The sequence below is a fragment of the Copadichromis virginalis genome, linkage group LG3 (assembly GCF_057382275.1).
Source record: "Copadichromis virginalis isolate Kocher_CV1m ecotype Utaka linkage group LG3, C_Virginalis_male_GT1.1, whole genome shotgun sequence".
In the NCBI taxonomy this organism is placed as follows: domain Eukaryota; kingdom Metazoa; phylum Chordata; class Actinopteri; order Cichliformes; family Cichlidae; genus Copadichromis; species Copadichromis virginalis.
Genome location: NC_140620.1, coordinates 46,463,813 through 47,018,972, shown reverse-complemented (window position 1 = coordinate 47,018,972; position 555,160 = coordinate 46,463,813). Strand labels below are relative to the sequence as shown.

At 41.6% G+C, this 555,160-nt stretch overlaps 4 protein-coding genes and 2 long non-coding RNA genes across 23 annotated transcripts; 4 read left to right on the top strand and 2 right to left on the bottom strand.

The window, feature by feature from the left end:
• Nucleotides 1-46,890: 46,890 nt before the first annotated feature.
• LOC146715024 (uncharacterized) lies at nt 46,891-75,252 on the bottom strand. Of its 2 annotated transcripts, none has more exons than XR_014919322.1 (3): nt 75,167-75,252; nt 73,480-73,627; nt 46,891-47,382 (listed from the first exon to the last, which is right to left on the bottom strand). It is a non-coding gene; the product is annotated as an uncharacterized LOC146715024 (long non-coding RNA). The 2 variants fall into 2 exon arrangements; XR_014919323.1 differs by lacking the exon at nt 75,167-75,252 and adding an exon at nt 74,048-74,136.
• Nucleotides 75,253-131,818: 56,566 nt separating this feature from the next.
• On the top strand, nt 131,819-136,211 carry LOC146715023 (5,6-dihydroxyindole-2-carboxylic acid oxidase-like). Its single transcript, XM_085452774.1, has 7 exons — nt 131,819-132,210; nt 132,337-132,659; nt 134,172-134,376; nt 134,490-134,657; nt 134,753-134,932; nt 135,024-135,170; nt 135,258-136,211. The coding sequence occupies exons 1-7, from the start codon at nt 131,856-131,858 to the stop codon at nt 135,443-135,445; spliced, it is 1,566 nt and encodes a 521-aa protein (XP_085308900.1). The 5' UTR covers nt 131,819-131,855; the 3' UTR covers nt 135,446-136,211.
• Nucleotides 136,212-137,922: 1,711 nt separating this feature from the next.
• Nucleotides 137,923-142,956, top strand: lurap1l (leucine rich adaptor protein 1 like). Its single transcript, XM_085451390.1, has 2 exons — nt 137,923-138,138; nt 141,483-142,956. The coding sequence occupies exons 1-2, from the start codon at nt 137,932-137,934 to the stop codon at nt 141,870-141,872; spliced, it is 597 nt and encodes a 198-aa protein (XP_085307516.1). The 5' UTR covers nt 137,923-137,931; the 3' UTR covers nt 141,873-142,956.
• An 18,443-nt stretch (nt 142,957-161,399) lies between these two features.
• On the bottom strand, nt 161,400-210,407 carry mpdz (multiple PDZ domain crumbs cell polarity complex component). Of its 9 annotated transcripts, XM_085451378.1 has the most exons (51): nt 210,239-210,407; nt 207,093-207,152; nt 203,903-204,069; nt 200,397-200,546; nt 199,653-199,792; nt 199,038-199,251; nt 198,692-198,814; nt 198,287-198,484; nt 197,539-197,641; nt 197,064-197,152; nt 196,219-196,453; nt 194,639-194,716; nt 194,247-194,326; nt 193,972-194,118; nt 192,561-192,731; nt 191,529-191,714; nt 190,759-190,968; nt 189,578-189,736; nt 189,115-189,267; nt 185,574-185,900; nt 185,138-185,249; nt 183,667-183,865; nt 183,119-183,160; nt 181,856-181,963; nt 181,674-181,754; nt 181,374-181,551; nt 181,150-181,260; nt 177,041-177,121; nt 176,793-176,822; nt 176,082-176,147; nt 175,782-175,853; nt 174,176-174,359; nt 173,051-173,247; nt 172,844-172,935; nt 171,060-171,138; nt 170,632-170,700; nt 169,625-169,720; nt 169,467-169,541; nt 169,186-169,372; nt 168,952-169,097; nt 167,985-168,068; nt 166,864-167,057; nt 166,619-166,633; nt 165,138-165,285; nt 164,960-165,046; nt 164,703-164,787; nt 164,427-164,590; nt 163,693-163,797; nt 163,322-163,416; nt 163,104-163,227; nt 161,400-163,014 (listed from the first exon to the last, which is right to left on the bottom strand). In XM_085451378.1, exons 2-51 carry the CDS (start codon nt 207,106-207,108, stop codon nt 162,868-162,870), a joined length of 6,399 nt encoding a protein of 2,132 aa, XP_085307504.1. In that variant the 5' UTR covers nt 207,109-207,152; nt 210,239-210,407; the 3' UTR covers nt 161,400-162,867. The 9 variants fall into 9 exon arrangements, with proteins under 9 accessions (XP_085307504.1, XP_085307497.1, XP_085307498.1 ...); XM_085451371.1 differs by lacking the exon at nt 177,041-177,121; XM_085451372.1 differs by lacking the exons at nt 166,619-166,633; nt 177,041-177,121.
• Nucleotides 210,408-228,898: 18,491 nt separating this feature from the next.
• LOC146715020 (adhesion G protein-coupled receptor L3) lies at nt 228,899-499,397 on the top strand. Of its 9 annotated transcripts, none has more exons than XM_085451381.1 (25): nt 228,899-229,573; nt 257,537-257,625; nt 301,471-301,711; nt 331,117-331,330; nt 368,854-368,963; nt 385,565-385,579; nt 388,223-389,023; nt 406,754-407,104; nt 410,557-410,660; nt 414,400-414,585; nt 416,606-416,644; nt 427,565-427,748; nt 435,004-435,126; nt 437,222-437,427; nt 440,454-440,630; nt 454,963-455,172; nt 461,350-461,570; nt 467,406-467,472; nt 469,303-469,394; nt 483,959-484,127; nt 484,292-484,417; nt 487,977-488,073; nt 493,090-493,215; nt 495,263-495,280; nt 496,533-499,397. In XM_085451381.1, exons 3-25 carry the CDS (start codon nt 301,657-301,659, stop codon nt 497,480-497,482), a joined length of 4,641 nt encoding a protein of 1,546 aa, XP_085307507.1. In that variant the 5' UTR covers nt 228,899-229,573; nt 257,537-257,625; nt 301,471-301,656; the 3' UTR covers nt 497,483-499,397. The 9 variants fall into 9 exon arrangements, with proteins under 9 accessions (XP_085307507.1, XP_085307514.1, XP_085307508.1 ...); XM_085451388.1 differs by having other exon boundaries at nt 495,263-495,314; nt 496,533-496,661; XM_085451382.1 differs by lacking the exon at nt 385,565-385,579.
• A 30,196-nt stretch (nt 499,398-529,593) lies between these two features.
• LOC146715019 (uncharacterized) lies at nt 529,594-532,705 on the top strand. Its single transcript, XR_014919321.1, has 3 exons — nt 529,594-529,800; nt 530,452-530,514; nt 532,651-532,705. It is a non-coding gene; the product is annotated as an uncharacterized LOC146715019 (long non-coding RNA).
• Nucleotides 532,706-555,160: the final 22,455 nt, after the last annotated feature.

Here is a 555,160-nt window from a genome sequence, read left to right as displayed (position 1 = left end):
CTGGGTTTGTTGGGGGGATGCTAGAGGAAGATGTTATCAGAACATACTGATATTGGCTGCCAGTCATTATATTCAAATAAAACCCTGGAACAACCAGCTAAAATAAGTCACGCAATGCCCACTTGCAACCTCTCATTTGCTGGCTTTTTTGTTTTTAAAGCATGGCTTCGACAAACTCCTACTTTCACACACTGAGTTAATTAGGTCGCCCTCCTTTTTTGCCGCCTCCACACAACAACAACAAAAAGAAGAAGAAAGACAAAAAGTCTTTATCTCCGTGACATTAACACTTACTCGTTTCTTCTCAGTCTCTCGTCGGGACACGACCCCGAAGTAGTTCTTGACTGCAGGTGTGAGCGTTGTCATCTTTATGACATTACGCACCACGCGAGTGTGTTGGTGAATAGGTGATTTGAAAGGCTGCACTTTGTATATGTGCAGACATTTGTTGATTCTATTATTTCAGTCTTTTAATCGTGTTAACTTTATTCTCATAATCAAAGGCGGTTAGACTGTAACATAGACATCCATACTCAGGCAGTGGAGATAAAAGGCTGTTTAGTGCTGATGGCATAAATTAGAAAAAACAACTTCTGCTAACTACGTGACTTAGACAGAATTAAACAGCAAATCAGATCACACTGCATTAAGATTGCTCTCCATCCATTATCTGGACACTTAATATGAAAATATACAACGACTACCTACAAGGAAGAGCTTAAAAGTCTAAATCCATTTTCCTCTGTGTGTTCTGCGAATTCGAAATGAGCACCTGCGAAGCTTAAGGAAGCCTCCTTTGCTTAGAGAAAGCCTAATTATCAAACTGTCACTTGCCAGTCGTTTGTGTGTATGCAGATGAAGTGCATCTGCTGCATCAGCCCAACGTACTGTTAATTTTCTTCCCCATCTTTTTTTTATCCCCTGTATTGATAAAAAAAAAAAAGAAGAAGAAGATGGAAATGTTGTTTGTTTTTTTTCACTCCAGCTCGTTCTTGATGTATTTGCAAGTGAAGTGAAGAAAATTTGCATACTGAATATTTTCCAACTTTTTAATATCCTCCTATAAAACTGCCGGATATCACCTCACCCGTTGAGATCAGTTAAAAACGTTATAGAACCATTAATTTTCTTACCTATAGTCAATTTAGCAGCTGCACAGACTGAGATTATATTTTAAATACAGTAGCTTCAGCTAATTTACTCCAAACAAGAATGTTTTAAGGGGAGATCCCAATTAATGACTAATAAATAACGCTTCAAATTAACCATCACCAGAGTAAATGTTATTGGGGCATATTATACTATTTCTATAACAAATTAAGTTTCAAATGTTCCTAAATAAGTGTTTAAGATTTTAGCATAAACTACTTGACAGATCGTTCATTACACAGTCCCTGTGTGCCACTGCTTTTTAACTGGGCTGTGTGAGTGCCTGTAGCTGTAAATCCACTTTTGCCCACACCCCTTTCAAACAGATTTTTGTGAGTTACACAGAGGAGCAACCAAATGGGCCAAAGCATACAGGTGACCTCAGGGTAGCAGACACTATACGAGGCATTTTGTCACCTCTAAAATTAGACTTGCGTGAAAGATAGGTGCGTCCTATGGATATGCGAAGTGAAGTCATGTGTGGAAAATGCCCCAAACCTGCATTCTTTTCAATGCCGAGCAGGGGACGACTCTTCTGGTCACGAAAAGAAGTCAAATTCTACCAAAGTCTGTGGGAACGGGATTATTAGACAAAAGCACTGGGCCCACCTACACATTACACCTACAGGAGCTGCTCAGCCATGAAACCCATGCCATGAAGCTCCTGGTGCACCGTTTTTGTACTGATGTTAATGCCAGAGGAGGTTTGGAACTCTGCAGTTACCGAGTCAGAAGCACTGCAGCACTACTTTGCAAAAACAATACTTTCAGCTCATCTTGGAAGATCTAGGAGGGATGAAATCTTACCAAATGACTTGTTGCCACGGTAGCATCCTATTCAGCGAGCCCTCTGCAAAGGCAGACAGCATAGCTAGGAGCTTGACTTGAAACACCTGTGCAATGAGACTAAAAACACAAGGTTAAGAGGTGTAGCCATATAATTTGTCCATATAGCGTTAAAAAAGTTAAAAATTTCGTTTTGTGGTTTTTAATTTTGAGTATTCGATATGGCATTTTTGTCTTTTTTTTATAATAGAATGAAAACAAAATCGCTCGCACACAAACACTTATATACACCCGTATCTAATATCAAAGTGGTCTTAACGTTTCCTCAAATACCCTGCTGTCCCTCAGCATTACAGTGCTGTCCAGTGGACAGGCTACAAAGCAAATGATGAGGGTGGACGCATGAGCTGCAGGGTGTGCTAACAGTCCAAATTTCCTGTTGTCGTGGGGGCATCTTCGTTCATCTCAGAAATCAAAGCAATCCACTTCACCCAATCCATCCAATCTATCAGTTAGTATCAGTTACTGAGGAAATTAAAGCGTGGACTGTGGCTGCTCATTAGGTCTGTCGTCCCCAGGTTTTGCTCACCAGCAGGGGGCTAAGCTTATCAAGTATTCATGTCAAAACTGGCTGAAAAGCCAAACAACTTGTTCAAAAACATATTTAATGACCTTTGAAAAAAACGGAAAATGACCGAAATGGTTCGAGCTTTTTTGTCTGTCTCTAGACTCACTGGGAGCTCGTCATAATGTCCCTTTTAAAGTTGTAGGGCCAATGTTTTTGAAAAATGCATCAGAATATCAGCACCGCTCGGTGAGTCCACAGATACATCAAAACCATTTCAGTTCATAAGACGAATTAAGCAGTATGGGGTAACAATTAGTCAGCTCTGGTAGCAATGAAATATTTGAGCTTTCTCTCTTGCAACATTGGACGGAGTGCTTTGTGACATTTACCAGAGGCATAAATACATCTGCACAACTGATAATAGCACGGTTTAGAGCTTTAATGACAGAACAACCCATCGTCTTTAAAGTGATGTTCGTGTCTGTATGGGAAGTTTTAGCAGCACAAGTCATAATTATATTTTGATGGATGGTTATTAGGTGTTTTTCTTCGCTCTTTAGTTACCCTTTCCTCTAGCAAAGAGTCACAGCACACCAGCAGATGTTTCAGTTTGCTTGCAATCGATTTTCACAGAGAACAAGAACTACTTCTGCGCTGGCGCTATAGACATTATGGATTCGCTAGACTAGAGCTTAAGTGTGTATGTGGCCAGCAAAGATCAGCAAAGGAGTGCTTTAGACGTGCTTGATACAAGTTCTCAAAAAGATGCTACAGTTGAGGCTATGTGACTGAATGTATAGATTCAGAACACTGTTCCACGGTCCATTTAAAGCAAGCGTATTTTATTAGCTTCTGTGGAAATATCAAGTCCCACTTAAAGAAAGAAGTCTTTAGTCCTCAGTTGTTGGAATCGTTTAAGCTTTTCACTGCAGTTAACTGTCAACAATAAATTGTTTTCACTCAAGTAAGGTCGTATCATGTAAGTTCATTTCAAAGATCAATGCTCAGAATGTGGTGGATATGCATTCGTGAAAGAAAAACTCACTTGTTTGCCTAACAGGGGGTTCTTTAAATGTATAAATTAAAACCGACTGCTCTTTCACGAGCTCCGGTTGTAATAGAACAGTGCAATCACTCTATGAGACAGCCCATTCAGCACCCTGGCTTGCCGCTATAATCTGAAAGTACGTGGCTTTCACGCAGATTATCATTCATGCACATCATCGGGCCCAGTCGTAAGACATGTAAAGCGGAGTGTGAGGTAGAGATGATCACATTTGTAGACGGCACTTTAGGAGGAAAGGCTCGGTAGCACAATAATGTACGTCTCTTTTCCCACATACAAATGCTCTCTGTGCACCCCCGCACCCACCCTTTCCTTGACTCTCTCTCACCTCCGAGCTGAACTCCAGCGACCTCCTTGCTATCGATATTGTAGCATAGCCTGTGTGCGTTCAAACCTCTTGGTTTGGCCAGTGCACCAATCAGCGTCACCCGTGGGCTTTCACTCCCTTAACCCCTGGAGCCACTGCCCGGCTGCTATTTGATATAGGCATGCTTGTAAGCCCAGCAAACATTCTCTGCTCTTTTCCCTTTACCAAAGAGACACATGTCTCGTATCGCTCTAAAAATCTAAACCCCCGGTTGCAATATAAAATCAAAGGATTGACAGAGTAGATTATAAAGTATCGCTTTATATTTTTTGAACTTTTGCCGCAGAGCCCTCAGATCTCTGCTATCTCAGATTCCTCTCGAGTGTGTGCTATAATGTTTACATGACGCCAATAGCCTTGTATTTCACCTAAGCCTGCAAACTCTTTGAGTAAACTTCAATAACTCCTGTGTACACAGAGAGCGGGAGAAGTGGGGCTTTTTTTGAGCCAGTGCACAAGTTAAGGGAAATTAGCTAAGTGGATTCCATGCGGTGGATAGCTGGAGGGCAACCCCATAGTGCTGAAGATCCCTGTCTTGCCTGGGTTTTGGCTAAAGTCTTTGCGCATCTTTGCCATGGAGTGGAGCAGGCATGTCAATAACCTAAGACAAGCTTCACTTTTCACAGTTCTAGGTGCTGCTCTGCACAGCATATCTCCATTACTGATGGGTGATGTGTCCCACTCGTGGCCACATAAATCCAACATGAGCGCTAACTGTCTTGGGATCCTTTCGGTGTAATCCCTCTGACCAAAGTTCTTTGGCAGATCTCGAGTTGATGGACAACTTCCTGTCAAACATCTGTGAATCTGTCAGCGCAATGCCACAACTCGGCACTGACATTTCGACCTGGCACAATGCCAAGTTGCATCAATCCATCCGCGAGCTTCTCGGCTCTGAACTGCCATACGACACACTTTGCTACGCGGCTGTCAACTTCCACGGAGCAGACGCAGCCAGAGACTGATGCATATTGCATGGCTGCTGTCCGCGGGCAACACGAGTACAACCTTGACCGAGAGGCAAAACCTTTAGCCTTACTGTAGTCTAGCAGCAGAGACTTCCACCTAACATCTGGACACATCTGTCAGCAAGAAGCTGAATAAGCTATCCTCGGGTTATCGCCGCAACCTGAATCCCTGAACCCTAAGGATATTTTGCAGACAGCTTAAAGTCAGAACCGTTCAGCTAATGATTTTTACATGAACTGCAACTGATGTGGCTCTTTTTGGAATCTAGAACATAATAATTAAACATTTAAGAAAAAGTTGAACCAAACAACATCTGCTCATTCCCCCCCCCCCCCCCCCCCCCCCGTTTGTTGTCCAATTTCCCAAAGCTTCTCCTCTACTGGATGAAGAGATTTAGAGTAAACAGATTCACTTGCGTGTGGAAATTCTCCGAGAGGGGAAAAAAAAGTGCTGGATAATTTGTATCCGTTCTGTCCAGTTAAAGAAGATGCCAGACAAACTAGAGTCATCAGAGCGACATATGCCACAGAGGTTGGCCTCCACAGCTAGAGGCTCTCTTATTAATAGCCTGTCAGAGGCGGTTCTCAGGTGTGCCCGTGGCAGATGGCCTTTAGGGCTAGCTGAAGTGGCTGCTTGCATCTCTGTGTGCGGTTACAAAGAGATTGTGCGTGGCTGTTTTAGATATTCATCTGCATGCACCAAAGCTCTTAATTATCATGTCTAGGCTGTCTTTTTAAATATTTTTTTATCGCTGGCTCACATTTTCCATTTTAAAATGTGCGTCAGACACATATTAATATACTGGTCACTTTATTTTATTGCATGTGGATCTTTTGTTGTTGGATTTCAGCTGCGCTGGCTCCCCCATTAGTTTCAGAGTCCGCTTTAAGATTTCGATTTTGACTTTTTGGAGCTCTGCATGGACAAGCTCCAGCGAACATCAGGGAACTTTTACGTCCATACATCCCCCCAGCAGGTCCCTGAGGTCATGTGATCGGGGCCTGTGGGCTGTGCAGCATACAAGGCTGAGAACTAACGCAGACGGAGCTTTTGCAACAGCATCTCTCAGACTCTGAAACTCTCTCCCACTGAGCCTGAGATCTGTGGACTAGGTGATCTCTCTCTCTCTTCTTTAAAATAAAAAAACGTAACAAAGAAAAAGGAGCTAAAAAAAAATCTCCTTTTCCAAACTTGCTTTTGGGTAACTTTTGATGTTCTAGCATTTTCCTTTTTGTTGCGAAGCACTTTGTGATATTTATCTTGAAAGGTGCTGTATAAATAAAAACTTTACTTACTTTTTCATGCGTTGACGAGCTGTTCTATCGCATCCTGTTTAAACCGTGCGCTGATAATGCCTTGGAAGGGACAGATCAATTCAAAGCAAAGACAGCGAAACACAATACCCAACCGAATCTGTACACCTGCGCTGTTTTTAAGTCTAAATAATTTAGCAGGTATTTCATATTTCACAGCTGAAATACAGAGATTCCAGGAAGGAAGTCTCTCAGATAGTCTAACTTTGATGTTAATGTGCAAGAAGTTGAAGCGACGCATAATATCGATAGGTGGGGGACAAATTAAAAGACAAACCTGGAGCCCTGACCACTACAGTGAGGAGATGTGTCTGATATCTCTGTTGGAGTGCTGGGGGAATTTCGCCTTTTGCTTCGAGGTAAAGGTCACTTCAAATCAATACAAAGTTGTTCTGAGTGATCATCATTATCCTGTGATGAAAACCCTTTCTTAAAAAACAATGATCAGAGTGGTCTCTTCCAGGAGAGCTACATCCACAGGGCGTAGGGAGTCACTGATCGCTTTGATGAGAATGAAAAGGAGGTTAAACGTATGTTATGGTCACCGGATCGCAACTTAAGTTAATGCAGAAGGAAGAGTTTGAAGCTTGACCCACGTCATAATTGAAATTGTCTTTTGGAATAATGGTGGTTGTTGCCTCATAGCAAGAGGGCTCTGGGTTCAAATCCAGCCTGGGGTTTGCATATTCCTCCTGACCTTGCGTTGGTTACTCTCACAATCCAAAGACATGCATTGGGTTTGATGACTCTAAATTGTCTGTTGGTATGCGCTTACCATATAGCGCTTTTCTAGTCCCTAAGGACCCCAAAGTGCTTTACACAACCAGTCATCCACCCATTCACACACTGGTGATAGCAGCTACATTGTAGCCACAGCCACCCTGGGGCGCACTGACAGAGGCGTGGCTGCCGGACACTGGCGCCACCAGGCCCTTTGACCACCACCAGTAGGCAACGGGTGAAGTGTCTTGCCCAAGGACACAACGACCAAGACTGTCCAAGCCGGGGCTCAAACCAGCAACCTTCCGATTACAAGGCGAACTCCCAACTCTTGAGCCACGATCGCCCCTTACCTGTCTCTGTGAGTTTGCCCAGCGACAGATTGGCAACCTGTCCAGGATATACCACGCTTCTCACCCTATGTCAGCTGGAATGGTCTCCAGCACATCCCCATGACCCTGAATTGGATAAATGAAAGAAAATGGATGGATGGGTTTCACTGCTCCAAAAAGAATCAATGCTGAGACATGACTTGAACCCATAATATGAAACTCTTTGGTCCTTTTTTTCCCTTTAAATTGTCACCGTATCTGCAGTATATTCACATCTGCATGAGTATACACTGCATGAGAAATCAGTTAAGGAAAACAAGAGTAGAAAAAAATGGCCGTTAGATGTGGGATGTTTAACATTTGCACGTTCTTAGAGAGGTGAAATCAATTTTGCATTAGCGTTGTTATTGCAAGACAACGGTGGACCGAGGTCACAAATGGCCTCTTCTGCTGCATTAGGTCATTCGGTTGTCTGGCAGAAAAAAGAAAGACAGAAAAAAAAGAGCTCAGATTCACACCTCTTAGTGCCTGACTTATGGGGAGACCGAGGGTTTACTTTAATAATGCGAGTTTATTGCTTTTAGTAGTGCATGTCATTATTGCTAGGAGTCATGACGGAAAACCCAGGGCTGGAGCGAATACCAATTGTTTTGGATGTGTGAACTGTCAGTCACATGGCCAAAGGCAAACAGTCATGAAAATGGCTGAAATTCCCTTTTGTAGAAATAAGGTCTAATAACTGGATGGGAGTTCGGATGAACAGAACTGATGGGTTGTTTCCAACATACACACACATACATAAAAAAAAACAAAAAAAACCACATCTCATAACAGATTGATTGCATCTTATTGCTGAATAGGTCCTTGAGTGTTCTGAACAAATGGCAGAGCTCAAGGAAAATTAGTTGAGTAGAAAGTATAGAGCTGTATTCAGTCATTTATATAAATTTTAGGCACCTCTGTCAGGCGAGACATTTCAGAAAGTGGTCGTATTCTCCTTTTTTTTCTTTCCTCTCAGCTCTATTAATTTTTTGACTTTTAAAAGCTGTAAATAAGAGTGACAAAATAATCCTTGGAGAGTGTAAATGACTTGTGACACACTGATGATCAACCAACTGTTCATTTGCTTTTATTTTTCACTCATCTGTGTCCTTGTTATGAATTCAAAGAGAAGAGCTTTTCACCTGTTTCTTTTTTGTGTGTTTTTTTTTTTAGAGCATTTTACTCCATGATATGCTCATTTATCTCCTCACTCAGTTTTCTATTTTATTTTTTTTACAACAGGATGCATTAACAGACTCGGATGAATTTCTCTGCGGGTATAAAGGAGCGCTCCACCCCCGGTGCATCTCTGTGTTCGACGCTTTGTCTCGAATCAGAGCATGACGGGGTGAAAAAAATCCATCTGTCTCACACATGACAAGACACTGAAAAAGATCCTTTCATGCTTCCCTGTCAAAATAACCAGAGGCGTTTGACGTTTATACGTAACAGACATTACGCGGATTAAGGTTATTACTCAGAGATATTCCAGAAGTCATTTGCGCAGCAAACCCCCCCCCCCCAAAAAATGCAGGAACTGAAAAACCGATGATGGATTTCACAAGCGCCAAAACAGCGTTGTTTGTCACTGTCGCTCAAGCAATACAGACCCGAGTCAACTCTTTAAAAAAAAATAAAGATGAAAACAGCCGCCCTTGTGTGTTTACAGAGGTCCTGCCCTTCCATTTGAGAGACATTGAACCGAGCTGAATATACAGCACACCTACTTTGCAGCGCACGGGCGATGTTTCTTTGAGCTCCATGGCCAGCATATATCTCCACAAGGTCAAGATGAACCACACTGCAAATAAAGCACCTCGGGACCCATGCTGACGCCACTTCCCAGTAACTTATTCTTGCATTCGTCCCACCAATGACCCACACACATGCTAATGCATCACATGACTGCAGAGTTGTTGTTATGGCCACTTGAGGGTATTATTTACATTCTGACACCTTCCACGATAACAGTTTTCACCCTATTTATATTTGTGTCAAGCAATGAAGCACCTTCCACTGCGTTAAAGTCTACAAAGCATAATGTAGTGCTGCTGCATGGAATCAAAAGGTAAACTGTGTGATTCTGGCTAAAAAGCCTCACGCCCAGAGATATATATATATATGTATATATATATATATATATATATATATATATCCCCCCCGTCAACATCTGAGGTAATGGATCTTGTGTTTTCCTGCCTTTGTTCATTCCTTCCCATGTTTAATATCTGATGATATTGGTCTGAGTGTTGGTGAAAAACTCTTGAGCAATATCTTTTCCAGCCCGCCCTCCACCCCTGTCAGAAATTCAATAACATACCACTAAGTTGGATCTTTGAAGTGACTATATCAACCGGCAGAGGTTAGAGGAGAAGAAGAAGAAGGGGGTGAAAAAAACAGAAGCTGGATGATGTGGAAGGGCTCATACGGTTTCCTCCATAAGCAATTATATCAGAGAAATGTGTCTAATATCACGTCAGAAGATCAAGCACCGCACTCCTCGCCAGGCTTCTCGCCAAGACTTGTCAAACTGTTAATGTAGAGAGTTTATTCTTGCTCCCTGTTTAGAGCAGTTTTTATTTTTATATCCTTTTTTCCCCTCCCTCTTCTATTTGCAGCCCACTTGCCTTTTTCATTTGAATATCAAAATGAAAAAGGAATATATTGTTATGCACGTATAGTTCATTACTCAAGGTTGTGTTTTGTTCCAGGGACTTTACTGTGCCACGAGCGCTGCGATCGGCTGAGGCATAGGAAATTAAATCTCTCCTCCCCACTCCCATTCTCGCACACAGTCCCTTTACTTTTTTCTCCCCCTCCTCCTCTGTGTGTCTCTCTCTTTCTCTTGCCAAACATTTACTCTGCTGGGCACACTTTCTGAAGTGTGAACTGAATTATAGATTTCTAATTTCATCTAAACTTGAGGCCAGTAGGCCTTTGGTGAATAGCATGGATATTTTATCACAAATGAAAAAGTAAATAAAAATACAATAGCCTAAGGGCCTCATGAAAAAAAATCACACTTTTTTTCTCTTTTTTTTTGAGAGGATAAATGAAGGGAATTTTGACAGTAACAAAGTGAAGGAAAAAAATGTCCATCCCGGTTTTCCCTCCAAGGCACGAGCGATAAGCAGAGTTCTGTCCTTTCCTTCTAAGATTCCTAATTATTTAAAGTAACACTCAGGTATGCCATTCAGCGTGTTAGTACGAGCTCGGGAGCAGCTTGGGAGAACAAGAAAACAGAGACTGCTTTAGGTTGCCTTCCCAATCGACTCAAAGGTTTATTAAGTATACAACAGCTTATATAGAGAAAAAAAGGTTCGTGTGTCAGCTTTCCCAGTTCAAACCGGTACAGACCAAATAAGGAAACGTCTTCCTGCCTTGTGAGCAGAGAAGTATCCTTTGTGTAGTTTATCAGTTCAGCTACAATTTATGATCATCCCAGCAAAATACACTCCTAGACATAGAATACAGAGTTCTTTCATTAGTGAATTCTGAAACAAACCACCTGGCCTTTAACGAGCCTTTTTCTAAGAGATAAAGAAAAAGGGAGGATGGGAGTAAGGAAGTGGTCTCGTCTCTGTGGTGTTTTCGACCTTGGGGTACCAGCCTGTGAGTCTTACACATTAATTCTTGGGTCAGAGAGAAAGAGAAAAACAACTAGTAAATGGGCCTTATTGAGTAACAGTTTTCACTACAAAGCAATATCCTGTAAATGCTACCGTGGTATCAAAATATCACAACACAAAGTTTCTGTCATTTCCTCTGGGTTCAGTCCAAAAATAATACAAGCAGGAAGCTGGCGCACTTCCTTATGATGTACAAACATAGGGTCACAGCTTAGACCTGTTCCCAAGGCTTTAACCGTTTGGTGACTCCTTTTACAACGCAGCGCGAAGGGAAAACGGCGCTAAATTTCCTGTCCAACAAGAGACTGGTCCAGACTGATGCATGACTAATTAACCTACCTGCAAATCCTGCTGGGAGGTCAGCTTAAGGCGACTCAGTGGCAGCCAATCGAGCAGGTCTTTGTTTTACATGAGCTTGTGGTCTTTGGGGGGAGGGAAAGCTTTGAGTAGTTTCTCGGTAAGCAGCAGCGTTAATGGATTGTTTTACTCGTTTCTTTGCCAACTGAGAACACTCAATGGGTTGTTAGCTAGCCTATGTCGCAGCAGCAGAAGCCCTAATTAGAGCAGCGCGCGGAAACGAGCATTAGCATACAAATATTTGTAAATGATACGGTCGAGTGTGTGAGACGATGACTCCGAGGGGGCTTTCAGAGCGAAACAGAAGTGGCAGAGGCAGAAAGACAGTAGGTGAAATGACAGAAAGAGACAGAGCAGGAGTGGGAGGGCTTTGAGTTGCAGAAGCAGGTGTACGATCGGCCTAATAAATGAGCAATTTGCATTCAGCTTCCTGATTGTGCCGCACGTGTAAACATTTGAATTCAATAAAATCAAAGCTTGTTTACAGAAAGCAATCAAAACATTGTTAACACAAATCAGAATCAGAATCAGAATCAGAATGGGGTTTATTGCCAAATGTTGAGCAGGTTTACAACATTAGGAAATTGCTGCGGTGCTTCAGTGCAAACATAGTGTCATAAATAGCACTTAAATAGACATGGAAAAAAATAAAAGTAGGGATAAGAATTAAAAGTGCTACGTGGGAAGATATGTGCATGAGATATACATGAGATATATACATGAGAATAAGAATTAAGAGTGCTACGTTGAAAGATATATACATGAGTGCAGGTGGTGATCAGTGCCAAACATGGAATGATGCAGTGAACACAGCGTAGGGTCATGTGTTAGTGGCGGGAACAGTCATATGGTTATTGTTCATGTGTCCAACAGCAGAGGGGAAGAAACTGTTCTTATGGCGAGAGGTTCTGGTGCGAATGGACCGGAGCCTCCTGCCTGAGGGGAGCAGGTCAAACAGACTGTGTCCAGGGTGAGAAGGGTCAGCTGAGATCCGAGCTGCACGCCGCAATGTCCTGGAGGTGTACAGGTCCTGCAGAGATGGGAGTCTGCAGCCAATCACCTTCTCAGCAGAGCGCACAACACGCTGCAGTCTCTGTTTGTCCCTGATAGTGGCTCCAGCGTACCACACGGTGATGGAGGAGGTGAGGATGGACTCGATGATTGCAGTGTAGAACTGCATCATCGTCCGTGTTGGCAGGTTGAATTTCTTCAGCTGCCTCAGGAAGTACATCCTCTGCTGGGCTTTCTTGATGACGGAGGTGATGGTGGGCTCCCACTTCAGGTCCTGGGTGATGGTGGTACCCAGGAAGGGGAATGAGTCCACAGAGGTGATGGGGGTGTCAGTCAGGATGATGGGGGGGAGTGGGGCTGTGTGCTTCCTGAAGTCCACAATAATCTCCACTGTCTTCTGGGCATTCAGCACCAGGTTGTTGTGGCTGCACCAGGACACCAGACGTTCAACCTCCCTCCTGTAGGCAGACTCGTCCCCGTCCGAGATGAGCCCAATAACGGTGGTGTCATCTGCAAACTTGATTAGCTTGACAGACTGGTGGGTGGAGGTGCAGCAGTTGGTGTACAGGGAGAAAAGCAGAGGAGAAAGAACACAGCCCTGAGGGGAGCCGGTGCTGATGGTCCGGGAGTCCGAGACATTCTTTCCCAGCCTCACGTGCTGCTTCCTGTCCGTCAGGAAGTCAGTGATCCACCGGCAGATGGGATCAGGCACATTCATCTGGGAAAGCTTGCCTCGGAGATGGTCTGGAAGGATGGTGTTGAAGGCAGAGCTGAAGTCCACAAACAGGATCCTGGCGTAGGTTCCTGGGGAGTCCAGATGCTGCAGGATGAAGTGTAGGGCCATGTTGATGGCGTCGTCTACAGACCTGTTGGCTCTATATGCAAACTGCAGGGGGTCCAGGAGGGGGGCCGTGAGGGTCCTGAGATGGGAGAGAACCAGGCGCTCAAAAGACTTCATGACCACAGATGTCAGAGCCACGGGTCTGTAGTCATTTAGTCCAGTGATCCTAGGTTTCTTGGGGACAGGGATTATGGTGGAGGACTTGAAGCAGGCAGGCACATGACATGCCTGCAGTGAGGAGTTGAAAATGCCAGAAAACACTGGGGCCAGCTCGTTTGCACAGTGTCTGAGGGTGGCAGGAGACACACCGTCTGGGCCGGGAGCTTTCCGAGCATTCAGACTCCTAAACTGCTTCCTCACATCTGCTTCATGAATATGAAGAGTTGTGGTGGGAGGAGGTGGTGTGAAATCCTCTTTTGTGTGGGGTGAGGAGGGGGGTGTTGTAGGTGAACGGTTTGAAGGTGGTGATGGCTCTATGGAGGGGGGAGAGGTGGGGGAATTAGTGTCCAAAGTGTCTCTATTGTTGGGGCCGTTGGAGGTGTGAAGGCTGCCTGATGGCTCGTCAAAACGGCAGTAGAAGTCGTTAAGGGAGTGTTAAAGAAGCAAAATCAGATGTGGTTACTAAACGCGTGAGCGCGTAGCAGGAGTAATTACTTTGTAATAAACTAACGGGAATCAGCGGCGGTGTAACCATGTTTCTTAGCCATTCTAGTCTGATATCCAACCTCACTGTCAAGAAAGTGCTCTTTACATCAGACTCTCATCACCGAACATGCACCGTTGAGCTCAGACCAAGTAATACGTTTTTTGCACCTTTAGCCTGAAATCAGGCAACAGCAAAGTATCTGTAAATCGGTCACGAGCAGTTTTTACCTGTGTAAATTTCTCACTCTAACATCATCTCCTATGAATGAAAGTTGGAGTTATTTCGGCAACATAAAAAAGGAAAAAACTGAGAAACTTGTTTGTTTTCCATCTGATTATCAAACATTTGGACTCGCTGCTGCTCTCCGGCAGCAAACCAGCACTCCTCTCATGCGCCAAATGTTGCACAAGGACTAGGCTCTTCCTCTAAAATGTCTCGTCGTCTCTGATCAAAACCTTAAGGAATGCTGAATTATAGATTTCCAATTATGTAATCTGTGTTACAGACAAAGCATTATGTGACCTGGCTAACCTGGAGTGAGAAGAGGGCGACTGAGGTTACAGAATCTGTAATATATGATTAACGGTAAAGATTTGAGACATAATTCCTGTTGGTGTGTGCTAATAATTAATGCAAAATTCTACCTAGAAGGTGAATTTCTACCCCTGTATACATATATGTTTAGTTTTTAAGTAAAGAAAAGCTATGAATGTTCTGTTGTGCTGCAAACAACAGATAAAGGCTGCAGTGAATTTTACTGCAGCTACTATCAGTGAGGAAAGCTGTCACGTCTTCGATTCTCTTTGTATGAGTGCCGAACAGCGCTGCAAACTGATTAGTCTGGATAAAACCTTTGTATGTTTTTCTTTCTTTAATCCAGAAAGACTGGCATTAAAAACCTGACAAGTATGGTCCATGTTTTCAGTAGACAAAACGCTTCCTGTTATCGCAATCTATTTTTAGATGTGCTTGAAAAACCTGGCTATGACATCATGTGGGCCACGTTTTGGCTGGATACTAGTTGTGTGGATTGCTTGTATTCTTCACAGCAGAAATAGGTGTAATAGGTGAAAACTGCTCCGTGCTCAATTCAAGATACATGTTCTTTTACATACTCAGTAGATGTGCATCTTTTCATTGGTGTTTCAGGAGCTGGGCCTTATCTCTACCACCTCATCATCAAGTTTGCTACATTTGAAGTGGTTTGACCTCAGGGAGATATTATGTGTTTCCTTGTTTTCTGTTTTATATCTAGTTGTACAATGGCGACCATTCAAATGTTCAAATAATAACATCAGTGTGTGTGCAAATAACACCTGGGTGGGACCCAAGCTCAGCGTTAAAGGGCCTTAATGGTACATCTGTGCTTTGACACCCATTATTTTCCGTGGCTTTGGCCACATATATGTGGTTTACCGGTATGTCAAGCAAAGTAGAGTAAAGTACAAGTATGCAGTTAATAAAAGATCTCCATCTGGTACCAGATTAAAGAAAGAAAGCCAAACCAAAGGCTCCAGTGAGCTCCACTGCCCAGAAAACCGAACTCAAATGTGCTAATTCCATCCCGTGCTCTCAGGACATCCAGGTGGTCCCAAACTTTAGCATCCTGGATGAACAGGACTTTCCTCCACTAACTGGACCGGGCTCCTGAAAGAAACCTGCATCCCCACAGGCTGTTAAAGAAACACCTCAGCTCCAGCTTCTCCATCACCTCCTTCCTTATGCTCCATCAACAGTCAGGCCGTTCTGTGACCCAGACGCTGATCCCACCTTGGTTCTCACTCTGTCCTGCTCAACGGGGTTAAACGGAGTTTCCAACTTCTGAAAAATCAGGACAAAGACACTAAAAATGAACTGTTTTCCTGGTGCTTGTATTCAGGTATTAACTGGAAAAATCCCAGCGATTGCACAGGACCACCCCGAGTCGAAGGAAGCTGTAGTCCATGTGGAAAAATATTATATTCAACATCAACAGTCTGAACTACTTAAAGGAGACTTTTTCCATCTGCTCAGGGTCCTTGAGTCTCTGAACTGCCACGCTTTCATCTCTGGACCAACTCCTCCTCTGTGGGTTGTTTCAGTTGCCTGCTGAGCTAGCACACCTGGTTGTCATCAGTCTGAAGTGACTGCACGGTGGCTTTTATAGATAACTTTATCTTGTTTAGGGAGCACAGAGGGTTTTATTTCTTTACTCTTATTTTTCTTCCTCCCCTCACCCCCAGCCAGTTGCAACATATGGCTGCCCCTCCTTCAGCCTGGATCTGCGGGAGGTTCCCTTCTTGTTAAAAGGGAGTTTTTTCTTCCCACTATCACCAAGTGCTCACTCAAAGGAGGTTGTCTGACTGTTGGTGTATTCTTCTGAACACTGTGGCGTCTCACCTTACAGAAAAAGAGACTTGAGGCGACATTTGAGTTGTTCTAATCTGGTGCTATATGAAAACAACTGAACTGCATACAATTCGATGATAGAGATCATTTGAAAGAGATGACAACGATTTACTGTGACACAGAATTCGATAAATTAGAATTAATTAATTCAAACTTTCTGTCTGGCATGGGGCAGCCAATCAAAAAGAACTTTGGCTTAAAGGGAGAAGGAATGGGGGTGGAAATGGCTCGTTACAGAGGCATGAAAATAATACTTCCTTTTTCAACCATCATCAAGGTGACCATGTAGGTCAGGGGTGCCCAATCCCGGTCCTCGAGAGCTACCGTCCTGCAGCTTTTAGATGCATCCTTGTTCCCACACACCTGAATCAAATGAATGGCTTGTTATCAGGCCTTTGCCAAACATGATGGCATGCTGAAGAGGTAATCAAACCATTTGATTCAGCTGTGTTGGAGTAGGGATGCATCTAAAAGCTGCAGGATAGTAGCTCTCGAGGACCGGGATTGGGCAGCCCTGATGTAGGTCATGGTTGCCTATAGGTTACAATAGAGACACGGAGAAACACTGCATTTATTTAAAGTCTGGTATCTGCCTGTCTTCCAGATACAAATGACTTGTTTACCATTGTGATGTGTCTGAGATCATTCCTTCTGCTTTATTATGTGAACAAATATCACAATTTTATATAAAATACACTTTCCATGCTTTTACAGGGACCACAGAAAATCCATGGGCTCATTTCATTAAATTAGATTCTGTAATGTCCACATAAATAACGGAGAAATGTAAAAAAAGAAAGAAAAAACAACCCCCAATCGCGCTTAAAAGGTAGCATTATTTTCAATAGGGGCATTTAAATCTGAGCGCATTTAAAGACGGCTTGCAAAAGTCTGTATAAAAGCTTCCTCCCCTGCTTTTATCTATCCGGCTATCACATACCACCTCTTAATGTTTTATTTCTCCATTTTCAACAACTCCCTGACCAAGGTCCTTTTGTCCACTTAGCAATGAAATATAATTGCATTATGAAAAATGCCCCAAAGCTCGAGACTGCTGTTGTTACAGTACTCGTCTGTGTTGCACATCATTTTATCATCCATTGCTTCCTTTGTAAGTCCCAGCTGAGCAGCTGCTTAGTGTCCCTTTGGGCAAGTTTCAGGGACCAGAGTATCTTGCAGTGAAACAAGGTGAACAGATTAGGTTTAGTATGATGTTAGCCAAGGTAAAAGGGGTTCAGTGGTGCAGTAATGCAGCAAAGTTGCATTATAATGAGCTCAGTTTCTCTTCCCGTGAGAATTGAAGAAAGCATGATTTCCGTGAGGACCAAAGAAATTCTTTCACGGTCATTGTGTCCTTAAAAGGCCGGAAAGTGGCTGAAATAACCACGGATACGGGAAATATTCTGCTTTTCAGAACATCATTTAAACATCTGGCAAAGCAAGACTTGGCCAAATGTTGTACTTTTATAGCTGAGCTCATGTTTTGATGATTATCACTGGAAAAGTCTCCTCGCCAGTTAGTGGAGTCAATACCAGAGGGAATCCTGGAGGCTAGACAGAGCCACACCACTGTTTCTACCAACCTATGAATGCATTTTTTTTTTATGCTTCCCCATATTATTGATTAACTAATCCACTAGGAAGCCTGGCTCTCCTTTTCTTTGGCTCACTGGATACCATAACTTAATAGATCCCTTTGGGAAAAGCACGCACTGAACTGTGAGACAAAATGTCAGCCCGCGATTGGCCTTGTGAAGGCCCCGCGTAAATGAGAAGAGCACCGGTGCTCGGGTATATTCTTGCGCGTTTGAGAAAGTGGGAGGTGGGGAGAGAGGGGAGACAGAGAAGAAGAAAGAGGATGATTAGGGTGGAGTGTGTGTGTGCGAGTGTGTGTGAAGGGGTCGGAGGGTGGGGGGTGGGGGGGATAAGACAAAGAAAAAGAGGAAGAGATTTGAGAGGTTAATGAGACAAAACCTTGCTGAGCCATGAAGAGCTGAGCCAAGAGCGATAAGCTGAGATGTTTCAGACGTTGCTGTTCTGCCATTTGAATTTTGACCCCACTTTGTCTGCTGTGTATTTTTTTTGTGGGTTGTTTTGGGGGTTTTTTTTGTGCTCTGATTCTCTCCCGTCTCCATTTGAAGGACTTCTCTCTCTGGCGCGAAAGCAAACGTGCATGCCAAAAAACCGAGTGTGTGGTTCCTCGTACTTTTGTTGACAGTAACAGAGTAAGTTTTTATGAGCTGGCCTCAAAAATCACAGCAATTTATGATTAAAAAAACAAAAAAAAAAAACCCTTGGCTTTTATAGAAGCATGCCTCCAGCATGTAGATAAGAGCCTCTGTGATGAAAGGGTGTTCAGGATTCTTTTTAAACGAGGTGGCATAGATATTTTCAGACCTGAAGATTTGCTGAGTTATGATGATTTTAATTATATAAAGATGAATCTGGAAAAGTGGCTGATCTGTAACTATATGGTAGCTGGATCCAAGAACAAGAACTGCAAGGAAATGAAGCCAGAAAATAAGTGAGAGAAGTAAATATCGATTTCTCACGCATTGTTTTAGTTCACAGTTGCAACTCACAGATGTTGAGAATATTAGGCACTGGACCAATCCCCTATGAGCTGCTCCACGCTCTAAGGTGTGTCCATGTAAGTCAGTTTTTTAAGCTCAAAAATGTGTTGTTTTGCACCAAAAGCTTCAGTGCATACTATTACTCAAGATTATATACATATACTCATTCAAATTCAGTTCAGTTCAATTCAATTTTATTTATAAAGCGCCAAATCACAACAACAGCCGCCTCAAGGTGTTTTATATTGTAAGGTAGACCCTACAATAATACATACAGAGAAAAACCCAACAATCATATGACCCCCTATGAGCAAGCACTTTGGCGACAAAGGAAAAACTTCCTTTTAACAGGAAGAAACCTCCAGCAGAACCAGGCTCAGGGAGGGGAGGAAAGGTGATTTAAGTGATTTTGAATGTGGCATGGCTGTTGGTGCCAGATGCGCTGATCTAAGTGTTTCAGAAAACTGCTGATCTACTAGAATCCTCCCACACAGCCATCTCTAGGGAAAAACGTTCCCCGATCTGACCAGCCTCGTTTTCTACTGCGGCATTGGGTTGGTAGGTGAACAACGTGAAAGCATGGATCCATCCTCTCTTGTATCAACGGTTCAGGCTGCTGCTGCTGGTGGAAAGGAGTGGGGGATATATTTTTGGCACACTTTAGGCCCCTTAGTACCAATTAAGCATCTTTAAACCCTCATAGCCTAAGTGAGTGTTGTTGCTGTCCATCCCTTTATGACTACAGTGTACCCATCTACTGACAGCAGGAGAATTCGCCTTGTCACAAAGCTTAAATCATTTCAAACTGGTTTCTAGCAAGGCGCACCCAATAAAGTGCCCACTGACTCTATATTTACAATAAATACCCGCTGTTCTTTCCAGAAACAATCCTCCTGCTGAGATTATTGCTGTTTTATCGTATAGTAGAAAACACATTAAAAGAGTGAGTGTCTCTATTGCATATGCTTTGAAGGCAGGCCCTACACATTCCTCTGAATACAAAATACAATAATTGCAAAGCTGGGAGATCAGTGTTTCTCTGTAGCCTCGTGGATAGATTTGTGAAGCCATGATTCCTTTTCAGGCTATAATAAATCTTTCTCCCTCATTTGAAACACTAAAGCTGTCTCCTGGTAGACATGTGTGCTGTATCTCAAATGGCAAGTTAACAAGGATGTGACGTTGACGTACACTTGAACCAGGGAGAATATAATAGGAAAATTTAGTGCTTTATGATTAGTTCAAAAGAAAATCATGTACTTTTGGACTAAAACGACATTTAAAGTGATTATGATCTTAGTCATTATCAGCATCAGTGGCAGCAAATAGCTTTACTGCCCCATCTTTCATTATCATATAAGTCAGGGGTGTCAAACATAAGGCCCGGGGACCAGAATCGGCCAAGCAATGACTCCAATTTGGGCCGACTGGTTGATTTTAGAAAATGTGAAGACGTGTTTTCATTAGTTTTAGAGTTTTTACTGTTGATAAAGGCCTCCCACATGGCCATTCACACTGCACCAAAGTAACTGAGTGATAAATAAACATTTAAATTACAGAAAAGTCCTGTTTTTGTCACAATGTATTGTAAAAATGCAACTTTTTTGTTTTGTTTTTTTATTACAATCGGTCCACACAAAAAGGACTCAGCAGAATGTTTTTGTGTAATCTGAAAAAAAAGAGACTTTTTCAAGTTAAAGCCCAACGAGTTGAGCTGACAGATTTTGGTCCTTTACTCCAGCAGGATTTCTTTATCATGTAGAAAAACTGTGGAACTTCTTCACACTGGGAGAAACAAGAATTTCACCAGTCTGCCCCACTTGATATCAAAGTGGGCTATAGGTATTGTGACATCCCTGATATAAGTCATAAGCTATAGGTATTGGTTTTTCATCATAAATGATTTATGTCATTTTGTCCTTGGCCGCTATGTTTTTAAGGGGTGAAGAGTGTTGATGTGCTTAGTCATGTGACAAGCAGTTCATGAACTTGCAAAATGAAACCCTCAGACTTGAAGTACGAGCATTTATTTGATTATTTTTTGTAAAGATGCAGTGAAAGAATAATGAAAACATCTCACCAATAAATATATATATATATACCCATATTATACTGCATCCTTCAAGGATTTGGCTGTCGCTCTGATTGCACAGCAAACATTAATTGCTTCACTGTTGAACTAATGACTATTTTTATTTTCGCCTTAACCCTCTCAAGGTAGGCGTTGCAGATTTGCAACAGTTAAAAACTAACAACCTGATCACCCCACATACATATTTTATGAGTTTTTTTTTTTACTCAGAAGTACCACTGCAGGACTTGGTTGCGCATTAGCAACAAAAAGTATAATTTGAGACTGAGAGGGTTAATGATGGCAGCAGTTGGGCACATAGAGGAGACCATATGTCCTTTTACCTTGCAGCCTTCTTCAGCAATCCAAGGTCTACCTCATGGTCACTCCATAAGGACACATCTGGATAATCTGTGAACTGGAAACAGGCAATAAGGAGGTCTTTTCTCAGAATTAAACCTTCTTAAGTAGCACATCTAAATGTTACAGGTTGCAAATCTTTATATGGAGCTCAATCCAAAACATCTCCATTGACATCTCTAAAATTCAGCATCTTCTCGGCCACAGGCTACAAAGTGATCGATGCTTTTTGGCAACACATTTAAAGAGAAACTCCTTTCCAACTACATGTGCTGTGCAAAAAGCTAAGCTAACTAATGACGCTTTTACCACTACTCTTAATTATGAATCAAAATATAATAAACTCACCAAGCAGAAACTGGGGAATAAACGGAATACATCTGTTTTGAAGGCATCGGTTTTCACACGGACATCTGATAACCAATCAAAGAGCTCAGTTACTGAACTCTAAAGATATGTCAGTGACGTCAGGCCAACAAGATTCAAATCCTTTGGCGTTCAGGGTGATCCGAGTTCATAACTGTGCCACTGGGTAGCTTACTGACTACTCTAGAGTGCAGAACCACAGAGATGGACTGAAAACCCTCCAGTTGCAGCTCTGCCTCCTGTTAAGAGGGGCAAGTCTCTTGGGTCTGGGAGATACTCAAAGCACTCCTTCCATCTTTTAATTACTTTTCCACCACTGATGACACCAATTTCAAGCTCTTACAGGAAAGCCTGGGCATGATTTGTCCTCTCTCTCAGCCTCCAAATGATTCTTCAGAACCTCTTTAAGGCTACCCAAGTGTCTTCTTTAGTAATCTTCCCAAATCATGGAGAAGGGAAATGAATAAAACCCGACACAAATAATGCCCCGCTTAAAGGCCTGTGCCATTAGAATCTCATTCGACTCTCAACTGACAGCTATTCTCTTGATTACTTGATTAATGTGACATTTGATAAATGTCAGAAAATAGTGAAATATGTTCATCAAATTATAGAAGCGAATGCATTTGTTGCTTTTCTGTGAAAAACTCAGAAATATAGCAATGACACCAAGCAACAATAACAGATAGGAAATCCTGCTTAATTGGCAATTCTCCTTGGAAAAACTCATTACTATTCAACTCGAGCGGTCGATTTAGTTTTCTGTTAGTCATTAATAGAATTAACATCACCGGTTCATTAATCCAGGAGCTTTAAATCAAACTTTTTGGTAGGTAGGCAATTTCTGCATTAGTTTTTCAGTATTTATGCCTGCTGTTTTCATCTAATTGGTAGGACATATCAGTAGCAGGGATATTTTTATTTTTAAGCAAGTTAAAATATGAACATCTCATAATTCGCCTTCAAAAAAAGCTCTGAAAATGCCCAGCAGCTACTGTTAGCCTGGCAAGATGGTGGTCCTTATCTGTGACTGTGTCTTGGCTCTGGAGGTGAAAGACACAGAGCCGTGGATCTCTCAGACTGCAGTGCTAATTAAAGGTATCAGTCACGAGGGATGCGTGTCAGTTTATAAGACGAAGACAGCGGATAGAGGCCTCATTTGTCACTGCCCGGATTTATATCCAATGAGAATTCAATTGCTTGGCATGAATGCATGGTTTGATATATGGTTGAGAGGACAGGAGGGAGAGAACAGGAGCTTCCAGAAAGAGAGCTAAGAACAGCCTAGTCTCTCCTCACCTCAGTAATAAACCAAGCCTAAAGCAAGCTATACTACTGTGTATATAAGTGCAGCACACTTACCCTGGCCATTGATAGGAGCACTCAACCTCAATGATAGGTTACATTGACATGAGCCGGAGAAAAATGAGACCATTAGAAATGGCTTCGGCATTATGAGGCAAACCGGCGAACATGTACTGCATTAATGAGTAAAGCAGGACGATAAGTGGCTCTTTCCACTGCTAATGTGCACACCCCTATGATTTGCAGAGAGAACACAGAGCACCACATTCAGAATCGGTTAAAACAACTTGCAGCATGTTCATGTCCCTTGCAGTTTTGTGCCTTTGCACTTTTTCTTTTATTTTTCTTCTAAATTTCAGGCCACTCGGTCGCGCGTTGTACTCCGTGTTTCCTCTTTGCCGTCCTTACCGCCCTCGTTCCCGTGAAAGAAAGAAAGTTGCTTTATTTTAGTTTTTTTCTTTTTCTTTTCGTGGAACACCTGCTGTTGCTTCTTGTCAGGGTGAATCAGTGTGCCCTCTCCTGTCCCACTGAGAAGAAGTTGCTCACAGCTTAGGTAAACAGATGTTAGTTTCTGTGTCTGAGAGCAGCACATGGGTATATGCATAATAGCCATCTGAGTCGGTGATGACAGATTAGACTGTGTGGGCTGTGCAGCTGAATATCTGCTACTACCTCTCGCGCTCTGCGACTTCACGCAACTTCCGCATCATGTCTTAACTTTGTGTGTCTGTTGCTTGCTCAAACTCTTTTAATTGCTCCATCTGTTTGTTGTCACTCCCTCTGGGCGCTCGGATTGTAGGATGCATCTTTGAGGCTGTGCTTTTATAGTTCGACTAATCCTTGAAAGGCCCGAGGTTAGAATTAACATGTGACATATCAATTCCTTCATGAAATCTGCATGCAGTTTCTTAGTGGGGGAAATATAACATGTAATGCTTCACTATTTGTGTTTCATGGTCATTATCTTAACGCTTCAACTGTAAAATTGAAGAACGACTAAAGGGGAGGTGTTGCTAGTTTTGTTTTCACTTGGTCAGCCCATCACTTCCATTAAAAACTGATGACTTCTACTTTAGCTTCTATCACCATCACGAGGTTTGCATTTGTGTGAACGGTGTTAATATATGTAAAAATCTACAGTGTGCTGCTGAAGATTGTTAAGGTTCAAAATATTGGGGATGGAGACAAGAGAAAAACCACAATAACAACACTGGTCCGGTCGGGTTGAGTCAAACGATGATTTAATGATCACACACGTGGGAGATGGACACTGATGCAGACAGCCTCAAAATCTCAAAATGGTGGAGCATTGCTCAAACTTTTATAGCCTCTGGTGCCTCCACCTTATCATACAAAGCCTAAACATTCACATGCTTTCTCTCACACAGCGCCTAAGCTACGACCTTGGCTCCCTGTTTATCTGCTCCTGCTGAAATGGGGCAGAAAACTCCAGCACACTCTGTTCTCTTCTACTCAGACAAATTAGATTTCTTATAACTCAGCAGTATAATGCATCATAAAACAATATCATTCATTCACAACAAGTCAGCAGTTTAATGTAATGCAAATCAGTTTAACTAATGCAATAGTTATCAGCTTCTTCTAATTCAGGAGAATAATGCAAACTAAAACTACATAATAATTCACAATCTTTAATTAGGGGTATAACATGGCATAAAATAATATTATAATCTAACAAGATGTTCAAGATCCTCGAGAGCATCTTGCATAGTGTGAATATCTGACCTCTGACTTTTTCTATAGCACCTCCAGCAAATGAAAGTTTTCAGTGAAATTCAGTAAATATTACAGTAGATCATTTATGGTGGACATGAAAAAATAATAAAATATGCAGTAGAGAAACTGGGGATATGTTCACCTCTATTTTCATCATGAGTTTTAGAATTTAACTTTTGAATTCCTTGGAGGTTCCTGGATTAGAATTTCTCCATCGCTGGGCCTTAAAGAACTGTGTGCAGGTAACACATACTGGTTTAACTTATACGCACGATCTGATATCCTCGTGTTGGTGTTGTTCCCAGATCATCATACTAATGTTGTTCCAGGATCAACATTGCAAGTGACCAATCAGAATGTTGTGACGTCATACTTTTTCGACTTCGGGAAAAACCGCCGTAAAAAAACTGTACTTAAGCTGCGAGAAACCGCTTCTGTCCGCCGATCAACGGACCCTAACCCTAACCGTAACCCTTTAATAAACGGTAAGCAGAACTGATATTGTCCTTGCAACATTGGAATTTCATAAATGCACGAATGGCTTGGTGCGCAAAAGAATAACGTCACAACAATGTGATTGGTCACTTGCAATGTTGAACCTGGAACAACATTTTAATGATGATCTGGGAACAACACCAACACGACGATATCAGATCATCCAACTTATACACAGTTCTTTTATACCTAAAGTGCATCGCTCTGTGGTACTGTTCCAGTGATCACAGATGTAGATTTACTTAAACATAGCCTTTAACTAAAATTGCCATTTTGACTTCTCTATTATGCTAGCTGTTAGCTGTTAGAAAGTGCTAGCAGCTAGCACACAACCCATGACTAAGGGTGTAATTCCTGTAGAATTAATGGAATGGGATTTTTTATTTTTTACTGTATTTGATCTGAAATTATGATGTATTTTTATTTACCGACACATACTTACTGGTTAGGTACATGAGAATAAGAAGTCTTTACAAGAAAGATGAAATATTTATACTGTAATTCATAAGAAACTTTCGTGTATTTTGGTGTAAATGCAAAAAATATTTCCCCAACTTACACTGTAAATATGCAGCACTTTTATATTTTAGAGTGGCTTAAAATCAGAGTTTATGCTTTGTTTTAGTGAGCATGGTGGATTTTTGACTATTCAGTTGCACTCTGATAATGCATAAAAGAATGTGATATGGACCATTTTCCTTTTCCTATTTACAATTTAAAAACAAATGAACATTATTATCACCATAATATAATATTACAAAGAAAGTACTGCATATTTAAAGTGTAAAAATGTGTGTTTTTATGATAAAAATACATAGAAGTTTCTCTCTACTTAAAATGATTTAATTGTTTAATATTCATATTATTTCCTGTAAGATACATCAAGTCAACCACTGCATAAAAATTCTTACAATATAAGTATTTATTATTAATAATTATTGGAAACTACTTGGTAAATATGATTACATCATACTTTCAGATAAAACACACTGATTCTGTGTAATTCTAAGGGGATTATATTCTCAGTAGCAGTGCCACATTTCTTTTTATGAACTATGATCCATTTCCTGTTCGTAGTCCAAATATTCTAATAAAGTTTGATTTGAACCATCAGTGATCCACCGGTCACCTTCATCTATGCTAGTTTTCACTGACTATTGATCACAAGGGCTCTGCCTTTACATGACCCAAAAAAATATACTTGGACATGCTGTACACTCCTGAAAAAATACACCTCACATGCTATGGCATTTTGACTGGCTCCTCATTTCACCCTTGTGGACTTGATGCAATCAGGAGTAAGTCATGAGGAAACCCTACACACTGTTTGTCACCTGCTGTTGTTGATTCAAATGATGGGTGTTGATTTCCCCTGTGGCGTCAGCAGTTTTGGTTAAAAGGATGTATGTGTTATTGATTGTAAACATTCCTACTGTTTTCAGTAAAGAGATCTCTTCCTAGTGTGATTCGGCTGTAAGTGTCTGGGTTATAGTTCGGTGAAAAATGTCACCGCAAACAAAGTTCTGTGTCAGTGTTTGTGAAATGGAGAAGCCATTCTTTGTTATTTCCTGGCTGAGCTCATCGGGAGAGATAGCAGCATTTGGACGGAAGTGGCCGGTAGACACTGCCAACATTAATGTCTATTTACTGATTTCTTAGATACCCATCTGTGATAAACAGTGCTGTAATAGAGGCTAATGTGGTGTTGGTTTGTGCTCACAAAACTGATGTCAGATTGAATCAAAATTGGAATGTATGTGGGAGAAAAATATCTTATGAATGGCCCAAAGACAGAACTATCTCATGCATGACTGGGTGTCATCATTATGTCTGGAAGAGAAGTCTAAAAAAATCCCAAAGCAGAAGGATGATTTTTGTTTTGTCCTTGTGCGGGCAGACTGGAACCTCTAACTGGGGTTTCCACTCCTTTTAAAGCCCCCACAGCTTTGTCCTTTCACGTCACCTTTATCGTCTTTATCTTTTAATGCATGCGTTATCCGAGCTCATTTGTAACATAGCCTCCATTTTTTACCATTTCCAAGAGTTATATGTGATTGGCCAACTTAGCAGAATTACTCTAGCAGTTATTAACCAATTTGCAAGGAGATTTTAACAAATATGGGACTAGTTCCACTTTAGAAATGCAGATGGCTCCATAGGATTTTTGAAAGGATTCCTTACTCTTAAGCAAAGCTGACCTTTTGCATCAGATCTTTACACTTGGTCCTACATAGGTGGATTTTTCTACCTTGGTGGAGGTACGCAGTCGGGGATTGCTCTTGTTAGCAGTGCAACAACGGACATCCACGGACTGCTGTATTTTTATTTTTCGTCCATTTTGTTTTCACCTTGTTTCGTGAATTTTCCTTTTCAGTGCAACGAGGAAACCTTCAGCGAGGAAAATGATCAAGTATTTAATTCAGCTGATAGCCTGGGGCTACGTTTGCTTACTTTATTCTTTGCAGCATGTACATTTCTATGAAATCTCTGCCAAACCAGGAAGCACAAATTTGAGAATGGACCCAGACACAGCAGGTGTACTACACCACAAAGACAAACACGGAAAGCAATATTACACCACCACCAGTGCACTCTGAGAACACATTTATCTTCACAGAGGTACTGTATGTATTTCAGTGGCAAATACTGTGGTGTGGTTTTTGGTGTGAGGCAAGTAGGAGGAAACTTGTGTGTTCAGCTTGAGGCTATTTTTAACAGCAGCTCCCTGCCAGCACAAAGTTAGATGGAAGCCTGCACGCTCTCCTTCTACCTAAGCATTGCTCTAATGGAGTCTAGCAGACACGCATGCAAAAGCCAAACATATCTGACCTGAAAATGTTAGTGTGTGTTAATGTTAATCGATAAGTGAGTAATTAATATTACATAAATCAGTCAAATGCTAGGATAAACTGTCATAAAAAATAAGGTCATACATAACGTGTCCTAGAATTTGCCTAATTTGCTGCCTGGTCAGTCACAAACTGCAGTGTTTCATTAATGGATGTTGTAGCCACTTGGCACCATGGTTACCATGAAAATCTTTAGTGGACAGGTGCAAGTGGAAAGGACTGTGGATTTGGTCTGAATATATGTATTTTGATGCATTTTATCAAACTGATATTTATTGGTTATTCTCTGATTTTATGACTCGTAGTGAGAGAGAAGAGACCATAAGGAGTTGCTCAGTGATACCACCAACTGCACCCACTTTTCTTGCATTCAGTGATCAATTGCAAGTAATTCCTGCAACCAAATGATCCCCCAAAGGTTGAGTGTGCAACACTCTTAACCACTGGGCAGCCGCTTTTGATCTCAAGGTGAATGCCAACACTTTGAAATCAATCTGAGTCGGTCTGTGCTGATGAACACAACTCGTCTGCAACTCGTCTCAGCTGGTTGCAAAGCTAAGACAAACTGTCTGAACTCTGAATGAAAGTATTTAATGTGATTTCAGTTTAATGTAAACTGATAATGTATGTAAACCGCAATAGATTTACAATAGGCAGCATTAGATTTGCAATTTTCAACAATTTATAACAATTTACCGCAAACTGATTGGAGACTAATTCGATCTTTTTTCTGTTTTTTTTTTTTGCTGTCCTGATGCCTCAAAGTAGATTTGAAGATGGCGAGTGATTCCTGGTCTCCATCTTCTACGCAAACATTTTAAAGGGAAGACCGCGGCCTCCAGGCACTGTTTTCCCTAGTGTGATTGTATCATTACAGTTAATTCAGATGCAGAGTGTTTTTATTATGGGGATCCAGCTCTATGTTCGTATCAATTATTCCAGCATTGTCAGAGGTGACGAGATGGCAGGCACCAGATGAAACTCGGATGATAGAAAAGCAGAGGTCTAATGACTTTCAGTCGTGGTTTTATTTCCACCTCTGCTTTTTGGAGATTGTGTGCAGCATCTAACGTAAGTATGTGTGACTGAGGAAAAACTATTTTGAGTGAATACTGTTGTCAGCACTGAGGCATGCAACTCAGAAGGTTTTCTGATAGGACGGCGTTTGCTGCAAAAATACCATGAAGTCTTTGGACTTTTTAGTTTTTTATTTGTTGGATTTGTGAGGTTTTTGCATTTTTTTGCATTGATATTTATATGCCTTTGAATGTAAAACTAAAATAGGTACTGATGAAGCATGACCTTTTTTAGTGGCACCTTTTGACCTTAAGTTCTGAACAGCTGGCAGTAAAATGTGTAACAGAGTGTCAATTAAGTCAGAGGTGATGATTAAGTGAATTGCTGGGCTGTAATAACCAGGCTCTCTTAGGTTACAGAAATAAGCATGTGTGATTTTTGAGACTTGTAAGAAGAAAAAAGTCACTAAAGAGTCTCAAAAGTCAACAAATCACCTAAGAAATATCATCAAGCTGACAGCTATAATATATTAGCCAAATTGGGACTTACTAAAAGTACACTTTTTGACTTTGGGTGAATCAGGTTTGACTTACAAATGATATCAAAACAGAAAACTGTAGAAGTGTTGTGTGTTGTCTCCTATCCTTTCGCTGTTCATATTTCCTCCTCCTTCTGTGGTCTGGAGAGGTATTATCAAAACAGGCCTAACAACCTCAGCCTGGTAAGCCTGTAAATTATTCACATGTCTCTGGGCATGTATTTTGTGTTTCCACATCATGTGTCAAGGGAAAGGCCCGCGTGCATGCGCACACATACGCAGATTTCTGAAATTTGGGAGCCTGCAAATAGATCCCGTCTGCATAATTAATCCGAATGTGATTAAAAAACATACAAGACATTGTTGCATCACTGCCTGTGTTGACGTCACAGCTCTGTCTTATCATAAATACATGTTCGTTGCATAACTCAATTTTTAAATATTCATTTGTGGGTGCGCACAGCTTCGTTTGTGCTCCTCATTTAGTCTCAGTGTACCAACTATGTCAGGTAAAGGCAGAGAGCAGGGCGAGTCGATGACAGAGGCTTCTGGGTAATTAAAAACAGTATTTTGATTCTAGAGAAAACATTAAAGTTTTTTGAACCAAAGAACTCTGATCAAAATTAACAAATAATTAAGTCATTCTGGTAACTTCCAAGATTTCTAAGGCTTTAATAACTGGAATCTGCTGCTATTCCCAAACTGACTGTTCAGTCCAGTATTACTTATAGTACAGCGGTTCCCAACTTCCAGGCAACAGACCAGTACCGGTCCATGAGTTGTGTGGTTTTTAGCATTATTTTTTTTATCGTTTTTATTGTTAACACGGTTTCCCTGGATCTTTTCCTGTGTGTTATGAATAAATCGTCTTTTTTGGTACTGGTTTCATTTGTTGTATTTATCTTAAAGGCCGGTCTGTGAAAATATTATGACATAAACCGGTCCGTGGCGCAAAAGAGGTTGGGGACTGCTGACTTACTATACCTATGTAATATTATTCTTGAACTCTACTAAAGTGGCTTTGTGTGATTCACAGTTCAAAATAATCCTATTTACCTCATGCTGGGCAATGATGCAGACCCTCACATCACCCACTGTCGAAACGAAGCTCTCCTCCCTCACCCTTGCTTTAAGGCAACTTTCTGTGTCCCTATCATAAACAGAAGGTTTGAACAGCAGGTCAGTGGTGCTCAGAGTCATAGCTGTGGGCTCTCTCTCACTGACATCATTAAAATTCAATATTAGAAAAAAAACACACACAAAACAAGCGTTTAGAGCAGTGTGAAGCCCCAGGTTTTTGGGTAACAGGCATTACTCGGGCAAACTTGTGCCATGTTTGGTAAGCTAAGTAGAGCCTAGGCTGTTTTATCCCCACCGATATGATGAAGTGAAGTCTAGCTATACTGGTCAGGGCTAAGTTTTGGAGCCTTCCTGTAAATGGCATTAGGTCTTGGAATAGAAACTTAATGTGATAATAGTGATGCATTATACTGCTATACATACTAAAAATGAGGGCTGCTACTTCGGGAGTGTTTGTAGAGAATTTAAGCTTAATTTAATACTTGAATGTGATGCACAGTCTGGCAAAAATCACTGCAAGCTGGAATCTCTGAAATAGAGGAACAGAGGAATCAACCTGTGACAGTATTATAACGCAAATATCATTTGCACTTGTTAACTTTTATCTTAAAGGACAGTAAAGTTACTAAGTTGCTCCTTTATTACCTTTGAAACCTGCATGGCCTGCTCTTCTTTCCATTGTAAAGACTATCTTGGACAGCTGGCCTACGTGTTCACCCTCTCTCTTTCCCATCAATCTTCTTTTGCATTTGTACCTTCAGTAGCTCCACAGGAAATATGACACACATGCATCCATTACTCACATGGGTGGCTGAATTTCACACAAAATCATCGCTTTTATTAAATTTAAGTCGATGTACGTAAATGTGTTGTGTGGACCCCAAACTTGTTACTCTAACAGCGCCCATTTGTAACAAGAGGCAGAAGTTGTGTCTCTGCTGTAATTTATCATTTCAACAAATATACCGAATATACTCTGATGCACTTCTTACACAGGCCCTTTTGTCTCATATAGACATTAAAGTCTTAGTCATAGCGTGGCAGTTGCAGCACAACTATAAATAATTTTACCCAGGGAAATGGCTGGATGGGTACATGGCACTTATTAACGCACAAGAAACACCGTGTTTTTTCCTCTCTGCTGCATGAAAATACATGAAAAGAAAAATATGGAGAAAACAATTTGACATTAAATCAAATTTTTCTGTGTGATATTAACAAAAAATAAGAACTAAAGCACGTCTGTTGATCCACTGAGAATCCACAGCTTACTGTGCAGTTCATTGTTCTGAGTGTTCAGTGTGAATAGTTGCACAAGTTATTGGTAGGGAGCCAAAGTAAACAAGGGTCTGGTAATTGCTAATTACCATTTGACAGACCACAGATAGCCAGGTGATTTCCTCTGGGAATGGCAAACCAAATCAGGGATATAACATCATTATAACTTCTGTTTTAAGACACTTTATTTTGTTGGGTATTCCTACAGCCATGCTTATAGCACAATGGCTATAGGACTAGCTAATTGGGTTTGCAGGCAGCTGGTCATTCCTCAGCTAGAGCCACTGTAAAATATCTTAACAAGCCCTTGAGGGATGGCGAAGATATTTTGTAGGACATTGTTGGTCCCCAGAGGCTTCATTGTGCAGAGTTTTAGGGTACAGTGACATTTCGGAACCCTTGGGTTGCACGACTTGTAGGTGCTTAAAGTAGCCCAGTTTCTTTATTTGCCATCTTAAATACAGTTATAATGTTGGACACACATAAAGTATTTAGAACAAAATGCATATCTTGGTCTAAATACTTGTTTTCAGACAGCCTTAAATTCACCAGATGTCTCAGATATGGTTATCCTATTCAGTTGCTCCTCTTCTTTAGTCAGTCAGAAGAAAGCCGACTTCAAGGGAGGCTGTGTTTTTGAAAAAAAAAAGGGAGCTGAAAGGGCTTATTTCAGTCAGCGGAGAAACGTATCCAAGGCTGTAACACACACTAGGTATAGTGAAAAATATAACATCAGCAGTACCAATTAAGAAAAAAACATAGGAAATTAAAAAGTAAAATTAAAACTGAGGTGATGAAAACAAAGTCATAAGAAACATTAAGCAGATATAAAATCTGTCTAATAACAAAAAAAAATTAACTAACTCAAAATTAATTGACTCGAACTCTTCCACGGCATGTATTTTTAATTTCTCTTTGATATTTGGGCTGATTGGGACCCGATGAATGTAAAAATAAAGAATTACCAGATTTTTTTAACCTGATTTTTGTTTCTAAGAAAAATGAGAGCCACATATGAGGATATTCGTTTAAAATTTCGATAGATCAGTGGCAGTTTAATGTCCTCGTAAGCTTGCTAGCTTGCTGCGAGACCTCACACCGAGCACATCTACTGCGGGTGTGGTGCCTGTTATCAGACCCGGTGTTAGCAACATCCCCCAAAAACCCGAAGAGGAGAGTCCTGGCCCCTAGCCCTGCCAGTGTAGCAGAAATGATGACAGATGATGATGGCAGCAGCAGCAGTTATTCTCTGCGTGAGTAGCTTAATGTTGTCCGTGTGTAATTTACGTTGAGTAGGCTAACCACGTTATTACATTAATGCATGTAAGGTGAACTAGCAAACACCGTCGTAGCTACATGCAGCTGTCTTCTTGTTTGATGGCAGATACTCCCTTCACCCTGGCCAAAAAGGCTAAAATGACCAAAGAAAAAGTGGGAAACAGTTAAACACGAGAGGTTTTTGGACAAAGTTTGTGTTTTTTCCATTGATTAAGCACTGCTTCCAGCCAAGAGTGATGCCATATATGCCCTATAGCTGCAGAAAAGGCTAACATTGTTATCTTTTTACAAAAAAAAACAGCTGAACATGAGAGGTTTTTGCACCACTTTTGTGTTCTCCATTCTTTAAGCACCGGTTCGAGCACCGTTTAAGCACCGGCACCATTTCAAAAGTACCGGTTTGGTACTGGTATCGGATAAAACCTAAACGATACCCATCCCTACTCATAAGTGGATATCAGGCCCTTGTAGAGCAAAATTTAGTATTTTGGTCAAAATAACCCAAAATGTGACGTCCACATATGTGGACGCCAGGTCCTAGGAGGTTAAATCAAAAGCACATTTGAATCCATTTAGTCTGTCATACCACCATCTTAGTAAAAGTACAAACTTTCTGTACTTATGTAGAAGTACAGATACTTGTATTAAAAATATTTTGGTAAAAGTTGAAGTACTTATTCGGTTTCTTTACTCAAGTGAAAGTGAAAAGTACAAGCCCTAAAGTAAAACGTAGCTCTATGAAGGATGTTTCTACCTGCTATTTTCGTGCAAAGCTAACTGAATTTCGAAAATAAAATGATTTTAGTATATGGGAATATAAACTTTAAAGTTTTTCTCCCCACACCTAAACAGTAAAATGAGTAGAGTTCTAGCAGTTCTGACCATGAACATTACAGCTGCTGTGCACCAGTGTTTTACTATGAATTCACAATAATACTGCAAGCTAACCTGTTCATCCTGCAGTAAACTACAGAGTATTTTCACACAACCATCGAACAACACACAGTTATTATACCTCAGCACAACTCGCATTATATTCAGATGCACTAATTTTTTAAAAAGATGACTTCACATGTAAGCTTTCAATTTCCAGTTTATCAAATCTCACTGAGCAGTCCTTACCTTTAAATATAACGTCTATCTCACAGTGAACTTATCTCCCACTCTCTTCTCTCCCTGTGGAGTAGAGCAGCTGGACCTTTAGCAGACACAGTGTGCAATAAACTGCAAACACAAACCGTTTTATGTGTTTGCCGACATAAGCTGAGTTTGAAAGGTTGCATTTAAAATTACCTGCCACTTAAAAAAGCGTTACCCTTTTTGTGCTCGCGCCTCTTCTGTAGCACCAGCTAGATACTGAAGTATAAGGACCTTATGGACCCAGTGGGTCCAAAAACGCCCCCCTGGGTCATTCTGGCTCACTGAGGATGTTTTTATTTCATTGATCTCTTTTTGTGTAACAAGCCTTGGAGATGGCTACGCCAATACGAGTGCCTTGTATGTGTTAATGTTCCCTCTGTTTAGTCTGAGATGGGTTTGATGTTTGAAGGCGTGCGGTGATGTGAAATAAAAATCTCTCTCAACTGTGTTAACCCAAAGGTAACAAGCCTGTTTTAAAAAGGTAAGAAGCAGAAAGTACAGATATTAGTGTCAAAATGTAGAGAAGTATCAGAAAAATAACCTGAAAATTGTACCTAAGTAACATAAGGAAGTATTTGTACTTATTACGTCCCACTTTTGCAGCTTAGCATTCTCATGCTAACAGTGGACAACAGGGCACTGCTCTTTCAGGTCAGAAAAGACCTGAGAGCACGTACTGTAGGCATGAAAATAACCACTTTTCACCTGCTTAATTGTATCCCTGCTGTGATGGTGGAAATTAATCGAGACCCACACAAGCACAGCAGGCACATGCCAGGTTTAAAATGAGAATAATACATTAAAACAATGGAGCCACAGGAACAAAAAAAGGTCAAAACAATGGGGGAATATTTTCTTATATGAATTTCTTTGCATTTAATGTATTCCACTTACTGGTGTATTGGTTAAATGAAACTTCCAGTCTTGTTCTGAGTCACCCTGATCAGCACTGCCTCTATTTATACACTTTATACACTGTGCTGTGCTGACTGTAGATTTGGTGTTTTCTGTGAGACCTCAGCACGGCGCTTTTACTGAAATAAAGACGGGATGTCACACTGGAAGTCAAACACAACAATTTCGCTGATCGCAGGGAGCTGGCGAGGCGTTATGAAACGCTACACCATCCTGAAAGGGGATATGACCCACAAATAGTCTGGTTACCTTGCAAAATGGTTTCCACTACTGGGTGCCGCTCACCCATGAAAACGCCATCTCCCCTCCATGTGTCAATACACCCGCCGTTGACAGGTGAAATGAGTTGTGGTAGTGGCACCTTGTCAAGTCTGCTGCGATAACTGGGACGTCTGACTTATATTCAAACCGTTCTTTTCCCGGATGAATGAGGGTTTTTTTTTTCCCTTTCCTTTCCCTTTTTCTTTTTTTAACATTTTTTATTTAACTCACTATGAATTCTGTCAAAAGGCCGATTATGTTCAGAAGCATCTTGGGTAAAAATAACAATTGGTCGCCCCAAGGGTACATGGAGAAGAGAAACAGTGATTGCGTGAAAATATGAGAATGGCAGAAAAGGACAGCAATTATCCTCATTTTTGTGTTTGTGTGTATGTGTGTGCAGAAGTGTGTTTTCATTAATATATTGGAAAAAGAAGAGGAAGGGAAGGAAAGCTGCAAATGGTAAAGGAGTTAGGCGTGACAATTTAAAATCAGTTGAATGCAGCGACTGAGGATGTATCTGAAAAAAAGACCTAGAAAGGCTCAAAATTCATTGAAGCAGGAAGAAATCGTGAAGCACGTTTATGTTATAGCATAAGCTTAATGAGCATTATTCAACCGAAATAGTCTTTAGAATAAACTTTTAGAGCTGCATTGGAGAAAAACAACTTTAAAAACAACAGTGTTTCCACATCAAGGTGACATGCTCCGTACCGCTATGGGAATCAACACCAACTTTGCAAAGAACACAGCAGTGCAGCCGGCCGAGTTTGTAGGTTGGAGTCCTAATCCTGCCAAAACAAGCTGTCATCCAATAATCAAATAGAGGCTGGATCGATGGTGGCGGAGATCAACATGTCAACAACGAGCCTGTCTGATACCAACCGCTAGTTCAACATCGAAATTGACCGACGCTGCCCTCACTTTGTCGAGACTGGGTTGGTGAGAGTGGGAGTGGGCGGGAGGAAAAACAAGCGGTTGTTCGAGGGCTAAATGCAAACTGCACAAAACTGCAGCCTAAGCACGATCAAAAAAGTGTACACGGAAACCTTTAAAGAAATACAGTTTTGTCCTCGCTGCAGGGAGAAGCAATTTCCCTACTTCTCACAAATGTACACCTGATTATTTTCGCATATTGCACCAGATGACACTCATTAAACTTGCATTTTTTTTAGCTATCTGAGCATCCTTCTCCTTATGTGATCCTGTTTGATACTGTAACCATAATACAGCGTCTGCTGGTGCAACACGCGTCAGCATTCCACATTCTCATAAACAGATATCGAGGCCCGGCAGGATTTCCAGACGCATTCTGTTTTTGTCCCTAAAGTGGTAGCCAGACAGTCCAGAGCCAAATAATCATTTGAGGCGCGTGGCGCGGAAACCGGCCTCTTCCGATGTCACTGATCCATAGATGTGTGGCATTGCTCGGGGTCGTTATATCCCACTGGAAAGTTAATCTTGCACCAATTAGTTCCAGCCCAGGAGGTACCACCGAGCGCTGTGCTATGAAATGGTGGTATCCTTTGGGAACCCTCCTCTCCGACTCTCTCTCCCACCTTTTTTTTCTTTCTTCCCACACATCGACTTCTACACAATAAAACACACATACACATTCTCGCTCCCTCTAAGGTTTTCTGTATTGATCTAGCCATCATTCTATTTTAGCGCTGCAATTATGTCTGGTGATATTACCAGAGGGTGTTACATGACTCTTCTAATTGGTGTGTCGATATGACGTCAGGGCGTTTGCTGCTTTATGATTTCAGTTCCCACCTAAGTGCCTCTGATGTAACTTTTTTTCATCTTTCAAAGGGTAATTTCTTATCGGTTTTGTTCGATGACGGATGCTCTCGTGCTTTTTAAATGGCCAGCCTGTGTAGCTCATTAGTATAAATAAATTCCTTTTTCGAGTGCTCTGCGTTTTATGTCGCGCGTGATGTCCTACAGTAAACTGGCCCTTGTCTGTGACTCACACGATGTACTTATTTTAAGATGTACTTTGCTTGAGCAAAAAAAGGAAATCAAAGTTAGAGCACAGCCAAAGATTAAGAATAATTCCGTATATATGCTTTAAACATAGCATGTGTAAAAGTGAACATAATGTGCTTTGTTTTTCTTAAAATAAAGATATATAGCTGTAGCTGTACAGCTGTCTGAATCGCATTGAAAATGGGAGGTTTAGCTTCAAATTGAAAGCTGTCTGGTATTCCCTGCCACTTTGATTTGGTGATTTTCTTTACCTTCTTTCTATATTTTCTCTCCGATCTCCCACCCTGCCTTCACATTTCTTCTCTCTTTATTTTGCTCCCCTGTTTATCCCACTTGCTTTCATTTCATCATTGCTTGATTTCTCACTCCCAGCCCCTGTTGCCTACTTCTCCCTATCCACTTTTCTCTCAACAACTATTTTCACATGTCTGTGTGACATGACCGGGGGGCCTATAAACGGGGATTGTGACAGATGCAGATGAGTGTGTGACACAGAGAAGTTCAGGACTGCTCTCTTACATATTGCCTTTCAGCATGCAGGCTGTCATGCACGTTGCATTGATATCATTGTGCGACTGCTTCTTGACATCCTAGAATGCACCCACGAGTCCTGTTTTTTCAAGAGTTGATTGTGCATAAAATACTTTGGTATTGAGAGGTGCTATACGGATAATAAAGATGCCTGCTAACCCTCGCCTTAACGCTTCAATTTTTGTTTTAATCCCGGAAAAACAACAGACTCAAAGCAGCACTTCATGACTTACTTGTATAAGTATGTTTCATGTGCATGAATTTCAGTCATTTGCTAAACTATATTGCCAAAACTATTCGCCTGTCTGCCTTCACACAATTTCAGCGACATCCCATTCTTAATCCTTAATATGATGTCGGCCTACCCTTTGCAGCTATAACTGCTTCAACTCTTCTGGGAAGGTGTTTATGGGAACTTTTGACCATTCTTCCAAAAGCACATTTGTGAGGTCAGACACTGATGTTGGACAAGAAGCTCCACTCCACTCAAATTCATCCCAAAGGTGTTGTCTTGGGTTGAAATCAGGACTCTGTGGAGGCCAGTAAAGTTCTTCCACACCAAACTTGCACATCCATGTCTTTATGGACCTTTAGCAGTCATGTTGGAGCGGAAAGTCAACGTTGTTGGGAGCATGAAATTGTCTAGAATATCTCGGCATGTTGACCCCGCACCACCAAACTTTACACTTGGCACAATGCACTCAGACAAGTACCGTTCCCCTGGCAACCGCCAGCCCCAGACTGTCCAATTCAGGGTCCAGAGGGGCTGGAGCCTATTCCAGTCATAGGGTGAGAGGCAGGGTACACACTGGACATGTTGCCAGTCTGTAAGGCTCATAGTAAACATTATACATGCTATCCAAAAGAGTAAAAAGGACCATTGTGCCTAAATACTATCAAAGTGCAGCGAGCTGAGCTGGTTATCATGGCTGAGAACCTACACAGACAGCCCCTCCAGTGAATGCACACTGACCTTCACAATGAGCCCTGTTTTTATGCTGTAAAAAGGACTGTTCTAGTTAACTGCCAGTAAGATATGCTAATAATAAATTCATAAATCTAGTTTAATGACAATTACAGATGCAGATACAAATGTGGTCCTGGTTGCAGATCAGACTAAATGTAAGAGCTCCGTAAATACTAAGCGATCACTGGACCGTACGATAAATGCCACCGACTGTGTTATCTCCTCCTGGATTTTATGAGACTGTCTTTTCTTTTTCAACATAATTTGCTCTGTAGAGTCAAAACAGCCTCAGCAAATTCAACATTTTTACTGCCAACAGGAGAAGAGCACACTGATCTGACTAAAAATATGCGAGAAATTATTAATTTTCCAGCATGCTTCTCTACATCTTTATCTCCATTTATTTTTCTGTATTTTGGTTTATGGCTGATTGCTGCTTTGACTGGGAGGACATTCAGACTTCAGTTTGGGGGCCTCTCTGGACACAGATATGTGCTTATGTAGAGAATTGCTCATGCTACACTGGAGAATCTGGCTGTCTTTGCCAGCCAAGCCTCATCATGGCAGATTTGCCGGCTCCCTCATTGTGTCTAATTCCTTTTGCTGGCTAAAAATCCTGCCCAGTCGCAATCGAGACCCCCTGAAGAGCCAGACTTAGCGGGTTTCCCTCTAGACCCTGATGATGGTATTCTCGTGTAAAGAGGTTCGAGCTGCTGGGACAAAGCACGAGTGAGCCACTTTCAGCAATTACCCTCTTTTTTTTTTGTCTCGTTATATCAATACTGAATGGAAGCGAAGTACCCTAACATGTCTTGCGCAAACAAGATAGATAGTTGCAGTCAAATGTCAGTGTCAAAATTTGTTTTATGCTTCAATCACCACAGAAATATAGTCATAAATATGCCATTAGTGTCTTTTTTTATCTGCTGCACGGATTGGTAAAGAACGCCTCCCTGATATACCGCAGTGCGAGACAAAAAAGTTTGTATAAGTATACTGTTATTACTTTTAAAATATTTAGCTCCTGTCATACAGGCGAACTCTCGTGGTGACAGAGAAGTACAAGTACATAGGGATGAGTCAGACATTTAAAAATAACACAGTTTCTCACTAAGAACTTCCCTCCTCCTGCCGACTCTCACACATTCTCACTCAGAATTTGTTCTCGAGTGAACCCATAACACTTGAATATCACACATGGAAATTTTCTGAATATCTTAACTCTGAAAGAATTATCATTTAACCTGATTTTCTGAAAAGAGTTTAATCACATTAAAGGTCTGGGAAATGAAGTCAATTAAATGAGTTTTTAATTAGGTTTTATCATTCTGGACATGCTGTGGGTGAGTTGTAAAAACTGGAGTGCTGTGATTGTAACCTATCAAAAACAAATGGAAGACGCAGCAAATTAATGCAATAAAATCAACTCCCTAGATGTCAAAGACACACTTCTCTTTGTGTGTCTGTTGATGTGAACTCTATTTCAACCTTATCCTCGGGAGAGTCCTGCTGTAATTGAAATAGGAATAGTGTCTCCGAGCCCGGTACCATCGCCTCATCCGCTATGTACAAATGGATTGTTAAATGGACATGCAGCAAATGTTTGAGTTGATTTTTGTCACCCACAATCTGTCAGGGTGAACATTCATCAGGGGACATATTGATTTAGCAATATGGGTGAGATTGGCTGGGAGTTAGGAAGCAGTATATCAAACCACAAATCAAGAGTTCAGAACACTCAGGAACAGGTAGTGCTGGACTGAATCCTGAGTGAAAATGCAAGATTCGGTTAGTGGTCACAGTTTGCAATAAGAATTAACAAATATTACAGAGGATGAAATGAAAATCAGCAGGTGATCGTATTTTACTATACAATAAGTAGCAGTTTTAGTCGATGAAAGATCTAATGCGATGTTTCAAAGACACTAACAGAGCTCCGGTGAGGGCAGCTCATCTATACCCAGGCCGCATCCGCTTTGGTCAAAAACTGCTAAATTAATTAAAATGTCAAGGCAAACAGTCTGGAAAATTACAGTAGGTTGTCATTTCTACTAATGCCACCGAGTTAACATGAATAAAATTGTGCTCTCGAGGCAGATTGACTAACTTGATTTCCACTGGCTTTTCAAGCCCGGAGTCAGTTCAGGACAAGTTTGTTTGATGTACTTGTTCAGGAAGATAAGGAAGAACAGTTTACAAACACACTGGGTGTTCAAACTGTCCAGTAATGGTTCAAGACTGTTCGGCAAACTCACTTGATCACTCGGAGCCAATAGTGCAAAATTACACTCTTGTTTTTTATCAGTCGAGCAGTACAAGGATAATGTACTTTTGTGTTATGTTTCTTTGGCTGCATTTGGTTGTGCTCATTGGTTCTAAATGAAAATAACATTTTCTGGTCCTAATTGGGTGGATTTGCTTTTGAACCTGTCACTGCACTGCAGGCAGCACCTTCTTTGGATGTATTGAAATCAAAGTAGACTTCTACAAAGAGCGAGCGCACACCTACGCAGCGAGCGAAACTCAAACACAAACACACTGTCATAGAATATACAGAAATTCATACGTTTGCACATTCATAGACACACGCGGTAAGAGCACGCAGCGCTCATCTACACAGTGTGACTTTAGCAGATTGTCAGCCTTTGCAGACAGAGACACATCAACATCACAGGACCCCCCCAACCCGTGACAGGCGTCTCCATGGCACCCTTCAGATCACTGTGGCGCCACTGCAGCAGCTCCTTACATTTCAATCTCCCCTCTTTTCTTCCCCCACAACTCAAGCACCGGGGTCTGGAAATACATTTCAGAACAGAGCGGGGTTTTGCCCACACACGTACGCGTACCTGCACAGAGCTCACTTGCAAACTTTGAGAAGAAAGGAGCATCACCGTTCTCGATCCGTGCGGTGTTAAAATGGGACGCAGCCAGTATAGGCGAACATGTCAAATCAAAGTAAGTATCGTGCGTTGCTTGATACTTGGGTCACTCCAACTCAGTATATCTTGGTGACAACATCTGCATTCTCTATGTTATCTATTTTCTTTCCTCTGTGGAGTGAATGTTGGTAGGCATAGCTGCTTTGTTTGAATCATAATGTAATTTGTGATGATTGTATGAAAACCCAAATGAAAACTGTCAGATAAAAAGGGAAAAAACAGCTAAATAAAATGCTTTCTGCAGTACAGAAACAAGAGCCAAATCAATAAGAACAAGTCTAAACAGAAGTGAAGTCATTGCCCATCATACTTCAGTGTAACTTTGTCATCTATCCAGATATTACAGGTATTTATTTAACTCTCTTGATATTCATCTTTGTATTGTGGATATATGAAGACTATTGCTGCAATCACCTCTGGCTCTATAAAACAAAAACCTTTAAGTGTATCACATGTATACGTTTAAGAGTATTAGGTGCAGACTGGAGCATGTTACAGACATTAAATATCTTCTATATCTAGTTGAACAAAATCAGCAATATGTCTGTGAGTCCAGACCCTTTTCTTTCCAAGCTACTTATAAAATCAGCAATATAATACAATGTGTCATCTGCATACAAATGTGCAGAACAATGATCAAAAATGGAACTATTTATGGTCCTGGACCAAGAACCAAACTTTGTGGGAAAAACCTCAGTCATAAGTAAAAGACTGGAAGAAAATCACTTTCTGTAGTAGTTCCAATATAATTGGTAATTACAGAAACATTTGCCTAAACTGAAACCAAAACTATTTACAATATATAAAAGTACAAAATAATTATCTCATTTAGTGCATTGACAATGTTATTCATAAAACAATGATTCGTTATTGTCAGAAACCAGATTGATATGAGCTTAGAGCTGATTTAAAATTAAATTTTAAGTTGGCATTGTGTAGGCAACTGCATAATGTTGTATAATTTACATATTGGTCTGTGTGGTTGGGTTTTCATACTAGGGCACATTTGTCATGGCCCTGGGCCATGTGACCCTGTATTCTGAGTTTCTTGGTGTTTTGTTATTCTTTTTAGTCTAGTTTCATTTCGGTTTATCTAGTTACATTCTGCTTCATGTTTCATGTCTAAGTTTTCTTTGTTTGTCAAGTTCAAGTCATGTCTGGATTTCCTTATGTTTCCTGTTTTATTTTGAAAGAGTTTTGTGTTTATTATGTTTAGTTTCACGTGTCCTGTCATTATGTTAATTGTTGTCAGCTGTTTTCCCCATGTGCTTCTACTTCCTTTGATCATTCCTTATGTGTATTTAGTCTGTGTGTTCCACTCAGTCAGCGTCAGATCGTCTGTTAACCTCACCACAGTTTTCATAGGTTTACTCCATTGTTTCTCTGTGTTTTATAGTTTCCTCAGTGTTCACAGTTTGTCATAGTTTTTCACTGAGTGTCACAGCCTTTTTGTTAACACAGTGTTCATAGCCTCCTTAGTTTCCCTAGTTCCTTGTTTTTTCTTCTGCAATCAGCCAATAAAGGCTCGCTTTATTTTTGAAACTACGTTTTGTCTCCACCGTGTCTGCATCTGGGTCTACCTCTTTCCTCACACCGGCACACCCCGTCGTGACAACACAAAAAACAAATGTAAATAATGGAAAATGTCCTTGTAAATTTCTGCCAGAACATTTTTTTTTTTTTTTTTTACAGAAGTTTATTGATATAAACCCAAAAAGGAAAATAAAATGATACAGCAACGTGTACTAAAGGTAAGGTAAAACCAATGTGGTTTTGCAGTAAGCACGTACCCAGCAACATGGGGAGGCAGAGAAGCAGCAGAAATGCTGTTATTGGATTTCACCATCTGCCAAAAATCCTGCAGGATTAAATGAATAAGAGGTTGAGACCAAATTCAAGGAGTTTTACTCACAAGGGAAGTTTATTACTTTCTAATCATTGCAAACAAAGTCCAGTGGTATGCAAGGTACCAAGCTTTCTTTATTGACAAAAATACTCTATGGAAAAATATGAACTATGGTCTGGGTTGATCATTTTAATGCCATAATTATTCACAACAGTAACAAATGTTGGAATGAATGAATAAAATAAATGAAAGATGAAGGTCACATTTTTTTCTTTTTGTTCTTTAATATTGCTGTAAAATAATCAGTGAGATGGTTCCTTTACTAAATCGTTAATGCATCATGGCAAGATGTGAAATAGACGCACCGGTTCCACCATGCAGAAGTTGCATTACCAGCAGGGGGCGATAACATATTGAAAGCGGTATTGAGCCAAAACACATGAAATACACACCCCATGGTCCTTAATCGCCAGAAATGATTAAGCTAGGCAGACATGCAAATGTGTTAATGATGTCTGTGTAAATGCTTTCTCTGCTGTTACTGCAGCTTACTGCAACTTCTGCATGCGTGTACATTTCATGCTTTTGAAAGGCAAAGCAAGAAATGGACACGGTGGACCGCTGTGTCTATTAGACATTTTAAGTCTGTATAAGAAGTCAGAATCATAAAAAGTAGGCCTGGTTTTAAGATTATTTGAGAACATGAAGCTTGAAAAAATCTCCATCAAGTAGTCAGAAACATTAGTCAACCAAGCAATGTGAAAATCTCCAGAGACTATCCTTTTAGTATACCAAGAAAAGTAACTCTCAGGATCCGCTATACAGGAAGTGTATAAATCTCCATGACTACAATGGAGTTATTACACCCACAGTTTACCATTAAGGGAATGAAATAAAGACATTTGGGCACAGTAACAGCATAACAAATACAAGACGAAAAACTGGATTTGACAGGGAAAAAAACATTAATGTCAAAAAGCTATTACAAGAATGATTTTTGCTTCTCAAAATACAGAATTTTTGCATCCCACAGTCCAAAGGTATAAAGGCTGTTTGACTGAATCTCCTAAACGGCCCCCAGGAATGAATAAGTAATGGTCCAATCCCAATGTCCGCCCTCACAGTGTCAAACACTTTGATGTTTGTTTTTGATATTTCTCCAGAGGGGCTCTTGGTTATTCACATGTGGAAATGACAATTGTATGAAGTGTGTTCCTGACTGTTTTTGAGTCTTTTAAACAAACCACTTTGAACATGTGGTAAAAAATTATGGAATGAGCGTTCAAAACAGACCGACATGTAGAGAGCATATCAGTGGCATGTGGTTGTTTGTCCTTGTATGAAGTAAGTTTAGAAAAAAATGATTAATTCTATCCAGTAAGTTTAGTTTAATTACTAACAGACAGCACATAAGGACTTCCCAGTCACTTAAAGTAAGAGAAAAGCTTCTGAAAATCAAAATATTTGATATCTAAAGTGTTCTTTCATTTTTTTTCCCCATTACCTTTTAAGGACCTTACACCTTCATGCAATCATGTGCATTAATTGAACATTTACTGTAAGAGGCCTGAGTTTGTGTTAAAGTTGGAGGTCTACAATATTTGGACAAAATGCAAATTGTTCCAATTCCTAAAGTCTTGTGCATATTGCAGGATAATAGTAATAATTAATGCATTTTTAGTGCAGAGAGGGTATGTAAAGATGACCAATACTTTCTTTTTGACAGCAGCTGTCATTAACAGGTCACTAGTGTGTCCACAGTTCTTCCACAGAAAGTCAATGACATTAGGCATCTTGAGAAATATTTGAACTTTGTGTCACAAGCAGATTTTTCCATCATAGAAGCTCCTGAATGTCCCTGACTTTCAGAGATCTGGTCGCAGCATCACTGCCAGTCCCCTGCTGCTAAACTGTATCCAAACACGGAGCGATTTGCTTGTCACGCGTCGTTTTGAAGCTGGTCACTATCGGACATTCCAGGCTCAGACTGTCTAAGTTCAATAAGAAAGATCTGTATTGACTCATCTCTCTTCTTTCCAGGTGTTTGGCCTCTAGTCTATGCTTCTACATTATTTCCACTCTCCAATGCTGTAAAACCCAATGCTGACATCTCTGCTGTAGTCAAATCTCTGCTTACTTTAAATTGCACTCTTCATTTTTCCTTCTCCCTTGCTCCTTAATGCAACCCACCTTCTTCCCATCACCATCTCACACAAGTCATTCCATCCAAGCCTTCATCTTATCATCATCACCACCAACATCTAGACCCTGGGAGCTCCTGCCCTGATTCCTATCACTGCTGGGATTTCATTCTGCTATGATGGGCCATCGGAGTCTAATTGCCAAATAGCATGATTGAATTGTGCAGATCAATAAATGATGTTTAATACCTTCCAATGATCTCTCCTTATTGAATTGTATTTACTACCCTGTCATAGGTCAGTCAACAGTATCCTGCGCTCTCACTGGTAATTGCTTGAAACACTTTCCTCAAAGTTCAGAAACATCTATCTGATGATCCACTTACTTCATGTGGGTTTTATTCTTTTTTTTGCCAGCAGCTGCTTTAAGTCACTGAATGTCATTGACTTTCTATAGGCTCTGATTGCCTGGTCACAGCCAATTGCCTCCTGTGTGGACACAGCTACGCTCGGGTTTCACTGTGGTCAAGATTGTTTCAGATTGACTTTGACTTTTGATTTCATAGATTCCAACTGGGCTTGAATAACATGTGTTTGGGGTTTTTTTTGTGTGTGTGTGTGTGTGTGTGTGTCTCTTGTATTCCTGTTGCTCGTAGTAGCAGTGAACACACTCTGGCACGGTCATCCCAACTTTGCTACACTTTTTTTGTCACGTTCAACTTTTGAACTTCTACCATAGTGTGGCGGTTTTAGAGACACAATCAAAGATATCGCCACAGTTCTTCCACACTGATCATCTTTCATCTGGGATAGCCCAAAATCACAGTGTTTACACAGCATAAAAAGCCCGTAGGTGGGGAACTAAAATGAGCTTACTGGTAGGATGATGACAAACAAGGGGTTATTTATGGCTTGGGGTGTTGCAGCAAGCTGAGTCAGTACATGAAATATGGTTATGTGTTCTTCTGATATAGAAAACCATATGAAACTGCATGCTAGAAAAACACAAAAAAAAGAAGCGGGAATAGCCAACTATATGAAAGTTTTGTACCAATTCATCATGTGCATGTTGCTTATTTAAAACATATTTTATTATATCAGATAAAACGCCTTAAAGTATGAGGCAAACCCAATGAAAAATGAACAAATACAAAGCACAAAGGCAGCTCAACTAATAAATGATGGATTCTATTGTCATTTCAGTGCAGTAACCATCTAAGGCAACCTCGAGCACTCCTGAGGTTTAAAAAACATGTTATTGATTTTACAGTTGTTGCTCTGTGCAGCATGTTAGTGGCATATTTTGAGGCACTTAGAAGTAGAGGCCATCACCGTGGCCTCTTGTGTCAGCGGGAAATGAACCCAACAAGGAAGCTGGAGAACAGCAGCATGCAGGCCCCTGGGGAACTTACTTATTGTGACCTCGCATGGCCCGCTCCACTCGTGGCTGCCTCGCTGAGAGTCGTGTTGCAATGGTCATTCGGTTTCAAAGAGCTTACCACCGCTTCACAGATACCTGAAAAACAAAGAATTAAGGAATTACCATACAAAGGATAAGCATGAGCACACTTCAGACAGGAAGATATATAATTATGCATATACCCTGCTCACTGAGATTTAATTATTCCTGGCTATGAAAGCAGTAATCTTACTTTTCCCTACACGTGGTGACTATAAATGCAGGTTTTATTTATTGGTATGTTTAAGTATTAATTAGTCAGTGTCACCCGTTGGTGTGCTGTCTTCCCAGTCATTTTTGTTTTCATTCACCTAACTTGACCTTTATATTTTCCACAGCTTTCTCAAACTCCTGATTTTTTACGTGTTTTTTTTTTTTTTACACTCCGTGAGAAGAGAACAGCCTCTGCTGCCGCTCAAAAGTCGAGGCATGCTGTCAAAGATGTTTTATCTGAAATTTTTACTTTGTTTATCATCGAGTGTGTGGGATGCTTTTCATCCTCTCAGCTCAGTGAGTCCTCAATTCTTGTTTGTGTGTGGGTGTTTGTGTGTGTTTACACAGCTCGTAATGCCACAGAACTGCCCCTCAGAGTAATTAAGAGCTTACCCCGTGATCCACTCAGGCAACACAGGGGATTGGCTTCACTCAATACTGCCGGGCCTCCATCACTAGACGAGCGAACGAGGAGCAGAAACACTGAGTGCTGCGCAACAGACAATCAATTCCTTCATATCATTCTCCCTTAATCACATTCATGATCGTCTCTCTGGTGAGCAACTGGTGAGACGTGGTGAAAGGCGTTGGAAATTGAGGATAGAAATGAAGGATAATAATAATAATATGAATGGTGGGCACAGAAGCTCCAACAGGCTAAAACTATCCCCCACTTATATTCAGTGGGTCTCTGTCACATGCACAGTCACAGAAACCAAACAGAGACTTGCTCACTGACTCTTGCATTGTGTTACGTAGATGAGATGAGCCTTCATTAGACAAATTAAGCTGATCGCCATCTTTATTGGAAAGGTGACACATCACACTGTTTTTTTTAGCTGTTTCCTTAAATGCTGAGTATCCGTTGTGGAGATGCAATGACCTAAAAAGACCTCCTATATCCGGGTACAGATGCTCATTTTTTGTCTGTCAGGAGTACGTTTGGCTCTTTGAAGTGTTAATTCACTCTCTGACCTCTTCACCAACTATCCCCACTGAGACCAGGGTGAGCAGTACAGTACCAGAAGCTTTACATGACAGGGAAGGTTTTTTGTTGTTTTAAAGCTGGTCTAAGGTGGCTTTGCAGATTTATTTAGCAGCACTGGTTTGCTTTATGCCAGCTTTTCCCAACCACTGTGCCGCGGCACATAGGTGTGCTGTGAGAAATGATCAGGTGTGCCATGGAAGATTATCTGGTTCCACCTAATTAGTACTCTAAGCGATCGGCGTGAGTAACGGGCAGAACAATTACATTCTCTTCCACTAGAGGGCAGTACAACTACCTGCTCTAATTAAATGGGTTGCCAACTTCCAGTAAAACAGAAGAAGACAAAGAAGAACTTACATGATGGTCATGCTGTGAGATGACACAGCGCGTAATAGCAATAGATAAATATTTGAAAAGAAAAAGTAGTCAATCTGACCTGGGTCCTGGAGAAAATTCCAGCCCAGGAAGGCCCTAGCATGAGTAGTGGTCAGAAGAAAGCAAAAAAGGTATATTGGGAACAAACCGAGCCAATTCCTCTATGCCTGGTGCTTTTTGAGACATTTTTGTTTGGTGGTGTACCGTAGCTCCAAAAGGTTGGGAAACACTGCTTTGTGCTACAGTCACACAAGTGAAAACAGCACTTGGAGACTCTGGCATAACCAAAATTATTGTGACCTTGTGCAAAGAGCTGTGATCCTGTTGCCTTTGAAATGATTGCTTCGAAGGTGAGACCAGGTCTGCAACCACTTGCAGTAAGCTCCTATCAAGATGGTGATAAAGCGACAGGAAGCTGGAGTCAGTCTGCTATCACGTTGCTTCTGAACGGGGTTGATTTGTCTACGTACGAAGTCAGAATCCAGCCAGAACCTCATAGATCTGAAAGAAAGTCATCCACAAATAGAGATCTAGGTGCTGCAGGACAGGGATTTAACTGTAGAAACCACGAAAAAATTCATAAACCCAATTTCTGAAAACGCAAAACCGTAAAAAGAAGATTAAAAAAACAGAATGTAATGATCTGCAAATCTCATAATGCCATAAAGCCCAAATTTTTAACTGAGAAAACATGCAATTTTAAGAAAACTATTTTTTTAATTTGATGGCTGCAACACATCTCAAAAAGTCTATGATTCAATATCAGCAGTCCTGGGTTTTCTTGACATTTTTTTGGCCTTTACCTGGACCACTCTAAAATCTGTATCTACCTTTTGGTATTGATGGTGACAGTCCAGTTCAAGTTTCCAGTTCCACAGACATACCATCAAAGATGCAGAGATGTTTCTGGCAGTCTGACAACAGGTTGGATGGTCCCTCTCCCCTTTAGTCTGGATGATGCAGCAGAATTTCAAATGTCCATTTTTCTGATCACAGAACAGTTTTCTATTTTGCCTCAGTTGATTTTAAACAGGTCCAGAGAAAACAGCTGAATGTCTGGCTCATGTTCACATGTGGCTCCTGTTTTGCATGACAGAGCTGTAATAAGCATTTACGGATAGGACAGTAAAGTCTGCTCACAATCATTTCTAAGACGGTCACTTCTTTTGATGATATCGTGTACTGTAAATGATGAGATTTTCTTGACAATTTTACGTTGAGAATTATCGTGAAACTGTTCCACAATTTGTAGATGCAGTATTTTGTTTTTTTGTGGATTGAGTAATCTCAGTAATCATTACTTAACTATGTGACTCTTAGATGTTCTTTTTATACCCAATCATTTTATGAACCTGTTGCCAATTAGCCTATTTAGTTGCAAACTTATTCCTCCAGTTTTTTCTTTTAGTAGGCTACATATCACTTTTCCAGTCTGTTTTAAAACTTTTGTTTTAATGTCATCAAACTCAAAATGATCAAATTTATAAATTAAACATCAAGTATTGCAGTTCTTTGCAAAGCTCTTTGAGAGTGATTCCAGTCAGACTAAGTTGGTACATAATTGTTTGCCTCCCGTCAGGCCACCTCTGCAATTGGCTTTCAATTGAAAGTTGAGTGTGTAACACCTTGAACTTCTGGGCAACTGGTTGGCCTTCCCAATTGCTTGAAGCTAGTTGCAAAATAAGAAACCAGTTACTTTTAAATAAGAATAAATGATAATAAAGTTCATACAGTGGCAAATGTGCCCCTGTGTTTGCTAATCTTGCTCACTGGACATTTTAAATTCCAATTCTTCTGAGCTCAGTACTATGTTATGCTTCCCAGTTTGAAGGTAGTGAGACTTAATCGTTTTAGTTCAGACTGCTGCGTCATGTCGCATTATGATATTAAAGCTTGGTTAGCCTGTCACTTTGTCCATTGCATCATTACTAGAGTGACATTTCAGTTACTGTGTCTTCTGATGCGACTGCTTTGTGTTGTTCCGCTCTTTAGAGCTGCAGTCATTTGATCTTTTCTCTTCAAGTCTTCAACGATTTAAAGATGAATATAGGATTTAAGAAAAGACAAACCTAGAGTTAAAATGCACAACTCATACTTTAAACGGAAATGTCTTCTCAACCAAATGTGAAAGGTAGATTTAAAAACTTCAAAACTTTTTTTTTTGGAGAGTCTTATCTGTAGTCATCTTCAATTCGTGGCATGGTGTGACGGATTCTAGTGATGACCCAGTTTCAATGTTAAAAAAAAAAAGGTTTGTCTTAGAAAGGGTCTCATGCAAAATACATAATATTTTAATCAATGCAAGTCTGAAATCAAAGACAGTGGATTGCTGGTTAATAATGACTGCTGTGGAGATGGACGGATCTTTGAATTTATCCCGTTTTTGACACATTTCAAGACACATACTGTCGTTATGAAGAACAAAGAGCTTGGCGAAGGAAGCGCTTTTGGCTACAGATTGATTTGTGTGTACACAGACAACACATACATACAAACTGTCCCCAAAGCTCACACCAATTTGAAACAGGCAAGGTTATTCATAAAAAGATAGATGTAGCTTTTTGCTTCTGCTGTCATTTGACGATCCATCTTAATGCATGATAATACCGGCTGTTGAGTTTTTCCCTTTGCCGGGCTCCACACCAATGCATCCAGTTTGTCTGTTACAGAAGGCTGATGATAGAGACAAATTACCGCTCATAGCTGGTTTACTGTACTTCGCTGTGGCCAAAGAGGTGGCTGGAGGCCACAACATTTTAAACGCAGGGAGCCGATCAGCTGATATATGTGAGGTTATCGGGAGGGGGAGGCAAAATTGAGGAAAGGGGCTTAAGCATTCGTAATTTTGTTATGCCATTGATTGCAGGTCATATCTAATGTTTGCAGACTGAAACAAGAGGATTTATGAGGTACAGCGTAATGGAAAGTTTACTGCTATTCCACTCTGAGCCAAAGCTTGTCTTCTTCTACCATTTAGCAGGGACAATATACGAGGCACTAATGGAAAAGGCAAGCAAGGCATGTTAAATATCTTGCTCCTTATCAACACAGGGCGTGACAGGTATATGGCGAAGCATTACAATGTTTCCCCCCTTGATGCGAAATCAATACTGCGACATGTTCAACCGCACATGCCGCCACCGTAGTGTCCTCTTAATTGAATGTGATGTAGCATCTGCTGAATTTGCACTTGTGTTCGTTTTGCAGCAGCTTTACATTGCCTTTGAAAATATCGATAGCTTCTCTGTACCTCTGCAAACCATATAGGACGCATCCGTGCAGTGTGTGACTTTTATCAAGCCTGATGACAAGGACAAATACTGTAGATTGAAAGTGTGAGTGCCTAAGTATGCACCTAAAACTTCATTACACCACTGCATTAGACTAATGTATGTAAACCTTTTGAAGTTTTTATTTTTATTACTTGCTGCTAAGAAAGCATAATCTACGCCTGTAACTGTCACTTAGGCCTGTGACAGACTTTTGCACAGGCGTGGAAATGGCATGCATTACGAAATGCCCCGTATTTGTCACAGTTTTGGGAGTGAAGCAGGCAGTTGTGCTGATGCCATGAGGAAAGCTGGACAGTTTTTTGTCCTGCTGCCCTGCTAATGAGTGGCACATTAGTGTAGCCTTGTAAAACTTTCCATTGTCATAACAGGCAGATGTGTCCTTGTTACTGTCTATGTACCAAATCTGCTCGCTGCAAGAGGATGGGAAGAATTTGTGTTCTTATTCTGTCTGACTGTCCTGTTCATGGCTCCAGAAATGCAAAATTAAGCAAATGTAACTAATAATGGGCTGCTTCCCAAAAGCGAAACCTGCCAAACAGTGACGTACATGGATAATTGTTAAGACAACATTATTTGGCATAAACATCGGTGGCTGTGGACTGTGATCTTGCACGTTGCTCGGTTTGACTGTAATAGCGTGTTCCAAAACCCAAAAGTGGTTAACAGCAGGAAAAATAATCTTTTGAATTTTAATGATCTTTTTTTTTCTTTTTAAAAATGGATTGTGTGTATGAGGGTACGAGCCATAATGATGATTTTTTTTCCCTCCTCTCTTGCTTTTGCAGCTTACCTCACGTCTGCCCTTAATGTCCGTGCCTCTAACACTTCAAATACCTTGTTGTCTGAGCAGGACCATCATCCACCCGCCATCCTGCTCTCATTTGTCTTTTACAATCTCAGCTAGTACATGTCAGGTCATCAGCCTGTTTGTCCTCCCCCCCCTATTGTTACCCTGAGATGCGTTCAACAGCCCACTGCGGTGCAGGATAAATGCAATCATTTGGGATTTAGCACATGAGCGGCGGATGGAGTAAACGAGAGGAGAAGCTGTTGTGCTAAACTTTCATGTATTTCGATGAAAACTGGTTCATTCTTAATTTGCTAGAGTTGATTTTAATGTTGTTTATGTGGTTGGATTACATTATGATGCTGCAAAAGCTGCAAAATGAGTGTTAATGAAGTCATTCTAAAGTTAACGCACGCTGTGATCCTGACATGAGGTTAAGGTTGTCTTTGTTTTCTTTCCTTGTTTTTTCTGTTTTCTGCATTGTGTAACCACTCTTGAAGATATATTTGGATCTGCTTTAGCAAATGAAATAAACTTGAAATAATTAAAAGACAAAGCAGAGGATTTACTTGTGCCAAGGACAGCAGCGTCTATTTTCAAAACCCATAAACCCTCATAATAAAGTGTCTACATGTGATAGATGCGATAACGACTAGGAACACAATAAAAGCAGTTATACCATACCTAGTCGCCTTGAACCATCCAACTGAAGTTTTTTTGTGCTTTTGTGTGTTGAGACTTCAGTGTCAGCACTCAATCCTAGCAATGAATCATTCTCACCTTTTCCAGTCCATTATACTTATGTTTCGCAACTGCGTTCATGCTCATCGTCAATCAAGTCACATGACAAAGCAGTCAAAACAAACCTTACTTTTAACATTTCCTTGATAGAGCTTTGGTTTACAGAGAGGAACGGGGGGAAACTGACCCCCCACGGGCAGTTGCTCAATGTCAAGGTCAATGGCGAGTTGTCAGAGCTACAAGGAAAAATCCATTACCGCGGCAGGGGAAAGGTGTTATATTTGTCATTCTCAAATGAACAGCAGCTATTTGTTCCCCATTGGTCAAGTTTGCACTTGTCGGGAGTTTGACCTGACTATGGAAAACATTCAGGTCTCCCTTCTGTGGGGCAGGGATAGCTCAGTAGGTAGAGTGGTTGCCCCATGATCGGAAGGTCGGGGGTTCGATTCCCCTTAACAGCTACCCTGAGGTACCCCTGAGCAAGGTACCGTCCCTACACACTGCTCCCCGGGCACCCAATGGCTGCCCACTGCTTCACTGAGTGAATGGGTTAAATGCAGAGAGCAATTTCCCCACGGGGCACAATAAAGTACACACTTTCTGTGTAGGAAAAACTATCACTAGTCCCAGTCTTACCTTTCGATTTCTTCTTCTGCATGTGAAATACTCTGTTAGGGAATTTGGATGGAAAGTGGTTTTTCAGCTAAGTACGAGTATGCACCACTCATTATATTTTAATTAACGAAGAAGACTTTTCAGTCCCTTTCTAAAACTGTTATGACAAGGCAGTGATTTCTATACGGGATCGGGCTATTTGCGAAATTCTGGTCTGGTCTGAAAATATGCTTGACTGATGCATCTTGACACTAAATGAGTACGAGAACAAGGCCACCTGAATTTCACCCAAAAGATGTTGACATTTGAGTTCATGAAAGTCAAATATCATCAACCAGATATTTTTTGAAAAGAGTCCATTCAGATCCATGGTTATTAATGCACTGCAGCTACGTTTTTTTGGATTTTTTTATATCAAGCACTGAAAGCTTATAAGTCAAAGAAACAAATGTAGAATATGAGGTGGTTTTCCCTCAATGAAACAAGCAAAAGTGCTGCATTACCTCACCCAGTAGATATTGCTTTACCTGTTAATATGGTAATTATGTATGAAAGGGGCCACACAATAGGAAAAACTCCATTGTCAGGCAGAGAATACATCAAAATAAAAATAAAAAAGGAATATAGTGAAGAGTCAGTGCCCCTCTTTATCACAGTCCTATTGTGTAATGAGATGAAATGATTGCACAAGAGAGGCATTTAAAACTGGGTTACGCTGACAGTTCCCTCTGAGAACTGCTTTGACAAACATTCAAAATTTAATCTGTTTATATTTAGCTGCTTCATGATTGAATAATGCATCCCTCTTACATGCAAAAACAACTGCAGGGTGTCAGCGATAATGAAAAATGGATACATTCAACATAGTTCCACGAAAAAAGTTCTCTTTTGCAAACTCTGCCAACCAAATCCATCATTAACAGCATTAAATCCATAAGACATCAACTAACCCGAGGAGGAATGAAGGGAAAAGCCAGCGGAATAGCTTACGATTAATTCCATCACTGGCTAAATCCGTTTGTAAAGATTTATGGATTTGTAATTAGCATAAACACGAAGGAGATCGATAACAATGACATTATCTCTGCTGAACTAATCGGTTTATTCACACATCAAAACAAGGCAGAGTAAATCTTTTGTTTAAAGACGCTTCATCTCTGCAGTGTGTTTGGGTTTTAAGATACTTTAACAACAAAGTACGACAATAGCGAGAGCCCACATTGTCTTCACGACGCTTGTAACGCGCCATTTTGGTGCTCTTATGTTAAATCAAGGAATCAAGGAAGTGGCTGACATCATTAAACCGTCAAATGTGCTTCATGCTGACAGGTCCTTCCATTTAGTAAAAATGCATGTTAATTCATATCAGCCACAATCATTTTACATGAAAACAAACTCTCTGAACAGATCAAACGGGACTGGAAAAAAAAGGGGGGTGGGGGATATATTCACAGGACCTGGGATGGTTAGGGATTGCTGTGCCATCTTGTGGACTGCACAACTGTGCAAGGACCCTGCTTTCCAGAGAATCTCTGCACCATCTATTGATTGACACAGTGTCATCTCCCTGTCAGGCGCAGGAATAGAGCTCAAGGGTCGGAATCCCTGACGGCTCGGAGCCTGAGGAGAAATGCCAGGGAGCCTGCAGGCACTTGTGTTTTTAATAGAATCCGGCCAGAAAAAGATCTGTCATTTCCTAGTGCACTATTTGGGTGACTTCTAGAGGCCATTAAGAGCAACTTTTCCCCACCTTTAACATGCAACCACAACTACCCACGGCACGCACTGACAGGACTGAGTGCACCTGCTGGAGGAGTGCTCCATTTTCAGATAGTAATTCATTTTAAGGAATGACTTGCAAATGTTATGCAAGAGCATCTGTGCACATTTACATATCACAGTGTGCATGTGTGCACATGTAGATGTATGTACATTGGCTGGTGATTAATGAGAGCATTCGGAATTTCATTCACCTGCTTTTCATTTATTTGTAGAAGCTGCATTATGAGGAACAAAAGTGAGATGGAAAGCAGCTTTGTATAGTATATATGTGCATGTGTAGGCACGAAGTTTCACAGTCAGACAAAAGAGAGAGAAAGGGTAATAGAAAATGAGACCCTTGAATATGAAGTACAGTATGTGCAGGTACAGTATTTCATTCTCAAATGAGTGCCGCTCCATCTCTTGCTCTGCTCGATAATGGTCTATTTCATCACATAATTTGTGTAATTAGGTCCTGGACATGAATAATGTTTCATTTATTATAACAACAGCTGTCAGCATTTGAGAAAGAAGGGCATCTGTTTGTGAATTTGTCAGAGAGTTAATGCAAAGGGAACAATATGTCTTGGTTCAACAGCACTCCCAGGGTGATAATTTGGATGTTCTATAACACAGAAACTGAGTGACATGCAGAGTATATTAATAAAGTATATGAGGGGTTTGAAAGTTAAACAAATAAAAAGCAGAATCAAGACCACCAGCTGACTCTAGGAGTCTTCCATCTGTTATTAAAAACCTGCAGCTTTATATGGTTGCCCATGGAGTCCATGTGTGCAACCCCAAAGCAAGATTTACACACATTTAAGGATGTGCCATAACAATTAGAAGTTCATTCATTTTCATTGTTACTGATTACTAAACAGGAAACAAGATTGCAATCTGCTCATGTCTATCCTTTAGAGATGTAGGTGTGAAATTGTGAATTAAATTACAGTAACTTGGTGTGAAACTTACTTTGAAAAGTTACAATACTTCTATTGCAATGTCATTTAATGTATTTAATGTATATACGCATTACAGTCCCGTACTGTAAGCATCATATTATACTACTTTGGAAACTGATTAGAGTGTGGTAGCTCTCCTTGTGAGTTCATTAAGGCAGGTCACCTGAAATAATGAAGCTGATTAATTTCTCAAAACCTCTTAGCAGTAAAGTGTTTGTCTATTCAGCTGCACCCCAACAGGAGGCCACAGACACCGTGACATCACCCACTGGTTTCTGGCTGGCATTTTGAAGTCTCAACATTTGCACTTTGGACACCATTATTTTGGGATTTAACAGATTGTCTTTAGAGAGCTGGAGCTTGTTGTGCTAGGTTATCAGCTTCTTGCTCTTGGACTCCACCTTAAGGGGCCACTTAAGGAACTGCAGCTTTTAGCACACTCTAAACTAGCTAGCAGCTAGCTAACTTGTATTTGGGTGAGGAACTTTGGTAGGTACTATTCAACTTTCTTTGCAGATCTCTTTCAAAGGAAGCTGCTGTAACACAAGTGATTTTTAGGTCACTACTTATGGGAATTCAGATTAAGCTTATACTTATTGCTAAAATTCTGTATTCACTAGGATTTTGCTGTAATAATGAACCATTTCAATTATTCGTAGGATATGAGCGCCGCGCTTGTCATATCAATTTCTTTTAACCATCTCAGGCTCAAATTAAACTTTTTGTTGCTAATGCACAACCAAGTCTTGCAGTGGTACTTCTGAGTAAAAAAAACTCATAAAATATGTATGTGGGGTAATCAGGTTGTTAGTTTTTAACTGTTGCAAATCGGCAACGCCTGCCTTGAGAAGGTTAATAATGCCAAGGGCCTTGTATTTCAATTAAAGTGGAATATCCATGTTCAGAATTTAAAAATCAAACACTCAAATTTCTTTTCTAAGCTCTTCAAATGTTACTGTTGGGTAACCCCTCTAGTTATTTTGCAGCACACCCTCTTGCAAGCGTGTGCAAAAATTCTTTCCAGCCAAGCAAAATCAACTTCTTCCTCCATGATGATTCCTCCTCAAATTATTGGAGGGGATGACATACAGAAGAGCCGTGGCGGGCGGCCATGAACCTGCCTGCATTTGCTGACTCAGAAAACGACATTAGCATACAGCTGCCATTAGCCAGGCTGCAGCTGCCTTTTTTACTTTACTAAGAGGAGCTCTTGTTGGGCACAGGGACCTGTGCATGAGCTTCCCGTCTGCTTTGATGACTGATAATGTGGCGCTCAGTCTGCAAACATTTACAGTGCTGTATTGTATGAATTACTTAGAACAGGACATAAACAAAATGTGAATCCTGTTTTGAGCCAAATATAGATAGATACATGTCTTTGCTGGCAGATTCAATCACAAGTGCACAGAATTTTGGTATTTGTGGTTTCAGCCAAGTTCCCTTTAACGGTTTTTAAATTAATTCTGCTTGTACCAGTCCACTCTAAAGGAGAACTATCTTTTCATGTCTAGTTGAAGCTGAATCGCATCCTGTCAGGGTTGAGGTGATGTTGCAGGCAGATTGCTTATCTGTCAAGATCACGGCAGACACAAACAGGTTGCTGATGCTGCTGCTTAAACCTGTCTCAGTCAGGCCTCGATCATCAAATCTGTCCCTGTCTCCCATGATATATTGACAGCATTGCATTTGTCTCCCCCTTCCCCTCCCAGCTGAATTCCTGACCAATCCCGTGCCTGGTTATCAGCCCATCATAAAGAATGTATGACAGGACCTTAGAGCGGTGAGAGATGGGTTCAGTGAAGCCGGGAGGGCTGGTGAAGATGGAATCAGAGCCGGTGCCGACCTCCCTGAGGCTTGTAAGCAAATATTACCAGGGGGCTCTCCCACCTGACCCAGGAGCCATGTAAACTATTTGCGACTGACACACAGTCACACCATACACCCCAGTGTTCCCAATACAACACTTAAAAGAGTTTGCTTCATCTGCTGGTTTGAGGACAAGCAGACTGATAATCAATGAGGTTTAAACAAACAATATTATTAATAGAAACAGAATGCAATAATTTTCAAATTATTTAAAATTATTATTATTTTTTTTAAATTACATTTTAAAAGGAGAAGACTTCTCAACAAACGTGGCATATCCTTACCCACTAAAAATTCCTCACACTCTATGTTTGTCCTTGTTTGACATTATCTGTTTTATGGCTTCATTTCATGCAAAATTGTGTTTTCATATTGCATTTTTTTCATTTTGCTGGAGAGACAAGAGGGCTGTCTAGACTGACATAAAAGGTGTTTAACAGTCACACACATGTGATTTCTTACACAAATACATCAAATCTCTGTTTGCCCTTATTGTTGTTTTTGGATTCCAACTCGTCCTAAACAATCAGGACTTAAGAAACCAAACATAGCAGACAGACCACTATAGGTTCTCATCTATGTCACAAAATATGACAGCGTCATATTGTTGCCTAGCAACCAATTAGCAATGGGCTAAAATGACCTGATTTTAATATTTTTGCATCTGCAACACCTTATACTGTGAAAGGACAGTTTTTTGTGTTTAATGGCAGCATCGTTCATTTATATTAAGACTTATGCATATTATGTTCCCAACAAGCTGCAAGGCAACCACCTAGCAACGGGCTAATTGACATTGTCTTTGTGTCCCTTTATGCACTTGAATCACAGATTCCTGTGATTTTAATTTCATGACAGTAACATCTCAAAGAGCTGAATTTTATAAGACAATACAGTCTTGTTGCCTAGAAACCACCTAGCAATGAACTAAAATTATCTTTGCATTTATGTATCTCCCCTACCTTAAAAATCATTATATTCATTTTAATTTCATGGGGAAACACAATGAAGAGGCCCAACAATTCTGTATCCAGGTCCAGGGCCTGTACTGGCTCTTCAGAATCTTTTGTGGAGAACTCTTTGTATGTGCACTAGCTGTCTGTACAAAATGTGCCCAGAGAAACTATAAGCTAGGACAGAGATAAAGTTTATAAAACCTACTGACATCAAACACATTTACCTGACTTATGTACTTTTGTTTTTTTTAGGTGTTCATTTGTAATCATGCCACGTCTTTTGAGAGTAATTTCAGATCTATCTGGTAACTGAGGTGCTTAGCCAGCATTTAGTTAACTTGTGCACTGGGCCAACTTTGAATGGAAAAACACAGGTGTGGAGTCACCTAGACGTCGCCCACTATGGACACTATTTGACAATTTATTGAAATTAATCAAAAATAGGTAGAAAATGTGTGAAAAAGGTCGAAAAAAATAAGTACACCTTCAATTTAACACCCACACTGTTCAGGTTTGAAACAATTCCTATAGGGAAAAAGAACAATATTCCAATTAGGTTTTAATGTCGTAAACACAGCTGATCTGTTCTTATTTGTCAGTTTAGTTTTATCCATGGACAGACAGATGGCTACATGTAGCTCACCTATTTATCAGAGAAGCAGAAATTCCTTTTAAAAAAAAGTGTTGATTGGACATGGTTGGAAAACCTTAAACTGCAAGTGTGCTTTACAAATTGCGATCTCCAGAGATAAACCTCAGACCTAAATCAATACAATCGGCAGGATAGTGACGTCAAATCTAATTAAGATTGCTTTTGTGGCACAATGGTACCAATCTGTGTTGGGTGGGCCCAGTGTCAGCATGGGCTATTGCAAGGTTATTTTTCTTTCATTGTTTGAGGCTTAGAGACACCTCCAGAGGGATCCCTATAGCCAAGACACTATTATCTGGCTAAGGTTTGGGACAATCACACTGTCCCTCTCTCATTTCTTGTAAAGGTCCCTCTTCAATTAATCTCAGAGCCAAATCTTTTTATTCTCTTCTGTACCAACCCCATGAAAAGAGACTTTTTCAAAAGAGATTGTGAGCAGGTTGGCTTTCAGTGTTAAAGGAGAACAAAGAGGGATTATGTCATATAAGAGTAAACTGGGGAAGAGAGGATGTAGCCGGGCGATTCTGATTGTGTATAGATAATGCTGTGCTGTTACATCTGACAGAAAGTGTTTGGCTTGGAAGAAACATTTCACAGACTGATCTCTACATTTCAGTTTGGTCCAATTTTTCATTCAATTTAACTAAAACCAATCCCAGTGTGGCGTCTGTGTGCAGATTTCACAAACTATGCAGTCAGTGCGAAAAAAACTGTAACTTTAAATTACACAATACTTAGTTTCTGGGCTAGGTTCTATTTTCTAAATTCTATTTTCATTCACTTTCCTATGCAAAAATCCGAGAAGGACCTGGACCTGTTATATCTGCAATGTAACATTGCAAATATAGTGTTGCTTGTTCTGCCACCAAACTCTCCAAGCTCCTCATGGCATGATTACTTTCTGACGTTATTATTATTATATATATATGATGCAATCGTTACCTTAGGACTCATTAATACATTTATTTTCCAGTGTGTTGTGTTGTTACACAATTCCAACAAAAACAGAAAGAAATGGAATAATATCTTTGCAGGCATAACTATTTACCTATATTTACCCATGTAAGTATTTCCGCATTGTTTGAATATTTGACTATGCTCAATATAAACATTCCTATTAACATTATATAACTGAGGAAAAATAAGAAAAAGCATGAAAGGGGCACTTTTAAAAAAATCTTGTCATAGATGATAGATTTCTCACCTACTTTTGTAGGTTTTCCTATTGTTTGTCTTGGTTATGAGTAAATGCTGAAGTCTGCAAAACCAAAAGTCCCAAAGGAAAACGGGTCACATGAAACTGTTTTACAGATTTAAAAAATCCGCTGTGTGAGTGAGTTTGCTGAGAAAAATAAACCCCAGAATACATATAGAGGTTATTAATTTTTCTGTCCAGTGCTGAGTTATTAGCTATATTTCAGATGCGATTGATTTCATTCCTCCTGAACAAGAAAATATTAGATCATTTAAGCACATAGGTTTATCTGAATATAAACTTCAGTGAGTACACTGTCAGCCTAATCATTAGAAATTGCTCCTGCTGATTACATTATCACACTTATGTAAACTTTACCAAATTCAAACACATTCAGAAAATCATCAAAATCAAAGGAGTCCAATACAGTATCGACTAATTCTAGTATTATGGTGTAATGCTGTTAGGTTTTTCATTTCTTCTTCGCACACCATTAAGGAAGGAAGCTAGGCTAACCTAAGCTAGCTTCCTGTCTCATTTAAGCTAGCGTAAATGACATAATAAAAATACCTTACCATCGAACACAGCTCCTTCTATAAGCTTCAGAATTTAGTCCAAAATCAATAGTCAACATCACAGTGGCTACGTTCCACTTTTATTTTTATATGTATGTTGGTTTTTGGTTTTTGATTTCTTTGATGGACTCAACAAGATTGCTGCTTGAAAAGTGGACAGGTGAGCAATATATGAATTTAAAAAAAAAGTTATGGCTTGTTTTATGAAGGAAATGCAGTCAACAAATTTGTTAAAAATCAAAGATAAAAAAATGACCATTAATGCTGTTTGTTACTCTAATAAAAAAGAGCATTACTGCAAAGTCAAACAGTCAAACTCCTCCTAGAGAGAAATTACCATGTCCACCCCACTGTTTTCATCTATATATGCACATTTGTACCGAAACCAAGCGGGATTCTCTGGGGCCGAGAGACGATGTTGAAGCACGTGTCAAAAACCTGCACTTTATTTAATGGTCATTTGAGGCTTAATGCTAAAATGACTTAACAGCATTGGGAAGCAAACATGACACAGGTCACGAAAACCCACCCAAAGGTTTGTGCTAATGCCGGGGATCAACAATGGGCAAAGCTACAATAGCTTGCCAATTAATATCATTTTAGGACATTTCTGACTATGGGTTTGATTTTTAAATCAGAATACAATTCTAGACATACTCATTTATCCCATCTCCCTTTCTTTCTTTCTTTTTTAACCACGTGTTTTTGTCTTGGTTAGCAGTACTATAGCAACCCAGGAGCCACCACATATGATGAATTAACAATAACCCGTGTGGTGGATAGGATGACTGGAATACAGAGGAAATCGCACCATCCTAATGCAGACAAACTATCGACGCAGGCAATGAGCACAAGATCTTTATTTGTTCATCACTTAGCAGAAATTAGTAGATATATTATGTGTGTCTCTGTGCTGGATACCAAACTTGTTTACCAAATATATTAGCATCTAACTCCACCCTTTCCTCTGAAAATAGTCATTTATAGGTCCAAGAAACTCACGTCAACCTTTACATGTACACAAAGAATGAGAGTTACTCAAAACATATTTATGCCCATATGCAAGCTTTAATTAATTAGATTACATGTAAATTTTTCCTTGTAATTTTGTTACATAAGTACAGTGTAAAACATTTAAGGGATTCCTGTCACATGAAATTTACTTGCCTGTGATACATGCAGTTCACGCCGTGGAGAAAGGTGGGATAGAGAGAGACTCATTAAATCAAAGTGCTGTATAGAGAGCACATTTTCCTTAATAAATAATAATTTGAGTAAATAAACATTCGATTTAATATATTTCAGTCACATTTCACTCAAAATCTCCCCTTTTTCTATTTTAGTGCAATTTGTGTTTTTCTCCACAAACTTTTATTCGACTGCTGTGTTGCCTCAATGTTCCAACTTGTCACACTGCCTTAACTGCTAAAACTCATTTTACTGATAATGCAATTTATAGACATTAATCATCACACAGAAATATACAGAACATTTATACACGAGTACCGTGCAGTGCCATGGAGATGGCACAAATTGAAACTCAATACCAACTGTATTACAAACTTAAATATTCATCTCCCCATTTCAAGCACTTGAACAAAACAAAATCAACAAAACATCTTGTGTTCATTTGTTAACTAATATTTTTTCCCTAACCAACCCTGCAGACATGTAATCAGTTCAATACAACCTTGAAAAATGCAAACAAGGCAATCGAGTCGGGGCGATTAATTCATTTCTGGATTGCTGCGCCTGACTGAATGTTGAAAACACTAAGATTAATTTTGGAAATTTATATATTTTGTTAAAGTGCTTTTGGAGCGTGCAAAGACGAATGCTTATTTGCACGAAGCAGCCGAGATATAGCGTTACTCTGTGGCCTGAACACACACATGCAGTCAAAGTTGTTTTAAAGTCAAATGGATTGTAATAGGAACCCAAGATGCACTCTGTTCCTTACTCCGAGGATTAGGTAATGTGTAGAACAAAAGAGTTGTGAATAATTTATTGACCATTGCATGCACTGTGGTCATACACATACAAGTGTCATTTTCCGATTCAGTGTGTGAATCTTAGACAGATTACACAAAGACCCTTTTAGCGCTATTAAAACGACTGCAAGGACGTCAAAGTTTCCTTTTATCTTACGTCAAATCTTTAATTCGGATGCTCTTCAGACAGATTTGAAGTTTAGATTTTCTTCACCTCGGGATCAAATCGTCTGCGGCGTGCGTCTTCGTAATCACCGCTCCATTTATAACCCCAGAATCAATTTTTAATGATGTTCTTCACCCGTGCACACCGGAAAAATGCAGCTGTCCACATTTGCAGTTGCTCAGGGATGCTGAGCACTGAAAAAAAAAAAAGAATCAGGTGTTTCATGTGATAAATTTTTTTCAGTTGATTTGACAAAGCATTTTGCTGGGTGGAGAAAAGCTACATTATGATATTACTATAGCTTCTAGGGCAACAGTGGAGCTTTTTTCCTTCCTTTCTTTCTTTGTTTTACTTAAAGAAGCACTGTAATGGGGACTTCATCTTTTTTTTCTTCTGGGGCTATTCTATAAAAAGGTGCCAGTGTCTGAGGTCCCAGTGGTACCTATTACGGCAGCCTAGTAGTCATTAATCACAGACGAGTAAGCATTTCAACACAGTGTCCGCCCAGAGTTTCCAATAGCCATTCATTAACAGTTTCCACCACCATCTCTTTTCTTAGTATCTGCCCCCTCCTCTCATTTGCTCCCACCTGGACTCTACGGAGTCGGTCCTTTTCTTGCTGACGTACCTGCTTTTTATTGCCGGTGTTATGTATAAAGTGTCGAGAAAGGTATGCTTTTCTTTTCCATAATATGGGACAGATCTGAAGATAACCTTCGCAAAAGTTCTCCTTTCATGTGCTTTCGCCTGTTCTCTCCCCCCAATCCAAGTTGTTATTTCTTACAAAACCTTGTTACTGTTCATACAGCGTACGGTGTTTATTGTATAGCAGTGAATAGCACTCTGCTGAAAGCTGACAACCTGCCGTCTTTAATTGCATTCATCTGTCTTGGGTTGCGACTAGGGCTGGGTATCGTCACTGATTTCTAGAATCGATTCAATTCCGATTCACAAGGCCCCGAATCGATTCGATCCACGATTCGATTTAATTCGATTCGATTTAAATCTGGGAAATTTTGACAGTCAGAAATATTATAATTCAGATCAGTACATTTACATATTTTTGTATCAATAAAAAGGAAGCTGACACTCGCAAGACTTTATCACAGGTGTGAGCATCACAGCAGAGGCCTTTGTGTCAAAGTAGCTGAGGATAAAACACAGAAAAACATGTAGGTGATTTTCCTGGCCTGGGATTTTATAAAAATATTCTGCAGTACATCAAAAACGAAAGAAAACCATTAATCAACATATGAACATCACCTCTGAAGTTACAGCGGTTTTATTACAGACACAGCGTTTTGCATTTTGAATAATTTTAAAAAGTTTAAATTTGTTCAGTATTGAACAGCAGAAATGAGGTTTTCTTTTCGGAAGAATGTAAAAGGGAAAAAACAGCGGCCGACAGCCTGTAAACAACAGTAGACTTGTGCGTAACAAGCAAGCGAATAATGAAGAAAGGGAAACTGTTCTTGAAGTACAGAGAGAGAGCTGTGCATCGCAGTGGAAGCAAAACAGTAAAAGTCTGAGTGAATTCATGACGATGTTTATGTGAAGCGTTTGGATCTTCTTTTGCTGCTGGTTCGGTCAATATTGTTTGGAGAGAGATCAAACTAACAGCTTTAGAATCGGCGCATAAAGGGCGTGCACACAAAGCGCAGACCCGCCGACAGATCAGAGTCAGCGAGCTGTCAGCTTTCAGCCCCGACTGTGAGAAAAGCGACATCTAACTGATTCTGATCCGCGGGTCCCGCTGTGTGTTTAAGTCTTTGTGCAGAATCCGTGTTCCTGCTCTCATTTACTGTCTTAACTGTTTGGTGGTTCTTGAAATTTTGTGAGATTTCACCTGAGATTCTGGCATTTTGGGCAAAATAAATTTATATTAAAAAATCGATTCAGGATTTTAATGAATCGATTTTACGTTATCCAAGCCAGAATCGATTTTAATCGATGAATCGATTATAAGAACCCACCCCTAGTTGCGACCAGGTCTAAAGGTAGCAGGGAGGTAGATGAAGAAAAAGTTTCTGTTTTTTTCCCAAGAAAAAGAAAAAAGAAAGACACCACGGCGCTTTGAAGCTGATGTATAGCGTCACCAACATTACCAAACTTTTCATCCTTAAGCAACTTTGTAGGTACTTTGGTGCAATGAGACGGTATTGCTTCTTCGTGTTTGTAAAAACGTTCGTTTTATATGTGCTGCTGAAACTAATATGTCAAACATCAAGGGAAAGAGTGGCCAGCGGGGGAATTATAGCCATTATTAATGGTCTCCGTGATCTCTCAAGGGTTTTCCATTATAATTATTGACTCTTTTCTTTCTTGTCTTGTGCTTTTTTTCTGTTTTTACTTAAAGCTAAAGCCGAGTCAGCGTCTGGTAAAGGAGCTGCAAAACAGAAAAAGCATCAAAAGCATTAATAACTGTGCGGCTGGGAAGGTGTTTTTGTTGCAGAAACGAAGACCCCCGAACACTGGGGTATTTTTGGTTTGTTTTGATTGGAATCAGAGTTAATTTGATTTAAATAATTTCACATGCGTTAATTAAACTATAAAAGTTTTACGGGACCTTTAAAGTGACTCTTTTGACTGCAAATATCCTTGTTTGTTCTAAAAAACAAACCAAAGTGGGTCATTCAAAGAGGCGTGGGAGACATCTCATTTAAATTTAGCGAACTGCTTTGACACCAGAGAGCAGCTCCTGCTTTAAGAGATCTGTTTGATTGCAACTGGTTCCCTTCCACTCAGTGTGAAGACCGCTTCACCATCAATTTCTGCAGGTGGTAAAAGAGAATTACGCCTATCAAGTGAAAGCCTGATTTTCAGTGCACCTCGTTTGTTACTTTTATGTGTTGTTTCTGAATAGCGAAAACTCATTAACGATTTGGATGTACTACACAGCACCAGCAAAACTACTGTCTGCTTTCCCTTTCCCAAGAAGTCGGGCATCAGGGACGCCAAAGATAGCCAGAAAACTGACATCTAAAACCTGAGTGATTTGGCTTTTGGCTCTGATTGATTAGGCAGGGCCCTGAGCCTGTTCATTGATATTCAGCAGAGAAGGGGTAGACTTTCTTCTCAAGATAATTTGGCTACATTTACAGTGAACCTAACACCTCAGCAGCACCTTACTTAATATCAATCACCTGATGTGGGATATCCCAAAGTGCTGACCAGCACATAAGCTGGAAGATGCCTCCTCTTCAGTTTACCTCACGTCATATAGGACATTAACCCTGAGAGGCAGATTTCCCCTGGCAGCAGCCTAAACAAAATGATTGCTAATCATTTGTCGTCTGGCTCGCTGCAAGACTGTGAGTATAAGTCTGCATTGATTAAATGGGAAGAAAGAGAGAATGAGAAAGTGCAGCCTGCTTTGCTTGACGAACGCATGCGAGAGGTAAAATGTGACAGACGGCAGAAACCGGCTAATCTAAGGTCAAATAAGGATGCGCTTTCATCAGATACATCCACGGCTTGCAGGTGGCAGCGGGCTTTGACGGGGGACTCATTCCACAGTTTTACCGTGACACCACCAGAATTTGTAATTTATAACAGCCGGAAATAAAACGACACCCTACTTTGATTGCTTTGCTAAGGGTCATTTGTACGTGCTGCTAATATTCCAATTATAATATAGAGGGGGGAAAGTAAGCACAGCCTTATATTGTTTGAAATCGAGAGTTTCTGTATGGCGAAGAAATGCAAGGTAAATACCCCTGTGGCCACACAAAGAATGGCAGAGCCATTACTCATATCCCGAAACGAAATGAATAGGCCAAAGTCTACCATACTGCGGCTGCATGAGTAATGCAGGGTCTTGGCTGCTGGTATGTTTCAGAACAGAAGCTAACAGTACTTGCCAATTCCACGATAAATATCAGATAGTCTGGCAGCACATTTTGGAAACTGAGCTTCGTGATGGAGAGGAAATTGCCATCAGGCTGATGCATTGTTAAAGACAAGCAGGAACAGCTGGTGGCCTTTTCCAAGATAATCCAGCTCTTGATGTTTTGGACTTCTTGTTGGTGATAAGAGCCCGTGTCCTCCTATTCCTCTCAGCCGTAAGAGTCCTCAACTTGCTTTTTTGGGGGGGAAATTCGTTGTATTCTCATGTGCAGACTTTACATTCACGACTTGTTTAAATTGCGCGACTCAAAACTTGAAACGATTTGGACACGGAGTCTGGGAGTCTGCATATATGCAGAATCTTAACTACTGCTCCATTAACTCACAGTAATGATGCATGCCATCAGTCTGTTTGTCTGTTGATGATTTGCAAATGGCACACTGTTGCATGCCTTCTGCACTTTCTCATTCTGGACAAAATCAAAGCCCCTCAATTGGAACAGAAGGAGGGAAAAAAAATATGAAAGGTGCATCTGAGCTGTACTGAACAAAATGGTCCATGTTGTCAGGGCTCACAGTTTATGAGCAGGAGAAAGGCAGAGAAAAAGGGGTGCGTGAAAGCCCACTGTACCTTTTTTTTTTTTCTCTCCCCCTCTTTTTTTTCTACTGTGAAGTGTATTTGTCTGCAGCCCCTTTGCAGTGCTCACAAAGCAGTTTGACGACTGAAGACATGTTTTCTTTATGTGAGATTCAGTCGCTGTGATATGCAGGGAAACTGCTATTTTCTACCCCCAACTGTTGTTTATGGGAAGCAAGTGTCAAAAACTCCTCCAGTTTCCAAAGTGAATTTGATAAAAGTAGCAAAATGAAAAGTGCATGCTCTTATTTTCCCATCACTCGGCTGTGTATGAGAATTCGAAATTTGCTCGTTCGGGAAGTCAGTTTTTTTCTTTTTTTTTTTCTTTTTCTCTTTACTTTGAAGTGCGAACGTGCAAAATGTATGCAACTCTCGACACAAAAAAAGCAGATGGATTTCTCAGCTGAATAGGACTATTATTAAATTATATCGGCACACTGAGTTGTGAGGTGTACAGCCTAATTACTATTCTTTTGAAAAACACTGGTGTTATTCTGGGCTCATACAAAATGGAAGACGGTGTCAAGAATACATTTGTTTCTTAAACTCTGAATGCACAACGCATGCAGGCGAAAACTTTGCGAGGTTTGTAGGACAACGTTCAGTCGTCCCTTCAGTTGTGACATTGAACTGATGACACTGACTTACAGTAGGTGTTCGTAATGAGCACTTCTCCTCAACACAAAGAAAGTCGCTTAAGAGCAATATTCAGGCAATATCCCCCTTTGAAAACTGACTGTTGGTATTTCCATTATCCCGTGTAATGAATATCCCCTGAGAATCTGAGCAGCATGATTAACCTTTTCTTGCAACATTAGAACCTCAGATATAGTTTCTACAGTACGCTTTTGTCTTGAACCTGTGCGGCAATTTGTGCACCCTCTATCTTCCTAGCCAGCGCTCCGAATTCAGTTTTCCCTGCTCAGATAAGGCCGGAATAATACGTTTCTCGTGTCAGCTCTGGGAATTACCCCGAGTCTCCTGTTTGTCTCTGACTCTGCTTCTGGAATGGCTGGTTGGGGCTCAGTATCTCTTAAAAATGTAATTAATCGTCAGTGGTAATACGCAATCAAACCTGCTCACACTTATCTGGATGTTTAGCCTAATATACAAAAAGAAAACAGTTTGCCCTCACGATATCAGGTGCCAGGTTAATGGGTGTGTTACAGGTCCGACATTGTAAGTCGATGACAGTTCATTCCTGGATAAACAGGAGAAAGACAGCTCGGATTCACGTGGCAAATACCAAAAAAATAAATGTTCTGGTCTTAGATTTTGTTTCCTTCCACAGACCTAAACAATCTACAGGGGGAAAAAATCACACACTTCACTATATATTCACATTTAACAGACCCAAAATTACAATGCTGTGAATAAATAGCTTCCACTTGATAAAGCAATGTAATTATACTATATACTATATATAAGTATCAAAGTAACCATATGGATAATTAAATAACCACTATTAGCTTTATGCTAAAACTCAATGCCTCAGCTAAAGATTGCACTGTTTTCTCTTTTAAGTCCCTATAATAGGTGGACTGGTATTTATATAGTGTCTTTCTACTTAGCTGAGCACTCAAAGTAATTTTTACTACAATTTTCGTTCACCTAATCGAACACTTCATACGGTGCTTTCATCTTTGCCTAAGTGCTTTCTAACATTCACACATGTACACGCTCCAGTGGATACGCTGCAGGAAACTCAGGGTTCACTATTTTGCCAAAGGATAACCATCAGATTGGTTAACAACCCACCCTACCACCTGAGCCACAGCCGCCTGAGAAAGTAAAGTATGTATGTATGTAGTCGCAGAAATAGAGGTCTATGGCTCAGTCGCTCATTTCAGGTCACAATGAGTAAAAAACTTCTGTCCGTTTTGTAAATTTCGATCATACTGTGTTTTAAAAAAGAGGACTACTGGGCTATGAGTCATTGGTCAGTGGACATGCCTTTCACGCTCTAACCCACCCCTCTGTCTTCACATCTGTTTCCAAAACACCAATATGGCGATGGTGGAAGCACTCATCTGGATGCTTTACACCAGGACTTCATCTTTTATACTGTCCATGTGTAAAAATCAGTTCACAGAAGGTCTGCAAAGCTGCCACATATGGATGGACACTTAAAATAACATCCCACATTAAAATCCAGGACAGGTTAAAAAGTGCATTTTTTTTCTCCAAATATAATGATGTCATTGTTTTGGTTTTACAGCTCACAGTGCATTTGAAGGATGGAAGTATGGGAAGCTAGAGCACTTAAAACTCTGAATATTTGGAATCAACGTCAGAGTGCATTAAAAGATATTTGAGAAAACTGTAAGAAAGATAAATATAGAAAATCTAACCTGAAAGAAATGGAAGAATATTGAATATTGAATGAAATCCATTGCCACTCTTATATCCTTGTCATCAGAGTAATAGCTCTCTGAACTCTCTGGCTTTTAAAAATGGCATTGACATATTCCAATACTTGGTTGCACTGACAAAAAAATATGGTTATTAACAGCTGCTACATTGTGCTACCTTGATGATCCTATTGCCATAATTGTGATATTTTCAGGTTAAACGTGTTCAATAAAACGTTGCTGAGAAAATGATACACATCATTCTTCAAAATAATTAACGTCTCGTCTCATTACAAGTCAAGGGAGATGATGAAGAGTTCAGGGAGAGTCTGAAGCACATGATATACGCAAGGAAAAAGACAGCGATCAGTCACTGTATTCTGCTTTTCAATCCATTGTAAAAGCTAGAGCATTAGTCTATAATATACTGACAAATACACTCTTTAAAATAAACTACAGTTTTTACAGATTCCGATGTAGTTCTTTACTAGTAGACCAAATCATGAAGCAACCAAGCAAAATACCTTTATTTGGTATCCCCAAGTGTGTTTGTGAAGATTCTCAGTCATCCAGGTCATCGTAGTTTAAGGAACTTGGAAAGAAAAGCATCTGGACTTCTTGGACTTCCTGGGAGTGACCCCAAGAGGGTTATGGACCCCTTATTGATCCTCTACCTAATCACACGAGCCAAGGTGTGAAAACGGGTGTGGGTCACAATCAGCCAAGGTTTTGGGTGAACCCAAAGTGAAACCTGGCCCAAGTCTATCATGTGATTTATTGAAGTCAAATGGCCCAGGACGTGAGTGGCCGTTAAGGCCTCTGGGAAGGGATCTCAAAACTGGATTATAGATGGCAGACAGTTGGTATTGTAAACCGCAACCTCTGTTCAAAGATGGCCGTTCACAGTGGAAATAGATGGCTTCTTTCACTCCTCTTATCTGGATAACCAAGGGCCTTTTGTCAGCAGAAAACTGAGAGTCCAATTAAAGCATCAGAAGTAACTAAGCTGTTATGTCTAACTATCGGGAACCTTTTGAAGTGTGCTGGTTTTGTCATATTTTGCCACTTGTACATGGTTGTACCTTTAGAAAAAATATTTTAATGCTTTACCCTCCCAAAGATTTGGTCCTTTAGATTTTCCCATGTCAAGGAGACAGCAAACTTTAGTCAATACTTCCAGATTTTCTACCTTCAGGCGCTACATTTTCTTTGTGCTCAAAAAAAACCTATCATACAAAGACATGGCAAGAGCCAAGGATCTCTGTTCTATTTTGCAAGCTGTTTGCAGGTATTGCATCAGCAAGTCTCCCCTTATCCTCAGATACTTTATTCACAAATGAACTCGTAACGGCTGCAGACAACTCTGCCCACCCCTGACCTAACACCTCAACGATCCACGATGTGCAACCTAAGGCAACAATCATCACGCATTGTTGTAACATTATTGGGACATCCCGGAGTCTGTCAGAGCTGCTTTCTAATGACTGCCTTCCCTGCTGTGTTGGATGTGCAACTTGTCACTCTACTATGAAATAAAAAAAAGAAAAGAAGCTCGATGAGGCAGGAAACAGTGGAAGGACTCCAAAAGGCTTTTTTTGACGCGTCACTTTCGTTGGTGGAGTCGTAGGTTTGTGGTAGACTTTGACTGAAAAGATTAGGTGGGAAACTTCTCTATATGAGAGTTTGAGAATAATGTGTGCCAGGAGGCAAGAGAGACACTGCATCAGGGACCAATTGACACTGTCAAGATGAAACCTCAGAGGTGTTACATCTGGAGGTGACTTGCACTGAGCGTTTTAAAATTATGCGCACATATATTTGAATATTATCGAGTTCATTCTGTACTGATCTCAAAAAGCATGAAAATCCTGGGAACATGCAAATCACTCAGCCGAAAAGGGTAGAAAGGTCTTTGCCATTAAAGATGATAACCTCTTTGAAATTACAGTATTTCAAAAGAGCACATGAGCACACAGTGGTGGTATAATGTTCAGAAATCTTCACAACACTGAGCTCAAAGTGCATACTAATTGCATCATGCTCCAAAATTTACAAGTGATTATTTAATACCTGACTAACAAGCAGTACTTCATTTACACATTAACAAATCTGTTTTTGAATGTCACATCAGTCCAAATGATGAAACTATCATCGAATTAGAAAGTGCTGATACCACCGTACCTTTTTTAAAGCCTCCTTTTGAGGCTCTCCTGCTCTGTTCTTGATTCAACAGCCGATTTAACATTCGACCCAGTTTCAGCGAGGTTCTCTACTGGGACGCAACCCAGAAGTGTCATACTGAAGAACCAGAATAATAAGGCCCTCGACTCTGGAAATGAAGCAAACGATACTCTGTTTATGCTCTGCAGATTAATATACAAGAGTAGCGTATTTCTGTATGGGTGTTCTGCTTATTTTAAGAAGCACACACAGTCATCAGCTTGCATTATTGCAATCAATGTTGATGGGGAGAAAAAAAACAGGCACAGAGACACAGACAGCATAAGTGCAGTGTAATCCAATATGCACACATCTCATTTTGAAGGCTAATTAGGCACACCCTGCCCCGTGGATGTTAGTTTGGTATGGAAATGACAGCCAACAATTTTATGCGACCCTTAGGAATATAATTAGTATTATAATATAATGTAATTAGTCTTACCGTGCCATGTAATCACACGAGGCTTGGAATATCAATAGTTAATGGCAAAGTGGATCACAAACAACCTGATTACATTTTCTAACTTACTTTCAAAGAGCCAGAAGCAGTCTGCCAGCAGGTCTCACTGGGAATTTAATGGTTTTACTGAAGTTAGTGAAGTACATATTGTCTCTGAGGTGAACATGCACCGGCACAAATAGCACTAGTCTAATTATAGGAATTCTGATAACAGCTATGTAGTCCTAGTATGTGTTTAACCAATAGGGAATCATAGAATCTAAACATGCTGCACTGTTCTGCTCCCATGGCTCAAACAGTGTGGAGAATATCCATAAATAGGTTAAAAACAGCTTTGACAACACAAAATTTTTTGTGGTGTGAAAGCTGTTACAGACACTGTACAGCAATTCAGAACAAGACAGTGTTATTTAATTTAATACTATTAATTTTACAAAGTAATTATGTGCCTTCCGTATTTAACTGATTTTAACTTGGGTTTTCAACCACGTGCCACGTCGCTTTCAACTAATTATTATATCCATTTCTGTGATTAGCTCTGATTAACCATTTATTCCTTATTCCTAGCTAAGTATTCAGTTTTTTAGCCATTTATTCAGCTATTTCATCTGTGTATCCATGTGCTTTATTGAATCTCTTTCCTACTGTGTATTATAAGCTTCAATGTATTTCACAATTATTTAGGTAATCCTGCTGTTTAGCTATTCTTTCAGCTAGCTTTTTCACTCTTTTCTTTCTGTTAGCCATTTTTATCTGTTAGCTTATTTTTTTAGCTACGTATTTGAGTTATTTTAATTTAGCCAAGCCTTTTAGCTGCATGTCACTAATCTACTACACAGTATATAGCCTACATAAACAATTCATTTAACATTTCAGTTACTGTTAACTATTTATAAATACCTTTAGCGAAGGATTTAGGCTACTAGCTAGGTGCTTCATTTTTCACTATGAGCCATTAGCATTTAGCTTTATGTTGTTTAGATCTTTCTGATCAGTGTTCAGCTCAAGATATTTGGTGTGTGTTATAACAACAATATACATTATTGTTATACATACTGGAATATGTATATTGTAGACTTTAATAACAATATACAATACAATATAGAATACTTTTTCTTATTACTTTTACATTTACTTCATTGTTATTGTTTGTCCTTTAAATGCGCCAGATGCGATGTGCAAACTCACCCCTTATGCATGCAGTGTAATGAAACAAATAATTTCTTCTGATGGATGTTGTGATGTTTTAATCATGTCTCTAGTATTATGATTTAGGTGGTATAGTTAGCATGGCTGAAAAAAAAGTGAAAAGGATTTGTGCTTTCTGTCAAAAATAAAATGTTGTCAGTGATGACGTGTGAAAAGACTTTGCATTGAGGCTGAAGCTAAAAGTGCAAAGAAAATAGTTCTGAAGATTCATGTACGACTACAAACAAGCCTCTCTGTTATCTAGGGCAGCTTGCTGTAAATTACACTGCCTCTGTAGTGGTTTTTGCCTATCTTTGCGAGAGTATTCCTCTCTCCAATCATGTTTCCACCATCCACTCTCCAAAGTGTTACAGCCATAATTAGCCTAGATTAATGAGGAGGGCACTTGAACATGAAACATATGAATAATAAAGGTGGTGTTATACAAACGCTGTTTCATCTTTCATTAGAATCTTACGTAGAGCTCTTGTGGGACAGTATAGAAGCGTGTTATCGGATTTATCAAGGCCGTTCTTAATATCTGCGCCTATAAATGTTGATAAATGGGTTAACCATATATTTTTCTTCCTTGACAGTTTGCGATGTAAACCAGTTTTTATGTAAACCTTATAAATCTATCAAGGCTTATTTCCCTTCCTTACGCCATGGGCCATTTCTTTCTTATCTCTGTGTGATTTTTGCAGAAGAAATGATCACTATTCGAAATTAATTAAGTGCTGTAACCTCATTGCACTTGAATATTGCTTGTGTCAAAATTTACTCTGATAACAGTAAAAAGTAGGTCAGTTAAGTGTAATCTGACTAAACATCACAGTGTTAAATTTTTCACAGGGTAAAGAGAAGAATTGAGATACGTTGTTATACAGCCTCGTGACATAACTAATAAATTAGCTCATCTATGTGTCAGTGGATCTCCAACTTCCTAACTGGCAGACCACAGGCAGTAAGGATGGGCGGACATGTCTCAGCCTCCACCACTCTCAGCACTGGAGCCCCCCAGGGGTGTGTTCTGAGCCCCCTGCTGTACTCTTTGTACACATATGACTGTGTGGCCACTACCAGCTCCACCACCATCATCAAGTTTGCTGACGACACCGTCGTGGTGGGCCTGATCTCTGATAACAACGAGACGGCCTACGTGAAGGAGATTAGGAATCTGGAGAACTGGTGCCAGAGGAACAACCTCCTTCTAAACGTCAGTAAGACAAAGGAGCTGATAGTGGACTTCAGCACTAAGCAGGAGAGGAACTACCAGACCCCCGTCATCAACGAGTGCCCAGTGGAGAGAGTGGACAGCTTCAAATACCTCGGAGTTCACATCACGCAGGACCTGTCATGGTCCTGTCACATCAACACCGTGGTGAAAAAGGCCCGACAGCGTCTCTACCACCTCAGACGCTTGAGAGACTTCCAACTGCCCTCCAAGGTGCTCAGGAACTTTTACTCGTGCACCATAGAGAGCATCCTGGCGGGAAACATCTTAACCTGGTTCGGGAACAGCACCATGCAGGACAGACGAGCTCTACAGAGGGTTGTGCGGTCAGCTGAGCGCACCATCCGCTCCGAGCTCCCTGACCTGCACTCAATCTACAGTAGGCGGTGCTGGACCAAGGCCAGGAAGATCGTGAAGGACCTCAGCCATCCCAACAACAGACTGTTCTCTCTGTTGAGGTCAGGAAAGCGATTCCGCTCCCTGAAGACCAACACAGAGAGACTGAGGAGGAGCTTCTTCCCGCAGGCGATACGGTCTCTCAATCACACCACCACACAGTACTGACCCACACATATGGTTCTTACACACACACTGGACATTCTGGACATTGTTTTTGCACAACACTGGTCACTATATTCTTCATTTCCAGTTAATACTTGTACAGCTGCTGTTATTGTGTATATATTTATTTATATTTAGATTTCTTCATACATTCTTATATAGTTCTATATTGTGTATTGTGTATTTTGTTGTACAGTTATTTTATTTTCAACTTTAATTTATATATTTTATCTTATTCTTCCCAGTTAAATTTACCCTTCATTCTAATTTGTGTTGTACAGTTATTTCATTTTTAACCTTAATTTATATTCTATTCCTTCCTAGTTAAATTTACCCTTTTTAATTTTTCATATTTATTTCCTATCTTATTCATAGCCTTTTCCTTTTTTGTTTTCTTTAGGTCACGAGCAGTTGTCCAAGCATTTCACTACATATCGTACTGTGTATGACTGTGTACGTGACAAATAAAATTTGAATTTGAATTTGAATTTGAAATTAAAGAATCGTTTCAGTTTATGACATACAGTGCATTAAATTATTAGCGTATATTCATGCCAAATACCATCATCGTACTCTGGGTAAGCCACACGGAGCATTGTGAATATGTTCTATGTAGACAAGCACTTTGCTGCCTGTGCAAATAACTGATTATCAATTATAAATATATAACTGCCTTCCCTGCCTTACAAGAATTACCCAGAAAAAAGGACAAAACCACCACAGCAAGTGTCCACAGAGTTTATGTTGTAATATTTAGCCGTATAAGTCCCATAACCACCCACTTTTAAAGCATTAACAGCAGGAATAAACCACTATCACTAAAGGAAGACAACATGCAGCTCATAAACATTTTAAAGCAAAGAGGGCTGCATAACTTTTACACACCGCGTAATGCTCTTACCCAACACTCACACAAAACACAGGGGTTTTAGCTTTTCTCTGGCATATCAAACATCAGTGAGTCAGAATGCTAATTTCTCTGGTATGGATGTGAAGCAAAGCCAGTGAGCTAAATTTCCTAGACCACCAGGTTTATGCAAATGGAAAACATTAAAGATGAGCTAAAATACACTATCCACGGCTGCTACCAGAGATACATTTGAACATAAGTGGCGACAACGCATATGCTTATGCATGTGAGATGCAGTGTTACTGTAAACAGCTATCACCACATTTTTGCAGGAAAGGACTGCATAATGAAGCTGGAGCTGTCACTGATCTTTGACTGCCCTTTTTTACTCTTTATTCACGGCATAACTGACTGACTTGCGATCTTTGCAAACAAGACCATTTTCCCTTCAGTAAAGTACAAATACCGGTACAACAAAATAAATTTACTCTTTTGTTATTTTCATCCCTGCTCATTAATTATTGATCCTAAGTCGGGAACTGCAAGCATCGTGTTTAACATTGAGTAACCCTTTAGCATGGTCTCCTACACCAGTGGTCCCCAACCGTTTTTGTGCCACGGACCGGACAATATTTTCACGGACCGGCCTTAAAGGTATCGCCAATAAATACAACAAAATAAAATTATACGACCAAGACAAAAACTGTGGTATTTTGTAAATATTAAAATAAACACGAATTCACTGTGTAATTGTGTAACTTAGCAGCATCCTCCTAAAATGCGCCAACAACACTGAGAGTAACATCCTCCTCTCTGCCCCTTAATGCTCTCTGGTTGCTATGGAAATGTGTAAATATTCCTTTCAAAATAAGACGCACAACTACAGCAGAGGAAAAACAAAACCCTGAAAACCATCAATTTCACACCCGAGCCTCAACACTCACGGCCCGGTACCAAGCGACTCATGTACCGGTACTGGTCTGTGAGCCCAGGGTTGAGGACCGCTGCCCTAGACCAGCGCTCCCCAAACTTTTTTGCGCCACGGACCAGTTTATGTCCGACAATATTTTCACGGACCGGCCTTTAAGGTGTCGCGGATAAATACAACAAAATAAAACCAGTACCGATACCAAAAAAAGAAGATTTAGTCATAACACATGGAAAAAGACCCAGGGAAACCAAGTTAACGATAAAGACAATACAAAAATTACGATAAAAAAAACAATTAAAAATCTTGAAAACCATAAATTTCACACCGAGGCCTCAACTCTCGCGGCCGGGACCTAACGACTCACGGACCCGTACCGGTCCATGGCCCGGGGGTTGGGGACCGCTGCCCTAGACCATGAACCAAGAACTGAGACAATTCACCATTTAACTTAGACCATAATTTTTTACCTAAACCTAACCAAAGCAAAAATCAAATGTAATTCAAACTCCTGCCTTCCAGCTGGAAGTCAGGAATGTGACACTAAGTGAATGTAAGAATGTGTTAATTACAACTGACCCCTTTACAGTTAATTAAACCCATGGGAATCTATGGGACGTCTGCTAAGAGAATTGAATATCCAGCTCTATGAAATGATCATAGTGCAAACACTGGCTTTTCTTTACTCAGTTAGCAAAGCTGTACCAGCTCACATATAAACTATATAAACATCTACACAATATATTTACAGTATGTGTGTGGATTTAAGAGCAAAGCCTCTTTGCTTTGGATTTGCTTTGAGAGTGACTCTAATGATAAATTTGACCACCACGATCACTAAAACTGCCACGTTATAGTTTTTTTACATTTTGTAACTGTGTTCTAGGGTTATGAGGACTTGTGTTAGTAGCTTTCTTTACGTTGATCACAAACCTCCCTGCACAGACACACAACAGCACCAAAAAAAAACAAAGGAAAAAAAATCCATATTTTCTCGCAGCTCTCTCAACAATGTACAAGAGAGATGCTGCTAATAAGAAACCTCCACCAAATGGCTTGAATGAGTAGCGGTCACCTCTGATGTCAGAATGAAAGAGCCTGTGTATTTCCTTCATTTCTCAAGAAAGCTTCCTTGATGGGCCTATGTGGCAGAAATTACTCCTGAAAATGGCTGCAGGAAAAGAGAATATGATATGTCTTCTCTCTCCTCTGTCTGTGAAGGTTTCCCAAAATGAGAATCACCACCGTTCAGCTCCCCGTGAAATAAAGGTTGCTTTGTACTATGTTAAATTTAGCGTGACAGGATGAAAGTTAATTTCCACATTAAACAATTGTGCTGATCTCCGATTTTTGGAGCAACAAACACAACACAGTGTGAGACCAGTGGAAAGTGGAGAGAAAGTGGAACAAACTTTTCCTCAGAATCCAGGCCAATGCTTTGCCCCTCTGCCAAGTGTTGGTTTTTTTCCCTTTTTTTTTTCTTTTTTCAAAATGCCAGTGATGCTCTATGATTAGGTCTTTGTTTGAACCGAGTAGAGGCCCACACACAAATACTTTTTTCTTAATTGGGGTTTTTAAAGGATGAGAGTGGGTAGGGAAAAGACGGAAAAAGGAAGGAAGATAAATCTGATATTCTGGCAAAGGCGGATACTGCATCTTCAAGCCACTCAAGATCTTGGAGATCAAGTTTAGCTTGTTTTATAACTTGTAATTTTATCCAGTGGGTGATGCTTTTCGGCGCGGCGTGTCTTAGAGGAATAAGTAAAAACCCTTCAGGAGTTGCAAACGGCTGACTGGCAGGTATTAAGAAAGGCAGTTCATGTGTCTGGGAGCGTGGGTCCTTATGGCCTTGGCAATTCACGACCGGCCCAGTTTGATCTATAGAGAACGCACCGTGGATGTCAGCTCCGGGAATGGTTATTTCCCCTGGGAACCAGCCAGTGGGGACAACAGAATGCAAGAGGCTAAACATATATTTGCGAGAGGCGATTACAGGTGTAAAATCTGACGTGAACAAGACTTTGAAATGCTAAATTAGTGTCCAGGTCACTGCCTGTCACAGATACTGCGCTCAAAAAGGATGATTGTCATCATCTTTTGCGATGTGCTTCATTTCACTCATATATATATAAATATATATATGAGTGATGTGTCTATATTGGGTAGGCCTAATTATCAGAAGAAAATTGTGCAGTGATTGTTGACATTGCATGAAGTTAATGACACTCTTATCAATGTAAGATGATATAGCTTTGATCAACGACTGAAATCAGCTAAAGATCATTTTAAGGAAAAGCTGCACCACTGTGCAACGTTCAGGCGAGGGCAGAATATATCTGCATTAATGCCCTATAACGTTTTATCTGCCTCCCCTACGGCCAAATTGTCTTTCGTTTGTAACCCTGCATGTAAGAAAAAATGTTAAACAGATGCTTTCCTTATCAGGAGCCCCTTCAAATTCTTTCTGTGTTCCACCTCCTCCTGATTAAGAGTAGCCCCAGACACAAAAGAGCAAACACGCTTATCAGACAGGGATCGAGGAAGAAAAATAACCCTTGCCGCGAAGGCACCTCTCCTCCCCTTTCCTGCGACTTCCTCAGCCGACGGAGGGTGGGGACGAGCGGTCGAGGAGGACATATAAGTGCGGGGATGAGGAACAACTTGTCAAGATGGTTGATGATAAACAGAACGCGCCATGTGGGTGGAGGAACTAAGTGATACCGCTTGCCCCTTGGGTGGCTTACCTACACTTTCGTAACGAATGCAGCTCGTGTCGCATTGGCATTCATCATTCAGACCTTTTTGGCAAGGCTTTTACTTACATCAGTCACGGTTTGTGCAGGATATCAAATGCGCGGGCTCTGCCATAGGAGCTTCAAAGAGCCAAAGTTTATTAAATAGTTAACTACCTCAGTGCAAGATCCTCTATACCTATTTGCTACAAAATAGGTCTTTGTGGAACAGAGAAGCGCTGAGAAATATCAGGGCTGGTGGGGTGCTTTAAAGATCCTGGCAAGGAGACAGTGACTGCCTGTGTTCTTCACAGTCTTGCAGTTAACTTTAAAGGGTGCGGTGAGGTAGCATAAATGGCACTGGCGAGATGCAACGTGATTTCACAGATCTAAGAATAAACCAAACTGTTGCCTCACCACGCTCGCAAGTAGAGCCGAATTGGATTTTTGCAAATGAAGTGTTGCAGCCAGATATCCTCATGACACCGCGCATCATGCGCCCGCTTCCCTTTGTACCCACTTTGTTACGAGACAATACAATTAAATTAGTGCCGCGTGAGACGGACGCTACACTTTGGGATTTTTAAGCATCAGAAATGAAATTACGTAGGAGCGATCAAACAAAACGGAAAATGCCGTCACTTACGGGCACAAAAGCACTTTGTGTATTAAATACAGGCCTGGACAATGGCTTTCACCACACAAGTCCACATAATAAAGAATTAATGAACTATTTGCCCGAGTGATGCATATTAAGCTATGTTTAACAATCTGTCAAGCGAGCTCTCGACAGCCACTTGGTCGGGGTGATAGATTTCAAAGCGGGATGAGGCATCAATCACTGTCCCGTGGTGATTGGTTGTTTGTGTGTGCGGCTGTGGCCCTCCATCTCAGCAAGGCGAAGGTTGGCTGATTGCTCTTTCTGCCTCTCTACATTCATTGTAGCTACCTGACACCATGTTATACACCCAATGCTGAGCGTGGAAATGCTTATTTACACTCGGCTGGGCCAAGCCTCCACATATGCAATATCATTTGGGTGTCTTGAAGCTGAATTGGCTGGTTTGCTGGTGTGGGCAGAGCAGGCTTAGTAGTCTGGTTATTGCCTCCCTCGCTGCTTTTGTCCATTTATTCTGAGATAGGTTAGATAGAGGAGTGTTGGTTGTTTGTTTTGCTGGCCTGCCTGTCTTCTGGACCTGCTGCTACCATAGCTGACTGACAAGTGGTTAAGATGTCTCTTTGTGCTTATCAAAAAGTTGGCACATAAGGGCATAAAGCTTTGCTCTCTGTCTGCTTTTTGAGCTGCAGCAGAATTCAGGTTTTTCCAGGTATTCAGAGGCGCAATTGAAAGTACAAATTAAATTACTATAGCACGTACAACTGCCGTCTGCATCGACATTTACATGTTCAAAACCTCAAATGCTAATGAGTAAAATGATGTATTTGTTTATCTTAATGCTGTTCTTGGGTAATTTTATTGCAGCGGTGAAATAAATAAATTAATTTAATTTAATTTAAAAAAAAAACACCGCAGCAACAGCACTGTTCTTTTTACTGGTCTGCTTTTTCTCTCATCTTTTTATTGTCATCATCACTTGTGTTGCACATAATTGTGTCTTCCTAAAGCCGTTTCCTGCTACTTTTCCTCTGGCTACACATTTATGAAAAGGGAGTTCCCAGATCTTATTATTGCTCTGCTTTTTCTTTTTTTTCGTCTTGAACCTTTGTGGTGCATCTCATATATAAAAGACTGATAGGCATGGTAAAAACCTGTAGTGTTAATGTTTTACAGAGAAGAAGTAGCAAATCTTCAAAGCCGCTGAACGGGAAGGCGTACCATGTTTACTGACTCCATTCATTTGCCAAATGAGAAGAAAGTGTTGTCATATCATCAGAGCTCTGTGTGTTTCTGTCCTGACAGAAATGGAGCGAGAATAGATGACAGAGGAGACTACAGATTGAACAAACTCCTCGAGGGAGCAGATGGGTTTTCCATACTTCATGTAGGCTTTCTGTCCCATGGAGAAAGTGTCATTAGTAGTTAAAAGAATTTGAACGAAGCTGGTTTGTCACGGCAAGTGGCGTGGATTCGCTCTTTGTTTCCAAATTGCCTACTCAGAGAAGTCGACAGTTGAGGGTTGTGCTAAATGCCATCTTCTGACAGCTGGTGAGCACAGTTATTTAAATACCCCAGTTTGATTTTAAGCACGGCACATTATAGCTTTAAGTTTTCACCCAAGTAGTGCTTTAAAACCTCCAGGGCTGTAAAAAAGCTCCTCCATTAACACCGCGAAGCTGATATTAGCTAAAGAAAGTCAGTTACAATAGAGGCATCAGCTAGCTAGTTAGCATAATACCAGCACATCACTCATGACTGTGAGTCAGTTTGGAACGGTGTGAATCAGTCATGGTGTTAATAACTGTAGAGCCAAATTAATCAGGTTTAAGTAAAATGTTCACGTCGCTTTGATGAAAAACGAATGAAGGATAAGTCGAAAAAATCTAACTAGAAGAGTAGATAACTTCAGAACTTCGTTGGAGCTCATTTGTTTCAAGGAAAACAAAATATGTGCAGTGACACAAATGATACATGTGGCTCAGACGGGTCGATGACAATTGCAGGTCAACGCTTTTACCCCTTTGATAGCACTATAAATCATTCAGCTGGTTCAGGACATCTAACCTCTGCAGCTCAAAGAAATTCATGTATTTCATGTATTTAAAGCATGTAGAGTTCTTCACTCTTTCTTTAGCTCTGATGACCACTGTCTTGTTTTTTCAAAAGTCTAATAAGCTTAGTAAAAAACTGAATCATAAAAAAGTTTACGTACTAATTTTGGTGCTTGTACTTCCACCTGTGAATGGTTTCCATGTAACGTAAACTTGTCTGCTCGACTAAACCCAGCAAAAAATTTCTGGCACAACTTCACCTACTTCCAAGGTGCATGGAGACGGATGAGAAACTAGCAATGCAGGGACTCCAGCAACACTTAAAAGTAAAGAGGAACAATTTTGTTAACTGACCAACACGTTTCGGTTTGTGGCCTTCATCAGGGTCATAGTAACACATAATGCAATTTGTGCTAAATAAAGGACAGGAAACAGGAAAAATAGAAAAATAATTCCAATTAACCAATCACATCTTCATAGGTAAACCAGCTGACATATAGCAGGTTGGTATTGGTTAATAGGTTAATTGGTTAAGTAACAGCTGAAGTAAATACTGGACTAGATTATCAACGTTAAAGACGGGAGGGGGACACATAATGACATAATTCCCACCGATCTTAACATAATACATACGAGAAATACAATAAACCCCAAAGGTTAATTCATTTTCTTCACCATTTACCAACTTAGAGTCCCAGGGATGGTGGGTGCTGGAGCCTATCTGAGCTGTCATAGAGCGAGAGGCGGGGTCACCAGTCGATCACAGGGTCAACACGCAGAAACGGTCGACCACATTCTCTCGCTTCTACACTGACGGTCAATAAAGAACACTGTTAACCTTCAAGCATGTCCTTGGACTGCAGGGTGCAGGAACCCTATGCAGATCTGGGCCAACATGCAAACTCAATACACAGAGGCCTCAGATGTCCCTTCACATATAACTTAAATTAGCCAGAAGTGTGCTATTGCCATTCGCACGCTATAGATTGTAGATCAGGGGTGGGCAACTCCAGGCTTCAAGGGCCGGAGTCCTGGAGGTTTCAGATATCACCCTGAATTGATTCAACACACCTGAATCAAATGATTAGTTCATTACCAGGCCTCTGGAGACCTTCGAGACATGTTGAGGTAATTTAGCTATTTGAATCAGCTGCACTTGAGGCCCGGAGTTGCCTGCCCCTGTTGTAGTTGAAGGGTATTTCTAAATATGTTCCCTCCAGGCATACGTACATTTCCTTTGTCCTTCATGAGCGGCTGTCTTTTCCTCTGCAATTGTGCTCAATTGTTCTGCAAGTGGGGATGAAGTTTCTCAAAAAATCCTTTGATATGCATGTCCTGTGTTTGAAAATTTAAAAATATACACATGTATAATAAATATACTCAAATACTCAAAAACTGTTTCCTTCAAAGACTGACGTGTTTTGGTGTTTTTGTTGAAACAGAATCCCCAATGGCTGTATGCACCAGATTTCTTTTGACACATTTTCCTGACCTTGTAGTCCCGTCCCTCCCTTAGCATGATGAGTGATGGAGGGAATTAAGAACTACTCTACTCTACATGAGCTATCACTTTAAGCTACCTGTGATTTAATCCGAAACATATTATATTCAGTGGGATACACATTCATTTTGCAATGCTATACATGTGTTTAAAAGATATGATAATGCGCCTTGTAATAGACTTTGTACCAGACAGTCTCTGACATTACATCATATTGGTATGGTCTATTGTTATTGGTATGGTCTTAACTGTAATGCCTCCTCCAGATGGCCCTCCTCAATTGAGCTATTCTTTTCCAACACCCTGAAGAAGCAATGTGGGTGCTTAGACTCTTGGCAGTAATGTAAATTTTGAGTGTGTTGCTGCGTCCTTCACAGAATTAGTCATAGGGGTGCGAGCATTATTAGATTCAAATTAGAACCCTGCTGGGTTTCAAACCACACGGATAATTGCGGGATTTTTAATCATTGTTCTCAAACACAAGGAGAGGTCACTGACTGACCTGTAAGTCTCTGAGATTTATAGATGTAGCAGCACAAACACCTTTTTTAAAACTTTCTATTATATTTGTTGTGACCACCTTCTGTTTTGTCTACTGTACTTGACATTATCAGTTTTCATTTTGTAATCCCAGAGGCAATGGCGGATAAAACATGCATTTATGTACTTTGATTGAACTAAATGGAGGACGTTTGGAAATCAGTTGCTCACAAAACATCTTCTCAATGGTTTCATGTCGTATTTGACTTTAGAGTGACAACTTTATGGTGCTTGGGGGAACGTTTAAATAGTTCCCAAACCACCCAGCCACAGGGGTTTAAGTGAAAATGAAGCGCTACGATCTCGTCGGCTGTCTTCCTTCACTTTGCACGACTAACAGTAGCCTACAGATTTATTTTGTTTACTGTATTGATGACCCATTAGAATTAAATCGCTGTGAGGTGCCTGACAGATTATAGTGTCCCGTGTTATTATCGCTTCCAGGGATCAGCGATAATAACTAGATTAGCTCAGCAACCGTAACATGCTATATGACTCTAATTATGGAGGTTATCTGATTACGTTTTGATTTTGTTTTTGTGTTTTATACCATCCTATTATCATTTAACAATTTATAACACTGTCATTAGTTAATTGTTTTTTTCCAGGATTTTCACCTCTTGCCAAAGCCTGTTTTATTTCACAGTCTCTTTGTACAAGAGCATTGTTATCAACATTTGCTTAACTAGCAACCCTCTTTCTTATATATGCTAGCAACTTAAACACCTGGTAAAGTCCTTTTACCTGAACAGTAATATCAAAGTAATTCGCAGTCAGACTTCGTGGCTCTCATTGTAAACAAATAAAACAGAAAAAATAAAAGCACATGCGCAAATACATACATATATCTCTGCATGTATACATACACATCTAAACTTTATTATGAATTGCTAATAGTGTTCATAGCAGCTGGGATTAATGATTTCTTGACCAGAGCATTCTCATTCCCAACACGTAACATACCGACGATTTGTCTCAACCTAAGGCGTCTCATAGTTACGCGAAAGGTACCCTTCCACATCCTTACGAGACGCTCCGGGTTCCCAGTTGAATCCAATAGCATGCCACTAACACACGCTTAGAGCAGAGGCTCCAGCCGTCCATTCCAGGTGTGTTACCTGTTACCGAACAGGTAACACACCGACGATTTGCCACATGCGTCAGTATTTTACGCGTATATTGAATGAGTTTTGCAGCTAAATAATAATAGTACATTGAGTCGGTATTAAACCATTTATCTACCAAGGCACCCTTTGCTACCTAACTAGCTGGTAACTTGTAGACTTTGAGATTCTTCAGCCAAGATTTTTGTCTGTCTCATACTGATGTTAGTTCTAAGTTAAATTTAAGTTATTCAGAGCTGCCTTTGGTACACTTGAATTAAAAATGTATTTACTTATTGATTAATTTATACCCAAGAACCTACGACATGTATTTGCACACATACTTGTCCATTTATATTTATACCTACATCTCTATTTATTTTTAATATTTTTCTGTCAATATCTCTGTTTCTACACTTATTTTATATGAGTGCTTGTTTATTGTATATTTGCTGCTATGAAAACTCAATATCGCTCTGGGATTAATAAAGTTTCTCTGATTTTGATACTGAAAAATACACTGATCTCTATTGGATAAGATACAATATACATAATATTAGACTTATACTAGAGTAAACAGTGGTTGGAGACCGCTCCATGACCAAAATTATTGTGAACGAAAATGATTGTGTGCAATGAACTTGTTGTCTCATTGCCTTTAAAATAGTTGCTCTACAACCACTTACTGTCTTCAATCTAACTTTGGTGCATTAAGACAGCACTAAAATGGCAATAAGATGGAATTAGTCTGCATCAGTTTGTGATTGGATGGGATTAAGTTGGTAATTACATGCAATCTATTTGTGTTCAGACAACCATTAACCGTTCGGACAGAACTTCACAGATTCAAAAACGGGAATTCAGAAATTCCTCCGAAATAGTGACATGGTTGCTGCAGGACAGCAGTGTAACTGCAAAATCAACCTTGCTTTTATGTAGAGATATAACAAGAGTACAACAAGCTGAAAACCAGCTGAGCTGAGTCCCCTGTTGCAAACAGACAAGTGCACTCTTTGGTGCAGAGTACGGCAGGTATTTGCAACGTTTTGCAGGTATGTTTGAGACTACAGTCAGTCTAAATTAGAGTGCGATTGTAGACAGATTGCCTCCACTCAGAGGTAACGTATGCAATGCCTTCATCAAAAGGTTGAAGCCACTGCATGTTTAAACTCTGGCAGTCCAGTTGGTAAATGCAACTGCTTGCAATCCGTTACCAAATATGAAAAATTCAATGCAAATTTTTCCTAATTTTTCATGACTTTTTTTTAACACAAGCATGTAGGTAAAATGACCTTGTAAACAAAGCAAAAAATACATTTTTAAAAAAGCTTCAATTAAATAATTAATCTTTTGGGGGGGAAATAGTTTGAAAACAAAAAGGAAAAAAACTCTATTAAAAGTAAAATTTTGCAATATTCAGTTATTTCTTCTTCTTCTTTTTCTTCTCAGTATTGGAAACTTTTTGACTCCATACATGGCAAGAACATCCCCACCTACACACCTTCAACACAACCTTTCAGAGAGCCGATAGCTATAATTGTGCACTGACGACTATTTAAAGATGATGATATCACCTAACAAGCATAAAAATCCTTTTATATGCAGCATATTAGGAACACACACACTGAAAATATCCCACATAAGGTGGCACATGTAGGTATTAGATAATGTAATGAAGGTGAGCAGAGATCAAATGCATATTATGCAATTAATCATAATCGTGATCATTATAGCAACGGAAGAATGTAACATTTCAGAATGGTATGCATCTCTTTGACATGCCCAAAGCAGCCAATACTTTCATCTTCTGAACTATCACCTTTCAGGCTGCCTCATTATATGCCTTGATCTTTTATGCAGTCAGGTAAAAACAGAAGCTTTGCAATGCTTTGATCTGTAGCATAAAAGCTCCCCAAGAACTGACAGCGCCTCGAGACGGAAGCTGCGTTAGCTAGACGACGTTGGAGTAAAATGTTGTCTGATATTTTGATGCCTTATTGACCGTGAAACAAAAAGAAAATGTTGACCTCGTCAAATATTGAAGAAGATACGGGAAAGTCACAAGGCCGCCCAAAGGTTTGTCCATTTGTATGGTGAGGTTTCTCTCACCTGGAAATTACACCGACACATCCAGGTAGTAACACTGCAACTGGACTGCTGCTCAGATATATTCGGGCCAGCTGTGCTCAAAAAATATAGTTATTTTTTTTTCTTTTAAGAATTTGTTCAAAGACATCAATAGCTGTTGGGGGCTTCCTTTTTTATATGTGGTTTGCTGGTATTTGCTCTCTCTTCATGTCAGTTGTTCAGACTGCTGTTTGAACAGTTAAAAAATCGACTCAAACTGTCCTCAGTTTGGGAATTACAAACTCATAAGTGACTTCAAAAGCGTTGCCTTCATTTGTACCAACAAAGAAGCAGAATGTGATGAATCACTCACTTCTCTCTCTTTTCTTTCTTCTTCTTCTCTTTTTGGACACATTTTGGGTGAAGCAGAAACAGAACCCCCTCTCTGTGTACCCATATGGCCATCAAACAGGCTGTGGAACAGAGTACTGCGTTATACAAAAACACACATCTATTCAACAGGCAGAATTTAATTATTTATAGCAACTGTTCCAACTAATTTATGTATATATATATATATATATATATATATATAGTTTAATCCTCCATATTCACTAGCTCTTAAGTGCCCTATTCTTCCCTTCATCTTGACAGATTTGTTATTGTACTTCTTCCTACCTGCTGATTCAACATAGGTCACACAGGTGGTGATAATCAAAGCTGTTATTAAGTATGTAATGCTCAGTTAAGATGTTAATTATGATTGGCTGTCACCCCGCTGAGAAAAAGAATAACTAGTCAGGGAAATTAAGGCTCTAGCGAGATTAGTAATGGGTTCAAATCAATACACATGCAAATTTTACCTATATACACTCACCTGTTCAACGCATATATCTAATTGACCAATCATAAAACAGTAATTCAATGCATTTAGGTATTTAGACATAATCAGGACAGAAGTTTAAATTAAGCATTAGAATGGGGAGTGAAGGTAAGACTACACCACGTGACACTCTTATTAGCTTCTGCTGTTTTTTCTGCTGTGATGTTTGGACGGTGAGGTCAGGATTTAGTGGAAGCAACATGAATTCATGGATACTTCCTGCTTTGTATAAATGGTTCAGTCTGGTGGAGGTGGTGTAATGGTGTAGGAGATATCTTCTTTGCACACTTGAGTCCACTTAGTACCAGCTGTGCATCACTTCAGTGCTACGGCCTACCTGAGTATTGCTGCTGCTGATGTGCGTCCATTTATGGCTACTGTATACCCGTGCTTACATGCATGATGTGTCGTGTCACAAAGCTTAAATCATCTCAAACTGGCTTTGCAAACATGACAATGAGATCTCTGTACTTAGACGACCTCGACAGTTGAAAGTCAACACAATAGAGCACCTTTGGGATGTGGTGGAACAGAAGATTTGCATAATGGATGTGCAGCAGAGAAATTTGTAACAACTGCATGATGCTGTCGCGTCAACGTGGACCAAATTGTCTTTTGAATGTTTCCAGAATTTGTACCAGGAAGATTTAAGGAAGTTGAGAAGCTCAAAAATGATCTAATCTGGTGTATCTAATAAAATGTCTGGAGAGTCTATACATTTTAAAGTAATATAATAACCTGAATTTAAGTTTAAGACTGCTAAGTGCATCAGTCATCACCAAAGTGCGGATCGCACTGTGGTGATGACATTATCTAATTAACTCTTTCTCCAAGGCAACAAATTAAATCATCTATTGAACTCTGAACAACAAAAAATTTAAACACCCCACATGTGACCTCCTAGACAGTGAAGCTAATGACCTGCATCCAGGAGCGGCAGTTTGTCATGACATAATCAGCTTAGCCACACTTTAATTTAGAAAAATATTGGAAGCAATATGAAAGCAATACAAGAGGAAGCACTCGCTGTGACTCCGCGATGAAATAACAGGTTCATTAATTCTGACGTAATTGTGATTAGACGTCCTGTTAGCATAATGTTGTGTCCCAGAAGGGTGAAGGACATACGATTCTTTAAACATGCTTTGCACTATGCAGATTCCAACATGCGTTCATCTGCAGTTTAGCACTTTCTGTGTGACGGTAGAGTACTACAGCAGGGTGTGATATGGTATTACATTAATTCCCTTCTTTCAACAGAGTAGTGCTCCAGATTCAGAAGTATGCACAGTGTCTCTTTAATTGTTTACCCTCTTTCTTTTCCTCTCTATTTGAATATGCATGCAAAAGAAGAGGAGCACTTGTACTCCCAAGGATATATATACTGTGAGAGTTTGGATGAAAACAGATCTGGCTTAAACTGGATGGTGCTCAAAGAGGAGTTAACCTCATTTTCTGCCTTGATCTGATTCGAAGTGTTTTTGGAAAGAAAGTAACGACTTTAAAACTCCACAGTAATTTTCCGTGATTATGTAACAAAGCTCCACCGGTGGAGTGTTCAGATAGCGAAAATATGATGTCACACATATACAAATAGGAAGACCAGCGTTTTATAGATGCTCTGTGAGCACTCTTTATCCTTCGAGCTTGAGGTTCCTGTCCTAGGATTGCACTCTCCTGGACAGAGATCTCAGATAGCACTCATCATGGTTGTTATGGTTTTGTGGTCTATTTCCCGATCCCTTAGTCCAAGTTCCTTCCTTCAGGGCAGAGTTCCAGGTTTCCCGCTTTTGCCTCGCATCAGCAGCAATTGCCAACCAGTACATAGGACTAGCTCATACTTCAACTCTCCACCTTAAGTTAACACTAGGCTTCCTTCAGTCTCCAGTAATTCACATTCTTGGATCAGTACCCACTATTCACCTGTTGTTTACCTGGTTTCCTGACCCTGGTCAACTCGGTCATCTTGTTTCTTGCTGGGCACTTACCTGCCTGTCCTCCTGCTCACACCACTCCTCGGTACTCTGGAAAAAGGGAAAGGATGGACATTTTTCACTTCCAGTACTCTGCTTTCGGATACTCACTAGCTGCTTCCCCCCCTTAAACCACTGACTTTTGCTCCTCAAATTAAGCAATTCAATTTAAATCACACATCTAAAAATACCTACTCCTACTTTGTGTTCATATGGCCTGAATTAATCCGCCTTTCCCTCTCTTTAGGTGGACTCTCTCCACTGAAAGGACGCTCGATTTTTGCACCCCTCTGTTCATTCAGACCATCGAGTTTAATAAATTTTTACTTTTGAAAAAACAGACTTTTTTGTTTGCATTTGGGTCCAAACTTTAGTACAGACCTTTGACACAGTCCTTGAATCTGTTGCCTCCACCTTCCACATCTTCTCCAGCTCCTCTCTAAGCCCTCAGTAGGTCTTCCTGTGCTCCTTCCTCCTGATGTTGCTATGTACATGTGCTGTCATAAAAACATGGGTATGACATCAATGGTGCATTAAGGAGAGCTGCATAGTTTGACCATGCGTGGAAAATGCCGAAGTCTATTTGGCTGGAATCCAGCTGAGTTTGCTTTTAGCATCTCTTTTTAAAAAATAATGCGACACGATGGATACGAAACCACCTTTGTGGCTCTTCTGTTCTGTCTCTCCTCAATTTGCTTGCCTGTTTAGAAGCAATGCTTTAATAGCAAAGTTGTGTCATGCAACTGCAGTTTTCTCAAATGGAAAATGCAGCCTTGAAACTAATTTGCGTGTTCAAGTCTTGTTTTGGAATCAAATATGTGCACGAACATGAATATCTTATTTGGGCAAGGACTGCGGCACACCCTGCAGGTGAAGAAAACTTTATTTCACAAGCACAAAAAACTTCCCACACTGTTTATTACAAACACTATTTTATGACCAAATGTGTTTGTGATAATGGCTTGTTGGATGTTAATGTCACGCTGATTGGGTTTGTGATTACAGTGCTTTTGTCTTTTAGGGAGTATTTTCTCTATGCAGCCGAATTCACTAACTATACTTGATGTCATTTTAAAGCTAAATTAAAACCAGGCCTAAGATCAGATAATTGCTGTTGCTCTGATTAATTTCCACGTTGTGCAGGGCATCTGCCACCCAAGGTGTAAGATGACATTTAGTACAAAGACTGTTGAAACAAGACAGACAATACACGAAAGAAAAGGTAGAGAAAGCTAAAGTGAATTTGGAACTAATTTGTAAAGAAGCACACAGTGACCCTTTGTCATTCTTTGATGAATCAGTCTGAAAAATAATAGCTTAAACACTGCTCGTTGGTGTGGTATTTCTGGACCTGTGGATGGAGGAAATCAATGGCAGACACTACTACCCTTCAATAGCGAACGTAAAAATGCCATCGAGCAGAACTCATTGAACTGAGCGAGCTGCTCCAGTGGAACTGCGCAGTGTCCAACATCAGAGCTCGGTGGTTGAATCAGGCACCTTTAAGTGCAAAAGTGTGTAGCTGTGTGACCTTGTGAAGCTAAAGCGAGCATTCATCCTCTCCAGCCTTTTCTGATTGAATGCATTCTTGGGAAAAAAAGGTGTGGGGGGGCTCATACATGACTTTGATTTTTTGCAGATCTGTATCCTTTATAAATATTACATGGTGAGATGCTCCTCTAGTTTCTGCTGGCATGTGTTACTAAATCCACATCAAATCATCCCACAAAATGTTATGGACCTATTATGCAAATTTTCTGCTTAATATTTTTTATTCCTGGCATGTATTAAAGTAGCTTGATTCACTTTTTAATTTATCTTTATTTGTCTCATGCTCTCTGTTCAGACACTTTGCACAGAAGATAGATAGATAGATAGATAGATAGATAGATAGATAGATAGATAGATAGATAGATAGATAGATAGATAGATAGATAGATAGATAGATCTTATCATATAAAACTAAATCAGAATTTTCTGTCAAAATTAACACTGCGTTGTCTGCGTTGACCTGTCTGTCACCTTATGGCAGCTGGGATAGGCTGGAGAAGTGGAAGAAACTGAATTTTTGTTTTCTGTCAAAATTTGAGTCTTTCCCTCAAATTTGCAGCAGACAGTTACAACATGAAATTAAAGCTCATTTCAGCACTAAAGCACTACCAATGCTGTACCACACTGGAACCATATTATTTTTTCCAATTAGGAATTTTGTGCAGCTGCTTTTTAGTATTTAAAAGGACTGCGTTCATGGTCATATTATCTGACTGGAATCCACTGGCCTGTATAGTACTTTTAACCAGGTTCTCACAAAGGACAGTATAGCGCTAGAGGGGGGAAAGAAAAGAAACTTCTGCCACTTCATCACTTCAACAAATGACCTTAACCTAGCAATGAAAAACTGGAAGACACGGGTCACTTTAAGCGGTGGAAGAAACGATCAAAGCCGTCGTACTTCTGTTAGGGATACTTTCTTTCATTGTCTCTTAGTGGATACTGTCATATTGCCTCCAGTGATCCTTACATGAATTCACTGGTAAAGGCAATTAATAAATGATCAAGTATATTATACCCAAGTATAACTATGGAAGTCTAGTATCAATCAGTTCTCATTAGTGCGTTTTCAAAGAATTCAGCCAGTTCCTGATTGTTTCAAGCTAAGGCAATGACTGAAGGCTGTCTGTCCTGCCCTGACAGAACCTTAATATTAATGTTCCTCTCGCTCAGCCCCATTTTCTTTTTAATCCTGTCTGGCTTTTTGAAGATAACTGCACCTTAAAGGGAAACCGAGCGTATCTATCAATTCACATCAAAGGTGGATGTCCGAGACGTTCGAACACCTTGTCCGTCAATAACCGGTAGAAATTCTAACATTTCTGATCATTATTATCTCCTGTGTCTTTGTTCTGTCTGTAAATGTGCCTGGAATGCTTCAAAGGCATGTTAATCAGGCTGTGTGTGGAGATGCCAGGAGACCAATTACACTCGTGAGCTGCACTTCAGCTTTCTCATTTCCCTGAATCCTGCTGCTCAAATATGGTTATAGCCCAGATTTCCGTTCAGTTCCGATGAAATAGTTGACCTTGACAAATAGCAGAATGCAGAGAGGAATTGGTAACTTGGGCACAGCATGGGGTATTTCAGCATCTCTGCAGCTTCTGTGTAAAGCAGCAGTATCCGTCGTGCATGAGCTACATTGGTTTGTATTTTTATGAGCAGAAGTGCGAACAGCTTTGTTGCTCAAGGCTCGTGTGAATGCAGCGGCAGATTGAATTTGCCGAACAGGCAGTCGGAGGCTCATATTTTCACTGATTTAACCTGGACCTGATCATGCTTAATGGCTCACTTCAAGGTCTAGATACACGATTCTGCCTCCAACTTTGAATGGGCAACATTTTTCACGGCAACTCGAGGTCGCCTTAATCGTCAGGTACCAAGATCGCTGAGTCAAAAAACTCTAAAGCCTTCCTTTAGAGTTGTACTTTCTGGAGAACAGATGCTGGTCGTACAGAGCTCCCCGTCCCTCCAGCTGTTTTTTTCATTTCGCTGTAGGGTGGACTGAAGAACAGGAAAATCTGTCACCAGTGGAAGCTGCATCCCAGTTGGCCTAAGGAGGCCCTAATCATCGGCCGTCCATCCATCTGCCACCAGACTGATATGCCCCCAGATGTCGTGAAAGGCCCCGGCGTGCCCGCGCACCCGCCAGCCAGCGAGGGCCTGTCTTTGCTCGGCTGGCATCGCGTTCTGTTCACACCAGGACAAACTTGATTTGACCAGAGGGAGGCTCTTATGATTGATGATTCCACCACATATCTTCAGCCACAGCAATCTGGCCTGGCTCTACTGCTGTGCTATGCATGCATGTGTGTGTCTGTGTGTGTGCAGATCTGTCTGGCTGTGACAGTGAATACGCTTTTTCTACGGGAGGACAAAGAGTTCGGGAGTTTGTGCAGAGGTGTATGTGCATATGGAACAGAGTCGCATGCAGAGGTAGCAGCACCGGTTGTTCGATTGTTGTTTGCCAGGCAACGTTTCCCAAGTATAGTACAAGCTGCAAGCCCACTCTATCCAGAGTTTGTTAAAGAAAGCTCAAAATGTCATCGGTTTGCCTTTACACCCACAGGTTTCCTCAGCTGTGGCAGTAATCAGCACTGAGAAGTGGCGTCCATGCCTCGGTGCCCAAGCCAGAAGCTTTCCACACTGCTTTTCTTCTACTACTTCCTTTTTTTTTTCTTTTTTCCTAAATGTCATCTCTCGTGCTCATCTCCCATTGTGTTCCTCCGGCAAACAACCATCAAGGCACCAATGTTCTTTCACTATTAAGGCCGCATTCCTCTCTTTACGGCGAGGTATATGTTACAACTTAAAAAAAGACGAGCGCCCCATCTGACACACAGACGCCTCACGGAAAAACACTCAAACTCCTAACCGGCGTGTGATTAAATTCAGAGTGAGACAGGGTATCGCATTAGGATGAATGTCTATTCACAACTTTGTTAACTCGCTGATGTAACAGGAGTATCCTGCATATTAATTCAATATGCAGTCTTTCAGAGCAAATATCCACCCTGATTATTTGTGCCAAAAAAGCACGAGCACCAGTGGGGAGAAAAAAGGGAAATTATATAATATGTCAAAAGAAGCAGGGAATAAAATCATGACAACAAAAAGCCCCAGACGCAGACCACGAAGAGGGACAGCGGTCAAAAGTTGAAACTAACTAGCCCGAGGGTGTATGATGGAAAAACGGAGCATAAATTCGGGATGACAAATACGGCAAATTGGCACGCGACCAGCTACGGCTAATATGTTGCTGCAGAGATCTTTTTAGCTTTTTGTGTGTTTTTTGTTAAAGTAAACTCGTGTTGTGCTCTGTGCACCTCTCTTGTTGAGACAGCGCACACACCAAAACCTTAATGACATAAATGGCGTGTAATGATCATGATACGGAGCTGGGAGGGGGTGCAGGGGGGGAATAAATCACTGATGTAATGTTTCTGCTGTAGGTGAAGCCAATGCCAGGGGCTCCATCTACTGTTTGCCGCTGAGAACTTCACACTGTGTCTTCTGACAGTGCTCCAGCTGACTCAGTTCACCCTCCCCACCCTCGCCCTCCCCTTCCAGCAAACAAGGAGGGACAGCTATACTCAGCAGTGAGGCTGAGGCAGTATAATTTATGCCTGTGAATTATGGCTATACCGAGCAAGTGAAGGCCAATATATGTTTTATACCACGCTTCCCTCCATTTATTTTGGCTGGGGTTATGACTTAATAGCGTGCCGTTCTGTTGATGATGGATATCCTGATTTATCTGCTCGAGTCAGGCAAGGCACTCAATTAAAGCGCTTTGTCAGGACAGACATGCCGAATGTACTGTCACTTGTTGTTTATGACTGACTGACTGTGCTCCTGCAAGTCAGCGTCCACCCGTCCTGTGATTACTTTCAGGCGTGGGGCAGTAAAACCATGTGTGTTATTCAGCTCCGTGCAGCAACCACCCGAACCAGCAGCGTCTGCTTTCGAGCTCCAACCGACTTCTTCCTTTTTTTTTTTCTTCTTTTTATCTGATAATCAGAATTACAGTAACTGTAAACTAGGATACAACCCTATACATAGCAGTGTTTTACGGCTTCATTTTATAACCTCATAGAAGTCAGGAACATATAATTTCTCACAGATAGACTGAGATGTATATACTATCCATTCCCCTGGAAGCTATCGGCAGCAATTTCCTTCCTCTTTCATCATTCTAAATGTGCCTAAATGGTTTGGGTGGAGCGGGGGGGCAGCAATAACCGCAACTTTGTGTCAGGAGGGGGATTTTGGAATCTTTGATGCTTTCCCTGGCATGAAATGTATTTACAAATACCTTTGTGGAAGCCAATAAAAGGTTTAATATTTAATTAGGCCTAAGGGCATCTCACAATACCGGGCACATTTCTGATCAGTATGATGGAGGAGTCTTCCCTCATTGTCAGTCTGCGTGGGGAGAAAGCCTGGCTTCCTCCTTTTAAATGTTGCTACAGTTACTTAAACGCAGACGGCACTTTGGGGAGAACGGTTAATCACTGGGCATTAACAGCGCGTCTCCTGGAAGGAAGGGTGGCCGGCCAGGACCGACAGATTCCACTTCGTATACGTGCGCATGTGGATTTTAAGACTTCTGACTGCAGCTGATTACCATGAATGATGGATGGTGAATGATAATGAAAAATGTATTTAGGCTCTCTTTGTGCCAACGCTGATCAAACTTTCATGATCCCCATGTGGAAAACAGTGATGTCATGGTGTACTATGAGACTAGATGGTATAATGCATGGTCTTAACTCCCCATAGTCAAAAGGTTGGTTTTTATTTTTTGAAAACTACCTGATTGTTTGCAAATTTAGGCTATTGATTCTTAGAAGAAACTGAGATCAGTAAAATTTGTCACCACAGAAAAAGTGCAATTTTATTCCATTTATTTTCCATTTTAAGGGATTGAGTTTATTTCCACTTACAAAGGTTTGGAACAAGGTTAGGGATAGGGATGGGTATCGGTATCCGGTGCCATTATGTTACCGTTTCTGACATAAACGGTAGTAATCAGACCGAAAAGCAGCGCACATTACGGTGCTTTATTTCAGTGCTTTTCTTTTTTTTGAGACGTCACACACTTTGGATTCTAGCCAATCGTTTTACGTTTCCAAGGATAGTAGGCGGGCCCAGGTACGTACGTTCTTTTAGAGCAGAGCTACAGATTAAAAACGCCCAAGGCGAAGCGGTCAAAAGTCTGGCTGTACTTCACAGCAAAAGATGCAAACTCAGCAGCCAGCAACAAGTGCTTTAAGCTGATATTGTGCAAAGGAGGTAACACCTCGAATCTGATGAAACACCTGACAACACATAGCGGTTTTTTTAAAAGCCGAGAAATTCACCGTATTTGATAGCTTGCGGCAAGACCTTACACCGAGTGCGGGTGTGCTGCCTGTATCGGACCCGGAGTTAGCAACATCTCCCAAGAACCCGAAGAGTCCTGGCCCCTAGCCCTGCAGAAATGTAGTAGTGTAGCAGAAATGATGACGATGATGATGGCAGCAGCAGCCGTTCTTCTCTGCTTGAGTAGCTTAATGTTGTTCGTGTGTAATTTACGTTGAGTAGGCTAACCACGATATTACATTAATGCATGTAAGGTGAACTAGCAAACACCATCATAGTTACATGAGGCTGTCTTCTTGTTTGATGGCAGATGCTCCCTTCACCCTGGCCAAAAAGGCTAAAATGACCAAAGAAAAAGTGGAAAACAGCTAAACATGAGAGGTTTTTGGACAAAGTGTGTGTTTTTTCCATTGATTAAGCACCGGTTTGAGCACCATTTAAGCACCTGCACCATTTCAAAAGTACCAGTTTGGTACTGGTATCGGATAAAACCTAAACGATACCCATCCCTAATTAGGGATTATGAAGTGTCCCATGTGTCATTTATGTGTTTTGTTTGGTTTTTGCAAATCTTTTCATACAGGCAGCCTCGGTATCAGCGAGCTACTTTAGCTTTATTTAGCTTTTTTTTTTTTTTTTTGATAACCAGGGGGCTCGTTAACAATAGTCTCTCTTTGTTTTGTTTTGATTTTTTTCTTCCTTTTAACATTATGCATGAATGCTGCTTTAACCATGATACTCCAATAGAGACTTCTCTGCTCTAATTATGAGCAGTGCTGATTGTGAATCACTGCAGCTCACTGCATACGTTTAATAAAGAAAGTGGCGTTAATTAAAAGCTTTAGTGTTACGATGATGGCCTTGCAAATGCTTTCCCAAAACGTTGCCTCAAAGTTTCAGTTTTATGGCGGGAACGTTCCGAGACGGGCGGGCTAATTTGGCGATGACTTGGTGTCAAAGCACAGCAGCTATAGCATCGGCGCGGCATTACTGAGTAAACCTCACTGTTGTGTAAATTAGCACACCTGCTCCAAGACGCTGAAGCCTTCAGTGTAGCGCTATCAAAATACACATGGCTTAACAACAGCTGACAATGCTTCGTGACAGCTGTCACAGAGTCAACACGCCTCAGTCTGCTTTCTCCTCAGTCTGCGAGATTTTTCTGTGAAACTTTCCGTGAGCAGGAGGGGAGGGAGAGAAGAAAAAGAGAGAAAGCAGCGTGTCACATTTTTATTCCCTGTGACAGGATGAAACCTCTTCTTGCTTTAGTTTTAATCGGAGAGATCCAGCCTGTACTCTTGAGCCACATAGCAATGAGGCGAAGTGTGCGCTCTCCACTTTTGAGGCTTTTGTTTCGCTGCCACTGAACTCACGTCGGAGAGCGCCCATACCGCAGAGACAAGGCACAAAACATATAAATGCCCAATTATAGATGCTTCAAAGCGGGGTGCATTTAAAAATTAATAATGGAGGTCATTACATAATTCATGACAGTTAGTTATGTAAGTGGCCCAAATACGAAGAACAGACAGGGTATTATCTTTTACTCGAATGACAGTGGGCATGCCTTTGTGCCTTTTTTTTAATTCCCCCGTGTCCGATTTGATACGTCACCACGTTCGTTTAGCTCTGCGTGTGCCGATCCTGTACATGTGCTGTACGTATGAGAGACAAATTTCGAACGCTCTGATTTTTCCCCATTGTCAAGGTGCCTTCAGCCTGTCACCTCCTCAGAAGTCGACCTTTTCTGTTCCGTCTCCTTGTTGCCTCGATTCAGCATCAAGGCTGCTCTGTTTGAGGTATGAATGGCTGAGGCACTGTGCACTATTTCCCTCAGAACATAAAAAATAAATAGCAGATCCCGAGGCTCGATGAATTGCCGTCCCTGTGTGCTGCTTTTGTGTTCTGAATGCAACTTCAGATTGCAGCCTCAACTGAACTCCTTTATTGTTCTACTTTAAGTATATATTTAAACACATTTTTCTTCTTTTCATTGTCCCAGATTGTTTTATTTTTTTATGGTTTCTTACATTTAAAAATGAAGTAATTGTTTCCCTTGCACAAATGGCTGTAGGATATGATAAAACTGCAGGCAGCAGTTACTGTGAGGCAAAGAATGGTCTGCTATTTAGGTAAATTGCCTCAAATACAAAAGAAGAAATAGGGAAAAAAGCAAAGATTGAACTCAAATCGACATGCATCCTTGGGTGATGCTTATCAGCTAAACCTTGACTGGTACGGTGACGTCTTGGAATCAGTTTGATATTATGACAGGTAACTAATTTAAAAGAAAAGACTAAATCACACTGGCTGGATTTTGAACTGTTAGAGGGAGGAGGTTCTGCACCTGCTCTCTGTGCCCCTAAAGAGTATTACCCTGGTCGGAGTCACCAGTAACCAGTTATACTCTGACTACCTACATGCAAGTAATAACTCTGATCCACTATCAGGATAGACTATCCAGCAGGTCACCTGTTGATTGGAACTTCGGCGGTTCCATCTGCATGTCTGTGTCATGCCAGCGTATCCTTGATGCTGAACCCTGAGTTTCCACAGATGCACCTACTGAAGTGTGATTGTGTCAATATTAGGTTAAAAAGTGCTTTGGCATAGAAAAAGGCCTTAATATGAATGTGCCTGTGAATGAGTGTATCAGCCTTGTAGTAAGAAAGCACTCAAATAGAGTAGTAGAGCATTATGTACCATATTTTCCGCACCATAAGGCACACTTAAAATCTCAAAAATCGACAGTGTGCCTTATAATCTGGTGCGCCTTATGTATGAATTCTGGTTGTGCTTACTGAGCTTGAACCGATTTTATTTTTATATGCTCAAAAATCTGTCAAAAAAATGTTTTAGTACGACTTTGGTAAGTTTGTCGGAGCATTACGGCTACTGTAGTCAGGAGCCTCGCGGAGTAATCTGGGCCCAAAACTCCGTCCGCATCAGTTCCCAAAGTCAGACGTGGCATCACTGAGAGTTAAAAACTGACTAAATTCTTTCATCTTTAATAAAATGAGCAGCGTTGCATCTTTATCGGGTTTGTAGGGTTGCTGAAGTTGGGCTAGCTGGTGTATATTAATGTGCTACATGATCGCTAGCAACACAACTATATTAGCATAACATAAACACAGTGACGCTGGAGGATGAATGCTAACTTTTTTCCACTTAATAAAAGTTAATGTGAGGGTTCCCGATGGTTGGCGACAAATGCAATCGCATGGCAGGATGCTGTAAATGGACCAAACTCCAGTCAGGAGAACAACTGAGAACGATACGAGGTTAGTCATTCATATACTGCAACAACATGGGAATAGAGCAGCTGTGAGAGAATTCAACATTAATGAATGAATGGTAGGGAAGTGGAGGAAGCAAGAAGAATGAGTAAAGTTTGACTTATCTGACTGTTATGTTTTGCTTAATGCGCATTATGGTCCGAAAAATACGGTAAGTGCCACGCCATTTACAGAGTAGTCCCACTAGTCAGCTACAGTTACCAGACACACCTGTTAATGCACAGACACCTGTTTAATCCATAATGATCTGTGCAATGCAATTTTTACTTTAGTGGCCAGGAAAATAGGCCTCAGAGATCTGTTACCTTTTTGGGCCATTGCAAGCTGTTGGAACTTTAAATATATATGTATGAATATGTAATATTTATACAAAAATCATAACTTTGACCATTAAACAAGGAATCTTAAATGTCAGCATCCAAAATTTAGCCTTTAAGTGCAAACTGAATATTTATTTAAGCATTTAGGCGGAGGCAAAACTTTAGCTCAACCAGATTATGCCATCAAATCATAGGAATCAGTTCATATGAATCACTTATTTAACTGCAAAATCTAAGCAAGAGCTGAGGCTAAATATCTAAAGGTAGCCTGGCTGAAACAACCACAACAGCAGTAGATCCTGAGAGGAAAGACTAACTGCATCCAGAGGCATCAAGTTTCCCCAATGTTACAGGAAAAATGATTCTATGTTTCTTTACCTTCTTTTAAATGTGCAAGCATGCCCTTTTGTCTATGGTTAGATTAGTTTAGAATGATCTTTTTAGACTTTCTCAGCAAAGACATACTGTTTTGGGACATATTGTTTTAGATTGTTTTATCTCTCACAGCTTTCTCCCAGCTCTCTGCTGACGAGACTAGCGCCACATATGGAGTTGTTTATTTTATCTGTTTTGTATTTTCTTATCCTGTTCTCACTGTCTTTCCTATAAAAAGTGCCCAGCCTCTGTACACGGTGTGAGTTGTTCTTGGCAGCTCACCGTACCCGTGTGCACGTTAAAGCATAAAAAGTGATCTTGTCTCATTGTGTCTTTATTTCTCCTGGGTCTTTTACAGAGTTTTCCCCCAAAACCCAACATGGTAGAATTGTTAGGATGCCTGGGTCGTCGACCCAGGGTTTTTGAGTTTATGTTATTATTTATAAATTCTAGTTTTTGGTTTCTTTGAGTTCCGTCTTATGGCTTATGTCTCTGTCTTCTTTAGTTGCTCTGTCTCCCCTATCACCTGCATCCCCTTGTCTAGTTCGCGTCTATGTGTATCCTAAGTTCCTATATCCCCGTGTTTAGTCAGTGTTTGTGTCTGCCCTGGTCCCACGTCTCTGTTCCCTCTGTAGTGCCTGCATGTGAGTCTATGTTATGTGTTTCCTGTTTTACTTTGAAGGTCTCTGTCTTAGTGTGTTCAGTTTACGCTTCCTTTTGTCTCGTCAGTTCTGATTTGCCCCAGCTGTGTTTCCCTCCTGTTATTCATTCCCTGATTACTCCCTCTGTGTATTTAAGCCCTGTGTTTCTCTGTGTCTGTGTCGCGATCTACCGGTTTCCTAGCTGTGTGTTCTGTCATTCCTCCGGTGTAAGTTTATTTTGATTTTTCCAGTTATGTTATATTTGAGTTTAACATTAAAGTTGTTTTGAGTTCACATCTGTCTCCGGAGTCTGCACCTTGGGTCCTATTCCTGCCTGCACACAGCCACACCTAACAAGAATGAGTCGAGGGGGAAAAGTCTCATGAATACAATTTTGAAAATGCAGATGCAGATGATTCTTTTGCTCAACTCTGGAGGAATAAGACTCTATTATCACAGAAACTTCACTTTTTCTACTCTTTTGTAAAATCTACTTTCCTGTTGTTTGCTGCTTATTTGAACAAATGTGAATAACACTGATTATCAGTTCATCATGCCACCTGTTAGTGGGTGAGATATATTAGGAAGCAAGTGAACATTTTGTCCTCAAAGTTGATGTTAGAAGCAGAAAAAATAGGCAAGCATGGGGATTTGAGCAAGTTTGAGGGTTTGGGTCTCCAAAACTGTAGCTTTTCTGGCAAGCCAGCTGAGGCAGTGTGATGCTTTGGTAAACCTTGGGGATCCATGTGGATGTTACTTTGACACCACCTACCACAGCCATCAGGGAGGACTGTTTCCATGAAAGGGTGTAAATGGTCTACAACCGGTTGTAGACCATTTACACCCTTTCATGGAAACAGTCCTCCCTGATGGCTGTGGTCTCATTCAGCAGGATAATACACACTGCCATAAAGCAGAACAACAAGTTTGAGGTGTTGACTTGGCCTCCAAAGTTCACAGATCTCAATCCAATCAAGCATCTGTGTGAAGAACAAACAAAGGGCCGAAGAGAAACCAACAACATATTAGACAGGTGATCGCAAGGTTATGCCTGATCAGCGTATATTTCTGAACTCTGCGCTACATCAACCATGTTAAGGCTTGATATTAAGTCCTTTATTTGTGATTTCCGTGTGGAAACGGACATGGAGATCTTTTCCTTTTCAGCAGAACATTTCCTATGGAAAGGACAATCGGGCAGATGTGGTTAGTGAAGGTTTTGAATTCGATGAGGATTTTCTCTTTTATTCCGAAACTTCCACGCTGATGTTCTTCATCTTCGTAACTAGAGCCATTCCCAGGGGACAGGTTCCAAGCAGCTTGTTCTTAGGGAAAGCGATGAGCCTCGGCAATAAGCGGAACGTCAGTGCGCTGCGCTCTCCGTGGTAGTGGTACTTACAGTCTACTTCTACAAAGGGAGAAAAAATGTTTTGATTCTGTAACTTAAAAGAAACAAATTCTTAAATGTATAATTAAGTTTGTTGCTTTGTTGGAGACTTCGTGTGGGCTAAGAAGAGCCCCACAAAGGAAATAAGGACAGATGCGTGTGTTGTGCTGGTCCTTAATTAGCAGGAATCCCAGTTGATATGTGTTTTCACTTACTGTCTAAGAGATGAAATTCTTTCCTTTTGCACTTTTTGATCATGTTGAACTCCTAATGTAATTAAGCAGTACGCTTTTTTGCAGCAGCCTTCGCTAGCTCCCTCTGCTTTCATTATTATTTTGCTCACTTACCTCTGAGGTGTGTGTTTAACGATGCGCCTGTGTGCACAGCTGCCCTTAATTCCCACAGAAACCTGCATTTAGCTTATGAGCACTTCTGCTTTGACCAAGTAAGTAAAAAAAGCAGACTTTAGAGTCATCCCAGTTCTAACCCAAATCCATCCAGTGACAGTACTTAAGCCCCTGTCTACCTAGAAAGGTAAGAAAGCAGCTTGATCTTTTGACTGAGGATTACAGAATGGATGAAAGCGGGGAAAAGCACTCTACTTATTTGGATAGATACGCTGTGGATTGCATGATTGTTCTCAGGAGTGTAATACAATTGTTAATCACACAAAAAAATGTTATCGCAAAGTTTTCCCTGTAGGTCATATACCGGTCTATTGCATTTTGGTGATTGGGCTGTTATATCTAGAGTAACACAGGCTAAAAAATCCTTCTGATTGTGTTCCTGAACATTTTTCTTGCTCTACCAGCCGTGATTGTAGCTGCATCAAAGGTACACGCAGTCACTTTTCCAATAAGGTTAGAATTGAAATTTAAAACACTGCACAGCATCTGGATACCATATGGTTGTCACTTCCAAACTGTGTAAACATACACTCAACAAAAATATAAACGCAACACCTTTGTTACTGCTCCCATTCCCCATGGGATGGACGTAGAGACCTAAAATTCATTCCAGATACACAATATAACCATCCCTCCCAAACAGTGGTCACAAATCAGTCCAAATGTGTGGTAGTGGGCACATCTGCTATACTGAGATAATCCATCCCACCTCACAGGTGTGCCACATCAGGATGCTGATCTGACATCATGAGTAGTGCACAGGTGTACCTCAGACTGCCCACAACAAAAGGCCACCCTGGAATGTGCAGTTTTTTGCGCTATTGGGGGCCTGGGGACCCAGAACCGGTCAGTATCTGGTGTGACCACCATTTGCCTCATGCGGTGCAACACATCGTCGCATGGAGTCTATCAGATTGTCAATTGTGGCCTGTGGAATGTTGGTCCACAGGCCACAATTGACAATTGACCGAATGTGCAGTTTTGTCTCACAGCAAAATGCCACAGATGCCACAAGCAATGAGGGAGCGTGCAATTGGCATGCTGACAGCAGGAATGTCAACCAGATCTGTCGCCCGTGCATTGAATGTTCATTTCTCAACCATAAGCCGTCTCCACAGGCGTTTCAGAGAATATGGCAGCACATCCAACCGGCCTCACAACCGCAGACCTCGTGTAACCACACCAGCCCAGGACCTCCACATCCAGCAGGTTCACCTCCAAGATCGTCTGAGACCAGCCACCCAGACAGCTGCTGGAACAATTGGTTTGCACAACCAAACAATTTCTGCAAAAACTGTCAGAAACCGTCTCAGGGACGCTCAACTGCATGCCCGTCGTCCTCATCGGGGTCTTGACCTGACTCCAGCTCGTCGCCGTAACAGACTTGTGTGGGCAAATGCTCACATTCGATGGCGTCTGGCACGTTGGAGAGGTGTGCGCTTCACGGATGAATCATGGTTCACATTGTTCAGGGCAGACGGCAGCTGAGAATGTCCCAGTTCTTGCATGGCCAGCATACTCACCGGACATGTCACCCATTGAGCATGTTCGGGATGTGCTTGACCGGCGTATACGACAGCGTGTACCAGTTCCCACGAATATCCAACAACCTCGCTCAGCCATTGAAGTGGAGTGGACCAACATTCCACAGGCCACAATTGACAATCTGATAGACTCCATGCGACGATGTGTTGCACCGCATGAGGCAAATGGTGGTCACACCAGATACTGACCGGTTCTGGGTCCCCAGGCCCCCAATAGCGCAAAAAACTGCACATTCCAGGGTGGCCTTTTGTTGTGGGCAGTCTGAGGTACACCTGTGCACTACTCATGATGTCAGATCAGCATCCTGATGTGGCACACCTGTGAGGTGGGATGGATTATCTCAATATAGCAGATGTGCCCACTACCACACATTTGGACTGATTTGTGACCACTGTTTGGGAGGGATGGTTATATTGTGTATCTGGAATGAATTTTAGGTCTCTACGTCCATCCCATGGGGAATGGGAGCAGTAACAAAGGTGTTGCGTTTATATTTTTGTTGAGTGTATTTTGCAAATATGTATTACATTTCTGCCTAGTTAAGGATGTTCTACATTGTTTCCAATCTTTTTTTTAAATGTTTATGCTCATGCTAGCTTTCATTGAAGGGTTCAACAATCTACTGTGCTTTTATATTGTTAGGTACATCGGGATCATTAAAGGAGAAAATGATATACTACTGATCATTTTATCCATCGTCATATGAGACAAACTCCAAAAGTGTCTACAGTTCCTATAATAATAGTCTGTATATAAAGGATGGACATAAAGTCAGCAGTTACCTTCTGATTCCTCGTTTTTAATCCTTGAGCTTTTGTTTTTGGCACTATATGTGATCATACTTACAAAAGAAAGCTAGCTAATTTGGTTAGCAAGGTACGTACATAAATTCACAAAGTTACAGACACAGATCGGTGAAATAATACTATCAGTTTATAGAGTGTAAAGCATAAACTCCTTGCAACGAATTTCACCCAAAAACCATTATTTCCCAAAAAACAGTGTTGCAAATGCATCATGACTTGTTCGTCTGATGGCTGTTGGAACAAAGATAATTACTGTATAAGCCATGTTGGTGTGCACTTTGGGACTGAAAGCCTGGATGCAGAACCAGGAAACTGAAAACTCATTATGCAAAGGGTACAAGTCGTCAAGTAAAATCAAACTGGCTCTGTAACCTCTGTAACCGCCCAATGAGCAGGGATGCTGGGTTTAGCCATGGCTCACTAATCAGCCTGTTAGACCATTTAACAATCTGAGTGAGTTTCTGTTCTTTCTATAAATATCAATGACACCAAGGAAAAGGATCAAAGACAGAGAAAGTATAATAAACTAAAATATACTTCTGCATGTTGTTCCCCGTCCTCTTTTCTATCAACTACACAGTGTCCTATCGAAACAAAATAACAAAAAATGCTTAACTTTAAGTCTTAATACAATTTGAAAGAGAGGGTTGTATAAAAATTCTCTCGCTTGTTATGAGGGAGAGAATTAGCTGTAGGGAACAAAAACATTTATATCACTGTATATATCTTTATTTTCAACTTTAAAGATAGGAATTTAAACATGGAGTGCCAACTGGGTTTGACTGGGTTTTTTTGGAGGAACTGCAGTTTTTTACATTAGGTTTTGGCTTTGTTTTGGAGGTTTTTTTGCAAGCCGACTGTATCCCAGTTCTGCAATTATACAGGATATACAAAATACAGATATGAATTAGACAAGATAAGCAAAAACCTATACTGACAGTTATTTCTGTCTATGCATAAAATATAGATTTTCCCTGTAACTTTCCCAACCGCTCAGTGTAAATTTCCATTAAACCTACATTTATGTAATTTAGCAGCAATTTCAGTGCAGACTTTCTGACTGGAAAATCCTCACGGCTTTTGGGTTTCACAAACCTTCTGTTCAGAGTATCTTTTCAAACTTTAAAGAGCTCACTCCAGAGCCACAGAAGGCTTTAGACAAGTTTACTACAAATTGTGATGACTAAGCTGAACTTGTACAACATGCAAATCAGTGGAGCTTCCCTTATAAAAAGAAAAAAAAAAGAGCAAAAAACAGTTAGGAATTTTAAACGAAATGTTTTCTATCAAAGTGACGAGTCACTTAATTGGCGGACTCCTTCAGCGCCACGCTGAATAAAAGCTGCCAGAGCTTGTTACAGTAACAGCTGTTAATTCTACCCTGACATACTTTGGTGCTATTGTTGTAATATCATAAAAAGCGAAGCTGGAACCACAGTCATTACAATGTGCTGATAAATGGCTGGTTTTTTTTGAAATGCATAAACCTGACAGAAGAACAAAAGTGGTCAACCGAGGCCCCCGTGGTGCAACATCTTTTTTGTTTTGCTGTGCTGCTGTTTGAAATGATTCACAGTTCCGACTGTAGCAGAGCACCCGGCAGAATGAAAGCAGCACACCTGTCCTGAATCACAAAGTGATATAGCGTGTTGTGGTTTTCATGCTGTGCCAGCACACCTGTGTGAAGTAATAGCCGCTCTGGTTATGCATGACTTTCCACTACACAGCTAAACACAGTATCCCAGCCTCGTAGTTGGGTCTTTTTCTCCTGTATGCTGGTTTTAGCCTCTGGTGGAGTGTAAGTGGGCTTTCATTGTCCTTCAGCGTGCCGTAAGTCATTTATTCATCTTCCTTCCTGAAATGAGTTATACTCTTTCATGTGTCGCGTTCCAGGGTTTCAAAGTGTGTGGGGGTATTTTTTTTCTTTGTCCAAACACAATCGGGACTCTCACCGGTTGTGAACCTCAGCAAATCCCTCACGGTTCCCTGACTTGTCCAAGAAACCCCCTTCCTCTTCTAGAGACTGACTGAGATTCCAATTATGAAGAAATATGGACAGGAGACGGGCGACTGTCACAGGTCCCATGGAAATTTCATTTTAATTAATCTTGGGCAGAAATTGGCAGCTATGGCATCCCCGACACTCATCACAGCTCCCTGAAGTAGATCCAATTTTCTGTCTCAATAGGCATTAAATTAGCAAGAACATTTCAACCTTCGTCACCCCTGCACGCATAACAAATGAAATACATTTGGCTACGTGACATAATGGAGTGCTAATAAATGACTCGCCAACCCGAGCAAGGTGCAGGGAGACGGTGGCAGGTGAACAGCGTTTGCCGGCACCTCATCACATCTGGGAGTGGTGGAAAGAGACAGAGAGATGGGGATGGGGCAAAAAAAATGTGCAGGTAAGGCAGATTTAGGTGGTGGAAGTGAATCTGGAGACATTTTTTGCTCTCTGTGGGGATTTTGTCAGATAATGATTTCCCGGATAGTTTGAGAGTACCGTAAAGAAAAAAGGGGGATTAGAATGCACTACAATGACTCATCCTCCCAGTATAGTATGCAAGACTTGACTGACATTATTCTGCACCCAGGTGGCAGTAGCTCTGTAGACTCTGAAGTTTATTTACACTCTGTCTCATTAGAAAACAGTCTAATTGAGCTCACCTCTGCAGACAGCGCTCTGAAATTTAACAAGTGTTGATTTCATAAAAAAATGCCCCCTGCACCACATACACACACAGCGGCATCATTATCGCAGAGAAGCTTCGCATTTGCCGTGTTTGGATTGTTATCAGAGTTTCCATCAAACAAAAAAAGACGTGCCGCAGCAACAGATCAATGCAGGTCTATATCCAGAAGTTCTGCTGAATTAATTTCCTTTAGGAACGCTCTGGCGCATACTGAGGAAGCTGATTCGGAGAGAGCGTGGATTAACACGTTGCCAATAAGTATGTGAAAAGTTGGTATCTGTCACAAAACTTTTAGTGGCACACGTGTGATGGAGGGGGGTGCACACTTTATTAGAGATGGGACAAACTCATGCATACAGCTGTAATCAATAGACAATGAGTCAGGGGCTCATTTACATTTATTTTTTCCTTCTGTTACTCCAGCATGTCTTACCCTGACGGGCAATGCGCATCCATTTTTGTAAAACTCTTGCCACATCAGTAGCTGACTCTCATCCGCCCACAGCACATTGCGCCACACTCCGACCGACTCCACGCTAATGTAGACTGTAAGAAACGTCTCTCTTTTGCCGAAGCAGAAAAGTTTGAGGCAATCTTTCAACAAAACAAAAACAAAAAACATTTTCCACACATTGTTCACACAGCGATAGCCATCTGTCCAAAAAAGAGTCACAGTGGAATCCAAATCTGGAGTTTACAAATCGTTGTCCAAGGCCTTAGATCTTCTGCTGCTTTCTTCCAACCCCTTTGTTCGTGGCGGCTGAGGGATTTAACTAGCTGCATTGGAAAGCAGCGTGTGAGACGCCACTTGGATGCATTTTTTAAAAATTCCCCCTTTGGTGCCAAGGAAACAACAACATTGTCATTCTTAACTGGTCTTTGTGATTTTCACCCAGTGCAGAAGTGAAATACAGAGCAGGTGAGCAACAGCCACCTCCGTCTATAAATATCAGATCATTTGCACAAAGGCTGACAGCAGTCGAGAAGCCTGATTGCAGCCAATACCGGTGTTTGTCCGGCAGTAGATACCTAACAGCAGAGCTGGGGGAGATGGAACAGGGGGGTGACAGTACAGTATGTTGTGTAATTCAATACAGGAGAAGGGAAAAGTGTGGGTTGTGCCATAAAATGAAGCCACCTGTATGAGTGATGAGCGGTTGTTGCGTATTGATTATAATAATTTGTCCTCTCGTCGGTTCCACTGGAAGGAACAAATCAGTTTGGTTATGCAGCACGGATTACAGTCATGGAACATACAGCTTATCGGGTATTAGCTCATACCACAATCCTCTGCCAAAACTAGTATTGCTCAATTGTGATCGCATGTCCTGCCAAACAGTTTACATCCATGTCTGTCCAGACTGATACACTATGGGCCAGATTTATAACGTCCTGCAAAATTGCAAACTGGGTTTTTGGTGTAAAAAAAAATAATTAAAAAGCACTTTTGGTGTTTACAAAAGAAGTGTAGTGACAAGTAAGAGGTGGGGATTCTTGAGATTTTTTGCTACTGCATATTTTGATATAAATAAAGACAATAAATTGAATGAATTATGAAACACTTATTTTACAACCTGAAAAGCCAAATAGATGGCATTGGCCTGTACAGGAAATAAAGAAAAAAATTTAACGACAGCTGTAAAAGTGAAATAGTCCAAATCAGAAAATAGATACACCAAAGTATGTATGTAGTGAATGACATTTGTAGTACAGGAAGATGGGTCCACCTTAATATGGCACTGAACCAGAAATCTTAAAACAAACCTGCAATATAAGACTTGTATGTAAACGGGTGTAACTGGAATACTGTCTGATTAGTTTTCTTTTTTTTTTATGACAAACAGACGGTTGAAGCTGTGTTCAGCTTACCGCATCTTATATCAGTTGCACGGAAGTAGCTGACTATGTAATTAATCTGGGCGCTACAGCTTTAAGCAGCTATGCGCTCCCGCAGACGGCAATCACTTTCTGCCAAACGATCACTTTTTGGCACAACACCTGGAGCTAAGGGGGCAAAACAATCACATGAGTGCTGCTGTTTGACTGAGGAAGAATAAAGTAGTCGTGGTAAGCCAATCACACGACCACTTTAAGATGACAAAGCAACAAGGTGATATAACCAGTTTTTAAATTGTGTTGAGAGGCCACGTAAAACCAGAGTCATGATAAACAATATATATGTGGTGTTTTTTCCTCAATAGTTTCGTCACGTTTAACGTCTAAGGACAGCGCTAGCGAGCACTCTCTGCTTATGATCAAATAAAAAAAAAAACCAAACAAAAAACTCGTCTTGGTGGAAAAATAAAAATGCACCATGTCGACCAATCAAAAATGATAACATGAGATTTGGTTGTTTAGGAAGAGCGGGAAGTTTCAGGAATGATGGCAAGAGAGAGAAAGAGAGAGAGAAAGAGAGAGAGAAAGAGAGAGAGAGAAAGAAAGACAGCAGAAAAGAGAGAGAGAGAGTTTTGAGACGTGAGAGATTTGTGACGTTTAGCGTGTTTGTAGTGTGTAGTTAATGTGTTGTCTTGTGTAGTTAGTGTGTAGTGTGGTGGATAGTTTTGTGTTGTCTGTCAGAACAATGAGGCGACTGCTGTCTCCGGGTAGAAACAGGAGTGATACACCTGCTGCTGTCAGACCTGCAGGTATCAGGCTGTGATGTTCTCCTTTATAGTGGACAGAAATATTTGGAGTGGCACAAATAATTTGTGTGGCATCTTATTGAATGCAGAACAGCTGATTGTTCTGTAGTTTGAAATGGTTATTTAAAAAATCAAGGTAAAAGGTAAATGGCTGCAAATAACTTTGTTGTTTACAAAACTTGTGCATATGATTTTAAAATTGTCAATTTATATTTGCATTTAAAGTTATGAAATATGATTCATTAAACATGTTTGTGGTTGTTACAGTGAAAATATAACTTTCTACTCAGATTGTATGTTTTTTGCCTGATTTTAGATCAATTGTGTTAATACAGTACGTCAACATGAAAACATAACTGTAAATTCAGACACGTGAGGTTGTGTTGAAAAGAATGATACCAAACAAGGCAAAGTAAATAGTTTTTAAAGGTGAAATGTAGACGTCAAATCAAGAGTAGTTAAAAATGGCCAATTATACCCTGGACCCCAGAGGGTTAAACATTTTTTTTAAGTAACACAATAGTTACTTTTCAAGTAATTACTTTTAGAATCGTGTAACTCAGTTACTAACTAAGTTACTTTTTTGAAGAAGTAACTAGTAACTATCATTAATTACTTTTTCAAAGTAACTTGCCCAACACTCCTTAGGACCATATAATTATAAATATGAGCGTGATGAAAGTTGGGCAGCACACTAACGTCTTTAGTCCACTCTGAATGCTCGTATTGGTCTAACCCTTTCACTCTGTAACGTTGGGTTGTGTTGTGTGGTTGAGAAGAGGCGGCAAAACACCTAGCAGGCTAGGCGGAAGGATACACACCCACACTGATATCAGTAATCCACGGTGGTTCTTTAATACGCATTCTTCAGCAACCGTATAAAAGCCCGGCTGAACGGCTGCGGCTCAACAACAAAATGCCCAGCGCTGCAAACAAAACAAAAAAAGGGTCTCGAAAAGAAAACATAAGTCCGTCCCTCGTTAAGCACGAGCGTGAAGGCACGTGTCCTCATAATCACAGAGAGAGAGAGCGAGAGAGCAGTGGCACACACTGATGACACCATCAACCCTCGACTTGGGTGTCTTAAAGGGACACCACACCATAACGGCTGTTACAACTCCTTTGATTTTTTTCCTCGTACCTTTTTTTTGCCTTTTCGTCAAGTCTGTCTTTGTACCATGGGAGTATCCATAACTCAAAATTTCAAGTTATTAACTCAAAATTTCGACTTATTTTCTCGAAATTTTGAGTTAGCTCTGTTAGCTCTGCGAATTAGTAATCTACGTGGAATGCGCACTCAAAACCAGATCACAACAAATTGGCACTTTCAAGAGTACGTTTGCTGATAGTAACGCCATGTGATTCAGCTAATAACACAACGATTTCATCATTTGTGAAGCCACACCGAAAATAATCAGCAATTTGTGCATTCATGACTGGCTGTAATACTGGTAGCTTAGCTGTAGCATTTGTATCTGAGAGCTTCAGCTTCCGGGTAACAAGGAAATGATGTCATTCACGTAGATCACTAATTGGCAGAGCTAACTCAAAATTTTTAGTTATTCACTCATAATTTTGAGAAAAGTAAGTCAAAATTTCGAGCTAATTTTTCGAGTTAATAAGTCAAAATTTGTGAAAATAAGCTGAAATTTTGAGTTATGGATTCTTTTTCTTTTTTTTTTAGGGGCAGAAATGGGCTTCCATATTGTACGGACCTGCCGTGTTCTCCTTTTTGTACATAACTGTTTTTGGAGCAAATAAAATGCAAGTAGGGATTAAAACCACAGAATGAATGGTTACCGGTGCTGGAAGTGCTAGCGCTTGATGCAGTGTTTTGATTTTGCTGCCACTCGTACCTGCAATGCAACATGCTCAAGTCTGTCGATCTCTATACCAAGTAAATGTAGAGTCATTATTGCTAACATCATACCGAAACCGATCATTTTAACCCATAAAGGCAATTAATGTAGGAGAAAGCAGCGTGTCCTGACTTATGAGATGAATCATCATCAATTTGCAAATTATGAACACAATTTATTGAAATCACGGTGAGGATAGAAATAAAGTATCACTCCTGTCATGCTAGTATAGATAGGATCAATACTGAAAATATATATATAAATAATATTGATTGTATCTATACCAATACCAGCTTTGGTATCGATACTGCCAATATTCGGATGGATCGACCCGCCTCTATTTTTTGCGACCAATCCTGTTGCATATGCATCTCTGGGAGTTGCGATGTTTTAAAATCGGTGATGTGCAAGTTGGAGAACATTCAGTCACATCTAATAAACATTCACAAAGTGTTCCTCAGGCACTTACCACAAATGACACAAATGGAGGCTGATATTTTGATACTTCTCTCATGATCAAAGTCCGACATGGCATTAAATGATTTCATGTTCATGCTTTAGAACCTGAGAAAAGAACACCTCCAGACGTAGCTGCTACCATTTCACGAACAATCGGATATTAATAATTTTTTTCAACTATAGAGAGATACTAGGTAAAACTCTCTGTACCCTTTTTCTATCTGAGCTCTGGTAGTCAGCAGCTACTCTCTTCCAATAGTTTCTTTCTAATGTGCCGCAGGTTCTGAGAAGTCTAGGGGAAAACTTAATTTTCTTACTATGTCCCTCAGACATGAAGTCATTTGCATGAAGATCTAGACTGAAACACCGTTATCTTAATAAATGAATTCAAGGGCATCATAAAGAACGTAGTGAAGAGAGCATGTGACTGAACTGAAAGGCCACTGATGGATTCTGTATATATCATGTTGTACATGCTGGTGCTTTCTCGGCCCCTAAAAATAAAGTGAAAAATAGTGTATCAGAATCCCTGTTTGCTTTCCTCGACACTGTCTGTCTGAACAGAAAAGCCTGGAGAAAATTTGAAATACAGAGTCAGATTGTTTTGCTTTCTAGGACTGTCTCTGTGTTGCTTTCACTTTTATCTACAGTACTGTGCAAATGTCTTGAGCCACTTCTCATTTCTTTATATTTTGCTGTAAAACAACCTCGGAGTATGTGGCAGGGACTAAACACGATCACAGACTTTAGAGGGAAAACCAGCACACCGCAGACCACGGCCTCTCTGTGTGAGGATCTAAACGTATTCTACGCTAGATTCGACACAGTGAACACCATGAGACCGGACAGTGTGCGCACCGCGGATGACGTCAGTGCGCACACTGTGTCTGAGGAGGATGTGCGGAAGTGCTTCAGGAAGGTGAACGCACGCAAGCTACTGGTCCGGACGGGATTCCCGGCCGCGTCCTCAAGTCATGCGCGGCTCAGCTGGCTGGAGTGTTCACGCACATCTTCAACCTTTCCCTCTCTCTGTCTGTAGTCCCAGCCTGCTTCAAAATGGCCACCATTGTCCCTGTACCCAAATCCTCCACCATCTCCTCATTGAACGACTGGCGACCTATAGCCCTGACCCCCATCGTGAGCAAATGCTTCGAGAAGCTGGTCAGGGACTTCATCCGCTCTGCACTACCCGACTCACTGGACCCTCTACAGTTCGCATACCGCCACAACAGGTCCACTGATGATGCCATAGCCCTGACACTACACACTGCCCTGTCACACCTGGAGAAGAGAGACACGTATGTGAGAATGCTGTTTGTAGATTACAGCTCAGCATTCAATACCATCGTTCCCTCGAAGCTGGACAGGAAACTGCAGGATCTAGGACTGAGCAGCTCCCTCTGCAGCTGGATCCTTAGCTTCCTGTCTGACAGACGCCAAGTGGTCAGACTGGGCAGCATCACCTCATCCCCCATCACACTGAACACTGGTGCTCCACAGGGGTGTGTACTGAGCCCTCTCCTGTACTCACTCTACACCCACGACTGCACGGCCACTAACAACTCCAACATCATTGTGAAGTTTGCGGACGACACTACAGTGGTGGGTCTTATCACCAACAGTGATGAGACAGCTTACAGGGAGGAGGTCAGCGCCCTGACCCACTGGTGTCAAGACAACCATCTCACCCTCAACGTCGCAAAGACAAAGGAGTTGATAGTGGACTTCCGGAGGTGCAGAGAAGTACACACCCCCATCACCATCAACGGCGCTGCTGTGGAGAGAGTGAGCAGCTTCCGGTTCCTTGGTGTACATCTGGCTGAGGATCTTACGTGGTCAGTACACACAAACAAAACAGTGAAGAAGGCGCAGCAGCGCCTCTTCTTTCTCAGGAGACTGAAAAGATTCGGCATGAGCCCCCGCATCCTCAGGACCTTCTATCACTGTGCCATTGAGAGCATCCTCACTGGATGCATCACCACCTGGTATGGCAACAGCACCGCCTACAACTGCAAAGCTCTCCAGCAAGTAGTGCGGTGCTCTGAACGGATAATTGGAGGTGAGCTTCCCTCCCTCCAAGACATCTACAGGAAGCGCTGCCTGAGGAAAGCGGGGAGGATCATCAAGGACTCCAGTCACGCCAGCCATAAACTGTTCAGACTGCTTCCATCAGGAAGGAGGTTCTGCAGCATCCGGTCCCGAACCAGCAGACTGAGAGACAGCTTCTTCCATCAGGCCATCAGACTGCTGAACACTTCATAGACACCTCAGCTTCACTACTGGAACTTTAACATTATGCACTCCATACTGTACAGTAACGCCACTGTTTTGCACATATTCAACTCTGTATATTTTTATATATTTTATTTATTGTTTACTCTATTTAATTTGTAAAATATGTGTATACACACACACACACACACACGTAGGAAAATATTTAGTATACACATCCAGAAATGCATATACAATTATATATTGTACATATATTTATTAGTTTCAGATGTAGCCATTCTTGTATTTTGCTTGTTTACATTATTGTATTTTGCACAACTCTGTTCCTTGTGAAGCTCGCACACAAGAATTTCACTCACATGTGCTGTACCAATGTACCTGCACATGTGATGTGACAATAAAAGTGATTTGATTTGATTTGATTAAAAATGGAAAAAAGTTGTAGTGATTTATTGAAATGTGGAAATATAAAAGGAAATACAGCATAGAAGGAAAAACAGAGTTTATGCAGTTCTAACAACCTTGAAACTCAACATTTGGTATGACCACCTTTATTGAATACAAGCTATTAAAAACACATTTTCTTGTCATTCTTTCAGGAGTCTTCAGGAATAGTTCTTCAGACTTCCTGACGGAAATCCAAAGCTCTTCTTTGGATGTTTCTGACTTTTTCTTTTTCCTGTTCTCTGTCAAAATGATGCCACACCACTTCGATAATGTTGATGTTCAGGCTTTGGGGAGGCCCATGACTCATAGTGTTCGACTGTATGTTTTTCTACCCAGGTATGGTTTTGGAAGTGTGTTTGGGATCACTGTCAAAATTCCATGAATTGTGAAAGATCTCTAATATCTATGGCTAAAATGCATGATAGATCCTTCACCATGTTTTACAGATAGCCGTAGACACTGATTTAACTCTCTCCCGACTGTACACACTCATGATGATCCAAAATTTTTATTAGCTGCTTCATAAAACCTGTTGCAACTGATGTTCAGTCCAGTTCTTGTGTAATTTGACAAACTTGAGCCTTTTTCCCCCGTTTCCCTTCCTTAAGATTATTGCTTGTTGACAGCAACCCTTCAAATAAGTCCATTTCTGTTGAGGCTTCAAAGATCAGTACATGGTTCAGCTGAGGAACCAGATGCATCTCTTAGATCCTGTCAGGTCTTTGCTGGATTTGAATCTAAGGGGGGTTCAGGTTTTTCTTTTTTCATAACGATGACTTCCAGATGTTGTTCACGTGCTTAGTTTTTCAAGCTTCCGCTCATCCAGTTTGTTCAATTTCATAAGGGCACATTTCAACCATGCCAAGATAGGTCAATTTTTCTACTAATAGCTACTTGGGAATCACCCTGTTAGTGAAACATTTTATGCCTGTCAAACCGTTATCTTTGACTAACTTTGGCAACAAATTATATGTTTTTGTGACAGACTGATAGTAACAAACATTCCTCTGGAAATGGTCGAGTTCAAGGACTGGACTGAAAATGAATGAAAAAGCAGCCAATGTCCAGAGAACAACTTGAAAAGGTTGCTCAAGACCACAAAAAGAGTCTGACTCCTTAGATGCAACATATAAAGAAATGAATGTTAAATCAAGACATTTGCACAGTCCATGAAACCTCACTTCATCTTTGTGTTGTTTGCTGGGTGTCCATTCTCCATTTTGCTTTTCTCACTCAGTCTTCAAGCCTCAAGCATCTCTAGCAGTAGTGTTACTCTACTAATAAAACTAGCTACCACTATAGCCAAAGGCTCTCACTGGTAACTGGAATGAAATATGGTCACTTGAACCATTTGCTCTCACTGCTCTCAAACTCGCAAAAGCAAACATCCCTGTTTTGAAGTTCAGCCAAATGCGGTCAAGATTTCAGCAATTTAAAGGCAATCTCTTCCAATTTTTTATATATCTGATTCAACTCACAGCTCCCACTGATGATGTCACATAAACTAGGCCAGCATAATTTTTCTGAAAAGTGTTGTTTCTCCAGTAACGAGGAGCACGCTCTTAACCTCCATCCCTGTCATCATCCTCTTCTTTCCGGCATTTTAATTGGCCGGGGCTGGAACAGCCCCCTCCAACCCAGCTGTTTTCTTGCAGCATCCTGCAGCAAGACTTGTTCTTCACTAATTACCGCCACTGCCTGCGATGAACTGTGACACGGCCGGCTCCCGTTGAATTACCCTCGCCTTTTCCCGTGTCAATATCCTTCCTGATTTTCATACATCAGTAAGAAATCTACATAGGAGTGCAAAGGGCTGACCAAAAAATGATGCCTTCTAAAGAAGCTCCGGCAAGACGAATGACTGTTAAAAAGCAATCAAGTGGTAGCAGCAGTCTGGGTGGTAGATCTCTGTAGTTTATTGCTAACGCCCGGTCACAGCACCTCTGCTGTTTAAATTATTGCTATGTAAATCACCTGAAGTGCTTTGGTATTGGAAAGCAGCAGATTTAAGATGCTGGTGCATGTGCTAAGTAGACAGTATCCCGATATTCGCCGAGGCCTCCATTTGAGGGACTAACTCCCGCTATTCATCAGCGTGTCAGTCTACCTCAAGCTGGCACTACATTCTCAGAAGTTCCCTGGCGGAACAAATGAAGTTCTCCCTGACTCACATATAAAATGCTTATTCTGTATTTCTGCAAAATGGATGTGAAGCATAGTGCCTGAAAAGTTCTGAACTACCCTGAAGTGGGAGCACTTTTACCTTATATGTGACAGCACTCGTATTCGTCCCAAAGAGATTTGCATTCAGGGTCCAGTGCGTGCAAATCTTTCTGGGACCAGTGTGAATGCAGGTGCTATAAAACAATACCTGTAACAGTTTTCTTTGAATTGGGTTCCATGACATCTAGTTGCTACATTGCATGCAAAATAAGGGCTCCTGGTTAAAATTGCTGCTAAAAAAAATTGCAGTTTTCTGTCTGTAATGTATAAGATTATGATAGGAAATGGAGCCCCACCCTTATGAGCTGCAAAAAAAACATACAAGTTGGATACATGTGTAAGCACAAATCTTTACATGAGTTGTCACTGTCCTCTGCTGGCTCTTTTACAGTATTACACCCAGAGAGTGAAAGCTTAAACTTTGTCTCATTGTTAATCACTTCCTGTTCAGAATTTCAACAAAGTGTAATTAAACTACTTCAGCCATTATTTCCCACCTTCCCTAACTATCACTCAGCCGCCAAGCGCAACTAATTTGCGCCGGAATCCGAGCTTGTGACTGTTAATGTGCTTATCACAAAAAACTCCATTGCGCGGATTAATTGCTTAATTGTTTAAAAGTCTCTGTTGTCTTTCCCGGCGCATAGGCGTTTTGTAATAGGAATGCACTCCCTTATTCCCCAGCTTATTTGTATTCCTGTGCCAGATATGGTGTGAAGCTCAATAGAGTTTTCTCCTGTTTTTTTCCCTTTCCCACCTATTCAAGGATCCAAATTGATTTCTCCGCAGCACAGATATATCGGTCATGACCACTGAAAATCTAAGGATATGGGAAATGTTGTCAGGTATGAGGTAACAGCTGTAGTGCCTGTATATATCACACAGTGTCGTTCTTTGCATTCGTTTTGGTAATTCTTTTGAGATACCGGGCAGTGGGGGGAAACAACACACATTACTCAAGGATCTGAGCCCCACTGGGTAGTTCTGCAGTTTCAGCAGCTGATATGAAATGCAAACATGCAAGGACGGAAGAACTCACGCCACCCCCCTTCCTTTCTCAAACACACGCCCCTCCACACATGCATCCCCGGGGCTTTGGTCATGAGGTTGCCTCCTTCCGTACCCAGACAGTCCCACAGTATAAACCTTCATTCACTCCCACCTCAAATAAGTAGTGAAGCGGATTTTCAGCCTGAGAAAATGCTCGCACGCTGTTAATAATCGACTGATTGCATTTAGATCATTTGGAACGTGACATATAATATCATCATTAGCCCAACCTATCAGAAACTCCTACTTTTGTCTCCTATATGCACTCTGTAACAATTACATATGGGTTTTTTTCCTCACCGCTCAATTATTGACAATGTAAATTGCTCAAACTCCTTATTTGATCCTAATCTGCTACATTTTAAAAGAGAAGAGAATCAATATGGTTGATTTAGTCAAAGGTCAGCAGTTAAAAATTAAAGATAACCGCCACTAGATTATTTGCCACAACAGTTTTATGCAGACACTGTAATGGTTTTCAGAAGCTATCGCCGCACTGAGGTTAAGTTAAAGTTAAATTAATGTTAAATCCCATGAGGAGTACTGGATGACTGCCATTAAACATTGAGTTATCCGGGTGAGCTTGGTTATCCTCAGGCTTTTCGTCTTGTGCCATCCATACATAAAAACCTCCCTTTGGCTTCATAGCCTGGAGCTCTGCTGTTCTGTTTAGTGCTGATTACCAGATTTCAGAGCCTGGCAAACTTATCGTTGGCATTTTATTTTGCTTGTGTACCGATGTAGTCCAAGTGCAGCCTCACAAAGTAACTAGCTCGGCTCTATAGACTCTACAGCTGTTATTGCATAGATGCCTCAAGCTGTAACGGGGTGTTCACATGGGACTCATTCGTAAAGGTGCAAAATACAGAGGAGGAAATGAACACGAGGACTCGGGGCTGGGATCAAATAAATGGCATGAAGGCAACCTGTGATGAAAAAGTGAAGAGGAATGACAAGCAGTTGCAGGCGTTGTCTTAGAGAAGAGGAGCGGGGAGGAGGAGACAGACAAAGAGGCTGACAGTCATATGAACCGCTGCTGTATAGCTCCCTCCTAATGACTCCCACTGCGCCATTTTTACCAAAGGCGGGGATTATCATTAAGCCCAAGTCACATCTTCTCACATGATCCTCCATCCTGCCCAAGGTTTACTCACACACACAGGCAGAGTTGTGAGCACACGAAGAATGGCAGCGAGGCAGTGCGAGCGTGAGCGGTGGTCACAGGACTAACAGAGCCTGGCCGCAGTTCATGAAAAAGTCATGAAATTTCTTTTATGTGAATTTTTCTTTCTTTTGCTTTTTTTCTCAAGACATTAAGCATGACCGACTTTTGATTTTAAAAGTGCCGTGTTGTTTGCACATTCTTTATTTTTTTTAACCAAACCCAGGAGTTTTAACCAAACAACAGTAAAACAAAGTCCACAGCAAGACTTCAAAAGTGATCCCAGAGGAGAGCGCAGCTGAGTGTGTTTGTCTTTTCCTAAGTGGTTTTGTTGCCTAAATCAAACCAAGAGTGAGATGGAAGATACACTAAACAGCAAGAGAAAACAAAACATGTAATGTAACGATAATAAATACAATCATTAAAAAAGACTGAGGTTAATGATCCGTGAAAAAATAAAGAAATAAAAATTTAAAGGCTGTTTCCCAAAGTGCCACAAGGCTCTGTTGGATATTTACATGTGGCTCACATAGCGAATCAGCCTGTTTGATTGATAGCAAGGATCAGCCAAAAGTGTTATTTTATGGGCATCTTAGTGATGTGATATCAATGTCAGCCTTTGGAAAATCTTGTCATACCCCTGATTTATCTTTTTCAATGTTGAGTCAATATATTGCAATACTGTGTAAGTACCAGTCATTTATCATTTAGTGTTTTGGGGATCTTTGTCATGTTGAAAAATGAAACCGGGACATGATTTATTTATTTTTTTTGTCCTCTACCAGTTTCCTCAAAGTTTTTTAAGGACATGCTGCACAACATAGTTTTCAGTTTATAACTCTTTGGGAAATGAATCCAATTTTATTTATCCGGTTGTTCAGTGATGACGTGATGAATCCTACTTCCGGGTCTAAAGTAGTCTGCGTTTAATATGGCTTTTGTGTTGTTAACATGTTTAATGTTATGTATTTTCTTCTATTTAATCTCAAAAAGCTCCTAAAACAGTCAGTGATCACTGTTGACCTCCCTCGGCTTTTATTACCGCTAATCATTTATTTAAGCTCAGTTTTTAAAACCTTAGGATGTAACTACAGCCCAGCCCATGCAGCAGTATATGAATGACTAACCTCGTATTGTGGATGGATTATCTCAGTTGTTCTCCTGGCTGAAGTTTGGTCCTTTTACAGCACCCTGCCATGCGATTACATTTGTTCCTGACCACGAGAACACTCATGTTAACTTTTATCGGGTATCAAAAAGTTAGCTTGTTTATATTATGGTAACATAGCTGTGTCGCTAGCGGTCACGTAGCACATCATTATATACCAGCTAGCCAAACTTCAGTAACCCTACAAACGTCACTGCTGTTTAGTTTTCTGTCTTCATTTATGTTGGAAGTAATAACAGAGCTGTACGTTTTAATTTGTTTCCAAAACCCTGCAGTCAGGACATGCTATATTGTATTTAGATAGAAGCTAGCGAGCTAACTTCCTGCTAACTTCTAACTCCGTTAAATGTCATAAATTCTGTTTTCATGGATGCCTGGATGTTAAACTCAATTGTTACACCTGGTAGAGCAGAACGCTGATCATTTTATTAAAGATGAAAGACTTTAGACAGTTTTTCAACTCTCAGTAATGCCATAGTGATCGTTTGATATATGGACCTGCAGCGGAGTTTAGGCCCAGACACGGCTAGTGACGTCAGACTTAACGACCGGATAGAGCACCGTTGATTTAAAAAATACTAATTTATGCCTGTCAGACTTTGCTATCTTTAGAATTTTTCATAGAGTCGACTAAAAAAATTGGAACAAATTATGTGTTTTTGCAACAGGCTGCTACTAACATAGTGTCAGTTAGGTGTAGACACCACAGCGGCTTATCTCTTGAGTTAGGTGCCTTTTTTTATGATTGAATGATTCGTAGGAAAAGCTGGTGGCTTCTGTCCTGGAATATGACCTTAAAACACTGCAGTGCATTTTCAGGTCAATAGAACTTTGAATTATTAAACACCCATGACAATAAATCATAGAAAATTCATTTAGGGCAGATATAACACTCTAAGGTCAGAATAATTCATAATCATGTCTATTACAGTATTCATCTTGACTTTAAAAAAAAGTAGAAGATAAGAACTCGGGGAAAGAAATAATGTTTAAATGGTCCAAACAACTTTGCAACACTAACAGGCCTCCTTATAGTCCTCAAGGGCACATAGGAACAGCAGATGCATGAGGAATGTGGCTCTACTTTCAAAAGTTACAACATGAGAATGAGCTTAGCGCTAGCTTTGTAAAATCCTCTCCGTCACGCCCCAATTATGAAACAATACAAGCCAGCTGGAATCATGATAACCAACGTGAAACTCATGTGACTCAGTTAAGAGTCTTTGCCTTACGGTGTAAGGAGTCACGTTGGGGAAAGAAAGTGACATTGTTTTATAAGCCCGAGGAGAACATTTAAATGATGAATGACTTGGCATGCAAATTATTAATACTGACAGCATCAGTACCCTTCTGTCTTAGCAAGAACAAAGTGGTAGTGACAACTTGCCCCAGACTGAAACATATTAGCTTTAAAGCAAACTACATCAAAACATTACTCAGTTAGATCTTTGACAATGAAATGAGACTTTTTATCAGCAGGGAGGAAGGAGTGCTAACAACATGAAGTACTCTGTTGCAAGCAAAACTGCGGCATTTACTACCTTACTCTTGTATTGTGAGCTGAGCATGTTTTTAGTGCAACACCTGGTGAAAGTGAAGCTAGTTTTAGCCACTTTTTATAAATAACCCTGTTATTTTCCAGCTGAAGAGTCACGCCCTCTCAAAGGTTTGGTTGGTTGGTTTGGTTCTTTTTTAAATATACCTTATTTTCTTACAAATGTTTTATTTGTATCTAAATAATGTATGCTTTTATCTTTTTTTTTGACTCTAAACACCTTTGTTTATTCTGGGAATAAAGTTCAAAATAATCCTTGTTTGTGTTATGATGGGTCTTGGTGCAGGTCCTGTCTGAAACAAGCTGTTTCAGTTAGGGCTAATTTCCCTTTAAGCTAAGTTTCTCCTGATTGGCTGCCCCTCTCCAAACTCTTTTTGAACCATAGGCGGGGCTTCTGCCATAGCTGTGTGCCTGAGATGACCATGCTTTGACTGAGATCATAGAGAGCTGGAAATGCTAACACACTCAAGTAGGAATACACTCATTAGCACACCTGTTCCTCTGTTCGTTAACACATATATGCAATTAAGCCAATCGCATGGCAGCTACTCAATACATTCAGACACGTAGACACGGTCAACACAACCTGCTAAAGCTAAAAACCAGAGATCAGAATAAGAAAGAAAGCTGATTTAAGTAACTTTGAATGTGCCATGGTTGCTCTGAGTGTTTCAGAAGCTGCTGATCTACGGGGATTTTCCCACGTGACCATCTCGAGGATTTAAAGAACGGGCTGAAAAAGAGAAAATATCCAGTGAGCAGCAGATCTCTGGGTGAAAATGCCTGGTTGATACCAGAGGTGAAAGAAAGACCAGTGCTTTGAGCTGATAGGAAGGCAACAGTAAGTCGAATCACCACCAAAATCTGCAGAAGACCCTCTTGAGCATGCAACACGTCGAACATTAAAGCAGATGACCTGCAGCGGGAGACAACCGCACCGGATGCCGCTACAGTTTCCTGGGTTTCACAAAACTTGTACAATAAAAGATCAGAAAGATGTTTCCTCGTCTGATGGTTTCTGATGCGACACAATTGGACATAAACAACCATGGACCCATGCTGACTTCATGGGTTCCGGTTGCTGGTGGAGATGTGGGGGGTATTTTTGTGGCACACTTTGATCCTGCTTTGTACTTACTGAGAAATGTTTAAACACCACAACCTATCCGAGTGTTGCTGCTGATCACGTCCATCCCGTATGAGCACAGTGTACCCATCTTCTTATGGCTGTTTCCAGCAGATAACGCACCAAGTCATCAAGTTCACACCGGTTTCTTGAACATGACAATGAGTTCTCTGCACTCAAATGACCTCCAGTCACCAGATCTCAGTCCAATAGAGCACCTTTGGGATAGGAGATTCACATTATGGATGAATTATGTTATTGCGTCAATGTGAACCAAACTCTCAAGGAATGTTTCCAGCACTTGTTGAATCTGCGCCATGATAGATTAAAGCAGTTCTGAGAGCAAAGTGGATCCACCCCGATATGATACATATCGTAGCTTCAGTTGGATATTTAAAGAAAAGCTGCCTAAATTTTGTACTTACTGCACAACTATTCCATGCATTTAACTGCAAGTGTTGTTTTTGAGGAACACTCATTTTCTGCTGCTTTACTCTTTACTTGCCATTCAACAGAAAGCAGATGTTGTTATTTAAAGTCAGACCCTTGACATGAACTTGTTTTTCTTCCTCTCCTGAAAGATCTCCCTATGACGAGCATTTGATGTGTGAATTTGCAAAGCATCTGGTTGCTAATTAGAGGATGTTGATCCCCCTGGAGGATAGCTAATATACATGTCCTCGATGTTGTTAGATAATATCTAACAATTAAAAGCTATCAAGTGCCCTCTGAAATCCAGGGTAAGGCTTGCTGTGAATTAAGGGCAGACTGTAAGATGTTTTTGAAAGCATCTGCCTTGCTGATCCTGCCCTAGATTTTAAGTCCTTGGGGTTATGGCTGCAGAGTCTGTAAGCAAAAACAGACTTTTTTTTCTCTAATTGCAAAACTGCCTTGAGGTTATGATAGCAGCACACCAAAATAATCAAGATTTTTCACTGGTATCATCAGCTTATTTGGAGTAATCAGTGCTTTTCTTTTTTGTTTCCACCTCAGCTCCTTCACCTGAGGAACAATGAAGCAAATCAACATCCACGTGCTCGAGGGGCAGTTGAGGGGAGATTTCAATTGAATGTTGTAGAAATAATTCATAGAACAGCTAAACTGGGGGGAAATGACACAAAGCAGAGGAAAGTTCTTGTTGTTTTTTAGTTTTGGTTTTTTGCTTCTTCTGCATATTAAACTTTTTATAGTCGTGGAAACAATTGAAAACTATGAACTCACACAGTATAAGACTCATAAGAAACACCTCTCACAAAGACTGATGATTTTGGGTATTTGCACATATCGTGTGTTTTCTATTGAATCTAACATTACTGTATCTCCGGCCCTGGAGGTAACCGGAGATCGACAGACTGATTGGTGTGGCGGCTGCAGTGATGCGGACGCTGCACCGGTCCGTCGTGGTGAAGAGGGAGCTGAGTGTAAAAGCGAAGCTCTCAATTTACCAGTCGATCTACGTCCCTACCCTCACCTATGGCCACGAGCTGTGGGTAGTGACCGAAAGAACGAGATCGCGGATACAAGCGGCGGAAATGAGCTTCCTCCGAAGGGTGGCTGGCCTCTCCCTTAGAGATAGGGTGAGAAGTTCGGCCATCCGGGAGGGGCTCAGAGTAGAGCAGCTGCTCCTCCACATCGAAAGGAGCCAGCTGAGGTGGTTCGGGCATCTGACAAGGATGCCTCCTGGGCGCCTCCTGGGGTTGGTGTTCCGGGCATGTCCCACCGGGAGGAGGGCTTTAGAGCATATATCAACAGTGTGCATCGGCAGTGATGCTTTTCTCTTATATAAAAGGTAGGATGGCCTTCTTTAACAAAAAGAAGACAGCCAGAGTGTCTGGTGTTTATTTATAAGGCTCTACTTCAAAGACTTTCTGGTCACCTGTAATCTCTTATTACATTTAAATAGAGTATTTACAGTGTCAGGTCACAGGACTTTCTAACACCAGCTATACATTTTACTCACGCTGGGCTTAGAAAAACTGGATGAATGGGCGCTCAGTGTGTTGAGCGGGCGACCACGTGACATACGGCTGAGAGCAGCCGGCCCAAGTTTGAGTCTGACCTGCAGCCCTGTGCATCATGCCTTCTCCTCTCTCTCTCTCTCTGCCCCTGCTTTTCTGTCCTTTCTTCACTGTATCTATCAAAATACAGCAGGAAAAAAAGAGCCAAGGTCCCGATCTCAGCGAGGCTGCATGTTTAAAGGATTTAAGAATCATCATAATAAAATAACTTTATCCAGATAATTAATTTGGGGTGTTACTCTTTGTTTGTGGAGGCATGACCCTGGATACAAACATCACAGTGAATCAAGAAAATTAGCTAAATGCATTAATTACGGCCAACAAAGATAAAAAATTATGTGGAGAGAATCAGAGTTAGTAAGCATAACCAGTTAGACCACTACCCAATAACACAGTCTGATGGTGAGAGTTAGCAAAATAATTATAGATAGTTACTAGTAACTTTGAAAGAGATTTTAACTGAAAATTAGGTAACATTCCATCTAACACAAGGACTGAGTTATCTTATATGTAATATCTTTATACGTATAAAACTTTTATTAGAACTAACACAAGCAAAGGCACAAATTAAACATAATAAATGCCGTAACTACACGTAAAACAAGAGTTGTACATGATTAATGAATGACAATTAACAGTAACCTTCACCTCAAATGCAGCTGATAAATAATGTGGTGAGATCAGAATCGTATTTAAAAGAAGAAAGTCGTTTAAAGTTTTGGAAACTGAGCAAACAGAAGAAGTCTGGATACTTCTTGTATGTGGGTCAGCATTTTTCTGAAGGTTGCTTGCTGTGGTTACACAAAGTAATTCAAAGCTGCACAAAGACTTATGGTCTCTTTATATGTGAGCCTTTGAAGATAAATCCACAAAAGTCACATCGGACCAATAGCGAATCTGTTTATCATTCAGTGGCTATTCTCAAAAATGTGACTTTTGAACTGACGTAACAGGAAAATAAGTCCTGGAGATTTAATTCAAATTCAGACTCTCAGCACTGTTTGGATTATCATGGCATCAAGCGTAACGGTGGGCAGATTAGCGTTCTGTAAAACAGGAGAAATAATGAGCAGAGGAAACACGCTGCTGTTCGCCTGATCGGTCCTGCCAGAATTTATTTAGCAAGCACAAGCAGACATCTTTGCTTCTTTTGTCACTTAGCTTATCCACAGTTGTTCACTGTCAATCAACAGTATCAACATAAAAGAAAAATGCAGATAAAATAAAAAGATACACATTTATCATAAACAAATGAAGAAAAGAAGCCAAGGTGTCATGTGAATGGTTTGTTGTGAAGGCTTACATTCAGTCTTCGTTGTGAAGTGAGCTGTAACTCATTCTTTAGAAGTGAATTTAACTTAGAGCTGCAGGAAAACATGTTTTTCTCTCTCTCTGGTGTCTTTGGTGGTTGAAAGATTCATCGTATGGTCACACGTCCAAGCTGTTAAACATTTGGGAGGCTTGCTAGCAAACATGTCGTATCTATGTTTTTAAATCACAGCCATCTTTAGGAGTGTGTTGTACTCCGTGTTGAAGAATATTAAATAATTCCTTAAAGTTAGTTGGAAACAGAAGGTCCTTACTCCTGGAATTTACTCCTGATGAGACAACATGATGTCCCACCTTCTGCTTCTCTGGGATTGTAAAATTCATATATTCTTACTTTTTATGGTCTTTTATAACAGACATGCCGAGAAACTGTTTACCTCTTTACCATTTACATCTTGCACTATAAAGTTTTTGTAGTCCTGAGGATTTTTTTCGAGACTTTTGCAAAGATTTTGGATATATTCGAAATATAATGACCTTGTCTACATAACACACAGTTGGCTAACAAAAAATCTGAGCTTGCCCTTTATTAATCGCCGATAAGTACTGTGTGTTTGCATGGGAACTACAGCACTTCAGCCAGCAGAACCAGCTTCAGCACTGGTTGTGTGGGGAAGCCAGATGACATTATTGTGTGGTGTGACCTCCCCAGGCCACATCTTGGGTTTCCCCTCCCTGCATGAAACATCATTATACCTTCTTTATCTCCAACAACCAGACTTGCCACCATTATTACTTCAAAAGCCTTCCTACATGCAATCCCTCCGGTCTGACATCACACAGCTAGTTCTCATGACACTGATCACCTCATTCCCCACGTCACATTACTGCCAGAGGGGCTGGAGATAGGGAACTTTCAGATGGAGAAGAGTGTGCCTTAGGTTTGTGCGTGCAGTACGAGCCCTCAACAAACACTGTGTGTTTCTGTGTAAGCTCTGACTGGGACGACAAATTTCCTTGTAGGCAAGTTATAACAATCTATCACGTGGAGCATTTAAAAGGCTGATTAAACCAGCAAAGTATTTATTGATCTGTTTTGAATTCAGATTTTAAATTTCCATGCATGACGTGAAAGGAAATAGGAACCTGTTGCATTGTTATTTATTCTGATTTAAAACACAGAGACATTTTTACATTTCTCAAAGACTTTTTCTTGTGGGATAAATGCTGTTCGTGCTTTCAAGTCTCACATACTCTGGACAGTAAAATCAGGCTCGGGTTTGGGGAAAGAAGGAGGTGGAGAGGGAGGGTGGAGGGGCCTTCCTGAGAAGTCAAATGACCTGAAATATGATCACTTTAGCAAACCTCTGAGGCAAGATTAAATTCCAGTGTCACACACACTAGGTTGAATTTCTTCAACATGCTGAAAAAAAAATTTATTATTATTTTAACTCTCCAAACATCTATTCCTTTGCTAAAAGATTTGTGAGGGGGGAACTATTACTTCATAGCTAATTAATTTTCATACAGTGCTCATAAAAGCGCACTGAGACGTTACACTGTGTGTGTGGAAGTAGTCATTTATCATAATTTGTGTTTCTTAGAGTCGGTTATTAATTGGACTTTCTTACATTTAATGCTGTGTTTATTCGGTCGACTGTAGACATCCAGGGACTTTTTTTAGAGGAATAAAAGTGTGCATGACCGGATCACACTACCTTCTCCATCCCTAGGAAATATGATGTTATGTGATGGGATCACGCGGGAGTCAGTAAATCCGGTAGTCATGCGCTAATCCGGTATTTAAGGTCGTCGGTTCAGTGGTTTTGGGGGGGAAACAGAAGTGGAGTCTTGCGTGGGTGCATGGAAGGTGGAGGTTTACACCCACTCATTTGGCAGAGAAGAAATAACTTCTGATGTGAAGTGATGCAAGTGTATTGTGGGGGAAAATAATTAGTTCAGGTTTGTACTCGAAGTCAGTCAGTAAAAACAGACTCGAAACCAGCCGTGCGTAAAACTTTGGCAGCGACTTTTCTTTTTTGGATAATGTGGCAGTTCTGCTTTTTGGTGATTGTGGGCGCGGTGGTTGTGAGCGCTCAGTTCCCCAGAGAGTGTGTGACTCCAGAGGGTCTCAGGAGTGGACAGTGCTGCCCGTCGCCTTCTGGACTGCCTAATGACCCGTGTGGCTCCAGCACCGGGCGTGGACAGTGTGTGTCGGTGGCGGTGGACACACAGCCGCATGGGCCTCAGTACCCGCACGACGGACGGGATGATCGGGAACGATGGCCCAGCCGTTTTTTCAGCCGTACCTGTCAGTGTAACGGAAACTTCAGTGGTCATAACTGCGGCCGCTGTAAACACGGATTGACCGGGCCCAACTGTGACCAAAGAGTTCCTGTTGGTAAGTGCAAAAAAGCTGCCAAAAATGTACCAATTACGCGCATCTTGGGTATTAAAAACTGATTTCCAATTAGCGCGACCGGTTGAGCTAATATGTTTTTTTTTCTCCAATGCTATAATCCTCCAGTGAGAAGAAACGTGATGCAGCTCAGCGCGGAGGAAAAGCGTGCGTTCGTGAACGCATTGGACCAGGCCAAGCGCACGGTGCACCCCGATCTGGTGATCGCAACGCGGCACTATCCGGGCATCTTTGGCCCTGACGGGAACACCACGCAGTTTGAAAACGTCTCCATCTACAATTACTTCGTTTGGTCCCACTATTACTCCGTCAGCAAGACCTTCCTGGGCGCGGGGCAGGCCAGTTTTGGGGGCGTGGATTTTTCGCACGAGGGCCCCGGTTTCCTGACCTGGCACAGGTACCACCTGCTCCAGCTGGAGCGAGACATGCAGGTGAGATAGTGCAGATAATTAGATCTATAACAGCGTACACTGTAGTATTGCGGATGTCATTAGGGTCTTTTTAACTCAAATTTGAAAAAGAAAAAAAAACTAACTGATTTTGTTGCCTGAGAGTCGCTAATCATCACTTAATTGTTTATCGACATCTTTAATTTACCAGTTTAACACCGACAAATGTCCTTCTTGCCTCCCACCACCCCACCCTCCCCTGCCCGCTTGTTTTGTTTTGTCTAATGCGCTGTAATGGCGAAGAAATCATAATTGACGAAGCAATGTCACACCTTAATAAGCGAGCAGCGCGCAAAATGTGACTTTAACCACTTCAAATTAGAGATTGGATTCGGTCTGCACACCATCCATTTGGAGAAAACAGCACTGAAAGGAGCTTTGTTGAAGAGGCGTTATTAGACTTTAACGATCACGAAAGTGACACGTGGAGAATGTTAATAATCCGCTCCAGGGTCGGTGTTGCATGCATCAGTCGGGTCACAATTAAGGGCAGAGAATGAGGCTGCTGTGTGTGCTGTGTGGGTTTGAACCCTGTCAGTGTTGGACTCCTGCAGAGAAGCTCCTTCCTTATCCTGAGCAAGTTTCTGGTTTAAATTGGGATCCCTAATTAGTGCCTTGTTTTTTGTTGTTCTGTTTTCATCCTCAAATCTGTCACACTGGTGAAGTTTGAGGGAAATAATAATAATAATAATAATGGATTGCATTTATATAGCGCTTTTCGGGGCCCTCAAAGCGCTTTACAATTCTACTATTCATTCACTCTCACATTCACACACTGGTGGAGGCTCTTTTTTTCTCCAGTAAGAATTAGAATGAACTGTCTCTGCTTCTTGTCCTGCTGCATTTAAATCATATAGGTAAGAATGCCTGGATTTTATTAGTGTGGTGGGGGGGTTTCTATCTTCAACTCACTCTTTTACCCGACTGGTTTCATATCAGCAAGCATAGACTTTAAAAGTGGGATTTGGTAAGTTTTCCTTTGATAAACCACCGGAGAAGAAGAATTGAAGGAGGGAATAATTCACAGCCAAGCAGACAGACTATGTTCCTTTGAGATTCATGAATATTTTGCCCCTATAAATCCTCTATTGAAACATTTTCTTTACCTTTACGCCTTATCTTAAACTACGAGGTTTTGCATTGGAAAGTCATGAAATAAGTCGGAAGCAGAGCGCTGCACTGCAACTTCCTTTCACAAAGTTTCATCATTTCTGAATCCATCGTGACTTTATAGCGCCGTATACATCCCCCCAACTTCTGTCTTCATATAGACGTTCTACATAACTAAAGGGATTAAAAAGACTTCCACTAGAGCTTTCTTTTTTAGCACAATTTATTAAAAATAAACGAAACTTTAAATTAGATCAGAAAGATTGCAATACCGACTCTTCAGACTGAATGCATTTGGTTTGCATCACAGTCAAATACATCCTTATCCATGGCGACACACTCTAACCCAGCCATGCTTTGATTTTATTCATACTCAATACCCAGGACATGCTGCAAAACCCTTCCTTCGCCCTGCCCTACTGGAACTTTGCTATCGGGGGAAACACATGTGACATCTGCACAGATGACCTGATGGGAGCCAGGAGCAATTTTGACATGAACTCTCTGAGTTCTAACTCCATATTCTCCCAGTGGAGAGTCGTCTGTGAGAGCGTGGAGGACTACGACACGCTGGGAACCATCTGCAACAGTGAGGCTGGAGACTGGTGATGTTGCAGTGATCTGTGGGGGGGTTTTGTTTTGGAGTTCTTTTTGAAAATACGGTAATATCCAGGTTGTTTTCCTTTCCCTCCCTCCCTCCAGGCACCGAGTCTTCTCCCATTAGAAGAAACCCGGCAGGAAATGTGAACAGGCCTATGGTCCAGCGTCTCCCGGAGCCCCAGGACGTGGCAGACTGCCTGCAGGTCAACACTTTTGACACGCCGCCATTTTTCTCCACCTCCTCTGAAAGCTTCAGGAACACCATTGAAGGTGAGCGAGCACAAAGATATTTCTGTCTGTCTGTCATACAACTCTTTTGCGTTCACATACACAGCTTTTCGTGCCCTTTCGTGCTATTTTGGCAGGCTACAGCGCCCCCAAGGGGAACTACGACCCTATAGTGAGGAGCCTCCACAACCTGGCTCATTTGTTCCTGAACGGGACAGGAGGACAGACTCACCTCTCCCCGAACGACCCCATCTTCGTCCTGCTCCACACCTTTACCGACGCAATATTTGATGAATGGTTGAGGAGGCACAGCCCAGGTCTTTCAGTAGCATCTGTTTTTAAAAAAACGTATTGTCCTTCATAATGGCGCGGTGAGCTTTTGTGCTAATTTAAAGTGCTTCCCGACAGATGCGGCTGTGTACCCAGAACAAGATGCTCCCATCGGTCACAACAGGCGCTACAACATGGTGCCCTTCTGGCCTCCGGTGACCAACTCGGAGATGTTTGTGACCGCCCCTGAAAACCTCGGTTACTCTTACCAAGCCGAATGGCCAGGTACACATTTGACCCGCACGCCTTTAATCTCGCCTTCAGAGAAATGCTCAGATGACCTGTAATCATTGTTTACTCCTGCCTTTCCAGGTGAAAATTTCACCCTGAGCGAAATAATAACCATGGCCATAGTCGCTGCCCTTGTGGTCGTCGCGGTCGTTTTCGCTCTCACCACGTGTGCTGTGCGTGCCCGGTCTCACAGGAAGGAGGGCCACCAGCCTCTGCTCGGGGATCAGTACCAGCGCTACGATGATGAGAAAAGCCAATCTGTTGTATAAACTCTCTCTCACACACACAGACACACACAAGCCCCACTTTAAAGCGCCTCTTTGTCTCACAGTGACACGCTTGTGTGGTTTGTTAAAGTCTGAATCTGTTCTCACTAGAACATAAAATCATCTCTTTTGTTGCTGCATTTGCGCGTCTATATTTACAAATAGTGCAGATGTAAATATTGACTTTTACATTTCCTACTTACTGAAGACTTTTTATAATGAAAAGGCCCTGAAATAGACTTTCACCCCGTCTCTGCCCAGCGTCACCCCTCCAGGACCCTGAATTTGATCAGTGGTTAAAAAAAGGCCTTAAATCAGGAATTGCATATCAAGATCAGCTGACTTCTAAGTTCAGTGTTTGCTGATTCACTTAACAAAAAGGGGGCACGCCTGAAAGGAATGTGCCAGTGAGCGTTTTACATCCATTTAAAGTAATGAAGGAAGTAATACTTCCTGAACATGACTATCGTTTTACTAACTGCATACTCTACATCATCCCCTGAGTTTATCTGACTTTTTAGGTTCGCTTGGTTTAGCTGCACAATACCAGAAAAGGTATATTTTATCAAAGTGCCCATGCAATTAAGCCATATTACCCACAAGGGGGTGCTGTAGTTTAATTTCTAGAACTCTGCAGGACCTACTGAACGTTCAATAGATAGATATGCTTTTTTATGATGTGTTAAGTTACTGTTTCACCTGACTTGAAATGTTGCTAATAAACGAAGAAGTAGAAGGAAAATAAAGCACAGTGGTGATTTAGATCAAATGTAAAAGAGTGTCAAGAGTCTTTATTTTCTGTCTTTTTAGCTGAAACACATTTTTCATACAATAGTTGAAAAATGTAATTTATACTTTTGTATTTTTACATAAATAATTCTGTTGAACTTAGGGGCTTTACATTAAATAGTTTGGCATCTGGGAATCATTTATGCTACTTAAGGGTGTGAACAATGCAGGCCCACGGGAAAATCACAGAATTTGATGTGGAACAAATACAGTGTAGAAAATTGGCATAGATAGCAGTGGGCATGGATTTCAGGCTCATTTGCTGCCCTGCGCCCTCGTGCAGATGGTGTTACGCGATAAGCGGCACTGCCCACGAGGTTAAACACTGTTTGCATTGAGTTTTTTGCAAAGCAGTGAAACAAATGTTTAGACTTTTTGTGAAACGTCTTGAAATGTCATGAAACCATGACGCTTTCTTTCCAGGCTCTTTACACTACCATGACCTGGATGATTGAGAATCTGCGCAGAGACGTATTTAAACTCTTTACTCAAGAAAAAACTAGAAGAAGTTAGCTTCAGCTGCTTCATTATTCACAAAGGGTGTTTAGTTTTTACACCAGATGGCCTTCTTGATAAGAGCCCCAGAGGCCTTGGGTGACACCAGGGATCTTTTGCTTGTTAGCCAAGTGTGTAAACCCCTGTACTATGGAGCCACTAATCCTAATAAGTGCCCTAATATTACAAAGGTTTTAGCATTAAAATAAACTTAATGCTTAAAGTCTCCACAGAGACCCAAGTCTCCTTTGTTGTTGGGTCAGGAAGTCTGACAAATCGAGGGGTACAACATGGACCTACTTGTTGTATTGACCCCTCGTGACAAGGGAGCAGCCTAACAGTAATCTGGCATGGTGTTGTGTTCGTGTGTCGTCCCTGTGTCTGACAAAAACCTTTACACCGAGCAGCAGGTATACCATCGCCTCAACATCCTACACTGTCGCATACATATGACACAAACAATGCTATAACGACCCCCATACACATTGAGGTGGTACTCAATTGTAATGGAAAATGACCAAAACCAAGCAGAGCAAACTCAGGCTGAGTAGTCGCTAACGAAAAGAGGCATTATATTTTCAGGGGGGGCAGTAACCATGCCCTTCACCCCTCTGGACACGCCCCTGCTATAACTTCATTTATCACTTCTAGCAACCGTCTTTTATTACAGTTACAGGACTCTGAAAGCACCAGTTGACTGTGACTAGTTTCCCTTGACAACACGAGCTCAGCTTGTCGGGGGGGTCACGAGGTGAGAAAATAAAGAGAATTAAAAGACCTTGCAAAAAGTTATTCATAATAAAATTTTAAACAGTCATGCTTATTTTCTTTGTGGGCTTTTGCCACCGCTTTTGAAAAATAATATCCTGGAAACACCTCTGCTTTTTTATTTCTCTCGCTCTCTCGTCTCACCTGTAGGGAGTCTGGTTTCAGAGGAAGCTCCCCCAATGGGAGGGTCCGCGGAGAGCGCGTTGTCGTTAAACTGTCCATTCACGAGCTTAAATGGGAGGTCTGTTGCTGTGGCAGCGGTGAGTTTAGCGTCACAGCGAAGAAGCTGCGATGAGCGCGCGCCTTAAAACTTTTATTAGCATACTTTGACTCCACTCCTCTCTGATTAAAGCTCACGCGAACAGCCCGCCAGGCTGTGGGAATATAACCTCCGTGGTCGCAGATAACTGTCCTGACTGCGTGTGTGACACCCCGCGATGGAGGAGGACAACAGCGTCATGCGAGACTTGAAGGACATAGAGACGAAGTTGGGCCGAAAAGTTCCGGACAGTCTCTTTCGCTCTCTCGCCGGAGGGAAACACGACAAGTCCGCAGCGCCGCATTCAGGGAACTGCAAATGTTGCGCTAACTCTGCGGACATAAAAAGACTGGAAAGCAAAATGATGTTTCTCAAACAAGAGATGGTGAGTGTATTGTCTGAGCTCTATAATAGCTTGCAAACAGTTTAAGTCTTCTCTTTAAAGCTTAGTTTCAGGTGTTGTAAGTAATATTTTAATAATTACTTTCAGATAAATGTGGTGGCATCGTTGTTTACTGCCAGGGTGGTCCTGTTTCTTCTGTTGCGTTCAAGGACCTTACCTAGACACAACAGCATTACCTGAGCTCCAGGTATAACCATTAACTGTGAACGACTGTCACGGGGGCAGGTGACAGCCGTTCACACTGTGCTGCGGGCAGAGGACTGTTTGTGAACTCCCGTCACCTCAGGGCGCTCGCCCCCTCTCCTGTCGTATGATCCAGTCCACTGCAGTTGTGCAGCTGTAATTATCTCCCCATGCTTGCATAGTTTTATCTGCAATCACTCAAATTGTTCTCAAATGTCCCTGGAATGTCCTGCTAGTCTCAAACTCCGACAGAGTCGCAGCAACGCGCCATTTTAAAAAGGTCAAGACTGGTATTAGGAGTCCCGAGCAGATGGTGTGTCATAGCCAGCAGACTGACCCGCTGCCACAGATCTCGCTCTGATAGGATTAGTTTATTAAAGATTACTGTAAGGACAATAGTAGATCTGTAATTGGCTTTTTTTAGACTTAAATTTTTGGTGGCAGTTATTTTGTTATGCAAGCATCCTGTAAAAGGAAAAAAATACTAAATGAATTTATTTTAAATGAAGTGAGTGTAATCCCAACTGTGACTGGTCTCTCATTTCAGCCACTAATCCAATCAGACCACTTCCTGCATGCACACTCACAAGTTTGTGCCAAGAAAGTGGCATTTAGCTTTTCTATTGCATTATTTGCGAGCCCAAACTAATCAAAGGAGCAAATGAACTGTAAACTGCAGTCCCACCAGGTCTGTTTGGGGTTTTGTATCACAAATCATGTTTTGCATCCAGTGCAGACAAAAACTGTGCTGCACTAATTGTGTTTCTGATATTCATTTTGTGATAGAGACCCAGTGGTGCCATCCTATTAACACAACATAGCTGCTTGGCCTATAATTCTGGTGTAACTCCATCTGCTGAGCTTCTGTGTGTGTGTTTGTGCATAAGGCAGGTGGTTATACTTGCAAAACAAACACACCGGCAGCAATGTGAGCCAAATGAAGGGTGGTTACAAATCCACTCTAAAGAAAGGCTGTTGTGTCAAAGCAGCTGTCTGGAACAGTCTACCAACCCTGTCTGCCTTCATCTGCCTCAGAGTGTTTTCACTGTAGCAGGATGTTGCAGCTGCCCCTTTACCAATTTTCATTCAGACCGGGCGTTTGTCACCAAGTAGACGCAGGGGGAATCCCTTTTGAATGACTCCATAGGCAGTTCCATCCACCCTCAATAGCATGGTTTGTCAGGGCAGGAAGTTTAGTCAATGGCCATACTGTGTAAAGTAGGCATCGTTTATCCATTGTCCTGAATAAAAACTGTCTCTTGGCTGTGATTTGACATGCGTACAAGTCGTTTTTCCGGTGTCACATGACCCAACAATGACTGGAGTAGATTGTGTTTTCTCTGACTAATTTATCTGTGGGGGAGAGTACTATTTCTGAGACCAGGAATGATCCTTGAACCTTGATGCTTACAGTAGCAATACTGACACTGCTCGTTTTTAGTTGTTTTCTTGGCTTCCACTTTACTTATGAGCTCTATTTCTTGCACTGTTAGTGGACTTTGACTCTGTCTTTAAATTGTCACGCCACAGCTACTGGCAAGAAGTAGTCCAATGCCTGAATTACGCTTCAGCGCGAAATCTACGCCATAATCTTCCAGACCAGTCGGACTCATTGTGATCTGTGTTGACCGGACATGTAGTTACATTTCTCAGGTCCCTTCAGGTTACCTGGAAGGTTACAACATGAGGTTAAAAGGAGTTTCCAGTTACGACTTCGATTTTCCTCAGAAGTCTATATCTGGCATAACTCATACCTGTCTGTTTATCTACAGATTTAAATAGGGTGCTGGTGTTGCTCACGTGGCTGTTACAGGTTACGTAATTGCTGGGTCATTTGCTCCAGTTCTGTCATTATAAATGCTAAGAAGTACACTTTTCACTACTGTGTTTGTTCTTTTGAATGCATAACTGTTAGGCAATTACAACTAAATAAAATACTCTACAAGCTCCCCTGCAGTGTGCTCAGAACAGTCAGACAGTTGAATCTGGAATACCATCTTTGCTCTGGAGATGATGAGAAAATAGTGGGACCAACAGACAAGTCACACAGTAGAAGAAGAATATACTGGCTGGGGAGAAAATAATTTGGTATGTGAAGCATGATAAGACTTTGCAAATGTCATTTTAAGTCAGCCCACAACTCTTTGTCTCAAGCTGAGCAAAGAGGAAGACTGCTAGAACCCAACTGAGATTTTTATGACCAATGCCGATATCTGCTGATTTAAAAATTTGATCTGTCGGGCACATGAAATGTAAACAGACTTCTCAGACATTTATCATGTGTAGTTATTTATGAATCCTCACTAAGATGATATGACCGCGCGCTTTAAAAATAGTCTTGTTTTGTTGTCACGACAAGTAATGGATAACTCGTTTACCTGACTTTGGTCAGATCAGCTGGTAACTGTTTATGGCGTTTCAAACAAAGGCTCTAAACACTAGTGGCATATTTAAAAAGGGAACTTCTTCCTTTTAGTAACAGAAGTACTTGAACTAAGACAAACAATGTCTTTAAAAAAGATTAAATCAGTTACTAGTAAAATAAAAGTAGGTAAGTTACAGAGGCCTGGATGACCTCCTGTATTCCCCAACCAGTTGTCAAGTCGTTGCTGAGAGTTGCTGGGTGAAATTGGTACTAAAGAGGGTCCTACATCAAAAACCTTTTTGTGATTGCTTCGGTCACTAGCAGATTGCCTGTAGTTTGTATGGAAAATGCCTACATGTCTGCCAACAGCTACCGAATACCCTAGGCACATTTTGCAAGTGTTTGTAGACAAGTTGAAGTTTTTCATACAAACTACAGTGGCCACTGCAATCTGCTAGTGGCCAGAGTAATCACAGGATGGTTTTTCATGCAGCCCTCTATACCTTGTTACAACTAATTTGAGCTTGCAAATGACATCAAGTTCGAGCAATTGCCCACAACCCAACTGGAGATCGTCAACCAGTCTCTAGGCATATGTGAAAGGGTCTAATATTACAAGGTGTAGGTTAATTTTTCTTTCCCCCCTTTAAGTTAAGCTTACCCACTGCTTACATTAGCCATGTATTTAGAGAACAGACATATTGATCTGTTAACCATATTTCCTGAAATGCGAAATGCAGTGACCTTACTTGAATGTTTATTTTTCTCCACAATACAGGCAAATCTGCGAGCCATTGACGTAAAGCTCATGCAGCAGCTTATGTCCATCAACGAGGGCATCGAGTCCATCCGCTGGATGATAGATGACAAAGGAAGCGTCGCCAGCCATGACAGCAGCCTAACCGGCAGCTTATACAGCCTGTCGGACAGCCAGGACGGCGCCTCGCTGCGAGGAAGCTTCAATAGTTTGAATGATGGCAACAGTGACGGCCTGGATGGTCTGTCTGTGGGTAGTTACCTGGACACACTAGCAGAGGACCTCCCGGATGAACCCTCGCCTACGGACCTTGATTGTTTTGTGGATAAAACGGTGATCGACGGCGACGCCTTTGCCAAATCGCCTTTGAAACTCAGGGTGGAGTCGGATGAATACTACTGCTTTGGATAATAATGATAAGCTAAATGTGGCGATTACAGAGGGACTACTGTAATTTGTGAAGAATGGTTTTCAAAAGTATTCTTCACTTTTAAAACAAAATGCTATTTTTTTTTTTCCTCAAATTGTAGCGAGATGTTAGCAAGTCTTACCTGATGACTAATGTTACGTTTTACTTTCCTGACTCTGTCGAATCGACGCGCCTCTTCAAAGCGTTCACGCTTAACATTCATGTCTTAACACTTTAAACGCAGGTTAATTGAAAGGGTGTTTTATCATGATTCAAAGTTCTTGTTTTCAGCTATCCAATACCTCACTGGGTGTATCTGTCACACTTTTTAGCCTAAAGGTATTTTCAAAGGTGGGTGTGGAAAAAGTAGAAACATCAACTGAACAGCCGATTTTCCTCACTATCTGTGGAAAACCCGACTCTGAGTTTGCGTCAGGTCAACCACAATCAGCTGATCCAGACTAGATTGGGATTTAGCAGCCATTTGGAAAATTGGACATTTCATGCTGAGCGATTCTCGAGGTAAAACAGTTTCAAGTGATTAGTCTAAGTGTCACAGCAAGTGCACTTTGCTTCCATGCCAAATCCTGAGCTCCACTGCTGTATGTGTGAAACTTTTAGTTCTGCTTTTTATTGTTTTTGTTTTGTTTACCGACAAGAGTTCCCAAGTCAAACTCTGCTCAGCAGTAGTAGTTAAAGCATGTAGCCTAAAACACAAGAGATTCGTTGCACAGATTCTTGACTGAAAACCAAAGCAGTTTGATTGTCTCATAGATAATTTAGGGCCTGCTTTAACAGCAGATGGGAGGTTTATAAATGATGGACATATGTGGGACACATGTTTTGCTCTGTGGGCAGATTTTAAATTCACTGTTGTTAAAGAACAGTTTAGCGAGAGCGATACACCGCTGTACATACATGTGTTATTTTTAGCTTTAAAGCTCCTGTGTTGACGTATCTGACGTTTGTATTCGCCTGCTTTTTAAAGCAAAAACTGTTTTTTGTTGTTGTTTTGTTTTTGTTTGATTGCTGATGATCTGTTGTGGAAAATGAAATAATATATTGTGATTTTTCTTGCTCATTGTGCTAAGTTGTTTTGTTTTTTCTTTAAGCAAAGAAACTTCTAAGTATGATGCATTCTGAACCTTTAGGTCCCGTTTTTAGAAACAAACCTCATTTTGGGATCCAAATGAGATGGAACGTGAACCTCACAGTGCTCGCCTTTTTTAGCTGATTGAAGTTGAGAATAATCTCTTAATAATGAGGTCAGACTCCGCGGTGCCCCGTGTAATGTGCCGTGGAAAATTACCCTTGTTAATTCACATTGTTAAAAACTCTAAATTGGGCAAATAGCTGTTTATTTGTAACCTTTAAAATATCCAAGCTGTTAACAAAGGAGGAGTGTTTGGAGTCATTTTCTTTGGCTGGCATAAACTAGCGTTATTAAAGATGACAAATCATGCTGCCAGAAACTCACGAGTATCTGTCATCTGGCTGGAATGACTGGACTGCGTCACTTGAGAGTAACTAAGGCAAACAAAGACGAGACAGAGCTATTGCTGAAATGCCAGCCATGCAGAGTCATTGACGGGCTGTTATGTTATTCTCATTTGCAATGCATCGCGCTGGCTCCTTATCTTTCATGTGATAATTGCAGGTCCAGACGAGCTATAGAGGGTAAGTCTTCATGGGAAAGATGAGAACCCTGCTCTCATCGGCCTGCAAATGAATGAGTGGCCTTTGCCCACTGTACTTCAGTAGCTGTTACGCTCGCTTGGAAATGCTGCCTTGCTCCCTTTGTCCACAGAGCTCCATGTGCGCTGTGACGAATGCTGTTTAGGGTGTTTACTAAACAGTGGCAGCAATCTCAAGATTGGACACAAAGGACACTTTTAAGTGTTACATTAGGTCCAGACAGATATAATCACTGCATCCAGGCACATTAAGCATGCTTTTAACTTTGTCTCGCTCCAAGTGCAGAGCAGCTTTATTTGGTTTTACGCTGCCTTATCTCTACCACCCAGAGGCTTCGGCGTAGCTAAAGACCCCTGTAAAGCTGAACCGGGCTGATTCCATTAAAACCAAAAGATCCGCGTAAATGACAGCGTGACCTTCATGTCAGCAATTCAATTAAAAACAAAAAAATATTCTCTAAACTTTCCCAAATGTAATGTCCCAAAAAATATATCCATATCCAACAACTGATAGCTCATTACTTGCAGGGAAACTGTTGAGACTAGAGTTAGTGGCCGTGAAAGAATTGGACCTACCGAGCAGGTTCTGTCAGTTTATGCTGAATGAGTCTGAGTCAGAGTGTTGCATGGTACACTACACATGAATGGCAGCTGCCATTTGCCCATTTTCTGTGGTTTTAACAAGTGTACGTTTGCTACGTGAAAGGGACTACCAGTTGATGGAGCTTTTAAGATAAAGACAGCTGCCGTCTTTCAGCGCAGCATGCAAGACTCAAACTTTCATCAAGATTAAACTTGAGCCCATCGTCATACTTCATTTCCTCTTGATGCCAACATGTAACGACATCTTTAGAAATTTAAGCAAGGAATGCTGCTGTCCGTGCTTTATTACAGTCAAGTTTGCAGATTCTCCCATCAGCAGCGACGGCCACACTACTCTGGGGGTGAATGACACCAAGGCTTTGCAGAAAACAAACGAGAGGAAAATCGGCTGCAGTCGCCCGTGTTCGGGGGGGAAAAGTACAAAACAATGATTTATTCATTCCTTCAGTTAGTCCTCCGTTACTTCACTTGTGCACATATAATTCCACCGCCGTACAGTCGAGACAGCAGCTTCCAACGGGGATCCATTAGCAAATTAGACACTGGGGTTGGACCTGTGCCACAAGATGAAGGGAAACCAATACTGTCTGGTATCTGGGAAACTGTCACCACGGTACCAAATGAGGATACGGGATATGGGTACTGGAAAGGGGTTCGGGGGGGGGATCAAAAGAGCCGGAGACGGCACGCACCCCTCAAACGGGAAGCGGCACATACAGGCTAAACATGTCGCCTTATTTTATTCTACTTTAATTAGCTTTTCTCTCTGCGGCTGTTTACTTTGTTTCAGAGTGCTGGAAGTTCTTCTGCAACTTTATATCAACTGGAAAAGTTCTATATGAATAAATATCAGTGCTAAAATAATCTATTTCTTTTATACCAGGATGTAGAATGAATGTGGCTCGGTGGGATGTGCAGTCACACTTGTGGTGGACAGTAGTGCTTTAAGTTATCTTTTCTCTTTTTTTTAGCTCTATTACAATAGCAGGCAAGAGGAGCATCATGCTGGGAAGTAATGAAGCTGTGGAAAAGTTTCTGTAGGAAAAATCACTTAATGAATGTCAAGGTCTGCTGTAATGTTTTCCCTCACATGGCATTTTCTGCAGTGCCGATGGGATGATGGCACGCAGATTCATTCTCGTTAGATTATTTTTTGCTTTAAAGTCAGATAAACTTTAAAGAGAAGGTCTTGAAGGAGCTTCGTTGGCCGTCTGCCACGCTGTGAATCTGTGAATTGTTCTAAAAAGGCTTTGTGAAACTTGGCCACTCTTGGGATCTGCTATGTTCACAGCACAAGATGCTTGAAACTGTTTCCGTCGCTGCAAATAATAGATGTTAACGATGGCTGTCTGCGCCCTCTTAAATTACTCTGCTGGCATTTAGAGAAGTGCCCTTTGGGAGCTTCTGTAAACATCACATAGGAACATCGGAGAAACCCAAATACAGAAATTGGACAGCTTGAGAACTTGTTGCCCTCCAGGCTGGTCAGGCTGCATTCCAGTCATAATTAAGCCAGAGCTGAGTTATGAAACTTGATGCAGAGTGCGCTAAAGCAATAACTCGGATGCAGAGCTGGATTTCTTCCTTTAACAGTACAAAAAAAGAGCGTTGGCATTGGCAAAGGATGCACGCTAAATACAGGGAGTGCTTGGTTACTTATCAGATGTGCAACTACAAAGATTAGAACAGTAACCCATGAGACCTAATCTGCACTCTGCTGTTCAGGAATCTCACTGGATGTAACAAATTACACCTAATTCACCGTAGTGTTTTACTGGTACAGTGAACCTCAATTTGTTTATTTTTCAACTCAACTCTTTTCTACACTTCTAGTTGCTTTTATAATTTGTTTTTTTTTTACTACTTTAGAGTAAATCTGGTGACGCCATAACTCATTATCTTCAGAAACTCCCACCTGTCAGTCAAACACAGATACTGTAAAACACTGACGTATGTTCTGGGTCCGAAAAATGCCTAAAAAGCTGCATTCTGTCTGAAGGCCGTTAGATTGCGATAGTTGTGGTTTCAGAAAAACGTCCAGTCCTATATTAGTCTATGAGAAATCAGCTTTCTGAATTGACCTCTGGAAACACTTACCTGATGAATTTATGGGCTAACTCATTCATTTTGGGTCGTACTGAATAAAAAAAATTAAGACTTTTTAAAAAATAACTATTGGTCATACTGTGTTTATAAATGGAGGATTATCTGTGATTTGAAACTGCGCATGCCAAAGGATACAGTTTCACAGTCACAAGTGCCCCGCTCATTTCAACACTTCAGAATCAGATGTCCAAAACCAATAAGAGAAAGTACAATAGCTCCGCCCACTTTTTATGCTGTCTGTGCTTTGATACAATTTAAGTGGACGGGTTGTAAAAATGCTGGGGTGGGGGGATAAATTGGCTCTTGTTGCCAAAGCAGTTGTTTGCACTAGGTAGTATGTGCATGTTTATCTTTGCTGTAAAGTTTGATATTTTAACATGAGCGTCTATGGGGAGTGACTCACTTTAGAAGCTGTCCTCAAGTGGCCATTTGAGGAACTGCAGTTGTTGGCTTCAGATTTTTAAGTTGATTTAAACTGAAATTGAAACTGATAAGATTTATTCATTTATATTTCTAATCAGTAGTATATCATTAAAAAGTACAAAATGCTACTTTCAGCAGCTGGTCCCGATCAGCACAGTGGAAAGCTCCACATGCTTGGTTAGAGAGACTTGTTAATCTATTTTTTTTACACTGGATGCCCTCCCGATGCAGTTCCAGATGGATTTATGTCTCCGTCTGAGATTGAAGTGGGAATCTCTGAAAACTTTTGCAACCAGCACATCTACAAGCCTAAAATTATAAAATACTCTACCAGTAAAATTAGCCTAAGTCGTTGAAAGCTAACATAGTGTAGACCCAAAACATAAAAACTCCCTAGTTCGAGATGAGGAGGAGATGTTGTATCAGGAAGGGCATCCCACCTAAAGATTTGCCAAATCAAATATGCAGATTCATCTGGTGGCATGACCCATTATGAATAAGAGAGCAGCTAAAAGAAAGATTAAGTTTAAATCTTAGCCTAAACTGACATTGACTTAGTCTGAATTAAGGATCATGCCTCATTCAATTTAAAATACATTAATACCCCTAACAATCAAGCCTGACTCTATACTTCCTGCATGATCTCACAGCTTATTGGATTAGACTTAGATGGCTAATAGTAGTATCTCACAACCAAGCCAAATCTGTTAAAAGTTGAGGTTTCTAACTGATTTTGCACATCTTTTATTAACACCTATAGTAGCTACTAACAACTGCTCCTGATAACGGAAAATGAAAATAGCTGAAAACTAGCTAAAAGAACCAGAATCATTGGTTTTTGAATGTTGTTATACTGACTCATACTGGTTGTGAAAGAATTCCTTTTTTTTTTTACACAGGCACAAACTGGTAGAACCAGTTTTACTCTATGACCACCTCTAATCTCAACATGTCTCAACTGTTGAGGATGTATTCCACTGAATGAAATCCTTTCTTTTGTACTGGGAACTGAGGATTGGCTAATTAGTCATCAGTAACCACAAAATTGTAACCTTTATCCCGCTGACTGATTCACCTGCATTTTACTCACGACATCTTAAGTGCTATATAAAATACGTCACATAAAAACAACCACCCCTCTTCTTTTTTCTGTGGTTTAGTTATTTCTTTCTGTATTCTCTCTACCCAGCCTGTTCTTTGCCTTCATTACTCCTTTTGTCTTACGATATGTGGGGTTGCCCAGTGACTGCCTGGCTGCGGTTGATGCATTTTTGGATGGGGTGCCTTTTCCTGACCGCTCGGCAGCAGCCTGAGCCGTTGAGCCAGCTGAGATTAAACAGCAGCTAAATAAGCCGGGAACCTTCGGCAGATAGAGAGAACAGAACAAAACAAGCGTCTATCCCATTTGATCTCCCCTTTTTTCACTCCCCTTTTGCTCTTTCTATCCAGGCCAGGAAGCCTTTCCGTGACTATATTAGGAATCAAAGAGACTTGTACAGAAGGCACTGACCCCGTCAGAGCGTTTGAACTTTTGCTTTGCTCTCCCGATAGCGAGCTCGTGAGTCACGGAGGAGACTGAAAGAAAAAATATGTGGTATTCATTTTTGCTTTGAAGTTTACAGAAGTCGTAGCGTTTCTCATTACTTCGGTCTATTTTGCCTTTGAGATAAACCTCAGCCAGTCAGCGTGTTTGATTTGTAATGTGAACAAAGTAGCCGTGCAGCTGAAAACAGACACAAACAGACTACACTGAGTTATTCCCACATTAATTATTTCCTCGCTGGGTCGAACTAGCGCCAATAAGGAGCTCTCCTAGCGACAGGCCAAAGAGGTCAAGAATCTTTTCAAGTGTTTCCTGGCAACAAGATGACCCTGCGCTGGGGAATACCATCGTTGTAGGCAAGCGTAGTTTGTTTTGTTTTTCCCCAAAATGACAGATTCGTGATTCAACAGACGCTCATTGAGCTAAATGAGGGCAGCTCGGGGTCGGCAGGAAAGCGTTACAATTGATTGACCATTGAGGTCAGGAAACCTTTATCTGATGACTTAATGATGACCTATCACCAGTATATTCACTCATCTGCTGTTTTTGATCTTTTCCCTAGTTCTGCCCATGTGAGTGCTCTTCTGTCATCATTTCTGCACATGTTACACCAGATACTGCAGCTTTCTTGTCACTGTTGGATCTGTGCTCCCCTATAAACCGTCATCCTTCATGCAAAAGAGATGTGATCCTCTTGGGAAAGTACAAATTCTGCTCAATGTCCTGCAAGGAGGGATTCTCCCATGGTCTTTGCGGAGATGCTGTAGTCGCCGCTGTGATCTGGAGTCGTGTTATAAAATTAGACAGTAAAAGAAAACAATCGTATCGCCATTTCTTCTGAAACTATACAACATCAGATATGTTGTAATGTTTGTGGCTCATCTTCGTGCATTCGTAGCTGTCATCTGCTTTTTTGTATCACATCAAATCTGCCTGTTTCTGCTCCTTCTCAGTCTTTCTAACAAATCCACACTGACAGACACACAATGCCGTTAGTGTCCCACCTCTCTGGAGGGCCATCCAAGTTCAAACCACCAAATTTGCCACTAAAAGCTTCCTCTGCACTGCAAAGCTGGTGTAACGGGACCATGAAGGTTTCACTCAAGTGCTTTGGTTTAAGAGGTAAAAGACCTCTAATATCCAAAGAGGGATCAGGGTGCAAACCGGCAAGGTTTCCTTGGCACCCTCTTAAAGCCCCCTCATTCAAATACACAGCTTCAATGAAAACACAGGGTCATTTCTCCTAGAGGAGGATTTGGATGCTCTCCACTGTTGAGATGTAATTTTGGTAGATTCAAATTACCCACAAGTTTGCATGCCAAGGAGAAGCAGATTTAGGGACTGTGGAAATCTGGAGAAGAGTCGGTTTCCTCGGCATGACTTTTTGATTTTGACCAAAATTGTAGCCTTCCAAAATATCTCTTTCTACATTTGTCATCACCTAAAACATCACAAGCATGGTCTGATATGTTCTGAGCTATAGCAGAGATTGTACAAAATTGAATGGTCTGGAGAAAGAGAGATGAAGCGGTGGCACTGGGACGGGATTATTATGCATATCCATCCATCATCTTACTATAATATAGAAAATGAGCTGACCAACTAAAACACAATTTAGAGTCCTGCAAATACCTCCATCTACATACGAGCGGAAAGGGGTTTTCACCCACTGCAGTCCTCCAAAATTTCAATTGCACATCACTTTAAATGGCTGAACTATGCATTAGTCGAATGCTAATTGGTTGATGGGAAGGAAGGAAAGGAAAAAACAAAACCAAAGGCAGACGTTGCAGTGAACACTTTTCTGTTTCGCTTCAGGTCTTTGTGCATTATAACGTCACTCTTTTCCACGGCTGGCTGACGGACCAATAACAGCACAGGTGAGAGTGGCCCACAGACCGGTTGTACCACATACTTTGTACACTGCCTGCAAGGACAGCGGAGCTCTCTCCGTCCCTGGACTCCCACTGCAGACAGGCTCTCGCTGTTGAACCATAAATTCCACTTAAAACTGGCACACAGTTACAACTTGGGCCCTGAAGGTTCTTATCTATACCAGGGGACATCATGTTGCTTGGCAACCACCTAATGGGCATAAAATAGATTTTATGCTCTTGTAAGACCTTGTAAAATCATTATATCCATTTATTTTCATGACATGTAATTTATATCCACAAATCTTACATTTTACATGATATATTATGATGTCATCACGTTGCCACACGTGGGTGGGTGTTGGTAGTTACAGACCAAACATTATTGTAATATGTGGATGTACTAGTGTTAATAATTATTAGTAGGCAACACTTGCTATTGAGCACTTGAAATACTAATCGACTAAGCCAATCAGTCATATTTTATGTACAAATGAGTAAACACATGTAAGCAATGTCCAATTGGACAGCTAGACTGGTGCAATCCATCATGACATTCAGTAAAGACACGTGGACGTGATAAATAGCTTCATATGAAACATACACAGTACCGGTTGGGATAATGTTTAACTTTGTCCTTTAAACTATACTTTTTTATGAATGTTTACTTAGTTTTTGATATGTGGACTATTTAGTTTAATCCATTTAAATCAACATCTCTGGTGTATTAAACTCTTTTCACAGAGCTGAAAGAGGACAAAGAATTAAACTACATCAATAGCACACAATGGATTGTGGTTTTTACTGCTGCTGACTGAGTAAACAAGAGCAAGCAAGCCTTGGTACTTGTATACTTTGCAGTATTATTAAATGACCATTAGTGATGATATTGTATATAAGATCCACTGCAATCTGTTTCATAAAACTGAAGCGTGTCATTTAATTAGAAAAATATAAAAGGGAAAAAAACACCCCCAATTAATTTTAGTAAAGTTCCGAACTGGTCAATGTGTTTAACCTGAAAGTATAAAAAGTGGGTTAAAAAAAACTTTTCTTTATTAATAATACTGTACTTGTGTTTTCTGGCATTCCTCTCCACACATTCAGCTGCTGAAAACTGACACTGCTGAAAATAGGCCATGCTTTTGTCTCTGATTACTCCTTCATTCAGCCTCCCAGCCCCCATGTACATACCCTATGGGGATAGCCACCTGTCTCAGCTGACTCCTGGGATGCCTCTTTGGCCTTACAGACAGCCCCATTGTGCTGGGGTGGGGTGAGTGGGGCTAAAGCCTCTTAGCCGGCTGTTACTGATAGGACTCAGGAGACTTCTGCTGTCTGGGAAGGTTTACAGAAGTGACAAAGACTAACAGGGTTCACTTCCTGTATGTTTTGTTGTCATTACTGATTTCAGGTTTGCATTCATGGGTTTGCTCAAATGAAGGATTAGGGTTAATCCATATGGTCAATAGTGCAGTACAGACCAGCTGAGATGACACCAGCTTTAAAATACAATATGGTGACTGGAGAGAGCAAAAGCTGACCTGACAGTGTTCAGGCTGCTGGTTGCATTAATGATTTCCTCTGTGCTGGATCATCGTGTGAATCACTGCTGCGCGGCGCGTTGACAGCTTGTCCGCTTATGTAGATAGATGACCAGATAGTGTGCTCCTGCCTGATGTAGCCACACAGGTGAGGATGTTGTACTTTCTGCTCGGAGACTAATGAAGACTAATGATCTTGCACATTGCTGATAGGGTAAAAGCGCTGGAAAAGCAAGTCAGATTTCCTCGACTGAAAAACTATCGAGCTGTAAAATATCCTGCTAATGGCCACTCAGGAACACCTCTTCAGATATTTATACTTATACATGAAAAAAGTGCCAACCTTCTACATTATTGAGGTGTTTGGTATCACATGAGTAATATGGTAGTATAGTTAATTTTCTTCTACTTGCAAGCTCTTCATTAGAATAAATTCATGGGGAATCTCTGCAGCTTGGCAAGCAATGCAACATAGCATGGATTCCACTGCAGCCCACTTCTGAAAACAGAGGGATGATAGATGTGTGGCTGCAAGCCTTTCACACAGGCATCCTCTTTTGTTGTACAGATGTTGACATTCCAGCTTCAGGAAACATTTTACAGCAGTGTAAATGTTTGCTGTGGGATTTTTGCTTATAATAGTGCTTTTTTTAGCTCTACGTTGTGGCATCAAGTTGTTTAGACTTCTGTGATACTGATGTGGTTAGATAAGTAGCACACGGAGTTGCTGATTAGTTTCAGCTGCTTTGCTGTTAATTAAATGAACAACCCCCAAAACAGGAGTGCTGTAAGACGTGGAGGCCACTGACATTTTGTGGAGCCTGGTTAGCATTTGTCATAGAATACCAGAACTCTGTGCTTTTCGCAGATAAGAGCAGGTTCATCTTGAGCACATGTGGCAGACGTGAAATGGTCTGGAGAAGGCGTGGAGTCATACTTGTTACTGTTCAGGATGACCAGTTAGGTGGTTGGTCAGGGATGGTCTGGGGAGCCATATCCGTGGAGGAACATATAGACCTCTACCAGCTTGGCAACTGAACCGTGATTGGCATTAGGTATCGGAATCAAATCCTTGGACCCATTGTCAGATCCTACGCTGGTGCACTGGGTTGAGCTCAGTGATGACCAGATCCAGATCTGGACCACCATCCCTCATCTCATTAAAAGCATGCTCCGACATTGTCAGACGTGTACATATCTGTGGGGGTCATACAAACTACTGAGTACCATTATGAGTTTCTGCAATGAAATTTCAGAGAAAATGTACTAGCCTGCCGCATCATTATTTTTGCTTTAATTTTCAGGGTGTCTTTGAATTCAGCCTTCTATAGGTTTCATTTCTGTGACATCCTTTAGTTCAGCGGTCCCCAACCCCATCGTTTGGTACTGGGCCGCGAGAGTTATAGTTCTGGTGTGAAATTTATGGTTTTCAGGGTTTTTATCGTTATTTTTTTATCGTCATTAACTCGGTTTCCCTGGGTCTTTTCCAGTGTGTTATGAATAAATCCACGACACCTTAAAGGCCGGTCCGTGAAAATATTGTCGGACATAAACCGGTCTGTGCCGCAAAAAAGGTTGGGGACGGCTGCTTTAGTTCGTAAAACAATGCCCCTTCCATATCAGCATGATTTGTTCCCCCCCCCCCCCATTAAGATCTGACGAGTTCTATAAGTGTTCCTTTTATTTTTGCAGCAGTATTTAGTGTTGCAGTACTGCCTGCACATACTAAAGAAAAGAGCCCGAAGCTTCAGACTGCTCTAAAGCTTCTTTGTACTCTTGGCTCAGTATCATGTCTGTAAGATCAGATATCTTTAATATGACCAACTGAGGGAAACAGCACTGTCTGTGAACACAGACACCACATGCTGTGTAAACCCTCTATTTATAAGAGGCAAGAAAGCTGACTTAAAGGAGGATTGGCATTAAAGGCGGAGGAGCCAAAACACCTTGTTTAGGGAGAATGGATGAATTGAGGGGGCTGTATCAAGCTGTTCTAGTAGAGTCCAGAATATAATCCCAGGAGTCCACCTTAAAGCAGAATAACTCAAGAATGATGTGTTGTCGAGAATCTGCAGCTCATCTCCAAATAAAGTCTGTAAGAACACTTTGTTTCTTCACACACACCGTATCAATAATGAATGTCAACCCTCCTACCAATGAAATCTGTCAAGTCATGAGAAAGTGCCCCTTAATGGTCTTATGTGTTTGCACGGCCCTGCAGCCATGTCTGTTGGCAGCTCGTTTTGTGCGCCTGTCAACAAACAGAAATGTGCTGACTCTGTGACGAGCACGACAGGAACAACACCGACTGGGCCAACGTGTGCCTTTATTCCGAAAAGCCATTAACTAGATCCTCGGAGCGAGGCGGAAACTTAGCCAAAAATGAATCAGATTTCACTGGAATAATAATAAACAGTGATGAACGGGTAGCGCCTCTGTCGTTTAGTTTGCCTGCAGGACTCTCCGCGTATCAGAAGAGCATAAATCTGTTCACCTGACTGCAAGCAACAAGTTCACGCAGGTCTGATGGAAAGGGGTTTTTTTGTCCTTCTTCCTTTTGAATTCCCTGCAGCTTCAGTGAGATGAAATCCTCGCAGGCAGATGACACTTTCTGTCTGACATTTTCTCAGGCATGTGTTCAGCGGATCTGCCACTAAATAAATAAGCTCTGAGAGCCTCGTAAGTAGCTGTAGGGCAGTTATCGTAACAGGCAGCTATTTAACGTTTAACATTAGCATTCAGGGCTTTGCAGCATGCCTTTTTTTCTGAAGGAGTCCTCTTCACGGATAAGAACAACAAATGTTCATCTATTATATATATATTTCACCTAGTGTCATCGCCTTTCTGGGCACACACACGCACAGTTTCCTGGTTCACACGTCTTTAAGAGCGGTTAAAAATATTTCCCTCCTGAGGAGCCTTTGCAGAACCAGACTAAAGAACGTGCTCTTATCTTTAGAGGTGTCGCAACTTTGTAACCCACGTCGCCCCCTTTCTTTCTTTATCATCAGCGTGACAGCCAGACAGACTCTCGCCATCAGTGCAGTCCAACCGCAGGTGAACCTTTGGCTGTTCCCTCGCATTCCCATGATGGGATTTTTCACAATGATTAGAGGACATGGTTACACTCATTTTAAGCTTGAAATCTTCTACGGAAGTCAAAACCGGCAGAACTATCTGACATCTGTGGTGGGTGGGTAGGTGGGTGGATGGATGGATGAGGGGATATAAGGCGCAGTGGCAACAAATTTTTAAACAGTTCAACCAAGTCATGAACTGCAGTGATTCATTCACCTGGTTAGGGACATGTAAACATGCTTTAAAGCACTACAGAGGCCTTCTTTCAGCACGCTGTGGTCTCATTTGGAGCCAAGTGGAAGTGCTCGCCTCTTCGCCCTGCGGGGCATCCTCGTAAATCAAGCAGAAGAGCTGGTTTTTAAGTGCAGCAGCAGCCACAGCAGCAAAGGCCATAGAGCTGCTTAAGTTATTGTTGCTCTTTGACAAAATACAGAGGAAAGATGTTGTTCCAGGTCACCTTTGGAATTTGAGCTGCATTTCCACGTTTGTTTCTTTCCTTATGTTGCGCAATACTTTCGAAAGCATCGTTCCAACGATGATAGTGAAATAAGACGACAAACTTTTCATTCAATTCACAGTTCACAGAACATTTGGGGCTTTCTTCACTTTTTCTTTTTCTTACTTAAATATCTCCAAAATTCCAACATTATATCTCACCAGTATTTTCCAGCATCTCCAGCGCAAACACTGCAAACTTACATCATCAGCCTTGAAGCTATGACCTGCTCTGTGACTCTACAAAGGCTGTATTTTATGACTTTATTAACCTTTTACAACAGTACAACGACAATTGAAGGTTAAGGGGAGATAATAGACGTGTGATGCAAGTAATGAATTGGTAACCTTCCAGATAAAAATAAAGATTTCTGTGGTTGATAGCTCCAGATGGGTTGTGTTGCCCTCCACCAAACGTTCCAGTTCACAACCATTGCAGCCCAGTTTTAAATAGCTGTTATAGCCTGAAGGACTAACAACAATGCCTCTAAATAATGTCATCTTCACGATTGTAAAGGCATATCGACGTGAATCCAAAGTTAGGCGAGCAAGTTGAAGCCTGAGCGGGATTATTTATAGCGTGCCATGCGATTTGACGATCAGCCTAATGGCGCTGTCAGGCTTGTGGAACAAAGATGGAAAACTGGCTCAAACAGCAGCGAGGCCTGGAGGCATGAATGGGCTTTCATCACACTCGCTCTTCCATGATGCATTGAAATCAATAGGATGCTCTCGTTCTCAGCCCAGCGGTGCAGATAGGTGTCAGTCAATACTATGCCCCATTAACAGATGAGGAACGAGTGCATTCCAATGTGTCTGCGAGACCTTTGACATGTTGCGACACAGTGTTATTTTGCAACACTGTTTTGCTCCGCTGATGTTTGATTCCCGATGATATATTGCTTTATGCTGATATTAAAGATACTCAAACTGTGAAGCTGATTGGCTTTAGTGATTTCTTGAACTTTAGGTAGTAGGTGCCAGTAGGTTTGCAGATTTCTTTATTAGAATAATATTTTTGACCTTTTAAAAGATAAACTGTGATAAAAAAAAAAGAAGTATCCATTTAATTTTGCACTTGACCTTCCACACAGAATGATTTGCAGTAAGCGACAAACTCCAGAGCTGGAAAATGATGTCCAGACCAGTCAGTACCCACAGACTCAAAAAAAAATACAATAACACGAAGAAATTGTGACACCTATGAAAGAGCTCTTTTATGCATCTCCTGTTTAAATTCGTTCACGCTTAAAGTTTTGCCCGTGTTGGAGCATTTTTAATGCCGATACTGTTTATATAGTTATATATTGCACACTTAGTTTATGCAAGGTTAATTTCCAAGAAGTCTCTACTCCAGCTTTAGCGCTAATTGCCCTCTAGCCTAGCTAGCTAAGTTTGCTAGGTTTAGCTAAACGCTTAGCACTCTTCCACATACCTCTTTTTCAGTTTTGGTAACATAAATAAATAAAGTAAATAAAAGCCACAGACCCAATGCTTAATTAAGGCCATAAAAAGAAATCTAGTGAGGAACAACAAGTGCAGAATTGTTTCTTGTGCAATGCTACATCATCTTCACCTGGACAGGCAAAGTAGCACGTAGCATGGCTGTAGGCTGTTTGGTTAAGCATAACAATTGAGGGCTGTGTTCTGAAATTAAATGAGTATTTGATGAGGAAATACCAAGCATGCACAATAAAAAGCATGCTGTTCAAAAGCCTTGCCTTGCTTCAAGCTCAGATAGCCCTATGCACACCTCCAATAGGCAAACACAGGTAATTCTTCCACCCCGAGCTCAGCAAACATTTCCCAGCAACTATGTCACTGCATTACTTTAGACACAGCTCATAAAGCAATGATTACACACCGGTTCTTATCAGACCCCAGCTGCGGTGATGTAATTCGAGGCTGTAACTGAAATGCAAACATACCAGGGGAAACACATGAGGTGTGTTTGAGGCAAGCAAGGGTGAAGTAGCTTCACATTACCCCTGCACACTCGTGAGATAGTCTGTGTAATATGGCTCATTAACACCGTCTTGTCTGTCTAGCCAGAGCTGAGTCCTGAACTGTTTGTATTGCCAACATGTAATAAGAGCAGTTAAAGGGGGTCAATACCAAACATTTAACGCCAGTGCTTGGTGCTCCTTCATCCGACGTGCGTTGCCGTTGTCTGTGTAAACGACCCTGACGCTCCACTTTGTGCAAACACACCAAAGGGAAGGTGGAAAGCCCATCCTGCATGTGATGTAATGTGGCTAACTTGCAGGTTTACTTTAACAGTCAAGGAACAGGAGGGAGTGCAATGACCTGCAGCTATACTCGCAAGGAGGGAAAAACCTCACTGTAAATCATGACAGCGCTCCGCTTCCTGCTTGCAAAGTGGGACCTTGACATAATTTGGGGTTATGATGGAGAAGACGGAAAGTATGTGTTTGTTTGTTTGGATGTTTACTCAGAGGAATATAATTGTCACCGTATAAATTTAAAGTGGGTAATTCAAGCCTCTTCTTTTTTTTCTTTTTCGTAAACAAGCCTGACAAAGTCAGACGTGAAACATACGAGTCAAAGACTGAAAACGCCACATAAGCAAAGCCCTTTCCTTCTTCTTCTTCTTCTTCTTCTTCCCCGTTCATTCTTGCAGCATAAATGCTCCTCACTGTGGGTTTGAATTGTTAAGACTTGTTTACTGGTCTTAGATAATATTTAGCCTCAGCCATTAATCATTAGGGCCCACGTCAGTAAAGTTTAAAGATGCAGTTCGATCCTGATCTTCGAGCATAACCAGCCGTTTCCTCACATTCCAATCTTTATTAATAATCTAATTACGCTGAATCAATCCATTCAAAACGTCAGTTCAGATAAACTCTCTCCCGAAGCCATCTGTCACATGTGTCTCCACTGGTCGCCAGCGAGCACCCCCACCCTGCTCTTGTTATCTACAGTTGCACCACTGTGTCAAGAGGAAAGGCTGTTAAAGAGCAACTAACGCACGCTGACTCAAACAATGCAGGGGATTGTGGGAGCGTGTCATGGGCTGATCTTCCTGACAGGTAAGTAAAGACTCGAGGCAATGGCGTCACTTTCCAGGAAGGTCAAACGACTGCCTCAGCTTTGACAACCGCTGGGGGGGGGTACTGTATACTCAGTGTGCTCATCATGAAGCAATTTAACACCAGCGCCGCAGTGGAAATTTAATTAGTTTTGCTTGTGTAAGCCACGCAAGAGAGCGTCATCATAGAGACATGTAAAGGAGTTGTCTGATGAAGCTAAAGATGCAAGCCTCTTTTCAATGATGCCGAAGGGTCCGTGGCATTATGATTGTTCAGGAGATGGGGTTGAAACGAGTCACACACAGATACGCTTATGGTGGAAAGAAATGGGAGACGCATTGTTCAAGTAGGCATGGTCCTCCCTTTGTGTAGTTCTAATGTCACATAGACTTCCGCATACCCTTCTTAAAAGTCGCCTCTTCAGATAAGGAGAGTAGACAGGAGCATGTGTGTGCACTATCAACAAGCAGCTCGGGTGTCCTTGACGCGCATCATAGAGCCAAAACAAACAGCAGCAAACAGAAGGCAGGTCACTGCGCTCCTAAAGGCGCCATCGTGCTCGACTTTTGTCACAGTTCTCTCCAAAATAGTGAGACTTCTCCAAATACAGAGGTTAAAGAGGGGAAATTATATATGAAGCCAATGAGGTAGTTAGAGATGAGGGACCTTGTTTTGCCTAGCGTGTTTGTTTATAGGGTTAAAGTTGTAGATGTGACAGCGACAGACTGGTGACCTGTCCTGGGTGTACCTGCCTTTCATGCAAACCAGAATAGGAAAAGGGGAAGAATAACATGTGAATGTTTCCACTTTTATGAGTAAATTATTAGACAAACAAGATTATGAAGACATACACATTTACCATTGGGGTTTTTTTTATTTGGGAGTATTTAAGAGTCTGTTTCTTTTCCATCTACTCAGCTTCACTACTGACGCTCTCATACATGTTAACTACCGGTATTACCAAAGCATCATTACACCAGGAGTTCACTCGGTATTACATTGAACAGAAACATAGATTATTCTACTTGAGGCTCAGCATGTTTAGCACAGGTTCATGGACAAATTCCTTCACAGATGACACAAATGATAACATTTTTTTTTTTACTTTCATGGCTAATAAAAAGCTGCTTTGTCTGTCATCAGTTAAAGCTTTCCCACTAGCTCATCTATGTTTGCCCTCTGAGTAAACCCTTAACCTGCATGGAAGTGTCGCAACGCATCACAATGAAAAGTCCTGTATTAGCAAGTAGGCTAACATTTGCTGAGATTAAAACACGAATTAGCTTGTTTATTTTATGTGGCAGTGTGAGGAAAAACTAAAATGCTCAATTACATTAATAAACACTCGAGAACTCTCAGTCAGGGTAAAGTTCACAGAGATGCACGTGGAGACTGATGAATGTGTTTGTTGCCCACAGCTGTCTGTAGGAGTTTTTCCATTGATTTGTGCAGCTTCAGAGGTTCTTCCAAAGCCAGAAAATGGTAAATCATAGTGTGTAGATTTTTCACACTTCAACTAAGTGAGCGCTCAGTGATAGCTTTACAGTTAGATAACTCACGTAGATGTCTGAGCCCCGTAATAGCTGTTAGAAAAAGACTCTGTTTACTAACTTTTTAACATTTTTCCTTTATCTGTTCAAACTGCTATGTAGGCATGAATGTTTCCAGAACTATATCTAGCATGGGACCTTTTGTGATACTAGATTTGGACAAATTAATTTTTCTCAAAAAAATTGGGAAAAAAACTATCTATGCATCCAACTGCATGGTGGTGGTGGGGTCCGGGGGCCCACATGCCATTGGAAGCCCCAGGGCCTCCAGTAATGCCGATTCCTTCCCTGCCCATAAGGAATGCCTGCTGCCGAGCCCACTCACAAACTATGTTTCTATCTGCTTGATGTTCAGTCGTCGCTGGAGCTGGCAGTAACACTGAGCGCCGAAATGTTCGAAAGGCATCGACAAATCTAAGCTGCAGGGTCAAACACATGAGTCATGGAGTCGACATGTATGCAACAGTACATCAAATAATGTAACTGTTATAATTCGTATTTATGAGGTCAAGAGAGAAGTCTTTTTTCCCACGTAAGAATCAAATGAAGATTTGTCTGATATGTTGATACTTCAGTCTTTTTATGTTTTTGGTTTTTAAAAGAGAGATTTAGCTTCAGCGCCATTGTCGTGGAACGTTACACCATTTGGCCATACATTCATGTCAAGCGTGAACAGCGGCAACACCTGATCCCGCATCTAAAAGGCTTGTGCAGACAAGCCGTGTGTAAACCAAGCAGGGCCTCTTGAACCTGGAGGAGGGCTGGAGAAACCACTAATCCCACTGGGGGCAGTTAAAACAACAGGTGCTTTGGGGGGAGGAAGCTCAGCTGTCGAAAGCAGGGGGTGACTGACTTGGGGTTTGCTTTGGAGCAGCTGCAGGTAGAAGCACTGGGTCTTGACCTGGGAGGGCCTGGGTGAAGGAGTGACCCGATGGTTGATCGCGTGAACTTCTACAAGAAAAGTCCCGCCATGTTCTTCTCTGAGAGTCCGCCGAAACCAAAAAAAGCCCCCAGACCTCATTAGACAGAGGACTTGTGGCTGTGCATGAGCTGTGGAGCAGCTGTGCTTGTCAGCGTGTGGACAGATGGGATGCCATATTTTAATGGAGAGCTTCGTCTCTTTCTATCCAGGCTTTATTAGGTCCCTAGTGACAACAGAGACTCTATTCAAGCAAGACCATACATGCTGTTCCACATAAATCTTTGTTCATGCGTAGGCCGCTTTTCATTTAAACTTACTTTATCCCCTGACTTAGATCTGTTCGCCTTTCATTTAAACATGACCTGCAGCGACAGCACACCGCTTCTCTCCCAGATAGAAAATTTATATAGCTGATGTATCGCTGTAGCACGGGATGAGTGCGGCACAATAACCCCTTCGGTGGCAGTTTCAACAACAGCTGGCGCACTTGAAAAGTTGGCACGCCGCTCAAATGCGATAGCTAATTTAATAAACACACGTTTATGGCTTGATAAGCTTCTATTCCTGCTGGATTTAATGACAGAATGCGTTTGAACTCTTATCTCACGTTCAATAAAGTGCAAGATGAAGAAAAATTGGGACGCTGATTGAATCCAAAGGTCACTTTTATTTAATTCAGTGTGAATAAATGCAATACTGTCACTTTTGACAGCTCTTGAAAATGCATTTACGGGGATATAAGACAGAGAACAGACAGAGAACACGCTACGCTGCACAACACCTGTCCAATGACGTCGAAAACTACAGAATGGATGACTCTGTTTCGGGTAAACAACAAGGTCATAAAGGACTCTTTAACCACTCATTCATACAAACCTAAATAGCAGTCAGTTTACTTTTCTGTGCACTTGCAGGAAGTGAACAATAATACTTAAAAAATACTGTGACATAACACCTTACACATCAGCTTTAGCAGCACTATATTTCAGTGAACGGCTCTCACATACACTCACACACAGACACACTCAAGCCGCACTTTCACATCTTTCCCTTCAAAGTCAACACGCTTCACGTTTCCGATATCCGACTTCTCGCCGCTTCAGAACTAAAAACTACAGTGACTTCACGATACATTTGATTAAGAGCGGTCTCAGCAGCGTATGGAAGCCCGTTTCCGCCACTAACGGAAAACAAAAAAAGCATCCATGACTCGAAATTTCAAGAAAATAACTCGAAATTTCGAGTCATGGATGCTTTTTTTTTTAAATTTCGAGTTAATAGGTCGAAATTTCAAGAAAATAGCTTGAAATTTATGGATACTTGCTTTTTGGGGGTTTTTGTGGCGGAAACGGGCGTGTGCCGACAGCAGTGCAACGCAACGGACAAATAACGCTGTTTTAAGCTAATGCAGGCGTTAGCTAAATCCTGCTATAATCTCCTAATTGTCTCGAGGGTACTTCTTTAATTCTGTGCTCTGAACTGAGTCCGGGGTCACCCCTCAGACTGTTAACAAAGTAATAATAATAATAATACAGGAATACAATTAGTGCTGCCAGCGTTAATCTCGTTAAAATGACGTTAACGCCATTAACGCGGCAAATCACCGTTAGCGAATTAGCGCGTATCCCCCAGTGTGTGGGGCTGGATAGCGCTAACGTGTTAACGAGCTAACCGCGCTAATGTGTTGACGCCATCCAGCCCCACGCACGTGGGGATCCGCGTTAACTCGCTCACGGAGATTTCCCGCGTTATGGCGATAAAGTAATTTTAACGGGATTAACGCTGACAGCACTAAACACAATCCAAAGTGTCCAGTGAATACTTCAAATCCAGAGTGGTGGAATGTTTCTAATACTATTTACAGCCTCGTTGAGATTCCCATTACGACTAAGTAAAGCCTTCAGCACAACACGTGCTTGTAACAGGCCTTCAAACATCACAGTGGCGTAAGCTTCTTCATGATCACACTGTTTGTGTTTCAGTGTGCGGGTGCTTTCACAGACGAGCGCCTCGCTGCTGCTGCGAGTTTGCAGAAAAGGTGCGCGGAGGTGAAGAGAATGCTGTTGTGAGCAGAGGATAAGGAGTGGGTATAGTGCGTGTGGAGGTGGGGGCGGTCTATGACAGCACGGTGAGCGTGACGGTTCCTTTGGTCCTCTTCAGAATGCTGACGGCCTCTTCGTGGGAAACCCCCTCCAGAGTCTGCCCGTTGACGGCCATGATCTGGTCTCCTCGCTTCAGGCGCCCGTCCTCTGCAGCTGCGCCCTAAACACACACACACGTGTGCACACCATCAATAACAGAGGCTGTCGGTTCTGCAAAGATAAACAGTGGCACAGATAAACGCCTCTCACCTTTCCAAAAACAGTTTTCACATATATGGGCAGGTCTCCGTGGGGGCTGCCGTACCCTCCGACTATACTGAAACCCAGCCCGTCTGGTCCTCTATCAAGAGTGATGGTCTTATACTGAGGAGGGCTGAGGGAAAAGGTAGAAGGCATTTAAAGGAAAACCAAAGCAACAACCTGTAGTTCTCCTCCTCTGAGCGCCCCTGCGTCTAAGAACATCATACCTGAGGTCGTCCTGGAAGATGCAGCTGGGCGTGAGAGCCCCACCGACCTGCTCCTGAGGGGGACCCGTCACGGTGGTGTCGCCACCTGCAACCACCTGGAGGTGCGTTAACACACAGACACAGAACACAGCTCTGTTATAGTAATACTGGCGTTGATTTACTGCCCAGATAAAGACTGATAGCATGATGGTAGTGCTGGATGAGGGCGCTTTATGGTGCTTCAAAGCCTGTGACCGCCACCCTTTGTCTCGTCTGTGCTCAGCTGAACACTTTGAACAGAGATAAAGGGAAGAATACGACACAAGCTGCAGCTTATCTGCCGATTTATCTGGTAGAAACACAGGAGGTGAGAGAAGACGTTTATAGGAGACCTGCAGCTGTATCGTTCCTGTCGCGTTCTTGAGCAGGGCGACGGCCTGAGAGTGGCTCATGCCTTCAGCAGAGGTTCCACATATGCTGACGATTCGGTCGCCGATCTGAAAAAGTGAGAGTTTAGAACATTTTGGGGGGGAAACAGTGCAGATGTGCAGTGCAGCAGAAACTTTTCACACTTTCCAAAGAACAGTTTGGATGTTTCGAGCAGCCTGCTGCATGTCAGCGTCATAAAAGCGGTGCCCACCGCCTGAAACTCGCATCTGTCACTGCTGATTTCTGTGCTTTCATTATTAGACCGCACAAAAAACGTAAATTCACGGTTCAGCTGAGTAATTTCATTACGCCGCGCTCTCTTTTCTCTTTCAGGCTGAAATGATAAAACGGCATGAATATACCATTCAGGATTCACCCTATTCATTTCAATGAGTCTTTCTGTGGGCTTAATGGCCTTAATACAGGAGTGGGAGATTTATTATCCACGTTAGCAAATGGCTATTGTCCTCCTCCAGCCTCAGTCTAACACAGTTTCAATTGTCAGTTTTTCTGTGAAGGTCACAGCTAAAGGTTAAGGGCTCGCGGCCTCTGGGAGCCGCTGAGAATACATACACTGAGCGAGTGGGAGTAAATAAATGAGATTCGCATTAAATCCCACACAAGAATTGGAGATATGCATAATTTCTGATGAGAGCCAAAGATTTGAGAGGGAGGTGGCCAAGAAAAGGTCTCATACCTTGAGATTCTGGGTCTGAGCAGCCAGTCCGACGGGATTCATCATGGCGATGAAGATGGGGATGTCGCCCAGGGGGCTGCCCACTCCGCCCGCTATGCTGATGCCCAAAGAATCAGCGGGGCCTTTAGTGAACTCCACTGTTCTGACTTCCTGATGCTCCGGGTCTGAAACAAACGCGTCGCTCTGATGACTCATCTTTTCTTTTCCCGCAATTTGACCGACATTCGCAGTGGATTTCGATCTGCTTGTTTACACTTACAGTCTTGCCGTACTTACATTCTTGGCTTGTACTAAGCCTGTCAGGGTCACCAGGATCTGAACATGGCTGAGAGACCACCTTGGCGCTTCCTGTCTCACTCATCTGAAACAAAAGCATTCAGAGCGCTTTCTTGTCAGGCATTAGATAAGAGGAATTTCTATTCAGCTCCAAAGCGTTCATTTTCTGCCTTTATTTTTTTACTAGTGTAATTTTGCATGATTGGGTTAAAAATAAGCTACTTCTATTTTAACCACTATCTCATCAGCTACATTACCTGGCTGCTTTGAGACAGCCTTCTTTCCGAGTGGAAGGGCCCCGCCTTAAACCGCCCCACTTCCATTTTGATAGATCCCACGCAGCACTGCAACACAACACACAGGCATTATTGTACGGTTATTCGTCTTTAATTGTCCTGCACACATTTGACGATTGCGCATGCGGGGCGGGACTACCTTCAGCAGCGCAGCCACGGCCTCCTGAGTGGCTGACCGGACGTCCTCACCGTTGACCGACAGTATCTGGTCGCCCTGCATCAGCCGACCGTCAGCCTCCACCAAACCTCCTTTCACGATGTCGGACACAAACACCCCTGTGTCGTTCCTGCTCGGAGAGACGGGAAGACTGAGACGCGGCAGTAGGCACGACACGTCTGTGACCGCGTGCAGCACTCTGCTGAGGATCGCTAAGCCCCCTTTCTCAAATTGCTGACCTTAATCCTACAATTTTCCAGAGCTCTGTTTTTTAACTTGTTATTGCTGGTACAGTATTGATCTGGCAATTTCAGGCTTTTCCAATGGAGCTGCCTGAGTGTGGCTTGTATAACAGAATATTAACCAGCGATCACTTTGACAGTATTGTGCTGTTGGAGGCTTCGGTTCACGGTCAACAGAGTCAAATTCTGCGCTCGCTGTGAGCGAGAATATAACGTGCAGGAAGAAAAGATGACTTATCTTAAGCCTCTGCCTTTTCTTCTTTGTTCAGAAGCACATCTGAGCCGTGGACTTTGCATATCTGAGGTGCCAATCTCCACGTGGATAAGAACTAGCACAAGCAGTAGCTGTGAAGCAAGGCAACTTGATCCCACTCAGTCCTCGGTGCCAGAGATACTTGGCTGTCACAACTGCTCACCACTAACTGCTAGCTTGCATATTTTCCTTTCTCGTAGGTCGTCTGGGCTCCTGTCTTTTCCATCCTTTTGAGCATTTTAGCCTTTTTCTTGCCACGTGTGTAGCAAAACCACTGTGACAGAGGCCGAAATGTTACAACTGTGTTAAAAACTGTCCAAACTGTTTAACCTTTGACACTAGCTTGGGATATTTAACCCTGACCCCTGTCTCCTCACAAACTTCGACCACGGGACCGAATCTGTCAGCATAAAACATTTACAGGCACGCAGAAATCCAGAGGGCTTATAGACGCTCCGCAACCTGCCTGCTCTTATCCCAGTGATAACTTTGTAAATCTGTCTTTGCTGATCGAGTGCTAGCAACAATAGCGGGATTTTCACGCTGACGCAACAAGTGCTTTCAGCTCCGTCTCTGGTAACACAGCGAGGCGAGAACCGCCACTAGTACCGAGGAGAATGACTGAAATACAAACCTGTTCTGCTGACTCATATGAAAATGCAGTCACGCAGAAAAAAAACCTTCATTTAGCCACGATCTGTTCAAGCTACACATAAAAAAATTATGATCTCTTTTTGATTTCCTGCTGAAAAAAACATAATGATTTCATGTCTTTGTAACAGACATGTCGTGTGGGAAAGAAGGGATTTTACTTAATCTGCGTGCTTACACCAAACACAATGACTTTTGTTGGTACGTAAAACTGGTTTAACTGATGGCTGCATGGACAGAAACATGATAGAAGTAAAAGCAATGACCTCACTCTCCCAACTATTGAGTATAAAAACAGATAAAATACAAAAGGTTACCTCTGATCCCGCGATCTGCATTAAAAAAAGGTCAAAACAATATAATTATAAAGTAGGCTGATAATTACATTTCAAAAATCTAGAATGTTTTCAATTCCTTGTTTGCTTCTATGTATTTTCCAACACGCTAACACCTACTGTGAGCCAGAAAGCACCTAGTGGAGTCACTACTCTGCTATTGTTATATGTAAAGGCTCGTCGCCTGACGCTCTCAGCAGCAGAGCTGATTCTAACAACGTTCCCACCTCCTCCCGACAATGCTCAGTCCCAGGCCCTGGCCGGGATTCTTGTGCAGCTCCACGGTGAAGGAGTCCCACAGGTCTTCCTCCTTGTACTGGGCCTCGTCCCTGTAGACCGCCAGCCGGACCCTGTGCGGCGTCTGCCGCAGCACGTTGATGGCTTCGTCGTGACTGGCCGCTCGCAGGTCGATGCCGTTCACCTGTGATGAGAGAATGCGTGCGTAGGTTTTGATCCAGCTACTCGCTCGGCCATATTTGGTTAAAGTAGCAGAGGCCTTATCTTCTGTTCCAGTGTATAAGTTAACTGCAGCGGAGGATTATATATAAAAAGTTCTAACAGCCTCATTTATTGCACAAAGTTTCCTTTAAACCGTTTCTGCTTTAGATATAAGGAAACTAGGTCATTCCTTTGAAATCACAGGCTGATGCTTGACTTAAAGTACAGCAGGGAAACCTTCCCACAAACCCCTGTGAGATGCTCCAGTGGTCAGTCTAAGAGCGATGCCCAGCTTTTCTTCTTTTCTTTTTTCAAACCACATTTATAGGAGGGAAAATACCATATTATCTTTCACCGTGCACACGCAGTGGATTTTATTTTTTCCCCATAGTATCTAATGGCATGACTGCAGAGTGGGAAACTGCTCTTTTCACTTTCCCTCGCTGACCTTATTTTCTAAACACAGCAGCCTGGCTCAGGGACAGGAGTGAATAGTGGAGAGCTATTAAGTCATAAGGGCGTGTGTTTCAATTCAGATCTAGTGATTGAGCTACAATAACTCAACTCCCGGGCTCCACCCCTGCCCTCTCTCCGTGACAAAGCACAGGGTCAGACGGAGGGCAAACCCAAGTAAGAGCTCGGGTGCTTAACTTGTCAAGGCGCATAATGCACACGGGATTTGTACAGGTTTTCTTTCACTTTTCACTCATAATCGCCTCGGTCTGCGGTATATTATCTTGCTAAAAGCAAAAAGCGGTGCTTTTAGAGGTTCTTATTGCTGTTAATATATATCTATGCTGTTGCTCAACATATATCGTATTGTCAGACTTTAAAAATCCAAGCGTTCATGCTGAGACTCTTCGGGCATGTCTCATCGAAATATAGTTACGCTCATTATGCTGCAGCTCACCTCTAAGATTTGGTCTCCTGCCCATAACCTCCCATCTTTGGAGGCCGCCCCTTCTTCATAAACTTCGTGGATAATGATGGCCCCCTGGAGATAAAGAGAGAGAGAGTGGAAAAAGTGAGTTAATTAGGACAAAATAAAAACACACAAAACAAAACAAAACAAAAAAGATGGAAGGGAGACATTTAGCATTTATTTGGAGGATATTAAATGGATACAAAACAGATTGGGCCGGGAGGGGAAAGAGTATTTGTTGACTTTTTAAAGTATGTGTACACAGCAAATTTTTTTGTGTGTGTTTGTTGGCAAACAGACATAAATTTGGATTACTGCTTCTGTGAATGTGTGTTCCTGTGCTCCTGAGGTTGCATTCCAGGGGCAGGACGTTGTCCGCCACGGCTGAGGCCAGACAAAGAGCTGCTCCCCCAAGCCTGACTGAGCAGACAGAATAGATGGGACGAGGGGAGGATGGCAGAGGCAACGAGAAGAAGAGGAGGAGGAGACGAAGGCCGTGACAGCATCGTTTCCTACATTCCTGAGCCTCCCTGGCTTATGAGTTATGCTACCAGCAAAGAATCTAAGTGGGTGGCATTGTGGCTGGGAACGCACAGCTAAACCTGCAGATTTACTGTTTGTTATTATTCAAATCAATAAAAGTTTATTTATATAAAGTGTCAAATCACAACAGAAGTTGCCTCAAGGCGCTTTGTAGTGGATACAATAATACAGAGAAAACCTCAACAATATGAGGACCCTCCTGCGAGCAGGCACTGGGCGACAGTGGGAAGGAAAAACTCCCTTTCCACAGGAAGAAACACCCGACAGACCCAGGAAGACTAGACGAAAACAAACTGTGGAAAAGAGTCACGTTTTATTATTATTATTGACTAAATCTAAGCACATCAGGGAGACCAGCTCACGTTTTCCCCCTCATTAGCTGATTGCTAGTGCTATTTGTCTGGTTTCCTACCAGCAGAGTGTCACAGCCTCCCACGATGCTGAGGCCCAGGCCTGTGCGGCCCTTGGAGATGTCGATGGTTGTTTCACAGCCGGGGATGATGGGGCAGGTCGTCGGGTCAGAGGCCAGAGCGGAAGGGGTGGATGAGCGACTAAGACCTAAAACGGAGAAGCATGTCTGTTCTTTTCACCTGACAAAACTGACAATACAGTTCTAGAAAATTAAAACCAAGTAAAACGAACTCACTGGTGGCTGCTTCCGCCTCTGGCTGACTTGGGAAGATGCTAGGCATGCTGGGTACGCTAGCGAGGACTCCATCTGAAAAGCTTGCGTCCTGGCAGATCGACTGGACACAGGAGAAAGAAGAGGGGATCTCCTTTGTAGCAAAGGTTAGCTTCACAGGACCTGTGGCTTTTCTCAGCAGTGATGAGACCTAAAAAAACAAGAATACCAATCACACCTTTCACCTTGTGGCTACTAATAAACAGCACAGACATGAAAGGTTATTTCCAGAGTAACGCCCTTACCTTTTCAACAGTGTATCCGAGCACAGACTCGCCGTTCACAGCTAAGAGTGTGTCCCCAGGTTTCATGCACCCCTCCTGCTCACAGCGCATAAACAGCTTTGATTAGCAAAGGCAGCTAAACGTCCACGGTACAGAAGGTCTCATTAGGCATGACATACTTTGCCGGTGTGTCCCTGCACTTCAGATATACTCTCAATCTCAACCCCGGCCTCTGTGTCGCCCTCAACAAAAGTGATGCCGAGTCCTCCGTCCTCCTGATGAAGAGAAACGCTCATTAGTGATAAAAAACGTTTGAAATTGCACCACCGCACACGCAATACCCACGCTGACAAACCCTTTTCTTTAACACGTGCTGGGTAATGGAGCCGTACTGTACCAGTTCAAGAAATCAAGTCGCCTCCAGAGATGAATCAGCCCCAGCTTCAGCTCACATCCTTCACACTTCTGATCTTTTGCTCCCAGAGAGGCCTTTCAGGGCATTTGTCTTCATATTAATGAGCTGCCTATGTGCTACACTGTTGCCACCTCTACCGCATGAATGATTCAACAATTGTAGGGATTGCATAGTTTTTCCTCTCTCCTGTCTCTTTTGCAGTTTGTTTTAGCGCTCTTCAAAGGCCAACTTCACCTGAATCTGCCTGAAAAGCATGTTCCCACTTGATCCGTGTTGTAACTGATCTTGTAGAAAGTTTCCTTTATTTGTTGAGGTGGTGAGATGTCTAATGTTGAGATCTCTGCTTCCGCTCGTGTTGTGCAACTGGATGCAATTTTATCGCTGCTGCTCAGAGGATCAGACAATGACCTTTGGAAAACTGCCTGCTTTCTGCGAGCTAGGACGTGGACCCCACAAGGAGTCGGGATCCATTCCTTATTTAATATTTCAGTGAACCGAGCCTTTAACTCCCATTGGAACGTCTGTTTTGTTTACTTCACCTTCTTTTCCCTCAAAATTTTCTGTCTTTTCTCAGCGTTTTGGCATCCTGTCAAACTTGAGTGGTGTGCTCCCGATCTGTCTGTCTCTGACGTGCCCCGCTGGCTTATTTAGTGTGTGTGCGTAAGAGTATACACCTCCCTCATTACCGCACTGTTCCTGAGACTTTCTCCCCGTTATTGCCTGTAACGCTGTGTGTTTTGCGATGTCCGCGGGTCATCCTGCGCCTCTCACCTTCAGATTTACGATGTGATGAACGTAGTTCGAAGTATCGGCGTCGCCATTAGCAGCAGCTTCTTCTGGCTGTGAAGGAGCAGGAGTAGTGAGCACACCATGAAGTAAATAAATCAGCTAAATTTTAGCTGGTGGGAGTACAGTGCCGGATGCGTCTACATTACTGCTTGTGGTTTGTTTTACTGGGAGTCACACACAGGCACGGGACCACACAAAGAAACTTCACATGCATGCGTGCCGAGCACGAGACAGACTAAAAGCCAAATTACACGCCCAGATGTAAAAGTAATGGTTCTGTTTACACGTTTAAAATCTCATTACGAAGCACCAACGTGGCTGTGTAGTAGCTGTAGGAGTCGTGTCTGTTCCAGGGCTTCTGCATGTGTGCATCGTGTGTTTTCTATGCGTGCCCATAAGCAGAGTTGTACCTCAGCGTGGGGCTCCACAGCGTCTCCCTCGTGCTCCCTCACTGGTCCCACCGCCATCTGGTCGAGCGCTTCGGTGTTCCTGTTTCACACAGTCATAACTCACGTAAATCGTCGCTTCTCAGCTTTGTGACAGCAGAGCTGTGATTTACGCCAGCTGATCACAGCGTATCTTTCAGGAAAAGGATGTGAGTCAAGTGGGAGGCTAAGTACTGTGATCCGGAAGAGGGCCAAAAGTAGGTCAAAGGTCAAATACGTCAAACTCTGTAGGGATATGTGAGCTAATGTATCCGTATTACATGCTAACTACATCTGTTTGACTCCCAAAGCTGACCGACTCAACAACTCCTGCACCAACACCTTTTACATTTGACTACTTTCAACTTCCACGGTGCTTTTTCAAATTTGTAATTCTACCCTTTGGTGTCATACGATGAATTTGAGACATAACGCCAACACAAACGGAGAATGTAACATCGCAATCGCAGGGGGATGATAAAGTAATCATAATACATGTAAAAATCGAAATAATTTTCATGTTAATAAGCGCTGCATTTGCAACGTTTTGTGCCGTTTCATTGGCCCACCCGTTAAGGAGGAGATGGGGTAAATGGAGACATACTTAATCTTTATTTTATGTTTCCCAAAATGTGAAAACTTCTAGATTAACATGCAAAAAGTAGATTTTATTTAGTAAATATTCACACAGCCTAACAACATCATGTCAACTATCTCAACTCTGTAGCTGCTCTCTTATTCACAAGCAGGGGTCAGTACAGCACGTAGATCTACGTACTTGATTTTGTTACAGTAGATGCCTTTCTAGGCCCCAAAGGTATCGGTATCGCATCCTGGCAGCTTTTGCTTGCTAGACATCAACCCCTACACTATGGAGGGATACACTCTCTGATAAGAACTGCACTACATTTGCATTTCTCCCTTTAGCCCTAATTCTAGCTTCGTACTCCAGCTATATTTACAGTCACTGTCACTATATTTTTAACTAACTATTTAAAACGCATTTCCTCGCAAATACATTTTTCCATCGTGTCTGCATGTAGATATCTAAATTAACAATATAAACTACTATTTTAATTCATTTTGTTTGATAACTTTCATTGTTTTTTTTTGGTTTTTATTAATAATTCAAGCTAAGTATATCTCATATTTTTAGCTGGCAAGCTTAGACTGTCTATGCCCATATTACTAGCTAACAGTGTGACGTATTAGCCATGCTTTAAGCAAGCTATTTTGCACATTTTACACTTTTTGACCACTAAATATTAAATTAAAATATAGTTTATGGATTTACTTTGGAAGTCTGTTATTTATATTTGTCACTAACGTTCAACTTTTGCTCTTTATCTCTTTTGGTAACTAAATAAAATAAATATCTAAATAAATATCATCTGTATGCTGTAGAAATGTTGTATATTTTAGTGAGTGTACCACTAAATCTGAAAACCTTCACAATCATCAGCCAAGTGCCAGCTGGTGTGATGGGTTTAATATAGTTTTTATTAATATTTATTGATTACAAAATATTTCAAGATAAACTATACTTTATGAATGCATGTATACGTTTGGTATGTGCATGTGAGAGACTGTGTTATTAAGCATTACAGAACAGAGGCCATTATATTCAACCTGTGCTGCATCCTTCTGTTGAATGACAATAGCTCCATCTATTGGCTTTTCACTAACATTACAATAACTTTCCTGAGGCTCAATAACTGCATGCATAGTTTCACAGGAGCTTTAATAGTGATGAAAATAACTGTTGATACCTGACAAAGATGATTTTGACTTTGGATGGAGCGCTCTTGATGATGGAGGACGCGTTCTGATGACTGTGGCCGTACAGAACTTGTCCGTTGATCTGTAGCACAACATAAAGTTTATTGCTCAGAAAAGCATTTACAGAATTTGAGACTTTTTAAAAAAAAAAAAAAAAAAGCAAATGAACAGTGAAACTAATTTTATACGCATCTCACCTCCAGCAGCTCATCCCCAACAACCATACGTCCGTCCCTGCCGGCCGACCCGCTGGGGTCTATTCCCACCACGAACACGCTCATGCGTGAGCGGTCCCTGTTCCCTGCCAGGCTGAGGCCCAGGCCTGTTTTGCCTTTCTCCAGCTCAATCATGTGGAGGACACCTGGGAGGCTGCCATAACGCTGGATTATGTTCTCTGAAAGAGGCAGGCGAAGTCGCGGCAGACAGATGTAAGCTGACAATACAAGTAAAATAGCGCCAGACTGGTCTCGAGCCCTATCGCTCCGTGTAACGTTTCCCGAAAGAAGAGCAGATATTTGAAATGTGTAAATTGCAGAGGAACCAAAAGTAAAAGGTAGAAGTTTGTCAGCAGAATTTTCTATTTCAGCTTCACCCTCTCCCATTTTTGTCTCAATCTTGGCTCTTTTGTTCTGGTTCCAGTCTCTTTTCTTTGTCTCTCCACCTCTCCTGTCTCTGGTGTGTTAGATAGCCACTGTTCAGACCAGTGGGCTCCTGTTGTTCTGGGCTCCCTGCCACTGTTGAACCATCAGTCCTGTACTAATCTCCACAACTCACCTCCACGGGCTCAACCTCATCAATCTTATTCCTGCAGGATGGGCTCTGTCTATCTCGCTCTCTCACACACACACACACACACAAGGGCACATATACACATATACTCCACAATCCCAGGTGTTTGGAGGCTGTTCTTTATGCTGATTGCTCGCCATCTTTCTCTCTGGAGCAGTGAGTTCATCCTACAGTTGACATCAGAGTGTCTGCAGGATGATAATGGCCTAATTGGGACACTGAGTCCTTCAGGTTTTTGCTGAGGCACAACCAGCTCAAGCATGTGAATCAGTGCACGTTTATGCCATGCAGGAGACTTTATGGGCAGACATGTAACTTGGAGGACCTCTTGTGGCCATTTGCTGTTACTACATAGTGTAGTATGTAAGCATATATTTTTACTTCCTCCCACTACAAACTGGGTTAAAATATTCCTGCTGTATGTGATGCAGGATTACATTTACATCAAACATTTACAACCTTGTGATATTTCACTGCAAAATTAAACACCCTACTGTAAAAAACACAATAAAAACCAGACAAACTAAACTCACTCCAATTATATCCGTACTCGTCCTCGGGCTCCTCCCCCTCCTCCTTTTTCTCCTCAGCAGTCTCAGCAGGACTGCCAGGAATCTCTGTCAGCGTGTCTGTATCAGTCTCTCCCACATGAGGCACCACTGGCAGGGTGAGGACAGCGCTGGTGGGAGATGCCTTTGCCGCTTCACGCTTCGCCAGCTGTCGCGCCACAGATGGAGGCAGAAAACAGTTGATGAGTGAAAGGTAAAGAAGATAAAGAAGGTTTCATCTCTCCATTAATGTTTAAATCAATTGGCTGTCAGGTTCACAGCGAGAGGAAGGCGCCGATGCAATCAACAAGAAGCCATATGCTTGGTTTCCTTTTACATGTATGTTAGCTGGAAGTTATTGATTCTATGAGCTCTGATCACCACTGGGATAGCAGCACTACTCCAGCTCACACCAACATGTGTATTTTTGCTACTTTTTCTTTTTAATTTAATGAAAAGCAGAGATCAAAATTAGAGAACACCTTACATGCCTAAATGTCCTGTATTTAAGTCACTGCTTCTTCTAATAAATGTAACAAAATCCATGAACAAGAGCGATGGAGTTAGCAAATAGCTAATACTGGCTAATACGCTGGGCCAGTATACCAGCAGGTCTCTTGTAGGGGGGGGCCTTTTCTCTAAATGACTGTAACACTACTAACTAACACAACACAACGATTGTTATCAATTTCCCACACTGCTCTGGTTTGATCTTGGTCTTGTCCACAGTTTAGCCACTGCTTGACTTTCATAGCCACAGCTAGGTTCAGGATCAGGATTCCAGGCTAGCCATCATGCATTATTTTAATGCTCTCACATTCAACAAGTGCTTCTGTTTCACGGGGTGACAAGAGGCACCGGCCTCCATAGAAAGTCTTGGCTGACTCTGTTGGCGTAGAAGCTTCTCATAGACATTACTCAAGCACCAAACCATGAAGCCCCGTCCTCCAAACTGACCCCCCTCTGCTCCCGTTTGACCCCGAACATAAAACCTCGCGTCGAAACTGAACCTTGCTGTCATCACTACAGTTCTTCTTCACCGTCCATGTGATGTGTCCCTCTGTGGCCTTGTGATTACTTCTCCCGATGATGGGCTTGGTCGCTGCACATTCTTTTTTTTCTTTTTTTTAAGTGGACGACTGGTGTTACAGTAAATTTTGATCTCTACTATATAATTATTAATTTAATGATCATCTCTAAATTTAAAATATTCACCCATCAGTAATTCATAAGCGCACTTACCTGTAACAACTCTGACTTCTGATCACTTCATTCATTGTTGATCTTAAATATAATGCTCGAAACTCAAAATCATCCATTTAAAACCAGAGTTTTGATTCTGTTACGCTTCCGAAAACGGACTAAAAGCAAAAAAGGCAAAAACTAAAGTAAAGGAAGAAAGATGTTCACGATTCCACAAAAAGAAACACACACACAGGAAGTCGGACGGTGGAGGCGTTAGGCCACGCATATGCATGTATAGCACGTCAGGACATCTCCGATTCACGGGCTGCCGTGTGACACGCTGACATATTCGTGCAAGCATACACGGAAATGGAAGGTGGAAAGCACAACACAGAGACCCACGAACCTTAAACGGGGTAGGAGTGAAAGGGTTAGTTGGGGAGAGGCGGAGGAAAAGTCTACTGTGACTGTCACCTTCCTACGGAGAAGACAAAAAGGGCAACTTTAACAGACAGCATCGTTCTGACAGGTCAAGTCAAAGGCGTGTGCCAGCGTTGCGTCGACAACATATCTCGAGTTTATGGTGAAAGTTGTTTTTTTTTTACTGAATCTATTTTAACGCCGTGAGCGACACCTACTGAAATCTGACAACAAACACAACAACACTGATAGGCGCTCTGCGTGCTCGGTAATTAGAAGTACCAACCTTGTCCTTGTTGTCCCTTGTTGCGGCTGCAGCAGCTCTCTCCTCACTCGAGTCTGTTATCGATGACTGTTGCATTTAAGACAGACATGAAGGTAAATCACTACTCTGCACCAGATAGCAACAACAAAAAAGGACTTTGAAATTAATTTACGTCACGTATGGACAGCAAATTCATAACATCCACTTCAATGTCACCAGATAGTGAAAGATACTGTATCACAGTGCGGTGCGACGCACGGGCAGTAATCCCATAAATATTCATGGGTCCACGCTAAGTCTTAAGTGTTCGGAATGACTAAAGCTGTGCTCGGTATGCTGTGTTATGATAAACCATCTGTTTTGGAAATCCGCATTTCTCAAATAAAGGCAAAACTTTCACTGCTTCTGCTAACTTGAAGCTTGGCAAAGCCGAGAACTGAAAGCACACAAACACTCGGACATGCCAAAACACTGATGTGTCGAGTGAGGAAAGCGTGCCCAGCACCGCTCTGAAATGTTTTCTTCTTTGTTTGCCAGAAACTTGCAGTTTATAATTCTTCACACAACAGTATTTGTGTTGACTGCCGACCGTCTAATCAAGTTGTCTTTTTTACACTGGCAACGAGGCACTCGGGACGATGTTGGAGGGATAATTTGAATAAATCGCCTTTCAAAGCTGATGACAGGAGAAAAATTAAAAAGAAAAGGAGAAGAAGAAGAAAAAGCACTTACAGTAAAAGCCTCAACTATCGTTTTCGCTTTCTGCGGGTGCAACAGATGGGAAAGAAAGCAAAGTTACAGAGACAGAAAATGAATATAAACACCTGCTATCAGAGGTAAATTTAAAAACAGGCATCGTGCACAGGTTGGAAAATAGTATCCGTGTCGAACAGGTCCAATCAAGTTGCACGCAGGTCCAAACGAAAGACACGCCCACACAAACGCGAGGAGACACAGCAGACGCAGGCTAGGTTTCTAACCTGAGGCAGGGAGGTTTGACGAGTGCAGCGAAGGCTCGACCCGCTGTGGCTATTTAGCTGAAGGAAGGGCAGGGGTGGCTTCTAAAAGCAACACAAGACCGACAAGCTGACAAACATTAGAGATGATGTCTGAGCCTTTCTGACAAAATTTAATCAAAGGTAACTGAGGAGACAGAGAGAGATTGAAATCATTAACGTTTAACTAACGGGTTCCTCGAAGACGGATATTTCCTTCACGTGGAGGAACTGAAGAAAGCCTCTCGCTCTCTGAAAGCGTAAATGTTTCAAAGACTCCTCCGGGCTACCTTGAGATTATTCACTGCTTACAACAGAGTGATTTGAAACTTCAAGGGAAACAGCACAGATGTAGTTACTGTGCTCTCTTAGGTGGCCCTCGGTGGCTGCATTTTAAAACAGCTACTACTGCTCGGACTCCACTGCTCAGATATATCATCCATTAAAAATGGTATTTATCTCATGATTCGGTTTATTGTCGTGGATTTCACTTTAGCCGCACTCAGCGCTGACCCCAGTGACTCTGGAGTGAATTAGAAGAACGTCTTCCTGCAGCCGCAGAGCCACAATTAATGCCCTTATTATTTTCTCTTATACTTTCAGGGTTGCCAACTTAAATCCCCTGGAAAAATCTAATTTTTTAAATATATACAGACTTTCACCCATCATAACTCAAATCCACATATAGTACCATCCACGAGGTCGATTTAAACAGATTCTCCAGCAAGTTTGACTAATGAGCCTTGCTAATAATGTCTCCTTGTATCACTGGATGTGTTCCTGAACACATTAACAGCAATGGCGACAACTTAATTATTCATCGGCTAGTTTATATTTAAGGCCATTTCTGAGGAAAAATATATATACACGGCTGCAACCTTTTTAATAATTAAACTAATAAGAAAACGAAAAAGCAACTGGATGAAAAACTAAAACGAAAATGTTTTTATGCCTTCAATATGCCCTCGGCTTTTTACGTGCAGACTTTTTTTTCCGTCTAGGTTTTATATGTTTTTAGCATAGACTGTATACAAAAATGGAGGCAGCCTAATGTATTCTTTTTAATGGCCAACAGGGGGCGACATCTCTGGCTATCGAAAGCAGTCCAGTTGTTTAGAAGTCTATGATGAAATGACCTGTGCATTGGATTTAATAGTGCAGTACCTATTTTAGTGATGGGTTTATACTTAATTGCTAGCGTAATACAACACAATGTTGGCCCATTTAGAGTAAAATACACAGATATATGGGTGTGGTAATATATCCTCAGTTCTTAAATGCATATCACCCCGATTTTATAAAAGAAATGGCCAAAGAGGACCAAAATCCTTAACTCGAGAGCTCAAAACAAGACAAAACTAAAAAGGCGGTGGCTGACGTTCGTCTATCAGTATGCCCTACAATACAGCACAAAAGATTTTTCGGCTGATATAAAGATAAAAAGTCCCAGCTGTGCTATTCCCACAAAAAGCTGGCAACCCTGATATTGTAGAGTTGATAATGACCATCTTTATATGAGGTATCAATTAAATTTTAATAAGCCCCGTGGTTAGAATCTAGTGTGCATGTGCAATAAATGTCACCAAAGCTCACCTTCAGCACAGATGTGTCTAAAATAGTGGCCACATTGATTTTAGCGCTTGGTTAAAAGCAGCATTTGGGGTCGCTGACATTAAACAAATGATTCAGTTCTTTTTCTCCTGGAGGGAATTTAGAATTCTGCTTTATTTCCATTAATGATGCACATCGTGTTTATTTCAAAGTCAAAGACGGACATAAAAAGAAAGACTCAGCCACCAGTCTGAGAGACAAAGGGAAAGAGTAGGGAGTGCAGATAATGCAACTAAGATAAAGTGTGATGGATAGCTTAAGCAATAAAAATGAGGGAGACAAAAAGAGAAAGACAGATTACCTGACATGTGCGAGGTGGCATGTGTGTGAAAGCGGTGGTGAGTTTCTTTACTGCGGGCGATGAAACTGGGCAATAAACTGACTCAGGCTGAGAACGCCATGTCGAGGAACAGAGATGTAGGTTGAGGCAGCTCATATTCTAGTAACTACTTAAAACTGTTCTGAGTACTTTAAAGAACTAGTTTGGTATACAGTACTGTGTAAATGTTTCCTACATTTTGCTATGCTTTTACTGCGTTGGCAGTGTGTCCAGAATCATTGTCTTGTTGAAAAATGAAGCTGTTCTCAGGCAGATGCTTTCCAGATGGCATTGCATGGTGGATCAAAATCTGATGGTACTTTTCTGCGGTCATAATTCCATCAGTTTTGTCAAGATCCCCACACCACTGACTGAAATTTATCCCGAAGCCATGACAGAGTCTCCACTGTGTGTTTTACAGATGCCTGTAGATACTGTTGTCCTTCTCTCTTGACCTCCTCCATTTATTTATTTAAGATGATTTGTACTGAGAACTTCAAATTTGCGCTGTTGCCACTGATTGTGTAATTTGGCATTACACTCAGCCTTTTCTCCCAGTTTCCCTTGAATTATTGACAGCCACCCGTCTACTGACACCATTTCTGATGAGGCATCAGTGAACAGTAGATGGATCAAGTGAATGGTCAGATGCATCTCTCAGGTTTTTTCCTAATTTTTTCCTACTTCTTAAAAGCTGACTTTCAGACACTTTCAGACACAGGTAGCTTTGTCCTTGTATTTCTTTAGTTCTTCACTTTTCAAGTTTCCTAAAAAATGGACAAACTGCACAACACGCTGAGATATGCCAAGCTTTCAGTTAATATCTCGTTGGGTATCAAAAGACGCTTTTAGCATTTTTTGTTAAAAATGTATGTTTTTGTGACAGACTGCTTGTAACAACGTGTGTAAAGTATAAAGAATTTATATTTGTATTTGCTAGGTTGTCTGTCACGTGTAGATACAACATCAGTTCTTTCCTTTACTTACTTTGTCTTTAATTTGAATAATTCATAGGTCAAAGTTAAGTCGCTTAACACGTAAAAAAAGTCTGAAGATTCTGAAGGTCAGTTTTTTAAGTCTTTAATAAAAAAAGCTCAAGACTTTTGCACAGTACTGTAACTTTGACCAAATAAGACATATAGTTAAAAGGTAACTAATTACGTGTCTCTTTTTTATTGTATTGTTTTGAAGTTACAATCAGCCACTAATTAAACATTAAACAATTAAATATTAGCAGGCTACTGAATTAGCCTGCTAATGTTTTTGTTAGCCTAGCTCATGCTAGTATCAAGTGCACACTGTATTTCAGTATTTCTTTAGCTAACAACCATGACAGTTAGCTAGCTTTTAGCAACTAAAAGCTAAAAGGTTTATTCTAAACAGTGTTAACTTTTTAGATAATAACTTTAGTACTGTCGAGCTAACTGCTAAAAAACATATCAAAAATAATAAGACAACAAGGCCGAGAACCTCTTACCCAAAATACTACAGTTACTGTTTGGAAAACCAAAAGAATAAATCAAATGATGCTACAAATCCACGCAGAGCTCAGGGGAACTGCAAAGTCAGGTTCGGTCAATGGCCCTTATGCCATTGTTCCAAAAACACTGATCATAGCAGCTATAATATCATTCTTGCCCTCCTCGTGTCCTTCCCCTGTGTTACATAAGATTATGGTTTGTTGTATGCTTAATGAGTAACCAGAATGTTTAGGAAAGCATGAGGGACTATCTCCTAATGTGTGAAAGGTGATGAAAGCAGGGAGATCTGACACTGGAGCCACGCCAGTAGCAGCCTCAGCAGGAAACGATTTAGTCATGCTTTAAAGGCCTGAGGGCACTTTCAAGCAACAAACGGTGTTGTTGATACACTGTTTCAGCGCTGCTCTTAAAGGTTAAAACACGCTAATACATTTAATATGCCAGGCAGGGTTTGCTGTCGCTCCATAAAAGAGTTCACATTTACTTTCAACGTACAGACAACCCAGGACAATAAAGGGGTCGTATACGGTACCTGTTAGCTTTTTGAAAGTGCCCTAAACGGCCTGTGCTGAAACACAAAAGTTTTACACGAGGTAACAAAAAAGAAGCTGCAGAGTGAGGATATTGTGACCTTTACATTACGAGGTAGTTACTGGGAAGCAGACGCTAATATACAGACTTACCCTGGGCCTCTGGATAATACTCTGGACCAGGAAGGAGACAGGGTTCCCTGCCCTCCGTATGGCCTCCACTGCCTCCTCATGACTAGCATCTCTTAGGTTTACTCCGTCCACCTGAAGGAAGCATAAAAAAAAAAAATTCTAGCCATTTATTTCAAACATTTGAGCACTTTAGTCCAAACGAATAAATTACATCGATTGTTCTGTGACACAAAAAGTCCCTTTACCTCTACAATTCGATCCCCAGTCTTCAGAGTCCCGTTCTGTCCAGCAGGACTGTCCTCCAGGATGTGCTTGATAAAAATGCCCCGCATCACCTCTCCAGAGCTCAGCCGGCTGCCCATCCCTCGGCCACCGACGATACTGATCCCCAGGGACTTGCCCGGCTCTCGGAAAAGCTCCACTCTGAGGAAGGTACCAATAAGGGATTGCAAGAGTTTTCACTTTAAACCTTGTGACATTTGATACGTGTACAAAATTGAATCAAAAGGTCAGGTACACATGTGTATGTGTCTGTGTTCACACACTTCCTCGGTTGGTTCCAGATGTTATAAGATGCGCTTTCTTCTCCTTCTCCGTCTTCGCGCTCGGGGAGGTTGGGAATTTCTCTAAAAATAGAAAAGAGGCTCCGCATATAAACATTTGTCTGTTCACCTTTAGGTTTGCCTGCAAATTGCATAACAAGTATCACTGTGGCAGGGGGACGTACTTCAGCGCTGGAGCTGCCACTGGAGCTGCGTCAGTGAAGACGTCGTCTTTAGGCTGCTCCAGGCTGGCCTTGTACTCCTCCAGATACTCAGCTGGGACATACGTAATGCTGAACCCCCCCCACCACACACATAAACATAAGCACACACACACATGAATGAGTGGATATTCACAAACTACACAACAACCTGGCCTCCATATTTATAAACCCTATTACTCACCGTTATTGGCAATTATGCCCCCATTCATTGCAAAAGCACAAAGTAATTTAACAAAAATAGAGGAGAACACGCAGTCAAGTGCAAACTGGAACCAAATCCTTACAGCTACCCCCCGCCGCCACCTTTTCATTAAACAAAACAGCTACTTTTAAACCTGCTCATTTACATTTAGAAGCCGTTGTCCCTGCATCAGATTTTACTTCACGAACGAGACTGCAGCAAAACTGACCTCAGTCTATTTGCAAAAAACTTCCCTGTGACGAGGTTGAGACGCTTTCGAAGTCCTGCATCACCTACTGCGTGACCGACGTGGAACAAATTTGATGGCTCTATTATTAACACAAACAAACTCCCTTTAGGAAATGAAACAAAAGAAAGCTGACAAACTGACGTTTCACAACAATTCAGAGTGAGGCTGATTCTCGGGGGCGCATTAGCACATCTGAGTGAAGCTAACAGATCTTCAGCAGATGGGTTGATTTTGATTTGTGTGTGTGTTTTTTTTTTAAAAATACATGGCATGCAGACAGAGGAAAATGAATGAAATAATGAAACGGATGAGTCAGTTCATTAAGAACATCACAACAGGCGGTGAGAGACGTGGCAGAGCTTATAAAGGAATGATGAGTGGAGGGAAAAACAGGAAAAACAGTGCGTTATGGTGTTTAAACATGTTAGTCACAATGGAAGCAAGAAGAAGACGTACAGCAGGTTAGGTGCTAAAAAAAAAGTGGTAGTCAATCAAGATTTATCCAGATCTGTTGTCACAGGAATAAAAATTCAAACATTTGTTAAAGCTGGTGCGCAGCTTCACAGTATTATTATTTAAATGCTACTCGGTGTATCTGACGGACATTAAAAACAGCATCTTTAGCAGCTATAGTCATATTTCGCTGTTGCTTTGGCACTCTGCTGTAAGTAACTGTCTGGATAAAACTCTAATAGACTGTCATGAAGGTCGGCAGCAGATGGAAAGAAAGAGAGTTTGTTGTTGTTGTTGTTGTTGCAGAAAGACCACCAGCATGGAAGTTAGTCATACTCACACATAAAATGGGCACAGATCGTCCTCGGGTGCACAAGCAGATCTAGAATGTGAAGAGTTGGCTTTTTTATGCACCGAAGCTAACAAACTGCCAAGTTTAGTTCAGCAAGCAGAACTTGTCAAATACAACATTCGATTTACCTGTAAGGCAAGTCCTTCACAGGGCAGGGTTTCAGGCCAACAGTGTAACTTTAGTAGTGCTCATTTCTTTAAAAAAATAATCTGTCAGTAACTACTGAGCCTGCTGTATTCTGCATTTATAGGCTCATTTAAACGGACTCTACCACGCGGCTTACATAGAAATAGCTGAGAGGAGCTAATAATCATTTCATGCACTCGGTAATGCCAGACATTACTAATTATGTGCATATGGGCTAAATGAAAACTAACCGCTTGAATTTAAAATGATACAGGCATAAGCTTCACATTTAAGTCAAATGAATTACTGCAAACCGCAATCTGTTATTTTTGGCCACAATAATGGTCTCATTGAAATCATAATGCATGCTATTGTTTCGCATAAACGTGTATATAGATTATAGCCTTTACCCCATATCTGGCCCAATGAGAGAGTGCCTCCTGAGCATGGCGCGGGCCTGGGCGTTGGTCAGGTTGGCAGTGGGCTCTCCGTTGATAGCCAGGATGAGATCGCCAACCCCGAGACGTCCATCCCGGCTAATGGATCCTCCGTGGATTATGCTGCGGATCAACATCCCCAAACCGTCTTTCAAGGCGCTCACTGTCATCCCTTTGAAGAAGATGAGCAACTGTTTGATTTAAGTGATTTAAGTGACTTGAGTATTTCAGAAACTGTTGATCTGCTGGGATTTTCCCACACAACTAGCTTTAACAAGGGAAAATATCCAAAGAAAACGCCTTGTTGATGTCAGAGGTCAGAGGAGAATGGCCAGATGGCTTTGAGCTAAAGGCAACAGTAACTCAAACTACCACTCATCATAACCAAGACCAACAGCACATCGGACCTTGAGGCAGAAGACCACACCATTAGCTGCCACTCCTGTTAGCTAACAAAAGGAAACGGAGGCTACAGTTCACGCCAGCTCACCAAGGAGTCTCATTCGGATGGTAGGGTCACAGTTTAGTATAAAGAACACGAAAGCATGGATGCATGTTGCCTTGTATCGGCCTTTTTTGTGGTTTAATGGTGTGGGGATATTTTCTTGGCACACTCTGAGCCATTTTTACACTTTGTGTTTTTATACTGTGCCTACTCTTGGCTCTGTAAAACATCAGTGAGAGAAAATATCCCAACATTTAGTTACCTCAGGAACACAGTTAGACTATATTTTTGATTCTCTTCTACAAGAAAATCCATTCATTCTAGAAACTGTCAACATGTTGATAAATTTAATTTTCACATCTGTCTCAATGGAGTGTGACATAATATCTCTGGAGGCTCGTCTTCATCTGCACATACTGTCCATCATTCTTTTTATCCAGATGGGAGACACTCCGGCTAAAGCCTTCGACTACATTTTAAACTCCCTTTTGCAACAGCTTGATGTGTGAGAGTTCATTTACAAACTGTTTAAAAATACGATTAGTGTGCTCTATTTAAGAATGAATTCGGTCTAAGTAAGCTGCAAATTGAGAGCAAAATATGCCGAATATTCTCCACCCAATAAAAACCTTGAAAGAGCACAAACGAGCAAAATAAGAGACGATTTTCATTGAGGAATTGAAGATTTTAAACTGTAACTTCATAACACCTATTTGTTTTAGAAGTTCATACTTAATATTCATGGAGCCAGTAGCAGCCCCTTGGGCAGGTTTTGAAATGCAAATAATGAGTATGGCGATGGGATTAGACTTTCTGAGTGGAAAACAGTCAAAAATTGCTTCTATCATTTTTCCATAAAACTGGATTTAGAAAACAGGAGATAAAAGTAAAGGCCAAATGCACCTTTCAATCCTGAAACCTCATTAACACTTCTGTGGAAAATGAGAAGAAAACAAATAAAAAGAACAAATTAACGATTGTAAAGAAATGAGCACAAACCCAGGCTGGAGTTGCCCTTGACGACTGTGATAGTCCTTTCAAAATTGCTCCCTGAGGTCAACGTTGCTTTGTCTCCGTCTTCTGCAGATTCTTTCGCACCAGCCTCCTCGTCCTTTAAGGTGATAATTCAGCACACTTAGTCATGACAGTAAATAAATATATTAATAAGGCCGGATTCCAAAACAAAGCAGGGTCTCTGGAGAAAAAGGCAGCGATTTGACTGTGAAAATCATTTTAAACAAATCAGCTTAGAACCTTTTTTATCTCGCGTTTGAAGGCAGCCTCTGAGTGGAGAGACTTTAAAAAAGAAATGATGGAGGATTATTTCCTCGCTGTTATAACGCACCTTGTCACATGTGCACAGCATAGAATATCCATTTTAATCTTATCTCCTGATCTTATCGCGAGCAAAAATTTAGACTTGTTAAATTCTTACCTTCATCAAAACTCTTATGTCTACAATCTCTCCGAAAGAGATAGCAGGCTCCTTCTGATAGTTAAGGCTCTCCACAGGTTCCTCCAGCACATTCGATCTGCTCCCAATTTCAGCAAACGGGCTGTATGAATTTGTGCCGTCCTCTGGGTCTTCTTTGCTCGGGAGCTGTCCCAGGTACTGGTCGGAGCTGCTCAGAATAGCATTAAAAGCCGGGATGTGGCTGGTCAGACTCGGAGGAGCGTAAGAGGCCGACTCCTCCGGAGAGAAGACTTGACTATTGTCTGCAAAGCAGGGATGCTCCTCCAGCAAGTTCAGTCGGGCTGTAAGCTGGAGTAAAACAAAGTAGAGCAGATTGAGTGAACATTCCCACTCTGTTAGTTAGACAACTGCCCAACAGGGACAATTCATCTCCCTCCATCGCTGCCGTGCCCTCCTTGTAATGAGCCACAGAAAAGCCATCGGAGGCCAGTAGAAAGTGGCATAAATTACTGAAGATCTTGAGAGCCGAGTGCATTATGCAGTTTTATTATAACAGCGTTTAAGACTTTATTAGAACCAGGCTGAATAGTAATGGTTCTCAGCAAAAAATCCTTCTGGGAGTCTGAACAGAAGTTAAAAAAAATGCAAATGTGCAAATATATAAAACATGAGAGTCTCAGTATATAGATATGTACTTAAAACAGGAAATATGAAGTGTAATTTGAAATAAGACAGCACTGAACTGGGCTTTGACAAATGGAGGAAAGTGAGATGGTTTTACTAAAGGCAGCTTCCAAAGTTAGAGATTAAACTGTTGTTATTATTAGGGGTCATTTATTACACCAGTTGTTTCAAAGCTTGAGGTCAGAACCCCCTCATGGATGTACAAAATATTAAATAAGTAATTTTTTGGCATGCAAAGCAGTACTACAAACTAATAGTTCAGTAAGAATCACTATATACACACCTCAGTCAGAATAGACAGGACCAAACTGTTTCAAATTTATAAATATACTGCTCAAAAAATGCACAGGAACACTTTGAAAACACATGAGATCTATGTGGGGAAACCTGCTGGATAGCTACACTGATTTGGACTGGATAATGTGTTAGGGATGAAAGGATTCCACCTCGTTTGATGGAAATGAAAATGATCAACTACAGAGGGAAGAAATCAAAGAGACTCTGAAAATCAACGTCAAATAATGATGCGGCAGGCGAGTCCATTTGGCTGAAATTTCATTGCACTCCAACTCCAAATGGTACTCAGACGTTTGTATGACCCTCATGTGCTTGTATGGCTCCAAATGAGATGATGGATGGTTCCAGGTCTGGACCAGGGCATCACTGAGCTCCTGGACAAGCTCCTGAGATGCAACCTGCAACCATTATGTTTCTGCTGGATGGGCAGAAACATAATGTCCCAGAGGTGTTCTTTTGATTTAGGTCGGGCAAGCATGGGGAGCAATCAATGGTATCAATTCTCTCCTAGAGAAACTACCTGTCTCCTGAAATCTACTCCATGCTCTGTGCTGGGAGACAGTGGCACATATTGATGTGCCACCCTGGATGAGTTGAACTACCTGTGCAACCTCTGTAGGGTCCAGGTATTGCCTCATGCTAGCTCTTGTGACACTGACCCTAATCAAATGCAAAAGCATTCCTGTTGTGGAGGTTGTCTCATTGTTGCCCCTCTAGTTCACCTGATGTCGTTAACAGTGTTGGTCAAGTTACTTGAAAAAAGTAATCAGTAACTAATTACTGATCACTTCCCCAAAAAAGTAATCCCATTACTTTACTGATTACTTATTTTCAAAAGTAATTAATTACTTAGTTACTTTTTTAAAACACGATTTACAACCTGAAGAGGTGATAAAGCGATAGATCTTTCAGCCCAATTCTACTTTTTCTACATAATCCATCATACAAAATGTAATCAAATGGAAAAATCTCTTTTTTTAACTTGTTTTATCAGTTTTAATCTTTTAACTTTATGCATCAAGCAAAAATTTAATTATATGCAAAATTCTCTGACTTGAATAAATTAGTTTAACATTTAAACCTATTTTCTGCACATTCCAGCACATAAAATAAAATATTTTTTGTGTTTACACTCAGTCTTTCAAATAGATGCAAGTAAAACACAGCAGAAAATAAATAAAGTCAAAGACTCAGCGGTCCTGTTGCTCTATTTTCACCTGTAAAGCAGGACTGAGGTAGGCGGAGGTTTACACTGGTGCAGGTGTGCCGCGGTCAGTTGAAGAATCCGCGAGTTTCTCTGTGAATTTCCCATTACGTCGTTGCGCACTCGGTGCTTGCTTGGAAGTTTAGGGTTTTTTTTCGCTGTAAAAATAAGTTTTCTTCCCACGCACAACGGACGCTAATGTTTTTGTCACTTTTTATGGAATCAAACTCAAAGTAAGGTCAGTACTTCCACGCTTTAAACGCTGCACGCTCATACTCTCTCCCGCACTCGATATGTGATCCATTGTTGATCTGCACACAGCTGTTGTCACGAACGTCGCACTCGCTTACGTCACTGTCGTGAGACATTCTCGCAAAAAATCACGGTTTTAGTAACGCAGTAACGCAGCGTTCCTACGGGAAAGTAACTGTAATCTAATTACCGTTTTTGCAATAGTAATCCCTTACTTTACTCGTTACTTGAAAAAAGTAATCAGATTACAGTAACGCGTTACTTGTAACCAACACGTGCCAAAGAGATAAGATATATGCTGAAGAAAATGAATGCAGAATGTCCCAATTTTCTAATTAAAGTTACAAATCATTCCCCATCCAAACGAACAAGCTGATAGTCAGGTAAACAGAGAACTCACTAACTTAAAGGCAGAGACATTCTTGAGGCGAGTTACAATGTGGTGAACTTTACATTGTTGTTCAGGAAACAGGCACGGAGTGAAAGGTTAAAAAAAACATCCAGCCTCACAGTCCGGAAAAGCTGGTGCATTTCTTACGGTCACTGATGTAAATTTATCAAGAGACTTGTTGCTTTCCTCTGGAGCACATGATCACGCTGAGGCTGAGCTGTCGGGCTTGGTACAAACAGCTGAAATGTATTTTGTGAAATCCCCCAGTACTATAAATTGCCACGAGTCGTCCTGCCCCACGTTCGTCCCTCTGGGCCGCCCTATTATACGATAAATTACGCAGCGAGGCCCTACAAATAAGGTCGGCTGTGGCCTTTGGGAAAACTGGAAACACACAGATACCCTTAGGAAAATAGTTTGTCTGCTCCTTACTCTTTTTTTGCGGGGTTATTTTCCTTATAATTTAATATCCATTTGGAGAGTTTCAGTTCTTGGGGCTGTGGATATAACACCGAGTTCAGTAATGTAGTTACTGCCCTAACAAAGAACAGAAAACATGTCTCATGACATTTTGGCCCTCCATAGCAAAAAACCCCAAAGAATAATGACTACATGCTGTAAAGCTCATTGTGACAAAGGGCACGAGATGGTGCGGTAACATTTAATGAAATGAGGAAAACAATATCAAGCTGTGCTTCTCATTTCAGTTACATTTTATAAATAAAGGTCCTTACCTTAGGTGTGGATGAGTGTAGGTAATCCAGGTCTGTGCTACAGGTGCTACCATGGAGAGCGATCATGGAAGCTTGGAAAGTGTCGTCCTCGATCCCGGAGTAAGAATGACCTAACATCTTTTCATCAGGCAGGTCTGCATCACTGGTATCAATCTGCCGTAATGGATCAAAATACAAATAGCTGGGACACTTAGGAAGAATCACTAATCATGCTATTGTAGGAATGTAATGCAAGTCAATCAGAATTGATGTAGCTACAGCTAATGAAGCCTTAACAATAAAACCCTCAATCGACTGCGTGTATTTATTAGAATACCATTCATATAAGCTAACTGTTGCATGATTACAAGCATGGTACGCTTCAAAATTACGAGAAGGAAGCAAAAGTATAAGTTGTGTTTCCCTTTTCATGAGCTGTGATTGATTGATAGATTTTTTTCAGTTTTCCCAGAAGCTAACTAACCAATGCAGGCTCTGCTCGGTAAAGGATGCCCTCAGTCAGTCCTTCTTCCTCTCCTTCTTCAACCAAAATACTGTTGAAGTCAAATGATTGGATGGTGGGTGATGAAGTTATTTCCTGCTCACCATATGGGTGTGGAGAGTGGGAATATCCACATATTCCCTAAGAAAGTGGAGAAATTCTTTCAGTGTCCCCGGCTTTATGGAATTACACTACATTAACCAAAACCTAGAGCAAATAAATTAACATGGAATGATGATGGAAAGCGATGTTACATTTTTGAGGATGCTGTTATTTAACTATAGAGTTCAATCATCTCGACGTTCTGAATTTCATGTTTTTTACATGCATTCTATGGAAAGCAAAAGAACTTTTGCAATTTACTGTGAGTAGCGTGCACCCTAGAAATGTATGAAAACCAAGATGGCATATTGCAGGATTACACTAGTAAGACTCAATTTTGAGAGGCAACACAACAAAATACTTCTCAGAAGTCCATTCCACGTCCTGCAGCAGAGCAGGATAACTCCACAGAGGCTTCCAGCAGCTCTGTAATCCAGCTAACCCTGGCAGCCCAGAGGTCTCGCTGAGTAATCCAACGACAGATTCAATACAAGAGAACTGCGGCTCTACAGCTGAAAGAATGCAAGCTGTTTTTGCAGGGAGAGAAACATCCTGTACAAGGAGCACAGCTGCCTGGAGCAATGAATATGCCGTTGGACGGACCTAATATCTTGACAGGTGCCCTTGTATGTTTAAATGTACAAGAGGGGATGTGCTACTGGAGAATTCGATAACATAATAATATAAAACAAAGGGTCCAGGGCATTTTAGGCTGGTCACCTCCCCTGAAAGAATAGTGGGTGGAATGCTAAACCATGCAGCCTACCTCCACACTGTTTCCTGCATGAAAAATTCAAGCCCTTGTAAGCTGAGCTGTCATGACTGGAGACTAACTTGTGTGATATATGGACTGCTGGATTTAAAACCCTGCATACGTAGAGGGACAGATCCCTGACAAATACTGCAGAAAATTCACAAAAGCACAGAGTAAATCTCAGTAACTCTGACAGGTACACGTACACTTAATACTACAATCACGCAAAACACATTTGAACTTTGATTTTCAAAGCGATTTAAAGTAGAGGGGGGAAAAGCAAATGCTTTCTAATAACAATTCTTACAGGCAGTGGTTTGGCGACTCCGATCTGGACCTTGCCGAGCTTGGCCCCCTTAAGGGCCTGGACGGCATCCTCCAGGCTGGCGTTCTCCAGGTTGCTGCTGTTAACGTACATGAGTCGGTCTCCTGGCAACAGCCTGCCATCCTTCTCTGCGACACCATTGGGAACCAGAGAGCGAATCACAATCACCGTTTTGGCCGGGTCCAGTGGGTCCTGTGGTGATGTTAAGCCAGCACAAGTCAATGAGTAAATTATCACAGCCTCATATGGAGATCACATCGAATTCAGGTCATTTTCTTAACCACTCCCACACACACACGGGGGTATTCATTTCTTGTGGGGACATCTAATTGACATAATGCTTTCTCTAGCCCCTTACCCCAACCCTAACCATGAAAAATGAATGCCTAACCCTTAGCCTAAACCTAACATATTGTCACTGAAACCACATTTTGAGTCTCAAAAATGCCTTCAAACTTGAGGCGACCATAATCCTGGTCCCCACAAATAAACTTCCAATTTTTGGCCTCCACAAAGATATGAATACACACTCAGACACACACACACCACCGAGCTTTTTCCATCTAATAAAAGTAGCCCATATTGTGAATATGGCCACGTTTAAATATCCTATAATACAGAAATACGCACAATGTAGACACGTTTAAAAAACTAAAGAAAAAAACTCATCATCTAAACATGTTAAAAAAGGATCTGTTACCTGAATATTGATATTTGTTACATTTCCATTAAACCCTAGAACATAATCCCACCTGGTAATCCAAAATGCTGAATCCCAATCCCCCTTCTCCTTTTTCGAGCTCGATATTCTGGATCTCCAACTCCCACATAGCCAAAGGGGATCCTATCGCCTCCTCGCTCACGTTGCCCTGTGTCGCCGCTATTGTATTCACCTCTGGGTGTTCAGCAACCACTACACCGCTGAGGTCTATTTGATTCTGCACAGAAAGGAAAAACCCAAAATCACTATGTAACCCCATGCCTTCGTCGCTTTGACTCTCAACCCATAGGCTGCTCCCCTCTAGTTCTGTTTCTGGCTCAGGTTTCTGGCAGCAGATGAAAGGGAAATATCTTTGGGATGCTCGGGCCTTAGTACATTATCACAGATAAGGCGAGAGAGATGAAAACCCCCTTACCCAAAGGAAAGCTGCTTTTGATGTCTCATATCTCTAGCAAATGTTGCTGGCTACTGCTGAGGTATTGCTAGAATTGGTCTTAATAAACACTCAGCCTTCCCTGCTTATCACTAAGTCTTAATCCATCATGGATGGCAGTGTGGAAACCCGATAGAGCAATTGACAGCAAGCTAATAATGGTTGATGGGTTAGAACAGAGAAGGAAGACTTAAAGAGCATCATTCTCAAATTGCTTTATATGCACAGGCAGGAAAACATATTCTATGATGTGGTAATGCTTTCAAAAGGAGGCCTGCATATGCATCGTCTGCAACAGTACTTTCTTAGTAATATACACCGGACAACTGATTATCTGAGTGTTAACACAGATATCTAACCAGCCAATCACATGGCAGAAACTCAATGCATTTAGGTATGTGGACAGGGTCAACACGATGTGCTGTTCAAACAGAGCATCAGAACCTTGTTGAATCTGTGCCATGAAGAAATAAAGCAGCTCTGCAGGCAAAAGGAGGTCCAACCCAGTACTAGCTAGGTGTACCTAATAAAGTGTCCTGTAAGTGCAGACTGCAAGTTTGTACCCTTTTACTTGGATGTTTTTCGTAGTATTAAGTATTAAACGGACTGCAGCATCATGAGTGCAGGTACCTTCAATTTCGATGTTGTGGACAAAGCCTCTGATTCTCTCTGCTCAGCATCCACCTCAGGCTGAAGGTCGGGGGCCGGCCTGCAGCATGTCACGTACACGTGGAGCGGAAGCTCCTTCAAGATTCTCACTACTTCTTTGTGGCTCTCACCAATCAAGGAAATGCCATTGACCTAAGAAAGGAAAGGTTAAAACTTAAAACTAATCATAATATGAATTTAAAATCAGGACCAAGTGGTTACAGTACATGTCACGTGGGATAAAGTGCCTCTCAGCAGCTGAGCCTTAGCTAAACGGATCTCTGCTGCAGATCTTTGTGGACATTTTCTTACTATTCCTCCTAAAAAAAAAGGCAAAATGCCAAAGAATAATTTTAGTAATCCCAAGAAGCACTTCTTATATTTATTTATTTACTTATTTATTTTATTTATGTGTGGGAAGTGGAAAAAGTTGTAAACTCAGTACTGACACCTTTTCAACCTACGTTTGCAGTTCTCAAACTTATTTTGGCACCTCAACCCTCCTCAAAAAGAGAGAAGGGATCATTAACCATACGAAAGAATCCAGTTCATTTTAAAAAAGCTTAACACAGCTGCAGTAGCAAATCCCTGTTTATTTTCTCCAGCTAAATCAGATTCATTTAACATTGATTCACCCCATATTTTCCCAGTAGCCTACTACGCTGCACAGTTTGCAAACCACTGACTTAAGTTATTGTGGCAACAGTTGCCCAGCAGAAAGGGAGCAACATAGCAACATTAGCATTAATCTGCAGGTTGGCGCCACTCTTGCAGAAAACAGGAGGTTTTTAGACCTTTGTACTGAAACGGCCTCCTGCCAGAGATGGAAATGAGAGTGGTGAGAATAAACCGGAACAGCTAAAAGGCAAGCCATGAATACAAAACAAAGACCTAAAAGTAGCAAAAACAAATGTAAAACCAGGAATTTATTTACCATAACTCCAAATAACTCATTTGGAAACATACTTAAACAGCTGATACACCACTGATTAATCCAGCTTTCAGCTCTATGTGGAGTGATTTTTATTACTTTCTTTGGGGGAACTATATTTGGGGAAATATATGGAGCGTAACCTCCTCAGACTTCACCCTCTTCCCCAAGCATCCTTGAATTAGGTGAAGTTGTATCAGAAGCTTATCCTCTGTTGGTGAATTTTTAGGTAGGAATCATTCCTAATAAGTGAAGCCCATACATGCCTTATTGGCATATACAGCAGTTGTCAGGCACTGTGTTATAACTACAAAGGAAACACCACAAAGACCATTATAATCAATGTAAGTACTTCCAGAGTTGCTGTATGACAATATGTACTGCACTAAAACTAAGCTCCATGAACCAACCAACCAACCTTCTGTAAATACTAATAACAAATGTAATTTTCGAGTATTATACCTCAAGAAGCTCATCTCCACTGAACAGCTTGCCACAGCGACCGACCGGTCCCTCAGGAAGGACAGATCGGATGTAATGATGTCCGCTGTTGGCTTCTAGACTGATGCCCAGACCGCTGTTCTCGGTAAACTTCTCCACCTGAGCCACCTGTCAGGGTAACAGTAAATCACATCTCTTTATGTGAAGTCTGTCAATGATTCAGACCCTTTTGTTTGATGACCCAGGTCACTGTTATTTTTTACAATATCTGCTATGAATCTAAACAGTAAACTTACCACAACTTCATTACTTGGGCCCAGAATTTCCTGCCACTTCTTCATTAACTCCTCCTCTTCAAAAGGTGTTAAGCTCGGTTCTTCAAAAACACAATATGTTATGCAATAACACACAAAAATTAAGACGGTGTTGTCATAAGCCATTCACAGGTGGCACTGCACCATAAACTTCCAAGTATAAGCAAAGTACTTGAAAATGTGTCGTGGAAGATCAAATAAACCCTTATCTGCTACCATTTAAATGTCTGAACCTAGCAACAGCAGCCGTCTCAGCATGTCCTCACATTGTGTGCTGCTAGTCGGTGCGGTCCTGTCAATAGAAGCCCTTATCTGTCAGATTTGGGCCCAATATCACTGCTAAAGCACACGGAAAAAGCATCTCAGCCTCCTACCATGTTTGTCTTCTGTTAGCTGATCCGTGGCAGGGCTGACATCAGATCCTTCACTCTTTGTGTGGAGCTGCTTTTCATCTGTGGAGACGGTAAACACACAACGGACAGTGAGACGCACAAAGGAGCCATCGACCTTCCACCAGCAGCACACGCACAGCACAAAAAACCCTCAACACTGACACAGAATCTGTTAGTGCCTAATCACTCTTGCTTTGAAAGAGGACCTTCTCTCTTTTCCCTTTATATCAAAAACACATAAAGCGCCTTTGCTAATGTTTGCTAATCCATAAAAATACCAGGACTTTTAATACACGTTTAATGAGCCTGGGACTCATTTTTGTCTTTGGGGTTCCGCAAGGCACAGAACTGGTCACCCATGAAATGAATACTTGCCATGAAGTGAATTTTATATTAAAGTCTTTTAAGTTCCAGCATACAAATACGACTCAGCAGATTGTTATGGAAGGATGTGACAACAGTTTAAGTTAATGGTTCGATTTCTTTCTGTTGTTTCATTCATTTAATGATTGAGCAAAAAGCACACTGTGCACATACACACACACACTCCTGTTTCTCCTATACTCAGAGTTTTCAAAGCAGCCAAAAACTACTCTACCCTTCTTCCCTTTAGTCTCTCTCATAGCTGTTGGTTTTCTGGTTTTCTTCATGTTTCAACTTCCTAGTGCTAAAAATAATCACTTTCAGTCTCCATCTATTACTGCCGACACTAAACAACTTGTGCAAGTTGCTTGACTTTCTTCTGCAACAGCCCAGAGGTCCTGGCATTAAATAAGTTTCTTCTTATTTAATGCCAATATTACATAAATGCAAAGGTATTAGAAAAACACACAAGAACGAAGATAAATGCAGGTTTCTCCTTGGTTGGGATGTTATGCATTGTGCACTATTTTACTATTCTGAAAGTTGATCTACTTCAACTCTCAACCAACATGATGCTAAGTTTTGGATTCCGTACAAAGACGGCTGTTAAATTTCTAGCCAGTCTGACTGCTACGAAGGGTAGTGCTTAAAAAGCACTTAACTATATTGCCATATCTGAGAAAATAGTTTTTGTCCTCTTGGCATTTGTCAGCAGCGTTAATTAGCATATTTCAACCTCTAATTAGGAGCGACGGGGCTGTAACGTGGGAGTATTCTGCTGCTATTATGAGGAGGAACCTTTTAACCTGCAATAAGCAATTATTTTTCAATATTAGGAATTGGTGTAAAATGGTTACTCGCAATATGAAAAAGTCGATTTCTCTGCAACTGAATGATCCTGTGTTCAGGCTTCAGCTTCCTCACTCTATGCATATGATGTTGTTTTAGGCCATAACTCCAGCCAACAACATTTGTGTGTGGCAGGAGTAAGTTCTGTTTGCATCTGTTTACAACACCATAAAAGTGTCTGAAATTTCCTTTTGGAGTCACATGGAAATGACTCCTCACTGCATCATGAAGCTCCTGTCTGAGCCAAATTTACACATCAAATGACACCTTTTTTGACAGGATGATGAGAAGTAAGGGATTTTTTTTTTTAATCTATCCTCATTAAATTTCTCTCACTTAATCCATCCTACCTTCAGCAGCCTCCTCAGCTTTCTTTCTCTCCAGCTCCAGCTCCTTCATGACGGTGGTGGTTGTGGGGATGGTGGTGGAAGGGGGGAGGACGGTGACAACGGGGGCTGTGACAGGGGGGATCTCATCGGGCCTGAAGCCCCGCCGGATCAGCTTAAGGTGGACCGTCTGGCCCGTGTGTCTCAGCACTTCAACTGCCTGTTGATTGGTGTATTCCTGGATGTTCACGCCGTCGACCTGCAGAGGGCGATCTCTCGTGAGCCGGTGGATTAAAGGAGAGGCAGAACGGCTTGCTTGCACAATATGAGTGTGCTGAAGCGCCATCTATGTTCTTGCTGGAAAGAGATGAACTGCAATGGCATTAACTAAAGACTGATTTCTGCACCCGAGTGTCGTCTAATCCACGACTTCATTCATTTAGGTCATTCAGGGCAGGTAGGAAGTAGATAGTTTTAAATCCCTCACAATCATGAGCGTTTAGGTGAACTCCCAAAGCAAGTCCATCCTCACACACCAGCACACAAGTAAGTCAGAACTTCTTCAAGAAAACATGTAAAAACATCCACTCATGGCTTCACTGTTAATGACCTACAGTAATGAAATTACAGACTTAACTGCTCGGTGTCCTGTTTCAAAACTCTTTTATATTCAGAGTCGCAAGAAGAACAAATAAAAAGCATAATTGGGAATTATTCAAATTCATGCATCTCATAATTTCCCTCCATTGCCTAAATGTGTAAATTTGATCACAATCAATGATAATATGAAACATTTGCTGCATGTTTGATCTCGTTCTGCTGAAAACAGAAGCCAGCCGTAACCAAAAGAGCATAATTAGTGTACTTACTGCTATAATCTGGTCTCCAATGTGAATACGGCCATCTTGGTCTACAGTGCTGTCTTTTGTTATGCTCTTAACAAAGATACCAGAGGGCTCTGAGGAATCAGAACAGTTGAGACACATAAATGGGTGAAGACATTAAATGTGTTTCAATTTGTGTTTCAATAAACGGAGGGCACTTTTTACTAACTTTACAAATTACAGATCCCTGAATATAATCAGAAATTTCAAACTATTTACAGAACGATCAGGTGTTCGGCATTCAATAAGATGCCACACAAATTATTTGTACCACTCCACTATAAAGGAGAACGTCACAGCCTGATACCTGCAGGCCTGACAGCAGCAGGCGTATCACTGCTCCTGTTTCTACCTGGTTTCTACTCTGGTTTTACGTGGCCTATCAACACAATTTAAAAACTGGCATATATAATAGAAATATAAAATCTCCATATTATTTTTAAAAAAATCAGTTTTTCACCTGAATTCTTATCTCCAACATAACCAGCAATAGTGATCCCGAGTCCTTGGGTGTTCTTAGTAAGGCTCACATCAAATGCCTCAGCATCCTCTTCCTCGTAGCCCTGCGTGTAGACGCAGAGAAATGAGTCAGCATCACAGCAGAAACCAAATGAAAGCGATGTTTTACTTTGGAACAGAAGAAAGGAAAATTGCGGCACATCAAAATACATTGTTTAACTTTGATTAATGAGCGCTCAGTACCTGTCAGCCAAAAATAAGACTCACAGTTACTGTGTGTGATCACAGGGATATGATGTTTGTCATTCACATTGTGAGTCACTAATCATTCAATCAAGTCAAAATAGAAGCGAGTGCTGAAAATGGCCATTAAATTGCTGTTTGTAGGAGGCTCTGAGCTTTTTTTTTTCCTTCTTTTTCTGGGAACGTAAAGCAAAGTGTGAGTCACAGGTGATGCAACCTGCAATTTTCTTTAATTGCATTTGTACTGGCTTGTCAAGCAGGAAGAAAAGATAAAACTGGATATAAAGGACCTGAAGTTTATGTGTGAAGTTTTTTATATATATAACTGTGTATGGTGTGTCTTGCATGGCAGGCAATTACCATCAGGATGACGGGTTCTCCAGAAAACGCTTTATTGCGAGGATAGTGCGAGTCATAAAATCAATTTGAATGAGACACGCGTCTCTGTGATGTAAAAAAAAATTAAAAAGAGGTATTTGGGTTTACAGAGGAACAGATGCCCTTACCTGCTGTTCGCTGACAGTGGGGAGCACCACAGGCATGACAGAAGCAGAGGGAGTCTCTTCCAAAGGACCTCTGGTAACAACCAGCTTCACCCTGTTCCCGCACTGCCTCAGGACCTGGGCCACCTGGTCGCTGCCCATGCCGAGCAGGTCGGTGTCTCCGATTCTCAGGATGTGGTCCCCGCTGCGCAGGCGGCCATCCTGTGGCAAGAAATGATTTCTATATTAACTCTGCGCTCATTATGGCATTGTCACTCCTAAGTGACAGGTAATTCTGTGCTTTCCTGCAATTACTCATTACACATAACTGACAGGAGTCATCTGTCTAGAACACTGAAAGTGTCATTGGCTGTGAGCGATGAAAAAAGACATGTCCTAAAGAAGTGACAGACACAGCTAAAGAGTCACCTGATCAGCAATGCCTCCAGGAAGTATAGTTTTGACTATAACCCCGGTGGTTTTTCCTCCAACAATACCAAAGCCAAGACCGGTGCCATCGTTGACAAGCTCAATCGTCTCCACATGTTGCCACTGAGACAGTAACAGAAGTGAAACACAATGTTACCCAGTGTCTTATTAGGAAAAATGTACATCACTTAACAGGTATGTTTGTTTTCTGTGTCGTGGTGCTGGATGGGGATTGCAGAGCAAAGAGCAAAGTGCATGTAGTTTCTTAAGTCCCCACATGGAAACTGTGTCAGATCACAACACGCTCCTTGCAGAGGCCCCACTGGTGTGTCAGTGTACTCATTACCGCGCTGGAGTTGGCTGATAATGTGCTGGCAGCAGAGGGCGTGCGGGACACTGCAGGACTGGCCAGCTGAGGTATTGGCCCTCTGGCCACTGTGAGCTGCACCCTGTCTGAAGCACTCTGCAGGATGCCTATAGCCTGCTGGTGGGTCACTGTCTTGTCCAGAGGCTGGCCATTAATGGCCAATATCTGGTCGGCTTCTTTGAGTTTCCCATCGCTGTAACGGGGAAGAAGCATGCAGCAGAGGCAAGGACACAGAATGAGAACCCTTATAGTCACCAGATACCACATTATAGCTTTAATCTTTGTACCTGTAACTTTGAATTTGTCTTTGGGTGAATACATTTAAGGGTGTTTATATCTGAAACATGAAAAATGCAGCTTCCACTCTTTTAGGATTGGTGTGACGCAACATGTGTTGCAACAGCTCACAACAGCTTTACTCTGGTATTTCCTGGCAAGTATAAAAGTATCTCTAATCTCCCAAGACAATCTGTAAACGCACCCACCTGACTGTCTGAAACAAAGTCCTAGAAATTTCAAATTAGAAATCAACAATTAACCAGATGCTGAAAGAATGTCTGGAAGACTGCATAGCAGCATGTTTTTCCTGCATACCAGTGAGCGACACTTCCTGGTTGAATTTCCTGGATGAAGATGCCGAGCTCTCCGCGGTTCTCGCTCTTTAGGCCCACCACGCTGAAGCCAAGACCTCCGGACACTGGCTTCTGCAGATCCACATGCGTCACATAACGTCCCTGCGTAATACACACACAAACCTTGTATTACATATATATATATATATATATATATATATATATATACACACATTGGCCTTGTGCTGATTCACTAAAGCATCAAAGCTACAGGCAGCCTTTAGAAGTCTATTTGAAGTGCCTCAAGAGAGAGGAGCACTGCAGAGTTTTCTTCTTTTTTTGACTCTCTTTGAATGTTTGGTTTGAGTTATAGGACTTATTAAAAAGTAATCTTGCTTATTTTTGTGTAAAAAATCAGTAAAATGTTAAAAGATTGACAAAAAAAGTCTACTGGGGTTTCAAAATAGACTTGCCACGATAGCATTATTTTAGCTTATGCGCATCCCTTTTCTTCTGCATATCCAGTTCTATTCTATTCATAAGCCTATCCCAGCTGTCGTAGGGCGAAACACAAGGTACACCCTGGGCAGTCACACAGAGAGACACTTTGGACTGTGGGAGAGAGCCTGAGTACCCACACAGACACGGGGACGACATGCAGATTCCACACGCTTTGTCAATATATGCCATCTAGCTTAAACCGACAATAAATTAACAAAATGTTAGCACGCATTACAATAACTGCCTCCCTTCTAGCTGTTTGTACCTGCGCCATGGAGTGGATAATATGTTCAAATTCTTCGGATGACGTCTTCCCATTGGCGTGCGTGGGAGCTGGGGTGTCTGAGCAGGAAACATGGCTGCCATTGGGCTTGGCTGCTGTGAGATCACTCCCTCGTGATAAAGGGACACTCCCCTGAAATGATAAAACAGAAATGTGAAAACTACAGATACCTCCCTGACACTTCTATGTTTACTCCTGGATTTTGGATCTTCCTTCTACATTCCTTTAAAGTGAACATGAAACACTACATATATAAAAGTTTACCCATCTTTCTCCTGATTGGCTGGCATACAGTGCTGTAGTATATAGACAAAACATAAAGAAAAGCATAATAGGTCCACATTCAAACACATGAATGCTATTGAATCAAATCCAAAACTGCTGGGCTTTCAGTTTGAATGGGGCATAACAGCTCAGAAAATCTCCAAAGCGATCCTGTACACAGCAGCAGTTGCTGGCTTTAATCCAACCAAAGACAATTAAAAGTTTTAAGGGAAAAAACAAAAAAAGGCCCATTATGCCTCATTTGTACTCTGAACATAAAGATCTTGCAAATTAAATTTTAGACACCAAAACTCTGGATCTGAGTGTCTAAAAAAACCACTGAGATGGCAGACAGTTTGTTATCCCTCCATGATTAGCTGCATCTATGGCACTCTAATCCTTCAGGAGATAATAGCTCTTAGCTGATGTTCCAACAGTGATGAGGCTCCAAATACAATATTTTTATCGGGGCCAGGGAGAAGCATCGCTGGCCATCTGGATGCTTTAATATGCTCGGCTCTTAATTACTGCAATGACTTTACTTGTGTGACAGATGAATTACATGAAGGCGACAACTACATAAAACAGTGTTTTCCCGATTTCATTAGCCAAAGGGTGTAATGCTTATGACTTTCCGAATTGGATTCAAAAGGACGGACGTAATGCACGGCAATAATTCTATAAACACTCCATTTGGCATATGGCGCTGCCAGGCTAAAGCTGTCCTTGTGAACTTGTGAAATTTGCATTAGGAAGTTGGACTGTGCGACTTTCAGAGCTTCGAGAACATGTACTGTACATCACGCTTCCTTTAAATACAGTCCCAGATTAGCACTCAGAAACAAAACTCCATTGGACAGGATGCATTAGTGCCGCACACAGCAAACAAAACCCCGTGGGCCCGGCTAAGTTAGCGTAGCATGCTGCTAAGTTGCCGTGCTCATGCATGAGCTTTGTTAGCTGGGGCCCAGCTAAGAGGATTAAAGTTCCAGTTTGGTTCTTGAACATTTAAGAAATTGTTTCTGCCCCACTTCACACAGTGGCAGCGGCCTCTTTCTCATTGGAGAGTAGGGCCTTGTCGCCATAGCGACGTGGGCTAAGCAAGGCCTAACTAGCAGAGCCAGAAGATGGGCAGTGACTGTGTGTGTGTGTTTGCGTGTCAGCCTCAAAACACAAAAACAAACCATCTCCCCAAATTGGTTCTGATTTACACGGCCACACAAACACAGCTTGGGTCTGAAAGCCCCAAAGAAACATAACACACTTATAGTTGTTGCTTTTTTATCTATTCATTTCTCAAAAATATTACTATTGTTATAACACAGAAAAGGTCCATCCTTTGGTTTGAACGAACTTTAAGTTGAATGGCTGCTTCTTAAGTTTTCTATTATAAAACAGAGGAATCTGCACACACACACACACAAAAGAAGGTACCTATTCTTGAAATAAGTCAAATCGCTGGCGCACAAAAATGCCACGGGGCTTTTTAAATCTAAATTCCACAAGGGGTAAAAAAGCGAACATCCCTTCCTCCCAGTGCATAGCTCGCATACTTTCGTCTCTTTCTCTGAAACGCTTACCCTGGCCCCTTTCCTCTGTGACTTGAGAGTGCTTTCCTTCCACTCAGATGTTTAATTCTCAATGGGGAGAATCAGCCAGAAAAAAGTATCTCTGCTCATGTACCCATATTATATCTGGCTTGTGTGGACCCTGACAGCAATTTGGCCATAGCGGCAAACACTACTGGGAATGGGGATTGAAAGGGTGAGGGGAGGATGTCTTGACATAAGCCAGAAGTAGAATCAGTGAGGTCACCAAGGAAGCAGGGAGAGATAAAAACCTGAATAAGGATATCAGAAACATTCCAGCCTAGCTGAGGTAGAGCTAAAGCAGGAGTTCCAGTTTTATCTTAGAAATTCCTTTTTTTTTTTTGTCATGATGCTGAAAAAACTACTGACAAAATCCCACTGCAGGTTCACTGAATACTGTTACAGGCCGGTCAGAGTGAACGAATTCAGATTGTCCCACAGACATGTAGAAATAGACAATAGCTGACCTGTAAGAACAGACACTTTAGCCACAACAGCAGGCTGGTCAAGGTGCAAAAGGTGAAGTCAATCAAACGCTAATGAGATTGGGAAAAGAACAAAGGAGGGAAGTAAAAGCACAGGAGGCCGCATGAGGAGCTAACCTTCAAAATAAAATAGGAAGTGCGCCAAACAGTGAGGCAGAGGAGGATGAGACGTGATGACGGAAAACACTCAACATAGAATTACAATAAATACGTGTTTAAGGCACTGACCATCCCTTAAATGGTTGCTGTCTGGAGTTTATGTGTGTTAAATATTAGAATCTAGCATAATTTCAGTGGTCAGAAGCCAAATATTCTCAAAACGCACCAGTCAGCCCAACAACTCCAGCATCACTTCCACTGCATACACAACTTCAACACTCAAGAAGGCATTTAGTGCACACAGTGTACGACATGTAACTAATGGCAGTATCCAAAATGAGTCCTGCCACAACTGTCGCCAGTGTGAAGCCATTAAAATGGGAATTCAAGGAGCCTGTGGCTGAAATAATACCTTCAGTTTTACATTAAGTCTGGGCAGGTCCCATTAAAGGCTAGGTTATGTCTCAACATCAAATGTCACCAGGAACAAGGTCCTGGCTCAAGCACTCCTCCACTACAATGGTACTATGAAAAATGAACAGCAGGTTTTAGTTCATATCAAATGACACAAATGCATCTGTTTAAATAAACTTCTATAATAACAATCTACTATCCTCTGCTATCCCATCATTTTTGTAGTTTATGAAATCTGATTAAATGAACCCGGGATCAGCGTGTTATAAATACATCATTCTTATTATTACCCTTAGTTAAGCTACCACAGGCCTAGTTTTTGGGCCATGATGCACTGGATGGTTCTTATTGATTCACCTCTTTTCACTCACTGTTTTTATAAACCACTCTGCATTTAATTGTTAGGTGTTTTACGAATCTGTGGCTCTCTCCCGCAGTGTCTTTTGAGACAACTATTGATAAGTTATATTAATGTATAAATATTACATTTAAAGTAAGTAGAAAGTGTTTTTAACCATCTGTGACATCATATAATCTCTATCCTTAAGACACACAGTCTAAGAAAAACATGGCATAAGAAATGTGAGCCAAATTGGAGGAAATATAAAACCTTTAAGCAAAAAGATTTGGGGTTTACCTGATCTCTGAGATGCTGGACAGACTTCTGCAAGGCCAGGATCTGATGGAAGAGGGGGCTCTGGAGCACTGACTTGAGCAGGCTGAGCTTCTCCTCAGTGGGCACTTCTCCCCGCTCCTTGAGTTTGGCCTGGAGTCGCTCCACCGCCTGCAAGGCACGCTGCGTGTCTGCAAACCGTCGCATGTTTCAGTGACAGCGCCAGAGTGAAGGCGACGATGCAGGCAGCCGGAGGTGTGGGAGTGACAGAGGTGGAGAGAGGTGGCGAGGACAAAGACTTCATCAGTTCATGGGTGAAGATAGCGAGGGTGGGAAGAGTGTTTGGATATTACCTCATTTATTCATTTAGGCATCCTGATTTAATTATTAAGAGGATTCTTTTAAAAAAAAGCCTCCACAACCATTTGAAACATGACTTTAACATATTTATGTTTAACAATAACTCAATGACTTGTAAATGTATAGGCTAGGCTTAGTTAAGGCCGGTTGACTCTCAACAGGCCTATATCAAAATCATGTAGCCACAAGCTTTTGCACAGAAGAAAAAAACTCAATTTTCAATGCACTGCTTGTTTTTGGAATAGCAATGTTTCCTTTTCTTGACTTTAGGGTCAAATGGTGGGTTACACAGGAGCGTAGAATGAATGGTTACCAGGAGGAAAAGATAAAAGGACTGGGACCTCCACGCTTTGTTTGCTGGATCCTCTATAAGCCCTACAACCGAGTAACTCCAGAGTGGCTTGTTAGTAAGGATGGGCCAGCCAGACGTCATCTGAGCAAAAATGAAGCAATTTCAGAAGCTCACCAACTGTGACTAACACCTAATAGGCCGTGCACGAGGTCCAAAACACTTTTTGCACTGAAAAGCTTTGTTGTTTGAACAAAAAGTTGTAAATAGGCCAATAACACTTGAGCCCTGTAAGATTTTTTTCTGCTCACCACTGGCTCAGTCCAGACAAATGTAAAATTTCCACTGTCCTTCCCTCCATGTGGATAATTAGGAATACTAAATCAATGTGGCATGGACAGTTAGGTCCATAAGTGTCTGAACAAAGACACTTTTCCACAAAAGTATTGCATTAACTGTTTACGAATTGCAGTCAAGCTAACATAATTTTTAATATAAGGACTGTAAGAACCCATTAGCATAAGTTAATGCTGTTTTTCGCCTGTGTAGATGCTGCTAGGTGTTTACTGCAGTCACCTTCATGTGCTGCTTGTTTGAAGCCCTTTGCTGCAATTAGTTTTGTCTTTAGTAACTGAAAAGCATGCTCTGTTGAACACTAGGTCCCTTACATGTTCATTGAATTGATTCTGTAGTATTCTTTGGGTCATTTTCCATTTACACTCTGAAACACCATCCAACCAGTTTTGCATTTGGCTGAATCTGAGAAGTGTATAGCTCTTTATACTTCAGAATGTATCCTGCTGCTTTTACCAGCATCCACATCAACAATAAACACGTGTGACCTAGGTCTACCTGTAGCCTTACATACCCATAGAATAACATTGGCTTCACGTATGCTTTGGATCGTGAACTGTTCCTTGCCTTCTCTCATGCTTCTCTCTTCCCATAATTCTGGTCTAAGTTAACCTTGGTTTCATCTCTCAAAAGACTTTTTTCAAAACTGTGCCGGCTCTTTTCGATTATTTCTGGTCTAGTCAAAGTCTAATCTGTCCTTCCTGGTGTTGGGGGTAACCAGGAGTTTGTACCTTGTTGCATGAAGGCGTCTCTTGATTGTATGATATGCCTACATCCTGGAGTGTAGTCTTGACTTGGTTATATGTTGTTGCAAAGTTGTTTTGATTAGTCGTTGAAGTAATTCTGTAACTACCCACTTTAGTTTTCTTTCGATGTTGAATGCACCAGACTGACGAACTCTCTGACAGGTTTATTTGGGTTTTTCAGCTTAATGATAGCGTCCCTCATTTGCATCATTGTCTCTTTAAAACCTCAGATTGAGAGTTCTATTGAACTGCTAATGCTGGCATAAAGTTCAACATTTGGACTCATTACTTCCCTCATAAATGAGTAATGAGGGAATCGACCTCACCTGCCAATGAAACTACTTGTCAGTCAAATGTCCAACTACATTTGAACGTCTGAAAATGGGGTGCTATGTATAAAAATGACGGTAATTCCTAAACAGTTAATGCAAAACTGTTGCAAAACCCCTTGAATTAAAGTTAAAAGTCTGCACTTCAGTCACATCTTGACTAATTTAATTAGAAATCCACTGTGACTGTGTACAGAGGCAAAATCACAAATAATGCGTCACTGTCCAGAAACCTAAGGACCTAACTATGTGTGAGTTTGCAGAAGAAAAGGTGGTCCTTGAGCAAAGCCTAAGGAGTCACAGATACATCAGCCAAATGTGCTAATTGCCATAGACCTACTGGGAAAGAAGATGACATTTACCAATGGCAGGAATAATGAGCTGACTAAATGTTTAACTGTAGAGTGATAAAGAGTTGAAATACGTTAAAACAAGCTTCTTTTTTTGTGAAACCCAACCAATAAATCTGTATTTTCAGCCAAAATGGACTTATTAAAGATCTGGAGCTATATGAAAACTCTGATTTTGTTTTTTAATAATAACGCAGAAACGATGCTTAGGCTAATTTAGAATTAGTGTTATCAGTTTTTCCAGCAGAGCAGTGCCTGGAGCACACGTATTCATCACAGTTCATCATTTGCAGCTGACAAACACACAGTCAACATTCGCGTCCTGAGAGTGACCACAGATTGCTGTTTTAAAGAAAGAAGCTGGCAGCACCAATTTGGCGTCATGCTTGACAGTTGGGCAAATAAATCTCTATGGGCACAAACAAACAATCAAATTTATGGCAACATTATCAGATATGGCAACATTGGCAGCCCACGGACATTGAACTGAATCCAGGGCCTCTTACGCTGGTTGAGAAAACTCTCAGCTTAAGCCAAATGTGCAAAGCACAGCCAGCAGAGACGGACACCCAAACCCCCGTGCAAAAACTGCTCATTTTTAAAAGAAGATTTTCTTTTTTTTTTGATTATGGCAGTGTTGAATCTTAATTAAACCGAGTACTGGTACTGGATTCAGCAGTCTGCTATCATGACCACATTCAACCCTAAAGCTGGTTCAATCATGGATGAAATCATGAATATTTTATAGATGCCTGGCATAAAACAATTAAAAAACCAAACACTTACCCATTGTTTCTATCATTTTTAGAGCGTCGGATGAATGTGTAGTGTTCCCTTCATCAAGGCCTGAAAATGACAAATTCAGTATTTAATGTCTTTTTGTGAGCAATCAGAGAACTAAATATTAGACCACTAATTCACGCTGTTTCCTTTTATTTTTAACTTCCACAAAGCTCTCAGAGCAAGAAAAATGGCTCATGCTCCTCCTGGGTTCTCCTCCCAACTTACACATTTTCTGTTCAAAAGATTAACATTAAAAAGAAACTAGATTTATTTCATTTCTGTTAGGTCCATATTTATCTCTGAAGAATGCTTCACTGTGTGCATCAGAGCACCATTGTGCTGAATAACTGTCCCAGTTTGTCGAGTCTCTCGACAAACCGGCTGCCAGAAAAGCGCTTCTACTCAAGCTTCTTAGTTCCCTTGTATTCCACTAATGCTCTTATTGATGAATAAATACCAAGTAATTTACATTACTGAAATTTCATACAGCCGGTATTAGATGAAGCTTGAGTATCCATTTTGCTTTTATCAGATAAATATCACCTCACTTCTCATACAACAATGATAATTAATTATCCTCTCATACAACAATCTTATAAGCTGCTTTAAAACTAACACAACACCCTGCTAACATGACAATTTTCGTATTTAATTGTTGTTCATTTTTTTCCTTATAAATTACAAGTTTACACTGACTTTTTATTTGCAGTGTTACTTAGCTCATAAATGAGTGTTTAAACTGTTGGTCAATATTAGGAGTGGGGGGTGGGCGAGCAGATAGAGCACAGTATCGCACTAATTTAGGTGGTGATATTGTATTAGTTCTGCGACACCAAAAAATACATTTTTATTAGCTAAATTAAAATTCGTTGGGTATTACTACAAACAAGATGGATCATCTCGTGCAACACCAATCTGAGATAATGGTAAGTGTGCAAACTTACTTTACACTGGCTCGACCAAACTTGTGATTGTCCAGAGCTTGAGGGTAAGGTAAGGTGATAGCACAGGTCACCTGATACGAGGTAACCTTTCTGCAAATAGTTGCAGACTGACTTGGAATGACTGCAATCGCTCTCAGGGAGATTGTCAAAGGTTTGCAAATAATTGCTGTCTAATTTACAGATAGATTGAGTCTTTGTCAATGAGCACAACGCGAGAGGACTCAACTCCACTGGCTGCCAGTTGTTTGTATTCTGGTTATATTCTCGTAGAGCCGGAAGGCTGCTGAGTGTAAATGTAATAGTTATGCAGACAGATTACATGTAATTGTCAAACTGACCCCAATCAATCGTAGATTGATATTATAGCACAGTGAGCTGGTCTTATGGCAACATTAATGTCAGGTTTTAGTGACAGTGCTGGTGTGTTTAATTGTCATTTGCCTTTTCATTATCATTGAACAACAACATTATGATGGTTACCACTGGCTTTTATAATGTCTATGGTAACACACAGCAAAAGAGGAAAAAAGCGCTTATATTCTGCACAAAAAAATACCTAAAGGGATACCTGATTATGAAGTAATCAGCTCAGGAATTTATAGTTATTATTTTAAATTCCCTAAAAGCTGCTTCAGTAAATCACCCTTGCTATTGACTGGTGTCATCCTGCTCACTGTTCCTTTCAGACACATATTTTCTGACTATTTTACCTGGAAAAAGTCTTAATTTACCAATATTTCATTGTACCATTGTGCTTGAAATCAAAGTCTCATTTTGCACAATGGGTGGATTCAAACATCTATGTGAAGTCTGGCTATTTGTTCTATCGAATCTGTCAAAAAAAATATATCTTTGTGAAACTGACTCCAAATGCTGCCTTGGAAAAAAAACTGTTACCTTCAAAGTGCATGCAATCAGATCAGAAAGGCAAGAGAAGGAGCAGTGACTCCTCTACTGTGTAAAAAAAAAAAAAAAAGACAGTGCCAATAAGCTCATAAAGACTCTCAGTACCTTTAAAGCTTTAAAAGCTAACAGTAATGCATGATGAAGGTGATCATGTTGTTTATATTTGCCTAATTCTTTTAAGGGGTGCTTGCTAACAGAGCCCATGCAGGGAACATGGCACTTGGCTGCAGAGAGTGGCTTTGTAAGCAAGCATGATATGACTCAGGGAGACGTTACACGATTAAAGGAGATTGCTCAGACAATTAAAAGCCCTGTATAGACTCTCAGAATAGCTGCAGTATCTGTGGCAAAAGGATCACCACAGCTCTGGTTTGTTTATGCATTTGCTTCACTCATTACTGCATGTGTCCTACCTTTTATGCTGAGTGATGAGCTAGTATGTTAGCCGTGTATTTCACTCATGTAGTGGTGTATTTATGTAATAAATCTGCCTTCACACGCACCTTACAGTCACTTGTGGCAACAGTAGTATACTATATGTGGGTTTTTTTCAATGACATATGTGGTTCAGTGTCTGAAAGTAGCTTTACCATTCCTTAAGTGAATCGCTTAAGGATGCACACACTATAGTGGTATGTAATGAATCACAGAAGGCCGGAGGAGCTCATTAGCCGCTATTACACACTAGATATCAGTCTCCAAAAAAGTCGTTTAGCTCCGCGGGTAGCATTTCCTTGCGAAAATAATCATTAGTGAGGTTTGTGGCGAGTATAGTTAGCTAATAAGAAAACGCAGTTATTTTATCGCGGAGTTCCTACCCACCAAAAATCAAAGAAATTAGCACTATACCCGTGTTATTTCTTGCTTAATAAAGCGTTTAGTACGTCGTATTTGTTTAAAGCTGGTATCGGGACAATCCGATTTTCTCAACCCCTCCTCCTCCTCCTCTTTCCCCATCTCATCTAGCAAGAAAGCAACAGGCTTCCCGACGCGGGGACGGGAAAGAAGTTACACACTATCAGGGCTCTGTATGGCCACAGAAAATCGCCCAAGCTGGCTTCTTGCAGTATATATAAACACTTTTACTTGAAAAAAAAAGCCTCTTGGATCTATTTAAAGGCAGTCTGGTGTGATTATGTGACCAACCGCTATAGAAGACGTCTCACAATGTTTTCCTCTAATTAGCGACATTAAAGCTAACAAAGGGGGTGTCTAGCTTGAGAAAAGCTGAAGTTAGTACACACCGAAGACTTCAGTAACGTTTCCTTAAGCGAATCCCGTTTAAAGAGAGTCACTTACATGAGTGTGGACGCTCTGCTTTCCCGGCGGCCAGGATCTTGAGCTATCCTCTGTTGTCCTGCGGCTAACGGCGCACTGACTGGGGCTTAAAGATGGGGCGTAGAGTAACTCGATCCTATGTGGACACTTCCAGCGATAGCCGCACCGACAGTTCAGCTGGGGCTGAGGCGCCGCTTGCTGGCTGCCCTGACAACTAGGCCCTACATACATGGAAGAAGGCCTGGCTGCCGTGTAGGGCCAGAGCTAAAGTCCCAAAAACAAAGCAAACTCACATAAACTTTAAATGCACACTTAAAAAGAAGTGCAATTTCAACAGTACAATTAAGTTTGTCTGCAGAACAGAGAAATCCTGCTCCTGTAAATGAAATAACTATTTGTGCATAAATTGTAAGAAATAAATGTGTAAAATTATCTAATTTCTCAGATTAAACTGTGATTATAACACTTTTTTTTGGGGGGGGTATTTAATAGAAAAGGATCTTGTTTAAATTACTGTTAGAAAAAACCCAGAAATTTATATAGATTTTTTAAAAACATGAATCTTTCTGTTATTTATTTGCTTATTTGTTAGTTTGGTGTATTATTAATGAAAACAAGGGATTTCTTTATCACTAGGAAGAGCTGTAAAACTTTTCAAAATACATTTTAAAGTAAAAAAGTTATGGCCTCCCTCAAATTTTCCAAAGCTGTCCAGTGAGCCAGATCAGAGCCTTCGCTGGGTGGCATTTGGGAGAGGGTGAGAGGTAATGTCTGTAATGGACATTATCTTGGCTAGTATCCTCTCACCCATCACCTCTATGGAGTCTAGGGGCTGGCCAGGATGGAGCTGGCCCTCTTTACCAGTCTATGCCTTCTCCTGCCAAAGTGCTACCCGACTTAATAGATGCTGTAACAAGAGAGACAGAGGGGCATGAGGGGTTAACCTACCCTGCCTATAAACCGACATTTAAGTGGAGAAAAGACAGCAGAAAACAGCTTTCCAACTGCTTTCATGGGGCAAACAACAGGAAATTACAGATAAATCACAGCAAAACTTTCACAGAAGGTTATTACCTGAAAAAAGTTGGTCTGGGAGACAAACACACACAGCCCAGCGATTTTGTCTGAGGCAGTTAAACTTGGCCCTTAAAATTATTACTTTTGAGGAACACCTGACCTCAGCGACCCGAACGTGAATCACAGGTGCAGAAGTGTATTTGTTTAAGTGCCCTTGAGCAAACACACAGTCTCTAAAATGCATAAAATACACTATAAAGGAAGAGTAATATTGCGCTCATTCATATTAGATATATTGAAGTTACCGTGAGGCCCATGCCTACCATGGCTGGAGCCCGGGGATGTATTTGTTTTAATAATTCATGTTTTCTCTGCATTTTTTTTATATGCTGCACTAATTATAAACAATTCAGCGAATTGTTGGAACGGTTTTCAGTCAATCCAAAGCATTTGTGTGAGAGTCCAATCAACAGGGCAGTTTATGCTTCTAATTAAATATGACTCCCATGCACTGCTAGCTTGTTAACCACATACAGCTCACCCACACACTTATGCATGAATACTTCATGCTGCCACCCACACAAGTTCATGGAAAAGCTAGATATTTGTCTAATATGCATTTAAGTGTAATGAACAGTATACTCTGTGCTTTTATTACTTCACAAGATGATGTGATTTTAACTCAAAATGCAGAACATTTAGTAGACACGAGAAAAGAACTTGTCATCTGTTAATTGTGACTCAGATCTAGCAGCACAACAGAAATGTAGCAGTGCTGTAATTTGCATTGTTTTCCACATTGTTGCAAAGGAAAAGCAACTATTAGGCACTGGCTGGTCAAGAAAGCCTCTTAATACTATTTCTGCCCTCTCCAGAATTGCTTTTATTTTTATGGATCAAGACCTCAGAGGAGAGCAGGAAAGAACAGGGTCAGTCTGTAAGAAGTCATTTCACCAACGGGGAGAGGGATACAAGCTGCTTTCAGGGAGCTGATACTGACTAAATCCCTTCACCATTTATATCTTTACTTCCACCTCCCTGCTTATCCACCCTGTAACTCCCCTCTTACTCTGACAATAAGCCACTTTTATGTGGGAGGTCTGACTCAGCCAAATGCTGAGAAAGACAAGAGATTGAAACAAGATAGAAAGGAAGAGAGGTGGAAAAAAACATCTTAGCTCAGTGTTAAGCAGCTTCAGCATTTTATATTTTTATACCTGCCTGTCACAGGCCTTCAGCATTAGTCATTGTTTGAGACAGCCTAGTTAAATCTGTCATAAATGGATTCAGATCTCTTTTCTCAATACTCTGAAAAAGGATTATTTTAGCTGCATTTAACTGTTTTTTGGACCAATTCAGCATTTGATGTACAAAGCTTTGCAAAAGTCACAAATCATCCCTTATGTCCTTATATTTTGCTTCCAAGGAGTCAGGTTTTATTGCTCTTGAGCAGTAGTTCTCCAGGGTTTCTGAAGGTCTGTCAAAGTTTATCTTTGGTCACGGGCTGCTTTTTACTCATTCAAAGAGATATTAGCTGAAAACTTGGAATATTTCGGCACAGCACCTCAGAAACTGGGCAAGTGAAGTATAGAAGAAAAAGTAGCAGACCTAAAACGTTATCTGTTGCAAATGAACAGTATGTGAAAGCAATGTCCTTAAGAAAAAGGTGGGAAAAAGACAGCAAAGAGTTGACACAGGACATGAGAGATGCTACTGGACCTTCAGTTGATCCGTTTACTGTTACTGAAGCCTCATCAGAAATAGTCTCAGTGGAAGAGTGGCTGTCAAGAAGCCTTTCTTAAGAAAGGGAAACAGGGAGACAAGCCTGAGATATGCCAAATTACACAGCAACTGGACTGAAAATCAGTGCCTACAAGTCTCATGGAGCAATTAATCCACATTTGAAATTTTGGGTTCAAATCATTGTCAACAGAGGCACTATGATGGGTTGGAGCTGCATTTCAGTCAGTAATGTTCAGGGATTCAAATATTATTTACAGAAACAATGAATTGGAAACATAATTACACAGAAATGTACAGTCAGATTTGGATCCACCATGCAATACCATCTGGAAACGACTGACTGACTTCATTTTTTAACATGACAATGATCCCAAACACACTGCCGTTGCATTAATATTATACCTGGATAGAAAAACACACAGTGGAACATTATCAGTCATGGATTGGCCTCCTCAGAGCCTGGATCTCAACGTTATTAAAGTCATGTGGGATCCTCTTGACAGGGAACAGAACAAAAGGGAGCCAAAGAAGAGCTTTGAATGTCATTCAAGAAGCCTGGAGAACTATTCCTGAAGACTGCTGAAAGAAATTATTATTATTTCACATTTTCTGAGCAAAGGAAAGTTCAAGTTAGTTGTTCAGTTCTACATTTTATACAATTTATTATGATTTAAATTTCCAAGTGTTCAAAAATATGAATATAAGAAAGTAAAATGTGTCAGTATTTCAAATTTGATACTCATATGTGTCCAATATTAGAGTTGGTGTAATTTCTAGTACAACAATCTAACTCTGCACCTTACACATATAACAATAAACTCCCAGTTCTGTTGGGACCAAAGTCTTTCTATGTGACTATATGTGACTGTGCTAACAGTAACAAAGGGACTGGCACACTTAATATCCATGTTAACATGATTAACACTATTACCAACATATATGTTGTGTGAATAGTGTGCGGAAAGCTAATACACAGTACTTTGCACCACTTACGTTCACACAGCCTGATTGCAATTGACTGTGGAGATTAATCCGACGAGTGATTATTCAAGGGCGCTGTGATTCCGCAATACAACAACATTTTAAAAAATCACAGTTACTTCCTCTACACTGCACGAAAACTACACATTTTCATGAAAAGTACAGCTTTCTAGATATCATGTTTTGTTGGAAACACACTTGCTATATGAAGTCATATGGTGTAATAAAAAAAAAACAACCTGAAGGAATCACAAATTCAGTGTCTGAATCATATTGGCAGAGTGAATGCTGGTATTGTCTGACTGTCTTGATTTATTGCCAATAAATCCATCAACATTCAAATAGCCGTTGGAACAAAATTTTCCCAAATGGTATAAAAAAAGCTCACGGAAAGATCTGAAAGTCGTACTTTTATTTTTCATATTAAAAGGTCTAGCCTGAATAATTCACTAAGTACTTGTGCAGCACTCTATAATACAGCTTCTTGACCACTGTGGGAGTGCGTGTTGGGTCAGTGCTAGTAAATGGCAAAACAAAAGGAAAAGACTAGAAGATTTAAGAGTTTTAAAACTAGAAGGTTGTCTTGATAGCGGCCTTACAGTAGGTATTTCTAGTCTTGTATCAGTGGTTCCTCAGGGTCAGTAAACTGAAAATTGAAAGTTTGGCCTGATATTGTCGTCGAGCAAAGGTCACATGAATCGTAGGAAATCAATAAGCCTGGTCCTGTTGGGAATGTGAATGTGCAGATGGAATTTAATGCCGGTCTCGGGGCTACTTTTGAAGATTTTAGACACTTTGAGAGGTCGTTTTGTGTCTTGGAGGGTTTAGTCAGAAGGGAAGTCATAGGGTCACCCAAAAATCAATCACCCTCTGCCACTTGAGAGCATGAATGTCCGTGGCAAATGTCAAGCCAATCGAGACAAAAATAAAATCAAATGAAAAGAGTTTTTTTAAAAATGACTGCTGAACTGCAACCCTTGCTTTTCTCTGGTACTCAGCACAGATCCGGGTCAGACATGCAATACTAAAGTAAGAAAAACGAGTTTACAAGACAATGGTGGTATATTGCAAGTACAGTATAATCAATAAAGAGCTTTACGTGCTATGAAAGATTAGAGTATATTATTTCAGAATTTCAATGTGCAATAACCAACAGTTGTGATATGAGTGAACGTGATTAGTCATCAAGTATCTTAAATGTGTGAGCGTTGGCATCTGTGCCATTACTTGGTATTGTTAGGTGTGGCTGTGTGCAGGCAGGAATAGGACCCAAGGTGCAGACTCCGGAGACAGACGTGAACTCAAAAAAGGCTTTAATTTAATACTCAAAATATAACAAAACTAAAAAAAACTCAACACAAACTTAAACTAGAGAAATGACAGAACACACAGCTAAGAAAACGGTAGATCGCAACACAGACACAGAGAAACACAGGGCTTAAATACACAGAAGGAGCAATCAGGGAATGAATAACAGGAGGGAAACACAGCTGGGGCAAATCAGAACTGACGAGACAAAAGAAAGCGTAAACTGCACACTGAGATAAGACAGAGACCTTCAAAGTAAAACAGGAAACACATTAAAGACTCACATGCAGGCACTACAGAGGGAACAGAGACGTGGGACCAGGGCAGACACAAACACTGACTGAACACGGGGATATAGGAACTTAGGATACACATAGACGCGAACTAGACAAGGGGATGCAGGTGATAAGGGAGACAGAGCAACTAAAGAAGACATAGACATAAGCCATAAGACAGAACTCAAAGAAACCAAAAACTAGACAGTATAAATAATATCGTAAACTCAAAAACCCTGGGTCAACGACCCAGGCATCCTAACAGGTATAAGTCGTTGATTGCTAACCCGACCTGCTAGCTTATTACCGACAATTTATTGCCTCCACCGTCTTTTCAGCTTTCTGTAACGCTACACTAAAAGGAAATTACAACCTGCATTATGTGAAAAAGCTGTGAGAGAAGGTAACAGACAGACAAGTCCTCAATATCTGACCTCAGGGAATCTGACAGCTGAAATTAGGGCCTTAAAGCTCATATTTCACAGTGAGTACTGCTCTCGGTTTCATTATATAGCACTGAAGGGCTTCTGAATGCACTGTGAGTCACAGCAGGTGAGGTGAGCAGCTATAACGTTGAATGAATGATGTATTAAATGTCCATTCAGTCTTTAAAGGCTAGCGTTGCTCTGTTTCGAAGAGGGAAAAAAAAAACTTTGGTTAATTTATATATGACCAAACTGCTCCTTTCACCAAATGTCTTTATATTTGAGTCTTCACCTATTATTGTATTTGATTGACACCGTCACAGCATGCTTTTCACTGTGTTAAATTGCAAGTCTTCTTTGAACAACTCTACAGGTGGTTTGACTACATTCACTGCTGTTATGAAGGCATGTCATACAGACTCTATCCGACTGTGACACATTATATAATGTTGCCTTTAAAACTGAATTTAAGTGTTCAACTTTAGGTTGATAACTCTTGGGTAATAGTTTTAGCCTTTGTCTTAAGAAAGATTTTCACATATTTCTTCTATTATAACTCAGATTATAAGAATTTAAACCCAATTTGTTTCTTGAAGAACCTTAAAATGAATAGTAGCCATGCTAACAGCTGTGTGAGGAGGCTAGTTAGCATGCTAACTTGTTGATAGTAAATTTTTTTTGCATGTTTAGCTTTGCTTCTTGGTTGACCATATTTAATATGTATGTGAATTAGCACTAAACAAAAAGTACAGTTGATTTTGAAATGTGACCTTTAAAAAAAGAACCCAATACATTGGAAATTTATTAAGTATTTATGGCTCTAATGTAGCTGTGTGCTAGCTGAGAGATGACTAGCATACAGTAGCTGTGTCCCAAAACGTAGGCTGCATCCTCCGGAGCCCACTTTTTTAGACCGATTACGTCACAGCGACGCGATGAATGTTGTACCAATTCGTAGACTGCTCCGAATCTGGCCGACAAATGCATCCTCCTTTTCCCCAGATTTGAAGGATGGGTCGGGTGTATCCTTCGTGGCCCACCATATCCCAGAATTCATAGTGCAGCCTAGCCAATTCCAGTTTCCGACAATGGCGGCTGCTACTAAGTTTTAATATTACTCTTATTACTCTTTGTGTGTTACAAAATAAACTTTTAACATATTTTCAGGGGGAAAAGTAGCTGTGTAAACTTCAAATATCTGCTTGGTTTATCAAGACGTCACATATTTGCACAAGTGCTCAGACGTTTTCAGAGACGTCTGTTACCCACCAGATCCATAGTGAGTTGGGGGTTCAAGGGTCACTAGAACAGCGGCGAGAACAGCAGACTCCCGGCTTAATCATTTTCAGACCCCCGCGGTCTTTCACTGCTCAGGTTAAACATGATATATAAGTTACTCAGATAACTGAAAAATGTTATTGTTTGGCTTTTTTTGGTGTTTTATTTGTTCCGGAGTAAATCGGTTTGGCTGAAATCTGAAGCCTAGACCGCCCCATTTCACAGCCTTGCACTTCCAGCCTTCTCGATCCTCCGAAGGATGCGGCCTAGGTTTTGGGACACAGCTAGTATCTCCCTGGAGAAGATGAGAGAGTTAAGCTAATAATGTTACCTTTTAAGGTAAGTAAAAATACTGTGGGTACAGGCGTTTGAATATTTGTCATAATTTTTAAAGCCAAGTTACACTGACGTGGCTTGTATTTGCATCTAAATCACTTTGTCAGCATCTTATTTTATCAGCATTTTCACACCACACTTTTAAGGGAGATGATCAAGGAGTTGCCTGTCACGATGATAATAAATAATGTAGTGTTGTTTGTTGAAAAGCTGAGGAAGTAGCTGCCATGTTGCATGTGTGACAGGGTATAAAAAGTGGTTCTTGTCAAGAATCTCTAAGAAAACTGCTTTTTAACTGATCTTTGATGTAGCGATAAACATGACCACCTGCTTACAGTACGGCAACATTTCTAGACAGCCACTTACATTTTGAGTATGAGCCTATAGAAACAAAATACACTGAATTTCATCAGCTTCTAAATCAAAGCCAGATGTGCTAGCAAACAGATGCCTAGTTTTCACAGGACTTTATGCAGGTCTGTGAAAAACTAAGTACACCACAATTCAATAACTTGTATAACCATCTTAGCAGCAATAACTTGTAATAGCCATCTTCTGTATGACTTTATCAGTATCTCACACTGTTGTGGGGGAATTTTGACCCGCTCTTCTTTACAGTGTTGGTTCATGTCATTGATATTTGTGGGTATTCATTTATGTACAGTTTCTCTAGAGGACCCACCACAGTATATCAATCAGGCTGAAGTCTGGACTTTAACTGGACAACAGCATATTTCCTTTTTGTTTCCCCCAAACATTCTGTTGTACATTTACTGCTGTTTTTAGGATCATTATGTTGTCCTACGTTAGCTGTTGGACAGATGGCCTCAAATCTTCAGGAGTTCATGGTCAACTCGGTGACTGCAAGATTCCCATATCCCGTGGCTACAAAACAACCAAATCATTACCCTCCCACCACCATGCTCGATAGGCATTTATGCTCATACGCTGTGTTTGGTTTTCACTAAATATGGTGGTGTGCATTATGGTCAAACATCTCCATGTTTGTATGTCTGTCCCAGGGACATTGTTCCAGGGGTCTTGTGGTTTGTGCAGCTGCAATTTTGCAAACATAATCTTTGCTACCATGTTTTTTTAGAGAGAAAAATCTCTCCAAGCAAGCCATACTTATTGAGTCTGTTACTAATTGTGCTGCCATGAACTTTAACATTTAACATGTTATCTGAGGTCTGTATAATGACATATAGCTCTTGGGATTTAGCAGTTTGTTGGAGCAGTGCACAGTCTGACCTTGGAGTGAATTTGCTGGGACGTCCACTCTTGGGAAGATTGTGGCATTGTGTTAACACACACCTGAATGCTTCAGATCAACAAAATTCTGCTTTTAAGCTTTTTCTTTTTTCCACATGAGTGTAGATGCTAACATTCTTTGTTGTCTGGTGCTGGGCAGGTATTTCACCCATTTTATTTCTAGAACAGCTATCATACAATGTTCCACAGACAGAAGCAGTTTAAGTGACAGTTCAAGGGTTAGTGGAAAGATTGATCCTGCTCATTTGTCCAGGACTGATTGGCTACTGGGAGCAATGGGAGAGAAAGAGAGATCCCAGAAGGACAAAAATCCAAGTGTCATGAAGACCCTGAGAGCACATCTGGATCACATTCAGCTTGCTTACAGAGTTGGGAATGCCATCATCTACATGCTCAATTGTGTCTACACAAATCTGGATCTACCTGCAGGCACTGTGAGGGTCGTGTTTTTTACTTTTCCAGTGCATTCAATACCTTCAGGTCAACCCTCCAGGGTGATAAGCTGACAGCGAGGCAAGTGGATGTCTCTTTCGTGTCCTGGATTGTTGATCACCTGACAGGAAGACGACAATATGTGCGTCTTCAACATTGTGTATAAAAAGGATATCAGCAACACAGCAGTACCACAAAGGGGTATCCTTATCCGTTCCTATTCACCCTCCACACCACGGATTTCAGCCAAAGACCTGCTATCTTCTGAGGTTTTCCGATGTCTATGGTGGTAAGATGCATCAGTGAGGGTGATCAGATGGAGTTCTGGGCTGTGGTGGACTCCTTTGTCAGAAGCATGAGTAGAATCTTCAAGTCAAAGTGACAAAGAGCAAGGAATTGATTGTGGACTTTAGGAGGACCAGGAAACCAGTGACCCCTGTTCAGTCCAGGAGGTCGATGTGGATGTAGTGGAAGACTATAAATACCTCAGAGTACACACTCACAATAAACTGGACATGATTAAACACTACTGGATTGTTTAGGAATGGGCCAGAGTTTCTATTTTCTGAGGTTTTCTATGAGTGTGTTGTGGCCGGTGCCATCCTCTATACTGTTGAATGCTGGGGCAGCAGGTTGAGGGTCACAGATGGCGATAAATGTAATAAACTCATACGCAAGGCCAGTAACATTGTGGGGATGGAGCTGGTCTCCTTTAAGGTGTTGTTGTAGAGGTGGATTTTGTCCAAGATGAGGACAATGCTGGACAAAAATGATAGAAACAATGGGTAAGTATTTGGTTTTTTAATTGTTTTATGCCAGGCATCTATAAAATATTTATGATTTCATTGGCCAGTCACGGGAGCGCGTTCAGCGAGACTCTGAGATTACCCAAATGCACAGCTGAACGACACAGGAAATCACTCCTGTCTGTGGCTATCTGTACCACTCCTTCATCTAATGCACAGTACACACTGCAGTAACTGTACACAGTTAATGTTTGCACATCCTTTACAGAGAAAATAATAAAGTTTTACAGTTTGATATGAGGGGCACCTCAGTTTCAACCATATATATTTAACTTGTGTTATACTGGGATATTTATAATTGAGCTATTTGTATATATTAGAGGTCGTTTTTTATATTTTGTAACTTTGTAACATATTGTTTCATTTAATACATACAATACATGTAATGACGGATCAGTGTGACATTTTTACATTTGGTAACCTGGATATCTTTTCCCTCAAATGAACATATAATGTAACACAAAGCTGAAGTTTCAATTAATTTAGCATATTATGTAATTAACCTGCTTATCTATCCAGTATTTGTGCAATCGCCCTGCTAGCTTCCTGGCACCTTCGCTGTGACAATCTATCACCGATGAACAACACTGTGGTGCTTCCTTTGTACCTTTTTGACTGCAGATGAAGCAAATGAGATACAACATATTACAAAATGTGCCTTAGTGCTGCTGGTAATTGCATTTTTTAGCTCTGGAAAGAACCAGTGCCTCCAGTCTTCATGCTAAGCTAATCTAATAGCCTCTTACTATGGCCTTTCACTTTGGCATCATTAAGTATTCCACAGAGCGAGTAGTCCTCCTTTAATTTAACTCTCGTAAAGAAAGCAAATAAGAATATTTCCTAAAATGTTCACTTACCATTCCTTTCATGTTTTCAGTCAAAGCAATTTGCCGAAAGATAAGTTTACTAAATTGGCTCTTTTGAAGCTATAACTCTTGAAGGAGGAAGTTCTATTTATACTGTTCCTAACTGCATGCCCATATTTGACTGCATTTCTCTGCACAACGGTCTCTCTAAAGGTAGCGATTGTGTCTTGACTCCATATAATTTACTAATAATACAAATATAATGTGCACAAGTCATTGCATTGGCATAAAAAGGGATGACATAAACAGTAAAAGAGTCTTTCCTTTTACATTCCACTGATCTCATTTCAAAGTGTAATGCGTGGAAATCCACCCGACCAATGAGAACTCCAGAACAAGAGAAAGCAGAAGTAGGACATGCACCATTCTCCGTGCCTCTTTGAATTCCTGTAGATTTGATCTCGTCTTTCCCAGACTTACCTACGCCTTTAAATAACATGAATGGCACAATATAAGATAAACTTAACTTTTCAAAATAAACTTTTCAATAAGTGTGCTGATTTTTGCCGGGCCAAAGCCGAGTGCAGGTGTTCTGAAACGCTGAGATGTGGGTTGAGGAAGTCTCTTTTTAGCACAAAGCCTCAGTCTTTCTATTTGTATCGTCTCTATGAATGTACTGTGTGTACATGTAGCGACTGGGGGTTTTTTTTCAGACATGTGGAGGTTTAAACACAGCAAAGGTCAAACTCAAATCTCAAGGAAGAGATGGCTAAATTCTACCTATATGTGATTACTAACAGAACTCCTATTGTTAAAGCTTTTTAAATAGTGTTTGATATTTGCCCACATGCTTGCAGAAAACTTTTGGCAGGATTTGCTGATGTTACATTTTTCTATGTGTGTGTAATCTGCTCTTTGTCTTTTTCATGCACGCTTGCACGAACACAACCTTTGCCTACATGGTAGTAGGAGTGTGTAGGATACATCTAACCTCCCCCCCACACCTGCTCACAGCACACACACACACTGATGGGATTCCAAATGCATGAGAGAACCATCGATCTAGTCTTTAATTTCACTACATTCAATTATAAACTCATTTTTTCCAGGTTTTTGTCAAAATCATTATTCCCCTAGTCATTAGGACACAAATTAATCTCAAGTGATGATTTGCTGTCAAATTATTCAAATTTTTCTATCAGGGACGAGTCTGATATGTCTTAGACCTCATATGGATGAGATTTTTAGGAGAAGATTTATTGTTCTGAAAAAAGAAACAAGCCAACACGCGCATGGACACCCACACAGCTGGAAACACAAACAAAACAGCTCACAGCCACTGTGTTGAGGAAGTCATGACGGTAATAGCTGCTAGACCAACTTTGACCATTTTGGCTAAATCTGGTTGTCTATTCTGAAGTGTTAGTTAATTTTTGCATTTCTGTTTTGGAGTGTGAGGGTTTGGAATGACATGATTGCCTGAGAGTTTTGCCAAAAAAGTGAACTTAGCTTGAAGTGGGTGAAAGAAACGTAGGTGTTGCTTAGTAAAGTTTATTGCAGCTGATGTAATGTTAGATGTAGGTAGGCAGGCACGTCGTGCCCACTGACTGTGGGTAGTTGTGAGTGTGCATGCACTGAAGATAAATTCAATATATAACAAATTAAAGCAACAAAACAGGTTAATTAAAGTGAGATAAAATAAGCAGATAAGCAGAAGTAAATTTCAGCCATGCACACAATTTCTATATGCATTTAATTGACTCTCAGAATGCTGATTAGCCCTTTTCCAATGGAGGCTACAAGACAAAAGCGATCAATGTGTGGCTATGAGAGGCTGTCGTATGTCTTCTTCCTCATCAGAAAAAACAGAAGACGAAGCTTTCCCTTTAATCTGCCCTCATCTGAACACGCCAGCTTCATGTCACTTTTATGTCAAACTTCTAAAGGCAATCTCACTATATCTAGTAACATTTAATCATCACGTTCAACAACAGTGGCATGCAGTTTAATTAATTAATAGGTACACACAAGCTGTATGTCTGCACGTCTCCTGTGTTTAGTCAAGTGTGTTTCTCAATTTCAATAAGATCAAGACATTTCTGGTGTATCTTTCAATACTCTCATTGCAGAAGAGAGCTCTTTCAACTGGAAGTTCTGCACAGCACACACAGACGAACTGTGCTTAGTGACTGCATTTCACTAGAGTCGATCCTCATAATAGTCTGGCAACAAGTCTGGCAAGTTAGTGACAATCTTCTGTCACAAGTCACAGAACCCGGCCTATCTCATGTCTGAAAGGGGCTTTTGTGTGAGCACAAATGAGACAGATGAGAACAAAGTGGAGGTGTTTGACCATAATGCACAACTCAACGTTAGGCAAAAACCAAACAGAGCATATCATTACAAACACCTCTTACCAACTGTCAAGCACGGTGGTGGAGGGGTGGTGATTTGGGTTTTTTTTTAATCCACAGGATCTGAACACCTTCCTGTCATGTAGTTGAATGTGAACTCCTCTGCATATACCAAAGTATACAGTCAAATGTGAGGCCATCTATCCAACAGCTAACAACAGCAGCATGTGAGAGGCTGGTAGAGTCTTACAGAAAACCATTACTTCAAGCTATCGCTGCTAAGGATGCTGCTACAAACTATTCAATCATTTGGTGCTCTTATCTCATCACGGGACTAACTATATGCGGCCAACTTGTATGTTCAACCACATTTTTCTGTGTGTGTATGTATGTGTTTTTACAACAACGCAAATAGTACTTTTCCAACCTCTATGTGCTTCCCCACAAACAGCTGAGTAACACTATATAAGCTGTCTGAGTGCAGTGAAGAAGATAATTCCTAGGCATGGTAGCATGGTTAAACGGGCAAAATGGCTTCTTCATTACTGGATTCACTTTGCACAACAACTGTCCCCATAAGCCTTAATTTTCCTGAACAGCTTTGTATTTGGTAAGAGTTTCTTACAACAGCATGGTGAGTAGCTGTACAGAGGTTTTTATAGTGCCATGCGTCACTTTATGGTGTTCGATTATGATTGTGTCTCAGGTGCTTAACTCTCTGTATTTAGCAAATCTGTTGGCAGATGGATATTTAGCATTAGCATGTTAGACACACAATTATACAATAACACAGTGTGATAGAACTGAAATGTTGCTGTTTACAAGGAAATAGATATTGAAATGAGCCAGTCGGGGGGAAAAACTGTTTGCTACATACTCCATTTCCTCCTGAATATTTTACCCATTTACATTTCATAGTCTTTGTTTTGTGGCATATTTAAATAAAAGTGCAAAATAAAAAAAAGATGTGTCTAGTTAGATAATTGTCTTTAAATTTCTCTAAAAAGCAACAAAGTACACAAAAAATGGTCTTGAGGTCCAGTCCTGGGATGAATTAGCTGAATTAGCTAACAGGTGCGACCAACTGTTCCGGTAACAAAAAAAAATCTCTGTAACTCTCCGTGTGGTCAACAACAGACACACATTATGCCCCTATCGTGGACTAAACCAATCAGAGATAGTCAGGGGCGGGACCTCTCTGATTGGCCGTGGTCCAGTTGAAAGTGCAGGTGGAAGAGAGAGGTGAGTAGCTTGAATAAAGCGATATCAATTCATTAACGGATTCCACACAAAGACCTAAACACGGAGCGGACCCAACACATCAGAATCAGCTTCGTCTTTCTCGGCTTTCTCACCTGACGGCCTGAACACGGACACGCTGTCGGAGCTTAGCGATTCTTCGGGTCCGCGCTGTGTTTACGTCTTTTTGCGCTGATTCTGAGCTGCAGGTTTTGCCTCTCTCCAACCAAAATTCACCGAGCCTGCAGCAAAAGAAGCAGCAAACTGCGCTTCACATTTGATCAATGTCGTCATGAATTCCCTCTGACTTTTGCTGTTTTGCTTCCACCACGATAAAAATCACACTTCCTGCACAGCTCTCTCTCTCTCTGTACTTCAGGAACAGTTTCCCGTCTCAAATCTGTTTTCTGCATTATTCATTCGCTTATTACCCACCAGTCTAGCGTTGTTTACAGCGCTTTTTCTTTTTTCACTTAAATGACCTCGGACAAGAAAGCCTCATTTCTGCTGTTCAATACTGAAGAAATTTAAATTTCTTAAAATTATGCAAAATTGCAGAATATTTTTAAGGTTATCTGCTATAAAAAGCCAGACCAGGAAAATCTCCTTCATGTTTTCCTGTGTTTTATTCTCAGTTACTTTCACACAAAGGCATCTGCTGTGATTTTCACAATTCTGATGAAGTCTCATGTGTATCAGTACTGATAAATGATCAGAATTATAATATTTCTGACTGTCTGAGGCTAAATTGAATCAAATCAGGACTTTGAGAACCGGAATTGAATGGATTATAGAAATCAGTGATGATACTCAGCCCTAGTGAGCAGCCTAGGCCTGAGAGAAGTGGATGTACTGTAGCTGTGGGTAATAAGAAAAGATGAAAAGAACTATTGCTAACTTTTCTGTTAAGTTAAGGCCTGATCCTTCTGAAATTCATAGCCAGTGCTCTGACACGGTGCCATCAATATTTGAATGCTGAAAAAGCACAGTGTATCCAGAAAACACATTATATGCTGCAATAAATGCACTGCCCAAGTGTCCCCTCTCCCCACGGCCTTTCAGCAGCAGACAGCAGCAAACAGGTCGTCAGAGGAGGCCAAGATGATGATTAAGTTTTTAACATTTTCTACAATATTGACAAAGCACTTTAAGCACAAGTTTGTTAGTTAATAATTTAGAAATTAATATTGTCTGTATGGACTTCCCCCCCCAAAGAAAGTGCACATGTAAAACTGCGGTGTTAAGCGATGCGGTTGAAAAATTTGAGTGCGCCTAACTTTTGTGCCGGTACGCCTAAATTTTTAAAGTTAGGCGTACCGGTGCGCCCATGTCAAAAAGTTAGTCTAGAGCCCTGCCCTGTGTAGCTGTCATGCAGCAGGTTATTAGCCAAAGAGACCAAAACATTTTCCTGCACCAGGTTGTAAACGTGTTTATTTCTGATAAGCTAAGGTTTTGAAACTAGCCTCAGGTAAACAACTTCAGTTGTTGGCTCCCATGCATTAGTATTTTTCTTTAGCCCTGAAGGTTATCTTTTTTTCTTTTGTCCAGTAGTTACTGACTTTTTGGGCATGGGTTATGATGGAATGAATTAGGAGCAAAAACACTGATATAAAACTATTATATTGCCTTAAATTAGCATAATGCAACGCTAGCAACCTGCCCAATATTCACTCTCTCTTTAGCAGCTAAATGCTCCATATATCTGTCCTTTGTTTTGCACTGGGAAGCTGCTGTACAGACCTTTTTTGTTGAGTTTTTTCCTTTATCCAAACCTTTATACTGAAATTGCTTTCTGCTGTGTCTGAAAACAAGGCTGATGAGAGCTGTGAGAGTGAACCAAAACAGTAAGGTTATGGGCTGAAACTCCAAGGCTTCACAGAGCTGCACGCATCTGATGATCTTAGCCGTGTTTCTTCGCGGGTTCATCTCTACAAGCGACCCCTCGCATTTGCAAGCAGCTGTGCGATCAGTTCTTAATATAAAAATAATGATCACAGCGGCTTTAAAGTTGTAAAATTGCTCAGGGCCCACCTTATGCAAAAGATGTTCAGTTTATGATTAGATGATTTCAGCCGTTGATATCTGGACCATGATAACCATGTTTACGCAGTGTTGAGTTTGATTTAATAAAAGCACTTCACCTCCAAAATTGAACCCATTCTAATTTAGCATTTTCGAAGAGGAATATGAAAATAAATGTGCGTGCTTAAAAAAAATAATAAAAAAAAATTCCTTGAAGGATGCTTTGGCTGAAATGAAATGTTTTTATCAACAGCATAATGTTATCTCTGTATTGAGGATAATTTAACAAAGAATTTGCATAAAGAAATCTCTTTCAGAACAAAGTAAGGACTGAGCTGATACACTTGCTACAAATGAGAGTGAATGTGAAGAAACAGAAGGTATTTTTAAACGTGTGGATGACTACTTGACACGTTTGTCAGTTTGCTGTTTATTGTCCATTACTGTCATTGTCTGATCTGACTTTTTTTCTTTGCTACACAAGAGAACATTTCTGAATACTGACAAGAATAAATTAAAAATACCATTAATTCTTGAATACTCTTTTTTTGTCAAACTTTTATTGGCACAGATTTTATTTTTCATTTCGTTTTTCAAAATTCAACAAAGGAGACTGCTACATTCATGCTGTCCGTGCACATTTCTTATCACTTTCATGATTTCGCGTTTCTTCAATAACACTAGAAATAAGTCTAACTTTGCCTTCATTTCCATGTGTTTGAAATGCCGTTCTGTCCCAGTGCTGGGATAAAACTGTTTATACTTAACTCCTGAAGTGTGTGTTATCCGGAAGTCAAACAAAAAGGATCTGATCTGAATCGGGCCTGTATTCTTTTAATCCGCAGGAAACTGGTTCTCCCAGTATTGCTGTGGTGTTCGCTCCACTGCTAAAGTGTAGGCTTTTAATGTGCACTGGTATTGCATGGCACTTAAGCTGTCACTTTGAAGCTACCTGGGTTTTTATGCAAGTGTAATGTCGGGGAGCTTTGGTCAGTCCTCTACCTGAAGAAATCCATTTGCGCTGCGAGCGCAAAGAAAGCAGTGCCAGGCAGAGATAACGCTGCATCTTTGCAAGAGCGGCCGTCCGGTTATTTTTCATCGGCGTGTTGAGGAATTCAAGGTGTTCTTCAGACGGGAAACAAGTGCAAAAATGTGCTTTACGAGCTCTGTGTTTGCATGGGCTCATTAGCGGAGCACTGGGTGAGTGATTGGATGATTACTTATTGTTTGATTGTAATTAGGATTATTAAAGTGATTAATTGGCTATAGGATGATTGAGAGGGCGAGTGGCTGGCTGGCTCCAGCTGGAGATGGGGTGCAGCTGGGGCTGCTTTCAAAGGTCATCAAAGATTTTAGTGTTTTGTTTTTTTAATCTCTACATCGATCTGCCACCCCGGGGTTACATTTTGTAAAACTGTCTTCGATTGAGGCTTAAAATGCATTATACTGGCAAAGGTTTTCCCTTGTCTGCTTTCACATGCGTATGAATTGAGCGACACCCCATTCCTAATCCACGAGGCTTAATATAATGTTTCCACCCTTTGCAGCTATAACAGCTTCAAGACTTCTGGGAAGATTTTCCACAAGGTTCAGGAGTGTGCTCATGAGAATTTTTGACCATTCTTCCACAAGCGCATTTGTGAGGTCAGACACTGGTATTGGATGAGAAGGCCTGGCTTGCAGTCTTGCTCTAATTCATCCCAAAGGTGTTCAGTTGGGTTGGGGTCAGTACTCTGTGCAGGCCAGTGAACTTCTTCCACACCAAACTCGTTCATCCACGTCTTTATGGGCCTTGCTTTTTGCACTCTTGCACAGTCGTGTTGGAACAGGAAGGGGCTATTTCCAAACTTTTCTAACAAAGTAGGGACTTTGAAATAGCCCAAAATTTCTTGGTATGCTGAAGCACATTCTAACACCTGAATTCAATGATTTCAATGGGGGAGTGAATACTCTTGGCTATATAATATAAGTAAAGGGAACAGCTGGAGTTACATGGGATAAATATGTACCAGCCTCCAGCTAAGTCGTCTGAATTACTCTTCTTAATAATCACCTAAAATCTCCCCCCTTCTTTCTCTCCATTAAGCTTTTATTTGACACTTCTTACTCCAGTTATATTCTTAAAAATCGCTGAAGCTTCTGAGAGAGAAGCAGAGGATTTCTTTATAAATATTGCATTCACAGGCGCACACACAGAATGTAATATAACATAGGACTCCTTGCCAGCCTCAGGCGAGATATAGGTGGAGGGTTTTTTCTTCTTCCCCTTGCTTTGCAGGATGTTATCTCGTGTTTGCTGCTAGGTGGAGCCCGAGTACACGGCGAGAGCGGCAGTCCGCATCCGAGTTTTTCCTCTCACCTTTCACTGGCTCTCCAAAACCCCTTGGTCTCCGTACAGAATTACTCCCAGCCAGTGCGCGCAATTGGTTTGTCATAGTCGCAGAGAGCTCAGTTTTTCTGGACCCAAACAACTTAGCTTCTTTTTCTTTTTTCTTCTTCTTCACACTCCTCACCTCTTCCGTGGAGCTTTTCTCACAAGATACCCTCCCTTCCCTACCTCCTCTTGTCCCCACTCCTCATTTGCCCCCCACTTAAATTCATCTGGATACTCTTTTTTTCTTCTATTTTAAATCGTGTGTTGGTGTGCGTGAGCGCATGGTGGCGAGAGGGGCTGCTGGCGTTTTTCAAGCTTTTTACGGGACGTGATGTAGCCTCCCCGCACACAGAAAGGACGCCTTGTGCCATAAAGGGATCTAAGGGGACAGTGTACCGTGGATGCAACGCGAGGAAGCCGCTGTTTCATCACTGGATAGTGGAGCAGCAGCGGCAGATAGAGGCGATTTTTACGGGGATATTGAACGGAGCGACAGGAGGCAACACTTTGGAATCGCTGCCCTCCTCTCTCCCTCTCTCTCTTCGACCCCCATCAAGTCTCTCTCTTTCCCCCCCACACACAAACACACACTCGCTGTGCAGTAAAGGACTGTACCTGAAAAGACACTTGAAATTAACGCTGACTTTGAGGACGGAGTGCTATTTCCTCCGCCGTTTCTAAATGCGCGGTAAGTGTGACGCTCGTGTTTCTTCAAAATGCATTTGGCCGTCAGTTTGTGCGCATACCCGCCGCTGTCTTCAGATTTGGGGGGCTTCGGGGCGATGATGATGATGATGATGGGAGTGATGGTGATGATGATGATCCCCGTGAATGGACGCCCCCCTGCAGCGGTGCAGAAACGCTCTGTGTGATGTATAATGTCAACCTCGGCGTCCCCTCCACTCTTTAATTACTTTAGCCGGGCTATCGGTGCGTTCAGGTGCAATCAGCGCCCGTCAGATCGAAATTTGGAAATATGAAATTTCACCCCGTTTTATTTATTTATTTATTCGTGTATTTTTGGACTTATTAAACGTCCTGTTGGAGGGTTAAAGTGAGCTGGTTTCCATACCAATCAAAAGGCGCTTAAAACGACATGTAGTGCTTTCCCCCATTTGTTAAATGTCTTTTTAAATAAGTTGCATATCCGCTGCATTCCTATGAATGAAGTTTTCTTTTTCTTAGTTTCTTTGCCTCATGATTTAAGGAGGATGTCTCGATGTGGTTTGAATGGGATGCAGCTGAGACGTGATTGCAAGGGCTGAACTGTGCGTGTGTGTGTCTTTCAAAGATGCCCGAATAGGCCTGTGTTGTGTGAGGGTAGATGCAGTGGTGTGAGTGGTCTAAATATTTTATAATAGGTAGACTGTGCCTCAAGAGCGAAATATGCAGTTTATTGGCGTAGGCTGTGCGGGATCTTCATATACCTCCACTCTCAGTCAGCATGACTTGTTTACATTTTCTAAAAGTGTCAGTGTTTGCAGCTGAACGTGTGCTGCAGCGCGGGGAAATAAAACCAAACAAAGCAGCAGCAACCACGCAAATAATGCACGGATTAATTTATGCATGCACGTAAAAAGAGAGAAAGGTGAGTCCTGAGCTGAAGGAAGCCGTGTTGCCCGGCGTCTGTGTGAGAGAAATGCAGGGTTGAGGTTGAGGTTGAGGGGGGGGGGCACTGCACCGAATTCTTTGATGTGAAGACAGCACACTGTCTTTCAACATCAGAATCAAAGCGGAAAAGGTAACTAAGCCCATCGCTTTGAATCGGATCAGAAGTTTTCTCATCGCTGCACAGTGACGCCCTTCATTTCCAATTCATCATTTAGAATATGGTTTGATTTTCTTCCTTCCTTCTTCTTCTACTTGTTCTATTTGATGCTGAATAATATAACAGCTGTGGCCTGTGGGGGTGATCTTTCATGAGTTTTTCAGCCAGGCTTTTGGCTTCTTGTACTTCAGAATTGTGACTAACTTCCACGCACCCCACCCCAGCCCTCCTAAAAACTCCTTTTCAGGATGTCATTAACGCCGTTGTTGGCTGTATCCTTATCTGACAATTACATTCATTATGCCGGGGACTGCAGCACCATCTGTCATATAATCTCCATCGGTGAAAATGCCCCCAAGCAGGCGAGAAGCAGACATATGCACAGCGTGTGCACAGAAACGCACACAGTCAGTTTTCCTCTACCAACAATAAAAACTTTGCCTTCCTCCTCCAGGGGAAACTGGAGGGGACATCCGATGCTTTATGACTAAACCGCAATGTCAACTTGCACTTTGTTTTTCCACGTGTCTCATCGGTCTTGATTCAGCTGAACGTCGCTCCTTGCGGAATATAAACTAGGTTACATTTAACGTAACAGCGGCTGAACCCGACGTCCGGTGGGATACCTGACGGGACGGAGCTGTATGAAAATAAAATAATTCTTCCCTTGCTTTTCCCTGAGCTGCCGTCACGGTAGGAAAATGGAGCTTGACTCGAGCTGCCGCCTGATGTATTGATTGAATCGGTTACCTCGGGTAAGGGAACGCGGGGAGATGACGCCAGGTGGGGAGGGATGGACACAGAAACAGCCCTGCTGCACTGTCACTTCTTATGCTCTTAATTGTCTCTCAGCTATCTGCTATTATTTCCCCCCTAACCCTCTTTTTCCTAAGCTCTTAGAAATTAAATCAATTTTCTTTAATTTTATTTTATTTTTCCCGGGAATGATCACAACCCTTCACCTTGAAAACCACTGACATGACTCATTAGAGGCGGCGTGAGAGACAAATTCATGCATGCTTTTGTCTGCTGAGTGACTCACTCCATCGTGCTTTTTTTTTTCTTTTTTCCTCACAGTGTGAGCCCAACACTTTGTGCTGGCACATATTTCTTCCTGTTGCATTGTATTACACTAATATGGGTTAATTCAGTGCCCTTGCTGGAAAGCTCCCCCCCTTCTCATTTTGTCGGATCTCTATGATGCCCCCATCCCCACCCTGTTTTTTTAAAACTCCGCTGATGTTGTGTAGCTTTTCAGCAAGAGAATTTCTCTCCTTAGGCAGCTCCATTTATTTGATTTGATTTTTCTTTTTCTTTCTTTTTGGACACAAAAAGTCGGGAGGAATCCAATTTCTCGTTGGCGTATGAATGGAGATATAGGCCTCTCAATTTTCTTCATAGGTTAGCTTATGCAGGCTCATATTATGTACAGCGAGGGCTTTTACTGGTGTATCAATTGGGGGGGAAAAAAACCACTCTACTCTCCGGAGAGTTGCATTTGTCAACATCTTTTGTGATTTTGCATTCAAATTTAGGGCATTTTAACACAAACCAGAGCCACTGGTAAACATCTTCTAGTTGCAGTCAGCGAGGATTATATAAATATACCGATATATCGGTGCATCCCTGCTAGAAACAGGATTAAAAATGAAGTGCAAACTTTCTGGCTTTCAAGAAATCAATTAGACTCTAGAGATGCTGGACCTGTGCTGTAAAAGCTACCCCTCTGGTGGTAAGTTAAAACCAGCGATAAAGACTCCAAACGCTGTACTAATTGACCCTTATTTGAGAAGCACTACAGCAGAATCACTGAGTAAATGAATCCCTCTTTATTCTCTTACACAACTGCCTGTGGTGTAGTCATCAGACTGAAACTGCAAACCTGAATAATGCTCAAGGTCACGTACTACATGCACAGCAGCAGAGGTCACAGTTATATTTTCTTTTCTTTGTTTCTTTATTTTTGCGCTCATACAAACAGTGCACAGTGGGACCAGAGCTCTGACTGTGATTTTCTTTTCATTTTGTACATTAGCGCTAATGGAGGAGAGGATTTATTTGTATTATTTATTTAGGAGAAATCGGAAGAGGTGGAGATGGCAAAACACAACACTTGTTTTTTTGGCAACTAGCAATTACTGTAGGGCTAGATGAGATTGTTTGCCTGGACCCAGACCTTTAAATCCATTGTCAAGCATTATCAAGCTGTCTGCTGCGACAGGGATATTTTAAACCGTCGGTGCTTGCTTGTTTTTGGCACCCCCGAGGCACGGCGACTGAACGGCAAACGGAGGAAGATCCTGAGCTGTTTGTACACGCTCGTCTCTTAAAACCCCGACACGACGCTATGTTGACATCAGTGTTAACTTAAAGTGATGTTAAATTCCAGGAGAATAGTTTGGTCTTTGGTGATTGGTTCAGTGGAGAAAAAAACACACACAAAAAAATCTCCTTCCCACACGGAAATCGGTAAGCGTTGGAGGCGCTGCCGGACTGGAAATGGAAACTGAGATTAACAAGTTGAGAGTTGTGTTTTCTGTCAGTCTAATGACTGCAGCTGTCCATTGTTTTGGGGCTCCTGGAGATACGACAAAATATCTGAAGCTTTAGAAAGCCTTGTGATTTTAAAACCGTGTTATCATCCAAGATGATGGCTGTGCTTTGATATTTGCTCATACTAAAAGTCTGGGGGCTTACTTACTGTACAGTACAGAAAGAGCCCTGCTGTACTGCCCACTGATATTTTTGCTATGTGCTATTTTTTGGGGGGGGAAAGGTCCGAAAAGGCTATGAAGAGTAAATCTAGTGAGGAAAAGGTGCTCTTAGTCCAGAGTTCTGTGGGCTTGCTGAGGCTAACTGCTCCCCATGGAGCTCCCACTAGAATTACATGCCCTCATAAGCCTTCTGTGGTCATACTTGCACCACCAATAGGAAAGCTCAATTGATGTAATAAACAGCTGGGGGATAGCGCAGCAACATCTATAAGAACGAGCTGGGTGAAATCATGACAATGACAGTCATTGCACACCTTAGTAATAATTCTATTCAGCTTTATTTATGCAGTGCCAAATCCCAACAACAGTCATCTCAAGGTGTTTTATATTGTAAGGTAAAGACCCTACAGTAACAGAAAAAACTCCCACTGTGAGGAAGCACTTGGAGACAGCGGGAAGGAAAATCTCCCTTTTTAACAGGAAGAAGCCTCCAGAAGAATCAGGCTCGTGGAGGGATGGCCATCTGTTGACAGGCTGGAGATGAGGGGAGGGAGACAGGACAAAGACACACTGTGGGACAAAGAGCCTGAGTTTACACCTGGCTAGTACTAGGTTAAGCCTTCATAACTGCCTTCATTCTCACAGCATGGAGTCAACAAGGTGCTGCGAATATTCCTCAGATATTTTGGTCCGTGTTGACATGAAAATGACAGCAAATCTACGAGGCATCCCAAAAGATCTCTATCGGACTGAGATCTGGTGACTCGATGTTATGTTCAAGGAAACAGTTTCTGCAGTCATGGAGGGATAGGCATGATCAGCAACAGCATTCAGGTGACGGCCGGATTTCAACAATTTGATTGGTACAAGTAGGTCCAGAGTTTCAGCTGCTCCAACAGTACAGATTTTACACCTGATGGTTTTCCTGATGTAACCATCCCGTTTATCCTAACTTTTGAGCCGCACTAGGAAGTGCACTAGCTAGTGAACCCCACCTGAGGCTGGATTTGTATCTCCTGGTCTCAAATCAGAGGTCTTTCGCATGTAAGGCAAATGTGTTAGCATGGAGACAGCATGGAGGAACACCCTAAAGTACTTAAAGTGTGTCAGGAAATTATCCCCCCACACCATTGAACCACCAACACCAGCCTCAACCGATGGAGCCATGCTTTCATGTTGTTTACGTCCAAATTCTGACGTTACCATCCGAATGTCATAGCAAAACTCGAGACTCATCAGTCCAGGCAGCGTTTTTCCAGTCTTCTCTGTTGTTAGCTGGTAGGAGGGTCACATGTAGCCCATCTGGTTTCAAACCACAGATGCACTAAATGGTTAATTAGATGAACATATAGTGTAATTAGCAACACTTGGTTCTTTGGACTGCTGGTCAGCACTGATTCTGCAGCTTTTGTATGCAGGTTGACACAGATGTTTGAAGAGTATACCTTTTTTCCTACCTATCATAAGCATAACTCAGAACTGCATAAAATCCATGACAAGTGTGTTTTTTAAAATAAGGACACTACAGAAGAAGAGCTTTCTGAATTCTCATAAAGGCTGTCTAAGTGATGGATTTAAAAAACCTATTTTGCAGTCGAATGATTGTTTATCCCTGCGGCTGGATGCTGACGTGCTAAGCATCACACGAACATCTTCAGGGAGTTTTGTATTTGGTGGCTGATTTTTCTCCTGTGTGTTTTAAATGATAGGTAGCTGTGTCTCCTGTATAATCCTATAAACACACATATGTAGTCTAGATACAGTTTCCAAATGTGCAGGTTTTTTTGTCTTTACTTTATTTAAACCTGTTTCCTTTAAAAGTAAATAAAGAAATCACCAGCTGGCCACCCGCTGGAGCAGATTCACATTCCTCAGGGCTCTTGGTTTTTCAAACGTCCCCAAGACTGGAGTTATCATGCTGTTAGGAGTGAGACAGGTCAGTCTGCTGGGGCCCTTTCTCTGTCAGGAATGTCACACAAGAAGAAAAGCAAAGGCTGAAAAAAAAAAAAAAAAGGAGGCACATGGCCACAGAAAGGTCCTTGAGGTCCGTGCCTCTCAACACTTTAGCTGTCCTGTCTCATAAAGAGCTTGGACACAAAGGTTTTGACACAAGCTTTCACAACCCCATGAACACTAAACTGTAGGAAATGGGGTTAGAGTTGAAATGGAGACTTCAGCTGGTGCTCGATGGAAAGGACGGACAATTAGTTCCCTGATTCTGCGTAGCTGTGGAGACAGTGACCCCGGTGTTTGAGAGCATTTTAGATGCCTTTTAAAATGCCGCTATAGTTGTAGGATGCAGGGAAATGCATCAATATTTGTTACGTCAAGAGCAAAGTTTTAGCAGAGGTTACTCGAGGAAGGGTTTGAACGCAAGGCATCAATATTATCTTTTTTGTGTATTTATTGCAGTGTAGAAACATAACACTTTTACCATTTTTTTTTAGATATATAGTAAAATACATGTCAGAAAAACACAGGGTGAGGCAAAAACATCTGGTATTTAGTAAACCCGACCAATTTTCCAACAATGCACCTGTAGTAGCATCATTTTCTGATTTCTCAGGATATTTTGCAGTTTCCCTACATAGAAACTTTGCTTATGTGGGTGTTAATATAGCTGGGTGGTCTGCCTCAGTGTCTTTGGCAAATTATCTTAGAGAACAGTGCAAGCTGGTTCATGTGCTGCTGTTGATAACTCTGTCACAACGTAGGCCTGCTTATATTTCCACAGGAGCACCCTTTCATAGTATTATTTGCTAAATTGTATAGAAAAGAGTGGGTGGGCACGCCCCCGTTCATCCGGTGAATAGGAAAAGGACGTTGAGCAGTTCTTAGGTAGGCAGAAGATCACCGGTTGCATGTGAATTCGACTGTTGCTTCAGTGTTGCTTCCGCTCCCGCACTGGCGGAACACCCCAGTCTTCGGCTGTGCTTTGAATTAATTAATTAATTAATTAAATTAATTTATGCATTCAATTTTAATAAAGGCCTGCAAGGCTGGTTCGCTGTCAAGCTCGAGTTTATACGTTACCGTGACCGGTGTCAGTGCGCTTTAAAAAATTCTTATGTTTTTCAGACTGCAGTTTTAATTATCTGCAAGCCAACCCTGCACCCTTAATTTGACACTTAGTTAAGTTGTCCCTGGGGGGGTCAAAACACTTAGCAGGCACATTTTAACACTCAACAACCTCTGCAGGCACAGATACAAAGACTGCATGACAAGAAGGCGCGAGCACAAAACATTAACTAGCTTCCGCAGATATAAATGCAGAATGCGTGCTTTCTGTTTTTCTTGTAATGCTTGCAGATAAGAGCGGCTGCAGTACATGACCACTGAACAGCAGAAGAGTCCAATCAGTCGCTACTTACTTGATGAAGTAAGCACTCACTGGATCTGTATCTCCATAAAAAGCGGTTTCTCGTACGGCGCTGTTAACACGAGGCCCACGATGGCAGACCCGGACCGGGGAAAATGAAGGTTTAAGAGGGAGGGGGAAAAAGGATAGATTCTCGTCTGGAGTGCAGATATGGACCCAAAAATGTCAACTTAGCATTTAAAGCAAGCCAAGCCACTCTTACGACCCTGTCAGTGGTGTTAAAAGGTATCCAAAAGCTATCAAACTGACAAAGCCTGACGGAGCCGCAGTACATCAGCCTCTTTACTACTCTGTAAAATCTGATACATTTGTCTATGTGCATTTTATAGTATAGCACCAAAGTTTTTTTGCTACTATATCGATAGCTTTCTTTTGTTCTGAAGTCCCCTCCTCAACCCCTTCCTTTGTGAACTTTAGACGAGGGAAGAGGATTTCAAACAAAGATGCAATGCTTCTCTGAGACCGAAGCCCTAAAAGAAGTTAATTTATGGCCTGTTTGGGAGGCAGGTTTGGGCTTGAATACATAATAAGGTAGTGCACCTGCAGCCGCATACAAATGAATGGAAATGGACGGTTAGTATTTACGCCTCCCTAAACCATCGGGACCTCCTGATCTGACCACTAATTGGCCAGCAAAGAGAGATGAAGATAGCTTCCTTGTTCTCTGGCTGCTGTATCTGCAAATATCAGGTGCAGATTTGCACATAACAACTTAGCCCCCCTCTCAGTCTAGCCATTTGAATAAAAAGGGGTATCGCTAAATGGTTGGTTGCATTCATGTTTTTTGATGATGAATCAAGAAATAAACCAGGAAGTGATATAAAATTAACAATACAGTCGTTCCTCGTTTATCGCGGGAGTTACATTTTAAAAATAATAGGTGAAATCTGCAAAGTAGCCAAGTTCAAACCTTTGTCCAGTATTATATTACAATCCGAAAAATACGTTAACTTGTACCTTCCTTTAGCATGTCCAGAAGTCCTACTTTTTGTGCAATGGTTAGCATCTTCCACTGCCTTTTGGGTGCTACCGCAGGTGCCTTTGATGGTGCAAAACGTTTCGTAGACATTGTTGTGTTTGTTGAGGAGAAAACTTACAAACATGCGGTACAGCACTTCGGAGTCGCACTGCTAGCGATCGAAGATTTTTGTAAAGTTGCCAAGCTGACCCCATTCTGTACTGTACAGGAGACACGGCACAGAGGAGATTGTTTGACGGTGGTCTACAGCCGATTGGGACGCAGAACGCAATACACTGTAATAAAAAAAAGCAAAAAAATCCGCGAAACAGTCAGGCCGCGAAAGGTGAACCGCGTTATATCGAGGGACAACTGTACTCGTCTCTTGAATCCGTCCTGCAGTGTTAGAAAGCGAACCCCGGTGCTTTGACAGTCCTCTCTGAGTCAACTTGGCGACAGACTTTGCGTTGATGGGAAAAGACCCCTGTGCTCAGTAAGGGACATCGGTTTGCCATGACCGGCTTGAGGAGTGAGGAAAAAAGACAAAAGAGAATGAGGATGTATGCGGAGAAGTACTCAAGGAGTTTATGGCAGCGAGGATTAAAGTCCAGCCCTGAGGATGGTCTGAAGCTTGTTTTTAAAGGTAAAGAAGGTGTCTGCCTCCTGAATCCAACCTGGGAGCTTGTCCCACAGAAAAAGACCCTGATAGCTAAAGGTGCTTCCGCCAACTCTAGAAGTACCACAAGTAATTGGGACCTCTGGGCACAGACGTGTACATGTGCCATTTAAACGATGTCGAGTTTGGGTTGTTTCGTCTCCTTAAGCTCTCTGTTTGTAGCTGTTTTGAGCTTCTTTGTTGTGAGGCACTGAATCGCCTGCCCGCCTGGCACAGACGAACCCTCCGACCCTCGGGCTCAAGGCTAGTATGCCGGTTCAGGTATCTATCCACGCTTCAGTTCAACATCTTTGAAAAGATCCGAGCAAACTGAAAAATTTTAATAGTGTTACGCTGTTATCTGTGGGTTCTAAAAAAATCCATTATAACATTTTTTTTTCTGACATGCTTTCAGTTCAAAAGAGCTTGTAATTGAACACAAAACATGAATGCCTCGCAGAAATGTGCATTACAATATCCTGCTTAATGTTTTTAAATTAAAATACCATTTCTCCATTCATACCTGATAAGATTTCCTGAGAGTAGACGCTATTTTTTTTCTTTGAAGGCAGATAATTAAAGTGTTTTCATACACGTGGATAGCTCCGCGCTGAAAGATTTATGCTTCTATCGCACGAGGGTCGTTTTCTCTTTTTCTTAATTAAGAGAGGGCATATTTGTCATTTATTAAACCAAGGTGAATTCGTGGAGTTCATCAAAACCTCATTCCATTTGCAACTTCAAAATGTATTGCAGCATTTTAGCGTCTCCTCTCTGAGCTTGTGACTTAAATTGATTTTTTCCTAATCGATGGCACGGGATTGGGTTTAGGAGCGTGGGAGTAGGAGGGGGCCGGCGCTGCACCTCAGCCAGCAGCTTCCTCGGCGGTAGCCCCCCTTTTTTTGTTTTTGTTTTTTTATTCCCGTCTTTATGAAGCTTTGCTCGCAGGGAATGGCGCATTTTAAATGTGCGCACCTGCAAATCCCTACTTCATCTCAGGTTGGTGTAATGACAGCAGAACTGTGTATCTACTGGCAAATATAAACTTCCCTGCCAGCCCTTTGTCACCTCTGGAATGGAGATGACTGAATTGATGCACCGCCCCAATGGAGCAAAACCGTTTAAATGACAACACATTTTTGTCTCACCTTGAACCTAATTGACTGCCTGAAAGCTGGCGTTTGAAAAGTGCTGACAGCGTGACTCTTCTTGTTTGGAAACGGTAGCTATTGACAGCGCCTGTTCTGTGTTGTTTTCCGACTTCCTGTCACACAGGCATCTGTATTTCATATTCACAAGTGAGAATGCATTGTGCCTTCGGAAATAAAAGGTTTTGTGCTTTGCGGATGGTTCATTCCAGACATAGAAGGCTCATGTTATGGGCTTGATGTCGGTAGGCATTAGTATGTATCACATTCCTGCAGGAAGGAGAAGAGCAAATGTAGCCTAACTATTCGAGGTCCAATTAAAAAATGCAGAATATTATTTAGCCACTTTTTTTCTCTTCTTTGCAGTCTAGTTATTATTTCAAGAGGTGCTTGTTAACAAGACACCTGATGACAAGTAGGTTGATGACCCAGGTGTCCACCGGGGTCTCTGTCAGTCATGACAGCTCAGTGACTGGGTAACAGTTATGCTGTCACTGTAAAAAAAACAGCCACCCCCGTCCTCCTCTGATTCCACTCGTACATTGGTCTCGCCTGTGTGATGTTGAGCTGCCTTGGCGCAATGGCGGCAACAGTGGGATTTCTTAGAAGGGAGCCACAAGACTGTAATCAGTCATTATGTCAGAAGCGAGCCCCATGAGCCCCGCTCCGGCTCATTCAGCCAAATAATAAGCAGCAGATAACGGCACTGGCGTGCAGGCAGGAACAGAGCCCCCGTGGGCTACGAGCTGGAGAAACGGGGGTCTTTTGCTTGTCGCCTGCATGCGCAGAGACCTCACCTCGGTTCGAGGGCCGTATCGGGCGTTTTATGTGGCGTGCAGAATTTTTCACCCCTCTCTTCCGTTACGAGCAAACACATCTCGGGGGTCCTAATAGGCGACGTGTGCGATCAGTTAAGAAATCGACACTTTGTGTCCCTTTTGGTAATTTTCAGCATTTCGCCTAACGACTGCAAGTAGAAATGTGACTTTTTAGCTGCGATGTGGCTAAAAACGCAGAGCAAAAATGTTTTCCTTCTTAGTTAAGTTCTTATTTCAGATGTAGTACTACAGATTGTGCACACAGATGAATTTAAACGATGTTGTTTCCTCACGTAATCCAGTCTTTTTGTAATACTTCTTAATGCAGTACATTGAAAGCCTGATTCTGTCCTGATGGAGGCTGGTTGGAGACACAAATACCAGAAGCAATAAAGAAAATAAGCCCAGTAGGGTTGGGTCCCCCCCTCCCTTTCTCTTTACCCGACAATGTTTGATTTCTATTATTTTTGTATTTAAAATACACATTGGATTATTGCCAGTAAACCAACCTAAACGCAGCCACAGATGGCATCCATAAAGCCGTTTTTGTTTAGTTGTTTTCCAACGTGCAATTTCTCAAATGCCACCACAGGACTGCAGACTATGTGATATTGAATGATGAAACAGCCTCCCTCCCCCCTCCTCTTCGTAAGCCCAGATCGCTTCAACCCCCCCCCCACCCTCTCGGAGTTTTGTCATTCCATAACAAGGGTCACAGGCTCCCATTGTCTCATGCTCTAACATTCCTCAGCATGGTAGTATTGACTGGTTCTGCTGGGTGAGCGGTGCCATATAACATCCATACATCACGGGGAAGGCAGACTGACAGACAGTGGGAGTTGAGATGTCAGATCGGCCTCTCCAGGCAAATGACATCCACTCCCCTTCCTGCTCTCCACAGTGATTCTCTATCTTCTGACAGTGTGCGCTAGTTGCGAGCACCGACCCTTCCCCACATCCCCTCCACTTCTCTGTTCCTCGCGAGAACACTTGACATGCTTATGATATAAATTTTTCTTAAGGGTGGATGGCAGAGGAATAATGCTCCCTCCAATTAATGCGTTTGAAGCTGTTCAGAACATACAGTCATGCAAAGATGGAAACGTTATTTGTTCACTGACTTCCACATCATAATTGGTTCACTACCCTGTGCATGCAAAGATTGATAGCTAGATTAATCTCATCAAAATGTTAAGCTTTTATAATCTTCTCATGGACCCCTTTTAACCCTCTCATACATAATAAATGCAGCTAAAAGTCAGGTTGACATGGAGCAAATAGCTTAACACAGTAAGCATGCTAGTCCTGCTTGGGGAAATTGTGAAACTGCAGACAACTGAGTTAACTCGGGTCAATGTAGGTCAACCCTTTGTGGAATTCATTTTGCCCTTAATGATTAATAAGGTAGTAGTTATTGCTTTGGAAGCAATCAGTGGAATGCTGGAGCTCGGCAGTCATCTGTAATCCTGTTTTATTGCACCTGCTGTTGTCTTTTTCTAATATTTCTGTGTGCTGTGCAGTTTCCGCTAATGAACAAGCCGTCATCGATCGGTATGGACAACAAGGATCACCTTGTTCTGCCGTTGCCCGACTGTTCAATCCCGAAGCGTTTTTGTCTCGTCTTGAAGAGACAATCCGCCCCTTTTGACAGCGCCAAACCAAAGGTCCATTTAGCGTGAGTTGTGCTGTCACTCATGAGCGCTCTGAAAGGTTAGGCTCCTGTAATCTTGTTTATGTTTTTGGTCAGTAGTAAGCCTCCCTAAGCCAGCTTTGTGTCAAACACAGCTGGAGAGGCCTTTGCAATTGCAGCAGTGCAGAAATAATTGGTCCAGCAGCTTGGATGCATCCATGACACACAGGTAATTTGGTAATTTTGTGTCTCTCAGCTGGTGTTATCAGTGTTGGACGCCGCGTGTAAATAAAAAAAAATTAGCTTCACACTTTTTCTGTCGCTTTGATAGGAATTAAACACGACAAACAAGGTTTTGCGGGTTTTCCGATTGCTTTCTGAGGTCACAGATTCCTGTTGTGATAATAATACAGGAGTTAAAATGAAGCAGCTAATATCATCAGTGTCTCGACCTCTTTTTCCATTTCTTGGTGCTGTTGTACACATCCAGTCACCAAACAGCTGGACAATAACTAACCTTCAATAATGACGGGTCCTTCATACGTGATGCCATGACATTCCTGTGGGAAGCCTTTTTCCCCTTTGAATTTAGTCCTGATGACTTGGAGCAGGATACATCCAGCTGATGGAGAAATTTGGATTGGAATGTCCATAGAAGCCACTTTTAATTATACTGGCAGTAAAGGTTGAAACTGAGTTGGAATGAAGTGCTTTTTGTGCATCGATTTTTTCGCCCTGCATCTCCAGACGCCTCTGAGGGAGGCAGAGACAATTGTAACCTTCGCTATCGCTGCACTGCAGACAAACAAGGTGGGCTTCGTGTATGACTTTCCTGCTTCTTTTTCTTTTTTAATACAATAAGAGCATGCACATCAAACAATGCTTTTTATCCAATTAGGGAGTACAACTGAATTGAAAAGGAACTCAGGTCTGGAAAGATGCCACCTGAGCACTTTATCTCGATGGGGTTTTGATGATTTTTGTGATCTGTTTTGACATCTGACAAAGTTTGGCCAACCGTTCGTGGGGATTTTTGTAACTTGGATGACAACGTGTGACAAAACTTGTGGATGGATCCCTCGAGTTCTTTCTGCACGTTTACCCTGAGGATTCGTGCCCATTTCAGACACGGCGTCTGGTGATCTCACCTGGGTATCTGGAGAGTTACTGCCACCTTGAGTGCCCTCGGGTTCTCGTAGGAGTCCTGTCCGACTCAGCTGTGGTACACGACTCTAAAAAGAGCTTTTACGTCGGAGTCAGACGACAAGTGTATCTTTTGTTTGCCTGTTTTCAGATGACGCTTCCTCCTGTTTTCTTGAGAACTTTTCCCGACCGCGAGCTTTGCACAGTCACACCAACAGATGCGGCAATTCGTCATGCATAAGAAACCCCACTCTGGCAGCCATCTGTCTGGTTGTGTCTGTTACCATGCACCGGCAGTTTGTTTTCATATACAATTTTAATGGAATTCAAAAAATGCTGAACCAATCTTACGACCTACAAGCCTTGTTTTAAAATTTCATTCTCGACCTATGCGTAACCCATGTAACTGAAACCGAGAAAGATGCTGACAGTCAACAGTTTCTGAGACCTGTGGAAAGCTTTGCCATTTGGTGTCTCGCTATCCTGTTACCTCAGCTGCGTGGATGGAACAAGTTATCACGCCCAGTTAAAATGTCGTCTGGTCCACAAACCCGATTCCTGGAGGACCAGCATCTTTTCTTATATTTCGCACGGACCAGCAGCTAGTCCGTCTCAGACATATTTTAGGCAAGAGCTGCCTGGGCTGAGTGAACACTTCATATTTAGGGCACTTAATGCCAACCACTCACTTCCTGTGAAGTCCGTGGAAAATTAATCGGCCATCACGAAAACTCTGTAGTTAGGAGTTGTGCAGTGTTACAGCAGAACTAGGGCCTGACCCATATTATCTGCTGATTTTAGCTATTTGCCAATTTCAGTCGTTTTAGGGGTATGTTGGCGACATGCGTTTGTAACACCATAAACACAAGTTGACATATAGGTATATATAGTCCAATATAGCTGATTTTTAACTTATTAAATATTGGTATTAAATGGTAAATGGACTAGTTCTTATATAGCGCTTTTCCACTCTTCTGAGCACTCAAAGCGCTTTACACAACTTGTGCATTCACCCATTCACACAAGCACAACCGACATTCACACACATTCATACTCCGATGGATGCATCGGAGAGCAATTTCGGGTTAGTATCTTGCCCAAGGATATTTGGCATGCAGACTAGGGGAAGCCGGGAATCGAACCACCAACCTTCCGATCAGTAGATGACCTGCTCTACCACCTGAGCTACAGCCACCCATGGTCGTAGTTTAAGAAGGATTACGGTTAATGAAAGGGAAATTGCAGGTCTGTGGCTGGAGGTGAAATGTTGTCTTTAATTGATAAAGTCAGATATCCAACACAACCATCCAACCATCTATAGTTGTAAACCTATAGATACAAAAAACTAATCTTAACACCACATTTGTCGCTATTCCATATTCACTTCATTGTACAATTATTATCACATTATAATAATAAATAAAAGGGTAAAATGTACTAATTTGAAATGTGAGCACATTGGAAGAACTCGTGAAACTCTGGAACATTGGATAGTTATACAATGCTATTTCTTTTTAAAGTATTTTAATTTAAATGTTCAGTAATTTATTTTGGCTAACTTTGCACCTGGCAGCTATTACATGTTTCGTAGTTATGGGAAATGAACTTTCATGAAGGATGAATACTTGGTTATGTCGGAACGCTTTTGGGGCAAGACAATTAAAACACATGGTCGTAGTTTAAGAAGGATTACGGTTAATGAAAGGGAAATTGCAGGTCTGTGGCTGGAGGTGAAATGTTGTCTTTAATTGATAAAGTCAGATATCCAACACAACCATCCACCAAGCAAACGGCAAACACTTCGTTGTGCACTGAGGATATTTGGCTAAACCAGATGCAGTGTTTGCTTTTTTTGCATTTACCGAAAACAGGTAGATATGGCACATGTGCTGCCTGCATCAAAGAGCAGCTTTTACATCAGTATGTCTTCAGTTTGCGATTGAACAGATTGCTGCTCACGTCCATGATATTTTCTTGTTTCTTGTCAGTGACAGTCTGGCATTACAGGTGGGTTTTGGGGAGGAGGGGTTAAAGGCACTTTTAGATTGTATTGTAAAGGTTATCCTTGTTTTGTTCAATACCCCGTAGAGAAAATGCATGTAAGGTAGAGAATCGGTGCCGCCCTGTCTTCTAACTTTTTTTTTGCCCAGACTAGCAACTGGGGTTTTTTTTCTTCATTTCACTGAATCCAGTCACATTTGGTCTTTGCAGGTGGCCTGATGAAAACTTGGAGCTTATCTCCTCCTGTGCTGGCGAAGAATTAAACCTGTTTCTACAGCCCATATAGTAAGATAAAACAGTCCATCGCCACATGGTACCGCAGAAGCATGGAATAGAAATAGTAATAGAAATATGCTCATCATTATTTGCTGGGCTTTTTCTCCCCTCAGGGCTACATGTTTAATATGACCCTACAAATGTGATTTAGCTGGCAGGTAGCCTTGGGACTCGGAGGAAGAGACCTTTGCCACTCAGTACGTGGCAACATTGTATCTAGGTTAAGGTTATCGGCTGATAGTGGATATTTTGAGCAGCAGAGGAAATCTTACAGAAGAGGCGCGTTATCGGGAGTTGAGGGGTTTTAGCTTTGCACGAAGGACAAACAGCACATACAACAAAAACCTTTCAAACTCGCTGGTTACTTTCCCGTTCTCTGTGATAATTTGCCGTTTGATCCCTTCACAGCACCTACCCGCATCTTCCCTGTAAACGTTGTGTTGCCGAGCATCAAATTCCAAAGACGTGTTTTCCGTCAACTCTCATCCCACCCCGTCTATATTCATCCCCGATTCAATTACTTTTTTGGATTCAGCGGAGACTCGTTCTATGCTATATTGCTCTCCGATGCGTTTTGCCACCCCACAGATTTATGTCGGAGCTGAAGGATGGCTGTCCAATTTTCTGCATGGATAGCAGTGCTGGTGGCATTGTGTCTGTGTGCGCGCGTGTGCGTGCGAGCGTTTTAAAAGCTCTTGTCAGATGTGCGTTAAAGACGTATGGACCACACTGTCGTGCGATTCTTCCGCGCGTTGCCCATTTCTGTCACATCCTGCCGTTAGCTTGTGTATCACAGTGGTTTGTCATGCGAGTTGCTTTGATCTGTCTGTGTACGCGTGCGCGCTGGTGTGCGTTGTGCTGTCACTTTGTTCCTCCTTGTAAATAAGGCAAGAACGCCGTGCTGGAAATGAGTCAAAGCACTTACATTAGTTGTTGAAGTGTTTTGGAGAGTAACTGATGGTGTACGTTGGACTTTAGGCCTTGCTGCATATTGTGGATGGATGAAATGGAAATCAAACTGTGCTATATTATGATGAAGTGTACAACTGCGCACTTGTCCCAGTGCAGATTAAACCATCTGCTTGTGACTTTCTGACTGCTCCCCGCGTGACCTGAGACTGTGCAACGAACATCAAAAAACATGAAAAACATGAAATGCAACTGCACAAACAAGCACTTTCTGTATTCCTTTGGTAATTCCTCAGCTATTGTGTTCATTTCCACCTCGATATGTTTATTAGTGGACTCGAGTTGCTTCTTATTTACGTGACACCTTTCTGGACACGCACACCTACTCTGAAGGGTCTCGGTGCAGTTATTTTGGTCCTCACTCGAGTCCAATTACTGTGGTTACATGTGCACATAGAGGAGGAGTGAGGAGTGTTTGTCCTCTGGGCCTCACCTGTAGGGTGTAGAACCGCTGCCTCCGTTCATCCACTGTCTAAAAGGAGCTGTTTTAGCTCCCGTCCCCCTCCTTTTATCTAACGTTCATCAAATTGATCAAAAGGTTTCCACAGCAGGTAGGTGGGACACCCGCTGTGGGAGATAGCCATATTGGGAATATCCACTCTCACTGACATCATACAGAACCAAGCGAAGAAAACCTGTCAGAAGCCGCTTTTGGAGCATTTAGACCCTGAGCTTTTGTTTAAGATGGCTACATTGTTACATAAATAAAGACAAGGCTCACATGCCCACTTTATTCATCCACACAGAGACCTGTTGGTCCACATTAAACCCAGTTTTTAGCTCGAGGAGTCAAAGTTATCAGCGCAGAAACTGTAGACAACCTCAATCTGTCACATATCAGTGGACAGCTCCCCAGCGTGAGGTCACACAGCCCATTACTGCGGCGATGCCATTATGTCTTTCTCTGTAGTCAGAGTGAAAGGTTGCCGTGCCCCCGGATGACCACCCCCACCTCACAGGGGTCCTGTGATATCTCGGTTGTCTCCTTCCAGGCCTGAATGGGCACATTGTGCTGCCGCCCGCTGCTGTTCTGCAGACCACTAGGTTCCTTCACACACACCTGTCAAGCCATGTCCTCGGCGCCTTGGGTACTGCGGCACTCCACAGCCACCCCCTCCTTCCAGCACACACATGATCGCTGAACCTTTGCACACCCGTAGAAACACACGCACGCACACATCCGAAAAGCAGTGATACATGAACAAATAATCACTTGGACCTATGTAAAGACGCGGGCGTGTATACACAGAGACACACACAATTGAATTTCGCCTAAACACAGAGCATGCATGCATTCACATGGAGCAGCACCCAACAAACACACACACACACCGTTATAGAGTTGGAGTTTATTGGAAACACGCCTCGCTCGCTAAGCCAAAAGTTATATTCAGTGTGGAGCTCGGCTTCAGAATTCAGAAAGGGTCAAGTTCCATATTTGACTGGATGGGGACGGCAAGGGCAGGAAAGGTTGGTCGGGGTGCACACATTTGCACATGGGACCCCCTTCCCATTGCATTCAGGAGTAAATTACCTGTAACTCGATCCACAGGTTCAATCAGTTGCAGATTTTTGGTCTTGAAGCGGAGAGGAGGCCTGCTTCGGGGATAGCCACAGTATCCCTTTCTCACAGGGAAATACATATACCGTAGTTAACGTTAGCTCCGAAAAGATTATCCAGTTAAAAAGTAACTAATTTGAAAATGACTCATTAATTAGTTTTGATTAATTATTTTGGAGCTGCTATTTTCAATAGTACAAAAAGATTCGTGGCTCTGGAGAATTTTAAGGGTAATTTTCACAGTTTTCTGCTGTTTAGCAGTCTAAGCGATTAGCCCTGAGTCATTACAACTCTGAGAAAGCTGACAGGTTTAAGCTCTCAATCAGATCCAATTGTCTTTCACTTTTTTCTTGGGTTGCTTGGGTTTATTTTAGGACCTCTCATAGACTCAACAACCGGCCAATTTATCTAAAATCGTTCCAAAATGTCACGGTTCTACGTGACTTGACACACGCGGGAAAAAGCACCCAAGCGTGCGTCCTGATCTGTCGAACGCACTCCTCTGTTTTATGACGTCTCATTTGCATCTTCCCTATCTGTCTCTCTCTCTCCGTGGCCTTGCGCCGGTAGCCCTTCACAGAACAAACGCGCCTCTGCGTGTGACATTATCATCAAAGAAAAATGCTAAATGCCTCGATTGTAGATGCACGCGCCGTGCACCCTCGTGAAGGACCTACGTGTCAAGTCCCACTAGTGTTACCCATACAATTTTCCCCTCTATTGACTTTTATGTTCTGTTGCAAGGTTGGTCATCATGGTGGGAATATATATGCATTCTAAATAAAGACGTGTGTGATAGTAATAATGATATTGCTCTACCAAGGTAAACAGCTCTGAAGAGGGAGTTGTGGTGTGAATGTGGTGTTTTGACAGCTTTATTTTTTGACCATAGGTTTTTGCACGTTTGGCGTTGGCTGCTTTTTTTTGTTTGTTTTTTAGAGAAGCCTCTCTGAGCTTGGCTTGTTGGTGAGATCATGTGATAACACAGAAATCTGGCTGTGGCTTGAGAAGCAATCTAGGGCCCGAGGACTACAAAAACATGATATTTACATAAATATTCAAACGCATGAGCCTGCATACACCCACGTATGAAAATTTAAAATCGAGGTGCCGCGTACCACTTTAGCTGAATGCTTTATACTCGAGGCTATGTGTTCATCGACTTGTTTTGTTTGTGCTTTTCTTCCCCCCCCCCCCCCCCGTTTTTTAATAAATATGTCCACAGACAAAAGCTCGCAAACAAGAGTACGCGTGCATGCGGCGCAGACTAACCTACAGACTCGTATCCCAGTGTTCGTCCCTCTCCAATTAAGACCAATTAGGGCCAGTGTATGAGAAGGTCTTGTGGGGATGCACTGTAGTGCTCAATGCTGTACATCCCTCATCATCTCTTCTCATTTGTATGCCAGAGCGGTGTGAGAGAGAAATGGGAGCTACAGGGAAAGCATAAAGAAGATGATAGAAATGATGAGGGCTTAAAAAAAAGAAAGGAAAAGGTGAGAAGAAAAGAACGGGGGAGTGGGTGAGGTGGGGTGGGGGTGGGGGGGATCTACGGCAGCTAAAGCAGGGATACAGAGAGGCGAAGAGGTAGCGAATTAGTGAGCCTCAACAATGAGGAAGCAGACACGTAACTATACATAATCTACCTGCAGTTGGCAGCTACCTCAGTCAATTGTTATCAGCTTCCCTTGAATTTAATGTGACCCTTGGGAGTGTAGATGCTGCCCATGCATTATAAATGCTGCCCATTGATTTCAGTTGGTGAGCTTTCCCTCCCCTCAGAACGAGCAGGCTCTGACTCACCGTGATTTCTTAAGTGACCGTGGTGCGCAGTATAATTCATTAAAATCGCGTTTCACGAACGGAGCCCTTGTTTTTATTTCGCAGTTTGACTTGTTAATTGTATCAGTGAGATTTAAGCACTTCAAAATCATCTGGATAATATTATAAGGCATATGAGGACCTATGGGGGTCTCCGTTGGTCTTTCAGCTCCGTCCGTGGATCAGGTTTATTCGGCACACCCTACGCTCCAGTTTCTGGTATTCCTGGGTTTGTTTGTAGCGTTGCCTTGCAGGGAGGGAGGCATGAATGCTAGGTTTCCCGGCTGAATATTGCAGTGCAGGGAGACCAGCAACACTACTTTACATCGCCTGTCCGTGGTTTTAATGCAATGGCCGATCGGTTATGTCACAGGTGTCGAACTCCAGGCCTCGAGGGCCGGTGTCCTGCAGGTTTTAGATGTGTCCTTGAACCAACACAGCTGATTGAAATGGCTAAATGACCTCCTCAACATGTCTTGAAGTTCTCCAGAGGCTGGTAATGAACTAATCATTTGATTCAGGTGTGTTGACCCACGGTGAGATCTACCTGCAGGACACCGGCCCTCGAGTCCTGGAGTCTGACACCCCTGGGTTATGCGAAGCTTCCTCCACACGGAGCCGCAATAGTTACATTTGGTGAGTGTCATGGCACGTTATATTCGAAGTGCAGTTTACCTGAGGGTGCAAATGGAATCTTTATGAAGCCTGGTTATTTCTGTCTCCAAGAGCAGCTCATTTTAAAGTCCGTATAATCTATGAAATAGCTGCAAGTAGGCGAATAAGTACCAACATGGCGTATTACATACTTCACAGAGGAGTATGTAGGTTACTTAAGGCTGTCTGGGCTTGTAAAAGATGCCGCCATTTCAATACATTTTCTGTTCATTAGCCATATCTCCTTTGCCTTTGGCCCCGGCGTGCTCGGGCCGGCTTGTCAGTTACAGTGTCACAACTACAGGGTCATTTAATTTAAAGGCCTGCTCCACCGATTAGAGCTTTTGTGGTGAGCCGCCGTGACTACTGTAATGCGAGTGTTTGGGTCAGCGATGGGCACAATAGCTTAGTTACTCTCGCTGACTTCCTCACTATTGCCTCTCTCTCAGCACATTTTCCACTTGGCTGATAAAATAAGCCACTCTTTGATGAGCTTTCGGCAGGCCGCGGCGTTGTGCTTCAATAAATGCTTTTATAAAGACACACCACAGGCTGTCGACTCGGATCAGTCATACAGCGGCCGCCTGCGTCCGCTTGCCGTCTCATATTGGGACGCCATGTCCTGATAACGGGTTGTTTTGATGCATGATGATAAACGGGTAAAAAATAAAAAGTTCTGTAATGGACAACTTTTCTTCAAAGTGATTTGTTGTCTATGTTAAGACAGTATGAATGCTTAGGTAACCAGGAGCTGTAGCAAAGACAGCAGAGAAGCAATCCATAGAAAGGAAGGCCACTGCAAATGTAGTTTTCCTTTTAATATAAACCCCACTACATTCAGTGTCTTGACGTATTTACATTCTGTAATATAGGACCATTTTATATAGTGAATCTCATTGTCTGGCACCGCAAGCAGGTAGAGTAGGCACTTTTCTTTAGCAGTGCTCACACAGTAGCTGTTCAAGCATCGCTTGCTGCCTCCAAAATTCTGGGATTTGTCCTGTTAAAGCACACTGATGTAGTCGGTGAGGCGGCTGTGGCTAAATCTACTTTGTCTTGTGCCGCTTGTGTTGCTTTCTCTCCTCTTATTTTTAGCTCTTGGTAGTTGGAAACAACACACTCGGGCTGAATGCTTTATCTGGGCAGGAACAACATAAGCTAGCAGTTGTTTTGTATGCTTTTGTGTAGGTGTGTAATTGCTTGTTCAGATTAAAGTGTTCTACATACTTACTTATACTGTATACATAAATACTAAACTAAATCTGCAATAGCCAGCTCTGTGCTCTTTGATTAATTCACTTTGCTGTTATCAACAGAGACTTTGTAGGATAATTAAGGCCGGGAAGTCAGCTCGTTTACTCGTCCTTTGAAGGAAAAGCTAGACAGCTGCCACCAGGCTCAAATGCACACTCACGAACGTGAGGAAAAATGCTGCTGCCATACACTAGAGTGTCATAAGGCCGGGATAGCTTGCACTGCTTGCACTTCCTTCTTTAGTTTTGTTAAAATTAACATTACAAACCACGGTGTAACCGTAAATCTTACACAGAAGAAAAGCACGGTTACACCCAATATTACTGTCAGGCGTGGTCAGAAATATGGCCTGCTGCTCTACAACCACACTCAGCAGTGATATTCAGCACACTGTACCACAATGAATCACTTTTGGGGTGTGAAATCAAATTCAGGTTTAAGTTCATGGCAGCGAAAGCTGGATAGTCATGCTGTGTTTCATCACTTTGTAATTTGGAAAGCACTCCTTTTGCCAAGGGGACTGAAAGGAAAAAAAAAGAAACAGGCTACAGTGGATAATGTAACAAAGAAAAGAAGCAGTTTTCTCTGTCTTAATGCAGTGGAGTTGCTACATACTGTACAGAGCCTCCTTTTGCGCTCATGCGTTTCACCAATTGGCAATCATGCACTTGTGGATATCCAGTGAGCCTGGCTAGCTTTCTTGGCACTTCAACAAAATTCTTTTACTTTGCTTTCCCGGTGCCTCCTGCTCTAACTGGTGGCATATCCTTAGCAGCCGGTGAAAAGTTAATAACATTTTATTAACAAGTAACAATTATACCTATAAGTAACAAAAATACACTTTTTAGAATTAGAAATTCTTCCCTTAAATGCATCCCACTGCAAGGATTTACACACTACGGGGCAGGTTCAGGGCTGGTTTTGGGCAACAAAGATAAGAGATGAGAGGAGATGACTAGCAGCCAGCAGGTTGCTGCTTTGAGCATCTCTCCGAAACGACTGTTTCTGCACATGATTTCTGACAGAAATAGGCATATTTCCAGCTTTACCTTACAAGCCCCACTTTAATTGAGGTTCTTACAATAGTTGCAATAAAAGGAAGATGAAAATAATCAGTGAGTAAAGTTGCAGTGCCTGCGGTAAATGTAGCTCAACCTGTAAATAAAAGGATGAAATCAAAAAGCTGTTTAAAATCGTTGAATTTATTGCAGTCTGTTCAAATGAAGTTGATTGGTATAAGCTTGAATGGATACCAATCACATTATACTTAATTATTAATTATGCAAATAAAGACACCTTTAATTGTATATATTTCACATGTATTTTACTCAGATGTGCAGTTTTCTAAAAAAAAAAAAAAAAAAAAAGTAAAAAAGAAAGAAAAAGAAAGTAAGAAAGATGCATTTTACTCAAAATTACTGCTTCATGTTTATTGAGGGTGAAATTAGAGGGTGGCTCAAAACCAGACACCAGCTCTGGTATTGGTTTTGGATCAATACCAGTGCGATCAGATCGATACTTTGTTTCTACAATGCAGCCCACTGAACTCTATTAAGTACATGTTGTTTTTTTGGAAATCACGCATTATGAAAACTGTCTGAACCGTTTTGTGTTGATTGTCAAGTCTGTTTTATTTATAGCTGATACACATTCCAGGGGCCTGTTCTTCGTACGTCGCTTACTACATCCAAGATCAAATGACACATCCAAGACCAAACTATCGCGCTAACCGTGAGCTCGCTAATCCGGTTCCCCGAACACACCTGCTGTTGACGATTACTACAGCTGGACGCAGTAATGTGACATCACTGGGTGTCATAAAAGGGGATACGCATCGATAGTAGAAACATTGATCGGCAACCCGCTGATTGGTCGGCGAAAATGTCGAAGGGGCGTGCACGGTATTTTCCGGCAGCAGAGCAAGAACTCTTGATTGAGGGATTTCAGGAGTTTCAGAGTTTAATTAAAACGCAAGAGAACACTGCAAAGGCTGCAAAAGCAAGGAGAGAGGGGCTGGCAGAAAGTTGCTGACAAATCAAACTCGTAGGTAATTTAATAATAATAATAATAATGGATTGGGTTTATATAGCGCTTTCCAAGGCACCCAAAGCGCTGTACGATACCACTATTCATTCACTCCCACATTCACACACTGGTGGAGGCAGCTACGGTTGTAGCCAGGCTGCCATATCGCGCCATCGACCCCTCTGGCCAACACCAGTAGGCGGTAGGGTAGATCTATCATATGACACTATATTGTCCAATATCATATGGCATTATATTATATTATAATATGTTATATTATATCCCCTTTCACATTAGAGCCACAACAGGACCCACAAGAACATGGGAACAAGTAAAAGTGGAATACAGGAGTATTCTACAGAATGGTAATATTTATCTCTTAGATTGCTTTTCGTCTCTTGGCAAGGTAATACTGGCCTGTAATACTCTGTTAGTTTGTTCATAACAGCAACCAAGAAAAGGGCAGAGGAAAAAAAGACAGGTGGTGGTCCTGCACCCCCTCGTCAACAAGTTGGTTAAGTAAATAATACCCTCACGGGAATATCGATATCTCTCAATGAGCACACTGTCGCGCTGAGCTAAAGGATCCTGTCTATCCCGCAATATACGCTGAATTCTGAGGACTCTCCTTATCAATCTTGCACCTTCCGCAATGGGTTGGTCGCGTATACGGACAGGACATGGCTGCGACAGGCTTCCCAAATCCACCTTCGCTTTTATAGCCGTGGTCTCCCATCTTGATTACACGAAGTAATTTACAATTACTACTCTGAAATATGAATTACATCTGTAATAATCACATACATGTAATAGAATGTTAATAGTTCATTTCCCTTTTTTAGGAAATGACCTGTATGTATCTGTGTGACATCAATAAAAGGATCAAGTGCTGCATTATCTTTAGTTACATTGATGTTATTTATTTATGGTGAAACAGTGGTAAAATATCGCTGTTGCTTTCGTATAAATGAAGCGGACATACCTGCGTGGCCGCGATCTAATCCTGTTTACATAAAGTAAACCTGCTCCCGAGCAGGTTTACGCTTACGGCTCTGTTGCTATGACAGCAAGTCCCGGATGAGCTTCGGGGAACCGAACGATCCAGGATCACGCGAAATCGTCAACAATCTAATCCAGCTAACTTACTTAGCGAGGTACGAAGAACAGGCCCCAGGACTCCAAATAACCCAGTTTCAAAATACATGAAAAGCCAAAAGATGTTACATTTTGTTGCATTAACAAGATACTGTGGAAAGTACAAATCACACTGATTTAGTGGTCATTAAAGTGTTTTTAGAGGTTGCAAATAGAGGATAATTTATCACATAAATGACACATTTCTCTACTCTACATGAGCTGCCTTTGTAGGTTAAAACCCGTGGTATCGGTATTAGTATTGGTAATTTTGGCCCTGTAATTAGTTGGGATTGGTATCTGTATTGGTAATATTGGCCCCCATGTTTACTTGGTATTGGTATCGGTAATTTTGGCCTTGTAATTACTTGGTATTGGTATCTGTATTAGTATCGGTAATATTGGCCCCCGCGTTTACTTGGTATTGGTATTAGTATCGGTAATTTTGGCCTTGTAATTACTTGGTATTGGTATCTGTATTAGTATCGGTAATATTGGCCCCCGTGTTTACTTGGTATCGGTATTAGTATCGGTAATTTTGGCCCTGTATTTACTTTGTATCGGATCGATACCAAATCTGTAGTATCTCACAGCACTACTGTAAATGTACACTTTCTTATGTTTTGCTAGGCTGCTAATTGAGTGCAATCCTTTAAAAACTCATCTTTAAAGGAGCAGCTAATATATGGATAAGGTGGCATGATTGTTTGCAGTTAAAAAATGTATATGATTATGCAACACTGGTAAAGTAGACATTGGTAGTGTCTGTCTCCAACAAGAAAATTAGGTGATTTTCCAGATAATGCGTCGGTCATTCAGCCTTATGGATGTATATTTCTCTGTCCAGAACTCACTGATGATGTGTTGGAAGCCTCACCTCCCAACTACTGCCAGTACTTTAACACTAATGATTGGACGAGAGCAGTAAATTTGGCTCTGATAGTGTTTCTGCTGAGTGCGAAAGACCAAGGAGAGCAGCAAGGAGTTTATAAGAGGTAAATGTGTAAAATTAAAGCTCTGTCCAGTTGCTGTAATTACTGTTAATTAGGTTTGATCAGAAAAAGAAGTGAAATCAAGCGAAAGCACACGATGAAATCCTACCATACCGCCCAGAACATAATTTTTGCTTTCTGTTCTCGGTGCAATTGATTTCTCCTTTTTGTGCAGCAGTATGTGGTTAGGATTGTTGCAATATGGTGCGACCGTGCTCCTTTCCAAACACTTGCAGGCCTGCTAAATGACTGGCAGATGCTCTGTTGACCAAACTAGTTTCAGCAGTTCAGCTAAATTGACCTATCGCATCTGTTTTCTCTGCCAAAGTCTCAAATTTGATCAAACATAATGAACAGCAGATTTGATGAAGCACGTCCCCGGCACTTGTTCGAAAGCCAAGACCGGTTGGCCATTGTGCCTAGATAATATTTAGAAATTTGGCAATATAATTGAGAGCCATTCTTTTTCTTTTCATTTGCAAGCATCTTTGCACAATCTGACAGAAGTAAAGGAATCATTTCACTAAGTACTTTTTTTTTTTATCATTGGCACACATGCACAAATTATAGACTCTCGTTTTCCCAGTGTCTCTGTCATTTTAAATCACAGCCAGTGCTTTTAAAAGAGACGTGGACATGAGGCGGACAACCCAAATAGGTGAGAGGAAAGAAAAAAAGGTTGTTTTAATTAAGTCAAAAGGAAAATCTACCTAATTTGCATAGTAAACACAGTGCTACCGATTAATCCTTTTTCTTTTTTTTGTTTTTAGCTTATTATTCAAGACCATCCAGTGCCATAGACACCTCAATTACAAAAGCTTTGGTGCTCATCAGTTTTATGATTGCATGTGAGATTTAATTATAAATCATGTAATGATTGTTTTGCGTCACAATAACAAAGAGAACAGCTCGTCGTGTGTTTCATCAGGGATGCCGAAGAATTGCTCTTTCCCAGAACCGCTGAATGCCATTTGATTTTACCTCTGTGTGCATGCTCTTCATTAATACGTCTATAATTAAACCTAACCACTTCACCCCTCGCACACGGATATGGTGCCAGCACAGATATAAATTGAATGCGTTCAGTTGAAATATATATAGTGAACAGGGCAACGCTAAGGATGGGAGACGAGAAATCTCTGAAAGAAAGCACTCCAAAGATGGATTGATACGATGGCTAAAGAGGCAGGGAGGGATAACGAGGGGAAAACTGGAAAGTGTGAAAGGTGACTGGGGGAGGTTGCCATCAAAATGCTAATGTTGTGTGGGATATTTACTGCAGAGTGTTAATGTAGTTTAAAACAGGCTCTTTGTCCTGCAGCCCATCACCAAGCTCCTGTTGGGCCCTAATAAATCAGCCATTAAAAGCTGATGTGACCTGAATAGCACTTCATACAGCGGCAATCGGGCCGTAGCACCAGTATGGGAACCAGAAAGCAGCTGAAAAATTTATGAAGATGCCACTTAATAACGGTCGACCCAGAAGCGAGCAAAATAAAAAGTGTCTGTGTGATGTGGCTTGGAGAAAGTAACGCTTGGACTCCTTTTTTTTTTTTTTTAATTTTTTGGTTTTTTTTAAGTAAATCTGTGTCATACAGTAGACGTGCAGATGCCTCTTCATGTTGGCAGACGTTAAAGGTTCCTGCCTTTTAATTGCGTCCCCTGTCGCCCGTTTGGAGAGAATACAGCGAGAGTCGGTGTGTTGCTCTAACATAAGTATGCCCTGCTCTAACTTTTGTGTTCTCTTCCAGGACAGGAAGTGCTTTCCCTATCTGGAATGTGATATACGGGATTTGTTCAGCAGCAGCACTCAAGGACCGCTCTCCTCTCTCGAACTGAGGTATTGTACACTTTTTATCAGCATTTCTGACAGCATCAGACTGTAAATGTACGGCGGCCCTGAGAGTTTAGACGCACTGCAGCTTAAGAAAACACCAGCAAATCGAAAAAAAAAAATGCTGCAAAAGCACACAAAAAGTCACAAATTCAATTCAACAACAGTTACCTCAAGGGACTCTATAATACTGTCAGGTAAAGACCCTACAATAACTCAGACTTGGCGACAGTGGCAAGGAAAAACTCCCTTCTAACAGGAAGAAGCCTAGGGACAGGAGGGGCAGTCATCAGCCGTGATTGGCTAAAGGCGAGGGGAGGAAGTTGGGATGAACGACACACTGTGGAAGAGACAAGCTAACAGTAAATGGCTAATAGCAAACACGTAGCTACAGCATTATATGAATGATATCTCTGCGTTATCATCAAAATAATGTTGGTCAACATCACAACGGACCAATCACAAACACTCAGTTAGCATTGGCGAAGAAGTTAGCTAATGCTATTAAAAGCTACCATAAGCAAACCGAAACGAGTAACCTAAATTTGGCGGACAGCAAAGCTAACTTGATGATATATTTATTAAAACACACGTTACCATGGCATCTTCTTATCGTTTACACCGGTGAATCCTACTTCTTTTAAGGGTGTCTCAGTGCAATTCTTCCCATGTTTTGGTTGCTATCATTTTTGCAGCTGGTCCGTCACACTATCGTCTCCCCAAAAACACTTTTATTTTGTGAGATTTTTTTTTCCTACTTCTGTTGTCTTTAGCGTTCTTCTAGTTGCTGGTGTTTTCTTCAGTTGCGGTGCTTTTGAACTCTCAGGCCCAGCAAATGGGCCTGAAAACGACTCCGTGCAAGTCATGAATATGCAGCGCAACCCAGATTAAGTCTGCAACCCATACGCCACCAACCCCACCCAGCACAGCACAGTAATGAAGAGCATTCATGTGGGCCAATTGGGCTGGTACTCTGCGCGCAATAGGATGTTTATGAAAATGATTCACGATAGGTGCTCATCTTCATATGCAAATCTGTGGGACACCACTGTTAGGCCTCTAATTTGTGCCGGCGGCGGCGAGGAGGGTGTTTTTTTTCTTTTCTTTTCTTTTGGTCGGTAACCATACGTATCTACGGAGCGTGCTTGGATTTCATTCCCTGATGCAAATGATGTTTTCGGTTTAATCATGCAAAAGCACAGCTGGCTTCCATTTCTCCACACCTCGAGCCTGTTGCTCCCCCGCACCCCCTCACTGCTGACTCTTAACCACCAGAACCTTCCTTGCGCCGGGCTCCTGTCTCCTCTTCCCGTCTGTTTGCTGTTGTTGTCTCCTGCAGCCCTTGTGTTTGCTCTCTGCTTCTTGTAGTTATCTTCTTTCCCTTTCCTGTGTCACTTGCCATACCAGCCCTCCCCTTTTCATCCCATCACACACACACACACACACACACACACACACACACACACACACACACACACACACACACACACACTTCTCTCCACTGCCACCACCTCCAAGCAACCCTCTTCATATTGAATGGATCCACTAGCCTCGGTGCCTCCTGCGGTGAGCCTGGATTGAATTCAATTAGGGAGATTGTTTGCCCTGCAGAGTTTACTGGTGGGCTCCGTGGATGATAGGTTTGCCTGCCGACTTCCCCTTCTCCCCACGTCCTCCTCCTCCCTCACTCATACACACACACTCTTCCACACACAAAGACACACCACTACATCCATCTACCCTGTTTCCCCTTCATCTGACTCAGTGTAGACACCCTTCCTTTCCTCTTTCTCCTAACAACTTCCTTTTGGCAGTGCACTTGCCTTTCTATTTCCATTTCCTTCTTTTTTTTTTTGGTGTGTACACTGTTTACATTGCTTTTCAGGCCCTCGTTGATGTTTTTATGCTATTTTGTGACATCGCATTCAACATGATCAAGGCATAAAAATTGGCACAGTGGGGAAAATGTGTCATATCACCTCTTTGATAAGACCACAGGGACTCATATTCTTCATGTGGCTGTTTCGTGAGAGTTGCTGGGATGGGATTTTTCAGATGGGAACTGTTTTATTTGAGCTTAATCCCAGCAGCTACACACACACATTTCAAGATAATCCCCACCCCCATTTTTTGTTCCAGAATTAATTTTCCCATTTTCTAGCATATCCAGCATAAAGGGAAGGGCAGTAAATGTTGCTGACATAGGAGTAATGGCCACATTAGTTGCAAGGTGAAAATAGAATTGTGCTGTCATTTGAATAACATTGAGAGCAGCAGGCGGTACTTATGCATGCTGCTGGCTTGTAGTTTTAGATATGAAGTGAAAATCTGGTACAGACATAATGGCCCTGGTCTCTGTTCTGTGTAGAAACATATTTCAGGGACTTGTCCTGTAACCCGCTGCTTTCCTTCAGATGTCACGCTGTGTGACTGTGTACCAGTGCTCCTCAGAAATCAGATACTGTATTAGTGCTGAAAGATGTCAAATGAATTAAAAGCTAGGCATCGCTTTGATGATAAATGTCCTAATGCACTCTGACGTGGAATTACGACCTTCGTTTGATGTACCTTTTTTTTGCCTGATTTGTGGTCACTGCCGATTATGTTTAATTCACTTGAAGGCAATGACTTTGTGGGGCTTTAAAGAAAACGTTTGATTTACAAACAAGTGTCATTTGGCAGAAGGATATTTTTCAAGCTAATACGCGAGAAGAATCCTAAAGTAGACCGATTATACTTCCTTTTTCTCTGATACTTGTGCTGTTACAAACCTGTAAATGGTAAATGGCCTGTATTTGTATAGCGCTTTTCTAGTCCCTAAGGACCCCAAAGCACTTTACACACCCAGTCATCCACCCATTCACACACACATTCACACACTGGTGATGGCAAGCTACATTGTAGCCACAGCCACTGACCAAATGCTCGGATGCTCTTGCTTTAGCCTGCGCTAAACACTCAGTTTCAGGTGCTGTTTTTCTACTCTTGTGTCTGATTGATGTCAGAGGCACAGGATTTCCTTATATGGTCATCTCAGGTTCATTGTTTGTTTATTCATGCCACTTCAGAGTACTCATTCGATAGCAAAGCTGGGCAGGTAATGCTAAAAGACACGGCTCTTCCATCTGTAAAGAGCAAGATCGAGGTATCAGAACGCAAAGTGTAACTACCGTTATATTGCCAAACTGTGTCCAATGTTTACAGTTTGTTTCCGGAGGTCCACAATGTCAAGACAAAGAGTTTCAATGCCCACGAGCACCAGGTTTTGTTTACCTGACAAGGAGCAGCCAATCAGCGAAAGGCTTTTAGGAAAGGGAGCCTTAAAGAGACGAGTGATGCAGTGTTGCAGACACAAGGCGACCTTTAAGGTGCTGCTTAAAGATTAGCAAGGATTTTATGTGGTTAATAGATACTCTGGGTGAAGTCCAAGAATAAAAGTTTAGAGCTGGAAATTAATATAATAGACCCCATTTTTATCTGAACATCTACAAAGCTGCAGAGCTTTTTAGCCTGTTAGAGAATTGAAGCTCCGTGTCTGTCTGCAGTGCTTTGCATAGCCAAAGTGGCTTCCTTTAGCGTCAACCATTCAGGTTACTTTAACCACAGTGGCCAGAGATGACTTTAGCCCCGCCAGGTTTTTGGTTCTGTTAGCTTAAAGCCCTGCCGTTTGTTTTCATAGCGTGATCCTGCCTGGACTTGTTGAAATGATGCAAAACAGGTCATTTGAATGGAAAAGGCAGTGAAATCCTTTCGGCCAATGTCAGCAGTGTTCTTGAATTTGAATCCTATCCAGAGGTAGTTGACTTTGCACGTCTTTGTTTTTCGTGTCCTGTTACTTGGGGCAACTATGGTCAGGCCAGAAGCAGGCTGCTCCGAGGATACCAGACAGCATCGAAACCCTCTAAATGACCAAATTATTTAAAAGGCACACATTGTTTTGTGTAGTGCACGGCTGATAATGATGACCCTCTGTGAAAAGTGTTGTTGTCAAGACAACCGCACCTTGCTGGGGGATAGATTTATTATGACGTGTTTGTGGTCATTTTCTCCCAGTGGGTAGTGGGGCGCGAGGGGGACCTGATGTGAAAGTGCTCCCGCAGCTTTATGAAAATGCTGCTTAGTCATTTCTTTATGTTGATTTGATGATTATTGATTTTAACCTCAAGCAAATTTGTGTCCAATAGCTAATATGCTATTAGAATCATCAAAGATGGCGTGTTTTCGAGGTGAACGTTTTTTGCAGACGGGACTCCAAAAAAAAAGTTTCCATTCTGCCGTTGAGGTCATACGTGATCATTTCTCTTTGAGAGCATGTGTTAACAGTCTCATACTCTAATTACTCTCACAGTCAGTAAGGGGCAGGCAGTTTTAAGCCATTTGTTTATAGCTGAGGGTAAACTTGCACAATAAAACTCCACACAAGGACACATCGAGCGGATGTAACCGTAATTATTTAGTGTTACGTCACCTGGAATGTGTCTGCGCGCTGTATGTGCGTGTACCTGTGCTTTATGTGGTGCTTGCTGTGACACTGCACTATATATAGCTCCAACGCCCATCTATTCCAATATAATATTCATGTCTTCAGTGGCAATTCGTCACTCTCTTGAACTGCATTATCATGGTAATGCCATCTATGATTTCTCCATGCATCTGTAACGCCTGCAAAATTTGGTATCAACGGTACAGAATAAATATAGCTCTCAAAGAAGAGTTTAAAACAAATCAATAGCTGCATTTAGTTTAAAAGTTTTAGGAAATATCGGGGACAATATTAGGTACACCTCGTTAGCACTGGGTTGGACACCCTGTTGTGCTGGAGACATTCCTTTGACATGATAACAAAACAGGTGCTGTATATTTGTTGCCAGCACACACATTGTACAAATCTTGCATTCCTCCACATCCCAAAGGTGCTCTATTGGATTTAGATCTGATGACTGTGGAGGTTATTTGAGTACAGTAAACTCATTGTCACATTCAAGAAACCGGTTTGAGATAAACTGAGCTTTGAGACAGGGTGCGTTACCCAGCTTGAATCACATAGTCGGCAACGTGTTTTGCTTAAGTCATGCTCATTTGGTACGATAAGGCACAAAGCGGATACCTTGGGGGACGGATATCGTCGTTTAATGAGTGTTTTTTTTTAGTTACTGTTGCCGTCTAGTTTTCTCCTCTGACCTCTGGCATCAACAAAGAGAACTATCGCTCACTGGATATCTTCTGTTTTTCCGACCATTCTCTGTAACGCTAGAAATGTACGGGAAAATCACAGTAGATCAGGAATTTTTGATCCATCCGGCACAACCATGCCGGATTCAGAGCCATTTAAATTGCCTAAATTTCTTCCCCATTCTGATGCTCAGTTTGAACTTCAGCAGGTGGTCTCGAGCACATCTACACTCTTAAATGCATTGAGCTGCCATGTGATTGGCTGATTAGATATTTGCGTTTGGTTGAACAGGTATAAAGTGTCCGGTGACAGTAGGTAGGTTAGCTTAACTACAACACAAAGGTGGGAAAGAAGAGGAGAATTATTATTTTGGACTTATTAATTATTTTTTGTTTTGTTTTGATGCTTATAGAAATGTAAGAAGCAGGATTTGTGAATTTAGCACATGCTAACTGAAGTATTTCAGGAAATCACTGCCCAGCTAGCTAGGCTAGCATAACTGCTGTTAAAGCAAGTTCGGGTTATGCTATTTTATCTGTCAAAATATAATATATGTATTTAAAAAAAAAGAGCTTTAAAGGTCCTGATAAACTGATTATGTTATTTGTGGACAGGTTGAGTCATGCTAACTGTTTTTCCTATATTCTACTCAAAGTCAGTGCTAATGCTAAATGCTAAACATGCTAATGCTAACTCAGTAAGAAAGTGAAAGAACACATTTCCCACACTGTTGACCTCTTCCCTTAACCCTGTGCGTCTGTTTAGTGGAGGGATTTCTGAGATAACACTTCCTCTTTTCCATTCCATCTCTCCACCTCTACATACCCACTTAGCTATTGCATGTCACAGCCCACCTCCACAGTCCCACAGGGCTTTGCAGGTGAGTGTTTCACTTTTCGTGACTGGTAAAAGTAAAAGTCCCTTCAGCACCGATGCCCACCCAGGTCTGACAGAGAGAGCATTAAATTTGGACGGGGCTATTTTCGGTAAGGGAAAGAGGAGGGGTCACTGGGATGTTAGTGAAAGTGTCTTGTCATGTGCCTGGTCGCTCTCCTGATACCCAGCCTGACAGTTTGGGTGTCTTAATAAAACAACACCCCTGACAGCGAGCTCACACAGCAGCTCAGTGGTTTCGCTCCATCATCTTCCGCCAGCCCTTCCTCTCCTTGGCTTCCCCACTGTGCCCATGTATCGCCCAGCTCCTCGCTGTGACCGCTCAAGCTGATTTAAATGAACAGGACGATCTGTTGATTGCTATTAGATTCATGCATAGCTTGCACCTCTGGGGGGGGGGGGGGGGGTCTGCCATTATCCCATTTGATATACTGTAGCAAAGCAACAACTGGCCTACATTCAAAGCCACTCTTTATACTCTTTTTATACTCTTTATTTGTTACTCAGGTGTATCTAACTAACCTCAAGAGCCTTTTTCCTTCGCCTTCTGGTTTTCGTAGCACTCATTCTCCCTTGAACTTCTGCTGCACCCTATCCAAAAGCTTCAATTCCAGCAAAGGTGTGCTGTTCTAATCAGCTCTGTTTGATGTGTGGAGGCAGCAGGCTTTATGGAGGAGCCAAGATCTCTTAGGACATTAAGGCTAGAGGAGAGGGAGGAGAGGAAGAGATTACTGCTAGTCTTTTTATAGAGGATCACTCCATCTTGTCCTTTTTAGCTCGCTCATTAGTTCTCGCTTCCCCCCGGAGGGTGATTCTCTCGTTCTGTCTCTCACCAAAACTGAGGCCTCTTCTTTCACTTTGGCAAAAAAAACAAAACAAAGAAAAAAAAACCCTTGTCTGACCATCATTTAGGCAAATATGATCCAACAGTGTTTCCGTTATCACAAAGTCAGAGTCAAAAAAGTGCTTGTGTGGTTCCCACTTTGGCAGGTATTTAAAAAAAAATAAATTTTTTTTTAAAGCAGCCCAGGAGAGAGAAGGGGATGAATAATGATTGCACATGCCTCCCTTTGTCAGCCATGGAGCCGGCGACATGCCTTTTCTTCATTTCCATCGCCCAATTCCCTCCATTTCCTCTCTCCCTCCCTCCCTTCGGTCAGTACCTGTGAAATCAGACATCCTTCTGTGCCTGTCAAAAAATAACCACATCTGCAGCTGCAACCGGCTGTCAGGGGAGTTCACCGCCTGACAACTTGCGCGCGCACTGAGGTAATCAGAAGTTGTCAAAAGTGAAGTGTCCTCTGCTTTGACTGAGCTTGTGCGGTCCCGTCCAACACCGGGAGCTTTGGCTGCGGTGTAGGTGTACTAATGGCCTCTTTGTCATCAGGGATCATTAAATAATGTCCTGCGACTGCATATTTTGGCAGCAAAATTGTTGTTTAGCTGAGGAAAATGGAGACACGGATAGATAATGGGAGCCCGCATTCGCTGCCAGCCTGCTGGCCAACTCTGTCGTGGGATGGAGCGCCTCATACGCTTTCATGACCTCCTATGATCATACATCATTTTCAAGTGCTTGGAATGCAATCCTTTCTTTTTTGGTTTTCGTTTGTTTACATATTCCCAGGTAGCTTGTGAAAATTTAATTTGTTCCCCATATGCATGGGGTGCTCCTCTGTGAGGAAGCACCTGTCTTATAAAAAATACCCCCACAAGCGAAGAGGAATTATTGATTTGCATCTGTTTAGTCGGGATGCCGCCCTCCACGCGAGGATCCCGAAGGTGCCGTCGCACCCGTCTGTCCTTTTTACGGTGGCTCTAAAACCGTTGATAGGGGCCGCGATCCGTTTCTGCCCTCCCTTGAGTTTTATTTACAGCCCCAGCCTGGCAATAAAGCCCGAAATTTATGACTTACTTTTTAATTAGAAATAATGTCTTGTAGAGTTTAAGTGATGGATGGTTTAATCAATATATAGACCGTGGCTGGGCCTATGATAAACGTCTCTATTGACAGAGCGCAAAGTAGCCTAACTTAACACTTTGTCTTTCAAAGAAATATGAAGTGTTTTGTTTGGTGACGGGAACTGTACGCTGCCCTTCTCTGTGTCGCTCTCATTATTCTTCTTTCCATTTTACTGTCTCTCGCAACTCTGTCAACACTTTTTTCCTCTCAACAGGCAGTGTTTTCTACAGAATGAATCAACCTCCCCTGTCACACTGTATTTAGGTAATTATTTTACTACGCGAAACCCCTATTGTGTTTTGTGCCACATTTGCTAAAGTTTAAATAAAATAAGTGCTGAAGGTGGGTTCTTGTGAATGGAAACTGACAAGCTGGGAGAAATGCATTTCTCAGATAGAGGGGGGACTTTTTTAGTTTCTTTTTTTTTTATTGGGCAAAGTGGTTTCCTCTTTCTCTCAGGTTCAGAGAAAAAGAGGGAGCAAAAAGGATTTTCAAGTAGAATAATTAAATAGGAATCAAGTCAATGGGATTTGTTTCCTGGCGCTGCAGATAATTGCGTAATATACACCGGGGAATGGAATTGTGGTACTTGACGATTGAAGTTCAATTTTTGTCACTTGCGGCTTATTGTGAAGTGTTCAAACATGACATGCGCTGTGCTTAACTCGGTGCCGTTTTCCACAATCCAGACAACTCCACAGAGCGATCAGACAAAATCGGCTGTAATTTTGCACTATTATACTTCTAAAATGTCAGGGAACTGGGGGGAAATAGTTGTGTGAAATCAAATCAGGGATGCAGCAAAAGGGAAAGCTCCAAAGTGTCATATTTCAAAAGCTTTAGCTAGCTTGTGCCTGGCTTTTGATTATTAGATAGCTTACTTAATAAAAATGTTAATCATCATTTAATATATTTTTATCATGTGGATAAAAGAAAACACAAGATATATTTTCGGTTTCCCAAAGTTGTAAAATTCCACTGTTATAGCAGTCAAACACAAATATGTGTCTTACTACAACACATTTAACGTGTTCGGTTGTTTGTTTCTCTGACTGTGAACTCAAGTCCTCAAACCCCGGGCTACGAACCGGAGTCGTTTGGTACTGGGCCGCGAGAGTTCAGGCTTGGGTGTGAAATTTATGACTTTCAGGGTTTTTATCAGTTTTTATTGTTATTTTTGAAACCATTTTTATCGTTAACTCGGTTTCCCTGGGTCTTTTCCTGTGTGGTTGGATTGTATCATTTTTATTTCACCACCACAGCATATATGCAAAAGCTGAATTATGCATGATGCATTATGACGCCATCAGGTTGCCTCTCAGCCGGCTTCTTAGCATTGGAATAAATGCTTTTGTGCATCTACAGCACCTCATAAAACCATTTTGTTTTCATTGCACAACAGTGACAACCACAAAGCTGAATTATAGATGCCTAGCAGCCACCTAGCAACAGGCTAAAATGAACCTGTTATTACATCTAAACAAACTACAGCAGCTATTTTTTTGGGTGCTGTTAGTGTGTTTCAGTTTGTCAGGATCAAGAAAAAGGCATGTACTAGTACCTTTAATCAAATACAAATTTAAAAGGAAATAACAATAATATACATCAAAACCAATGTTGGGTTCGATCTTGGCAGCACCTCCTGGTAGTGTCAAACAAAGATATTGTGGTAGACGGCAGAAAAGATGAGGGGGGAAAAACCTATGCAAACAGAATAGCTGCTATAAATAATAAAAATAGAAGTTTAATGCTGTTTAATGCTAGATTTTAGAGCATAAATATGAAATATAGTCTAACATACCCTTTTGCACAACAGTGACCTGCTACATGACGTTATCACATAAAGGTAAATATATTACACACTCAAGTCTGGGTTTATAAAGTTAATGATTACTAATCAGTAAGATAAGAAGCAAGAACGGTGACAGAATGTGTGTTGCATCAGAGTCCTTCCTTCACCGTTACACTTGAATACTTGCAACATGACGCCTGCCTCTGCAATCCAGACCACCTACCTCAAAGAGAACAGGATAATCTTATCTATATTCAAACACGCACAGATCGGTGCACACCAACATGAAATCACCTGACCTCTAAGACAAACCACAATACCTTCCTTTCTTATTGATTAGTCTTGCATTCACTGCCCAGGGCAGGTGGAGGCCTTAATAACGGCTTTATGCTTTGTTTTCATGGTCCCTGGAATAGAATAACCACAAATGACATGGATCTCATGCTATGAGTCCCTCTGGTCAATGGTTAACTGCTCTGCAGTGATTCAAAGCATCCGGGCTCTGTTGCGAGTGACCGCTCGTATACGGATCTCGACCTGGATACGTTTTCTTCGCCCTCGCTCCCCACCCTCCACGCTCGCCGGTCTAATTTCTGCTCTTTTCCTCCCTTGCGCCGGCATGTATTACCTTATCTGCCTCCTTTGTGAAATATAAGCTTGTAGATAAGTAGTATATTGGGCCGGGTTACTCATGTCTGTCTTGTTCATTCCTCACAATCCTCTAATTCCCTCTAGAAAGCTATTTTCCCAGACTGCAGGTGGCCTGTGTTGTAACGTAGAGGGCACGCCTGATCTCCCCACAGCAAACACAGACATGTAGTCACCTCTTTTGTATTCTCTACAAGTGCTGGTAATGCCCCAATATGCATGTGTACTGCAAGTGTACACATGACTAATCTCGGAGACAGCGTAGCAACATACCACTGATAGGTACGCAGCTTTACCCGAGATTAGCCATGAAGTCAGGAATTATTCAACTGTTGTGTTTGTGCCCTTTTTATTTCTGGTTGACTGATGAATGGCACGCACAAAACAAACAGAATCCCGCATGAAGCTTTTAACTGCGGTTACCCCTTAGTCTACGGTTGTTTGCTGTGTAGACTCCGGGGGGGGGGGGGGGGGGGGGGGGGTTACGCCATCTTTTTCAAAGCATGACTCTGTTCTGACACTCGCTACAGTAAACTACATTAAAGGAGGGAGTGAGCGTTTCCAACCCAGAGTAAAAAGCAATGCCCTGAGACAGAAACTGGTCCTGTTCGCTGGTCAGGGTCACTGCCCACCACGACCTCTGTTCTGGCCAGTTAATTAGGAATTAGAACAGGCATGACCCTCAGGATGTTATCTACGTTAGAGTAATGAACACCTGGAAATTCTGGAGCTTGTGCACAAGTCACCGCATTGTGACTTTTAAACTCCTGTGGCCTTTATAATTCTACTCCCAGGATTTTCTTCCATTTCTTTTTTGTCCCCTTAAAGGGAATGAGGTAGTGTCACGCAGCCGGATAAATGTAATTTCCATTCTGTGGCACTTAGATCTAAGCTAAAAGCAATCAGCATAGGTTAAATTTAATATAGTCCTATTTATTGTCCAAGAATTACCTTGCTGTTATAGACTGTTATGTCCTTTCCTGTTAAATCTCTGTGGTGTCCATAAGAGCAGATATCCATAATATAGTCATCCTTTCATTTATGAGGGGCAGCCAATCAGAAAAAAGCTGGCTTAAAGTAATGCTGAAGGGAGCTATATAAGCTTGTTTACAACGGGGATGATGTGAGAGGTTGTGCCGAGCCTCAGTGTAAGATAAATAAAGATTATTTTTGTCAGTCATGCAAAGCTACTCTGGTATAGTTCACGAATAAAAATATGGGTTTTGCTAAGTGGTGTAGCAAGTATCCTTGGTATGGTTTAACAATTTTTTATACGGGCTGCAGTATTGAATTTTTCTTCAACAATTTGTCCAATATCGTGTTGAAAGAACTGCATACTTTAATAAAGTTTGCTGTAGCCTGTAAAAACACCTTTAAAAAAATTACTTTCATTCATCCTACCGCAGAGTTATTTCAAATGCCAGCGTGTGCAACATGAATAAAAGCGCGACGAATATAAAAATTCTAGAAAAGCGTGACTGAAGGTAATGCAAGGGAAGGAAAAGTATTTTGCAGAAACGCACTGTTGTGTGTGTTGTTTGGATACCTTTGAGAGGCTGTAAATCCATCGTCAAATCACGTGTACCCCGGTTATAACTGGTATTCCATTTGCATCAGCAAAGCAGAGCCGCCTCAGCGCCATATTTGTATTCAGAGAGGAAAGCGGCACAGGTGGAGCGTGGGTTCCACAGCTAAAAATATGGACCTTAAAATTACATATACATGCTCTTGTTTCAAAAAAAAATCCAATTTCATTTATAATTGTGATATCGCATTTGTGGTGCAGCTGGTGTGTTCATGCAGGGCGACTGTGATTTTTATTTCATTCTGCCCGTGTAGACCCAGATTTCCTCCTGTCTGCCATATCATAATCACTTGGCCCGATGCCTTGATTTGGTGAATTGTTACACCCCGACTAGGTAGTGTATGATACACCAGCTCACATTCTGCATTATTTTATCAACTGCTTTTTTCAGGTCACAGTGCAGCCGAGAATGTGGCGGGTTTGGGTTATTTTTTTTGTTTTTTGGGGTTTTTTTCCCCCTCCCCTCTGTCTGTGCTGGCAGTGAGCACGCCCCAGTACACACAGTCCCTAGATGCAGTCTGGCAGGCCTAGTGAATCATCTTCCCGTCACAGGTGGGGGAAATACAACAGCGGGATTGGCAGTCCAAAGGTGGCATCTGGCCCGCTCTTGAGTGAGGTGTTTGGCTCTCTTGCTTCCCCTGTAAAAGACTGTGTCTTTTTTTCTTATGCAGGAGGAAAGAAAGTAGTTAAGCAACTTTATATTTCCCCTCCGCCCTGAAACGGTACACCAGTGATGCTGCAGATTTTTAAGGTAATACCTAGATTTCGAAACCCATCACAGGGTCTGTCTGCGCCTCCGTGAAGCTTTAACCCTGATTGTTTGCGTGTTTGCATTTCTGTTACTGTGGCCGCGTTTCTCTCGCACCCCCTCTCCCCACGTGTATTTGAGAGGCTGTTTCATCTGCGCTCTTGTAGCAAGGTGGCTGCGAGGGCCGCTGATCAAAGGCGGACTCCTCGGGGCCAACGAGGGCCCAGCTCGAGCAGCAGATGTTTCCCTTCTCTGTTAGCACTTCAGTTAGAGCTATCCTTATTTAAGCGGCTCCCTGCTTGCTAATGGCTCTCGCTGGTGTCGGATACACCAGATCGCTTTTCTTCTCCTTTGTGTGTGGAACATGGGACAGAACGCGAAACGCCAGGGATATCTTGTTCCTCTCTGACACTCTCATTGTGCTCCTCTGTGAATTTCTGGCCAGAAAAATCCCTTTCACAGTAATTGGGTGTGAATGAAACACTTGCGCTTGACTATTGTCTACAGTACAGTCTTGTATTCAGGCCATTGGTTAAACAAGCCGAGAGAGAGGGCAGAGACGGATAGAGAAAAATTGTTTGTGTGTGTGCCGGGGCTGCGGAGGATTAGGGTAGACCTCGCAAGAGTAGAGAACTATGTGAGGAAAATTATTAAAGAAAGGGGAGTTATTGTCGCTTGCAGAAAATGAGGGAAAACAAAGAAACTATTCGGGCCGTATCAGGAGCAGGGAGGGACAGGAATGGGTTTCAGTGAGAATAGAGACAATTTGGAAAAAGTAGCGAGCGGAATACAAAGTGGACAAGCGCATTGGTTTAACAGAAACTGCCAGCTCAGGTCCAGATTCTTCATATGGCGTACAGGAGATTGATTGAAAGATTTGGTGGGCCTAATTGCACTGCACCATCTGGCCAAGTTAAAGAACCTGCCAGGCATGTGACAGTTTCCAACAGGCTCACTGACGAGCAGATGTGTGCAGGCCTCGTGCATGCGCACGCGTGTGCGTTTAGAGCACGTCAGTCCCTCTTTACTTTGTGATCGCTTCTTTGTTTTTTGAGAGAGAGGGAGAATGAAGACAAAAAAGTCTTGAGTTACAGAGACCTGACGTGCAAATGCATATTGTGAAAGCTCTTTTTTGCATAACGCTGCCTTGTGTTTGTCATAATTTTGGTCTGTCTGTAATGGTGGAGTGGTTATTGTTTCTGTCAGAAATGCTATTGATATAACAGCCTGACAAATGTCATCGGCACAGAGTGGATTTCCATAAATCAATCAACCACGCCTACCCCCCCCATCGCCACAATGAAACAGATCGCCAGTGGAATTAAACAAAAGAAAATGCTCTTCACAAAACATGCATGCTAATTTATCCAGTAAATTCATTTGGTATTCACGGAGATAGCCAAGGAGGGGAGTGTATTCAAATCAAAAGTGCAGTTATCACATCTATTAACAAGGCAGCTACCAAGAACACAGAGGAAATTCTTTATTAGATCAGTCCGCTGAGATATGTAATTTCTAATTTAAAAGGAATAGTGTAATTTTTTTTTGCTACGTGCGCTTATTAGTTTTCTTGTTGACATTTAGATTAAAAGATGTCGTTATTATTTATTCATTTCTTGAGTTATTTATTTATTACTCTTTGGTAAATGAAAAGCTGCCACTTAGATCAGGTTAGCGTTATTAGCATAAAGAAATGCTAAACTGGCTGCATTTTGTTACGGAGTGCTTTTAATGTACTGAAAGTCGCCGAATACCAAAGGGACGACATGCATTCAGTTCAGTTCAGTTTAGTTTTATATATAGAGCCAAATCACAACAACAGTTGCCTCAAGGCTCTTTATGTTGCAAGATAAAGACAATGATACAGAGAAAACTCGAACTGTCAGATGACCAGTGTTGGGTAAGTTACTTTAAAATAGTAACTTAGTTACATTACTAGTTACTTCTCTCAAAAGTAACTCAGTTACTTCAAGTTACTCGTTACTTTCAAAGTAACTAGTTACTAGGGAAAGTAACTTTGGTTTTACTCAGAATTCTCTTGTTAATGTGTTTCTTCCATAACTTTGCCAGGCTTCTAGCTTGCTTACTTGCCACAAGTGCGCTGTGACACCTACCAATAGAAAGGAAAAGATAATGTGCATATTTCCACGAGAGAAATCCCACGCCTGGACCGTCATTGACTGCTGCCATGATTCTAGCCTACGTCACAGCGTCATGTGCGCCTTTTACATCCAACACAAAAACTGCAGTCGTGGTGCTTTGATTGTACTCAGAACTCAGAAATTCTGCCTTCTGAATAGGAAGATGTAGGTAACACCAGACTGCAGATGAGCTGCATACAGGGCTGGACTGGGACAGAAAATTGGCCCGGACATTTTGACTAGAGACCGGCCCACCATTATAGGAAAAATCTTAAAGCCTTTGAATGAAAACAAACGCTGTTGTGACAGTGATGTACACTGTTCTGATGGTATATATGTATCAATCTATCAATCGTTTGTTGTAAGATTCAGATAATTATTTTTTAAAAGCTAGACATTTGAAATGAGAATAAGAAAGAAAAGTATTCTTTGTGCCCCCCTCTCCCTGTTAATGCCCTACATGGACCCCTGGCAACACTTTGCTAGACCCGCCCCTGCACAGTTACCAGCTGTCAGCTACCTAAAAAAGGATCCTGGGGTTATTTGTCTCTCAGAAACAGTTCATAACTTCCCTTCAACTCATTCATGTCACCTAAAAGGTAAACCTGTTTCTCCATCACAGCTCTGATGATCCAGTAAGGACATCTCCTGGTTTCATCTTCATGTTTCCCTCTCACCAGATAACCAAACCATATCATGACCAGCAGCTTTACAGCTGTGGCTCCAGCAAACATCAGCTGATACTAGAAATTAATATTAAATAAATTCTAACAACAGCTGATCTAACGTGCTGCTGTTGTTTAGCACAACATCCGCTGGTTTCCTCTTTCGGCGCAAAGTGGGCGATAAACAAACAAGAGAGCCGATCAGCTGATCACTGATCAGTTTTCATGACTGAAGTAGAAACGGGAGAGGGAGGGTGAGAGAATGAGAGAAGAAGAGGCAGCTGTGCAGCAAAGACACAGAATAACTCCAGCTTTGTGCCTTTTTCATTGTAGCTGAATTACGGGACAAACTGTTCCTTTTCACCTCAATAAGAAACGCGTAATATTTTCTCTGAATACCAGACGGGACGGTTGGCAACTCTAATAACTTATGAACAAAATAAAGTGCAACATCATTAACTTCATAGCACCACCCAGCTGTATAGAAACTCCGTCATGCTAGCTAGCACGCAGTACGGAAAAAGTCAGAATAACGAAAATAAACTCCACCTAAACTTGGTTCATATCTGACCCAGAGAGACTGCAGGTCATAACTTCTTACCTGAAGCTCAGTTCACACTTGGACCGGCGGCCGCCTCGGGTCTCTTTTCCTTCTGCGTCCCCTTTCCTTCATCCACCTGCTGGCCTCCACCACTTGCTAATGTTACTGAATCTGTGGAAGCTCCACGATAGCCACCACACGAAGTAACAAGTAACGACCCTATCTAAATCCCAGTAACGACTAACGCGTTCCTGATTTTGGCATAATAACTAGTTACTGTGCTCGTTACCACAATAATAACGTAGTTACTGTAACGCGTTACTTAATAACGCGTTAGTCCCAACACTGCAGATGACCCTCTATGAGCAAGCACTTGGCGACAGTGGGAAGGAAAAACTCCCTTTTAGCAGGACGAAACCTCCAGCAAAACCAGGCTCAGGGAGGGGCGGCCATCTGCTGTGACCAGTTGGGGACGAGATTACCAGCGCACCCACGGCAGCTCCGTCCTGATTCATCCCCTACACTTCTGTGCTTCCCTCCTCATCGTCACAGCCCTCATAGCTCTTACTACCAGTGACATCCCGACATGAGCCTAACGTGGCGCCATGCATTTTCAGGGCTAGTTGATTTATTGGGAGCCCCTTTGTGCTGGAAACCTCCAGACATTTCGGCCCATATTGACACTCTTTGGCATCACACAGTTGCTGCAGATTTGTCAGTGAGACCAGGCAACTTCTTTATAATCTTCTGTTGTCCAATTTAGTTGACCCCGTGTGAACTGTACCCTCAGTTTCTCAGAGAAGAGTGCCAACTGGTGTGGTCTTCTGCTGCTGGAAGAGATGCTCTTCTGCATACTTTGGTTGTAACAAGCTTTTAGTTGTGTCATTTGTGTCTTGCAGTCAGGTCAAAGCAGTCTGGCTATTCTCTAGCATCAACATGGCCTTTTCTCCCAGAGAACTACAGCTCACTGGATATTTCCTCTTTTTCAGACCATTCTCTGTAAACCCCAGAGATGGCTGTGTGGGAAAATCCCAGTAGATCAGCAGTTTCTGAAATACTCAGCTCAGCCTGTCTGGCACCAACAATGATGCCACATTCAAAGTCACTTAAATCATCTCTCTTCCCCATTCTGATGTTCGGTTTGATCTTCAGCATGTTGTCTCGACTGTGTCTTCCTGCCATGCGATTTGCGGGTTAGATATTTGCATCAATGAGCAGCTGAACAGCTGCATCTAACAAAGTGTGCAGTGAGTGTACAGTGGGCATTATAGTGGGGGGAAAGTACAAACAGAAAAACTTAATTCATCACAAGATTCAGCTCCTCGGCCGCCAGCATCAGAGGCTGAAAAAACTGCGAAAGCACGTCGCTGGAAGACAGGAATCGAGGCCAAAATCTGTCGACAATCAGAGCTTCAAAGTGACTCAAACAAAGAAAAGGAAGCTGTTTAACTAATGAGGCGCACAACAAACCGCTCTCTACTTTCACCTACAAAAAAAAGGGGGGGTTGGATTCACCTGAAATTGGACACCTTTGCCTTGCCAAAGCAGGATGGGGTGGTGAACGGGGGAACACCAGATTAGCAAATAAGGTAATTGCATTAGCATATCAAATCACCAACAACTGTCCTTCTGCTGCTTTGTTCATGCCAGGGCTTTGATTTTAGCCAAAAAACAGATTAGTGCGGATGCACTGTTAGTTTCAGTATCTCATGCCAAAGCAGTGTCTAATATACATCATGTGCATATATGTATCATATGTGCTGTTATAAAAATGCTTGCTTTTCATTTAAAACTATATCGGATTATATTTGAGCGCTGTTAAAGCCAGATGTTCGGCAGACAGTTCTAGATTTTTGTTCATAAACTTCATCTTTACAACCTCATCTTCAAACCGTTAAACTCCGCTAACTTCTTGTAAATGTCCAGCCACGATCTAAGCCTCTATCGTGACATTAAAGGAACTGATTATTAATTTACATGCCAGGCTAGAGATGTAATTGGTGTCTATCGGAGAGATGACGTTAGGAGCGTATCTAGGGAGTTCGTGGCTTAAATGTTGAAAGCGTTGGGCAACCGCACCGCAGTTTGCATTTGAGAGACATCAAGCATAAAAGTTACGTCACGCGTGGCACTTTTTATTATGCACCCTTGTCTCCTTTTTCCCTGATTTGGGCAGCGAGGATGGGGGGACACTGGCATGTGTTTCATATTCAGCATACTCGAATCCTCAAGTCCCTTTTGTAATTATTATTCAGTAGATGCACTGCTTGGCACAAGGACAAAAGTTTGCATAATTTATGCAAGGCCGTCATCAATTTTTGAAAAATGGCCCTGGCCTTTTCTGTGCTTTTAACTAAATAGATGCACGTCAGCTTGGACATAAAACGACCGCAAGGAAGAGAGAAAACTTTATTTATATCTTTACCTAAACTTTGAACCAAAGCACACTTTAGAGACTATATTGGGCTTTCATTGTCCAGCTCATATAAATTTATTTTAGTCGTTCTCTTGAGCTCACTGTTCTCTCCCGTTGGGAGAGGGCTACTACACTGTGTGAAAATAATACTTCGGAAGGCACTTTTTCCACCACCTCCTCAAGAAGTCAGCTTCTCAGATGAAGTATTTGGAGATGAGCTGGTTATGATAGCAGCCCACTTCCTCCGGATGTGTCCCTAAGGGCTCTCACCTGAGGAGTTATTTCCAGCACGTAATGCTCACAGGAAAAAGATCCTCTGGTGTAAAACCGAAAAGGAACATTGTCATTCCGAATCCCCGGAGAAAGTGCTCTATTTTTTACTGTAACGAAGACGAGGATGATGTAAATAAACTGCGTTTACTGTGAACCTCTCTTCTTTTCTTTGTCCATACATTCTACTTTCCATGCCTCTTTCCCCATAATCCTTGCGCGACGTGTTTTTTCCACTGCATTGTCCACTGGTTTGGATTTCAGTAATCTATGGCTTGGATGTTGTAATCCATTTCTGCTGCCAGAACATAGGGAGGAATATTGGATGTATTTTTTCTGGCTCTTTTGTTTAACGTCCTATAAAGATGGAAATCTGGCATTTGTCCTTTAATTTCAAAGTAGGCTGTGTTTAGTGGACAGGAGACCATTATCCAGATTTCAAGAGGTAAATAGTAAGATTGAATAATGAGCCATTTCGGTTCCCCTGCCTGTTCTTTCAGTCTCCACTGATTGTGCATGGAAAAGGACATCAAATGCTGCGTTTCTGTTCAGTTCTTACTCAGGCTATAGGAAATTTCTGGAGCACGTTAATCCAAAAATGTGATTATGATTTTTTATTGTTGTATGGACAAGTCTGGGGTTTTTTGTTTGTAAACAACAACGATCTGTATTTGGATGTGCCGCGTCTCCCAAGGATCATTAATTCTAAACACGATCTGACAGATTTAATCAATCTTTCTGGCTGAACCTCGACGCGATCAACCAACTAATAATTTCCCCTTGCAGAAACGAGATTCTAATGATATCTGCATGTTGCTGCTCTCGTGGTCTTAAAGACACATTAAACGGGCAGCTTTCCCACATAGACCGAGCTCATCAGTTCGTATTACTTTTCTCTCCACGCGGCCTTAGCTTTTCCATTTAAACCTGCTGTTTGCATCTGTGGAACCGATCGATAAACCAGCAGAGTGTGTTATTTGCATGGCGCTACTGTGGAGACGACCAGAAAAAGCAAGATGATGCACAAGAAAACTCTATCAGGTTGCTTGACTGCAGTTTTCCTTTTGACCTTCAAAGCAGATCTATTTGGGGGACTAAAAACAAATGCAGTGATTTTTTAACTCGCACGGAAATATCAAGGACGGTGAAGCGGAAAGATTTTCAGACTGGTTTTCTTGTAGTGTTCTCGGCCAATACCTCCCCAGCTCCCCTCCGAAGATAAACAGATCGATGTACTTTACTTGGGCACCCTTGGGATGTATTACTCAACAGCTTTGGTGCCGCTTGTCATGACGTGTTGTTCTTTTTTTTTTTTTTTGCCCACATTTCAGCCTCCCGTCAGATACATCTCACTTTCATAACCTGACCTCCACAGCTGTGGAATTTGAATACATACATATTAAGAGAAAGAATAATATTTATTCTTGGGCCGCCTCGCCTGATATCCAACTTACTCAAAGCCATCTATTGTGCTGTCAGATTTGAGCCTGACCATTTATTACAGTGTATAGGAGCCTGCGTAGAGACATTGATGGAGGACGCTGAAAACTCAGCTGTCTTTTATAGTGAGTTTCACTTCGAGATAACCAATAGTAAGAGGCATGTGTTTGTGTGTGTGTGTGTGTGTGTATATATATATATATATATATATATATATATATATATATATATATGTGTATATATATATATATATATATATATATGTGTATATATATATATGTATATGTGTATATATATATATATATATGTATATATGTGTATATATGTGTATATATATATATGTATATATGTGTATATATATATATGTATATGTGTATATATATATATATATATGTATGTGTGTATATATATGTATGTGTGTATATATATATATATATATATATATGTATATATATATATATGTGTGTGTGTGTATATATGTGTGTGTGTGTATATGTGTGTGTGTGTGTGTATATATATGTATGTATTAGGGGTGCAACGATACACAAAATTCACGGTTCGGTTCGGTTCGATACTTTGGTGTCACGGTTCGATATTTTTTCGATACAAAAAAAATGTTCATGCCTTTTTAATTTGTCATTTATTAAAATTATAAATATATATTTTAACTCAAAAGTACAGTTTTTAAATTTAACCCTAACCCTTGTGCGTGTTTTTTATTTTGACAGCGAATGCGCACCTGCGGACCACTTATGTGCAGCCCTGGTTATTTAGCTCGTCATATTGCAGCCACAGAAATTCTTTTGTCCATGAAACCATAAAGCTGCACTTTCTTTTTGCCTTATAGTCTGATTTGTCATAACTTCTCCGTTTTGTGGTAAGCTTTTCTTTGGCTGTCACTTCTTCACCCTGACCTGTCTTATTTGGCTCAGCAGAACTAAAATATATATCTGTCTGTGAAGGTTCTCAGTCATCCAGGTCATCGTAGTCAAATATATATCCTGCTGCTTTTACACACGGACTCACATAAGCTCAGCGATTCTCTGCGCGATCAACCTCTCACATGTTTAAGCTGCGGGAGATTTCACTTGTCATGTTTGCATAGTAAGCTAACGATTAATAAGAAGATGTCAGAGGAATTGGTGCACAAATTATCATCACTCACAGATCAGTGCTGTCGCTCTCTATACACAGTTCGCACGATTGCAAAGTGAAAGCAAAAAAACAAGCGCAAATTCAAACGCGATTTCAATATGTCACATATTGACAGTGGCTCACCGATGCCAATGACATAATTACCCAGCTACATTTCTGAAAGAATGCAAAAGCATTGACATATATTTTTCCTTCTTACAATAGCCCGACGGGCAGGGCAGAGATAGATTTTGGTAGCCCAACTGAAAAAATCGCTAGCCCCAGGACGTCGGGCTAGCGATATTGCGAGCCCTGTATCTGATTGAGGAATCACTCATCTTTGGAAAAGAGAGTTTATTACAGAGAAATGTCTCTTTCCAAAATAAAAGCTATACTATCCGCTTCTTCTGGGCTATATTCTCAGCAGCATAAGGAGAATCATGTGCTAACAGCTGTCTAAATGACTCGGCTAAAGTTAGTAGCATGCTTGCTTTTTTTTGTCTTTGCACTAGGATGACGTCGGCGTAAATGTGCAGTCATATTCGTTGTGTTCCCACTAGTGCTTTCAGGTTAATCTCGTTGAAATGACCTTAACGCCACAACACGGCAAATCTCCGTTAACGAGCTACCGCCGATCGCCCCGTGCATGGGGCTAGACGGCCAACACGTTAACGAGCTAACTGCGCTAACACACTAGTTCCCACCCATGTAATTGAGCATTGCATGGCACATCCAACATACTGTTTTACTTTAGTCCATGACTCGCTTACCTTCAGGGTCATACGTCACATGAAAACCAAAATAATTCCAAACGCCAGATCTGAATGAGGGTGGGGGAGGTCCATGTTAAAAGGAGAGCTTAACTTCTGTCTCGCTAGCTTGCCCTGCGCTCTTCCTTCTGACTATGCTGTCTGTGTTGAGCGCTCAGTGGATCTGCGCTCGACAGTGCAGCCTAGGCGGAGTAGTCGAACGCAGATTCACTGAGCGCTCCACACAGACAGCATCGTCAGAAGGAAAGTTGATAAAATAAATTAAAAAATTTGTATTGTTCGATACATATGCGTACCGAACCGAAAGCACTGTATCGAACGGTTCAATATCGATACGAGTATCGTTGCACCCCTAGTATGTATATATGTATATATATGTGTTAGAGGCAAGCCAGTGTTTGTAACCTTCACTGAGGTCTTGACAAAGCCTTACAATACTGAAGGCAATAGCTCAAGGATATCCTTCTTATGAGTATTTTCCACTTCTTCTTCTTTCTTTTTTTAAATCTCTCACAGACAGCTTGAGTTTATCCTTTTGTCCATCAGTTTACCGACAACACTGCTGAAAGTTGATATGAAGCCATATGGCACCTTGAACCCTCAAACTATACTCATCTGAGTGCTTCATTTTTCACACTAACACGAGGTCTGTTATTTATAATTCATGTAGGAGAAGGGCAAGTTTCACACGGATAGCCGGGACGTTCTACGCATATTTAAGCGATTTCAACACCCACAAATTGCGGACGCCTTGTCTGCTTTAATTCAAGAAGATTTTTTATTTATTTACTGTTTTTTTTTCTCCCTGGCTGTTTGACAGTGTGACCCAGAATATGTTGCCCTATTAGAAAGTAATAACGGGATAAATGGCTTTGCAGATGCATAATAAAGGAGCAGTGTAAAAAGACTGCAGGCGCTAAATAATTTCATTTTCAATCATTTCAAATAGGACCCATCACTGGAAATTAAACAATAATGATTTGGGGTTGTTGTTTGTTTTTTTGCATGACTGGAATGGCGCTGCTGTATTTATTTAGTGGAAAGTATCAAATTTTAAGTCTAGGTCGTAGCTTATCCGTCAACATGTTTGTACAAAGTCGAGCTATGCACTTAGCGCTTGTTTCCTGTTGTGCAGAAAGCGCCGTGTAAGCGCAGCTGTACATTCGTGCTTATCGCACTCAATTTGGTCTGAAACGTGAGCCGAGCTTCGGGGCTCGGCTTAACTGCGTCGCCCTGGTGCTTAACGTGCATGTCGGGCTGAAGATGTGGATGAAGACATGTTCTGACTTTGCCATTTGTGCCCTGTGTGTTTTGATTGCAGCTGCACGGCGCTGACGTGCCACTTAGTGCAGGAAACGTGCTGAGGGAAAGTGAGCTACTCGAAGCTGGCATGCATAGAGAGTAAAAACATACAGATACTTTAACCAGATGTTCTTGAGCCCTTTGCCCAGTCGCAGCTGCGAAACCTAGCATTTTGCTTTCATACAATAAATTATGTAGTTCACAATCACGCTGTTTACATGCACTTAAGTAACCTGGTTACACTCAGCTTCTTTTTTGTCTTTTCAATCTGTTATATAAATGAGAAGCTCGTTGGCGGTAATCAGGGTCAAGGATGACGTAATTTCACATAATCTGATTTCTGGAATAGCCAGGTTTTTCCAAGTAATCAGGTTACTTAAGTGCTCTCTAAAATTATAATCCGTTAAAAGGGGATTTTAAATATACTCTTTATGCCTGCATACATGTGTGTCATTAAAGGTATGATGCTAAAACAGACTCTGTGCACACTGTTATCCTCTGTGAATGATGATTCATGCAGTCACATGATTAGCTGTGCATATGGTTGTGAATGCAAAAACGTAACTGTAAGACCTAACTTACAAACCTACATCTTCTTTTCGCTCTGATTTTATTCCAAAACTTCAGACCTGAATTGAAGCTTCTGCTCTCTGTGACTTCTTGTTCCTGCCGTAGTTCACAGCTATTCACAATGCTGCTGTGTCAATGCAGTGTTGGAAAATTTGGACGATTGATATTTTTTTATTCAATAATTCAAACTGCATGGATGTGGGCGTACCGCATGTCTCACTCAGTGACAGCTGGGAGAGTCTTCAGCTACCCTGCAACCCTGAATCAGATAAATAGAAGAAAATAGATGAATGGATGGATTTGGGTTTCCCCTCCCAAAAGCAGGTTATGTGCAAAATCACGATTGTCAACAACATAAGATCATCAGAGTTGATCACCCCTGCTGGGTTAGGGTTAAGCTAGTTTGGGGTTTCTGCAATTGCATCATAAGCCTTAGGGCCCTCTTGGCCTACGTTAACTTTCATTCATTTCAGATGGAAGCTTTTGCTAAATTTTACTGGCCCTTTCACATGTACCCATATAGCAGTTGGCAACTGCCTGGCATTCACTGTTTTCTAGGGGAGAAATGACCGGTTGCGAGTGTTTGTCAAAGGTTGGAGGCTATTGTTATCATCTTTATCTTAGTAGCAGTTACTAAGTTACTAGCTTAGTAACTGTTCCTGGTAACGATTTTTACACAAGTGAAAAGACCTGAAAAAAAGAAAATGTTAAAAACGGTACAAAAACAGGCCATTGTTGTTGTTTTCAAGTTGAATGAAAATTGCTCTATAAATAGTCTGATCGATTGACTGATTGATAATTTTCAGTGGTGTTTTATGTGTTTAGCTAATGTTCATCCAGGTGTGTGCACTGATGGAGGCAGGCTAAACCATTTCCAGTTGCATGTGAACGAGGTCAGTTGGGATTTGGTGCACGCCCGCTGCTACTGATGCTGCTTTCAGCTCATGTTTCAAGAGAGAAAAAAACTTCCCAGTGCCTCTCTCTGGCTGTCTTCCTCATTTCTCCCCTCCTACTCTTTCTGTGCCATCACTGAATTAGCCATTAAAGTTACAGCAGGCATATAGCACGAATCAAGTTATTAAATTCTTCTGAAATCACTCGTTGCATTGGCACTTGTATATGCGGGCCACATTATGAGTCACTGCATAATACTAAAAGCAAGAAACAGCATATTCATAGGCAATAATTGCCATGTTAAAATACCTGAGGTGCTAAGCAGCAGCGCTAAGTTTAATCAAATTTTAATAAAGTTGTCATGAAATTTGAGTCACGATTGTGCTGCTTGTTTATGCATGCCCTTATCCCATACTCGTACACACAGCTTCGTCTAAGTCATTTAAATATTTAAGGGGTCGTCAAAAAAAGCTGTCATCGACAATGCATATGGGGGAAATCGCTCAAATCCGCTGAGTTATTGGCGCTATTTGTGCCGAGCGTCAGTGCATGGATACGGGCCCTGGATCGCTGAGGTGTGCTTCAATCTGAATAATGACTCGCAGAGTCAGACTGAACAGAGGACATTTCTCCGTGTCACTCCACTTAACACGTGCCCTTTCGATCGCGGTGACAGGTCCGTGCATTTGACAGATCGTCTGCTGGGATAGTTGTTGATATATCTCGCGTGTTGCTGTCCTTAAAGAAACGAAATTAAAGCGCAGCGTTATTCAAAGGCAGCACAGACAGTCCCGGGTGAAACGTGAGAAAAGAACAGGGAGAGAAATATGATTTGCTCAGGTTTCCAACACATCTGATGGAAAGGGCAGTGGAAGTGAGATTTAGAAGAAATGCTACAGTCGGTATCAGGGTCTAAAAACGTTGCTTACCACTTGACATCATCCTTTGATATTACACCTGGTTTATTATGTTATTGTTTCTTTGGAATGAGTTTAATTATCGTTCCTGCCTCATTTTCCGAATCCAATTTGTGCAACTATTGGTAACATAAAATTACATTGCATTACCCTTTGTAAACCTTCGTTCTCATTATGATGATTCAGAGAAATCGTTCCCATGCTCACATTACTGTTAATATACACACGCACACAAACACACAAACACATAAATTCAGCTTTGGGCAGTATCTGCGGTCAAAGTAGATGCCGCTTAAATGCAGCTAAGGCTGCGGCGATCGGAGCAGAAATGTTTGCAGTTCACGCTCGTGGGCTTTTCCTCACACAGTTTAGACAACAGAAAACAGCAGCACAGCAGTACATGTTGCCATCATCCAGCTCTTCAGAGACTCAGTCACTGTGATGTGTCAGAAGAATGAAAGCTATGTTTTTCAAAGATAGGGCTGTTAAAATTTCAGGCTTCTCAGTAGATGGCGTCGGGATATGTCGGGGCGCAAGGCGCCATCGGGGCAGAACTGGCAGGGGAGCTCATCTCACGGAGCCACCATGCTTACATGCAGACATGAAAGCAAATGATTAAGGGAAATCGGCTGTAGAGTTTGGAAAGCACTATGTTTCTCCGTTTGTTGTCACGATAACTGTAAAAGTTGTGATTACATGCACATAGTCAGCAATCATAAATTCTCCCACTACAGTTTTTTTCAGTTTCAGACGATGTTTCTTTTTTCCCCACTGTTTTAGGCTTGCGTCTTTCAATTGAATACATAGGCAAAGATGCAATCTCGTAAGTAGCAGTGTTAGTGGAGTTTCTGACAAACCCTTATACCAACAGAAAACTGGATTTTTTTGTTTGTTTGTTTAACTGAGTCACATTACAAAGAGCAAAATTATTTTCCGGCAGCAACAAATGTCGCATTGGTTGGGAACTGTAGCTGTGTCTAATACACTTCTGCAGCTGTAGAGAGAATTTACAGCAGCAAAGATGATGAGGGATTGATTTAAAATATAACTACAATGCCCATGATCATGATGATGGAGGAATATGTTACCCAGTGCAATACTCTAACTCAGTCATGTGTTTTCAACAGTGTCTGAGCTGTGGTGAGGCTCTGTAGAGTAGACAAATAGCTGCTTCAGGCTTTACTTGTATAAAATCACTGTTTGGTTCAGGGCTTTTTATTGGCTGAAGAAAGTAAAGCATTAAGTTTTTTTTTTTTTTCTCTCACTGTCCTTTTTAAAAATACAATTAATTTGAGTGTTTGTGACGGGGTGAAATAGATCCCGACCGATGTGAAATACCGATATTAGCTCCTGGCCGATACCCTTCACTTGTCGATGTATCGGTATGAACATCTGTGATCGTCAATGGATGAAAATTTTAAAAAGTGAGTAAATGAGTGGAGATTATTGTGGACTTCAGGAAGCACACAGCCCCACTCCCCCCCATCATCCTGACTGACACCCCCATCACCTCTGTGGACTCATTCCGCTTCCTGGGTACCACCATCACCCAGGACCTGAAGTGGGAGCCCACCATCACCTCCGTCATCAAGAAAGCCCAGCAGAGGATGTACTTCCTGAGGCAGCTGAAGAAATTCAACCTGCCAACACGGACGATGATGCAATTCTACACTGCAATCATCGAGTCCATCCCCACCTCCTCCATCACCGTGTGGTACGCTGGAGCCACTATCAGGGACAAACAGAGACTGCAGCGTGTTGTGCGCTCTGCTGAGAAGGTGATTGGCCGCAGACTCCCATCTTTGCAGGACCTGTACACCTCCAGGACATTGCGGCGTGCAGCTCGGATCTCAGCTGACCCTTCTCACCCTGGACACAGTCTGTTTGACCTGCTCCCCTCAGGCAGGAGGCTCCGGTCCATTCGCACCAGAACCTCTCGCCATAAGAACAGTTTCTTCCTCTCTGCTGTTGGACACATGAACAATAACCATATGACTGTACCCGCCACTAACACATGACCCTACGCTGTGTCACTGCATCATTCCATGTTTGGCACTGATCACCACCTGCACTCATGTATATATCTTTCAACGTAGCACTCTTAATTCTTATTCTCATGTATATATCTCATGTATATCTCATGCACATATCTTCCCACGTAGCACTTTTAATTCTTATCCCTACTTTTATTTTTTTCCATGTCTATTTAAGTGCTATTTATGACACTATGTTTGCACTGAAGCACCGCAGCAATTTCCTAATGTTGTAAACCTGCTCAACATTTGGCAATAAACCCCATTCTGATTCTGATTCTGATTCTGAGAAACCAAACCGATATCAGAGCGTGAAACGGACACGCATACAGAAGTTGGATTACCAGCAGGGGGAGATGATATACTGAAAGCTAAGAAGTCGCTACTGATCAAGTAAGGTGTGAAGTACATCCCAGGCTCATTCTGTGCCAGAAACAATTAAGCTAGGTAGCTATGTATATAAATGCTTTCCCAGGATTACTTTCATGTTGGCTTGAGGTAAAATATCTCCCTCTGCTGGTACATGCGTGTAATATCGGCGAGATATCGGCTTTTTAAAACCATCAAATATCAGTATCAGACTTAAGTCCTATATTGGTCAGGTTCTAGTTTAAGGAAGCTCAACAAGTAACGTGTGCCCAGTCATACAGTACATAGGACTGGGCAATAAGTGTGGCTTTTTAACAAACACAATCACAGTCCTGAACTTTAATAGTTTCTTTACATAACTAACCATCAAGTTTGCAAAAACGATGCAATGTGTGAAAAGATTTTTACCAGCTTTGAGCCACGCGAGACTAAACACCCTTCCAAAGGTGACATCTGCGCACACACGCAGCCGATTCTCCCCTCTTTACTGCTAAAATGCATCAGATTACAAGCACATGCAGATGACACCATGCGGAGTCAATGTTAGGCATATGGTATTACAAATAAGGCCATTTCTTATATTGTCAATAAAATACTGTTCGCTATAAAATCTTCACTCTCCCCACCACCTCTGGTCATTTCTAAAATAAGGCTCTGCCACTTAAATGTTCACATATTAATCCTCCCTTTACTGCATGTGTCACACTACTCATTTGTCAGCCTCGGTTTGGAAGTATCCATCGAATTTGATGAAGCCTCTTCAAACACAAGATGGCAACAGATTTTTAGAGGGACGGCTGCCCCTGCTGTGGGAGCTCTAAGTCATCTGTTAATCAGAGGCACCCGTAATTATGCTAGTCGTGGAGCAGTTTTCATTTTTCAATTTGTACGACTGGCTTTGCCAAGAGTTGCCTAACCATATCCATTCTGAAATTCTTGACATGAGCATTGTGGTGTTGGCTGCAGTCATAATATTTCCACCCCTCCCGATGGACATATTAAACATGAGATCCACCAGTAATGTCTCACACAGATGATGTTATTAGACTTGCCAGCCCGAGGCATCAGCTGTGTGTATTGGACGAGTGTCAGAGCCGGGAGCTCCCCTCCCCCATTCCAGACTCCCCCCCCTGTGCTGAAACCAACTGGTCCAGGAGCTGCGTGCCAGCCTTGTGGTGACTCGCAGAGACCCCTCTTTGCTCCATGTCCAAGTCAGAAGAAAGTCTCTGGCGCTGAAACCGAGGCCCTCGCACTCCCGAAATATAAGAAAAAAGTCTCCTTTCTTCTGGCGAGCGTTAGCGGGGGACTCTGGGTTGGGGTGCATGGAGAAGGGGTAGCGTGTAGGATAGAGTTTCAGAGCCTGCTTTAAAGTTAGCCCCCCTCCTCGCTCCTGATGGCCTGTCGTGCAGGTTGAATAACATTCCAGTGTCGGGCTGATGCAGAAATGAAATGAGGAGAATCAAACGAGAAAGGATGGAGGGGTGGGAAGTCACTTTCGGCTGAGCTTCGGGTGCCCCTCTAGAGAGGTGGCTGACAGGACTCCCCAGAATTGGAGTCAATATTATTCCGTCTGAGAGGGGTTTGGATGAATGAGACTCAACAGTGATGCAAAACAAACCACTGTCAGATTGGCATCAGTGTCAAAACGGTTTGATACTGACACCGTGAGTCAGCGCGTGGCCCGCAGAGTTTCTAAATTTACAACAAGCGGCAATCCAGATGGGAATACATCATCAGATTTTTGTCTTACAGGATTTTTCAAAACGCCAGCCTGTCCCTTCGAGTTAAACGGTGACGCTGGATTTAAGCTAACTGTTGTTAGTGTGTGTGTCATGTGTGCTAGCGTCGCTAATTAGCACTAAACGCAAACTACAAGCGATGCTGATGAAAGTGACACTGCTAGATAATTGATAAAGATAGTAAGTTTAACTGAAAATAGAGCCTTTTTAAGAAGATCTAAATGGGGAAACAGAGCGAGCCTCCCCGATCCCTTGATTGTTTCAGAGTCGAGAGGCCCTCCTCTCGTTTTTAACCTTGACCTAGTAATTAAAAGCAGACCTCTACCACAGGATCTTCGGGTGTAGCGGGGCTCATAAGGGGTCAGCTTGTTGGAAATGTGATCACGGGCACAGCCTACATGTGCAGTATAAGTATTTTGTATAATTTTTGAAACATACAGCCCATAATAGGAATAGGCAGCGGATAAAAGGGCTCATTAGAGGCTCATCATCTGGGAACCATGAATGCATATACAAACGTTATGACAACTCATACGACTGTCAATAAAGAGACTTAATATGATGAAAAACTCATATTATGTCACATATTTCAGTCTAGTTCTCTAACTGACAGATTAACATTATAATCCCTATTGAGCCAATATAGTTACTAAAAAGTATTATACGATCGAGTGTCTTAAAAAACTCTTGCATTATTCTATTATGCACGTACGTAGTATGTATTAATTATTCCTAATTGGTTCAAAATCCTTACTTTGGCATGAAAAAAACTTTTTGGATCACTTCCTCTCTTTCTTTTTTTTTGGGCCACTCTCTTTGGCCAAATTGCACTGTAGGTCATTCCCAAAGACCAGCCCAGCATTGACATATTCTGTATTGATTAGAAAAGAGCTAATGACATCCACTGTGTCTTCTGTTGTACCACCGGCACACACAGGAGGCAGTCTGAGGGGCTTTGTGCAGTTTTTCTGTATATTTGAGTTGGTGTACTCCGGGAAGTCAAAAGCAATTACCGACTCCCTCGTTTTCATTCACTCCGTGGAGATGGCAGAACGGTGTTTGTGGCTGTGGAGTAAAGTGGATGAATAACATTACACCAGAGTGCAATTAGGACTTGGACCCGGATCACAAGTCTTGATGATTGTACGCTATGTAAATTAAAGTGTATTTTGGAGAGACAAAGGAGGAATGGGGCAGAGCACGTGCTCGGTGGTGGGGTGGGGGCGTGAGAGAGTTTGCGGGAGCAATTGTGCAAGAGTGTTTGTTATACAATGAGACCGCGCGTCTTCTGTGGTGTATCCGAGCTGCCAACAAACACACCATATCACGTCTTCTGGGTGCAAACCTTATTATTATGCTTTCCAGGCCAATCACACCACAATTGTTATGCCTTCCAGGTCCATCCGTCCAAACCCCTCATTTGAATCCATATTGTGCATTCTTAAGTCTTGGACTAGAGATTTTCCTGTAATAGACTTTCCATTAAAGTGCGTCGCATCAGTCCACATGCACGCTCCAATCACAGCGCTGTAAAAGCCACATTTTACACAGCGTTTCTGTACTTTGACATTCGCTAACTACCCCCGACCGTTGTGTGGCTGCCTCACCCCAGGAGACCTCCTCTTTTAGATTTAGATAGGTTGCCTGCTGAGTCCAACCCAAACACGTTCTACCACTCAGCCAAGAGACACAGGCAGGGCAAGGTCGTTGGATTGTGTATATATAAGTGTGTGTGGTTGCCTTCCCAAAGTGAAGGTGCATAAAAATGCAAAAAGGTGCGCACACACTCCCACAATGCATTATCTCCCCCCGCTGCACACTGCAGGTACTCTCCTGATTTGATGTCTAAAACATCTAACTAACTGGCCTTTACTATTGCGCTCACACAGAAATTAGACAGAGTCGCCACCGATAGCATCTACCCGGTGTCGGTGTGGTTCGCACTTCGCCGGCCTTCATTTCACTTCATTAAGTCCCTCGCCTTTGCAGATTTGTACATCACACCAAGTTTTTAATGACTTAATTAGAATTAGTCAGCATCTAGTGAAATTAAGCCAATAGATCCTAAATGGCTTTTTTTTTTTAAAGTAGCACAGCATGTAAGTCCATGCTGCTGAGTGTATAACACAAGTAGTCCATTAGCTGGGGCTCAAATGCCATCTTTCACTTTTTCTTTTTAACACACACACACAAACCTAACGTGAAATAAGTAATAAGTAACTGTACAGTAGTGTTAGCATGTGTTTGAAAGTGTGTGTGTGTGTGTGTGTGTGTGCTGTGGACAATAGGTAAGATCAGGAGAAAGAAAAAGGGAGAAAAAAAAAACAGGTTTCCTGAAATTCAGCAGACATTTAGATTGAGGTTGATATAAATCTAGAAGTGAGACCAGGCACCTCGAGACTGGCTGTGATTTGTCAGACCTGAGAGCTTTTTCCTGGACAGAAGAGAAGAGTATTGCTCTCTTTGTCCAGAGACATACCCCATGAGGATGTTTGCCCAGACCAATCAGACTTTCATCAAACTTCATTCTGTACTAGTCTAAGTGAGGACTTTGTGTCCCCGCTGCCTGCCAGCTCTCTGCACTTCTTCCATAGATTACTCGGCAGGCACCTCTTCCCTACAGCTGGGAAAAAACAAAATGCCCAATTAGAGATGATTATCTTTGAGCATTTCCTGATAAGTCGAACTCAGGGAAGAGAACAGAAGGTGTTAGGTAAGGGATGGCTTTCCGGGGTGAATGTGGACCATAATGATTTGAGCCAAGATCATATTAACTCATGCTTCATATGATCTTATCTCGGCTGGCAGCTACTATCAGTGCTTCTTTTCTTAAAAGTATTAGTATTTTCAAAGCATTGTGCATGGGCAGACAGTCAAATTCAGTATAAATGTATCAGTATATAAGTTTTAGCGTTACCCACATTCTTCCCCTTCCTATAAACGTCTTTTTTTTTTAGTTGAAAGTCAGCCCTCAGGTCTTGCACCAGGCATTTGCAAGTTTATTCTTGCTCCCTAATCGATCACTCCAAAGCCGGGTCACCGGGGTCTCGGACGAGAGCAGCTCTCTCACGTTTCAGCCTGCATTTTCTAAAAGCCGCCAGACAACACTAAAGGAGCCTACGAAGCAATTCACCTTTAACCCCAGCGCCAACTATGTTTGGATGATTATTTACCCTTATTTACCAGGTGAATAAGACGCGGTCTGATTCAACAAGGGCGCCGACTGTCGATGACCACAAAGAATGCGTCTGGGTTCGTTGGTCTGTTTGCTTTGGTTCTCCGAACACATTCTTCGAGTGTTAAATGTTGTCTTTGAGTACTTTTTATGGCTTTTAAAGACTACTTTGAACGAGGTCACTAAAAATAATAAGCCGCTGAATGCACGGGTTTAACACAATTAAAGTTTGGGGTAGAAACATGGGTCAGGATGAAAATGGGAACAAGAAAATAAAAACCTGACAACAATCAATGAAAGGATATGTGCCAGTTCTGGTCCCACTGAGCCAACAACTTCCTGCAAAGAAAACATACCACACTATATTTGCTGCATCGATTATTTGTTCACGCCTTCATATTGATATTTGCACATTTAGGAACGTTGCGAGGACGGGGACATTTCACACAATAAAAGGGCAGTAACAAAAGATTTGCTTTGACTGAAATGTCACCGTTAAGCCTCGATAAAAGGACCTTCTAGTGAGCGGTGAATTTTCTCCTTCTGAGTTCACAAATGAGATTGTCACATTACTCTTTACAGGGAGTGTGGTCCTTCTCTGTTTGGAAATGTAAAATCGTCTCACTGACATTAATCAAGAGTGACAGAAGATATGTTATTGGGAGCTTTCTGAAGAAAAAAACATGCACATAACTTGAAATCAAATGCACATTTTTTTGCTAGGAAGATGGTGATTTATTGAAACATCTGCAAACATACATGGAAATAAAGGATAGCAGCCAAAAACAGAGTTTGTACAATTCTAACAAGCTTTAAAGTCAATATTTGCTACGACCACCTTTGTTCCTCAGCACAGCCTCAACTCTCAGGCAGCTATCTCGCAATTTCCTTCAGGAATAATTGTCCAGGCTTCCTTGAAGACATTCAAAGCTCTTCTTTGGATGTTGTCTGCCTTTTGTTCCGTTCCCTGTAAAGATGATCCCACGCTACTTCAACAATGTTGAGGTCCAGGCTCTCGAGAGGCCAATTCATGACTGATAGTGTTCCACTGTGTTTTTTTCCCATCCAGGTATGCTTTTACTGCATGTGTTTGGGATCATTGATATGCTCAAAAACAATCTTTTTTTGTATTTCTTAAAGACACGACTGTCAAATACTGTTCCTCTGCTGTAGATAGTTGTTTTTCTTTTCTAAGGCTGCGAGTTCTTCTTTTGTCCTCCACTTGTCAGCTTTCCTTAATGTTGTTAAGGACGCACTGCACGCCATGGTGAGATATGCCAAGTTTTTGGCTAACACCTCTTGGTGAATCACCTTGTTGGTACAAAAAATACTATTTCGTGCCTGTCAAAATGTGTTATCTGGCATTTTTCATTGATTCAGCTGAAGAAATGGGAACAAATGATGTGTTTTCTTTTTATGACAGGCTGCTAGCAACAAAGTGCATAGAGGCAATTTAAAGTTGGGTTTTTTGGGGGGGCGTTTTTTGGCTAAGTTCATCGCTTGAGTTAGGTGCATTTTTTAGGCTTGAATAATTTGTAGATTAGTTGTAGGTGGCTTAAACAAAACAAATAAAAAATCCAAGGACCAAAGTGAAAATGAGTGAAAAAGCAGCCGATCTCCAAAGAAAAACTTTGGGAGACCTTGAGAACTTTTTCTGATTACAAGAAAGTCTAGTGCTTTGGAAGCAAAACATGTATGATGACTAGTAGCTAACGACTCTGCTATCTGTGTCCACTGTCGCCGCTTTAAACTTTTTTTGACACTTCCAGGCAACCAAAAATGATCCAGTGAGTCATGGGGCCGTCTTGGCTCCCCTCCCTGCTTCCCCTTTGTGAACCTACACCATCACTCCAGGCTTTCGTTCAAGAATTCTAGCTCAAGTGGTCACTGATGGACACGTACGCGTATATAAACACACATGCCTTCTGTTCAAACAACCAGATCTTTCTGCTTCCGTCGTCTCACCCTCCTCCACCTCCTCTGCCTGTCTTGCTCTGCCTCTAATTTTGCTGCAAGTGGAGTCCAGGTGGAAGCCATTTGAATTCCCTGTGGTCGTGACCACTGTGGTTGCTTGTGACACAGTCATACCTCTCATTTCCAGACCATTTACAACATATTCCTGCCATCGGTAACACTCATGCTACAATCATTATGCCACCTAGACACACCATTGCAATTTGCGGTCAACAACACTAACACAGACACGCAGGACCAGATGGAAGGCAGAATTAACATTGTAATCAAGTCTGTGTTGAGTGCATGCAGCATGATACATTATGTAGTTGCTGAAAATGTGCATCACATTTGCCTGGCCATGGATGCCATGCAATTCGTGTTTTAAGATTTCATTATATTTCGTGCACTTGGCTCAGCATCACATAATGATATTGAAATGCATGCACCATTGGGATCAGTGTTATTGACATTGGAATTTGCTGTACCCCTGACTCAGAGGCTGAGCTGAAATTGCTGTTGTTGTTTGTGTGTGTCTGTGGGCGTGTGTGTGTGTGTGCGTTGCGTGTGTGTGTTTGTACAGTTGCGATTTCCCCTTCCTTCTCAAATCTGGCAGGGAATGAAGTGTCAATTGGAAAATTATGCAAATGCAGTTAGAGGGAATACAAAATGGAAGGAAATTGAGATCTGAAAAAGTCAAATACAAAGAAAGTAAATTGAGATTTTTCTGAGCAGATGCCCTCCAAACATGGATTCATCTCAGTTCAGACTGTGCTGAAAAATGACACCAGTAATTAGAAAAATGGTTGGGTTCGGCTTTGTTTCAGGCATTGAAGGGTGCAGCTTGTATTATATTTCTTTGTTAGCTTTCTGGCTCGTATTCACAATGCTTCATGTGGTTTTCAACTGACCATATGTTGTTCATTCTGAAAGCAGTGGCTTGTAGATATTTTGAAAGCCAATCCAAACTAAACATTTATTAGGAGGAAAATTCAGATATAGATTCTAGAGTTTCACAGCCGATAGCCTAGCTGTCTTTCCCCATATGTCCGTTCACACGGTTTGAGCTCAATGCTAATGTCAAGCTGTTAACATGACTTTGCCACAATTTGGATACACGAGTTGGAACATTGCAAAGTGGAAAATGACACACTTGCTTGTGTTCTCCATGAATTTCAACAGGGTTGTGTTCAAATCAAGCACAGAAATTGTGCCTTTACTGGAAAAGATGATTGCAGATTCTAACGTTAGCTTCGTAGGCAATCAGTTGCCAAGCCTCTGACCACAGACCAATACCGGTCCGTGAGTCATTTGGTACCGGGCCGAGAGAGTTGAGGGTTGGGTGTGAAATTTATGGTTTTCAGGGCTTTTATCGTTATTTTTGAGTCGTTTTTATCATTAACTCAGTTTCCCTGGGTCTTTTCCCGTGTGTTATGAATAAATCTTCGTTTTTTTGGTTTTATTTTGTTGTATTTATCCGCGAAACCTTAAAGGCCGGTCCATGAAAATATTGTTGGACGCAAACCGGTCCGTGGCGCTAAAAAGGATGTTCTACGCTCATATATGAAAATTTAACAAAGTCTAAACACAAATCAGTGCTATGAGATTCTTTCATTGCTCCCTGAATAACTAGCACTGGTACTGCTGTTGGTGACCCGTGTTCCCCTGCCGGCTGATTATTAGTTGATACTACTTCTACTTTTGCGTTCTTCATCTGACGTTTTGACTGTTACAAGTCCATCATTCATAATGCCCTGCAAATAGCGCTATGTAATTTAAAAAGTAAAAAAAAAAAGATATTCAGAAAAACAAATAAATGAGTTTAGATACTCATTTGAATCAGTATCAGTACCAACAGACATGCAGGCACAAAGCTCCTCCCCTCACTAGCAGCTGAACGTGTGAACAGTAACAAATATCTAAACGTTAGCCATGTGACTATTACCAATTACCCCACATTAGCCATCTATTAAGTTATTAAGTTAGCGGCTAATAATAAAAGCTAATGTTAATGTGGGTGGGAGGTAGGCAGGCAGCCAATGTTATCAGCCCTGCCCGTCTGCAAAGTTAAAGGACAGTGTTAATTCAACATAATTCGTTGTGTCTAAAAAGTGTTATGTTTCTGTTATGTACCAGACTAAAGCTGAGAAAAGTCTAGCAGCAACAAGACAGAAACAATTGCAGCTTGTGTTACAAACTCTATTTAATAAACTCTTTTATCAGCGACATAAATAATGTGCCAAGCCACCAGCAGCACAGTAAATAAACAGGCAGTTGCTGAACATATGCATGGACTAGTATCGTTGATTAACTTTATTTAAATATTCTTACTTAAAATTTTTCTTAATGTGATCTATTACAATTATTGGTATCAAAAATTGTATCTGTATCCGGTTGAAATTCCACTATTGTAACAACCCTCCTACACAATTTTAGCCATCTATAGTTTAGGATGCTGGCATGCTACCATGAAACAGATGGTGATGGGGAAGTATGGGTGAGATATTTCACTCAAAACCTGAAATCGTAATGCTTTTGTTGTGGCTACATTGCCAAACGTGTACTGTGGTATTCAGTCGTGATAACCACCGATGTCGAAAGCCAGAAGCTGAAGAAATGGTTTTTACCTCAGAATTATATCCAACCCTGCCAATGCTATCCATCCGTATCTCTGAAAACAGCTGTCAGCATAACATAATGGCAATATATCGATGCTGCTGCTTAGAGGAAATCCATACTTTCCCTGAGGTTGCCTGGCATTCAACGTTGAGGTCACTGTGTTTTATACCTATAAGCCCCGTTGTGCTCATACAAATGTGAGTATCTTTGCTTTGAGTGGTGTCTGCTTCAGTCTCCCGTAGCCACGTAATATGAGGCCCGTTTTAGCTCGAATCCAAAATCAATCCTGGCCACATAATGACTTGCCTTGTTTGTGGGCACAGCATGCCAATTGCTCCTGCAAGGTGATTAATGGCCAACAGGTGAGGTTGTCATGGTAACCTGTCCACCTGAGCCAGTATGGCAACAACAGCTGACGTGAAGGCTGTACATTGAATCTAGTCAAACATCAGTTCACGTGATCCCCCCAACCTTACGTCTTCCTCTCGCTTTTAATGGGTTTTATTCCTTTTTCAATCCATCATTCATTATCCCCCCCTCTACCTCTCCCTTTCTGTCCTCCCATCCTCTTATCCTCTAGTCCTTTTTACTGTACATTCCTCCCCAATTCTCAATAGTCCATCCGTCTCTCTTTCCTGTCCTTCCTATTACCCACCTCTTCCTCTCTCTCTTTCTTTTTCTTTGTCTGGGATCCATTTGTGCTGCATTAGGCAAGATATGCTGAGAGAAGAAGAGAGGGAGGATTGAAAGAAGGAAGACGTGGAAAATGGATAGTGCCTGAGCTTTGCATTATAATGGAGAACTGTCTCAAGGCAGATTTGCCCTGCCTTTAAACGAGGCATCCATCTGCATTTATTCACTGCATGTGTGTTTTTATTTCTCTCCCTTGTGGGAGTTCAGCTCATTCCTATAGCAACCCGGTGTACTGTTAAATATTTGTAATGGCAATTTGTTTTATTTGTTTTTGCACCCAGGTTTTTTTTTTATTGTGCACACAAGTAATTTCCTCTAATGGATTGTGTTGCCATTGTCTTCCAGTTGGGAAGTGTCCTATGTGTCAGGAGGGGTTACAGTGCCTTTGTGTGCGAGGAGGAGCGGAGGTAGGGCCCCATTATTTAACCCAGGCCATCAGTCACACTCAACAAGCCTATCATATAGGAGCATTCAGACACTGTACAGGCTAAAGTTAGCGCTATTATCTGCCTGTCAGTGGCTAGCTGTGTTGGGGTCCCTTGTGGAAAAGCAATTGTATGAGTGAATGCCTTGCTGCTCACGTTGCCAGGCTCCAAGGATGCACGCAGTGCCTTTAAAAGACCACTCTCCATTTACCTTTGGTTTTTCACACCTTTCAGCTCGCATTAGCAAAGCGCAATTATGACATTTCAGCTGAGTTTAGCATTATAAAATTGACCGCTCAATTTTAAGCCATCAGCAAGGTTTGGAAGCTCAACCGAGTGGAAAAAATAATCTTTAACCGTAGACGGAAAGCATCATCTCGGTTTTAATCATCTCAGCTCATCTCCTAAGATTTCCGAGTGAGTGCTCATCAATCATACTGTATGCAGACAGTGGGCTTGATTAATATTCATTTTATATGAGACGCTTCATTTGCATGAACACACTGTCTGTCTCATAAAAATTACCAAGCCCTCCCTGCCGGTGTGATAAGCATCTGGACATGAAGCAGTTGAAAATCTGAGACATGCTACTTAACCTGATCCTACTTCATTACATAGCGTTACGTGGCAGGGCTTCAAGCATGCGTGACTAGTTATATCGCACTTCGTATGTCCCCATCAGATAACAGCGAGGATCAAGTTTCGCATTGTTACGGCGACGCTGAATAGAAGGTCTCCGGATTAATAGAAATCATTTTCGGTTTCCTCAGGTCGTGAAGTGACGGAGAAGTGCCCACCGGGGCAGTGATGCGAATCAGCCCGATGGCTATCTCACCGTCTGTATTGGTGAAACGAGAGCGCTGTGTGTGATGAAATCCAACATTTATAAGGTTTAAAATGAAAATCTACAGTCAACGCCGGCCACAAGTCAAAGTGAGGAGTCACTAAAAAGATGTTATTTGCCCGGGGAACATTTTTCATAACATGGTCCAGATGATTTGAATTGTTCGTGTTTGCTTAAGTTTTTCGTTATATTAAAGATCTTTGGGTTCTGGACTGGACATCTTGGACTTTAAGAGATTATAATGGAGAGCTCTTTTTATTTTGTGGCATTTTAAAAGGCAAGAAATCATATCTTACATCAAAACTAAGCCTGAGCAGTAATGAAAACAATGATTACACATAGCAATACATATCAGGCACTGTAGTAGGAGGACTTCTCTTTCTTTATCTCTGAGAATAGACATGTGGGTCATTTAATTATGTGTTTATAGTTTTAAGTTCTGCTTCCATGTAGGTACAGTTCAAGGATTTTTTTATTTTGACTCATTGTTCATATCAGATTTTTATTCCGCTGGTTTAGGAAAAAACTTATATTTACATCAGGTTATAATAAATTTGATTTTTTAAATGATATTTCCATAAAATTAATAAAATAACATTACTATTTACATTTTTAGTAACTTCTTATCCTTGTGCTCCACCTTTAGCAACAATGCTCAACAAGCATTAGCATTCCTGCGTTGTATTCGAAATTAAAATGCAAACACTCAATGAGTGAAATGTACCGTATACGTCTGATTTCTTATTCTGAAATATATTTCAGAGTGGATTTGTCTTCTTGACCCAAAGCAGAGTGAAGTGGTGCAGCAAACACAGTGCGGGGACAATGACTCAGATGTAAACTAGTAGTTGTGTATTTAAATATGTAAAGTACATGGAAAAAGCATGTAAAACAACTGGCATACTGTATTTGACTTCTGGTTATCTCTAATGCGCCGAAGCATTGGAGTAAAAACAGAGGAAGAAGGAGAGCTTCTGTAAAATATATGAAACGGCCTCCAACAATTTTGCAGGAGAGGAATTACACCGTAATGGTAACGGGTACGGCAGCAAATCCCGAGGTATCGGTGTGTTACGATTTCCTTTTAGCATGCGTGTGTGGAATTTATTCAGGTTTTCCTATCCGGCTTTCCAAGATGATTTTTTTTTTCATATCAGGTGTCATTGACAAAGCAGTCAACACAGCATGACTAATTGCAGCATAACACATTTGAGTCTCACCCGGTTGGAGGAGCACGGGAGCATTATCAATGTCAAGATTGCGTGTGGTGTTTAGTAGTAAATCAGCAAAGCCAAACATCTTCTTCTGTAGCTTTTAACACTGCAATGTCACACCAAAGGAGATGAGTGTTCAGCACGTTTAAAACAACGCTTCCACACATGATTAATGAACGTACACTTTTTAAATTTATTTATTTGGTGTTTTGATCCCATCACCAGCTGTGGATCTGACTTATATTGTCTTAACAGATTTATGTCCGTCATTGCTTCCTACTTTTTTCTTTGCCATTCTTTTTTAATGCAGTCACGCAACGCCCACCCTCTCGCCCCAACAACCACATTCCTTACTTTTCCTATCACCCGGCTTTGTCAGGTAAACTCTTCAGTTAATTAAAACTGTCAGGTTTCATCTTGGCTCCGTTGGCACGCACCACAGTTACAGAAAAAACCAAAACGACACCGACAAGGAAAAAAGTTGCGAGGGCCGTAATGAAGAAGTCTCCTTGATGTGGCTGAGAACAGACGCTACAGTTGTTGCTAGGTCTGCTAAATGTTGGCCAGCTTATCTAAGGGAGTTATCCTAAATCCCCCTCAAAACAAGTACCCTTGAAACGTCAGCACCATAATGTATCATAAGGCTCCTTCTGGAATACAAGACGAGCTGGCAATGCTGGACTAGCGTTCGGCCTTTTTTCTCCCCGCTTTCTCTAACGTTGAACAGGGTCCAAGCCTTTCTCATAAATATGTATTTTATGATGTGTTCTTTTGGCGCGCGATGCCAGTTTCAGTACCTAAGCCCACACTTTTTTTTTCTTCTTCTACTCTTTTTTTTTTTTTGGTAGAGAAAATTAACAACTGTGATAGTGTTCTTCATTTTATGTGATAATTTCTTAAGTAACACCTGTGCAAGTAGTTGCTGGTTAATAGGCTGTGCTGTGAGATGTGCCGTGTACGCTCTCACTAGCACACACAAATTCTAATTGTCTCCATCCCACTGAAAAAAAGCTCTCCTGAGATATAGGGGGGAAACAAGCACATGCCAGCAACCCTAGCTTTGAACTTTGTCATATATATATATATATATATATATATATAAAATTTTATTTTAATATTTTTAGTCTGCATTTTCCCAAACCTTATCCTTTGCTATAAAACTCCAATTTGCCGCTTGGACAGAGTGATTATTCCTGGAATAATGTATTTTTTATTTTGTCAAGGCAGTCTCAGCATCCGATTTGATGTCGTATTTAATTTAGCTCTCTGGCAGCTGTCAAAGTGTTTTAATAAAAGCACTGTTTACTCATAAGGACGTGGCTTTGATCAAGCACGCTCTTTCACACTGCTATTTTAACTTCTTTAGAGTCCCACAGTCATTTCTGCATGCACGGGACGGAGCGAACAGTACACCAGAGGGTGGTTCGGTAGATGGTCTCCAAACTCCGGTTGAGTTCACTCATGGAGGCCTGCCAAGACTTTGCTAATGAGCACTTTTAACCTCTAATATTGCCCAAATGGCCTTCCTATGCAGAGACCAATGATAGGCTTCTGTAAAGTCCATTAATATCTGTTCAAAAAAATCTGATTAGCCTAATCGTGGCTTTTTGAATTAGGATTAAGGGCTAGATTCTGAGATGGGTTAAGTCGCCACTGCTTGCACAGCGTGGGAGCTGATATGGAAAATCTGATAAACGTGTTTTACTCGTGTAACTTGAGATTCTTATGTCAGTCAACTTCCCAAGTGCCGTGTCCTTTGACGCAGCGCTTGACCTTTCGCAACCAGATTTTCGTCCCTCCCGCAAAGGAATTAGCTCCCCCATAATATTGAATGTAGTACTGACAGCCTAATGTGCAGCAGTGGCGATTGTGTAATGGATGCCAGGATTATGTGCACTCTTTGACTTGTGTCGTTTTACAGAGATTACATTTCTGCAGCAGATCATGGCTGATGGTGGATAATAGAAGGGTTTTGTAGATGAGGGGGGATAATCATTAAAGCTGATTTAACTTTAATATCATGGTATTTGTTTTATGGATATTATGAATCGCATCAGATTATATTGTTGATCCTTCTTTAACCGTGCACCCTATTATTCATTCACATCTCACTGTTATGTTACATATCTTCATTTTGAATAGTGGCACAGTTTTCAGGAATCGCCATGCAAAACATATTTGATGTTTGCAGCTCATTTTATGCTAAGTAGCAATAGCTTAGCAATGACTTCCTCCGTCAGGAGTTCACTCAGGGGGCCCTCTCACGGTGTTAGAGGTGGTTGAGGGCAGCTCTGCTTTGTGAACTGTTTTGCCGACTAGAATTTTGGAAAGAAGCCCAGCAGCAGCACAGCAGAAAAATGTCCATCGGTGCAAAATCTCAAACTGCTAAGTTATGGTTCTTACCCGCAGGAAAGTGAAAACACTAGTGCGTTTCTTATGTCAATTGCCATCAATCCTTGAGAGAATACATGAGGTCTGGAGCACATATGCATAACCAATTCTCCAAATACAGCAGGGTGTGCTTCATCGCTCAGTGTTCGCCTCTCTGTGGGAGTGATTTGTTGGTAAGGTGTAAGGAGTTAACACTTCGGCGAGCAAACAACAACAGAATATCCAAAAATACCTTTTGTGGTTTGCGCTCTCTTAGCGTCTGGTTGATCACGCCTGGTATGAGTTCATATGACTGCAGACTGAGCAACTTGCACTGTGTCACTCGATGGCGACTTGAAACCCACAGTGCCATAAGGGCTGTGCATAAGGATTTATAAAGCCACGGGCATCCATCTGCCGCGCTTCTTACTGGAAAAGACAACAGTCCGATTGTTCACCAAGAAGTTTTTTGAGATCCCAAACCTCATTTACTTCCTGTCTTCTGTTCAGCTCATAGGCATGTTGTTTTTTTGTTGTTGTTTTGTTTCTGACAGACTTTGGAGGGCATCTGGAATCCGAGCAACAAGGCTTGCTGCGGTCCTGTGGGAAGTGTGGCGCAGTGGAGGGATCGGTGCCATAAAGGAAGCACCCAGCTGGGGCATTTGCCAGCAAAACACTGAGTACTGAACTTATCTGGGACCTTCAGCAGCGGGCGGTAAGAGGAGGAGGAGGAGGAGGCCATGTTGACCGCACGCCTGCTAGTCCTCGCCAGCCTCTTCGCACCAGCCGCACTGGGTGAGTTTGGCTCATTAAAGCAAGTGTTTGTGTCTGTGTGGATGTGCAGATGCAGGCACAAAACATGCCTCTTGCGTTTCCTGATTGGCATGATTTGAAGCTGTATCAGAATTTCATGTGTTCACTACTTAAGTGCCAGATTCTGTCAGCCAACTGCAGTAAAAGCCTCTGACTTTATGTCTGTCTTGTTTTCGCCGTCTATGCAGCTCCTCTCACTAATTAGCAGTTATTTTTACTCCCAAAACTCGCAGAAACTTTTTTCCCTACACTTTTCTTCTTTTGATTTTTCTGTCTGTCTGTTTTTTTGTTTTTTTTTCTGTGATTTTTCGATCTATTTTTAGATCTGTCCCTCTTACTCTTGGCTCCATCTCTTGCTCTCCTGGCAATAGAAAAATGAACTGAAATTACTTTCAAAGAATCACTAACGCCGCGCTGGCTTTGTGGCGTACGTTTAGGATTGTTGAAAGTTGCAAGAATTAGGGAGGAAAAGAAGAAAAAAAGGAGATCTTTTATCACTTCATGAATTAAGATCTTAAGATTAATTTGCAAGGTCTTGCTTTTACCACGTCTCTGTAAACGGAAATCGCAGCGTTTCCCCTTGGCCTTCTGTGGATTGTTTCAGAGGCAAAGTAAATGAAGTCATTTAAATTCAGATTAAAAGTAGTCAGTGGTGGTGGTCTGGTAGCTCGGGGTGTGGATGCGGCTTGGGTTTAGATGTAGGGAGTGACGGGGAGTGGGGCAATGGCCCATAAAAATGTTAATTTAATATGGCGAGAACCATTAATGGGAGATTTGAGGCTAATTGAATTGTTTTTGTGCTGTGATATCTGTGGATGGGATGGGATTGTGTGTGTGGGGGGAGGGCAGGTAAAAAGCACACTTCTTCGGTTTTCCTTAATGCTCAGAAGAAGGTCAGGAGGCCAACAATACGTTGCAGGCTACATCCGTCTTTAGAGAGATCCATTGAGTAAAGGTTTAGGCATTACCAGGTAGTCGAACTGAAAATGAAAATTCATTTTTGCAAAAGAAAGGACTATTTATAAAGCTGTCTCGACTCCCTCCTTTGAGGAATGCAGGATGAACTCGGTGCTGTGTGGGTAAGAGCTGTTGATGATTGCCACTATTGAAAGTCTGGTGGGAAGGAGTGCTAATGATGGCGAGCTAGGCTTCCTTTTCCCAGTGGAGCACTGTTAGCCTAGCGTTCTAGGTCCTGTTTTCGGGTTGAAATACAAACTTGTCGGCACAATGGGACCTCGCAAATGTGTAGTGGCACTTGGTTTAAATAATTGGTGATAGTAGTTGATAGCTACTGAAACGTGGGCTTGTTAAAAGAGGGAGGCGTGGGACAGGGAGCATTTTTCTCTTGCATTTTTGCAACAATGCGAGTGGCCACTGGGACCGAGGCCACTCACGTGATCATAAGCATTAAGTTTTAACGCCCACTCCAAAAAAGAGGGTTCATTGTCATTTAGGTTAATTTGAGAATTCAAAAATAAAAAATATCAAAAGTGCTTTAACTCCACAGCTGATCACAGATGAGTAACGATCAAAACACGTACTGATAGAAATAACGGATTTGTGAGTTTCCCCTGAATGCGGGCAGGTAGCTAACACATCCAGACATGAGTATGGGACAAGTGGACATATGCTGTGCTTCTGAATGTAAAACCTTATGAATTTTAAAGTTTACCCTAAGCCTTTATGTCCGTTACTTAAAAAATATAACCTTCTGAAAAATAAGAGTGCATTTGGATAATAAAAACCAGGGTGCCTTGCTCAATTAGAACTAAAGGCAAGCGAGCAGCTTTTTATAACAGTGTTTTAAAAAGGTGGGTTGCTCCAAAGATTAGGAGCTGCCATTGAAAATGCTCTATCGTCTCTGCTTTTATGTCTGAATCTTGCAGTTTTCAAGAACAGCCTCAAATATTTATTAGCGAGGGCTGTTTGACAGCATAAAAAAATGATATACATAGACAAGAGGAGCCATTTCCTCCTTATAACACAACTTATTCTCTATTGTATCAAAGTAGATTTTGTTAAAATAAATGACAGTAGTAAAATAAAACCCAGTAAACTGATGTGCGATCAAGCCTCAGCATAAATGTCAAAGCACACACACTAATGCTTAACTAATACTGTTACGAGCAGCACAAAGGCACTCATATATCCATATACAAGCAGCCATATTTAGAGCAGACACTCTGTGTGGTCACTGTTGTTAGTCCCTTTGACCTTTCATTTGATTAGCATTGACTGTAAAGTGCTGCTTAAAATAGATATGTCAGTCAAGCTGCGCAGAAGCACCTCTTGGGCTATCTGTGTTAAATTCTGCCTGCATCAAAATCGGCTGCTTTTCACCTGCAATTAATTCTCTTAAAGCTGCAGCTTTACTGGAGGAATCTCCCGTCTTTGGAATGAGAGCGTTCTCACGTGTCGTCATCAGAAAGATGCATAACGATCGTCTGCCGGTTGGACAAACAACTGTAGGATTACACAGTTGCCCCCGGGGGCCCATTAGAAAGCGCCCCCGGGGGTGGAGGTGAAGTGGTTGAAATAAGGCAGACATCCGAGAAATGTGGCTGAAACGTGTCAGCTGTAGACGCCCTGTGACGTTCAGTTTATGGAAAGGAAGTAAGGTCTGTCTTTTGCGTGTTTTAGCGCCGCCATAAATCCAGTATACTTCACATTTTTCCCCCCCAAGCATAACACGACTGCATTTTCCTTTCTTTTTCTTTTTTCCTCTCGGCTGCATTTATTTTACGTCAGTATGGTGTGAATAAGATGGGAGAAAAGCGAATTCATCAGTCTTAAAATCTGTTTGCGATCATTTGAAAAAACGGTCAGCTGCGGGGCTCGCGTGATTTCTCGTAAACGGGCCGAACCATGCGAAAACACCTTCACAGTCCTTTAAATCAATCATCCTGCTCTCTCTGTGATCAACCTCTCCTTCATCGGTGAGCAATAGGTGACATCGAACTCGTAAACCACCGACTCCGTAAGGCAAAAAACCAGCCGCACTGGTGCATTTCGTAGCAGATTTAGTGGCTGACACCCAGTAAATAATTTGACATGTTCATCAAGAGCAATCATTTAATACTCAGCCTCGTCCTGATGCTATGAGCAGACGTGGCCAGATGTTGCCAGTGAACTGTTTTGCAGCTGGGGGAAGCTTGAGAGGGAATATTCACCACAATGTCATTGTGCATGTTTCACCCTGAGAGTGTTGGAAATGTGTACTCTGGGGGATGCTGGCCTACTTTGGCATCTATATTCCCTTTTGTCTGAAAGTCAGGCACACGCAACCTCGTGCGCGCACACGCTGACTAGCGTCAAGCAAAAGAAACTAGCACCATTCCCACTGACACACATGCAAAGTCGCACTTTTAATAATCACAGTACACATGCACGCTGATGCATTCGCCACTTTAGCCTAAGAGGCTGGAATAGAAGCCCAACAGTGGCCTTCCTTGTCTTTTTTTTCTTCTTTTTTTGCTGTTGAGCAGAATGAGTAATATCTCTGGACAACCGTCACAGCAGCGAGATTAAAAAAGAAAAGAAAGTCAAGGAGAGAACGCAGCTTAAGGAGCGTTAAAGATGCGTGGCTGTTTGTACGTGGGTGGCTCTTTGTTTGCTTGTATGCGAGTGTGTGTGCTTCCCTATCATCTTCTGGTTTGTGCGCGAGTGGAGCTACAAAGTCCGTGCCAGATTAATAAAAAGTTCCATCCCTGATGCTGTCACGGGGGCTTGAAAAATAGGCAGAACGCAACCTTGGCGTTGTTTCGGTAAGATCAACTAACAAAAGGAAAAAGCAATGTCCCGAACACTCGAGCCATGCCAGAGCGGCGCATTAATCATGCGTTTCTCTGCATGTAAAATCCTCCTGGATGACTTTTAGATTCATTCCGCTTAATACTGCCCCGTGCAATCGCAGACATCGGCGTGTTATAATGGATGACGGCTCAAGAAACAAATTTAGGAGACGAAGAACATGAAGTCTGACTCTTGGTTGTACGGTCAGATACAAGCGCAGGCATCAAGCGTGGAACCAGATATCATCCTGCTGGGTGAGGAGGGGTTGGTAGGTAATGAGGAATGGATGAGGCAGCAAGACAGATGTGTGCCTGCCACATCTGTTCAGCGTTTGTTAGGTGTTGCACTGGTAGGGTAGGTTTTTGTATCTTGCAGAACAATGTTGGGTAATTGGCAGTTCTGCAGATGAACATACATAACGTCCGTCTCGCATGCCTGCATTCTCTTGCAGGCCTTAAACAAAGCCTTACGAACAACCCTCTCTTTCTCACATTCCCGTATCATCATTAATATGCTAAGGTTAGCTGTGTCTAACCAAACAAGAGCATTAAACTCTGACGTCAGGCTCGCTGTTCCCGTACCCGATCCACTTAATTAATCTTCTACTGCCAGGGCACTGACTCCATCCGCCAAGGCATCCCTGGATTTGCCTAATTTGCTTAATTAATTAAACAAATGATTTATTTGAGCTCATATTTCAAAGCGGCAGAAAGTTCTTTGTAGAGCCTACTGAGGCATGTGCTGTTGTGTTGTGACTGCGAGATGCCTCTTCAAGCATTGCAAATAAGTGGGCTTCAGAGTGGGTGGATGTCAAGCATTCATTTGCACCAGCATAATGTACATGCATATACAGCACTTTGGGGCAGGGATAAATTATATATGCATTAGAAGGCGACGTTAGATGAAGAAAAAAACCAAACAACAGGACTTTATTTAGACAGGCATTGTGTTGCTTTGGTAAGAGTAAATCGAGAGTTCGACGACTGTAGCTTTTGTACAGCAGTCTTCACTGAATGGTTTTTGTGGTATGAGGCAGGTATCGGCCTCACATGTAATAAGCAATCACAAAACAAACATGTCTATTCATTATTTAAACTTTCAGGTCAAGCCAGTATTCAGTCCTTTTGAGTGCCATGCCCATTCCTATTATCTACCATCCATTTTGCATAGCGTATCCGATATCAATTTATTTTGTCTAACTCTATTGCAGGGCTCTAGACTAACTTTTTGACATGGGCGCACCGGTACGCCTAACTTTAAAAATTTAGGCGTACCGGCACAAAAGTTAGGCGCACTCAAATTTTTCAACCGCATCGCTTAACACCGCAGTTTTACATGTGCACTTTCTTTGGGGGGGGAAGTCCATACAGACAATATTAATTTCTAAATTATTAACTAACAAACTTGTGCTTAAAGTGCTTTGTCAATATTGTAGAAAATGTTAAAAACTTAATCATCATCTTGGCCTCCTCTGACGACCTGTTTGCTGCTGTCTGCTGCTGAAAGGCCGTGGGGAGAGGGGACACTTGGGCAGTGCATTTACTGCAGCATATAATGTGTTTTCTGGATACACTGTGCTTTTTCAGCATTCAAATATTGATGGCACCGTGTCAGAGCACTGGCTATGAATTTCAGACAGATCAGGCCTTAACTTAACAAAAAAGTTATCAATAGTTCTTTTCATCTTTTCTTATTACCCACAGCTACAGTACATCCACTTCTCTCAGGCCTAGGCTGCTCACTAGGGCTGAGTATCATCACTGATTTCTATAATCCATTCAATTCCGGTTCTCAAAGTCCTGATTTGATTCAATTTAGCCTCAGACAGTCAGAAATATTATAATTCTGATCATTTATCAGTACTGATACACATGAGACTTCATCAGAATTGTGAAAATCACAGCAGATGCCTTTGTGTGAAAGTAACTGAGAATAAAACACAGGAAAACATGAAGGAGATTTTCCTGGTCTGGCTTTTTATAGCAGATAACCTTAAAAATATTCTGCAATTTTGCATAATTTTAAGAAATTTAAATTTCTTCAGTATTGAACAGCAGAAATTAGGCTTTCTTGTCCGAGGTCATTTAAGTGAAAAAATAAAAAGCGCTGTAAACAACGGTAGACTGGTGGGTAATAAGCGAATGAATAATGCAGAAAACAGATTTGAGACGGGAAACTGTTCCTGAAGTACAGAGAGAGAGAGAGCTGTGCAGGAAGTGTGATTTTTATCGTGGTGGAAGCAAAACAGCAAAAGTCAGAGGGAATTCATGACGACATTGATCAAATGTGAAGCGCAGTTTGCTGCTTCTTTTGCTGCAGGCTCGGTGAATTTTGGTTGGAGAGAGGCAAAACCTGCAGCTCAGAATCAGCGCAAAAAGACGTAAACACAGCGCGGACCCGAAGAATCGCTAAGCTCCGACAGCGTGTCCGTGTTCAGGCCGTCGGGTGAGAAAGCCGAGAAAGACGAAGCTGATTCTGATGTGTTGGGTCCGCTCCGTGTTTAGGTCTTTGTGTGGAATCCGTTAATGAATTGATATCGCTTTATTCAAGCTACTCACCTCTCTCTTCCACCTGCACTTTCAACTGGACCACGGCCAATCAGAGAGGTCCCGCCCCTGACTATCTCTGATTGGTTTAGTCCACGATAGGGGCATAATGTGTGTCTGTTGTTGACCACATGGAGAGTTACAGAGATTTTTTTTTGTTACCGGAACAGTTGGTCGCACCTGTGCGACCAAATATTTATTTTTAGTCGCACCACTGAAAAATTTGGTCGCGTTTGCGACCAAATTGGTCGCACTCTAGAGCCCTGTATTGCATATTTTTTTGCATGGGTGCAATCCACCCATATTATTTGTATCTATTTGACGTGCAGCCAGACATAGGGACACTGACTAGGGATGTCACCAGAACTGATATTTAAGGTACACATTTTCACTCCCAAAGCGTAACATTTTACGCTAGGTGACAAATCGTCTGTATATTACGCTTCCGGGCACCCAACACGTCCCTATATTACGAGATCGGAAAAGTTAGGAAACGTGAGAACCGTTTGGAATGAATTTACACATGTACGTTTATTTGACTTAAATTGGAAAACAGAATCTAACGTCATTAAAGTGGTGGTTAAGGTTAGGGTTAGGGCTGTGATACATGGCTGGAACGTGTATTACCACGGGAGCATCACTCTAATGGATTTCATCCATAACCCTGTGCGTAGCATAAGAACGCGGATGGTCACCCTTCGCGTGCCTCAGGAACGCCTCGGGACGTGACAAATCGTCGGTATATTACCCCTCGTGAGTGAAAACGGGCTGGATATTGAAATTCTGAAAAAGTGACGCCACTTGTTTTTTGGCATCAAGTCAACAGAAGTGCAGCAAATAAACCGAGCTGTAGCTGAATGCATTCACAAACACTATTGTTCTAATCTTTATCTTTAAAAAATTACTCTTAATTGTGTTTTTTCCCCCCCTGTGGTATCAAAGGAGTAGCAAGTATGCACTATTTCCTGCATATTAGTATTTAGTTTGAAATTCTAGCACTGTGACAACCACAACGCTTGTTAATTTTTCTTAGTTTAGCATCCTTAATTCTAAATTGTAAAATTAATAAATACATAAATAACGAAAAGCTACTACACTCACACCCACAGAAATCAGCCTTCTTTGAGGACCTTGAATGTCATTGCAAGATTTCATGAAAATTTGTTGAGATATTTTAGCATTAATCAAGCTTCCATCCCCCTGAGTCACAGTAAAAACTTTTAGTTCCAGCTGTATTTTTTGTTAGGGCGCAGTCCTTGTTGTGCAAAACGGTATGCCTCATTGACTCTGGGCGAGGCGAGTATGGCTGCTTATTTCTAGCACTTGAGGGAAGTCTTGACTTCATTTCAAAGCCACGGATGTTAATCAAATAATAAAGAAACGTGTGAGAGGGTTTTTTTTAAATTGATATTATAATAAAAGTTGGATTGCTTTGAAAATGGTTTTCATGATATACTTTAAAATGCCTCTGGTTGAATGCATTAACAGGTTTATTTCTCTTTTTAATTTGCATCCCTATTATAGTTTTACAATAAACCCCACAAGACTTACTAAAACAAACAACATGCATATTTGGACAAATCAAATTTTACACCCACCCTAAGGATGGGTTGCACTGCTGCCACTTGAATGACAGCTTATTTCAAGTTTTCACTTTTAGTTTCAGTTGTTAGGACGTGTTGCATCGTTTGAATACAAGTTTTTCAATTAGATTTAAATATGCAGCGCTGAAAGACTCGTCATCTTTGGTTTCGGTTGAATTTTCCACGTCCGCGTAATATATTTTGTGTGGCGTTTGGCATCAAACATTCCCTTCTCTTTTTATGTCCTTCTGTAATGAGTGAAAAATCAATACCTGCTTGATATGGGGAATAAAAAAATGGCCCTTGCTGCCCGCGGCATCTGTAGTGACGGCTTGACATTGCCAAATTGCTGTCAGAACGTGCAACCCAAGAGGAATGAATGACAGTAACATTAAGAATGGCAGGGTGGGGTTAAATACCTCTCCATGTTTTATAGGTGTCTGCACCGGGACCTGTGTATATCTTCCAAATACATGAATTAGAATCTCAATTCACTCAACCCACTTGCACAAGCATAATTTGCTAAGCGCTGAATGATGCCATTTAAAGTGGACTTGGAGCTGGCCGAATGGTGTTTAATGAGGACAGATATTGACAGCAAGGTCAAGTGGCAGTGGATGTTAGTTTACATTAGACTGCATAATGTGTATGTGTTTTGTAGTGTCCGGAAGGCTGGAGGGAGATTTGCTAAGTAACCCCGCAGCCCAGCTCGCACAGCAGAAATGGTGGGCGTAGAATACCACAGGGTTTCCCACACTGCATAACAGCAGGGGTCAGGGAGTAATTTAGGGTGTGGGCGGAATGTGAGGAGCAGGAAGGGCAAAAAAGAAACCAAGCAGAGAGACAATGCACTGACCCATGCTTTACTCAATTTGTGAAATTAATGACCTTTTTCTTATTTTGTGAAATCCATGTTTATTCCCATCGTCTGTGGAATAACTGTGCATGTGCTGTGCATGTATGTGAGATACGGGATTTGTATTCTGATGGCACATTAGGTGCAGTGACAGACTGTGCATGTGATTACATGTAGCGATATTAAGACACTGCAGTGCTGTATATGCTAATCTTTCAGCTTGGAAGGATTGCTCCCCTCCTCCTCCAAGCACTGTTTCCACCATAAGGCTTTCACAATCACGGATGAGGGTATGATGATGGTGGTGAAACTGTGTCCCAACCACCCACATAATGAATTGCTGCTGCAGCAGTGCATGATTTAAACATGCCTTGAGGCATACTGTACGCATTTTGCTAATTACTCAGATTACAATCTGTCATTCCCAAGCACATGTTGCTAATAGTGTGAGTTGATATTTGCATAGATGTCTGTGTTTATGTGGTTGGGAACTGGGATATTTCCATCTTAATATCTGTCTGTTTATTAGTTCCTATTTATCTCTCTAAATACACGGTTCAAAATGAGATCAGCATTCTGTTCAACACAATTGAGATTTGATATTTTTACCCTTGTAAAATTAAATAAATGATAGCAAAAGTAATCATTGTAATCAATTTGCATCCTATTTGGGCTTTAAAGAGAACATTTTTAATTCAATCCTAAAACTTACCTCACAACAACTGCAGCTGTTTAGTTAATAGCTAGAAATGCTTAGCTATTACAGTCTAGCTAAACGGCCTAGCTAAACAGCCTAGCTAGACATTCTAGCTATTAGCTAGGTTGTCTAGATGAAATTACTATTCTATTCAGCACAGCTGGGATTTGATATTTTTACATTCTTAAAATAAAAAAGTTGATGCTAAAACTAATCATTGTAATCAACCTAGCTGTTAGCAAGACTAGCTATCACTGTCTAGTTAGACCGAGACGGTCTACTGAGTCTAGCTAATAGCTAAACTGCCAACTTGCTACCAGTGTCTTTCACATTAAGGGCAGCACTGACCAAGTTGTGGTGTTTTGGCACTGGTGGGCGATGCTGAGGTCTCATATCAGTGGAACATGTGTTTTTTTCTGTTGGCCCAACCGAGAGACATTTTAACTTTCTGTTGATAAAGAAATTATCATAACGGCTCCCTGTTGCCAAAACAAAAAAACAGCCTTGCAAATGAAGAGCATATTACAGTAGCCTTATTATGTACAGTACAGTACAATGAGGGAATGTTAATTTGCACATTATCAGTACATCTTTTGCTGCATGTGGCATTATTGCTGTTGTTCAGCCTTGTAGGAGCAATTGAGAGCATGAGACAAATGCAGAGGAAAATACAGGTGCCTTCTTTTGTGGGACTCGGAGGACGTGTGAAGCAATACCTCCTTTATTTGACCAACAAAGGGAATAATTGAAAAACAAAAGTGGCAAAGGATTAATCAGCCACTGCTCCTTTTGATCTCCTTTCCTTCCCTTATGCGGCACTTGAGCTAACAGGGTGAATTTTAATGTATTCATTCACAAACAAAGATCCAATGCCATTTTGCCTCAAACTAAAGTTCACCACAGATGCAGCAGGCCAATTATAGTCAAGGTAGCATGGGACCCTGCTCTCTCTTCCCTCAGCTCTATCATTGAATAAACCAACCATGCACAGTGAATCAATATTGAGTATTGTAAAGTGTGCATTTATAGCAAAAGTATAGGGGGATCAAATGATACCGTGGCACAGATTAGCCCATGAGAGCTCGAGAAGAACAAAGAGGGGTAAGAAGCGATAGAGTTAGTCGCGTGGGGGTGGGGACGATACTAGAGATGGCCTTCAGTATAGCCCAGTGGCCTTGTAGAGGAATTCAATACAGCCATTGACAAAAGAAGGCTTCCATTGTAGAGGAACCAGCCTCCTTTGGGAAGCTGGTCCATTTCCTTATTAATTGTGCTCTCATTAAAATAAAAGGAAGGAGAGAGGGGAATGGATAGCCCGAGAGTACGGTAATGGTAGCTCCTCAGCGTGGCCTCCTTGTTTGGAAGGATGCCAGGGTCAAGTAGTTTACAGTTCCAGTGCTTTGCACTGGGTGGAAAATACAGTGTAGTTTATGCGTTTTATGTACTGCATGAGCAGCGCGCACACACACACTCCCTCTCCCTCTTTATTATCTTTCTTTCAAACCCTCCCACACAGAAGGACACAAATCTTCCATAGTGCTCCCCTCCCGCTGCATCCTCTGCAGATGTACAGTATCCAAGGCTCAAGGGGTCACAGCTTGCCCTGAGTCTCACACCACAGCTGTTACCCACGGGAGGAGTCGTCTGTTTAGGCCATGGATCACTGATATCCTGACCGAACAGACTCCCCGAGATAGCCCTTGACTCTGTGCTCAAAGTATAATTCCAGTTTATTACAAACTGGGTCATATTTTCAGTAGATTTATCAGTTATGATAGCACAGCTCCGGACGAATTAAATGCTGAGATCTGGGAGTACAGCAACAAGTCATAGGAAAAAAGACAACCCCCACAAGCAATCAGAGAGTCTGAAAGCTTAATATACTAGTGGTTATTAAAACACCCTGGACGTGAGCACAGCCAAAATGCTCTCAATAGCCCTTCTTTATGTAATAATCTGTATACAGAAGGTTACAAGGCCAGACCAAGAGGAAGGCCTATGAACTGCGATGAAAACCTGTTTGGTCATCTGGCTTCTACTTGTTCTTATCCAGCTTTTAGCATCTTTTAATGATGGTGTGGTAGCGGTTCTCTTTCACATATGCAGGAGAGAGTCTGCATCAGAGCGTGCAAAAGCCAGGATAATTGAAAACACCGAGCTGCAGTGAACACCGAGCGTAGAGACTAACGTCAAGAAAAAAACAGGAGAAAACGTCCAAGGACCAACTTGACCAGCTGCAAATGTAATTGTGCTCATCCACACACTGCAGGCAACGCACATTTTCCAAAACCTCTCGCCAAAACACGAAAGCGTGTTATTTACCTCGCGTCGCTTCACACGCTGCTTCTGGATTTAGATTTATTGTATGTGAAATCTGGTGTTGTAATCTTTTTTTTAATTTGGAAGCCATATCCAAGCATTAGCTTTTTTTTAATTTTTTTTATTTCTCTTCAGATATTTCTCCTGCTCCCTATTTTTGGCTTGATTATATTATATAATTGCACAATCTGCAACGGCTTGTCAGCAAACTGCTCAAGCAAAATGCAGAAATGAATATGTTAAACACATTGTAAATGAAAATAAATCAGAGCGTTTATCTTCCAAACATCTTTTACACTTTGTTTTTTGCCCCCCCCACTCACACTGTGTCTGTTTTATCTCCTTCCTTATGGGTCCACAGCTTGTTGCAAGCTTTGTTTATACATCTGATAGCTCTTCAGTGTTAAGTGCGGCACGTACAGCTTTTTTTTCGGTTCGGTCAGTCTGCCGAATGTGTTACCCTCTCTGAGATGGAGAATACCATAGTGAAGATGTCTCTTTTTTTAAGGAGTTGGAAGGGGGGGAGGCAGAGGGCAGGAGTCATAACTTTCACAGACATTTCCTTATCCCTGAGACCCTACAAAAGACCAACTGTGTCAAATGAGAAAAATTGCAGGTGCACATTCCCCAGTGGTGTACTCCCTCTTGCCTCCCACTCTCCGCACACATATTAGGCCATGCAAGCACACACACACAGACAGAGGCTGTAAGAGGAGGGTGGGGGGTGGAAGTAGATCCTTTTTCACTGCGATAATACACTCCTTTCTCTGCTGTGATATGGACTGAGGAAAGGCTTGAAACCGGAGAGGCAGAGTGAGCGATGTCACTCCGCAGCAGGCGACGGCATCGCATCGCATGCCATTTTTATAGGCCCGCTGCAGATGTTTCCCAGTTGCACGTTAGATCTGCGCATACAATGGGGTGCATTCTGTATCGAGGTCACGGTGGGGATGGCGGGGACCACCCTTCAACTGAGCGGTCGGGATTTAAATCCTAGCCTAGCCTCCCATCTGATGCATTACTCTTATCATGGATGAGCTACATGGATGAGGAACGATGTATCTTTAGGATACCAGAGGATACCAGAAGACAATATCTGTAGACTATTATTTATCATGTTTATTGCACAAGCTCTGTAGCTGCAGTGCAAGCAAATACAAGCATAAAGGAATAATATTAGCTTTTTGTTCTTCTTTTATTTAGTTTAGGAGTTAACAATCCAAAATATAAGCTGGTATTGGCCCCAGAGATGTTGCAGGGCGCCCTCTGCTGGACAAGACGTGCAAAATCAACCCTCATAGCATAGTTGAAGGGTGTTTCTCCTGTCTCTTTATTTAAATTTTTCATGCATCGCCTTTAGAAATGCCGATACCGATTTATTGGCAAGTAGCTAATATCGGCCTGTATGTCGAGCCCATCAATAATATTTTATTATCTTTATTTTTATTTACCACCTCACGTAATTCAGAGCCAGAACCACAAATCATGTACTTTCACAGGACTTAACCAACAAGTTAGTACGTGTCCAATCAACGTATCTTTTATCTTATATCTTTTATTCATGCATATCCAGCACAATACTCTGCCAAAACAGGCCTTTTCTTTTTTGCATTTAACTATTGTATTTCACAAAGGCGCATAGTCTCGCCTGCATGTTAATCCAGCAAGCAGTGAAGTAGTTCTTAATATTTTTGCAAAACTTTTTCCATTAAGCATTAAATTGTGAAAATTTTCATGACCTTTCTAAGATATGTGTGAGAAACCTGAAATTGTTTGCAGGAGTTCAGCCTAAAAATAACCACTGAAGCCTTTGTTTCCCAGTAACAGGTTTACAGAGTAAATTAGTTGTTATTTGAGGTGCCATCCTTTCTTGGTGTGATATTGTAGCACACATCGCAGCTCCACACCTGCTCGTGCGAAGCCATGTATGGCGCGTTTTGCCCCAAATCTCACGTTCCCTGCTATTTCATGCGCCTTACACTTGTTGTCAGCTCTCAGTGTGCCGCATGTTAAGAGTTGTAGCCGGATGACTCGATGCGTGAGAACCGCATACACGTTACTTCATACATATTCAGAAGTCATTATCTCCGCACAATAACCCCACGTCTGATACCTGTCATTTGAAATGCAGAAGAAAAGACGATCAAAGGAAATCATCATAGCCGCGTGTCTCAGATGTAGCGTAGCCACCCAGGCTAATTGCAGCAGCAATGCCTTGATTGCATACATGTGGAATGAGATTACTTCTTCTTCGTGGGTGGTTAAAGAATCACTTTTTTTCCCTTCTCTTTTTTGTTTTTGGCATTCATTTCCAGCAGTAGATTTTTTGACTCCAACACCTTTTATCTCACTTTTTCCTTGTTACTTTTTTCTTCTTCACAAATCCACACTTTCCATTCTCTTCCCTTCTGTGTCTTTTTACTTCTCAACTGGCATCATGTCAGTGCAAACCATTTAGCTTTGCTTCGAGCTAGCACAATCAGCCCTTAAGGCACCGTGACCCAACTAAAAGAGACCTTCTTTCTACTAGAGATGTGCGGTCTTGGTGGGGGATGGGGGCGGAGGGGTGCTAAAATGTCCTCCGTGTTTGGCTCGCGCTATCCTGCAGGACAAGCTGGTGCACTGTGAAGGGACTGACGCCACTGAATCAGCGCTACACACTGTCGGTGGTGTTTTAGCCAAGCAGGGAGGAGGTGTAACAAAGCAAGCGGGGGGCCTGGTTTGAAAATTGTCATCCTTGAGCAGTGTCACATCCTTTAGGCGTACGCACCAGCACGATTCCCCAGGGTGAAACACCCATTGGATAATGTATTAAAATGGGCACATGCGCACCCAAACACAAGTGCACGGCACACAAATGAATACATCACAAGGGAGGTAACAAAAGCAGCCAGATGCAGTTAAGTGCAGATACAGACAGCTTTTTAATCTGCTGATATCATCCGGCACATCGAATTGCACCACAGTATATAGGGCAAAACCCCCACCGCCATCCCACCCACTCCCCCTTTTTCATCTCACTGTTATTTGTACTGGTTCTGTTCATAATTTTTATGGACAGGATTTCTAGGCGCAGCCAAGTGGCGGAGGGCTTTCGCTTTGGTGGCCTCAGAATCTCATCTCTGATTTTTGCGGATGATGTGGTTCTGTTGGCTTCATCGGGTGAGGGCCTCCAGCTCGCACTGGAGCGGTTCGCAGCCGAGTGTAACGCAGCGGGAATGAGGATCAGCACCTCCAAATCTGAGGCCATGGTTCTCAGCCGGAAAAGGGTGGAGTGCCCACTCCGGGTCGGGGATGAGTTCCTGCCCCAAGTGGAGGAGTTCAAGTATCTCGGGGTCTTGTTCGCGAGTGATGGGAGAAGGGAGCTGGAGATCGACAGACGGATTGGGGCTGCGGCTGCAGTAATGCGGACGCTGCACCGGTCAGTCGTGGTGAAGAGGGAGCTGAGTGTAAAAGCGAAGCTCTCAATTTACCGGTCGATCTACGTCCCTACCCTCACCTATGGCCACGAGCTGTGGGTAGTGACCGAAAGAACGAGATCGCGGATACAAGCGGCGGAAATGAGCTTCCTCCGAAGGGTGGCTGGCCTCTCCCTTAGAGATAGGGTGAGAAGTTCGGCCATCCGGGAGGGGCTTAGAGTAGAGCAGCTGCTGCTCCACATCGAAAGGAGCCAGCTGAGGTGGTTCGGGCATCTGGCAAGGATGCCCCCTGGGCGCCTCCTGGGCGAGGTGTTCCAGGCATGTCCCACCGGGAGGAGGCCCCGGGGCAGACCCAGGACACGCTGGAGAGATTATATCTCTCGGCTGGCCTGGGAACGCCTTGGTATTCCCCCGGACAAGCTGGAGGAGGTGGCTGGGGAGAGGGAGGTCTGGACCTCTTTGCTTAGGCTGCTACCCCCGCGACCCGACCTCGGATAAGCGGATGAAGATGGATGGATGGATGGATGTTATTTGTACTTATGCATCTTAAAGATACTTGAATATTTCAGATGGCTGCCTATAGCTCAACTAGCTTAGGTACTGCATGTGTGAGAAAAAGGATCTTTTTTTATTATGAAAGCGACTCCACTGATACACATAATGGGACAATAGAAAGTCTCTGTTCACCTACAAACATAACAGATGCATATGCATGAAATTACATTTTAATTTTGTCATTTAAATAATTTCTTGTTCTTCATTATGTGCGTAAACATTAGAGCACCCAGCTTTAATTGGTATTAATTCATGCTTTTTGCCCTCGGATATTACACTGCGGTGTAAAATAAATAAATAAAATACTCGCAGAAGTGTGAGAAAGAGAATTGGCTTAGGTTTATTTCCAAACGCGCTCTGCCACAGAAAACAAATCACCACAATGTAATTCAGACTTGGGTCCTTGTACGAGGGTGCGTTTGATAAAACTGAATGCAAACAAGTTCACGCAAAGAAGGCGACGAGAGCGAGACTCCGTTTGCTTGGATTTGTCTTCAAATGGCAGGAAATTGAAAAATGTTCACCCCGACTTGCTACAAATTCCAAATAAGGGCATATTTTTCATACCGCCTTAATGACACGCTCAAAAGGGAAATTACATCAACAGCCAATATGCTGTTTTATGTAAATACTTTACTCTCTTTCTCCTTGTTTCCAATTCAAACACACATTTGTCTTTCTCAAGCTACAGCAAATCACAAACTGCCGTGTGAACAGCAGATATGTTGCAGCGGCGGTGGTCGCTGTTGTTCTTCAGACTGCTGTGCACACCGTTCAGGATAAACTCGTATGAAATCTTAACCTCATTACGATCACAATCAACCGATTCAAAAATCGGGATTGAGCCAAAAGCAGAAAGTTAATATCAGTTTTGTTGTGACAGCTGGAGTTGTGCTAACCTGGTGGCCACTGTGTTAGTGCTGGAGTTCAGCTCCATTTGCTCTCAGTATTGCACTATTAATACAGTTATAATAAGTAGAGCCCCAGGGATCCATTCAGACAGTGATATTGCCTGGGTTCCTATTCATTACATGAGAAACACATTTTCTGGTGTTCTGTCATCGGTTGGTGTTATATTTTATGTGAAAGGGCCTTTTACAATACTGTGGGTTGCTATGGAAATGAATGAAGTGCACTCAGGTGTTCAGATGAATGGTGCTGCCTAAAGTTAAGCAATAGATATAGCAAGAGATATTCAAGTGTCCTTTAAACCAGAGTGTGTATGCTGAGACCACAGATTTGAAGAATCAACCCAGTTTTATTTATGTAGCGCCAAATCACGTTGGTAGTTGCTTTAAGGTGCTTAATATTGTGAGGCAAAGACCCTACAATCAGATGACCCCCTATGAACAAGCACTGGGCGACAGTGGGAAGGAAAAACTCCCTTTTAACAGGAAGTTTTTAACCTATGGCAAAAACCAGGCTCAGTGAGGGGCACCCATGGGGGAAAACGGGGCAAAAGACACATTAAAAAGTCACTTTTAAATTTAAAAGTAAAATTTAAAAATGTAAAAGTCATTTATGATTTAAAAGCAGAACTCTCTTCATGGTAGGTATGAGCTAAATAAAGTAATATGGAATAATAATAACTGGATATGACAACTGTCTGGTTTGTCATCCAACACGTTTGTTGATGGACTCACACTTTAACCCTTTGACTTGAAGGCTTCAAAGATGTCACCACAGTTATTTTTGAGACAAAGTAAAAATAAACTGCTAGCATTTAACCGACAAAAGCCTGAGCGCAGGCAGGTTTTTAGCACAGTTGTCTACACAGTAACAGTTACTTTCAGCTGCTCCATTATTCACAGTGGGGTCCCCACAGCAGGTAGCTCCACACATTTGATTTGGCAGATTTTTACGCCGGATGCTTTTCCTGATGCAAACCCCCCCAAGGGATTTCTGTCTCCTCCTGGGAACAAACCAGGGATCTTTTGCTTATTAGGCGAATGTATAAACCACTACGCAATTAACTACCCTGTGAGCCGTATTATTTAGCAGAGAACAGCATTGAAAGGTAGCCTAAAACGATCCTCTTGACCAAGTCCATGGTCAAGAGGATCGGACCACTGATTGGAATTTAGTCTAGCTTACCAGATAGCATGGAGTCGGCCTCAAGAAGGACCCTTTGTCACCTGTGTTGGCTTCGTTTTCAGCACAGGCTCATGGCAGTTTGTGAACTTGAATACTGATCGGTATACTTCTTTGTTACCAATTTCACCCAAGTGACAGTCGACAACCTCCGGCAACCACTTAGCAACCCCTCCGGGAATAAACATTTTTCCCTAGTAACAGGAGGTTGCAAAGGGGTCAGCGCCTGGTGTCCTATGTCCCGTGTGAGTGAGGCCTAAAGTTTAGATAAAGCTCATGGTTTGTGGTGAAATGCAATGGTTACCGTGACTTTCGGAGCTTTGTTTCTTCACTTGCCATGGTCAGGCCTCCCTGCTTTTCTGCACAAAATATATACCTTAAAGACGAAATATAACTCTAGTACTTGCAAATTTGTGCCGATAAAAAACAAAACGTGTGCGTGAACACTGAAAAACAGATTAGTTATTCGTGACTTTTTGACATCTTATCAGGAGACTAGCCTATCATCTTTCAGTTAAAAAGTGTCGCTGCTTGACCACAACTAGATTTTAATGTCTCATAGTGCAGTAAAAAAAAGAGATAAGTTGGCTTCTCTGCTCCTTCACTTAAGAAGAGGATGGTATCTCTTAAAACATACTCCTCATTAAGAGCAGATGTTATGGGAGTGACCATGGAAACAAAACATTTCGTTTAAACCTCATAATGGTTTGAAGTGAAAGACTAAGTGGTGACAGCGATTACTGCATATGTCACTTGGAGTTATATTACCGTCAGTTTATATCAGCAACAACTGTGTTTCAGAATGTGATTACATTAGTAAAGGACTGCTATAAACATGGGTTTAAGACGAGTACAGCCCACCTCCACCCCAAAAAGAAAAACTGATACACCACTTGTACTTGCGTTTTCCTCGTCTGAACCACCTTTCCTTGAGAAGTTCACATTAGCAAGGTTGCACTGCAGTTTGTCTCAGTTCACCGTGCTAAACTTAGCTAAGCTGTTGCCTCCAGTACGCTGCTGGGCAATTCCATCTGATGATATGGAGCAAAAGAGGAGCAAGGGAAAGACCTCTTTCCCCGCACACAAGGCAAAAATCAGGCTGTTGTTTCTTTTCTTTGACCTCAATTACTAAGGGGGCATGTGTTGCTATAGGGGCATGTTGAGTCATGTCTGCTCTGGGAGGTGTGCGAGTATCTCCTATGTGCTTGTGTGACAGGGATTGTGTTCATTTAAGACTAGGAGGCAGCGTGCAGTAGGTGGGGGCCAAGGTGCGTTAGTCTTGGCTGCGATGTTCCCTTGAGTGATGCTGACACATCTGGGAACATTACGGGAAGGAGGGGGAGTGCGGAGAGGAAAGGAGAGGGAAATGGCAAAACGATGTCAGAGGCGAGGTGAACAAAGTCGGGCTCGCTGGGATGAGCTGCTGCCACGGGCGCAGCCCTCTCTGCAGGCTCACTTCTGGGTTGGACTGTCTGACAAAAGCGGGACCTCTGCGTGATTTGCATGCAGGAAAGGAAATTGGAAAGAATTTGTACTAGTACACTTGCATGATTACGGCTTCAAAATGACAATCGCTATTATGTGTCATCATTGTTCACTGATTTTTAGAGACAGACTTTTTTTTTTTTATTGCACCGTCACGTAAACAGAACACCTCTTTAACGTCTTCACGTCTGTCCGAACCTTTGCACGAAAATGCAATTAGCCCTATTCACCTAAATTCAGTGCATGTCTCAAAAGAAAAAGAAAACATATGAAAAAAGATAGCTGTACCAAAACAACACAGAATTAAAGTAACCATGCACTGCGTTCACCTTTACATCCAGCTTCATTCCTGGAAATTACTCTGTATAAGTTCATCTTTGCAGACAAATAATTTAGTCTTTCACTCCATTCACTATGCCGGCATGGTAGATGTGAATGGTGGACATCGGCGTAACTTTGTGCTGAACATTCGGGGGGTCAAGATCTCTGTCTAAATAAATAAATAAATCTGGGTTAATTCCCAGATGATTAAACATGCAACTATTTTGCTGGTAATAACTGAAACGAGTAAAGAAAATCAACAGTCTATTTATGCAAGATAATCCATAATTTTATTGGGGGTTATATTAGTTAGGTCTGATCATTGAGGGGGTCATAACCCCCCTAACCCCCCTGGAAATTACGCCCCTGATGGTAGATACGAATAAAACTCTCTATTTTCTCTGCGACAGTTTGCATACAGGACAGGTTTTCTCGCTTTTGAAAAAATAGATTCAATTGAGTTTTATTTATGCAGTGTGAAAGCACAAATACACTAACCTTAAGCCACTTTATACTGTAAGATAAAGACCCTACAACAACACAGAGAAAACCCCAACAATGAGACAACCCCCTTTGACCAAACATTCGGCGACAGTGGGAAAGAAAAACTCCCTTTTAACAGGAAGAAACCTCCAGCAGAAGCCAGGATCAGGGAAGGGCAGCTATCTGCTGTGACCGGTTGGAGTCAAGGGAAGGGAGATGAGACAACAGGCGCACTGTAGGAGAGAGCAAGAGATTAATAATAACGAATGATTAATAACGATTCAGTTTCTGATTAAATATCTTTGATGCTGGTTGGTGATTTCAATGCGTCTTCTTGAGCTGGATGGATGCAGTGATGCGCTGTTGATGTTTTACACTTGCGACCATTGCATTGTTTTTCTTGGCCTTTATGCATTAATTATACTCTACCTGGTGTCTTCTCAGGTGGTTGAATAAGTTATAATGCGTGCTGCAGACACACAGCACTCTTATGTGCAATCCAAAGTATTTCTATAAAGATCAGCTTCAAAGTAACGAGCTCTTTGCCTTTTTAGTTTTGCGAATGTCTCTCATTTTTAACGTCACTCATCCAGACCGTTCTACGAAACTTCAAGCGATCGTGGTCATGGAAAAGGGGGTTTTGATCATGTGACGACTTTCAAAACAACCTAGTTAATCTCAATACAAAACAAAGAGTTCGTACAACGCTGCGAGAGAATCGGGGGCAAGCTGCGGAGGATTTGACCTCAGACTCTAATGTTGTAATTTGCACAGTAAAGTGTTTTTTAACGCAAGACCTCGATGGGACTTGCTTCCCATTTCCTCATTCTTTTCTTGTCATGGTTACGCACTTAATGAATTGGAGTAGTGATTAATTAAATGGAAGTGCTCGCTGGATGGAAAGACACTTCACCTCTATGTTCTGAGTATGTGTATCAAGCCTTTATGGAGTGATGAGCCACTTGTATTTGTTACCAGCGTGTGCAAACATAAGGCTTCTGTCTGCTGGAAGTATATCACAGAGAGAAGGGGAAGCTGCTGAGCTCTGCAGATTTCGCTCCACCTAGTGACCAATTTATTAACTCTTACAGTTATTAACTTGAACTGTGTCAATACTGCGTTGCGGTAGGAAAGAAGAAAATCACTTCCAGTGATTGCTGCGCCGTGGGTTGCGTCAGACAGAAGGTGCACGCGGCTTCTCATAAAAACATCATCACCACGTGAGGAGGCCGAGCCAATAAGCTGGAGTAGTTTATTACATCTTCACCGTATCTCTATCCCTCAGCACTAATTTGTTAACACCGAGGACCTCATTTCGCTCCGGGCAATCACAGCCAGTTTGACTGACAGTTTACAAATTTCCACTGAAAATGAGGAAAAAAAACCAAAACCCCACCATCAGTCTTCCCCCCCCCTCTGCTGGAATTTGCAAGTTCGTGGTGTGTTGCCAATTAATGTGCTCAAACGTGCGCTGTTGAACGGGAGCAGAGGCAAAATGAATGGCTCGTTCATTTGGCGTGGTGAATGGATATCTGGGTGCTGTCACAATGAGTTATGCTAATTGTGCTTAGCGGCATCGTTGGTCAGTGTCAAAAGCCATCAAGTCGATTTGAGAAGTTTGTCACGATCATCCCCGTGGTGGGCTCATGGATTTATCATTACGGAGGTGTTATCCGTCATCCCGGCTGCAGGTTTCGATAAAACGCCTTATTGAGTCCATTTTTTTGGGGTTGTTGTTGTTTTTCAAGTTTCAAAAACTTTTTTCTTTGTCCCGGAAATTGTGTGACCGCCTCGATTGCGCACGAGCCTCGCATTTTTCACGCTCAGCAGAAAAACGATGTTTTATTGATGCCGTTCTCTTAAGCGCTCCATCTGCGGAGTTCTTTGACAGTTCAGTTCCTGGATAATTTTGCACTCCCCCATAAAAAAAGCCTTTGAGATTTCTCCTGCCTTGGGCCATATGTAAACGTAATTTATTTGGGAGAACAATTTGCCTGAACTGTTTCTCACTTCAAGATAAATAATCCCTCATGCATTATTGAAGAAGCTATCCTCCCCCCCCCCCCCCCCCTTTCTCCCAAGCAATTCACTGAAAAGCAGTCTAGTATGTGTGTGTGCGACTTATTCCACCCCCCCAACCACTTCAACTTCATGCCCACCAGAAAATGTCATTTTTTGCAAACTAAGAAGTCGGTGTGACAGGCTCCCATTGGTCTAATCAAATAACAGGATCCAGATTCATGCGCTAATTAATCACTAGCTCTGGGGGCCGGACCCATCCAGTGATTCTCGGTGGAAAACGAGACATTTGATCTGTTGAATCAGCTCCCTCGCCATCTCCTCCCCTCTCCTCCATCTATCTTACATTAATTCAATGAAGTCAGGAGTTCATTTGAATGCAAACTCCCCCCCGCCCAGTTTAAATTGTCTGCTGCTGAAAGCGAGCCTCTTTTTAAGAATAAAATGTTAAACTCTTACATATTCATAGCCTAAACATCTTTTTCTCCCTTTTTTAAAAAGCAAAAACAAACTAGGAACATATTTGGGTCTCTGCCAGATTCTGCCTAATTGTAGAGCACATGTTTATTGGGAAATTATCTCCCGCGTATGAGCTTGCACTCTTCAGCTGAAGCCTGCGAAATGATCTAAAACTCTCTTGTTAGGAGCCGCACATGTCCCCGACATCTGTTTTTCCAATTGATGGTGGCTCATTTGGTGGGGTTAGGGGGGGTTCATTGTAAATGTGTGTGGTGGTCGACCTTAATTGCGCCTGCCTGACATGTTTTCTTGGGAGATGAAATGGAAAACAAGCCCCCGAAGGACCCCTGTTTTGTTACGAGTGCTGACTTTTAAATGTCATCGTTCTCTGTCTGCTCTTCAGTGCCTCGCGGTTCGGGTGGGAAGGCGATGGGGTCTGGGCTCAGTGTCAGTGACCCGAGAATGAGCTTTTTAACAGCGAGATTTCTTAGCTTGCTGTCTCACCATTTGCCACTTACAAACCCGCAATCAGGAGGCCGAAGCCCCCACCCTCGGGGTGATTTTTAAAAGCTCTGCGGGGGTGCGACATTTTCCAAATGACCATTTTTCTGTCTGACCTTTCTGTTGACCTTTTTGGCGAGTAATTGCAATTTTTGAAATATTCATTTGTGAGTTATGTCATTTGCAAGCATCGTGATTAAAAACACTGCTCGCATGAAGGCGGTGGAAGTATCCAGCCCTTTACGCTTTGCTTACCCCAAATCACTTCTTTCATATATATATATATATATATATATATATATATATATATATATATATATATATATATGTGTGTGTGTGTGTGTTCAGCAGAGCTCTTGTCAAAGGAATTATCCAGGGAGAATCTGCAGTGGAGAAAAGAGATCCACACTGCATATAAATACACCTCTATTAGTTGAAGAGAGGGAAAGCGAGATGAAGTGAATAGAACATGGGAGCTTAGGGTAGAGGATGGACTTTCAATAAGACTATTTCGATTTTCAATAGATCTGACAATGATGTCTGCAGGTAGACGGGGATGCTTGCAAGCAGGGCGAGATGACGGCTCTGGCACCTGAGGAATATGAGCCCTATCAATCACCGCCTCCGGGCACAAATGTAATTACACTACAGTTGTTGACTAGCTGGGTAATCTGAGACATCACTGGCCTGCTTTTACTCGCCTGCATTAGGGGATTGCTGGTGCCCATTTACGGCATTGTGTTCGCCGCTCTCTGATGTTTTTTTAATGTTTCTTTCGGGGGGGATGCTGGCATCAACTGAGCCCTTGGCTTAGCGCTGCGATGAGGTTTGAGAGAATGACTCTAAGATTTCATAGCAAATCAATGAGATCGTATTTATCGAGATTAATGCAGACTATTCAATAGGGCCTCTTTTTTTTTTTTTAAACTGAGGCAGCTCTCAAAGTAAGCATGCACACTTAAAAGCAGGAGGATAAATAAACAATTAATTTTTTTCAATCAAAGTCAATTACACTTTAGACATTTAGCTAAGTGCACCTGCCGTATTCATCCCGTGTTATCCCCCTTGCTCTGCTGTTGTCACTTTCAAAGAAGTTTGGTGTGATCCACAGCGGTGCTTTTCAGGGGGTGGAATAAATATTCCCATTAAGAGGGAGATAATTGATGGCTTTCATCGCCACTGAATATAACAATTCCAATCGGTGATATTTCAATGGCAAGAGTGCTTTACTGTGTTGGGGCTTGAATGATTTATGAGACAAAATGAAATGACACAATAATGAGGGACTTTGTTGTTTCACCTCGCCGTGTGCCTTTGTGTTTTCTCTGTTTAGCTCCAGGGAAAGATAAAAAGTGGTACTTGGATGACTTTTTAAACTGCTAATGGTAGAGATTGTGTCCCCTTACATAAATACGGCATAATGATCTATTATGGGACACACACAGTACTGTGCAAAAGTCTCAAGCCGACCCTCATTTCTTTATATTCCCCTGGGAAAATGGGAAATAGGTGCAGCAATTTATTGGAAAGAACAGTTCTAACAAGCTTGAAAGTCGATATTTGGGTTGACCAACTTTAGTCTTTAAGTCAGCCTGAACTCTCTTAGGCAAGATATCTTGTAAGTTCTTCAAGAAGTCTTCGGGAATAGTTCTCCGTGCTTCTTTAAGGACATTCAAAGCTCTTCTTTGGATGTTGGTTGCCTTTTTGTTCGGTTCTCTATCAAGACGATCGCAGGCTGCTTCAATAACATTGAGGTCTGGGGATGCTCGTCTATGACTGATAGCATTCATTGTGTGTTTTTCTACCAAGGCATGCTTTTGCTGCATTGGCAGTGTGGTTGTGATCATCCTCATGCTGCAAAATACAGCCTATCAGATGCTTACCAGATGGGATTACATGTTGGATCAAAATGTGACTGTACTTTTCATAAGTATAGACCGCTGTATATGTTGATGATGACTGTTGCCACTGATTTTCAGATGCAGCTCTCAGGTCCTCTGTCAGGTCTTTTCTGGGGGGTTTTCCCTATTGCTTAAGGACATTTCTAGTCCAGTTTCTTCTATTTTTTTAAAGACAATCCATGCTTAGATATTCCAAGTTTTCAGTTAATAGCTCTTTTAAAATCACCTTGTTGGTTCAAAACTACAATTTTATTCCTGTGAAACTGTGTTATCTTTGGCATTTTTCACAGACTCAACTGAATAAATTGGAACAAATGTGTTTTTGCAACCTAGCTGATAGCAACAAAGTGCCTAAAGATACAATTTAAAATTCTTTGCTAAATTGTCAGTTGTGTGTAGACACAACACTGGTTCCTGCCTTGAGTTAGATGTGTTTTTATGCTTGAGTGATTCATAGGTCAAGATCTGGGCTGATAATGAATGAAAAAGAAACCTGGGGAACTATTGCTTAAGACTACTTTTAAATAAATCTGGGTCTGTGGAATAGGGCTGAACGATATATCGCATTTGCGATAATATCGCGACATGATCAAGTGCAATTTTCTAACCGCAAAGGCTGCGATTATACTCTGGACATGTCCAAATTCATGGGCTGCATCCTCCTGAGGCCGCATTTGTAGACCGATTACGTCACAGCGACGTGCCGAAGGCTGTCCAAATTACTACCATATCCCAGAATTCATAGCGCGGCCCAGCCAAACTCCAGTTTCCAGCAATGGCGGCCGCTACTAAGTTTTAAAATTACTCATACTAATCTTTCTGGGTCACAAAATAAACTTTTAACATATTTTCAGGCGAGAAAGTAGTTGTGTAAACATCAAATATCTGCTCGGTTTATCAAGATATCCCATATTTGCAAAAGTGCTTCGACGTTTTCAGAGGCGTCTGCTACCCACCAGCTCGACAGCTAGCCGGGAGCTCGAGGGTTACTGATGCGGCCGAGAACGGCACAACTCCCGGCACATCATTTTCAGATCACCGCGGAGTTTCGCTGCTCGGGTTAAACGTAATATATAAGTCACTTAGACAACCTAAAAATGTTATTGTTGGGCTTTTTTCAGTGTTTTGTTTGTTCGTGAGTAAATCGGTTTGGCTGAGATTAAAGTTATTAGATTAGATAAAATAAAACTTTATTAATCCCCCGGGTGGGTTCCTCCTTGGTTTTCACACAGCTGACTAAACGTCAAACAGAAAACTTATTAAACAGAAGTATGAGACAGTCGAGAATTTACACCAGTGTCTGGTTATATTTTAGATAGCAAGAAGCAGACGACCGAGTTTATTAAACTCCACCGAGACAGCGGTGACGCTAATCAGAACTAGACCGTCCAATTTCACGCCTTTAAATTTTAAAGGCGTGTTTGTGTGTGTGTTTATACAATTGCTATTATGTTTGCACTTTATGTGTAATGTTACTGACTGCAGAGATCAGTAAGATGTGTGTATTTTTTATTTATTAGTTTTATTTATTTAATATTATTTTTTAATTGAATGACTGTCTAGTAGTTCACAGATGTCGAAAAACTGAGTGTGGTAAAGCCACTGATTTTTTTTATATATATTTCTGCAATCTGCACATTGTACTGACTTTCATTTTAATGTTTACACCAGGGTTCCTTGTCAGCACTTTATGCTCAGATGTTTGTAAGCTAAAAATAAACTATTGTGTATGTTCAAATATACTGTTGTGATTGAAGAAGTTAAATAAAAATGTCAGTCATCAATTCATGCATCACCTCATGTCATCATAACAGAGGTCTGTCTTCCAGGAAAGAACAGTTTAAAATTAATGTAATATAGTATTGGCCATACTATATGATGTATTGCTTGTCTTTGTTTAATAATACAGAAGACAAAGACCTTAAAAAATAATCGCATATCGCATCGCAATCGCAATATTGGGGCAAAAAATCGCAATTAGATTATTTTCCATAATCGTTCAGCCCTACTGTGGAAGCAAATTAAAGAAATGAGGGGTGGCCCAAGACTTTTGCACGGTACTGTATCTGCACAATGTGGATTCCATGAAAGTTCACTGTGAAAATACAGTAAATTAAGTAAATCTACTAATTTACTGTAATGCACAGTAATACAATTATATCCACAAAAATCTGGCAGGGTTCTGTATTAAGCTGTTTGATTTAGGTTATAAAGAAAGGCATTTACTCAAAGTTATTCCACTGGCTAAAAAACACCCACAACTACATTACTTTTAAAAATGTCTTTTATTTTTAAAGTGTTCAGTGTTCATTTCCTATATTTGCATTCGATGGCACGATACCATAGGGAAGACGCGAGAACAAAGAGTTCTGCAACAGATGGTATGGCCCCCACAGAGCCTTGATCTCAACATCAACCAATCCGTCTGAGATTACATGAAGTGTCAGCTCGACATTGTTGCGCCTAGCTGTTTTAAGATATGTAATTAAACATGATAAGCCGGTCTGACTTCAATAAAGCGGCAGTACTGGGAAGAGCTGGTAAAGAAAGAAACGAGCCGTGCGCGGCGGCACAGCGCTGGACGAACTTGAATGTAACTTCCGTCAGAAAACCGTCATTGTTAGTGCTTTGCTTTGTTTCTTGTGTGAATCACAACCAAACAATGAGATGGCTGCAAAAGGGTGAGGAAAAACGAGAGAGCGATGGATGAAAATTGTACACTTCACACATCTCAGACGCAGCTGTTTATTACTTAAGCATTTGCCGCTTCACACCCAAGGTGATGGATGCCATAAATATATATTTAAAACTGAATGTGTGACAAAAGGTTCAGTTATCTTGGTTTGTATGCTATCACCTATTCTAGGATTTTCATTAGCAAATAACACTGGTTTGTGCTTTACAGACAAGTACGCTCTGTGATCGTGGATTTAAATAACTGTGACTGATGTGGATCCTTTCATTAATTGTCTTTTTTCAGGAGTTTTCAATTGCGTGACCTTAAAAGTAAGAATTTTTCCCATTTGAGCTTTTTAAATGGAGACTTCTTGTATCTGCAGCAGTTGCACTCGACTTGCTGATGGCGTATTTATGATATGATTGAAGGCTGCGGAGGAATGATTAAAAGGACCTTGTGGTGAGATTATTGTCGCTGTTGTTGTTTCCAAGGTCAAAATGAGCTCGTGGTAAATGGACTGCACTCGCATAGCGCTCTTCTCCATTCACATTCATACATAGCTCTTTATTGTATACATACTGTCACAAACATACACGAGTGACACATTGGGGCCACGTTTGGAGTTTTAGAGATACATGTGGTATCACCCACTCTCGTTTTCACATGTGGATTCACTCCGTGTGCCTCTTTTTCTCCATCTGTCCTCCCTGATGAATGTCTGTGTTCCATGTCATCCAGCGCTGGCTTTTTCAGTTCAGACACTCGTCTGAAAGGATGTTTATAGAAATCCGTAACTGCCACAGTCCTCCTGCAGTCACTCAGGCCAATGTTTACGCTTCTCGCTCATTTTTTATTCTCGCTGTAAACACAGAACTTCTCCAGACTGCTCTGCACATGCCGTGTTCGTGCGCGACTGTGAGTCTCCGCAGATGTGCGTGCGTGTCAGAGGAAAGGGAAAAAATGGCAACCTTTGGACGGCCGCCTCTCAGCCTCACTGGGGTCTCCCGGCCATTTTGGCTCTGCAGTAAACAGCGTATTTTTGCCAATTTGACTCCCATTTTTGGCTTGAGGCACAGGGCCACCTTTTGACCTCCTGCCTCTCGCCTTTGTGTTGTCTAACTGAAAGGCATTGTTTCACCTTAAAAAACAAAGAATCTGGCGCTTCTTATGATTTATAGATTTTAGTCTAGAGGGAAATTTCAACAATTTACTTGGGCCACACTCTGCTGTGGATCCTTTGCCTTTGTGTTTCTGCCTGTCTCTAATTTCTCAGTTGAGTGCCCATGTAATGAATGTTTATTTTCTCACAGCCAAAAGCAAACACCGTGTCCATTTCCTTATGTTTGATCTGTGTAGTATCTCCGACTCTCTCTTTCGACAGCTCCTGGCCTCTCCGGGGCCCCTGTGTTAGCGCTCATCCTCCCACTCCAAACAAGCAGCGTCCTAACCACCCACACTCTCTAGAAAAGGGTGGCTAACCTCTTCACCTATGCCTCTGTGTCAGACCTTTTGATTGTATTTTCCTGCAGTAGTATACACTTTTTTAAAAAAATGCAGGTCTGAGCTAACCACAACTGCAGTATGAAGTTGCTTTAACACTTATTTGTAGAAATATTTTCACCGGTAAGAAGAAAACGGAAATTCTCACACACTGATTTATTTATTTATTTTGTATTCTTTCAGCCTTCAGTCGAGCACCCATCCCCATGGCGGTGGTGAGGAGGGAGCTGTCGTGCGAGAGCTACCCCATTGAGCTACGGTGCCCGGGCACTGACGTCATCCTGATCGAAAGCGCCAACTACGGCCGCACTGATGATAAGATCTGCGACGCAGACCCAGCACAGATGGAGAACACACGGTGTTACCTTCCAGATGCATACAAGATCATGTCTCAAAGGTACGGACATAAATTTGTCTGAATTGTAGTAAATATTCTTAATCGGCTATATAATTAATATTTAAGAGTTCAAGCTGAATTATAGCAATCAGCTTTGCTATGAAACTTAATTTCACACTGAGGACTTAACCAGGTTAAAAAGTGATGAAGTAAAAAAAACTTGAGTACTTCCCCGTAGACACCTGTGTTAAAGGTTCCTGCTGTACAAACGAACATGTTTACAGTTCAGGATGAAAATGGTTGTAGCTAATTTTCCCTTTCATAGCTGCATTTTATTTTCTATGAGGCTTAAAATGTACATTAAGGGCTGACAGGTAAATGCAAACACAGGTGGCTATAGATGGTTCTGCCTGTTAGTTTTTAGGTCAGGAGAGCCAAGTAACTGGACTACTTTTCTTCATGGGTGTTGGTTCTGTTTGGAGAACCAACCATTTTAAATGCTGTTATGTGACAAATAAAGTGGGAAGTCTAAGAAGTCACATTTGCTGAGTGAAAATCTAGCATCTTATTTGTTTCTTAACACTAATTAGATCCTATTAGTGTCTATGTAATTAATCTATAGAGTGTATGGATGCAGCTTGCTAGCAAAGCTAACTGTTAGTGTTAGCTAAGTGGTAGCATTAGCTTAGCTAGCAGGCTAACTCTACTTAGCTTTTTTCCGTCTAAAAGTGGTCACATCTGTCCACAGAAACTTTTATAGCAATGGTCATAAATCTAACGCTGAGTATTCATTATGCTAGAAGACAAAATCATAGATAATTTGGAGGCTACATCCATATTTTATATACAGTCTATGGAAGCTACAGCTACATGTAGCTACAGCTACATGGGAGCTGATTAGGGTTGCCAACCGTCCCTTAAAATACGGAATCGTCCCGTATTTCGAAACAAAAGTACACGTCCCGTATTGAGCTAATAAGGGACGCACTTTGTCCCGTAATACAGTGAGAATCAAAAGTAGTCTATAACTTTTAATGGAATTAACGCTTTGTTTGAAAACATAATTCCCAGCCCCTCTCCTGCTTTGTGACCAATGAGCTGACAGCACACTTATGACAATTCGAGTATGACAATTCAGATTACCGCTCATCTCATTGGTCGAGGAAAGGTCGCTTGCGGAGAAAATACCGGAAGACAACAGATGACCACAACAAGAAGCATGGCCAGCAGGGAAATAAACGCCGACACTGCGGTGCAAGTCTCGGACGACAGTACACCTAAAGCTGGGCAGACACTGTGCGATTTTTTCAGTCACGTTATTCAGCTCCTGCTCAAACTGCACGATTGACTCGCAGGGGTTAAAAGTTGGTAGGTCACGATGCAGGTCTCACACTATACGGCCCGATGCTCTGATGCGACCTGAGTGCTCACACTGTGCGTCCATAAAATGAAGGTTATAACAGAAAATCTGTCGCTTGCTCTCTCTGTCTTTCACTCACACAGACACACCACCATCAACTTTGCTAAATTGCTAATGAAAAACATTGATCAGGCAGCTGTGATTGAGCAGCAGTGTAAATCCAACTATTTTCACGGTTGTTGTGGTCGTGATCATTTTGTGATGCCACATCGAAAAGGCTCGGATGAGCTTGCCAAAGTTCTACAAGTTGTGCCTCCATCGCTTGTGTCCAGATCACACGCTGCACTGCCGTGCTGCTCCGTCTTTTTCACCGACGTTTACGTGTTTGCGCGTGAGCAGTGTGAGCGCCTGTGGTGAGACCCTCACGAGCGATTGATGATCGGGAGCTGGTCGTGAGGTGTTAATCACTTCTCTTTACCCCACGTATACTACACGACGCACGATGAAGGCCAAAATCGGTCCGATCACTCAAAAATCGGCTCAAAATGGGCCAAAAACCGCACAGTGTAAGCCCAGCATTAGAGCAGCAATATTTGTTCCCCTCAGAGAAAGGGAAGAATGGGAAAAGGAAAACACCTGGCTGGAAAAAGTTAATATGGGCATGTGCAGTGAATATCAGCGCTATGTGGCCAGAAGTGTGATAATATAATTTATTTTGTGTAATAAACGACTGCAAGGATAGATGATTACAACAAATTGATGACTAATACATAAAAGTAATACATAGATGAATAATGATGATGAGTTATGATGCGTAATCATGGGAGCAAGTGGGTTTACAAACAGGAGCAGCTGATTAGAAAAGCTGAAATAATACCTCAACTGAAGCCAATTGTACTAAATGCACTAAATGTGCACTGTTACAAGAATGTTTTTCTTTCTATTGTTTTCTATTATTTTAAGTTAAGCAGGACAGAGTTCTTTTAAAGAAAGATTTACTTATATTCTCAAAAGTTAAGCATGACAGGCTTCTGTTTAAGAAAGAGACCTGTTTTACTGTGTTAATGTTGTCATTTTGAGCTAAAAATAAATGGCTAAATGATCATTTGTTTCACATGTGTTCATATCACAAAGAATAGAATATGCATCTGCTTAAATCAACTTCAAGTCAAATGGTTAAAAAAATAATTTCACACACAAAAAAAGAGCTAGAAAATTCACCCAACTGGGAAGGGTGAAGACAACTGGGTCGCCCGGCCCTGGCCACGAGGTGTCCCTTATTTATTTTTCAGGGAGTTGGCAACCCTAGAGCTGATATAAATAACCTAAAACCGCCTTCCCACTGAAAGCTTATTAGCCTACTTTGCTAGCTTTCACTTCATTGTGGGTTACAAACTTAACCGTGCAGTGTGTTCTCCAAAGTCTACTAAACAGGAAGTAGTCAAAACTGTACATACTTAGCTTTAGAACGAAATTACAAGATCCAAAAACCCTCCTCCACCGTTTCCAAGAATTGTGGTGGAAAAGGGTCATAATGACGATTGAAAAATATGCATAATAGATGCAGTATAGTTATGTTTTTTTCTATCCTTGGATGAAAAAGAGAATTTAAAACACATTCCCAGTCTATTTTCTTTCTTTTATGCAGCATCGCTAAAAGAAATCCAGGGCCACGATGCAAGGTCTTTTTATATGCACTCATTTTAAAGGTGTATTGTTGACCACAGCAGATGATGATAATAATAATAATGATAGGTTGTTTGGGCTCCCATTCAGAAGACTAGCTTGAGACTATTTGCATGCATGAATATGTACGTGTTCACACACAGGCATGCTCAGAGGAAACAAATTGCTTTTTGCTCTTAAATAATTGCCATATCTTGAAAACATAATCAACCAGTCTTGTGTTAATGAGAAATACTTTAATTCACACCTGAGGATTGCTGATATTTAATAAAAAATTTAAAATGTCTTCTTTTTGAAACATGTTTTCTTAAAAGAGTAGCTTTTTTAATATATTTTACTTACTCCCAAGAATGTACACACTTTATTTCAATACTATTTGGGTCTGGTTTGGGACCAGCCCTTGAGATTTGTTAAAAGTATAAAACAGAGCTCCAAGTTAACAAAGCCACAAAATGAATGCAGAGCAGATTATTAGGGTAGGGTATAGTGCATACACTTTTCTCTGTTATGGATTAATTTGACTGAGAAAACGAGTGAGCCACAAGCAGCATTAACCACAAACCTCACCATACCTGGCTGCTAATCTGTGCCAGCCATAAATTTAAACTGACACAAATCAATGATCATTACAAATAATATGAACAGGTTATTTGTTAAAGCAGAAGAAACATGTGTGATGAGTTTCACTGCCAGAAGTGAGCTTTGTTTTCAGAGTTATGAGCCTGTTGTGCAGAAACCGGGACATGGAGGCCTATTTGTCAGGCCAGAGAGCGAGGATGCTCTTACTGTACTTCGGCTTTTTGCGTGTAATAGATTGCTAACATTAAGATAATATATAAACAAGTTTTCAGTGTTTGAAGCAAGTTGTATGAAAGCAGTGAACGGGGAGCTCAGGGAGAGTGCCGAGTGAATATACATATAGTCAGTCTTTGGTGTGTTGTTGACTTACTGCAGCACTTAAGAGCAGAATAAAAACTCCTATCTGCTATCATTCTAAGCATGGTTTCCCTTGCCTTTGAGGTCAAAACACCCTTGAGCACTCAGAAGCGATGGACTTTATCTAAATTGCTGCTCTGCATTGACTTTGTCTGCCTCATTTTATTTCCAAAGCTGAATGTATGTTCACCTCTACCAGAGCTTTAGTTCCAGATTGGTCACGGCCCCTTGAGAATACTAATGGACGTTTGGGCTTTATCAAACTATTGCTCTTTGCTTTTTAGTTTGGTAACACAGAGTTCAGATAATCAGCTGTGTGAAAAGCAGCCGATGCTAAAACGAGGTAGTTTGAAACATGTTGTCAGATAATTGATGCACCCTGTAGCTCCTTTGTTCTCCGAGCCGCCCACTCAGACGAAAATCCCTGCAGGAATGAATCAACGGGTCCTGCAACTGTCAAGAACACAAAACTAGCATAAAGTAGCAGGGACAAGTGTGTCTTTTTAGCATCTCATTTCTACCGGGGGTGTCTCAATGATGCTTAAAGGGAACTACAACCTGATTCAGAGCCAGGGCACTTTGTCTTGGGAGAGGAAGCTGCTGAGTGGATGAAAGGTGTGGGTAGCATGAATTGGAACTGGGAGGGAGGGTGGCAAAGAAGGGATGTGGTCGTGGCTTTAGTGACACAGCTAGGCATTAGCATGCGGGGGTTAGCACAACAAATGAATGGCCACCTCCGACTATTTCACTGTCAAGCTGTCACAGGCGTTGCTAGGCACCTGCGTCTAAGCTCATTGGGGTTAAAAAGGAAAATGAGCCTGAAAGAGAAACAAGCAGTTAGAACAGACAAAGATAAGGCCAAAGCCAGGACAGGGAGATTATGGATATTCATGTCTTTTTATTTTTTAGTTGACTAACTAAAAGACGTTCCTTCTTCACCTCATACTTTCCTGTCTCTGTCCATAGCCTAATCACTGGAAACAATCCAAACAAGGTAATAGTCTGATTAGAGCATTTACATGGTTTCCAGTAACCTGATTTCCCCCTGATTGTGGCTTTCATGAGGTATTTGATTACCGAGCTAATTTGTTAGGCTACAAAAACACACATAATACAGAACTTGGCTGGATTAAATATATATTCTTTTTAAAGAACCACGAATGAAACATTTGTGTTCAACGGCACTTCTTTTAACGTAATAACTGACTAGTAGTGCTGAAAGTGTCTTACTCTAATCGTAGTGTACGTCTGTTCGCCAACTCCTCCTAGATAACTTAATCAATCTGAATGAAATTTACAACATACACATCTGTAGAACTTTTGGGAATAATTTTTAAAACACTCAAGTCCTTAAATTATATATATTGTGTTTGGCAGCTGATCTCAAACAGCTACATAACGTATACGTTACGGATACGCTTATACAGATATTTCGTGTACGTTACACGTACGTTGTTGTTTCTGGATTCGATTAAGTATGTCATGCATGTCTTTTAAATATATGTTTGGCAAACAATGACACTATTAGTGCCTGTGGCTGGTTATTGGCTTATTGTCTGATACCATGAATATGTAGCTTGCAAAGAAAAAGAAGACGAAATATAAGCATCAAAAAGAATAACATAATAAAATAACATACAGGTCTGTGTTATAGTACACGAGCGAAGCAAACATGTGCAACAGGCCTGTCAAAAACAGCCCTACAGTCAGTAAAATAGGTTATTGGTTAAACTCCAACAGATAAACTAACGAATATCTGACTTCCTGCGTAACCTTTCTGCTAATTATTCAAAACCCCACAGATGCGTTCTCATTCTGAAGTATGGCAGACACTGTTTAGACTTCAGCCAGAGTGATGCAATCTATAAGGCATCTTGCAAATATGGACAGTGTTTAATATAAATGGTATTCCCTAAAGCTGCAGTTGTGGTCCTCAAGAACAGCGGGGATCAACACTCACAGCTTGGTGCTGACAAGACCAACTGTGAAGCTTACTCTGACTCACTTAGAGCTGACTTGAGTTTGTTCTGTGTAGAAATGACCACCATCTGTCAGTAAATCAAAGTCTTTGTTCCATTTTTAGAGTATATAAAACTTCCTCAAATGCTTTGAGCAAATGGTGAAAGGAGACATATTGGCTTTTTCTTTTATTATCATGTATATACTGTTAAAGTCCTGGACGCTCATAGGAAACATGGCCAAAGTTGCAAATAATAAGACCAATGTCAGGAACCTGTGAAGCAAAAACTTCTCTAAATGATCTGTCTTAGATAGTTTTCCCTACTTTTGGAACTAAAATGTCAAAGGGAGGCGATACCCATGAAATGGTCATCACAAACACAGCGTTCCCTCCTATTTGTTTTCCAAACCTTCTGTTTGAAAAATTGGAATGGGCTTTAATAAAAGGTGAAAGAGTAGTAGAGTCCAAGAATAAAAATATAGACCTAGAAACGAGCACAGGGACACTTCCTAAAAAAAATAAATCTTGATGTACAGTACTGTGCAAAAGTCTAAATTCTTTATACTTTGCTTCCAAGACCTGAGCAATAGTTCTGCAGGCCTTTCAAAGTTTCCCTTTGAACATTAGCTCATTTCAGTGCAGTCCTTTTAACTGCAATGGTCTCAGAGGAACGGTGGCTGTCAAGAAGCTTAAGGAAGGGAAGGAAGGGAAACGGTGGGGGGGGGAAAAAGCTAAGGTATGCCAAATTACTGAAAATCAATGGCAACAGGTCTTATGGACTGCAGAATTCATTGGACATTTTTTGGAAAGTTTTGCATTTTGGAATCATGTCAAAATTAGAATTGAGTTATGAACGCAGAAAAATATTGTCAGATTTTTGATGTTTCATCTGGAGTGTGACTGATCGGCAGTGGCTTGGTTTTCCAGTATGACGACGATTCCAAACACACTGCCAGTGCAGTAAAAGCATACCTGGATAGAAAAACATACAGTCAATGGAAAGATACTAGAGAAACTAGGTGATCAGAGTTTATTTTCTTTCCTGAAGTTTGATTAAATTTCCTGCATGCATAAAATGCTGATGAATGATAGTTTTATGTTGTGGCTGTTAAAACTGCGGACTGTTGAAACAAGTGTAGGCGGCTGACTAAGGGGAAAAAACGTTGACTAATCTTTCTAATCTCTCAATTTAACTTGAAGAAGTGGTTTTAGTAACACAGTCACCTTAATCTGATTAAAAACTAATTGGCATACTCGTGAATGGTCTCATGCTATTTTCCTCTTGTGGTACTCGGCACTCTTTTTATCCCACTATGGCCTGTGTACCACCTGCCTCTCCTGCTGGCACCAGTTAAGTCGTGGTGACCGCCGAGCCCTGTTGTTAGCATTCACATAGCGTCTGAAGATGAGCCACGCTGCTGCAGGCTTAGTCTGTGTGCCAGGCTTGCGTCCATCGCTGGTAAAAGTGCAGCCATGTCACTGGCTCGCTTGCGCTGTCAACACACATTTAGCCAGCTCAGCCCTCCTCCACCTGCCTCACCAACCACTAAGAAGAGCCCCATTGTTATTCAGCTATCAAACCCAAACTCTACCTGCTTCAGTTTAGCCCACTTATAAAGCCATATAAAAGAGCTACTTTGGTAAGGTGTTTGGTTCCATTACAGTCTTTTAAGCGAGAGCTAATAGCACTCTGTATGTGAGTGATAGCGCGTCACTGAGCTCGCGAGCGCTGTAATGCATCTTGAAATGAAGGTTGTCTCGCACCATCCTGTGACAGGGTGAAATGAATGGGTCTCTTTCATTAGCTATTCCCCCCCTTTTGTGCTTTGAACACTGCGGATGTGCAGAATCCATAGCCTCTGGATAAACATGTCACTTATAGGTGGTGCTGTGCTGAAAGCTAGATGGAGGCTAATGATACTGTAATTGAAACATGGTACCGAGCTTTAATTTAGCACAATTTGACACCATTTGCATAGTGTGTGCACACACGCCGCTGTGATTTTTTTTTTTTTGCAATCATCGCCATTCCCCCGTGGGACACTTTCACAGGCGATTCTCTGCAGCTGAGGTATCTGTTGAATCTGCCCTCTTTCAAACACGTGTATACATCTAGTGCCACTTCCCTGTGTGAAATCGCTGGAGAGGCTGGCCACTTGTGCTATCAAACAAGACTGACCCTTTTCTCATCAGAGCCCCAGTGTCTCTGTCTCTCTGTCTCTCTCTCCACCCTTTTTTTTTGTGTGTTCCCCTTTTCTTTTCCCGAAGGCGGTGTGGCCTTCACGGCAAGTAATTACAGGCTATATCAAAGCTATATATCACCTTATATCTCAGTAGACCTCAGCAGCCACCTTAAGGGACAGCTGATAGCATTGTGGCAGGCTTGTGTACGACCCCTGAAGGAGAAAAGCAGGTCAGGATGGAGCAACTCCCCCCCTTTCAACACATACACATCTAAACACCTACATGTTCTGATCTGTTTTTGGTCTTTTTTCTTCCATATGCACTTTATTTCTTTTCTGTAGCCTCCCTGGGATCCTTCGCACCGCTGCGCCGTCACACTTGTCATTTTACAGAACAAAAAATAGAAGAACAAAATGTATTTTTGACATGGAGCGTGTTGTGTTTGGTGCAGATGACACTAACGATGAAGGTTAATGGATGTCACAGCGTGATAAGTCCCGCGAGGAACAGCAAAACTAAATTAACACAACCTGTGATTTCACCCCGCCGGCCGCATGACAGCTGACATTTGACAAACTTCATGTTAATGACGTGCACGAGGAAAACAAACAATCCCAGCGCACTTGGATGGGAATGCGTGAGACAAATGACGGATGGAACCTCGTGCTGACCGAGGGACAAGTGTGATTAAGGGATAAGGAGCGAAAAGCAGATGGGAGGATCCTCTCGCCTTTGGCGATGATCTTCCCCATACGTAGCAGTTCTCATTATCCTTCTCCTGTGACCTTATTTCAGCGTTGGAGGATTTGAATGAGATATTTGTTTGAGAAGGAGAGTGGGATTAACTGAAGAATCGGCTTCCGGAGGATATTAGGGACGTATGATTTATTGGAAGAAAACACGTAGTCTTTGGCAAATGGGCCGTGCGTGGGACTCAAAGTGCAAACGCTGAGAAGAAACACGCTGACGCCTTTTTTTCCTTCATAAGGCTTTAAAGTAACAGTTCCTGTTAACTGATTTAGCTCAACGTCAGATTAAAGAACCAGTATTCTTCACTGACCAAACGAGGATTAGTTATTCAGGCTAACTGGTTGTGATATTTACAAAACACAGACCTAGCACCTGTAATTCCTAATAGCTTAAAAAACAAGCACATCTGTGCTGATATCCCCTCAGCAAAGAGGGTGGCGACTGCAGTATCTGCCTTATAACCCTTGGCATTGTTTTTGATTTTATCCTTATGTGCTTCAAATCTTTGATCATCACAGCTGTTTGTCAAAAAGGAAATAATTAGAAACCGAGTGTTGTGCAAAAGTATTGAGCCAGCCCTCAGGAGCTGGGCTTGTTGTAATTTTTTAAACTGGTCTTAAGCAGAGTTCTCCAGGCTTTCTGAAGATCTTTCAACGTTTTTCTTTGAACATTGGCTGCTATTAACTTGAAAACTTGGCTTGTCCATGGTGTGGAGCCTCTTGCTGAAGATTGCTGAAAAAACTGAAGAGACGTACCTGTAGCAGATGAACAGTGGAAATAATGTCTTTACGAAATGGGAAAAAAACAATCCAGCAAAGAGCTAACACAGGACCTGCGAGATGCATCTGGCCTTTCGGTTGATCCGTCTCCTGTTCGTCGAAGCCTCAACAGAAATGGTCTCAGTGAAAAGGGTGGCTGTCAACAAGCCAAATACCTGAAGTATGCCAATTTACACAAAGACTGGACTTTAAATTAGTGGCAACCAGTCTTATGGAGCAATTGAGGTCAGGAGAGAGGTAGGAAAAGTGAGTGACTACAGTCATTTGAAAAACATGGGTGAAGCTGTGTCATGGTTTGGGGTTGGATTTCAGCCAGTGGGACTGGGGATCCATTTTAAAACTGATGGCATTATGAACACAGAAAAGTACCATCTGATTTTGAGCCACAGTCCAGTACAATCTGGGAGGTGTCTGATTGGCTGTGGCTTTATTTTTCAGTATGACAATGATCCTAAACACACTGCCAATGCAGTAAAAGTGTACCTGGATAGAAAAACATACACTGAAATACTCGCCAGAGCCTGAACCTCAACATTACTGAAGCAGTGTGGGATCATCGCGATAGAGAACAGAACAAAGGACAGCCAGCATTGGAAAAAAGAGCTTTGAATATCCTTCAAGAAGTCTGGAGAAATATTACTTTAAGAAATGACAAGAAAGCTCGACTAATAGGTTTCATTCTCTGGTAAAGAATCAAGGTCGTCAAACTAAATATTGACTTTGAAGCTTGTTACAATGGTCCAAATTCTGTTTCTCCTCATATACTGTATTTCCATGTATTTTTGCATGTATTTTAATAAGTCTAGGTAACTAATTTCCATTATCGTAACAAAATAAATCAAAGTAAGCGTTAATACATGACTTTTGTACTGTACTGTATATCAACAGGTCAAGTTTTCTGGCTGTCTACATCTATTTACAGTAAATGTCTCCTTATACTTACATCCCTGAAAGTACAAAAAACAAAAGTAGGAAAAAACCCAGCATGATGTCAGTATTAAATTTCACCCAGTCCATGCTGTTTATGTACAGCTCTCCCTGTGAAACAGCTTTACAGTGTCTTCCATAACTCTCGATGTGATGATCATGATCTGAGCCTGGACCGAGCCTAACATTTTTATCAGAAAACCCTGCATGACAAACTGCAGATGTAAGCTTTCAGAATGAGCTGATGAAAGATTAAATCAAGTTGCATTATAAGAAATGTAAGATTGGGTGATTTTGGCCCCCGGCCAAAAACTAGAGAGTGAAGATATCTCTGATCAAAGTGCAACGCTCAAAGAAAGCAGAAAAGCAAGCAAAATTACACGGCACAAGTAGCTTTAAGTATTTATGAAGCTTTAATATAACAGACAGCTGCTGCTGGCATCGAGAGCGATTATAATGCCGAGCAGATGTGAGCGTAATGCAGTCATTGTTCAGGCACGACTTTAAAGCCGTACCACAAGTGGCCCGTGTTGTTTAAAATCAGGGTTTGCATAAACATTTAACTCCCGAAACAAAGAGCTGTCAGATGACTTAATACATTTACATTTGCATTAATGTCAGAATATCACCCAGGTGTTCCTCGCTTGCTAAGTTCAATCAGGCAGATTCAATAAGAAAGAAGCACTCTAGCACTTTGTTATATGTATATACATATATAGATCCACTACCTTTATTGATCTGATTCCCAACGGGCTAAGAAATAGGTTTATATATATTTTATTAGATTGCATCGAGGCGATATTTGGCATTGTTCCTTCTCAACTACAAGTGTTCTCCGCCAGCTTTTCTCTGTTTATGCAGGAGTCATTGGTTTGTCTTGCTTACTCTTGGTTGGAGGCTGTTTTTTCCATGATACAATTATGTGTTGAGCACCTGACAATTACAGAACAAAAACATGACCGATGAGCACAGCGGGAGACAACTGCCTGTTGTAATAGCGTGAACAAATAGAGAATGGTGGGAGGTGTTTTTTTCTTTCTTTGCAGCCGGCGTTAATATGCAAAAAGGGTATTAATAAAAGCTCTGACAGAAAGGGAAGATAAAGATTCCATTTTACTGTAAACCAAACATGCGACGCAGTAAACGCATTCAGAACTTCTTTGGATTACTGCAGGAATTCAAACCGCCTTTCCATCTGTGCTTGTTTGCCGCCTGCCCCGGCGTAACCCTCTTTTCATGGAGAGTTTTTAAATCAAAGAGCTTTATTTCTTCCACTTTCTATTCTTTTCCCGCATTGGATGACATCACCTGACATTCATTATCCTGTCTCATTTTTCAGCCTTCCTGCCTCCGAACCCCACTCCAATCGTCTTTGATAAGAACCTGCCGCATTCAATTTTGGCCAATTAGTTGCAATAAATTTCAAGCTGGCGGCCTTTTGAGTAAGCCCGGGTCTCCCAGACGTGGCGATACAAGACTCTGTGGTGATTAGATGGAAAAGGAAGCCTGCGTGGGGGGAAAAAAAATGTTTAAGAGTATCTCCCTACACGGAGAAAATTGGTAACTCTCAGGAGATGGAGATAAAAGAGCGGATTGACACGACCAAGCCAGTGGTTTGAATCTACCGTAACCGTGTCCGCTTTTGGATTCCAAGATGAATACCCCATAGACTTTATGCCCCTACAAGCTTTGCCAGGAGAATCCAGAACTTTGGAAGTTTTCAGCAATGTTTTTCTTTTTTTATTATTCTTTGCCCCACAGGAAGCCTGGAAGTGGGAGCTGGGTTCTATCAGATTAATAGCTGTCACAGTGGTGCCTCACTAAACATGGGGTTTTATAATGTGTTAAAAAAAGTGGAAGTGGGAGGCTTTGGTCCATTTGTCATGAGGGGAGTGAGTTTCATTTGGACGAGTCCAAACAGTAAAGAAAGGGCTAATTCAGGCAGGAGCAGGTGCTTAGTCAGAGTGGAGGGAGCCGACTCGGCTTTTTCCTTCCCCCTATCTGATGTTTGCTCCTCGCTGCGCTCCACCATTTTTTTTATCACTTTTTTTTCTCTTTTTGGTATTCCTTTTTTTTTAATTGGCAGTTGGGAGTAGCCAACACATTTGATGTCTACAGCTCCATCTCTTCGTTTTGCCCTAAAGAGCTGGATCCGTTTATTTTTCCTCCAACATAGTGAGGGCATGCAACTTTAACTGACCTTTAATAACTTTGCTGGGTATTCTTCATCTCTCTCCCCCAAGATAAAAACAACATCCTTTGATGCTGAATTTGAGAGCTTCTTGGAGCTCTTTCATCCCATCAGTTTATCATTTTTGCAATTTAAAAACTTTGATATGATGACAGTTTTTTAGATTAGTGTGTCCAAATCTTAAAATATGATTTGTGTAAAACTACTAAAATGGATAACATTGATTATCCTATTACAATGCAGAGATTTGCTGGAAAACCTTGGGCCCTGGGTTTCCTATGAACGTTACTTACCCACCTAAACATTGCTGCACACTCTGCCTACCCCCAATGCACAATGGCACCACTCAACAGCACTGGCCTCCCCCCTGGTAAAATAATGGATGGGATGCAGTCCAAAACGTTTACTCACCTCTGAATTCTCCAGATCCCATTCTTTAGAAAGTGCCAGAACAAGCCCGAGCCATGCAGGCCCCAACCCGCAACCCACTGGACCCAAAGGATTGACTCCAGTTACACATGAAACTTAATGGTATTAAATCAGTAAATGATGGTGGAGGAGAAAATTTTAAAGAAGATGGTTTAGGATGAAGTACTTTGTAACCTAGCAACAGTAAGGGCTGAAAATGAGGTCATGGGTGCTTCCGGGAGGAAAAAAAAAGCAATCCAAAAATGCCGCCCATGCACACGGACCGTTATTTTGCGAGCATTACAAATGATTGGTTTTTTAGAGCTGGGGACATCCTAAGGAACTCAGTATAACACTAAGCCACTTTAAAAGATCTTTTTCTCCCGTCTCTGTGAACTGTTTTCCCAGCAGTCCTGCCTCTATATCCAAATCCAAAAACCCTGGGTTATGAGGGGCAACAGCTGCGTGAGTCATCGCCATCCTTTCAACTAGTCTGACGAAGAGAAAAAAAAGAAAAAATAGCATTGCGCTTCTAATTATCCCCCTTCGCTTCCACCCCCCAAAAAATGAATTGCAGTATAATTTTATACAGCAGTGTTGTAATTGTAATAGTTTTGATTAAATTTGATAGGGGCGAGCAGACAGTTTATCATTTAAGAACAAAAATAAACAGCTCGGCTCTGTGTAGTCATGTAAACAGGATTATTGCGGGAAATTGTCAGTTTATGCAATCATATAAACAGCCTAAACAAACTGAGTCTGTTGGCAGTGGCGATGATACTGGTGCATATAAAAGTAAGCGTATCTAATTGAATCCAGCCTTATTAATCACTTAAGTGAAACAAAAGCGAACCTCGATGTGATGCGGGACATAATTCATTTATATTTTACCACAGAGTCGGGAGGCTCGTTACCTGCCCTCAGCCTCGCGCGCTCGCACGCTGTCGTGAACTTCCAGGGCAACAACTTCGTTTTCGCACACTGTGTTTGTGACAGAGCTGTTTAAAATGTGATGGTCGTGATTAATCACTACATTCTTTTTTTTTTTTTTTTATATTCCACTTCATCTGTGCCTTTGGTAAATTAATCAGAATAACAGCTGCATTAAGAAACACCCTAGAGCTGTTCGTCGTGATTATGTTGTGATACGTCCTTTCAGGCCAGCTCTCGGTGTTGGTTAAACCGATTCTCCTCACCAAAACTTTGAGTCGACTGAGCTTTTGGTGAACAGGTGTTTATCACTGGTGCGGGGCTTTCATAAATGTAAATGTCACTGACATTTAGATGTAAACTCCCCAACCTTTTTGAGTTCAGTATAATCACATTAATCGCGCATCTCTGTCTATCTTCTTGCTTTTCCATGCAGTGACCTTCAGTGTTCATCGAAAAAACTTTGATAAATGATATTTCTCTCTTTGATTAGGTTTGATTTTTTTTGGTTGCTTTTGATGGCTTTTGCTGTGCTTTCAAGAATTACCTTCACTTTGGTCATGAGAGGTCACAGCTTTCTCTTTTTCCTCTAATGTAGTACAAATCTGCCAGCTTTTGTCATGCACATTTAAAGAGTGAACTTAAACATTTACACGCTTGTCCTTGGAAACTGTTTGAGGAAAATCAGGCTGGGTTATATTCCTTTTCACATGTGGCACACAGGAAGAAACGGTCCTCTTCAGAAGGGTGAAAATAGCTTGGTGAAGGAGCTGGGTGCAGGAGTCGGTTAATGCTCCTGGCTATTAGCTGAGCTATTCTCACATAGGTGCAATCTGACGTCCCGTGTACTTTGTACCGACTGTGCTGGAGAATTGCGTTCTCACATGTACCTCTCTCAGGTAAGCTTCATAGAAGTTCAGGATTGCGCCGCATGTGTGAAAATAGCTTATGTGGATGTTTGTCACTTGGCGTAATCGCCATTTGACATTGCTGAAAGGTCAGCCATCTTTGTGAGTTTAGGTCGTACTGAGGACGGCTCAAACTGCTCGGCTGAGAAGTCTTCAGGTCGCTGCTCAGCACGGCATTACAAGATACTCTTCCCGCCCTAATCCTACTATCTCACTACCTCTCAGCCCGTTTCCCTGTCCTCTCAATTACTCTTTGATTTTAAGTCCCTTTTTGACTCCATAGAACTTCTCTTCGTCTTAAGCTTCTTTTTTAAAAAACTACCTCAGTGATTCTTTTTCTTTGTGTCTGTCACGTAATTTTTCTTTGGGAGGAAGGCATGAATGAGCATCCGCAATCAAAATTCTGCAGCGCTGTACAAGGGCGTGGGGAGCAGGATCTACATTCATGACACACGCCCTCTAACCTTGGCAAGACAAGTTCAAGGTTTCACCTTGTTTGCTTTGTAATTCTCTAATGGCGGCACACAGTAAGCACCTTCAGGATGAATCTGCTTTATTAGCCTGGTCCCATCCACTCTTAGTTAGTGCTCTCATCTGGTTACCCCAATTCCAATTTGCCGAAAAGATATGTCTAGAATTGTGCTCAAAGGTGCTATTTATAATCCGAATCTGCAAAGTCTACCAGAAAATCTCTCCGGTGGATGAAGATGTTTTATCAGAAAGTTGTACTGTAGTGGTCCAGTGGTTACAGCTGTCACCTCTTGGTAAGAGGGTTTGAACTTTCTGCTCGTGCAGGGTCTTCCTGTCTACTTTGTGCGTTCTCCCACAGTTCAGTGACATATGAGAGAAATAGTATTTTGCTTTCTCTGTGGAAACCTCTCGCCTGATGATAACAAGCATGGGCCCTGTGACTCTAAGCTGTGCAATCAGTGGCATAGCTGTGACATATTAATCACAAACAATGAGCCAATGCTGAGTCTAAAGATTCAGAATTTTCTCTTTATTTTACTGTTTTTTTTAGAAGACTGATCATTTTGCACAAGTTAAACTAAAAACTCAAGAGCTGCTGGAAAATAAAACAGCAAATATATTCTTGAACACAGTTTGTGCTACACTGATTTGCTGCACCAGGCTTTATAGCTTTCCTGGCTGAACATCTGCACTGTTTGTAATGTTGGATGCTTAGCACATGGACAGTATTGAGCATTAACAGCTTTGGTCTTTTTCGGTCTAGAAGAAGCATAGCCAGGTCAGAATTGTACTCAGCATCATCATTTATTTATTGTCCAAGCACTTTATCCAGTGGTGAAAAGCTACTCTTAGATACTCTTGTTTTACTGTTTTACCAACCAAGCACAATGCCTTAGAAGTTTCGTTTTCCAAATGCCTTTTAGAAAGATATTCACAGGAATACCTGCCGTTCCACACAGTCTTGAAGCCCGCTCCGTAAAAGTAGCTCGATTCAATATAATCTCAACATTTCTTGGTATCTTGGTCTCTGGTATCTGTTTTATGAATTATCCAGCCGGTCACGAGAACATATGATACATCTGGAAATGAAAGAAGCACTTTAAAGATTTTCATATCCCATTTCCTCTTTATATTAAAAGATCTCAAGCTCAATTTTGCCCGATGGGGTAAATGTTTTTGCTTTGAATCATCACAACCTTCAAATACTAATTGGTATAAAATAGTTCAATTATCACTGTGTTTGATCTGTGGTTGCCAGATCCATGTGCACGTTTAAAAAAACACAAGGAAAACATAGTGTATCAATCTTGAAGCTGGAAAACTGATGACACTCTCTGGTGATTAATGTTTCATAGCACAGTTGCGTAATTCCCTTTGATCTATTCCAGTGTGCTGAATATTCATAGAGTTTGTACCACTTGGACTCTACGCATTTCCAGTACCGCGCATAGAAAACCTCAGCAGGAGATTCCTGTCTTGGGGGACTGCGTATAACTTATTTATATTTCTAACAATAGATGAATCTCATTTGACATTCCTCCTCCCTTAGGTGAGCAACATGATTAAGATTTTTCTGATAATCACTAGTAATAATAGTATTTTACCATCAGATTAATTAGTCATTAACCATCACAGATAACATTGTCTGCGTAATGGCTTTCTGTGATGTTTCTGACCTTCCACTTGCTCTTTTTTGGGAATCTTTGTGCCTTTATGATGCTTAGACTACCATACAAAACTTTTTTCAGGTCTTATCTCAAGTCTCTACTCAAGTGTTAAATCAGGGGTGGGGAACTCCAGGCCTCAAGGGCCGGTGTCCTGCAGGTTTTAGATCTCACCCTGGGTCAACACACCTCAAATGATTAGTGCATTACCAGGCTTCTGGAGAACTTCAAGGCATGTTGAGGACTTAATTTAGTCATTTAAATCAGCTGTGTTGGATCAAGGATAATTTTTAAAAGCTGCAGGACACCGGCCCTTGTGGCCTGGAGTTGGACTTCCCTGATCTATGGTCTGTGGCCTATCATGTTTTATAAACTGTATGTAAAAGATGGAAGTGCTTTAAATCTGCATTCTTTCTAATGACCAGCAGGGGGCAAATCCTTTTTAAAAAAGGTCAGATTGTTACACTTAAAATAACTTTATTGTTCGTCGAAATTAGTCTAAGATTGTGATTCACCAAGTCATAAATCACAGACATCACACAGACATTATTATTTAGCATGCTAATTGCACTTTTACTAGCAAAGCATCCTGCAATGTCGTCCTGAGGACATTACATCAGAATAAAGAGGGTGTTCTCGGTCAGCAACAGTAGACCGGGCTTATCTTCCCATATGGAAAAGAAATAGTAAAAACTTATATGTGATCACTCATGAAAGTGGCCACTTTCATGAGTAAATCATATAAGGCTTACATGATTTACTCATGAAAGTGGCCACTTTCGCATTACTTTCATATATTGTTTTAGTAAGTATCCAAAACATACAAGTTTCATTATATAATTTTTCAAGGGATCTTATATCTGTTTTCACTCTTATATGCTTTTCATACAAGTTTCACACAAGACAGATACAAACTTTATAAGATTTATATATATCTTTTCCATATGGGTTAACTCATGAGGTTTGTTGTCGACCAATGATTGTTCCAGCAGTTCTGACAATCCCATTTCTTCCTGTGTGCAACAGTTACAAGTAACCATACAAGACTGAAATATTAAAATTTCACTATTTCAGCCATGCTGACACATACTCTTTCTAAATTGTTTTGGCTAAACTGCATAATTACCTGAAAAGAAATACTCTCTGACTAGCTTTCTTGTAGATTAAATCAACTTAAGCGACAAAATGTTTTGAAATCTATGGGAAAACAACCCTTTGGGCCTTTATCTATCACCTGGAACACTTTTATAAGTTTACGGTCTCAGTTCAATACAACATAATGTTTATGTATTTTTACTCTCCTGTTTAGAGTCACTTTGCTAACGAGAGTGTAGTAACCCTCCTCACTCATCACCTTCACTTCTTATAACACAGAGATGGCAAAAGCAAAGGGTGATGTCACAGTGGCTACATCTGTCTTTAATATACAGTCTGTGGTGTGTTTATAGGCTTTGAATCTGTCTATATTTTTATATCCAACCTTATAGTTAGACAGCTTTTAGGAACTATTTATTTCATTTACTCACATAACCTGATATTTTTTGGGCCATATTAGTCTTTGTATTGTATAACTATATCAATAACACTTGATATTGTAGAGGTAGACAGAATAATAGTGCTGGCAACTGAAGATCTGCACCGCACTCATTTTCAGTGGCAAACATGTTCCTGTTGAGGGTATTGTTGGTGTCTAGAGTGGCCTCTCCTGCTGACCCTGTACTTGCTTGTGAAAGCTAATTATACCAGGCTATTTTCTGACCAGGGAGCATGTCAATATTACACAGTGGGAGAGCTCTCACTTGCCGCACGCTGCATTCGTATTCATGAGCCTTAATTCCATCAATGGCTTTCTCAGACCACTGGACCGTGGCCATTCCTTACCAAGGTGTGATTTTAAGGAAAGTGCCTGTAGCTGCCACGGAGTGATTGCTATACCATAAAAGAGAGTAGCTTACAACCCCGCCCTCTCGCCATTTGCTTAAAACATGTTCCAAAGTGCTGCATATAAAGCAAGAAAAGGCCTTTTGTGAGTGCAGACATGGACCTATTTTTCCCATGTACATGCTCATTGAGATGGGTGAGGGCGGGGGGGTTGAAGAGGGTGAAAGCTGGATGGCTGGTGGTGGAGGCTGCGCGGCTCCCATTATGGACTTTGCAGTGGAAGCGAATGTAGCGTGAAGCTTATTTGTGCAGCGGTGCAGCAACTGGATTGAGTCTTTATTTGGATGTTACAGGTAAAATCGGCTGCCCATCAGGGCTGATATCTGCTTAAATTTTGGATATTTTAATTAACAGCTCCTCTATGACCTCTATTCATCAGGTAATTTTCTATTCAGATTAAGGTCTCATTTTTAATGGAGACCTGAGTGCACGAAATGATTTTTTATTGAATTCCCTATTTTAATTAAATTATATTTAATTATTCAAATTATAATTATTTGAGGCAACTTTATGCATCATGGCTACATACTGTATCTGCGCCATAGAAGCAGAGACGAGAGAGGGAGGAGGCAGGCACTGGTTTTATAGTTGGAGAATGACAGCAAGGGAAGCAGCACAGATAAAAGATGCTTCATCTGCATCACTGCAGACCCTTTTCCACTCTTTTCTTCGCTGACGCTGTCACCACACAATCTGGTTTCTCACGTCACCTTGAAAAGTTGATTGAATTTATTTTAGATCCGCTGCCCCCTGACGCCGGTACACGTCGACTGATGTGCGTCTCGGAGATACGTTTTCCTTTGATACGTCACAGGAATCTGTCCTTTCAAGTGTCATGACTTGACTTCGTGTTTCACAAAGATGTTAAACATTTAGATGTTGCCAGCCAGAACATTGTTGTCTCATCCACCTTTTAATGGCCTCTGCTGTCTCATTATGTATTAGCATTTCTTGTGGAATTTCAAGAAGGTATACCCTTCATTTTATACATATATATATATATATATATATATATATATATATATATATATATATATAATTGTTTTTTTTAACACCCAGGGTGTTCTTCGTGATGCAAGTTCACATGAAAGAGGTGAGAACTGTGCACGCAGTCTAACACCTGCTGTCAGTATATTTAATAAAAGATATGATGGAACTGTTGACTCCAGTTGGGAAATTAGGAGGCTGCATAGGAGCATAAAATAATAAAATTCAGCAAGGTATAAAAAAATAAAAGAATTAAAAACACAGAAGCGGTATATAATCAATCACAAGTATGAAAAAAACATCACACGCTCTCACTTCATTGCTTATAAACGGAATAGCTTGTCTTATAAAACCAAAGCAATTTGGTTGGAGCGCAATTTCAGTCAAATATACAGATCATTTTACATTTATAATTGCTCTTCATTAAATAGTTTCACTTCATGTCCCTTAATGTATGTCATAACTGCAGTGACAGGTTTTAAATGCACTGCACCAATCACTGCCAGGAGTGCTGCAGAATATTGTAGCAGCTATTAATACGAACTATTAAATTAAATTTGTCACTGATAATAAGTAGCTGTGGATTTTTTTTTGGAAGGAGACCCTGTTTTATAGGCAGAGTGAGATTTCTAATTGTGCTTAAAGTGGAACATCTTTCTAACTCATCTTCTAAAGACACCTCTCTGAGCTGAGCTTTCATAAAAAGATGGTATTTTTATATCTGCCGGAATGGTGTCTCCCTTTTTCCTTCCCAATTGATCGCTGAAGAGATGGCCTTTTATGTACATGTATATCAATGGTCCCAGAATAAAACAGTACCTCAGGGGTTTGATCTGTGGCATTAGCAGCCATTGCAACGCAGCGCGGTTTGAACTTGAGACGTCTTTGTGACGAGCAGTGAAGGTTAAACCCAAAGTTAGCTCGCCTACCCGCTAATCCTGCTTTGCGAGACAGGCCTCGGGTCATAATAGATACCAGAAATGATGGAATTAGGTGAGGATAACACGTTTTTATGTTCCGTACAACAGCACAACAAAGTGTGAGCCAAAAGACTGTCATTTTTTTCAAAGTGTTTTGCAATAAATCTTCTGCTACAAACAGACACTGACACCAAATACATACCGGAGTTGGGAAACAAGCCGAGCAGAAACAAACAGACAGGATGACACACTCTAGTCTTTGTTTTCCACCAGAATGAGACTCCCCTCCTCCTCAGGCTATATCTCAGGAGACCTATTGGTATGGAAGAGAAGTTAAAAGACAGCTAAATGTCTTGGCTTCCCTTGACAAATTCAGTGGGACAGTGGTGCTGCGTGGGGTGAAATACAAGAGATGCCTTGTCACCTCTAGCCGTAGAGGAAAAGACCAGAAGTGTATCAGTCTTAGAACTTCTTGTTCCCTTCTTTTTCACCTTGCCTGAACTCCTGCTCTGTCAAATCAAAGTATTATGTAAGTCTTAGGACTTGTTCAGGAATTAGCAATACAGATTAAAGTGCTGTTAAAATAAAGGGTTGTAGAAAAAGATATTGCAATACTAATCACTATAGAAATGTATGGATTAGACAATATTATTTGTGACAATGTCCATACAAGCAGTGCTGTCACTGCCTCCTCCAGCTGTAACACAACTTTGTACAGCCCCTCCCCCCACTAGCAGCTGAACACACGAAAAGCAGCAAAACAAGCTTGCCAAACCATCATAAAGTCTGATGCTCTGGTTATGAGGAATGTTGTATGTAGAATGCTGAAGCAGGGTAATTTTCTGATTTACATTCTGACTTTTTTGTTTGTTTGCTTGTTTGTTTCTAAATCAGAACTCTCGCCCCCTGCTGGCCCTTAGAAGGAATGCAGGTTTAAGAACCTTTAAGAGACTGCTTATTTATGCATTCATTTATTGTTTTTCAAGCAAAAATGCTTAAAAAACAACTCACTACTGAAAATTGTATGCTACTGGCAAACGTACAATTGCCAGTAGCAGCATCATGAATTCTAACTACTTTCCTTTCTTTTCCGTCTCACATTACTGATAATTTCACATGTTTCGGTTTGGCACAGGATTAAAAAAAACAAAAAACAACTCAGTTGTCACTCTGGTTTCCTCACAGTTATGACGGTTATTCTTTGTGATCTTGCTGACATTTTATAGGCTTGGGGTTTTCAGTTTTTACAAAAGAGCAGATGAGACACGTTACAACTTGGCGTCAACACTGTGTCAGATCTGATCAAACAGAGACGACACACATACTTTCAAATTAGTCTTGCTAAGATGTCATTATCTCTGATTCAAAAGCATTCCAAGACTTCATATAAAGAAGACATTCGACTAAAGCACTGCAGAGCTTGTCAGAGGTTCTTCACATTGTTGCGTTTTCTTCCATATTGTTTTATTGCAGTAGTGATTATCCATAGCTAATTCATTAATTGTGCTAGTTTATCAAAACTTTGAAGAAGCGTAGTTGGCAATGTCAGATTTGGATAAAATTATGAAAATAAACTCTGTCACCTTACTATCAACGTAATTGGTATGTCTTCGACTGAATGTGGACCTTTGTACTCTCACAGGGTCAGTCAATTACTTTCCTCTCAGGGTAAAGTTGTACACAGTGACTGACAGTACCTTGGGCATATTGACACCACGGAGACAGGAGAGCTCAGTCAAGCCCAAGCTTTTAATCCCAGCCATGCATCTTTCAGCCGAAATCCTTAAGACCCGCGGTGATTTCCCGCATGCCAATGGAGCCCTGGACTCATGCCGAGCTATCGACGCCTGACCCCCCCCTACCTCCTGTATCGAGCACCGAGGTTACTCATAACCCCTGCTCGTCTTTCATTATTGAGATGTGAATGAGGAAGGTCAGGGGGTGGCTCTCATCGATCGGTCAACACAGGAATATTTGATTGTCGCTCAGGCAGCTCTGCCAAGGCACTCCTCTTCATTGCAACAGAGGTTGGCTTTTTGAATGTAAAAGAAAATGTTACACGTGTGTGGCGAGCATGCACTTTGAGTGACTTGTAGCATTCGGTCTCATTCATGCTGCTATTTTGCCTTAAAAGACCATGCAGCTGTACATGGACTTTTTTATAAATTGCTAAATCGTATAGCTTGCACTGGTAGAGCAGTTTGTTATTAGCAGCACCTTTGTCACATTAGCGGGTGAACACCCTCCTAGAAGCTAAGCACTGTGGGTGACCGTTACTGAAGCAATGCGGTTTTAGGCTTTGAAAAAGGGCTTTGAAGAAGGAAAGCGCTGGAAGCACATTCTGGCGCAAGTCGGACATTGGAAGTTACCATGGTGACAACGACTGGAAATGAAAAATCTGTGCTTAAAGGCAGGCCTTGGTGTGTTGGTGTGTCGGTTTGTGTGTATGTATGTGTATGCACACTCAGGAAAGTCAGGGAGAAAGATAGCGGAGGGGGGTTCAGTGATACAGTGTGCTTATTGATTTGTGTGTAGATTATAAATACAGTGAATGGAGTGCTATTCTATCTGAGCTTGGGTATAGTTTTGTGTGTGTGTGTGTGTGTGTGTGTGTGTGTGTGTGTGTGTGTGTGTGTGTGTGTGTGTGTGTGTGTGCTTTTTTTCTTCTTCTTTTTCAGAACTGTCCTCAGAATTTCTTCCAATTTTCCAAAACACAGATTGAATAACGGTCCAGAGAAAAGGATTAGAATCTTTTTGTTGTCGCTGTGCGGTGCACGCAGCCACATAAGCTCCCCAAAGCATTCCTTTGACTCCAACCAGCAGCAGACATTGCTTTTTGTGCGTAACAAACAAGGCTTGATGCCTTGAAAAGTCAAACCAGTGGCATTTCTGCCTCTCTTTTTTATTCCCCATCCATCCCTCTGAAGACCAGCACAGCAGTGGCACCACTGGGTATCTGGCTGAAGAATCTGACGCTCGCAGAGATGCTTGAGATGGGCTTAGAATCTCAGCATGAGCGGTTCAAAAGGCTGACCCCGGTCAGCCATCAACCGAGCCTGTCAGTATAATATTTCTAAATGTATTCCTTTATGAATGAGCATACTGAAGGCTGTGCATGTGTGCACATTTCTGTGCCCACTCGACTGCCTGCAGAGATGCTAGCAGCATAATTTCAATTTAAGTCCCAATTCGCGAATTGGTGCACAGCCGCACACCCATCAGGAATCTTGCTTCACACCTTGCACATCAAATTATCGTTTTTCTTGAATATGTGACACATCAATATCCATGTGACGGTGGTTGTAAAAAAAAATATGACCCAATCCTCACTTTTACACCCCCCTCACCCCCCTCTGGAATGAGGCTTAGTCTAAAATGGGTCTACAGGCTGAAAGTCCCAGGGGCCTTTGGCTGGAAGATAAATCAAGCGTCACCAGGAAGATGTGGAGCAGCATCATTTGTTGGCGAGAATAGAAAAATTCATCCTGGAAATCGTAAATCATTAGACGGGCAGGCCCCAGTGAATAAGCCTCACCCTCCAAACAAATCGATCTGCGGAGTTGCTGCACATTTCAATCCGGCCTTCTGCCTCTATACAAGCACCTGGAGAGACACTGTGGGCGTTATGATTTACATAGCGGTATACATAACCAGGGATCAGACACTTCCTGCTTTTTTTTTTTTTTTTGTTTCAGTAACTAATACTTAGGTCGCACATTGATCTGTTTTTTAATGGGGGTGATTTATTCAAATATTCTGCAATGAATACTGGTGTCAGCGGGATAGTTTTAAGGGAGTTGGTTCTGGTAAGTCGAGTAGGAGTGAAATCACTTTTCCAATCAGTGCCTATTATTCTCGTGCAAAAAGATTTCATGACATGTCCTGACGATCCATTGTTAGAAAAAAATTTTTTTTACTTATTCTGACATAATCACACATTTGGTCTTTGTGTTAATTTAATTGAGTAGTGCACGGTACTTCTAACAGCTTCTGCACAGTGCAAAGACTTTTCTGTGAGAGTCACTGTTACTTCTTGGGAAGTGATTAAACAATGCATCTTTTCATGGCCAAAACCCCTGTTGGTAGATTGAAAGGAGTGGTCATGCTGGCTTTTTAATTAGTCACTGTCATAAATATCGCAACATATGATTAACATATACATAGATCAGGCATAACATTATGACCACCTGCATAATATTGGATTAGTCCCCTTTTTTTGTTGCCAAAACAGCCCTGACCCATTGAGGCATTGACATTGAGGCATGGACTCCACTAGACCCATGAAGTTGTGCTGTGGTATCTGGCACAGATAACAACAGACACTTTAAGTCTTATACGCTGCAACATGGGGCCTCCACGAATTCAATTTGGAGCCCAAGTCAACACCTCAAACTCCTTGTTGTGCTCCTCAAACCAATCCTGAATCTTTTTTGCTCCGTGGCAGCGCCTATTATCTTTCTGAAAGAGGTCATAGCCATCAGGGAATACCATTTCCACGAAAGGGCGTACATGGTCTCCAACAATGCATAGGTAGTTGGTACGTTTCAAAGTAACATCCACATGAATGGAAGGACCCAAGGTTTCCCAGCAGAACATTGCCCACAACATCACACTAAGAAGGCTTATCTTATTCCCATAGTGCATCCTGGTGTCAGGTGTTCCCCAAGTAAGCATGTAGCCATCCACGTGATGTAGTCCACATGATCCATCCACGTGATGTAGACGAAAACATGACTCGCCAGACCAGGCTACCTTCTTCCATTGGTCCATGGACCAGTTCTCACTTGCTCATTGTTGGTGCTTTCGGTGATGGACAGTGGGTGATGGACAGGGCCTGACTGGTCTGCCGTGATGCTCGGTGCATTCTGACATCTTTCTATCAGAACCAGCGTGAACTTTTTCTGCAGTTTGAGCTGCAGTAGTTCGTAGTAGTAGTTCGTTGGGTCCGACCACATGGGCCAGCCTGTATATCTGACCCACTAACAGGTGCCATGATGTAGAGATAATCAGTGTTAATCACTCCACCTGTCAGCGGTCATAATGTTATGCCTGATCGGCGTATGTCTGCGATGTGACCACTTACACAGAGCTCCGCTTCACAGCCGTTCGATAAAAGTCTGCATCAAAATGGAAATGTACTGTTTCAAAAAATGTTTGTGTTGGATTTAGTTTAGTCACGGGATAAAACAAAGGAAACAGTGTGCAGATAATGCATTATTTATTCGAATTTCCACTATGGATGTAAGGCTGCGGTTGAAATTGTGCGTGTGTGTGTGTTTAAACTAATATTGGCAAGCCTCGGAATCACTATCAAGTTTCAAGAAAACATTGTTCTTTTGCTCACTTATGAGCTGCACAATTTTCAAGATGTTTATCTCCAGACATCCAAGGAAATGGCTGAGGATTATTCAGGGGAGTTTTATCTTTGCCCTTTTGAGATAGACAGCCATGTCTGTGCTCCAAAAAAGACCACTTGCTGTATCCCTGCCTTGAAAAGCGAAGATAAGCTGCACATGTGAATGCATACATATACATAAAAAAAGAGGAAAAAAAGAACACTTACGACAGAGAGGACTCGCCGCACGAGCTGTGTTGTCTCCAGAAGAGTGTGTCACTGATGTGTGAAGGAGTGCAACTGAACTCTTAACACTCGTCTAAATTAACCATCTTACACGGCCGAGCTTTTATTGTATAATTTAAGCAATATACTTGCAGCTCTCCTTATGAAACCAGCTTCATGGGATTGTTCTTTCACTTGGTTTTTTTTTTTTTTGGCTAATGTTGAATTTGGAAGCGTCGAACTCCCTCAGCACTCTCCAGCATGAGCCAAATTTATACTTTAATGGAATTTCGGTGTGCGCAGCCAGATGGATGTTGACAGCATGTGCAGAATCACGGACTGACCTTTCAGGTGGAGAGAGAAATTGCATCATCTAATACCTTTTGTGGCACATAAATAGATGGATTAATTTGAAGCAGGCTAGCCGAATGAGTTTGAGCCGTCCACAGCATGACGCCGGGCGCTTCAAAACACCAAGAAGAGAAGTTTGATTTGCAGTTCTCGCAAAGGAAATTTGGTGTTGTTCTAATTTTTTTATTCCATGATGACGTTTTTATCACCTGCCTTTGTTTCCCCATTTCACATCCAGAGACACAGTGCGTTTTTTTTTTTACTTTTGTGTACTCCACATTCTGAATTCACAAGTTCAATGCTGGGGCTTACTTTTATGAGCTACACTTTTTCTTTTTTCAAACTGTCTACCTGCAGTAGCAGAGTGACTTGGAAGCTGTTAGGGTGAACTAAAGGTGAAATAAACCTCTACCGAGGAGCTCAAAGGTTTGTCTTCCTCTCAAGCATCAAGTTACTTAGACGCAGCAGTATTCCAACTCTTTTAGATTTAGTCACACTCACTGGTGCTGCAAAATGCAGCAAATAACAGCAGAAATCCCCCAAGGGCTTGTCTTCTTTGACCACATCCTGTGCAACAGTTCAAACTGCTTGCTGTTAATCAGTTAAATTTCAAAGCACAGCAAGTTGTGCTGAGTAACTAAACCTCTCTCACGAAACTAGTGAGTCCACGTTTGGTAGGAGTGCAAGTGCAACCCGTGCATTTACCAAATGCCTACTGCAGCAGATCAGTCTTTCAGCAGTCATGAAACCGCTGGTGGTTTAGAGCGAAATCAGAACAGCGGCGTGAACCGCAGTAAATAAATTCCTCCCGATCATCGTGGCGAGAAAGGCTTTCCTTGAGGTGGTAACCTTTGTTTGGCCAGACCTTGGCTCGGCGATGATGTCTGACAAACAGAAGTCTGTGTGGCCGAGCGTCTGTTTCTCTCCAGAAGGGTGAAGAGAAACTATTAGGACTCCTCATGAGCACTTGTGGGCAGTGGAGAGATATCATTTGAATCGGCCACGGTTTTGTGGGTGTAGCTGCTTTGCTGCAGTCATTCTGCACTTATGTATGGCGGCTGTACGCTAGCAACTTATAGTCATAATGAATGCCGCCGTTAGCATGTGTCATTGCCCTGCAGGCTGTTTGTGTATAGTTGAATGCAGAGTGTTGGATAACAAGCTTTCTCCACAAAGGAGGAACTCTAAAGTGCAAATGAGCACAGAAACAATGTGGCAGGGTTTGGGGTTTAGCGACTGGAAAAAGAACCAAAACGGGGAAATGCTATAACCGATGTTTAGACTGAAACATCTCTGACTGAGGTGACCCTTAAAATCATGTTTAAAGTGCACATGTTCATCGAGCTGAGCTTGTGCTTCAGGTTCTCTACGCAAAGGACGTCACACGTGAATCTATATGTCGCCCCGTCCGTAAACTCAGTGTAGACTTGAATCTTTAAAATACTGCAGTCTGTGTTGTGGTTAATCATGTTTCCACATCCAGTCAGAGTGCCCCAGCGCCGCTGTGTTTTTCTCAGCTTGTCGTTGCGTCGGAATGAACTGTGGCTTATCTTCCAAATACAATATTAGAGAGGGAGGAAACTGTGTGATGTAAAATCTTATGAAAGCTACTAATCTGTGTGAATGGTTAAGAGGGATTATGCTTGTCAGGAGGGGGGGGGGGAAGGAGAATGAGATGCTGTTTTTTTTCTTTCAGAAATAGCATTGAATTTATGTAAGCAGTGGAAGGAGTTCATGAGAGATGATCATTCCTGACCTTTGTTTGACTGCTCTTAATGAAAGTCTTATTCCGTACTTAACGCAGCCCAATAAAGGCCGTTCACAGAGCTCATGCACGCAGACGCGCCATCTTCCCCGCACTGTGGACTTTATTTATTTCTACTCAGCTCCACTGAGTTAATCCTGTAAAAAAAGAAAAGAAAAAAAAGAATATGGCTGATGTTTTGTTGTGTGCAAACGGTCTGACAAATGATTTTCTTCCATTTCGTGGCGTGCTGCAGATGCCACCCATCGTGCAGGAAGTGCTTCGGTGTGTTAGCGCTCCTCGCAGTCATTGATTATCCATTGAATATTAAGGACGGGTGCACTAGCATGAAGATGTTTGCACGTTTCTGCGAGCTTAAGCACTCAAGAACATTGAGCTCCTTCGGCAATGCACTCCAAATCCTTCGCACCCACGCTCGGCCATTGTATTTACGTTTTATGCACTGCATTCATTCCCAATCTGCCTCTTTTTGCTTTTTAATCTGTGTTGAGTGGCTCTCTCTCTATTGATGTTATGGAAAAAGACAAGAAAAACGATGGAATTTGTTGTCTCCATTCAGCGCTGCTTTACAGATGGGGTAAAGCATGGGGTTATGTGTTTGCATATGAGTGAGGAAGTCTCTTCATAGGTTCTGTGTCTCTGGAGGCAAAGGACAAGAGTTTTGGTTTCCGTTTGTTTCCCCTGCAGACTGGCAGACCGGACTAACTCTGATACAGTAACCACAGAAACGTGGCACACAATGAGGTGAATTATGTTTTCAATCTTTCAGTTTAAGTAGATGTAATATATGTTGCTTTAAAATGAGCCTGAATCCTTCTTCCTCAAATCAACAACTTTGTTAGAAAATGTTAACTTTACAGCTTAAGTACATATATTAATATAGTCTAATGTGTGCCTGTGAATGGATAAAATAAACATTCACAAACACAAAGTTTTCTGTTATGACCTATGTAGCTGAGTGAGGCTGCATCACTGGTTATTATTTATGAACAGATTTTGTACTCATACAGTATTTCCCTTGCATATCAATTATGTTGGTGGGCTGTCCAGGTAAGTTATGCGGTCTGTTTACTATCTAGCAAGCCCCACACTCTTATTTTGAAAGTTAAGCAGTTAGCGCTGGCGCTCCCTGTCTCTTCCATTTTGCTGTTGTGAGTCTTATCCCTCGGTTTCCACCGTCTTAGTCTGTAGGAGTCTGAGTCCATCCATTTTTTTGTTGTTGTTATTTATCGCCTCAAAGTATATTTTGCATGATTTAGTCATGTATTTAGAAAAACGTGGGTGTGCCTCCTGGCTGAGCTGGGTGTGGGCGTGCAGCAGCTACAGCTTTGGATTATTTTTGGAGGATTCTTTAGTTTACCTTTCAGGACGTCAGGTGCTGGGTTGAGGTGATTCGCTGGGAATGTGTGCTGTCAACCAATCATGTTTGAGCAGGCTGAAGTGAAGCATGGAGGTAGGAAGTAAAAGTAAACGCAGGGAACAGTTTTGATGAAATCCAATCTCAAAATCATCTCTTACTGTCTGATCACTGCTCATCTTTTTATTAGCTCTGTTGAATGTCAGTTCAAGAGTGAACTCTGACCTACACACAGGCGCACGAGTCCTGGCCTGGACATCTGCTGGTTTCACTGGAAGCCCAGGAACACTGTCCCAGAGGGTAAACCAAATAACAGAGAGTCCATTCTCATAGCCTGAAGAGAAATCTAGAGCAAATAAATAAGTAAAATAATCAAATACTGTATTTCCTCCTAGCTTCTAAGTCCACACTCCTATAATAAAGTCGTCAAGTTGCTAGAAACATGTCAATCATGTTAAGTGATGTATGGGCTGCCAGTAACAGGTATGATGTGGTTATGATTATAGAAGATTGGCTGCCAGGAAACAATCCTTTCCAATTTATCATCAAGGCTGACGAAATATAGAAGCTAATAAAAAATTTTTTTCTTTCCCCGTAAGTTTTTCACCTTTAATTCAGATACTGTACTGTGCTATTCTTGCTGGATATTAAAGTTGACCCATTATGATTCTATTATGAACCCAACCATAGTTTGAAATAATGAGATAAGCATACGTGCAAAGCATTTAATATCCAACAGCTTTTTCCTCCTTTTGGAGAACAGTGTGATGACCAAAATCGAGTTGGGGGCCGTTCATTTATATGCTCATCTGTTCAGATCTTCTCTTTTTGAGAGGCGGCCAATCAGAAGAAACTTTGTTTCAGAGTGAGGATGAACATAATTCTGGACCACACATGGTCCAGCGTGGTGTATATATAAGGATTAGCTTCAGCTGTGAATCGTGCAAAGCTACTCTAGTGCAGCCCAGGACTGAAATATAGAGCTGGAAATGAGCGTAAAAGTCCGGTTTAAGAGTTATACCTCAGAGCTTACAGGAGGAGTTAATGAATTAGTTCAATTTGGCTGATTTCTGTTACACTAGCTGTAGTTAATGTGTCTGATAATCCCCAGCTCGTGGCTGAAGTAACTCCAAATTGCGTCAAAAACACATTATTCTATAGCAGCGTTACAGAAAACTTCAAGCTTATGCTCCCTAACAAGCCTCTCTGTGTGAACAGGAGCTTTTCCACCAGGGTTTTAACTGATAATTCCTCGTTCTGTAAAGGAGCTCCACTAATCAACACTGAATTGCTAACTTGTAAGACTTCTTGGTTTTACTCAGGAGCCAAATGCACAAGGCGTTCAAGGCCATCGCTTCACTTCCTCTTATCATGTTTTCTGAGATTTTTTTCTTTCTTTTTCTGGGTGTTTTAAAGGTTGTGAGTTCCTTTTGTGTTTGTGTGTGTGCTGCACCAGGAGACAGGCTGAATGGGAAAAGATGGATGTTGCTGCATGCAACTGGGAAAGATAATGAATGAAGTCGATCGTGGGTGGCGAAGACCATCACTAAAGCGTAATGGGTCCCAACAGAGGGACGGGGATATTGACCCGTCCGTCACTTTTTTTTCTTCTTTCACTTCCGTCCTTTCCTTCCTCACAAATATAAACCCTCACAAATGTGCACACAGCACACAAAGGGGCACAGGAAACAAACAGCATGCACTTATTTTCGGCATACACGCCGAAAATAAGTGCATGAACGCCAGCTGAAACGTCTCCATTCATATTTGACTTACTTCAGGCGAAATTCTTTCATGTGGATTCTGGATTACAAATGGAAAATGGCTCAGAGCAATTTGGCATGCTGGAAGGAAATGCAGCAAAGCATTTTTCCCCCTCCCCCCGCTGAACCTTTAAAAACTGGCAAACCTTTCTCTTCTTCCACTCGGGTTGGTATTTCCCTCCTGATATAAATCAATTGAGTTCTGAAAGGAGAACAGTGGTGCACACCAGTTCTCTTTTATTACTCTCCAACGTGTACGGATCTGTCTGTCTTTGACAGCGGCCGCACCGTCCCCGTCTGTTTCGCATGTCTCCGTCCTCTTTTCTTTTATCGATTCGTTTGTTCACCCATTCGTCCATCCGCCCATTGATCCATTGATACAGTATTTGACCTGCGTCGGTGGTCAGCGGGCCAAAGGGGACTCGACCCACTTACTGTCGTCACAGGCAGCAGCCGGATCAGCCCGGCGATTATAGTGATTACGGTTTGTGCTTACATAGGGTTCTGCTGCTTTGTGCCACATCTCCCCTCGTCAGCTGGCAGCCTGAGTTCTAATCTGCCAGTTATAACAAACAGCAGACGTGGGAACAGGAGGAAAAAGCTATAAGGGAGGGGAAATCAGGAATGTGGATAGAAATGCGGTAGTTGGAGACCAAATAGCAAAATGTTTCTTATGGTCTTTTTGAGATCATATCTCATACATGATTGCATCCAGATGCAGTCCTTGTCATTTGGTGTCATTAAAGCCCTTTTCAGGCACGCCGTATGTAACGTTGCTGCCTTCATCAGTCTGTCGATGGCGGCATTTTGTCATTCAAACGTTGAAACACTTTAACTTTAATGGTCCTCATGACATCGTTCACACGCTCTCCCGTTACATTCACGGAACAAGCCAAGGTGCTTCCACATCGCTGTGTACCCTGTGGGAAGTTGGACAGCACATCAAATGACACACGGCGTGTTCTGGTTGGAGATTTCTTAAATCGGCAGCTGTGTTTTCATAGTTGTCTTGACAGTCAGAGATACAGTTATGTGAATGCATCCGCTCACGCTCTGGTTAACTTATTTCACAATTGTTGAAGTGGAGCTTATAGACGCAGCTCACACATCTGAAGTAAAAACAGCGTTCGCATCCGTGCCATCCAGTGACTCAAAAATGGATGAATTTTGATAAAACGTCGTAGGGGTGTAGAGTCGGGTCATGTTAGCCGTCTGTTAAAATTGGCTTCAAGGTCTCCAAGGTCAACTTAATGATTTATTGGTTGCAAATTGACAAGTGTGCTGTGTATTGTCAACATGTAGAAAGATTTAAAATATCATGTCACATGATCTGTCACCTCTCCTTCAAGGTCAAAAGTCATGTGACATGTGACGGATTGAGCTGAGGGCAGGTTTTCAGCCTGACAGTAATATTGGCATGGGATACTTTTTGGCTATAGCCGATTCATTTTATTATGAAGTCACAGTAACAGGTTATAACCATTTAAATACATAACAGTTTGAATAAGTGAACAAAGGTTTGTTTGGGTTTTTGAGAAATGACATGACAATGAAATGAATGCTACACATGAGCTATATCAACAAAAAATATTATACTCGGAATTATGTCAAGTGTTTTAAAATAGGGTTTAAACGTACAAATAAAAGCCTGCAGTTTCCGTTTGTTGTTACGGGACTGCAATCTTTTTTTAGCGGGCTTTTAGGGTTTTAGTCACTCCTAAGAAAAACTTCCAGAAACAGCTTGAAGCAACAAGCTAACGTCAGCTCCTGTTGTTTTTTTTTTTCAAGAACTGACTGGATTGACTCCAGTAATCTGATCTGTCACCAGAGTGCCATTGGCTTGGACATGTAGCCAGCACATTAAGATACTGCCAGGTTAATGGAAAGGACTGCATCGCTGTAAGGGGCTTATGTGCCCATTGAACCTACACACAAATCCGTTTGCGTCTCATTGCCTCTGAAACCTTCCAAGGCGATACCTACAGCAGCTCGTGCCACCTGCTGTTTACTTCCCTCAGTGAGCTGTGCTGTGTGTAAGCAACATACCCCTATACATATTTAAATTCATCCCTCATACTGACTCTATTACCCCTCCCCACTGCTAGTTCAAGGATCAAACCAGTGCCAATTGTCTGACGCAATCCCGATTAACACCCATAATTGGTGTTGTGAAGTCTTTGTGGTGTCCGTAGCTTCTCCCTCCATCTCCCTCTATCTATACATTTAATTGTAATTATTTTTCAGTGTCTGGGTGACTTCAGGACACTATAGGAACACTGATTAGGAGGCATTTGTGTGTGTAGGTTAAAACATGGACTGATAAGAGGGATTTGGGTCAAGATGGATGATAAGGCTGGGATTAAGTTTGCAATAATATTAAATACACGGTAAATACACGTTATTCCCTCAAGAGTAAGTTATTATAAACCACTGTATGATTAAATTTTTGGATTTGATCATAGCTTAAATTCTCAGTGAGCGTCGGTAAACCTAAAAGACGGTATCAGCTCGGTACTTCAGTACTCTGCACAACAACAGCTACTGTGCAATATAGTTAGGAAAAATGTGTGTATGTGTTGCAATATCCACTCTCCAGTCCAGCTTCTAGCTAGTTGCATCTCTGCCGACCATCTCCTTTGCAGTTCTTTCTGACATATCATCTTTGAACCTGCTGATTACAAATCCTCCGGTCTCTAAGTAGAATAAATCAGAAAGTATGGCAAAGAAAAAGGGTATAGAGATGAGCCCTGATAATTGTTCCCCACTTTCATAGGCTTGACCTCTTATTGTTCGACTGGCGCTTACTGCCTGCAGTTTAAGTCTTCATGGTGCTGACGGTCAGATGAGGCGAGCGGCAGAAGATGAGGCGGATGTTGGAAGGAGGTGGGAGCTGGTCACGTAACACATAAAGCTCACACGAGTCGAGAGTCGGCAGACCATATCTCATTACTTGGCTGGCTCGAAATGAGATGGGGCCCCTTTTTTGCTTGTCCGTCACTGGTGCGATTGATTAGTCAGCAGCCAATCAATGTTAATTAAGGTGTAGAGAATCCTTTAATTGTGGTGTATGAATCATTGTGTCAGACCCTGCCTTGACCTTCACAAGACTTGCGCTGTGAACGGCCTTGGTGGGGCATAAATACCTTTTATATATGGCAATATAATGGCGGTCTGTAAACGAGTATAGATCTGACGAATGGCAATCCTGTATACACTGGAGCTTGGAGCAGGAGGGCCTCACTAAGATCACATATGCAACCCGGTGCTTTGAACAGAAGCCTGTCCCACCTTCGTATCCTCTCATTTTTCTTCACTTTTTAAATAGATGCAGAGCTGGAAAAGATCGATACCTGTCAAAAGATTTAAGAGTTAATGTTGTGAGATAAGTGTTGCTATTATCTGTGGCGAGAGGCTCTCCGTGCATATGGAGTGGGGCTTTGATTGATGACTGCCAAAAACAAAATGGCACATGAGACTACCACAGGCACCGTAATTGTGTTTTTTAATGAAGACCTACATTTTATGTGGGAGCTGATTTCGCACTCGGTCGATTGTGTCTACTCCGTCCTCTCTACCGCCGTTGCCACCATCCATCATGCAGTCATAACAATGTTACCTGTATGTGGTTGAAGCCTGGTCGTAAGTCCGTGACTTCCCGCTCTAATCCTTCACAGAAAGATGAATTTGCCCCTGACTGTGTCACCTGAACCTAAATTAAAGTGAACTTTATGATCGTTATTCATTTACAACATGTCTCTCAAGCGCTGGCTGTATACAAAACGTGGATGTGGCCACTGTGGCATCACACAGTTCTTTGTGAAATCTAGTTTTTAGGCCCCGGTTTTATCAATTTAGTCATTTTTGCTTTCGTTGTGGCCAGAAGAGGCCATAGTGAGACAAAATGTTAGTGTTTTCAGCTAATGGTAGCAAGTTTTGTCATCATAGCACATTGGCAGTGTTGGGGAGTAACGGAATACATGTAGCGGCGTTACGTATTTAAAATATAGAATATGAGTAACTTTATTCCGTTACAGTTACTTTTCAAAGAGGTGGTATTCAGAATACAGTTACTTTGTTGAAATTAAGGGTGTAATCCGGTGGTCTTTTCCTGTTTCATATGTTAGGCTATGCCCTCTCTATTTTTGGTAATTCCACGCCAAACCCAAACACCTGTTTTATATACGCGCCGAATAGTTTTCTATATGAGATCGCTGCAAAAAGTGCAGCCTTACCTAATGTCCACCCTACTGTTACTCATTTTATAATAAAATTTAAAAATCTAGTTGGTGTTGGTATGGTGAGTATCCTTCAGTAATAGTAATAAATCACACAGCAATAGTACATTCATGTAGTTGTAAAAAGCATGATAATATATTAAGTAATCCAAAGTATTCAGAATACGTTACTCTCATTGAGTAACGTTACAAAATACATTTTGGGGCATGTAATCTGTAATCTGTCGTGGAATACATTTAAAATGTATAAAAGTAACCTTCTCAACACTGCACATTGGTGTGTATGTGCAAATATCCATACTACAGATATAAATACTAAAATTTCGCTTGTGAAATGACCAGTTAGCAAGTCATGTTATTTGTTGGATATTTGAATGAAAAATTCCCCAGACCATCATCACGACAAATACAATTTAGAGGTTCAGTTCATGAGTGAAATCAGCTCATTGCCTAGCAGACAGCCACCAGCTGTTATGCTGCTAGCTGCCTGTGGCAATTTCAAGAGCTTCCAATGTCAGAGCTATCTTCTCTCTCTTCTACTTTATTTAGGGCAGCATATCTAAACAAGTCTCTTGTCAGTATTGTTATCCACTAGTCGTTGCTCATATGTGTTGTATGAGATATTGCATATATTATATTAGCTGTGAAAAACACCATATATGCAGTCTATGAGGTGCATTGGTAGCACAATCCTATCACAGGAAGAAGGTTCCTGGTTCAGATCTAAATGCTGCGTTTCTCTGTGGCGACTTGTATCTTCTCCCGGTGCCTGTGTAGGTTTCCTCTGTGTACTCCAGCTTCCTCCCACAGTCCACAGACATGCATAATAGGCTAATGGGTGATTCTAAAATTAGCTGTGGATGAGAGGTAGATGAAGTCCTTGATGAAGTGTAAAGAATAAAACACCGTAGGAATCTATGTTAAAATGTAGCTTGGGGTCTAAAGTACGGCTAGAAACATATAAATGCAACAAGAAAAATACATCAACTCTGAAATTTGCATTAATTTAGAAACACTAACAGCTAATAGCGATCAAACAGTTGAACTATTTTGTGTCTGGATCGACTTGAATCACTGAAAATTCTGTTTTTAGAAACGGCAGTTGAACCATAGGAGTTATAGATAAATATAAATAAATAGATAAACGTGTGAATTCATTTCCTGATTGATTAGGCCGCCCTTATTTGCTTCCATTCATATTTCCAGTTTGTAACAGACTTTGTGTTAGTGTAGTCTCTAGGTTTAGTGACATCGTGATGGCATATTTTGTCAGTCTTCCTCCGAGAAATCCAAAAATAGAATTAAATTAATTAAAATAAATGTATCCCGTGAATTCGAGGCATAAAAGTAGATGAGTTGAGTTCATAAACAGTGGAGCTTTGTGATCGTCTTAATCTCTTCTACGGAATAAAGTGCTTTAAAGTTCATTAACCACACACTAAATGTCTGACTAATGTGCCACTGTATATTGTGGCCATTCACAAGGACGTGATTATCTAATGCTTTACTTATTTATTTATTTTAACAGAATGACTTTTCTTTGCTTTCAGATGTAACAACAGGACCCAGTGTGCTGTTGTGGCAGGACCAGACGTATTTCCTGACCCGTGCCCGGGAACCTACAAATACCTGGAAGTCCAGTATGAATGTGTGCCCTACAGTATGTATCCCCCAGCTCTCCTAATGTTCTTGCCCATTCTCGTTTCCTCTTAACAACAGCGCCTCATCAGAAATGGTCGGAAATACTAAATATCTCAGATGTGTCATCCAGTCTAGTGGAAAAGATTAGGACCCTGCAGTGAGTGCGAAGACACGCGATGGTTTCTGTTATCCGAAAACATAACACCCTGCACGAGCGCAGGAAATGTGAATGACAGTGTTGCTTACCTGTGAAAAATAATACAGTTTATCAGTTTAGAGGAACGCTACCTGCTGATGCAGCGCTGTTGTTTATCAAGCCGTCTCTTTGTTATAACTGACAGGTGATTAACGCTTCCTGCGTCGTATTAATTCCATGTGGCATCAGTTAGATCAACAGTGTTACAGTTTACACTTATTTTACTCCGAGTGGCGTTTTTGGAGCCGTGCAATTTATAAAAAATAGAAGCGAGCAAATCATTTTTGAACTTTTAATCCGTTTTTCGTCAACCTGTTAGTGCTGCTGCTGTTCCAAAACGGAGTAAGGCATATATCCCATAATGCATTCAGGCTTTCTCTTGTTTTTTTAAATGGCGCTTGTCACAACCTTCCCATCAGCTCCCTCGGTTCAAAGCGCATTAATATCTTTGAGGAATCACGTCTGATGATGTCAAGTCTCTATTTCCATCACAGCAAGAAAGGCCGTTTCGACTTTCATCAAAAAGAAAAGTACTCATTCTCAGTTCAGTTCAGCTCAGTGGACGCCGGCTAATGTTCAGACTAGTGAGGCATCTCTGAAGGGGGTAAATAAAAATGATTTAATTAGTGCAGCAGGTGAAAAACACTGTGAGGCTGCAACATAACCTAAGTGAAAGCATTTGGACAGGGAATGGAAGGATCAGCATGGGGTGACAGGATGAGCGTGCTGAGAGGATATCCAGGCGAGGCTAAAGGAAGTGGCATGGACATTGCCATATGACCTTTGCTATTGTCTTTTTAATGAACTTTGAAGTGGAACACCAAAGTCACAATAATTACGCCTGCCAAAAATCCTGATGCTCAAAAAAGGGGGAAATATTTAGTCATGGGCATTTAGCTGTGTAGTCTACAGCGGCTGTATTGAAGTGAGTTGTAGTAATTCAAATCAAAGCCATCTTTTAACATTTGATGTCCTTACATGGTTCCCTCAGTAGTGGGCCTGACAGTAGCTTTCATGTTGTGAAGTGAAAGCCCTTTTTGTCTGTGATCCAGAGCTAGCAAATGGTCTTTTTATTCCTCGCTGTAATATGCACATTATGCTATTTCAGTCACCCAGTGCCACTGTCTTTCCTAGGTGTCATTGTCTTGGGATACTAACAAGGATAAAGCCACTGCAATGAACAGTAGCCCACTTTCAGTCACTTTTTGCGTCTGTCACACTTGCATCTACTCAAGTTTTCAACCTTTTGAACTCAAGCATTTCACTAGTTTACCATTTTGACCATGAGGCAGCTAGATTCTTGAAATATGCGCAAGATCATGAGAAAGGCTTTAGCGGAGGCGGGCACTTTTACCAAGGGGCTACATCAGAAACTGGGACTGTTGTGGAGCGCCGCACGGAAAGCAGTTTAAAACTCAAGTTTTGAAAAGTGCTGTACAAATCAACTTTATTATAATTATTATAATTATTATTAGTGTGATTACCAATGAGATAATAAAGAGGGAAAATTATTTTCAGCAGAACTGAGTTTAACTTACTGGTGTGGCCCTCCACAACAGTCCTAGTTTCTCACCCCTGCTTTAAGGTATGGGCTTTAGGCCGGTTGGGTTATTACCGGTCAGTAAGATCTCAGCTATGTGTGTTTAATTTTGGGTAATTCTTAAAACACACAGTAACTGCCAGCAAATGAGTTTAATTCTAACATTTTAAACACAAAGACAGCACAAGTCCTCGAGGGCTACAATAACTACATTGCTTAATAGCTACACTGGTTTATTGCAAGAAACTTGTGGCTTTTTTCCCTCTTTAGTTAATAATCAAGCTGCAAGTTGGAGACAGTGACCGATGATTCACTGGCCTGATTCTTTGAAATTAGCCTGCAGCACACAGTCCTAGATGGGTCATCCAGTGTCACTTGCAAGCAAGACTTACCACATGTGTGAGAAACCATTTTATACTTGCTGACACGTAAAAAGATATTATTTTATCATTTGGTCCTCAAGATTTTACCTGTAGAAATTGCACGCGCACACTTTTGCACAGTGTAAGAACATTTCTGTGCACATATCAGTGAACGAGGCTCGTTCTTCGAAACCTTAACTGGGAGTGTGGACATTATTTTTTCTTATCATAGAGAAACAATACGATTGGTTGATTCTTGCTCTCTTTGACTACTCAGATGGACATGGCAATTTTTTTCCTCATGATTATGTCGGTTGCTTAATTTACATTGTTGCTACTCCAGTCCACCGAGTGTAGGTTGGAGTCATTTTTTCTTTCTTTTCTCCAACACATAGGCATTGTTTTCAGCCGGACCTTATCCCAGTGGTGCAATGTAATTGACCTCCAGTTCGATGGGAAATGAAATTATTTTTGCCCTTTCCACATGCTTGAACAGCATGGAAAAAACATAAGGACTTCCACCCCCATCCCATCCTCTTACAATTACTTCCAATTTATTCTATTGGTGTCAGATTTCTAAAATAATAGACACACGCATTATGGCTCCATATATTATGCTGTAAAAAAGCTGCTGCCTAATGCAGAAGCTGGGTTTTCCTGTCCTGTCTGGATCCCTGTAACACATGCAATTGTCCCCTAAGGTGATGGAAAATTCTGCAATACCCTCAGGACCCAGTGGCATTTTCATTCAGCGATCTCTTTAATGTTTTCTCTTACTCGATAAGTCTGACTTAAACAGTAAAAAAAAAAGAAACCATAACTCATAACTTGACTGCATTCCCATAATGCTGTAAAACAGTTTCTGCAGCTTAATTGCTTTAATACCCAGGACTCCTATTAGGGTTCCACGAGGGAGAAATACCGAGGCACCTTGTGTGGTTTAACTATGGATCGCTCCCAGATATGGCCATAAGATCGAGAAATCTGCTGGCAATGCATAAACATGGCAGCAGTCATGTAGCAGTTTATTTGTATATTGAGTGTGGAAGCAAAGTGTAATCACAAGCGGTCACTGGAGACGCATTTGAAACGGATTCGGTGGCGGGATATGAATGAATTCATCTGTGACGGCCCGGTAAACTCTCTTCACACCTCCCAGATGAATCAATCAGAACCTTTTGGCTGGACTGAATCACACTGAAAGTGCTTCCTTCACATTTGTGTGTCATGCTTACGTGTTTGATTATGGCTACGTGTCTTGCGAAAATAAGTCTCAATGGGGAGGATGAAGGAAAAAAAGCACAATAGATTTAAGTGGTTTGTGTGTTAATTGGAAATGAGGTATGGATAGAGACATGGCAGCTCAATTGTGGATCGGCTTTTAACACAAGTCTCCTTACAGAGTTCCTGAGACTGACTGAAGGATTTGAGTGTTTAATAAGAGGAGCAGCCACCCATGACTCCAACTCTTCTTTCTCTGTATTCCACTGACAAGCTCTCCCTCTCAATCCTAATACTCTTTTTTTTTTTTTTACCCTCACTTTCTCTAACATTTCGTCCTTTAAGTCCTCTCGCTGGCCTCCCCCACCCCTCCCACTCTATCTCCCTTTATTTGCCACCTCTGTTCCCTCACTCCAGAGTCTCATCTGCCCCTTCTCTTCTCCCCGACCACCTTCGCTGACAGCTTTTATCTGTTTTCTGCTTGAGGAGCTTCTTTTTCTTTCTTTTTCCTTTTAGGACAAATTACCGCCGTCCTCTCCACATCTCTATAAGCCGGCGAGATTGTGCGATTGGATCCGCTGTCAATAACAGCGGAGGGCTGTGCCAAATCGATGGACACATGTTGCAGATACAATATTGATTTTATTAATTTGCGATTCGACCCGCTCCATCAGTTGTAATGGAAGAAATGTTAGAACAATTACCGTTGTGGGTGCCAGTGTTTGCCCGTGCTGGCGCTGTGGCACGCGCGGCGCGATCCGTCATGTTTTCATTTGAGCTGCTGTCTGGATAATTATTCGATATGAGCTGCGAGTTTCTTGGATGAGGAAATGCCACCGCGTTGAACGATGAGGGTGGGAAAGCAGCGCCGACATAAAGGTGAAACAATAAAAAAGGAATTTATACATTTTGCATTTGAAACATTAAGCTCTTACTAAATAAAGCTTAATAGCATGCGCTTGTATTTACCTCAGGAATTCATCAGAGTCCTGTGAACATGACTAATTTTTAATCTGCCCGACGACTCTTTCTTTTTGCAACACAGCAGATTGCACACGCCCCTCTGTGCAGTTCACATATTAGCAAGGCCGACTTCGGGCACAAGTGACACGCTGACCCTTTATGATGACTCATAAACACGAGCGCGCTCTTATGGCTGACATCTGTCTCCGCCCCGCCCTCTCACCTTGACTTTCCGCAGCCAAGCGGAGAGATGCAAGCGTATTCTCATCGTGCCTTATTACAGCCTTCTTTCCTCGCTCGCTCCGTCTTTCTCTCGGTGTAACTTCCACTTTAACAACTCCTCCCGAAGGCCGAGCTCATGAGAGGTCAACACAACTGCGTCTCCCTCCTACACACCCACCGCTCCTTCCTCGGCTGTAATGAAGCGCTTAGATCTCCTCAGCAGGCCCGTCATCTTCCCCGTCATCTTCCCCATCTTGTCGCACAAGATTCCGACCTGTGTTGCAGTGCTCTGCCGTTGACAGCCTGTGGTTGTCTTCCTTGTCCTCCTCCCCTCACGTCGACCGCAATCTTTTGGTAATTACATGTATCTTTCTGTGCACTTTCGATGATCCAGGCAGGCGATCATGTCCCTTACCCTCCCACCACCTGCCCCCCACACACACAAACACAAAAAAGATGAAGTAGTGGATATGAGGGAAATGTATTTGCGCTGTTCACTTTGCAAAACTTACACTTCACTGTGCTCGGCAGACGAGCTGAAACGGAAAGGCAGAAGACAAGAAGAGAGTGGAAGAACAAAGGAGGAAAAACCTGCTGGCAGTCTGTTGCTATACATAAGCCACTGGTTCCCCCCACTGTTTGCAGCTAATAAGGACAGTGTAAAATCCTGCCTTTCACAGTGGGATCCAGCTCAGCCCTGTCAGATACGGCTCACTCTTTGGAAGCTAAGCCAGGACATACGATCATGGAATCGATTGCGGGCCGCAGTAATCCCGGAGCTCACGCCTCGTAAAGTTGCGGTGTAATTTCTCATATTTATTCATCCATTCGCTTTTTGTTTTTTTCTCGTTTCAAACTTGCCTAATTGGTTTTTAATTCTTTTCGCCAGTGATAACAACACACCTAACAGGTTCTGGGGGCCCGTAATTGAATAATGGTGTAGATTGTTTTGGCAGGTTTTACCCAGCACCTGCTACCAGTCTCTATCCTTCACTGTTGGCAGGTTAAACTGTGAAATCGATGCTGTACACATGGCTCTCGCTTACACTGCAGCCTGGTTATAATGCGCGCGATTTGCAGAGTCTGTAACGCAGCGGTTACACCTAAAGTAAACACCACCTGTGTGACCAGGAGTCTGCGTCTCAACAGGGTGCGCGGCTCGCTGCTGTGAACTCATGTAAGGATTTTGGATCATTAATAACAGAAATGGTGATGTCGAGGCACAAATCTGATTTGATTTAGTTGCTCGCGCTCGGCGTTCCTACACCGTCAGCGCTCTCCCTTACGAGCACCCAGTCAGCTCTCTTTCCCTCGGATAATCTCGCAGCAACATTTAAGCTTCTTGAAGAGTAGATCGCCCCATTAGATGCTATCTGTAAATCTACTTAGCAGATTGTACGGAAGTTCAGTGGCGTTTCGCCCTTGAGCTCTCTAGTCCACGTTCATAAGGTCCTGTGTGGGAGTCAGTACTGTGACAGCAGATACATCACCAAACCACACCCTCTTCACTCCCAGCTGAAATGCCAGCGAGCATTAGACTGCTTGTTCAGACACCTTCTTTTTTTAATCTTACCACCTGGGCGAACAGCTCCACTTCCTCCCATGTGTGAAGGGGCCCTGTAATGTCATCTCATCACTCAGAGAGGGCTGACCACTCCCCAGCCCACGCGGTATGCTTTGACGACTGTGACTTCCTGCCACATATCTCACACTCCAGATTCACACTGGTGCAGTGGCCTGAATTCGCACTGATTGGTCAGAAACTTCTTGCTATTTTTTTTTGGGGGGGGGCCCTTTATCGAATCCATCCAATTAGGGTGTTCATGCTGGCTTCCTGTCACACTGTTGCAGTTTAGTGGGACACAAAGACATAGTTGATATTAATGGAAACATAGTAGCATTTTGTTGTTGCGACTATTCAAAATGCCTGGTGTGAAAAAGAGAAATGAGATATCATTCAACCAACTATGTGCTGGTTTGCAGGCAATACATAGAAAAGTTCTTGTTTTATTTTGTTTTAAAATGGATCAATTGTTAAATCAATCTACTGTCCACAGACTAGAAAACTAAATAAATGTCATATAAAAAAAAAATCCATAAATTCAGCTCTGAATAATCCACGAATGAAACTCAGGGTAAAACCCTTCAGAGGAGTAAAACTGGAGAGTGTGATGGATGAATGTGCAACTCAAGTAGAGATTTCTGTCTCAGTTTGTGAAAATAAGCTTCCTAAAGGATGCATTTTAAAGTTCCACACAGTTTGAAAGTAATATTAACAATGAAAAGAAAATACAAGCTCATATGAATATATATTTGAGGTATAAAGAAAGTACAGCCTCGTGCAAGTTCAAGCCCTCATGTACCGGGACATTTAAAACTCATCTGGTACTTTGCAGATGTAGCTAGACCACATTATGGCTCACTCTTCTTTACAATGCTCCTTCAGTTCATTTGAGGTTTGCAGGGATTTATTTGTACACAGCTGTCTTAACGTTCCACCGCAGCATTTCAGTCAGTATGAAGCTTTCTGGACTCCTGTTGGAGATTTGCTGCTATGCTTGGGATCATTGTCCTGTTGCATGAGTCAGTTTTAGCCAAAGTTGACTTCACGCTCTCTGAATGCTTTGGTATACAGAGTTTATAGTTAATGTTTATGGACTTTGAGGTGTCCAGGTCCTGTGGCTTGAAAGCCAACCAAAATCATCACCCCTCCACCACCATGACTAATGGTTGGTTTGAGATGTTTGTGCTGATGTGCTGTGTTGGCACATGGTCAGTCATCTCACCTTTGGTCTCATCTGTCCAACAACCATTGTTCCAGAAGTCTTGGCCTTATAACACTTTAATGTCTTTCATCCTTGGCATTGAGTTAACACACATCTGAATGTTCCAGAGCAGTAAACTGCCACAACCTATGCTTTTATAGAGGTGCTAACACTTGCTGATGATCAGTTAATCGAGTGGATTGACTAGCAGCACTTGGCTACTATTTACCCTCTTAGCCCTTTAAAACCGGTCGGAGCAGGCACGCTCCGTTTTGCGTAACTATTTTTAAATCCCTGTAGAACCGGAACCACGTGAGCTAGCACAATAATTTTTTTTGCATATGAAACCAGAGGAGTTGTACTTACATCTTATGCCATTAGCTTGCCCTAGGTCATGGTTTCCTTCCACATATAGCTTTGCAAAAATTGCATAAAAAGCACTTGCAGCAGCAAAAACATAATATTCCAGAAACACACTTTGCCGATCCGATCAGCTGTTTGTAACACTTCCTACGTCCATCAGCGCGAACTATCGCATGTCCGCCATGACCTGCCCGAAACCGGAAGTGACGTCATTCTGCGGAAAATGTAGTTTTTTACCTTCGGGGCCTTATAAGCCTATACTGGTGTTTTTAAAAGTCATGTTTGACTTTATGCTTTTCTGAATAGTTTCTGGGATGCTTAGAACTCAAATTGCACTGCTGAAAATAGTTTATTTTGATGCACATGATGTTTTTTTGCAAATTTGGATTGTAATATTTATTTTCGTTTTTCCTGCAGTATATAAAAATTGGTGTATCTCAAAAACAAAACTATGAAGACACTCAAAATAAATTTCCTGTTGTTGCAAACTCTTTTGTGCAACTTTTTTGTATTTACTGTTTTGAGGGATAAACCTCTTAAATTTCTCTAACTAGAAATATATGAAAACAAAAACGATTTTCTATTTTTTTGTACTTTATTGCACTTTTTTGTAATTTATGTAGTTACTATGGACTTAATGCTTACATATTATTAATATTTGGGCTATAATGGTTGTATTAATGTATAGTAACTTGAAATGCTCCCACAAATGGCCCTACAGCATGTAAAAATATAAAGTAAGCTCTGGCGGACTTGGTTCTATGGTAGGTCTTAAAGGGTTAATTCCCACAGTATTCCTATGGAACTAGTAAAGAGGACTTTATAATTTCCACGTTTGTGAGTCTGCTAGTGTCCCTGTGACGTAAATTTCAGGCAGTGGACTTCAAGCAAACTATAAAGAAGTAGAACAGGAAGGACTACAGCACTCAGCCGTTCATGTCGGTGTCTGCAACTGAGAATAATCTAGTCTTAATAAATCCTTAATGTGAACTTTTTACCATGACTGTAGATATTACAGTGAAACTGAAATCTTGTGTTTATATAGCCAGGTACTCTGACTAAAAACATTTTTACTATTAAGCAAATGCACATGTACAGAAAATGAAATTGATAGCCACTAATTTTAAAACAGAGTTTGCCTGATTGCCACGGTGGTTAAAAGGTAAACATAAAATAGAAAATGGCATTTCTAGGGGTGGGATTATCCCCTGGAAAAAAAAAATGATGTTCCCAGTTGAGAGGCGATATAATTGCACAGGGAAGCGGTGATTACCGGTGTGGATAAATGGCCGTGTTAAAGGGGTGAATCTGGACATGTGGAAGCTGTTTCCCCCCACTAATAGCTGAATAAGCTGCTGTAATCTATCAGGTTCCTGTGCTGTAGCAGCTGCTGTTTTTGCTCAGTGACATACATACAGCATCATCGTTGCCTTTCTTTTTTATGTTGTTTAAAAAAAAATAATGCACAATCGCCGAAAGAGCTGCAGAAATGTTCATAAACACCCATTTATGTAACACAAGCAAAGCTTTTATCTCAGTGTTAACCCACCCACTGCACACAGCCCCACACAAACACTCACTCGCGCACATGTGTCTGAAGAGATGCTGGGGTGCCAAGTGTCGAGGACACATTACTAATTAGAGATCGGTCTCTTCAGGGGGTCTCTCCTTTTTAATGATCACCCTACTAATCAAAGCTTTTTGTGTTTTCCCCTTTCTTTGTTCGCTGGTGCTCCTCTGCGTCCAGCCGCACACCAGACTAAACACTACAGTTATTTTTGCCTCTCCTCCACAATCTCCCCCACCGCCCCCACCTCCACCCCGCTGTTCTCCTCCATAATTTCAAGGTCCTTGAAAATCAAGACGTATTTTAGGAGGTGCAATTAGGTTATTTCTGCTCCAGTTGCAGTTCCATAAAAATGTATTTAATTTTGTTTTGCTGAGCATTCCCTTGTTTTTATTTTTTTAAATTTTTTCTCCCTCCGTTGGTCGGTCTCACATTGATAGCAGATTGGATGAGCGCCAAGTCCTTGCACCTGTCCCTCAAAGAGAGACAGACACGCGCACAGACAGAAGAAGACGCGCGCGTGCACAGCATCCTGCGTTGTCAAGGTTATAGGACGGCATAGCTGCTTCCCAGTAGGAGGCAGGCAGAAAGCGATGGAGACAGAAAGGAGACGCTAGGGAGGAGATTGAATAAGTACCAGAAGGAAGCACAAAGAGAGCAGACAAGTGGTTGAAAGAAAAAAAAAAAAGAGGGCTGTTGAGAAATGGAACCTGTAATGATAGTATGGGAGACTCATGAGCGTCAGGCGAGGGAAGGGATAGGGAAAAAATGAGAGAGATGAAGAGAGAATTCAGAGAAAGAGAGATGGCCGCCTGCGTGTCCTCCCCCATCCTTAGGCACATGCTATTCAAAGCCCTGTAATTTGTGTCATTAATTAAAAAGCTGATGGGATGGAGTTGAGGGTTTTGCTCTCTGCAACTCCCTGCTTGAGACAGTGGGGTGGGGGGACGGGAGTGTGTCAGGGTGGGGTGTTTGGGGGGGCCGTATTGCAAAAAATATTGCTGCCATTCTGCCATGAATCTCTATTAGTGGCTAATGATACCATTCTGATACCTCTCAACCATTAGTGTGAAATTGGGAAGCATTAATTATTCAAATGAAAATCCATACAGCTGCCGCTCACATGACAGCGTGTATGCGCTCGCAGCGGCTAAAGATCCCCATTGTTAGCTGCTCGCCGTTTGCAGGACGTGGGCTGTGAGAGGTCTGCACAGCAACCTGTCAGGTGGAAATTATACTTGAAATCTTGTGGGGGGGAAAAATGAAGTAAGGACTGTGTTACACAGAGGCTTTAAAATTGAATTTTATAGGGTATGGTATTGCTGAGCGGCGGGGTGCATATAATCATATTATCTAAACTGTCAAAACTGAAATATGTATATGCACACAAGCAAAAACCTTATTGCGTTTCCTTTAAGTTTTTCATTGTTACGAACAGCTGCTGCCCTCATTTGTAGCCAATGGGGGATTTAGGGGGTGGAGGGGAGGTTGTTAGCAAAATGGCCAACCACGGCAGTGTCTGCGGTCCTTTCTGCATTAGCATGCATGCTCTGCAAAGTGACTTCATCGTCGTGATTAGATGATCAAGTTTGCCTTTTGCTTTCCTGTAATGTTATGAAAATATATTCAGTGCGCCCTGTGCAAAAAACAAACCTTAGATCCAGCCACCGCTACATCAGAACATTTTAGGGGAGGCATGGCTACAGCTACACTTTCTGGTCTAAATGTATGGTTTAGCCCTGTGATAGACTGGCAACCAGTCTGGGGTCTACCTCGCCTTGTGACCTGTGACCGCTGACTCCGCATTGGGTAAGCGGAAGAAAGTTAATGGGTGGATGTTTGACTTAACCTAGTGGCAGAGCAGTGACTGATTAACCTTAAACATTGACCTGCGCTGACTGCACAATGTTCAGCTGTTAGTTACATAACTCAAGGTGAAGTTTATATCCCCCAAACTGTGGCATGTTTTGAAAGATAAACAGCTAGTGCCCGGTAACGTGCATCTTTTTAAGCCGTACATAGGTTTCCGGTTTGTTTCAGCCATCTTGCTAATGTTTCTGCTTGTTTTTGTCTTCTTCACAGCACAATAGCTAATTTTTTGCATGTAGCGTGCTCACGGTCCACTGGGTAATTGTTTCCGATGTTCCCAAATTAGTGAGTCAACTGGTTATCTAACCCTGGACCAGTCCCTAGATAAATCAGGTTGTGGAAGTGAGCGGGAGCATTGAGGTGTGTTAAAGCTAGGCATTGCAACCTCAAACTGCTCCACCCATGCTTCTCTGTGGCTAAAAGATTATCCTGCTTGCACCGGGCTGCCTCCAGGTATGCCAGCATGTAGCTGTTTGAGGCAACGTGTTACATTTTTAAAAAAATGTATCTCAGATAAAGTTTTATCTGTTGGCAAACCCATGCCAACAGATGATGTTTTTTTCTGGATTTTTGGTTGATTAAAATTAAACTACCATAAAAAGTGAACACAATTACAAATTCAGCAGCGGATCAAATTATTATCTCCCCAACTGTAAGCATATAAATGACATTCAATGCTCAGCGGATTGCAGGTTTCCCCAACCTTATAAACAGTACGTTTGCACAATAACTGAAACTAGCATCACTGAAGGAACAGCGGGCTGGGAGGTCAATTCCTTGATCACTGTTCATAGGATTGGGGAAACCTGCAGTCAGCCGAGACTGAAGAAATCACTTGGATGAGTGACGAAACGTTTCTCCCACAAAACGCTACGTTTATATGAACAGAATCGACTTTGAGGGATTTACTCAACTGGATGATTGAGCGTGCATCAAGACGACATTTAAAAAGGGAGACAAGCTTCTAGGACGCCCATATTTAAACAACTAACTTAGCAGCATTTAAAAAAAAAAAAAGCTTTGGTCCCTATAGGTAGTTCCCCCCCTTCATAACAGCTGGATGGCGGTGGAGTTTTTTCAAATAACTCGTCAGTTTTGATAGTGTTAAGGCTTAAATTTACGTCCGTGGCCACCTGATTGACTGGTGTGCTGACTGCTGGGCTTCACCTCCTCTAATTCCAGTCTCTAAACTCGCCCTCTCAGCTGCCTTTGCTGTGTCGGGGACTAATCTGACAAATGACATGGCACGCTGTGTGGCATAGACCATCCAAGAAGTTTGGGCTTCTGTTTTGGTGACAGGCATAATGGTGTTTTCTTAGTCTGCTACCTAGCACAGTTTGCTGCTGCTTGCTAATCAAGGTAGCTGGCTGAAAGCTGAGCAGTCCAGCATGGTACAGATGGTAACTTCTGGCTGTAAAAAGACCTACAAAAGTTCGACCAGCAAAATGCAGAGTAAAGGCTACAGTTAAGCTTAATTTTTAAGCCATAATAAAACCAGATATTATAGTGAATAATACTGACACATAGCGCTGTATATAACTCACGAATAGCCCTCCGAAGCCATCGGGACAAGGCTCCATCAAATGTTTCAAATATAGGGTACAGGCAAAGGATCATTTATATTTTGTCGAGTCAATGAATATGATGCTCGAGGGCCTCTTTTATGCGACGGCTCCGCGCCGGGTCCGCGTTTCATCTGGAAGGACCCTTATGTTTTTTGATCTGTGCGCACTTTTTTTGATAGTTTCTCAGACGTGAAAGTGGGGACAGAGGAAAAAAGGCGAGGAGAAGGGAGAGAGAAAAGAAAGAGATGAGAGAGCTAAGTGCTTTTTAGTGACTCAGTGACAGCCGTGACCAAAATCGTATTAAGGTCACAATGGGGGTGGTGCGGTGGAGTAAAGAAGCTTTTCAAATGAATCAATTCTCCATCTCTGCTTTTCCCCGCTGCTTCTCTTGCGTGTGTGTGACTGAGTTTGTCCAAGGCGCATATCGCAGGTGTATATCTCAGTCTGTACTGTCTACAGCGAAACATGAGTCGGTTCAAGCGTTCTGATGGGTGACCTTGTTGCATCTGGCGGTGTCGTCCGGTCGAGCGAAAGGGCCGCCGTGCTGGACTTCGCCCAGGGAGCGGTGTATTTCCTTGTCAGGGATTTCATCCACATCCTTTACTCCCTCCTCACGCCGTCTCCCCCGATGATTGCGTTGTATACCGCTTCTCACAACCCCGCCACTAATGCCTTTTTCTTTAGATCATTACCCTCCTCTCGCCTCGGCGCTGTTAGCAATCGCTCAATCAGAAACGCCGGCCTCCCCGCGGTCCCCGTTGTGTGGCCATTGCTCACGGGAGGTGAGGAGGCTTTGATCGGGTAGCGTTTGGCTGTTTACTTTGATTTGATCTATGGGGTCCGCATGCTGTTCAGAGTTATTGGCAAATTTGGGGTGTCGGTAACAGCGATTCACATGCAGCCCGAAGCAATGGTTGCTCGCGCTTGGTATGGACTTGTTGTGTTGCAGTGACAGCTGGAGTGTTTTCTGTTAATGAGGTGCTGTGCTGTACCAGTTTATGATCTGACAAACACAGACGACTTGTTCAAGCCTCTCCCCTCCCCGTTGTTTTCCTCTCCTTCGTGCTCTTTCCGTCCTCGTTCTCGCTCCTTTTCGTTGGCTCAGTGCCTTCATTAATATTGTTCTCCTCTAATAACTTTCCCATCTTTCAAACTTTACCCCACCTGCCCCCTGCCCACTGACCTCCATACCTCACTCTGTTGCACTCTCCATTTGGAGGAGAGGACTCTTGTAAGCCCTAGTAACAGAGGTTAATCCTCTCTTATTAGAACCGGGATTACTGAAGGGGAAGGGACAGGAGCAGGCGCACGGGGTGGATGCTAACGCCAACTACGAATGAAGGAGACTGACAAAACGCCATGTCTGACATAAAAGGCTTGTTCACTTCACGGAAAAAAAGAATTATATATAGAGTTAAGATGTAATAGGCTCAGTAGTTTGTTTTCAGCAGGCTTTCGGCGTGCCTGTTTAGATGTAGACTGCAAACAGCTCTTACTTTTCCCTTACTTGCAGGAGTCATGTTTAAAAAAATAGGTCACACTCAAGCTCCCACTTGAATACGAGATGCTACATAAATTTACTTTAAATTTGAAATGAGCTACTTAACGTTTGAATTGAGTAACAGAAGTAGATCAGTGAGAAACATATTTTCTTGCCTGAAGTCACCGTGATGAAGCTGAACTCAGAAGTACATGGAGTTATTATTCACAGTGGATAATGCTAATGCGAGAGAGATCTCTTGGAGTGAATTAATCACTTGATTCTGCTGATCTGCTTAGCTCTTCTGTGTGATTTAGCATCTCTTAGCTAGCAGGTTTTTAATTTTATTATTTAAATCGTTTATTTTTATATTTTTTGGGTAGATAGAAAGGCTGAGAATACTAAATTTGAACATGCTAGGTGACCACCAGTGTTGGGTAAAACAGGCTACAATGAGCTACAATCAGATGACATTTTACAGCAGCACAGGCATATTTCTTTCTTCACACTTGCACTACATCACCTGATTTCAGTTTTAAAGGGCATCGTTTTAAATTTTTAATGGCACAAAAGAACAAGGGTGTGACAGTAAATGCAAACTGCGTCCAAGACAGACACAGTTGCTTTACACTGCTAACATAACTTCAATTCTCTGCAAAGATCTCTGCAGATAGCATGCTAACACAAAGCTAGCCAAACACCCAGAATGATGTTAAAGCTGAAAGTATGCTGACCCCAGACCAGCCGCCTGAGGCTGATCTTCAAAACAGGCAGTGGTCAGCATTAGTATTGTAGCCTCCATTTCTACAGTAGAATTTCAGTGGATTGATTTTGTTCTCAGCTTTGCATTAAAAGAAAGACTGTATATACGTCCTCATTAGGATAGGGATTTATGCTAATGAGACTCTAGTTGTAGGGTTTTATTATTAACTGATAATCAGGCCATTTACAGAGTAATGCAAAAGTAATGCAGCAGGTTGTGCGTTACTTACTCCAGAGAGTAATTAAGTAACATAAGCACTTTTTTAGAGTAACGAGTAGTGCTGTAACACATTATTCCTTTACTTAGTCATCTAACTACTACCTCAACACTGATGACCACTAATAAAACTCAAGTTTAATACTAACGTTGCTCTCTGTCTGCCGTGCAAATGGTAACGTGTTTGGAAATATGTCAATGTTTCAAGTGTGTGTCAATAAGAATGTGTTTATGCAGATTTAAATCTCGATCTCAGTCCAAGTGAAATCAATATCCAGCAAGTCATCCATTATAATAATCTAATAACAGTCGCACCAGTCATCATCTGCTGCATCCCATTGAATAAGGGGAGGTATCGTATACGGTAATCATCATTATTGTCATCAGTCTGTTCAGGTTATGAGTGTCTGATTATTAGTTTAGGAGCTAAATCAATGTGTGGTGTTTTGCAGTGGCTGAATTGTTGGACAGATTATTTTCTCTTTTCGCTTGAACAAACTTGAAAATGGTTAAAACATTTCTGAAGAATTCAGAAGTTTCTAATTATCATAACATTTTAAAAAGTCTACAATATGTAAACATTTTATATGACTGGAGAAAATTCAGTTGCATTTTATATAGTGCCAAAATACAGAAATCAAAGCTAAGAGAAGCTACTTAAGTTAAACAGAAATGCTGCACATTGTGCTGTATATGGAGAATTAGGTCAATTTAAGTAGATTAACATGGGTGAATGTTGGATTATTGGTTTTTAGTGTAGATTACTTAATGGAAATAAGAATAAATTTTCCTTTCTTGTGGTTTATTTCTAAAAACAAGTGTTTTCAAGTCACAGCGGATTGTTATACGTTATATTATTATTATTAATATTATTATTATTATTATTATTATTATTACAGGATTTTCATATTTATGCTGAAAAACTGTCATGGTGAATGAGAGGTGTATATGTGCAGGTAAATACGGGTATATATGGTTGATTTGTTGATAGTTGATGACGATGATGATGTGAAGTGAATGACCCTTTGCCTTGATTGTACTCCGGGAAGGGTTCTAGCCTAGGTCAGCATAACTAAGGGAGGGTCGGGGTCACCTGATCCTGCTCTAACTATAAGCTTTAAACAGAAGCATTAAGCTTAAACCTGCCATCTATAAATGACAATATGTTGAAATGTTTTTTAAGCCTTTTCTAAAAGCCCTGCCTCGTCTCATACATTCCCATCCCCACAGCGATGTCTCTGTTTTTTTGTTGCCGTGCAGGCGTCAGTGCAAAAGCCCAGAGCATGTTCTACAACAATTTCAGAGTTGATTAATCTGTCTTTTTCCAGCAGGCTCATATGAGGCGCAACGCTGTCTGCTTTCTAAAAAAACCAAAAAAAACAACTGACAATCAAATTTTGTGTGTCCCTCTGTTACTAACCCATGTTTCTCTTGGAGTGTCTGGAAAATAAAGACAGTGATCATGATGTTAACCTGTTCTTTGTATTTTTTCTTTCTTTCTCTCTCCCCTTCATGCCTAAAAAAATAGAAGTGGAACAAAAAGGTAACTAAATACCAACAACTTTTCTTTGTCTTTGTCACCTTGCATTTCCATTTGGGCACGCGCTTGCTATTTTCCGGTGACGGGCCGCTACGGCAACTTTTCGTAGGACCATTGTGTTGTTCGCTACTGTGGCTCAACATGCATTTCATGGGGAATATCTGGTTTTTCCATGAAACACCGTTAGGGAATTTCATGTACAGCAGCGTCCAAAATATTAATTAACCTTCCGACCCCGTGCCTTCACTTCTTGTTCATCAGCAGTATCAACCACACGGGTTCTGATATCCAAGCCATCGCAAACCTCCTCGCTGCTGAAATCTCATAACCCCGGCGTGTTTTTATTCCCTGTAATAACTGAAAATTCTTCCAGCTCTGCGTTATCAGCTGCATAATATTAAAGCAGAGGGCTATACAGGTTGATCAATAGCTTGTCCAGTAAGCTGTCAGCATTTTTCATTATACCTCTAACATGATGATGACTATAACCTTCAGGGACTAAAAAGAGTCAATACTAGGGATAAATCATAGCAGCTGTATTCTTACCTTATCAGCACTGTATGATGCTGCAAAACATATGCTAAAGCTACACTTGTGCCCCAGGAGCTTTGCACCGTGTTTGTAGTCTTACCTTTTAACACGACCTGGAGAATTTGTTCGTTGTCAGATGTTAACAATAAAGATGTATCGAAGCCAAACCGCAGAAATGGAATGAGTTTGGCTTTGATACCTGCGCCGCATTATCTTTTTGCACGATGCCATAAATATAAAGCCGGGTTCGAGTTAAAGAGTCGAGAGCTCTGCTGAAGTGGCCGAGGCAATGCATTTTTTTCGGTCTCGTTGTAGTCATTAGTTAGTGGCGTGTCGCGAAACCAAAAGCAACGAGAACGAGCAGCGAAGGTGAGTTACAAACGTTTTACCGATGTGACGGGCGGTGCTGTGGTAACGGTTGTGAAGTTCCCCATGAAAGCCATGTGAGCCTTTGTATCGCTCCTCTAATGTCTTCCATTCACTCCTCCATCGCTTGCATCCTTAAAAACAACAAAAAAGCATATTTTACAACCTCCATAGAGCCCAGTGTGCTGTCAGAACAAAGCTTGCCGACTCTGACCTTGTACCCCAGCGCATCTTGTGTTTCTCAACCATAGAAACGGCCCTCTTAGCGTTTAGCTGAGCACCGCTGAGATGTGTGCCGAGGCTGTATGTCAACAGGACGCATCTCGCCACATTTTCACCTGCAGGTAGACAACATGTTTAATCTTAGGAGATTACAAGGGAAAGAAGCCTCTGTGTTTTTTTTGTTTTTTTTTTCTTCCCTGTCTCTTCCTCGACGGAGCCCGCAGCTTTTACCTCTCAATGGATCCACGGCTAGAAGCTGTCAGCGCACTGTCAGGCTGCTATCCTGCTACAGCGGAGAGAGCCTTCTCGCACACATCGTTTTTATTTCTGATATTCGTCTGGAGCAAACCTGTTGAAAGTGGGGGAAGCTCTTAATTGTGCCTTCTTTTCTGCCTGTGTTTCTCCTTCGTCTGCTGTTTTAGCTTTCGTTGTTACATGTGTTATTGTTTGTACAATTTTAATTGCAGTATTAAACTCTTACGCTGTGTTGTTGTTGTAATTCTGTATGCAGATGCAATCTACTTAGAAAGAAAAGAAAATTATAATTGTCTCAGTCCACGATAATCCATAATGAACTAAAATTAGCTTTCCACCATTGACCCTCTCCAGCTGTATTGGCTTTATCAGATCTGACTACAAACCGGTTTACATATAATTAGTTTATTGTGTGTGGGGCTGTAAATCATGTCACGGGGCTGAAAAATGTCATGTAGGTGAAATAATGGACAGGCTATCATTACACAGATGATGTCACTTTAATTTGTTTTCTTTCTCCTAAATCTCTACCTTGGCCAATAATTGAACTGCAGCTATTTATCAAAAAATTTAGGTTGGGGGGGGGGGGGGTTGTGTCTTTAATGCTGTTTACTAAGAAGTGCCGCTGGGGTGCTTTAACCAAAGAGAAGAATGAAACCTATTTTCTTCCCTGGCACAGTATCTAATTGGATGTGAAAAGAAGCCATTGTGCAAAGTTTAACTGAAACTAAAGGGAACCAAAATGGTAATTTGTGTGTGTTTCTGTGGGCGAGTTAGTGGTGTTCGGGTAAGTTCCATCAGTGACTTCTGACTCGTTTCTGCTCTGCATTAAGTCAGCAGAGATAACCCTGACTTCATTTACTCTTCTCTCCCCCCAAACTCAAAGCCAGTTTATTCAGACAGATTGTAACTACCCGCCTCTGGGGTCCGGTAACTGTAGTCGAAGTATCATATGTAACAGCTGAAGACTACAGTAAGTAATTGAAAGCAAAGCAGTGCTCACTGCACTGGAGACACTGTTGGAAATAATGAAAAGGCTCATTGTGGGTTGGGTTTTTTTGTTATTGATTGTGTTCTGTTTAATTTTAGTAATAAAATCCAAATAATTCTAACTATCAGTGTTCTTCACGCAAATCTTTTTTTATCTGCTTTTCTTCTAAAACTGCCCATCTTAACACAGATTTCAACCTGTTCAATTTTGTCTCTGATTCGTCTGTCTAATACCTGCCAATGTAACTCTGTAATTGTCTTTCCCCATTTTTGGCTCCTCAGTATTCCTGTGCCCAGGGCTTCTGCGGAGGGTGTACCAGAGCGAGCATCTCTTTGAATCGGACCACCAGTCCGGAGCTTGGTGCAAAGACCCTCTTCAAGCTTCGGATAAGATCTACTACATGCCTTGGACACCCTACCGCACGGACACCTTGACCGAATACTCATCCAAAGAAGACTTTGTCGCTGGAAGGCCGACAACGACCTACAAGCTTCCGCATCGCGTTGACGGAACGGGCTTTGTGGTCTACGACGGGGCGCTCTTCTTCAACAAGGAGCGCACACGCAACATTGTCAAGTTTGACCTGCGAACTCGCATCAAGAGCGGCGAGGCCATCATAGCCAACGCCAACTACCACGACACGTCGCCGTACCGCTGGGGAGGGAAATCAGACATTGATTTGGCTGTTGACGAAAACGGCCTGTGGGTGATTTACGCGACCGAGCAGAACAACGGGCGGATTGTGATCAGCCAACTCAATCCCTACACACTGCGCGTTGAGGGGACCTGGGACACGGCGTATGACAAGCGTTCGGCATCCAACGCCTTCATGATTTGCGGAATCCTTTATGTGGTGAAGTCGGTGTATGAGGATGATGACAATGAAGCGACGGGAAACAAGATCGATTACATCTACAACACAGAACTCAGTAAAGACGGCTTCCTGGACATCCCTTTCCCCAACTCCTATCAGTACATTGCTGCTGTGGATTATAACCCCAGGGACAATCTGCTGTATGTTTGGAACAATTACCACGTTGTCAAGTACTCTCTTGATTTTGGAGCATTGGACAACAGGCTAGGTAAGACCAGCTTCTTTATTTTTCATATACATGAAATGGCACTGAAAGACTTGAAGGTGTAAGAGAATCTGAATGCATAGGAACATCACATGAGCAGTGGATTTGATTTGCACACATAGAATTTGAAATGAGGATCTCATTAAATTTGAATTGTTACTTTTTTTTCTGCAATGAAACAATGATGCAATTTCAGATGGCAGGCACGTAGCAGAATCCTAGCCTTCTGGCTAGGTGTCATTCCCAGTGTGTTTATCAATGTTTGACCAAAATTTGACCAGTGATTCCCAGCTTATTATTTTTTTTATCCACTACCCTTTCATTTTAAAAATAAGCCGTAAAAGCATTCTGATGTCAACGACTTTCAGACGTGCCCTCCTTTTCATGTGTCTGATTCCATCTGAATGAGTCACTTTTCCATAAAAGTCATGGCGGCTTCAGGTTGAACCTACTAACGTTTTTGTATTGCATTCACCGCTGAATGAAGTCACATTAATGGAAAGGCACGTACAAGACAAGTACTGCATATGTGTCTCATTCATTTATTCAGATCACTGAAAGATATGATTTTGAGAGCGTGCTAAACAGCAGAAACATGAAAAAAAATCTAATTAATTAATCTCGCAGAAATCTAAAGGAAGTCTTTTTTCAGACCCTGAGCTGTCACAGAATCACAGTTTATGAGCTGAACTTTAATAATCATCTTATTTTGTTACTACACTTTGCCTCCCTTCCCTTCTACAATAACCACATAGACTGTGTATCACTTGCGGTCATGTAGTACATAATATTGGATGAGCGACTATATGAGGAAGCTGAATGCAACAATGACCTGTCTGGGTTCATAATGAGCTCATTGCTATACGATCTGACATGCCTACCGGAATGTCAAACTGAATTTACATCAAGGGCCAGATGCACTCTACTTTGAACTTACTGTAAGAAAAGTAAATTTCTTTAAAATTTATTGGAATTTCCAACCCTTTAATTGTTTATCTGTTACTTAATTACTTTGGTGTAGCATGAATGACAATTCAAGCTTAAAATTGATGAAAATACAGTTAAAATGTCAAGATCTTTGAACTCCGTCCAGATTGGACTTGAGGTTGGGTTGATTCTGTCCCCCGGGCCTTATGTTTGACACCCCTACCCTGGGCGATGAGTGATTTTACTTTACTAATGACTCTTTTGATCTCACCCCAGCTATTTTTTAACTTTTTATTAGCGTGTTTGTTCTGGCTGACACTTTTTATGTGTTGCGTGAAGAACAGCTTGGCATGGCACGTCTTGTTTTTGTCGGATTTTGGTCAAACACTGATAAACATATGCATTTATACTTAAAGAGTGTGTGGGCTAGTGGCAATTGGCTGTGGGGTATGGTGCTCAGTGTATTTTGATTCGTCCCAAATTGGAAGCGAAGCACAGTTTAACACATGGCGACGTACTGCAGACAGATGACTATTAAAAACTGTGCCTAGCATAAATCTAAGCACCATTTTTAGCATTCATATGATGTGTTTTCTTTCATCACATGTAACAATAGGAGAAAAGATTTTTTAGGCACAGAAATAATAATTCTATTGTCTTAAATTCTCAGGCGCGTCGCACATTTTCCGTTTAACTCGAGAGTTTTTCCGCACATTCTTTAGCCACAGGCTTAGGGCTTTTATTCAGTCTGGCTGTTGACTTTGAAAAAGGAACAAGTGACTGCTCACATTAAACTTCCCAGAACTCTTTTGAAAAGTCTAATTTCTCCACTCCATTGTTCTTTTTATAAATTGGTGCTTGTTGGGAAGCATAAAACGGAGAAAAAGAACCTGTTTTGACACACCAAGGTAATTCTTTGCGCTATCTCATCAACAGCTCCAGTCAAAAATGTCACAAGTTATTTGACTGTGAAATCCTTACTCCTGCTTTCTCTATGGAGCTTTATTCTACCTGCCGCTTGCCAGTTTAATTTATTTTCTTTAGCTGGCTGCTACTTTTCTCAAAAATTTTTTTTTTTTTTTTTTTTACACATCGAGTCACGCTCCAGCACACCCTGTAATGCATTCATTCTTTCAGTGGCCGTACTTACAGCGTTCACTTTTGACGATGCATGACTGTCCAAAATGTAATATGTCGTAGTTAAGGACCTTAGAGTGGTGTTATGTGCTTTTTATATTAGATGGTTCGGCGTTTATACGCAGTGGTCACACATTTCTGTCATGTAGAAACTTGCAAGTGCAAAGTCTCAGCAGCAGACTTCCAGTGAGAAGTGTTTGATTGTGTTATTGGCTGCTGTTGCAGAACAGGCTGCCCTCCAAAGAGTCTGCTGCATAAATATAGATAGTAAAATGTTGCATTAAGTGAATGGATGGAGTTGCAGAGCAAATATAAACGTCAGATAAACAGACTGATCGAGGAATGAAAGAGTGATTGAATGGGCTCCAGAGTAAGGAAGGATACAGACTTAATCTGAATAAAGCACTGGCTGTTAGCTTCCACACGGTTGTCTCTCACGAGTAGCCTAATTTTAAGATGGCAGGAGAGTCACAACCACATTGTTTGAATCAGCATCGGCGTACCACTTCACTGCACACAAATTAGTCTGTACTCGCAGCTGTATTGCATTGTTTCTTCCATTAATTTGCTAGTCCGGTGAGGATGCGCAAAGAGGAAACCTGGAAACATCTGTCAGAGAAAAGCACAACGATGAACCAGCTGAGAAAGTGTGGAAAATGAGGATATGATTCCTTTTGATGCAACAATGTGAGTTGTTTTTAAGCTAAAAAGAAATGCTAAGTGTTAGTTGTAGTTCATTCTGAGTCATTGTTGTCATTCAGCGAGCCCAGAACAAATGATTCGATGAACCACAGAACACTAGAGAGTCAAAAGCCGATGTAGTCTCTTCCTTTTCCTGCAAACATGAGCTTCTGAAATTTGATCCAGTGTCATGATCACAGTGCCTGTTAGCGCTTACAGAAAGGTGTCATTCTCTGATCGCACTAACACAAGCTCATTTCCACTTGTGCTTCCACTTCCACGAGCATGCCTGACCTGCCACAGCAGTGGAGCATGGTACATGGGCAACAGAGCAGCAGATACATGGCCAGACCCACAGCTGGGGCTCCATTGCCGTATGCCCAGGGTACAGCACATGTTACGGGGGGAGTAGGTTGGGGCAGGGGGATGATGACTGGAATTGCCAAAACCACATTACAACCTTAAAAAATGTGTCCAATTTAAAAAAATCTACAAATTAGGTTGGATGTGCACACTGGCTGTGAGCTTCACTTAATTGTCCACTTGCAGCCTCCTCAACAAGCCGACCAGTATTTTGATCCAGACAGGATGTTTTTAAAGACAGATGATCCATGCACAAGTGTGCTCGTCTGATAATTAATTTCATTAACTTGCAGTAGAAAGTGTAGCTTTTAGTAGGCAGATATAAAAGCTCTGTTATCACTTTTCATGATCGCATTCAATGCTGATTATGTGAGGACAGCTGAAATAAATTTGCTGTGTTAATATTTTTAAAGCATAAATGAAAATAAAGCTTGAGGACAACACTACATGAATGGTTAGTAAGCATGCATGCAAGCATGAACTTAAAAAAAAAAACATGGTGGTAAATGGAAAATATTACAAAGGCCAAAGCAACCTCTCTAGAGCATGTTGATCTGACAGTAGCTGACTCTCAACTATCCATCAGCCAGCGCTTCAAATTCACCTTTTGTAGTGTTTTTCACCACCTCCATCACTTTGCGATTCAGCTCAATCATCTCCTTCACTGAGGACAGACTTCACGGGATTGTTTTAGGACTACGAAGATATCCGCCCAGCAAGTTGAGGAGCTGCATGAAATTAGTATCAACGCTGTTAGTTGAAGACCAGGCAGCCAAAAGAAAAAAAAAAAAAAGAAATCCTTGAAAAAATTGATGTTCCAATGAAACCAAATATGTCCCATCACATGGACAATTTTCTTACTGAAGGACTGCCACGGGTAACAACTGAAAACAATTACTCCTTCTCTCAACTGCTTTATGTTTACTGTCATTGGTTCTCATCCAACAAAGTGCTAATGAATAACCCTGAAACAGATCCTGAAATGGTTCATTTGGAAATATACCAGTTTTTAGGTTTGTACCTTGCTTAGAAAATACCAAATCAAACATATTTTAACTAACAGTTTCAACTAGTACGACCCATCTCAGCTGGACTTTACGCTAATCAGCAAAGGTAATTATGCTAACATGCTAAACGACATGTTAGCATATTATTCACTTAAAAAAGACCTCCTTTAGATAAACAAACACGATAACTAATTATCGTTTGTATTTTGATGCTACTGTGTTCTCACTATGTACTGGAGTGTATACTGGGGTTAAATATATTTAACCTCGCTCCTGATTTTTAGCACTGCATGTAGCGCAAACAACAGTCAAGTCAAAAACGGACTTTTACTTTGCGGGTTTTCATCCAACGCAGTAGAGACAACAGAAATGACACTGTGTAGTTCTGTTCTAACTATTCATTAAGTCACTAAGGATCACTGTTTCAAAGAGAAGACTGCCATTAATTAAATAAAAGAACAATAAAGTAGATTCAGAGCATCAGAAGACACACAAAAGCTGATGTTGGAATTCGGTGTAATGAATTGTGCATTTGTTGGCTTTACAATTTGTTGGCTTTACATTCTTGAATGAACAGATCAACCCTAACTTGACCGCAATTCCCTGCGTCATTTAAAACATGCGACCCAAGATGCTGTAGAACAGGTTACAGAGCTGAGTCATTGTCACATATTTATTGACTCTCAAGCTACAAATTTCTGAGCAGATCTCAGTAAATGTAATAAAGTTGCTTCATTTACCGTCTGTAACTTTGCAAATTGTGGGTAAAAGAGAGGCAGCGCACTGCAAACAGTGCTCCGCAGGAAATCAGAAAATATCCATTATCAAAGCAGACTGTTTTCTTACTCTCGCAGCAACGTTAAGTGGGGGTGAAATTTAAATCTGGCATGTTATGCTATTTGTATTTTTATGTTTAGTTTGATCACCTGTCTGTGAAGAGGAATATATGAGATTATTATGCATATTAATTTAATTTAAAAAACACATTGAAATGTTCTTGTAAACTGTGGTTATGATTAAGTTTTGGAATCTTCTAGTCGTAATTAATAGTTCATAATTATTCTATAAACATTACATTGATGTAATAAATATTCTAACAGCTTTCAGAATATATAAGATCCCTCTAGTTCATGATTTACTACCGTGCCGGGAAAAAACAACAAACAATAAAAGGACCCCTCTTGACAAATGATACCCTGCCTCTGATTGTAATACTAAATTCTTAAGTCATTACAACAGTTTAAAACAATGAGACATGTATATAACCTCAAAAGCTTTAAAAATAGTGCCCCTGCTAGCAAACTAGCTAGCTAGCTAATTGAGAAGCTAGCTAGCTAGCTAAATATCCCTCTCAAAATTGTCTGTTGATTGTTGATCCCTCTCAAAATTGTCTGATCTTCCCTTATGCTGCCATCTTGAAATATATACAGCTGTTCACAATACTATTTTTTTTAACCTTTTTTTCTTTTTATATGTTCTTAAATACACTTATGTAAGCCTAAACATGGAAGCACGTGATTTCCTTTTGCAGTATGTGTCTTGATCTTAGCGATGAATATTTTTGCGTAGCTCGCTTCCAATGAAGTTATCTCCACAATGACGGTATCAGTTACAAAACTATAAAGCTTTTTTCCTGACAAACTTAGCTGTGGAAAGGACTTTCTCCAGGCCTCGACTTTACCAGACTAACCTCTGTGCTGTCTGCCACAGTGAGCATGAGGCGCTCGCTGCATTAACTCCACAGGACAGGAAAGGCAAGGGCAGCCACATGAGAAAATTTGCCTCAGCCTCTCTCACCTGCTGCTGCTGTCTGTAGCAGTAACATACCATCCATAAGTTAATATTCCAAGCTGCTTCCACAGCCTTTTTATGCCGGCGTAACACCAAGACTCTGAGAGATTTCTATGTTTAGCCTCACATCATTGATTAAACATTATAATTAGAGGTGGGAATCACCATACATCCCACGATACGATATTTTCACAATACTTAACGCACGATACGATATTATTGCAATTTTTTTAAATATTTTGCGATATTCAGATTCTGTACAGAAAGGTAAACTTTATCAATATTCATTTTATCTAATATCAAAGTCTCACACTCAGTCTTTCTCTCATTTAAGTCAGTTTTATTGTTGACAAACTGAACGGTTTGTATTACAGTCTAGTCCAACTTAATTGAATGCAACCATCTGGTACAATTATAGCTATTCTGAACTATGCAATTTATGAAAACTATGCAGCCCATTCAGCAACTGAAGAATTTGAAAGTAAATTAAAACAAAAAATAATTTTACATTAAATAAAAAAGTTTTAAACATAATTAAAATAAAACGTCTTAAATTAAAATAAGTAAACTGTCATGTTTATTGCTGCCAAAAATAAGTTAAACACATTTGGACAGTGAAGGAATGTCAGGATTCTTGCTCAGAAAAAGGATCAACATGCTCTGAAGTCAGAGCACAAAAACCTTTTTTGTAACAAAATATCGATTTCTGCTGTCCCTGTATCGATACATTATTAGCAAACAAAATATCACGATACTACACGGTATCGATTTTTTCCCCCACCCCTAATTATAATGGTGTGTTTGTTGTGAATGGCTTTAATTATGCCTGATTATGACACTTTACAGAAATCAGCAGTGCCTCTGTGGTCTTTGATTCATCTTGCCGTTTTAGTCAAACACCCTCTCATGTCTGCGTGTGTCGCTGCGTGAGTGACTGTTTTCATCGACTCATGATTGGTGCATTTGATGTGGCACAGTTGGTGTCATGGATACATTCATTGTCTGACAATCTTGTAATTCTGCCACATGTTGCCATCTGGCCCAGGCACAACGCCAGCCCTGCTGGCCTGGAGAGAGTCAGCAGACGTGACACCCCGACCTTCATGCCGAAACAGCCAATGTTTTGGACGTTCGGGCCATCTTGGCTCTATTTGGAAGAGCCTGACACATGCTAAATTGATTAAGACTGTCTAAGCAGTAAATGCAGGCTAGCAAAGTCGCTGCAGATAATGTGAGTGTGACTCAGTGTGCTTTTAAAGGCAACAAACTGTTGTCCTTTCTGTTCCACTGCTCATGTGCTTGGCTTAGAATAACTGTCATCACTTTTTTCTGCTTTTTTTTTGACAAGCTATTATATAGATTCACCCTGCATTTGTCATATATCATCATAGTTTTTTTTTATCCTTACAATGCTTTGAGAAATATAATGCTGAGCAATTCAAACCAAATGCTACCGTTCCATAAAAATGCAGCCTTTTGCTTGCTGAATGAAGCCCTTTTTGATGTTGGGGCTTAGGAATGTAGGCTACATGCTTATTTGCAGGCGAGGCACTTATCACATGCCCGGTGCACCTCTCGCAGAGGGCAATTTTCTTCGAGGGAAAGTGCAAGGTTTAGGATTATAGTCGAAAATGATTTTTCTAACACGTGTACGCAAATCTGTGCACCCAACCCTGATGTTGCACATACACAAACTTATGCACAAATTCTTCTAGCAAACCCTTTAATGCCGCAACACAATGGCCTTCTGTTAGTAATGCAGCTTTAGATTTTTTTTGCACTGAGAGAGCGAGCTCGTTGTCGTTGTTTAAGAGATGTTTTTGGATGTTTCACAGCAGGGCTAAAAACAAATTGTGATATATTAGCAAATATAATTGCTGTGCCCATTTTTCTGAGACTGAATTAGGGGAGACCTTTGAGCAGGTATGCCCATGTTTCAGGTAGTTTACAATGTGCCATGTGCTCATACCCTCTCTGTGATACCCTAATATATATCATATGCGTCTCTCCTCCTGACTGGTCATCCATCACTGGCCTTGGCGGCTCTGCCTTGATCCAGAAATCATACACAGATCACCTGTGTAGTGAGAGAGGTGGCAGGCAATCCCTCAATTAAGGCCAACAACCAATCCATCTCTCCTGACGTTTGCAGAAATGGGAAAAAAAAACATAAAGTCACAGTCAAAGTTCTTTTCAAGACAAATATTTGTGATTTCTCGCATTGTTTGTAGTGTATGCATTTGGGTGTTTTAGTTCCGGGATCTTTTCCACCACATCTCGTCTTTTATAACTCCTCATGTGTGATTTTATGTGAGTATGTGTGTGGAAGCTGGTTTCTCTAGAGCCCCCCAAAATTGCCACAGTAAATTTAACAGGCTTGGTAAGCTCGGTGGCCCACAAGCTCAAAGTGATTTATTTTGGCCAATCAACAGAGTAAATCTGATTGGAGGCTTCTAAAGCATCTTTAACTCTCTTTATCACCAGTGTCAGATTGGCCGTATCCATTTGGCCCTTTCTGCTGTTGGTTGACGGTATTTTGAGAAGCTTTGCTCTTTTTCTTTTTCTTTGGCAAACGGTGGGACCTTGGAGGAGCGTGCTTTTCCTTTAGTGATTTCGCAATTCCCTCTGCGCGTGTCCTCGCACCTTACTTTTTCCTCTTTCTGCCTTCCCTGATATGTTTGACGATGTTTGGCTGTGTCACTAGCCACTAGAGACTCAAGGTTTGGCTCTAAGGATAAAAACTCATTCCAGCATTCGTCCTTGTAGCTTGATGCTAAATATTGGGTTTCTGTACACTGTGAGTTTGAATGCAACCCTATCACAGCTTTGTCTTTCATACTGTAGACATGTAGACTTGGAACAGATTTGCATACTTCTTATTACCACGCTTCACTGGTAGGGCGAATTGAGCGCCTTTTCGAGATGTGAAAATATAAATGTAGAGATTAAATTCAGAAGATCCTGTTTTGCAAATGCACAAAAGCTACGTTCACATTAGGCTAAAACACTGCTTGTTTACTGCACAGCTGTGGCTAATTCATCCTTCAGTACTTCAGGATAGCGCATTTGCAGGCAGACTTAGCTCATATCTCTTCTGTCATTTACCTCAAACACAGTGAGTGTCTCTCCGGGCCCGTGTCCATGTGTGCATACATATCAGCCCGGTGCATACGCTTCTCCCAGCACTATGTGACCTCCATCGATGCCCTCTCAAGTCCTGGGAAGAGAGCTCGGGAATGAGAAATTAATTGCCAAACAATGCATGGCTCCCATCCATTATGGTTCTCATCATGTCAGATGATATCGAAGCATTACCGGATGTCTGGCTGCATAATTTACTGCACCTCCTCCCCACCAACACCCACAGCAGCAGCAGCAGCAGCCCCGCACCCACAGCCCCAGTTACACTCCCTGATGGATTTGTAGGCTTGTCTCAAAAGGTTCCATTTAATGGCAGGACGACTTTCATCATAATTATCATCATTTTATTTTCAACCCATTCCCCTCAACTCATGAGGACGTGTAGCATTTCAGTGGGATTGTATGACATAAACATTAGGGAAATGAGTGAATAAAGCCGTGAAAGTAATGGCTACTGATGTTGTGTTATGAAAGAGATGCTACTGCTTTTATTATTTTTCTCTGCATAGATGAAAAAAAAATGTCCCAAGATAAAATTTTACATTATGATTCTGATTTATGATCGCTTAGCTGTTGTCTGAATGAGTGAACAAGCCAGTTCTCTTTGCTATATCAGGTTAGAGCCACATTGGGATGTAATCTCTTCATTTTACATTAAACATTTTGTCTTACATTTAGAAACATCAATTAAATGTGCTTAAAGTGAAGCTAAAGAGTCATAAAGTTTATTTCTTTTGAGCCTGCTAGCATGACATGCAGCATTGATGTATGTTGACTTTTATGACTATCAATTTAGTTCAATATCCATTTCTACAGAGAAGCTGCAGAAAGCTGATTCAAACTTGTTGGACTTGTCTGAAATTAGAAGTTTGGTTTTTTTTGTCTAGAGTTGATGAAAATATCCGGTTGTTCAGTCTGACGTCACTAGCCGTGTCTGGGTCTAAACTCCGCTGCAGGTCCATATATCAAACGATCACTATGGGATTACTGAGAGTTGAAAAACTGTCTAAAGTCTTTCATCTTTAATAAAATGATCAGCGTTCTGCTCTACCAGGTGTAACAATTGAGTTTAACATCCAGGCATCCATGAAAACGGAATTTATGACATTTAACGGAGTTAGAAGTTAGCAGGGAGTTAGCTCGCTAGCTTCTATCTAAATACAATATAGCATGTCCTGACTGTGGGGTTTTGGAAACAAATTAAAACGTACAGCTCTGTTATCACTTCCAGCATAAATGAAGACAGAAAACTAAACAGCAGTGACGTTTGTAGGGTTACTGAAGTTGGGCTAGCTGGTATATAATGATGTGCTACGTGACCGCTAGCGACACAGCTATGTTAGCATAATATAAACAAGCTAACTTTTTTTCCACTCGATAAAAGTTAATGTGAGTGTTCTCGGTGGTCAGGAACAAATGTAATCGCATGGCAGGATGCTGTAAAAGGACCAAACTTCAGCCAGGAGAACAACTGAGATAATCCATCCACAATACGAGGTTAGTCATTCATATACTGCTGCATGGGCTGGGCTGTAGTTACATCCTAAGGTTTTACAAACTGAGCTTAAATAAATGATTAGCGGTAATAAAAGCCGAGGGAGGTCAACAGTGATCACTGACTGTTTTAGGAGCTTTTTGAGATCAAATAGAAGAAAATACATAACATTAAACATGTTAACAACACAAAAGCCATATTAAACGCAGACTACTTTAGACCCGGAAGTAGGATTCGTCGCGTCATCACTGAACAACCGGATTGACACCTTGCTCTGTACGATGAAGCTTGCTAGCTTTGCGTAAGCCCTGCTAACGGGGGGAAGCAACAGGTGTGACTCTCTCCTTGAAGGAAAATTAAATTTAAGCACTTTTTAAAGCTTCCTAGACAAAAAAAAATCATATCATATTAAATCTTCTGCAAGTAATCAAGGGGCTAACTAGCAAGCTCTGCAGTTTAAGCGAGCTACATAGCAAATTTTTAACCTATCTTGCTCAAAGACGAATGCACTTATGCCACAGTGAGGTATCCATGGTCCTCTGTCTGACCACCCACAAGTCTGTGGTCACAGTTAGTCAGACTTTAATTATAGTTAATCACCAAATGGGTTTTCACCCAAATTATGCTCAAGCTCACATTTGTTATTCTCAGTAGATTTCAGTTCTCATTACTTTGTGCAATAAAACCAACCAACGACAAGAAAACTCGCTTTTTTCCACAAATTACAATTAGCTACTATTAGCTACTCTGTTAAGCTAATGAACTGTTAAGAGCCACCATGTTCTGGTTTGTCTTGATGCATGCTTCCCAAACAAGACTGCAGTCTTATGCATTGCTTCAAACAGGAGAAACAAATAATCAGACTTTTAAATTGCAAGTATATCACACGGGAATGTTAACATTTTTTTCTTGTTTTGTTCAACAGATTAATTGGAACTGATTAAAAATGTCGTGTACACTACCTCATTTCCTTGAAGAATCCAAAAGCTTTGCCTTCAACATGGTACCCAACAATGTCCAACTTGGGTGGACATCACAGCCACACTGTAATTTGCTCAAAAAGATCTTCTCACTTTTACTTTATACCTCCTATTTCTACAAAACAGTGCTGATGTCATAAAAAAAAAGTAAGACGCAGACGAATTTACAACGTGAAAGCAGCGCTCTCAGATCAAACATCCAAATGACAGAAGTATCATTATGGCCTGCTAACAACCTTGATCGTGGATTCTGGCTTCACGTACGATTCAGTCTAAAAATATAGCAGCTCACAGAAATCTCATTTCACACGCTTTAAACAAACTTGAAGAAAGTTAATGGGTGACATCACACATAGACTGTCCAAAATTTACTACAGCCCGGCTGAAGATGTAACGCATAAGGGTTCAAATGCTAAAATTAGGAGGTAATTGGGGTCAGCGCGAGGCTGGAAGTGTCACTCTACTGGCTGATGCTCGTTTCATTTTTACCCCCAAAAGCCCTTTCCAGCTCTTTTGATCTCGAGTCTGCAGAAGTTTCTCCGAGACGCAAGTCTGCTCACGGTGCGGAAAGGCACGTCACATGAACCGGATCCATTTCATAATAGCATAGCAGGTTTTTTTCCTGGAGCAAAGTAGAGCGGGCTTATCTAATTGTGGGAGCCACGAGCCCTGGGATACAGAAAGAGAGGCTAATTAGTTAGAAATGAATGCTTTGAAATGAAGCACAAAGCTCTATGTGTGGTGGAAACAGGCTTCACACGTTCGGCGTGGGGCGGGGGGGCAACAGAAGCGAGGTGTAAATGATGAGTGCAGCTTGCGTTTCAGTGAGAGTAGAAGTCAGAGTGCCCACAGAAGTTCGCTACTATCCTATGAATGAAAAGGTGGCTGGTGGTGCACGAACATTCGGGACGTTCAGGAGCCCTCAAGCTTAGAAAGCAGGAGCAGCTCGTAGCTCTTATTCTTTTTAATCAACTTTGCAATGCCTTTGAGAACACATCGAAGCTTAAATATACAGAAGAGGAATCACTTTGAGGTTTGATGTCATTTTATTGAAGTCGAAGAGGACGCTGAAGTGCCTGCTTTGTTTCATGAATCGAGAGGTTGCTGGCATTGGAACATACTTATGGCCTTATTCCCGAGGAATCTTTGCGGTATTCCGCATCATTATAATGTGGAATCTTTTCATACAAAGATCGCTGTATAAAATATCTGGGTAATAAAAGAGTTACTCCAGTTTATTAAGAGACTCAAACCAAAATGTGACAAGCCCTTCATATCGTCCCGTAAGGTCACAGAGTAGTTCCTCGGGGCATACCAAAGACCTGCTCGCATCGTTTTCCCCCCCTCTCGCTCTCTTGTTGTCACTTTGAATCGAATGGGGAAGCTGGCGAAAGCAAAACAAAATGTCCTTGTGTTGTCTCCAAGGCGATAGTGCCTGCAGACTGTGGCTGCTGTCTGCTGCTGCTGGCTTTTCTCTTTTTTTCTCCTGTGCTCATCGCATGGAAAAGATATTTAAGTTTGCTCAAGGACACTTTCTTCTCTTTCATATGTGTGTGTGTGTGTGTGTGTGTGTGTGTGTGTGTGTGTGTGTGTGTGCAGGCATATTTAACATGCAGTATGTAGACAGGACATTCTGAAAAATAATTTGACGGTGGACTCAACGGGATCAAATGGAAGAATGGAATTACATTCCAGACGAGGTTCCCAGTGACTTTAAATTAACCTCATGCCGTGATGGTTATATCCTCCAGTCATATTTCTCTGTCGTATCACCGGCAGCATTCAGGGAGGTGGCACGATGAGTTTTATCATCACTATTCTAAAAGAAATAGTAAACTAAAGAGATCTTATGGCCTCTGACTTCGAGAAGCAGTTGGCGTTTTTCAGTTTTTTGGCAGTGTTTGTTGACAAAATATTCAGAAGGCTATTGCACACGACATAAAATTTGTCATTTCTCCATTTTCATTTGTGTACGCGGGTTTAGCGTCTAAGCAGAGTCGTGCAGCACAACATCCTTTATGCTTAAAGCGTGAATTTCACCCCATCGGCTACTTACTCGGAAAGATTTTCACAGATTCAACTTACAGCAGACAAATAGCTACAATCTCATTTTCAAAACAAGCTGTCCTCCGAAATGAATAACATTAGTCTGGGAGATGAGTGTGCCAGAACCATCTATAAGAAGTAACACCAAAAAGCTACTAACATAAAATATAGAGAGGTTGTATTTTGGGGGGTAATCTTTACCTTGGAAAGAAAGTCAGTACATCACCTCCTTTTACGCTGTGTATAAAGAGAATAGTTTACAGGGGAAATCTGACCGAATCTCACAGTCGTGCAGTCTTTTAAATTAGTTGTCGTTATTTATTGATGAGCTTTGAACCTCTTTTGCTATCAGTGCTAACACTCCTGTAGTGTTTTACTTACAAATCTATGTATGCATTAGAGGCCAGCTGATTTATCGGCAGATTGATGTTATTAAATCTGATCAAACATTAGCTATTCAGGCATTTGTAAAGGCCAGCACTGCAACTTTGCTGTTGGCAACTTGTATTTGGAGTGCGACAAACACAACACCTTGATTATCTAAGTCAGCAGTCCCCAACATTTTTTGCGCCACTTAACGGTTTATGTCCGACAATATTTTCATGGACCGGCCTTTAAGGTGTCGCGGATAAATATAACAAAATAAAACCAGTACCGGTACCAGAGAAAAGAAGATTTATGCATAACACATGGGAAAAGACCCAGGGAAACTGAATTAACGATAAAAACAATTAAAAAAATAAAGATATAAAAACCGATAAAAAACATGAAAACCATAAATTTCACACCCGAGCATCAACTTTCGCGGCCCGGTACCAAACAGCCCGGGGGACCGCTAATCTAAGTAGTTGGGGAGAACGTAACCAGTAAATAAATAACCACATCTAGCAACTGTTTGGTAAATCTGTATTTGGTGTGGCTGAAATAAAAATTATAAATCAAATCAAATCAAATCACTTTTATTGTCACATCACATGTGCAGGCACACTGGCACAGCACATGCGAGTGAAATTCTTGTGTGCGAGCCCCACAAGCAACAGAGATGTGCAAACACAACAACACAAACGAGCAAAATGAAATATATAATATAATATATAATGAAAATATCATCCGATATCACCAAATATCTGTATCGTCTGAAAAATCCTATATCGTTCAGGGTCTAGTATGCATGCACGTTTTTGGAGGTGGTACAGAATATTCCTATTCCTTTTCCCAATTGCCTATTCAGTCTGGTTCTTACCAAGCAACATGAGCCCAACATAACATTGGATAGCCTCCAGCACACCTGCGACCCTGAATGAGATAAGCAGAAAAATTAGATGAATGGAACAGCATAATTAAATCCTGCCATCACATACTTAATACCACTTTGTTTTCATGTGAGAACTGTACAGGCTTTTCAGGGTTTCGGCGCTAGCATCTAATGATTTAAAGCATTAGCTATGTGTGTCTTTTATATACAGTCTATTACCAACAGGAGCTTTAGCCCTCTTGAGTGCACTAAAACAAATAATGGATCAATTTATTGCTGATTACATTCATTTTTTTTTTAATTCTAGCATGAGTCATACGAGGAAGAATGTACTCCTCTGTATATTTACTCAGCAAAGAATTACCTCATTATCCGTTTACAGTAGTGTGCTTACATTAGTCTGCATTTATAGGTGTCTAAGCAAAAAACACGCCCTCAGCAAAATCCCTCACGGTCACAATCACTTCAGTATCAGCATTCCTGACCAGTACAATCATCCCCTTATCCTAACAGGCCCCTCAGCACACCTGTTTAGCCACCGGCTTATCTTCGCCGGCGCACTGTGACCTTTGCTGACCCCCATATGAGCTGTGAATATCCATGATCAGATTCCCATCAGGTGCTCTAATGGTTTTTCTTTTACAACACGCAGTTTTAGCACCTCCAGCTGATTTCAGTTATCCTGAGATTGATTGTGCTTCCCCTTTTCCAGGGTTTGGCGTATCGTATACGAGGTCATTTCTTCTCAAATACAGATATGAATACGCGTAAATGAGTTATCTCATAAATAATGAAATAAATAGACTGGTGGTGCCCTTGAAGATATTTCTTCGTCCCATTTCCACGATGATCGCAGCTGAAGGCTGCTGCGGAGCAGATTGATGACGCCGGTTAATAGGGGATGTAGGATCTAAATGGGGATGTCTTGGTCGGCTGGTGGAAATGCTAAATAAGTATTTGAGCATTCGTGTGGTTTCTTTAAAGCCCTGTTGACGGGTGGCAGTGTCAGTTTATGATGCTGACGAGGGCTGGCGTGTGTGCTGGGCTTATTTTAAGCGCTTGCACCCATATCCACTTCTGTGACAGCCTGCTGTTTGAAATGTTTGTGTTTCCCACTTACCACTGTTGTCTGCTACGTGCGCTAATTTGTGTTGTTTTTGTTTTTTCCTGCCTGCGATAGAAATTTGGAAGTTGTAAAAGCTGCATTATCGGGTAGTCGGGAGTAAATAGGCTCTGCGTGCCTTTAGTTCACATTGCAGCTCAATGAGGTTCTTGTTATAGTTCCGCTTTACTGATGGAGTACCTCCACAGGAGTGTCCAAGGTACCTGCAGATCTTGAAAACACAACAAACTCTTTTGTTAGCGGGAGAAGACAAATACTCAATCAGTCTGGAACTCTCGCCGCGGCGGCAAACTATTTAATCAACCGTGGCTGTCGTCGAACGCTGTTAAACGTTAAATGCATTGACTGCTGATAGAAGTCGGTTGTCATTACAGCCTCCGGGGGCTTCTGCGTCCCCAACAGCGGTGCTAATTTATGCTGTCTTATTTTGCTCCTACCAAATTTACCATACAGAGAAATTGTCCGATTGTAAATTGAATCAGAGGGAATTGCGTTTCGAGGAGGATGGGAGGGAGTGAGGGGGTGTCTGTTATCTGAGCTCTCTGGGACGCGTGACGTCCATTACGTGTGCCAACCTAAAATCAACCCTCATTACATTTTGTTTTGCTCTCCTTTCATACAGAGATTAGTACCATTTGTCACTTCTGTCATCTTGATTGTATCTTTGCATTAGTCGGAAACGACAAATGTCACAAATTGCATTTTTTTTCTTTTTGCTGAGGTCCAAATTGTGTGGGTGTGTGTGAGAGAGAGAGGGAGAGCACTCTCATTTGTTTAAAGAGTCTACAGCAAGCTTTCTTCTTTCGAATCGCTTTCAGTAATAGGATCACGACATACAGAAATGTCAGGGTAGCAAAAATAGCACTGTATAAAGAATAATACAGATTATACATATTATTAAAATAGAGTAAAAATATTCCATTGGGCATATTTTTGTAGACTAAAGCCAAGCTTTGGAAAATGCATTATGAAGCATGGCCTCCCCATGTGTCCTCTGACCTTCTCTGGCTTAATCGAGTCCACGCATTCATAAAAAGCCTGTAGCTAAATTAATTTGGGACCTCTATTTTCCAATCAGGGGCCCAAGGGAAAGCTTCTAAAAGGGACAGGATGGATGAGAAGATGGCGTGATTGATGACAGGGAGTCAAAGAGCGGTATGTGCTTTTGAGTAGGAGGAAGAGGATTACCGAGCCGGTGTGCGAGCACATCTCGGTGCACGCCGGTGTTATGATAGCCTTTGTCCCCCAACAGCTCAGGCAAACAGCGTCATTAGCAAAAACCTCCTGGAGTGTAACCGCAGGGAAGACTCGCATGCAGGAAACAGGTATTTCAGTTTGTCCCGGCTGACCTCGAAATAGCACGGAGCTACAAAACCCGGGTATTGACTCGCAGAGATATGCCCTCGTCAACAGCCGCATTTAGACTACACAGCTGGAAGTTTGTGTAGTGTGTGTAAGCTTAGCCGACGGGGGTCTAGAACTAGACCAAACGCACACCCGTGTAAGTCACACCTGCCAGTTCCAGTTGATCCTCTTTGAACTGTTTTCTTTCAACTGACACATGGAGAAGGAGGAAAGAATAAACCCGCATGCATACACTCAGGCTTGTTTTTTTTTTCTACCTGCACCAAAATAAATTTTCTCTCAGCGACACAGACGGAGTAAAAAAAATTATTAAAAATTAAATTAAAAGCAAAATTATTTGCTTTCAAGTTTCTTAAATTTTTTTTTTACATTTGAATTCATCGGCTCACTTTGTCGTCCCCTTTCTCTTTGTCGTTTCCTAGAAACGTCCTCCTCGATAATGGTGTACATGGATACCACGACCACAACAACGAGGACCTCCACCAGACCTCCTGTTACCACGACAACCACGACATCCAGGACCACCACCACCAAGGTGCCCGCCACGACGCCTTTGGTGGTCCAGTCGCCACGAACCACATCGGCAGTGGTGGAACCGTACCAGACGGTTTTGGAAGATTTGGAGCAAGAAGATGTCAACGCGGCCCCGGCCACCGCTAAGCTACCAAATCTTAGGGTGGAGTACTGCAGTCCACTGGTGATGATGGACGTGTCCTGGCCGAGGACGAAGCAGGGAACGTTAGCCAAGATGCCCTGTCCACCTGGATCATTAGGTATTTATATTTATTTATTTTGTCCTGTCTCACTTTACTGGCCGCAGCAGATGGATGTCTAGTTCTGCTTGAGGTTTCTTCCTGTTAAAGGAGGGTTTTTCTTTCCCACTGTCGCCAACTGCTTGCTCATTGAGGAGAATGTAATTGCTGGGCTAAAGTGCCTTGAGACGGCTGTTGTTGTGAATTGATACTGTACAGTTAAATAAAATTGTATTGAATTGAATTGAAGGAAAAGTTAGAGCAGGACTAAGACATGAGCATGTATGGATAGAGCCAGGAACATCTTGTTGCTAGGGGAAAGTGTATATTCCCTGACTAGCTAGCAAGTGGTTGCTGGACTTTGCTAGCTGTTGCTAGGTGAAAAAACGGTTGCAAAGAGGGTGCTGCACCAACACCCTGTTAGTGAGTGTTTGCAAACTAAATCAGCCACAAAGTAACCATGTGGATGGAGTGAAACTTGAAAAAGTTGTCTCATCACTGAAACCAACCAATTTCAAAAGGTGCAACTCTTATTTTGAAGGTGAACGACTCCTTTTCAAGTGGTTGCAGAGTTACTGCAGACAAGTTGCCAACTTTTATGCAAACAATGTGTGACTGCAGCAGTCTTATAGCAACCAAAGCAATCTCAAGGAGGTTTCAGTGCAGCATGCTACTTTGCAACTAATTTTTCTAGCAACCTCTGACAACCACTGTCAATACACATTTTTCCCCAGTTACTAGGTTACATGGGGTCAATGGCAGGTCTTTACACCTGAGTGGGGGCTAAGGTAGTGTATTATCGTCCCAATAAACTCAGAGATAAAAAAGTAGTAGCAGCAACTGTAATTACCCATGATATTCAATCTAGACTTCCATAACAAGCCTACCTACGCACAGATAAAATTGAACTTCACGGAAAGAAGGTTCTGGTCAGTGGCCGTCCGCTGCTCCGAGTACTTGGACATGGGTTAAATATAGAGAATTAGTTTCACTACAGGGATCAATAAAAAGATATCCTTCCAGGCTGAATTCCTTTACAGTTGCTCGGTACAAATAACATAAGTTATCCCGTGCAGTGTAGGTGATGACATTTTTAGTGCACTCACTTTTAAGGTCTTTCCCCGGAGAAGAGATTTAATTATCTGGTGAAGCTGTTGGCTTGTACGCTGTTTCTGTTGTTGTCGTTGTCATCTTTTCTGTTGTGGATGCTGTAGCATTTGGAACTATTCTCCCAGATCTCTTCATTTTCTTTGGTCAAAACCAGGAAAATAGGTTTGCACGTGCCTCACGCACCTCAGATGGGCGTATGATTTATTCATTGCGTTTCCTGCCGCTTACATAATGCCAGTGACATTACGTCAAATAACGACCTGCAGTTGACCTAATCACTCCCTGCAAATCTCAAAGATTCCCATGTTTAGAGCTGAAAGCGCTCTCCTGATGAGATACGTGGATGTGCTTTCTTTGCTTCTCGTCTGTGTGAGGATGTCAGCTCTCTCCTTAGGAGACATAGTCTACTGTGAGCCTCTTTGCCTTGATGTTGTCACCGTGTGTGTTTTGTTTATGTTTACACTCCCCCTGCAGCACTCATTCTCTCGCCTCCTGTCCTCCTAACTCACTCTCTCCTCCTGACTCACTGATGCACGGCTAAAGATAGCTTAGCATCGCATCTGTGTGGAAACTGGTAACCGGCACGGCGCACGGCCATATTTACTTCTTGTCTCTCAGGGCGCAATTCATGTAATTAATTAGCGGCTAAACACGTTTGCGTTCGGCTCTTTTGAAAGGGCTGCTGCGCTTCATTTGTCAGGCATCGGGCCTTTGTTTGTGCGTGTCTCGTTCGAGCCCCGTCGCCGTATCGATACTAAGAGAATGGAGGCCTGAGTACATCGAGATTAAATCAACGTTGGCCGGCTTTTGATATAAAAGCTTTACCTCAGGAAGTAAAAACTCGGGGGGAGCACTTCATATTTAAATGGAACCTGGCTATGATCAAATTATTTTTTAAGGCCAATCCTCTCGTAATACACGGATGAAGATTATAGTCCATCCATCCATTTTCCATCCAGAGTTCAGGGCCAATCTGTAGCAGGGCCAGATTATGGTAGGAGAAATTAAAGGGGTTACCTACTACATTCATACAGTTGTTGCATCAGCAAAATAACTCAGTGTTAATAATAAATGATTAAAACATAAAACAAAAGCTGTCATGCTTTATTTTATACATAGTAGAGTGACATCATAGCCCCCAAATCCTGCTCGAATGCTGGAAAAAGTCTGTTCGTTTCATCAATCAGCACCGAGATTCAGGCCCACACATTTACATACAGTCTTCATTACTGGGTAACACCAGCACCCATCGAGACCTCACTAACAGGCATCACATGGCAAGATAAGAGGCACACATACCCCACCTCCTCTCAGCGCTACTCTTCAAAGCCATTGCACTTCAGACGGCACTGCCAAGCAATACACAACTGTGCGAGCTTCCTCTGCCACTCGTTGAAAGTTCCTCGAGCTCCTCTTCCATGTACCATCACTTCGCCCGCTGTCATCCCCCAGCATTCCTCCGACTCCCTCTTCTTTCTCCCTCTGTCTTTTATGCCCCTTTGCCTCTAAATATAGGCAGAAATACAGAGTCCCTTATCTTATAAACCCATCAAACGTACAGCTGTCCAAGGTGGACCGGGGAAGGAAATTATATGTCAGTCAAAAGTTCTATCTGTTAATACCGGCAGTCTCACCCTCCCTTTAAGTACAAGCAAGGGCGATTTAATGTCAGCGTGTAGCCGTGCTGATGTCAGCTATGAAAATATGGGAGCAAATTATTTGAGGCGCGCGGCAGAACGAGTCAACAAGCAAGCTGCATTTCTACATTTCTACCTCGATGCCATTTTGCAGTAACAGTGAGTTCAGCTGAAAGCGATGGTAGGTACAGCAGATTCAGAGGGGCTTAACAGACACTGGTCAGTTTCTGGATGTGTGTTTGTGCTAAAGTCAAAAATGGAGCGTTTTGCAAGGAGCTCACTCACCGGAGCACCTCTCTGTCAGCAGAGAGCCCGTCTTAATTGACCTTCCTGATGAATTCAAGCTAGGGCAGACTTAATTGGTACCTATTTTGGTGCGTTTTCTTGCGTATGCAGGAGCCGAACTGTCACACACATGCAGACGCCGTCTGACTTTTAATGATTAAATACAGACGCCGCGTGGGCAACTCCAACTGGCCTCGAGTGAAGCAACTTCATTTCAGTCGCTATAAGATAAAGCTGTCCAATTACATTTTTCTACATCCATTAATTTAATCACTTGAAGAATTATGCTCCTTGGGATTTTCTTGCAAATAGCAAAAGTACTACACAAAATATGGATAAAGTTGATTGTCTGAGCGTTTACAAACCCAATCTAGTAAATCTGACGCAGTTCTTCCCACAAAGCCTCTTAACTCTCCTCCCTATCTCTCGTTCGCTCTCTAGGTGTGGCCTCATACATGTGCATGGGCCCCGAAGGATACTGGGACTCCCAGGGGCCTGACTTTAGCAACTGTACCTCGCCTTGGGTCAACATCATCAGCCAAAAGGTAACAAAAGTATTGGAAAAGAAAGATGCACAGATTCACAGGGTATATAATTTAGTTCATGGACTGCTTTTGTGTGTGTGTTTGTTTTTCCTGATTAGCAATTATCACACATTTCTCTTTAGAATAAAATTGTGGGAAAAAGCTTGAAGATAGCCTGGAGGATTTGAGCTTAAATGTATTTGGATTTAGCTTGAACACAACGGCACCCTTTTACCTTATTCTGACGAACGTTCGCCGCACATCACAATGCACATCGGGGATGCGTACATCATTTGTACTCAGAGGACTTTAGTTTTTGTGTGGGTTTTTTTTTTCTCCTTTTGTCCTATTGTCTCTTCTTAATTGGTCCATTAATGTCATCGATTAGCCAAAGGCTTTACTCAATAGAAAGGTTATTCTTGTGCGTGCATGTGTTTGGCGTGAGTGGGTGGCTGGGTTGGGTTGGAGTGAAAACCAATACCACAGGATCATAGTGTAATAGCCTGCTGTGGGTAACAGCTAATGCAGACCGCTTTCTGTCTTACATGAACCGGCGGTTATTTGCATTCTATACTTCTCAAGTGCAAACAATTCGGATCTCCTCCTCTGCAGGCGATTTATTATGCAAAGCTCCATATTTATAAAGCTCCCGTTGTTAAAATCTGTAAGGGAATCAAATCTTAAAGGAGGGGAAGGTTACTGCAAGGGAGGATCAGGGTTCCAGGTTATGAATTGCAGGCAGTGCTGCAAATGTTCTCCCTTAAACTCATAGGACCCCGAGGCGTACATGTTATAACGCTTATGGTGTACTCGACGGCACAAAGCTCAGCCCATTAAACAAACGGCAGTTTGCGGATATGGATGGAGAACGGCTGTTGGGTAACAAAATAGAAGGCGGGGAAATTATCAGGTGCATTTCTGTGCAGCGCGGGCCCATTTCAGCAGTGCAATAAAGCTCAGCAACTGGCTGCTGTTTAGAGAAATTAACTACAGCAAAGCTTTTTCTGAACCTGCTGTGGCGGGCGGCTCACTTCAGGTCTAACAGGGTGACTCTAGTGTAGAGTAATGCCTGTTAAGTTCTACAGAAAGATGTGACAATCAAAATATGCACGCTTTTTTTAAACAAAGGTGTTATTAATCTTTTCTTATTTTTAAAACAAATCACACTCCGGCAGCGTGCCTGTTGGAGCAGAGACAGGAAGACTCTAATGAAGATCAACCTGTCAGACAATTGGAATGCCCATCTGGCACTTCGTTATTTTATATCTAGGGCCATTGTCCTGTATGTGGCACTGCTCATTACCAGATGGTTTCTCAAAATGAGAAAGGAAGATATAAAGCACGAAAAGGAAAGGAAATGACACGAGACGAGCAGAAGGGAGAAAAAGAAAGCAGAGCTATTTACCTAGCATCCCCACATCCCCTCATTAAGAGACGAGAGCAGGGAGGGTAAAGAGGAAAACATCTTCCAAAGAAACATTCCTCTGCTTACACCTCTGTAAGACCAATTTAAGCAGCCTAATTGGCTTCACTAATAAACTCACAGGCGATGATAGCAGGTAATGTCAGAGTAAATCAGGACGATCCCGTTTTAGATGATACCACCGCTGTTTTGGGGCTCATCTTACGACTCGATTAGTTCAATCTTTAAAGGGAACTGACCCAGAGCGTAAGACCCAGATATGTATTGGGCATTTAATCAACTCTAGATTTATTTACTGAGGCTACACAGTTTCCCATTGTAGTCATCGACATATGCAACATGCAGGGCTGTCTTATCGGTCACCATTGCTGTCAGGTAATTTCAAGCATTACTCATTAAAGTGATCTGTTTCTCAGTTACTGTGTGATTTATTTCTAAAAGAATGTGGCATTTATTTTATTTCTTTTTCATTTAAATCTCTGTCGTCAAAGCGTTTTGAACAAAAGCAGCGTTTTGTTGGCATCAGGGGAAACCTTTTCATATATTATTTGAAAAAATTCCTGTAACTGCTTTGTTTTTGTTTTAAATAATGTGCTCTTTGGGAACTTATTGAGGAAAGATTGTTGGTTTTGCTTTTTGGTGGAAACTCTGAGCTAAAATGAAAACTGTGGGTAGCAGTTTTAAGGTTACTTAGCTAGTAAGCTAAGTAAGCTAGCTTACTTAGCTTACTAGCTAAGTAACCTAGCTCTAGCTCATCTGTTGGTGTTTTAATATTTTTAATTTATGTTTCGCAAGCATACTATATTAGGTGATAGTGAAAAAACTCAGTTTTTACTCTTATTTTGATATTTGATATCTTTCACTGCATATAAAAAGTTAGTTTTACATTTTTGCTAATATGTTTCATCAGCAAAGGGATTCAAAACACAGCATCCAGTACTTATTTTGTTAAAGTTCCACAAATCAAACTTCAGCAATGATGAAATGCAAAGCTTTACGGACCTGCTTACTGTGCGAAACTCTCACTTCTTTGTATTTTGCTTCCGAGGAAGCTGAGGTTCTTGTCTTTAGCAAGTTTTTATTTGGACATTTGAAGCTTTTCACTTATTCTTAGTCCAGTCCTTACATGTGACAATTTTCAGAGCAATATTTCATTGTTTGTTAAGCCGATTAACACTAACTTGTGAATCTGTCAAGCACAAAAAAGCACCTAACTCAATAGATAAACCAGTGTTCTGTCTACACAGAGCAGAAAAAGTTGGTATTTTAGCCACTTTGCAACTATTAGCCTGCGACAAAACATAAAATTTGTTCCCACTGCTTTAATTTCTTCAGTTCTACTAAAAATTGCAAGAATAATATCGTTTGACGGGCATAAATTAGTGTTTGTGCCCCAACCAAGTGATTCCCCTTGGTATGGTGTAATTCCTGATGACTACTGTACTTAAAGAAATGACGGGAAAGCCTGAAACAGTTTGGGCTGTGTTAAAGAATACCATGTATTGACTTTCAGGCTTGTCAATTGCACAGTTTTTGTCTTATATATTTATATATCTACATGTATATTTGCATGTTTCAGTAAACCACTGCAGTCATGTTCCGTTATCTTAGCAAAATATAAAGAAACGGTGGTTGCCTCAAGACTTTCTCACAGTACTGTAAAGTAGCTAAGCTATGATTGAACGATGACATTTCATAGGAGGGCTTTAGAGAATGTCAGAAGCTTTAATTTTACAGTATGTATACATTTGGCTGAACTATTTCTGCAGTGAAAACTGGAAGTAATGTTTAAGATATGAAAGGTTCACTGTGCAAATAAAAAAAAAAGCAATAATTTTCATACAACAATAAAAGGGTGACGGTGAGAGTAATCGTTTTCCTTGTCAGATTCTAGCACATTCGCATAACTTGTTGAACTTCATATATTCAGCGTTATCCCCAAGCTGCACTGCTCTCTATTAGTTTTTACAAAGGTGTAAGGCTTTCTTGGGAAATTCCCTCAATAGTCTCATAATTATGTCTGGATGCAATATTGGCTCCTAGTGTTCAGTCGGCTGAGGATCGTCTCACCACATTAATTGTGTGCGATATTGCAGCAGTTGCAGAAAAGGTTTAGGTTAAACGCCTTTTATTTTAGGGGGCATTATACATGAATACAGTAATTTGTCATGTTTTCTAGAGTGTTCTTTTTGAATGCCACAGCAGCAAAAAGCAAAGGACCTGGGGTTGTTTTGATTTGCCTTTAGTTATAGAGAAAAACATTCCGTACAAGCCAGCCGCCTCGTTTAAAAACTTCACAAATTCAGCTTTAACTGGATTGGCTGTCCCATTCCTTAGATAAAAGCCGGAGAGACGGCGGCGGTCATCGCCCGGGAGCTGGCAGAGCAAACCAAGAGCAATCTTCAGGCGGGGGACATCACCTACACGGTGAAGGCCATGGTTCAGCTGGTGGATCTGCTTGACGTGCAGCTGAGGAACCTCACACCAGGTGGCAAAGACAGTGCAGCACGGAGCCTCAATAAGGTATCGGAGGAAACTGGTTTACACATATTTATTTGAATGATTTGATTTGCTAGAGCTGCTTTTGTGTGTAAGCATCCATTAATTCCGACTGTTAAGTTTCCGGTCTAGAGGCCTGCCTACCACAAGGCTTCAATCGGAACCCGACCAGTAGATATTCTTTTAATTATCTGCCGCTTGGCTCTGTGCTGTTGAGTAAAATGATATTCCCCGTTTTTCCCTGTAGTCTGCCTCATAATAAAAACCGACTTTCAATTTCGAGCACTTCTCTTACACTAAGTGCAATCAATTTTTACACTGACGCAGTTTTAAAAGTTGCCGTCCAGGCGCCAACATTTGCCCCGCTTGTGTTTTTTGTTTTTGCTAATGCGACGGGGTAAGATTCCAGCGGGCTGGATGCGAGCGGTGGGGGGTGCAGAGCGTTTCATATTCGCTGAACTTGAATCTAATGTATTTATTACCCAATTCACAGCAGAGCACAGTAAGGGGCACTCAGGCAGAGAGAGCTAAAATAATACTTTCTATCTGCTGAGCGACCAACAGAAAAGCAAACATCAGTGAAATTCAAAATGTCAATCGTTAATTTCCTGGAGCGGCATCACTTGTAGACGAACTCGAACACCTGTTCTCGGATTGCTTTTTTGGGACTGTTTTTTATTTCATTGCTGCAACAGACACAGATGTCCCTATTGAGGTTTTAGTGCCAGTTTTCTCCAATGGAGAGGGAAGGCAGTAAAGATGGCCAAAAGGCCTCAGAAGGGAAACTTGATGAGTGAAATGGCATCGGAGCAACTAGAGTTTATAATACCTCTCGAAAAAATAAATACTGGCTTCACATAAAACAGACTGTTTGAGGGAGAGGCGACTAACGTGGTGTCGGTTGCCACCTAAGTCTTTAGTCTCTTTTTTAAAGTTGATGCAATGGCAAAAAAAGAGAGAAAGCAGCCGTATTGAAGGGGTGAGGCGGAAAAGCTTTTGCAACAGGGATAATTTATTCAAGAGGTCAGGGCTTACCAGTGATTTATAATTCTCTGTCTGCTGATATACAGTCCATTTTTTGCAGTACGGTGCATCTATGGAACAAAAAAACGTCCCTACGGGTTTTTCTTGTGCTCCGCATCCCTCGCCAGTGAGACGTCTCCCAACGGAGACACCGGAGTCCACAAAACTCTTCTTCTTCTTCTTCTCTGTTTTGGCAATACCAAAGTTCAATCATTTTGACACAATCTGCTAAGCAAATTAAAGATTTTTTTCTTCTTTTTTTTGTTAATATAATGAAGCAGAGCAGACTTTGCCAGCAAACAATGAAAGGATTGAGTTGGCAAACGGTGAGATCAGTGTCGTTTTCATGATCAAACGGTTAGCTGGCTAACGGTGCGGATGGGAACGCTTCCAGAAGAGTGGGCTGTGATGTAGAGCAAGAGGCTCCTTTATGGGGAAATGGTACTCTTTGGAGCTAATCTGCATGGGATTTAGCACGGTACTAGAACCTATCTGTTAAGCCACACAGCAGCTCTGTTGGCTACACCGCCTGTATCAGAACTCAATTAAAATGATTCACTCCCCATGCAGTCCTAACAGCACTTCTTTGTGCCTCAGCTCCCTGTCTGTGTTTTTTTTCTTCTTTCTTTCTTTCAGGTATGCTAAAATGCTATTAGCATTAACTCTTCTTCGGTGGTGGCAGACGTTTAATGGATAACTGCACCGTGTTCTCTTGGGAAATTTCTCAAATACAACATAAAACTTAAAATGTGACAACCTAGAAATCAAAGTTAAGAGTGTCATGCAGTATGCTTTTTCCTACTGGTCTCGTATGTCTAATTTTAGGGCTAATTAACACGAGTCTCTACTTTTTTTCCCCACATATTACGCAGTCATTGTGCCAAGTGCTTTTCATAAAACTGTAGAGTGAATGTTTTAGTTTCTCACTTACTTTGAAATCTGTACTTCAAGCTGAAATGTTTCATGTGGAATTGCCTGACTCTTTTTTTTATGCTAACTCTTGAATTTCTTTGGGTTGCAGTTGCAGAAGAGAGAGCGCTCGTGTCGGTTTTATGTTCAGGTATTTGGACCAAATTTTATTCCTCACTTCCTGCTCTTCGTTTCCTCATTGTGGTAACTTGTGCTGTCGTTTTCCATTTTTAACCACAGAATGTGAAACTTGGCCTTTTGAAGTGGCGCCCAGTGCCACAGTATCAAAGTCACTACATGTGTGTGCCATGTGTCGCCTTTCCTTGCAACGCTTGTCTTAAATCAAAGGGTCAAATTTCATTTTTGTCATCGTGTCTCAACTTTTAGTTTATTATTCATATTTTTCACCCACCACCCTGCATGCATATGACATGTAATGATAGTTTCTTGGCACGAGCCTGAGAGTTCCTCTATTTTGAGATGCCGTAGATCCTTTGTGGATTTTCTCAAGTGTCTCAATCATTTTAAAAATGCCCCAGAACTATCATATCAGCACTGCTTTCCAGTGAAATAACCCACATAAGTGGAAAGCATCAGTCAAAAATAATGCTTAGCACATGCCTGCATCTCTCAGCAAAAGCTTAAGAGCCAAAAGAACTGACCTCATTATACCAACAAGTCAACTTCTAACTACTCTTCTAGCTACTAAGTCAGCCAAAGGTATGACATGTTATGATTCTGCATGATGCATAATACATATTTGTCCCAATTTGGGGGGTTGAGGGGTTCTCTTGCTTCTCTCAGCTGTTTCTCGGGCTACCGAGTGGGATTTGTTGTCCCTGAGGTGACTTTTTAGCTGCCATCAGGATAATTTCTACCTTGACAAGAGAACTATGGGAGAAGTTGACATCCCTGTCTTCATGCAGATGGTTTCAATTAAGCTGCACACTGCAGCCAGATGTTGTCTTTTTATATGTAGGCTCAGTAGCACGCATGCTAAGAAACATGTATTTCACACTGATCCCTCCGAGGCATGTCAGAAGGCATTTTGTTATTTATGGTTTTATATGGTTGAGTGTGCTCATATGTTTAAATGGGTTTCTGAGTGAAAGATGCTTTCAGCACAAATCAGGTGGTGTTCTGTTTTTCTTGTTGTCGACAGATGCCACAGGAGGACTAGAAATGCAACTATTGTCGGGTCTTTGTGTAGCCAAAGATCAGGGGCTCTCAAAGTTTTGATGTCTGAGTGCCAATTTAGAGAGCCAACATATGTATAATTGAAAAGAAATGCAGACATCAAAGACTTTGAGTTGGTATTTGTTGGGTTTCTCTTCAGGGGTTGAGGCTATAGGTTTGTAATTGCCATGTTTCTCTTTATGTTAGGTGGATGTTACATTTCTTGAAAATATAAGGAAGGTTTAGTCTGCTGTGATGGGTAGAAAAGAAATGCTCCCTTGAGCTTGTTATGTGCTGCTATATCATAGCAGAACAAGAACTGTGGCTGAGTGAAATGTACAATGGTCCATTCATTCCCTGTTGGAGTTAAGAGTGTCAACGCTGGGCCTTAAGTTGATAACCCTCAAGTGCCATAGACTAATATAATATCTTAAAATTAGAAAAACAAATTGTTGAGGGGCAGCATACCTCTTCATTTTGTTTCTTACTATAATGATCGTATCGTCTGTACTATATCCTCCAATTAGCCAATCTGAGACAAATATTTTATGAATATCACACGTATAGCGATTAACATCCATATTTAAGAAAACCCCAAATTATTTAGGTTTTTAATCCTTTTTGATTTTCGCATAAATTGGTGTTACAGTCTCTGCTTGGGCTCGTTTCGCGTGTCACGTTCAGCACATGTTGCTGGCATGTAACTTGGCGCTCAACAAACTTTGTGTCTGTGACTGAGTTTAGTTCAATACACCACAGAATACAAAATGAAATGAAAAAGTGCACCCAGATTTAAAAAACAGACTTTTTTTTTTTTACTCATCGTGAGTGCCTGAGCCCACGAGCTCAATAGGAAAGTGTTTACAAAGGTCAAGTCTAGGGCTTTCATGATTAAGGTTATAAAATGTTTTAGCGCAATCTTGGAGCGCAGAATGGACAAACTTTGGTCAAACTTCCTGAAATGCGTTGGCAGAGACATTTCAGGGATATTGACTCATTCTGCGCTCCAGATGGGTTAATTGCGTTAAAAACTGACGCAAACTAAACTGCGTTAGTCGTGATGACCCTAGTTAAGTCAGAAAGATATTTTCCCACAGACTTCTATAGGACCAGAAGTCTTTTTGTAACCATGACAATCACCATCTGTAGGACTTCAAACAGAACGGCGCTTCCCCATTGGCTTCATTTATCCGACCTGGACTGCATCCATGTTTCATGCTCTCTGCGGTGCCGCTAAAAACCAACAATGCCACCGTCACCATGATTGGGTTCATGACTGTTGGCACAATATTTCATGCTAACAGTTACCCAGAGGCTCTACAGTGTAGACACAGCCGTGCCTCAAGAATCTTTAAAACACGCACAGACATCATTATATACCGTCGAAGATTTGGCTTTCATGTTTTGGGCCATGTTTTCACCTTACAATGTAAATCTATACATGACTGTGCACACAGCCCAGCTGCGCACCTTCCTCCTCTGTTCCGTTCCTGTGCTATGTTGACAAATTCACACAACAGTGAGGCGCTTTCACTTGACGAACTGGAATAATGGAGCAACATCTGTGGCCTTAAGTAAACACAGGCATTGACTGCATGCGCTGGCAGCCTTTGAGAGACTTTCATTGATTAGGGAAATTGGGCAATGTTTTCTCCAACAGGACCCTGGTGGTTGACATAAGTGGGATTAGCAGAGGAATACAAAGCAAATGAGAGCTGCACCTGCCTCTGCTGTCCCTCTGCTCGGAGAACACGCGTGGCGCCGAAAACAGACTGTGACAGCGCCGTGGGAAAAGGCAGGCTGCGGGAGTGCAGGTGCGGCGGAGTTGAAGGAGGTGCAGAGTCCAAAATAAAGTGCAGGGCTTGTGGTTGATGTCTAAATTAGATAAGGAGTGATTATTTCCTTAATTGAGGGCTTCTATCTTGTTTAATTGGTAAACAAGTAAATGACATTTTAATTCATCTCCTCGCGAGGTCTTTATCTTCTTCAGCTCGTCAGAGAATTTCAGCGCGAAGCTACTGTATATTTGCCGTTTTAGTCGCATATTCATAACCAATTCAACCTGTGGCAATTTCCCTGCCTCAGCTGAGCTTGTGTAGATACAACAATGATTAATTATGAGTGCCCCTGTATCTTTCCCGCTTGTTTGTAAAGAGTCGTATCTGCTACATGTCATAGCCAATTTAATCCCACTGAGCAGAATTTGGTCTTGATAGAGCTACAAAGCATAAAATGATCAACGCACTATGTTCTGCATTTCCCCTGCAGGGATGTTTCTCTGCTGTGCCCTTTGATTCTGCATAAACAGGATAAAAACGACGCCCTGCCTCCCTTGCCTTTTTGGTCATTACTAATGGCAGCGTGTCTATGGGCAGAGACGTTATGGTTGTCCAATTACTGTGATTATATCCGTCCATGTTGTTCTAATGTCAAACAAAGTTGCTTTGAAGGTTTTCTTCCTTTTTATTTATTTCGTTTTAAAGCGAGCGAACGACTGTGCGGGAGTTGAGGGATGTACAGCACGTGAAAATATCCCAAATAATGTCTCATACCTCAGTAGGAGCCAAGTGAGTGTGGATTTGCGCAATACAGGGAGGATGTTGCGCTCCGACCCGAGTTAAACTGATGGCGTGAAAAGATGACAGAGGGGGGCGGGGGAGTGTCGCAAAGCAGGATGACCTCAGAGCAGGCAGAAACACAGGGAGGATCCTTGTTCGGAAATGTAACGAGATGACAAAATGTTGGAAGATGAAGATTGCTACTTCCTCGGAAACAGAGGCCTCCACATCTGGCCTGCAGTGCAGAGCTCTCTCTCTGAATAATGAGGGCTTTCTCCTCACAGAGAGGAAGGTTCTGCTGATCAGTGTTGTGTAATAATTGAGAAAGTCCCGTGGTTATTTTTTGTGTGCGTGTATGCGTGTGTGTTGAGAGGATGTCTGGGTTATCCATACACGTGTATGCATACACTGAAATTCTGGTGTTCTTTGGTAAAGTCGTTATAATTTTTAAGGCCTGAAAATGAAAATCTGAACACTTTGAACACAATTCATGATCGTTTTAGAGTGTCTAGTCTTGAATAAAGTTTTCTGTGTCTTGCTTTAAATTAAAAGGCGAAGCAACTTGTGGACCAAAGTGCCGTCTACTGCAGGTTCATTCAAATTAAATACAAATGTTTCGCAGTATTGTTCAGTAGAAGGCTTTTTGGAGGAATCTGTGCAGCAATGAATTTTTTTTCTGTAATGAGAAAAAAGAAAATCAGAAAATCTCACATTAGATTTTCTATCTGAGTTGTTTTAGCATGAATACAGTTGCTGTACAGTTGCCTGTGCAAGCCTCTTTGCAACCCACCTCCACCTAAGCTCCAATTTGCCATGTGATTTCGGATTTAGAGTCATGTCACTGAAGCCTGCTCGGGGTTTAGTGCTGCTGTTCTCCCTGTTTTAGGCTTTCCATTAGGCCATGCTCATAACAATCTTCTTTTAACTGAAATGCAACCAAATAAGAAAATAACAGCATCACTTGTTGTATCACTGATTAACATCTATCCATTTTGTATCTCTTAGTGTAAGTCTTAAGGAAAGGATTGTTTTCTTCAGCTGTTGAGGTTAATAGAGTGTTTCTATCAAGACAGTAGTGAGATGAAACCTGAGACAGAAGGCAGAAATACAAAGGTAACCCCTCAGACACTCACCTACACAGAAGCAACCACCCACTTACTGAAGAAGGCTTGATAAAATATTAAAGCAGAAGGTTTCAGAGATTCTCAAAGAAGAGGGATGATATGGCTAGCAGCTAATATAGAACAGACAAGAAATGATGCTACAGCTTCATTTGAGCCCAGAGACAAGAAGTCAGATAGAAGATGACAGAGAGAACAAGGCATCCCACCTTGTTTATGTTCTTTCCCCCTACCATTTTGAGATCAGCCTTCAACGTCAGTGAGAGGAAACAAGCGAGAGGAACCAACTGGCAAACGGGAAGGGAGGAGTGTGGAGAAATGAAGGGATGAGAGCTAAGTGCACAGGGAGAGCCAACCAGGCTAGCCAGTCAGAGAGGAAAAAGAGGGGAGATCAGCCACAGCCAGAATCAATTTCCCAGACCCAGAGTTCATTTCATCAATCAGCGCACAGATAGAGGCACATACACTACGGGTTAGCTTGGGCTCTTGCCAAGCGCGCGCTAATGTCCACCTCTCCCTTTCTTCCTTCCTTCTGCATTGGTATAAATGGCCTCTGCACTGCAGCTTTTCATCATGCTTGTTCCAAGTGGAACATTCCAGCAGTGAGTCCAGCTAACGATTAGCATTTCCTCATGTACTGGGAACTGAAATATACTTTTTAACTGCTGCCTCACATTTCACCGTAGAAAAAAATAAACTAGCCAAAAAAAGAAGGGAGGGGGGTCTTTGGGAGTTTGCAGCACCAGAGTGAGATGCTACATTTGACAGATGGAGTGGCAGTGTGCTAATAGCAGCAAACCACCACCACACATGCACAGTAGGACTTAACTGCACAGACTATGATGATAACAGTGGTGTTCCACCTCCCACCCTCACCCCTTCTGCATTTCTCTAACTGCAAATGTGCAGTGTTCTCAGCCCCAATCAAGAAATGATTAAAGTGCGTAGGTTTCCAGCTTTAATTCAAAGGCTTTAAAAAAGTGTTGCATTAACTGTTTAGGAATTACAGCCATTTTTATAGATATTCTCCCAATTTCACTGCCTCAAGGGTAAAATGGGCAAATTGACATAACTTTAAATAAGAGGATTGTTTTTTATATTTCAATGAAAGCTCTTTGTAGCCTGCGAGTGCTGTATTTCCTCCACCAAGATGCTGTGCTTGGCCATTTCTGCAGATTCCTTAAATTGCTGCTTGTTTGAGTCTCTCTGCTTTCAGTTTTAGCTTCAGTGGCTGGAAAACATCTGTTGGGTTGGGATCAGGTGAACGACTTGTCTATTCAAGTATGCTATTTCATTACATTTAGAAACTCTTGGGTTGCTTTTGCAGTGTGCTTTTGGCCATTATCTAGTTGCCCTGTGAAGTGCTGCTTATAATTTTTGCAGCATTTGGGGGAATGTAAGCAGAGAGTATAGCTCTCAGAACTTCACAATTCATCCTGCTGCTTCTATCAGCAGTCACATGATCAATAACCACTAGAGGCCCACTTTCACTGGCAGCCATACTTGCCTGTTGTATGGCTGCATGGATAGATGGATACGGATATCACCAATTAATCTAACAAGCATGCCTTTGGACTTGTTAGCTCCTGGGAATTGTTGGGTATTTTAGCTGTCTAGTAGCCTGACGATGTAGGCAGGGCTAGCGTGTTCCTCAGGTCCATCAGTTTAATAAAAAGATTTTCTGGATGTGTTTATTTGTGCTAAACACAGCCATTAACCTTTGTTGTCTTTTCCATTAATTCTGGGGTTCAACAATGGTTTAACATGTGGGTGGATTTAATTTAAGAGTTCAAACATAAGAGCTGTGGACTGCAAAATGACAACTTTCGACGTGAGCAAATGGCCAGGGTCTTCACTGGAAAAGGGAAAGTTGACTTAATGACTGTTAGTATTTCCCTTTAACTGCATTTTTTCACTTTTACTTTATTTAATTAATGTTATTATTTTTATTCATTCATGTTTCAAAGCAAACCTCTTTAACCTACTGCCTGTGCCAAGAAACTTTGCTTTTTGATCAATCCATGGCAACATATTGCAGACTAGAGATTTGCCTTTGGGTGAAAGATCTTGGAGAAAAAGTAAAATGTGACAGCCTGATCTAATGGGAAGACGGGTAAAGATGCCGCTAGCTTTCGTAAATAAAGAACACGGTGTCACCACTGAGTATTCACAATGGATTGCTTCACAAAATAGCGTCCATTGAAAAACAGTTGAACATTAGACATAAACAGTTTGGAATATTAGGTTAAGAGCTTGGTGTCCTTTTCCTGCCTATACTGGAAATTTGAAGCTAACCAAAGTAACCATTTACCCAAACTTCTCACAAATATGGAAACAGGAAATCATGACTACCCTGGATTTCTCCAAAGGGAAGCCAGATTTGCTGCCAGCATCTCTAAAGCCTATTATTTAAACATGTGCAATATTTCCTTAATGTACTCAGGTTGAAGGTTGGACTTTGGGCCATTGTGGCATCTTGATTCTCTTTGTTTTCAGTGGTTCTGTTGTAGATTTGTTGCTGTATTTGGGATCATTGTCCTTTTGTCCTTTTGTTTTAGCCTCATATGGTCTCATATTTGAATCTAGAATACTTTGATACACAGAGGAGGTCACCATCGCTCAAGGTGCCCAGACCCTGAGCCCATTGAACAAGCACAAGTCGTCATCTTTCCACCACCACTATGATTCAGGATGATTTAGGCGTTTGTGCTGATACGCCATGTTTAGTGTTCTCAAACGTGGTGCTCTACATCAGCAGTCCCCAACCCCCCAGGCCGCGGACCGCTACCGTGAGTCATTTGGTACCGGGCCGGAAGAATTGAGGCTCGGGTTTGAAATTCATGGTTTTCAGGGATTTTATCGGTTTTTAGCGTTATTTTTTAAAATCATTTTTATCGTTAACTCGGTTTCCCTGGGTCTTGTCCCGTGTGTTATGAATCAATCTTCTTTTTTTGTTACAGGTACTGGTTTAATTTTGTTGTATTTATCCGCAACACCTTAAAGGCCGGTCCGTGAAAATATTGTCGGACATAAACCGGTCCGTGGTGCAAAAAAGGTTGGGGACCGCTGCTCTACATTATGGTCAAACACATCCAATTGGGTCTCATCTGCCCAAAGTTACAGAAGTCTTTTTGTTTGTTCAGACGCAGCTTTGCAAAGCTAAGCCATGCTGCCATGTTGTTTAACCCTTCCAACCAAACTTGGCTGCCATGAACTTGAACTTTTAACATTCTAACTGAGCCCTGTAGAGTCTGACATGTTGCTCTTGGGGTTTTCTAGAGTTTCCCTTAGCCTTGCATTGCACCCTGGAGTGCATTTGCTGAGATGTCCACTCCTGGGAAGATTGTGGCATTGTGCTAATACACAGCTGAATGCTCCAAACCAGACTATTTGCTAATTAAGTACATTTGGTTAGCAGCACTTGGTTACAAGGATGTGCTTATTTTTTCACAGGAGTGCATACAATCACATGACTTTACCTACAAGAAATCTAATAAAAGTATATCCATATACTGCTTGACTAAATATCTGACATTTCGGCAACACGTTCAGCCTTTAAATTGCAGATTGTTTAAGGCCCTAAAAGAAAGTGCTCATTCATTGCTGCAGTGTACGAACAGATGAACACGGGGTGACACAGTGTATTGGCACAGAAGCTATTTTTCCTTCGCTGTGACCTTTATCTGAAATTATTTTAGCCGTCAAAATTGTTGCATATTATTTTACAAAACACAGGCCTGAAATGAGCACAAAAAGTATTATGATAATGGGAGTTTCGGTGCAGAAAGATAAAGTTTGCCTTGGATTTTCCTTCCAACACAATTTGTCTGTAGCTTCTTCATCATAAACCAGCCCGGCTGCCGGTTATTATAAACACTGAAGAATACATTTTTGCATTACAATGTAATGGCATATTGGAACCGCATGCTCAATTTCAGGTCTTATCAGGTCTAGCATATACTGTCAGTCCAACACAGTGACAATATCCTATAGTGTTTGTGTCATAATATCATTCTCTGGTTTAAATGAGGTAAAGATTTGCATGCTCTATACATATTAATAACAGTAATGAGTAATTTGTGTCACAGTGGTTTGGTTAATCTGTTGCATCCAAATGACGCGGCGTGCATCAATGTCAGCTTTATTGCTTTTCTTTTAGCTGATCTAATAAAAAAAATAAAATGCCTGAAGGACCAGTGTGAGAGCCGATCCTTTATTCCAATATTAATTTCGGACGTCACGTTTTCTGATCCAGCCCTCCAGCCCCAGGATTGGACTGGTCTGCCACCTTGTTCTCTTTTTGCATCTATTGTGCATGTGGAAGAAAAAAAGCGAGACGACCTCGTCTGCGAGTCCATCAATCGTTCCCCCCCGAAGAACCATTATTTCAGTGTTTTAAGAAGTGCTGAAAGCAAATCTTGCAGGAGGGAACAAAGAAGGGGAAAAAAAATGTCAGTGCCTGAAGAAAGAGAGCTCCTTAATTGAGAGTGAATCAACCTTTGCCTCTAGCTGAATGTCAGAAGGTGTGATTGGAGATTGGCTGCAGATAATGAATAATTACATCAAAGTTGGTGCACTGCTTGTGCGTGTGTGTGTGTGTGTGTGTGTGTGTCTGTATTACCCGGCACGGCTTGCAGTCGGCGTATGTGCCTGCCACTGACTTTGTGTATGTTCCTGTATACTAACAGGTGCAAAGGTGTGTGCTCTCTTGCGTCAGCCTCTGAGTGCTGTGTGTCTCTGTGACTGTGTGTGGGCGGATTAATGTGTACAGGGTATGTTTTGAATGGGGAACAGCCAGCTGGTGCTATTTGAAATTCCCAATCAGTGCTCTGACTCCTCTTGCTATCACGGTGGCTGGAGACAAACATAAAGTTAAAATTATAAAGTATCCGAGGCTGGGGGAGCTATTAGATTTATTCCACGTGACTGTAACCCCCACCCCCACCTTTTTTTTTTATGAGGAATGCTTTTAATACACTCGAGCACATGGCTCCTCTTATCGCCTTTAGCTTTATCCCCATGCTGTTGTGGAGTCGTACTAAAGCTCTTATTCCCCTTCATAAATCCATTGATCAAAAAAGAGAGGGCGTTCTGTGGTGTGGCATTACCAACGTTCACGTGCACCTTCACTTCCACTTTCGGGATGTCACAATTGCACAAACTGTCACAATTGCTTTTAAAGAAGCGTAAAGAGGGAATCCAAATTTGACCTTTTTTTTTTTTTTTAAACTGAATTAAATCTGTGATTTTCATGATGAAGCCCGGAAAAGCGACTATTACTAGCATTATTAGCCACCTACTGCACTGTAATGGCTTAGAAACAGCTTCTTTTTTTTGGCCCAGCGGCGGTCAGGCTCTTTTAGCTCTTTCGGAGCACTGGTACCAGGAATGAATTGCCTTGCTTGACCAATTAGTATTCCATTCCTAAATCTCGCCATTGGCATTTTTAAATCTTTAATGGCTCTTAATTTTTCATCTTGTCTGGAGGATGTTCTTGTTTCCTCCTTGCTTACCCACTCCGGCATTGTTGCGGGGAGATTAAAGATGGCATATTAGTCCTTTGACGACATTAATATGCAGAGAAGATCCGATTCGAATGGCTGCAGATAGCTGCTGCTGCTAGCAAAGATCTTTTACATCCCTTGAAAATTGTTGTGTTATAATTATTAATTTTTATAAAATTTATTTATCCATTTATTTTGTAGTGCGTTTGTGCATTGGGATTGTCTGCATGGAAGAACATTTATCACACCAATTAAAGACCGTTGCCTTAAGTCATGTAAGAATTGGTCTCTGGACTTGTGAGCACTGACTCTGATTCATTTACATGATTATTTTTTTTCTCCCTGTAGATAAAAGCAAACAGCAGCAAAAACACAAGAGAGCAACATCCATTGTCATTACAGATTCAGGTGTCGCTGCTGCAGGTCGATGATCCATGTCTTTTAAGTGAATGGGAAATAGACTCGTGAAATTGCTCAATATAAAAATTATTATGAAATTTAAGCTAAAATGAAAAAGAGAAAGGGGTGAAAAAAGAAACTCTCCACGCTTCTTCCTCACACAGTCCCACAGGATTGTGCAATTTGTTTCTCAGTGCTCAGCTCCCTTTGATCTTCCTTCACTCAAACCATTTACCACATCGCCACGTCAAGCTGCCGCAGTCCCAGGCCAGCTTAGCTTCCGCTCACTAAATCAATGATTTGAACTCCCTAGGCCATGGTGGAGACCGTCAACAATTTGCTACAGCCGCAGGCCCAGGCGGCTTGGAGGGAGCTGAGCACAGGCGAGCAGCTGAGGGCCGCCACCATGCTGCTGGACACGGTCGAGCAGGGAGCCTTCGTCCTGGCTGATAACCTGCTCAAGACGGACATCGTGCAAGAGAACACCGACAACATCCGTAAGTATGCACAGCCACGCTTGCAGTTTGCATGTTGTCATGTAAAAAAAAAAGCAAAATAAAACACGTACATGTATGCAAAATCAGATGATTTGTAAGAAAGAGAGTGCCAGTTTACAACACACTGACTAATGCATTCCTTTGAAAGTATACGGTATATGGTAAATGAAACATTTACTATTTTATTGCCTCCTTTTCTAATGATCATTAAGCAATATAGTATGTGTGGTAATGTGTTTAATGTAGTGGCTGTAGTCATTAAACAAAAACGGTTGTTTACCAAGTTAAAAATACACATTAATTATTTGAAGTTATCTAAATGTTTGAATGAGGGGAAAACCTCATGGACGGATTTCTCTTTGCTTTCTTTTTTTAGGGTGGATGGATGAATGGATTGATGGATGAATGGATTGATGGATGGATGTATGAATGAGTGGATGGATGGATGGATGAATGAGTGGATGGATGGATTGGTTGGATAGATGGATGAATTAGTGGGTGGATGGCTGTATTAGTGGATGGATGAGTGGATGGATAAGTGGATGGATAGATCGTTACATGGATGAGCGGATGGATGGATGATAGATGGTTGGATGTATGGATAGACGGATGAATTACAGGTGGATGGCTGTATTAGTGGATGGATGGATGAGTGGATGATAGATGGGTGGATGGTTGGATGGATGAATTAGTGGATGAATTAGTGGATGGATGGATGAGTGGATGATAGATGGATGAATTAGTGGATGGATATATGGATGAGTGGATGGATGTGAAATTGAATGCCAGCGAGCACATTACATTTAATTTGGCGTTCTTTGTTTGAGTGAACCAGCTTGGGTAGAATTATGTTCTCAAGCTGCTGGGAAACAGATTATTAGCTCATCTGGAAGACACTGCATTTTCCAATTATGACAGACAACCATAAGATGAGTTTAAAGAGCCGAGCGTTCGTTTCTGTCGTTGCATTTTTATTTGCTATCGTTTGTTTTTCCCAGTATTTTTCTCTCACGTGCCTAAAGAGCCTTGGCCGATCTTGCTTGTTGCACAGGCACACGAAGTTCACCACGCAACTATTGATCCCCTCGCGCTGACAGGGGAGCTTTTGAGGTGTTGGATCAAGTGTGAAGGTCACTGGAGTAATGCTCTCTGTCTTGCAGGAGGTGAAATCTGGCAGGGCTGCTTATAGCTGATGGCAGCCGGCTGTAAACTGACAATTATCTCTAATGATTGTGTTTATATTCGTGTCAGTTATTAGCAGGAATTAACCACTGGTGCTGCAGATCAGGGATCGGTGCTCATTATTCAGTGTATAAATACCAAGCGAGCTCAGATAATAGAAGTTGTGTCATTACGGTTGTCTCTGGTGGGGTAATTCCAAACTGGATGCATCCGTCGCTGGGACTTTCTTTTTTTTTGCAGCTTACATCGAGAACCGTGTAAAACTTAAATAATTGGAGCTAGCGGGGCAAAAATAATGCCATGATGTATCGCCCTATTCTCTGAAGACATAGGATTTTTATCCCATCCCCCCCCCCAAAGTTCCTGCTGCCATGGCAACCTAAAAATATAGGTCTGCTGGCTTAAAAGGAGGCGAGCGTAAGGAGAATTAATAAAATGGGTTTTATTGTATCTGGCACACAATTCATCTGGGTATTAAGGAGATTCTGGGCTCGTTTGGAGAAGGGGGGATGAAACGATGCCTGCAAAACACGAGTGAGATTTTATAGCACACTGTGGTAGTCTGGTTAATTATGTGCTGGTGACATGTTTACTGGGCCTTATCTCTCTGTTTGCTGGGCTTTTTTTTTTTTCTTTTTACCCAGCCAGTCGCCTCCTGCAATCCCTCATGCCATGCAGGGTAGTTAAATGAGGACAAGGGGGCCCTTCCAAACATTTGTAATCACTACAGCAGCTAATTACTTATCCCTCACTTTGCCTTGCATGTGACATTAAGAGTGTGTGTGTGTGTGTGTGTGTGTGTGTGTGTGTGTGTGTGTGTGTGTGTGTGTGTGAGAGCAGGTGCACTGCACTTAAGACACCTGGAGACGTCCTTTCAGCGTCAGGCTGTGCTGGTTCTCTCGCTTTAAAGCGAATCTCGAACCCTTTTTAAAAAGCCTTGCTATAATTTTAGGCTCAAGCTGATAATGAGATCTATTCTGTGCGCTTTCAAAGAAGGATATTTCTGCAGTCATTGTGTCTGTGTCTGTGTTTGTGTTTACGCGTCACGCTGCGTGTGCCCGTCTCGAGCTTTTGTCTGCGAGAGAGCGCGCGCTCCGCTCTCTGCATGATAATCTTGTGAACAGATTTCTGCCGATTAGCGTGTTATTTAAACCAGCTTTGAATGTATAGCCTTCGGGGTCCAACAACTCCTATGGCATCAAAGAAATTCCCTAAAGCCCGTCGTAAGCTCTTTTACACAACCGCACAGGGGAAAAGAAAGACAGCAAGGGGGAGAGGGAGAGAGGGAGGGAGACGGAAAAATGCTTCCTTTATTCAGAAGGCAGCCTCTTGGAATCCAGGGAACAGTAAGCTATCTGGGGTATTGTCTTAGCTAAGTTGAATAGGAATGTATCACAACCCCCTGGCCTTTACAAAAGCGCAGGAGAATGCTAATACAAAAGATTTTTTTTATGGGAAACCCTGGTATGAGAACAGATCCAAAGGCAGGATTAAATGTGGCCTCTTCGTAGCTTCCTGTTGGCTGTAACCTTTATCAAAGTCAGAGGTGTCACAGTCCGCTGATGTGAGATCATCAGCTGAATGCCTTATCGGCCTTAATTAAGTTTCTTTTTCTTACACTGAATCAATTTTTGTTTCAAGTTGAGATTCTCCACTACAGACTAATCTGCCTGCTAGTTCAAGTAGAACTCTGGATAGGCTGCCACTCCTGGCGAGTCGCATTATAACTGAGTGGCATTTAGCTGGCAGCGGATGTCTGGACTGATCGTAGCCGGCAGTCACCTCATTCAAACGGTGTTTTGGGTGAACTGGTGTGGCTCGCTTACTCGAGAAGGCGACCTGTAAGTGGAAAGGCTGTTGCAGAGGCCTGGGTTCGAGTCATTATCTGCGTGTCGCTCTCCCACTCGGCCCCTGCGTTACTGTTCTCCTGACTATCCTATCAATAAAGGCTAGGAAAAAAAAGACGTGATTGTTACTATTTTTCAGAACGCATTCCTCAAACTGATCATGTCGCCATCGTTAGAAAGCATAAAAAAAACGTAGCAGAGACATGTAAGTCAAAGAAATCCGTACCAAGCTGGCAACCGCCATCTTTTTGTCTTTGAGCCAAACATCACTGGTTAGGTGTCTGACTGCCGGCTGAGGCTCAGCAGGTAGAGCGGGTTGGCTACTAATTAGAAGGTCAGTGGATTGATCATTGACTCCTCCAGTCCGCACGCTGGAGTACCCTTGGGCAAGATACCGAACCTCAAGTTGCCCTTGAAGCATCCATCAGAGTGTGAGAGTGTTTGTGTGTGTGTGAAGGTAAGAAAGCACTTCGAAGTCGATAAAAGTATGAATGCATGTATGAATGGGTGAATGGGACTTGTAGTGGAAGGCAATTTGAGTGCTGAAGTGAGTAGAAAGGCGCTGGATGAAAGTGTCTGTAGTACAACTTTAAAAAGTCCTATTTGAGCACCAATCCATTTACCATTGCACGCTCATGTGGTAGCACTTTGTCAATCAAAGTAGACACAGCCTAAAAGTGTCTCTTTTTTTCTATCCATTTTCAGTTTAAATGGGACTACAATTTACAAAATAAACATTATACTTTAATGAAAAAAACAAAAAAGACCCTCAACGAAAAAGAAATGTTTCCTAAGATTATATTTTTCACACACTTCTATGCATTTGGACATACTTTTTGAAACCAGAGTAGCCACCCCCTGCTGGCCGTTAGAAAGAATTCACCTCACTGGCCATCTTTTATCCACAGTTTGTGCTTTACATGAGAGGTCAGAGGTCGAGGCAATCTTGTGAATGCCATAACTTAAAAATGTGGTCACTTGGGATTTTCAAATTGAATCCTGGTGACCTTGACCTCAAGGTCAGAGGTCAACTTTTCTGAAAAACACCTAGGATTTTGACCTTTATACCACAGGTGCATCTACAAGGATGCTGAGGGGTGGCTCTGGTGAGTGCCAGTTTTTTTTATAAGGATTAAGAAGAAGACGTAGGGTCTTACAGCTTTTCATTTGCTGTTTTCCTGCGGTTTCGGTTTTTACTGTAAGCTGGTCACTGCTTGTTGGACTGTCCCATTGTTTTTCCATCTCATGGAAGTCTGTAGGTGTCTAGATTACAATATAACCTATTAATACCATTTCCGTTACTGTTTCTTCAGCTTATACCAGATTTTACACATTTGCAGTGACATTTCTTTACAAGAGCTGCACAATCGTGGCTAAAACTGTAATCTCTTACATAAACGTCAGCATTGTTTACTTACACCCACAGCCTCTATTAATCCACACCGCACATTTAGAAATGTGCATTTGTGTAACTTCTTTTCTGTATTTCTACTGAGCTGTGAATCAGCAGACTCATCTCAGCGCTCTGGGAGTTAATTTGACATTTAGGAATGCCTAGACTTCACACAGGTCACCTGTACTTAAGAGAGGAGCACACTAGACTGCTTTATTAAATTGAATTGTATCATGCCGTAATAACTTTGATGGAACGAGATTTTTATTTGAGCCAGGCTCCTATCAGCAGCTCATTTTCCTCTGCTGCGTGACACCAGAGTCTTTGAACCATAAATTAGGAGCTCGGTGCTCGCTTCAGACACAACAGCTGTTGAACTGCTGCAGAAGCGAGCTTGTCTTGTCCCGTCGGTCTTTATTTTCTCCTTGCATCGTTCACTCTCTGTGCTCTTCAAGAGAAAAAGATTCCTCAGAATGAAGGTGTCTTTTTTTTTTTAATAAAGCAAAGACGGCCTTTGTTGTTACAGTTTAGGGGAAAAACAACATTGCCATGTGTAAACTGTACACAGTCGCAACAGATAACTTCTTCTGTCAATGCTGAGTGAATCAAGTGAGGATGTGTTGTATTTAGAGCTCTTTGGCGATGCAGTGATTAATAAAACCAGCTGCTACACGATGAATGCTTTTTGGAATCAATATAGCAATTGGAGGTTTCTTTGCAGTTTGCTAGCATCTGCTCCAGCTGTTAGCTGTAAGGTTTTCTGACTACAGTTTAAATATTCCATCAGTCGTAATCAATAACAAATTTCTTACCCAGGCTTGTGTTGTTGCTTGGTGTAGGTACAGTGATATACAAAGCATAATTACTCTACCGCTCTAAAATGCTGGCTTTTGGAAAACTGCTTTTCTTCATGTACCTATGAAGCATAAAAACTGATGAGAGAAGTTGTAAACGACCAGTAATGAATGGATTTGGATGACTTATGATTTTTAATCTAATATCTGTTACCATCACGAATGGGACATGTTATTACCTAATGCGAGCTTATCATGTGAAAAGTTTGATTGATCATCAGAGGAAACTTTGTTATGTTAGCATAGTTTGAAACTTTGGTGCTGATTAAAGAAGCAATAGATCTTTCTAGTTGAGTTGCCGGAGCATCAGCTAATAATAGCGTCAAAATGCAGCTCTAAAAAATGACTTTCTTTTGGAAAAATGCTGAAAAAGTGATGATTTCCTGCAGCGTTGTCTGCTACTCCCTCCACTATCCAGTGCAATCTGGCTTCCCTAAATATAAATCGGAGTAGCTTGTTGACGAGGCCAGATGTTTTTTCACCAGTTAAAGATGCTGATCAGTTTGTCCTATCCGGTGTTTAGGTGATGACGTATGAACCCTGTTTCCGGGTCGAAACTACTCTGCGTTTATTAATGCTGTTGTCTTTTTAGCGTGTTTTATTGCTTTGTATCTTGTTCTATTAAATCTCAACAAGCCCCTACAAAGTCAGTGATCACTGTTGGCCTCTCTCATTTTTTATTGTCACTGTTCATTTTAAACTCAGTTTTTAAAGCCTTACGATAACTACAGCCCAGCCCATGCAGCTGTATGTTAATGACTAAGCTTTTATTGTGGATGGATTATCTCAGTTGTTCTCCTGACTGAAGTTCAGTGCGTTTACAGGATTCTGTCATGTAATTGCATCTGTCCCAAACTATCAGGAACCCTCACATTAAAAAGTTAGCGTTCATCCTCCAGCTTCACTGTCTTTATGTTATGCTAACCATAGCTGTTTAGCTAGCCACCACATAGCACATCATTATATAAAGCTAATCCAACTTCAGTAACCCTACAAATGTCGCTGCTGTTTACTTTTCTGTCTTCAATTATGTTGGAAGTGATAGCAGAGCTGTACGTTTTAATTTTTTCAGAAATCTCTCGGTCAGAACATGCTATATCATGTTTAGGTGGGAACTAGCGAGCTAACGTCCGGCTAACTTCTCACTCTGTTAAAGTTAATAAACTCTGTTTTCATGGATGCCTGGATTTTAAACGTAATTGTTACACCTGGTAGAGCAGCCACATCGAACATTTTATTACAGATGAAATAATTTAGCCAGTGACTGTCTGTGATGCTGCAGTGTATGTTTTACTTTGGGACCTGAAGCAGAGGTTGAGGTTGGACCCGGAAAATGGCTAATGACGTCAGACTTAAAGACGGTTATCCATGAAGGGAGTTGCAAACCCTGGTGTTTATCTTTTTCTGGGGCCAGTGCTTCAAACTCAAGCCAAGTTTATTGCTTCTTTAACCATCTTTGCTCATGTCATCAATTAAAATGATAAAATTGCATTAGATAATACAACATGTCATTAAAATAAAGCAGTGATTGTTTGACTGTGTACATATTTTATGAAGACTTTTCAAAGTGTTCCCAAACTTTTGGGTACTGCTCTGCATGCTTATTTACGGGCTTGGAAAAACAAAAATTTGATACAATGATTCAGTCGGTTGCTTGTTGTTGTTCTTCCCAGGAGCCATTTTGTAAACCAGTCATGGAAGTCATAGAAAAGTCAAAAAAATAAGTAAAGTCAGCTTGGTTTGAATTGGGGAAAGGAACATCCAGCTCTGTGTCAAGGCTATAACTCTGAGATTTTTTATTAATGTTGTAAAAGAAGTGAGTCAGGCTCAGCCAGTCTGCAAAATACTTTCCATGTACTCGATACTCTAGCTAAATTCTTAGTTGAGAGACAGGACCCCAGTGTCCAAAGCGGTTGCTGTAGCCCTCTATTGCTTGCTTAATGTTGTTTGCTTGCTTGGGTTTGTTCTATTTTGTGCAGAGCTGGAGGTAGCGAGAATGAGCACAGATGGGAATTTGCCTGATCTGAAGTTCCCACAATCCGGAGGACAAGGCAACTCTATCCACCTCTCAGCGAACACACTGAAGCAGCACGGAAGAAACGGTAAGAAGTTCGACCTTTTGAATTTGCTTTTATTGCTCCCGTATTGTGGGTTTGAAGTGCAATCTTGGCTCATGCGCGCCTTCACTCTGTGTTTTATTATTCATGGTTATGATAAATTTAAGAGAAAAGTTTCAACTTTGCTACAATAGAAATATTGTTATGTTACTTGGCTTACGAGAGCTGCTGTAATTAATCAAAAATTCTTTTGCTGTTTGTCGTCTTTTCTTTTTTGCTTCTTCCACTTGTATCATTGCATGGGCCTCCATTGGTTTTGGAGGAATTTTATCACAGATGCCGGTGAATAACTTTCGCTTTGCTTCCCCAGTCCTTTGTTGGTCTGCATATAAAGCGCTTAGATCTTTCTGCAGCCTCTGAATAAGACCCTGGCTGTTGAATTAGTTACATTCAAGCTCTGCCACTAAACTGTAAATGAGGCAGTTAGACTCTATACATAGATATCTTTGGGAGCAGTGTCGCCCCATTTTTAGACTTTTATTATCAGCTCATGCAAATCAGAATCGACTCTAGCTGCGTCCCCGTGTCTGTGCTGGATGACTAAGTCCATGTCCAGCCGTGCCCAGGCGGATCATTATAGCAGGGTGGCGAATATTTCCCCGATATGCAATTCCACAGCACCCAAATTGTTTTCTTTTCATCAGAGTGAGTGATCTCAGACACGGCGGGAGGGAACTTTGAATGCACAAAAGTGAGACAGCAGGAGGCAATGGGGAGAGGAAAAAGGAGGAAATGATTAACAAGAAAAATGGTTGCCTTTGTCAGTGCCAATAGGAGTCCTGTTTTTTTTATTTAAGTCTGATGATTTCTGAATGATTTCTGCTTTTCTGCCTCGTGTGCAGCCATATTTGTAGCCCCGTCTGTTGTCTGTACTATGTGCTGCTCTGACTTCAGATTTAAGAAGCTTTGTTTAGTGAGTGGGTCCATTCGTTATCACTTTTAGCATTTTTCTAATTTGAGTGTGCTGTGTGAGCGGTATAAATAACATGACAGATTATCATGTGCATTGTTTTCACATTATGTAAGTAGTACTGCACCCTAGGTTTGTGGACACAATCCAAAAAAACATTGAGTATAAACCATTTTAAACTATAGTTCAGATACCTCGGCTCTCTGGTGCAAGAAAAGAAAGTGGCATCAACGGCGGAAGTACACTCAAGAATCGTTCAGGCGGCAGCGGCGGCTTTCGCCTCCCTCCGATGGTGCATCTGGAAGAAGACAAACGTCACCCTCATCACTAAATCCGCCTGTACTGCACACTGGTATTGCCCATTCTTCTCTATGGATCCGAGACCTGGGTCATAATCAAGCACGACCTCAACAAGCTCGAGGTCTTCCAAATGTGCTGTTTGCATCAGATTCTCAGTGTCGCTCGGTGACCGTCTCAGCCACAGCGTGGTATGTAGTCAGTGTCACCAGCAGCCCTCGATGGAAGAGCTGATCTAGAAGTGACGACTTCATCTGCCGCATGAGTGACCATCGCCTGCCATATCGCATTCTGCTGTAGCAGCACCCCACTGGAGACATGCGCCCAAGAAGAGTTGGATCAAGCAAATTGAAGATGATCTTAAACAACGACGTCTCATCCTCGATCAAGCAAAGGTCAAGGCCAGATATCACAAGGCCTGGAAGTGCATCGTTGACCAAGATGGAAACCCTACGGCACCCACTGCGATGTATTTGCTTCGGGCGACCTGTCCTCCTGACCGCCAGCTAGGGAAAAAAGAAGAAAGAAAGAAAGAAAGAAAGAAAGAAACTATAGTTCAATGTCTTTTCACGGGACATCTTTAAAGGGGACGGGACATGATTTAAAGCCACTGGTTGAGGAAGTTTTAGCCAATAGTCAAAGCACTCAATCATCACTGAAAGCGAGCAGGAAACTGTTTACTGTCTGAAAACATGTTTAGCTTGGAAGACTGGCCAGTGACTCTCCTATCAGTGCCCAGCCTTACTGTGTGTGTGTGTGTGTGTGTGTGTGTGTGTGTGTGTGAGTGTGAAAGATCTATTTTAAAATGAAGTGACACCCCATCCAGTGCGTTCTTTAATCAGTGCGAGACTGTTCATAACTGTCCTCTTGCAGGTGAAATCCGAATAGCGTTCGTCCTGTACAAGCACATCGGGGTCTATCTTTCAACTGAGAACGCCAGCATGAAGCTGGGCAGCGAAGCCCTGGCCACCAACTACTCTGTGATCGTCAACTCGCCGGTCATCACAGCCGCCATCAACAAGGACTCTAACAAAGTCTACCTCTCTGACCCGGTCATTTTCACCATTAGACATCTGCAGGTAATTCTGTGCGTCCGCATGTTTGTGTATCTGAGAGATGGGTTTCACTTTGATGTCAGTGCCTCTGATTTTTTTCATTCACGTACAAAAAATGCGCTCACACATTCACTTTCTTGATAGCACCTGTCATCACGATTTCCTCTATCACCGAAGCGCAACAAAACGTACAAATCCCATCACAAACCCGGGAAAATTAAGCGAATGTGAACAAGTTTTATTCAAGGAAAGGTGTGGAAAATTAAATTGTGGAAAACAACGTTGCTCACAGGGTGATGGCAAGAACACCTTGTTGTTTATTAGTTTGAACAGCAACCTGATCTCCTGAACAAATATCAGTCATATTCGGCCTCGATGGAGGCTGCTTAGTCATTGACTCTATTATCTTCTCCACACTCTGCTACCCTCAAAATATCCCTGTTTTGTCTGCAAACAGAGCCTTCAGCTATTACCGGAGATGTTGAGCAACCATAGCAGAATTGCGGCGGGTCTCGCGTGTGGGAGGGACCTGGAAGAAAGCTACAACAGCAGAAAAAAAAGGAAAAGGACCCAGAGCGCAGAGGGAGGGAGGGAATAAGAGAAAGGGACGATAGCTTATGGAAGTCAAAAATTAAGTGGTGGGGAAATGTCAGGGGGGCAATGTCAGCGCAGTTATTGCTCTGACTCACCTGCCTTAAGTGTAATTTGTGATTTGGACTGTAGATTCACTAATTTTACTGTTGCTCTAATGTTAGGGTACTGGCGCTTTTTATACCCTTTTCTAGCTCAGATCAAGTCATTTCAATAAAAAGTGCCCTTTTGGAAAAGCTTCTCCTGCTTGTAGTCCTGCAGTGTGCCAAGAGAGCCGCCTCGTCTTTTCCTCACGTAAATGTGCCTTCGCCAAAATAAAAAGATTTATTTTTAAAGCAAATCTCGTCCTCATGAGGGGCTGTACAGTTAATCGCATGATAGTCGTGATTATAATCTCGTCTTCCTCCGTTAATTAAATTTGATTGGTTGCATTATTATATATAGTATTGACTGTTGCATCAAATCGAGAGCTCCCTGTTCTTGTAAACCAAACAGAGGTGCTGCTGAATGAGCTCTTCGTTTAACGGGTCTCTATTTGCTTATTATATTCTGGTGTGATAAAACTGTAAAGACTGTGATATGTGAGTACTACTCTGCTCATTTACAACTCCATATGTTTGTTCTTGGATTGCTTTTGCTCTGGGTGGGATATATTAGTGAGCAAGTGAACATTTTGTCCTCAGTGTTGATCTGTTAGCAGCAGAAGAAATGGCCAACTGTAAACATTTGAGGGAGTTTGACAAGGACCAAACTGTGATGGCCGGCGCCAGTCTGCAGTGGTGATTATCTATCAAAAAGGGCTCCAAGGAAGTGTAGGGGGCTGCATAGCTGTAGACGAGTCAGGGTGCCCGTGCTGACCTCTGTTCACCACCAAAACCATCAACAATGGTCACGTGAGCATAAGAACTGGATGCAGTGGAAGGACGTGTCCTGCTATGTTGAATCGTGTGTGTTGCTTACCTGGGGAACACCTGACACCAGGATGCATTATGCAATGTGATGCTTCAAACCTCGGGTCGTGCCGTTAATGCAGATGTTACTTTGACACCACCTACAGAAGCACTGTTGTGGATCATGTGCACCCTTTCATAAAAACTGTATTCCCTGATAGTGGCCAGAAAGCAGAAATGGTTCAGGTATAATTTGAGGAGCACAACAACGAGTTTGAGGTGTTGATTTTGCCTCCAAATTCTGCAGATCTCGGTCCAATCGAGCATCTTTGGGATGTGCTGGACGAAGGAGTCGGATCCACAGATGTTCCACTTCACACCTTGCAGGATTTGTTGTTAACATCTTTGTGCCAAATACCACAGCAAAGCTTCAGGGGTCTCATGGAGTCCATGTCTTGACTGGTCAGGGCTGTTCTGGGAGTAAAATGGGAACCAGCACAGCATTAGGTATTGGTGTATTTATATGGGCCTTAGTACAGCTACAGTCCATCCACTGTGTGAAACAACTTGAGGTACATAGCAGCTTCATGTAAACCGAATCCAGCCACTGTATAGTGTAGGCATTACATTACTTCTATATTAGGCTTCCATACTAAATCCAAGGTACTTGTCTTATAGCTCTTCTAAGTTGAATCTAGCTCAACTTTGCCCTTGAAAATTAACATCTAAACCATGCGGTTTTGGATGACTGGTCTTCTGAGATGATGATGTGTCCTCTAGTTATGGTTTCGCTTCCTTGCCTCGCCACTTAATGGGACCAATTAAAGCCATTAATGGGACAGAGGGTCATCCTACCTCCTCTCCGTGTAATATTTAACGCAGGGTTTGGGTGTGTGAAGGGTAAACTCAATCAGCGGCAAATTTACATTCGCAGAGGATAAACGTTATTAGACTAATCACCCTGCAGCGTGTGAAACTATGAAAAGCTGCAGCATCGCCCAGCATCTCCAGCAAGAACGCAGACGCGTTTAACCTTGGAAGCTGAGGGTCGCTGTGGAAAGGATATCGTGCGTCTCTGTGTGCACGCTCGCTCTTTGTTTTCGTAGCTGCAAAAGAATTGGGCTCAAGAGGAAGAGGCTGTTGATGTGTCTATTTATCAGCAGCTGCGTTCTGTTGTGCTTGTCTGTTACTCAGCCTCGGTGTTGTGGGTGACTTTTATGAAATGGCGAGCAAGATGGCAGGGAGGCGTGCCCGTCATTAGGACCGGAGCCCGGCACAGACAGCAGTGGTGCCCATTAAGCTGTGGGGCAGCTCACTGTCACGCAGTGAAAGTTAAAGAGAAAGGTCAAAAAAGCACAATGGATGACAGGCAAGGGGGCCGCTTGATGCTTTATGACAGCAAAAACACCTGCTATTCACTTTACAATGGATATGGATTGCATTGGGGAGAAATTGGACCCTTTGTTTTTTTGAGGATGTTTGCTCTGAAAATAAAAGTAAAGCAGAAATAAGCCAAGCAAATGTGCGATTAACTTCAAATCCCTTTGCTGTCTTTCCCCCTCCGAACAGCAATCTGAGGAGAACTTCAACCCCAACTGTTCGTTCTGGAGCTACAGCAAGCGAACCATGACTGGTTACTGGTCGACGCAGGACTGCCGCTTGCTAGGCACCAACAGGACACACACCACATGCTCCTGTACACATCTGACCAACTTTGCTGTCCTCATGGCTCACGTGGATGTAAAGGTGAGCCTGTTTTTTTTAACTTGTTTAATCCTCAGAAACACATTGATCCGTCGTGGTTTACACAAGCGACTCCTTCCGACGTGGTTTGCTGGCGATAAAAAGCTGGTTCACGTCGTATAAAGTTGATATCTACGTTGGAGTTTATTATATGTTTTATACTTGCTTTGCTTTTCAATTTAGCGGGTAATCGACTGCCAGCTGTTTTCTGACCTTCACAAGGCTTTTGTCTGCTAACATTTAAAGTACCCGCATTCATACGCTTTTAAACAATGACCCTGTGTCATTGATTGCAGCCATCTTAAATCTCCATTTGTGTGAAGTAACCCAATATGTGATGGCTCCACTGTGTTGTGTTGTTTTGGGTTTTGTGAGCAGCGGCTTTCAGAAATGCATTTTATGCTTTGCCTTCATAAATAATGATTTGTTTTTGGCCTTCAAGCCTTTGTTGAAGCTCTGTGAATGGGCCTTGGTCGATGTAGTGCTAAAAGACGTGTGTTTTCACCTGTCCTTGTACGGTCTCTCTCTTAAAAAACCTCACATGAGAGCTTCTCTCCACTTCAAAATTCCACTTTCGATTGTATTCCCGGAGGCAGTTAGCCTAGCGTAAAGACGGGAGGCTGCTATCCTGGCGTTGGACAAACTTAGAGGGGTTAATGGAAGCTGTACAAAAAAGTATAAAAGAATAGTGGAGTTGAGATTTTGGGTGACGTTAATACTGTGCATGTTGGAGCTGGCAAATAAAAAAACGTCTTTTTCCGTGTCCAGCCACGAAGGAAGCCATGTTTTAGTTCTGATGTTGACAGACAGCTTAATTATTTCTGTCACAGGAAGTTTAGGAGCTGACTGCTGACAGAGCAGAGTAGTTTTTGGTATCTGTTATGGCATCTGTCTCTTCAGAGTGTCTCTTATAATTCAGCGGCAGAAAAGAAATATACACTCTGTCTGCACCATTCCAGCTGGCCCCTGTCCATATAACCACTAGACCTTCCTTCACCTTCCCGTCTTTCCGAGTCTGATTCTATCTCGCTTTTTTATCGTAGTGACAGAGCATACATCTATGTTTTAAAAAACTAAACCATTATGCACATAATTTAAAAAGAAATGTTAAAAAAATGTTAAATCTTAAATGTAGAGGAATGTGGCATAACCTGAATTATTGAACATAGCTGACCAATACCACAGAATTAAAGTTATTAAGACTAATAAAAACATTTCTCTTGATATGTCAGTCATTCAGGTCTTGGTAGTCCTAAGTGTTTGAGCTGAAAGCAACTGGGCTTCTTTTATTGGTTCATGAAGACATTTGTACCCCTGTGAGGAATCTTGGAGTTATTTTTGTCAAGGACATGTCCCTTAGTGCGCATATTAAACAAATATGTAAGACTTCCTTAATTCATGTTTGCAATATCACTAAAATTAGAAACGTGATGCTGAAAAACTAGCTTGTGCATTTATTACTTTTAGACTTGACTGTTGCAGTTCATTATTATCAAATCGCTCTACAAACTCCCTGAAAAGACTTCAGTAGATCCAAAATGCTGCAGAGCATATTCCTCCCATATTATATTCTGTTCACTGGCTCCTTCCCCTCACATACAACATCTTGAATAATCAGGCTCCATCTTATCTTAAAGACTTCATAGTATCATATTATCCCAACAGAGCACTTTCCTCTCAGACTGCTGGCTTACTTGTGGTTCCTAGAGTATTTAAAAGTAGATGTAAAAGAAGGCAGAGGCTTCAGCTTCTGTGGAAACAGCTCCCAGTTTGGATTCGGTAGACAGACACCATCTCTACTTCTATGATTAGGCTTAAAACTTTCCAGTTTGATAAAGCTCATAGTTAGTGTTGGATCAGGTCACCCCGAACCACCCCTTGGTTATCGCCCCACACCCAACTGGTCACAGCAGATGGCCGCCCGTCCCTGAGCCTGGTTTTGCCAGAGGTTTCTTCCTGTTTTTCATCCCTACTGTTGTCAAGCGCTTGCTTATAGGTGTCGTTGTTGGGGTTTTCTCTGTATTATTGTCGGGTCTTTACCTTAATATAAAGCGCACTACGATTAGGGATGGGAATTTCACGATTCCGATTCCATTTTCGATTCTGTTGAACGATTCGATTCTTTATCGATTCTTGTTTTTAAAAAAGGAGAACACACAGGCCGATTAGCTTAGAATTTTGTTTTATATCTTCTCTTTGAACAAGATAGAAATTCAGGAGTAACATGGCCTTACAAACCCAACAGTGAGATCTTAAGAGATCCAGCCTACGGCTCTTCAATGGGGTGTCACAGGGTCCCCAGGAAAAAAATTGTAAATGTAAAATAATAAAATAAATATTCTTCAGTAGCAATAATTACAATTACACAAGAATATCCAGTAATGTCCCTGCCATCATGGTCACCTAAATGCACACTAATGGCAGGTTTTGTAATAAGGCAGATCGCGCTAACATAATATGCACTGTTAGTTGATTATTTACCTGCCGCATTAACGGAAGAGGACGTGCAAACGTTACCGCTGCTGCTGGGTTGAGATTCACGAGTCTGGAGCGGAATTAAAAACACGACATTCATTTAAGGTCATCGCGTGTTCTGTGAGCAAATGCTTTTGCATATTCGTAGTGTTTCCTCCCTGAAATGAAAAAGTATAACCAAACTTTTGAGCGTTTGTGCCACTTAGGCGCCATGTTTCCTGCCAGGTAAATGACGCTCCGCAACGTGGTGACGTCATTCGAGGCGACTGAAATCGATCGTTTGCAAAAATGGCAAACAATTCCAATTAATTGAAACAGTGGGAACAGGTTCTCAACAAGAACTGGTTTTCGATTCCCATCCCTAACTACGATGACTGTTGGTGCCATATAAATAAAATTGATTTTATATTTGCTTCACAACCAAGAGGCTTCTTTAGTTCTAAAAGCCATTGTGGTGTCCCAGGTTTTGAACCTCTGGTGGGTGTGGGTCATTATGGTCACAGAAGCAAATGATAAAATTGACTTTATGAACTAGAAGAAGGGAAGGATGTTGTACCTTCAAACATTCTCAAGAAAAATATATTTTATGTGATTTATTAAATAAGAATAGCGATAAAGTTAATACTCTTCTGTCAACAAATTGTAGTATGCCAATCCCCCTGGCATCTGCAACTTCTTCTAGAGGTTTTCAACAGTTCTGACAACAGCTCGCTAAAAAAGTCTGACCACTTTTCCGAGCACAATTCCTTCAGATACAAGATGCCTGAGGGTTATGTTGCATGTACAGCCGGTTTCAAATCTCACCACAGGCTTTAAATAAAAAAATTTTTTACTGAGCAGGCCATTTCCTTAGCCCTCTCTTTCTTCCTTTTTTGCAACTATTCCTCAGTGAATGTGCTTGTGTTCTTAGGATCATTATGTGTTTCCGCTTTCAGGTTCAGCTTCAACTTTTGAATTTATTTTCAAGGACTCTTCATTATACTTCAGAATTCTTAGCGTTCGTCACCCGGGGGAGGCGTCCGTGTCAATGCCTCTCTGAAGACACGCCCGCATATCAAGAAGTCAAAGGCTATTCACTAGAAACGCTTCCTGTGCTCAGAGAAATGTTACGTTTAAAAATCTGTGTTTGCTGATGTGTGTTTCACAGAGAGAGTCGCAGCAAAGGCAGAGAAAGACCAGTGATTATAATGTTTAATGCAGATAATATCTCTTCTGGAATATTTTGGGGGCCTCTTTATTTTCTCTTTGTCTCTTTGTGCTCAAAGGAAAGGTTGTTTTCTTTTTCCCGTCCACTCCAACAAGATGTAAGGGGCCATTTGTACATCTTTTTCACAATCTAGTACCAATTTCATGCATTTTCAAGGTTCTCCTCCCAAATAGCGGTTTTGGCATCTGAGGAGCACCGCAAAATTGCTGTGCCAAAAGTTGGAACTGCTAAATGGATATGGTAGACACTACTGCAACAACTTCTCCAAAAATTGGCAGGTGCAGCGTCCACCACGATTCTTATTCCCACTAAAATGACACCAACCTCTGCAAAGTATTGCTACGTAACATTTGATTCTCAATCCTATCAAAGTGATGGCTGCTTCTCAGACTGCACAAAAGTAGAATTGGCTCTCCGCCTGCACCACTCTTTCACTCTTTTTTCTTTTTGAGGCTTTGGGAATGTATTGGCAGGTTTCCTGCTGCTGTAGATGAAACAGGAAGCAGGAAACTGACATGTCATTATATTTGACACAAGCTACAGGTTGAGTCATCTTGTATTTATCTGATACATCATTGTTTTTTTGCACGTGATCTTCACCAACCCTCTTTAAAAGATTAACCTATATTTTAATTAGGTAGCTTTTTGGAGAGAGCATAACTAAAAAAAAAAACAAAACTGCAAGCTGGAGGTGGTGGCTTTCCACACATCCAAATACTTTTTAAAATTAAAATAGTAGTCCATTAAATACGAGTTTCCTGTGCAGCAAATTTGAACCCACAAATAAAACAAACGCCGACTAAAGAAACGGGCAGAAACATTAAGAAGTAAAGCCTTTCATACACTGGAAGTGTAAAATCGTGATACAGCTTCAACTCCTGGATCAAACCATGAAATTTTCCCTGCTGCTGCTTTCTTGAGAGAATTCGATGAACCCAGAATCTCAGTTTCTTCCTTTTCTTGTGGAGAAATGTCTCGACCAGCTCGCCATGGCTTGATGTCGACTTTTTTCACAGTGTTTTTTTTTTGTTGTTGTTGTTGTTTTTTTGTTAGGACAAATTTTTGGCAAAAATACAACATGTTCAGTTTGTATATATGTTACATGACAAGTTTGGATACAAAGTTTAGATATTAGAACACAGAGCAGCAATTCCTATTGAGACAGCACATCCCGAGCAGCGCAGGCACCCAGGAAGAGGATCTCACAGCAGGCCTCAAGCTGATGGAAAGCAGGCACACCTAAAATCCAGGAAGTACACCGGCTGGCACAACCAGGGCGCTGGCTCGTACACCCAATGGCATCTGCACCATATTGGTGGAGAATAGTCGTCAGTGATTGTTTTTGAAGGAGAAGGGTTCACACTGCACGTTGGAGTATCATGTAATACCATCATGTCCTATCTTTTGGCTCTCACGTGTCATAAAATGCTGTCTTTGTTTGGTGTTCTGCTTCTAAGGGTGATTTTTTAATAAGAGAAAGTGGCTAAGTCACCATGTTTTGGTTTTTTTTTTCTTCTCACTACACACATAACCCACACAGTCTTGTATGGTGTGGTTTACTTCTAGCTAGAGAGAGCCACTGTTTGTCACTCAGCAGCATGACTTTTGGACCCACTAAGCTCCCTGCAGGGTGAGTCTGGAATAGTGAGGGAGCCACGAAGAATGGGAGCCTTCACGCAATGAAAGCAAAGCAGCAGAAAAAAAGAGAAGAAAGGGATGCAGTAAAAGGAGCTCTTTCAGTCAAGGCAATCACTAACATTTTGGAAAGCTTGGCTTGCTTGTGGCACTGCGTTCAGCCGCGGAAAGTGGACAGTAGTTACACCCCGGCTTTGAGTGATAGTGTTTTTTTCCACCCTGCCCTATTCTTTATCTTTTCTACTTGTACGTTATAAAAGGCGGCTTGTTCCAAGGTGGCTCTGAATTGAAGCCACGGAGGCTTTTTATTTGACAAACTGTCACCGTGCTGGATCTGAATGGAGGGGGGGGGGAAAAATAGGCAGTGTGTGCACGCACGACTGGATGTGTGCAAGAAAGAGGCAGAGAAAGAAATTTCATAAACTGAAGAGACTATCTGTTTTTGTATCCATGGCAACAGGACATACCACTGCTCATCTTTGCATTGTTATTACTCATTACCCTCAGAGCCACAGATTGTTTTTGCCTTGTTTATTTCTCAGTAGCATCGCCAAAGCAAAAGGAGGGAAAAAAGAGAGGGAGATCGGCAAGTTGTAATTACAATTTTTCCTTTTGAGGACGGAGACTCACTGCAGTATCGCCATCATCATTAACACCCCCCCTCCATGCATGCACACTAGCCAGAAATAATGAGCCTTACATCCACAGACCTACACGTTGGGCCTTAATAAACTGTCATCGGTATCGGCGTTACATTTATAACCCCAAGTTATGATTGCATTCAAAATCTGCACGCGTCAAATTAGAAGAGGCGAAATGTTTCTGCTTGCCCGTCTGACATTATGAATGCTGTCATTTTTTGTCCTTGACAGCGGTTTGAAGTTGCTGCATGCTTTCGGATGTGCCCAGCAGAATTTCAATGTGGGCTTTCTTTGTTTTGTTTTTATGTTTTTTCCCGTAAAACTCAAATCTGGTTAAAAAAAAATTAACACGCTGACTTCATTTTATTTTAATGTAGGGCTATTCCTCAAGTGATACATTGTTTCAAAATAGCAATCATAATACAATTTGTATGTAATTTTACCCGACACGTGATACAGTCTTTGGTGTCACTCCTTTTAGGCCAAGCATTTGTTACAAAAGCGATACATGTGCACTCTTTTACTTTTCGGTGTAAGAGTGACACATTGTAATCACGCTCAACTTGACCATGATGAGTGTGGTCAACGTAAATTTGTATCCACCACTGGAATCTACTGAACAGTATGCGTGGTTAGTAGACACTCTCAGCAGTTTATTCCAGACTGTCTCTCATTGGGATTCATTATTTTTGAAGTCAATTAGTTCCTTAGACTAATTCAGATATTGTGCATTCTGAATCACTGAAGAAAATGAGCAAGCCAGCACGCAGAGGCCCAACTGTTTCTAGTGCTTCTGGTCAAATGTTCCCAAAAGGGGCCCAATAATGCTTATTTCCATAGTCCACTGTAAGCGATTTGTTCACTGGGTATCACTTTGTAGATGACCACCCAATGCTACCACACACACTAAGGCTCCAGTTGACCCCTTAATATATTTACCAGCCTGCCCTATGTCAGTCAGCAGTATCACTTTCATTGTCAGTTGTTTTATTTTCGCTCATTTCTCCAGCCTTTATTTGGCCCGTCGTAGCAGAATGTCAGTCACATGGTCTCTGGTTGTTGCTAGTTGCTCCGTGTGTAGACGCCGGTCTCCCCGGGCGTCTGTCTGGAATGAAAAAAGCGTGTGTGTTTAAGAAATAAAAGAAAAATGTGGGGCAGAAAAACATTGGAGGACAAATCGAATGTGCACAAATGTGCGTCGCCCTGCTAAGTAACACGGACGCCGTCCGACCGGGCCGCCCTTGCGCCGCAGTGAGTAAATTTCAGAGTAAATTACGTCTGCCCACTTTAGAGACCCTTACATGGAGTCCCATCAAGCCGGCTTGTTGTTGTAAGGCTAGGCGCAGAGGCACTGTAGATCACATCATTTGCCACCCTGCCTGGGGAGACCCCCCCTCCACCTGCAGTAAAAGGAACTTTTCAGCAGAGACTTTGTGTTTGGCGACGTCTCAGTCATCATCCACCTCCCAGAACAAAGAAATCATCCCGCAGTAAATCCATCACCCAGGTGTAGATACATTCCCTGCTCCTACTCTCGGTTTCTATAGCTTTGTCTCTTTTTCTCTCTTCTTCTTCCTTTGCTGTTTCTTTCTCTCTGACCGGGCCCCTCTTCAATTGAAGGTGAGATTGTGATGGATAGAGGCTGCAGTCGCTGCACAGCCAGCTAGCCCGGGAGACCTCGGGGTCCTCTCGCAATGCACCATGGCCGGTACCACCCACTGCATCGACGGCTCTGTCGCACGTCGGGCTGAAAACAAGACTAATGTGTCACGCACCGCACACCGCAGAGCATGCAAGCGCAAACATCGGCATCTGTTGACACCTTCTGCATAAGCGTCCTTCTAAAGTATAAGGAAATCAGCCTTAGCTTCACACGTCTCCTCTGTCTTGTCAGTAAGAGCATCCACTGTTGTTACAGGCTATAAGGGGAATGGGAAAACACAGATGAGCTCCCCTTTAAGAGACAATTACATGATAATAACTGATAATTTTATGAAGTTGCGCACAAATGAAGCTTGTAGTCAGTCATCTGCTGCCAGTCAATTCTTCACATCACTTCTTCCTTGCCACACTGTCAAACTCAGTGCTGTCATTATTGCTTTAGTCCAATCACCTTCTTGTCCACCTTCTTTGAGCCAATCAGCTTCCACTTTGCTTACTTTAAATCTCAATGCTCTTCCATCATTCTCCCTTTCATATTTTCTTCCTGCAACCCACCTCCTCTCAATCTCCATTTAACCAATGTCACTCATCCAAACTTCCATCTCCATCTTCACCACCACCAGCGTCTAGACCAATCTAAGTGCCCTAATTCCAGTCACCGTTGGGTTTCTGTTCTGCCACGATGGGTCATCGGACTCTAATCGCCAAATAGATTAATTAATTTCTCTGTCTTAATAAATCATGTTCAGTTCTTCCAAATGAGCTCTCCTCAATGAACTAAATTAAGGCCTCCTTGATTTAAGGAGTTAACACGCAGCGTATATGTCAGAAATGGGAGAAACGGGTAGCTGCGACTAAGATTATCACAAGGGCATCGAGCGCTGTCAGTGCTGTATGCGCTACCACTTAAGTTTGCTAATTTGGGTCTATCTGGCCACAGAGCTGATTCCTTTGACTGATTCTGCAATCCGAGCAGAGAAACGCCGTTGGCCACATAAACAAATTAAAAGCGTTCTCACAGACGGCGTCTGCGTGTGAGAGATTACGCGTCGCTTGTATCTTTTCAGAACGATTGCAGAAAAGCTTTTGGAGGAATTGACGCAAATGAGTTTACTTTGATGAGACTTCGCAAGGATAACTCTAACCTTGAGATGCAACCCTCACTGAGCCTCAAGACATTCACCGCAATTAATAAATTCATTCTACTCAACTTCATAAAGAAGACAGGGTTTAGCTGCTTCTCATAGCAGCGCTGAGCTTGGACACCCCGTTAAAATTTCAAATGAATCATCTGACCGCCATAGTACTTGTTAGCACTGGCGGCTCCAGTTGGTTTTCGGTTACATGTTGCTTTGTTGTTGTATAAACCAATCTAGTAGGTCAGTTGGTCTCACTATTGAAGAATCAACATACGATTGCTAAGCGATGACGTATCAACCTGCTTCTGACTCCAAGCTCCTGCTGCGTTCATCAAGGCTGTTAGCTCTTTAATGTGTTGTAATGCTCTGTATCTTATTTTAGTTAGTATAAACAAGCCCCTGAAAACTGACTTTTTATTAGCCCTGTCCATGTGCTACACATCTTTAAGCTCAGTTTTTAAAACCTTATGACGTAACTGCAACCAATGGGCTCAAAGTTTACCAGACACCAAATATTTAAATGCTTAAGAAAAGAGTCACTCTGAGGCTAATTAAGATTTCAATCGTGAGTTATCTAAACCATGCAGCAGCAGATTAATGACTAACCTTGTGCTCTGGATGGATTGTCTCAGGCGTTCTGGATGGAGACTATCTGAGACTGTCTGGATGGATCGTCTCAGAAGTTCCTGATGGCCAGAGACAAATGCAGTCATATGGCAGGAAAAACCCTAAACGTCGACCAAACTTCAGTCTACAGAACACCCGAGACCGGTGGTGTCGAACTCCAGGCAGGTTTTAGATACGTCCTCGATCCAACACAGCTGATTTAAATAGCTAAACTGCCCCCTCAACATGTCTTGAAGTTCTCCGGAGGCCTGGTAATGAACTAATCATTTGATTCAGGTGTGTTGACCCAGGGTGAGATCTAAAACCTGCAGGACACCGGCCCCCGAGACCTGGAGTTTGACACCCCTGGTCTCAGGTGTTCTCTCGACTGAAGTTTGGTCCGTGTTCAGTGTTTTTCCTGCCATATGACTGCATTTGTCTCCGTCAATCAGGAACAATCACATTAACTTCTGCTTAAGGGTAAATTTAACGCTCACCCCCCATACTCTCTATGCTAATATGTAACCATCTGCTTGCTAGTGGTAAATGCAAAGTCAGAAGTTTTTTAATATAGGCTTAAACACCCCAGCTCAAAGAATATACACCTGTAGGCCATTATTTGCGTAGTAAATGTATGTGCTAAGATAAGCCCGTGTGAGCCATTGAGATAGTAGTAAGTGTCACTATTCCCAACAGACCAGTAAGTATAAATCAGTGACACATCCCACTGGATGATGGAGAGGGTGATATTTAGGCAACATTCATCACTGTCATTATAGAACATCTCCATGCTTACACCATCAGACAGCAACTATGATGATGCAGCCAAGGTTCGCCGTGTATTTTATGGAGCAACAAAGGAAGTATGGTACAGCACTGTACAAGAGAGCAGTGGTTCAAAATAAATCTATTTATATGTTTAAGGCGCAGATGGAGAGAAGAGAAACCATGTTAACTTCCATAGCAACTCAAAGTCACGCTTGGACGTTATATCATAGTTATTGTAGCCTAGAACACAGTGTGACATTCGGTGCATGTGCTGAATGTCAACTCCCGCTACGCGAGCCGGAATCTCTCTCCCCCTCTCTCTCTCTCTCTCTCCCGGCCCTTTTAAATGTGACGAATTTGCCGAGAGCCCTGATTCATGTGCCCTCTCCGAAACTGTTTCTCATCCCCGTGCAGATCATAAATCCTTGGTCGTACCATAGGTGAACTTGTCACATGACTCCCCGCAGTGGGGCCACTACCCCATAGCGCAACTGTCTGCCCTGCCTGACTGCGTTTCATGAGTCAGAGCCCAGCTCTGGAGGCATATGGGGAGATTTATGCATTTTAATTGGATTGGCTTCGTGGCCCCACAGTAAGAGCGGTTATTTGAGGTATGAAGGATTGACACTCTGCTCTTGTCACTGCTCCTTACCTCCTCCACATCATTTCAGAGGCTGGTTTCCGGCTTCTGACACAGGATTCAATTCAGTTTTATTTATATAGCGTAAAATCACAACCACAGTCCCTTCCGGGCACTTTATATTGTGAGGTAAAGCGCCTGCAATAACACAGAGAGAAAACTAAAAATGAAGCAAACCCTTTGAGCAAGCACTTGGCAACAGTGGGAAGGAAGAACTCAATTTTAACAGGTAGAAACCTCCAGAAAAACCAGCTCAGGGAGGGGCAGCTATCTGCCACGACTAGTTTAGGGGTGAGGGGAGGGAGACAGGACTCATGACACACTGTGGAAAAGAGTCAGAGAAGAATAACTAATGATTAAATACAAAGCGGTGTATAAAAACACAGAGGGTAAAAAATGTGAGGGACTCGGCGCTTAATTATGTCATCATAATAAAGCGCATGTGATGTGACGTCAAGTTAAGACGGCTCGGCCATTATTACCGATGCATTGTTGTGTGTGCCCTTTCGTGTAACACTGCTAGAGCTCCCACAAACCTTATTTTGTGTTGTGCGCACCCGGGCGTCTGTCTGGAATGAAAAAAGCGTGTGTGTTTAAGACATAAAAGAAAAATGTGGGGCAGAAAAACATTGGAGTACAAATCGAATGTGCACAAATGTGCGTCGCCCTGCTAAGTAACACGGACGCCGTCCGACCGGGCCGCCCTTGCGCCGCAGTGAGTAAATTTCAGAGTAAATTACGTCTGCCCACTTTAGAGACCCTTACATGGAGTCCCATCAAGCCGGCTTGTTGTTGTAAGGCTAGGCGCAGAGGCACTGTAGATCACATCATTTGCCACCCTGCCTGGGCAGACCCCCCCTCCACCTGCAGTAAAAGGAACTTTTCAGCAGAGACTTTGTGTTTGGCGACGTCTCAGTCATCATCCACCTCCCAGAACAAAGAAATCATCCCGCAGTAAATCCATCACCCAGGTGTAGATACATTCCCTGCTCCTACTCTCGGTTTCTATAGCTTTGTCTCTTTTTCTCTCTTCTTCTTCCTTTGCTGTTTCTTTCTCTCTGACCGGGCCCCTCTTCAATTGAAGGTGAGATTGTGATGGATAGAGGCTGCAGTCGCTGCACAGCCAGCTAGCCCGGGAGACCTCGGGGTCCTCTCGCAATGCACCATGGCCGGTACCACCCACTGCATCGACGGCTCTGTCGCACGTCGGGCTGAAAACAAGACTAACGCACCGCACACCGCAGAGCATGCAAGCGCAAACATCGGCATCTGTTGACACCTTCTGCATAAGCGTCCTTCTAAAGTATAAGGAAATCAGCCTTAGTTTCACACATACACATCTCCTGTATACAACATCTTGCCAGCCCCACTCCTCCCCCAATCCACCCCTCCAACATATACACAACGGCTCATCAGGCAGGAAAATCAAAAGAGCGCTCTCCCCAGACTCAAGGAGCACTGCGGCTGTTATTGTACCAGAGCCTGTTAATGATCAGCATCTGTTCCCCTCTCTGCTAGTATTAGCTGAGCTGCTACTAAACAAGGCTTCTTTGTGATTCTGCATCACCTAAGCTTCCTCAGCCTTACCTGACTCAGAAGTTGGTCTGTCACCCCCATCCTGGCTCGAACTCTTCTGCTGACCGTGCTCGAAAAGTTTGATTTTGAGACTCATCTGAGTGACGTATTAGGCATATGCCTCTTGTAGGGTGATTGCTCAGTGTATGCAAATATTTACTTGCTGCGCTGTAGCTCAAAGTCGTATGTTTAGTTGCTGCAGGCCAATGTATGCATGCACAGCCTTTGATAACAGACAGCTAGGTGGTTATATACAATGTCAGTGCTTGCACAGTTGGCTTAGTTTTTAGCTGTGGTCTTGTTAACAGCCCATCAATGCAAATTTACCGTCTGCACTTAAATGTAAGTGACATTTAAAATAATGCCTGTTTGATCTTCATTAGCATTCAGACGTAATCTTTAAGTCAAGACTCAAAAGTTCCACCCAGACATTTTTTTGACCCCCGTCAGGAGCGACAGCCGGCTGTGAGGTTGGCAGATTTCTTTTAAATTAACAGCCCACCTTTCAAACTTGCACTTTATCCCCTCCCCCCTCCTCTATTTATTTTTGAATCAATGCCCGGCAGTCCCGAGAAAGAGGACAATCCCTTCGGGAAATATAGAAGCCACAGTAGCTGATCGTTATGTTTTGATGCAGTAATTATGTTTAGTTATTAAATCAAGATGTTGCTCTCTGAACCACACGCTTTACATATAGATGGTGTCTGTTTTTGGAAAGTCTGCTTCTCCTCGCTGGTAGCGGAGTTATCAGAATAATGGCATTTTCCTTCTCCTGATTCCAGATGGGATTGCACTGGAAATCACTCATGCGGGCTTTGTTAGATGCTGTATCTTCGGAGCCACGGCTCACAACATTGCTCCAAGGCCCATCGTCCTTGTTAGCATGCTTTTATTAGCACTGACCATTATGTTTCAATTGAGTCTGTTTAATGGGATTTTGAATGGTACATTATTTAGCTTTCACTCTTAGTAGATGGTTATAATTGAAATGAAATGCCAGTGAACAGAGTTTGGAATGAAAGAAGATAATGTTCCTCTACCGTTAGCTGTTTTAGCCATTTGTCCATTACGTTTAGCTAACTTTCAGCTAAATGTTTCAGTGTGTCAGGTGTTACAGCCGACTCTATGTGGAAATAAATTAAATAAGTGTAACGGTTGGGACGTTATTGAGAAGTGTTTGAGGCATCACCGGTTTGTTTGGGTTTTTGGTTCGTTCTAACTGAGATCAAATAACTCAACCATCCTGCAGATTCTGCTGTTTTAGTCGACTTTGCCTTTTCCTACTCCTGTCCAATCATCCCTTATGTGCACTTGCCTTTTATGGGCTGATGTAAATTCCCTTTCGTGACTACAGGAGAATAACTGTTGATTCTTATCTCTACCGCTAAAGCCTGAATTTACTGTCAGCAAACGGCTTTTTAGTGCCCAAAACTGGCTGTGGTGGCAAATTACTTTGTGAAAAGGGAAAATTATCTAAAAGCAACAGTGAAAGTCATTGACCATGTAGTGGTTTGATTGAATTCCTGTTGTGCTGGTCTACGACACCTGTGGCCCTTTGCGCGGCTCACTTTGTTTCACTTTGTTGCCCGACCAAAATGAAACAACGGGGGGGCATTTTAAATTGATTCACACTGACTAATTCATGATTCATTTCTGCCACCTGTGGCTTGTGGGTAGTGGTTTATTGGCTGGTGGAGTGAATGCACTTTACCCCACGAAACAATAATGAAAATAAAAGCTTCAGGATTGTCGCTGGTATTCACGGTTATTGTTGTTGTTTTCACCACAGATTTTTTTTGTCTTGCCTTTACCAGTAAAATCTATATCGATATAAAAGAAGCGGTCTTGGCAAACATCAAAATGCTTCTTGAGAAGATGAAAAATAACTCAAAATTTCTTTGTTTTGTGTTGTTTTTTTTCTTTGATGACATGACCAACAGTGGACTGGCCTTGGTTTTATCGGTTTCTCTCATCACTTTTGTTGCAGAACACCAACCCTGTTCACGAAATGCTTCTAGACGTCATTACTTGGGTTGGCATCCTCCTGTCGCTGGTCTGCCTGCTCATCAGCCTTTTCACCTTCTGCTTCTTCCGTGGCCTCCAGAGCGATCGCAACACCATCCATAAAAACCTGTGCATCAGTCTGTTCATTGCCGAGTCCCTCTTTCTGGTGGGGATAAATCGGGGTGACCAGCCGGTAAGATTATCACAACGTTGCTTTATTTCTTTGTTGTGTGCTCGCAGTTAGAATGCAGATCAAGCTAGGACACATCAATGATCAATATAAGATGTTTCAAAATGTTAATAATCGATAGTTATGTTTTGTGTAATAAGTGAGCAATGATGTTGAATTCGGTGTGATGGTGGGAGGATTTTATTCATCTTGTACATAATTATCATTCTGTTCAAATTTCCAGTGTTCACACTGTAAGCGACAAGCTTTATTAATAGCCAAGCACAGGTAGCAACAGTACTCTGCAAAGGTCTTGAGCCACCCCTCATTTCTGAACAATATTTCGCCTGACTTTCTGAGGGTATTTAAAAGTTTTTCCACCACTTGATAAGGCCAAAATAAGAAGGCAGGCCTAAAAAAAGTTGATGAACAGTTGATGAAGAGGGCCTGAGAGATGCATCCGACCCTCCTGAGGATTTCAGGAGCGGTTTTGTATCATAGATAGGCATGTGTGAAACAAGATGTAGGCTCTGTTATGATTTCCGTCGGTGTTGTTAGGCATCTTCTAAAAAAACTAATAGAATTATGAATGTAGAAATCCATCTGCAACTTAAAATGCTATCTGGAAAGCATCCCAAAATTTTGGGATCATCTGGAACTGATCCTAAAAACACAGCCAATGCAGGAAAAACATACCTGGATAGAAACTGGAACTATCTCTGGAACTATGACTGATATATCTATCAGTCATGGATTGGCCTCCCCATAGCTTGGACCTCAACATTATTGAAGCAGTGTGGGATCATTTGGACAGACAACAGAAGAGCTTTGACCTAACTGACTAATAGTTTTCCTTCTCTGTTGAAGAATAAAGGTGAGCCATACCAGATATTGACTTTCAGGCTTTATAGAGTTATAGACTCTGCTTTTGCCTTGTATATTCTATTTCCATGTATGTTTCAGTAAGTCACTTCCCATTTTCCTTGTAAAATATAAAGAAATGAAGGGTGGCTCAAAGCCAGTGTGTTTCTGCGGACATGAACTCTTACGACTGATACTTCACATTATCACTGAAGCACTGAGGTCCATCCATCCATCCATCGTCATCCGCTTTGTCCGGGGTCGGGTCGCAGGGGCAGCAGCCTAAGCAAAGAGGCCCAGACCTCCCTCTCCCCAGCCACCTCCTCCAGCTTGTCCGGGGGAATACCAAGGCGTTCCCAGGCCAGCCGAGAGATATAATCTCTCCAGCGTGTCCTGGGTCTGCCCCGGGGCCTCCTCCCGGTGGGACATGCCTGGAACACCTCACCCAGGAGGCGCCCAGGGGGCATCCTTGTCAGATGCCCGAACCACCTCAGCTGGCTCCTTTCGATGTGGAGCAGCAGCTGCTCTACTCTGAGCCCCTCCCGGATGGCCGAACTTCTCACCCTATCTCTAAGGGAGAGGCCAGCCACCCTTCGGAGGAAGCTCATTTCTGCCGCTTGTATCCGCGATCTCGTTCTTTCGGTCACTACCCACAGCTCGTGGCCATAGGTGAGGGTAGGGACGTAGATCGACCGGTAAATTGAGAGCTTCGCTTTTACACTCAGCTCCCTCTTCACCACGACGGACCGGTGCAACGTCCGCATTACTGCAGCTGCAGCCCCAATCCGTCTGTCGATCTCCGGCTCCCTTCTCCCATCACTCGCGAACAAGACCCCGAGATACTTGAACTCCTCCACTTGGGGCAGGAACTCATCCCCGACCCGGAGTGGGCACTCCACCCTTTTCCGGCTGAGAACCATGACCTCAGATTTGGAGGTGCTGATCCTCATTCCCGCTGCTTCACACTCGGCTGCGAACCGTTCCAGTGCGAGCTGGAGGCCTTCACCCGATGAAGCCAACAGAACCACATCATCTGCAAAAATCAGAGATGAGATTCTGAGGCCACCAAAGCGAAAGCCCTCCGCCACTTGGCTGCGCCTAGAAATCCTGTCCATAAAAATTATGAACAGAACCGGAGACAAAGGGCAGCCCTGGCGAAGCCCATCACCCACCGGGAACGAGTCCGACTTATTGCCGGCAATGCGAACCAAGCTCTTGCAACTGTTGTATAGGGATCGAATGGCCCGTAGCAATGGGCCAGACACCCCATATTCCCGCAACACCTCCCACAGGACACCCCGAGGGACACGGTCGAATGCCTTCTCCAAGTCCACAAAACACATGTAGACTGGTTGGGCAAACTCCCATGCACCCTCAAGTATCCTGGAGAGGATAAAGAGCTGGTCCAGTGTTCCGCGACCAGGACGAAAACCGCATTGTTCCTCCTGTATCCGAGGTTCGACTAACGGACGAACTCTCCTTTCCAGCACCCTGGCATAGACTTTCCCAGGGAGGCTGAGGAGTGTGATCCCCCTGTAGTTGGAACACACCCTCCGGTCCCCTTTCTTAAAGATGGGGACCACCACCCCAGTCTGCCAGTCCACAGGTACTGCCCCTGATCTCCACGCAACATTGCAGAGGCGTGTCAACCAGGACAGCCCTACAATGTCCAGAGCCTTCAGGAGCTCGGGGCGGACCTCATCAACACCAGGGGCTCTGCCACCAAGGAGTTGTTTAACTGCCTCAGTGACCTCGCCCCCGGAAATTGGCGGGTCATTCCCCTCATCCCCAGACTCTGCTTCCTCCTCGGAAGACGTGTCAGTGGGATTAAGGAGGTCCTTGAAGTATTCCTTCCACCGCCTGACAATTTTCTCAGTCGACGTCAGCAGCGCTCCGCCAGCACTATACACAGTGCAGGTAGAGCACCGCTTTCCCCTCCTGAGACGTCTGACGGTTTGCCAGAATCTCTTCGAGGCAGTCCGAAAGTCTTTTTCCATGGCCTCTCCGAACTCCTCCCACACCCGAGTTTTTGCTTCAGCCACTGCCCGAGCCGCATTCCGCTTGGCCTGTCGATACCTGTCGGCTGCCTCCGGAGTCCCACAGGCTAACCAAGCCCGATAGGACTCCTTCTTCAGCCTGGTGGCTCCCTTCACCTCTGGTGTCCACCATTTGGTTCGGGGATTACCACCACGGCAGGCACCCACCACCTTGCGGCCGCAGCTCAATGCAGCAGCTTCGGCAATGGAGACGCTGAACATGGTCCATTCGGACTCAATGTCCCCGGTCTCCCTCGGAATGCTGTTGAAGCTCTGCCGGAGGTGTGCGTTGAAGATCTCGCGGACTGGGGCCTCTGCTAGACGTTCCCAGCACACCCTCACTACGCGTTTAGGTGCACCAGGTCTGTCCAGCGTCCTCCCCCGCCACCTGATCCAACTCACCACCAGGTGGTGATCAGTTGACAGCTCAGCCCCTCTCTTTACCCGAGTGTCCAGAACATATGGTCGCAGGTCTGCTGATACGATTACAAAATCGATCATCGACCTACGGCCTAGAGCGTCCTGGTGCCACGTGCACTTATGGACACTCTTATGTTCGAACAGGGTGTTCGTTATGGCCAAGCTGTGGTTAGCACAGAAGTCCAATAACAGAGCACCGCTCGGGTTCAGATCAGGGAGGCCGTTCCTCCCAATCACGCCCCTCCAGGTCTCGCTGCCGGCAGCAAGCCGAGGGGATATTAGGATACCCACCCCAGCCCGCCGCCTCTCACCAGGGGCAACTCCAGACTGAGACAGAGTCCAGCCCCTCTCCAGGAGACTGGTTCCAGAGCCCAAGCCATGTGTAGAGGTGAGCCCGACTATATCTAGCCGGTACCTCTCAACCTCACGCACTAACTCAGGCTCCTTCCCCACCAGAGAGGTGACATTCCATGTCCCTATTGCCAGTCTTGGCAGCCGGGGGTCAGTCCGCCAGGGCCTCCACTCCTGGCCGCCACCCGACACACAATGCACCCGACCCCTATGGCGCCTCCTGCGGGTGGTGGGCCTGCGGGAGGATGGGCCCATGTCTCCTCTTCGGGCTGTGCCCGGCCGGGCCCCATGGACTAAGGCCCGGCCACCAGACGCTCGCCCTCGGGCACCCTCCCCGGGCCTGGCTCCAGGGCGGGGCCCCGGTGACCCTATCCCGGGCAGGGTAAACTGTTCCCTCGGTGTCCTTTTTCATAAGGGTCTTATGAGCACTGAGGTGCAACATCAAATGCCTGCTCTTCCCTCATTCTTGTTCTCTTAGATGTCTCTTCCTGTTAAAGGAAGTTCTTCCTCCCCACCTCTCACCAAGTGCTTTCTCTGGAGTATTTGCCTTATAGTATAAATCACGCTGAGATGACTGTTGGTGTTGTTGTTCCCAGAATTTCTTATGAACAAAAGGTCATCTAATTCCTCAAACACTGAAACCAGTTTCCTCAGTATATCGGTTTTGCCGATAGACGTACCTTTAAAAGTGGAAAACCTGCCTGATGCGAATGTGTCTGCCATCTCCTAGTCCATGGAGGCATTCAGGTAGAAGTGATTCAAACAGCTAAAAGCCACTCTTTTTATTGTAAAACCGGAGCGATGCATTTAAATTGCCTCGATGAATCGCCTGTGAGGTACGTCCACTGTCTTCTTCCCAGTTTTAAGAGCCTAAAATGTTTTGAGAAAATATAACCTTTGGCGTCCTGTGGTGCTGTGAGTGCTGCTTCCCAGCGAGTGTCAGTGGCCGCGGACTCTTCAGCCTCTGCCGGGCTCGGTGAGACGAAACAGCGAAATAAAAGAATCGGATGCTTCTTATTCAACAAATGCTCCCACCTATGGTTGTGCCGAAGCAAACACATACTTGAAAGTGCACTCACATACTCGCACAGCAACACCTGCCAACTCGCTGTCACATTCTCATATCTCGATCGCTGTTATATTATATGCATTCGCCAGCGTGAATTCATCCATTCACCCCCACAACCAGCCTCCTGTTGCAGTTTTTCAATTTGCAAACACTTCAGACTAATCTGGATTAAGCTGTTCAATGCACTAAACCTCCTCCTAGTATAATAACTGTAGTTTGGATGGCATTACTTTCCTCAAGAGCTCAGCTGGGGTAGCAGGTGGAGGCTTGCTGTCACTGTACAGTCATCTTCAAGTGTGCGTGTGTTCTCGACACTCATACGGGAGACAAATGCAGAGTCATTACACGTGTACAGGTTGGCAGAGGGATTTTTTTTAATTTCCTCCCACAGCTTCTCGCAATCACGGCATTTCTACTTGCTAATGAGCCAGAGTACACAGTTAGCTTTGCGTTCCTGGGGCACAGACACTGGAATGCACATTATTGCAAACAGTCTTCGTAATAATTTGATCTATTTATTGTCATTGTTTTTATCATAATAGCCCGTCCTCCCATGCTAGTTCACGGCTGGGTTACAAGTGCAGAAAAATGATGATGTCTCGCAGAGAAAGAAAGGAAGTGCCTTTACTTTCTAGCCTCGAGCAATCAAAGCAGATTGATATTTTGCTCTTTAAATATCATTAAAGCTATCAGAACTAAAATAAGCCTCCTAGTTTAGCTCAACTCCCTGTGAAGTTGAAGATAATGCTTTTAGCCCCCCCTGCTTCTATAACATTTTATGGGCACGATTCACAGCTCAGCTGTAAGATCGCTCTCCTGGACCGCAATTAATGTCCACTCAACCTTTTAGTAATTTAATTGAATCCATTTCAGTGACAAAATACACTAGTTATGGTCAACTGTGCCAATGATTAGATGAGTCTATGTAAGTACTGTATCTTATTATTGTTAAGAAGCGCGTGGGCGTGTGCATACATGCGAATGACAATCTATGCCTTACACATCTGGTCCGGACAGCTCTCTTGTCAGCTCGGAAAGTTTGGAAGCACATTATCTGCTCGTACCTGGCCGTAGCGTTGCTTCAAATGGCTCTTGGACTGCTGACTTCACTCCCTCATATCTCTCTTTCATCCATGCCAGCTGCAGCAAACAAGAGCACATGGGCTCAGTAGCTGCAGCGTTTCCTCTGCCAGTCACACAGGCAAACATCCAGTCACTTCAGCCAAACAAAGCTTAGCAATGCTAATTGTTAGAAAGGTACGAGCACGGAGAGGTCAAAAACGCTGCTCGTTTGCCGGCACACCTTGCCACAGTTGCTGTGCCTTGCAGCGTGACATTTAAATCTTTCAGGAAATTGGTAAAACAGCCAAGAGCGAGTGAAGCTTGTCTGTTTTTTTTGTTTTGTTTTTTCCATTCCCTATTTACCGCTCTCTCTTTCTCTCTGTCACCACTAAACCTTCCCAGATTGCGTGTGCTGTTTTCGCCGCCCTCCTCCACTTCTTCTTCCTGGCAGCGTTCACGTGGATGTTCCTAGAGGGCGTGCAGCTCTACATCATGCTGGTGGAGGTGTTTGAGAGCGAGCACTCACGGCGACGCTACTTCTATCTGGTGGGCTACGGGGTCCCAGCGCTAATTGTGGCCGTTTCAGCTGCGGTGGACTACCGCAGCTACGGCACCGACCGAGTGTGAGTACATGTGGAGCGAGCGTGTGAGCAAAACTGCCACATTTCTTCAGATGAATTGGATTTTCTTTCTTTACGAAATTCCCACAAAGATAATATTTTGACATCTTTTTAAGACCATAATGGAAAATACTCTTGCTTGGATTTAATCATTTATTGTATATGGGCAGCTTCTAAGAGAGGGCAATATTCTGCAGGTCTTTCTGGGGATAAAATCAATATAAAAATAAAACCCATTACACATCCAGATCAGTGTATTTTGCAATTTTATTTAATGTTAAGCTTTAAAACTACTGCAGCTCTTAATACAAAGACTCATTTTTACACTAGAGGCATGACAGATGTGGGTGTTTTCCAAGTCGTAAAACCTCTGGGGCTGAAAAATGAAGCCAAAAAGTGTCGTTTCCAAAGTTACTCGACCCATAAAATCCAGAACTTGACATGGGAAACACTTGATTTTACATCGTAGACAAAATGGGTTTGAGCTCTATAGCTAATTTCCTCCATAATATGACGGCTGTATATCATGTGCAGTGAGTATTTCCATCTATCCTCCTCTTGTTTCTCCCGCGTATCCAAGCCAATCCAGTGGAGCCTATCCCAGCTGTCATAGGGCGAGAGGCGGGGAATGCCCCGGACCGGTTGCCACTCTGTCGCAGGACTAACACACAGAGGCAGACAACTCAAAATCAAACCTATATGAATCACCAGTTAACCAAACCCCACTAACTGCATGTATTTGGACTTGTCTGCCCCTCCACCACATTCTTGAAGTTCGCTGTTTGACCTCTCAGGTCATCAGTGGTCCTGTTCTTTAAAACAAGCTGCTGACCTGAGATCAATTACACCTCTACCAAGATTCAAATACAGACCTTCTTGCTCACACAGGCCTGCACTCAGTAGCTCTCATGCAGTAGTTTTTATGTTTATCTTCTGTGTTAAGCTTTTACATAGTTTACATTATATGAGTTTACATATAATTTAATGCCCTATATAAACAAAATTGCCATTGTGAGAGGAGGCAGTGGCACCCAGAGAAACCCCGCACAGACACAAGGAGATATGGTCATCTTATATAATTCAACTAGACCCTGTTGGTCTGGTGTTGTTGGTTTTTTAAGCCTTTTAGATGTAGCCTGCTGGACGGTTAAATCTACTAACAGCCCATCCAAAAGTGAGTGAAATGTTATTTTAAGTCTTTGACTTGCACTGATTAACAGGTATGGCTTGCTAACCAAGCTTGGCAGCCTTTGCTGCTAACTCCATCCTCTCTTCCAAATATGTGGCTCCAAAAGAGGAAAAAGAACAAGAAGAAGCTGGCCAAAATGCTTATATCAGGGCCTCTGATCTTCTTGATGGCTTTTCCATCAAGAAGCCTCTATCAAAAGCCAATTTTCTATACCAGGGATCAAAGCCTTGGGATATTTTTTTATTTCTTTTTATCTATGCATCATTTTTTTTTCAGTTCCTTTTTGTGAATTATTGTATCTGTTGTGACTCCCCCAACGTTTTCTAGGTGAAAACCCACAATATAGAACATTTCCACATGTTCATGCTGCATGTTGGATCCAATACCGCGCTAACGCTAACCTGAAGAAACGATGAAAGCCCTATATGAGGAGACTGACTGTGATGAAAAACACTGCCAGCACCTTGTATGTGTTTGCGCTGGTTTGAAGAGCTTTAATAATCTCACAGATGACACTCCAATAGCTATCACTCATCCTTCAGCTGTTACTTAAGCTGAGTGCGTTTCCCCTTTTTTTGCTGAATGGACATTGTTTTGACAGTGAAAAAATGCTAACTCTGGGAAAGTTCAGCCGAGCAAACGGCGAGTTGTTGTAGTTGGCGTCTTAAGCGAAATTACCAAAGAGGACGAGAAAGGTTCAGCGGGGAGGCGAGAGGGAGTGTGAACATGGAGACTGGCAGAGAGAGAGGAGATTAACAAAATGATGAGGAGTGACGGAGACTCCCGTTTTGTGTTTTCCTTCACGAGCTGCAGAAGATACGGTTCCCTGGCTCTTCTCTCTGAAATGCAGCACGGTCTATAAAGCGGTGCCAAGCGGAGGATCACTCTCCATTCCTCTCAGTTAATCTCAAACCGATCTGAAAATAATGAAGACCAGCATCAGCAGTTTGCTTCTCTGATGTTTATCATAAACGGCTCGCACACATAGGCTTCCACACATAAGCAACTGGTAGACGGCGCATTTGTAGATTGGCGGAGCAATAGTTCTTAGTGATGGATGAGGCGATAGCTGCCACCGCCTGAGCCTTGGCATCATGTGAATAATTAAAGCCTGCCACCGGTGGAACAATTATACGCAGCCATTGAAGGATGAGGGGAAGGGACGAGGCGCGACACGTGGCGAAGATCAGGAGGTGGGGGACGGCGCGTGGTCCTGCTGCAAATTGATTTTTGGTACCGTGGTGGCGTTATCGTGGGTGGTGTCGTTTGAGTCGAGATATCCAACAAGTTGCTGTGAACCAGGCGCCGCAGATGAATGAAGCGATCTCGAGCGATTCATATTAACTCAACAAAAAAAAAATCGCTACAGCAGCCTGAAGGTCAAGCTAGCTTTTGAATTCTAGCTGTCCAAGATTGAAAAGGAAAAGCTGATCTGAGTAGGGTTTCCATCCAGCTTCTTGAGCAATTACTCTCCAAATGTGCCCTTGAGCAAGACGTTAACCCTCGTCTCGTCCAGGGAGGCTGCTTTAATGGTCAGCAAATAAGGACACGAGTCTGTGTGATTTCTCCAGTTTAATGAAAGTAATACATCACACCACCTCGAAATTTACGGGGTAGACTCAGTGCTTAGCTAAAGTAATTCAGTAATCTACATACAGTAGTTGGTTAATCGTTTTCATCCCATTGAACGTGCAGAGAAAAGGTTAAAGGGCCTTAATCTGGCCTCAAATATGGCCCAATCCAGTGCCTTTATTATTAATTATTTCAGCTTATTTTTTTGTTGTTGTGTTGTTAACAATGTCAGGGTGCCAGTGAAAAAGGTACATGAGGCTAGCTTACCTAGAACTGGATGTGGAAGGGTTTGCTTAGACTTTGTTATATGTACTTCACATGGACCATACGAGGAGCTCCGTGGTGTAGTAAATGATACGTTTGTCTTGCATGCAAAAGATCAGCGATTTAAATCTGAAAATCAGAGAGTCGCAACTCCCACTCCCATCCCAAGGCTAGATAATTGGGAGGGTTGCATCAGGAAGGGTGTCCGTTGTATAACGTGTGGCAAACATGCAAATCCATCTGCAGCCAAAGGCAGCTTACATAACATCGACGGCACAAAGTAAACTCCCCTACATGTGTTTCTGTATTTTTTTTCACAAAGAAAATTGCACGTCTTCATGAGGTACCTTTTTAAAAATAAATAAATAAATAGAAAAGTTAGTTTCTTGATAGCTCGATACTGCTGGCCTAAATTTGTGGCATCAAATTGAAAATAAGCTTAACACCAACCAACTGGTAGCAAACGGTGCTCTTTAATATCAAATTAAAACAAATATTTGAAACCCAAATATCTGTTGAGATGATCCAAAGCACATAACACTGTCTGATTCAGAGCAGCTTTGCTTTTATATGTATTATTTGAAATAGTTTAACACAAGGGGCCTTGAGGGCCAGTGTCCTGCAGGCTTTAGATCTCACCCTGGGTCAACACACTAGTTCATTATCAGACTTCTGGAGAACTTCAAGACATGTTGAGGAGGTCATTTAGCCATTTAAATCAGCTGTGTTGGATCAAGGTCACATCTAAAACCTGCAGGACACCGGCCCTCGAGGCCTGGAGTTTGACACCCCTGGTTTAATGGTTTCATTATCAAATCTTACATAACTGCACTGTTAGGATGCAGAACTGGTACATAGTTTAGCTCAGCTGCTTATTTTAGTTAAGCTTATTTTAAGTAGGTCATGTGATTTGGATGCGGTGGGAGGTCTGTTGACTCCAGAAAGTTACAGATCACTCTTTGAGGCAAAAAGTGCTGCAGAACTTCACACCGAAGAGATGATTTGACTCATCTTCTTAGCCTACGTATCTCACATGCCTTTTCTCACCTGTTTGGTCATTGGCTTACTGTCCCTGCTGCAGGGAATAAGAGTAAGGCTCCTTGACTCTAAGGACGGCGTGGCAACAGAACAGGCTGTTGGCATGAACATGGGTTCTTTTTTAAATGGCGCACCGGCACTTTTTTGTGTTTGTTTGTTATTGCTCACTTACTGTAGGTGTAGTGCAAAAACTAGCACACCAGGAGGGGAAGATAAAACTGCTCCGAAAGCCTAACACGAGCATGACATAAGTGGAGAAGGATAGGTAAGAGGAGGAAAGGGAAGGAAAAAACAAAAACAAAATGACAGCCTGCAGCTCCTGCCGCCTACCGAGTCTTTAAATCGTTCTATGATCTGAAGAAGAAGGCGAAAGGAACAATGGAAGCTTCAGTTTAATTTATAACAGAGTCATTCAGAGCGTGCGCTTTGATGAGCTGCCAGAGTTCTCCGTGTGTTGTTAGGCTTTTGTTTGCTCGCCGCTTTATCTGTCCATATGTGTTTTTCTGTGATGCCTCGTCGCATCCATTGATACGAGCGAAGGGGAGACATATCAAGTCCCGGTAATAGCAAAGGAGCAGTCGATTTTTGTCCTGTCACTTGTTATACAGTATTTTCTCTTGTTTCAAAGTATTGTCTGCGGATATATTTATTTAATTTTTTTCAGACAGGAAGAAAAAAGAAATGCACACAAAGTGGCAGCTAAATCTGTGGGCACTGCTTTAAATACTGTAGATGCTCAATTTTGGGGGGGTTTTTGGATGAAAAAATAAAAACGGACTTTGACATCGCCTTCGCTCCATATAAGAAAACAAAAAAACATTTTTTTAAGTGTATTTTTCACCTCCACCTTCAATGGATTTGAAACGAATTCTCGGCCGCTTCCATTTTCCCCTCCCCGTCAGCCCGAATGACAACAGTGCTGTATGGACTGTAATTTTGCAGTGGCCAAAAATGGAGCCGTCTATCTGCTGCTGCGGCGGAGATTAAAAGATTAATAATTCAACCACAGGTCATGAATCATGTTTTTTTTTTTCCTGTATCTTTTCTTTTGCCATTTTTAAGGAGCGCTGTCACCTTCTGCTCCTGCTCAGTGTTCGGTTCTCTTCAGCCGAGAGGACGATTGACTTCCCGCAATGTTTTGATGTGAAGCGTGGGGTCGGGAAAGAGCTTTATCTCATTATTGACATAATTATAACAGTCCCGCACGGAGTCGCCGCGGTTTAACACGAACACGTAAGGCACTTTGTTGAGAGCTTCAGGACCGTGCGTGCGGCCGTGTCTGTCGGGGTCAAGGTCAATCCAATTCCTTTGGAGTGATACAGTTAGGATTCAATTGAGAACTAATTAAATCTCCATATATTATCATCCTTAATGGCGATTTAATCAGAGTGGAACAAGAAAAGAACTAAACTCTGGTAGTTTCCAACCTTCCTTCGCGGGTTTATCCATAACGTGCTCGTGACTTTTCTCACTTTGAATTGTGCACATGTTTTGGCAATGAAAGGACGTCGTTATGGCTGTCACTGGCACTGAAAGCTCCCCTTTCCTCCGAATTCCAGTGCTTGTAATTCTTTAGGCCACTTGCGGCAATCTGTGATTTGAAGTACCCATTCCTCTGTGTCACTCTCAGACTCCCACTTGATGTATATCCTCTGCGCAGGAGCATAGGGCTATAACCTCAAATCCCCCCCAACCGCCCACTCAACTCATATTCACCCGTCCTCTCTCTTACTTCAAATCCCCCTCACCGCTCACCTTATTTCTGTCTCTTTCAGTTGCTGGCTTCGCCTGGACACCTACTTCATTTGGAGTTTCATAGGACCAGCAACCTTGATAATTATGGTAAGCGTCACGAACCCTCCTTACCTCTCCCCCCTCTGCTCATTAACCCTACTTAGCCTGCGGGTCGTCGCTTAAATGGTCCACAGAGATCCCTTTTTAATTTTTTTTTCCTAGCTCCCATCGCCCTCTTCTCTCTGCCCGGTTGAGCATACATGCCACCGCCGGGCACGGAGCCGTCCAGAAAAACGAATGAGGGGTGTAGAGAATATATTGGAGTTTGTCACCCTGCCGCAGTCGCCGGCTGAGACGATTTTGGGGGGGAGTGGGGGGAGTGAGATACAGAGCGATAGAGGGAGAGGGACAAAGAGAGCGAACTCTGCTCAGTATGCAGCGCTGGAGTAATCCGCACTGCGATTATGATTGATTTTGTTCCCGTTCCAAGTCCTACTCCACTACCTTTTTTTTCCCCAACCATCTCTTCCTCGCAGGCACACACTCAGCCCCGGACATAGATGCGTACAGTATGTGGTATGCAAGCACACACACACTTTTTGTGCCTTTCCCAACTAGGACAGGGCCTCATTTTCTCCCAATAAAACAGCTCATTTATTGATCCAAATCTGATGTAAGACCCGCATTCATCTCAGTATTTACACTAATGCTGAGCACTAAAATACTGCTTTGTCACCAGGAGATGCGCTCCTAATTTTCCAAAAACACCAGTCAGCCATGACGCTAAATATCCGGCATTGGCACAAAACTTATAGATATCTTTAACAACAAAGAAAAAAAAAGAAGTCACAATATGCTTGTCCAATAGGATTATTTCCCGAGAAACGCATCTCTCGCTGCCCAGCCGCGATCTGGCTGTCAAATCCAAACATGCATAATTCACTTTCACGCTCCAGTTTGGCGTAATCATTCACAATGCATCTCTGCGTGCCTCATGACTCACTCCTTTCTCTCTCCGATTTACAAACAAGAATATCCATCTCGTTGGAGAGAAGGCCTCGGCTCGCTTCCAGTTCTGCCCCTGAAAATTTGGCGAGTGTTTGGACAAAGGTGCAATTTTTAATTCTCCTCGTCTTACGTCAGCTTGAACGCTACCTGCAAATCGCCAATGAAATCCACCTAATTGCTGTAATTTGGAGGGAGCCATTCTGAGCAAACCCACATGACCAGAACTGACTCATTTTCTTATTATTGTTCTGACTCAACAGAGAAAATGCGAATAAAGAGACAGACCAGAGTCGATCTGCTTAATGTGGGGTTTTTTTTTTTTTAAATCGAGCAGTCGGATATAAGACCGCCAATTAATTTCCCTCTGTAATCACAGCGTGTTTGACAAACACGGGAGCAAAAGTTCAACTCGCTGAGATGTGCTTGACTTTCTTTTTAAGTTTTATTTACTTGTCTGCTTTTTGAACAGAAACAGGAAAAACAGGAAGTAAGAATAACCATTGAAGTCTGCCGCAGCTTGCGATGCCGTAAAGGCTCAAAGTTTTCTCGTTTGCACAAATTTCATTTATTTATTTTTCCAAATGCAAAGAGGAAAGGACGGTAATTCCCCATGGCTGCCTGTAAGTGTGAATATGATGAGACAAGTGTGAATAAGTCAGATGAAAGGCTCCGCCGTGCAACTGTGCAGCTGCCTCGTCTCACCGATCCCTGTTTAGTCCGATAGAGGTTTCATAGGATTTTGCGCTCTGTTTGGCAAAGTGGGAAACCGAGTCTGGCCGCACTGTTCCAGCTTTGTGCTATAAAGTGCCCTGATTTAAAATGAATGGACCAGTAACAGGAAACACACAGGCTTTGTTCCCATTCTTCTCTGCCTCTCTCGCTTTCCCTTCTCCTTGCCCCCGTAAAAATCCGTCTGTTTCTCTCTTCCAGCTCAACGTGATCTTTCTGGGCATCGCTCTCTACAAGATGTTCCATCACACAGCCATCTTGAAACCAGACTCTGGTTGCCTGGACAACATCAAGTAAGAGCACTCAGATCACCCAGATATCCATTAGTCTCCCAGAAATAGCACTGCTTGTTTTTTTACGGGAGGGAAACAATGTTTCCACGTGAGCGTGCTCGGCTCGCTTCCGACCAAACGTGCTTTTTCACTGACGGCTCGATTGTGTCTCGTATGAGTCGTCTCGAGTTGACTTTTTCCACCCGTTTCCTTCGGTTTAATGAACCCCTGGTTAAAGAGCAACTTTTGTGTGGTACTTTGTATTCAAGGCTCTGTTTCCGAGCAGTTCCCTTTGCCTTGCCTCCACTTTTGATATTTCAAAACCTCATTAAAAGCACTTAAGGTTGCGAACACCCAACCCAAGGGTGCGGAAATCTGAGCTTACAAGGTAAGCACCTCCCATTACATTGAAAGGTTGTGTCAGATGGGGTTAAAATCAAACAGGTATTCTGCTGCGTCTCCATCATTATCTGAAGAAAACTGTTGTCTGCGCAGGAAAAGGCCAGGAGACAATCTGACAGGCCCGACCCGGTGTTATCTTGGTGTCAACACGCCGTAGATGAATATTCATTTTGTGTGTGCGTTATGTGTGTTTCAGTCTGTTTATCCTCTAATGCATGGCTGCTTTCAGATAATGTAAAAGCTTCTGGGACAATTATGACTATAACAAAGGTGAAGATTTTCTTTGCTGGTAAAACACTTAGTCTGCAGGTGAGATGAATGACAGTGTTGCAAAGGTAACTAGGGCCAAGTGGAAAAATATTTCTATTCAAATATGATATAAAATGTCTTTAATGCAGGACAAATTCACTGTATCTGTTACTTTCAGTAGTCGTGCATACGGACATAATCACAAGTAATCTAATCATTACATTAGCTAAATGCAACCTCAGATAAGATATAAAATATGATGCATGATCTGATATCTGTGCGTTGGTGTTGTTCCTGGATCATCAAAGCTGATGTTCATCCAGGTTCAACATTGCAAGTGACCAGTCACGTTGTTGTGATGTCGTAGTTTTGCGACGTGGAAACGCCAACACACAAAACCTTAACCCCAACCCCATTAGCATAACCCTAAACACGATCACATCCGAACCCCTAACCTTGACCCTAACCGGCCCATTTTTGGGACTTTTCGTCCTGAGTGCACATCGGTCACATGCAATGCTGAACCTGGACTGACATTAATTGTTATGATTAATGCAAAACACCTACACAGGGGTATCCGATGCACCAAAACATGACATATTATCATTTTTTATTTAATACCTGCAAACCTTGCATTCATTGAGTCAACCATGAAGTTCTCTGTATACCAAAGTGTAATGTTATGACTGAAAATTGGCTCATTTCATGCAAGTAGGCACAGCAGCAAATCTACAACATAATGGCTGAAAAGGGGGGGGATCCAGTAAAGTCCAGACCTCAACAGTCCTCTTAAGGTCCTCCCCAAATGCCTTCAAACCTCAATGAACTGAAGCACAGCTACAAAACAACAAAGTGCTTTCACAATGGTGTGAGAGGCTGATAACGTCACACAGGAAATGATTGCTTCAAGTTATTGCTGCTAAACTTAGCTCTATAAGATATTGAATCACGGGGTGTGTTTCGCTTTTCACACACTGCTTCTGCATTATGACTTAGTTTTTGCTACATAAATAATGTCACAGTGCAATATGTCATGTTGTTGTTTAGCCTGCACTTTCTTTTTACCATAGCTGTATATGCTGCAGTGAAATAATGAGATAGTCTTTTAAGGAGGAGTTCGAGTGCTTGGAAACGGTGAAATTGGTGCGATCAGGAGCAGACACACAGTACAAAAGAGCAAATAAACAAGTATCACGCCAAAAGCACAAACTTTTTTTGTGTGATTTTTCCTGTTAGCACACGCCTGTATTTTTGAGAACACAGCCAATTTATTGCATAGCCAGTTATTCTCTTTTGAGACTGATGCTCATGCATGCAATTAAGCTAGTGCCAAGCTCAAAGCACTGCCTCATCTGTTCCAAGACAACAGTCGGCCGTAATAACAAACAGTTAACTACAACTGAGATTGCATACATAACACAGCTGTGTGTTTGGGATGTATTTAATCATAATCAAAACATGTTTTTGCAAGGGAACATTTGTGACCAGGCTACAAGTTGGTATTACCGGTGCAGAGTTGGCAGTCTTATCAGATACGGTCCTGTATGCTGCACTGCCATGTAGCAGCTCCTGCCCCAACACATGCTCTATGATTATGCATAAGCACACAAGCGAAACAAAGCACAATACATTAAAAAAACCTGCAACATGTCTAAAGCTTTATGCTAATGAATCATGTTGTATAATAACCTGAGGCTGCATTGGGTTATGACTTCTTTCTTGAGTAGACCTTACATACCAAGTTGTCTTGTAAGGTGCATGCTTAATTTGTGTTGAGAAAAAAAAAGCCTGGTGAAAATTGAATAAAAGGATATTTTGCAATAGAGACGTAATAAATTAAGTTGCATTAAGCAATGAGCCAACAGGACGACTAAAAGTAAACTTGAAAAATATCACTGGCTCAAAACGTACCTAACATCAGACCTCCCCTCCTGTTCTCCCTTCGGGCTCCTCCATGGCTATCAAACTGCATGTTCACATGGCGCCAGAGGATAGATGAGGGCCTCTGCTGCTACTGCCTGAGATTACAACACTGTTAGTGTGTGTTTGTGTTGCACGCAGTAATTATGTTTGCCACAAAAGATGAACTCATAATTCATATATATGTATATATAAATAGTAAAAAGACACCCACCCCTGTTGAGACATGCTCTTGTGTCAATGTGCACTGGTTTCTCAAAAATAATAGGCCGTAGTTTGCTTTAGTGTTTACATGTTTTAGTCTCATTCATCATTAGGTGCATTATTTCATTACTTGATTGTAGAAGTTTCATGCGCACACAGAAAGTTTCTGTATTTGCACTGTAGGGTGACATAGCATTTTCGGTCATTGCTTTTGACGTAAGCTCCAGCTACCTGGTGTCAGGGCAGGCTCTTTGCACAGATGGTGTAAAGTTGTTTTGCTGCCTGTATGCTATGATGGATAAGGGTCTCTGCTCTGTTTTTGCTGTCTGCCTCTCTTTTTTTTTAAGCCACTCTGGACACATTAGTCTGCTTTATGGCCGTGTTGTGGCGGTTTTTTCATGGCATCACATCACCGGTTGTCTCAGCACAGTGGCCCCTGTCTGCCCCGCTCCTCTCAACCAAGTGATACACACATTTAAAAAAAGAAAAAAGGAAAAGAAAAGAAAACAATCTTCAGCAGGCTCGATACGGCAGCCTTTGGTTCCGCCACGTCAGTCCCTAGTGTGCCAATGTGCTTTCATATCACAAATTCACTACAGGATTTCTCAGAGCTGTGGTTTTTATATGCTGCTTCTTAGCGGTGCCAAAAAATGTAACCTGGACAATAATAAGCTTTGACTAGTTTTGTGAACTCTGCGAAGTAAATTATTTGCCTAGATTTGAAGCTGTGTTTCCCGACTGTTACCCTACATCAGTTCCTCCTACGTTTAACCTCAGCAGTCTTATTCTGGTGTTTTGCATTAAAAGGCAATGTCAAACATGAGCTGCTACATGCTATGAGGACTTATTGAAGTTGCTATTTTCAGTGGTTTAGCTAACATATCTGCTAAGGTTAACAAGGTACCCTACTTAGTTATGCTAAGCTATCAGTACTAAGCTTGGTTAAGAGTGAAGAGTAAAGCCCCATCCAAGTTGGAAGTGATCTGCTTGTAGCACATTGCTTTGTAGCTGACAGGTGTTTGTTAATGGACATCCCAGTGAACTAGCTTACGCTACAGAAGCGGCGTGTATTCCCTGATGGTTTGGTGAGTTGTTGCTGGCTGTCACTGTTTGAGATTAGCCACAAAGAGCGTGTTGCACCAAAAACCTCCTTATGACTTTTGGTTTGGTCACTTGCAGATTGCTGCAGTTGCCTGAGACACAACTTTTACTTTTGAAGAAAGCTTGCCTTCCACTTTTTATAACCACATAGTATCATATTTGGTAAGTGTTTGCAGACCATTAACCATCTACAATACAAACTACAGGCGACCACGGATATCTGCTAGCAGCTAAAGCAATCACAAAGAGGTTTTCAGTGCAGCACCATTTTACCAGTTTCGCCTAGCAATAGCAGGCACCGTCTTGCAACCTCTCACCAGGTAATGAATTTGTGTTTACCACCCTTAATGGATTCTTCCTTCAATTACTCATCTCAAAACTGGGAAAAGTTAACTATGGACCCACTCACTTTGCATTACTGTTATTTCGCAAGTCACTGAATATCACTAACATCCTAGATTCCTCGTAAGAACAAATAAAACTATCCATTAATCCATTAGTCTCAAATAATTGTGCTGTTATAGCATAACTGGATTTCTAACACATTCAGTAGCACTGACTCTATGTACGTATAATTCCTCGTGCATTCGCACAGTATTGTTGTTAGGTTTGATATATCATTTTCACAGTGCTGTTAGAGTTAGGGGAATTATTTCCAATGAGCGGTGTCACAGGGTAAGTTTAATAGTGCATCTAGTAATGCAAAATTGCAGACTAATGCATGTTCACCTAACTAAGCCTAACCTTGTTCGTTTCTCTTTTATCTGCAATCCTTTGTCAAAGCTATAACGAGGTTTCTATACTTAATCCAAACTTGACACCTCGTGCAGCGCCTTCATGGTGAAAGCCAATCACTGCCACCTCATTTCTCCAAGTGTTTCAGGATTTTCTTGTTATTTGTGTTGGCAGCTCACTTTTAAACGTTGTAACATATGGCCTCTTTCTGTGTCCTCCCAATCTTATGAAGAGTGTTGGGAGTAGGCTCACAGTATGTGTTCTGCTCACAGGCAGATCTGCTTCGAGAAACCGACATGCTTAAACAATAGATTCTGCACATTTACTGCACGTTCACACCAAGACATATGCGTAGTATGTGTAAGGAGAGGCACACGGCCAATCTCGAACATCTACTATGAAGCACAAATGTGCCATGTTTCAGATATTTGGAGAACTACAAGCAGGACACCTGCTGCCCACACAGACCCTGTGCCTAGCCTGCTCAGCCTGGAAATGGATTGCTGATTACCAGCAAGTACATCGCTGACTATAACACTGATCGAAAATACTTTAAAAAGTAAATACAACAAATGATTCAATGTGATTTAGTTCATCTTAAAGTTTGCAGTAGGTAACTACTTACTACTCAGTAAGACGCCAGCATATTATGTGACCACTTATGTACATCGGCCATTTTTCCAAAGGCCAGATACATTGTGTAGTTGGTTCTGCAGGAAAAATATTGATTGCTGTGGTCCTAAGTGTCACGTGATTTATAACACTGCGCTCTCCTAAATGTAGCAACCCACTGACCTCCTCAACCCAAGTCTTACCGACTCGAAAACACTCTGCAGTGTTGGCCGTTTGTAAAAGAAAAAAAAAAGAAAAAGAAAAAGAGATGGATCTGTACAGCTTTTTGTCAGCCGTCATTCATCTGATGAGGTTTTTACACCAACATCCATTAGAAAACGCTATGAACACACACAGAAAACTGGAATTAGGTGTAGGCTACTGTGGGCTTTTATATATATATAATTCAAATTCAAATTCAAATTCAAATTTTATTTGTCACGTACACAGTCATACACAGTACGATATGTAGTGAAATGCTTGGACAACTGCTCGTGACCTAAAGAGAACAAAAAAGGAAAAGGCTATGAATAAGATAGGAAATAAATATGAAAAATTAAAAAGGGTAAATTTAACTAAGAAGGAATAAAATATAAATTAAGGTTAAAAATGAAATAACTGTACAACACAAATTAGAATGAAGGGTAAATTTAACTGGGAAGAATAAGATAAAATATATAAATTAAAGTTGAAAATAAAATAACTGTACAACAAAATACACAATACACAATACACAATATAGAACTATATAAGAATGTATGAAGAAATATAAATGTAAATAAATATATACACAATAACAGCAGCTGTACAAGTATTAACTGGAAATGAAGAATATAGTGACCAGTGTTGTGCAAAACCAAAGTCCAGAAAGTCCAGTGTGTGTGTAAGAACCATATGTGTGGGTCAGTACTGTGTGGTGGAGTGATTGAGAGACCGTATCGCCTGCGGGAAGAAGCTCCTCCTCAGTCTCTCTGTGTTGGTCTTCAGGGAGCGGAATCGCTTTCCTGACCTCAACAGAGAGAACAGTCTGTTGTTGGGATGGCTGAGGTCCTTCACGATCTTCCTGGCCTTGGTCCAGCACCGCCTGCTGTAGATTGAGTGCAGGTCAGGGAGCTCGGAGCGGATGGTGCGCTCAGCTGACCGCACAACCCTCTGTAGAGCTCGTCTGTCCTGCATGGTGCTGTTCCCGAACCAGGTTAAGATGTTTCCCACCAGGATGCTCTCTATGGTGCAGGAGTAAAAGTTCCTGAGCACCTTGGAGGGCAGTTGGAAGTCTCTCAAGCGTCTGAGGTGGTAGAGACGCTGTCGGGCCTTTTTCACCACGGTGTTGATGTGACAGGACCATGACAGGTCCTGCGTGATGTGAACTCCGAGGTATTTGAAGCTGTCCACTCTCTCCACTGGGCACTCGTTGATGACGGGGGTCTGGTAGTTCCTCTCCTGCTTAGTGCTGAAGTCCACTATCAGCTCCTTTGTCTTACTGACGTTTAGAAGGAGGTTGTTCCTCTGGCACCAGTTCTCCAGATTCCTAATCTCCTTCAGGTAGGCCGTCTCGTTGTTATCAGAGATCAGGCCCACCACGACGGTGTCGTCAGCAAACTTGATGATGGTGGTGGAGCTGGTAGTGGCCACACAGTCATATGTGTACAAAGAGTACAGCAGGGGGCTCAGAACACACCCCTGGGGGGCTCCAGTGCTGAGAGTGGTGGAGGCTGAGACATGTCCGCCCATCCTTACTGCCTGTGGTCTGCCAGTTAGGAAGTTGGAGATCCACTGACACATAGATGAGCTGAGTCCCAGATGCTCCAGCTTGGTGGTGAGTGTGGAGGGAATTATGGTGTTAAATGCAGAGCTGTAGTCTATGAAGAGCATTTTAACATAATTCCCCCTTCTAGTGTCCAAGTGAGTGAGTGATGTGTGGAGGAGATGAGAGATGGCATCGTCTGTGGAACGATTTGGACGGTAAGCAAACTGTAGTGGGTCCAGTGTGTCTGGTAGTGAAGAAATGATGAAGTCTCTGACCAGGCGTTCAAAGCACTTCATCACTACTGAGGTGAGGGCTACAGGGCGATAGTCATTGAGAGAAGCAGGGTGGGGTTTCTTCGGGACAGGAACAATGATGGACTCTTTGAAGCATGTGGGGATCACCGACTGAGATAAAGAGATGTTGAATATCTCAGTGAACACAGGAGCTAGCTGGTATGCGCAGTCTCTTAGGATACGACCTGGGATGCCGTCTGGTCCTGCTGCTTTCCTGGTGTTCACTCTCTTGAAGACTCTCCTTACTTCATGCTCGGAGATGACGAGCACGTTTCCGGTGCTGGCAGTATCTTCCTGTCTGCAGCCGTTAGCGCCGCTAACACTAGCATTGTTGGAGACCTTAGCTGCAGCCTCGAAGCGAGCATAGAAAGTGTTCAGCTCGTCTGCCAGAGTCACGGCCGCGTTCGTCATACCGGTTGTTGGTGCTTTATAGTCCGTTATTGTCCTTAGTCCCCGCCACAGGCTCCTAGAGTCACTCTGTTGGAGTTGTGACTCTAGTTTCCTCCCGTAGCGCTGCTTCGCCTCTTTCACCGCCCTCCGCACGTTATATGACGCGGCTTTGTACGGGTCCATGTCCCCCGTCATGAGTCCCGTGTTGTAGGCAGCGGTGCGGGATCTCATATATATATATATATATATATATATATCTCCAATGCTTTTTTACCTTTAATGATCTATCAAGGTGAGCCGGTTTTAATGATTGATTGATTGATTGAATCTTTATTTTGAACATGTTGAAAAAGTATAAAAAAAAAAAAAATAGAATTAAAAGAGACAAATGAACAAAGCAAACAAAAGGAAAACGAGCAACCACAACTCCAAATAACGTCCATGTTCAAAAAGGAGCAGGAAGAAGCATAAGCTTATTTAATCCCACCCCTTTTCCACTATCTAGTATCAATAGACTACAGAAATACCTCCTTGTAATTACATTATATGTTATGTGTAATTTTTTTTGTTTTTTTTTTTAATATATACACATATATGTTTCTATCTATCCATACCTACGTATATACACACATACGCACATATACACATTTTCAATAACCCCATTAACACCTGAAGGATACACAACTTACAATTTTATTTATATATATATATATATATATATATATATATATACATATATATATATATATATATATATATATATATATATATATATATATATACATACATACACACACATACACATACATATACACATACATATATACCCATACCAACAAACCCGTGCATGCGCACACACAAGAACACCCTATCAAATCTCTACCTTTTCCCTGTACCCTGTAAAAACCATATCCTTAAACCGCTTTTTAAACTGCGCCATGCTTGGACATTGCTTCATATCTTTACTTAGTCTGTTCCACAGCTTCACTCCACACACAGAGATGCAAAAACTTTTTAATGTTGTACGGATACGAGGATGTTTTAAATTTAATTCCCCCCTCAAATTGTATCCCCGTTCCCTTTTAGAAAACATGATCATGATAGCATTGGTTAATTAAGTCAATTTAGCCTAGCTTAATGAGCTATGCCTTCTTTAGTTTCATCTTCCTGCTATTTGGTTCCTCTTTATGGCTTGATGTCATGTTTTTTGTTCAGATTTCATCATACTGCCTTGTTTTAATATGAGTGTTTCATCTCTGTTTCACCGAGTATCTCTTTCTCCCTCTTTGCTTTTCTTTTTTTTGATTAGCACTCACATCCTGCCTTTTTATCTTATGCCGTGTTTATCTTTAACATCTTTCTGTTTCTCATCTTCTATTTTTTTCCTCCCTCCTCTTCATTTTAGCTACCGTTATTATGATGGATGTGTTATTGTAGAATGGCACTGGTAAGATGCAACATTTCTCAGAAGAGGAGTAGAATAGAATTGATATCGTGTTTGATGTGGTTTTTTCCCCCCTCCTCACCCCGTAATGGAGACAGTGGCTGCTGCTGCCCCGTGATTCATGGATTGCAGCGTGACTTTTGCACCGATGTAACTTTGAATACCAAACTTACTCTTGAATTGAGCTTTCTTAGAAGATGATGGACTGAACATTTTTAGCTTAGCATAGAGTCCTCCCAATTCAGATAAGGAGCTTCAAATGAAATATGCTAATGCTGTGATGTAAAAGATAAAAAAAAAATGTCTGTGCCGTCATCAAAAACTTTGCGCTATTGATGTCTTAAACATTTTTGGGGTGATTTGCATTTAGAGCATACCTTTCGTTAAATAATTAACACCCCTGTTGGCCTGATCACGGCACTTCTTTTTCCTCTCCCAGAAAGAGCCTATGAAATGACTTTATGTAGATTTAAAACAAATTGAATTGACCAATTGCAATCTCATACATAAATGATCTGTGACATTGCAATGAATGGCACCTCTGCAAATTAAGTCATTTGGAGGGAAATAGGTAATTTGATGTCACAGACTGAAATAGTTCTCTGCTTAAAATTGCCCCCCTTTGGCAACAATTAGTACAATAAAACCTTTTTTTGGAGGGAAAGTGCTGAAAGCTGTCTACTACAGCACTCAGTATATGTATTATATATTTATACGGGCTTTTGTACGGGCTTTGTGACGACCACAATTGAGCTAAAGTGCATAAGTTGCTAAAATGCTAAATTTGACACCCTAAAATGTATTTAAAGCATTTAATTACAATTATTCCTTTACGACATAATTAGCTTTGTCAAATATACTTTACATAAACTATTTTGAAGTTAATGATGCTGAGAATATGAGCAGATCAGTAAGTGATATTGTATTAGTAGCTTTCAGGCTACAGTTCTGAATGGGGCCTAAAAAAGCTGAGATGCACCCGCTTCATTTGTAAGTGAGCTGTTATGCTTTTCAGCGACTGTAATGCAGTCTCAGAAGTTTTGCCTCGAGGCTCCTACTATGCAGCCCTCAAAATCACCCTCATATTTTTATCTGATAACTCCAGAAGAAGATAAGCCGTGCCGTGCTGATATGAGTCGTACCCTCTTCATATCCTGTCCTCTCAACGCATTTCTTATGACCTCTTTTGTCTCTATCATCCGCTATCCCTCCAACAAAACTCCCACTAGTTAGAGGACAACATTTTGTTCTTTTTTTGTGTGTGTCCATTGCCTGTGTTTCTGTGTCCAATCTGGGGGCAATCGCCTTGATAAAGTACCTTTCCCACCAGGTCATTAAGACAGCCCTGGGAAAATTATGTTTAATGGTTGCTCTGGTGAATTCATAAATCATTTATTTCGCTGCGCACCTGGCCCATTTATAACCGCTTAAATGTGAAGGTCTGCCAGCATTTATGAAGGGAACTAGATACCTATGCAAAAGAGATAATTATTGTTAACATCTGTAAATCACTAACAAATCCGCTTCCAAAATGTGGAAATGTGGAAATGTATTGGATTAATGCAGGCTAGCATCAATCCCATACAGGCAAGCAAGCCATCGTCCTTCTCGTTGTGTTGTTTCCATCTTCATTTCTAAATTTTTACACTGGATTTATTGCCACATCTTTGTTTATTTATTTTACCTCTGCATTGCTTTAATATGTGATTTGATTCATTTCTGTCTGTTCTCTAATTTATTTTGTTCTCATTATATGGCTCAGCTATCAGGATTATGAACCTAAGATGAAGTAAGACAAAATTGGAATGGCCCTTTTTTTCTCATAATGCCATCTTTCATTTACTCCACCACAAATCAGCACCCAAATCCATCTGGCTGCCTCCCTGAATCATTAACATGATTTATAGTAGAGCACTCAGTCACATTGAAGGCCACATTAGTGTGCACAAAGTACTCTGATCTTAGATATACATAGCCTACAGATGAGACAAAAACCTAAACCTGAAAACTAGCTAAAAGTGGCTAAAAAAAGTGAGTGATAAACGAAAGTAACTATTAAGCAGCTGAAAAACTAAAAGTGAAAGATGGAATTCTACTATAAGATTTTTGTATAAAACAATTTAATGATAACTAAAAGTAACCATCAAAATTAATGGGTAATGGCTAGTTAGCTAAGAATAGTGATTGTATGGAAGAACTAATTTTCTGAAAGTAACTGATTGGTAGCTAAAAGTAATCAATAAAAAGTTGAAATATAAAGCTTAAGTAATGGCAAAAGCTGAATAAAAGGTTGAAGCAGTTTAATAATAGTGAATATATGTTTAAAATGAATTGCTAAAAATAACTAAAGCTTAGCTTCATAAGCTAGCTAAATTAAAACAGATAAAATAGCTACATGCACTCAATGGCTAAAACAAATGGAAAGCTCAAGATGACATAAGCACAAGGATGATCAGCAGAGATTATCAGTTCACTCTTATAAAATTTCTTGAACCAAAATGATATAATTTCTCAAAACCAGGTCAGATGAGCACATAGCAACAAGAAAACAGACTTGGCGACTGGAATTACAGTTTGCACAAATCGCAGCTCAGAAAATATGAAAGTCTTATTTATGTATACAATCAATAATATTCTTAATAATTGCTAAAGACAAAGAAATATCACATCAACATGAATTTAAATGTTGCTGTTAAGGAAAAGCTCATCACATTAGCTCATCACATTAAAAGCATAAAACCAATAACACTCCCAAGAAATGTAACTATAACAGCCCAGCTATGATGAATCCTGATAAAACCAAAAATTAATGTGCACAAGAGTTGGTTTAGTCAGTCTGGTGCTGTATGTGCAGTCTTTAGTAGCCACAACATGATGTTTCTGGTGTGCATAATTAACCTCCTAGGACCTGGCGTCCACATACAGTGGGGCAAAAAAGTATTTAGTCAGCCACCGATTGTGCAAGTTCCCCCACCTAAAATGATGACAGAGGTCAGTAATTTGCACCAGAGGTACACTTCAACTGTGAGAGACAGAATGTGAAAAAAAAATCCATGAATCCACATGGTAGGATTTGTAAAGAATTTATTCGTAAATCAGGGTGGAAAATAAGTATTTGGTCAATAACAAAAATACAACTCAATACTTTGTAACATAACCTTTGTTGGCAATAACAGAGGTCAAACGTTTACTATAGGTCTTTACCAGGTTTGCACACACAGTAGCTGGTATTTTGGCCCATTCCTCCATGCAGATCTTCTCGAGAGCAGTGATGTTTTGGGGCTGTCGCCGAGCAACACGGACTTTCAACTCCTGCCACAGATTTTCTATGGGGTTGAGGTCTGGAGACTGGCTAGGCCACTCCAGGACTTTCAAATGCTTCTTACGGAGCCACTCCTTTGTTGCCCGGGCGGTGTGTTTTGGATCATTGTCATGTTGGAAGACCCAGCCTCGTTTCATCTTCAAAGTTCTCACTGATGGAAGGAGGTTTTGGCTCAAAATCTCACGATACATGGCCCCATTCATTCTGTCCTTAACACGGATCAGTCGTCCTGTCCCCTTGGCAGAAAAACAGCCCCATAGCATGATGTTTCCACCCCCATGCTTCACAGTAGGTATGGTGTTCTTGGGATGCAACTCAGTATCCTTCTTCCTCCAAACACGACGAGTTGAGTTTATACCAAAAAGTTCTACTTTGGTTTCATCTGACCACATGACATTCTCCCAATCCTCTGCTGTATCATCCATGTGCTCTCTGGCAAACTTCAGACGGGCCTGGACATGCACTGGCTTCAGCAGCGGAACACGTCTGGCACTGCGGGATTTGATTCCCTGCCGTTGTAGTGTGTTACTGATGGTGACCTTTGTTACTTTGGTCCCAGCTCTCTGCAGGTCATTCACCAGGTCCCCCCGTGTGGTTCTGGGATCTTTGCTCACCGTTCTCATGATCATTTTGACCCCACGGGATGAGATCTTGCGTGGAGCCCCAGATGGAGGGAGATTATCAGTGGTCTTGTATGTCTTCCATTTTCTGATGATTGCTCCCACAGTTGATTTTTTCACACCAAGCTGCTTGCCTATTGTAGATTCACTCTTCCCAGTCTGGTGCAGGTCTACAATACTTTTCCTGGTGTCCTTCGAAAGCTCTTTGGTCTTGGCCATGGCGGAGTTTGGAGTCTGACTGTTTGAGGCTGTGGACAGGTGTCTTTTATACAGATGATGAGTTCAAACAGGTGCCATTCATACAGGTAACGAGTGGGGGACAGAAAAGCTTCTTACAGAAGACGTTACAGGTCTGTGAGAGCCAGAGATTTTCCTTGTTTGAGGTGACCAAATACTTATTTTCCACCCTAATTTACGAATAAATTCTTTACAAATCCTACCATGTGAATTCATGGATTTTTTTTTCACATTCTGTCTCTCACAGTTGAAGTGTACCTCTGGTGCAAATTACTGACCTCTGTCATCATTTTGAGTGGGGGAACTTGCACAATCGGTGGCTGACTAAATACTTTTTTGCCCCACTGTATGTGGACATCACATTTTGGGTTATTTAGACCAAAATACTCAATTCTGCTCTACAAGGGCCTGATATCCACTTATGAGGACATTATACTGCTACTGTTCTATCAAAAATTTAAACTAATATCCTCATATGTTGCTCTTATTTTTCATAAAAACAAAAATAAGGTAAAAAAAAATCTGGTGATTCTTTGCTTTTACATTCATCGGGCCCCAATCAGCCCAAATATCAAAGAGAAATTAAAAATGCATGCCGTGGAAGAGTTTGGTTCTTAGGAGGTTAAGCTTTGACAAAGCGCACTACATGGATACTGTACATGTAAGGGTAGACGGCACATTCTGACAAGAATCGTGTATTAATGTGATTAAACACTTATCTAGATCTTGCCAGAGGGGTCACCAGAATACAAAAGGGTGCAGGTGAAGGGGAAAAAAAACTGCCACTTCTCTGCGCAGTGCACCAGCACAAAGATAGAGCCCTTACTCTTAATAGACTTTGTAATCTCAAGGGCATTTGTTTCAGATAAACCTTCTGCTTGAGTAAGATTTTACAAGACACTCAGCTCAGGCACTAGAATCCAACATGTAATATACTAATGAATTTTCTTTTCCTGGAAACGAGGACTGTATTTACTGGTCGCCCACACATATAGACTGCACTTAATTTTTGTGGGAGGATCAAAGGCTTTTCTTTTTGTTTGAAAGAGTGCAAGTGTAAAAATAAAGAATAGAAAAAGACTAAAAGGGAAAAAAAATCATTCTCATTTATCATCAGTTTCCTTTCCCTGTTCATTTCAAACTGTATTTATAATTGTGGATTAAGCAGGTTCTTCATTTCCAGACCTTACAGTTAAAGTTGTACCTTATTGCTTTATGACCTAATATCTTTGGTGCAGTTTATGTTCCTTCTCCTGAAATGACAGCTTTTATTAATTATTCATCAAATGGCTATTTGCTTACATTTCAGATCTTGGGTGATCGGCGCCATCGCCTTGCTATGTCTGCTGGGCCTAACCTGGGCTTTCGGCCTCATGTACGTCAACGAGAGCACAGTGGTGATGGCCTACCTCTTCACTATCTTCAACTCCCTGCAGGGAATGTTCATCTTCATCTTCCACTGTGTGCTGCAGAAGAAGGTCGGCATTTGCGTTCTCTCCCGTATCCAGAAAATAGCACGGTCTCACATTAATTAACTGCATGCACATTGGAATTGATTTCCATAACGAGCATGCTGGAGTGTAGCAAGTTTGGAAAGCGGTGAGCTGCTAGTGCGAACCTGTCTGTGCTTTTGAATTTACAGGTGCGTAAGGAGTACGGGAAGTGCCTGCGTACTCACTGCTGCAGCGGCAAAAGCGTGGACAGCTCCATTGGCTCTGGCAAGGGCACCGCCTCGCGTGCTCCTGGACGTTATTCGACGGGATCGCAGGTTAAATAGCATTTTTCACTCCTGTAACTTACCACGTGATATGTTCTTTGGAAAAAAAGGTGAACAGCAAGATGATTTCTTTGTAGTGTATGTGCATGCTGCAGCTAGAGGCGGGAAATGATTTGATCCCGAGTGATACTCAGGATTACGTAAGATTTGAAGAAAGTAGGCAAGCAAAAGAGTAAGTCTGCAATTCGTTTTCACTGGGGCGGATTTAGGCTGCGCATCGGTACAGTGACGTTGAGGAAAGTACTGGCTTCAGCTTTATGGGGAATTTGTTCATGCTTACAAATTCAAATTTGACTGTCTATGCCAGGGTTTGTAGATTCGGTGCATAGATGGTAAGTCTCCTTGTAAAGTAAATTGTTAATGGATTCCACCCACGTTGACGTGAAGTATAGGATGAATTGGCGCGATACGCCGTAGCTGAACATCGTATCCATATCCCAAAGAGTGCGATTTCTTCCAGTGTTCAATTATAAATAGTCCTTAGAGTCAAGTGTGCAGTGGCAACCCACGGTACAAGCTGGATTCCGCACACAGATCAAAGCGTTTAATTATACACAGTGGTTTGACAAGATGGCTCTAACCTCATGCTCAGTCACTTTATATGAGCGAGACAGGAATGGAAACACTCAGAAAGATGTGGTTGTTTATTGCTAACTCCGAGGCTTCGGAATGAATGTGTAATCAGCAGAGCACATTCGAACCCGTCGGCTATGAATGGTTCAAGTTTTTGTCCGTCCAAAAAAAAGGAGAAGAAGAAGAAATGGCACTGTCATTTTCAACCCATCTGTGTCCCTTAGGTCTGGGGACAGAATCGTGTGCAATATGATAATGAGATCAGCTGTGTCAGTATATGTTGCTGTTTGAATATGTGAGCGATGTGTCATCTCGGCTCGAAACAGACGCCAATTCATGATGTGAAAAATGCTTTAAGCTTTTATAAATAAAAACATGCCCTCGGTTTAAATGTCACACTGCGATGGGGAAGCTCAGCGAGAGATTAGGTGAGGTATAGTGACAGCTGCTCCAATTTTAGTTAAAGCCGGAGTAGGAAGAAATATAGAAAAGGTGGAAGAAAGCATTTAGCATATGAAAAAAGACAGCCAGCGTGCTGAGTAACTTTCCCTTTTATTTTAAGTCCTCCTACCTACATTTTGAGCGTGTGGAGGTATATATGTTTAAATCTAAAAATGCTTCATGTGGGGTTTGAACCAGTTGCTCTATTGTGCTCTAGCTCCCATTACAGGAGGATAGTTTTCTCTTAGATAAGCGATCCCGAACATATTTTGAGCCACAGACCGGTTTAATGTCAGACAATATTTTCATGGATCAGCCTTTAAGGTGTAAATACAACAAAATAAAAGGATACGACCAAGACAAAAACTGTGATATTTTGTAAATATGATAAGAAACGCGAATTCACTGTGTGATTCTGTAACTTTATTAGCAGCGTCCTCCTGAAATGCGCCAACAACACTGAGAGTAACATCCTCCTCTCTGCCCATTAATGCTCTCTGGTCGCTATGTTAACGCGTAAACATTTCTTTCAAAATAAGACACACAACTACAACACGGGGAAAGACCCAGGAAAACCGAGTTAAAGATAAAAACCCTGAAAACCATAAATTTCACACCTGAGCCTCAACTCAGTACCGGTCCGGGGCCCGGGGGTTGGGGACCGCTGTCTTAGACCTTTGAACTGCATTATTTTTTCAGGGATTTCAGGGATTTGAACCAGCCTTCCATTTATGGTTACACAATGAGTCTGTATTTAAAAATATTTTCCATCACTTATGAAAATCAAGAATTCACCATGGGTAAAATTAAAGGACTGAGTGAATAATCAAACCAAATTAAAACTTTAGCCAGATTGCATTTAGTACCCAAATTATTTTTAAGTGGACCATAATAAGCTCTGCTTTAACTGGAAACTGTTCCACACACAAGTCTAGTAGTAGTAGTAAATCATCAAAATGAACAAGATTCATTTAATTAAAAATTTGCAGTCGGCCGCATCGATTAGTTAGATTTATAGGGTTAGGGCCCTGTAACTCACATCCAGTCACAGGTCCCCTAAGGGAAGTGCAGATGGAGGCTTGACTTGTTATTGGTGCACTGGTGAAGGGGTGAACCAGTGATGGGGTAAAGGCTGCAGTAAAAGCAGACAGATGAAAGGCGTAATGTTGTTAAACTCGATGAATGGATTACTGGGAGGATAATTTCCTCCTGAGAAGTCTGGCTAACTTGGAGTCTTGCTTAAAATGTATTATATACAGATGTGACAGATTAAAGGAAAAACCCATGACCCTTGAAATCCGTTGGTCTGATAAGTATGAAAACTATGTTAACTGAATTTTTAACCTTCAGTTAAAAAAAATCTCAAACCAATCAATCCCGTGTCTGGGAATTTCAGGGTCATTTAGACCACTGTTTTCACCAGCAATGTTAAAGCAGAAGGGTGTTCATTGTCCCCAGGAGAGTTTCACACATGCACATAATCAATACCAAGGTGCATTGAAGCTGTTCTGGCCACATGTGGTGGAAAAACTCCTTAGTAAGGCTCCAATAACACAGGCCTAGAGACCGTTTGGCAACTTCAGCATGCTCTTGTGCATTCTTTGGTAGCTACTAGATTGCCAGTGTCACCTATAATTTGCACAGAGGACACAGACAGAGTGGAAATTGCTCACCTTCAAAGTAAAGGCCGTCCCTCAGTGCTGCAACCAACACGGATCAGAAGGTGGACCTTTTATTTTAAAGGTTGCTCAGTGAGCGGTTGGCAAGTGTCTGCACACAAGTTGGCGATTTCCATAAAAGACGCCAACTACAGGTAACTGTAGCAATCTGCCAGAGCAATCGCAAGGAGGTTTTTTCGTGTAGCACCAAACATCTCTTTGTGGCCAATTTCACCTGCTGCAACCAGCTGCCAACTGATTGAGGAATGCATATTTTTTTCATATGTTGCCACGGGTTACCAAACAGCCTTTATCCCTTTTTTCCCTACATTTGACAACCAAGCCTTGTTTCGGCCTGGTTAAGTATACCATCACAAATGTATATTTTTAAAAACAACAATTTTTTTTATACTTTAATCAGAAAACTCTCAAATGTTCTGCACACAGGATAGAAAGGACTCTTTTCTATGGTTAGATGCACTCCCTTAGCTTGTGCAATAGCCCACGGGACTGTGATAATTAACCAGGATGAACTCTGTTGGATTGAGCCCTTTCCAACCCAAGATACAGACTCAAGAGAGCTTGACTGATGACTTTATTATTGATTTAACCTGTCATAGTGCTAATGCTCATTTTTAATTGGAGGTTACTTATCCCTACAGCTGACATGTTTCAGGGTTAAATACTAGATTCGAAAGCCGATAGCATCTCTTTTTCTTCATATCTCAGCCGTTATTGAGCTGTGAAGAATATGAGTGCACGCTTGAGGAAATATGCTGAAAGCCTGAGACTTTTCACTCGTCCTCCATGTGCAGACTTCTATTTTTTTCCCCCAGAGTGAATATTTTTATAAGGTGAAATGTTATTTTTCTCCGCAGAGCCGCATCCGTCGAATGTGGAACGACACGGTCAGAAAACAGTCCGAGTCCTCTTTTATGACCGGGGACATCAACAGCTCTGCATCGCTCAACAGAGGTATTTGTTTCCGCAGCACATCTTTTCTTGAGTGATTCAATACACCAGCCTTCACCTCAGAATTTATGACTGTGACTGAGAAACTTTTTTATTTTTTTTCTCTCTCTCTCTCACAAAAGCAACGCTATTTTTCTCAAATTGCGTTTGGACTTGCATTCCTCTTAATAATGACACGAGGGCTTTGCAGAATTAAAAGCCTCTTTAAAGCTTTCAGCTGCAAACCTCAATCCAGCTGTAAAAAGTCAAGGCAAATCACTCATTTCACAGCAATTTTCCTCACATACTGCGAAATAATTAAAAACGCCAAGTGAAATATGCATCTCCCCCACCCTACTTGGCTGTTAATTATTACCAAATACCACAGCAAGGTTTACAATGTAAGAAATCACGAAAATGAAAACTCCTGCCAATAGAGCTGCAAATTCTTACCTGTTCAAGTGACAGATTGAAAGGATAAATGCTTCACCGCTGCAGAAAATTGTTTATTATGTCTTATTTTGAAGTACAAACCAACCGTTTTCTATCGTTTTGTTAGGAAAAGTAACACTAAATAGATTAGGTGGTAGAGAGAATAGCAGGTTCTAGGTAAATCATGCATTTCATCACATTTAATTCATTTGATGAGTGTGCAATAAAGGATATATTGAACACCCCGCCCATTCTGCCTGTAAAAGCCTTGAGTGAGAAACCAGGAAAAGTGCTTACTGAAAAACCTAAAAATCAATTGGCTGGGAGCTTCTCTCATATATATGTGACTAAAGAGTTTCCATATAATTCATTGACAGACAGAGTAAACTTTGGAGTCTCTCAGGTTAATGGGAGAAAATGCTGCGCTCGCTGGCATCCCTCCCCGACATCTCTTGACGCGAGTGCCACACCGCTCACTCTCTAAATTCGCTCTGGGCGTCTGCTCGCATAGACGCTAATGCACACTTACAATGATGGATTAATGTTCGACACGGGGAGGAAGTGTCATGATCTCAATAATTAGGTGCTCGGCTTAGCACCGTCAACAGACGCAGCTTTTATCAATAGTGGGGAGGCTGAAACGGGGCAGGACTGAAAGAAAAGCCTGCATGGATCTCCTGTAAATATATGTTAAAATAAAAAGAGGTAAAAATTATACATTCATTTCAATCCCCCCGGCCTTCTCAGGCTCGATCTGATTGAGAAAACACTCACATGAGCTAAAGAGCATGCTGGGAAGTGTGTTCTTCCATCCCACGTGTTATAAGAAACAGATGCAAATAGAATTTGCACTTCTCCGAGGCTGCTCCCGTGTTGTTATTAAGGAATTATATGTTGAGGAGCGAATATTCCTAGCTGTTTTGTGCTCCGTATTCTTCTTCCCCCCCCAAAACTCCTTGTGTGTGAGAGAGTGAGCCTGCAGCTGACGCTCTGACTGTGATTATCTCGAGAGCGGAGTCATGCAATCATCTTGATAGCTTTGCATGTTCAATTTATCCCAGCATTCAAGATTATTTCTGCACAATCAGTGTGATTCTTTCTTTTTTTTGGGGGGGGGGCAAATTGTCCAATTCAAACACAGGCACAGTCAGTGGGGGATCTGTCATTGGGAGAATTCAAGAGGGGGGCTGGTGTTTATGGAATACTCTGTAATTAGGGCAAGCAGCAACAGCAACATCAAATTACAGGTTTTTTTCTTGTTTTAAAAATCTAAACATCCAGATTCCCAGGCAAAATGATAACGTGGCTAATTAATACTCAAAAAAGTAGGAATAATGCTGAAAGATGAGACCAACGCAGCGGCACTATAGTGCTTTTAAATTTCATTAGACATAAAAAGTACAAGTGCAATTAGAACACCATAAAAAAAAAAAGAAGTCTAACTTTTAAGAGGAAGGGGAGAGTCACGGGGTACTATAAAAACCTTTCCCCAGTGGTGTGACAGATTCAGAGCGTTGGAAAAAGAACAGTACACTCTGCCGGAGGATCTAATTACGGTGTACTCGCACCTCAGATAAAAGATGTTTACCCGCTCTGGCACAGTGCATACAGGAGGCGCGCGCATGTAACGCCCTCACAAGTCTTAAATTCGGCTCCTTTAAAAATAATAGCCTCATACGTTGACGTGGAGAGAGAAGGAAAAAAAGAAAATCAACGACTTGTAAACAGGAAATGAATGCGCCTGAGAAGTATTTTCAGCATACTTGATATCCCGCATAATGTATTCAGACACTTGGATTTTTTTTTTTTAACCATCAGCTACTGTAAGAAAAACAAACATTACTGAATCTGCAGCATTCGTGTTTGAGATTGCAGCCTTCAAATCTGCAGCTAATCACCGGGCTCAGACTGTGAAGGTTGCTTTGGTGCGGTAGTATGTGGATGGGAAACTGATGAGTCATTTGGGCCAGATCCTGGCAGCAAGAATCTGAAGACAAGCGCTGCATAAATAGAAAATGAGCCTCTGTTCTGTTTCCGTGGAAGAGGCGAGGCTGATGCAAAGTAATGACCGTCTTCACTATAGAGAGGACATATCGCTTCATTCAAAGGTTATTTCGGCAACTGCGCAAAGAGAATGAGCAAGTATTGAACTTTGCTCTTTGGAGAAAAGGAAATATTAGACCACTTCATCTCATAAGATTGGCAATGCCAGAAGTAATAATAATGGTGCAGGCCCCGGCTGTTGGTAGGCTTCCTTCGTACAGCTGCACCTGTCAAGCTTCCCATTTTCACACAGCATGCAATTTACAGCGCTAATAGTCAGGGCTCTGCCTCTTGAAATTCTTTTTTTTTTTAAAGATAGACAAAAGCAGGCCTATCATTTCTTTTCAGCAGCAGTCAACTTCATTTCCAATGCTATGTCAGAGAGTGTAAACTTCCCGCAATTGAGCACAACAGCAGAGCTGAGGCGCTAAAGTAGCTAAACTCAGGCCGAACTTCCACACAGGCAGGACAACAACAACAAAGCTGTGAATAGATCTTATTTTTAACTAGCGTTTATACCCAGGCTTATTTTTTGTTGTGTTTTTAAGCGTGTGAAAAAGGGAGAGAATTCTTTTTATTATTTTTTTTTTAAAGGCTCGATGATGTTTGGATCATTATTTTCCAGTTCAATATTTACCTGAAGGGTCTTTAAAAATGTAAACACACGTAAGCGTTTCAGGCATCCTTGGTCGTGCATTTCATTCACTTTAAACGGAGCAGAGTTCTTGCATTGTTGAACTGAATTGTGGATCTGATGCTTTGCTTTGCTTGTGATGAGTTGATAAAAGTTCATGTATATAACGCTTACTGCCAATTGAAGCTGCTACCTGCTCTTGGTGAGTGACATAGGGTTGGGTAGTACATGTTAGAGCAGCCAATCCCAAAGGTGGTGGGGGACCTGTGCCATGAACCTATTTGTTCATGTGAGACACTGGGACTGTTGTGGAGGGCCCACCGATAAGCTTATAAAGTTAAAATTAATATCGAGCAGATTGTTTCAGCTTATTGGTGCATCCACAACAGTCCCAGTCTCTCAAATTGGGAAAACTAATTGCCCACCCCTGTATTGGAATGTCACCCAGTCTGGAATGTCCGCCAGCGACCAATGCTCAACTTGAAAGCAGTGCGGGATGAGTGAATCACTCCCTGTCTGGATGCTCCTTTATAGTTCAACAATGCTAATTAGCTTAAGTATCACGAGAACATGGCTAATTAGCATATCATGAACACACGTTACCAAATCTGTTATCAGCCTACATATGCTGGCCTTAATAAAAACAAACAAACAAAAAAACTAAAGCAAAAACAGAGCTTTGCTAACATGCAAGTAGCTAGTAGCTCAGCTAAGCTAGGCTAACATACCAGTAGCTTTTAGCTAGCAGCTCAGTTACAGGGATGAAGCAATCCTTGTTTACTCCATGGCTGTCAGATAAAACCTCTTCCTGGGACTGTGTTTACTTCCCAGGCTTCTGCACTTATACATCTTTCTCTTCAACCTTATATCATACTTCTAGTAGTAATGTAATGTGAGCTCAAGCAGTAAAAAGACTCTCAGTGGAGTCGGCTCGAGGGCCATCGTGAAATTGGCGGATGGGACAGCGAGAGAAGAATGTGGACAGCTGTACTGCATATTCAGCTCCAGTCTGAGAAGCAATACACCCCTGCTTTTAAAAGAAATATGCAGCTTTAGCTGTGTCCCCTAGGCCGCATCCTTCAGAGGACCTGGCCTTCGCGGTCTGCGTGGCCTGTGTGATCTCTTGATTAATCGAGCAGATATTTGAAGTTTACACAGCTACATTCTCGCCTGAAAATATCTTAAAAATTCATTTTGTGACCAAGAAAGAGTAATAAAACTAAGTAGCTGCCGCCATTGTTGGAAACTGGAATTGGCTGGGCCGCGCTATTAATTCTGGGATAGGTTGGGCCATGAAGGATACACCCGACTCATCCTTCAAATCCAGGGAAACGAAAGACGTATTTGTTGGCCGCATTTGGAGCAGCCTTCGAATTGGGACAGCCTTCGTCTCCTAGCTCTGACGTAATTGGCCTTCAAATGTGGCCTCTGAAGGACCTGGCCTAGGAGTTGAGACACACCTATGACATTCCTAACATTAATATTGGGGGTAAAAAAAGTAATTAGTAATGCAGTTTCCTAAAACACCCTCAGACAGGTGCGTGCCCTCTGTGTTGTCCTGTTTGAGTCCAGAGACGTACCAATACCTGTGCTGTGTTGGCCATGTCGGTTCTCCTTTGGAAAGTTTACCTGTATACTGCCTGAATGTGGAGCACGAAAAAGGGCTTAAAGCTAATGGCCGACATTAACGGTACAATTAATACACTTTCCATTAGCCGCGTCAGTTCTGCCACTTTCATGTAGCAAAACCTCCCTCACATTAATGACCATATGATCATTTGGATGTTAATGGCTGTCACTGCTCAGCTGCATCTGCCCAACTGATATGTATGTTCTCTCTGTTTCTGTCTATATCTCAATTTATCTACCCACCTACCTTTTTCCTGTCTCCTTTTTTCCTGTCTCACTCTGTCTTTCTCTGGCTGCTCCAGGGGCTATGGCTAACCATCTTATACCTAATGCACTCCTACGTCCTCATGGCACTAACAATCCCTATAATACATTGCTTGGGGAATCGGCAGTCTATAACAACCCTCTGGGCATGTACAACACACAAGGTGTGCAAGCTTCTTTCATTCTTTAACATTGTGGCTAGGGCAGTGTTTTTTTTTTTTTTTCATGTCTGAGCCTGGAGGTACTCTAGGGGGCACATCTTTGTTCCCATCCCAAAACAAAAAGCAACTTTATGATTGGACTATTAAAAGTAATGCACTAAGCTGAAATCCCAGCAGTCGCCTTGAGAGTTTTAACAGCGCTTTAATTTAGAAACAAAAAAAAACAACAACACTGCCCTTGCTGTCTTTGTGTTAGCTTTGAACAAGCTATAGCTTTATCATAAAAATCCTACAGGTTTGTTTTGCTGTGGGATTTTTCAGCGGTGTTGCATCTTGGCTTGTGTTCAGAGCCGTGCTATTCGATTACATAAGTTGCACTCACTCGTGGCTGTTAGGCCAAACACACAGTGTAAAAATGAGGAAATCCTCTGAAATCAAGAGTAGGCGCCTATAGGGAGCCAGATACAACACCAGTCATTTATTTTAAATGTGCTCCTGTGTTGTCAGTGAAGCTCGTGTGTGCTTTGTCTCAATGTTTTCTTGTTTTGTTTTTTTGTTTTAGCTTTTAGCATTGCATTCTCGTGAACCCCGCTGTTAGATTCTCAGACACTGTTGTTTTGTGATAAATGTCGCTGAGGCAAGCAAGAATTTAAAAATGCAAATCGCCGGTGCTACATAACAGAGCGGTTTGAAGGAAAAATTCAGAGGTTACAGTTCATTTGTTTCTTTAGCTGTAATTTACGGTGGCCCTGAAAGGCCAAATGGACTGCAACCTAGGAAAACACCAGCAATAAGAAAAACGCTGTAAAAGTACACAAAACACAATGGAAATAGGAAAAGCAGAAATAGGAAAAAACAGATTTCCAAAAGCACAAGGGAAGTGTTTCTGGGGAGACAAAAACCCGACGGACCAGCTGCAGGAACCAAAATATGCTAAGTATTGCGCTGGGTGACACTTAAAAGAAGTGGAGGATCTATCGGTTTTATGAGGAAACAAAAGATGAGAGGTAAGTGTGTTAGCCTAACTATTAGCCTAGCATGAGAATAAAACACACCTAGCATGTTTTGGTTCCTGCAACTGGTCCGTCGGGTTATTGTCTCCCCAGAAACACTTCTCTTGTGATTTTGGAAATCTGTTTTTTCCTATTTCCATTTTTTCTATTTCTGTTGTGTTTTGTGTGCTTTTGCAGTGTTTTTCTTATTGCTGGTGTTTTCTTAAGTTGCAGTCCATTTGGCCTCTCAGGGCCACCGTAGAAATAGCTATTTAGCACTTCATTTCAAACTTGGTAACTGTCATAATTACTCATTCATATGTTCAAATGTAGATTTTCAACTCAACATAGATTCAGTCTACTTATTGTGATTTAAAAACAAAAAAACAAAAAACATTTTCAGTATCGCAGATATTAAAGCATTCCAAGTATTAGAGCTGGGTATTAGAAACCGGCAAGCTATCGTGGGTCAGTATGACTATCGAAATGCTATTTTATTTTCTCTCTGCAGAGCTATTCCAGCTCTCAGCAACTCAATATGTGTTTGCTGTAACTTTGCGAGTCTGTAAAACTGGGAAAACTCAAGTTAAAAAACAACAACAACAACAAAGAACCTCAGAGAGCTTTGATCAGCTGATAATTTATGTATGAAATACAAAATGCTTACATTGGAGGTTGTGATGGAGGGCTATGACTCACTTACACTGCCATAGATGAGGAAGAGTAAGACTGCTAATGCATCAAAAGATTTATCTGTCTATTTGACACTAAAGTACCGTATCTGTGTTTTACCCAAGGATTCCATCTTTTTTTCTCTTTCTCTCTCTCTCTCTTGCTATATATATATATATATATTTGTTTGTTATGAGATATGTTCAGGTTCTTTGTGTGGGTGCACAGAATTTGCATGAGGGTTAAAACAATCTATTGCATTGCAGAAACATTTTCTTGATGAGTCATCAGCATACTATATGTGCGTTTTCCTCTTTCTACCTGTCACTGTTATGCTTACTGTGTTTTCTTTTCTTCTTTCCTTTCCCTCATGCTGTCCCTAAAAGAGCCCTACAGAGAGACAAGTATGGGAGTCAAACTAAACATTGCTTATCAAATGTAATTGACTTTGGCTTTGCTTTCTTTTCACTCGATGCTGACAAAGGGGTAATGAAAACAACGTCATTCCCTTTGGAAGCAATACAATTCTCTTTGTGACAAAGGCCCCTCACCTTGACAAGAATGCCAGTTAAATTGGTTTGAATCGCATCCCGAGTTCCACTGCTTACAGACATTTACACTACTTGGTGTAGTTTCAAAAAAGACAAGAGAGAGACTTCTTCCACTCACATGTCCTAGGCCTATTTGATATCACAGCCTGAATAAGTGAAGCCAGTTACAGCTAACATTAAGATTCACCTCAACGCTTGAAAAGGCACGTCGATATAAATTGATCTGTGATCTTTAATAGAACGCCGTGCCTTCGTTCGTGCACCTTTTATTTGATTATACCAAAAACGTACATAGATATATATTTAGATTTTTTTACGAGGCTAATTTCCTTCTTAGAAGTCTGAGACGTGCATCTTGTCAAATTTTCAAGAGGTCAGACTGCGAGCTTGACACTTTAACGAGCTGGATGGCCTTGTCTGAGGTAGTTTGAATTATCTTCAAATATATGCTTTGATGTTGATAGCATGGACTTGGCTAACTGATAAAGCTATGAAAGCTTCATGTCCATGCAATAGAAAGAACAGAAAGCCTCCTTCCTTCCAGTGTGGCTTTACTTTGAAGTATCAGTTGTGTTCACATTGATAAAACATATCAATATATACCCACCCCGCCTATGCATTTTTACAATGTTGTTTCTAAATGCTCACATGGGACAATATGGTTGGGATCCAAATTCTACAACTGGTGTTCCGGTTTGTGTTTCACTTTTAAGAGTTAATTGCATGGCTTCGATGTGTCCGTTGTCTCTGCCTGCACGCGTTTTGTGCTTTTGTGCCGTGCTCGAAGTTTGGTGCTGTCTGGTATCGCACATGTATCAATGTCTTCATCACTGCCATCATTTAATTGTTGATTTCCATGAAAATGAAGTAAGTCTTGGTATTGAATACAATTTTTAAAAGAAGGTAAGTGTGAGCTCATAGGATTTTACTGTAAACTGTGTGCTTTAATTAAAAATGCTAATCCAGGCCTTTACGTCCGAGTGCATTTCATAGAACTGGGAGGGTTGGTGATTTGATGGCTGCTGATAAAAACAGCATTTATGTCTCACAAGAGTTCACTGTTCTCATTCAGCTGCTATATCCCTACTCATCTTTGTCATTCCAGAGGGAATCCTGAACAATGCCCGGGATACAAGTGTCATGGATACTCTACCACTGAATGGTAACCATGGCAACAGTTATAGCATTGCCAGCGCTGAGTACATGAGTGACTGCGTCCAGATCATTGATCGGGGCTATAACCACAAGGAGACGACCCTGGAAAAGAAGATCCTAAAAGAGCTCACCTCCAATTACATCCCCTCCTACCTCAACAATTCCCACGAGCGCTCAAGCGAGCAGAATCGGAACCTCATGAATAAGCTGGTCAATAATGTTAGCAATGGCGGCAAGGACGGCGGCTACGGGATGGGCTTGGGCGTAGGGATGGGCATGAATGTCGCGCTGGGCCTTGATGACCATTCCACCTTTGTCCCCCACCACGACGAAGGCCTCGGTTTGGAGTTGATACGCGAGGAGTCGAACGCCCCGCTGTTGCCGCAGAGGCCGCCCCCATCCCTGCAGGCGGTGGACAACCTTCACAATCACCTCCACCAGTCGGCACCCCCACCCCTGCCGCTGCCGCACCACCCCTTCTCGTCCGCCAGCGCTTCCTCCTCGTCTCGAAGGAGGATCCCCCAGGAGAACAGCGAAAGCTTCTTCCCTTTACTCACCAACGAGCACACTGAGGACGAAGGCTCGTCGCCCAGCCACAGCCACCAGAGAGACTCCCTCTACACCAGCATGCCCATGCTGCCCGGCCTGCCCAACGTGTCCGGAGAATCGGCAGATGGCTCCAAGGATGGCGGCGACGCCAAGAGCCCGGAGGCCAGCTCGGACGACGTTTACTACAAAAGCATGCCCAACTTGGGCTCACGTAACCACCTCCATCAGCTGCATTCCTACTACCAGCTAGGGCGGGGCAGTAGTGATGGCTTCATTGTTCCCCCCAACAGAGAGGATCTATCTCCAGAAGAGGCCCAGCAGGAGCCCTCGCACCTAGTCACCAGCCTATAGGCCCGAACCCCCTCTCACCCGTGCCCATTGTATTCTCGCAGTCCTCTACTCTTCCCCCGTGTGCCCTTGGTCCATCAGTCGTTGGAAGTGGTAGCCTTTATTCTCTTTATTCTGTGTCCCGAAGACTGAGGCGGAGGAAGGAACTGTACCCTCGCTGTTACCGACCATAAGCAGGATAATAATTGCTACGAATGCGGTGGTGGGGGGCGTCGTCGGCAGTTAATATGTGACTCTATTTAGTTAGACACTGCAGAAGGTTGATGTTGTGCCCCCTCTCCTCCACTCGTCGCCCCCAACCCACACACCGAACACCCCACAACACCACATCCACCCCGTCCCCTCCCAAACCCTGTGTGGTTTGCCGTGTTTTGTCTCGTTGTGAAAAGAGACAATTACTCACACAGGATTTTTAGGTCTCAGAGATATAGTGTTGACAGTCTACAGGAACTGCATACCCCTAAAGTTTGAAACTGAAGACTTCACCAGAATTAAAACGAAACAAAAAACAAAAAAAAGACTATTTTATTATACTTCTGTATCTATATTGACTTTTTGAGAGATTTTTTTCCTCTTTGGTGAGTTGCAGCACATTTTGTTTGCTGAAGTGTCCCTTCAATGAAAAAAAAAAGACAAAAACCACACATATACGCACACACACATTTTGGACAGTTACCATAAAGGAATTATTGATTGTATGCTTTTAAGCATAACTGTTCTTTTTTTGTTGTTGTTTGTTTTTGTTTCTTTCTTTGATTTTACTGTAATTCCAGTTGTTAAAAGAGGGAGAAAAAAACTAATAAGAGAATTGCGAGATATTTCTATGTAACTGTACAGATAACTAGCATTGCACATAATAGTATGCTTTTTTTCCCGTTCCAAGCGAACCCTTTTGTCTCTGTAAATGTAGTGATTAGGAGCAATTTTGTTCTCTTGTGCTGGCCCTTCTGGGCTTTTGGTGCCAGTCTGTTTTTTTTCTTTCTCTTTTATCACTTTCTGAGAAATGACCATCGAAATAGGAGCAAAATTACACAAAAAATACCACAAGAACACACTTATCGTGCCGCATTTTCGTGAACCGTATTCACCTTTCTTTTTCAGGTCTGTTTTTTTTTTTATTATTATTATTTCCGCCTGGTTCGTTTTCTCTTTCGTTTTCTTTTTTTTTTTACTGTGTAGATAGCAGAGCTCTGATTCACAGATTGTCAAGGAGACAGAATCAGTCCAATTTAATCACGAGGTGTCCCTCAGAAAGTTTATAGTGCATCCTGCATCTATATTGGCATTCAGAAAACGCTTGTGCTTCTCAGAAAGAGAACAAATTGAACCTTGATGAGCACTAGACACTTGTGCAAAAAAAACAAAGAAAGATGGCTGTTTTACTTATTAAAGAAAGAGCTTTTGAAGTGAGAAAAACTGGAAGTGTTTTTCTTTTTCTTCCTCAAGGAGAAAATCTATTTATTTATTTGTTAAATAAACAGTAATAAAGGATGGGAGCAAGTTTAGCAGCAAAAAGAAGTTTTTCTTATTGGCTATAATTATGGCTTCTTATTTATTCTTTTTTTTTTGTATTGGTTTCCGAGTTGAATGACCTCATAACTAATATTTGTTGTAACAGTGAAACTTGTTTGCCAACAAATAAATTACTGATTAAGATTTATCATGTAGCTATGACAAAAGTGCTGGTGTTTTGTCTGAGTCCCGGGACACTTTTGTATGGATAACAGCCGAAGACCTCCAAATAACGGAACGATCGAGTCTTTTCTTACTTCTGAGTTCGTATTCGTCATTAGCCCTCTGTCCATTTTAGTGCCAAGTCAGTTTTGGCCCCGGCAACAGTGGATGTGCTCTGTATGCTCTGGTCTGCTTTATAATAGAAGCAGTGGTTTCATAAGCTGTAATAAATATTTCAATATCATTGCTGTTGTAACCAATGGATTCTTTACAGATACGGTGTGCTTGATGTGATATTGATAAGCTGCGCTGGAGTTGTGAGAGTAAAGTGGACCGCAGACCGCTTGAAAACAAGTGAGCAGCCTTACCTCTGAGTAACAGTAGCAACTGAAGGCAGTCGATGTTTATACACTTATTGGACAGGATTTGTTGGTTGGACTTTACTAAGAGCTTTTTTGTATTAAAAAAGAAACAAAAAGGCAAAAAACCCTTAATGACCGTCTAGTCAACCTTAGCTTGTTTTATATTTGATTTTAAAGGTTAAGCAACTCTTACCTGAACTTGTGGCATTATTATGAGATCATAGAGCAGAGTGACATCTGTGAGATCACACATAGAGCACAAAGACAAAGCACAATTAAGGCTGAGCATTTATACTGAGGCAGTAGGACATTAGGTAATGGCAGGATGCTTACATGTGCGTTGATGACTCATGCACTCACTTTGATAGGTACACCTTGCTTTTATCGATTCAAACCCTCTTTTTGCCTTCAGTGCTGCCTTAATTCTTCATGCCACAGATTCAGCAAGCTGCTAGAAACCTTTCTCAGAGTTTTTTGCCCATATTGACACAATAGCATCACACAGTTGGTACAGATATGTTTGCCGAACATCCATCACACCAGTCTTTCATTTCAACACATCCCAAAGATGCTCTATTCCATTGGAGTACAGGGAACTCATTGTTCTGATCATGAAACCAGTTTAAGATTATTTGACATGGTGTGTTATCCTGCTGGAAGCAGCCACCAAGCAGCTATAGGTACACTTTGTTCATAAAGGCATGGACATGGCAACAGTCAGGTAGGCTGTGGCATTTAAATAAATCTCAGCTGATACTTTGGAGCCCAAAGTGCAGAGAAAATATCCCCCACACCGTTACACCACCAACAACCTGAAACGCTGATACGTAGCAGGATGGGTCCGTGCTCTCATGCTGTTTACACCAAATTCTGACTCTGGGACTCTTCAGACCAGGCATGGTTAATTTTGGTGAGCTTGTGTGAATTGTAGCCTCTTTTTCCTCGTCTTAACTGATAGGAGAGGCAGACAGTGCGGTCTTCTGCAGCTGTAGCTAATCTGCTTCAGGGTTCGATGTTTTTGTGCTTTCAGAAATGCTCCTCTGCATACCTTGGTTCTAACATGTGGTTACTTGAGTTACTGTTGTCTTTCTCTCCGCTACAAGCAGTCTTGCCAGTCTCCTCTGTTCACTGGGATCAACATTTTTTTTTCACTGGATGTTTTCTCTTTTTCGGACTTTTCTCTGTACTCTAAAGAAGGTTGTGTGGGAAAAATCCCTGACGATCAGCAGTTTCTGAAATTCTCAGACCAGCCCGTCTGCCACCAACAACAAGTCACCTAAATCATCTTTCTTCCCTATTTGGATGCTCGATTTGAACTTCAGCAAGGAAATGTGCATCTTTTTAGGCCTATGAGTCACATTTATTTGCTAACATGTAGCTAACTGTAGCTTTATAACAAAAAAAAAATCAAAAATGGTCGTCTGGTGCAACGAAATCTCATATTTTTAACATTCTGAAGGCATTTTCTTCAGTTTGAGCTCGCAGTTGCATATTGTGGGACCTACTGTTTCCCCCTCTAGTCAGAGATGGCTTTCAGAGTATGACTGTAGCCTTCAAGTGTCTGAAAAGTGAAGCCAATACGGAGATGCATTCTTACTGATGGCTAGCAGTGGATGATTCATCTTATTTAAAAACAGAAGTCTGGTTTTATGGATGTCTATGAGAAGATGGACTCAATGGACACTTACTTGAGTTCATGATCTATATTGTTAGCTTCAGGTTTGACCAAATACAAAGGTTTATTTTTTCCCCAGTACAGTCAAAAATTAAAGTAGGGGATTCTTTAGGGAGGACCTAAAATCCAGTTGACAAGTTGCTATATGTGTCCCTTCTCAGAGATTTCCATCTCTGGCTTGTCACATCTGGTTTCAAAACACCAGGATGACGATAGCGATAGCTTCCCCACAGGATTTCACCAACCAGTGGATGATGACAGGTGGTTACATCTATACCTGAAATGGCCACTGTTCATCCAGACAACATAACAGTGCTTTCTTTGGGTCCTCAGCAATACACACACTCCAAGTGTGACGAAATACTTGTTAGGTAAAGTGATGGGCAAACAAACATACAGCCGTTCCTTTGCTTATCAGATCAGATGATTGGGTGTAGTGAAAATGGTGTTGCTCATAGTGACTCACTTAGAGGATTATTACCCAGCTCTGCAGTTTTGGTCATTTTCTTCTTCAGAAAAACTCTGCTGTGCTGCAGCAAACAGCACACCAAGAGTTAAGAACTAGCTTTTGAAAGCAGCAGAGCCATTAGTTACTAAAAAGCCACACTTTCCCTCGAGATTCGGTTAACACCTATAAGTAAATATTGGACTTACATTAGCTGGCCTAAAACACAACTCCTAATGGATGTTAATGGCTCTGTGTGTGCTGCTTGTGTATAGGTGGTGTGCTTGCAGCTTGTTTCGTGTGACAAAACAAACAAATGTTAGCATCAGATAAAAACATACCACAAGAGGAAACTGAAACCTGTCGGAGTGTGTCAAAGAACTGAATGATGCTTTGATATTGATCAGATTTTTAGCTACAACATGCGGGAAAGTGGGATGTTTTAAGGCCGTGGAGCGATTATTGACCACGCTGGGGATAAACTATTCAGAAACATGCATCTCCCATGCACTGTCGGCTTATCGGTTTTTGACACTTAGCTTGTTAGCTAACATAAATGTTTTCGATTGTTTCTACTTACATGAAGAATTTCACTCTTTCACATTAAACAAATATGTAGAAACATCCTGTCTCAGAGTGATCCTGACAATTAAGGATGAATTTACTATTTCTAGGTTGGACTGCTGTTATTCGGTATTCATCATTAACGCCTTGAAAAGCCTTCAGTTGATCCAAAATGCTGCACCGAGAGCACTGACAGGGATAATAAAGAGAGAGCATATCTCTCCTATATTGGTTTCTCTTCATTGGCTGTCTGTTGAATCCAGAGTCTAATTAAAATTCTTTCTCCTCACATACAAGGTCTTGAATAATCAGGCCCCGTCTTATACCAAAGCCCTCATAGCATGCTTCCTAGGATATTTAAAAGCAGAATGGGAGGCTTTCAGGCTCCTCTTCAGGGGGAACCAGCTCCCAGTTTGGAGAGGCAGATAGACCGACCTAACTATTTTTAAGGTTATGCTTAAAAGATTTTGAAAAAGCTTATAGTTAGGACTGGATCACATGACCCTGAATCCTTCCTTGCAATAGGCCTAGGCTGCTGGGGGCTTCCCATGATCCCCTGATATGACTGTTGGTGTTGTTTTTTAATTCATTCACTTATTTTCAGTCTCCATGTATTTATACACCATTCTCCATATAATCAATAGTAATCATTCGTGTTTTGTCCTGTCTTACTACCCTCATCCCGAACTGGTGGTGGCTGCTCCTCCCTGAGCCTGGTTCTGCTGGAGGTTTCTTCCTGTTAAAAGGAAGATTTTCCTTCCCGCTGTTGCCACGTGCTTACTCATAGAAGGTCGTTTGATGAGTTTTTTTCTATATTACTGTAGGGTGTTTACCATCAGAGATGGGCAGTAACACGTTACTTGTAACGCGATTACTTTTTTCAAGTAACGAGTAAAGTAAGGGATTACTATTGCAAAAACAGTAATTAGATTACCGTTACTTTCCCGTAGGAACGCTGCGTTACTAAAACCGTGATTTTTTTGCGAGAATGTCTCATGACAGTGACGTAAGCGAGTGCGCTGTTAGTGACAACAGCTGTGTGCAGATCAACAGTGGATCACATATCGATTGTGGGAGAGAGTATGAGCGTGCAGCGTTTAAAGCGTGGAAGTACTGACCTTACTTTGAGTTTGATTCCATAAAAAGTGACAAAAACATTAGCGTCCGTTGTGCGTGGGAAGAAAACTTCTTTTTACAGCGAAAAAAACCCCTAAACTTCCAAGCAAGCACCGAGTGCGCAACGACGTAATGGGAAACTCAGAGAAACTCGCGGATTCTTCCACTGACCGCTGCGGCACACCTGCACCAGGGTAAACCTCCGCCTACCGCAGTCCTGCTTTACAGGTGAAAATAGAGCAACAGGACCGCTGAGTCTTTGACTTTATTTATTTTCTGCTGTGTTTTACTTGCATCTATTTGAAAGAGTGAGTGTAAACACAAAAAATATTTTATTTTATGTGCTGGAATGTGCAGAAAATAGGTTTAAATGTTAAACTAATTTCTTCCAGTCAGAGAATGTTGCATATAATTAAATTTTTGCTTGATGCATAAAGTTAAAAGATTAAAACTAATAAAACAAGTTAAAAAAAGAGACTTTTCCGTTTGATTACATTTTGTATGATGGATTATGTAGAAAAAGTAAAATTGGGCTGAAAGATCTATCGCTTTATCACCTACTCAGGTTGTAAATCGTGTTTTTAAAAAGTAACTAAGTAACTAAGTAATTAATTACTTTTGAAAATAAGTAATCAGTAAAGTAACGGGATTACTTTTTTGGGGAAGTAATCAGTAATTAGTTACTGATTACTTTTTTCAAGTAACTTGACCAACACTGGTTACCATACAATATAAAGCTACTTAAGGTGACTTTTTTTGTGAATTGGTGCTATATAAAGAAATAAAACTGCACTAAACTGAAAAATGTTAGCTTGTTGCAGTAAATGTACAACATCCTTTTATCCCTTATTTAATTCAGCTCTCTTGGCAGGGCTGGTTTGTGGATGCCTACAGTTTTATGTGGCTCAGTTGGTTACAGCGGTTAGCTAAACCAGTCAGTGTGTTGGAAAAGTAAAGGGTAAAAATAAGGAGACAAACAGGTGCATCCAGCAGCAGACGCTGATAATGATTAAAGTTTCATTTACAAACAGACAGGTGACTTTGTGAACATTAAATTAAGACTTAGATCATTTGCAGATTCTGTAGAATAATTGATTAAACCAAACCTAAAGATTGTATAACTACAGTTATTAACAGATTCTTCAAATGCAAGTTTTTGGAGCTGAAGACATTCCCACTGGGGTAATGAACTCATTAAATTACCATGTGATAAACAGACCAAGGCTTATTTCTGTCTCACCATGTGTGCTTATTATATTTTACTCTGTCCTGCATGTAAAGTAGCTGTTGCAGGGAGACTGTGGGGGGAGATCAGCCTATTTTCACAGAGCTGGAACTGTGATGGATGGCTGAGTCATTGTGAGAAATTGCCAAAGATGTGGCGCTCCTCTTATTACAGCCAGGATCTCGGGTCGCAAGATAAAGGATGAAGGGGGCTTCAGCTCTAGCACTTTTGCAAGCCCGCATGCTTAATAAGCATGGCTCTCTTTACTTGGAAATATGACCGAAAGTGCTCTGGACATCACCGCCGCGTGACATTGACTGGCATTTGCAGTCCCCGCGGAGTTCATGAAATGTGCTGAAGATGTGACTCCGGGCCCCTACCCACTTTATAAACGAGCCCTGATGCTGACCAGGGACGTGCTCACGTGGCACAAAATGCACTGTGGAATTAGCAGTGGCTTGTTCCCCCTGGCTTGAGACACTCGTGCCCACAGATATTTAGTGACACATGCAGAGATAGAGGTTTCTTTCGATTTTTGTTTTGAAGCCCGACATTATGCTTTGTTAACACTGTTTACCCAAGTGAGAATATTTTCTGCCTGCCACAAATGTATATTGATTTTGCCGGCTAGGCCATCAGACCTTAGATTGAAATCTTTAATTGCTAAATGTTTTCTGCTTACCTCCCTAACTACAAAATAAGTGTTGACATGTGCTCACAGCTCTTAAAATAGGGCACTTTGGAGCTTCTACAGGAAGATTCAATATACACTGTAAGTGCTTAAAGTTTCTTTTGAAAGCACCGCACAGTTTTTAAATTACTTATAAATGAAATGAGATTAAATGATACATACGTGCTGTTATCATTTTTGTGTTTCACAGGTTAAAAGAGGCTGAAAACACTGACAGATGTACACATCTTTTAACCTCCAGGGGATGTTTCATTGGCCAGTCCATGTGATTGGAGGTATCCTTGTTGCTGACGTCATCCTCCTCCTCCAGCTCTTACCAGCGTTCCAGTTCTCCTAATCGCTTCATCCATAGCTGATTTATTTTATTGTTAGCATAAATGAATTTCAGCAAATGCAAATCAGTAGCCTATATCCTCATTTCTTCATTTAGCTGCATACAGTATATTAAATCTCCCAGTTTTGGCCTCTCTCATGGTTAATGTTAACTCTACAGCAGACAGGAAAACGAAGAATACGTTTAAGTGTACCTTTTTTGCTTTCTGTGGTCTACTTTTCGTTCCGCATCTTTTAAACCAGTATTAACTGAGGAAGGAAAGGTAGAGCAGAAACAGTGTGGCTGCACTGATAAGGACAAGTGTCCATTTGTGAGCCGTCTGGTCGAGAAGATGGTATTGGAAAACTTGTCTGGCGGCTCGTGTTGTCATTACGAGCAGCCGTGTATGTGTGAGTTCACGTCTGTGAGCGAGGACACAAGCCTGCGTGGATGTTTGCTTGTGTGTGTAGGGGGGGTAGAAACACCTGCATGCCGTGTGAACAACAGCATGTGAGTAGCTGAGATGTGATAATATAAAATGGCACATTTCATATCTTGCCTACTATTGAAAAATCAATGGCTGAATGCCTGGCAGAATTCCAAATGAAAGGTGAATCAATGTCATCTACAGCTATGTGTATTGGGACGACCTGACAGCCTCAGCACATAAAATAAAATAAGCTACTTCTTCTTCTTCTTCTTCTTCTTCTTCTTTTTAGCAGCCCACATTGATTTAAAATAGGGTGTTTGGAACGTCTCAGCTTCTGGACCTTGGTGGCCCAATGTACAGTGGGGCAAAAAAGTATTTAGTCAGCCACCGATTGTGCAAGTTCCCCCACTTAAAATGATGACAGAGGTCAGTAATTTGCACCAGAGGTACACTTCAACTGTGAGAGACAGAATGTGAAAAAAAAATCCATGAATCCACATGGTAGGATTTGTAAAGAATTTATTCGTAAATCAGGGTGGAAAATAAGTATTTGGTCACCTCAAACAAGGAAAATCTCTGGCTCTCACAGACCTGTAACGTCTTCTGTAAGAAGCTTTTCTGTCCCCCACTCGTTACCTGTATGAATGGCACCTGTTTGAACTCATCATCTGTATAAAAGACACCTGTCCACAGCCTCAAACAGTCAGACTCCAAACTCCGCCATGGCCAAGACCAAAGAGCTTTCGAAGGACACCAGGAAAAGTATTGTAGACCTGCACCAGACTGGGAAGAGTGAATCTACAATAGGCAAGCAGCTTGGTGTGAAAAAATCAACTGTGGGAGCAATCATCAGAAAATGGAAGACATACAAGACCACTGATAATCTCCCTCGATCTGGGGCTCCACGCAAGATCTCATCCCGTGGGGTCAAAATGATCATGAGAACGGTGAGCAAAGATCCCAGAACCACACGGGGGGACCTGGTGAATGACCTGCAGAGAGCTGGGACCAAAGTAACAAAGGTCACCATCAGTAACACACTACAACGGCAGGGAATCAAATCCCGCAGTGCCAGACGTGTTCCGCTGCTGAAGCCAGTGCATGTCCAGGCCCGTCTGAAGTTCGCCAGAGAGCACATGGATGACACAGCAGAGGATTGGGAGAATGTCATGTGGTCAGATGAAACCAAAGTAGAACTTTTTGCTATAAACTCAACTCGTCGTGTTTGGAGGAAGAAGAATACTGAGTTGCATCCCAAGAACACCATACCTACTGTGAAGCATGGGGGTGGAAACATCATGCTATGGGGCTGTTTTTCTGCCAAGGGGACAGGACGACTGATCCGTGTTAAGGACAGAATGAATGGGGCCATGTATCGTGAGATTTTGAGCCAAAACCTCCTTCCATCAGTGAGAACTTTGAAGATGAAACGAGGCTGGGTCTTCCAACATGACAATGATCCAAAACACACCGCCCGGGCAACAAAGGAGTGGCTCCGTAAGAAGCATTTGAAAGTCCTGGAGTGGCCTAGCCAGTCTCCAGACCTCAACCCCATAGAAAATCTGTGGCGGGAGTTGAAAGTCCGTGTTGCTCGGCGACAGCCCCAAAACATCACTGCTCTCGAGAAGATCTGCATGGAGGAATGGGCCAAAATACCAGCTACTGTGTGTGCAAACCTGGTAAAGACCTATAGTAAACGTTTGACCTCTGTTATTGCCAACAAAGGTTATGTTACAAAGTATTGAGTTGTATTTTTGTTATTGACCAAATACTTATTTTCCACCCTGATTTACGAATAAATTCTTTACAAATCCTACCATGTGGATTCATGGATTTTTTTTTTCACATTCTGTCTCTCACAGTTGAAGTGTACCTCTGGTGCAAATTACTGACCTCTGTCATCATTTTAGGTGGGGGAACTTGCACAATCGGTGGCTGACTAAATACTTTTTTGCCCCACTGTACTGCAAACTTTGGGGATTTTTATTAGCAATAGGGGAAAGGGGTTGTGGTCTTCAATCCACACAACCAAGTTTAAGACACCTTGATTAATGATCCTCACATGAACATAATGCTTTCTACCAAATTACTATGTTCATTTTAATTTTCAAATGTTAGTTTTTGTTTAGGATGAGCTCTTATCAGTGTTGCAAGTCATTTTAGAAGAAGAACAGTTGTTCAAGGGAAGAAAGATTATCTTGGGAAGTGTTAGAAATATTACTGGTCTTTTTTCTCTCTTAATTTGTAATTGAACTAAACAGGCTGAATGGCTTAATATCATTAAGTAATGAATATGAAATCTTTGGAGATGATAGTAGCACAAATGCTGCTAGCAAGTTTTAATTTGTCGTCCTGCCCACCTGCTCCTGTTGAGCTCGACTCCAAAAGAAAAAGAGTTTATCACATTATGAGTTTTCTGCTGGTTTATTTTTAATATTGTTTTACAGGATGTAACCTCATCATCTATCCCGCTGTTTAGAGAGAGAAAAAGAGATGGAGATCCTAAATTGTGGCTAAAAACAAGCTAACCTAGCTTGTTGTCCTCGGGTCAAAAATGACGACTAGGTGTATGGCAAACAAGTGTATGGGACAACACAAGGGTTATAAACAAGCTAACCTAGTACATTGGGCTAAGCTAACCTAGCTTGTTTTTAGCCATAAAACTAGCTAACCTACACAGAAAAGTGTTTTAGCACATGGCTGTCACAGCACATATGAAAAACTTACATGTTTGAAAACTAATTTGGGCAAGGTGTATGCTTTAGTGAAACACGAGATAACAATATGTGTTACTGAGCAACCAGGTCTCATAACAACATGTGAAATAGTCACAAAAAGGCAGCCGGTTTTTCATGTTCATGGACATAAATGGTCAAGTTCTTTTGTGTGCGAGTGCACAAATTTGTAAGTAATATATTTCAACTAAATTTTCTTTCCCGTCTGAACCAAGCCAGCAATCGCCATAGCAACCAAGAAAGCAAAGATTTGAAAGAGTGGCAATCATTGTATTTTATGCTACAGTAACACTGGGGAAAACAGTGGTTGGAGACCATGGCAGGACCAAAATTATTGTGACCGTTTGCAATGGACTTGCTGCCTGCTATCAGTCTGCAGCTGAATGGGGTCAAAGAGCAATTAATTCAATCTGTTTGTGATAATATTGTGACATATGAGCCAGAATTGTATTCAGATTCAAAACAAAAATTCAGACATTTTTCCACAAATAGTGATGGAGTTAAGGAGTTATGGCAATGGCATTGGTTGTGAACATAGGTGGTGACCCTATTTTGGAGAAAAGTAAAACTGAGTTGTCGTTTTTTTTTTTCCTTGTTCCATGACTGCAAAGACTTCGAAAAACAATTTAACATCAAAACCAGAATTAAATATTCTGAGTGACTGGGGTCAGAGTTGGGGTTAGGGATAGGGTATTGGCACAGATGAAGTGAACAAGGTCAACTTTCTGGCTCAGTGACATGAATGAACTCTCTTGTTTCTCCCTCTGCCTCCCTCTAAGTGTTGTTTTAAGGTCACGTTAAAATTGTGGCTACAGTTGCTATAATTAAATGTAAACACTGGAAGCTGGCTAGCAGCAGTTTTAAATGTCTGTAATGTGCTAGAAAGTAGTTAAAATTTCCTATCACAATTTCCCAGGGACCAAGGCGACATCAATTAAGTGTCTGCTTTGTGGAAACAGCAGTGAAGATATTCAGTTCACTGTCATAGAGGAGGTTGAGTCATGGTGCTAATTAGCATTAGATCTGCTACAGCAACCTTTTACATGGGTGCTTTAGTCACTTCAGAGTGTGTTTCTGTTATTTTTATTTTCTTGTGTATCCTGCGCATGTTTTCATAAATCACACGGCGTCATCTTTGCATATCCGTATGCCCTTGTGCATTGTTCCATATCTTAAAGTCACTCCCAGTAGCTTTACTGACTTTTGTTCACTCGTAAATACACTTCATCGTGTCCCATCATTGCCTGGCTTTATGACTGAAGGGATAAGCAGCAAAACCTCTTGTACCTCTTAAACGCCTGACTATATCACAACACTTACTCGCCCGGGAGAAGCAAACAGGCCCCTCATGCCACGGGCAAACAGGTTACGTGACATTCACGAGAATCCTCTGTGAGTTCATTTGGAAGATCATTTGCGGTGCGCAGGCCACAGGAGGAGAAGCACGCGAAGCCTGGAAAGCGGTAATGGCTGCCCTGGGAATTTTTTGAAGTGTTACTTCAGGTCGCGGGATGAGTGTGCTATACATAACCGAGATGACTACTGCAGCATGATGTCGTTTTACTTAATTCTAGGTATGGTCTCAGTGGTCTGAAAGCTTTTAGTTCAGTTCAGCTGCAGTGCTGTTTACACTCAGGCTGGCTGTGACTTGAACACGTTGACCTTGGATAACTGAACTGGATCACAGATAGCAGTTTATTATTATAGTGTTTTAGATTACATACTGTACAGTTAGAGCTGGGATTAATAAATGGACTGTATGCAGGCATGCTTATGTTTCCTAAAATCTTATTATAATCCACAAACTGTATCTTTTTTTGTCCGCAAACTCCACCCACGCAATCACAAGTTGACCGACCAAAACTGCCACACAGGTGCATCTTAGGGTTCTGAAGGTTCTCATCTGTATCAGATAATATGACATCATCATGCTGCCTAGCAACCGCATACCATCAGACTAGATTTGTAGCATTTGTTCACCTAGAACACTTTAGAAAAGAACCTTATCCTTTTAATTTCACAACAGTAACATCTAATTTAGCAAATACTCAATACTCATTCTTGATATCTGCAAATAGCAGTGTTTTTGGCGTCAGTTTTACAGCACGTTAACTGATGAAGTCAAGTTTACGGTTAAGATTTAATGGCTCCACAGTGTAGTGATTAGCATCATTTTCATAACATGCAAAGGATCCCTGGTTTGAGACCAGGAAGAGCCACACACCCCTGGGACAGTTATTCATTTTTTACAACATCAGTCACCTCACATTGCTCTGTAAGTTAAAAAAAAAAAAAAACCTACAATAACAGAGAGAAAACCCATCAGATCAGACGATCCAATAATGAGCAAACACTTGGCAATAGTGGGAAGAGAAAACTCCCGTTTGACAGGAAGAAACCTGCAGAACCAGGGAGGAGGACGACCGTTTGGGGATGTGGAGAGGGTGACGGGACAAAAGAACACACCATGGAAGAAAGCCAGAGTTTCATACTAACTAATGACTAAATGCAAAGTGGTGTATGAACAAATAGGGAGTGAAGAGGTGAGTGAAGGCAAAAAGTATTGTAATTTGACAACAGTAACATCAAATTTATCAGATGAATGTCAGGAAGAGCATCTGGTATAAAAATATGTGCCAAATCAATTATGTAGATCCATCTGCTGTGATGATATGTGAGAATGCGATGTGAATAAGGCAGCAGCTGAAAGAATAAGATTAGAAGTTTTATGTCTGATAAATAACTGTGTAAATGTATTGATGGCACTGGAATATCAATGTGAAATAGCCCCCACTTTTCCCCGCATCATATCATCTTCCTGCTTTTTTTCAGATGAATTTAATTTACAGGTACAAATAAAACTTAACCTCAATGACAATGAAGTTATTCTATAGTTCTTTTACTATATGGGTGTTTATTGGGCTGAACAATTGTATACATTTTGAATTATGCACTTAATCGGAGTGTTGTAGTGCATTTATGTTATAGACAAAGGAGCAATGGTGTGGTCTCTTAAACATACATAGGTGCAAATACATTTTGCAGCTTATAAACAAGCAATCAGCAGCATAATTATCTTCCATTCATTTATATAAACAACATCTGCTACTTCTATTTTTTTACTTTTCACAATTTGGTTCAGTATATCTGTTCACCAAACGGTGCAGTAGCACAGGCACATACTGGTAAACATAATCTACACACTAATTATTTGTATTTAAAACTAAACACTTCAATGTAAAGTTTTATATTTTAAATATATTTTTCAAATGATATTTTTTAATATGGAATATACTCCAATACAGTCAATTAAATTTTTTTGAAAGCACATTTTAGCTTCTGTGAGGCCGAGATGGCATCAGATCAATAAAAGCTGCAAGTCAGTGTACTCTGCAAAATGAAAATATTATTACAGTTTTCTGTCATTTGAAAGACCAGATTATTAATTTTGAAAAACTGATATAATCACTTAGTAATGGATCTGAAACCTGCTTGGCCCCTGTTGTACTTTGACAGTGCGTCGGTAGAAGCGGGGGCTTGTTATAATTTTTGGTGGGTCAGTGTTACAAATTTTGTTGCCGCAAGGTTGTGACAGCGATAATGACAGTAATTATGCTCTCCTGCACCTCCTAGATGAATGATAAAAAAATCCGGTGATAAAGGTAAAATAGTTCTGTCTCCAAGCCAGATGGCGCTCTGTGATGAGGTCTGGCTTGCAGTCAAGGTGGATAACAGACAAGCCAGTGCTCTGAAGAGCCAATGGGTTCCATACTCATCATCGCACACCCGCATCCCCCCCCCCTCTCCCGCCTCCATCCATCCATCCCACCTCTATGGCCAATCAACAAAGATAATCTTTTGAATTAAGAGAAAAAATCCAGGGTGAACACTTTGATGAGATAAGTACCCTTTGTCAGTGCAGCCAATGGTATTTTAATTAAATATATGAACACATGGTCCTGCCCCAGATGCTCAAGTCTAAACAAAAGATAGCATCATCTAATCAAAGCATGGCCCTGAGTGTTTCAAGGGCAGAATTATTTTCTATTAGGGCCCTTCTCCTTAGGGGCTGAGCCAATTTTCTTTATTATGATAGAATCAGCATACTGTAGATTGAATGTGGCGATAGTGTCACGGCAGGCTAGGTGGCCGGTCCCAGATGCACCACCAGCATTTTAAAACCTTTGAACATACAGCCATGTCCACACTGCAGATATTTTCCTTTATTGTTTTCTATCTTTGGCCGAAAGGGAAAGAAGAAAGTGGAGAGTTTCCTGATGTTAGCCAACACGAAGGCCATGTGTAGCTTAAATAATCTTACAGATCCATTAATCTCTTGACCTAGCTTGATAATAATCAGCGTTCCTGGGAAATATGCTATTGAGAGCCCAGATAAGGCAGTCTGCTGTTGGAGGTCTATGTTTCAATGTACTAATCACTGGCATGGAAACATTTTAGAGCCAAAAATGAAGGAATAATTAAATAAATGTAAAAAGAAAGGACAAATCCCACCCAAACTATTATTTGCAGCCCCAGCTAGAATGCTACAAAATATTCCTCTGGATTCTCTGTGGATACTGTTGATTGGATACTGCTGCGATCCAGCAATTTAATGAGATCTCCTAAAGGGATGCTCTCACTAATGTGCACACATCTGCTTTCATCACAGGGGCTGGATATGGCTCGATGCTAATACCAACACCGTGGTATATCATGGATGCTAGCACATAGCGGCACGCAGTTAGATACAAATGATGAAGTTGTAAAGTGCCATGTTTTCTAATCTGGTCGCCGGGCAACCTGGTTCAGTCTGCACTTCTTGGATGAGCGAAGGTGAACTCTGGATTCTAAAAGATGAAAGCTGCACAAAAACAGGAATTTCCTGATTTCATATCACTTAGTGTTTGACTCTGTTATGCTTTTAGGTTCGTTTGGTTTTCTTTTTAATAAATGGTTACACATTCTTATAACACAGGTGTAATTTTATTCAACTCTAATTGCGTTTTATGATTAAGGTAACAGTGCAACAGACTCTGTTTTCACAGCCTGACAGGGAAGTATTTTAGTATAAATCTGCAATTGCATTCTGCACAATAGAAGACGATTGCAGGGAGTCAGAGGATTTGTGCAATGATTAAGCAGTTTGATTTCAGATGTTGAACTAAGAATTCAAGACTAATTGGCTGCTTCTGGTTTTCTTTTTTCCTTTTTGGGTTGGCTTAATTTCAATCAATGGCTCTCTAGGAGAGGACGGTGAGTCAATTGCTCTAAAGTCCAGGTATATTTAGAGTGAATGTACTTGAGAGTGCAAATATATGTTTGCATTGGATCTGCTACAAAAATGCAATTATCCTACTCTTAAAAATCCAGTCGGTGCAGTATTTAGGTACATTGCTATACTACAGATGTAGTAGCTCACTACTACACGAGTGCAATGTTGCAAAGAGGCAGCAAGTATCCAATCAAAGCCTGCTTGGTGTTAACATCTAGTTAACGTTCAGATGTTTCATTAACACAAATCATCTTCGCACTGTAAGGTGTCCGTGTTCGCATACAGGGCTATGCTGTATTTTGGTAATCATAGAGAAATATGCAGTGAAAGTGCTGGCGACGAAACCAAACAATGAATATCAGTCTCTCATTTGGACTTAAAATAACTCTGCTGGCATTTTACATTCAGCTCCCGCGCTGGGTCACTGATGAATGTTTGGCTGTCTACTTGAGTGAGACGCAGCTGCTAATGTGAAACAACAGAGCTGATCCAGATATAAATATGGCGGAGAGGACACAGGTTTTTCAGCAGTATTAAATCCCCTTTGTGTCGTGTTTAATGTTGTTTCCTGATCAGTGTTTCTTGTCAGAACTGCCGCTGTTACCACCTTGCCACCTTAGAACACACATGCATCAACACTACAATGAGCGGGTGGAGGGAGGTTTGGAGTCTTCTCTCACCCCCATTCTCTGTGGCCTGCTGGAGCGGGGGGGCTAGGAGGAGGAGTTGGCCGTCCGATTGGGGTCTGGAATGTGGGGCCTCCCTGCTGCTGCGGAGTCGGGGCGGTCTGCTTCTCCCCACCGCAGGGAAAAGGGTAACACCACCTGGGTCTGGGTGCAGTTCCCCCCTCCAGGGGCAAGGGTACCTAGACCCGGTTCGTAGAGTACGCTTGGGGAGTGTGATCGTGTGTACAGCGTCTCTTTATGTCTGTCTCCACGTTGGTTGAGTGTGGAGTGAGTGCACATGAGAGCATGAGGGTGGGAATGGATGTTTGTGTCTGTGTGTGCCTGTATGTCTGTGTCTATATGTCAGGTTGGGTATCAGACGCCACCTCTCTGGGGACATCTCAGGCCCTCCAAGGTTTGGAGGCCTATGTCCCCCCACCACTTCCCCTTCCAGTGGCAGACACCCTCAGACATCGGTGCGTTGGTGGTTCTTTGTGTCCGGGGATGGGCGTCCAGGCACACACCGGCTCACTCCTTGGTGGCTGCTTATGGGTGGGGTGCCCTTGGCCTCTCGGCCTGGGGCTCGGTCACTCAGGCACGGCTGGCTGCCGGCGGAGCTCATGGGCGCGTCACTGCAACTCCCCCTGGCTTCTGCTCCGCGGCTGCTGAGTGAGCCCTCATCTGGGACTCTCCTCAGCTCTTTCTGGGACAGTGGCGCGGCTGCCCCTCTGTTGGTCTTCCTTGGTCTCTTGTGTTCTGGGGGCCTCTGGATGTCTGGAGTTTTGATCTCCTCCATACCTGCTTCATGCCCTGGAGGACGGGGCTGTGGCCCCCCCCACACCCTCTAGCAGATCATTACATGAAGGAACCTTTTAAATACAAGCGCATTCATGCTCACAGGTGTACACACTAGAGATGGACCAATCCGATATTACGTATTGGTATCGGTCTGATACTGACCTAAATTACTGGATCGGATATCGGAGAAAAATAAAAAATGTAATCCGATCCATTAAATATCACGAAAGCACCTCACAAAACTTGCAACACGCCGTAACTCACCTCAGAACGTTAGCACGTCGGAGCAGTATGCATCACGTGATAGAGCGGCTGTGGCATGCGGGACCTGTCGGTGGTCTGGATAGCATTTGGAGCTTCGCTAGCAACCCGGCATTTCATCTCCGACAAAGTTATCCCGAGAGAAGTAAAGCAAGTGTGTAAGTCCATCTCTGAATGTTTGTAAAGCATTCCTGCGTTAAGCTTAACAAGCGACTGCTTCTTCTTGCTGCTACTTCAATCATGAAACTGCTTAATGATCAGCTGATCGGCTTTTCTGTCGGGAGTCCGTCTCTCTTGTTTGTTTTTGGCCCACTTTGCACCAGAAAGAGGAAACCAGCGGCTGAACAACAGCAGCACGTTTAAGCTTGATCAGCTGTTGTTAGAATTTATTTGATATTACTTTCTACACCAGGATCTTTTTCTACGTAGCTGACGGCTGGTAACTGTGCAGGGGCGGATCTAGCAAAGTTTAGCCAGGGGGGCTGATAGGGCATTAACAGGGAAAAGGGGGCACAAAGACATACTTTTCTTTCTTATTCTCATTTAAAATGTCGAGCTTTTAATAAATAATTATCTGACACCCAAAGTTTTAATTTGATGTAAAATGAATAGAAGTCCATTACTGTATATAGTGACTATTAAGTCTAATATATATACCCTAGTAAGCTATAGTACTTTTTCCTTTGGGAAGGTACCATCTGTGCCATCTGCAATTTTGTTGAAGAAAGATGTTGAATCTATTTAATATTTCTTGAAAAATAATTGATTTCTGTGCATTTTTTTTCACACTGCATCAAATTAAGGTTGATTACGTTGATTAAGCATCATGAGGTGGAGCGTGAGGGGTGGTTCCCTATTTTTTATTTATTTATTTTTGTTGTTGCTGGGAGTTGGAACCCTATTAGTTAGGTTGCTTAATATTTACGCTAAGTACTCTTTAAAATACCAGAATAGGGAGGAAGGTGTAGGTCTAAGTTTATTAGATTGATCAGTATTGCTGAACTATGAAATATTTTTTTTTGCATACAGGTATAACAGAATAGCTTTAGTGTAGTTGTTGTTTTAAACTTGAGTATGAACTTATACAAAATGCAGCAAGATATTTAAAAAACAGTTTTGTTGATTAAAAAACACTATATCGGATTCATATCGGTATCGGCAGATATCCAAATTTATGATATCGGTATCGGACATAAAAAAGTGGTATCGTGCCATCTCTAGTACACACAGGTGCTCGCACACACAAACTACACCCTTTTTGGCTGCTACCTCAAAGCACACTGTACGCTGTCGATCTTACGTGCTGCACAATAATGTTTAATATTTAGTATTTACTGTTATATTCCCATAGATCATTGTGATGTTGTTTATTATGTTGCTCTTTTTTTTTTCCTTCTGCTTGTTTTCTTTTTTCTTTCTCAACGGGTGATCCAGGTGATTGATTTATGTATTTTTTGTCTGCTTATTTTGTTGGCTTTTGTTTTTTTTGCCCTTTATCCCCGTCCCTCTTCCCCGCTGTTTTTCTTTCCCGCTTTCTTTCTCCCTTTCTTTTCCTCAGTCAAGTCTGTCCCGTATTTAGCAAGTGAAAATAAAAAATAAAATAAACAATGAAAGGTGAATCAAATAGACCATTACGGCAAGGCTGGGATGGTCCATTTGGTAAAGTAAATCCGTTGGGCATCTTTCTTTGCTTTTAGACAATAATTCTGATGGCAAAAGAGCCAAACAAAAAAAAAGACCCCCACCTACGTGGCCACTGTAACAGCAGGAGCAGCACTGAGCTCACAGTGAAACAAGAAAGAAGGAAAAAGTGTCGGAAAGTGCTGACTTTGTAATTTTGAGGTATTATTTAGATGTTAATATACTTTTGGTTAATCTCTGAAAAAATGCCCTAACTAAATATTACTCTCTGTTGTACCAAACATTTATTTTTCACCGTTTTTATCAGTCAGCTCAGGTTTAACTGTGACTTTTTGTGGTGACATTATCTTCCAGCAAAACATAATTACATAATTAGCCTTTTTTCATGTTTGAATGTGATCAGAAGGATGTGATTAAATCGGGATTTAGTTTTATTTCCAAGTCTTGAATAAAACTAATTTCGAGGCAGAATGCCAGCGTTAAACTATTTACCACAGTTGGACAGTGAGCAAAAGAAAATATCCCGATGGATTATCTTTCACTACAAATCCTATTTGTCACTAGTTGGGAGAGCGCCCTGTAATCTGCTACAAAAGGACAAACTTCCTCATGCTTACATGCAGTTATATTGCACTGTCTGTAGCTGATGTGTAGATGAGAGGCTTTCGGAGTTATATAAAAATAATAATACATAAAAAGAAAACTCAAAACCTCATTTCATGCACTTTTGGGATGGTTGTGCAATGGAATAACGTTAGCTGGTGCTGTTATGCACGCACAAGTGAATGTTTTCATATAGATAGCGTGCGTTACCGTATCTACGCTGGGTCTTCACCTTGAGGGTAGCCATTGATTTCCATTCCAAATCTGTAAAGCATGAAAATCAACTTGAGACCTCACGCGTGGCTTTGGTAATCCTTTACAGGGGTTAACGCCTCTTTTTTATTACTCTTATCAATTTTTTTCCCATTAGCATTAATGTGATGCAGCACTAGTTTGCTGAAAATGATCCAGTACCTTTTCTTTTTAATCCGATGCTACTTCCAAAGGTAGATGATGTACTATGCAGCAGTAATGGAACATAAACAAGAGTGGATACGAAGGCCGCTGTAATCGAACTCAAGCACTCACCGTGCTGGCTGTGCAAATGAATGGGAATCTAGTGCTGCCGCTAATGCAACTGATACTATGTAATTATAAGAAAAATAAATCTGCAGTCAGGATTAAATGATAATCTGGTTATCATGATGCCCGAGTGTTTTTGATATGAATCATCTTGCACGAGACATGCTTAGTTCCTACTCATCACACTTCTGAAGGATTTACTGCGTATCGAGCTCTAAGTCATGTTCATCCATCCTGTCGGAGACTAAATGCGTTTACAGGGACTTGCAGGCAAAACCAAACTTAATTCTTGTACAGTGTAAAGGGCAACGAACACAGTTATTTTTTATTTCAGATCCATGGGTCTTGTATCAAAATGTCACAGGGTGGTTGTGTGTGTGTGTGTGTGTGTGTGTGTGTGTGTGTGTGTGTGTGTGTGTGTGGGAGGGGTCAATAAGTTTCTCTGAATGACTGAAGCAGAAGTTGTGGTTCCGTTTAATGAAGCAAGAAAACAGTTTATCTGGCTAGATTGACTTTAGCCAATTACTTTAAGGGTTTTCCTTAATCAATAAAATACCACTAGTGTGTGTTTATGTGTGTTTGTGTGTGTGTGTGTATAGATTTTATTATACTAGATTTGCCTTAGAAGTGCAACACTTGACCGCCTTTTCTGCTCTGTGCCACCGCCTCAGTGGATAAGAAGTGGTCGAGTGGACAGCGTTTTCAGCGTGTTCGGTACTTTTTCATTATGTTTTGTGAAAGTGTGTTTTGTAACCGCTCTGTTAGCTCTAAGCAGCAGCTGTCAAAACTAGATGCCCGCTGGCTCTTTTTACGAGAACACATCCATAAGATTAAAGTGCACCCCCACCCCCCTTCCTACCCCACAGATAAGCTTTGTTTTGCTCAAGAGGTGCCGTGGCATAAGGGTAACATAAAAAAAAAATCACATTTCATATGAACATCTGCACAATAGCCCTTTCTTCTCTATGCAAGGATGACCTTGTAAGATCGAAAACCCCGATACGGCGCAGAGAGGATGCTCCAAATTAAAGCTTTGCACAGGAAATTGAACTGTCAGACGGATGGAGAGGGAGAAGGAGCTACTTTGTAATATAGTTGATTGTTATGCTGAGGGCCTGCTTGTGCAAATGTCACACTTAATGGCAGTAATACTGTATGATATACTGTACGTGAAAAAGAAAGATACAATGCAGACTCTTATCGCGGCAATTCATTGTAGAGATGCGCTTGTGTATTCTTGTTTACATTCATGATATCCAGTCGTGGGAACAGGAATATTTTTGCAGTTTTGCAGTCCTGTGAAAAACTAGTAAACATGTGAATTAATAGCTTATAGATCCAAATTTAGCAGCAATAACTTGAAGGAATCATTTTCTGACTTAATCAGTCTCATTTTGGCTTCAGTTCATTGAAATTTAAGGGTGTTCTTTTGTGCACAGCTCTCTGAAGGTCTTACCACAGTGTTTTAATTGGGTTCAAGTGTGCACCTTGACTGGCCCATTGCAGCCCCACAGTTCTAGCTTGGACAGATGGCCTCACATTTGAGGAAATTTGGTTTTATATAAGAGTTGTTTACAAACCTTCATGTATTTGTCAGGAAGTGATTGCAGTTTCAGAGTTACGACTGTTTGGAGACAGGTTGCCTTCCACCAGACGTCCTGTACAATTGCCTTGCTACTTGCAATTGGTTACCCCATGTGAAAAAGGTTGATGTAATCACTGGACAACCACCGATTTCTTATTTACCTCATCACAAATCGGGTGCTATCCTGTTTGTACTCTAGTGTGACTGAAACATGAGGCATTTCAGTGAAAAATATCCTCCCAGTAACTGCTAAAGGTTAAAAAAATAAGTCATTTATTTACACTGTAGTTTTGCCTCTGAACTGTTTTTCTTTCTGAAAAAAAAAGTTAGATTGGATTTGGACTTTGTTAAGAGACTGCATCATAGTGCCAAGTGGCTCTTTGAGGTCACAAAAATGATAAGAAAATATCACCAAAGTACAATAATCCAATATTTGGAATTACCCAGAAACACAGGCTTCTGGTGCCTAACAGTTTATCTGTGCAGTTGTTGAAGCCATTTGATTTTTGTCAGCTCCCTGGTTGATACTCGTCTCTCTTCTGTTTTTGTGGTTTGTGAGCCTGTCAGGTCAAATCCATCCCGTTTGACAGTGGCAGATAAGAAAACAAAGAGCAAAAACAGTGACAATGATACTTTTCGAAGCCTTTTTGTATTTTCACACACTGAAATTAAAATCCTCAGCCAAAATATAAAGTTTTGGATTGGTTAATATAAAAAAAATATGTTGCTTCTTCAACACTTTGTTGAAGATTTTTCATAACAGTGCAGCTATTTACCCTTCAGTTTGGACATGATGTTTTTTTCCCACGTGCCTTTTTCATTTACTCCACTACTCCATCAACTTCTGCAAAAGTTGCATTGTCTTAGAATAGCTATATCATTGTATCATGTATATCCTAATGACTAATTTTATCTTTTTCTGCTAGATTTTGTACACATTTTATTATTTAGATTTTTTCCCTATTCAACTAAATTATCAAAACAGAGCAGAACACTTTCAGGAATCGTGATATTATATGACCCTGTTGCCGCAACATTAGCACAACTGCCATGACCTTACATTGTCTGCTGAGATACGACTTTAAGTCAAACTCACCTTTCTTCCATCTAACTTGAAGTAATGACCCCAAAGCTTGCGAAGATCTATTTCAATTCAGAGCCATGGCCTCATTTATATCGTAGACAGCTGTGGTATTCTCTTCGCTAAGATAACCAAACCATGACAAGTCTCCAAGCCTCTGACAATACAGCATTTGTAGTAGACCATACATGAGTGAACCAAATGGCCTTGTCTTGGGAGCAATTTAGGGCAACAAATGGCCCACTGGATGGAAAGAGTTCCAACTATTATTATTGTGGAAAGTACAGCCGTAGTCCCTGTTTATAGTGTTTATAGCAATACAAATATATTTATGAAATACAATGTCTACAATTTTAGCACATAGAAGAAATTGCACTCCAATGTATAACTCCTACAACAATATAATAATTTTAAGACCTTGAGTTGTAAACTAAAAAAAGAGTCAAAACCTTGAGAGATGTCCTACAGTGCATTTTGTGTAATAGCAATTCTGGCTTGTCCTTTATGTAAGTGATGACCGAAATTAGGATCTAACTAAATCTGCAATAAGCTCCTATATTAGGATGAAGCTCCCATAGGACAAATGATGTGCCTGCATTAAATTAAGAGCCTTCTGATGCCATCATATCACCCAGAGCATCTGTGTCTGTGTTTCCATAATTATAAATGTGCCACTAAGAGAGTTTTAAAGGCAATCTATGCTGCTGCTCCTTCAGTAGTTCAGTGCAAATAGTGTCAATTAAGTGTGTTTCCCAACAGGCCACCTAGATGATAAGTGAATTGATTAAATTGTACATTTGAATGCGTTTTTTCATTGTTTGCTTGAAGCATGGGCAATTATAGCCTTATTCGGTCCTTGGACTTGCTAGGAAGAAAATTGCATTGTTTATATCTTTTCAATATTGTCTTCTTAAAGTGTTAATGCCATTTGGAGAGGATCAGAGTGGGGAAATGATACAAAGTTAGCAAACTCAAAGATGAACAATAGCATGCATGAAGCTGGATTTGTAGAAGCATAGCTGTTGTAATATTAACTAACCCAATAACCTAACCTTGAAAAGTGATCAAAGGCAAACAAAATTATCCAATAACTGCTAATGCTACGCTATGTCTGGCTATGGGCACAAGGGAAGGCTTTGTCATTGTCCTTTTTTTTGGCCTTTGCAGTTTGGAGGAAATGGTCTGTCCTTTATTTTCCTTGCCCAGTTAGCTCTTAAACCTACTTTGTTTTCCAGTGCTTGTAAAGTCTGATGCTGGCTCAAGCTACACTTCTTTACACTTAGTTAGCATTGTGTACTTCGCTAATGAGGAGTCGTGGATCGCTGCCATGAGGAATCAGTTCAGTGTGTCTGTTCCTAGCAGACCACATAGTTAAGGCAGCAAGACCCTTCGCCCAGAGGTCAGAGCTGATTAAAGGCTCCAGCATGATATTGCACTGGTTCTGCATTAGTGCTGCTCAGAGCTTTGCGGAATCAAAACTCTGTATGAACATCTCCATCTATATATTGTATCTGTCTACTGTTGCGTTGGGTCAGTGTCAAAAAGACCAAGAAATGTTAAAGGACCTTTTTGATAATGGGGTGCCACAAGCTGTTAAAATGTAACTTAACTCTGTTGATTTTACTGTAAACCTTCTACCATTCAGCAGCTCACTGCACATGGAGTATCACCCAGACGTAACTCAGAGCATGTTGGTGGACTGCTTGCATAAACACTGAGGAGGATTAGAAGTAGTCATCCTGTAATACTGCTCACATAAGATCAAAGAGTAAGTTTTTCTTGGACAGTGTTGCTCTTGTTTTATTTATTTATTTATTTTATTTTATTTATTTTTTAGAAAGAGGGGCAATACATATTAATGAACATTTTAACAAATGTAAATATGCCAGATTATCGCCTTGGGCTAATTTCCATCTGCAGACCCTCTGGCAGGTTGGTGTTAAACACAAGTTAGTAAAAACATACAGAGACACTATTTACAGGTCATGTGACAAGGACAAAAACAGTGATCACATTATACTAGAACAAACAATGACAAGGAGAGTGGACACAGAGGACAGTATAGATAACAATAACGGAAACACATCAATTATATTGCACAAACCCCAGTATTGTACATGCCCAAACCATCGTGATATTGCGTTCACCCATTGCACTAACAGTTGTTTCCCTTTTTGTAATACACTAACTCTTTTTCCCGTCCAATATAAAACATGATTATTAAACATGATTACATATTTGTGTGTCCCTCAGCCGCCCTTTTAAGTGACTCTTAAAGATGGGTAGACTTGTACTTTCCCTCACTGACAGTGGAAGACTATTCCAGAAGCTCACTCCCTGATATGACAGAGCATTCTGTGAAAAGGTGGTCCGCCTGAGTGCCAGTTCACAATCACCTCTAACAGTGGCTCGAGTCAGTCGAGACCCGGCAACACTGCTAGACTTTTGTTTAATAAAATCACTCATTGGTGGAGGCGCCAGACCATGTATAACTTTGTATATTAGACAGGCAGATTTAAATAATTTGAAATTAGTAAAATTTAAAAACTTGTATTTTTCTAAAATTTGACAATGGTGATATGAAAAAGGTTTTTTATCTAATATTTTCAATGCTCTTTTGTAGCATACTTCAATTGGCCCAATAGCAGCAGAGCTCGTATAGGACCAACTTGTAATACAATATTCAATATGAGCCAGTATCATAGAATGCAGGAATGTAATCGCTGCTGTGTCTGTTAATGATGTGCGGATATGTCTAAAGTTCTGTATATTAACATTTACAGTTTTCACTACTTTTTTAATGTGTTTTTTAAAGGATAATTTAGAGTCTAGTAGCACTCCCAAATACTTAAATTCCTCAACATTAATGAATTCTTGTGCACCCAAGCAGACTTTTACTGCAGCCACGGTTGTTTTAGGTTTACTAAAAAACATTGATACAGTCTTTTTAAAATTAAGGCACAAGCATGAGTCATTCAGCCATTTTTGTAAATCATGTAATGCCAGTGAAAGCTGATGGGCTGCATCATCAGCAGTTTTGGCTTGCGTAAAAATTACCGTATCATCCGCATACATAATCCTGTCCACATTTTTGCACACATTAGGCAAGTCATATAGTCATAAAGTGAAAATAACAGGGGGCCTAGAATTGAACCCTGGGGGACACCTTGCATACAGTAAAGATAGGGTGACTTGCTATTCTTTATTTGCACGCATTGTTTTCTATCTGATAGATAAGACTGTATCCATTTAACAGTGTGATTACTAAAGTTAAATGTCGACAGTCTAGACAAGAGCTTAAGATGATTCACAGTGTCAAACGAACGCTTGAAATCAAGAAAAACAGCCGCAACATAACTGCTCTTGTCTAAGTAAGATTTCACTCTCTCAACAAAAACACAGACAACCGTTTCAGTTGAATGAAGAGTGCGAAATCCGAATTGCATGGGGTGCAAACCCGGATTGGAGTCATTAAGATGTTTGATGATAGAGTTAGCAACCCACTTTTCTGCTATCTTTGAAAAGATAGGGAGTATGCTAATAGGTCGATAATTAGCAGGGTCTGTTTTATCACCCGATTTATAAATTGGTGTAACTTTTGCCACCTTCCAACTCAGAGGAACGACTGTCTGCGTGATTGATAAATTAATAAGATGGGTCACAGGCACCAAAAAACAAGATTTATAATGCTTCAAGAAATTGGTATCAAATCCAAACTCATCCCTTGCTGTGGGGTAGAACATTTTGGCATGTTTCCATTAAACAAAAAGTTCTTGGTGCTTGGTGTTCCTGGATGATCTTTTAATAACCTATCATGACACTACTACCCTAATTAGTTGTTAGACTTTCTAAAAAGTTTTACACTGTTATTGTTGAGGGTTTTTTTTTTAGGCAGCACACAACATTTCTAATCTTTTCCTGCCCCTTTGCCATCCTCATTGAAACATGCTGCTTGCTGTAAATCCAAAAAAAGCATATCTTTCTTAACATAAAATATCCTGAAGTAAATTTTTTTCCCAAACATTTAATATGATGCCTCTGTGCTATTTGAATTCTGTTTTTATCTACATTTTAGCAGAGCTTCCAGCTTTTCCCCCCCAGATATTCTGTACCACATCAAACAGGCTAACCGAGCCGCAGAGCCACTTGACACATTCAAAGTTTTACCTTTTTTTGTGTGGAAGTTTCAACTAAAGGTGTCCGTTATCCAATATCACATAAATAATTCATCACTGTGATGTTCTGGGTAATTTGTCTGTGAGTTCAGGGTGCCACTGCACAGACATTAAAGGCAAGCATCCAGCTATAATAAGTACAACTTCATTGAATTCTAATTTGTCATTCCGCCACCAAACGCGACCATTAGAGGAAATGGATAGCTATTTAATTGTCCTACTGTGGCTATACTTCAGTACTTTCACTGACAGTAGTGTCCAAAGCCTTGCTGAATTACCTCCTCTTGCTTTATTTTGATTTGACATCACCATTAAACTCGTCACCTTTTGCACCCTTCTTCCTTTACCTCAAGTCTCTGCCGCTCTTACTGGTATTTCTCTATAAGGATTATACAAAGGTGTGAATCTTATGTCCCTTAAGGGATACTTACTGTTATTAGCTGAAAGCATTTAAGGTGAGCTAAGACATGTGCACACGCTTTAGTTTTTAGTGCGGTTCATACAGTAGTGTCTGTGTAGGTTCTCAGTCATCCAGGTCATGGTAGTCCAAGGAGCTTGGAAAGAAAGTGGCTGGACTTCTTTTTGACGTAATCTTTACGTTTTTGAAGATGAAGAAGTACAGAACAGAGACTTCTCAATAGACTTTTTAAAAAGAATTCTCAAAACAAAGTCTTATGTCTACCTATCATGTGTATTGCTTATTTCCTGGTGTTTTTTCTCCTGATTCTCAGAAATTATTTGTAGCTGGAACATAAAGTGTCCCAGGACACAACAGTGTTCCAGTTTCTTGTGGAGAGAGATGATAGACACCCATGCCCACATCTACATAAATGGCACAGCTCTTTAACGGGTCTCCAGCTTCAAGTTCTTGGGGACCCACATCTCTGAGAATCTGTCCTGGTCAACTAACATTTCCAGCCTGGTCAAGAAAGCCCATCAGCGGCTCTTTTTCTTGAGGACACTGAGGAAGAACCGCCTGCCTACTGACATACTGGGTAAGTTCTACCCCTGTGTGATAGAGAAAAAACTGATAACAAGCAAAGTCACATGAGATTTTGGTCCACCATGACATACTATCTCGAAAGGCTTCATCTTTCATGCATGACAATAATCCCAAACACATTGCAGTAAAAATATACTTGGATAGAAAAACACACAATGCACTCTTTCAGTCATAGACTAGCCTCTCCAAACCTCAGTGTTATTGAAGCATTGTGGTATCATCTTGACAGAGAACAGAACAAACGGCAGCCAACATCAAGGAAGAACTTTGAATGTCCTTCAGAAAGCTTGTAGAACTATTCCTGAAGACTATAGGTGCATCTATTTCCCATATTTCCCCCAAAATGAAGGGTGACTTAAGACTTTTGCACAGCACTCTAGTTGTAATTCTTGTTCTAGAAGCATCATTTACAGATGCCGCTTTGGGTGTCTAATGTTCCCAAAACATTTTATTTCCCATTTCTTTTTTTTAATTCATCGAAGTTAAGATTAATTTGTATGCAATATCATGTTCTCCACAGCGTCTGCTGGGAACTCTGAACGCAATCATAAGCCAGCATGATCTTAATTATTAAAACTCCATATTCTTTATTGGCTTAATAGTCCTGGTTCAGACCCTGGCATCCTCCAATAATAATAATAATAATACATTTTATTTAAATAGCGTCTTTCAAAGCACCCAAGGACACTGTACAACAGATAAAAACTGGAAGCCAATGAACAGTTCATCAAATTGACCGATCCGGAAAAGGAAACGGCGTTTAGCAGCATGATTAACAGGGTCAATATGCAGCTGGCAGGGGGGACGAGCTAAAACGTCATTCTAATCGTGACGATACTCGTGGGAGAAATGAGAGCAAATTATTTCATTAGGAGTTTTGAGCATGCTGCTGCAATGCATTTAATAAATAAATAAAACTCTCAAACCCTGTGTTTGTAAGGGTTCCAGGCACAATCGCTGCTGTGCAGGGAGCTCAAAAGGAAGAATGTCTGTCAGTTCACACGGCTGTTTCCCCAGAGGACGAAGTCATAATGGCAGAGAATGTACAATGTTTTACTCTGGAAACAGCACGCCATCAGTGTCAGTGCTTGTGAACTTTGCATTTTTTATACGCTGTCATGTTTTGTCAGTGTCTCGGGATGCAGGGTTTGGTTTTGTGTCTCTTTGTGTGTGCCGAGGCAAGTTTGTGCATCGGGCGCTGATTAGGCAAGTCCACGGCTAATATAACCGCATTGGAAAAATGTTTTTGTTCACAGACCGCCTGGCAGAAATGGCAGCTCATCCAAGTGCCGGTGTATTTGTCACAAGTAATTAATTTTTCTCCCATAAAAAAACGCCCACTGGGACGATGGAAAAGGTGGGTTCATTAACCTTCCTCACCCGAGCTTCCTGTGGCACTTTACAACGCATTGGCTGCTGGTTCCTCCAACTGCCCGTAGCAGAAAATGTGCAGGAATGAAATGCTTTTCTTCCGAGACGGCTGTTTTTTGCTCGGGGAATAAAAAGGATTTGCTTGGCATCGTGGTCCAAAATTTATGTATTTATTTTTTAACATTTTATTACAGCACTTTCACACTTTCTTCTTTCTTTACCGGAGACACGACCGAAGACATTTTGGACCCCACCCTTTCTCTTTTTTTTCCTGTTTTCTTATCCTATCATGCCTCCCCAGTTTCTCTCTAATCTCTCTTCTCTCCCTGCACCTTCACTTCCTTTTGCTGGGTTTGGATTTTGAGTCACTTTTTTCCTCCTAGTGTTTATTTCAAATTGACATTTCGTGGTGTTTAATCTCCAGGGGGGAACAATGGGTACATTCTACTACACAGAGTGATATGAAAAGCCCCAGAACTTGTGAATGTGAAGTGAGAGACAGAATAAAACAAATAAATGAGTATCTCAGACTGGCCCAGGATTCTGGTGACAGGAAAACCACAGTGGTGGGCAATTTTGTATTTCAGCTTGAGAGTGTTCTCTTCTTTCTGTAACTTTATTTCATTTTTTCCCCTTTTTGTCTTTTATTGTCAGCTTGCAGCCTGCCTGCTCCAGCGCTGCTGAAATATTCACAGATATCAGGAGCAGCAGAAAGAACTTTGTTAAAAGGAAAGGCAGGGGCACGTGCACTTGTGCCCTCCCATTGTGCATGCATGTAGATCATTATTTGACAGGCATCCTGACAGCTTGACTTGCTCTGTAGAGAAAGAAATTGACTTGTGTATATATTGTGAGCAAACCAGATGATGGGTTGCAACCAGTGTGGCTGCCTGTGAGCAGTGCAGGAACCTCTGAATATATTCTTGTAATGTAATGTCAAGCTGCAAGCCAGTGGTCAAGAAAAATTAACCGTGTACACATGAATTCCCTCTGTCCCCTCTGAAATGTTGTTGTTTTAAAATAGATATCAGAATTACCTGAAAATGTACGTATAAAAAGTTCCAGTAAATGTACGAGTTACTTTTGGAACCTGAGCAATTATTGACGGATCTAATTGCTTTTGTAGAGTGTGCCTAATTAGAAGAATAAATACGCTCCTGGCAAAAAGACAAAGCCAGTCCTGCGTTTAAAGACTTTAAATGCATGTGCACATTTTATTTTTCAAACTCAGTGCTCCCTCAGTACATCAAATACAGAATTCTTACCCATTAAAATAATCCCTTTTTTCATCCATACCCATGTTCCTCTTTATTGCCCACAGAGCTGCGGTTCCTGTGGCTATAATTATCATTTCACTTTGACTTGCAACATGGCAATGAATTCCTCGCTGTGGTCCGACCTTTTTCTGTTGCAGTGCAACAGAATCTCTTTTCTGTGTGTGTGTGTGTGTGTGTGTTTTTTTTTAAATTAAGTCTTGTATTCATGGTTTTCACATGATGTCACATCATTATAGGAACACCCACCCGGAGGGGAAAACAGGGCCTTTTTCGCCCCATTTCTCTACATCTGTTTTTACTGCAACTGTTTCGTGCAAGGCAAAAACTATCGACGCGCAACCAAAATCCTCCTCGTCTGCAGTGAGTAAATTCGACCAATTCCCCCTTTTCTTCACAGAAAGGACGCAAGTAAGCCATTGACTGTATATAAAAAATGGCAGTAGAAACAGTGACATCACACACACACTGGATCTGGATGTCTATTTTAGTCTTAATAGTCTAACACACTGCAAGCGATTTGCTCATTGATTCGCTCCCAGTTAGTAGCATTCCAGGCTCCAGTTGCCTAGGTGACCCTCTACTTATTATAGGGTGACCTGCTAGTAAATACATTAAAGTATAATATATTTACTGCCGGTATTCCTCACTCTCATTGGTAGTCTCTTCAGTGACTAATCTAAAAGGTTATAGAGAGAGTCCCGCTCACTTAGCGTCAGCAGCAGTTACCTGTAGTCGCTGGGAATTGCCAAACTTCAGTCACTTTTTATGCTCTCTGGTCGCCGCAAATCACTCCTAGTGTGTACTTGGCTTTAATATCAAGATTCTCGCTATCACCAGGTTAGTTTTTCTGAGCTCAACTTACTTGGAAGATAAGGTGGAGTACTAAGTTATCAGCAAACTGCTAGCATTAGCTACTAAAAATAGCAGCTACTAAAAGGATATACCTGCAATGCCTGCTGTAGATAACTGTTAGCTACAGCAGGCATGTGAAATAAGTTTTATTAGATTGGCAAGCAGGTATTGTGTTAACTAAAGTATTGCTGCTCCCTACTACAATGACCATGATACAAACCTTGGGTCAATTTAGACAGCTAATGTTAGCTAATTAGCTCACACGCATGCTTTGTCATTCAAGAATTGTCTTGTCTTTCCTGAGATGGAGTCATTATCAACTGATCCATTTTCGACATACTTACTCAGCGTACTTTTGTGGCTGTTCATTTTGGCAGCAGAATATGAGGTGGGATTCTCCACAAGATATATATAAAATATTACCAGCACAGAGGTCTGGCAGAATAATCTACTGTGAACTGCCGTGATTATTTCTGTACATGGATTACAAAAGCTTGAAGTTTGTTCACATATGTTTTTTTCATCTTTATTTGAAGACACAATCTAAATATTTGTGGTGTGAAGCATATGGAAAATAAATTGGCAGGCCTAAGAAGTAGTTCAGTGGAGTGATGGACCACTATTTTTGCCTTCCAGGGGTCTGCAGTGGTTAGGTTCACAGCAAGAGAGTCCTCGGTTGAAATCCACTGGCCTGTTGAGGTTTGTATGCTTTCCTTGTGCTCGTGTGAGTCCTCCCCCGGTACGTCGGTTTCACATATGAAATTAGAAAATGAAGTTTATTTTTTGGCAAACACACTTGAGAAGTGTCATCTTGTTGTATAGTGAGTATGAGAAAACGCTCTCACTTTAATTTTATTAGTGTTACCAGGCTGTATCTCTCCATATAGCTTTACTGGGTATTAGCACTATTAAATTACAGTCGGTTTAGAAGTCTCTCTCGGCTGAAGTGTTTATGAGAGTTGTACCTGATGGCATAATATCTGAAGCAGATGGGCTGATCTTGGCTCTTTTACTTGGAAGACATATTTGAAGGTGGTATATTAAGTCTCTGTGCACTACTTGCAGCTCAGACTTGGCTCCACCGAAAGTCATTCATCTTCACAGTCATCACTCACATCATTCACAGTCATCTCACTAAACCCCAAGGGTGTTGAGGGGGAGACTCAGAGAGATTCTGAAGGCTCCACGCATGGGACCATTATCAGAGCACAGTAATGGATTACCTCAATGGTCAGCCTGTCACGGTCAATGTTTGCCCTGACATTTCATGTAAAGTTCTCGTCCCCTGGTGAAACATTGCAGCAGCCTGGATTGTCTTGCCAAATTGGTTGTCACAGTGTGTGCACTATAATCCCATCCTTTTTCTTTTTGCCTGTCTGTCCTCATATCTTGCCAGTAAGGTTACATGTTTTTTTTTTATATTTATTTTGACAGTGGTAAAGCTGAAAGATAGCACACAGTAATGTCATCAACAAAATGCGTACGGAGGCACCAGGTAATTACTGGCACATCTTCACTGTCTGTGGAGGTCTGCTTGTTTGCTCAGCGTGCAGCTCTAACTGTTAGCTACAGCAGGATGAATTTTATGGATTTTGGTGTGGGGTTTTTTTTCTTATGAAATAGAAGGAATAAATTCAGTGTTACGTTTAAAAATACGTTTAGGTAGATACTACCATGATATCTAACATGACTTATGTTTGACATGCATTCAGAAGTTTTGTCCACAAGCTAAAAATGCAAATCTTCAAAAAAATCGAAGGTGACACCTTACAAATAATGTATCATACATTAATATTGGCATTGTAGTTTTTCTGTTAAAAGCTTTTCATTTTGGCTGGTCCAACGAGGCAATAATTCAGTGAAAGTGGTGGATATTTAAATGCTAATAACGTGAAGGATGTGCTTAAAGATATTGATGACAGATAATAAAAGAGAAGAAAATTGGCTTTGGACAGATGAGGTATAATGCTGTGTTGGTTATTTTCCCATTAAGCATTTGTGCCTTTTCTTTATAATGTTGGGTAACACTTTATTTTTTGTGATTGGTCAGGAGAGAAGAACTCTAGCATGTGCTGTAGCATATATTTAGCATGCTAGCACATGTTATTTCAGGTGTGATTTCAGAAGATTTGGCCCGTGCAGCCATGCTAATGTTTATCAGTCTCTTAACTGTCATAACTGTGTGATGTGTGCTTCTCATGTGCATTGCTTTTTTTTTAAAGAAATGCACAGGTAACTTCCCTTTACCATTTAGAGCTAACTCACCTCTGTTAGCTTTAGCATTTTCATTGCTACGAGCTGTCATTAGTCACTGGAATATGTGTGATGGTAGCTAGGACATGCTGACAGATGTCAAATGTAGATATTGTTTACAAGACTGTATGATACAAACTTATCTCTAGCATTTAATTTTATTCATTCACAGTAAATTGCTTTGTTCCCAAATATTGAAGCTATCTGTATCTAAGCTCTTATAACATTGTGGGAACTTTTTTCTATCCTCTTTGCAGCAGGTGCATCCTCAGCTGTTTGTAAAAATGGTTAATTTCAAATCCATTTGCTGTATGTTTCAGGAAGCTGATAATTGGTATATGGATGGGAAAGGCATTTTATTTAGGTGACGGCAATGATGTGAGGTAATCTAACAGGACTTGTCATGTTTTAGGTCTTAATTGAAACTGAGGGAGATGTCAGTCTAAGACTGTGCTAGTTGTCTGTCAGTATTTAGGGTAAGATTGGTTCAGTGAGCAGACATCAGCAGGCCGGTTGTGTGTAAAGCAATTTATATATTTTCACTAGAGTCTGTTAAATCGCCTGTTTGCATCTCTGTGGCAGGGCAATTCCAGAAATGGCACCCTTAGACTTTTCCTTTTTGAAATTCTTCTCATGGACAGCATCATCTCCAGGAAAGGTATTGTGCAGCTCATGGTACAGAAAATCACCACAGGCAAAATGACTTTGACATTGCTCCATAGTACAGGCAATGGAGGGTGACATATCCAATATCAAGAGAGTGGCAGGGCTAAATATTTTTGTCAGGCTAGTGGCTTTACTGTGGAGAGATGTGGATGAAGGGTTCATTTGGGTGCGGATTTGAAAACAGCATTTTGGAGACCAACTCCAGGTGAATGTATGTTTTCTTTCTATGGTCCTTGTTGTCTGCAATGGCAGGTCGCTGGAGGACAAATGTGAAGGCTTTTGTATTATTTCAAAATACACTTGATAGTTTGAAAGGTAAAAGTAATGTCAATGTCACAAGCCTTTCATGCCTCTGTTATCAGAGATCTAAATACATACATAGTACTTACACCACAGCTTGTAACTTTAAAATTAAGTTTACATATATATTTAATATGTGGTTTTCTACACAAAATATCGCATCTAATGTATTAATTTCATTTCCATTCGTTATGAAGGAAGAATTGAAATCTTCACTTCTTGAAAGTCAAATTTAATTCCGACAATTTATTTTGTTCTGAATTTGAAGCACAAAATGTTAAACCACAAAGAGACTGACTTACTTAAAAAAAGGAAGAATCAATCCATCTACCCAGTTCCAGCTTGGTAGAATTTAAAGATTTGCAAGTTAAATACTCAAAGTCTTGCCACTAAAATCGAAGGAAGCCACATTATTCTTCAGCATTTTGATAGCACATTAATACAAATGGAAGTAGAGTTGTTTTAATCTGCATTGTGTAACCCAAATGAAGTGGAACTCTAGCATTTTACATGTTGTTGAGTGATGTATCTGTACACCGATCAGGAATAACACCTGCCTAGTATTGTGTTGGACCCTGTTTTGCTGCCAAAACAGCCCTGACCTGTCGAGGACCCCACTACACCCCATAACGTGTGCTGAGGTATCTGCACCAAGCAAGCTACAGATCCTTTAAGTCCTGTAAGGTGAGGTGGGGGTCTCTATGTTTGTCCAGCACATCCCAAACACTCGATCTGATCGAGATGTGAGGGATTTGGAGACCAAGTCAACAAATCAAACCCGTGACCAGACCACCTTCTTCCATTTCCCTGATGCCCACATTATTGGTCATAAAGTTCGGCCTGATCAGTGTTCACAAAACAGTGATATAAAAAGATTGCTCTACAGCATTGTTTGAAACTCTGTGTAACTCTGTTTCTTTCCTTAGTGTTGTGCTACTTGTGACCTGTGGTTTTGTAGTACGCAAAATGGCTTGAACATGGCTTAGTGAATCATCCTGTAAACCAGCGGCCCCCCAACCTTTTTTAGGCCACGGACCAGTTTAATGTCAGACAGTATTTTCACGGACCAGCCAAAATAAAATGATACAACCCATATGGAAAAGATATATATAAATCTTATAAAGTTTGTATCTGTCTTGTGTGAAACTTGTATGAAAACCATACAAGAGTGAAAACAGATATAAGATCCCTTGAAAAATTATATAATGAAACTTGTATGTTTTTGATACTTAGTAAAACAATGTATGAAAGTAATGAGAAAGTGGCCACTTTCATGAGTAATCACATATAAGTTTTTACTATTTCTTTTCCGTATGGGAACCAAGGGAAAAACTGTGGTATTTTGTAAATATAATAGTAAACGTGAATTCACTGTGTAATTGTGTAACTTTATTAGTAGGATCCTCTTGAAATGCGCCAACAACATTGACAGTAACATCTCCGTCTCTGCCCCTTAATGCTCTCCGGTTGCTATGGTAACGTGTAAATATTTCTTTCAAAATAAGACGCACAACTACAACACGGGAAAAGTCCCAGGAAAACCGAGTTAATGATAAAAACCCTGAAAATCATCAGTTTCACACCCGAGCCTCAACTCTCGCGGCCCGGTACCAAACAACTCATGGAGCGGTACCAGTCTGTAAACCATGATGACAGTACCACTAAGCTGTGTTTTTTTTTCCAAAGAGATGAGATGAGAGACGAACAAGGCAGATCCCTGGCTTCATAGATAAAGTGTTGTCCAAGTCCTGTGGGAGATGGGACAGCATCATTAGTCATTGTTGGAGACCCCTGTGTATACTAAGGCCATACTGCCAGAGGAGATGTACTATCACTCTGGTGCCCACGCTGGGTGTTACTGGGGCCTATGGATTTTCAGCACTTTGTACACTCGGTGACTTTGGCATTATTGGTGTTTTTTTTTCTTTTCTTTTGAATACAACTGTGTTTATATATATCTCACAGTTCAGTCTGTGTTAGTGTACTGCTCTGCGTCTTCGCCATCATCTGTCCACCTCTGCTGTGCTTGAACCATAACTTGTTACATGGTGGTTTCAGCCGGCTCTGCTTTTTACACCGGGCCACAAGTCAACTTCCTGCTGGGATAACAGCCCGGAGAGTGTGTCATAGTGGAGGAAATAACCTGGACAAATCGATGGACTTTTCTTTCTTTCTTTATTTTTTTTTTTTGAAATGCCAATCAGACTTTGAACAGAGAGCAATTTGGATCAGCCCGAGCTGTCTCTGCTGTGAGGTGTGAGGCCAAGGTCAAACCTTTTAGATATCCTTTGTCACCCAGAGAAAAGCAAGACAAAAACATGACAAGAAAGAACGCTAGTAAAAATGTGTAAGAGAAAATAAAATATATACTGTGCGGACCTTTTGTTTCACCCTTTTGTGCTAGTTTGCCAGCCTCCACCACAGTTAATTTATAGCTTTAGGCGACGTAACCTGCACGAACAAGTGAACCGTGAGAGTGTAACAGCTTGCATGCTAGCTTTCTTTCCACCAAAATAAATTAATACAAATGGTGTAAAACTTGGCTTATTTTTCTTGTGCTGCCCTGGTGCGTTGCAGATACACCATATACTTATATTGCTGGGAATGACTTGTCATTACTCTTCCTAGTAGGAGTGCCTACTTAAGAAATCCAGGGAAAACTGCATCCGTGCAGACACTGATCCAACCAGTGTTCCAGTGCCGGTCTTTATTAAGAGACTGATGCAGCTCCTGCAAACATCCTCCAGCCAGTTTATCCACCTGTTATCGACGTTTCCCTCATGCAGAGAGGCGAATCAGAGAAACCTCTTGTTCTCAAATACAGCATGAAAAGATACAAGTCAATTTCCCATATTGCCAGCTAGAGCTCAAGGCTGCAACATCGCGCTGAGATCAATTTATAACATCTGTGTTTGTGTGAGCCTGGTCCCGTTGGAGAACATTATGAATACGCAGCATTTAAGATGACTTTACAGTTTATTTGCAGCCGGGCCTCAGCGAGTCTCCTTTTCACACATGAAACCTGAACAAATCTTGCTTCGCGCGGCAGATTAGGACGGCAGTTTTTGGCAATCATTATACGTGTTCATGTGTGGAAGAATTCCACGTCTATTCACACATAAAATGTGTTCAGGGTAGATTAGAGGTTTTTACACATCACCTCAGTGGCAGCACAGTAGCAGCGCTAAAGAATAGAAAATAATAATTTAAAAAATGAGAACTACATTTTCAGATTTTTCTTTTTTCCTACTATAGTCTAAATGTAGATTCTGATGTTTGCTAATAGTTCAGGACTTTTGTGTCGTCAGATCTTATTCTGAGTTGGTGTATTAAAACTAAAACAGTGCTTCGGTAAGCTAGATAATTGTTCAATGTGAGTATGTTTTTATTGTACCAGACATATAAACTGTTACTGCTTTCAAAAGGAGCGAATTATCATTTCTCATTCATATTTATTAAAAGAATAAGGATAATCTTACTGCCACAGACTTATATGCAAAACAACTTAAAAATGAAATTATTTTTAAACACTAGTCTGAAGAGATGTGGACCCATTTGCTATCTTTTCTGTCTGTATTGTTTGCCACATAGTGCAATTAATATAATCGTGTTTTGCGTTGTTTGTTCTATTTTTTTTATTTTGCCCAAAAGCCTTTCTCATTTCTAAATTCCCACTTTCGATGGTCCTTATCATATAAACTTTATCAAGGCTAGACTTAAAAGCTCCGGCGGCCTTCGGTTAAATCGACCACAGCAACAACTTGATCTTCTTCAATTTATGTGGAGAGAAAACGGAGGAAAGTATCCTTGAATATGCTCTCACAAAACAAGTTGAACTCACAGTTTTTTGTGTGCGGTGCATTATGAATTACCGTCAAACAGAGATCATTATTGTAGTATGATTGTGCGCGATGACATAGCGCGTCGGTCCTGTTAGCTGGAGTTCAGTGCGCAACACCTATTTGCACAATGCCCAACATGCCAGACTGTATTAGTATTTCATAGTGGGTTATTGCTGTGCAGATCAATTTGACCAGTGCTGATGAAAAGCCCATGCAGGCTAAGGAAAAATATAATACCCTCCTTTAGTCGTTCTCCTGGCGGTACAGCCGCTGTGACCTGCTCTCTGCCATTTCCTGACACACAATTAAATTCCAGAAGAGCTGTGACTCTTGCCTATATAGACAGTCGTGCCTACCATTACAGGAAATAGCAATTAAGTGCTAAATTAACTTATAGCAGCACTTAGTGTAACCTATTATTCAAAAGGTAATTGTAATAAGTTAACAACGAGAGAACGTAAGTAGTTCTATCAAAGATAATTACCTAATGTCTAAAATCCTGTCTTCATACCAACTCAAAGGAGGGCTCGGTGGATTTTGGACAGGTGAGAAACAGAAACAAATGAATCAAATACCGACTATAGTGTTTTTAGGCTGGCTGTCTTTGGATTTCTAAAGGTGTGGCAAAATAATAAGAAACACACAATCACATAACTTGTTATTTCCTTTTTTGATTGTTTTCAATTGACTTTTACTGCTAATTAACTGCCAATAATTCACTGGCTTACATCTGTATATTTTTAAGTAGTTTGTGCTGCAATCTCTGTGGCAGCTTATTCTTTGTGCAGCACATTGTGCTTCCACAAAGGATGAAATGTGCTACGAACGAAATTTTGCAAGCTTGCTTCGGTTGTTTCTTGGACATAGTCCCTATATATGCATCTCCTTTCTACCCAGTATGAGCACTCAAAGAGCTTTCTGTTTCAAGTCTCATTCACCCGATCATCTATATCTAACATTTTTATCTAACAATCACACTCTGAATGATGAACTGGGGGAACTCACGGTCTTCCATCTTGTCTGAGGATACTTTGACACATGGATACTGTAAGAATAGCGGGGGGATCGATCCACGACCAGTGAAGTGTCCCATTTAAGGACCTAGTGCCAAATCTGGCCTTTCACAGTTTTGAATCCAGCATGCAAATGACCTGTAGGTTCTTAATACACTTATAGATCTGCTCTATTTTCTGTGTTGGTGCATGCACTCTGTTCAAAGGCTAAGCTAAACAAACAGGTGCTTCTTCTGAGCAGACGCTAGCTAACAAAGTGCAAAAAAAAAAAAAAAGTAACGTTAATGCTGAAGGGAGGCAGTTTAATGTGAAGATGGAGATGTTTGTAAAGGGAGGCCTGTTTGTCCTTTTGTCACTAGACAATTTCTGTTTTTAAAAGATCGTATTGTCGTTTTGGTGTTTGTCCACACACTCAAACGCCGATATGAAGACAGACGAGGCGCTGATGCGAAATGAACGGAGGTATACAACTGCAGCACGGCATGTTTATTCAAGTCAAATCTCAAAGTGATGTAACTATAAAGGCAGGCTTCATATGTGCAGCCAGTTGCATGGCAGACGTAGAGGCTTTATGGTACAGGTGAAGTACATGATCAAAGCTCTTTCGCTTTAATGAAACTTCCTACACACCTACTGAGTTGTCATGTTCACACCCGTGAAACAGGCTCGGGAAGACTTGTAGATATATGTGCATATAAAACATTCATTACTTTACTTTCACATCAGGATATATTTGGGTTTATCGAGTGCCCTATACTACCAGTAATGTCATATTCATGCTTGGAAAACAGGTTGTTTGTATTGGCTGTATGGTAGCTTCCTGCAGAACTCTAATCAGATGCTTTATTCTCAGATACTGAGATGCATTTCACTTCCTTTAAGCATACTGATAAACCACTACAAGTTCCTGATTTCAGTCTGTGTTGGACTGTAAGTATCAGTTTAATAAAGATCAGATTGTGTAATGAACGCCAGGCCTGCTTCAACTAGTGAGCTAAGTATAGGATATGCCGCATAGCGTGTACCTTTGTACGTGTCTTAATGAGTCATTTAAGTGCCAGCGATTACTTTTTTAATTCATCAGTTTAATTTATTTCTAATGAATGAGTAATCAGGGAATGAAAGTGACTGACAAGTTGATCTGAGTAGCACAGTTATGAGAGCTTTGAAATATTATTTCTCTCTAACTAATTACATGTAATGACCACCTTAATATCAGTAATAGCGTTCTGACTTATTATCGGTTTGACAGCTTAAGGTTTCTGTGAATAAAGGGAGTAATTGGTGCAAAAATGTGAACAGGTTAAACATGTGAACAACAACAAAAAAAATCACTTCAGAGATTTTCAGTGGAAATTACTTTTTGTAGTTCATGAAGTCAAAAAAAAAAGTTTTCAGAAGAAGTTGTTAAAAGAAAACTTTTAAAACTGCAAGCCCGCTGTTGCCATCATTTTAAGCCATCTGTGTTCGAAGTATACACTCACCAGCCACTTTGCTCTCTGGTGCAGAGTTTTGCCTTCAGAAATGTCTCATTTCTTTGTTGCACGGCTTCAACAAGGTGCTGGTCCATATTGACGCGATAGCATCACACCGCTGCTGCACATCCATGATGTGAATCTCCCGTTTCACCACATCCCAAAGGTGCTCTATTGGATTGAGATTGGATCTGGTGACTGTGGGGGACATTTGAGTACAGCGAACTCATTGTCATGTTCAAGAAATCACTTTGAGATGAATTGAACTTTGTGACATGGTGTGTTATACTGCTGGAAGCAGCCATCGGAAGATGGGTACACTGTGTTCCTGAAGAGATGGACTTGGTCAAAAGCAATATTCAGGAAGGCTGTGGTGTTCAAACAATGCTCAGGCACTACTAAGGCACCCAACGTGTGCCAAGAACACAAAACCACCACCAGCAGCAGCTTGAAACACTGATACAAGCTAGGGAACATCCATTATTTTTAAATGCTGTTTACTCCAAATACCCATCAGTTTTCTGTTGTTTAAATTTGGTGAACCTGTGCAAACTGTAGCCTCAGTTTCCTGTTCTTCTCTAACAGCAGTGACACCCGATGTGCTCTTCTGCTGCCCATCTGCTTCAACGTTTGACATGCTGTGCATTCAGAGATGCTCTTCTGCATACCTTGGTTGTAACTAGTGGTTATTTGAGTTAGTGTTGCCTTCTTACCACCTCAAAGCAATCTCATTTGAACTCTGGCATCAATAAGGCATTTCCACCCAGAGAACTGCTGCTCTCTGGATAGTTTCTGGTTTTTGGACCATCCTCTATAAACGCTAAAGATAGTTGTGTGGGAAAATCCCTGTAGATCAGCGGTCCCAAACCTTTTTCGTGCCACAGACCGGTTATGTCCGACAGTTTTTTCACAGACCGGCCTTTAAGGTGTTGCGGATAAATACAACAAATAAAAACAGTACTGGTACCAAAAAAATACGATTTATTCATAACACACGGGAAAAGTCCCAGGGAAACCGAGTTAATGCTAAAAATCATTTAAAAAAAATAACAATAAAAGCCCTAAAAACCATAAATTTCACACCCGTGCCTCAACTCTTGTGGCCCGGTACTAAACAACTCACATTGGGGACCGCTGCTGTAGATTTTTCCAATCCTTAGACCAGCACGTCTGGTTCAAAGCCACTTAAACCACCTTTCTTGTCCATTCTGATGCTCAGCTTCAACTTCAGCAGGTCATTGTGACCATGTATAAATCCATCAACTTGCTGCCAGATGATTCAAAGTATTCATGAGCAAACAGTTGAACAGGTGTGCCTAACTTAGGGGTCTGTGACTGAACATTACTCACCAAACTGTTTTGAAAATACTGCTATGCAGCTTTTCATGTGTTTCATTCATGTAGTCTTCATTGCATAATGCCTTGGCCAGTATATTCTGTAATCACACACTGCGGGTTTATTCGCCTGGTTTGTAGACTTTTGATGTAGCAGCTCCCACGCTGTGAAAATTTTCCTACAAAAACCCTTCAATACAACAAATATACAAAGGTGTTTTTTTGTTGGCTTCACTGGAATAGCTGCAGATGTTTTGTGCTGCGACCCAATTTTATTTATTTTAACAGCACTTAATGAAACATGCGACCCCTGCAAGGTTACACAATTTAACTCGATGAACACCCCTGTCTTATCTCTGCCTCATTTCTATAAAAGCATAAAGTTGCAGTTTAGAAGCTAATTTGACGGTTGTACTAATTGACATTAATACATGCCCATTTGTGTCTGAGTTGGTGCAGAGCTTACTCCGGGAACATGGCCTACCATTAGCACTCTGCCATTTTCTTTGATGTGGAATCATAAACAGCAAGCACGGCGCACTACTCACCAAATTAAAACACTAATTCTCTTTGAAGGTTTTACAGTATGATAAATAATTTTGAAGTTGTGTATAGTGTCCAGAGCAAGCCCCTAAATTTCTCTCCGTCACCACAATGGCCTCTTACGGTTTGTCTACTTTTAAGCAGTTTGTGTGCTGAGTAATGGGAAAACAGAGATGTACGTATGTGACCCTTTCTCACCTCAACAGGGTGCCCCATGTTTCCGTGTGCGAGCCTCTTACTACTTTTAGCAGTTCTGGTAATTAGATATTGAACCAAGGTGCTCCCACAATAGCTGAAAATAAAGCTGGAGATGAAAGAAGATTGAAACAGCAAAGGAGTTGATTAGTGATGGGTCTGTAACCAAAAAGGGGACTGTGGTTCCATCACTTGCTTTTCTCTTAGATGTTTGTAGGGTTGGTTAACTTTTGGTTTGTCTCTTAGAAAGCCTTTTCTCGCTGACCTACAGTGATCGCTCAAGATCTCAGAGGATATTGTTCTTATCCAGGTTGGTTTTATTTGAACAAAACACAGGTTGATCCCTGAGACATGAGTTATAAGCATTGCTCATAAAGTTCTGTGATGAAGCCTCGGTTACGTGGGGACATTTAGTGCAAATGCATCCTTCTCCAGACCGAGACAGCCTTTGTCTGCTGATCCAGTGTGAAAAAAACAACAAACTTCTGACAGTTTCTTCTGTCCGGGTATACTTCAGCGCACAGCACTGCTTTATAGATTCAATAAGGCTTGTGCAAAATGTCCAGTGATCTCATTATCTTTTCTTTTTTATAAGGTCCTTTGAAGAGGCTCTAAAAAATAGCTCTGTTATCAGCACTCATAATGAGCTCCAGGCTTACTGGAGAGAGATCGGAGCATGAAGCCTTTCTCCCATTGTTTCATCTAGAAGTAATCGATACCCAATCAAATCTTATTTTTATTTAGTCTTGTAAAGGAATGATTTGGTAGTACTTTCACATTGTTGGCAACATGACCGGAGGCACCTATTGCAGGGTGGACATGAATAGGATGTTCAGCACAAAATAATACAATCCAATACAACTGGCATGCATTGAAGGCTGCGATTGTAAAGCTAATAAAGCTGATGTCACCATGTTGAATTAATTCTTTTTTTCTTCACACAACATAATGAAAACAATTCAAAACTCACAAAACTAAATACTCAAAAAGTGGCAGAGATTTACGTGAACACATTAAGCGCTTTAAGTGGGAAAGGTTTGCATTATATCCACCTACCTATGTGGTGCAGTTCTAGATTTCCTATACCGATACCGATAGCCAGTAACGATACTAAAGTGTCAAATAATTGATACTTTAGACATAGTATGCTATACAGTTTGCTACCTAGCTTAATCATCATTGTTATTCTATATTTACTTTATTAACAGGACAGTACAAAGAGTTGCCATCAATCTAGGAAGAAAATAAGCGAAACAACAGTTAAGATTAATATGAATACCAGTATGCAACCACTCTGGTCATTGGCATTGGGGTCACCTGCCCAGTAGTGGTCTGTGTTACTGCAAACTTTAGTATGGATTTGATACCAAGTAAATACAGGGCCAGTATTGCTGACACTAATACTGACACTTTTAACTTAAAAACCCAGCTTATGCATAGGGGAAACCAAAGTGCAACACAAAAACGAATCTGCTAGCTGCTCCCAATGTAGGTCCAAACCACAAGTTTTGCAGTTTCACGACAACAGAATACTTTATTTATCGTTAGAGGTAGGAAACATCAGGTTGGGCACAGCCAAAAAAAACCCAAAACAGTCTAGAAGGAAAACACAAATAACTTGCCTATCATGAAGAGTACTCAACTAAACACACAGCCTGATTGGAAACAGGGAGTTGGACCACTCGAGTCCTGACGGGTCCCAATTTTCAGCCAATGATCGGAAGCGAAAATGAACAGTGCTACCCTCAGGTGTGAAAGAGCTGAAGGAATACACAAAATTACGACCTGGCTCTTTACAGGGGAGAGCATTGACCACTAAATCACTGTGATTTTTTACTCTCAACAATAATTAGTTAAAACACTAAAACACACCATCTATTCAGTCGCACTAGTACTGGTCCGATACCATTGGTCTGTGTCGGTATTGCCAATATTATGATTGACCCACCCCTACTGCTCAGCCAGTTGAGGTATGCTGGCATCCATCTAGTTTTATTATTAGCCATAGCAGCTAGCCTCCACCTTAATCACAACAGCTAATGTGGCTATCGTTAATTAAAACAGCTCACATTAACTGGCTAGGGACTTGGTGGAGTTAGGTGTTAAGTGGAGGAGGCAGAGGCAGCGTTGTTGATATTAATATCGCTGGAAATCTAATAGTTTTTCAAATTCTTCACTTTATATTTAACAGTGATTCAAATTTCACTCACCGATGCAAATTTGACAAATATATGAACATATATACAAAAATGTATATGCTACAATCAGCAGTAATGGTATGAAGAAGAAAATTATGATTGTAATTTTTCTATTGATCGATATCAGCCCAGACTGTGATACTCCAGATCGTCTGGTTTTATTGAGTTTGCTGTCTCGACACATCGGCAATCACACATGATTTCTGATAGCCGAAGATGTTTATTATGATTCATGTGATATTTGTACACTGAGAAGCATTTAACACTTGTTTTTTTTAATGGCGTGATGGAAGAGTCTGAACCCGCGAGCAGGTTTATTTGTGGGGCTCCATTTGTTTTGTGGCTTCAACTGATTCCTGATTCTCTGTCATTCACAACCTGGGGGAGTCATTTTAGAAGGCAGAGGCTGATGAATGGGATATCAACGGGATGCTGTAGAAAATGATTATGTGTTACGCAGCAGAGACAGCAGTTGTATCTCAGCTGCAGCACAAACTGGAAAATGACAGATTTACCAGATAGTAGGAAAAGACGAAATTATAAATTAAAGATCTTTGCGTTTGGGGAAGAGCCCACCACTGTCCACATTTTCTACACCTCTACTCTGGAGAATACACCAAAGGAGACACTTAATAAAAGCACAATGATTTTAATCAATGAAAGTGATTCCCTGTTGTTTTTACCTTTAATAATAAAAGTCAAAACTGTCAAAACTTGGTGGATTTCTTTTCCCACCTCCACTCTAAAAATCCCTCTAATATCTCTGTCACCCATCAAATTCTCAGAATTATTCAAGAAATACCAAATTAGCTGCCGAGAACTTGGATGTCATCTTTCATTCAACTCCAAAGGTTTGTGCAATCCTATTTTCATCAAGACTGATTCAAAAGGCATGCGAGGCATCTTCAAATTGGGCATGTTTTGACAGGGAACAAGTGACTTCTTCTGCGTAATAAATCTTGGATTGAGTGTTGTAGGTCTTCATATCCTGAGCCGTTCATTCCCTGCAGCTAATTCAGCATTCAGCTGCCAAGTTTTTGACAAGATGTTGAAAAAGAGACCAAATTAGTCATTTTTACAGCACCGTAATTGGCTTCTGGATTTAGATTATTTTTTAATTACCTTCAAACAAACATCTTTTTTTAGGAGCTTCTGCTGTTTATGACCTCAGATAAAGACGCGTACCCGAGCTGCCTGCTCGACACTTAAAGACGCTGAAGCATTAATGATTGTTGTCAAACCTAAAGAGTATTGTTTTCAATCTATTTTTTAAAAAGTAAAAGTGTGGCATGAATGAAGACAGGAAGATGTCACCTGTCACCAGCAAAACAGCCACTCAGTGTCTATGCTTAAACTTTTTGGGGTGATTTTTTATTCTTGTCCATCTGCCAAAGGTTTTTTTTCACTCACATCTACAGTGCTGTGCAAAAGTCTTGAGCCATTCCTGATTTCTTTATATTTTGCTTCCAAGGTGCCACTTTTTTGCATTCGTAAAGTGGTGTTGAGCAACAGCTTCCAGTTTTTCTTTGTTCACTCACTTTTAGTCCAGTCCTTGTACCCGATCATTTTCAGAGGAACGGGGTTTGTTTGTTTAGCTATTTGAGTCATTCAAGCCTAAACATGTACCAAACTCAAGGGGTGAACCAGTGTTGTGTCTACACAAAACAGACAACTTGGCAAAGAAACAATCCTAAATTTTATCTTTAGGCATTTTGTTACTGGCAGCCGGTCAGAAACACATAATTTGTTCCCATTTCTTTAGTTGAATTTCTGGAAATTGCCATTTTTTTCCTGAATAGTATATTAGTATAGTATAGTACTAGTTGAGTATATTAGACCAATGGCCAATATTTATGCCACAGCTGCCCTGAATTAACAGTATTGTTAATTACTAAAATCATTGTCGGTGTTTCTTTAATGGAATATGTGAGATCTTTAATCAAAATTATATTTTTAATGCTAAAATATAAAAGTTGTTATGAACGTAACGTGAGCGTTCGCTGTGTGGTTTGGAATCGCTCCGAACGATTAGAAACAGCAAGATGGAGACGGATAACTTTCTTAGCAGCCTCTTTACTCTAAGCGCACCGCAACAACGAAAAACACTTCCTGTGTGCAGCCCTCATGAATACTTCACTGGCCAATCAGAAGCCAGGAAATCCTATACTTGGATCAATGCAGGGAAAACAACTAGGTAGATTCAACACATACTCATTACTGCTTTGAACATGCATGTGTAAACATCCAGATGTGTAAACATGTAAATATCAGAACTAGGGCTGCCACGATTAGTCGACTAGTCACGATTACGTCGACTATCAAAATCGTCGACAACTGATTTAATAGTCGACGCGTCGTTTGAAGCTTTGTAAGATCACAAAAGACGCAGGAATAAGTAGTAGGATTTAAGAGTGTAATAATTATTACACAGAGAATTATTTTCTCAGAGAAGTCCAGTGTGCTGCTTCAAATTTGGGTATAAAAAAGGGAATTCATTCATTTTTTGTTAAACTAGATTTTTAAAGAATTTGAAAATATTTGCGTTTTCTCGTTACCTGAAATATCTCAGCACTGTGCGCAGTTTGTCCTTAAAAATGTTCAGCATACCGCACAAATGGAGGACAAAAGAAGTGGCAGACTGAAAAACACATATATATACAGCAGATGAGCAGTATCTGAAAGAAGAAACAGAAACAGGAAAAACAACCCAGGAAGGACTTGAGAGATACACCTGGGCCTTGAGCTGATTTATCTACTGTTCACTGAAGCCTCATCAGAAATGGTCTCAGTGGAAGGGTGGCTGTCAAGAAGCTACTGCACATTTGTCTTGCAAAATATAAAATAATCAGTGATGCCTCAAGACTCACGTATGTATTTAAAACCAACCAAACACAAGAAACTAAAGCTATTTTTTTATTTTTATTTAACCTTTATTTAACCAGGAATGTCCCGTTGAGATCAAAGACCTCTTTTTCAAGGGAGTCCTGGCCAAGAGGCAGCACATTTCAAGACAAATACATACGAACAAACAAAGTTAAAATTACACAAAACAATTACACATTATTGAGGCAGCCTGTAGGCCTTTGAGTTTAGTTTTAAAAACATTTAAAGACAACAATTCAGTTAGTTTCCAGTCTTTCTGTAACATGTTCCATGAAAAAGGCGCAGAGTGGACAAAGGCTTTCTTACCCAGCTCTGTGCGGACAAGGGGAACAGACAACAGCAGCTGATCATTTGAGCGCAAGGAGTAAGAACCACTATTTGTCCTTGTGACCAAAGTACAAATATAAGGAGGCAGCAATCCAAGCATAGCTTTGTAAATAAAAGTGTACCAATGCCCCTGTCTTCTAATGGCCAAAGAAGGCCATTTTACTCTTAAGTACAAATCACAGTGATGGGTCGGGTATTTACAATTGGTAATAAACCTCAAGGAAGCATGATACATCGTGTCCAACATTAGAAGACATGAAGAAGAAGCGTTCATATACAGAATGTCACCATAATCTAACACAGATAAAAAGGTTGCAGTGACAAGACGTTTTTTTACTGCAAAAGAAAAGCACTGTTTATTACGGAAGAAAAAACGAAGTTTAAGTCTCAGTTTCTTTACTAGTCTCTCTATATGTGGTTTAAAGGTGAAGGAGTCATCAATCCAGACACCAAGGTATTTATATTCATGAACTATCTCTATGACATTTCCTTCAAGGGTGGACACCACTGGAATAGGCTCCGGGACCTTCTTTGACTTGGAAAACAACATTAGCTTAGTCTTGTCAGCATTGAGAACTAATTTTAGCTGAATAAGTGAATGCTGGAAAGCAACAAAGGCTTTCTGTAAAGTTTCAATGGCCTGAGCAAGAGATGATCCATAACAGTAAATAACTGTGTCGTCAGCATAAAAATGCAAATTTGTGTCTGAGACATTTTGACCCAAGTCATTGATATATAAAAGGAACAGAAGGGGACCCAAAACTGAGCCCTGTGGCACCCCCTTGTGGACAGCAACAAATTTAGAACAAAGACCTTCAAGTTTAATGCACTGGGTTCTATTTTTCAGATAATTTGAGAACCACGCTAATGCATGTTCTGACAATCCAAGGCTGAGCAGTCTGTTTTTTAGGACTGCATGATCAACAGTGTCAAAAGCTTTTGAGAGGTCAATAAAGAGTGACGCACAGTACAATTTCTTATCAAGTGCCACAATAATATCATTTATCACTTTCATAGTGGCAGTGTTAGTACTGTGTTTTTTCCTGAAGCCTGACTGAAATTTGGAGACAATATCATTAGAGTACAAAAACTCTTTCAACTGGTCACAAACTAGAGATTCCAGGATTTTGGATAAAACACACAAATTTGATATTGGCCTATAATTAGTCAACACCGATGGATCACCTCCTTTCAATAAAGGCAAAACGAAAGCTGATTTCCAAACCGCTGGAATTTCTTTGGTTTTAATTGAAAAATTAAATAGAATTGAGAGTGGTTCTGCAATAAAATCAGCTGCCAACTTCAAAAAATAAGGTTCCATCAAGTCTGGACCAGGAGGTTTTCTGTGATCCAAAGCCTTTAAAGCTTTATGCACTTCATAAACACTAAAAGGTACAAAGTTAAAACAGTCTCCAGAAAACATAGAGAGTTCTGGGCAAGTATTTGTTAAAAAAGTTTCTGCAGAAGCAAACAAGGAACCCACTGATAGAAAGTGTTCATTAAAACAATTCAAAATTTCAGTTTTATCATTAATTGAGACTGAATCTTTTACAACAGATTTAGGAAAGGTTTGAGTCATTTTATTGGCGGAAAAAGACTTGATTACTTTCCAAAATTTCTGTGGATCATTGAGGTTCTCAGTGGTGACAGACAAAAAGTATTCAGATTTGGCCTTTTTAATAAGAGAAGTACATTTATTTCTAAGCTGTTTGAAAACAGACCAATCAGTGGAAGTATCTGTTTGTCTCGCCTTGTCCCATGCTCTATTACGCTTGTGTATGCTATCTGCGAGTGTCTGCGAAAACCAAGGATTTTCTCGACCTTTAATTCTAACTTTCCGTAAGGGGGCATGTTTATTAACAATTCCCATAAAACTTTCCTTAAAATATGTCCAAGCTAGCTCTACATCTGGTAATAGTCCGATTTTTTCCCAATTAACTAATGACAAATCATGATGAAAAGCCTGTTCATTAAATTGTTTAAGATTCCTTTTGCACACTATGCGTGGCTTACATTTTGGAATTTTAGCATTTCTGCAAACAGCAACAACACAGTGATCACTTAGGTCATTACAGAAAACACCAAGTGAAGAGAATTTATGAGGTACATTTGTTAAAACCAAATCAATTAATGTAGACTTTTCAGGGCATTTAAGATTTGGCCTGGTAGGAAGATAGACTAGCTGGGTAAGATTAATTGAATCGCAGAATTCTTTAAATTCACCAGAAGTTGCATTTAGCCAGTCCCAGTTCAAGTCTCCAGCCATTAGTAGTTCGGTATAATTTAGTTTAGCCAAAAGGTGCTTTAATGAAGATAATGCCTCTTTTGAAGCAGATGGGGGCCTGTAACACCCAGCAATGGTTATCGAAAAAGTATTAGCAATATCTACATTCAAGGCCAAAAACTCCATTTGTTTGCATATCGATTGGGACAGAACAATCGAAGCATTAAATCTTGATTTGACATAAATAGCTACACCGCCTCCTTTTTTTGGCCTATCAGTGCGATATACATTGTACCCATATATGTTAATGTCTTCATTAGTAATAGATTTAGTTAACCAAGTTTCAGAAATTATAACAACATCTGCATCTGTAGATTTAACCCAAATTTTGACCATGTCCATCTTCGGTAGTAGGCTGCGCACATTAAGATGAATATATTTGACACCAGACATTATTTTAAAATCAGAAGGAGTCTGGGAATATTGCAGTTCAGGGCCAGGATTTGGTTGCACATTTCCTGACAAAAGTAGAAGCAAGACAATCAACAACCTCTGTTTCGCCTTTGATTTGGGTTCAATGCTTTGATATGTTGAACCCGAGCTGAAACCTCCATTAAATGGGCAAATGAAATAAGTATGCAAGGCCAGAATAGACTGAAGTTTAGGTAAGTCTCTGGGCAAAACATGCATGAAACTAATGTCATGATCCAACTGAGTTGATAACTGCTCTGATTTTTGCAACATTATAGAGCGTGTGCCTTTTTCAAAATTCTTTTGTAGATAAAAATCATTTTCAGAGGTTCCCCTGCTATGTGTCCATAAGCAATTGCTTATCCGAGGGTCCAAAAAGGCCAAGAGGCAAATTAGAATAGTAAATACTGCCATCATCCACAATTTTAGTACTTAACAGAAGTGAACAGTACAGACCTCTGGGTGAAGCAAACCAGTTAGCTCCAGGAAAATGGCACCGGACCAGACCTAAGCCAGTTAACTCCAAAAGGATAGCGCTGGGCCAGGCCTAAGCCGGTTTACTCCTGGAGGACAGTGCAGGGGCAGATCTTAGCCAATTTGCTCCTGTGGGAAGATGCTGGATCGGGCCGAAGCCAATTAGCTCCTGAAGGACGGTGCAGGGCCAGGCCTAAGCCAGTTAGCTCATGGGAGATGGTACAAGGCCGGACCTAGGCCAGTTAGCTCCACAAGGATGGCACAGGGCCAGTCCTAAGCCAGTTAGCTCATGGGAGATGGTACAAGGCTGGTCCTTAGCCTGTTAGCTCCACAAGGATGGCACAGGGCCAGGCCTAAGCCTAAGCCAATTGACTCCTGGAGGACGGTGCAGGGCCAGACCCTAGCCAGTTAGCTCCTGGAAGATGGGATAGAGCCGGGTCTAGGCCAAATAACTCCAGGAGGACGGTACAGGGCCAGGCTAGGCTTGTTAGCTCCAGGAAGATGCATCCATCAACTTCCAAAGCATCTACCAACCACACGTTTTTCCAAACAATCCATGCAATATTAACTGTCTGGTTAAAAAATACGTTAAAAAAATTAGTTAAGAAATACGTTAAGAGATAGATTAAAAAATCTTTTAAAAACAACTAATTAGACGGACACGTAACACGTAACAAACAAAGAGCATGCTGCCATCTTAGATCTTGCTTTCTCTATATTCTACGTTTTCCAGGTTCATTCATTAGCCTAGATAAGGTCAAAATCCGTGCGTCTGTGCCGGATAATGACTGAGAGAGTTTCCACCTGCAAGCGGCATAAAGAGTGTATTAAGAATAGTGCTGTGATGATTATTTTGAAAACACAGTCTGGGACAGAGAAACCCATCTGTCAGTTGGGCCCTGGTGAGCAACTGTTTGGATAATGCAGATAAGGTTGACGGATAAGTATACTAAGGTAAATTTACTTTCAGACCCTGTGTGGGGTTAAGAGTACCGCGTGGAGCTCGTAGTGCTGCTAAGTATATCTGTTTGTTGTCTAAGTGTCTTTGTGTACGGATCGTGTGAAAAGATTAATAATGTAGCGGCACACGGCACCAACACTTTATACAGTATGGATGTTAATATCCTGATAAGTGAGCGGCAGGTGAATTTCATTTCTGTGAAACTAAAACTTCTCTTATTTTCAAAATTGTGTAGTTAGTTTTGGGTTTTAATGTCGTGTGCTTTCCTCTTGAGTTCCCTATTTGTTTCTTTTAATGGTGAAGATTAGATATTTTCAAAAAAGGCACAAACACTCCACAATACAAGGAGGGATACAGATTTAAAAACAAAATTGTATTCGTAGTGCAGCTTTTATCTTTAATGCATGGTGTATTTTGTTGCTTTTTGCTTTGAAAACTAAGATTGTAAATTGGCTCGATGGCTTTATTTTGGAAAAATGAGAGAATAAAAAAGTTTGGATTGTATCACAGAAATCACACCTGCTTTGCAAAATACTCTTTAACAAGCTTGTCTGAGCGACTTACCCAATTTGCAGATCTTGTAAATCAGTCAGCTTTGACAGTTAGCATATGCAAAGCAATTCAGCGCTGTGTTTCTGGAGATGGGCAGCACAGCCTACAGGTTCCCAATGTGAGCTGAGCCCCCTCTGTGACTACGTGGGTGTCCTCTGGGTGAGTGTAAATTGGCCATAGGTGTGTATGTGGGAGTGTATTGCTGTCTGGCTGTGGTGGACTGGCAGCCTGTCCCAGATGTACCACACCTCTCACCCTAAAGTCAGCTGGGATGGCCTCGAGCTCTCCGAGGTCCTGAACTGCATAAGCGGTGAAGAAAATGGGCAGATGTACGTATGTTTCTTGAGTCAAGATGGGCATCAAGGCCATCAATAATAAATGCAGAATTCACTTAACCCAGCTATTGATAACACTCTGACACTGATAACATCAGCATTGCATCCTGCATCCCGAAAGACTTGTTAGCATCGTTTTAGTCTGATGGAAATATCCACCCGTACATGTGGGTACTCTACCTAGCCAAGCCGGTGGGGCAGAACCGTCTACTGCAGATGATACCTGTGCTGACTTTGGCCCCATCAATACTGCTGGCACAGAACAGCCTTGGCATTGTTGTTCCTGTCGTTTCTCCATGCCAGTGTAGCAGCAGGTGTCACACCTGGCTGTGGTCTGGCAGTCTATTAGCCCATTGATCACCGGCTGTCCGCATGCGCAGAGAAGGAAAGTCCCTCTCAGTTTTCCTATCACTGGTTCCTGTTGCTGCAAACATGCAATCGTACACTTCCTGGAAAACACGGACTCACTCAAAAGCAGTTTTCATGCAGGCGTGCACTGAGAGTAATGCTTGCCCTTTTTTGACGATGGCTGTAGAGTGGCAAAGTTATGAGCCCTCACTGGTTTTCCATGATGAGCATAAACATAAAAGGATGTGCAAATTACACAGTTATGTTTTGGATACAAGGACAAGAACTCATAGAACTCATAGAACTCATAGAATGCTTTTATCTTTTACTTGGGCACTGAAAGCATGTTTCAGTGAGCAACTCTGGATTCAGTATTTTGCCCCAGGCATGCACGACTGGGGTTGAACCATTAACCATCCTATTAGTTGATGCCTTGCTCTACCCTCTGAACCCCAGCTACCACAGTGAGCCACAGATGAACGTGAAGTCATAAAAACCAGGCAAAATGTATTTTATATGCCTTCTATAATTCTCAGTTTTAATTCTGATAATTTAAATCCCTATTTGAACACTGAGGGGGAACAAAAGACAATCATCTGTAATGATCCGTTTCAGTGTAAAATTCCCGTACTTGCTAACTTTGTGGAACTTTAACCACAAGTCAGAATTAATTTCCATTTTGAAGAGCTAATTATGAACATCGATTTCACCATCCATACAGCAGCCATTCAGATCATTGTCAGTTCAGATTAACTTTATTTTTTCAGGATGAAAGAAAACCTGAACCCTTGAGCCCACAGCGAGGAAATCCCACGGCTATATTTGTTTTCTTTCTTTTTGCTGCCATGGTTTTTTGTCCGCCTGTCTCCTCAGATGGAAGAGTCACTGTAAATTAGTACATAGCTATTCTGGAGCATCACATTTATGTCATGATTAACTACAGGAGGTGGACTCAGAAGGAGGCAGTCACGAGTGTGAAGGAATTTCTTGTAAACCAAAGATTACCTAAAGCTTCTGCATTTTTTTTTTACACCAAGCCTGACACACCCTTCCCAGGGATTTTAGACTCTTCCCTGTATTAAATAAGGGATCTTTTGCATGTTAGGCAAATGCTTTAACCACTACACTAGGATGCCTCTCCTTCCAAAATCCTAAATGGCAGGCGATTCTTTAGGCTAGAGGAAGGCAGACTGTACATAGTGGAAAGTATCTTGAGAATCAAGGGGAGCGAGTGACCTGACTGGGGAGTCTTCTGGATGCAGACGGGGAATAGGCAAGCAGGTAAGTAAACAGGTGAGAAACCTAATTTTCTTTCTTTTCCTTTGCAAGTTTTTCGGAAGTCACTTGTAACAGGTGTGTTTCCTAAGACAAAAATATTACTCCTTAGCCACAAGCACCGGGAGAGGAACCAGAGAGAGAGGACGAAAATCCATATTATGAAGCTAATGATAAGTAATGCACACAAAAAACTAGAGCCTGATTACTGCTACTACAGCAATAGTGGTCTGCATGAGCATGGAAGAATGAGTCGCTGTGGATGATCAGGAAATACGGGAGACAGATATGGGGACTAGAGCTGTGCGATACTCGAAATTTTGGTGTTGATTCTACACCAAGTAAATATAGGGCCAGTAAAGCCAACGCTAATACCGATACCAAGACCGATACTTGACCTTGATACGTGGCCTTATAAAGGCAGTGTATGTAGGGGAGTCATGATTTATGAGACACATTGTCAGTTTGCTGAATCTGACCATAAATGAATGACCACTCAGATATTTGAAGTTTACACAGCTACATTCTTGAGTGCAAATATGCTAAAAGTATATTTTGCGACCCAGAAAGAGTAATAAGAGTAATATTAAAACTAAGTAGCTGCAGTAGTAGTAGCTATTGTTGAAAACTGGAACTGGCTGGACCATTCTGGGATATGGTGGGTCCGGGGGATTTTCGGGAGGGGCACTGAAATTTGGGATTCTCATGGAAAAATCGGGAGGGTTGGCATGTATGTATATAATTAAACTTGACATTCAACACAAAAGGCTTATTTTGCTGTAGTTCATATTTGAGGCGAATTTGAAAAGAGAAACCTAAAATAAAATCAACTCCGCCCATCCCTAATTATGACTGAAGCACGGGACGACCTGCTGATGCCCCTCCTCCTGATCCAGCAACCTCCAACCTATAGAGAGGGAGGGAGCACATCGGTATATGTGTGGCGCCACAATGACACTATTCATGGGGTAGGAAGGGGTCACTTAATACTGAAATTGATATAAATCATGTGCGTCCACCAGATCTCATTCTGGTCGAACACTTTCTGTACAGGAGTCTTATTTTGGAGGGGTGAAGTGTTGTACAGTGTTTCCCTACTCATTAAAATCATTAAAGTCCTAAACAATCAGTGCAAAACACTGATTCAGAAGCTTTATAATACTTTTTCCTTTAATTCACCGCCTGCTTGTTTTCCTATTCACAGCATCTTCCTCTGATTTGGTGGGAAAAGGTGACATCACTGAATACCTGAGTGTCCGAGTCCTCGTTTGACTCCTCATGAACAATAACGCTGCAATCTCACCTTGATCAAAAATGTAGCTTTAAAGTACATGGCTGATGTAAAAGTGACCGGCGTCCTTGGTGTTTTTCCTCACACCATGTTCCCACTGTGGCGATGTCAAAATAGAGCACGTAAGTTGTTTTTTCTTTTTAAATCGTTGCTCTGCCTCTGCACAGTCTGTGTGGGCTGTGCTGGCTAAAGTCGAAACAAACACAATTGTAGCCATGGCCAGTAGGCAGGAAGAGGCAACAGCATCTGTCGAGTGAGGCTGTTATTTGTTTACCTCAACTTCTCTGGTTTTTCTTCTCCCCAGGACACTTCTCCACCTGCTTGGAAGGAAGAAATAACACAGTCATCTGAGTGCATACTACTCACCTCATCAGCCAGGAGAGT

Coding starts and splice junctions, on each gene's coding strand:
- LOC146715020 (XM_085451381.1), top strand. CDS start 301,657: ATGTTGACCGCACGCCTGCTAGTCCTCGCCAGCCTCTTCGCACCAGCC. Junction 301,712..331,116: donor CTTCGCACCAGCCGCACTGG/GTGAGTTTGGCT, acceptor GTATTCTTTCAG/CCTTCAGTCGAGCACCCATC. Junction 389,024..406,753: donor AGCATTGGACAACAGGCTAG/GTAAGACCAGCT, acceptor GTCGTTTCCTAG/AAACGTCCTCCTCGATAATG.
- mpdz (XM_085451378.1), bottom strand. Junction 194,119..194,246: donor GCCCAAGTAATGAAGTTGTG/GTAAGTTTACTG, acceptor TTACCCTGACAG/GTGGCTCAGGTGGAGAAGTT. Junction 167,058..167,984: donor CAGGAGACCAAATCTTAGAG/GTGAGCTGCAGC, acceptor CTCTCATCACAG/GTGAACGGCATCGACCTGCG.
- lurap1l (XM_085451390.1), top strand. CDS start 137,932: ATGGAGGAGGACAACAGCGTCATGCGAGACTTGAAGGACATAGAGACG. Junction 138,139..141,482: donor TGTTTCTCAAACAAGAGATG/GTGAGTGTATTG, acceptor TCCACAATACAG/GCAAATCTGCGAGCCATTGA.
- LOC146715023 (XM_085452774.1), top strand. CDS start 131,856: ATGTGGCAGTTCTGCTTTTTGGTGATTGTGGGCGCGGTGGTTGTGAGC. Junction 132,211..132,336: donor TGACCAAAGAGTTCCTGTTG/GTAAGTGCAAAA, acceptor ATAATCCTCCAG/TGAGAAGAAACGTGATGCAG. Junction 132,660..134,171: donor AGCTGGAGCGAGACATGCAG/GTGAGATAGTGC, acceptor CTCAATACCCAG/GACATGCTGCAAAACCCTTC.